This window comes from Triturus cristatus, chromosome 2_2, assembly GCF_964204655.1.
Source record: "Triturus cristatus chromosome 2_2, aTriCri1.1, whole genome shotgun sequence".
Classification (NCBI taxonomy): Eukaryota; Metazoa; Chordata; class Amphibia; order Caudata; family Salamandridae; genus Triturus; species Triturus cristatus.
Window position 1 is genome coordinate 1,105,116,328 of NC_140582.1, and position 576,716 is coordinate 1,105,693,043.

Below are 576,716 nucleotides of genomic sequence, written 5' to 3' on the forward strand. Positions count from 1 at the left end.
AATGCCCTCCATGAAAGCAACGACCTTTGCCAACTTTTTGTCGTGGTCTAGGAAGGCATGGATGACAGTTGTCTGGCCCACACACAGCTGGCGCAAAAGGTCCACAGACTCAGCACTGATGGCAGCAGGGGGGACAGGGGCAGAGGCAGCGGTGCCTGGGGTGAAGGACATTCTTCCCTTCTTACTAGTGTGAACACGGGCAGCACTAGTGGAAGTAGTTGGGAGGGTGGGCACTAGACGCTGTGTGGTGTAAGAGGAGGTAGAGTTCCCGCTCCCTGTGCCTGCCAACATAGATGCGTCATTGCTGGCATCAGATGACATTGAGGTTGGTGTCTCTGACTGTGATTCCTCAAGCAGACTCCTGTCCCCCTCTGAGGCGCTGGTCGCATCAGTGTCACTGTGCTCGTGTGTAGCAGTCGTGCTTGATGCCTTACCACTGGTGTCCATCCCCTTTCCTTCCGTGCCCACAGGAGATGCTGCAAGAGATAGAGATGTAGGGTCAATTCAGTGGCATCAACACAACCATCATATGCAAGCAAAGCACAAAACAAGATGATGATACCCCCATGTTGCACACCACCCTGTGCAGTCACATTGTGCAACCTTAATTCCAAAGTCAAAAATTGCATGGTATCATGCAAACTTGGCATCATTTACCCATGTGATGCCCACACACCCAAATAGCCTGCCCGTGCCTCCGTGTAACCAGACATACAGATTCCTCTGAGCATACCTAGAGCCGTGAAGGGGCAAAGATGTACCTCCACACATGTTGCCACTGTCACATCTGGAGGGAGCAGAAGGGGACAACACAGATACAGACTCCAACATAACAGTTCACAATGGCCATGAGCCCATGCCATCCAGCATGTCGTCTTTGGGGCACAACTACAGTTGCACATTGGTGTCAGATGTCTAGTCCTCACAATTCTGACGTCAGGAAATGCACACATTGAGGAAAGCACACTCAGCTGATGCACACTGCCGTTCCCTTACATGGGATGTCCCTGACTCTTCCAATGCAGACGATGCCAGAAGGCCAACACTCAGAATGCAATGTCAAGGGCCATTACTAATATTTCTGCATTCTGTCCATCAACTGTTGTTTTTGTTCTGCATTCTGTCCATCAACTGTTGTTTTTGCATTTGTCACCCGAGTGGGACGGGTATGCTCAGACGTGAGTCCCGTGCTCTCCATGCCACTGGAATCAAGCTATCCTGGCTGAAGAGGGGTGAAACCCCGAAACCAGTCCTAGAATGCTTGGTTCCAGTCCAGGGAAGACCTGGCTTGGCAGTTCGGGCTGGACTGTTCCCATGAGGCACAGGGTCAAGACTGATTTGCATATGGCTGGGTTCAAACTGGAATGGCAAGCAAAAAAAATGGGTTTAGGCCCAGATCTCTGTACTGGGGTGAATGTATGACATTGTTCTGCATTCTGTCCATCAACTGTTGTTTTTGCATTTGTCACCCTGAGTGGGATGGGTATGCTCAGACGTGAGTCCCGTGCTCTCCATGCCACTGGAATCAAGCTATCCTGGCTGAAGAGGGGTGAAACCCCGAAACCAGTCCTAGAATGCTTGGTTCCAGTCCAGGGAGGACCTGGCTTGGCAGTTTGGGCTCGACTGTTCCCATGAAGCACAGGGTCAAGACTGATTTGCATCTGGCTGGGTTCAAACTGGAATGGCATGGTGAGCAAAAAAACGAAGGATTTAGGCCCAGATCTCTGTACTGGGGTGAATGTATGACATTGTTCTGCATTCTGTCCATCAACTGTTGTCTTTGCATTTGTCACCCCGAGTGGGACGGGTATGCTCTGACGTGAGTACCGTGCTCTCCATGCCACTGGAATCAAGCTATCCTGGCTGAAGAAGGGTGAAACCCCGGAACCGGTCCTAGGATGCTGGTTCCAGTCCAGGGAGGACCTGGCTTGGCAGTTCGGGGTGGACTGTCCCCATGAGGAACAGGGTCAAGACTGATTTGCATATGGCTGGGTTCAAACTGGAATGGCATGGTGAGCAAAGAAACAATGGATTTAGGCCCAGATCTCTATACTGGGGTGAATGTATGACATTGTTCTGCATTCTGTCCATCAACTGTTGTTTTTGCATTACTACAATGACATGATAAAGTAGAGGTAGGGCAAATGCATGACAGCTGCACACAACACAGAGGCTACTTACAAGCCACTGCAGCACACTACCAACATCACAGAGCCCAGCGCTGGCCCAAGCTGTGAACACATGCAGCCACTCAAAACCAAAGTCACCCTTCCCAGAGTACTCACTCCCAGCTTGCTGCTGATGCTCCTTCAAATGTGCATCCAGCACAGGCTATGTCACAGCTAAGATGCGGGCCATTAGTGGTGTCATGCTCTGGCGCGCCAACCTGCCAGTCCGAGGGAGCAGCCACAGCGTCATCTCTACCACGTTCTTGTTCAGCCAGCAGATGTCATCCCACCTCTTGTGACAGTGTGTGCGCCATCGGTTGGAGACACCCAGAGCCCGCACCTTGCGTGCAATGGCCCTCCACACAGCCTTACGCTGGTGGACTTTGAGCTGCAGGCATGGGAGACAAGAGGGGGAAAAATCAGTGACACAGTGTTATGTACCACTATCTCTCATTACAGGAGCATGATACAAACTCAGCCCAAATTCACAAATATGTCTAGCAGAGACAATACTGCATCTCACAGGGCACATTAGCATGGCAGAATCATACGAAAATGCATGTGTGTATGAGGGTGGACACAGTACCTGCCCAGCTCATACACATGCAGGATGCCAGCCCAAAAAGCTATGTTTAGGCTGCCCACATTTACTATATAGTTTGAGGGTGAGCAAGACATACATTACATTTCAATATCTGTTTAGGGGCAGACTCACTGTGTCCAACACTGCACAGCCAACAATGTCCTTGCCCTGGGAATGGCTCACTGTGTCATGGAGGTTACATCGAGGGACATGATCTTACAATCCCACACCCTTCTCACAAGACCTGTTGTGTGAAATCTACAGGGCTGAGATGGCTCTTTGATGGAGAGTCCAGCAAACCACACACATGTTGCACTCTGTACATTCAGTGATGTGTCCTTGTCAGATTGGGTAGTGACTGTGCAGGCCAGGTGGAATCACTCTGAGGTCCAACGTGAGGCATCAGAAATGTCTCATGAAGGGACAATTTGAGAGGGTAAACAGTGCCTATATATGCAAGTCAGTAGACATACTGGTGGAAATGTTAGGGGCTGAGCACAAAAGTACGAAAATCTGCTGTGCCATAGATGAATGCCCACCAAGAGTGTCACCCTCTGGTATTAAAGTCCTGAGCATAGTGCTGACCCATTGATGATGAACATTTTGAGTCAGACACGATTCCATCACTACCCTCTGGACGTAAACCCTTGCTAAGGCCATAGATGAGCCTGTGAAGGACATCAGGGACCCAAACATCTATTCACACAAGCAATTACTGTCCTGACTCCTGCATTACGAATGTGCTGCGTCACTGTATGGCTGACAAGACAATACATGTCCCTCCAATCTTGATGTGCTGGCAGGGAAACATGTGAAATAGGCTACACACCACTTTACCTGGAGACAGCATGCTAGGCAGTGCATGACACAACCCCACTCTCTCATGCACATACTGCAGCAGATCAATGTCATGTGTGCATCCCCAGCACTTTCACTTCCACTCTGAAACACTTACCACAACATGTGATGTGCCATATAGCCTCCCATACTGTGTGAGCACCTCGTCCACCAGGACATCCAGCTGCTCGGTGGTGAAGGGACTGGCCCTGATCTTCTCAGTCCCCGCCATCACTGGGTCCAGGAGCAGCAGCAGTTGGTGGTGAGGGGTGTCAGGCAGCAGGCTCTGGAGACAGCAGCAGTTGGTGGTTAGGGGTGTCAGGCAGCAGGCTCTGGAGACAGCAGCAGTAGTTGGTGGTGAGGGGTGTCAGGCTGCAGGCTCTAGAGACAGCAGCAGTTGGGGGTGTGGGGTGTCAGGCAGCAGCCTCTGGAGATAGCAGCAGCAGCAGCAGTTGGTGGTGAGGGGTGTCAGGCAGTAGACTCTACACACAGCAGCAGCAGTTGGTGGTGAGGGGTGTCAGGCAGCAGGCTCTGGAGACAGCAGCTGCAGCAATTGGGGTGAGGGGTGTCAGGCAGTTGACTCTGGAGACAGCAGCAGCAGTAGTTGGTGGTGAGGGGTATCAGGCAGAAGACTCTGAAGACAGCAGCAGCAGTTGGTGGTGAGGGGTGTCAGGCAGTAAGCTCTGGGAGCTGTGGAAATGTGAGGCTCTCTCCCACACATATATAGCCCCCTAGGGTAGTTTCAGTGGTTCTAAGCTGCTGCAATTGGTGTTCCGGGTCAGCCTTTTTCAAATGCATCCAATGACCAGCTCCACAGTGGTGTAGCACGCCTACTGCAATTTTCAAAATTGCATTAGTCTACCGCGATTGTGGTTCCCATTGGCAGTAAGGGCATGGGCCATGGCAGTGACACGCCGCATGGGGACACACGGTAGCTACGGTGTTAGTGCATCTTTCAATTGCATCCAATGACCGGCCCTGAGGTGGCGGAGCACGCCTACCGTGATTTTCAAAATTGCATTAGTGTACCGCGATTGCGGTTCCCATTGGCTGTAAGGGCATGGGCCATGGTGGTGACACACTGCAGGGGCCAGGCGATAGCTCCCGCGGTTGTGAATCTTTCCATTGCATCCAATGACCAGCCCCACGGTGGTGGAGCAAGCCTACCACGATTTTCAAAATTGCATTAGTCTCCCGCGGTTGCAGTTCCCATTGGCTGTAACAGCATGGGCCATGGCGGTGACACACTGCTGGGGCCAGGGGGTAGCTACCACAATATGTGTGCCATACTTTGCTAAGGATGACCATGATTTGGGTAGCGGAGCATGCCAACCGCCATTTGACCATGTGTATATGCCTATCACTACCGCAAGTGTGGCTTGGGCATTGGCGGTGACACACCGCAGGGGCCAGGCGATATGTGTGCCATAAATTGCTAAGGATGACCGTGATTTGGGTGGCGGAGCATGCCAACTGCCATTTGACCATGTGTATATGCCTATCACTAACACGAGTGTGGCTTGGGCATTGGCGGTGACACACTGCAGTGGCCAGGCGATATGTGTGCCATACATTGCTAAGGATGACCGTGATTTGGGTGTCAGAGCATGCCAACTGCCATTTGACCATGTGTATATGCCTATCACTAATGCGAGTGTGGCTTGGGCATTGGCAGTGACACACTGCAGGGGCCAGGCGGTAGCTACCGCGATATGGCTTCCATGCATTTGTGCCAGTGACTGTGATTTGGATGTCAGATCACCTTGACAGCACCTATGGACACGTCATGCAGTGTGAATGGCCAATGGCCAGGTCTCATCAGTGCACAGTAGACACATGATTCATGGCATAAGATTGTGCACTCAATGCTAATGTAACCTTTAGCCACTGCTGACTACACATGCCATGTTGTTGTATATGATTAGAAACATTGGCATGTACTCCCTCACATGTCACCTGTGATTTTGCTGGGCATGTACACAGAACAGTGTTGTGATGGACTCTCTAATGGTTACACATGTCAATGGGTGAAAGGGCTCAGCAACTCACAGTGATGAATGTCTGACTTCACAATGTGCAGTTTTGACTTTTCTTGGCTCATGCACATACTTGTCAATAAACACGCAGTCTTGGGTCATTGTGTGGTTGATGTGTGCCCTGTGTGACTTACGCAAGAAGGTGTGGTAGGTACTGCAGCTAGGTAGGAGACAGCAGTGTGGCAGTTTCACACATATGCTGTTGGTACTACTCTCAGGGTAGCCTATGCAAGGTCTGGGCATATCCCTTTGTTGCTGAGCCCACTGCGGAATCCCATGACACCAGCTGAAGTCCGCTACAATGATGCCCATGGGAGGACACATTGTGTGGTGGAGCGTACTTTTGGTCTCCTGAAGTCACGTTTTCGTTGCCTGGACAAGACCAGAGGTGCACTGATGTACTGACCCAAGAAGGTGTGTCAGATTGTACTTGCATGCTGCATGCTCTACAACCTGGCCTTCGGCAAGGAGACCCCCCTGTTCCTGGATGCTGATGAGCAGCCAAGCTCCCCGCCTGCAAATCAACCCATGTCTAGTGACGAGGATAGTGGAGAGGAGAAAGGTGTCAACCTGCGTCAACAGCTCATCAACCACTACTTCACCTGAAGGTGAGTAAACAATGTACAACGGAGCCATTGTTTACTGATGTCGTTGTTGTTGGCAAGGTGTATGTGAGCTTTGTGACTGCAGCCTGTTGTTGACTCAGTGCTGGCTGCCAATGTTTCTGGGACAGGGTAGTTTGGCAAATCTCCAGGATGTTTATGTCGGTACTGTTGCTCTTTGTAATGTGTGCAGATTAGAGTACCTTGACGACAAGTATTGTGTGATGACTAGTAAATATTTTAGTTATGTTGTGTTTTCCTAGGTCCCTTCAGCCTCTCCTTGCCTACATACATTCCATACTCCAGGTACATTGTAATCATGGTGAAGACTGCACATCCTTGAATAATCACGGAGCAGACACAATGACATGTGTGTGTAAGGAGTGTTTATTTACAATGGGGACATGTGACAGGGGGGTGAATATTTAAAATAAGGTGATTAGTGAAGCAGTGAGTTGTCAGTGATGGTACATGAGACAATCAAGTAGACACCACATTGATGTGGTGACCCAGTCCAACAGACGGATGCCATTCACAAGGCAGTGTGGGGAAGGACAGTCCAAAAAGTCAATGCAGTAGTGAAGAGTGTTGCCATCATGGCTGCCTCCTTGACTGGCGTTTGATGATGGAAAAAAAGGACACAAAGTTGGTGTGGATACCTTATGTGGTCAAAAAGTTACAGGGGCCTAAGCGTGAACTACCCCAAATAGCCCAAAAAAGGCTTAGCACGGGGGGGGGAAGGCCTAGCAGTGAAGGAGTTAAGGGCAGGTAGTGGTCCTTGGGACCACTGCCTGCCCCTAAAAAATATTTCCTCCAGCATTTGCAAAGGGGAAAGGGTCCCTGGGGTACCCTTTCCCATTTGCGACTGTATTACCACCCTCTTGAAAAGGGCGGTAAATTGCGAGTGTTTTGCGACCACAATTGCAGTTGCAAAACATTCACACATAGGGTTGCGAATCGTAATTAGGAAGGGATGCCCTTGGAACGCCCCTTCCTAATTGCGAGTCGCTAAACACCATTTTGCGAGTTGCAATTTTTGGGGATTCCCTAGTAGTGTTTGTGCATGGCCCACAGTGATTTTGCATACACAAACAGGTCGCAAACCCATTTGCAAATGCAACATCACATCACACATCTGGCCATATATCTTTTAAAATGAGCATTTAGCAGGCCAGCCTGCAAATGTGGAAATATATAGCACAACAGAAAGCAACCACACCCTACTAAAGTTCACATTAGATTTAACATCTCACATAACAGACAGAAGCAATCACATAGGATCCTCAACTGGGGAGGAGATTGTGAACCTAGTGAGGAAAATTAGGCACACAGGATGGAAAGTTAATCACAAATCACTCAGAACCTGGAAACCAGGAGTGGGGCAACCTCATAGAATACCTTACAGCTCACCTGGTTGGCCACAGGAGCAAATCAATATGCCCAAAGAATGACAGGCAATGGAGGCCGTAAATCCATTATAATAAAGATATCATCTCCACAAGAAGAGCTTTTCACAAAGCCCAGCGAGCACACAAGCAAAAGCCTACTACAAGGTCAGCAGCGATAATAAAACAAACGCTGCATAAAAAAACAGTATTGGGTCAAAAGAACACAATCAATCAAAAGGAATGGTTGACTATCTTCCAGATGCTTAAAGATCAAAACAGGTGTGTTTCTGGGAACACATTAACAAACTAAAAAACAGTAAAGCAACGAGATAAAGCGGAGTGCCGGAGGCAGCATAGGTAAGGCATATGACAGATCTATACTCGTACCAGTCCTCTGCCCTCCAAACATACCGGGCTGCTTGCAACAGCTGATTTCAATTACTTTATAACTAACAAACACTGACACAGTCGAGGTTATGATCAGGCACATGAAAAGTGATTGAGCACCTGGTCCAAATGGCCTCCCAGCCAGTACATTTAAATGCGCTCCGGAAAAGTGGGCCAGGTTGTTAACACCGCTCTTCAAATCCGCCTTTTTAATTGCATCAGTCCCTGAATCTTGGAGGGGGTCTATTCTGTGTCCAATATATAAGAAGGAGGACAAGACAAAGCCTCAACTACTGCTTAATAACGCTCTTGGACTAGGAAGCTAAAGCTTACGCTTGTGTTCTCTTGGAGCAACTAGAGGCATGGGTGCTCCATCACAAAGTCTTGCCATTTTTCCAATCAAGCTTAAGGGCTGCAGCATCCACCGTGGATAACATCATAGCACTATCTTTCCTGAGACATCAAGTAGCACAAAGTAATCAGCTATCGCCCTTCTGCTGTTTCATAGACTATAGTGCAGCATTAGCTAGTGTTGAACAGGCAACCCTTTGGAAGAAACTTGAAACTTGGGTTGTACCCCCAATGCTGCTCAGGGCAATTACCTGATTAAATACAGGGACATTGGACTACAAGAAAACTGGAGCCAGTACCCCCAAATGAAAAACTAGACCGGCTGCTAAGTAACCCTAAGCTAGTGACCACCAAACTGCATATTATCCAATATGTGGACATCGTGATAACGTATCACAGCAAAGCTGGTATCCAATGAGCACTGAGCATTCCGAGTACCTATACTGTGGATAACCATCTCCTGGTAAACCAAGACAAGACAAAGGTCCTTACCTATGGAAGACACCAGAACTAAAGACCCAAAAGGTTATCTACTGGCGGGCACAATCTGTTACATGCCCACTGGTGCGATTAGCTCACCTCATATGGTGGTAGATGTCATTTGCAATATGGCCCTTACTCACTCTAATCTGCTTATTTTGGGTGATTTTAATTTATGGTTTAATGGAAACCTGGATTCAGGATACAGTAACCTAATTCAGTCTTGTGAGAGTCTGAGCCTGTGTCAATGGATCAATGAGGCTACCCACAAGGGGGGGAGCATACTGGATCTGGTCCTCTCTAAGGAACAGGCCTTGGAAGCAGTAGAAATCCTTCCAGTTGGCTGGTCCGACCATTATTTGGTCAAGTTTCAGATATTCAACCCTAGGAAGGTACGGTCAGCTATAAGGACGTTCAGGAGTAGAGACTGGAAGGGACTTCTAAAAGGAAAGACCACTTCATCTCCGGTCTTTTCTTTTGAAGAGAATTTCAACAATGGGAGGTCAGTGGAAGACAACTATGTGGATTTCTGTGATCAGATTAAATTTAGGCTTGACCAGATCGCTCCCATGAAAAATTGTAAGAAGATTAGCAGGCCGTCAGCCTGCTGGTATAATGATCCCCTTAAATCCTTAAAACAGATCTGCTGGCAGGCGGAGAGGAAGTGGAGGAAGCTATACTCTAATGAGGACAAATCTAGGTGGAAGGCTGCAATAGTGGAATATAGGAAGGGAATTGTTTTAGCAAAATCAGAATATTTTGTAAACATTATCTTAAACTCTAAAAATAACTACAGAACTATTTTTAAAATTGTAAAGGATATTGCTGCTCCCGAATGTGCACAATCTAAAATCTTGCCAACTCAAGTTCTGTGTGACAACTTAGAGACCTTCTTTATGGAGAAATTTAGTAATATTATTGATGTATTGAAGGTGAACAATCTCTCAGGGAAAGAGGGTCCTATTACTAAACCTAATGGGTCACGAGAAACAGGTATGGAGAATGAGGCAGAGCCAGGTGTACCGATCTCCCTGAACCATTTGGAGCCACCCACGGAGGAGAAATTTAACAGAATTGCCTTGTGTGTGTCATCTGGTTCCCCTTTAGACCCTTTCCCACAGAAAATCTGGAAGGAACTGGGATTTGAGCTCTTTCCCTCTCTTCGACAGATCTGCAATAGCTCCCTGATTTCTGGATCAGTACCAGCATGCTGGGAACGGGCTGTGGTCCCACCACTTTTGAAAAAAGCGACACTCGATCCTATTTGTGCTAGTAACTACAGACCGATCTCACTTTTATCGTATCCGGTTAAAATCATTGAACGACTGGTCAGCAAAACTTTGCCCCAGTTCCTAGAAACTAACTTTAGTCTTGATGATGTACAGTTCGGCTTTTGACCTGGCCATGGAACTGAGATTTCTCTGGTGACCGTGTTGGACGATCTTTGATTGAGGGCAGACAGGGGACGATCTGGCATTCTTATTCTCCTGGACCTGTCTGGCGCTTTCGACACAGTCAACCATGACATCTTGCTCACCAGACTGGAAGAGATCGGGGTGTCAAGCGGGCTCTCTCCCTCCGTACCAATCTGAGTTTTCCAATATCCATCATGGCGTTCCACAGGGAATGGCGATCAGTCCTATTCTCTTTAACATCTACATGAGACCCTTGATCGATATTATAAAGGCGCATGGTGTGAAATTGGTGAACTATGCTGACGACACACAGCTCTTTTTCTCCTTAAAGGGAAGTCAGTCGATACCTCTTGCGACATTTCATGCCTGCATGCAGGACACTGCCCTTCGGCTAAGAGCCAACTCTCTTCAATTTAATTCTGACAAAACTGAAGTGTTATATTGTGCTGTGGGGAAAGTTCCCTCCCCTTTCCCAGACAATTTCTGGCCTTCTTCAACTACCTCTACTCTGGTCCCGGCTAAATCAGTACGTAATTTGGTAGTTATGCTAGATGCCAACTTAAATCTGGAAGTACATGTAAACAAGCTGGTGGGGAACTGTTTTTCCCAGATCAGAGCTTTGAGGAAGATCCTCCCACTGATGCCTAATACGGCCAGAGCCTTGGTCATTGGAAGTATAATTCTCAGCAAGTAGGACTACTGTAACGCCCTACTATTGGAGTCCCCAAACTTCCTTATTGAACGCCTTCAACGAGTTCAAACTTTGGCGGCCAAACTGGCATTGATGAAACCTCGCCGCTCGTCAGAGCTTCATTGTCTACGATTAATGCAGAGAATTCAGTTTAAATCTCTCTGCTTGGTATTCAAAGCCCTTCGCGGCTTCAGACCTAAACCTTTACAGAAGACCTTTGCATGGTATATCCCACCGAGGTGCCTTTGTTCCTCCACTGCTTACCTGGTGAGAACTCCTCAAATTCGAAGAGCCTAGGCAGGAGGTAGGGCGTTTAACTCAGCCGCCGCAAAGCTCTTGAATAAACTTCCTTTAGAAATCAGACAGTCCCATGACCTTTTGCAGTTTAGGAAAAAGGTCAAAACATGGTTGTTCATTGGAACTTGACATCCCTGAGGACTTTACATGTTATCCAACACCTGATGCCATCTCTGATTGATGATTCACATACTATAGCGCCAAGATACCAGTTATGTGATTGCCAAGCTCTATAAATACCGCATACATACATACATACAAAAAACACCTAATCTGGTACCTGGCTAGCATGACCACTTATACAGCCAGGAAACATAACTATCTGGGAGTTTGGTTTCGTGAAAATAGCAAATCTACAGCACATGTGAAGTCTCTGAAAAAAGAAAGGAGCTGCAATTAATCACGGTATCAACTAATTGAATTTGTTACTCAGCAATTCATCTAATGACCTTATACTCAGGGTTGGAAGTAGTTTCTGTCTTGCAGCAAATCCACTGTACCGCCTTTAGGAAAATATTCCAACAGCCATGATACATGTGTCGGTCAAGACTAAGACTGGAATTCGGCCTTGTGAATCAATCTCTAGACTGTAAGCCTTTCTCCTGAAATATTACATCAGGACAGTGAAGGCTTCGCTAACTCATCAATAGGCACATCTGAAATATCTTTGAGACTCAAGACAATATGTGGTCTAATAAATTAAAGGCGACTATTGCCCATAGAAAGCCTGGAAAAAAGTAATAAACAGGCAACCGAGGAAAGCAAGGGAGCAAGTCACTAGACAACTCTGGTTCAGACCTAGAACAACTCCTACTTTGTGAGGAAGCCGCAACCATACCTCCTGGAAGTCATAAATGTTCAGACGCAAAGGAAGATCTTGTCTATGTGACTTTTAGCGCTACCAGTAAGAAACTTTAACCCAGCTTGGGTCGGCCAAGGCGGAACGGGGCAGTGAAGGCTGTGCAGTTACAGACATTAATCTTGGCTACACTTGCTTTGTTACTTTCAAAATTAGACACCCATTGGAGATCACTGCTCAAGACCACTTTTTTTGCATATGAGGTGAACATGTGCCTGGAAGCATAATCATTATGTTTCCTGCATTCTCCTCCATGGGTCCTAGCATGAAGTGCAAAATTCGCTTACAAACCTAGGTTTCACCTATGCCCGTCAACCTAGCTACGCCCTGCCAAAAGCAAGTAAAAAAATGATTCTAACTATTTCACTTTTGCCGGACTGAACTGCAGGCCCGGGGCCGACAAACTGATCTGAACAGGGAATGGGACCGTGCACAGTATTTTTAATCTAGATCTGGGTGGGGCAAAAGTGGTTTGTGCATATTAAATCCGCTTCGGGATCTAATCTGTCAACAAGAAAATGGCTGCTAATTTAGCTTTTTAAATTAGATCTTAATAATTCCTCAAATTTTACTAACGTTATTGACATTAGGGGGCATGTTTTCAATGAAATGTCGGAGCTCTGAGCTGTGCTAAATTTGGCAATGTAGCGCTCGGAAATGCGGCACACCCCTGTGTTTTCCCTAGTATGGGCGCTAAAATTAGCTACCTAGCGCCAAGGCAGCCACCCTTGCATTATATTGCAAGTGGAGTTGGAGGAGGAGCTTCCCGCAGTTTGCTGTTGCAGTGTGCTGTGTTCCCGCCGTAAGCTGTTGAGCCGCGGAGCCGTGGAGCCGTGGAGCCGTAGAGCCGAAGAGCCGTAGCCGTTGCCGCGACCGCAACCGCAAGATCCGCCGGCCAGTAAGATCCGCCAGCCGGTGGTAACTAAATCGGGTTGAACGGTGTTACGGTGGTCGCCCTTTCCTGCTCCCCGGTCCTCGGGGCTCAGGCTCAGGCTCCGGTCTCGGCCCCGGCTCCGGCTCCGCCCTCACCTCGGTTCCAAACCATGGATCAGCGAGGAGTCACCTTGTTTCCCGGCTTCTAACGCAGCCATCTCCGGAGGGGAGAGAAGAGAAGAGGAGAGGATCAGGCGGTTGTTTCACCCGAAACTTCAGCGTGCGTTCAAGAGTGAGGAGGGGTGAGGAGAGGCTAGAGAAATGAGCGACCAGCGGTGAGTGAAATCAAGCTGAGCCGGGTAGAGCTGGGCAGAGTGGAGGGGCACTTGTTTATTCTTCGGTCCTCTGCTCCTCGCTCCCCCGCTCCTAGCCCCCCGCCCACCCCTGCGCACAGCCCATCGCTCAACTCTATCGTACCACACATTTGATATTTGCTTGACATTTGTTTCATTCTGAACTCTGGCCGGGCCGAGTTGATCTAATCCTTTTATTCCTGACCCAGTTCATTGGCAATTAAACAAATAAATAAACAAGGATCGTGTGAAAGCTCCAGAGAGTAATCGGGAGCCTAGCCGTGTCTGGAAGAGAGGTGGCCAAAATAAAAAAATAAAAAAGTCCTACTCCATCAAGGATTGTTATTTCTTGGTCATTATTTTGGACATTACTTACCAAGTTTCTCCCCTGCCAGGGTCCAAGGTGTGTGGCCCCCAGAAAGGGGAAATGAGATCGGGGAAAACACGCCAACCAGCAGAAAACAAAAAAACCCCTAGAAAGCCAAAAATGGAAGAAAAAAGTTTATCAGAACCGGGGTACGAACCAGTAAAAAGAGAAAAGCTGGTATCGGTTCCAACCCCCGAGTCTAGACCAGACCCCAGACGGAAACCCGGTCTCCTAAAATTCTTCTATTTAAAAGACCCTTTGGCACCGATCTATGCTCCAACAGCAGAGGCCTCCAACCTTCCAAGCCCTATTGAGCCATCAAACTTGCCAAACCAGCCAAGTATTAACCTGGAGATTCCAACAACTCCATCAATTCCATTAATTCCTACGAGTTCCCCTCAAAGTAAATATGGGTTGACCGCCGCACAAGTGCACTGCCCTAACATCCCAGCTGTCACCCCAGTTACCCCAGTTGCCACAAAAGAAACCAACGGTAGAAGCACCGTAAGAGTCACGGACGATAATGGCCTCACAAAGAATTCTAGGCAGACACAAAGAATAAGTGAGGTTATAGCCGTGACAAGCGACGACAACATTAACGTTGGTGACCTCATTATAGGAAACATGGGTGTTCATGAGGGAAACTCAGGCCATAAAAATCAACCCATCCTCACAGGGCCTGAAGCGGACTCATGGTCAAACCCTCTATTCTTATCAAACGATTCCTGCCTTGAGGAACTCTCTGAGAGAATCACAAAATATATTGATACCCAAGAGAGAGCTTCATGAGTAAAACCCGGCACCGGTCCGGGCATGCTAGCTTCAACACCTCGAGGCCCTGTCCAAAGTAGGGACCAACAAAAAACAGATATTAACGACCGTACAACTACACAGGTCGCCCAGAAACCCCCGTGTCCCCCATTGCCAATAACAATTTCATCAGGGAACATGTCAGATTTAGAACTAAAGGATCTAAGTAATATAGAATAATCAAGTGCCCGCAACAGCATGGACCCAATCCTTGTTAAGCACCCTAGAGCAGGCAATAAGGGTGCTGAATTACCAATCTAACAAGATGGAAGTCCAGATAGACCTTATTACACTAATGGCGGGGCACATTTCTGGTATAAACGCAAAATTGGATTCTATCTCCGCACTTTTTTCAACGCAGGGGATACCAGATCAAACCAGAGGCAGGAGCGACCAAATACAAAACTGTGGGTGTGGAATCATCATAGAAAAATTAACAAATCTCCCGGCTATCTTGATGGACATCTTAGGGGTGGTCAAACTTTCACGAGCATATAGACAGGAGCCAGAAACAACCCCTCCCTCGGAAAAACCACAAATACTCAAGAGCAAGGCTTTAAAAAGTAAACTGACACCGGACCTAGATCCACCAGCAAAGGAAAGTGGGTCAAGTGAAATTGCCACGGGCAACGAAGAATCTCAATCAACCATCCAAGCAAGCCCCAAGAAAATACTAACAAAGAGAGAAAGGAAAAGGGCGAGAAAAGCAAGGCTTAAATATAAGAAACAACCTTACGGGGCTCCGGAGAAAATCTTCCCTATATTTAAAAACAAATTCCACCTCGAAAATAACCTTAGCCTTTCGAACGATGCACCAGGAGGTGAGGGTCATTCAGCAGACCCAGGTGACAAAATAAACCCGCCACTTACGCGCAGGGTTGAAAGCCCCAGACCAGAAGGTGATCAAGGCCTACACCAGCCCATGAGTGACGTATGCATAGAGACTACAATAATAAACCACCACGCTTTAGTACAAGCCAGGGGACATAATGAGGCAAAACCATCCCATGGGGGAGAAAACATAGCTCACGTGGAGGACAGTAGGATACGAACCTCGGCAATAAACAGTCTGATAACAGAAAATACTCATAAAGAGTTTCAAAATCCAGCAATAGTAACCTCTAACGTCCAACAATTCGTTATATTTCCCGATAGAGATAAAACGAGTGGCGTAGCACCAACAGTCTCAAAAAATGCTGTCCTGACCCCTGTGCGGGTTACCATCTTAGAAAAAGAACGCAAATACTCTTTTCCACAAAGGGAGCAAAATACGCCAGAGCTGAGGACAAAAAACTCAGACTTTATACAGAATCAAGCATTAAATTCTGATCAGTGTGAGCAAGAACAACAACCGTTCAAGTCCGTCAGATCCAGCCCACAAGTTCGTAACCTTATCCCTGGCAAAACCGATGCAAAAATCAAGGTGGGAATGAATTACCTGGACCGATACGAGCAAAAACTAATATTTACTCCTGAATACATGACAAGGGGTTGTCAGGATGTCCTGAATCGAGGCAACCTGTTGACTCTGTTCAAAGAAGTATCGGATCTAAAAGGTATCACCTCCCAGGATCTCCTCTCCGTGGAATTTCAGCAAAACGTAAATAAAAAAGATACAGAAGAAACAGTGACAACATGGGCCTCAAAGGTTCTGGCAGACAGGATATACTTGGCAAGATCTCAGTTCGAATCATGGGGAATTTCTATTACACGCCACAAGCGCCCGAGATATCCATACCCATTACAAAGTTGTAGAAGGGATCAAGTAAAGGAGAAAGAGAGTAAAGGACAAACGTCCACTTGTCTGCGAGGTGCAAGGGCCTTTACACCAGAGCCTTTTAGTATAACCCAAGAGGTACAAGTAGTGGATTGTCATCACAAAGACAGATTGGACTGGTCCTGGATCCCTGCTGTGTTGAGCAATAAAGCTACCTAACCCCGTTTCGATATCCACAGAGATCACACGCCATCCGTGGCCAAGCCAGAAAGCAAAAAAGAAGCCCATAGTCTCAATCTGTTCATGGAATGTCCATGGATTTCGAGAAATGGCCCACGACCATGAAACCCAAGCCTTTTTTCAACGACAGGAAATAATATTGATTCAGGAGTCCTGGAAAATGGCATCATCCCCAATACCAGGCTTCCAAGAATTTTAAATATATGCGGAAAGAGTCGCCACGTACGGCCACCCTCGGGGTGGTCTTTCAACATACGTAACCCTTAAGTTCAATTGGGCACCTGAGGAGATAGACGTGGGGCTGAAGTGGGTCCAAGTAATCAGAATAACTGGAAACCAGTCGCCGGGGATGGACCCTTGGAAACTGATAATTCTTAATGTCTATATCCACCCCGACAGACAGTCACAGAAAGAAAAACACGTGACCCTGATATCATTAATCAAGTTCCTGCAAAAGACTTACTCACAGTACCCCTTGGTCGTATCAGGTGACTTTAACACCGTCCTAATTGACCAAAACAAGGCGAGGGTGAAGATCAAAGAAGACAAGGGAGGAAAACAGTTAGCATCAAGCCTTAAAGATCTCGGCTTGTCAATTCTAAACGGGAATATTAAGGAGGACATGCCGGCTGCCGCCACATATCTATGTGGCAGGACACAATCAATAATTGACTACACCATAACAAGTGATGAGTTAACTCCTAAGATTAAAGCGTTTGGAATAGTAGACAGAGGGGAAAGCGACAATCTCCCTCAAATTATTAGTTTGAATTCTGCTCCAAGTTTTGCTCCAACACTGACCTCTTTAGTGCAACACGCATCTAACTTTAAATTGAAAAAAATAAAATGGCGTGGGGAGGGTCTGGGTAAAATTATGGACACAGTCAAAGCCCAGGTGGCTGTCTTTGGACCCCAAAAGGAGGTGGACAGAGTATCCAACTGGGAACAGCTGATTCAGGTTTTGCAACACAAGTTCCCAGCAAGCCCAGGAAACCACAGAATAATCTGCAACAAAAAGGAGCCGTGGTTCAATATGGATCTCAGAACAAAAAAAAGAAAAGTGGCCAAGGAGGTCCGGGCCCTGGCATACCAAAAAAAAGCAGGACTAACGACAAATATGTCTAGTCTGCGGAAAGCAAGGTGCACTTATAGGAAGGCACTGAATGCGGCAAAGTATGCATATAAAGAATCGATCTGGCACAAATTGCTAATCTCGGGAAAAAATCCGAACAATCGGGACTTTTGGGGCATCATAAATGATCTTAATCAAGGGTCTAAACTCCAGCAGGAAGCGGGGGTTGGAGCAGACATATGATCTAGACATGTACTGTCACTATACAGCAATACGGAGGCGGGTCATAACAACATCCCCGGGGTAGTGAAATCAAAAAGAGTCAATAAAATCAGTAAGAGGGAATTCAAGCAGGAATACTTGGAGAATGGGATAACAGAATCAGATGCTCTAACCTATAAAAACAATCTAAGGTTGATAATCTCAAGACTAAGGACAGAGGGGGCAGCTGGACCCAACGGGCTACCAAACACAATTTTTAAGCACGACCCGGACCTGTGGTCGGAGATACTAGCACCAATGTTTAACCAAATATTCAAACATGCAGTGTTACCCAACTCCTGGAAAGGGAGTATCATCAATCCCATTTTTAAGAACGGTGATCACCGAAACCCCTCGAACTATAGACTGATATCTCTAATAGACGTGGAGGCCAAATTATATGCCTCTTGCATTTTAGCACAACTACAAGCTTGGATCTCAGAAAAATAGATCATGCCAAAATTTCAAACTGGATTCAGGCAAGAAATGGGAACAATAACAAACTTAACCTGCCTATCAATTCTTATAGATCAAGCCGCAGGAAAAGGTAAGCGGCTATATGCTTGTTTTATTGATATCAAGTCCGCCTTTGACAGAGTAAATAGAGAGCGCTTATGGAGTAAATTGGAGATTTGGGGGCTGCCTCTCCAGCTTTTAATAGCTATTCAAGCCTTACACGAAAATACTTGGACAAAGGTGAAATTGGGAAATGGCGGTTGTACAACAGGATACATCTCAACGCACGAAGGTCTAAAACATGGCTGTGTTTTAGCACCCACCCTTTTCAACCTCTTCCTGGCTGACCTCCCTAGGGCAATCGAGTCAGCTGATTGTCATCCCCCCCACCTGGCTAACAACCCAATCCACTTTCTCCAATATGCTGACGACATAGTGTTGTTGAGTAAAACCCCAATCGGTTTACAAAGAGCCATTAACAAACTAACTTCATACTTGGAAAAGGAAAGTCTGGAATTAAATAAAGAAAAGACAAAAGTTGTTCGGCTGGTTGACCCGAAGAAACTAAAATATAAATGGACGGCACAAGGGTTACCAGTAAAAGAACAAGAGAACTATAAATATTTGGGCCTAATAATAACAAAAGGAGGCAGTCACAACGATCACAAAACAGCATTAAAAACAAAGGCACAAGCCCTTATTTTCGCCCACCGCTCCATAAAAGCTAAAATGGATTGCCCCAACTACAGCCACAACTAAAAGTAATGGCAGCCCAGATAATTCCGACTTTATCCTACGGTTTGGTAACATGGTGTGGGAAGGAGGCCGATCTACTAAACATCTTACAGACCAAAATTTATAAAGCGGTCTTCAACCTGCCAAAATCTGCTTCGGCCGCACAAGTTAGGCTTGAATTCGGACTGCAAAACCAGAAACATCGGAGTATGAGCAGTTTTGTGAAACTTTGTAATAAACTTCGATCTGCTCACACAGACACACTGGATTGGTTGAGTTGGGAGGAAATAAAACAACGTGGAGAATCTGAAAAGCCGACCATTTGGGGTCAGTATTTGAAACAGTGTGTGGAAATGCTGGAGTTGGATTCAGTCTGGAAATCTGGGTCTGAAAAGGCACTGTTTAGTAAACTAGCTAATGCGGCGGCCAAAAGGAAATCTTTTATGGAAGACAAAGAGACATTGGCAAAACGTCGGCATGGTTGGACAATCATGAACTCTTTCAGACCCTCAAAACCTTTGCCCTACCTAGCTTCCCACTTCAATGCCCATCTTAAAAACTTATTTATTGCTTATAGGATGGGGATGCATGTCTCAAAAGACCTATTACCGTCTTGGAAACCGCCGCACCAGACGAAATAATGCCGTCTCTGCGGGTATTATACAGAAACCTTGGAGCATCTTTTCTGTATATGCCCGGCCCTGATAAAACAGAGACGCCAATTTTTGAAACAAATTTTAAAGGTGCTTAATATTCGATCTTGCAGACAGGCAGTCACTTGTTGGCTAAGTGGCTCCTCGATTATTTTAGCTTGCCGTGGAGTTAAATTCTTCGAAGAAGTAATGAAACTCCTCTCTTAAATTCTGGACAATATAAGTACACCTTCTGATAGTAAGACCAATTATTTATTTCCAGTATAAACTACCTTATAAAATGGAAAAAAAGAGATTTTACTTATTATAATTGTATTCACTATGTGTATTTTGTAATAGTTTTAATTAATTATGCAAATAAAGTCCTTTGACTATATTGCAAGTGTGCCTGTGTTGCAGAGAATGATTGTTTATGTGCAGGAAGGTGTCTCTTCCTGCACATAAACAACTGAAAATGGAGATTCTGCAGCACACATAGAGCACACTTAGAAGTAGCAAAATGTCATTATTTAATGCTTGTTTATGTGCAGGAAGGGACACCTTCCTACACATAAATATTCATCAATGGTGTTTTGCTCTTTCTATGTGTGCTGCAGAATGCAGCACATATAGAAAAAGCCAAAACGAGAAGAAATAATAGTATTTCTAATGCCTGCTCTTGCATGGCGTTCGTTTTTGGTGCTGTCTCAGATTTACACATCTTTGTAAATCTGGGGCAGGGTCAAAAAGCAATGGGTGTTGCAGTGGAATGACCATAACAACACCGATTGCACACCCCTTTCACGCTTAGTGATGCTTTTAATGGGCCCGTATTTACAAGGTGTAGTTAAGCCACAAAAAGTGGCTTAACACTCCTTTTTAAATATATGGTTAAGGGCCTAGCGCCACCAGAACGTCAGTAAAAGTGACATTCTGACGGCGCTATCCCCTTGTAAATTAATCCCTTAATTTTGATACAGTGTGTATAGGTAAATGCATTTTTCTTAATTGCATATTTGTCTGCTTTTTGCACACATTTATTACAATTTTTATTGATCAAACAATAAAGCTTACTACAAGACTTGGGCCCTAAATCCCACGTTTGTTGTAGAAATAGGTTCTAATTATTACACCAGCTAAATAATAATACCATAAATTATGTTATTTATTGGCATAGTACCTACCCTGCATGGTATGATCAATAGCATACACTTTTCTCCTGTTAAATTTCAGCAGGATTGACGTGCAGCAATTAAAAAAGGGTGAGGTATTTAGCGCACACAATAATTACCTGGTGTGGAAAATAAAATGAAGTCTGACCTCTGTGCAATTAGGGATTTATGGAGGAGTCAGAAATCTCTGATAAACTCGGAAAATGAAATAAGGGCCTTAGATCCTCATAGTGGGTGGCCTGGTAATTGCTATGACATTTTGTGCACCTGATAAAATTAGACTCCTTTGAGTTGGAATCTATCAGGTGTGATAAATTCCACCCATTACACGTTTTTAGTGAATTATATGCAGAATATGGGGCTCTATGCACCAAAATCTGTATGTCCCCATACCTTTTCCCCTGTTAAATATTGATAGGCTCAACCTGCCGATATTATTAGCCGGCTGCTCATAATGAGGGCCTTAGATTGAATCTTGATGGTTCATCAAACGGATAACAACAGTCAAGAGTGGCCAAGAGCTTCATGGTATGGAAAACATGCAGTATCAGTAAACTAAGAAAGCAATTATCTTATTCAAATACAAATATCATTGTCAATCAATGTCTTAGAGAAATTGTGCTTGATCAGCTTTGCAATGTCAGGGCAACTTAAGTAAATCCGGTGTGCGTTGACTCTATATCCCGCTCTAAGAGTATTCTCTTAATTAAAAATAAGAACACACTTTTGCCTAAGTGGTCCATGATACTGTATAACCATTTCACACAATAAAGATAGGCATATTTCAGTGTGTCTTTTTATACCAAACACACTACAGATATCTTTGTGATGTGAATACTTTTGCTGAGTCAAGGGCTTCCATTAAACCATCTAAATGTCTTGGAATGTATTGAGAGTGCTCAAACTGGCTTTGTCTTGAGGACGCCAGGAATGAGAAGCAACTTCTTTGTCTAGGCAATATATACTCTCTTTCGATCAGCTCCTTCCAAGGACCCACCACCTACTCTGTTTCAAAATGTTCAGTAACTTGGCCTTTGTCCCTGACTCCTACATTTCTTACGAATTATCTTGTCCCTACAGAAATAGCATTTGTCGTGGAAGTAGTGATCTCCAGATTAGACTTCTGTATTGGTATCTATGCAGGAATCCCTAATAAAACAAAACTGCAGAAAGCCCAAGATTATGCTACTTGCCTTATCCTTGATGGTCAATGTGACAATCATGTCACCCCTGCACTCTTGGTGAGTCACTGACCCCTTGTAAATAAGACCCTCATACCTCACGATACGTCCGCTACTTTACCAACCCACTAGGCACCTGAAGCTGAATGCCTCAAACTGTCCTCAACACTCACCCAAGCAGGATATTCATGCGTTGATGCAAACCATTCCATTCGTAAGGGTTCTCTATCTAGAAATTGCTTCTTTTCTCTCTTCAAGCTGACAATTGTCTCAAATTTGCAACTTTACCATGGTCCTACTTCTTCCCAAAGGCATCTCCATCCCCTGATCTTCAGCCTCTATTTTCTCTATATCCTTTTTAATTTGTCATAGCTGGCTACCCTTCGTTCTGCTTTCGGTAACACCAAATTTAAAGCACTTTGAAGTGGCTGGTGAATTGCCCCAGTGGTATACGGAAACAATCAATGAAATAAAATCTGTTGCATACTGGTGTTTATTAACAGAGGCTCTGTCACCCAGCTCACTATTTGCTAGTCTTTGCTATATTGTGCTGCACCCTTTATGAGTGCTACTTGGATATAATGTTACTTTGCCAGTGATTATATAATACTGTTGTATACTGCCAATACATTTATTGTTCCTTCCTATTTAGACATATGTGGGGTGCCAGAAGATGATATGAAAGAGGGAAGGATGTGACAGCTGTGGCACCAATGACATTTGGGAATTTGTGCACTGCAGTTGAAGGAGTCTTACAGACACAGTAGCTCTGTGGGAGCATCAGGGAAGTTAAAGTATATTTTGATGTTTGGGGACTAGGCTTTGAGTCTGTGAGCCTGCACTCTGAGAAAGGTCAAATTTCAAGGTCACTGTGGACAGATAGGCCCCAGCGGCTAAGAGATGCACTGTAGTCAGGGACTGCAGATATTTTGGTATAGCCTGGGTTCTATGAATGTCATAGCTAGTCATTAGGAAAAGATCCTGAATGAGGGCCTGGATCTGCTTCCTGGTAAAGCGGTACTCCTGTAAGGAAACTGTACTAATATGTTCATCCTTTACCCACATATCCCGTTTATTCTTCTGCTCCTCTGTTCAGGTTCTGTAGGCAGGATCCAAATGTGTTTCAACACCGTGTGCAATTCATCCACTCTGTGTTACTGTGCTGTATTCTACAGGCCTGTTATGTTTTGCATATTATTACTCCTGTTTTGGAATGGGGCCCAGGTGATGGTTTTGTTCAATGCTTACATGAACGTTCTCCAAGTGTGAGTTTTTCTATATCTAATTTGTGATTTGCAATGTTATTTTCCCATTTAACTGTGATGATAATTAACGTCTTTGCAAACTTTTGTGTATTTTCTCAGTTTTTATGAATCTGGCCGAACACCCCTGAGGAACTCATTAAAAGTTGCCCAGTTTTGATGCGGGAGATAACAGGATTACAAGGTCCTTGCATCTACTGCACACCCAATGTCATTTTTCCATTGAATTGCAACTCCTCCATGTAAGTAAAAAATTTGGAAGGTGAAACCTGAGGGGAATGGCCGGTACAATGAGTTATTACTCAAGGATTCCTTTCTCAGTTTCTTAGGGATGCATAAGGATTGTAATCAACTGGTAATCCCCCCCCCCCTGTTACCATTAAACTGGGGTCAAGTGGGCGCTCTCTATCCACATTGATATGAGCTATTAAGTCATTAATGACAAGCTTACTCTAATTGATCTAGTTTCTTCAAATAGAGTACACCGTGGGACTCTTTTGTGAGGTGAGCGACCATCCTGCTTGTGTCTGGGGAAGCCAACAATCAATGAATTATTTACAAATCCAAGTGGTGGGTTCTCACTTCAGTTCACACAAATAATAATAACTTGCTGACAGCGGTTTCTGTGGATATTCTATATTATCCTTCAATGTATATGCAGACAGTGGTACAAACAATCACGTAGTGCAGGCGACAAGGTGCTCAATTGTGTGAATAAATACAAAATATATACAAAAGACACAAAACACAGTCATGGCCTCAAAACTCCCAGCCATTGCCCTATTACAGGAGACTCATCTCTGATCCCTGGAATTGAGGAAACTATAGAGAGATTGGCTGGACTGTGTAGTAAGTAGTAGTGTACTGCCCGCTGCCCTTTCTGACACTCAGTCTTCTTCTCAAAGGTTTGGAATTGCTATTCTGTTCCACAAATCTGTTTGGGTCACTGTTCTCAAAATGTGGACGTACCCGTTGGGACATTATGTCTTCATAAAACTTAAAAGTATGGATCAGATTCTAATTGTGGGGTTGGTATAGGCTCTCAATCATGATCGGTCGTCATTCTTCTCTGCATTATCTAGACTGCTGACAGAGTTTGGTCGCATCAAAATAATAATCGGTGGAGACTAGAACATAGTGATTGATCCCTATTTGGAACATTCTGGGCAAATGTATAGAGATAACGCAAGGGATAGAGCAATTCTGAATGATGTAATGAGTAACCATGGCTTAAAAGATCAAAGGTAGTTTGACACACCAAAGAGATAGGGAGTGCACATTTATTTCATGTGTCCATGACACCTGTTCCCGAAAGATTCCTTTTAATGCCTCATGCTTCGCCAGCCTACTTGAGTGCTCGTACTATTGATACTGGGGGAATCTCTGACCATGTGCTAATAACTTTGAAACTGGATTTAGGACATGTGTATTCTGTGTCCAAGCGCTGGTGGCCAAAACTTTCAAACTATCCTGTTTCAGAGAATAAGCAGCAACTTATTGGCCATCTATGTCAATTCTTGTTAGATAATGAATCCTCTGCAACTTCTGCATAGGTGATATGGGCAGCAGGAAAGGCCACCTTAAGAGGTATGCTCATGTGTGATTCAGCGATTTGCAAGCGGGAAATGCGAGATACAAATACTCGATTAGAAAGAGTTATGCGTGATCTTACAAAGTTATGTACGACATCCCACAGCAGTTTCCATGCATAGGTAGGAGCAAGCAAAATATGATCTTAATGCACATCTTACAATGCAAGCAGAGTATGCTCGACTTTTTAAAAAAGGCGTTACTGTGAGCAAGGTGAAAAGGTAGGTCGGCTTCTTACAGCACAATTACACCAACATGAGGCAAATTCTGTCATTACAGCAATCCATAGCAAAAATAAAGGATTGCTTATATACCCGGTGGAGATTATAGAAGCATTTGCGTATTTCTTTTCAACACTTTATTGCACAGAGGCCCTAATTGAGGCCACTTCTGAACTTGATTTTCTGAGAGATCTTCATCTTCCCACCCTGTCTGAAGATGGTAGGCAGCTCCTTGAGGGGGAGATCGCAGAGGAGGAGATTTCTGTGGCTTTTAATCGTATGCCCAATAGCAAATCCCCTGGTGATGATGGTTTCCCAATAAATGTTTTATAAGAGTAACAGGGAGTTGCTGATTCTGCTTCTTTATAAACCACTGGAGGGTGGTTCTGTTATTAGGTTGGAGTTTACTAGAGCGCTCATCAGTTTTATTTTGAAGCACAATAAGGATCCTACTAACTGTGCAAGCTACCGTTCCATATAGCTTATTAATGCAGACATTAACATTCTGTGGTGATGTGATGCTGGCAGAATTAGATGATGTCATCTGGAGTGTTGACTATGGTGATGTCCTGAGTGTTCCCTCAGTGACAGTTACTGCTTGTGTGTCTTGGCTGTGCCAGCTGGGATGGCTCTCTTTACCACCTCTAATAAATACTTTCATCATTACTACGCTGAATCATCCACTTTATTTCAGTGGCGACAGAAGACAGGATGTGAGATGCGATGCCACATGGATCAAACAACTTATGCCATGGAATTCGACTGAGTACATGCCTCGCCAGGTACTGGTTTATGTCCCTTGACCTCTACTTTCAGGGCAAACCATGAGTACCATTACCTTTTGTTACTTGGCCACAGGCATGTTCCGGGGGGTACAAAGAGCGTCCAATTTCTTTTTTGTCTGCCTTGCTCGAAAAGGTGCCTTTCTCTGCCCGTCTATTATTTCCTCGCTATTGATGTCTGATGGGTATTCCTGAGGGAAACCAAGGCTGGGGACACTTTGGAAGCAGGCATCAGTGCTGGGTTTTTTTGGAAAAGAGAGGAGCGAAACTTTGTATATCTTTTGTTACTACTTGCCAGTTTGAAGTGCGGCCAACGCATCATCTTGTGGCTACAGCGCGTTACCTGGAATCCTCATCGGCTGTCTCGTGCCTGCTGCTCGCTCCACGGAATCCTCTACTTTGTTCACGCTGATGAAGTGCTGACTATCTATGCAACGCTGTTACGCATCATGCTCACATCGCGGCCATCTTGAATGTATTTTCACTGTATGCACCAGCGTGGATGTTGCATAGCAACGACATCGGGAAGCTCACAGGAAGCTCAGGAAATTTGGCGCATCCCTTCTGTGATACGCACACAGTCTCTTACTAAATAACATTGATCTAATACTGGCAACTAGATCATTTATTTCTTCACTTGAGTCACATCTGTGATACACACACACACACACACGTCTGGTCACTTAATAAACAGGATTTTTCATGTATTACATTTGTGATACACACACATACTATTCACGATTTAGTTATCGTTTGGCCAAATTTTCTGGTCACAACAAAAGGCACAGCTCAACTAAGAGGGTGATGTATGTTTATTATTTGTTGAGCCATACATTACGAACAATACAAGGATTTTCTTTTTCTTTCTTCTGCTTTTCTTCTTGTTTACTCTTTCTCTTATTTTTTTTCCACCTCTTACCGGACTTTCTCTTGTTCCTTTTCTTTGTTTTTGTTTTTGCTTATCTTTTCCGTTTTCTTGTTTCCTGGTCTTGTTAACAGTTTTACTTTACAGGTAATCCATCATCATGCAGAGTGTTACAGCTCCAGCTCCATTTCTGCAAGAACCGATTGAACCTCCACTTGAATGGAAACTGTAGTTTAGACCTTTTAAGGCTTATTTGGGTGCTATTGACGGTCAAAGATTCAGACCTGAAAGAAAGAAAAATCTTATGTATTATCAACTGGGTGTTGAAGGACAGAATGTCTTTGATCATTTACCTCCATATGATCCACCTGAAGGTGAAGATCCTGATGTATTTGACATTGCTGCAGCTCAACTAGATAATTATTTTACAAAAATGAAAAACATTGTAGTACCAAGGTACACATTTTTTACCAGAATGCGGAAACCATCTGAGAACATTGACACTGTAGTGTAGTTCCTATTTCCCTCATAGGCTCTGCGCAATGGAATAATATACACTATAGTTCTGTGCATAGGACTGAGGTCAGTATGCTCCTATCGAGTATATTAAACTTAATTACTTGTGTGCCAGCTAACTCAGAGGTCACTAGAAACTTCTTGAATGAACAAGAAGGGATTAGCTCCTGACAACCGCTTAAACATGACAACTTTGTTTCCTTTCAGAATTGGAATGTGTCTCAGAATCGTGGCAACATTAGATAACAGTTTCACTCAGTCAATCGTGCATGCTTAGTTTCTTCAGACTTACACAGAAAATAGGAAGATGGGCGTTTTCAATAAAAAAGGATTTATTGAACAGTCTTAGTTCTCGTGTAAGAGATATGAGCTGTCACGATCATTAGACAGTAAGCAAGATGTAATATGCACATCGTCAGCAGTAAGAAGAAGTAAAACTGCAACAGCATTGTCTTTTAGCTATGACCTATATCTATATACATACACATAAATACACAGGCTAAACGTGGATACTCATCTGGTGCTTCTAAATAATTCTACCCCAGTGTACCTAACTTGAAAGTAGAAGGTAGGCAGTAGGTGCTGATTTAAGCTATAGTTGGTCTGAGCTTAAGTTAGTATTTTTATAGGAGATGCAAAGAATTTCCTTAGGTTTCTAGTCAGCTCCATACCTTAGAATGAGAGAGGTGGGAATCTCTTTCCAGATCTCAAACTCTAACACTCCGCAAGGGGAGTTGGAACACTGGAAGCTGGAATCTCTGCGTGCAGGGAAGACAGTGTCTGTTCAGTGTGTCAGGCGGGGACTCGAACTCCTTCAGGACTTGCCATGGCGAGCCGTATAGCCGAGCTGTGCTGTGCCATGAATTGCCAGGGCAAGTGAGCGTATATTTATACCTGGAAGGTGTCTAGGAATGCTAGCATTGACATAAAGTCAGGCAGAGGAAGACGTCATGGATGAACCCCTAAGGAATAGTAGTTCAAGCATAATAGATGAGTTCTTGGAGAAATCAATAATCCCAGCAGGGAAAATCCCAACGGCTTAAGGGTCTGGTTTCCAAGAACTCGTTGTGACGTGGAATGGACGGATGTAGGTGACCATGCCTGTATTTGGATCTGCATGGCCAATGCCTAAATAAGCACTGGAATAGTAGTATGCCTAAATAAGAACAAGTCGAATTGTGCCTATATAAGGACATGATTCAATAGACTTATATACTGGTATTTAAAGTGACATACAACAACACCTTCATCATAGCACTGAAAGTTCTTGCCTTTAAGTGCGAATTTGAGAATATTACTTCGCAACTGATTAGGGACCAACTTGTAGCCGGATGTTACTGTAAAAAAATTCAACAAAGATTACTCACACGTAAAGATCCTTCTTTAGACAAAGCGGTAGACATTGCCAAAAGTATTGAGAGCTCTATGGAGGATGCTAAACAATTAGAGACTGCTTTGTCCAATACTACAATTTCAAGTGCTTTTTCTTCAAAACTGCCTGTTGTCAAGTGTGATGATACCAAAAGGTGGCAATAATTTTGTGCAGAGTAGCTCATTCAATCAGAAAATCTATTGTTACAGGTGTGGTTCGAATTTACATGTTTTGTCCTTTAAAAATTGTCCTGTTGTTAATTAACAGTGTGGACAGTGTGGAAAAATGGGAAATTTTACTAGAATTTGCATGGGGGCTAAATGGAAAAATATAAGGTGTGTTCTGAATGAGCCTGATAGTAATGATGACAATGATGTCACTAGCCAAGAATATGTGGTAGTGGTGAAAGACTGTAGCGACAAACAAACCACACTTCCCAGGTTGATGTCACCATTGAAACCACTCACATTCAACTTCTTGTAGACACAGGAGCACGTATTACTATTGTGTCACAAGACAAGTAACTTAAGTTCCTGTCAAAGAAGAGCTTGTTAACACCTGACGTACTCACCATGGCCTTTGAAGGTAGCAGAATTGAATTATTAGGCTATTTCTGGGCCACCATCAGTGTCCTAGGGGAAGATATCAAGGGAAAAGTGTACGTGGCAAGAAGGGGGATTATTGTCCTTGGTATACTTCATCAGGCTGAATTTTTTTAACCATTAAACCTGGTCTAGCCGAACCTGTTGTTCTTGACAAACAGTCTGCTTTAGATCATGTTAAATCTGCCAAGGACATATATTCTCTGTCTTCTACTGAGATGGCTAATATATGGGAATACAAGTTTGGAAAGGTGATCGGAGAATGCCTTGGCAAAATCACTAAGGGCCCGATTCACAGAACTAATTTAAGACAAAATCCTAAATTTACTACTTTTGGTATTCACAGAAGTTAGGATTTTGTCTTAAGTTTGTCTTAAGACAAACTTAAGACAGACTTAAGACAGACTTAAGACAAACTTAAGACAGACTTAAGACAGACTTAAGACAGACTTAAGTTAGGATTTTGTCTTAAGTTTGTCTTAAGTCTGTCTTAAGTCTGTCTTAAGTCCGTCTTAAGTATGTCTTAAGTCTGTCTTAAGTCTGGCTTAAGTCTGTCTTAAGTTTGTCTTAAGACAAACTTAAGACAAAATCCTAACTTCTGTGAATACCAAAAGTAGTAAGTTTAGAATTTTGTCTTAAGTTAGATCTGTGAATCTGCCCCTAACTTTCAGCATTTTATCAGGGTCAAAGAAAATGTCAAGCCTATCAAGCAAAAGTTACATAATGTTCCCCTCAGCATTAGGGCAGATTTATCCAAACATTTAAAAACTCTGTGTGATCAAGGTATAATTGAAAAAGTAGAAACTACGATCTGGCTTTCGCCCATCGTTCAGGCTAAGAGGAGGTCTGGGAACATGAGGGTGTGTGTCAATTTGAGGTGCCTCAGCGAAGCCTTCTGAGTCCATGGTTTTCCCCTTCCCCGCATTGAAGATCTCATCGCCAGAGTTGGGTCATCTTCGTGGTATCCGAATCATCCACTTCAGATCAAGTTGGATGGGTGTATCATTTTCATGCCCGAAGCAGGGCAGGAATTGGACCTGGCCTTCTAAACAAACAGTCATGGCTATATTCAAACACATTGGCACAGATAGACTGTGGAAGAATTTGTCAAAGCCCTATCATATCCCGAGGGGCATACATCAGGGTTGTCCACTGTCGCTGCTACTGTTCCTTTTAGCAGCAGCGATTTAACCGTCTCCTCGAGTGCAGGGAATAGAAACGCCTGTTGCAATTTGCACAATCTTGTTATATGCAGTTGAAATCTTACTGACTCCGAGTGAACCAGATTATTCTGTCACTCAACTCATGTCTCTAATTGATTCTTTTTCAGGCTTCTCTGGATATATGATAAATTGGTCTAAGTGTGAGGCATTGGCACTTATGCGTAGGGGCTGTAGATCTCCACAAAACGCATTTGGCTTCTCCTCAAGGAGTTCAGGTTTGAAGTTTTAGGGTTTGCGGATAAATATGGAGTTGGCAAATATGGTGGCTGATAATATCCAGCCATTGATGAATAAAATGGAACAAGATATCAAAAGATGGTCTGGTCTGCAGGTCTCCTTTTGGGGTAGAGTATAGATAATTAAGATTGTGATAGATCCCGGATTTATCTTTATTTTTGGTTTGCTGTCTGCGATGATTCCTGCCCTTCAAAATATAAATAGTAGTATACAGCTTTACTATCAGGCTCAACATGTATCTCAACTAAAATGTCTGATGATTCCAGCAGCTGATCACCCTCATTGGACATTAGAGGGGCGAAACATTGGTCATGCTCCAGTGGGTTTAGGCATTTTATACAATACTTGAGTTTTGAAATCCACCATTGCCCTCCTAGCTTGAGGGCTATGTGGGGTGTATGGAAAAGATTCACATTCAGATTTGATAAAACAGTTCACAACTGCGCGCTACTTTGGTGCAATGAGGGAATCACAGAGGACCGTACACCGATAAAAGGGGCCCTGGGGGGAGAACAGGGAATTAAAACAATTGGAGACCTTGATGGAAATTTGTTTTGTTCCTTTGAGATGTTAAAATTAACATTTTCATTTCCCAAGTCACAACTCTGGAGGTATCGGCAAGTAAGACACTGCTTTAGAGGTAAGCTTGAGTGGGATCCAATCCATCTCTCAGCATTGCTGATTATAAACTACCTTAAGCTGTGGGGATTTTCCAGGGAGAGGAATTGAATATCTACCAAATTCTCATTGACAATCTATAATAACATCATACTGGCTTTGTGTCTCAAACCTATTGGCAGGAATGGTTGGGTGTAGAATATTTAGAGAATGACTAGAAAAAAATCCTAGAATATCATGATTGCTCGCTCAGAAAAGTATGTTCAAACTACACCTTTTTTAAAATCCTCCATAATTAGTATTGGTCTCCTCTCAAATTATAAAAGGCGTGTCTGGTTCCCGAATGCGGCATGCTGGAGATGTACCGATGTTGCGTATGATTTGTACATTTGTACATTGGACATATCTTGCACTGGATATCTATTAGTGTTATATATGGATATCACTTCACTGTGCTAGTTTTATTCCTTTTCAGCAATCGGACAAGCTAGTCTTGTTGCTTGATTTTGTTGCTTTGAATAGTGCAACTTCTCATTGGATTAGCTTGATGTCAACGGCTCTTATAGTGGCTAAGATCTGCATATTACGGCATTGGCTGGGGTGCGCTTTGAGCAGATTCTCAACATGAAGGAGCAGGTGTCTCAAACGGTAAGCTCATGCTTTCATGTATTGAGTCTGCCGAGACGAGTATTTCCATTTCTCCCAGACCATACACGGAAGACTCTCATTCAGACATTAGACTTGAGTCATTTTGACTACTGCAATGCTTTACTGATATCAGCCATTGAGGCCTTGTTAGATCGCTTGCAGGTAGTTCAAAACACAGCAGCGCGTTTGGTACTGAATGCTCACAATAGATCTTCATCGAGTCCGCTGCTGTGGCAGTTGCACTGGCTACCAGTGCGCAAGCGAATAAAATTCAAAGTTTGCTGCATCGTCCATAAGGCAGTGTATGGCAATGAGCCAACATATCTTGCGGAAAAGCTTAGCCAGTACAGAATGTATTGGCTAAGCTTTTCCACAAGACCTGCGATCCAGCTCTAAATCCCTTCCTCGTATTAACAAGGCTAGGACCGGGTTGAAGGCCTTTTCTTACCTTGACCCAAGGAACTGGAATTCGCTTCCACTTACATTGAGGCAGTGTATAGACCATTTCTACTTTAGAAAGTCTATGAAAACATTTCTGTTCTAGATGCCTCACATAGTATCAGCACTTTCTCACATGTCCGCAAGTGCAGAGATACCCCTGCAGGGGTGATTCAGGCGCTATATAAATAAATAAATAAAATTGGCATGCAGCACAGGTGCCCACACATCAAGAGTGGCTTGCTTAACATTATAGATTAGCCATATATGAATGTAGGAATCTACAAGGTTCAAATCCAGATCACATCCGGGTATTCAATGAGGACTTTGGTCAATTTTTGAACCTATAGAAACTCTAATGATCTCTCATGTGTGTAAGGTATAATACTCTTATCTGAGCAATTGTGATGGTGATTAGAGTACTCCAGCTATGATTTGAATCTGGGACAAAATGAGTCTGGTGATTTAAATCATTTGTTTGTGGGGTGTGTGTCTTATATAGGCAAAGGTTACCTTAGGTATTGTTTAATTTTCTGTTGTCATTGATACTTTCTATAGTTATTTTTTCCCTCCTTGGGATCTAATTTAGCATTACAGTCATATTGGATTGGTGTACTTTGTGGAGTACTCTGCATTGCATTACAGTTGTGTTCATGTATAAGGAAAATCTCACTGTCTGGGTAAAATACACAAAAACGGATTGCCAGCTACACCTAGTCATGCGACTCAGGAAACGGGCTGCAGGGACTAAATGGTTAGTACAAGAAAATATCAACTTGCCAAAAGTGCTATTTTCAGGATAGTTATTTAAAATACGACTTTAGAGAGGCTTTAGAATTACAATTTTTTAGACACCAAACTTGAACTGATGACCTGCTCCCATTTGAATGTTAGTACGTATTAAATGTAGTAAGGTAACCCAATATTATCCAATGGAAGAGGTAGTCCTTGCAGTAATCAAAACTAATTTTGGAGTTTTTCACTACCAGGACATGTAAAGCTTATAATTACATGTCTAAATTTTAAATATACTGCCCTCTGCCCTCTGGGCTGTTCAGGGCCTACACTAAGGGTGACATATGTATTGAAAAGGAAGGTTTGGGCCAAGCAAAATTGTTATTTTGCTAGATTTAAATGGTAGTTTGAAACTGCACACAAAGGCATCAAAAGCAGGTCTTGGAGCATATTGTTGAGGACTATTTAAGTGGATATTCACAATCAGTGCTGCAGGCCCACACATCGTATTTAATTTAAATGCCCTGGGTACAAGTGGTGCCACTTTACTATGCACATACAAGTAAATACAATTTTCCCATTGTGTACAAGCCACCATGTTTTAGTTAGTTAACACATGCACTTTAGTCCACAGGCCAACAAAAATAGGGGGGTTGAAGTCAAACCGTTGGGGGGTGACACTGCATAGAGGGCCAAGTTAAACAGTGATTAGCAAAATGAGGCCTTTCCTTACAACAGACTACCACAGCATTGGTGGGTGTTACATACTCTGTGCTACCAGGTTGTTAAAAGAAGCAAACTGACAATGCAACAGAAGGATAAAGTCCCATTCAAAATAATTAAAATAACAGAGTGAAAACAATCCAAAATAACTCATCAACATTGCATTACTTCCACTGACAAGTCTCACAGCACAAGCGTACATGCTTATAAATACTGGAGCCTCAAGCATCACGGATGCCTGCTGTTTCTTCGCCACTGTATATATACCTCAACAAGTCTCACTGTTTAGAAAGCACACTATCATGCCAAGCTTTCCTTTTCTTATGCCAAAAAATAGAAAAGTTACTATCTCCAGCTGATAGGTACTATACTGGATTATTGCAATGCATTTTACTTAAGTATACATACATCTTTACTAAATTGAGCAAAAGAAATTCAAACTCAGGCTCTTAGGACCATTATTTCTATACACTATTTTGACGCAATTGCACTCTTTAGCTTTCCATGCTAGAACCCACTGTAAGACTACCTGTTTGGTCCATAAATATCAGGAAGGTCAATCGTCTATCTTCCCCTCAGCAAAACTGTGCAGATGAGATAACCACCTGCATGTAATTCACGTTTGCTGTGGACAGATGTATTAAGATACTTGTCACATAAAGTGGATGCTATTTGCACCCAGGCTTTTTGCAACCAGCATATCATTTTGTGAACCATTTCGCAAAATTCTGTTTCAGAATGGTTTGTCGCCCACCTACCTAAAGAATGATCATTAGGTAGATCACAAATTGCAACTACCTCCAATTGTCCACAATCACAGATTGGCATAGAAGAGTCATTACACAACCACCTTTGTGATTCCTTTTAAAAATAAAACCTTTTTTTACAGCACCATAATTTCCTTAAGGGAAATGGTATACTTTTAGGAAATGGGGAGCTTTCATTTTTCCACAGTTTCAGTGAGAGTTGGCTATGTTCCTTAAAACGTGCACCCAAATTCACATAGAAAAATGTGTTTAAAGGGGATGTTTTCCATTCTTTAATTAATCATCACAGCAACTTAGGATTCCTAAGTTAGGAGCAGAAAACCTTTCAATGGTTTGAGCGGTCAATTCTGATTGAAGACTATTAGAAATGGGGTTTCTAGTTGGCTAAGGTATGCACCAAGTCAGGCAGAAACCATCACTGAAGTTAGGGTAAGCTAGATACCCACTAAATGATAACCTGCGCTCACTCTCTAGAAGTGTGGCACAGAGTAGTAAGGCTTATCTAAAGAGACAATGCGTAAAGTATTTGTGCAACACACATACACACAGTAACACAATGAAAACACCACAAAAAGACTTCATACAGGTTTAGTAAAAAAAAAGATTGTTTATCTCTTTAAATTAACACCAATTCAAACATTCACCCCATTGACACTAGATTTAAGCTAGCCTGGCTGATGAGGTGTTATACCCCAAAAACCGGTCCCGGAATACATGTTTCTGGTCCAGGGAGGACCTGGCTTGGCAGTTAGGGCTGGGCTGATCCCATATGGAACATGGTCAAGACTTATTTGCATATGACTGGGTCCAAACTGGAATGGCATGGTGAGCATAAAGTTATGAATTTAACCCAGATCTGTGACTGGGGGTGAATGTTTGATTAACTCCTCATTTGCTAGATGTGCTGGTGACACTGGCATGAGTGATGATCTTTCTCATGTTGCTAGGAAGCTTTTTGAAGATCATCAGCAAATTCAGGGGGTAGGAGTAGGATTCATTGACAGCGTTGACTTGTGTGGACATGCCCAGTTTGTTGTCAATAACGATTCCTAGGTTCCTGGTGTGGCTCCAAGTTCAGCGTCCACTAGCTGGAGTCAATGGAGAGGTGTTTATTGCTAAATTAACCTGTTCTAGTGCTGTGGGTCTTTTCTGAGAGATCCAGGAGAATGAGAGCTTCTGTGCCCCCTTTATCAAGTATCACGCAGATATCATTTGCCGCAGCAATGAGCACTGTTTCTGTACTGTGGTTGGGCCTGAAGCTGGAATGGGTGGCATTGAGGAGCTGGTTGTTCTTGAGGTGGTCTATGAGTTGTTGGTTAAATAGTTTCTCTAAGACCTTGGCCGGATTTTTTAGGTGTTAGATAGGCCTGTGCTTGTCCAGCGTAGCTGGGTCTGTGATGTTTCTTGAGCAGGGGAATGACTGTGTCATCTTTCCAGGTGTCAATGAAAAGTATAAAGAGGGACCCCTTAAATAATCAAGGGAAATGAGGTTCTTATCACCAAACAAAGAGAGAGTAATTCCCTTGAGCTAACTGTTTCAATTCGCTATACCACTTTTCTTATAGTGAAAAAGTTGAATGGTGAAACAAAAGATTCTATTTTGTTACAATGATTTATTAAAAAAAGAATAGTCATATATATGTAATGAATTCAGTAATTCTACATGCACATGCAATGGAATATACTTTTATACAATATTATCACAATTCGTAAAACAACATTTGTTCTAAAAACAATTCACATATCATACAATATATCATACGTTATTATCACAATTCATAAAAAACATTTATTCTGAAAAACATTTCACATATCATAATGTGCTACCTAATAGATATAAATCACAATTGTGACCAGCACAATAGAGATAGACATCTACGTAAGATAAAAATTATTCCTATTCTTTACGAGTGCATATCCACTGGGGCTTCACAACATAGTGCTTAATACATTGATGTAATCAGTATTTGACTATCCTTGGATTATGCCTTCAACAGCGTCGACGCGTTTCGATGGCCTCAAATAGTTTTTGCCATCTTTATCAAGACACAAGATTTTGTCTATTTCATAACTTGAGTCCTAGATAAAACAAAATATACATCGTCATATATAATCTAAATTGGTATATTTATTATTCTGTTTTTCACACGATTTCAAACATAAGTCCAATAGCGATACTCACACTTGTAAATTGATGTAATGAGATCTACTATGCTTTGACCCCTCAGTTGGCATGCAACATTATATGTGGTTTGAGAATGTATCTGTATGCATTTATATATTCCAACATTTCTCAATTTGTAATACTATAAGGATGAAATATTCGAGACACATTGTTGTCTCCTAGTGGAATTCTATATACTATAGAGGGGAACAATATACATGTATTTTCCAGTAGTTATTAAATATGTCTAGTTTTTTCCTAAATTATTCTGACACATCTCTGTTCGTCATGCCACGACGATCAGATCTGTGTGGCATGCTGTTACCTACCCTGAATTGGGTTCTAGTTCTTTCTTGAAACAGAGCTGTATAAATAAATGTATTTTACATATCACGTTAGTTGCTCTAATACCTCCCTTTACCTGCACACTATGTGCCCTATTACTTGGTGTTTCTATTATATTCTCTCCCTTTATTGTGTATTTGGACATACAATCGTAAAATGATAATTACCTCTAGTATTGTCCTGTTAATCTTCAATCTACCCTTACTACGTTCTGTATCCTCTTAGCAGGGGTGCCGTGTTCCTGTGAGCTGCTTATCGCTTTTTTTATGTGCGAGGCAAATCTAGTAATTGAAACATATGCATATATTTACAAACGGGGAAGACCGATGGTCTCTCTTGCTTATTCCCTAAAATTACTGTTTACAGAGTATATGAGTCCATTCTGTCCTTACCTATATCCTTATGACCTCTGGTCTAGAGCGCAAGCGTCGAGTTTTAAGAGTGTTCTCCAATCGATCACTGTGCCTTAATTTAGTGTCCTTCGTTCTTTTTAGCCCTCCGTTACTCTTAAACAGATTCCGCGTACTTTAGCACTTTCGTTGCTCTCTCTTTGTGATGCGGATCTAATTGAATGAATACAAGGCAATTGCATGGATGAGTGCGATAAACATTCCCTTATTTTTATATATCTAATATAGCCCCACTATTGGTCCTTATTCGTTCTGATCTTACATCTATCTCGGGATTCTTACCTATGTTAAAAGGTCATCTGATTCAAAGGACACGCATCGGGTTTTAGAAAATCGCCATCGGTTTCTCGGCTGTACTTCCTCGTTTTAAATGTTGTACCGTGTTTGCTGATTCGTTCTTCGTAATCATGTGCTACGGGTCTAATTCCCGCTTCTACAAACTGAGCGCCAATTGGTTACCTACGCTGTCTCGGGTCGTCCCACTCTTACTCTATTTTTTCTTGGAACTGTATTGAAACAGCGTTACGCCAAATCTGTCTCTTTGTCCTACTAATTGCGATAGGCCAGGTGTCACATTCTCCTCCCTAATATGGGTTTCAATCTCCACTATCGCATCCAAGTTTGCTAAATTGTATGCCTAATGACATCCTAATTATATTTCTTGTTGTTGTTTTCATTAAACTTAATTAGTCCCATCTACTCACAACTAGAGTCGTTCTGTTTTTCATGCTGGGTTGAAGAACCTTATCATGCCATTTTGGGTCACACATTATAAGGATATGTGAACAACCTATAGAAATCCACATGCGCCAGTGTTACCAATGAATGTGGATCTTATAATCGGTTACCCTTCCTGCTGTGTAGATCCCTAGCTACAGGGGGTCATGGGTACTCATACTCTAGCTCCTGCCCTACTACTGAAGTTGAGTTGAGTCGGTTATGGAAAAAGCACTGCTAAAAATTATTGACACTGACAATCTGAAAATAATATTTGTCTGAGATGCCCGTTATGTCAAAATGAGATTCGTCCAGTCTTCTCTCAAGTTCAATCCTCTTTCTACTTTGTTTAAAGGACATATATACCATTGTTCTCTAATTTTTCTTTTTTGGTCTACATTGCCCCCTCTTCTATTCATGATAATTTTTTCTAGTATAAACCATTTGAAATCACTACAATTGTGGTTCATCTTGTTGAAATGGTCTGTCAATGGGGCATTTTCTTTTCTTGATCTGATTGCTGATTTATGTTCTACAAGGCGTACACGGAGTTCTCTGCTCGTTTCTCCTACGTAGCCTAATCCGCAGGAGCAGATTATGAGATATACAATGTTTTTACTGCGGCAGTTATTTAGTGTTTTGGCAACCAAATTCTTTCCTGCAAAGGTAATCTTTTTGCCTTCAAGACATTGGCCACAGATGGAACAGTTTCCACATTTATTGTTGCCACAGGCTTTCACCCCTGTTAGTGTGGTTTGTTTTTCTCTATTGACTTCATAGGTTCTCACTAATGAATTTCTAATCGTTCTATTCCTTCTAAAGGAAAAGAGGGGTTTATTCAGCTGAATATTATTGCCATTATTTAGAATTTTCCAATTCCTGTTTACTATGTTTTTGATTTGAATGCTAATACCTGAAAATTGTGTAACAAAAACTATTCTTTCCGAGGCTATATTTACTTTTTCCTTTCTAGATTCCAGTAGGCAATCTCTATCGTAGAATCTAGCTCTTTTTAAGGAGTTTTTAATTAATTTATTTGGGTAGCCTCTTTCTTTTAATTTAGTTTTCAATAATTCAGCATGATGATAAAAATCATTAATGTTCGTACAGTTCCTTCGTAATCTTAGGAACTCGCCGAATGGTATATTGTCTTTTTGTGAGTGAGGATGGTTGCTTGTGTATTGCAACAGAGTATTTTTGTCGGTGGGTGTGGTGAAAAGTTCTACCTGTAATTCATCTTTGACATTCTTAATTTTAATGTCTAGGAACTCCACACTGGAATTGCTATATTGGGCTGTAAACTTCAAGTTGGGATCCCCTAAGTTCAACCATTCCAGGAATTCATTTAACAGACTTCTGGTACCGTTCCATATGAAGATAATATCGTCTATGAAACGGTACCAGCATGTCACATTTTCAAAGTATGGGGCTACCTCATTGAATATGTGACGTTGTTCAAATTGACCCACATACAGGCATGCCAAACTTGGGGCGCAAGTAGCCCCCATGCTGGTACCTTTGGTTTGCAAATATAGTTCGTCTTTAAAAAGGAAAATATTGTTCTTTAGTACCATTTTTATACACGCCATGATGAAATCTTTATTACCGCCATTCAGGTTTTCCCCAGTCAAGATATTGGAAATAACCTCTATGGTATCGTCTTGAGGGATGTTGGTATATAGGGCTTCAATGTCTAAGGTGACCAAAATTTGGGTCACCTCATTGAAGCCCAGGTGTTCAGGAATGTGACTTAGTCGACGGCGGCATTGAGGATAGGTGTCAGTTCTTTGCTGATAGGTAGGAGACCTTTGGTGAAGGTGTGGTGGGGGCCAGGGTACGATGGGGCCCCGGAGTTGGTGGTTTTCATGGTACCTACTATTTCATCAGCAGTGAAAGCAGGCCATATTTTCAGGGGTTGTTCTTTGGCCAAGATAGGAAATAGAGTTATGTGGGCGATGGGGTTTGGTTGAAATTCTATGTTGCTGTTTATGGAGGTTTTATTGTTACAGAAGTGCATATTGCAGAGGTCTTGTTAGTGGCTGATGTTGTTGGAAGCAGCAGGTGGGGATGTCTGTAGAACTGATGGTGTCTTTATAAATTATGGTGACTGTTTCCGGGCTTGTCATGACAGTCTTCCTTGGTGACATTTTAGCGAGCAGCAATGGTTGTAGCGATGTCCAGTGCACAGATTCGGTTAAGCTATGTTTCTATAAGGAGGAGCAGGTCCAGAGCGAGTTCGTGCAGCAGGTGCCACCATTTCTCTGTCATTTCTTTGGCGAGTGAGAGAGTGTGAGGAGCATGAATGTGAGTGTGACAAGCTGATGTAGTTGTGTAGCTTGCAGGGTAAGATAATGGTACTGTACATGTTCTTGTGTTTTGCAATGATCTGAATGTGATGATATATCTTTGAGGTAATGTCATGGAAGGATGTTGGTGTTAGAAACTTTGAGGAAGATCTTAGGTGTCTATGAGTAGGGTCACTACATCCACACATTGTATTAAACCCAACTATTCCATAATGTAAGTGCATTGAAGATTTTTCATTTAGCATTTTTTCCTCGAAATTTCTATTCTCCTCATCTTAGACATGACTTGCAGCCACCAGACGCAAAGTTCCTTAGGATGGCCAGTCGATCCACCCGCCTGTAACCCACAGAATTTATTACTTTTTGACATGCCTGCTTTCTGCTCTTCATTTGATTAAATGTGCCTGATTTTGTTAATGACCATAGATTACATCAATGTAAACGCCACTATGTAACCAAACTTGTAGATGTTTACAGGAGAGCAGCTGCCAAAGTCTCTTATTTTTTCCAAACCCTTTTTTGTGCTTTAAAATTAGAGTGTGTTTACTGTGTTTATTTGATGGCCTGGTTAATGTGGCATATCTTAGACACAGGTTTAGGGCCTCGTTTTGTTTTAAGAAATCACTCTGAAAATGACAGAAGAAATAAAATACATATGTTTTCTCTGTTAAATAGATGTTTCTTAAGAATATTATAAAAGTCAATAGGAAAAGTTCCGGAACTTATATCTCAGATTAATACTGATGTCAGCTTAAGGGCGGAAGTGCGATTTTTTCGCCGTATCGCATATGCTGCTTAGTTGCAATTTAATTTCTTCTAAATAGTTTGTGACTCTTGTGGCAATCTGTCCCAGTATAACTCATCCAAAATTCAAAATAAATTAAGAACATTTCCAGGACTCTATGTGATTTCCAGCTGTGAGAACTGAAATAGGCGACATCTCAGAATATGTTTGCAGATTGTTTTTGCTGCAATGCAGGCATGCATTTAACCTGAATGCCAGTTGCACTAATAAACCATGTATCTCAATATTTTTTCAAATCATAGTGCATATTGAAAATTACTAACTGGTCTTTTGTAATTCTCAAAAACAATCAATTTGTGTTTAACTTGAGCAATTAGGTATTATGTTTACCCTGTTGAAAACGGCATTGCTACAGTTGTATCAAGTAAAGAATATACTATGCACTGTTTGCATAGAATACCTGAATCATGGAGGGGCACAACGATTGTGCCGATTGTAGCCGGGCAACTACCATTTTGTGGTATTGATCGACAATGAGGCAAAATATTTTGTGGGAACCGTACTAGAGGATCCTATACCCTGGGCAGATACCAGAGAGATAATACCGCTAAACCAGACAGGTTTCTGCAAAACGTCGGGCACAACAACAAATATCCTTGCAATCTCTCTACTCATTGACAACCAAGACTGCCAACCTCCCATTACATCTATGCTTCATCGGCTTTATTGCTGCCTCCGATAATGTCGAGAGGGGTAGACTGTGGAGGAAGCTGGCCCAATGGGGAATTCCACAAGCTGTTCTAAGCATGCTGCCACTTCTCCATATAGACACCCGGGTTCAGGTGAAACTGGGAGGTGGGACTCACCTCTCCAGAAGAGTGCCCACAACCAAAGGCCTGAAGCAGGGCTGTGTGCTAGTGCCCACCCTGTTTAATCCATTCACGGCAGACCTCCCCCAAGCACTACACTTCTGAAATTCCCATGCACCCAGGCTAGGGGGCAAAATATTGACTAATCTCATGTATGACATAGTGCTGCTCAGTCAAACCCAGGTTGGCTTGCAACATCTTCTCAATGAACTGCAAAATTACATCACAGAGAACAAATTAAATTCCAACTTTAGGAAAACAAGGACTATAACCATCAACAATAAAAGGTGTTGGCCGAGGAGATGTCAACTGGGTGGCAAACTATTAGATCCAGCAATCGACTACAACTACCTAGGTGTCATCATGGATAAGGAAGGGTCCTTTGCCCATCAGAAATAAGAAATTAGAAGGAAAGGGGTGGGCATAGTACTAACAATGAAAAACCTTGCATCAAAACTGATGGGGCCTACTCTTAGTCCCCTCTTTAAGGCAGCACAGGCCAAACTACTCTCTACGATAACCTATGGCAGTAAAGCAATGCGAGACAGGGACATAATACCTACTGAACATCACATTAGTTAAAGCGTACAGAATCATGTTCAGTCTCCCAAACTATATCTCACCAGCAAAAATAAGGCTGGAGTTCGGCTTACCAAAACAGTCTCTGTCCAGGAATGGCACTCACATCATCTGCTGGTACAAGAGCAGATCCTCCACCTCAAACACCTTAAACCAACTGCATGTCAAGAACTCCAGCAGAGGGATACCTCTCCCATAAGAAGCTACCTAGAGGAATCTCTGGAAACTGCCGGACTCTCTGACCTCTGGAATACACAGCTCCATCATTTAACCTTCAAGATTCTGGTATAGAAGACCGTAAAACAACTCTGACTGGTGGACTATCTTCTCAGCCAGATACCATGCCTCGATGACCCTAAATACCTATAAAACACTTTTATCTCAAAAATATTTTAATGAGGGTTATCCCAAATCACTAAAGATGAAGGGGCATATTATCGAGCACGGCGTTAAAATTATCGCCGCTTTAGCGGCAGCAAACTGCCGCAAAGGCGGCGATAATGGGCTTGATAATATGCTGCAGAGAATTCCAATAGAAGCCCATGTTGACACCAGAACATGGGCTTCTATGGGAATTTTTGAGGGCATATTATCAAGCCCATTATCGCCGCTTTAGCGGCAGTTTTATGCCGCTAAAGCAGCGATAATTTTAATGCCGTTTATTGATAATATGCCCCGAAATTTCTTAGGCATCGTCTAGGCCTTATCCAGTGTGCCCAGAACCTTCCACCCTGGCAGAGATTGTCGAGCCAAGCTTCTTGCAACTTGTGTGGCACACAAACAGGTGATATTCTGCATATAATCTGTACCTGCAATGAGCTACTGTAAGAAAGGATACAACTGTTAAAGGCTCCCTTCAAACAGAGGGGAATTCGCTCTAGGAGGCAAGTGGTGCTGGCATGCATTGATCCGGTGGCCACACAATTGAACTGTAGACTGGCAACATTTCTTATCTTAGCCGAGCAGAAAATGGTACAAGCTTCTGACTGCAGAGGAGGCCAGGCTTCCAGTTGAAGACGCACTGGGGGCCCGATTCACAGAAATAACTTAAGACAAAATCCTAAACTTATTACCATTTTGGTATTCACAGAAGGCACTTACTCATTTTGGTATTCACAGACGGCACTTACTCATTTCAGTATTCACAGAAGTTAGGAGTCCTAACTTTAGGACTCCTAAATGCCTTCTGTGAATACCGAAAGTCTTAAAATTAGGTTTTTTCTCAGTTTAGTAGTAGTATAGTTAGGACTCTTAACTTTAGGACTCCTAAATGCCTTCTGTGAATTCCGAAAGTCTTAAAATTAGCATTTTTCTCAATATAGTAGTAGTAAAGTTAGGAGTCCTAACTTTAGGACTCCTAAACTGAGAAAAATCCTAATTTTAAGACTGTCGGTATTCACAGAAGGCATTTAGGAGTCCTAAAGTTAGGACTCCTAACTTCTGTGAATACCGAAGTGAGTAAGTGTCTTCTGTGAATACCAAAATTAGTAAGTGCCTTCTGTGAATACGAAAATGGTAGTAAGTTTAGGGTTTTGTCTTAAGTTAGTTCTGTGAATCGGTCCCTAAGAGTCTACTGAGTAGCGCACACAGGCAAAGAACTCGGTCATCTTGCCAAGATGGTTTTAAATGGAAATGCTGCTCCTTTTAAATAACCTTGCAGTAACAACACAATGTGTCAAAATGTGTCATATTCTGGCTCCTGCATGCCTGCTAGGTTCTACATTCAAGCACATATACATTGCACTGGATTTCATTGCAAGCGTCAGGTTGAGTGCGAAAAAACTGGCTCATAATTTGACAATGCTGCTCCTGTTAATCACATCGTAGCATTAGCAAAAAGGCATTCTATGATGCACTATATTTTACGTGCTTGACACATGCTAGATGCTATCACAAGACATGTATGCACTGCACTGCACTTTACTGTGTGTATTAATGGTTTTATCGCTGTGTTTCAATGGTTTTAATGGATGTTTTATTGTATTGTAATGGTTTTTAGTAACTATGCAAAAATAAATAAAGTGAAACTATGCACTGTTTACTATGTTTGTTAAATATAAGTCCTTTGAAGTAGACACCTGCCCCCTGCATTGGTGTGCAATATTAACACATTTTATATTTTATGCATGTAACTGGCTTTTGTGTGCTGTTCCAGACCAAACGGGGGGAGTCTCTGCACTTTCATCGTGGCACTTGAGGTTGTTTTTCCTCCCTAATTTATTCAGTGCACATGCTGCTGAAGACCCACTAGTGTTATTCGAGTTGAAACTAAGTGAAGACAGTCTAAATATACTGAGGTAGATAGGGAAGAGTCTTAAAGCAAGTGATTTTGTATCTGTTAGTTGTCAAACAAAGGTTCCTTCCAGAGAGCTGTACTAAGGCAGAAAGTGCCTCACCCCAGGTATGTTTCTTTTTGAAGATAGGAACCACAAGAGGTTATTGAGTATAAGACATGTTGTGTCTTGTAGTGTTGTGATCTGTTTATTAGGTAAGCTGGCCCTGACCCATGATAAAAGCTGTGCACCAGGCATAAAGTATTGCATTCAATCCTTTGGGCAGTCTGGTACTAATGCACTCTTTGTACACCTAAAAGTCCAGTTATGCAAACTTCAACAGCTTCATGGCACTCCCTATTGCTCAAGGAGATGCCTAGAGTGAACAACAAAAGCTTGCCTACAAGAGTTTTTACTCATTATTGTTAACCATTACAAGGTACTCACACGTAGCATGGGGGAATTTGGGACAACAGAGCTAAGAATATCACTGATAATTGAATGAATGTGTAGGTGCTTTGAAAGCGAGGATGCAATGTGTTAGGATCACTGCCAAACTGTTGAAATGAATGAGGGGTTGTTATAGTGTTGGTGGTGATGCCAAAGCCTTTAATGGTAGGTGGGCTCTGTTAGCTCTCCGCAGGAGAGGAGATGGCAGGTGTTCCTGATATGGTCGGTCAGTGTGTTTAAGAGATGGGGGGCACCAGAGAAGGAAGGCTAGTCCTGGGGTTCTGCAGCATCAATGTTCTGTTGGTCCTTAATGGGAAAGTTCTTACAGAGTGGAATAGGTTGATTGTGCATTGTGCTTTGCAAGTCATGTGCTTGTGGGGTGCAGATGATGTAATGTGGGTGAGATATGGGTGCCGAATCTGGAGCTAGCTATCAATGTGGGAGTACATTTCTGATGAAGCTGAAGAGGGGCATGTCTGCAGTTCGAAGACCCATCAATAGAAACTTGGAGTATTTTAAGCAGAGTGTGGAGACTTGTGTTGCTCAGCAGCTTGTTCAAAGTAATAGGTAAGAGCTTTAGAGGACTGAGATCAATAGTGTCAAAACCCTACCAACACCAGATTGCTTTTCAAATGGCTGCCAAGGTGTCACATATTATCTCTTTGCTAAACTAACGAGCCGTGAGCCAGCTATTATATGTTTATTGACTGTTATTTGGCAATTCTCTGTGCTGCAATTGGCATCTATCCTGATAGCATTTCAATAGAAGCTGTTTACCAAGATATCTTTCTGCTAGCTAGTATATGTGGAGGAGGCATAAGTCACTGGCCTCCCATGGTGCAGGCCTAATTGTCAATGTCATCTGTGCACATCATCATATTGCTTTGCCTCGTCTTGACCAGTTGATGGTATTATTGCCTGACTGTCACATATAGGAGGTTTCTACTCAAAATATAACCCAATAAACTGTCCAATTTACTAATTGCCCTAGTAAATGTCATTTCATAGTATTGAAATACACAATGTTATCAGCAGAATACATTTTATTATTATTATTATTTAATACATTACATAGTATAAGCAGAAAATACAGAGGAGATAGCAACCTCACGCTGGCTTATAGTGAAGAAATTGATACTACACTTCATAAAATATTACATGCCATTAAAGACTAGAAATCACTTGCGTAGTTGACTCTTTTGCTTCTGTTAGCGGTTTTTATGAGAGGGGACTTTAAGTTCTTGTAAATGAGCACACAAGTGTAGGGCGCATCGGACCCCGCCGCAATGTTGTCCATATCTGGTAAATTCTGGCTGTTTTCCACGTCCTTGGGGATAACCATGCCATCTGCCGCTAAACTAATCAGTACATCCTCTGGGTAGAAGCCATTGATCCTGCACACTAGGGTGGGCGATCCAACTTTGAGCGGCTCCTGTATGGGCAGAAAGATGGACCCTGAAGGCGCAGCATCCTCTCCTGTTAACACAAACAGAGACCTTTGATTAACTGGCATAGCACATGATGTAAATGCTTCTGGAAATTCAGAAGTCTTCAAGGTTTCTCATTAACGTAATGTGTTGCTTTTTCAATTTACATTTCTGTTATAATTGTCCCACTCATCAAACATTGTATTCTATTTAGCATACATATGGCCGACTTTCCCCTGCCTTGATAGTTTCATTGTGTCATCGGTTATAATTGACCAACACCTTGTACTGTCACAGTAGGCAAGACAGCTCCCAGTGTGACGTCACAGAAGGGCGAGAAAAGATCCCTCAGTTAGGCCTGGGCTAAAATTTCGTTCCGGTCGCGGAAATTGCGATAATTTGACATTTTCGCGTTCCGCGGAAAGCGCGAAAATGTCAAAAATTCCGCATTCCGCAGCTTAGCGATAATTTGTTTCTTGCTCGCGCTGTAAAATAATACATTCTCGCGTGCGCGCGATCGCCTTACCTGAATCCCCGCGTTCGCCGACAAGTTTTCCCGATCCGGTCGCGTTCTCCATGAGATGTTGGATTGTTGGTAGCCATTTGCACTGTCTCGCGACAGTTCGCGCCCGCAGTGACGTCATGCGTCACGCGATCAGGTCTTTCTTCTCACGATCATGCACCGCGAGACAACTGAAAAAAAGATGGCCGCGCCCGCGAGCAACCAAATGGGTAAGTTGGCGAGCCGCGACCATGCAGAAAATACCTCGAACGGGCGGGAAAAAAACTTCCGCATCTTCGCGATATTTCCGCGTGTTTGCAGATTTTTAACATTTTCGCGATAATTTGCGAAAGTGAATTTCGCAAATTCCGCCCACCCCTACCCTCAGTGCAATAGGTACGGTAAAATAAATGGCCTTCTTGTAAATAACCAAGAATTTACTAAGTTACAAAAACAATTTTAATGGAACAGAAAAGTAAAGACTGAACAATTACACCCAGCAAAAAGAAAAAATCCTACTTGACGACTCCTTTAAGGTTAATATGGTTTATCTTCCATAACTGAGCAAATTAAGTGTGATGTTTTGGACTGAGGTCATTCAGGTCACCTTAGGTGTATTTTATGTAATTTCAGCCACCCGTAATACTGATCTCTTCCTTTAGGGCATTCCTTGTCTTAGAATGTACATTACAAGGTCACCTTAACAGAGGTTGATGGTTGTGGGGTCCTAGCCTGCTAGTGGGTTGGGGGCGGCATCTAAAGACATTGTAGGGGAAACACAATTATTGTGTATTATTTCTATTGCCTTCTATATTGAATGCAGCTCACAGAATGTGTCCCAGGCTTGTCGTTGACACTGTTATGTTGTTTCCCTGAGGGTTTTCTATGAAAAGCCCAATTCTTAGCCCACAGAACCCTTCGAAGAACTGAAAGAAAATAGCAAGAATATGTAGAGAGGGACATGTAAGCAAAAGAACAACCACAAATGTGGCAAGCCGGGAATGAAGACGAAGGACTCTTCAAGCACCTTGTTATGTTGGTTGTCAGTATAGTGCTTAGGCTAAATTTAGCAAAAGACACACAATTGGCGGACGGAATGCAGAACCAATCAAAACATTTACCCCCAGTCAAGAGATCTGGGTTAAATCCATCATTCTGTTGCTCACCATGCCACCTCAGTTCAGACCTGGCGATATGCAAATCAGTCTTGGCCCTGTGCCTCATGGGAACAGTCCAGCCCGAACTGTCAAGCCATGTCCTCCCTGGACCGGAAACAAGCATTCTAGGACCGGTTTCGGGGTCTCACCCCTCTTCAGCCAGGATAGGTTGAATCCAGTGACATAGTGAGCCCGGGACACACGTCTGGGCATACCCAGCGCACTTAGGGCAAGAAAGCAAAAGAAACACAATTGATGGACGGAATGCAGAACCAATCAAAACATTCACCCCCAGTCAAGAGATCTGGGTTAAATCCATCATTCTTTTGCTCAACATACCAACCCAGTTCAGACCTGGCCATATGCAAATCAGTCTTGGCCCTGTGCCTCATGGGAACAGTCCAGCCCGAGCTGCTAAGCAAGGTCTTCCCTGGACCGGAAACAAGCATCCTAGGACCAGTTTCGGGGTTTCACCCCTCTTCAGCCAGGATAGCTTGAATCCTGTGGCATAGTGAGCCCGGGACCCACGCTAGCCTGGCTGAAGAAGAGTGACATACTGTAGTAATGAAGCTGGACACGTAGAGATATTTAAAATTGGTTTATTGAAGATAAGTAGTTGTGTCCAGAAGTATTAATGTATAAGCCCCACCAGGAGCAGGCAGCTCAGCCGATCTCAACTGTGCCTTTCTTGAGAGACACCCCACATTCCACAGAGCATCATCACACTGTAAGATTCTAGAGGCATTGCATGTGATGAAAGAGGAGAACAACAAGTATGGACAGAGATGTAAGATACCACATATCTCCCTTTCTTCCCTAACCCAGCAACTGATAGAACAGTAGAGAAGAAAAAGGACTGGAACAACAGAATAGGCAAAAAGAGAAAAGCTGCATGGAAAGAACAGGAAACTAGAAAGAGTAGGAGGAAACCACCGAAGAGTACAAACACATAAATAAATAAATACTCATCCTCCCTTCTACATAAAACTACGAGAAAGAAAATAGAAGGAACAAGGAGGTAGAAAGGGAGTGAGAAAACCAAAGAAGGATTCAAACACATAAATATACATCCCCCTTTTGCATAGAACAACGAGAAAGAAAATGAAAAATGGAAAGGAAACCCAGGAACTACTAAAGACACACCCACTGGAAGGAAAGGTGTGAAAAAAGACAGGCATTGAGAAAATGAAAGTAGCAAACAGAGAGGCAGAGGAAAGAACAACAAAATATCCTTCATACGACTCTGTAAAACAGCATTAAAATAAGTTACATTGAAGAAACATTGAAAAATTAAGAGGAATAAACCCCTATGTAGACATTGAAGAATAGAGAGGGATAAACCCCCATATCGACAACCTCAAGAGGTCAAACATTGAAAAAACATTGAAATGTTGAGAGGCAGCAACATAAATTGACAACCTCATAAAGGTCACACATTGAAAAACATTGAAAAATCGAGTAATTGAACTATTGAGAGTGACCATTTGAAAACGTGAGTGCAGTAGAAAGTACAACACAATGTAATCCCAACAAGGCAATACAACTGGAATCCATGCAAATTGATAAGTGAATTGTGGTACGCATTCCCTACCAAGGAATACTGCACGCATGCATGTACATTGAGATAATTGAGTAATTGAACACATGCAAGTAAATAGATAAACGACAAATTGAGAAGATTGAGTAATTGAAATCTTGAGAGCATGTAACTAGGGTCATATATATAAATACCCCATTAAAGTAAATTGAAATACATAGATACCATGAGGCGGACACTTGAGTACAAGGTCATGTAATGGTTAACCTAGAATTACCATTTTAGAAAACAAAACAGCACTGGAAAATCTATGCAAAAGCAGAAAAGATTATAGCATTTGAAAATGAGCATATCGAACTAAATGAAAGAGAACACAGCGAAGCTTGGTCGTTGACATAGTGCTAGAAACGTGAAAAACAACATGCTCTGTAAATGCCAAAAACGTGAGAAAAACTTCCCTTTGAAAAATACATGAGGAGACCCTGAACAGTACTAACGGTTGCATAGCGTGCTAAATTGAAAAGTACCTTCACCGTATTGAAGTATCGAAGTTGTTCGACATGTGTCGTGACAGGAGAGCATCCAAACAAAAGAAAGGGACATGGGGTCCAAAGTATTGATACGTTGTAGTCAGTGGACCCTTGAAAAAATGTGGTTTGAAGGGAACAGCTGTCGAGACCTGCAAAATTGAACAGAACCTCTAAACACTCTAATTGTAAGCAATCATTGCAAGACTGACCAGGCTTGACACGTGATGAAAGAGAGCTGTACCTTCCGTAAAGTGGTGCGAGATTTACATTCTCTTAACACTCTCACACGCTGTACTAGCCGAATACGTGCAAATGTGGAGAACGTGGTTGGCCGATTGAATCTTGAAAAATAGAAGCACAGCATAGGAGGCCAACTTCAATTTGGCAGCATGTTTTGTACGTAGTCCCGGGAGGTTCCTGGCATGTTCGTACATGAAACTGTAAAGCAGAAATCAGCGGTCTTGAAGGCTCCACCACAACGATAATTCCACAAGTGGAGGACGTCACAGGAGCATTGAAAGCAAGATCGTCATGGAAATCCACGTGCAGGTAAAAGCGTACCCTGATATTCAGTCGTGTGGCTTCCTTTTGATCCAAAACACGGCAGTTGAAAATTTCGATGTACCAAGAGGCAACCATAAAAAATGTAAATTAGATTGAGACTTGTGGATAAAGCCACACATAGAGTAGAAGTAATACAAGTGAGACTCACGGTGGCAAAAAATGTCAATCCCCTGTGCCACTTGGAGAACTTGAATACAAAAAGTTTGATCACACGTTGAGTCACATCGTGACGGAGTGAAGTGTGAGGTTGGCTGGCTTGAAAAAAACATGACGTAGATGCAATCTTTGCTACTAGACAGCCTACATTCAAGAAAATGAAGCAAATCCCTTCCTTCAGGGGCAAAAATACGTAGGGCAATGCAGATTGACAAGATTTGTAGATTTACGAGTTTTGTTTCCAATGACAGTGCAACTGAAGATGAGTGGAAGGCTTACGGTGGCTAAAAGTACAGCAACTGTGGCCAGAGAAAAGACGTTTGAGAGATTGAAGTAGTGTAGACCTGAATATTGAATATTGAATGGCGCTTGAAAGTTAGTAGATGACTTGGTTGTTGAGATGCTGTCGTTGTGGTGCTGAGGTTGTAGGAGTGAAGATTTAGAAAGATACTCAGCTCTGCTTGATGTTGAAGACATTGAGATGTTGTTCAAGAATACTACACACATTGTGTGGAGCAATGGTATAATTGAATATTGAACCTGAACCTGACATAACTTGAAAAGTGAAATACCTTGAAAAGTGAGTGAGTCGCGAAAACATTGTAGTAATGAAGCTGGACACGTAGAGATATTTAAAGTTGGTTTATTGAAGATAAGTAGTTAAGTTCAGAAGTATTAATGTATAAGCCCCACCAGGAGCAGGCAGCTCAGCCCATCTCAACTGTGCCTTTCTTGAGAGACACTCAACATTCCACAGAGCATCATCACACTGTAACATTCTAGAAGCATTGCATGTGATGAAAGAGGAGAACAACAAGTATGGACAGAGATGTAAGATACTACACATACCCTGAAACCGGTCCCAGGATGCTTGTTTCCGGGTGAGGGAGGACCTGGCCTGGCAGTTCGGACTGGTCTGTTCCCATGGGGCACAGGGTCAACACTGATTTTCATATGATTGGGTCCAAACTGGGGTGGCATAGTGGGCAAAAGAACGATGGATTTAACCCAGATCTTTTGACTGGGGGAGAATGTTTGCATTGTCAGCATTCCGTCCATCATTTGTTTGCTGTAGGCTAAATTTAGGGCACTTTGAAGCCCAAAGTTTAAAGTCAAGATGGATAAGGAGTAGGATGTAGAGTAGATGGCGGAAAGAGGAACAAAAGAACGAAGTAATGTTGATAGGCAAGACTCTAGGGAAGTGCTATGAGTAAAAAGATGATGAAATAAGAGGACACAAATGGAAAGTGGGATCCTTGATGGCTGTTGGAAAACAGTGACAGAGGTGTCAGGAATAGCAATCAAGAAAGGTATTCTCTGGGCACGACCCATTGAAAAAATAACATCTTGTTGTATAATCCACACAACAATAGATGGAAACGTGTGAAGTTGAAGTTGGGTTTATTAGTAGTTAAGTTCCAAGAAAGAAACCAAAGTCAAAAAATTAATCCTCTTGGGAAACTACTCAGATAAAGCTCCAAATATTCACATCCACTCTCAAGCGGTACCAAGATCATACATTCAAACTTAAGAAAGAAACCCACAGAGTACAGGAGGATCTCCAGTGAAGCTGTTGTCCGGTCTGGTCTCACATCTCAATTAAAGAAGCTGACTCTCTTCATGACAGGGTAATGGATGTGCTCTATTTAGAAAATTAGGGGCTTATTTATGAGCCCTTGCATCACATTTACGCCGCCATTGCGTGACTATTCGTGATGCTGCGGCAGCGTAAATAATGCATCACATTGTGCCATATTTACAAAGTAACGCATCTCGGCAGATGCGTCACTTCGTAAATCCCTGCACTGCATTACACCTGCATCACGTATAATGTACGCAGGGTGGGTGTTCCCAGTAAGAAAGGGTCGTAGGAGTATGAGATTTCAGTGCGCCACTTCTCGGATGCCAATGCGTCAAAACCTTACGCCTGCCTCATAATAGGCGCAAGGGTGATGAAGGCCCTTTCACATGGGGCTGCACTGATCTTACAATACTATATTTCTATAAGTAAAACCATTGACACATAGGTATAACATGGGACAACTGGCAAGGCATCAACACTCCCCAACGTGTATGCAGGACTATGGACATGGCAATGCATTGGCAAGAATGTGTAGAAGTGAAATGCACAACAACACTGGTGTGGCATGGCAATGAAGGTTGAGAATGCACTACATCCTCAACAAACAACACTTACAGTGTTGACACCCCCAAAACAGAGGACAGGCATACATGAGTGAAGTGCAACAGGTAAACAAATAAGTACAGCCAAAATGTACCTGCAACATTCTAACAATTATATTATGAATGGACAATGTATTGGGGGAGACGGACATGACAGACATAGTAGCACCATGACATTTGAAAACAATTTTGGGGATGGTCACAAGTTTACTAATGTCAATTGCATGATGTGTGTAATGTAGTAATTCATCAGAACAACACAAATATACATACACATACCTGCAGTCACATTTGAACACATAGACAAACATGCAACTTAAAAAAATTTGCAATGTCACATTTCATTGTATCTCTTAAGGAGTGTACAATATACTCTGTAGAATACATTGTTGTGCAAGATGGCCAGGAAACATATATTGTATGTGTTGCAGCCCTGTGTGGCCAATCAGTACCTCAACTCCAGTCAAGTGTGTGCTACCCCAAAACCTATCTCCGGACAGAACCAAGGAAAATCCACCATACACACATGATAATCATAACATGTGATGATGAAAATCAGACCCACATGGTTGTCTCCTTGATGACAACTTAAAAAAAGCAAATTACATGTGAGAAATATCCCATGTCAGTCAGGGTTGTACAAGCAGTGTGAACATGTATTTGGTGAAGATAACATTGCTGTGCCTCATCTGCTCCTAATAAAACCATCTCACAACCATTGACAACGACTCAAGGCCTCTAAATACAATGCACTTACATAATCAGTGACTCCTCCAGCTCAATCCTTGGTCAGCCGTGAGTACACAAGCATGGGTATGTCAGGGAAACCACAGGTGCTGGATATGCCAATGGCCTCTGTAAGTTACCCAGTCACAGGTACCGTGCCATGCAAGATTACTCAAGGTCACATACTTCACCTTCACCAGCTAATGCTCAGCACAAAAACATCATGCATGATGGTGTGAAAAGGGGCAGGACAAACTAGGATGTCTCCCCTCTCAACCCACTGTTGTGTTGGTGTGTGCCATGCAATACAGAGTACTCTTTGTACATGGTCAGGTGCGCCTTGATTGTTCACCCCTACACGGTGCACCATTTTTGCTTCTCCTGTTCACAATGGGTCTACATCTGGCATGCCACAGTTTGCCAACAGATAAGTGTCGTTGATGCTGAATCAATGTCCATTGCTAATTCCCACAGGCTTGTGGATGACGTAGGCCTAGCCTTCAAAGACATTTTGATGAAACACTGCAGTACCTGTGTCTGACACTATGGGTCAAATGCTCAAGTGTTGAATCAATTCAATGGGAACTGTATGTGCTTACTGCCATTGTACATCATGCTGTTATACGTAGTGCACTATATAAAGTGCTGCTTTGTGGTGACCATCCAACAATGTCCTGTCCATCTTGGACTCTGGCTCTACAACATGTTTCCACATTGCTTCGTGTGCTTTGTTGACCTCTGCATATTTAGCACCAAGCTGACACATTCTGCATTCTGGTGCATACATTTCTGCAAACAACATCAGCGATGCTACCACAAGCTCATGTCACCTACAGAGGCTGAAACATGACGTACTGCACACTCACATAAAATGGTTGGTGTCTCATGACATGTAGGAATGTATTGCACCTATGTTGCAGAAATGACAAATCAAATGTCAGATCTACACAGTTTGCTAACATCATCAGATCATGTAAATGACCATTGCATCCCACTACCACCTTGATTCATGGACATGACTGACTTTGCAGCTGCGCATAGGAATTATGCTCTTCTGCAAGTCTAGGTGAAGAAAAACCTAATACGAATCTGTGGTCAAGCCTTCACATATTTTTGCAGCATTCAAAATATGTGTTACAAGTACTGTATGCCTGATGTTCATTTACATGTGTGTTGCAAGCCTGTCAAACAGTTGCAGACATCACAGCAATGTGTAATTGGATAGTCACATATGTTGTCACACATACAAACTATGCCAAACATAATGACTACCACTGATGCATGCATGTCTTATCACACATGAATCAGTGTGGATAAGCTGCAATGTGTTGCCTAAGGGCATGTCGACAGCTATGTAAAACTATAATCTTGACATATCAGTATATCTGAAGTCACATTCACAACACAGATCACATCACAAAGATAAATGGTGCCAGCAGTCATGCTATTTCATGAAATCTAGTACATCTGATGAAGAACTTGCACTTAGATTTAAGAATTGTGCCTCATAAACACGAAAGTGATAATTTTTCATAATTGCCATTAAAAAATAATCGCAATATACATGTTACAACACTGAAAATTACCACAAGAGCCAATAGAGCGCAAAATATCATCACAGAGTCACAAAACAGGCCGCAAGCACACAGGAAGTGATGTCAGTATGCATCCTGTGTAATGGAGGAGTACTGAACACTTTCACTTTCTCTTTTAGGCACACTGTCAGTGTCTGTGGAGAGTGTTGGAAGTATATTTAGTTGAGTGCTGGTTTGGTTGGAGTAGAGAGTGGTGTTGTGTCCGGTGAACTGTCCCTAGTGTCTCCGTGAGTCCTGTGTACTTGTCTTTACGTGTATTTTGCGTCTTGTAGTATATCTTGTTGGGTGACTGTCCAAGGGGGACTTTTATTATAATAACTGTCGCAGGGTGATATTTTGAGGGTTTTCTTTTTGTATAGCGGGTTTAGGGGTGTTTAGGGAGATATCGGGTGTGGGTAGGGAGGGCAGGATGTCAGAGGGAGTCATTGGGGGGCTTCCTCTGGCTTGTGAAATTCTACCTGCCATTGATGGTTGAGAGTGGGGGAAGGATCCTGCAGGGATTTGCTGTCCATGTACGTCAGGTGAGGTGGGGCATGTCCGCAGCCAAATGATGAGGATCTTCGGGGATGGACATGACTGTCCACCAATGGATGCACTGATGGCAGGATTGCATGGGCTATGAGGGTGACGTGTTGGACCACCTGGGAATCTTCGTTGGCAGACAAGATGGTAAGTACAACTCCAAAGTTCATCAACCAACATTTTCTTTCAAACTTCGAAAATTTAGTCTGGGACACAGTGTAATAAACGCTACAGGAATATGTCATTCATTTTTAAGGTCAAGCTGCCAGCTCAAACACCATCACACTTGCACCATTGTGTATGTGTGACAGTGTTTATGATGAGATATAGCCATGTATGAACATGTGCAAGAATGTGTACACTCCTGCATACAATGAATGAAGTGCTGTGTCATGTTTCAATGTGTGCTGCGCAATGCATCTTATTAAGGGTTCAGTGATAGAATATTGATGCGAAAAACATCGATGTTCTAAATATCGAAAAAAGCTACAAAATATCGGCTCCAATACCTTAACAGGTAAGTATAAAAATATTGAATCAAAAATATCGAGTTAAAAATATAGATGCAACAAATATTGATTTAAAAATAAAATAGAAATACAAAATATATATGTAAAATATGTAAAATATTAATGTAATCTTTAACAAAATTAATTGAATGTGAAATATATTTTAACTAAATATAAAAAATAAACCTAATTTAAAAAAACATAAACACACAAACATAATAATATATGCATACATTAACTTTAAAATAATTTATTAACTATTAACTTTATTTAATTTTTAAACTTTTAAATTATATAAAATTAAATACATACATAAATCAATAATTTAAAATAAAAAAATAACCAATCTATAATTAATTAAAACAATTAACTATTAAAAAAATGACAACATACATTTCGCAATACAATAAATACAGCAGTAGTGAAAATGTTGGGTGGGGAAAAATTTCAATTACTATTCCAACTCCAGTGAGTGCAATAGCAGAAAAAGTGTTGGATAGCAAAGGGATAATGTTAGACCTGGCACCATTGACGTGGGTCTCCCTTCCATTTTTCGCTGTTGTCTCCTCTGTTTTTGCTGGTATTATATGCTCTGGGCGCTGTGCCACTGCCATTCAGTGCCACAGCGTGAATGCTCCCTGTGTAAATATGACATGTGAATTCGTATATCCATGATTGGCTTATTTGGCTTACCTGTTAGTTCCTAGTAGAGTGACGTGTGTGTGCCTAGGGCTGGTAAACCAAATTCTGCTGGTGGGCCTGCAGCGCTGGTTTGCGCCACCCACGGAAGCAGCTTTCAAAGTGTGTCTCAGACCTGCCACTGCAGAGTCTGTGTGCAGTCCAGAACTGCCATCTTGGCTGTGAAGTGCACCCACTTCCCAGCCCCTGAACCTTCCCTTGGCATCAAGTAAGTCACCCCTATGGTAGGGTGCATTGTATGTGTAAGGTAGGACATGCCCTGGTGTGTGTAGCATGTCCTGGTAGTGAATTACTCCCAATTTCGTTTTTCACTACTCTAAGGCTACCTGTTCTCCATAGGCCAGAATATGCAGTTTGACTATTACATTCTATAGTCCTAACTGACCAAAGGAACATGGTAGAAAAACAAATTTAGCATGCCTGAGCTCAAAATATCAAAATACATCTTTTAGTGAAGTTTATTTATATATTCTGTTTTTAGAAAGTAGGTATTTTCTTGCCTAAGCCTTCCAGTGTGCTCTGCTGTTATGTGGATTGGCTGTCTGGTTTTGGAGGGACAGGGCAGACTGAGTCAGACCTGGGTTGAATAGAGAGATCTGCATTGGAGTATGGGGAAGGGTAGCTCCTTGACCTGAATAGGGCTGTGCCTGGCAAGGTGAATGCTGGCTCCACCTCCTACTGTGCGTCTGATGGCAGACCCCCTCTTTCTGAAAGGAAGGATGCAGCCTGATAAACAAAGTGCTCCAGGAATGGGCAGAACTGGTTCTGGCTGGGTTCAGTGACTTGTAGCTTTTGAGAACAAAGACTTTTGGGGTATAAATATCTGTGCTGAAAACCCTACACTTGGTATTGCTCCTGGACATCAAGAGGAACCTCTGCCCGTGTAACTGAAGGAATCTGCAGGAGGTGACTGTCCTGGTGCTTGTGTGCTGTTTCTTGGATTGGCCTGCAGTAGTTATCATTGGACTTGGAAGAGGAGGGAAAAGGACTTTGAAGGAACTTTTATTGAAATCTTGCTAAAGCAATCACCCAAGGGCTAGAAGAGAGCTAGCCTCCTGTTGAAGTCTCAGGCACATCAGACTTCACCACCAGCCTCCTGTTTCCTCCCAGCGAGGATTTCTATCTGCAGGCGAGGCTCCTGTGAGTTCCAGGGCCTCTAGTTCTACTACAGAGAAGAGAGTGCTGAAATCGTCGCTAACGCCCGTTTGCGAGCCACCGCAGTGGAAAGCGCATGGAAAATCATAGCACTGCTGCTGCTGAGTGCTCGCTACCGAAGATCATCGCATCGCACGTTTGCGGGCTACCAAGTGCTCGCTAAACCCAAAGATCATCGCATCGCACATTTGCGGACTGCCAAGTGCTCGCTAACCAAAGATCATCGCATCGAGATAATCGCATCACGGCATCGCAGCGTGGACGCCGGGCATCTGCCATTTTCATCGCATCGCATCAGGATCGTCGCTCCCTCGCGGAGCACCATTTCTTCGCATCGCAACCTGGTCGCACACGCAACATGATCGTCGCATTGTCTCCTCCCTCGCGGCAAGAAGTCATAGCATCAACGGCCTAGCGTGCAGAAGTTTGTCACACCATCTTCACACGCATCAGCAGATCGGCGCTCATCCTCCTTAGCGGCAAGGATTCAACGCATCGCCAGCCTCGCGTGCAGAAAATCATCGCTACAGCTCCATTGCGACATTTTGGTTGTTTTGCTACGAAATCCAGGTACTTTGTAAGTGAAAGGGTCGCCGAGACCACTGCTTTGAACTGAACTCCTCTTTGCACACTTTGACCTATTTTTGCAGCTTTTCAAGAGTAATCCTATTTTACAGTATTGTGGCTTTTTACCATTATTGTTCTTGTGTTATGTCTATATATAAAGATACAAATTTTTTGTAACTACTTGTGTGGTGTCCCTTTGTGGTGTTCTTCAATGTGTTACTGTGTATGGTCATAAATGCTTCACACACTGCCTCTGAGATAAGCCTAGCTGCTCATGCTACGTTACCACAGGGTTGAGCAGGGGTTATCAAATGGTGTAGCCCTCTTACTCTGACTTAGGAAGAAGGGTCCCTACTTGGACAGTGGCCAGCCATTACCAACTAGAGACCCCCATTTCTAACATTGGTGGTCAGCGGTGAGGATCTGGACTTGCATTTGTGATCACATACAGTAATTATAGTGTACACTACTAGTGAATGCAGACCATAACGAAACCACACATTTTGTGAAGTTTTTTTATTCTATTTTTGATTAATATTGCCAGTTATTGCTACAATGGGCAAGCCCAGATCCAATGCCTCGGAGGATCTCTCCTGGGAAGAAGAGAAATTAGAAACCTACACTACCAAGCAGCTCAGATATTTCTGCAAGCAATTCACAGTCCCTATTATAGGTCTCTCTAAAAAGGAGGAGTTTCAAAAGGCGCTGAAGGCCTGGCTAGAAGCCAGGGATGCCCCTAAGAATGTGGGAGAGCCTGTGGAGGGGGAAGAGAATGCAGGAGAGCAGCAGCATGAAGTAGTAGAAATGGTAGGAGATAAAGCCATTTCCAGCCCGGGTACTAGTGTATCCTCAAGGGGTCTGTCTCCAGAAGAGATGGAGGACAGGGAGAGATGTAGGCGGCATAATATGGAGATGGCTAAGCTTAAAATGGATGTTCAGAGGGACCTAGAGAACAAGAAGTTAGAATTTGAGATTATGAAAATGAAACTTGAGCATGAGAGAATATTGAGGGAGTTGGAGATTAAAATAAAGAGTGTAGAGATCTCCCCCTCTGGTGGCAGCATACCTGTAGTACATACTGAGAGTAAAGTATATATACACCCAAGGAGGTTATTAACGATTTCCATAAAAGTGAAGATATTGGGCAATGGTTTGCAGCCTATGAGTTAGCCATGGTGTCCCACCGGGTCCCTGAGAATGATTGGGGAGCCGGGCTGTGGGGACGCTTTGTGAGTGAGGGGAGAGATACCTTGTTGGACCTGCCCCCAGAAAGTAGGATGGTCTATGCCCACATGAAAGAAGCTTTGATTACCCGCTATGGTTTGACCCCTGAGATGTATTGGCAGAGATTTAGGATCTTCAAGAAGCTAGAGGGTACCACGTGGGTTGAATATGTGTCTTTTTTTTGCAGAGCAATGGAACGCTGGGTAAAAGGTAGAAAAGTAGAAACTTTTGAGCAGCTTTATGATTTGATTGCATGGGAGCATTTATCTAGTAACTGTTTTCCTGAGCTACGCCAGCACCTGATTGATTGTCAGCTGACTAACCCTAGGAAGCTTGCTGAGGAGGCGGACCGCTGGGTGAGCACCAGGGTTCGCAAGGGTTCTAGTGGGAGACTTCACCAAAGGTGGGCAGGGTCCCCAGCAGAGAAGTGGGGTGGACAGGGGTAAACCAAAGGAGTTCCACTAAGGGCCCCAAAGTAATTCCCAAGGGAACCAAACAGTGGTGTCCCAGCCTCCCCAAGAGAAGAAGCCAGTGCCCCCAACAGGTAGGCCTGTTCAGAGGGGGGCCCCTTACTTGTTTTTAGTGTGGTCAAGTGGGCCACAGATACTTTGATCCTCAGTGTCCTCAAAAGGATGCTCCTGCACCACCCCGCCAGCTTGCTAGTGTAGCCCTGGGAGGGGAGGAGATGGGTGCCCAAGGTGGGTGGGATCCCGTAGAATTGATCCTTTTCTCACTAGGAGACTTTCAGATGGTCCCTAAGCCTGCACTGCCTGATAACACTAAAAAGTAAAGGCAGTGGGTGACCATCAATGGCAAAAGAGAGGCGGCTCTAAGAGACACAGGAGCCAGTGTAACTGCTGTCAGCTCCCGGTTGGTGTCCAAGGAGCAGGTTGACCCCATGCATTCTACCCAGCAGTGTCTGCAGACAACTCATAGAGCCAATGTGAGGTGGCTCAGGTTCCCTTTGATTGGGGGGGTCTCAGGAATTCTTCAGGTGGCTGTGAGGCCCACCATGCCTGTAGACTGTCTGTTGGGCAATGATTTAGAGAACTCCCAGTGGGCTACGGTGGAGAGGAGATCTCACTTAGAAAAGTTGGGTCTGCCTGAGTGGGCGTGTGCTACCACTCGGTCCATGGAGGAACGTGGTACAGGAGTAAACCCGTTGCCCCAGTTGAGACCGGGTAAAGTATAATAACAAAGCAATAATGTCGCAACCAGATCATTAAAAAGACAATTATATGGAGTGCATGAATCACTGAGGGAGGGGAAACAGGGATAAAGGTTGTTATTTAGCAAGTAGTTATAACAGCACTACATTACAAATGGATTAAAGTAACCAAAAACAACCAATTGTGCACTGACCGTGCTCGGTGTAAGTGATAAGTGCAGTGACACAAGTGATAAAGACACAGCGTGAGACGGCGCAAACAGTAAAAACAGACAATAATCCAGGATCAAATGGTATAAATCAAAATAATACAAAAATAATTCGTTTTTTAAGGATTTCTAAAATGATCCTGTGGTAGCCATAGGTTACGCTGTAATGTCGACGGTGTTTCGACCTTGTCAAGTAAAGGTCATCATCAGGACAATGGTTACAAATTTTTAGTAGTGCTGTATAGAAAAGAAAGGAAAAGAGAAATAGAATAAGAACTGTGAAGTTCCATAGGCAATATGTAGAAAAGAGCATAATAGCAGGCCCGGGGAAATCACCTGAGAGCACGCGGCAAATAAATCACATAAGGTAAAGCAATCACTGGGGTAGTTACGGGTGATCAATATCATCGAGTACTGGGAGAAGGAATTATTCATGAGGCATCAGGGCTAAAAGGAGGGAAAAACAAAAAACAAAACCAAATTTATAGCCAGGTCAGTGAAAAGCAGGGCCGGAAACAACATGGAATGCATCAACTTAAGGAGGTAATGGTTCCTGCCGAGAAAAACAAGACAGCGCTATCCGCAAATTAAACTCGGCAGCAGTATGACCAGGGGTCCGGGGCTCAAAGATGCCTGCAGATCATCACATAGATGTGTGTTTAATGGCAGCTACTTCAATGATTACGCGAAGATAGCTGACGGCGGGTCAAGGGAAAAGAGAAAAGAAAGGAAAAAGCTGGACCGAAACAATGAGGATACGAACTAAGCGTGTTGGAAACACTAAGACATTTCGGAATGGGGCGTGGGAGATTCTTACCATGATGTAGAAATAATGCTGTCCATAATGTGAATCGGCAGCGGGAGGTGTAAGGGATAACCGCCAGACTCTGAGATAAATACGGGTCCAGGAATAAATCACAGGAGACGAATGAAGCGTACACAAGGGCAGCACGGCGATACCTAATTAAAAGCCGATGCCTCTAGTGAGCAGGTCCCGTAAGCCATACAAACACTAGAAAGTGTCAAATGCAAAGACTGAGTACCCCAGGGGGACTATAGACAGAAAGAGCCACCCCGAGAAAGATGACGGAGAGAGAGATAGGGAAAGAAACAGAAAGCACTTAATCAAGTACATCCGAATTGACAAATATAGGTGTGAATAAATATGTACATACATGGGATACAAGAGAAACATATTTACACAAATTGAGATTAAAAATATAAGAAATATTCATAATCAACAAAGCATGTCAATCAAAACAATCGTTGTTAGAGTGAACATATTAGAAATTTGCACAAAGAGATCAAAACATGCATGAATGTGGCTAGGAGGAATAAGGTGATTCAACCTGCTGTATAATCTAGACAATTTTTACAGATAATATACAGTATTATGAGAAGATCTTAGAATAGAATACTACGTATATACTGAGTACAGAGGGGCAGAGCAAGTGTTCTAGGATGTTGTGATATCCGTATTCCATTCATCAAGTGAATTAAGGCCAAGGGTTACAGAGTTACAACGCGTGATCCATCGACATTCGCATCTGTTGAGTAGAAGTTGTAAGTTACCACCTCGAGTGGGTAATTGAGGCCGGTCAATCACTTGCCAGCGTTACAACAAAAAAATGATGGACGGAATGCTGACAATGCATACATTCTCCCCCAGTCAAGAGATCTGGGTTAAATCCATTGTTCTTTTGCCCACTACACCACCCCAGTTCAGACATGGCCATCTGCAAATCAGTCTTGACCCTGTGCCTCATGGGAACAGTCCAGCCCGAACTGCCAAGCCATGTCTTCCCTGGACCGGAATCAAGCATCCTAGGACCGGTTTCTGGCTATCAGCCGTCATCAGCCAGGATAGCTTGACTCCAGTGGCGTAGTGAGCACGGGTCCCACGTCTGGGAATACCCATCCCACTTAGGGCGAAAAGCGTTACAACAAACAAATGATGGACGGAATGCTGACAATGCATACATTCTCCCCCAGTCAAGAGATCTGGGTTAAATCCATCGTTCTTTTGCCCACTACACCACCCCAGTTCAGACATGGCCATATGCAAATCAGTCTTGACCCTGTGCCTCATGGGAACAGTCCAGCCCGAACTGCCAAGCCATGTCTTCCCTGGACCGGAATCAAGCATCCTAGGACCGGTTTCTGGCTATCAGCCGTCATCAGCCAGGATAGCTTGACTCCAGTGGCGTAGTGAGCACGGGTCCCACGTCTGGGAATACCCATCCCACTTAGGGCGAAAAGCGTTACAACAAACAAATGATGGACGGAATGCTGACAATGCATACAATGCATACATTCTCCCCCAGTCAAGAGATCTGGGTTAAATCCATCGTTCTTTTGCCCACTACACCACCCCAGTTCAGACATGGCCATATGCAAATCAGTCTTGACCCTGTGCCTCATGGGAACAGTCCAGCCCGAACTGCCAAGCCATGTCTTCCCTGGACCGGAATCAAGCATCCTAGGACCGGTTTCTGGCTATCAGCCGTCATCAGCCAGGATAGCTTGACTCCAGTGGCGTAGTGAGCACGGGTCCCACATCTGGGAATACCCATCCCACTTAGGGCGAAAAGCGTTACAACAAACAAATGATGGACGGAATGCTGACAATGCATACATTCTCCCCCAGTCAAGAGATCTGGGTTAAATCCATCGTTCTTTTGCCCACTACACCACCCCAGTTCAGACATGGCCATATGCAAATCAGTCTTGACCCTGTGCCTCATGGGAACAGTCCAGCCCGAACTGCCAAGCCATGTCTTCCCTGGACCGGAATCAAGCATCCTAGGACCGGTTTCTGGCTATCAGCCGTCATCAGCCAGGATAGCTTGACTCCAGTGGCGTAGTGAGCACGGGTCCCACGTCTGGGAATACCCATCCCACTTAGGGCGAAAAGCGTTACAACAAACAAATGATGTACGGAATGCTGACAATGCATACATTCTCCCCCAGTCAAGAGATCTGGGTTAAATCCATCGTTCTTTTGCCCACTACACCACCCCAGTTCAGACATGGCCATATGCAAATCAGTCTTGACCCTGTGCCTCATGGGAACAGTCCAGCCCGAACTGCCAAGCCATGTCTTCCCTGGACCGGAATCAAGCATCCTAGGACCGGTTTCTGGCTATCAGCCGTCATCAGCCAGGATAGCTTGACTCCAGTGGCGTAGTGAGCACGGGTCCCACGTCTGGGAATACCCATCCCACTTAGGGCGAAAAGCGTTACAACAAACAAATGATGGACGGAATGCTGACAATGCATACATTCTCCCCCAGTCAAGAGATCTGGGTTAAATCCATCGTTCTTTTGCCCACTACAGCACCCCAGTTCAGACATGGCCATATGCAAATCAGTCTTGACCCTGTGCCTCATGGGAACAGTCCAGCCCGAACTGCCAAGCCATGTCTTCCCTGGACCGGAATCAAGCATCCTAGCACCGGTTTCTGGCTATCAGCCGTCATCAGCCAGGATAGCTTGACTCCAGTGGCGTAGTGAGCACGGGTCCCACGTCTGGGAATACCCATCCCACTTAGGGCGAAAAGCGTTACAACAAACAAATGATGGTTGGAATGCTGACAATGCATACATTCTCCCCCAGTCAAGAGATCTGGGTTAAATCCATCGTTCTTTTGCCCACTATGCCACCCCAGTTTAGACATGGCCATATGCAAATCAGGCTTGACCCTGTTTGTTGTAACGCTTTTCACCCTAAGTGGGATGGGTATTCCCAGACGTGGGACCCGTGCTCACTACGCCACTGGAGTTATGCTATCCTGGCTGATGACGGCTGATAGCCAGAAACCGGTCCTAGGATGCTTGATTCCGGTCCAGGGAAGACATGGCTTGGCAGTTCGGGCTAGACTGTTCCCATGAGGCACAGGGTCAAGACTGATTTGCATATGGCCATGTCTAAACTGGGGTGGCATAGTGGGCAAAAGAACGATGGATTTAACCCAGATCTCTTGACTGGAGGAGAATGTATGCATTGTCAGCATTCCGTCCATCATTTGTTTGTTGTAACTCTTTTTGCCCTAAGTGGGATGGGTATTCCCAGACGTGGGACCCGTGCTCACTACGCCACTGGAGTTATGCTATCCTGGCTGATGACGGCTGATAGCCAGAAACCGGTCGTAGGATGCTTGATTCCGGTCCAGGGAAGACATGGCTTGGCAGTTCGGGCTGGACTGTTCCCATGAGGCACAGGGTCAAGACTGATTTGCATATGGCCATGTCTGAACTGGGGTGGCATAGTGGGCAAAAGAACGATGGATTTAACCCAGATCTCTTGACTGGAGGAGAATGTATGCATTGTCAGCATTCCGTCCATCATTTGTTTGTTGTAACGCTTTTCGCCCTAAGTGGGATGGGTATTCCCAGACGTGGGACCCGTGCTCACTACGCCACTGGAGTTATGCTATCCTGGCTGATGACGGCTGATAGCCAGAAACCGGTCCTAGGATGCTTGATTCCGGTCCAGGGAAGACATGGCTTTTCAGTTCGGGCTGGACTGTTTCCATGAGGCACAGGGTCAAGACTGATTTGCATATGGCCATGTCTAAACTGGGGTGGCATAGTGGGCAAAAGAACGATGGATTTAACCCAGATCTCTTGACTGGAGGAGAATGTATGCATTGTCAGCATTCCGTCCATCATTTGTTTGTTGTAACGCTTTTCGCCCTAAGTGGGATGGGTATTCCCAGACGTGGGACCCGTGCTCACTACGCCACTGGAGTTATGCTATCCTGGCTGATGACGGCTGATAGCCAGAAACCGGTCCTAGGATGCTTGATTCCGGTCCAGGGAAGACATGGCTTGGCAGTTCGGGCTGGACTGTTCCCATGAGGCACAGGGTCAAGACTGATTTGCATATGGCCATGTCTAAACTGGGGTGGCATAGTGGGCAAAAGAACGATGGATTTAACCCAGATCTCTTGACTGGAGGAGAATGTATGCATTGTCAGCATTCCGTCCATCATTTGTTTGTTGTAACGCTTTTCGCCCTAAGTGGGATGGGTATTCCCAGACGTGGGACCCGTGCTCACTACGCCACTGGAGTTATGCTATCCTGGCTGATGACGGCTGATAGCCAGAAACCGGTCCTAGGATGCTTGATTCCGGTCCAGGGAAGACATGGCTTGGCAGTTCGGGCTGGACTGTTCCCATGAGGCACAGGGTCAAGACTGATTTGCATATGGCCATGTCTAAACTGGGGTGGCATAGTGGGCAAAAGAACGATGGATTTAACCCAGATCTCTTGACTGGAGGAGAATGTATGCATTGTCAGCATTCCGTCCATCATTTGTTTGTTGTAACGCTTTTCGCCCTAAGTGGGATGGGTATTCCCAGACGTGGGACCCGTGCTCACTACGCCACTGGAGTTATGCTATCCTGGCTGATGACGGCTGATAGCCAGAAACCGGTCCTAGGATGCTTGATTCCGGTCCAGGGAAGAGATGGCTTGGCAGTTCGGGCTGGACTGTTCCCATGAGGCACAGGGTCAAGACTGATTTGCATATGGCCATGTCTAAACTGGGGTGGCATAGTGGGCAAAAGAACGATGGATTTAACCCAGATCTCTTGACTGGAGGAGAATGTATGCATTGTCAGCATTCCGTCCATCATTTGTTTGTTGTAACGCTTTTCGCCCTAAGTGGGATGGGTATTCCCAGACGTGGGACCCGTGCTCACTACGCCACTGGAGTTATGCTATCCTGGCTGATGACGGCTGATAGCCAGAAACCGGTCCTAGGATGCTTGATTCCGGTCCAGGGAAGACATGGCTTGGCAGTTCGGGCTGGACTGTTCCCATGAGGCACAGGGTCAAGACTGATTTGCATATGGCCATGTCTAAACTGGGGTGGCATAGTGGGCAAAACAACGATGGATTTAACCCAGATCTCTTGACTGGAGGAGAATGTATGCATTGTCAGCATTCCGTCCATCATTTGTTTGTTGCAATCACTTGCCAGGTCAGGTCAGTTTCAGTGTGATTCAGTTCTTTAAAGTATGTGACCAACGGTGCCGTGTCAAGATTACATCTGGTACGGCTCTTGTGTTTGGCAATGCGTTGTTTTATCATTTGGGTAGTTTGGCCGATGTATAACAAATTACATGGACAACGTATCGCATAGATAACGTTGGTGGTCCGGCAATTTGAAAAATGTTTCAGATGATAGGTATGATCAGTTGTGACAAAAACTTTGGTGTTAAAGTTCAGGTCACAGACACTGCACGTCTGACATTTAAAGTGGCCTATGATGGGGGGCACGCCCCACATTGATGTAACTGATGGAGTGGTTTTATCTTTTTCAGGCCATGTAATGGCGTGGACCAATTTGTCTGAAAGGTTGTTGCCTCTTTTGTAGGAGAACAAGGGTGGATCCTTAAACAGACTAGAGGCCCGATGTATTGTCCAATTCTTTTAATTTATTTTGCAAACCTTGTTACTGGAAGGACAGTGCGTTTATACAAAAGGGATGCGTTGGTTGATGCATTTTTTAGATGGTGACAAGAGTATTTCCCTATGACTATACCAGACTCTCGTAGAGGCTCTTCTCACTAGATGTTTGGGATAACCTCTGTTTGTCAGTTTCTCAGATAGAATGGCTGCTTCGTGAAAAGAATCTTTTCGCCATTTACAGTTCTCCCTAATCCGGAGGAACTGTCCATAGGGTAAGCCATCACGTAAACCACGTGGATGGTAACTGGTGTACATTAACAAGGTGTTACTCTCGGTAGGTTTACGTTAGAGCGTAGTACCAATAATGCCATCTTCAGAATTAAGTGTCAAGTCCAGGAAAGGTAAATCATTTTTCCTTATGTCCGAGGTGAAAGTCAAGTGACTTTGACAACTGTTAAGCCAGGAGATGAATAGGATAAGTTCATCTTGTTGTCCCTGCCAAAGAAGAAGGACGTCGTCGATGTAACGATGCCAAAGTTTAATATTATTCAAAAAAGGATTCTGAATGGATAAAATGTGTGTAGTTTCAAGGTGATAGACATACAGAACAGCAAAGTTTGGGGCAAAACAAGCTCCCATGGAGACTCCTTTCACCTGAAGGTAGAAAGTGTCTTTGTAAAGAAAATAGTTATTGGTCAGAGCAATGTGTACTAGATCTAAAATGAATTCACTAGGGAAATTAAAGGGTCTTGGTCTGGTGTCCAAGAGGTGTTTAATGCCAGAAAGTCCATCAGCATGGGGGATATTAGTGTACAGGGTTTCAATGTCGAGACCAACCATGAGATCAGTCTCGACGTTGAATGGGAGGTCCTCTATGATGTTGATCAAATGTGTACTATCCTGGACAAAGGTATGAGTCAATGGAACAAACTCCTTTAGAAAGGAGTCAATGTATTTCCCAAGTGGCTCCAAGACAGAGCCGCAGCCAGATACTATAGGCCTGCCAGGTGGTTCAGAAGGATTCTTGTGAATTTTAGGAAGTACATATATAACTGGAGTTCTAGGGTGGGAGTTATTGAGGAATGCATGTTCCTTTTTGGATATGATGGCCAAATGAAGGGCCAGATTAGTTACTGTCAATATTTTCTCATGGATTTTGGACAATGAGTCTGAAGGCACAGCTTGATAGTGTGCAGAATTACTGAGTTGCCGTGTGATCTCGGCATCATATTTATCTTGATCCATAATAACTATTCCATCGCCTTTGTCTGCGGGTTTTATAGTTATATTTTTGTTGTTACTCAAGCTATTGATGGCATTTTTCTCTAGACGCGGCAAATTGTAAGGAACACATTCAAATTTTGTTGTAGTTCCTTAACCACTCAGTCCATGGCAGCAAAAGAGGGTGTTGAGAAGGACCGGGAGCCTGAGAGTATGGCCCAGGTCCCTGACTAAGAGAGAAGGGGCTGGGGGCATGGGAAGCCAGCTCCCTTGGTTCCCACGGCCCAGGAGGGAGCAGACCCTGAGGGTATGCCCTGGAGCCTACCGGGGAACAGATCGCCGAACTGGGGGACCTACCTGAGCTGACCCATTGGCAGCAGGAAGGGGAGCCCACCAGGGAGGAGTTTTGTGAGCAGCAAAGAGTTTGCCCTCCTCTTGAGAGTATGCGGCGACAGGCTGCAGCCCAGGCAGCAGGTGACATGTCTGGTTCACATCTGATTTATTGGGAGAACAGTCTCCTGTATGGTGAGCCTAAGGCTGCTGAGCCGGGGTCTGCCCATGTGCTGGTGGTACCCGTGTGCTTAAGAGCCTTCCAACTGGGGTTGGCTCATGACATTCCATTGGCAGGGCATCTGGGGCAGACTAAGACCTTTGAGAGGCTGGTCACCCACTTTTGTTGGCCCCAGATGTGCAAGAGCTCAGACGCTCATTGCAGGACATGTGAGACTTGCCAGGCATGTGGGAAGAGTGGGGGGAAGATCAAGACCCCACTCCAACCCTTTCCAGTTGTCAGTACCCCATTCAAGCGAGTGGGCATTGACATTGTGGGGCCTCTGGACCCCAAGACAGCCATGGGCAACAGGTACATCCTGGTCTTGGTGGACCATGACACCCGGTACCCTGAAGCCATCCCGCTCAGGACAGTGACGGCCCCCGTGGTGGGACATGCACTGATGGGGATCTTCTCCCATGTGGGGTTCCCCAGAGAGGTAGTGTCTGACAGGGAGACCAACTTCATTTCCCAGTATATGAAGTCTCTGTGGAAGGAGTGTGGGGTAACTTATAAGTTCACCACTTCTTACCACCCCCAAGGTAATGGTCTGGTTGAAAGGTTCAACCAGACCTTGAAGGGAATGATCATGGGCCTAGAAGAGCCCCTGAGGCCTAAGTGGGACGTCCTCTTTCCATGACTGTTGTTTGCCTACCGTGAGGTGCCACAGAAATCCTTAGGGTTCAGTTCCTTTGAACTGCACTATGGCAATCCGGTAAGAGGGCTTCTGAGTCTGTTCAAGGAAGGCTGGGAGCAATCTCCCAGGAAACCTCCCCAAGATGTATTTAGCTACATGTTGGCCATCAGCAGCGACGGCTCGTGTAGGGCGTTTTACCGGGGGAAATTCGTTTTATTAATTGTTTTCGTAACTTACCTGAAATCAGCCGTATGCCGCATTTTGCAACCCCCCACCCTGCCCCTCCTCTGCGCCACGTCACCGCCCCGGTAAAATGCCCTACACGGGCCATCGCTGGCCTTCAGGAACCAGACTCAGCGTTTCAGAAAAATTGCTGAGGAAATTCTGGAAGCCAGCCAGGAGGAAATGAAACGTTGGCACGACCAGAATGCCACTCTGGTGGAGTTTCAACCTGGTCAGATGGTTTGGGTACTGGCCCCAGTGGAGCCGTGTGTGCTCCAAGATAAGTGGACCGGTCCATTTGAGGTGGTGGAGCGCAAAAGTCCAGTTACCTACTTGGTGGACTTTAAGTCTCCCAGGAACCCCTTGCGGGTCCTGCATGTGAAATGCCTGAAGCCCCACTTTGAGAGGTCTGAAGTGGGCATGCTTCTTGCCACAGATACTGGAATGGAGGAGGAGAGTGAGCCTCTCCCTGACTTCCTGTGTGCAGGAGAGAAGGATGGGTCAGTGGAGGGTGTGTTCCTCTCCACCACACTGACCCCTGAGCTGCAGAGAGATTGTCGTCAGCTGTTGGGGCAATTTTCTGATTTGTTTTCCCTGGTGCCTGGTGTTACTTAGTGGTGTATCTATGAAGTGGACACCAGGGACAGTCCTCCTGTCAAGCAGAAGGCTTACAGAGTGAATGACACGGTCAGGGCCTACATTAAGGAGGAGGTCTCCAAAATGTTTGCCCTAGGGGTGATTGAGTCCACTAGCAGCCCCTGGTCCAGCCCCGTAGTCTTGGTACCAAAAGCTCCAGCGCCTGGTGCCACTCCTGAACTTACGTTCTGTGTGGACTACAGAGGTCTCAATTCGGTCACGAAGACCGAAGCGCACCCCATCCCCAGAGATGATGAGCTCATAGATCAGTTAGGGGCTGCCCGGTACCTCAGCATGTTTGATCTAACATCTGGGTACTGGCAGATCGCCTTATCTGATGAGGCAAAGGAGAGGTCAGCATTCTCCACACCAGATGGGCACTACCAGTTCCGTGTGATGCCCTTTGGGAGGAAGAATGCCCCTGACACCTTTCAGAGGTTGGTCAACCAGGTGTTGGTTGGGCTGGAGGATTTCAGCGCCACCTACCTGGATGACATTGCAGTGTTTAATTCCTCCTGGAAGGACCACTTGTGCCACCTCTGGGAAGTGTTGAAGGCGCTGTGCAAAGCAGGCCTCACAATCAAGACCAGTAAGTGCCAGATTGGGCAGGGTTCTGTGGTCTACTTGGGACACCAGTTTGGGAGTGGCCAGGTGGCACCCCTACAGCCCAAGATTGAAAACATCCTGGTTTGGGAGCCACCAAGGACCAAGTCCCAGGTGAGGGCCTTCTTAGAACTCATGGGTTACTACAGGAGATTTGTCAAGGGGTATGGCAACATTGTTGCACCCTTGACTGAGCTGACTTCCAAGAAGCAGCCAAAGATTGTGAACTGGACTGACACCTGTCAGAAAGCTTTTGATGCCCTCAAGACTGCCATGTGTACAGCACCCCAACTCCAGGCCCCCATTTTTGCTTAGGAATTTATTGTCCAGACAGATGCTTCAGAGCATGGGGTGGGGGCCGTTCTGTCACAGATAAATGAGGAGGGACTAGACCAACCTGTAGCCTTCATCAGTAGGATGTTACTTCCACAAGAACAGATGTGGAGTGCAATTGAGCGTGAGGCATTTGCTGTGGTCTGGGCACTGAAGAAGCTGAGAGCATACCTGTTTGGCACTCACTTCCGGGTTCAGACAGACCACAGACCCCTCAGATGGCTGATGCAGATGAGGGGTGAGAATCCAAAGTTGTTGAGGTGGTCCATTTCCCTACAGGATATGGACTTCACGGTGGAACACCGCCCTGGTGCAGAACACGCCAATGTTGATGGTCTGTCCAGATTTTTCCGCCTTAGTGATGAGAACTCCGAAGGGGGTGGGTAGTTCTCCCCACATTTCAGCTGGAGGGGACACGTGTTAGATCTGGCACCATTGGCGTGGGTCTCCCTTCCATTTTTCGCTGTTGTCTCCTCTGTTTTTACTGGTATTAGATGCTCTGGGCGCTGTGCCACTGCCATTCAGTGGCACAGCGCGAATGCTCCCTGTGTAAATATGACATTTGAATCGGTATATCCATGATTGGCTTATTTGGTTTACCTGTTAGTCCCTAGTAGAGTGGCCTGTGTGTGCCCAGGGCTGGTAAACCAAATGCTGCTGGTGGGCCTGCAGCGCTGGTTTGCACCACCCACGGAAGCAGCTTGTAAAGTGTGTCTCAGACCTGCCACTGTAGAGTCTGTGTGCAGTCCAGAACTGCCATCTTGGCTGTGAAGTGCACCCACTTTCCAGCCCCTGAACCTTCCCTTGGCATCATGTAAGTCACCCCTATGGTAGGGTTCATTGTATGTGTAAAGTAGGACATGTCCTGGTGTGTGTAGCATGTCCTGGTAGTGAATTACACCCAATTTCGTATTTCACTACTGTCAAGCTACCTGTTCTCCATAGGTCACAATAGAATAGGCAGTTTGACTATTACATTCTATAGTCCTAACTGACCCAAGGAACATGGTATAAAACCGAATTTAGTATGCCTGAGCTCAGAATATTAAAATACATCTTTTAGTGAAGTTTATTTTTATATTCTGTTTTTAGAAAGTAGGTATTTTCTTGCCTAAGCCTTCCAGTGTGCTCTGCTGGTATGTGTATTGGCTGTCTGGTTTTGGAGGGACAGGGCAGGCTGAGTCAGTCCTGGGTTGAATAGAGAGATCTGCATTGGAGTATGGGGAGGGGTTGCTCCTCGACCTGAATAGGGCTGTGCTTGGCAAGGTGAATGCTGGCTCCACCTCCTACTGTGCGTCTGATGGCAGACCCCCTCTTTCTGAAAGGAAGGATGCAGGCTGGTAAACAAAGCGCTCAAGGACTGGGCAGAACTGGTTCTGGCTGAGTTCAGTGACTTGTAGCTTTTGAGAACGAACACTTTTGGGGAATAAATATCTGTGCTGAAACCCCTACAATTGGTATTGCTCCTGGACATCAAGAAGAACCTCTGACAACAATTGGTTGCCCATGTAAAAACCAAGCTTGCGGATCGTTTCCTTGGTGGCTGGGCAGAGGCCCAGTGATCTGTGGCCTTGCCAAAGAGCATAATCTCCGACGTATCACCAGGAGGTGACTGTCCTGGTGCTTGTGTGCTGTTTCTTGGACTGGCCTGCAATGGACTTGGAAGAAGACGGAAAAGGACTTTGAAGGATCTTTTATTGAAATTTTGCTAAAGAAATCAAAGAGCTACAAGAGAGCAAGCCTCCTGTTGAAGTCTCAGGCACATCAGACTTCACCACCAGCCTCCTGTTTCCTCTCAGCGAGTATTTCGATCTGCAGGTGAGGCTCCTGTGAGGTCCAGGGCCTCTAGTTCTACTACAGAGAAGAGAGTGCTGAAATCGTCGCTAACGCCCGTTTGCGAGCCGCCGCAGCGGAAAGCGCATGGAAAATCATAGCGCTGCTGCTGCTGTGTGCTCGCTACCGAAGATCATCGCATCCCACGTTTGCGGGCTACCAAGTGCTCGCTAAACTCAAAGATCATCACATCGAGATCATTGCATCATTACATCGCAGCGCGGACGCCGGGCATCCGCCATTTTCAGTGTCGCTCCCTCGCGGAGCGCCATTTCTTTGCATCGCAACCTGGTCACACACGCAACAGGATCGTCGCATCATCTCATCCCTTGCGGCAAGGAGTCATTGCATCAACGGCCTAGCGTGCAGAAGTTTGTTGCATCGTCTCCGCATGCATCAGCAGATCGGCGCTCATCCTCCCTAGCGGCAAGGATTCAACCCATCGCTGGCCTCACGTGCATAAAATCATTGCTACAGCTCCTTTGCGACATTTTGGTTGTTTTGCTACGAAATCCAAGTACTTTGTAAGTAAAAGGGTCGCACAGACCATTACTTTGAACTGAACTCCTCTTTGCACACTTTGAACTATTTTTGCAGCATTTCAAGAGTAATCCTATTTTACGAGTATTGTGGCTTTTTACCATTACTGGTCTTGTGTTAAGTCTATATATAAAGATACTTATTTTTTATAACTACTTGTGTGGTGTCCCTTTGTAGTGTTCTTCACCGTGTTACTGTGTATGGTCATAAATGCTTCACACACTGCCTCTGAGATAAGCCTAGCTGCTCGTACTACGTTACCACAGGGTTGAGCAGGGGTTATCAAAGGGTGTAGCCCTCTTACTCTGACTTAGGAAGAAGGGTCCCTACTTGGACAGTGGCCAGCCATTGCCAACTAGAGACCCCCATTTCTAACAGATAAAAATTACTATTCCCACTCCAGTGAGTGCAACAGTAGGGAACGTATTGGATAGCGGACCGGGCAGCTGGGACATGGAAATCTCTGCCTGAATTTGCATAGAAAAGCTTAAGAAGGGACACACAGGCCATACCAGGCCCTTCTAATATTAGGCGTGGGTCCAGACATCCTCACCGATATGCAACTTAAAGTCAGACACCAACCAGCCAACCTGCTGCAACTAAATCAGGTACACAAACAGGTACCCCCTCACGTCCACGCGCACAAGGTACTGCCTCCCTGTCATCTGTAGCACGGACTCATGGTGTAGGTTTCACAAACAGCGACTGGAAGTGCTTGCTGTACATGAATGTGTGACTTGCACAAGTTCAAAGGGATGTGTCGGACATGTACAACCACCATCAAGGGTGAGCCTTCCCTCTTTTCTCCAATCCCCCAATTCCTTTTATTCAACTTTTTTGATATTAGTGTAAGTTTTAAAGTGTTATTTAGTGCAGTTGTAGAGTAGAAATACTTAGTGTCATTTTTAGATAAGCTTTTAGATATTTTATTCTCTTATTGTTGTGTTATGGGCTAAGTTTCCTTTTCCTTTGGGGGGGTTGATGTATTTTTCTTGTATAAAAAACATTTTTGTGTAGGATATATATATAGGGGCCTATTACGATCGCCACGGTCCTGGGAAACTGGACTGGCCGCCACAGGTGCTGCAGTCCCGCCATGTGAATTAGGATGCCACGGTGGCGGTGGCATCCCACATATACTGCATTGTGGAGAGCGATGCTGTAAAGCAGCACCCGCCACAATGCAATATATGCATGTCGTGCATTTACATGTACAACATTGCAGGCACCACGAGGTGCCTGCTACATTGTGCATGCAAATGGGGGGGGGTACCATGGGTACCCCACAAGAGCGACCCCAACACCCCCAACCCCTGGCAGCCTGCAACAGGCCCCCAAAAGTGAACTCCGCCTGACATTCCATTGCGGGATCTCCACCATGGAAAGCCCTGCACCGTCGCACATCCTAATATGGATGGCGGTGTCTTGCAGACACTGCCACCATATTGGAGCCCTTTTCCGCCCGGTCGCCTGTCTGACCGGCAGAAAACTGGTGGACTGTCTTTCCATCCGCCGGGGTCCCCACCGCCATCGTAATTTGGCACGGGGAAATGATAGGCGGGCGGTGGAAAATGGCGGGTGGATCGCCACCGCAAGACGGGCGTTGGCGATGCGCCCGCCATCCTAATAGACCCCATAGTTAGTTCACGCTTAGTTAAGATGTCTTTGTTCCTCTTATGATGTCCTTTAATGGGGGTAGGGGTTTGATGTCCGATATATGTTGTTGAGTGTTTAGTATTAGATAAGGTAGATAGTTATGAGTAACATTTGGGGGTATATCTTCAAAGAGGTGATAAAAATGTATCGCCGCTTTTGCGATAATTTTATCAACTAATCAGCAAGGTCACACTATCGCGTGAAACCGTGCATTAGCGCCTGTTTTCTGAACGCCCAGCTTTGCATCTCTAATGAGATGCAAAGTGGGCGTTCTTGCCCTGACATAACTGAAGAAATGTCGGTAAGCGACATTTCTCCAATTATCAATGGGCACGCTAACCTGCAGAGCGACAAGCAAAGTAGCGATAACCTCTGTTATTGCTACTTTCCTTACGTCTGCTTCAAGACTGACTTAGCCATGATATACTATGTAAGGTGGATATCATGGCTAAGTATTACTTGCCTTATCATCAAGCTATCGCCGAACTTTGTGAGATTATCGCTGGATTTCCAGCCATAATCTCACATTTGGCAGTTAGCGCTTGGAATTTTATCGCTTTTGCTAATAGCACGCTATCGCAGCGATAAAATTCCACGTTAGCTGGCGATAATTATCCTAGCGTTAAGTGCGCTTAGCAATAATTATCGCCGGTCCTTGATTAGATGCCCCTTAGTTAGTACCAATTAGTTCAGATTAGGTTAGTCGTAGTGATTAGTATTAGTTTAAGGTAGGTAATATATTAGGCTTTTAATAAAAGGTTAGTATTTTGGATTTATGGTTTCACTTATGTTTGAATTGATTTGATGGAGAGGTGCTTTGGACGTTGTATACAACATATTCAAAGACACAACAATCATTAGAATGTTTAAGTGTGGTCATGACATAATATTTTTGGGAACGGCTAATGTCATGAGACTGTAGTTTTGTGTCCAGGAAACACGCATGAATTTTAGAATGGCTAATATAAGTTATGCTCTTGGATAGGGATACTCTGCTGATATGCTTAGCATCGTATGCGCCGTGTTCACAAGAATGCTGCACACCCCTGCATTTCCCCTAAGCCTGGCGCATAGTCCAGCTGTCAAGAACCAAGGCAGGCACCCTTGCTACACAGTGCAAGGGTTCTGCATTGGTGAAATTGGATGCTTATGTGCAGGAAGGCTCACCTTCTTTCAAATACACAATTTAGTCAATTTGCTGGTCCGATGTGTGCTGCACAAGGCAGAACACAATGAAACATCAAACACGAGGGGAAATGATGCATTTCTCCCTGTAGTGCAAGTGTAATACCTGTTTTACCAAGGTATTACTTTTGGCACTGCCTCCTATTCATGCCACCCTTGAAAATGTGGGACAGCATCTTAAATTATTTGTTAGTTGCAGTGCACTACACAACGCAAAACACATTGCCCTCTCCTGTCACACTGAGCACAGCATGAAAAGGTCCCTTATTTACAAGGCATTGTTAAGCCACATTAAGTGGCTGAATGCTGGCCTGTACATTAGGAGAAAACACTATTGTCACTAGGCCTGGGATAAAATTCCGTTCCACTCGCGGAAATTGCGATTATTTGACATTTTCGCGCTCCGCGGACTGCGCGAAAATGTCAAAATTTCCGCAATCCGCATCTTGCTAGCGCTGTAAGAAAATACATTCTCGTGTGCGCGTGATCGGCTTACCTGAATCCCCGCGTTCGCCGACAAGTTTTCCCGATCCGGTCGCGTTCTCCACGAGATGTTGGATTGTTGGTAGCCATTTTCGCTGTCTCGCGACAATTCGCACCCGCACTAACGTAATTTGTCAAGCAATCACGTCATTTGTCGCGCGATCACGTCTTTCTTCTCACGATCATGGACCACGAGAGTATGAGATGAATGAGATTTCGCGCGCGTGAGCAACCGCATGGGTAAGTTGGCGAGCCGCGATCACGCAAAAAATACCGCGAACGAGCGGGAAAAAAACTTCTGCGTCTTTGCGATATTTCTGCATGTTTGCGGAGATTTTTTATATTTTCGCGATAGTTTGCAAAAGTGAATTTCGCAAATTCCGCTCACCCCTAATTGCCACCACCACATCACTGAAAGTGACAATGTGGTTCCAATAGAGGCTTGTAAATATGCAAATTACGCTTCCTCATCTTTGTAAATATGGTGTTGGCTCTATCTCGAGATGTGACATGCCATGACACTCATCACAACAAGCTTTGTACAGGTGACAACACTTATTGTGGCATGACACTGACTTGAACATTGCAGCAGGTGTCTATCCCCATCATGTATGTAGGGAAATGTTGACTTCTTGCAAGAATGTTGTATTTGAGCTATGACAGATTGGCTAGTTCACACATACCCTGTCATCTCACTGCCTATCTGGGACACAGACTCAACCTGACCATTTATCAAATGTCACTCTGGGTAAGTTTTGATGGATAAACAGATCATATATTTTTTGACAGATCTATACTTAAATGGTCATAAGCAACACACAACTGTGTGACTTTAGTGAGTTTATTTACATGTGCATTCACATAGGTAGCAGACTCGCCCAGTTCTTGGGAAAACAACCTCCACATTGCGTAAATGTCCAGTGGAGGGCCAGACAGAGTCCTCGGGGGGAGGGGGTAGGATGTCGAGCGACATGTTGAGGAAGAGGCAGAGTTCAGTCAGCAGGCTGATTGCAGTGTCATTGGGAACAATTGAGGAGAGGAGTTGGCTTAGCGGCTAGGGCGGTCGACCTCAAATCTGGAGAACCAGGTTCGAGTCTCGGTAGGATGCACAACATCCCGTGTTTCTGGGCAAATCACTTAATCTTCCCATGCCTCAATGAATGTGTCCTCATGTAATGCAACTGGTACTCATGTAAAGCGCTCTGATACCCAATACATTCTGGTCAAGTTCACACTATATAAAACACCATAGAAAAAAAATGCAAAATTGGCAGTCTTTATTAAAGTCCAAGGTGAGTGTAGCAGAGTCATTCAGAGGACAGTGAAGCTGATGTTCCAAGGCATGATGGTAAGCACAGGTCCAAGCAGAAACTGCCCATTTGGCCCAGATGAATGCTACCGCTGACTTTCGCACAAAGGTTGATTCATCCACATCTTCCTCCTCTGATGTGTCATGTGCCTCCCGTGTGTTTGATGGTGTGTTGTCTGGAGACCTGTGAGGCTGTGACAAATCAGTGGGATAAGAGGTGGATGTGGAAGGTGCAGCAGCATTCATCTGTGCCTAATGATGAGGCATCACTGCAGTGATGATTAGCTGCAGGGCTTGCAAGACTCCAGGAACTTCTCTGTGGGAGGCATCGATGGCAGCCAAGTGGGGAGCCTTCATCTGCTCCATCCTCTCCATGATCTTCCGCATTTCTTGCAACTCCTTGATGACATCTCTGGAGAAATTTTGATTGGACAGTTGTTTTTGTCTCTGAGTCAGTACTCCAGCAATGTCAGCCATGGAATGCTGGAGAGCATGGAGCAGATTTTGGGTGCCTCTGTTGACTCTAGGTGGTCCCTAATGGGACTGAGACACCCACGTATCCCATACATTTTGAATGCCAGGCCTTTAAACCCCACCAGCACCTGACCAGCCATCTCACTCTGGACTTCTACCGCACTACATTGAAATGTCAACAGTGTGTCCTCAAAGTCCTGGGAGAGAGCTGTGGTGGTAGTTCTTGCTGCTGGGTGTTTTGTGCGGCTTGTGGAGCAACCACAATGCTGCTGGATGTTCCTTCTTCCCGATATGGGCTGCCAATGGAGTTGAGCAGCTCTTGGAGGTTGTGCTGGTCAATGGTTGAGATGTCTTCCTCCTCTTCATCAATGAAGAGTGGGACAGGCTGCTGAACGGAGGTGATATTTTTCCCTCTGCCATGTAAAGGGGTGATACTGTTGTATGTGTATCACAACTCTGGTCAGGAATTTAAGCAGTTTACAGGCAGACTGAATGACAATGTCCAGTCACTATTTTCAAAAGCTACACCTATTACATACAGGTTTGTCAATCATTGTACAACATCACTGATGTGACATTTTTGTTGGACATGGTTGTTGACAGTTTCCCTGTTTGCCAACTGTGAGGGGAATTTTACAACACACCTGCTGCACCTGTTACATCCTATGTTCAGTGGTGACAGTGGTGCAGGTTGTGTCACCTTTTTGACAATGCTGATATGATCGGATTCAGGTGTCTGTACACTGCATTGTGGTTGAGTCACCCCATCTCATTCAAGTTTACATGTAGTTTTTATTATCTTGGATGGCACCCCACCTTGATGTTGTCACTGCCACATGATTGTTGCTGTGGCATGAGGAGGGCAATCATGCACTTAATATCAGGGTTGCTGTGATGTACCGCATGATATGACTACTAGATGTTCTAGATTTGCCATGCTCCAACTAGTGTCTATGTATTTGAAGGTGACCAAATGACATTATCACATCTCTCACATTGATGTACGCTGATATGCAGAGAGGGGACAGCTTCTTCTTTGCTGTTCTTTATTCACTTTACCCACTCATCCTGATAGAATTGAATCTTATTTTTTACTGATGTTTTACTTCATGAGAACATTTATATGGCTAATACATTATATTTACGTATTGTGTGTAAGATGTAATGAGTTGATACAGATGTCACGCCAGTTAGGTTGACATCTGTGCCGACATTTTAGTTAGCGAAGACGCCATGTTCTGATGCAATCGAAACTGTTACTTGCATACTCGAAACTGTATCTCGCTCATTTATGAAAAATGGTCCTTAGTAAGTTTTGTTTCTGCAATGCCCATGTTAGCTCTTAAGCGCATGCCTTTTGTTAGGAACTCACATCATGTATGTATTATCTGTTAATACCCTTCTGGCTTTTAAATTAATCATGTCTCAATATATGCATAGTTCTTTATTAATCATGCTGTTAGGAACTCACATCATGCATGTATTGTCTGTCAACACCCTGCTGGCTTTTATATTAATCATGTCTCAGTATATGCATGGTTCTTTATCAACCATGTCTCTCTATAAGTATAAAAACAAATACCAGTGCTAAGTTCTGTTGCTTATTTTCACCACATTGCCAATGCTTGTTTTTTCACTGTATGGTGTTCGCTGACAACGTGTATAAGATTGTTTATCCGTTGCCAAGGAACCGATCCAGAAGCGCCTTGACATTGCAAGTCGCGTGTGGGAACAACACGTAATTGACGCAAGAACTAACAACTTCACATTGGGTATAAATAACCACACCCAATGCATAACGTTGCTTGGCTTTTTGCTTCCTCGCCGGGGTGAACAGGCGTCTTATTGCCAAGGAAACATCATCGACGTCCTCGGTGTAGTGTCCGTGCATGGACACGTTCTGGTGTTCTAACTTATAGTGATACACTGTACACCCACCCACCACAGACGTCACTGGGTCAGGTGACGCTGTTAATAAAAAGGCCGAGCGCACATGCTCGTGGCCATTCCCACTACCCCTAACTATGTGTCTGGTGTCAGTCCTTTCACCCAGCATGAGGGCCTAGTGCCCCTTACACTGGCAACAAGGCGGGTACTCCACCCCACGTGTGCAGCCCCCGATCTGCGCAAGGAAAAAGAAAGAGGAGGAGAGGACTGCCCCCAGTGAGGACACCCCCTCTGCATGAAGGCGCGATGCGCCGAGAAGCCTGCAGGGCAAGGCGGAGCCCGCAGCATGTCCCGTGGTGACCGGGAGCTCACCCCGCACCTATAGAGCTGGCAGTGCCAGAGAGAGGGAGGCGATCGCCGAGCGGAGCCGACCCGCATCAGCCGTGATGCCGTGACCCCGCAGGAGGAGGTCGAGTGCCCACCAGACCCCGCCGAGCCTGCCGCCGTGCCCGGTTTGAAGAGTGGTCGGAGCGGAGCCCACCCGCATCGGCCACGACCCCCGCACAGAGACTGCACCATGCGGGGCCCACCCGCAGGAAGGAGGAGGCCCGCCGGCCGAAGGTGAGCCCCGTAACGGGGAACATGATGAAGGACCCGGCGTGATCGGAGGACAACGGGTGCCCACCCCGTTTTGTCCTCCCGGTGAGCGAGAAGAAAGGAAGCTCCCAGCCCGGGGCCAGAGGAGAGAGGTCCCAGCACCCCCTCCCCGCACGGCCCGCGAAGTGAGAAGACCGGCTGCGGGGAGGGGGCGGAATCAATGTGAAAGCAAGAGCGGAGCCCACCCGCAGCCACAGCGCAGAGCAGCGACCCCTGTCTCCTCCGCCCACCGCCCGCGCAGCATGCGAGCTGAGGGATACTGCCACGGGCGGGAAGAGAATGGGGAGAACAGTGCCAGCACCCCAGTGAACACCCCCGGCCAGCGGGAGCGGCCGGCGCGTAATAAACATTGTCGGAACAATGCTGGGGGCATATAAGGTAAAGCGCCCCCCTCCCCCTCAGTGGTGCCTCCAGGCGTGTGCCCCAAATTGGTCGTAGGTGGCAGATCAAAGGCGCTGTGAAGCGCGAAATAAAACAAACAAAGAAGCGCGAAGGTCGTGAGGAGCCCGTGCAGCAGCAAAGGAGAGCGAAGAGCTGCCAGGCACATAGGCGAGTGTCCCCAAGAAAGGTGCCTGAAGGAAGTGAAAAGGAGCATTTCTCCCCCAGTTCGCGAGTGATGCCTCATCCTCAGGACAGCCCACTGAAATGCCAGTGCCCTCCTACCCTCAAACACTAATAAATGTAAAAGACTTACCTGCTGTCTGGCGGTGTCCTGCTCCGGGTGCTCTGCAGTGGCTCCAGCTCTTCTGCACGGCCCAAGTGAAGCCTGGAAGAGTAAAAGGAAACAAGGCTGAAGGTTCTAGCAGCAAAGAAGGTTGCTGCTGACTGAAGTGGGAAGCAACACGGCCATCTAGTGGCCGGTTCCAGCAACTGCACTGGAAGCAATGCAAACAGCATGTTCAAAGTCAGCAAACAAGGGGAAGCCATGGAGGCAGACGACAGTGTGCCAGAGGGATGCAGTGCCATCCCACAGCGACAAGGAGAAAAGGGAAACGGGTCAAGCCACATCCACCCCAGCGAGGACTGCGCTGTCGCCGCATCAAGTGGAGTGAACCCTCGAGAGAGCTAAAGGACTCAGCGCAGATGTACCCCGGACGCGGAAGGTACACAGCAGCGCCTATAAGAGAGGAACCCACTGAAGAGGATGGGCGCAGCAAGTATCCAACGACACTGAAGGTAAAGGATGCAGAGGCACACCCAGTGGTGCCAAGAAGCCACCACAACAAGAGATCACACGGTACAAGGAGCAACGCTACACTGAAGATGTACCACGACGGTACGAAGATTAGCACGCACAAGCGCCTGACAAGGCAGCAAACACAGGTAGTCACACGACGTGACGCACCTCGTGAACACAGGTAGTCACGCGACGTGACGCACCTCGTGAAGCCGACCAGCAAAATGGTCGCACGACAAAAGCCAAGCCACCAGGGGTTGCAAAAGGAGGTGACCGACGCACGGGTCAGAGTGGACATCACACCAACAAGTGACCAGCCAGGTGGTCAACACACAGAAGCCAACCCACCAGGGGTTGCAAAAGGAGGTGACCGACGCACGGGTCAGTGAAACTACGGAACAAGAGGTCTGACGAAAAGACCGAAGGTATCCTGCCAGTGATCGGCAGAGTGGACCGTCAAGTGGTCCAAGAAGTTCAAGAACGAAGAGGACCAAGAGCATGGCCCGCGAACTTCGACAACCAAAGTACCCAAAAAGGAGAAGACGAAGAAAAGGTCACGACGCTAACTCTAGATGCTGAGGAAGATGGAGAGAGTGTCCTCGGACGAGGACAAGACCAGGGGGAACACGTGCAGAGTGCGCGCGCTGCATGGAGAAGCCTGGCCAGACCAGAGGAAAACAGAAACGGTCCAGATTACATTGTGAAGCGAATGAAGATATCAGAGTGGCACGTTGGCCACTACAAGCAAAAGAAGAAAGAAGATATCGGAGTGGCACGTTTGCCACTACAAGCAGAAGAAGAAAGAAGAGATCAGAGTGGCACGTTTGCCACTACAAGGAAAAGAAGAAAGAAGAGATCGGAGTGGCACGTTTGCCACTACAAGAAAAAGAAGAGATCGGAGTGGCACGGTTGCCACTGCAAGAAAAGGAGAAGAAGTCAGAGTGACATGACACCCTCACGGAGAAAAGAATCGATGAAAGAGAGAAGAGTGTGTCAAGACTACTCACACCCTGAAGATAAGGAAGGCGACAAGTGTCAGAACATGGAGCGCAAGTCCTGAGAACACCTGTGGCACGGAGAGAAGACCATCTGCTTCACGATGTTTCAGCACACCTTGGATCTGCAGAGGTGAGCAGGCTGGATCATTCGGAACATCCACCTCTGGGGTCACACGGACACTGGACAACGCCAGCCATGGTGACTCAGGGGCAGAGGCCTCAGGGATGCCAGTGAGAGAGCGGCCCCGCGACGAGAGATGGTCATCAGCCGCCCTCCAGTAAAGGTCCCGGGAGGATGAAGACACCGTGCGCGAAGACAGGAGCCAACAGCTACCCTCCAGGTACGACTGCGGAACCTGAGGTGAGACTTGTCGTCTCCTCTGCACCCACACTGATCGGCGTGCGAGTAACACGATACAGTACACCCAGCCCAGGACAAGTCCGATAAGGAGGGCCTCAGGGATATCCCGTGGCAGGGGAACACCCGCAAGAGGGGCATCATGGTGAGAGGGGTGTCTTGCAAACAACCCGTCTTTTGCCAAGCAGAACACACGCTACCAATGAAGAAAAGGACAGGACTGGAAGATGAACGGCAACATCTAGCGGTGAACCACAAGATCTCTAACTGCGTTTGTCGCCACTGAAGTAAGGTGAAGAAAAAGACTGTGAGGACAACTTCAAGGCAGAGCCGTCAACAGACAGGATCCATCGAGCACCCATGGCTGGTGCCACAGTGAACTGTTGGTCTCCGCGGCAGGAAGAACGTCGTCTTTGACTCCAAGCAGCTGAGGCGTAAGAGACTCTGCAGAAGTTTGGTCACTGTATTACATCTATGTATATCTTTCTTTCTCCCACAGGTTGAACTTTGACTTTGGGTTTTCCTCATTAAAAATTGGGAGGGATGTAGTGTCCGTGCATGGACACGTTCTAGTGTTCTAACTTGTAGTGATACACGGTACACCCACCCACCACAGACGTCACTGGGTCAGGCGACGCTGTTAATAAAAAAGCCGAGCGCACGTGCTCGTGGCCATTCCCACTACCCCTAACTATGTGTCTGGTGTCAGTCCTTTCACCCAGCATGAGGGCCTAGTGCCCAACATTACACTCGGATCCTCTTCAGCTACTTTGAAGACTGGTCCTGTTATCAAAGCCTCCGTTTGCAGATCACGCAGCCCAGACTCATCGGGTCTACAAGCTAAGTGCTTAATTTGTTTTAAAGCAACGCATGTGTTAAGAAATACTGCGTGTGTATTTAAAGGTGACTTTCATGCCGCATGTTTATTTTTTTAACTGACTGAAAGAAATGCCTATGCTAGGAAATACCGCGTGTGCATTACCAAGTGACTTTCACGCCACATGTGTACACGAGTATTGTGTTAGTTAGGATGTTTCATTAGGATTTGGAATTCACCAAATACACTTCGGACTCTGATAGATTAACCCTCGATATATGGGACTCTTTTTGGATACTTTGTGCTGGGACATTGAGAAATCATTTAGGTGCAACTGGTATAATAGCAAAGGTGCGATTCTCATATTATAAGTGAAGTAAATTAGTCACTACTCAGAGAAAGAACACAACGGATTAATGTATCCATTTCATGCTTTCTTTTTAGAATTACTGTTTCTTTATTAGGTTGTATATGTGCATAGGTAATTAACCTCAGATCGTTCCAAAAGAATAGAGTGTGTTTTCTGTGCATCAACAGCAACACTATAGAGGTAATTCTTGGTCGGAGTAATAACTTTAGATATATATTAGATATGTGTATCAGAATTCTTTGCTTGCTAAACTCATCCTTTGCTTAGAGGCTGAAGATAAACGCGCAATACCTGCTCTTAAGAACACGGATCCTGGCTGACCCGGGTGGTAGATGGTTGCAGAATTTTCTCTTCTCTCTTTTTGTCATCCCAATCCCCTTCCCTCTTGGAACATCTGTCAGAGTTCCTGTTAACTTCAGTAGCGCTGAGAGTTGTTCCAAGGGGACTGGAGATCTAGCATTGCCTAGGGGTGGGCGGAATTTGCGAAATTAACTTTCGCAAATTATTGCGAAAATGCTAAGAATCTCCGCAAACACGCTGGAAATATCGCGAAGACGCGGAAGTTTTTTTCCCGCCTGTTTGCGGTATTTTTTGCGTGATCGCGGGTCGCCAACTTACCCATGCGGTTGCTCACGGGCGCGGCCATCTTGTTTTCACTTGTCCCGCCCTCTCGCGATGCTTACTTCATGTTCCGGGTCGCGCAATGCATGTTCGCGCGCATTCGCGGTAGATATTTCCTGTTCGTACTTGATTGCGTTGCTTTTTGCATGCTCGGGGAGAAAGTATCACGCGAACTTGCGCACGTGGTCGCAAATGGGCACGGCCATCTTGTTTTTCACTCTATTGCATGGTTCTGGGGCGTGACTTTGAATCCTCCCAAAATCTTTTCAATCCTTATAACTTATTATTTCTCTAACTATTTTCCTGCTTCTATATTTTTGGTTTTTGTCTACTTTTTTTTTGTTTTTTAGCTACTTTTTCTCTCTTTCTATTGCATGCTATTTATTTCCTTTACGCCTTTATTTTTTTTACCTTTTCTTTCCCGCCCCGTCCCCAGAACCATGTCTAAGGGTAGGGCTGGTCGCCATCGCAGCCAGAGCCTTCCTTGCGGAAGGGGGGGGCCACAAGGGGTGCAGGCACGGGCCTTATTTGGGGAGGTGGAGTTGGCTGCACTAATTTTCTTTGTGCAGTGCAACCTCCCCTCAACCCTGGCAGCAGGTGGCAGGCCTGGGTCCGGGTACGGCCTCCGGAAGCGTCGGCAGCGGTGGGGGAAGGTGCGCCGGGCATTGTCGCGCTTCTCTGGGGTCCGGCGCACCCAGGCGCAGCTGACGCACCGGTGGTCCGACATCCTGGACCGTGAGCAGGACCTGCTGCACCTGCTAGGAGTGGAGGTCCCGGGACTTGGTGAGTACCTATTTAATTATTACAACTTTGTGTCTGTTCTTCTGCTCTGTGTTATATATTGCGAATATCTTTTTTTCCTTCCAACCAGCTAGAATGTTGCTGCTTACAATACATTCCAGGTTAATTACGTTTAAAAGTCTTCTGTGATTGTGACACTGGTGCTCTTCTGCGCTACTACTATTCTTACTTGTTTGCAGCTTTGCATTTGCGCTTGCTTAGCGTGATTCTTTACGAGTTTATTTTAGAGAAATTAAGTTACGTAGTGCTACAGTGACTCTAGTCCACTCCTTACTTTGTCCTGTCACCAATAGATAGGGGCGGATTGATACTTAGGTTTAGGTACTTTGTATGAGCTTCTAATTTGTTAGTGGTATGCGTGATGCCCCCTCACTCAGTTACGTGACATGCTGCTAGTACGGCAGTCTTAATTAGAACCTTTTCTAGTTTGTTCAATGAGTGGTGGTAGGCTTAGCGCTAGCAGAACATCAGTATCAATCAATCAAACCAAAAGTTGGTGTATACAAAAAATGTAGCTATGTGTCCTCCATGATTTGACCATATGCATTGTTGAGGAATACAGTGGAAATGCATAGTTAATGTACAATTGGCATGCCTGGAATAGGTGGGCTAGGTTGGGTGGTACGTCGTACTTAGGCTTAGTTGTAACTTAGTATTCTGGAATCAGAATGGAAGACTGGATTACTGTTGATAAACAGTAACTTAAGTAGTCGAACTGCGAATCCCCCAATATTACTTGTTGACCAGATGAGATCGGTCAATTTAGTTATTGCAATTGTTGTTTACATAAGTGTTTTTTGACCATTGTTGAAAAATATTGTATTTGTTTGACACCATCCATCAATGTTTGTCTCTTTCTTATATCTTTCCTATTCATCAGCACCCAGGGGTAGACAGACAGGGAGTGGGCAGTCGGCGGGACGGTCAGAACACCACCACCAGGAGGACACCAATGAGGGCTCCTCTGCTGGGCCCAGAAAGTCTTCTTGTTTTTAATAATATTTCTTATTCCGTAACTTTTACTGCCCCATATTTTTCACAAACTATTGTTTGTTTCCAAATGCTATTTTTTTTACCACCAATTATCCTTCGATCTGTATGGTTTCAAAAATCTTATCCCTGCCTCCGCAATGATGACTCTCAGTACTACCACTACTACTACTACTACATACTATCAGTCTGTCTGTACTGTAGTAGCTAGCCTTGCCCAGTTGGCCAGTGCCATTCTTTATGTGAAAGGTTGTAATATAAAACTCATATTCACCAGTAGCTCGAGCCATTGAGTCCAATCCTTTGGGTCATCGTCTTGTACTACTTTTACTCTTATTGATCTTGAGTCTTTGTTAATCTTGAGGCTTTGAAAATTCAGAGCAACAACAGCCCAACCAGATTTATTACTATTTTGATATGATAGCCTATAGGACATACTACTACTGTTGTAGGGATCTTGCACATACACAGATTTGCACCAGAAAATAGGATGTTGGTGATGGTAGGTTGGACCTTCCTCACACACCTCAATCAGAAATTCCTCACCCACCATAATTCCACTGCTTGACTATAGTACTGTCTTGTCATAACTATTAGGTCTCCGAACCCTCCCCCCAAGATACCCAACAAGTAGACAACCCAGAACATAACACACCCAACCTCTCAGTCGTGGAAGCAATGCACATGCACACCCTTACTTTAATTTGCTCACTCGTGTAAGTTAGTCCACACCAAATACCACCAAGTCTATGTAAGTTCAAAATGTTTATTTCGAATTGAGAAGCTCTGTACATTGTTTCATTATAAAATGCAGCACCAACCGGAAAATCAATAACATTAAAACAATATACATTGTTACACTTATACAGTTGGGAATTAAATCATGATAACTGAACAGTGGTGTAAGGCAGCACCACCATCACCTAGGAATTTAATTTATATCAATTTGTAAATGAAGATGTGAGTGAAGGGACCCCTCACCTTAGAAGAACCTAGTACTGGTAGTTGTTGAATATTTCTGAAGCTCTGCATAGCTCTGGTTCGTAGAAGGGAATCTTCCGTCTGTAATGCGAAAAATGAAATGGTGTGCGTTAGTATATTGCAACTTGCAAGCATTTCTCAGCCGTGCCAACTGTAGCATTTATGGATAAGCAATATGGACTAACAGTACACCAGTACTTCCTAAAAAAGTGGCTTGTTCATGTTTTTGTTGACCGCTTGTACGCAGCGCGTAGACTAGACAGTAACAGTGTGAAGCAGGTCATGTGGGCTCAAAGCTGTCTTATACAAGAAGCTGCAAGGTAACGTCACATGTGCAAAAATAACAGACACAAAGGTAAAAAGGTAACATGGCTAGGGCTAATTAAGCAAAGGCTACAATGATCATATATAACTATTAGTGGCTACTCTACTACTAACTGATTTGTACTAGTGATGTATGTTAGTATTAACTCATTTTTCAACCTTGCTACTGATCAATAGGGGGGAGGTGTATATGACGCCTAATACATGTGTAATGTTTTCTAGGCGCACTACCGACCACCATTGCCGGGGCCAGCGAAGGCGACGCGGAGGGAGAGGATGCGGCAGTTGCTGCAGATACCAACAGAGCGGTAGGGGGAGTGGCAGCACCAGTGGCGGGCGGTGGTAAGTTAGATTCATAATCCTTAACTATTGTTGAACTTGACAGTACACTCACTGCAAGGGTGTACTGTATGTATATGTATACTGTACAGTTGCGACTTAGGGGCCCATTAGGATGGCGGGCGTATCGCCCCCGCCGGGCTGGTGGTATTCACTGCCGACACCGCAGGGGCAAACCTCCCGCCATCCCTGTAGAAAATATTCAGACCCCCCACATGTCGACCAGGCGGAAAAGGGTTCAATATGGCGGTGGTGTCTCTCTGAACACACCGCCAGCCATATAATCTGCATTTTGGAATGCCTTTGCGTGGCGGCATTGCCGTCCGCCACGGAAAGGCATGCAGACATTGCAGAGTATGCTTGGGGGCCCCCATGGAGGGTACCTACCTATGCTATGGTACCCCCCCTGCCTTTCAAAGCAAAAAGTGACAGGCTCCATCATGTTGTGCTTGAAAAAGCAGCACAACATGTATTTTTAGCATTGCTTTCGGCAACGCCAACCAGAATGTGAAAAAAACAGGATGCGCCCAGCACTGCGCATCATCCTAATTAATTGTCCCCACGGGACCCCACCCTTTTTAGCGTGAGGATGGCGGGCGGACAAAGTCTGCCCGCTATCCGATGTCGTAAGTAAGTATGAGTTGTTGGGGACGTTTGAAGAGTGAACTAGAAAACTAGAATTCCCTTTAATTGGCATAGGAGCGGGAGTATTGAGTAACCAATGGCCTCATCTATCTGATTTCAAGTCCGCTTTGAAAGTTTTATGGAAAAGAGCACCTGGTGCACTGTTCAACTAAAAAGTGAAAGACGGGTGGAAGGAAGAAGGACGGGCGAGATTTAAAATGTTATGTACTACTGTGCTTTATAGTGCTACTCTACCATGCCACTATGTGTATAAATAATTAACTTGTCTTACTGTTTTTCTAAGAGTATATTTTACAATTGTCTTGTTTTTTTCTTTTTGATACACAGCTACTCCGAAACAAAATCGTAAGGAGTTGGCCGTCAAGGCACGGCGCCGGAAGCTGGAGGCAATCCAGCGGGAATACCAGCGGCTGGTGGTCTTAGCCGAGGAGGAGGAGGAGACTGCGGCAGCAATTGTTCAAGCCTCCTCCAGTGCCCCGGGCCCCAGCCACCGCCCTCCAGCGGTACGGCGCCACCGTCTGGCAGCTGTCCGCCGGCACCGTAGTGCCATCTCCGGTGCCCCCCCACTGTGGCTGCAACTGCCGCACCCTTAGACGCCGCGCCGCCCATTTAGAGGGCCGATGCGTGTCCTCCTTGAGTCCCGCCCCACCACTTAGTCCCTGTCATCTTGTTCTGCCCCTTTTTAAATTCTTGTTTGGGTGGGAGGGTGGCTACTTGTTTGGGCGTTACGGACTTTTTTCTCCTATGGACATTGGTTGGGGTTAGGGAGGGGGGTAGGTCAGCTTTTGTGTGTTTAGTTTATTTTTGTTAGGGTAAATTAAATATATTTTTCTATGTTACATGCAATGTTGTTAATGTTTTGTAGGTGGGGTAACTGTTTTACATCACACTTTCCTTGCTGGGGCATGGCCGCCCATAGCCTGTGTTTGATTTAAATAATTGGCTGACTGTTTAAGACACAAACAGATAGATGCGACACACCTCACTCATTGACTTGTCCTTCTAATACTTTCAGTCTGTCCTCTAGTCTATGCATTCTTTGGACTGGTGTGTGAAAATGAAATCATTGACAATATGTCCATTATTAATTCTGCCTCTCCCAAACTTCTCTCTTACCGGTGCTTGATGTTTATGTCCAACTGTGGCACAGCACTGGCTGCATGGTGAAGATGGTTTCCTTTTTCATACATGCCATGATTGGGGTGGTGGCGGCAGCATTTGCAAAAAAAGAAAGGGAGAAAGTCAATCGCCTTTGAGAGACTGTTAGACGAGTAGTAGAATGAGGTACAGTACATAACTTACTGATCAACAATAATATGCTCAAATATGTGACAACAAAACATAATGGTGGTTGGGATAGCCTACTAGACAGAGTTACAAAATATAGTTGTGTCGAATCACTTGACTAGGCCTACAGCCTAACAGTTAGTGCTGTATATGAGGAATGACAACAAAGAAATCCAATCAATGCCGGCAATTCATGCTGAGGTATATGTTCCTCTGTTAAAGAAAATAACCTCTGAAATATCCTACTCATGGGTGAGCAAGCAGAAGAAGATCATCGCTCTGCCTTGAAATTGAAGTACTGTTGCTTTCACCACATCCGCCCCAGCAAGTGTGTGATTAAGTATTGGTGTACATTTAATTTAGTCACACCTCGACAATAAGTCACACAGCCCGGGGGAAGAGGCTTAGGTTTGTTGAATGGATGGGAAGGGGGCTTTTGGGAAAGGTTTGACATAGAAAAACAGTATGCATGGACAAACAAACGACAATCATTGAAGACTACCATATCCATATCCATATGTTAAGGGAGAAAAAGGAAATACATGCATGATGATGAGAGACCCAGATTACATACACTTCTAGTTCTTGTTCTGTTGTTCCGGCCTTAATACTTTTACAGATAGCAAAAAGAAATTTTAAATATTGGTAGGGAAGAATCGTAAACACAGAGCAAACCTAATGATGATAACAACAACTCCAAAAACACACTGTTGTAAAGATTGCATACAAAATATTATTATTCAAATTATTTAAAAGAAGATTTAAGTGGATACTGTTACTGTGTTATCCTGGTAAAAAATGTGGACTGGATTTGCATCTCGGCATTCCTCTTGCTCCTCTCGTCCATCAATCTTGGGTGTGTCGCCTCGAGTCGCCACTCGTCACTGCCCGGCTGGAAAAAAAATGTTGATTTATTGGTAAGGTAAGTGTGCATTGTAATGTTTTCCAAAGTATAGGGCAAGGCCCGGCCTGTAATTGTAGATGGAAAACCAAAGGGGATATTGAGAAACAAAGTTGAAACAAATGCACACCTTATGGTGTAGTGCAACAAGAACACTTTCCGAGGTGGCATGTATGCATCATCTCAGTCTACTCTAGTCTGTTTCGAGCATTGACCTTCAACAATAACAGGAGCGAGCAGGCCCACAGTGCTTAGCAGTAGCACATCCTACGTTAAGACTTTAGAGTACTTCTTTTTTTTTTTTTTAAAGAGTTGGATTAAGGCAAAGCACATTATCCATTCCAAACATAGCATTTTACAGTTTAAGTTAGTAAAATCAACGCACTGCAGTCATCCCACCGCTACACTCTATTCCACTTCTACACAGAAATTTGGGTCTGCTGTGGTTGTTGTTGACGTCTTTACCTTTAGGCTTTTACGTTTTATGCCACTCAAGAAACATCCTCCTGACTTCATCATCATCCCCGATACTTTTACTGACTGACTGTGAAGATCGGCCTGCAGTATAAGTAAAAAAATTTTTATACAACAAGAGTAGAAATATTACTGACTTGAGTTATTCTTTAGTTTGTACAGAAAGATAGATTACTTGTACACTTTGACTTCACTTTGTGCATAACAAACAAACAACGAAAACACAAAGACCAATCGCTTAGAGTCAGGTGTCCAATGCATGCCATTAATTGTCATTACCTGTTCCTTCTCATCTTAAGTTAACGGGCGGTCTATTTCGCCATCGTCATGATGGACGGTGCTGTTGTGTCAATCATACTCATTGCGCAGATCGAGTTAGTCCCCTTCCTATATTGAATTAAAAGCAATGTATCACCAAGCTGCAGGAGAAGAACACATTTCTTATTTGCAAGAAGGGGAAAATTGAATTCACCCTGAGTTAAGTTTAGTGTGTTCTGTAGAAAGATTATTAGTGGCAGTGCACAATTACATAACTTCATGCACAACAAACACAACAAAATCATTCAGTCTGCGACTCTGCGTCCAATGCACGGCATCAATCATTACCTGTTCCATCTTATTTTCAGTTAATGGGCAGTCTCTCTCGGCTCTGAAAGGAGGATAGCTATAGTCATCTGATTCATGCTCCACTTCTTTTAGCAGGACTAGGAAAGTTTGAATGTGTTCTTCTAGTATTTTTACCATCATCCAATCATCATTCATGAGGGCAATGGATTTGGGCGGGAGAGTCAGTATGATGGAGCGGGGGAGCTGGATTCGGAGTACTGTACTGTCAAATTGCAGACACCTGAAACTTGTATATTAAATTAGAAGAGTAGAAGACGGTGGTAATGGATTTGTTGTGATTCACAAGTTTGTAACCGGAACGACAGACACACAAACAAAGGGGGAAAAAAGGGAGGAAGACAGTAAGTGCAAGCCTAATTGTCAGGGAAGTATAGCTCGTCCTCAAACTCTGGGGGTTCAGCCAGTAGTAGGTAATCATGTGACACAATACTTCCGTCACCTGAGCCGCTGTCCTCATCTTCCTCCATTGCTTCACGTATTGTGTAATTCAGTGGTATGAAGTGCTGATTCATTTTGATCATTGTTAACCTCTCCACGTTTTTGGGCGAGAGACTGCTCCTTCCCAATGTTACAATGGAACCAGCAGCACTGAAAACACGTTCGGAAGAGACACTTGCGACAGGGCAAGCCAGATAGCTTATCGCCAGCCTGTGGTAAATATTTAAATTACCTGTACTATTTTTTATGCGGTAAAGTCTAGTAAGAATAACTCAGTCAAAATAAGAGGCAGAATCCGTGGTATTAGAGGTTCTGAAAAGGACTTTATTCCTTACAAAGGAATTATGGTTCGAACCAGGCAATCATATTCCATCACCACGAAGGTTCAGGAAGGGATAGGCAATACATTATTGACAAGTAATGATATATATATGAAAAGCATTACATTAAGACAGATGCAGGAGGCGTAACAGCTGATAATACAGATAAGAATACACATACGTAATGAAAATAGGCGTAATAATAGGCGTATACTAGAAACGTCATTAAAAATGATGTCACAAGTGGGTGGATCCATAAGAGAATCCTGTAGTATCAGCAGAAATATTTGGCAGAGATGCGCGCGCAGCCGCATGACGTGTGATTGACGTGTAACTAGAGGGTGAAGGGGAATTGACATTTAGCTCTACATGTGGAGACAGAAGTCTGGGGGGTCAGGTCAACCTAATCCCAAATCGTATCTAATATCTTTGTTTAAGGGACTGTTTTATCCAAAAGGAAAGGTCTCTCGGACAGAATCTATTCTTTACTGACTGTTAGTGCATGTACAAGCGTCTATGTGTCTACATGGGATGCGAGGGGGCAGGAATCTTCCATGGTAACAGGGGCTATGAATTACTTGCATAAAGACAGCGAGGCCGGGCCCTTTGCTCGGTAGCTGGAGGGATGTTTACCTAAACTACTAGACAGGAATGCATTGAATGAGGAGCGGAGCAGATAACTTGAAGGCTGAATACAGTTTTTGGCAGGCAACAGGCCACGTCAGGCACCGTTAGCCGCGCAGGGAGTAGGACAAAGTTCATGGATACGGATGCAGGTCCAGGCTGGAGCATTTCAGAGGCAGAAACAGGAAAAGGCTTGATGGCAGAATTCAGGGCCTACTCGCCTGAACTGTAAAACGTGAAAAGTGAACCATATAAAGTCAGTGGCCAATCATACTTAGGAATGGAATATTCGACCCATTCATGGCGGATCTGAAAGAGGACATGTTGACGTTGGACGCACATGTATTTGCGTCTTCATAGCTGGAACTGGAGGGAACATACATGTACTTGTAACATGTACATGGAGCCGTTGGGGTCTAAGATAGGGGACATAACTGATCATAAAATTCATATTTCCTCATTCCCTCCTTGTCCCCTACGGACCCTTCATGAAATATCCATCTTCATCAATCCATCAATCTGTTCATATAGCATCATTTGTTCTTCTTTCTTCTTCCGGGATCTTGAATGAAAATTTGAAGGCGGGATACACGATGTGGCACACAGACCACAAATCGCTGGCCCACATTGTAGACACAAGCAGCAACTGAATAGTATGAGAAAGCCAATACCTAGGAAGGATAGGATCCTCCATCCCCAGGCTGACAACACGCTCCAGAACCAACCGGACCAAGTCCAGGTGCCTGGATTCTGGTGTATCTGGCTTACGATCTTATGAAGGCGAGTTATGGCTTTATATACTGACGGCGCGTTTTCTGGTATGAAAACACAGCAACTTGATCCGATGACTCTACAAGCTCCGCCCCTATCGGCCAGAATAACGTCAAGGACAAGACGATTTTGAAGAACAACAATCCGCATCGCAGACTGCTCCTCTGTTAAGTTGCCTAAGGCGGAAGTAGGTTCATTCACTACTGCTTCAAGGGTTCTAGTTAATCTACGTATCAGCTTACTATTAGTGACTGTACCTATGTAGGGAAAGAAACCTTTATTGAAATCTGTGTATTGCTCCCATGCTGTTTCAGTGTAGTCGACAATCGGGAAATCTCTCTGCTGTCTATTGTGTACTAAATGGGTATTCCTATGGTAATCAGGCGGGGCTAGGAAAACAGGTGGCAGAAGGAATGCAATGTAACAGGTACCATCCCAATCTAGGGGTAGGCGCATGTATGCGGTGTGACCACAGATGAAGTAGGAGTGACGGGAAGCTCTAAATGTAGACTTGCCTTGATCACTGAATTCTATTACAGTGGTACATTTACTATGGCCCATGTGTATTGAACCATTCTTTCTTACACATAATTCGCCTCAAACTGGAAATACTGACACAGCGGGCAAGATTGGTGTAGCTTCGGATTCAACATTCAGGATCATGAGGTTAAGTGTAAAGTTACCTAATCCATATACTTCATTTTCTAGATCAGTTCCTGTTCTTTTGGGAAGTCCCTCCTTGTTAGGGTAGCAGACTTTAAGTAAAACTAGGTTCAGGTTTCCCCATACCCAGTTGTCTTGATAAACCACTGAATTTGAATCTAGGGAATTAATCAAACTAAACCATGCTCCACAGGAGCCATTGTGTGTGAATGGATACGGAAAGAGGGGCAGAACTCCCCTGTATTTCTGATAGGGAGGGAGTCGGCCACATATCCAACAATTTGTAGCATTGCTGGTCTGATGAGAATGATGTAACATACTAATGAATGTATTGTTGCGCAGCGCAAATCTATAGGACAACTCATGCGGAGGTAATTCGCTAAAAGAATGTTCGGCAGTAGCATTGAAAGCACGCTTGGAAATAGGGTGATACATGTGTAATAATATACTGGCAATAATAATCAGAAGACTTAGAGAAAACATAATTAATAGTGTCACTATGCAGTGACTACGAAGTGATTTACAGTACGCATGTTTCTTGAGCTGTTTCTGTCTATTTCTCTCTCTATTTTGGTCTAGAGGATACATGTCAGAGACAAATTCAACCGATTCACCTTGAAGAGGACTTAAACAATCAAATTGTCTGATTTGCTAGACCTTAGTTTCAGTTTATAGTTCTCTTTTTCTGGCTTATCAACCAGGGGGAGTTTTGAGTCAGTCTGTGAGGGAATGCAGGGCTGAAAGTTCAAGTCAGATGGTAGTCCATGAAATTTTTTGATATGGCTCGAGTGCAACCACCCTTTGCGTCCCTCAATCTTCACAGCTGTCCTTGTGGTCAATAAGACGAGCTTGGGCGACTGCCAGCGAGGCTCCAGCGGGTTCCTTCTGTCGAAGTTCCTTACAAGCACAAGGTCCCCCGGAACCACGTCATGGGGCTTCACCTCAGTGTTATCGGGAAAAGCTGCAGCTACCTGTGAACGACAAGATTGTAGTGCAGACATCAAGGAAGCCAGGTAATCTGTCAGCATATTACAATCAACAGCAGTGATTTTACGAGGTATAGGCATCCCCCACATATTTGGTGGTCTACCAAAGATCACCTCATACGGGGATAGCCCTGTTCGAGAGTGTGCTACCATTCTCATGTAAAAGAGAGCAACTGGTAAAGCTACTATCCAGTCGACACCTTTTTCTCTACATACTTTGGACAGTCTAATTTTCAGAGTTTGATTATGTCGCTCCACGAGACCTGCTGCCTCGGGGTGTCGGACGCAGTGGAATTTCCATTGATAGCCTAACAGAAGTGAAACATGTTTCATTAGCTCGGATGAGAATGGCTGGCCATTATCTGAGTACACGACACGGGGCAAACCATACCGTGGGAAGAATTCTCGAACTAACTGTTTGGCAGTAGTCGGGGCAGTGTAATCTGAGACGGGATACGCCTCTGTCCACCGGGAAAGAGCGCATACAACTACAAGGACATATTTGAATCCTCGACATCGTTCCATCTGGATATAATCCATCTGGAGGACTTCAAAAGGGTGATCGGGGGGTTGAAATCCACCCTGTTCTACAGGTACGCCTTTTCCTGGATTGAACTGACAACAAATCATGCAGGTACGTACTTTCTGTTTAGCTACTGCTCGCAAGTGTTTATTGAACCAAATGTGTTGAATACTGTCTAGCATAGCTTTCTCTCCTAGGTGCGCTGGACTATGTATTGTGTTAATGATGACTTGAACCATGGAGTCAGGAAGAAACCATATAGATTTTCCCTTCGTCATCCATCCTTGATCCGTTTGGATCCCTCCTAATTCAGTCCATCTCTTTATTTCTTCTGGTGTAGCATGTGTCTGTATGTCAATTACATCAAGGGCGGGATCCTTAACTGTCATGCAGTGTGTTGGTGTCGGAACTATTGTCTTTGTCGTGTCAGTTGTATGAGTCTGATTCTGAGCAGTTTGTTTAGCTGTTCTGTCAGCTAGGTCGTTACCCTGAGAAATAATGTCAGTCACTTTCGTATGGGCCTTGCACTTCATAATCGATATTGCAGTAGGCAGATGTATTGCATCTAACAGAGCTTGAATAAGGGGACCGTGCTGGATGTGGGCACCGTGAGAAGTTAAATAACCTCTCTCTCGCCAAAGCACGCCGAAGTCATGGACGACTCCGAATGCATAACGTGAATCTGTGTATATGTTGACTTTCTTATTTTTGGCTTGAATACAGGCGTGTGTCAGAGCGATGAGCTCTGCTGCTTGAGCTGACAAGCTATCGATACAATTTGTTTCAATAACTTCAGTGTCTGTTGTGACTGCATAAGCGGCCACTAACTCTCCTGTACTTGTTCTCATGCATGAACCATCTACATACAATGTCAGGTCTGGATCTGATAATGGAATATCTGTCAAGTCTTGTCTGGGTTTCGTCGTAATAGTAATGACTTCAATACAATCATGTGCCAATGGGTCTGTTCCATTTAATGGCAAAAGTGTGGCAGGATTTAATGTACTACAACGTCTGATTTCTATGTGTGGCTGGAACAATGTCAATTCATAACCCGTCAGTCTTGCTATAGTCAAGTGTTGTGTTTGGGTCCGGTTCAAGAGAACCTCTACTGCGTGTGGTACTTGTACTGTCAATTGATGTCCTAACACTATGGCATCGCTTTTTCTGATTGCTAAAGCTGTTGCTGCGACTGATTTCAGGCACGCAGGAAGAGCCTGAGCTACGGGATCTAATGTACTAGAAAAATAAGCACATGGCTTGTGTGATCCTGCTTGTTCCTGCGTGAGTACTGACAAAGCAGTACCTTCACGTTCTGTAACAAAAAGTGTAAAACGTTTGCTGTAACATGGCGTTGCTAAAACAGGTGCTTGACATAAAGCTTTCTTTAAGCTTTCAAACGCTTGTGTATGTTCCTGAGTCCAAGGGAGGACAGTCGATGTCGCTGCCTCCTGTGTTGTCAACTGAATGAGTGGTTTTGCTAGAAATGCATATTGAGGGATCCACTGCCTACAGTACGAAGTGAGGCCTATGAATGCCCGCACCTCCTTTTGTGTCTTGGGTGGCGGCATGTTAACAATTAACTGGATGCGGTCGGGTGTAAGCTGTCTTCCCCCCTTGGACAGCAAGTGCCCAAGGTACACAACTTGCTGGACACAGAATTGCAACTTCGAAGGGGACACTTTGTGCCCCTTGTCGGCTAAGAAATGTAAAACCGTCAGTGATGCTTTTTCACATTCAGGTTCGCTTCGGGCGGTGATCAGCAGATCATCGACATATTGAAGCAGGGCAGTGTTAGCTGGCATGTGGATACTGTCAAGTTCTCTTTTCAGTGCTTGGCTATAGATGCTGGGGCTTTCTGTGAATCCTTGAGGTGCGCGTGTGAATTTAAAACTTCGTCCATTTAAACTGAATCCGAACAAATATTGGCTTTCCGGATCGATTGGGACGCTAAAGAAAGCGTTCTTGAGGTCAATTACAGTAAAGAACGTTGCTTCTGAATCTATGGCTGTTAGCAATGAAGAGATATCTGGGACCACGGGGTATTGTGGTACAATGCATTTATTTAATTCGCGCAGATCAATAACTAATCGATATACTGGCGGTGCTTTTGGATCAGTTCGTTTAAGAATCGGAATTATCGGGGAATTACATACATTGGAGTCGGTTTCCACGACCACTCCTTGTACAATGAGCTCGTCAATGATTGCAGCAAAGCCACAACAGCATCTGGCGGTAACTTGTATTGTCGCATTCGTGGTAGTATCACTCCTGTTTTGAGTGTGACTCGATATGGTGTAATGTGCATACAACCTACATCAGTGGGGCCTTGCGCCCATAAATGTGCAGGTAGATTCTGTAACCGGTGATCCATGTCTCTAGACACGTAGTGACCTTTAAAGTCACGCAAAAATTATCGTACTCCTTCCGGAGAACAACATATTATAGCTCCTAGAGCTTTCAATGTTTTTATACCTAACAAGTTTTCTGGACATGATTTCGTAAGCAATAGATCTGTAGTCCGTGTTAACGGACCGACTGTGAATGTAAGTGGTTGCGATACTTCGTTAATAGTTGGTTTTCCTGAGAATCCAAGGGAAATATTTTGTGAGCCTGAGAGGGGTGCCCCTGGGACTTTGCTGTGACTGATAGTTGTTCTGCTTGCCCCTGTGTCGAGTAGGAACTTTCGGTCTTTCCCTAATACTTGACTCTGTACAGAAGGACCCTCTTGATCTACAGGAACCTCAATAAGGGGTAAGCCAACTTCCCTCTCTAGGCTATTTCATGTGTAGCGCTGATACTCTGGATAGTCATTTTGTGCATACTGGTACATCTGTTGTGTCGTGTTTTGTGTTGCAGCAATAGGCTGTGGCTGTTGTTGTGGTTGTTGTTGTGGTTGTGGTGCGGTCTGTTGTACAGCTGGCATAGGCTGTATATTCTGAGGTACTTGTTGTTGGATCTGGTCCTGTCTAGGCAGACGTGGTCTCTCCTTCGTTATACCCGTAGAGATATTATGTTTTAGAACTGCGCAATCGTGTATATAATGACCTGGCTGTTTACAATAGTTGCATGTCCCTCTAACAGGACCCGCTGAATCATTGGACTGCGTTGTACCCTTTTTATGACCGTCAGCTGGAACTGACTGCGCAACAAGCATTTTCATTTTCGTGTCTTTCATACGTCTTTGTTCATGTTCTTGTTCTTCTCTAATTCTATTGTGATGATATTGTAACATTTGTAACATCTGTGACGGTGTGTTACCTTGCCAAGTACTCTCGAATTTTAATACTCTATTCTTAACTTGGGGCAGAGAATTTTCAACTAATTTTGTCACAAACAGATGTGGATACGACTCACTACTTGCTTTTATGCCACTATTAATACCAAAACATTTTTGAAATCGGGAATAGAAATCACTAGTGTCTTCATCTTGTTTTTGTTTACAGGCTGAAATTGCACCCCAGTCTTCCTTTTTCGTAGTTAATAAACGTGGTAGTACCTGCACTAATAATCCTGGTAATGCTGTAGTCTTTTCCCCAAGCCCTGAACCTGCAGCTCGGGCCTTTTCTTCGTTTTCTAATGCTGTCCAATCTATCTTTTGGTCTCCCACCTCCCATTCCTTTTCTTTGAGTTTCTCGTAAATACCGGCAGGCAATAAGACCTTTAATATTTTCATAATGTCAGGGTAAGTATACTCTCCCATGAGTAACATGTCTTTTATCTCACGGTGGAAACCTGCTGGGTCTTTGTCATGGCTAGGTACTACTTTCTTCATTTCTAATAATTCAATTTTAGTTATGGGTGTGTACACAAACACGCGTTTAAAAGTATTGTCATCACCTCTGACTGGGTGCACTTCGCATAAGGGATTCTGTCTGTCTATGTGATACGTTTTTCTTTCCTTGGGGGGAACTGAAACATGTTCTGGGCATACGAAGACAATGTACTGGTGTCGATATTCTAGAATTTCTTTAATTAAGTCAGTACCTGAACCTCTCCATTTGTTCGTGAGTAATTCTATCAGTATATCAGGTAGGGGACCAGGATCGGAGTGTTGGCTTCTATATAATATAAGGAGGTGTTGTATCATGTATATACCAGCTAAACGCTGTTCGTCTGGGGTGAGATTCAAAAACGTGTGTGCTAGCGCATCATCACTGTATTTTTCAGAACTGTCAGCCCATTGTACTGCTGACCTGGCTAATTCTTGTTCATCCATAGAATCGAGCATATGATACCCCCTTCGGTCTCGAAGTAATTTATCAGCAGCCTGGAATAAGTGTTCAGGGGACTTCGTATTTAGCATAGGGGCTTGAAAATGTCTGTTGTCTGGACGTATCGGACGTATCGGATCATTAAAGTATCTGGTATTGTTACAAGGTCTTCCCCTACCTACATAAGCTATCGTTTCTAATTGTTCTGTGGGCATTTCTGATTCTTCCTCCTCCTCTCCCTCTGATTCAGTTTTGTCTGCCTCCAATCTGGCTTTATGTATTCGTTCTACTTCTTTGCGGATCTTTCGGCACATAGCTACTATACACGTCTGTTTATCATGTTTTCCCTCTGATATATTCTGACCCCATCTGGTAAGTACTTGCATTTCATCCTGATCTACCCCAGGCCTATCTCTGTCTCTGATCAAGCAGTTTATGAAGAAGCGTAACAGTAATCTCTGTATATCCACTTTCTGATAATCCATGGCTTCGTCAATACTTTCAGGGCCTTGCCCTGTTTGGACAAAGCGATATATATTGTCTAGATGATTAACCATTCCTGGTAGTGTCGTTAAATATAGTGAAGCTCGTCGTATACGTAGTGATGATAGCAGCATTCTGTCATTTTTACCGGGCACTGGATCATATCTACAATCCACAAGATGTTCCTTAAACATGTCGGACGTTGCTATTTGGGGTGTACGTTGGTTTGCTAAATCTCTAAGAGACGATTTACTTCGTGACGGTGGCGTGGCAAAAATTGCTGTCGCACCTCCTGTCGCACCTTCTGAGGTGCTAGGCACGAAAGGATTTGTGGGATGTAAGGTAGAAACTGTGGATGCAGGAAAAGCGGTGGAAACAGATGGACCTGTTGGATTGTGCGGAGGAGTTTGTTGTTGCGGAGGTGGGGGCGGATGATCTCGGGGTTGAGCACCATCGACAGGTGGCGTGTGTGGTGGAACATTAACATATTCGGGAGCTACATCGTCTAAATAGGAGGAAAGGAAAATATCTTTTGCGGTCTTGGGATGTGCTTTAATCGGGAGTAATGGGGGTGGCAAATCTTTCGGTATTTCCGGGGTGGCCTTAGGTAAACCTTCGGCCAAAAGAGGATACATACCATTCATAAGAGTGTTCCGTTGTCTGTCTACTTGTTCTGTTTTTACTCGGATACCTTCCTCAACTAATACGTTTTCTCGGGCTTTATTTGAGTTCTCCCTACTTTTCTCTTCCTGTCTGAGTGCTTTCTCTGTGCGCCTATGCGACTCTTTGCGCCATAGTTCAATGGCATCTTTCTGTGACTGTCTGGCTTTCTTTTTCCATAATTCTTCTTCTACTCTCATGATGCAATCTGCATCCCATGTCCCAGCTGCGGGCCACCTCTGACTTTCTGCTAGATCCTTGGTGTAGTCCACCCATAAGTCAAGATATAATACGGCATCTAGGCCATGTTTATGATACATAAAGTACCCTGGAGTGTCCCTAGGTGGAATGGGAACAGCTTCTTCGAGTACTCCTTTTCTAGTTTTGATCTGTCTTAATTTTGAAAAGAACGGCATCTTTAAACCTTGCTACTTGATTCTTACTCAAACTGGACTTGAACACAATTAATACGATAAACACAATAATGATCACTCATTCATACCACAATTTTTAAACACAGTAAAACATTTAACATTTAACATTTAACATTTAACGAACAATGATAATTAGAAGAAAACTAGTTACTGACATAATACTAATACTAGATAATACTGGATTATATACATGAACATACTAGATATACTGCTAAACAGTACAGATACACTGCTAAAACAGTGCAGACCGGATCTGTGTACCCAAACCCGTCATGACCGGCACAAATTAATGTGCACGTCTAAATGCCTCCCCAGCAACGGTACTCACCGGGTAGCACGGAACGGAAGGCCTCGGAACTGAACTTAACTGGACCGGACTGGACTCGACTGGACTCGACTCGACTCGGAACTTCGGAACCTGGTGGGCCTCTGTATACCTCGGATCTTGCTCTCTCAGCTAGGCTCTGGTCGGGATACTTCGCACTTCTCACCGCCTCGTCTGGGTGTTGATCGCAGCCTCAGTCACCCCCGCTTGGCCGGAGGGAGATACAGGAAATCCTGCGGGTACGCGTTTTTGTCCGTCCAGCTGTGGCAGGAGACCGGGCCTGCAACGCACCTCCGGCGCGTGAGATGAGAAAGTGTCCCTGTTCGGGCGCCAAATTATGTGGTAAATATTTAAATTACCTGTACTATTTTTTATGCGGTAAAGTCTAGTAAGAATAACTCAGTCAAAATAAGAGGCAGAATCCGTGGTATTAGAGGTTCTGAAAAGGACTTTATTCCTTACAAAGGAATTATGGTTCGAACCAGGCAATCATATTCCATCACCACGAAGGTTCAGGAAGGGATAGGCAATACATTATTGACAAGTAATGATATATATATGAAAAGCATTACATTAAGACAGATGCAGGAGGCGTAACAGCTGATAATACAGATAAGAATACACATACGTAATGAAAATAGGCGTAATAATAGGCGTATACTAGAAACGTCATTAAAAATGATGTCACAAGTGGGTGGATCCATAAGAGAATCCTGTAGTATCATCAGAAATATTTGGCAGAGATGCGCGCGCAGCCGCATGACGTGTGATTGACGTGTAACTAGAGGGTGAAGGGGAATTGACATTTAGCTCTACATGTGGAGACAGAAGTCTGGGGGGGTCAGGTCAACCTAATCCCAAATCGTATCTAATATCTTTGTTTAAGGGACTGTTTTATCCAAAAGGAAAGGTCTCTCGGACAGAATCTATTCTTTACTGACTGTTAGTGCATGTACAAGCGTCTATGTGTCTACATGGGATGCGAGGGGGCAGGAATCTTCCATGGTAACAGGGGCTATGAATTACTTGCATAAAGACAGCGAGGCCGGGCCCTTTGCTCGGTAGCTGGAGGGATGTTTACCTAAACTACTAGACAGGAATGCATTGAATGAGGAGCGGAGCAGATAACTTGAAGGCTGAATACAGTTTTTGGCAGGCAACAGGCCGCGTCAGGCACCGTTAGCCGCGCAGGGAGTAGGACAAAGTTCATGGATACGGATGCAGGTCCAGGCTGGAGCATTTCAGAGGCAGAAACAGGAAAAGGCTTGATGGCAGAATTCAGGGCCTACTCGCCTGAACTGTAAAACGTGAAAAGTGAACCATATAAAGTCAGTGGCCAATCATACTTAGGAATGGAATATTCGACCCATTCATGGCGGATCTGAAAGAGGACATGTTGACGTTGGACGCACATGTATTTGCGTCTTCATAGCTGGAACTGGAGGGAACATACATGTACTTGTAACATGTACATGGAGCCGTTGGGGTCTAAGATAGGGGACATAACTGATCATAAAATTCATATTTCCTCACTGAGCTGTGGCCATTCAGACCTTTTCCTATACCAATACTGCAATGGGTTTTGATCAATGTACACCTCTGTTGGGTCGTCCAGATAGGCCTGGACCATCCGCTCAATGTTCAGGGTTGCTGCTGGTAAGGTTTTGGGCTCTTTTCTCTGTGCATCAGCACTGTGCTTATTAATGCCAAACTTTACATACCAATCGTGTAATGATTGTACTCCGCCTACTGATCCAGTTATTGTTGATGTGGTCGATAGTGATGGTGGGTCTTGTGACCCAAACGCACTGCCCTCAGCCGACAAAGTTGCACTTGATCCTGCATGGCCTGCTGCAGTACTTCTTGTGGGTTGATCTTTCGGGCTTTTAATTAGCAGCCGTTCGTTTTCCAACTTACTGGCTGCTTCAGCTATGCAAGTTTTGTAGCGGGCTACATCAATCTCAGAGAAAGCAAAGAATGTCTTCAGTCCAAATTTTGCACGTGGATCCAGAATTGTAGCACAAATGTAATGTTCTTGTGACAAAATTTTATTTTGTATCCTTACATTTTGAGCTAAGCAACGGGATAAGCTCTCCACCAATTCATGAGCTTCCCTTTTGTCCTCTACACCTTTGTATGATTCAGACACATTATTCAGCTGATGCTCTAGCATTTGCAATAATGGGATAGCTTGGCCCATTGAACAGTCCTCCTTGCTGAGTTCACGTGTGAAGACCTCAAAAGGACAAAGCATCTCAGTCAGGCATTTAATTAGGCTCCACTGCTCAATGTTAAGGTTCATGCGTTTAACAGTAGCATCCCCTTTACTTTTCCAGACATATTCATGGAGTGACCTGTACTGCTCATACAGACGATCAAGCATGAAATACATTGAGTTCCAGCATGTTGCCACCTCCTGGATGAGTGCCTTGACTGGCATCCTATGTTCACGTTGGATGATCCGCAGCTGCTTCCGAGCTTTAAAAGAATGGCTGAAATGAGTGCATATTCTTCGGCAGATGGCCAGTAAATTGCTGACTATGGGTTCTTTTTTCAGAAAGTCTTGAACTATAATGTTTATGCAGTGCGCCAAACACGGAACCCTGAAATAGCAACCTTTTTCCATGGCCTTGAGTACATTACTGCCATTGTCTGTGGCAACAAAACCAACACCAAGCTCTCTTGGCCGCAGCCATTCCAAAACCTTGCTTTGAAACTCGTGTAAAATGTTTTCAGCCGTATGAGATTTCTCCTTGGTAAACATGGCTACAGTTGCATGTTTCCGAGTACCTTCAAAAATCGCAGCTGTGTCAACAGCACCTCGTGCAGATAGCTTATCTCTAACCCCCAAAAAAGAGATCCAGTGTGCAGTGATGCACATGTAATCTGTGGCTTGGAAACTGGTCCACATGTCTGTTGTCAGGTGGATATTGTGAACAGAACTCTGCTGCCAAGCTTGTCCAACCAATTCCAGCACATCATGATGTAGTGTCGGAACAGCAGTTCTTGCGAAATATGACCGGCTGGGAACCTTCCATTTAGGGCAGATGGCAGACACCAATTCAAGGAAACCCACCCCTCCACAAATGAAAAAGGAAGAAGGTCCAGGGCTAACATTTTAGCCAGCTTCGCATTGTACAACCGTGCCGTTGGGTGGTTGCGTTGGAACTGCCCCTCCAACCTAAACATGCTCTCAATGGTAGGCTGAATTACTTTCCTTTGTGGTGCTAACCCACTTAGGCTCAACGACACAGATTGTCTCATTGCGGTACTCGGTCGCCTTGGTGTCTCAACCTGACTCAGAGTATGGCTCTTACTGCGGCGCGACTCTGATGTTACTGAGGAGGATGTGGGGGGTACCACTGCACTACTGGGGACAAGGCTAGAAATGCCTCCCTCTTCTTCACCTTCCACCACAATAATATCGCCCCCTGATTCTTCCTGACCAACTTCAATGGGTTGAGTTTTTCTACTTTCTTTTAACTGAAGTAGGTGATTCTCACACACGATAGTGTGGTGTATTCTGAGATGACTTGCTTGTCCTCCGGTACCATAGTTTGTACCAAGCTTACCACGCCAAACACCTTGCCGACAAATTGAGCATATAGCAACATTCTGATCCTTGGTGCTAACAGAAAAAAAGTCCCAAACTGGGGAGGAGAACTTTCTGGCACTGCTGGATGTGCCACTTTCAATACCAGATGAACTGGAGGTTGTGCTTGAAATGTGACCCTGTGCACCAAGACTGTGACTTTTACTACCACTACCTACTGAGATGGTTGAGCTGGATGTAGGTCCCTGCCGGGCCTTGGAAAATATGGCAGCTGGAGGTAGTGGTGGTGTAAGCTGCGTTGGTGATATCCGTGTTACATCCCGCTCAGTAGCAGCCTTTCTGGATAGGGTGAGAATGTTGGTCTCCAATCCCTTTGGGGCGGGAGTAATGTGCGTGATGACTGGCTCGTCTTCATCAACATCATCATCAACCCCCTCTTCTACATGTACCTCCATAACTCTAAGTTTCTCTGGTACCTTCCTTTTCAGAAGCATTGTCTTGTGGTGTATATCACTCTCAGACTGAGCTGGTGGGACCCAAGTGTCATCACGATCATCAGAAGCGGGGCTTGAAGAAGAAGATGATGGACTAAGCCTCCTTTTCCTTGCTGGTGGTCTGAAAGACAATAGATCTTCTGAAACAGTGGTTTGACTTTGCTCTACTTTGTGTGCAGGAAGCTCGATTTCCTGAAATGCCCCTACGTCAGGAGCAACAACTACTATGGTGGGCTGTTGCGGCCGCTGCTGTTCTTGTTGCGGCCGCTGCTGTTCTTGTTGCGGCCGCTGCTGTTCTTGTTGCGGCCGCTGCTGTTCTTGCTGCGGCTGCTGCTGTTCTTGTTGCGGCTGCTGCTGTTCTTGTTGCGGCTGCTGCTGTTCTTGTTGCGGCTGCTGCTGTTCTTGCTGCGGCTGCACACTTATCTGCTGAGTTTGCGCCTGCGTTGAACTTGATTGTGTACTACTTTGCGGAAAAGACATTTCTTCAACATCGCTGCTTGTTAGTAGACTGGCTACCTCTGCGACACTAAAGCCCTTGGGCCTAGGTTGATGTGGTTGGACCGCTGTGCTGCTCCCAGCTTGGTTGCCGGACAACGCTGCTGCAGGCGTAACTTTTTTGGTGCCAAAAAAAACATTGGCCGGCACACCACCAGTCGTGGTTAATGGCACTTCCTTTTTCTGTTCCTTCTTCTCACCGGCAACTTTCTTGGTACTGGACCTGGTAACTTTCTTTGGGGCCATCTTCTTCAGATGTCAGGCAGGATGCAGATGCACAACAAACTCTGGTCACACGTGGACGTGATGCGCATCAGGACTTCTGTCTGGCTGGCATTACAACGGGTAGCCGGGTGATTCTGATGACACCGCCTCCTCTGTCTTTTGTGCACCTAAAACAAAATAAGCCAGGAGAAGAACATCAGTGAAATGTTGCATTTTTTGTTGTGATTCAGTTACTTAGTACTGTACTAGTGCAAACACGGGCTATGTTATACTACTGTGTACAGTCACACACTACACTCTCAGGAAGGATAGGAAAGTTAATAATAACCACCAAAATAAAAATTTCATGGAAGTGGGGTGGACCCTATTTGCCATAAAATTTTTGAGCATCTCGGCATCCATGGAGCTGCTGCCGGCAAAGGGAGTGGATGGATGGAAGCAGTAAGCCAAATAGCCAATAGGAAAACCATGCAGGCCTATGGCAAAAGCAGAACAATAATAACTCCCAGTCCAAACACAAAATAAGGCCATCAGCCACATGGACACTCACAAAACACAAACAAGCAGGGGGCCTGGGAAACACCAGGAGCTGACAAAAGGCCTATAAAAGCCAGGTAAAGGCTGCATGATAAAGCACACTGCTCTGCCTTTTTAATGCAAAAAGAAAATACGAACATTCACAGGCCCCAAAAAGGTCTGCAGGGTGCATGCATTGCACACCAACACACCAGACACATACAACAAAAGCATGTCTTTAAGACAACCAACATCAGAAAGGCCACCCCAAAAAAACACACTTCCTCAACTCAATCCAATGCCATCCATGCCCTTAAATGATGTCTAAATTCAACAGACCACACAGAAAACACTTGATTAATAAAGCTGTGGCTACCTGCTCTGATCCTAGTGGATGAAAAACCAGGCCTGTTGGCAGACAAGACCAGGCAAGCTTGCAGGCCTAGGCTTCAAAATGGCCACCAGCCACATGGCCAGGCCCAAGAACATCACAAAGGCCACCCCCAACAAACACACTTCCCCAACTCAATCCAATGCCATCCATGCCCTTAAATGATGTCTAAATTCAACAGACCTCACAGAAAACACTTGATTAATAAAGCTGTGACTACCTGCTCTGATCCTAGTGGATGAAAAAGCAGGCCTGTTGGCAGACAAGGCCAGGCAAGCTTGCAGGCCTAGGCTTCAAAATGGCCACCAGCCACATGGCCAGGCCCAAGAACATCACAAAGGCCACCCCCAAAAAACACACTTCCCCAACTCAATCCAATGCCATCCATGCCCTTTAATAATGTCTAAATTCAACAGACCACACAGAAAACACTTGATTAATAAAGCTGTGACTACCTGCTCTGATCCTAGTGGATGAAAAAGCAGGCCTGTTGGCAGACAAGGCCAGGCAAGCTTGCAGGCCTAGGATTCAAAATGGCCACCAGCCACATGGCCAGGCCATCACATCACATCACATCACATCACATCACATCACATCACATCACAAAGGCCACCCCCAAAAAACACACTTCCCCAACTCAATCCAATGCCATCCATGCCCTTAAATGATGCTTGAAAATGAAATAAATTCAAAAAACACTAAAGGAACAGTTGCTTCATCATGCACGCACACACCCATAGGCCATGCCCATGCTGCTCGGGCCTACTACTGACTATTACTACCCACAACATTTTAAAAAAAAAGGAATAATGATAGTTACCAAAAATAAATTGTAGTTACAAGAACTGCAATGACCCCAATCAAACAGACACAACAACCACTTACTTGTAAAATATCCAAATCAAAAAATCCTCAAATCCAATTGCAATGATGCAGCAGACAAAAAGACTGATCTTTCCAGCTCAAAATCCAAAGGCAGAATGAGCAGGAGATGGACAAAGCACTGGGAGGAGCCTGCTGGACAGGAACAGGAAGTTGGAGATTCTGTGTCACTTCCTCCCTCTCCCCACCTTTTTAAAAAAGGGCTTCTTGCACAAAAAAGGACAGCCAAATGTCAATCTGAGGAGTTGTTTTCATCCAAAATCATCTTTTGCAGATGGTTCCATGCTACTAGAGCTGATATTCTTCTCCAAATTGAAAATTTCACATGTTCGCGTTCTCGAGCTTCACATCACTTCCGCCGGATGTCGATTGCGTGTCGACAATGACTTGATCGCGTTCTCTCGCTCCCTGTCGCGTTGGATATGACGTGTTCGGGGTCTCTTTCTCTTTTTCGCGTTCGATTAGACGTGCCCGGTCCTCACTGTCTGGCTCGCGGTGGAGAATGACGATTTCGAGATCTCAGTCTTCTCATTCTCTCGCGGTGCATGATCGCGAGAAGAAAGACGTGATCGCACGACAAATGACGTGTTCGCGTGACAAATGACGTTAATGCGGGCGAGAACTGTCGCGAGACAGCGCCAAATGGCAATCAACATCCAACATCTCGTGGAGACCGCGACCGGGTCAGGAAAACTTGTCAGCGAACGCGGGGATCCAGGTAAGGCGATAGCGCGCATGCGAGAATGTATTTTTTTACAGCGCGAGCAAGAAACAAATTATCACTGAGCTGCGGAATTCGGAAATTTAGACATTTTCGTGCTTTCGGCGGAACGCAAAAATGCCAAATTATCGCAATTTCCGCGAACGGAACGGAATTTTGGCCCAGGCCTAGCATTGCCCCTGCAAACATTCTTGGAATTCAGGTGAGTGGCTGGAGTCTCATCCAACACCTTTCCTCTTAGATCAAGGCCTTCCCACAACCTGTCTAGAGGGGAGGATAGGCTAGATAACCTTGAAATATAGATAGCTTGTACCAGGCTGCAGAATCAAGACCTATGTTCTGTACCCCGATTGTATTAAGACACCTACCAGTGTTTTTCCATGGTAGGCGAGTCTTTGTGGACTCTGCAACATACATAATGTAACTTTATGCTTGTAAGCGTCCGTCCCTCATCAGACATCATAGGAGGCTGGTCTGATTGGACTCCTCTGCAGTGTATTCTGTGAATAAACTAGTTTGCTTGTTTCCTCTACTGCGTCATCGACTCTTCATTCTTGGAAGGCTAGAGGAGGTCAAGAGTGACCCGGTTGACCCTAATCGTGTCACTTCCTTCAGTTTGTACCCAATCAGGGACCCCACAGGTGACCCGTCTCGCCCATAGTCGGGTTGTAGAGGTCGGGTTGTATCTGGTCGGATGGGCAAATCAGGGATCCCCGCACAATCTAGCGTGGTTCTTGCAGCTGCCCCGCCTGTCTGATCCGATGGCTCCTCGTCTAGTGGTTGCCTTGGCTGGGGTCCTGAAAAGGTGAAACCCTTGGATCTGACCGTTTGGTCTGAAGTGTCGGCACTGGAAAATACTCTTGCCTGACCTGTGTGCACCGGGTGAGTTCATTTTGAATTCCTGGTAAGTGCAGCGGAGTCTTGGTTAATTTGGTAGGTCTGCAGACCCTTGTGATACAGAGCGTTGTTGAATGTTCTGTCAGGCCACTTGTTGAATTCGGCTTATTCTTGAAAATGTCTGGGGCTAGAGCCTATCTTGTGTTCGTGCAGTCTGAGGACTGACTTGTCTTGTCACAGTCTGTGGACTGCTTTTGAGAGCTCTTTGTTTATGTGTGTTTCGTTGTGTGTGTGTGTGTGTGTGTGTGATGATTGAGTGGATACGTGGATGTGCCTGATGCTAGGATGCCTTGTTGGAGTACAGTTTGGTGTTTGGGGTGCTGATGCTGCTCTGCGGAACATCGCCTGGAGGAGCGGCAGCCTGCACCCCCGGAAGACACTCCTAATTTTGATATGTATGTAAATGAATGTATGTATTGGCCCTATTATGTTTTGTACATTGTGGCACAAGTATACAAGGGACAATACTGAGCTTCAGTGGCCACAGGATGGTACCTTTGATGAACAAAAATTGAATTACTTACAGGATAAACTATTTGCTAGAAGAAGTCAGCAGTCGATGTTTGATACTTTGCAGGTATGGCAGAAGGAAGCTAAGCAGAGGCGTATACGTGTGGAAAAGGATTCTAGGAAGAAGGCAATACATACGGTGGTGCAGAAAGCGGTAGCTTATGATAAGGAAAGAACAGAGAAGAGTATTGAGTGTGCAGATAGGAAGTTTTGATTACAGTGTGATAGGTCCTATGTTGTTTGAGAGGAAGAGGATCCTTTCGTGGAGGACTTGTTGGAAACTCGCTCCCCACCTCCCTATGCCCCCAAAGAATATATCCTGTTGTTCCGCCATCTCTGCCTGCCGCTGTTCCCTTATCTTCCCCTGATCCATTCACAGCCTCAATAGCTTCGGCTCCGGCCGTATCAGTTTTTCCCTCGGTTTTGCAAATTATGAGTACAGTGACTGTGGGCACCCCCATAGTGTCAGCTGCTTCTGTTTCTTTTTCTCTTCCTTCTCTTACACCTACCACACAGCCATTGTTGACACTTTCACCTGCATCGGCATCTGTTGCTTTCCCCCTGACCATGTCACCCACGGTATTGAGTAGAGTTTAGACACCAGTGTGAGGGTCGGATGGAGGAAATTGGGCAGAGGCATGGGAGCGATTAGAGCGGGCAAAGATTCGATCTGATGTGGGTGAAAAAGAGAAAAGTATGGTTGCAATTCAGGCAGCACAGTGGGCTCGGAATGTTATTTATGGTTTGGAGGATATATGGAGTGTGATGAAGGATCTTGATCTTTTTGTGCAACAACAAGCCCTTCACATGTCAAATACATTGATTGGTCTGTGGGAACAGTGTATTGGAGGTAAAGCTCTGCAAATAGTTTATGATATTCGATATCGTGTATATTCTGCTGGTATGGCTCCTGTGGAAGTTCACAGTAACTTTGGGACATTACTCAGTTATCGGGCAAAATTATATCATAGCACTCCGATTCCAATATCCCAGTTCCCAATGAGAGAAGTGCATCCCATTTACCACCCTGAAATTCTAGAGCAGCGTAATGCAGCAAATGTTGTTACTCAGTAGTGAGTAGAGGCTCGCTTCCAGGAGCAGTGGGTTTATACCCCGTGGAAGAGAACTGAGGTACTTGCTCTTAAGAGTCAATTACCGGATCCCAGGAAAAATCCTACTGCATACTATGAAGAATTAACAGAGGCTGCCTCCTTGTCTGTTATGACGCAAGCAGATATTGATATATTTTTTTGGTTGTTAGTGCCGGTAGATATATGGAGACAGGTGTATACACAGGATCACAGAGTGGAATTGGGTGGTACATGGGACGAGATTAAGGTGTGGGATAAGGAACGGAAGCCTGGCGACAAACCTAGGGTTAAAATATTGGCTTTACCAAATCGTATTATTACTTACATGCATTCTCTTATTCTAGCCAGGCGAGTAGATTAGGATAAGTTGACGTCATGTTGCCAGAAGAAAGAAGCGAGTGTGTCAGATTTTTTTACTCGGTTTGAAGGGATGTTTGGGGATTTTCCTGGACAGGATTTGTCAGTGGAAGGTGGGGTTTGTTTGTTAACAGGTTTGTTACAAATGTACTTCCTGAGATTGCAGCTCGGCTGCAAGCCTCTGAGAGAACATTGACCACTTCCTCCCCTTCAGTGATATTGAGCATGGCCCAATATTATGAAAATCGAGAAAACAAGTAGAAGGATAAAGTGGAGAAAAAGAGTAAGGATTTAAAGTTGAAGGTGTTGTTATAGCAAGTTGCAAGGGGATCTGGAAGGGGGCGGGGTACTGGTCCGGCTCAGAGGTCACGAGGTGCTGGTAGAGGGGGTGTGGCCTTGGGGCTGAATCAGTGTGCATATTGTAAAAAGGAGGGACATTGGTGAAGTGAGTGCCCAGAATTGTTATAGAAGGTTGCAGCACAGAGAGGAAGGGGTGGGAATGAAAGGGGTCGTGGTGCAGGTAGCCGAGATGAGGCTCAAGGGGATGCATCCTCAGAGGGTCGGTCTGATCAGAATAATTTTGATGATCCCCGAGGAAGACAGTATTACCATGATGATTATGATATTGATGAAGTTACTGGGATGTCCTATAGCTAGAACAGCAAGGGACAGGGACCAGTCCAGATTCCTGTAGATCAGCGTGGTCCTTATGTCACACCAGACCTATGTCTTTCGATGCACAAATTGTTGGTGAATACAGGTGCAATGAATAGCTCTGTTTCTCATTCACTGGTCCCTGGGGCCACCCTGTCTGGCCGCAATAATGTCTAGGTAGGGTTTTCAAGCGTACCGGTTGTGTGCCCCATCTCCAAACCTTTAGCTTTGACAGTTGGTCCTTTTACGGTAGATTCTCTGTTTTTGTTGACATCGAATTGTGGTGAAAATTTATTAGGATTGGATTTGTTAAAGAAGTTAAGTGCTACTATTTATTGCTCCCCAGATGTTGTTTATATGACTTTTGGACCTAATGTGGATGGTGCAAGACAGTGTTTTTTAAAGGATGCTCTACTTCCTGTTGAGTTTCAGGATGTCCCATCTTCTTTGTGGGCGACAGGGGGCACTGATGTTGGGTTGTTACAGATACCCCCAGTTTCTATTAAGATCAAGGATAATGCTGTGCTTCCTCGTATTCCTCAATACAAAATATCATAAGCTGGGGAACAGGCTCTGATGTGGATTACAGAGGATTTGATTAAGTTGGGGGTGGTGGAGGAGACAGTAGCGAATGTGTGTAATAGCCCCATTCTTACTATCCTTAAAAAGGCTACCGTAGATTCTTCTGATGCACACTCTGATGTTTATCGGTTCGTAATTGATTTACGGGAAGTTAATAAAATAGTTATTCCCCAGTTTTCTGTGGTTCCTGATATAACAGTCCTTCTCACAATGATCCCTTCTTCGGCAAAATATTTTTCCGTGATCGTTTTGAAGAATGCTTTCTTTGGCATTCCTGTCCACCCTGATAGCCGATATCTATTCGGTTTGCTTTAGCTGGAAAAAGCTTCCAATTCTGTAAAGTTTCTCAACAGTATACAGAAAGTCCTAGTATTTATATTCAGGCTTTGAAAGGTCAATTGGACTCTCCCTCTCTCTTCCCGCAGGTAATATATTATTGCAATGTGTGGATGACATTTTGATAGCTTCCGACACCGAAGAGTGTTGTTGGGATGCCACAGTAAAATTATTAATACATTTGGCAAAAAATTGACATAAAGTGCCCCTTTCAAAATTCCAATATTGTCAACAGCAGGTCACCTATTTAGGTCACCTGCTGTCGAAGAAGGGTTGGAGGCTAACATATGAACGAGTTGATGCCATTGTTAAGATGCCCGTCCCTGAGATTCAAAAGGATGTGCGTGCGTTCATTGGCATCACCTCGTATTGTCAGCACTGGATACCTGCTTCCTCTTTACTGATACAGCCTTTGCTTTACCTAACCACTAAAGATGTGCATGAACCCTTGCCCTGGACGCATGAGTGTCAGCATGCTTTTGAACAATTAAAAGTTGCGCTTTGGTCTACACTTGTGCTTGGCACACTGGATTACAAGAAGCCCTTCTTGCTGTACGTACATGAAGCGGCTGGATGTGCACTCTCTGTGTTAACACAAATCTTTGGAGGTAAGCAGAGGCCATGTGCTTATTTTTCTGCTTCACTTGACCCTGTCGCCAGAGCCCTCCCGAGCTGTTTAAGAGCCACCGTGGCTGCGGTGGTCTCTATCTGACAATCGGCAGGACTTATTCTCAGTCATGATCTCACAGTAATGGTACTGCATGCTTTGGATGTACTTTTGAATAAAACGAAGACACATCACCTTACCAGTACTCGTCTGACTGGATATGAGCTGACCTTGTTTGCACCTCATATTACTATCAAAAGATGTGCCACACTGAATCCAGCCACGTTACTACCCCTCCCCTCGGAAGAAGTGGACACGGACGTCCATGATTGTTTGTTTCGCACAGACGAAGAAATTAAGGGATGGGTAGATCTGACTGATCTTCCCTTATCTGATCCACAAGGGGAACTATATGTCGATGGCTCTTGTTTTAAATTGTCAGATGGCACTACTACAGCGGCGTATGATATTACCACGCTGCGCATAGTAGACTTCATGTGTTCATTATCAATCAGCACAGGCAGCGGAGCTGGTGGCCCTTTTGCGAGCATGTGAGTTATGCGAAGGACTGACTGACAATATTTATACTGACAGCCAGTATGCCTTTGGGTGGCCCATAATTTTGGACACCTCTGGGCAGGGAGAGGATTCTTGACATCGCACTGGACCAAAATTCAACATGGTCTGTTGATAGAGAGGCTTCTGACAGCTTTGACTCTTCCCAAACGATTGGCAATAGTAAAATGCAGTGCCCATAAAACAATTACACAATTACTGATGATGTTGGAAAAGGAAATGCATTTGCAGAGCAGATAGCTAAGGAGACAGCCAGATCAAAGATGAAAAAGATATTTGTGGCGGGCCCATCTAGGTGGGTGCCCAAGAATGGGATGTTTGAGGACACACTAGCCAAATGTCAACGAGATTCAGAGTGAAGCAACAGTGGAGGAGCTGGCAGTGTGGCAGGAGAAAACAGCGTGTCTAGATGACGAGGGATGTTGGACTGATTTGTCCGAGAAACAGAGGTGAATGTTACCAAATGCATATTTACTTCCGGTGGTTATTATGGCACATGGTCCAGCTCATATTAGCGCTAAGGGTATTGGCAAACTGCTAGATCCTGTGTGGAACAATGACAATATACCAAAGGTTGCTACCCACTTGGTGAAATACTGTATGTTCTGTCTTAGACACAATCCTGGGAAGGGTACCCCTACACTTTCTGGTAATTTTGCACCTCCCTCCTTCCCTTTTGAGGTACACCAAATAGACTATATAGAATTGCCACGGATTAACAATTTGAAATACGTGCTAGTGGTAGTTTGCGCTATTAGCAAGTGGATTGAGGCTTACCCCACAATAAAAACACCGCCATGGCAACAGCAAAGGCCCTCATTAAGGAGTTTTCCCCAATTACGGCTTGCCCCGCTTGAACTAGAGTGACAATGGAAGTCACTTCAACGCCAAATTGGTCCAGCTGATATGCGATGGTTTGCATATTCGGCAAACGTTTCATGCAGCTAATAACCCTCAGTTAGCAGGTTTAGTCGAGAAGTATAATGGTACACTCAAGTTAAAGTTGGCAAAGGTGAAGGAGAGTACTGGGTTGCAATGGCCAGATGCATTACCCCTTGCTTTGCTGTCCACTAGAATGACTGCCCATTCCAGGACCAGATTATCTCCTTATGAGGTAGTTTTCGGTCGTCCAGCGAATGTGTGGGGTGTCCCTAGACCAAAGAGATTTTTGGATATTGCGTAGCCTTTGTTGGTTGACTATTTGTATGAACTTACTAAAAGCTTGCGTTCTATTCACCAACAGATACATGGGACGCTACCTCCAGCACCTGAGGGGCCTGGGCACACGATTCAGCCTGGTGACTATACACTGATTCGAAGCTTTCAAAGAAAGGACGGCTTAGAGCCAAGATGGAAGGGCCCTTACTTGGTCCTCATTGCCACAAGGACAGCTGTGAGAATGGAAGGTCGGAAGAAATGGGTGCATGCCTCTCACTGTAAGAGAGTGCCTCTGCCCCTGCCCTACGACGCCTAGGTGAGAGAGGGCATTGGAGAACACAAAACTGAAAAAATTCCGTAATTCCTTCCGTTCTCGGATGCTCAATTGGTTTGGAAACAAAAAGAGCCAGAAAATGATGAAATAAGGGCTGCCCAGGGTTCCACCTTTTCTGATCCCCTGGAACCTGAGTTCCAGTCCTCAATGTCTCCTGAATTTCAGATTCTACTTCAAGATGAGCCAGTGTCTGGAAAGGACAAGTATAATTTGCGCCCTCAACGGAAAGGTAGCATGCCAAAAGAAAAGTGAGTGTAGTTAGGGATGGACTTCATTGCATAAGACAAGTAAAAAGGTCCCTTGATTTTGCATCTTCCTGCTAGATTAGGGATCAGAGGATTGGTGCACTGCCTGTGATGCAGGACAGGATAAGTTGAGGGTATCTTCCAAGGAGGGAGAGTGCCCTATCCTGAGAACAGTGAACAATTGTCGACGAGCTGCAAGGGTGTGGCTGTACCGCTGTGTGCTCAATAGCACCACCGAACATTGTACGATAGAAGCCTGCCAGGGAGGCTTAGAAGTAGAACAGACCCTGATTCTTGACCCTTTTTCTTTTGGAGTCTCTTTTCCTAATTTTTATGTTTTTGTGCCCTTTCCCCATCATTGGCTCCTTCTTAATTCATTTTGTTCTTTTACGCTTTAATCTGTGGAATTATAGAAACAATTTATCTTTTTGGTAGCCCTCTTGCAGCAGATGACCAAGGACTTGTTGTTCTACGGCCAGGGTGGGTTGGTTTTAAATGGTTGCTCATGAAGAAGATCTTTTGGGTTGTAGTTATGTTACTGTTCCTATTGGGGGGAGAGGGACTCTTCTGGGTAATGGAGTGCTCTGGGGTTACATCGTCATGTGTCTTGTATCAAGCGGTTCCCTCAGATCATCAAAAGTGCACTATGCACAGTAATGTTTTCCTGGATACCCACTGAAAATTCTTTGGGGATAACACAGCTTGTTATCCTACTGATTCTGTTATAAGTTTACGGACAGCTTATCCCCTATCACTAGTAAATTACACATATGTTCGGCCCCACACCTTTGTAGCTGTAAAAGGTGAATTTGGTTTGGGATACCCCGGACCTTGCCTATATTATAGAAAACCAAAAGGTACAGGATATCCGGGATGAATGCCCAAAATGTATTGTGGTGATCTATATTTCAGCAAATGGAATATCACACTGACAATATGGCATTACCAAGATCTGACTGTCACTCAAGAGGCAGGAATATATCCTGCGTGTTGTCCTGAATTAAATAGTACTGATACTTATTTGTATCTTAACTGTTCTGGAGAAATAGTATACAAAAATGTCCTATGTTTAGGAAAAAAGGATGACCCTAGTATGAAAGGAATGAGCACCAGATATGCTCCATTGGATTACCAAGGTCCACTCTATGCACACGCAGTTTCTATTATTTAACCAATGGCACATATTCTACTATGTACAATGGTACAGAGGACGTAGCTTTGGCAATGGTGTTACCTCTTGGGGTACCTTGCAGGCATAGCAAACCAAATGTAAGATGGGTAAAAAGAACATTGACCAAGGAATTCTCGAAGGAGTTACAGATTTGGAAGTTATTAATTTTAGCAATGGTATTACTTTTGGGTATATCCTTTCTTCCATTATCACATTTGATGGTACTGCTATGGCCAGAAGTGAACGTGCTAGAGATTATTTTGGGTGAAAATTACAGATTTTATCCAATTCGACAGTGGCAGCTTTGCGGGATATCACCACTCAGAAAGTATGCGCACATACTCCGAACAAAAAAGGTATGCTGTTGATTTTATTCTAGCTAAGAACGGTGGAGCATGCATGGTCACAGGAGATCAGTGTGTGGTCGGCATCATGAATATGGAAAAAAATTACCCAACATATTTTAGACATTTTGGAGAACGTTAAGGGCATGGAGAGGAGCAATTGGAGTTGGTCCTTGTTTGGTGGTTGGGGCTGGAGCTTAGAGAAAAACGATATATTTTGTTGGTATTCTAATTTGCTGCTGTGCCTTGATACAGTGTCTTCCTTTATGTTGCTCATATTGTGCCACCTATCTGACACCCAAAAGAAGTTTGATTCATGATACCAATTCTAAAATAATGCTTCAACAAGAACTTGACACCCTCATGCAGGTAGATGAGGGAGTTTTTAGATCAAGTTCTTCCCTTGCCGATTCTGTTTCTGATGTTACTCGTGTTGCTGATGATTAATACCGCAACTCTTTTTCAGTGGGCTTCATTACTATATGTACTAATATTTGACCACATTATTGTTTATCCAATAAAGTTTCTCTTAGTTATTAGAATTGTAAAGACCCTTACCTGATAGCACAAATAAAGATGATTTAGCTAATAAGTGCTAAAAGGAAGGTCTGATAGAATTGAAACGTAATTTTACTTTTTACACCTGTTTCACTTCATATTATGTTAGCATTTATGTGGTTAATACATTATAATGTGTATTGTGTGTAAGATGTAATGAGTTGATACAGATGTCACTCCAGTTAGTTTGACATCTGTGTCGCCATTTTAGTGAGAGAGGACGCCATGTTCTGATGCAATCGAATCTGCTACTTGCATACTCAAAACTGAATCTCGCTCATTTACAAGAACTGGTCTTTAGTAAGTTTTGTTTCTTCAATGCCCATGTTAGCTCGTTAGCCCATGCCTTTCCTCTTAGATCAAGGCCTTCTCCCACCTGTCTAGATAGGAGGATAGGCCAGACAACCTTGAAATGTAGATAGCTTGTACCAGGCTGTAGAATCGAGACTTCTGTTCTGTACCCCCATTGTATTACGACACCAACTAGTGTTTTTCCATGTTAGGCGGGTCTTTGTGGACTCCACAACATACATAATGTAACTTTATGCTTGTAAACGTCAGTCCCTCGTCAGCCATCATAGGATGCTGGTCTGATTGGACTCCACTGCAGTGTATTCTGTGAATAAACTAGTTTGCTTGTATTCTCTACCGCGTCATCAACTCTTCATTCTTGGAAGGCTAGAGGAGGTCGAGAGTGACCCGGGTGACCCTAATCAGGTCACTTCCTTCAACCCTTTGTACTTTGGTGCACTGTCAATGGTGATATGTTGCAATCCAGAGGACATATTACTCTTAGTCAAGCTTATGAACTTGTACATTGTTGTACAGCAGACGTTTTTCTTTTCTCACGGGGGGCATAGTTACAATGAAGTGACAGAGTGAAGCCTTCTCCTTACGAAATTAACACCACGCTCCTCCACTTCAGTGACACAGGCCTGCACCATCGTTACAAGTTTGAGTTGCAGCCCTGTGTTTCAGCCTGCACTGACACTTAACTTGTCAGTGTGGCGCAAACACAGGTACCTTTGCAAGATAGTGCAAGTGTGTCTGGATTCAGAGGAGTAATGTTTATGTGCAGGGAGGTACCCATGTACATAAACAATCTAATTTTGAAAATGCCATTTTGTGACTTACATGTGTGCTGCATTAAGAAGCTAACATTGAAGTGACAAAATTGCATTTAAAGATTGTGTATGTACAGGAAGGGGGACTTTCCTGTACATAAACAATATTTCCCCTACATGCAGACACCCTTGCACTATGGTGCAAGGGTGTCTGCGTTGACGCTACACTGCTGAGTGTAGCCCCAGCGCAGGGGGAAACAAAAGGCTACACCATATTGTAGTAAAAATGGTGCAGCCTTGCATTTTTGAAGTAGCGGAGAGAGGCGTTAATCCATGACGGCTAACGCCTTACTCCGCCACGTCCTTGAACATATGCCACCATGTATTTTCTGGCCTTAAATTTTGTGATAGCTTCCTATTGCCTTCACCCTTGTGAACATGGGCCAGCGTGTTTTGCTATGGGTGTTGCAGGGGGACACACAACACCCATTGCACTTCCCTTTCATGCCAAGTGAAGTGTGTAAGTGACCCTTGATTACAAGGCAGGCCTTTAAGCTGGCTTGTAAGTGGTGCAAAGCCCCTATCGCCATCGCATATTCACAGATAGTGACATTGACATGGTGATGGGGGTTTGTGAATATGCCCCTCAGATGGACACATGGATGATACATGCAGTTCTGCTCCAGGTACTTTAATGCCTTTGTTTGTTTAAGTATGTTTACAGACATGTCTGCATATGCATTCATTCACTGGCACTGTTGACTTTACCTAAGGACCGCTTTCCATGCATGACTTTACCTAAGGACCGCTTTCTATGCATGTCAATGTGTCTTGGACATTCCAAACCATTAACGTGATAAAAATACAATACTGGTAACTGTACGACACATGTAGATACTTTGATGTGGATGACTGCATTTTGATGTATCGGGTGAAGGTGACATGTATGAACGTGACATGCATTGGTGCAACTTTGTAAATCTTGATCATTGTCATGCTTCGCTTGGCATGCACCTGACAGGGACTGTGTGGTTCTGTGAGCATGTCAGACAGAACATACATGTTTGGGGGGGAAACATTCATAATATGTAGAGTCCTTAGACTATACTTTTGGATGCATTGCCCTTTTGCTCAATATTGAACATCACATTTGCCCTCCTGTATGTTCAATTTTTGAAAATATGGAATGTGCACCTTTTAGACACAATGGTGCATGTTTGCTATTGAGTGGTGATGCATGTGTTTATGCCACGCGGACTTACAACATGCTTTGTCTCTTTGTGGACACATGGCTGCATCTCACAAACACACAAAGGGGCATATTGACTGGACAGGTGACAGAGTGTTGCATCGGCCTCCTTGGCTCAAAGCCACACTCAGCCAAATTTGGAACACAGGGCTGCATCACTTTGACAACAATATGATGCAGCTCTTTGAACCACCCTGCTCGGGGTCGACAGTTAGCAGATTACCGCCGATGCAGGCACACACACACCATAATGCAGGGGTGCCTGTGTTGTATGGAAGATAGTGCATGTGCAGTGAGGTACCCCTTTCTGCACATGTACAATCTTCGACTCAACTCAGACACCCTTGCACAAGGGTGCACGTTTGCCTGCTTCGGTGGTGGCCTGCATCATATTGTTGTCAAAGTGATGCAGCCCTGCTGGCCTCTTCAGTCAATATGCCCCTTTGCTAGTCAATGTAGGGCATAGTTTGTAGACTCATGAATGGTAAATCTTCTATATATTTTGATATTTAGAGTTGCTGTAGCCCAAGTCACTGACACCACCATTATGTGTCTTTATATGTATTCAACAGCTGAAGTGACATGTATATATGCCGACCGGTACCTATGGATCTGAAAGGTGGACTACAAACATTGTGGGTGTGCACTGATGAATTTTGGTTGGAAAGGAGAATAGTCCACACCACTCCCTCCCCCAGTCCCTGGTGGTGGCAGAGTGGGCTAAAGAATGATGATGGATTAAACCCAGATCAGTTGACTGGGGGTGAGTGCTTGCAATGTTCAACACTCCGTCCATCATCTCCTTTGGTTTTGATTGTTCGCCATAAGTTGGCAGGGTATGCTCAGACGTGAGTCCCTTGCTCACTTTGCCACTGGATTCAAGCAAGCTTGGCTGAAGACGGCTGAAATGCCAGAAACCGGTCCTAGGAAGCTTGTTTCCGGTCCAGGGAAGGCATGGCTTGGCAGCTCGGGCTGGACTGTTCCCATGAGGCACAGGGTCAGACTGATTTGCGTATGGCCATGTCTAAACTGGGGTGGAAGAGTGGGCTAAAGAATGATGATGGATTAAACCCAGATCAGTTGACTGGGGGTGAGTGCTTCCAATGTTCAACACTCTGTCCATCATCCCCTTTGGTTTTGCTTTGTTCGCCATAAGTTGGCAGGGTATGCTCAGAAGTGAGTCCCTTGCTCACTTTGCCACTGGATTCAAACAAGCCTGGCTGAAGACGGCTGAAATGCCAGAAACCGGTCCTAGGAAGCTTGTTTCCGGTCCAGGGAAGGCATGGCTTGGCAGTTCGGGCTGGACTGTTCCCATGAGGCACCGGGTCAGACTGATTTGCATATGGCCATGTCTGAACTGGGGTGGCAGAGTGGGCTAAATAATGATGATGGATTAAACCCAGATCAGTTGACTGGGGTGAGTGCTTGCAATGTTCAACACTCCGTCCATCATCCCCTTTGGTTTTGCCTGGTTGTTACTTACCCAGTTGCTGATGTAGCTGATCAAGTTCAGCACTATCCTCTCCCTGGATTCCAACCACCGACTCCTCCCAGATGACTCCGGACACCTGTTCCTCGAAGGCATCCAGCTCCTCCTGTGGCACTGGACTCCCACCTCCGGTCTGCAGTGCTGTCTGCCGATTGTTTGACAGTTTCTGTTTGGTCTTACGCTTAACATTGTGCCAGCGCTTCTTGCAGTAGTTCACTGTCCTCTTGACCTCTGCTACTGCATTCACCTTGGCTACGATAGACTGCCATATTGCATTTTTGGCCCCTAATGACACCGTGGAGCTGACAAATAGCTGGTGTTGTTTGTCTGTCACCTCGGCAATAAGGAACTCATTTTCCTGCTGGCTGAACCTGGTTTTCCTCTTTCTCTTCCCCATGGTCTCTTTCTGGTCCTCCTGGCTGTCACAGGGGCTAGGGGGGTTGTTGTCCCCTGCAGTACGGGTTCCAGGTAGCTACATGTTACTTTCAAAGTAGTAATTATTTTTTTTGGGTGCTTCGTGGGCTTTCTGTAGTTAATTTTTCCCGCGAAGCGTGCAAAAACAGCTGTCAGGCCAATTAATGTGCATTTTCTGGCCACTGAATGACCAGCCGTCACTTTTTTCACGTTAGCAGCAAGATTTTTATCGCCATAATGTTGGTCTTAACGTCAACAATTCCCGGCACTATGTAGCAAAGTATTGCATATACGTTGGTAGCATGGCGATAGTTTTCAGTGGTAGGCGGCGGTAAGAAAACTGCAGCTAACTAACACTAACGTTAGTTAGCGGCAATTCTTGTACATATACACTCAGTGCGTGGTGTCTCACAAACAAGGAGATGGTCCATCATCTTAATGTAAACTAGATATCTTTATAGAGTGGAATAAGGGGTCCGTGGAGTCCCCCAGCACCCTTTTGGGGGCTGGTAAAGCATATATGGGGGATCACGCGGTCCCATTTCAAGACACAGGACAAGAAGGCCATACAGGAAATTGTAGACCTGGAGGCCCGTATACTCCAATCAAACTGAGAAGGCACTGAAGAGCAACAGTAAGGGCACCTTCCGGTGCTTGATAGGATCTCACTGAGGCATCACTACCTCAAAGAAACACACTATGTTGGATCATGACGAAAAGTAGAATTTATGAATGGGGAGACAAATCCAGCAAATTACTGTACAGATTGGCCACACACGGTACGGTAGAGAGGGTGATTCCAGGTGTAAGGGACTTGACAGGATGTAGACCAGAAGGTGCACTAGAGATTGAACTGGCCCTTGTGCTCTACTATAGGGCATTATATTAGAAACTGAAGCTCCCACCGAGGGAATCCCTGACTCCTTCAATTGTGGAATTTCCTCTGCTGACCTTGTCTGCGCCAGGATGGGGATATTTAGACCAGCTGTTTACAATGGAGAAAATGTATGCAGAAATCCAATACCACTCATGCCATTGCTGCTAGACATGTTTAACGATGAGGTAGCCAACAACTGTATGCCTGTGGACCTAGATTTTGCAACCATAGTTGGGATTCCTGAAGATGGGAGAAACCACGATCAGTGTGCCTCATACCGTCCAATCTAACTCATTAACAATGAGCTTAAGATATATGTGGAAATCCTGGCTAACAGTCTACTCCAGATCATCTCAAACCTGATCCATGCGGATTGAATTGATTTAAAGTAAGCAATTGACACCTTAGACTGGGATTTTTTATGGGAAGTATTGCACTGACTGGGGTTCATCTCAAAATGTGTAGTATACATATGATTGCTATACAGAAAACCCCAGGGTACAAATATGGGCCAACAGCGCCCTATCATACTTATTCTCCATAGGCTCCATAGGGCAGGGTACCAGGAAGGCTGTACCAGCTATTATTTGCTCTGGTGATAGACCCCTTGGTGACACGGTTTAGATGTGAAGCACAATTAGAAGGATTTATCTGGGGGAAGGAGTGGAGAGCCCTATATGTGGATGAAGTGCTGTTATTTACAGTTAAGCTCCTATTCCAAAGGCCTGTGTCTCCTCCAAATGCCCCACCTACATTGCAAGCCTATGGGTCAATTGGCTGAATCCCTACTGGTACCACTGACGGGCACCTTAGACAACACAAACTGGTGGGCCCACATCTAAAAATGTAGACTGAGTACTAAATTCCTAGCGACACATATTGCCCTACTGCCGGATCTAGCGTGGTCCTTGAACCATGCCCTGTAGTGTAGTTCCTATTTCCCTTAAAGGCTCTGCGCATTGGAATAATATACACGATAGTTGTTGCATAGGACTAAGGTCAGCATGCCTCTATCGAGTACATTAAACATAATTACTTTGTGTGCCAGCTAACTCAGAGGTCACTAGAAACTTTTCGAATAAACAAGAAGGGAGTAGGTTCTGACAACCGCATAAACATGACAACTTTGTTTCCCTTAGAATCGGAACGTGTCTCAGAATTGTGGAAACAATAGATAACAGTTTCACTAAGTCAATCGTGCATGCTTAGTTTCTCCAGAGTTACACAGAAATAGAGAGACGGGCATTTCAATAAAAGGATTTACTGAACAGTCTTGTTTCTCGTGTAAGAGATATGAGCTGTTACAATCATTAGACAGTAAGCAAGATATAATATGCACAGCGTAAGCATTAAGAAGAAATAATACTGCAATAGCATTGTCTTTTAGCTATGACATATATTCATATATGCATACATAAATAACACAGGCTAAAAAGTGAATACTCATCTGATGCTTCTAAATAGTTCTACCCCAGTGTATCTAACCTAAGTGTAGTACAAGGTAAGAAGTAGGTGCTGTTTTCTATAGTATGGTATATACTAAGGGGCAGATTTACAAGCCCCATGCGTCACTTTTGCACCATCGTTGCGTCACTTTTGTGACGCAGCGGCAGCATAAAAGTTGCGGCCCATTTACAACATGATGCATCTAGGGAGGTGCGTCACGTGGTGAAGCCCTGCAGCAGGTTTAATGTATGCAGGGTGGGCATTCCGTCGCAGGAAGCCCCGTAAAAGTGATGCAGTGAAATCTACAAGATTTCACTGAGTCACTTTTACGTCCATGCTGCGTCAAAACCCTGCGCCTGCTTGAAGCAGGCATAAGGAGTGACGCAGCATGTTAGGCATAGGGCACCCCTGAGCATTGCTGGAGTTGCGTCATGCTTGCGACACGACTCCAGCAATGCGTGACTTTTCCGTCAACAGATGCGTCAGAATTTCTGACGCATCTGTCAATCCTTGCGCCATGGTGAGCCGTATTGTAAATATGGCGCATCCATGGTGACACAAGGGTTTTGCATTTTGGCGTAGGGTGAGTGACGCATCTCTACAGATGCACCACTTTCTTGTAAACCGGCCCCTAAGTTTATATGCCAAGAGTCCCTCTAGTTTCTATTCAGCTCCATACCTTAGAATGAGAGAGGTGGAAATCTCTTTCTGACTCTCAAACTCCAACTCCCCGCGACGGGAGTCAGTACACCTTCCTTCCGAACTTGCCGTGGGGAGCTGTATCAAGCTGAGCCGTGCCGTACTTGCCATAGTAAGGGAAGGTATATTTATACCTGGAAGGTACCTTGGAATGCGAGCATTGACGTAAAGTCAGCAGAGGAAGACATCATGAATCAACCCCTAAGGAATAGTAGTTCATGCATAATAGATGAGTTCTTGGAGAAATCAATAATCCTAGCTAGGGAAAGTCCCAATGGCTTAAGGGTCTGGTTTCTAAGAACTCGTTGTGACGTGGGATGGACGGATGTAGGTGAGCATGCCTGTATTTGAATAGCATGGCTAATGCCTAAATAAGGACTGGGATTCTATGCCTAAATAAGGGAAATGCAAATTGTGCCTATATAAGGACATGATTCAGGGAAACCTATGTACGGGCATCTAAATCGAAACACAACAGCCCCATTAATGACAAGAATGCAGGTGGACCTGGGAAAATGAATGTGACTGCCCCTTAATATGCTTGGCAGACTGACACTGTTTGAAATGTTGGTACTGTCCTGCTTCATTTTAGTCCTCCAGAATAACCCCCATGTAATTCCGATGAAATGGTTCCAGAGACTCAAAACAATAATACACCCTATCTCTGGGTCAAACAGTTTCCACGCATCATGGTTGGAAAGTGTCCAATCTACCTTTGACGTGGCATGTCGGCTGCAGATGTACGGTTATACTACTGGGTCACACAGCTTTTGGTGTTGAATGACTGCCTTTAGGGAGGGTGAGAAAACCCAGCGTTCCGGAATGAGGTCAGATTCATAGGTATAGATAATATCATCAACATGCTTTATGGCCAACTGATCCCTTTCTCTCTCCCGGAGATGACTAGAAGGGTCTTTCAAGTGTGGAGAAGTGCATTTAAATGAACCGGATCGGATAGAAAGATTAGGCTACAAATACAACTATGTAAAGGGAGGTGGTTGAAACAGGCTGCCCATCTAGCAGATTTCACAAAGTGGGATCTCATTGGCATCTCTCAGTTGGGAGATGTCTGGCGGGGGGGCCACATGAAATCATTTCAGGATTTAAAAATACAATACAACCTAACTCAGGCTTGGTTCTATAAATATCTCTACACCTTAATGACCAACGGAAAATCCATAGGAACAGACCCCAAATTTAGAAACCCAGTTGTTGCAGGGACTACTAGGTAAAAGGGTTATCTGCCGAATATTGAGGTTGCTGGTTATAAAATCACCAAACTTATTTGCTCCAATAAGAGTTAAATGCAAATATTGGATTGGCCCCGTGCATGAAAGTGAATGGAGGGGAGCACTCACAGTGCCAAGGGAACTAGGGATATCCTCTAGGTTTTGTCTGGTTTAATTAAACTGTAGTGAGGGCTGTGATTTAGATACATACATTGTTATGTTAGCATAAGCGCGTTAGATGCTAGAAAGCCATCTTTTCACTTTTGCTGCTTTTGCACACGACACTGCAGATACATGTTATTATTTGAAAACTGCTTGCTCGACTTTTACTTCACATGAGAACTGTCTGTTGTTCACATCCCTAGACGTACGCTGCGACCTTGGTCTGAACATTGTGTAAAGAAGCAGTCTGGGTCGCCAGACAATGCATGTTTTTGAGTTCAGGTTGATCGGCCCACTACTTAGCCATAACACGCACACAGCTGCAAATACCTGAAGGTTGAGCGCCTTTAATATTGCAGTCTGCATGCTTTACACACACATTCCGAAGAAGAGCTTTCCCAGGAGCAGAGCACACCTGATCCTGCGATGTGATCCACTAAGCTGATCTTTACGGTATGGGGTTCCCCATTCAAGCCTAGAGACCTTCTATTATTATAATAATACTAGTTTACTAGCGAAAGGAAGATGGCTTTATTCCACTGTCATTTGTACGATGATTTCTCCTTTCATTTTCTATGGTATTGTAACAATGCTGATGGTTTTGGTTTTAATCGTTTGTCTGCTTATGTTAGCCAAAGTACTGCTTCTTAGGACGCGTAGTTTATAAAATAAACCTTTTAAACTCTGATTACTCTTGTTGTGGACTGATATGAAAATAATAACGAATAGGTATTTCTGATTCCCACCATTCCTGAGAGTACACTAAGTCGCTTGTTCTGGGTTGTCTATACATTGGGACTGCCGTATAAATACGGATAACGAATGGGACACTGATGCTGGTCGGATAGGGGTTCTGGGTTCTGAGGGGAGTTTTTGGTACACCACAATTCACTGAGGTCCTGGTTTCCTGCGCATAGTCCTGTGCATGAGCAGAATCCCTGCAACATGGCGCACCTAACGTTTGGTCTTATAATTTGAAACGCCTTAATAGTGCTTATATTAGTCCACTCACTCTTGTTTCCGGATAACGGGAGTGACGGCTTTCATTTTAACCTACCTATTGGTATCCTAATAGGTTCTTACAAACTTGTTCATGAAAAAGGTTTTTGTTAAATCTGAACCCTTGTGCTCCTGGGACATTCGTTGTCGTTCCTATTTGTGTCCTTATGGCGGTCGATATTGCGGCGCATAGCCGTGTGCCTCTGCGGCAACATTTGACGCAGTATGGGGTTCCGGACGAAGGGATGGCTGTTATTTTTGTGGTAAGTGCCGATTCGTCGCATCCATATGAGTTGTTTTACTCTTGGATTACTATACCGGCGGTAAATGCGGATGATAATACGTTTCATTCCCATACTGCCACAGCGGTCCCAGCGCAATATACGCCATACAGGACACTCGAAATTCCAATTTCTGCCTGGCAGCATAGCATTTGGTTTGGTGGCACCCTTCCCCATGCGGTTACACCGGTGAGAATGGGCCCTTTGTCAATTGCCGGAGCCACATGGCCGGTGCTAGCCGGATTTACGCCTCATCCCCGCTATCTACAAGCGATGGTGGCTGAGTTGCGTGTACTTCACACAGCCCTGATTACGGTACATAGGGCTTTAGTGCAGTACGTTTCACCCAACGTGCAGGTGGGGGCACCTGCTGTTGCGGGTCAACCAGCTGAGCACCACGCAGTGGTTATCAGTCCGGTCATGGTTAATTCGGTAATGGGCTAGCGCCCCCAAAATAAGGATGAATTGCCTTATTGGCTTGATGAGAAATTCGACCAACTGGAAGTGTTTTTTCCACACACTACTCCTGTGGAGAAACAAAGGATACTCACCATTAGTTTGCCAAAAGACTTAGTCCCAGAAATGGCCGATTTTGACAACTGGGGCAAAGTCCTTGCCGCGACATACTTGAAGTGCTTCGGCACTCCATCTATGTCCGTGCTTCCCTCCATCATCAAACGTGTTCAAGACAATCACGGCACAGAGGCAGCTGTAGAATTAGGAATGCAGCTTGTCGGGGTGTTCGATGTGGTTGCTTCCATGGTAATGGGTAACCTCAAAGGAGATGCTGTGCAATTCCAAGTGGCTAATAAGTTAGACCTCGTGGACAAACTCAACAAGCCTAAGGAGTTTCCTAAGATTATTGAGGCAGCCTATAGAGCTATTGGCCGCAGTGCCTTAGGTGTTAAACCGACTGTAATAATTCCTGATTTAATACAGCAAACTAAGGTGAGTTCGTCTGGTAAAGACGAACGCCCAAATTTTCCAAAACAAAATTGCCGACAAAAGAAACAGGGGAAGCAGCAACAGAAACAGGGGTCTCGTCCTGCCTCACCCGTACAGTCCACTGGTAAACGCACCTATGATCTGCGCGATCGCTCTAGTATTAAGTCACCTGATAGATTTCAGGTTTCTGAACAACGTTCTCCTCGTTCTTCACAGGAAACATCGGCTTCACAGTCTGGTGGCGGAGACCGTGGGAAAGGTCGGGGTGCCCAACAAGGACGTGAGCAACCCCATCAGACTGACGGTAAAGGCAAGCAGGACGAGTTTGCACGTCAACGACCCCCGTTTCAGAAGAAGAAAGTTGCTGCACTAACAGCGAGGTATGCCACAGATAGTGTGGACGCAGCTTCGGAACCTGACATGGGCCCTGATGCTGCTCGACAGCGCGGCGGAAGTTACAGTAGTGCGACAAGCACTGCGTCCATATCAGGAGGCGACAGCAACTGACACGTTCATTACTGTAGAAACTGCTGACACTAGAGTGGCTCCCCCTGACAGACTATATAACATAGTTCTATTGATTGAAGGTGACATACCACGTACAATACAAGGGATCTTTTGGGATCATCTGACCTCCTCCTATGACATCCTTTTGGCAGAGGCGGACTGGCCCCCGGCTTTCATTTTAGATGCTCCTAGAGGGGAGGAGGTAATACTCCCTTCCTTTGTGCACACAGTGCCGAAGGAACAAGCTAAAAAGTTTGCCAAGGAATGAGCTCAGGTGCTTGCTCCGGCGTTGTACCGTACTCAGGTAGGCTGGGATAAATTGTCCCCCAGCCATGAGATTCCATTACGGTCTATGCCCCAGCCACAACCCCAATATCCCATGCGTCGCGAAGCTCGAGCTCACAACGCGGAAATCCTTGATCAATTGGAATATCAGGGTGTTATTGAGAATTGTGTGTCACCAATGTATAATCCCTTATTCACTGTGACGAAGCCTGATGGGTCGTACCGCCTGGTTTTGAATTACCGGCACCTAAATTCTCATTGACGGACATGCGCGGTACAAAATACCCACAGTTCAGCTCTCGTCGATAGTCTCGTGAGAAAACGGTTTAAAACCACACTTGACATTTCCAATGGCTTTTTCAGCCATAACCTGTCCTCTATAAGTAGTGAATGAACAGCGTTTACTTCTGGCGGCAAGCAAAAACAGTAGAAGAGATTGCCAATGGGCTATAAGAACAGCCCTGGCATCTTTGCCGCTCGTGTTGTCTCTCTGTTAGAGGGCATAGACCCTGAGGCGTACTCGTATGTCGATGATATTTATCTCACAGACGACGAGTTTTGGCCGCATCTGTGTCACGTTGATCGCATCATTACTATGTTTGCAGACTTCGGTTACAAATTTAACTTTGCGAAGTCTCACATTGCAGAGTATACAGTGTTGTTTTTGGGCTACGAGCTCAACAATGAAGGTCGGGTATTGTCTCCTCACTTTCTGGAAAAGTGCGCATGCTTGCTATCTCCAACAACTCTGAAAAAGTTACAATCTTTGCTGGGCTTTCTGAATTTCGGTCGTACGTACATTCCTGATTATGCCCAGCATATCAAGTCGCTTTATGCCTTGGTACAACCTACTTTTTCCAAACCGAGCTGGCTGCCAGAGCATTCAGCTATTTTGCAATCTTTGCAGGCTGATCTTCTTGCTTCAAAATATTTGCTGACGCGTGCAACCACACCAACCTGGTAATAAGAATTGTGCCAGGCGCAGTGGGTTTCACGTACTTAACGTTCTATGAGGGCGAAACTGTCCCCATTGCATATAAATCACACCTGTACACTTCAGCTGAACTGCGCTTTTCCTCTGTCGAGAAAGTTTTGACGGCAGTGCAGATGGTGATTCTGAAAGAACGAGCGCTGTCGCAAGGAAAACGCATGTTGGTGGTCACACCGTATCCTGCCCTAGAGGCAGTGACGAAAGCAAGTGGACCAAATTCTAAAGCTTTGCATCCACGTTGGATACAATGGGCCACTTCTTTGACATCGCCTGATGTCACCTATATCGTTGATGCCTCATTACAGACTCAGGAGTATTTACAGTATGAATTTGTTAATCCGGCTCCTCTGTTTTTGCGCCCGCTCGAAGATTACCATTGTGTCATTTACACTGACGGTTCGAAGCAACTGGCGACTGGATCGAAGCATGCCTATTCAGCGGCCTGCGCAATTGTGGCAGGTACTTTTGTAAATGGTGAATTCCAATCTGATGTCGTGCATACGCAGTCATTGGGTGATTGTACCGCACAGTTGGCAGAGCTCCGTGCTCTGGTGCTTGCACTGGAGTTTGCTGATCCTCGAGTCACTACTCTTATAGTGAGTGACTCGTTTTACTGTGTTCAGTCCTTCAACGACAATCTATTCTTTTGGTCTCAAAATGAATATCGTGATTCCAAAGGTAGCACAATTAAGCATAAAATGCTTTGGGTTCTAGTGGCAGAACTTAAGGAACTTCTGCCTCTCGTGAATGTAATTCACACTCTTGGGCATCAACGAGTTGGTGTCAACGCTGTTGGCAACAGCTCGGCTGACGAAGCAGCGAAAACAGCAGTGGCGACATATCTAGTAGCAGCAGTTACAAGATCCAAAAGTAAGATCAATGATGACATCTTGGCAGCTATTGCTGCCACAGAGAAGGGAGGTATTTACCCGAGAGGTTTCCCTTGTCGTTACCATTATCACTTAAGTCCTGATAACGTCCCATTAGTGAGAATTAACGACGTTGGTGACAGATTGATTCCCAACGCGGACTGCAGACCATCTTTGATAACAGCAGCTCATGAGGGTATGGCGTCTGCCCACACCGGCATCAACGAGTTGGTGTCAACGCTGTTGGCAACAGCTTGGCTGATGAAGCAGCGAAAACAGCAGTGGCGACATATCTGGTAGCAGCAGTTACAAGATCCAAAAGTAAGATCGATGATGACATCTTGGCAGCTATTGCTACCACAGAAAATGGAGGTAATTACCCGAGAGGTTTCCCTTCTTGTTACCATTATCACTTAAGTCCTGATAACGTCCCATTAGTGAGAATTAACGACGTTGGTGACAGATTGATTCCCAACGCGGACTGCAGACCATCTTTGATAACAGCAGCTCACGAGGGTACGGCGTCTGCCCACACCGGCGTTGCAGCTACTGTTAATCTGTTACAACAATGTTACTGGTGGCGCTGTTGGTACAAACAAACTCGCACTTATGTTCTTGACTGTGACATTTGCCAGCAGATCAAACTTCAACTGCTGGGCGTCCACCACAAACTCAGTTGTACATATCCAATAAACCACTTGGGTGTGTTTATTTGGATCACTGCGGTCCTTTCTCTTCTGATACTGCGTACAAGTATATCTTAGTTGCAGTGGATTTGTGCACACGTTTTCTGTGGGTGTGGCCACAAAGGAGTGCTGATGCCCGTACTGCCATCAGGGATTTGCGTGTCTTTGTGGGAAGTTTTGCGCGTGGTACCTTTCATTCTGATCAGGGACCTGTGTTCGCCTCTAAGGCGTACAAAGAAGCCATGAAAAATTTGGGGGTCCAAGTCAAATTTTCGTCTCCATACCCACCGATGGAGGGGTGTGGTGGAGCGAATGAACCGTGACTTAAAGCAATCTTTGACAGCAAGGGATTTAGGCACTGACCGGAACTGGTTAGCCCATTTGTATAACGTCCAACGTGCACTTAATAATCTCCCTAGAAGGTCTCTGGGTGGGCGGACCCCATACATGATGCTCTTTGGCATAAAAATGTTTGTCCCGGACCTTGACGGTCTAGACCTGGCGGCGCCTGCCGCACCCTTTGACGTAGATGATCACTGTGCTGTATTGCAGACTCTACAAGAAGCCAGAGACACTCTAGTGAAGGAACATATACCCTCCACATCTGACGCTGCACTTCAGATCCCGGTAGTTGGCTGGCTACCTCGAGTTGGTGACCTGGTCCGTGAGAAGGTGGAGAACAGGAAGGAGTTCGGCCCCTCTTATCGAGCCCCGGTTCCAGTGCTTGGCGTGCAGGGTACAAGAACAGTCATTTTACCTCCACTTCCTGGTCTCAAGGATAACAGGTACATCTCCATTGACTATGTCAAACTACAACGAGTGGCCGATTCTTCTTAGTATGACTCCGGCGGATTCTTGCCCAGCGATGCTGAGAAATTCAGTTTTGGCTCCGACGTCTACCACCATGTCTGATGTTGCTATCGAGATGCATACAGTTACTGATCCTTTGTCACTACCACCGACTGGTGGTCCACCTGAAGATACTGAGTATGCTTATCCTGCAGATGTAACATTGCCTGTTTTACAATCGACAGCAGTTATCCAGTCCCGTTGTTCCTTTGACACTAACTCAACGACTTCCAATGCCCCGTCCAAGGTTTCTATTTTTGCTGTTTGGTTTAAACGAAATTTTTTGGTTCCCCCTTGGACTTACATTTGGCTAATGCTCATGTTTTTTTCTGTTCATGTTCCTTGGATTTGTGGTGGTGTTTTTTCGTCTTATAAATGGACACTACCTTAAAGAAAGATCTATAATTAGACTAATTGATGGAACTTTGGCCCCCCACTCCTCATCACACATCATGAAAAGGGACCAGACTTTTGTGAATATTACTGCCTGGCCTGTGTTGGATGGGATTGCGTGGGATGCTGTTAAATTTCAGATTCATGGTCCAACTGAGGTTATCTATGTACCAAATGTATTTCGTGTTTCTATGGGTGATGTAGTCAAACAAAACATCCGTTCTGATGATTGGGACATTCAGGCCATAGAGGCACTGTTTTTTGATTTGAAATATTATACCGCGTTTGATGCTGAGGATTTGTATTTAGATACTGCTAATTATGGTGAGCAGTTTTGCAATCAACATTATGGCAATCATTTCCTACACAAAGCTAATACGTTTCGAAATTTTGTAAATTTTACACAATGGGAACATTGTCCAACGCCAATGTTAGGGAGCTCCCCCACGTTGGTGAACAAATTCACATATTTTTCTGATTTCAGTGTTTCGAATCCTGCCTCATTTTATTTTAAAGTGGCGGCTGAGACTGCCTCGAAAATCAGGCTGACACACACTAAATTGTTATATTCCAAATCCTTTATGGATGATTTATCAATCAAAGGTTATGATCTGTGGAAGGCTACTATTGATCTTAAATCGGTTTGGGGTTCCAAACTATGGCAGGTGCACGGAACAGAAGCTTTGCATCGTGCCTGCCTTATCCCGAACCACATGTTGTTCTTAAATTCAACAATCTTCCAGACCACCTGCTTTGGATTGGCTACTACGAAAAAACTAAATTATCCCTCTACTCCGGTTCTGGGTGCTTACCCGAATTGGGGTAATCATACAGATCTGTCTCTTGCTACGTTGCAGTCACACATTACTAATACATCCTTCAATATTTCCAAATTGCATTTTGAGGGATGGTTGACTTGGCAGACGAGTTCTGATTTATGTCAACATCGTTTTCTGGGTTTGACACCTGGGTATACGCAAATTCGCGTGGACCCTCGTTTTGAATCTTCTCATTCTGTAACTACCTACTCAGTAGGGAAGTTGTGCCAATCTTGGCTGCAACATTCCACGTTGGCATCTGTTAAACTTCATTTGTCCAAATTACATGACAAAATAGATTTGAATGATTTTGTCATGGGTCCTGTGGGTGGCATGTCCAAGAGATGGGTGTACGCTATTTATAACGAAGTTTGGAAATTATCACAAATTGAAGCTGCTTCCAGATTGAGGGCTATTGATCAAGCCAACATGGAAAAAGTGCTAGCTGTTATAGACAATAGCATTAACACCCTTTCTTCCCGAATTTACACATTAGATAATATTGTTTCCTCTGTTGTTGATATTGTGCAGAATGATATGTCTGTTTTGTATCATGGTCAAAATCAATTACGTTCTATAATGCAGTTTGCATGGACATTGCAAACATTAAAGGCAGGGAAAGTCCCCTGGGACTACATGAATATATCATCTTTATTCCTACCCTTTAATCTCACTGCAAAACAACAATTCATGTCAATGAAAGATGCAACATATTCATTACTGCATATTGAAAAGTTAGAACCTTTACCTTTCTCTGTGGCCGAATTGAATTCTGCTGTGTGGCTTATCAATGGGTTAATCACATTGCCCTTTCCTTTGTTTAAGTTCAGTTCATGCATGAAACATTATGCCCTAGGTAGATATGAACAACTGGGTACTGCCTTCCTGCATGAAGTTTGGTCACTCCAATATACATACAGGTGCATGAGAGACAGTAAAGAGGTCTATTTAAAAGGTGAGGAATGCACTTCCACACCGGATCACTCTGTAGTCTGTAGGCACATTCAATTGCATGGCGCATGCAACGTACACGCTCCTAATTTAGCTTGCGTCCTGAAAGGGATTCCAGTACCAGTTATTACACCATCTTTCACGCTGCTGGCTAACGGTAGTTATTTGCTTTTAAATAATGAAGCTTGCTGCGGGATGCTAGTGGGAATTCCCTACATAGTGACTGTATCACAGAGGGTAGTCTGCTGTAAGAATGTCCTTTTCCCACCCCCGCATGGGCGGCTGGATGTATCCATCTGGCCTTCCATTCCAACCTTGAAAGCGGAGTTCAACAAGATGAGCAGAATAAGGGCTCTATTGTCTCAAAAAGAAGTCGCACTGACTTCTTCCCGGGAAACATTTGTCCTTCACGTAGCAAATATGTGCACATAGGTGCAGGCGCTTTTGAATACTGATCTCCCACTTCATTTTGGTACCCTGATTCAAACTATCTTTAATGCCTTGTCAACAACTGGCTTGGCACATTTTTTCAAAATTGTGGGCTCCGGCCTCGTGACCTCCATCCAAACTATTTTTGGTGTGATACCGGCATTTTTTCATTCTATATTTTCCAGCGTCTTTGGCGGTCTCCCGTTGATTCTTGCCCTTGTGGCTGGCGTGCTGTTGTTGGTCTGCTTGCTGCGCAATGGCTGCACAATTTGTGTCACACGACAGCCTGTCACGGCTGCTCCATCTTCCTAACCGGATGCTTGAATACTATGGTACATTACCATTGGCAACCTTGAGCATAGCCCATGGATTGTCCTTCCGGTTTTCCTACTTTACATGCGTACAACCTGTTTTTCATTGCCTAGATTGTCCATTCAAATGGGCTCTGGATTTGTGCCTGTCGAACTCAGTGTCTCCTGCCCCGGATTTTGATCGACTGATGAGTCCCTTAGTGGCTCATGAGTTGGACTGTTCTGGCATCAGGATTATGGCCTGTCGAGCGGCACATGGAGTCCTAGGCAATTGGGACATCGATACGGCTGCATATGACTTCCTGGCACGAGGCTATCTTGAAGAACACGCCTGTTGTCCTCTGATTGTGCTTGAGGCTCCAGTTGTCGAAGAACATGTCTGTTCATTTGCCTTACTAGACTGGATGGCGGACACTTTTGCAGACCATTCCAATGACTTCCTCTTGGAAGCTGTTGCAACTTATTGTGCCTATACATTGATGGATTAACTTGGATGTCGTCCAACTTTTCTTTGCACACACTTTTTGGTTCTTATTCGACATTCGGGCTCTTTGAGCCTTGCCGTTAATTTTTCCATTCAAATGTTTTTTTGCCTTTTATCGTTTTTTTCTCTTCGAACTATCACTGCCTTGTATATGGATTTTCAATTCGTGCCCTTGTTTCTGTTCTATCGAACTTGAACTCTGCGTCCCTTATTTAATCCCTATTATGCTAGTGGTCCGATCAAGGGGGGGGTGTAGTGAGGGCTGCGATTTAGATACATACACTGCTATGTTAGCATAAGCGAGTTAGATGCTAGAAAGCAATCTTTTCACTTTTGCTGCTTTTGCACACGACACTGCAGATACATGTTATTATTTGAAAACTGCTTGCTCGACTTTTTCTTCACATGAGAACTGTCTGTTGTTCACATCCCTAGACGTGCGCTGCGACCTTGGTCTGAACATTGTGTAAAGAAACATGTTTTTTAGTTCAGGTTGATCGGCCCACTACTTAGCCATAACACGCACTCAGCTGCAAATACCTGAAGGTTGAGTGCCTTTAATATTGCAGTCTGCATGCTTTACACACACATTCGGAAGAAGAGCTTTCCCAGGAGCAGAGCACACCTGATCCTGCGATGTGATCCACTAAGCTGATCTTTACGGTATGGGGTTCCCCATTCAAGCCTAGAGACCTTCTATTATTATAATAATACTAGTTTACTAGCGAAAGGAAGGTGGCTGTATTCCACTGTCATTTGTATGATGATTTCTCCTTTCATTTTCTATGGTATTGTAACAATGCTGATGGTTTTGGTTTTAATCATTTGTCTGCTTATGTTAGCCAAAGTACTGCATCTTAGGACACGTAGTTTATAAAATAAACCTTTTAAACTTTACCGTGTCACTGATTACTCTTGTTGTGGACTGATATGAGAATAATAACGAACAGGTATTTCTGATTCCCACCATTCCTGAGAGTACACTGAGTCGCTTGTTCTGGGTTGTCTATACATTGGGACCGCAGTATAAATACGGATAACGAATGGGACACTGATGCTGGTCAGATAGGGGTTCTGGGTTCTGGGGTGAGTTTTTGGTACACCACAATTCACTGAGGTCCTGGTTTCCTGCGCATAGTTCCGTGCATGAGCAGATTTCCTGCAACAAAACTATCTCTATGCAACTTTTTTAACCCCGCTAAATTTATGGTGGACCCAAAGGCCCCCTTGTCCTCCTGCCTGCCATGTGGAGAAGCTAATGCCAATTTTTTTCAGGTGGTCTGGTCTTGCCCTATAATATCCTGATTCTCGAGTGCCATTTTTCATATGCTTACAGAGGTGTTGTGTCATCCAGTAGAGTCTTGGAAAAATGCCAAAATTGCGTCCACTGCAACAATGTAATAATTGGTAACTGTTTTATCCATCCAACAAAAGGTCATAAAATCAATTTACGCCATTCAAGTACTTGTGACACTTCTAATGTCATTTATGCACTCAAATGTCCGTGCGGTAAAATCTATGTTGGCAGAACTGAACGAAAAATCAAAACACGAGTTGGTGAACATAAAAGCAATATTCGATTGGTGAATGAGAAATCAACTGTCGCTATGCACTGGAAAGAAGCCAAACACAATGTTTCTCAACTTCACTTTACCATCCTGGAAGCGCAAAAACCAAGATCTGACATTGATCCACAAAAATCTCTTGCACGTGCTGAGTTTTATTGGACCAAAAAACTGCAGTCACTCCAACCCCTGGGCCTCAATGATCGAATTGAATTTAATTGTTTCTTATAATATGTTTTATGTTCTCTTGTATGATGATGCAACTTGTTTGAGTAATTTTTGTTGTTCCATAACCCATTTTTTTAATTCATTATTACTTTTCACTTCTAAGTTAACACGCAACTTTATTGAGGGATTCTGTTAACACACGAGCCCATTTCTATGTCTTTGACACTTATCTACAACCTGTCTTCTCTTTTCTCTTTTTAATATTTATATCCACTATTAGTTTTTCTCTTCACTTCCACGTTAACACACAACTTTATCGAGGGATTCTGTCGTTGCACGAGCCTATTTTTATGTTGTTGACACTTTTCCACTACGTTACGATCTGTCTTCTCTTTTTACTATTTATATCTCTTCAATTCTATGCTAACATGCTTTCCTGCTCCTGACGCGTCTCTGACAGTGACGTGTTTCCGTTTGATACGAATTCAACTTTTGAATGGGTACGTTTACGGTCTTTATTTCGAGCTTATACTTTCAAATGTTTGACGTTCACGGGTGATTCCTTGACTTCAACGAGCACTATTTTGTTACGAACATACCTCACATTTGAATCACGGCATTTTATTAACGAAGGGACCATTTTTACATTTCATTCTCACTGGTTTAAATTGTGTAGCGCAGGCACTTTTTGATAGTTTGTTGCATATACTTACGATTATTTTTCGCTTTGTGATCAGTTTCAACGAGCCTTGTTATTCATTGCATGTTCTCTTTGCTTTTTAACTTACACATAAATTGTTGTGATCTCTCGTTGTATAAGATGATTATGAGGACTCTCGATTGATTGCTTCTCTTTCTTTTTAGTTATTCTGACCGTTAAAGATTACCCCTGAAGAAGGGTTCTTTTTTGACCCGAAATGCATTGGGTACATCGTTAAAACATACTGGATGGTTTTTCCCAGCTGTCTTGAATATCATTCATTTGGAAAATACTGAATACAAGTATTGTTCTTCAAACCAATAAATCGATTGGTTAAAATTGATGTTTCTTCGAGTAGACTTTTTCAACGATTTTGATAATAATTTGCTAATGGCTGATTGAACAGCCCCCATTAAAGTGCTCACGCCGGCAAACGACATTGTCCTGCTTGCATCATAGACTGGTGTCATCCAGTAGCCCTGACGGCCCCAAATTTCTGTTGGGACTCATACAGGAAGTGGGAGGAAATCTAAGTTAGCGGCTGCTGGTGAGGGTAGGAACTCTGGCTGCAAAAAGATACATTGCTCGCTTGTGGAAATCAGGCTGCCCCCCCCCCACAACAGCAATATGGTTCAGGCGGATGGCCTGGTATGCCAAAATGAAGGAGCCCATTTACAGGATAAGATGATGCCCGCACAAGCATCACAAGATCTGGGGCACATTGTGTGGTTTCTATGGGGTGAACCTAACTGTATGGTGGGGTGGGGTATAACTTGCTACTGCATGTGATAGTTAAATGTGAGCACTGTGTATGTGTATGGTAGTGCTCACTATACACTAAAATTAATAAAATTTGACATATGAAACAAACCTACAAAAAGTTATGTATTGACTTAATTGAATGTAATTATTTAAAAAGGGAAGTTACATTTACTTTTAAATAAACAAGGTTATAAAATCATATTTACTGTAATTGTTACAAATTAACATTACATGAAATATATATATAAATTCACTGAAAAAACCATAGGTTTCACACATGTTATAGTTAGCTGGACATTTCACTCGTAAAAAACCATTGAAATTCCCCCGTTATAGTTAGTTCAGGTAACTATAACTCACGCGACCGCAATCCACTGCTGATGACGTCACATATTACATCGCTGATTACATCATCCAGTGAATATGTGTCTTTCTGTAAAATAAATATTTTTTATATATGTATATCTAAAGGTTAATGGAAGAATAAATGGGTAAATAAGTGTCTAAATGGATGTTTTTTTTTGTAAAATTAATTGTATAACTGACTTATTAACAGTATCTTAGTGAATACAGTGATGTAATATTTGACGTCATCAGCAGTGGATTGCGGTCGCGTGAGTTATAGTTACCTGATCTAACTATAACGGGGGAATTTCAATGGTTTTTTACGAGTGAAATGTCCAGCTAACTATAACGTGTAAAACCTATGTTTTTTTCAGTGAATTTGCAAGGTTTTTTAAATGCTAATTCCTAACTATAACATGTGTGAAACCTATGTTTTTTTTAGTGAATTTGTAACGTTTTTTAAATGCTAATTTATGTATGTATTATTATATTTTTATATATTTAATTTAAAATAAACTACCTATGTATATAGTTATAGATTGACTGTATCCTGTAATATGGAATGGCTTAGCTTTTTTTTTTGAATTTGGATAAAGTTGAACAGCATAGTTAATATCTTCTATAAACTTATAAACAGTTTAAAATGTTTTTTTTTTAAGGGTTTTTCACCGTGCGCGCACCGTGCGCGCACCCCGCAATTTAAAAAAAAAAAAATTAAATGTTCTTTTACCCTTCGGGGTTCTTCAGGAACCCCTGACAAAGGCTAGGGGTCAGGAACTCTCTACCCTATCCCCTTTTCACGTTCTCCACCTTTCTTTTTCACTGCCAAACACAAAATGGCGTCCGACACTTCCTGATTTCGACCGATTCGAATGTTGACTGACATCTAACCACCAATCAGAATTACGCTCGCGCACGGCACCGTGCGCGCACGGTGCGCTTATAGATATTTATGTACTTTTAACTGCAATTTTCTTGTGAACTACTGAACAGATTGACACCATATATGCAAAAGGCACATGCCTGACCTGAGGACTACCTCTTTGCCAAATTTCAAGTAATTCTGTTCAGCCGTTCGGGCTGTACCTTTGACTAAAGGTCCTATAGCAGGGGTCTCCAACCTTTTCTGTAGTAGGAGCTACTTCTGGTCAGTGAAAGTTGTCGTGAGCTACTAAAGGCAAAACAATTCGCGCATTTTTTCGAGAGACGCCCCACGCCCAGTTTAATTGACTTTAAGCCAAATTTCTACGGAGTCCTTACTGTCGTTTAAACAACAGGGGCCACACTCCCTCTTTTGAAGTGACAGACAGCCGCAGGTTGTGCTACCTGAAGCGAAAGCTTGCCTTGCTTGGATGCATTCCTGGAAAGTATAACGAGCTATGTGGGGTACAAGCCTAAGGCCTCCTTTTGTGAACCTCAATCAACTTGTTCACACTGCAAAAGTTAAACCTCAACATATATTCCTTACCAAATGTGATTTATTGAAGTCTAGCTTAGATGTGCACTCACTAGATTTCGAAAAAGACCCATTTTAGAAGAACCTCAATTATTTCCAATTCACCACATACTCTTTTTTTGTAAAGTTTAGTCTACTACTTATTAGTGGTATTTACGTTTCTCATGTGTGACACTTTTAATAACATTTTACAAGAGTTGTTAGAAAGAAAGCGTGTATGGGACAAAATATCAAATCATCCATGTATTGAAACACCTAGATTAGACCACCAATTCCACCATAGGAGAGTTTTGGATTTCTAAAGCTGTTGTGCATCAGGTTCCATAGTACTGTGGTTCCTCTAATTTTTTTTATTTCATTCAAAATCTATTTCATTCATTGCAACAACTAACTGCCCCCCCCATGCCCCATCATTGAAATGCCTGCCCAGAGGCCTCAAAATAAACATACCAGGGACAGGGCAGAGAACCAGAGCAGGGGAGGGGCAATAACAGGGCGTCAGAGGAGGAAATAATACAACCTAAGACAGGCAATAACAACATCGGAGGGGGCAATAAGAAGGCATCAAAGGAAGCATTAATAGCGAGTAGAGCTGGCAATAACAACGCATCAGAGGGGACAATAATGAGACATAAGAGGAGGCATTAATTAGAGACAATAGAGAGGGCAATACTAGCATCGTTGTCATCAAAGGGGCTGATAAGGCCTAAAAGAGAACAATGGCTAGGAGTCTGTGAGGGTAACCAGACACGACAATAATATGGCACCAGCAAGGGCAATAAACAGGTACTGGGCATCATAGAGGTCAATAATGCAGCATCAGGGAAATGGATCACCAGGACCAGAAAAATCGACATGATACCTACTTCACTTGGCTGCTGCCCAGTCACAGAGGAGTCCTAATGTTTGTGTGTCCGGGAAGCTGCAGATGGGTGGCACTTCTAGGCAGCACCTCACTCCGGCCTGCTAGGGCTGGCTGTAGCACTGCAGGCTGAGCACAGGCGAGGCCGCGATTCCGGGACCATTTGCCGCCTGGCCCGCGGCCTCCACACAGTGGTTGTTCTGCCACTGTCCTGAAAGGTCAGTGAGGGGCCGCCCAGTGACACTCTTCTGGCAGCCGCTTTGCGCTGAAATTCCAGGGTCATCACTTCTCCAAAGCGTTCTGAAATACTATTGAAAACGCACATTCCTATCCTTGAATATTGGATATCAACACATGCATAATTTACATGAGCGTGCCTGTGCTCTGTCAATGACCTGGCAACAGAGGGTATGAAAGAGCTCAAATGGGATCATAAATTCATAAAACGGAAACCCGCATGCACATGTTTATGTTTCATTGCATGATTCAAGTGTGAACACAGGGGGCGGCCCCAGAAAGCCCACACGCATGAGAAAAGGCTCCTGTTTTGCATCTTTTAGAGCAGAGAGCTAACAACATTTTACAGCATGTGCAATTCACACCCTAATGTCTGACACGCACAAAAGACAGGTAATTGCTTTTCCACAGCTACCCCTCCATTCATTAGGGGACCAGACAATTAAATATGACGGGGGTCCTTTCGAGTCAGCAGCGATGGATGAGCGGCACCTTCCAGTCTGCCGGGACAATGGGGCCTCCCTCCAGCACCCCTCGAAATAAGGCCAGCGTAAAGCGCCGAGAGGGGACTCCGCGTCTAAAGTCGCTGCAATTTACGGTCGATTGACTTTCGCACCTACGTGCTACCGACCTGCTCTGGGGCAGTGCTGCCTTCCCGTGGATTCCTTGCCCTGTCAGCAGGGTGCTCTAGTGAAAAGACATTGTGTCCCCTGCCTCACAAACAGCCCTGTGTATACAAATCCACTAGCCCTTTGGCTAGCAACATTTGAAGTCACCGATACACTACAGAACTTGGACCCACTATGCCAGTGTCAGGAACAATTGGCAGAAATATTGCAGACATTTTTGCTTTTTAAACCGTGATTATGAATTGCTGTTCGGGGTGCACTACACACAACAGCTGGAATCATGTCACATCTGGGTTTGTGAATTTTCTTCTGTGGTGGTGGCTCAGCACTTTCAACCAAAAAATAAAACCACGACAATATTATATTCCCAGTCTTTCAAAAGCCCGCGGCATACCAGCGGCTAAGGCGCACATCGCAGCTCCAGTCTACAGTACAGAACAATGTATATGGTGTTTCCTGGCCAGGCCAGCGCTTACCGGGTTTGATCTGCTGCTGCAATATGTTCCAGGCAGAAAAAGGCAGGTGGTGGGGTTCGTAGCAGGTCAATACTGCTTGCGCCGCCTGCATGGTAGCTGACTTTCCGGAACCTGCTGCTCCACTCTGACCCACCTGTTGCTTGCTCGGCACATGTCTTGCACAATCAAGACTGCGGTGCCAAGCTGTGAAAGGCAGGTGGCGCAGACTCCAGTTCAGCAACAGCGTCATCATCTTTTGCGCTGCCCCGCCCCAGCTAAGCTGTTAGACCAATCTGAGCAGCTGGTTTTAGTGATGGCAGGCAACAGCTTTGAAAATAGGCCCAAGAACCATAAATGACAAGAATAGGCTACAAAATTGAGATGCAATGCGCGAGCTACTGATGGGGGTTCGGCGAGCTACCGGTAGCTAGCGATCGACCGGTTGGAGACCCCTGTCCTATAGGAAAATGCATGGGGAAAACGCGTTTTTTGACCTCCCTTTTTTCTCAGCCCCTGCTTGACGAATCACCCCGAGACTTTCAGGGTAGGTGCTGAGTGGAGCGCCCCATTAGTTTTGAAAATTTTGCGAGGATTCGTCGACCGGCGCCAAAGTTATTCAAAATAGAATTTTCAGATTTCATATGGAAACTCGGTCCTAACTATAACTATCTACTGGCGACCGCCAGTAGATAATATATATTTAAAAAGTGAAAATATATTAATTTAACATTATTTTCTATGGGGTTCCACTTTAAGCCCCTGCATTTAGTATTGTAAGTTCCCTTTAGGGCCCACTCTTGTCATCTCTTATTTTAGCCTACTTGCATGTTGTAGACTGCTTTTGTTTTGCACACATTACACATTGCACGTTTATTTTATGCCATGATATTATTTTAGCAATACATTGTAGTATTATTGGGATTCAGTCTGAACAACACATACAAGGTCGAATAACACAAGGCCCTGTTTTGCTATGGACAGTCAGCAACATCTCCAACCTTTCAACATAACATTAGGGACATCTGCTGTTTTCTGGTGCAGCACATCTTATCATATAAAGACAGATTTGCTACTTAGAGAACAGAGAGGAGGATTCTTGCAGATGGAGAACTTATGGAATGTGCTCACTATCCTTGTGCAAACTAAGATGCAAACTATCTAACTACTGAGGACAGGTACAGGGCCCGGTTATAATCCTAGAGATCTCTGATATATTTCCTGTGCTCACATAGTGAGGGTAGGCTTAGACCAATATATCTTTTTCTATGATAGAGTTTTATATTGTGTATAGTGATGCTGACTATTTTTTTAGTCTTATATGTTTTATAATCACAGTACAATTCCTTCATAATAAAGCACAACAGTTTCCCATAAATATTAGAAACTTATATAGTGTCTTTCCTTGTTTATTATGGCCAAGCATTAGTGAGAAAAACAAAAAGTGAGAAAATAAGTGAGAAAAACAAAAGGTGATGCTCTATTTTCATGGTTCCCGGAAGAACTAGGTGTTATGTTCTAGAGGTTGCCAATTCACCTGTTACCCTTGGAAAGTTAGGAGAGCAGGTTGGCACTGTGGGCTAGTCGGATTTGGGCACAAAGGTACTGATGGGCATGGTGACTCAGCCCAAACATTTGGACATCCTGTGACTCCCGGCACAGTTCTGCACAAGCAGAATCCCTGCAACAGTATTTTCTATGCAAATTTGCCTCCACTCTGTGTTCCACAGAGTGGAGACATGTAATTCTATACTTCAGTGTAACATTACACTCATAAATGGTGAATAGCCACAAGTACTTGCTCAAATGTGTAAGAGTAAATTTACATGTGTAATTTACTCACAAGTGTAAAATACATTTCTGAATAGTCCCATGTGTTTTGTGTATGTATCTTCATGTGCCAGCCTGCACATGTATCTGTGTGCGAACTTGTATTTGCCTCTCCAGGTGACTCTGTGAGTGTGTGTGTGGGCATGTATAACCCACACTGTGGGGACCGGTCCGGTCCTCAAAGCATGGGTAAACCATGAAAAAACCTAACAAACACTATCTTTGTGAGGACCGGTGCTTATGAGGACCGGTCCCCGTAGTGTGTTTAGGTACTTTCGAGCGAGTATGTCAAAAACCCAAGAGTGCAGTTAGGTTTGCTTCAGTCCGCTTTATAACCTTCCCTACTATCAAAGTGCGCGTGGAGTTAGAACAGTAATTACACACTTCATTACGGTCAATGGCCGGTCCTCATAGTGATATATAAACAAGGTTGTGTGTGTGTGTGTGCGTGTATGTGTGTGTGTTTGTGTGTGTGTGTGTGTACGCATGCATGTGTATGTGCCTGTGTCCTCATGCCTGAGGGTATTGTCTGAATAATTATGGGTGCATTTGTGTGTGTTTTTGTTAGAGGACCCAAACACAACACAAAACAGCAAATGGCCATTGCAGTAAAGCACAACAAGCCAGACATTTGCCAATGTTTGTTATTTAAAAAAGATTTAAACCTTCTTTGACATGCCTTCCTGTCTTTAATCAGTTTTTTCCTGTATAGTCTGGGTGAAAACCACGTTCATAGATTGTAAAAACTTGAGAATAGGATTGCATGGTCAGACAAGATGATAGAGTAGTTGTCTTTCTCTGGGATCCATTGGGGACCGAAAATAAATCACCTTTAACTCAATTAAATCAGAGGTGCAGTCACTATTGGTGCAGTGGCACTGGGTCCCACACCCTTGAGGGCCCCATTGAACACTGATATTTGCTGTATTTTCCTCACTTGCACCAGGACCCAAGCCATCCTTTTGAATTAAATCTTACCCAAAGTGGCTCTTGATTTGGAACCAGGGAGAATAAGGCTCAGCCGGTGGAACACAGACAAGAATTATCAAAGAGCTGCAAGATCTTCTAAGGCAGGGGTCTCCAACCGGTCGATCGCGAGCTACCGGTAGCTCGCCGAACCCCCATCAGTAGCTCGCGCATTGCATCTCAATTTTGTAGCCTATTCTTGTCATTTATGGTTCTTGGGCCTATTTTCAAAGCTGTTGCCTGCCATCACTAAAACCAGCTGCTCAGATTGGTCTAACAGCTTAGCTGGGGCGGGGCAGTGCAAAAGATGATGACGCTGTTGCTGAACTGGAGTCTGCGCCACCTGCCTTTCACAGCTTGGCACCGCAGTCTTGATTGTGCAAGACATGTGCCGAGCAAGCAACAGGTGGGTCAGAGTGGAGCAGCAGGTTCCGGAAAGTCAGCTACCATGCAGGCGGCGCAAGCAGTATTGACCTGCTACGAACCCCACCACCTGCCTTTTTCTGCCTGGAACATATTGCAGCAGCAGATCAAACCCGGTAAGCGCTGGCCTGGCCAGGAAACACCATATACATTGTTCTGTACTGTAGACTGGAGCTGCGATGTGCGCCTTAGCCGCTGGTATGCCGCGGGCTTTTGAAAGACTGGGAATATAATATTGTCGTGGTTTTATTTTTTGGTTGAAAGTGCTGAGCCACCACCACAGAAGAAAATTCACAAACCCAGATGTGACATGATTCCAGCTGTTGTGTGTAGTGCACCCCGAACAGCAATTCATAATCACGGTTTAAAAAGCAAAAATGTCTGCAATATTTCTGCCAATTGTTCCTGACACTGGCATAGTGGGTCCAAGTTCTGTAGTGTATCGGTGACTTCAAATGTTGCTAGCCAAAGGGCTAGTGGATTTGTATACACAGGGCTGTTTGTGAGGCAGGGGACACAATGTCTTTTCACTAGAGCACCCTGCTGACAGGGCAAGGAATCCACGGGAAGGCAGCACTGCCCCAGAGCAGGTCGGTAGCACGTAGGTGCGAAAGTCAATCGACCGTAAATTGCAGCGACTTTAGACGCGGAGTCCCCTCTCGGCGCTTTACGCTGGCCTTATTTCGAGGGGTGCTGGAGGGAGGCCCCATTGTCCCGGCAGACTGGAAGGTGCCGCTCATCCATCGCTGCTGACTCGAAAGGACCCCCGTCATATTTAATTGTCTGGTCCCCTAATGAATGGAGGGGTAGCTGTGGAAAAGCAATTACCTGTCTTTTGTGCGTGTCAGACATTAGGGTGTGAATTGCGCATGCTGTAAAATGTTGTTAGCTCTCTGCTCTAAAAGATGCAAATCAGGAGCCTTTTCTCATGCGTGTGGGCTTTCTGGGGCCGCCCCCTGTGTTCACACTTGAATCATGCAATGAAACATAAACATGTGCATGCGGGTTTCCGTTTTAAGACTTTTTAATACTAGTTCGAGTCAAGTGAAACTATCATGGGTGGGACGTGGGTGCAGCGTTCACACGGTCCAGGGCGTACGCAGATGCATAAAAAACGCCGTCCCAAAATCTTCTGAGTACTTTCTATGCTTAAAAAATGACACTTCTCCGATCCTACGACAGCCTACCCCTCACTAGAACACAAGCACTGGCAAAGCCAACAGGCCTGGCTTGGCATGCTGGCGCAACGGTTCATTAAAATATTGCAAGCACGTGCCATATGTCTGCGATAAAAATGTAATATTAAATGATAAATTAGTAATGTAGATGTTATACAAGTTATGTTTCAGCCCCTTTAGTCCTGCCTCTCATTTTCCTATTTTTTTGTGTGAAGGTACGAAGTAGAAATCATCACCCAACAAAGCGCTCAAATTGCAGGCAGCTACATTGTTTTTTTCTTTACTTTTTCTCCCGCTTTCCCGCTCTGGGCCATAAATCAGGACAGCAGTGTTTTGCCAAGTTTCAGTTTTCTTTACCAAAGGCACATGATAAAGAAAAGCTCTTCCGACGAGCTATGAATTTATGATCCCATTTGAGCTCTTTCATACCCTCTGTTGCCAGGTCATTGACAGAGCACAGGCACGCTCATGTAAATTATGCATGTGTTGATATCCAATATTCAAGGATAGGAATGTGCGTTTTCAATAGTATTTCAGAACGCTTTGGAGAAGTGATGACCCTGGAATTTCAGCGCAAAGCGGCTGCCAGAAGAGTGTCACTGGGCGGCCCCTCACTGACCTTTCAGGACAGTGGCAGAACAACCACTGTGTGGAGGCCGCGGGCCAGGCGGCAAATGGTCCCGGAATCGCGGCCTCGCCTGTGCTCAGCCTGCAGTGCTACAGCCAGCCCTAGCAGGCCGGAGTGAGGTGCTGCCTAGAAGTGCCACCCATCTGCAGCTTCCCGGACACACAAACATTAGGACTCCTCTGTGACTGGGCAGCAGCCAAGTGAAGTAGGTATCATGTCGATTTTTCTGGTCCTGGTGCTCCATTTCCCTGATGCTGCATTATTGACCTCTATGATGCCCAGTACCTGTTTATTGCCCTTGCTGGTGCCATATTATTGTCGTGTCTGGTTACCCTCACAGACTCCTAGCCATTGTTCTCTTTTAGGCCTTATCAGCCCCTTTGATGACAACGATGCTAGTATTGCCCTCTCTATTGTCTCTAATTAATGCCTCCTCTTATGTCTCATTATTGTCCCCTCTGATGCGTTGTTATTGCCAGCTCTACTCGCTATTAATGCTTCCTTTGATGCCTTCTTATTGCCCCCTCCGATGTTGTTATTGCCCTGTCTTAGGTTGTATTATTTCCTCCTCTGACGCCCTGTTATTGCCCCTCCCCTGCTCTGGTTCTCTGCCCTGTCCCTGGTATGTTTATTTTGAGGCCTCTGGGCAGGCATTTCAATGATGGGGCATGGGGGGGGCAGTTAGTTGTTGCAATGAATGAAATAGATTTTGAATGAAATAAAAAAAATTAGAGGAACCACAGTACTATGGAACCTGATGCACAACAGCTTTAGAAATCCAAAACTCTCCTATGGTGGAATTGGTGGTCTAATCTAGGTGTTTCAATACATGGATGATTTGATATTTTGTCCCATACACGCTTTCTTTCTAACAACTCTTGTAAAATGTTATTAAAAGTGTCACACATGAGAAACGTAAATACCACTAATAAGTAGTAGACTAAACTTTACAAAAAAAGAGTATGTGGTGAATTGGAAATAATTGAGGTTCTTCTAAAATGGGTCTTTTTCGAAATCTAGTGAGTGCACATCTAAGCTAGACTTCAATAAATCACATTTGGTAAGGAATATATGTTGAGGTTTAACTTTTGCAGTGTGAACAAGTTGATTGAGGTTCACAAAAGGAGGCCTTAGGCTTGTACCCCACATAGCTCGTTATACTTTCCAGGAATGCATCCAAGCAAGACAAGCTTTCGCTTCAGGTAGCACAACCTGCGGCTGTCTGTCACTTCAAAAGAGGGAGTGTGGCCCCTGTTGTTTAAACGACAGTAAGGACTCCGTAGAAATTTGGCTTAAAGTCAATTAAACTGGGCGTGGGGCGTCTCTCGAAAAAATGCGCGAATTGTTTTGCCTTTAGCAGCTCACGACAACTTTCACTGACCAGAAGTAGCTCCTACTACAGAAAAGGTTGGAGACCCCTGTTCTAAGGACTAAACAAGTGAGAAGTGACCCAATAGCAGCTGCGGTTCTAAAGGCTACCTGAATACCAGTTGGACCAGACAGAGAGGTGAGAGTGACACTCAGGGAAGCGCCTCAATACAAAGCAGACTGTAGTGCAAGGAAAGGGAACCTCAAGGAGGGACCACCCGGAGCATTGAAAGAGAGGGACTAGGGACCACTCTAATCTATATAAACCTGTGTAACCAGCCCAAAGGCAATTTAAATACCCGCAGGAGAGCAGCTAGTCTGCTTATAAGTTATAATTAACCAGAATGGAGATGCCCATCAGCAGTGTAAAGAGTGCTGTGGGGCATTAAGCCGGAGGAGCGATTGTTTTGATCCCCTTTCCAAAACACAATTTAAAGAATCCTGATATCACTGGTAGCAACAAAGAAAATATTTGTACTCCCGGAAACAATTCTTCTAAGAAGGAGGCTGTGAACGGAGGCGGGGTGGTGAGATAAAACTTAGGCTGGGTAAAAGTGTGTTGCAGAGCAAAACAGAACTCCCACTGATCAAAACCAGTACATCTCTGCCACAGAAATTCCTCAAAACAATCTTCTGGTCCCGAAACAGCCACTTTCCAAGTCATCCAAGAAAATATACAGAGGAAAGTCATGATATTTTTTTGCCTATCCAGCTGCCAATATAGAGCAAGTATTGTAAATGCAATTGTTCTCACATTTGTTGGAGTTGGTGCAATTGGAATTGTAAACGGCAATGTTTTTTACAATAGGTCTTGTATTTGTTAGAGTTATTGGCATTGGAAATGGCAATGCTTTTACCGATGTGTTATGGAATGTATGTGGTGTGTTGTGGAATTATTTAGGTTGGATTGGATTAGTTATTTGTGTAACTGTGTGGCATGAAATTGTGTGGTGTGTGTGGAAGGAATTTGTGTATTAGAATTATGTGATATGGTGTGCGGTGGAATTATGTGGATAGTAATTGTATGGTATTGAGTGTACTGGAATTATATGGAATAGGATTGTGCATTTTGGAGTGGAATTATGTGGAATTTTTTTTGTGTTGTGGAGTGGTGTGCAGTAGAGTTTAATGATGTGGTATGCTGTTGAGGGCTGCTTTCCATGGCACACAGACGCCTGCCTATCAATATTTCTTTGCGTAGGGCCCGAATTCAGCAAAGCTATGCACTGGTATAGCACTGTGGTGTGAACCCATCACATGGTAGAATGTGGCGCTGCAGGTAGGGATTGAGGTGATCTGGCTGAGACTTGAGGACCTATTAGGGGGTTAGATCATAATAGAGGTGCATTGGTAGAGACGGTGGTCCCAGCAGTTGAGGAGTGTTCCGGCTACTGTCTTCCATGATCAAAGATCACTCAATATCACAGGCTAAATCATCACTTACATGCTGCTCACTGCTCCTAACTTTCATCACCTCATTGCTTCTAGCCTATCAACCACCTCCAGACAAAGCAATCTCCTGGACCCCATATCAGATATTACAACAGACCACCTCACAGATGCATACTAATATATTGCAATATCTGGTTTGCAAACCGAATCTTCACTGAATTTCCAACAAACCATTGCCATGCCAACAAACAAGCAGTGCTCTACTATGACCAACTTCTCATTGGGACCATACATGAGGAAGGAGCCATCATCCGAGCCACTGATGATATACTGTGCATTTTGTTTTGTGTGTGCCTCTGCTCTGCAAGCAGAGGCACAAACAAAAACTAAACCTTCGATGTCTTTATGAACAGAGGGAGAACAAGGGAGACATAGACATCTGGTAAACTATAATAATTTTCGGCACGTTTTATAAAAATGTAAATCTACACGTCATGTGTATTGTTGCTGAGAAGCTGAATTTTAATATCAGCATTAAACAGGATGTGTGAAAGTACACAAAATGATACAAACACAGCTTTGCATGTTGTAGAAATGTATGGGCAAATGCAGTAAACTAAAGGAATTGCCATGCGGCTTGAAAAAAATGTAACTCTACACATTATGCGCATTGTTGTTGAGAAGCCGAATTTTCATTTAGTCTTTCGACATGGTGTGTGAAAGTACATGAAATGATACTATCAATGTGTTCGTGAAAAATAAAAACAACAATATGAGATGTGTTAGTATATTTGCCATTACTAACACAGCTTTGCGAATATAAACTATGATGCAACACTATAAACACTGTATTTTCACAGGTGTTGTGAAAGCATATTTTTGTGGACACCCAATAAAAACACAGGGAAATGGGGCCATCACGCGTTGTAACAAAAGGAAGCATGGACACCCTGAACACTGTGCGATGGACAACAGAAATGTTTACTGAGTGAAATCTCCTGGGAGGGGACACTTACCAAAATGCATCACTAAAAAAAAGCATTTAAGACAAGCACAAGAAACAGCAAATAGCAATAGATGGACATGCCAAGAGCCCATAGAAGAGATTACAACATGTTTTGTAGGCAGCACAATCACATTTTTAGGCTCAATCTAAAAAAGTAGTGCTAAGGGAAGGAATCTTCCTCCTGTGCCCTTTAGACAAAGGTAGAAGCAAAATAAAAAAAGGTAAAATGTTTAGGATGGGGTTAAAAAGAAAAGTAGGAAAACCAATCTACAAGAAAATATTTTTCCCCAAGAAAGGCATTCACTTGGAATGTTTTGTCAGCCTTCCAAAAGCCATTCTTGGTGAAATTTAGGTGAAAATTATTCATCAGAACCAATTTCTTCAACTTGGTTTTTTATTATAAACAAATAAAAAACATACAACACAGGTCAGATATTCCATATAGTTGGTTATTAAGTCAAGTCAAGTCAAGATACGCTTTATTCGATTTAAAATGTCAACTCATAAAAGCACAATACATTGTAATAAGCGAAAATATATCACTTCATGTAATTAAAATGTGACAAATATATAGTAAAAATGACGTCTGTTAAAAATTTACAAGTATATATTAAAAATAGCATCTATTAATAATTAAAAAAGAAAGACTGTAAGCTAGATTCAGTGCACAGCCATGCCATAGATAACAAGCATTTGCAATGCAAATAGATCTTGCATTTGTGAGTTAGAGCTATTGACGTTGTAAATTATAATGTTTTTCACCTACACGTTTTTTTTTGGAGTGAATGTATGTAGTGTGCAAAATCCCTTGGAAAGATCCTGCACTTCGTAATAAATATATTGAAAAAGAAGCAAAGTGTGGATTGTGTCAACAATTGCTTGGCACGTACTTCATAGGTGAAGTGTCGCCACACATGCACACCGTGGTGCTTTACTAATGCGAAACTCATTAATAAAAGTAGTGCTTACAGACTAACCAACGCGATCGGGATCGGAGCATATGAATCTGAATCCCGGCTTCTCTTTCATTTTCTAGACTATTTGACTCACTCTCTGGCGTCTTGGTTATCCCTCAAACACTGGGAGGCAATAAAGTTTGCCAAGGGGACGGGGGGAAGGGGGGCTTCGGGGGTACATGAAAATGTATTCATTGCCTAGTTGTCAAAGGTTGTCCGGTGCTATTAGTTAAAAGTGTGCATATTTCCTTAAGATATTAAGAGTACTTTACTTGCATCTATGAGAAAATCGACATTAACTAAGCAAAATGCCAGAATGCGTGTCAGTTTTCACAGTATTTTAGACAGTACTGGTTGCTTAGTTTCATCGCATTCATTTTTATATCTACTTTTTTACACAGCATCCAAAGTAGGTTACCTCACCCCAAAGCCCCGAGTTGTTAAATGAATGATAGAAGCGAGTGTTTTACAGTTGAGCAAATGTGTCCAAATGTAATTTTGGTAGTGCCATGGAATGATCAGCCAATGAGGTACTCGATGAGCAGGTATTTAACTACGCGTTCAAAATGTACGGTATTGTGGCTGTTGTTTGTTTGTACACAACCACCTCTCTGAATGTGTTAATTAACACAGAGCTTCATCTACCAGACAGTGCTCACAGAGGGGCGACTAAAGCACAGAACAAAATGTATTCATTTATCTTGAGTGTGAAGGCACCCGGAAGTCTTAAGTGCCCTCCCGGAGAGGCTTGGGATCCCAGTGCTTCTACAGACTCTGCCGTGCTCCTCTGCACCAGCAGGGCACAGCTCAGAATCTGCTGCATCTGCTCAGAATAGGTGAGGGGGATGAGGTTGAGGCATGCGGGAGTTGCCGGCAGATTTCCAGGTTATTGAAAGTGATGATTCTGATGTGAGGCAATGGAGAGTGACTTTGTCGGTTTGTCTGCACCAGTTTATTTCTCTACCATCTACCGGGCTCACTGTCATGTATCCATTCATTTCTCTTTGTTAGAGGTGCACAAGCTAATATATTAATTAATACCAAAGGGGATGATGGACGGAGTGCTTGAGCAAATCAAACACTCACCCCCAGTCAACTGATCTGGGTTTAATCCATCATCATTCTTTAGCTCACTCCACCACCCCAGTTCAGACATGGCCATATGCAAATCAGTCTGACCCTGTGTCTCATGGGAACAGTCCAGCCCGAACTGCCAAGCCATGTCTTCCCTGGACCGGAAACAAGCATCCTGGGACCGGTTTCAGGTTCATAACCCTCGTCAGCCAGGCTAGCTTGAATCCAGTGGTAAAGTGAGCAAGGGACCCACGTCTGGGCATACCCTGCCAACTTAGGGCGAACAAAGCGATACCAAAGGGGATAATGGACGGAGTGCTTGAGCAAATCAAACACTCACCCCCACTCAACTGATCTGGGTTTAATCCATCATCATTCTTTAGCTCACTCCACCACCCCAGTTCAGACATGGCCATATGCAAATCAGTCTGACCCTGTGCCTCATGGGGACAGTCCAGCCCGAACTGCCAAGCCATGTCTTCCCTGGACCGGAAACAAGCATCCTGGGACGCTTTCAGGTTCATAACCATCGTCAGCCAGGCTATCTTGAATCCAGTGGTAAAGTGAGCAAGGGACCCACATCTGGGCAGTTCCCGTGCTCTCCATGCCACTGGAATCAAGCTATCCTGGCTGAAGAGGGGTGAAACCCCGAAACCGATCCTAGAATGCTTGATTCCAGTCCAGAAGGACCTGGCTTGGTAGATCGGGCTGGACTGTACCCATGAGGCACAGGGTCAAGACTGATTTGCATATGGCTGGGTTCAAACTGGAACGGCATGGTGAGCAAAAAAACGATGGATTTAGGCCCAGATCTCTGTACTGGGATTAATGTATGACATTGTTCTGCATTCTGTCCATCAACTGTTGTTTTCGCATTTGTCACCCAGAGTGGGAAGGGTATGCCCAGACGTGGGTCCCGTGCTCTCCATGCCACTGGAATCAAGATATCCTGGCTGAAGAGTGGTGAAACCCCGAAACCGGTCCTAGGATGCTTGTTTCCAGTCCAGAAGAACCTGGCTTGACAGTTCGGGCTGGACTGTACCCATGAGGCACAGGGTCAAGACTGATTTGCATATGGCTGGGTTCAAACTGGAACGGCATAGTGAGCAACAAAACGATGGATTTAGAACCAGATCTCTGTACTGGGGTGGATGTATGACATTGTTCTGCATTCTGTCCATCAACTGTTGTTTATGCATTTGTCACCCTGAGTGGGAAGGGTATGCCCAGACGTGGGTCCCGTGCTCTCCATGCCACTGAAATCAAGCTATCCTGGCTGAAGAGGGGTGAAACCCCGAAACCAGTCCTAGGGTGCTTCTTTTCAGTCCAGAAGGACCTGGCATGGCAGTTCAGGCTGGACTGTACCCATGAGGCACAGGGTCAAGACTGATTTGCATATGGCTGCGTTCAAACTGGAACTGCATGGTGAGCAAAAAAAGATGGATTTAGGCGCAGATCTCTGTACTGGGGTGAATGTATGACATTGTTCTGCATTCTGTCCATCAACTGTTGTTTTTGCATTTGTCACCCCGAGTGGGAAGGGTATGCCCAGACGTGGGTCCCGTGCTCTCCATGCCACTGGAATCAAGCTATCATGGCTGAAGAGGGTTGAAATCCTGAAACCGGTCCTAGGATGCTTGTTTCCAGTCCAGAAGGACCTGGTTTGGCAGTTCGGGCTGAACTGTACACATGAGTAACAGGGTCAAGACTGATTTGCATATGGCTGGGTTCAAACTGGAACGGCATGGTGAGCAAAAAAACGATGATTTAGGCCCAGATCTCTGTACTGGGGTGAATGGATGACATTGTTCTGCATTCTGTCCATCAACTGTTGTTTTTGCATTTGTCCACCCCGAGTGGGAAGGGTATGCCCAGACGTGGGTCCCGTGCTCTCCATGCCACTGGAATCAAGCTATCCTGGCTGAAGAGGGGTGAAACCCCGAAACTGGTCCTAGGATGCTTGTTTCAAGTCCACAAGGACCTGGCTTGGCAGTTCGGTCTGGACTGTACCCATAAGGCACAGGGTCAAGACTGATTTGCATATGGATGGGTTCAAACTGGAACGGCATGGTGAGCAAAAAAACGATGATTTAGGCCCAGATCTCTGTACTGGGGTGAATGTATGACATTGTTCTGCATTCTGTCCATCAACTGTTGTTTTTGCATTTGTCACCCCGAGTGGGAAGGGTATGCCCAGACGTGGGTCCCGTGCTCTCCATGCCACTAGAATCAAGTTATCCTGGCTGAAGAGGGGTGAAACCCCGAAACCGGTCTTAGGATGCTTGTTTCCAGTCTAGAAGGACCTGGCTTGGCAGTTCGGGCTGGACTGTACCCTTGAGGCAAAGGGACAAGACTGATATGCATATGGCTGGGTTCAAAGTGGAACGTCATGGTGAGCAAAAAAACGATGGATTTAGGCCCAGATCTCTGTACTGGGGTGAATGTATGACATTGTTCTGCATTCTGTCCATCAACTGTTGTTTTTGTTTTTGTCACCCCGAGTGGGAAGGGTATGCCCAGACGTGGGTCCCGTGCTCTTCATGCCACTGGAATCAAGCTATCCTGGCTGAAGAGGGATGAAACCCTGAAACCGGTCCTAGGATGCCTGTTTCCAGTCCAGAAGGACCTGGCTTGGCAGTTCGGGCTGTACTGTACCCATGAGGCACAGGGTCAAGACTGATTTGCATATGGCTGGGTTCAAACTAGAACGGCATGGTGAGCAAAAAAACGATGGATTTAGGCCCAGATCTCTGTACTGGGATTAATGTATTACATTGTTCTACATTCTGTCCATCAACTGTTGTTTTTGCATTTGTCACCCAGAGTGGGAAGTGTATGCCCAGACATGGGTCCCGTGCTCTCCATGCCACTGGAATCAAGATATCCTGGCTGAAGACTGGTGAAACCCCGAAACCGGTCCTAGGATGCTTGTTTCTAGTCCAGAAGAACCTGGCTTGGCAGATCGGGCTGGACTGTACCCATGAGGCACAGGGTCAAGACTGATTTGCATATGGCTGGGTTCAAACTGGAATGGCATAGTGAGCAAAAAAACGATGGATTTAGGCCCAGATCTCTGTACTGGGGTGAATGTATGACATTGTTCTGCATTCTGTCCATCAACTGTTGTTTTTGTTTTTGTCACCCCGAGTGGGAAGGGTATGCCCAGACGTGGGTCCCGTGCTCTTCATGCCACTGGAATCAAGCTATTCTGGCTGAAGAGGGATGAAACCCTGAAACTGGTCCTAGGTTGCTTGTTTCCAGTCCAGAAGGACCTGGCTTGGAAGTTCGGGCTGGACTGTACCCATGAGGCACAGGGTCAAGACTGGTTTGCATATGGCTGGGATCAAACTGGAACGGCATGGTGAGCAAAAAAACGATGGTAGATCGGGCTGGACTGTACCCATGAGGCACAGGGTCAAGACTGATTTGCATATGGCTGGGTTCAAACTGGAACGGCATGGTGAGCAAAAAAACGATGGATTTAGGCCCAGATCTCTGTACTGGGATTAATGTATGACATTGTTCTGCATTCTGTCCATCAACTGTTGTTTTCGCATTTGTCACCCAGAGTGGGAAGGGTATGCCCAGACGTGGGTCCCGTGCTCTCCATGCCACTGGAATCAAGATATCCTGGCTGAAGAGTGGTGAAACCCCGAAACCGGTCCTAGGATGCTTGTTTCCAGTCCAGAAGAACCTGGCTTGACAGTTCGGGCTGGACTGTACCCATGAGGCACAGGGTCAAGACTGATTTGCATATGGCTGGGTTCAAACTGGAACGGCATAGTGAGCAACAAAACGATGGATTTAGAACCAGATCTCTGTACTGGGGTGGATGTATGACATTGTTCTGCATTCTGTCCATCAACTGTTGTTTATGCATTTGTCACCCTGAGTGGGAAGGGTATGCCCAGACGTGGGTCCCGTGCTCTCCATGCCACTGAAATCAAGCTATCCTGGCTGAAGAGGGGTGAAACCCCGAAACCAGTCCTAGGGTGCTTGTTTTCAGTCCAGAAGGACCTGGCATGGCAGTTCAGGCTGGACTGTACCCATGAGGCACAGGGTCAAGACTGATTTGCATATGGCTGCGTTCAAACTGGAACTGCATGGTGAGCAAAAAAAGATGGATTTAGGCGCAGATCTCTGTACTGGGGTGAATGTATGACATTGTTCTGCATTCTGTCCATCAACTGTTGTTTTTGCATTTGTCACCCCGAGTGGGAAGGGTATGCCCAGACGTGGGTCCCGTGCTCTCCATGCCACTGGAATCAAGCTATCATGGCTGAAGAGGGTTGAAATCCTGAAACCGGTCCTAGGATGCTTGTTTCCAGTCCAGAAGGACCTGGTTTGGCAGTTCGGGCTGAACTGTACACATGAGTAACAGGGTCAAGACTGATTTGCATATGGCTGGGTTCAAACTGGAACGGCATGGTGAGCAAAAAATCGATGATTTAGGCCCAGATCTCTGTACTGGGGTGAATGGATGACATTGTTCTGCATTCTGTCCATCAACTGTTGTTTTTGCATTTGTCACCCCGAGTGGGAAGGGTATGCCCAGACGTGGGTCCCGTGCTCTCCATGCCACTAGAATCAAGTTATCCTGGCTGAAGAGGGGTGAAACCCCGAAACCGGTCTTAGGATGCTTGTTTCCAGTCTAGAAGGACCTGGCTTGGCAGTTCGGGCTGGACTGTACCCTTGAGGCACAGGGACAAGACTGATATGCATATGGCTGGGTTCAAAGTGGAACGTCATGGTGAGCAAAAAAACGATGGATTTAGGCCCAGATCTCTGTACTGGGGTGAATGTATGACATTGTTCTGCATTCTGTCCATCAACTGTTGTTTTTGTTTTTGTCACCCCGAGTGGGAAGGGTATGCCCAGACGTGGGTCCCGTGCTCTTCATGCCACTGGAATCAAGCTATCCTGGCTGAAGAGGGATGAAACCCTGAAACCGGTCCTAGGATGCCTGTTTCCAGTCCAGAAGGACCTGGCTTGGCAGTTCGGGCTGTACTGTACCCATGAGGCACAGGGTCAAGACTGATTTGCATATGGCTGGGTTCAAACTAGAACGGCATGGTGAGCAAAAAAACAATGGATTTAGGCCCAGATCTCTGTACTGGGATTAATGTATTACATTGTTCTGCATTCTGTCCATCAACTGTTGTTTTTGCATTTGTCACCCAGAGTGGGAAGTGTATGCCCAGACATGGGTCCCGTGCTCTCCATGCCACTGGAATCAAGATATCCTGGCTGAAGACTGGTGAAACCCCGAAACCGGTCCTAGGATGCTTGTTTCTAGTCCAGAAGAACCTGGCTTGGCAGATCGGGCTGGACTGTACCCATGAGGCACAGGGTCAAGACTGATTTGCATATGGCTGGGTTCAAACTGGAATGGCATAGTGAGCAAAAAAACGATGGATTTAGGCCCAGATCTCTGTACTGGGGTGAATGTATGACATTGTTCTGCATTCTGTCCATCAACTGTTGTTTTTGTTTTTGTCACCCCGAGTGGGAAGGGTATGCCCAGACGTGGGTCCCGTGCTCTTCATGCCACTGGAATCAAGCTATTCTGGCTGAAGAGGGATGAAACCCTGAAACCGGTCCTAGGTTGCTTGTTTCCAGTCCAGAAGGACCTGGCTTGGAAGTTCGGGCTGGACTGTACCCATGAGGCACAGGGTCAAGAGTGGTTTGCATATGGCTGGGATCAAACTGGAACGGCATGGTGAGCAAAAAAACGATGGATTTAGGCCCCGATCTCTGTACTGGGGTGAATGTATGACCTTGTTCTGCATTCTGTCGATCAACTGTTGTTTTTGCATTTGTCACCCTGAGTGGGAAGGGTATGCCCAGACGTGGGTCCCGTGATCTCCATGCCACTGGAATCAAGCTATCCTGGCTGAAGAGGGGTGAAACCCCGGAACCGGTCCTAGGATGCTTGTTTCCAGTCCAGAAGGACCTGGCTTGGCAGTTCGGGCTGGACTGTACCCATGAGGCACAGGGTCAAGACTGATTTGCATATGGCTGGGTTCAAATTGGAACGGCATGGTGAGCAAAAAAACGATGGATTTATGCCCAGATCTCTGTACTGAAGTGAATGTATGACATTGTTCTGCATTCTGTCCATCAATTGTTGTTTTTGCATTTGTCACCCCGAGTGGGAAGGGTATGCCCAGACGTGGGTCCCGTACTCTCCATGCCACTGGAATCAAGCTATCCTGGCTGAAGAGGGGTGAAACCCCGAAACCGGTCCTAGGATGCTTGTTTCCAGTCCACAAGGACCTGGCTTGGCAGTTCGGGCTGGACTGTACCCATGAGGCACAGGGTCAAGACTGATTTGCATAAGGCTGGGTTCAAACTGGAACGGCATGGTGAGCAAAAAAACGATGGATTTATGCCCAGATCTCTGTACTGGGGTCTATGTATGACATTGTTCTGCATTCTGTACATCAACTGTTGTTTTTGCATTTGTCACCCAGAGTGGGAAGGGTATGCCCAGACGTGGGTCTCGTGCTCTCCATGCCACTGGAATCAAGCTATCCTGGCTGAAGAGGGGTGAAACCCCGAAACCAGTCCTAGGATGCTTGTATCCAGTCCAGAAGGGCTTGGCTTGGCAGTTCGGGCTGGACTGTACCCATGAGGCACAGGGTCAAGACTGATTTGCATATGGCTAGGTTCAAACTGGAACGGCATGGTGAGAAACAAAACGATGGATTTAGGCCCAGATCTCTGTACTGGGGTGAATGTATGACATTGTTCTGCATTCTGTCCATCAACCGTTGTTTTTGCATTTGTCACCCCGAGTGGGAAGGGTATGCCCAGACGTGGCTCCAGTGCTCTCCATGCCACTGGAATCAAACTATCCTGGCTGAACAGGGGTGAAACCCCGAAACCGGTCCTAGGATGCATGTTTGCAGTCCAGAAGGACCTGGCTTTGCAGTTCGGGCTGGACTGTACCCATGAGGCACAGGGTCAAGACGGATTTGCATATGGCTGGGTTCGAACTGGAACGGCATGGTGAGCAAAAAAACGATGGATTTATGCCCAGATCTCTGTACTGGGGTGAATGTATGACATTGTTCTGCATTCTGTACATCAACTGTTGTTTTTGCATTTGTCACCCAGAGTGGGAAGGGTATGCCCAGACGTGGGTCTCGTGCTCTCCATGCCACTGGAATCAAGCTATCCTGGCTGAAGAGGGGTGAAACCCCGAAACCGGTCCTAGGATGCTTGTATCCAGTACAGAAGGGCTTGGCTTGGCAGTTCGGGCTGGACTGTACCCATGAAGCACAGGGTCAAGACTGATTTGCATATGGCTAGGTTCAAACTGGAACGGCATGGTGAGCAACAAAACAATGGATTTAGGCCCAGATCTCTGTACTGGGGTGAATGTATGACATTGTTCTGCATTCTGTCCATCAACCGTTGTTTTTGCATTTGTCACCCCGAGTGGGAAGGGTATGCCCAGACGTGGCTCCAGTGCTCTCCATGCCACTGGAATTAAACTATCCTGGCTGAAGAGGGGTGAAACCCCGAAACCGGTCCTAGGATGCATGTTTCCAGTCCAGAAAGACCTGGCTTGGCAGTTCGGGCTGGACTGTACCCATGAGGCACAGGGTCAAGCCGGATTTGCATATGGCTGGGTTCAAACTGGAACGGCATGGTGAGAAAAAAAATGATGGATTTAGGCCCAGATCTCTGTACTGGGGTAAATGTATGACATTGTTCTGCATTCTGTCCAACAACTGTTGTTTTTGCATTTGTCCACCCCGAGTGGGAAGGGTATGCCCAGACGTGGGTCCCGTGCTCTCCATGCCACTGGAATCAAGCTATCCTGGCTGAAGAGGGGTGAAACCCCGAAACAGGTCCTAGGATGCTTGTTTCAAGTCCAGAAGGACCTGGCTTGGCAGTTCGGGCTGGATTGTACCCATAAGGCACAGGGTCAAGACTGATTTGCATATGGCTGCGTTCAAACTGGAACGGCATGGTGAGCAAAAAAACGATGATTTAGGCCCAGATCTCTGTACTGGGGTGAATGTATGACATTGTTCTGCATTCTGTCCATCAACTGTTGTTTTTGCATTTGTCACCCCGAGTGGGAAGGGTATGCCCAGACATGGGTCCCGTGCTCTCCATGCCACTAGAATCAAGTTATCCTGGCTGAAGAGGGGTGAAACCCCGAAACCGGTCCTAGGATGCTTGTTTCCAGTCTAGAAGGACCTGGCTTGGCAGTTCGGGCTGGACTGTACCCTTGAGGCACAGGGTCAAGACTGATATGCAAATGGCTGGGTTCAAAGTGGAACGTCATGGTGAGCAAAAAAACGATGGATTTAGGCCCAGATCTCTGTACTGGGGTGAATGTATGACATTGTTCTGCATTCTGTCCATCAACTGTTGTTTTTGTTTTTGTCACCCCGAGTGGGAAGGGTATGCCCAGACGTGGGTCCCGTGCTCTTCATGCCACTGGAATCAAGCTATCCTGGCTGAAGAGGGATGAAACCCTGAAACCGGTCCTAGGATGCCTGTTTCCAGTCCAGAAGGACCTGGCTTGGCAGTTCGGGCTGTACTGTACCCATGAGGCACAGGGTCAAGACTGATTTGCATATGGCTGGGTTCAAACTAGAACGGCATGGTGAGCAAAAAAACGATGGATTTAGGCCCAGATCTCTGTACTGGGATTAATGTATTACATTGTTCTGCATTCTGTCCATCAACTGTTGTTTTTGCATTTGTCACCCAGAGTGGGAAGTGTATGCCCAGACATGGGTCCCGTGCTCTCCATGCCACTGGAATCAAGATATCCTGGCTGAAGACTGGTGAAACCCCGAAACCGGTCCTAGGATGCTTGTTTCTAGTCCAGAAGAACCTGGCTTGGCAGATCGGGCTGGACTGTACCCATGAGGCACAGGGTCAAGACTGATTTGCATATGGCTGGGTTCAAACTGGAATGGCATAGTGAGCAAAAAAACGATGGATTTAGGCCCAGATCTCTGTACTGGGGTGAATGTATGACATTGTTCTGCATTCTGTCCATCAACTGTTGTTTTTGTTTTTGTCACCCCGAGTGGGAAGGGTATGCCCAGACGTGGGTCCCGTGCTCTTCATGCCACTGGAATCAAGCTATTCTGGCTGAAGAGGGATGAAACCCTGAAACCGGTCCTAGGTTGCTTGTTTCCAGTCCAGAAGGACCTGGCTTGGAAGTTCGGGCTGGACTGTACCCATGAGGCACAGGGTCAAGAGTGGTTTGCATATGGCTGGGATCAAACTGGAACGGCATGGTGAGCAAAAAAACGATGGATTTAGGCCCCGATCTCTGTACTGGGGTGAATGTATGACCTTGTTCTGCATTCTGTCGATCAACTGTTGTTTTTGCATTTGTCACCCTGAGTGGGAAGGGTATGCCCAGACGTGGGTCCCGTGATCTCCATGCCACTGGAATCAAGCTATCCTGGCTGAAGAGGGGTGAAACCCCGGAACCGGTCCTAGGATGCTTGTTTCCAGTCCAGAAGGACCTGGCTTGGCAGTTCGGGCTGGACTGTACCCATGAGGCACAGGGTCAAGACTGATTTGCATATGGCTGGGTTCAAATTGGAACGGCATGGTGAGCAAAAAAACGATGGATTTATGCCCAGATCTCTGTACTGGGGTCTATGTATGACATTGTTCTGCATTCTGTACATCAACTGTTGTTTTTGCATTTGTCACCCAGAGTGGGAAGGGTATGCCCAGACGTGGGTCTCGTGCTCTCCATGCCACTGGAATCAAGCTATCCTGGCTGAAGAGGGGTGAAACCCCGAAACCAGTCCTAGGATGCTTGTATCCAGTCCAGAAGGGCTTGGCTTGGCAGTTCGGGCTGGACTGTACCCATGAGGCACAGGGTCAAGACTGATTTGCATATGGCTAGGTTCAAACTGGAACGGCATGGTGAGAAACAAAACGATGGATTTAGGCCCAGATCTCTGTACTGGGGTGAATGTATGACATTGTTCTGCATTCTGTCCATCAACCGTTGTTTTTGCATTTGTCACCCCGAGTGGGAAGGGTATGCCCAGACGTGGCTCCAGTGCTCTCCATGCCACTGGAATCAAACTATCCTGGCTGAACAGGGGTGAAACCCCGAAACCGGTCCTAGGATGCATGTTTGCAGTCCAGAAGGACCTGGCTTGGCAGTTCGGGCTGGACTGTACCCATGAGGCACAGGGTCAAGACGGATTTGCATATGGCTGGGTTCGAACTGGAACGGCATGGTGAGCAAAAAAACGATGGATTTATGCCCAGATCTCTGTACTGGGGTGAATGTATGACATTGTTCTGCATTCTGTACATCAACTGTTGTTTTTGCATTTGTCACCCAGAGTGGGAAGGGTATGCCCAGACGTGGGTCTCGTGCTCTCCATGCCACTGGAATCAAGCTATCCTGGCTGAAGAGGGGTGAAACCCCGAAACCGGTCCTAGGATGCTTGTATCCAGTACAGAAGGGCTTGGCTTGGCAGTTCGGGCTGGACTGTACCCATGAAGCACAGGGTCAAGACTGATTTGCATATGGCTAGGTTCAAACTGGAACGGCATGGTGAGCAACAAAACAATGGATTTAGGCCCAGATCTCTGTACTGGGGTGAATGTATGACATTGTTCTGCATTCTGTCCATCAACCGTTGTTTTTGCATTTGTCACCCCGAGTGGGAAGGGTATGCCCAGACGTGGCTCCAGTGCTCTCCATGCCACTGGAATTAAACTATCCTGGCTGAAGAGGGGTGAAACCCCGAAACCGGTCCTAGGATGCATGTTTCCAGTCCAGAAAGACCTGGCTTGGCAGTTCGGGCTGGACTGTACCCATGAGGCACAGGGTCAAGCCGGATTTGCATATGGCTGGGTTCAAACTGGAACGGCATGGTGAGAAAAAAAATGATGGATTTAGGCCCAGATCTCTGTACTGGGGTAAATGTATGACATTGTTCTGCATTCTGTCCAACAACTGTTGTTTTTGCATTTGTCCACCCCGAGTGGGAAGGGTATGCCCAGACGTGGGTCCCGTGCTCTCCATGCCACTGGAATCAAGCTATCCTGGCTGAAGAGGGGTGAAACCCCGAAACAGGTCCTAGGATGCTTGTTTCAAGTCCAGAAGGACCTGGCTTGGCAGTTCGGGCTGGATTGTACCCATAAGGCACAGGGTCAAGACTGATTTGCATATGGCTGCGTTCAAACTGGAACGGCATGGTGAGCAAAAAAACGATGATTTAGGCCCAGATCTCTGTACTGGGGTGAATGTATGACATTGTTCTGCATTCTGTCCATCAACTGTTGTTTTTGCATTTGTCACCCCGAGTGGGAAGGGTATGCCCAGACATGGGTCCCGTGCTCTCCATGCCACTAGAATCAAGTTATCCTGGCTGAAGAGGGGTGAAACCCCGAAACCGGTCCTAGGATGCTTGTTTCCAGTCTAGAAGGACCTGGCTTGGCAGTTCGGGCTGGACTGTACCCTTGAGGCACAGGGTCAAGACTGATATGCAAATGGCTGGGTTCAAAGTGGAACGTCATGGTGAGCAAAAAAACGATGGATTTAGGCCCAGATCTCTGTACTGGGGTGAATGTATGACATTGTTCTGCATTCTGTCCATCAACTGTTGTTTTTGTTTTTGTCACCCCGAGTGGGAAGGGTATGCCCAGACGTGGGTCCCGTGCTCTTCATGCCACTGGAATCAAGCTATCCTGGCTGAAGAGGGATGAAACCCTGAAACCGGTGCTAGGATGCTTGTTTCCAGTCCAGAAGGACCTGGCTTGGCAGTTCGGGCTGGACTGTACCCATGAGGCACAGGGTCAAGACTGGTTTGCATATGGCTGGGATCAAACTGGAACGGTATGGTGAGCAAAAAAACGATGGATTTATGCCCTGATCTCTGTACTGGGGTTAATGTATGACATTGTTCTGCATTATGTCCATCAACTGTTGTTTTTGCATTTGTCACCCCGAGTGGGAAGGGTATGCCTAGACGATGGGTCCCGTGCTCTCCATGCCACTGGTATCAAGCTATCCTGGCTGAAGAGGGCTGAAACCCCGAAACCAGTCCTAGGATACTTGTTTCCAGTCCAGAAGGATCTGGCTTGGTAGATCGGGCTGGACTGTACCCATGAGGCACAGGGTCAAGACTGATTTGCATAAGGCTGGGTTCAATCTAGAACGTCATGGTGAGCAAAAAAACGATGGATTTAGGCCCAGATCTCTGTACTGGGATTAATGTATGACATTGTTCTGCATTCTGACCATCAACTGTTGTTTTTGCATTTGTCACCCAGAGTGGGAAGTGTATGCCCAGACATGGGTCCCGTGCTCTCCATGCCACTGGAATCAAGATATCCTGGCTGAAGACTGGTGAAACCCCGAAACCGGTCCTAGGATGCTTGTTTCTAGTCCAGAAGAACCTGGCTTGGCAGATCAGGCTGGACTGTACCCATGAGGCACAGGGTCAACACTGATTTGCATATGGCTAGGTTCAAACTGGAATGGCATAGTGAGCAAAAAAACGATGGATTTAGGCCCAGATCTCTGTACTGGGGTGAATGTATGACATTGTTCTGCATTCTGTCCATCAACTGTTGTTTTTGCATTTGTCACCCAGAGTGGGAAGTGTATGCCCAGACATGGGTCCCGTGCTCTCCATGCCACTGGAATCAAGATATCCTGGCTGAAGACTGGTGAAACCCCGAAACCGGTCCTAGGATGCTTGTTTCTAGTCCAGAAGAACCTGGCTTGGCAGATCGGGCTGGACTGTACACATGAGCAACAGGGTCAAGACTGATTTGCATATGGCTGGGTTCAAACTGGAACGGCATGGTGAGCAAAAAAACGATGGATTTAGGCACAGATCTGTGTACTGAGATGAATGTATGACATTGTTCTGCATTCTGTCCTTCAACTGTTGTTTTTGCATTTGTCACCCCGAGTGGGAAGGGTATGCCCAGACGTGGGTCCCGTGCTCTCCATGCCACTGGAATCAAGCTATCCTGGCTGAAGAGGGGTGAAACCCCGAAACCGGTCCTAGGATGCTTGTTTCCAGTCCAGAAGGACCTGGCTTGGCATTTCGGACTGGACTGTACCCATGAGGCACAGGGTCAATACGGATTTGCATATGGCTGTGTTCAAACTGGAACGGCATGGTGAGCAAAAAAATGATGGATTTAGGCCCATATCTCTGTACTGGGGTGAATGTATGACATTGTTCTGCATTCTGTCCATCAACTGTTGTTTTTGCATTTGTCACCCTGAGTGGGAAGGGTATGCCTAGACGTGGATCCCATGCTCTCCATGCCACTGGTATCAAGCTATCCTGGCTGAAGAGGGCTGAAACCCCGAAGCCGGTCTAGGATACTTGTTTTCAGTCCAGAAGTACCTGGCTTGGTAGATCGGGCTGGACTGTACCCATGAGGCACAGGGTCAAGACTGATTTGCATATGGCTGGGTTCAAACTAGAACGGCATGGTGAGCAAACAAACGATGGATTTAGGCCCAGATCTCTGTACTGGGATTAATGTATGACATTGTTCTGCATTCTGTCCATCAACTGTTGTTTTTGCATTTGTCACCCAGAGTGGGAAGTGTATGCCCAGACATGGGTCCCGTGCTCTCCATGCCACTGGAATCAAGATATCCTGGCTGAAGACTGGTGAAACCCCCTAAACCGGTCCTAGGATCCTTGTTTCTAGTCCAGAAGAACCTGGCTTGGCAGATCGGGCTGGACTGTACCCATGAGGCACAGGGTCAAGACTGATTTGCATATGGCTGGGTTCAAACTGGAATGGCATAGTGAGCAAAAAAACGATGGATTTATGCCCAGATCTCGGTACTGGGGTGAATGTATGACATTGTTCTGCATTCTGTCCATCAACTGTTGTTTTTGCATTTGTCACCCAGAGTGGGAAGTGTATGCCCAGACATGGGTCCCGTGCTCTCCATGCCACTGGAATCAAGATATCCTGGCTAAAGACTGGTGAAACCCCGAAACCGGTCCTAGGATGCTTGTTTCTAGTCCAGAAGAACCTGGCTTGGCAGATCGGGCTGGACTGTACACATGAGCAACAGGGTCAAGACTGATTTGCATATGGCTGGGTTCAAACTGGAACGGCATGGTGAGCAAAAAAACGATGGATTTAGGCCCAGATCTCTGTACTGGGGTGAATGTATGACATTGTTCTGCATTCTGACCATCAACTGTTGTTTTTGCATTTGTCACCCCGAGTGGGTGCTGGAGCAGAGTTTTCAGTTTGAAAATTCAGTGGCTTTTGAAGTTCTGGCATGTCTATTTGTCATATTAATTTTATTAATTACTAGCAAATAATTATTTATTTATCTTGTGCAAGTGCGTTTATATTAATCAATCCGTTTGTCCTAACAAGAGAGAGTTACACGTGGGTGCGCATAAATGTGCTGTTTAAAATTAACGTGCGTGTTTTCATGTTTAAACGTTGCTATGTGCTGTTTATTTTTTAGCACAAAATGCTTTCCGAATTAATGCTTTTCTATGTTGCAAGTGCTAGATAGATGCATACACATAAGGGTATTAGTGGGGTTAACACTGTTTAATCACTATGCTGTGGTAACGTTGTTTTTGTTTCTTTTAATTAAGATGGTCTATTGAGGCCTATGATGGCCTAGAAAAGATGGCCGATTTGTAAGCCTGGCTGTGATTTATAATATGAAAACTGTGACGAGGGAGACCCCTGCTGGAAATGGTCCTGAAGCTAACTGACCATGGTCCTTGCTTGCTTGTTTGAAAACTTTCCATGAGGACAGCAGCAGTTTTGGGAGATCTCCAAGTGAAATGAAAATGTCCTTGGCAGCCTTGGGAAACAAAGGAGCCTTAGAGAAAAACTCTGAACTGTGGCTCGATTGCCGAGGAGAAGTAGAACTAATAAGATACATGTTTTATTTCTTGGTTCCTGTTCCGTAGTCTTTGATTTGATTTGATTTGATTTTAGGTTTTCTAGAGCGCGCAGCTACCCTAGGGCATCCCGGCGCTAACAAAGACCACGGTACTGAGGGAAGGAAAGGTCAGGAAGACGAGCTCAAGGGAAAAGTAGGGTTTTTAGACGTTTCCTGAACCTGAGGTGGTTGTGTTCTTGCCTCAGGGAGAGAGGAAGGGCGTTCCACATTCTAGGAACATTATAGGAGAACAGGCGACCGCATGTTCTGGCCTTTCTAATTCTAGGGACATTAGCGAGGGAAAGAGAGTTAGATCTTAATTGTCGGCTTGAATGTTGTTGAGTCACGAGTGTCCTAAGAATGGGAGGGCCTTCGTTGTGCAACATTCTATGCGTAATGCACAGGGTCTTAAATTTGACCCTCTCCTTTACTGGCAACCAGTGCAGGCTTCTGAGAGCTGGTTTGGCCGAATTCCTGGACTGGAGCGGGAGTAGATGTAAGATCGTTCGAGCCATCTTTATCAGGCCGAAACAAGTTCCCGCCGTTTTCCTCGCCTGAGTTTTGAAACTTAGATCCTGGTCAAGCCATATCCCTAAGCTCTTGACTTCGGATTTGGGAATAGGTGGCGTTCCCATACATGGTGGCCAAGGGAGGGATATGGGGATTTTGTTAGAGGTTCCCAGGAGGAGAATTTCAGATTTCTCCCCATTCAGTTTTAACCTGGATTCGCACATCCATTGATGCACCTTCTCCAGGCAACTGCTCAGATTGGACAAGGCGTTGTCTGGTTGGTTAAGGGAGACGACGAGCTGAGTGTCGTCAGCATACATTATTGATTTAATGCCGAATGGCTTGACAACATCCTCAAGGGGAGCCATGTAGACATTAAAAAGTGTGGGGCTCAGGGAGGATCCCTGAGGCACACCGCACTTGAGAGACTGAGCATTAGAGACGGAATACCCGTCAACAACTTGAAAGGACCTGTCTTTGAGAAAGGATGAGATCCAGGCCAAAGCGGAATCCGCCACTCCCATCAGACCAAGGCGCTGGACAAGGGTTGCATGGTCCACCGTGTCGAAGGCGGCACTCAGGTCGAGGAGGATCACTGCCACTGATCCTCCTGCGTCCATTATGCCCCTAGCTTCTTCGACCACGGCTAGCAATGCGGTGTCAGTCCCTTGTCCTGGTCTAAAGCCTGTCTGGGACATGCGGAGAAGATGATTGGTCTCTAAAAATGCCGAAAGTTGTTGGTTTGCTACCCGTTCGGCTATTTTACTCATAGCCGGTAGCAATGAGATCGGTCTAAAATTAGAAGGATCTGTGGGATCTAAGTGCGGTTTTTTTATGAGAGCCTTGACTGTGGCTTTTTTCCAGTTCGCCGGGACTATACCAGTTTTAAGGGAAGCGTTGATCAGATTGGTAAAAAGGGGGGCAATAGTGGGAGCAACTAGCTTCAATTTACTAATGGGAGCTGGGTCTGATGGGGAGCCACTTTTGATTTTCTGTAGAACGTTAAGAAACGTTTCAATGGAGATTTGGGAGAAAAAGGTTAATCTCGGGGTGTCTTGCAGGGGAGGGGAACCAAAGCCTGTTTGTGCGGTAGAAGGAGCTGGAAGGGAGCTCAGGATTTTAGCAATTTTTGCCGAAAAGAAATCTGCCATTTGATTACATTTTGCCCCATCCAAATCTGAGGATGATGGAGGGTCTTGTATTTTGGTGAGGAGTTTCACTATTCGGTAGGTCTCTTTCGCGGAATTAGCAGCTGAGGCTATTTGCTCCTCAAAGTAGGAGGCCTGCGCGGTTTTTAATGCGTTTTTATAAAACCTAATATGGGTTCTATAGTCGTTTTTATCGGCTGTGTTCCAGTTCTTTCTCCATTGGCGTTCAAGCCTTTTGCCCTTCCTTCTTATTTCGCGTAGTTCTTCAGAGAACCATGGTAGTTTGGACGATTTCCTACTGGATGGGAGAGTTTTAAATGGTAAGACTGAGTCGAGGGAGTCATTTATCCAGTTATGAAGTTGGATTTCAGCTGACGAGGGGTTAGGGTCTACTATAGGCAGAGTGGAGGTCAGCGCGTGATCCCATAGGATTGTGTCCAATTTTTTCCAGGGACGAGAAGGGACTCGGGGAAGGGGGGTGTCAGACGGTTTACCTGGAAGTTGAAGTTTAAAAGGGACCAAAAAGTGGTCTGACCAGGGAAGGGGCAGAGGGGTTTGTACGGAGAGTTTGGAAAGGTTGGAAAAGATGGGGTCCAGTAGCCGTCCTTTCGTATGGGTGGGTTCATTGTTGAGTAGTTGAAGATTAAGGGAAGCCAAATCGGCTTGTAAGTCAGTGGCGAGTTTGTTGCTTTGATCATTGAAGTGGAGATTTAAGTCTCCGAGGATTGTGAAGTTTGGGGTCACACAGGCAAAAGAAGAGATGGCGTCCATGAGTGAGTCTATGAAACACCCTACCTGTCCCGGAGGTCGGTAGATTAGGGCCCCAGAAAGTGTCGTAGATGGCGGCAAGTGAAGGGAGAACAGAACATTTTCACTATCTAAAATGGGGCTATCTTTAAACTGGCATAAGAAATTGTCACGATAAATGATCGCAATACCCCCTCCAATACCCTTCGGTCTATTAAGGGTTTTAATGAGGTATCCGGGGGGAAGTGCTTGATTGATGTCCGGATCAGTGCTAGGGGAAAGCCAAGTTTCTGTTAAGAACAGGACGTCTAAGTCCGACTCTGATAATAATAGGTGAATTTCTGTCTGGTGCTTTGGGAGTGACCTACAATTAAGCAGGGCCATCTCAATATATACTGGTTCGGGTTGGGGGGATGGGGACAATCTGTAGTCGCAGTTTGGGCAGCCAGTAGGATCGGTTTCCAGAGTGATAGTTCCATTACACCTGGTGTTTAATGGTTTCCTGAGCTGGTACAGAGTATCTAGTGAATAGTTCAGTCGAGGGCAGGTGTGACCAGCCTGGGGTATGGGCTCAGGGCTCGGTCTGGCGCGGACGGGCGCAGACGGGCTTACCTTAGGCGCGCCTTCGGCGCGCCATCGGCGCGCCCGCTGCGCTCGTCCGCTGCGCTTCCTGGCGAGGCACATAATTTATAATGGGGAGAAGAGGCGTCACGGGGGCGTGGCCACCTGAGGTGGGCGTGTCTCTCGTCGCGCCTCGCCCTCGAGAATGGCGGTGGGAGAGTGACAAGCGTTGCAGCGATGAGCTCGCTGTTCGTGGACTGCAGAGTGCAAGAAGTGAGTATTTAAAAACAGAGTATCACACAACAAGAGATTTTTAAAAGAAGTTTCTCAATCGCTCCCGGCTTCCGCCTCAGGAGTCTCGTGGGTCTTAGTGTCGCGCTTTCCAGCTGCGCGCACTATTTATACTGTATCAGGGGGCGTGGCCACCTGAGGTGGGCGTGTCTCTCGTCGCGCCTCGCCCTCGAGAATGGCGGTGGGAGAGTGACAAGCGTTGCAGCGATGAGCTCGCTGTTCGTGGACTGCAGAGTGCAAGAAGTGAGTATTTAAAAACAGAGTATCACACAACAAGAGATTTTTAAAAGAAGTTTCTCAATCGCTCCCGGCTTCCGCCTCAGGAGTCTCGTGGGTCTTTATTATGTGAACTTTTCCTGAGCGGAGATTTTCAAATGTAGCGATGTTACATCCTTTCCTTCTCGCTCTGCTCAGCAGGTCCGGCGGACATTACAACCTTTTCTATGTTTCCAATGTATCTTTCCATTGTTTAAGACACTATAAGTAATGTTAGCCTAGAGAGGGTTTTTTGCCACTTGCCATTTTGCCTTTGCCGCGTACCGAATCTGCGTTGCTGAGGATTGATGCTGAAGGGACTTCGTCTTGAGAGACATTTACCGAGAGACATGTCCTGACCCGTTCTGACATTTAGCTAGAATAGGTAACTATGAGAAAATGATTTACTCTGATTGATTTCCTTTGACTAATTTTAGATAAAGCAATATAATTTTAAACATGGTGTTGGATATTCTTTCTTGTCAATTATTGGGTTTACATTTTTGATCATTGCTGTATATGTTGTATAGATTATGTTTAAGGACAGTCACAAAAACCAGGTCTTATCGGCCTCGATATAGATGCAGGGTGATTAGGAGTTTTTCTTTCCCCAGGTTTATTGCTGGTAGAGTATTTGAGCGTATGTTAGTGTAGTGAAATGGGCCCTAGCGTATGATGTATGCATGTGCGTGTAACTGTGAGATTACTCTATCCGTGGTAGTGGGAATATTATACACACCCTGATCTCTATCAATTTCCTGGTAGCAGAATTTGATGGTTTTTGATGATTGTCTTGATCTGATAAGATTGCTTGTACATTAGTTTATTGATTATTGATTATTGGTTCATGTTGGTATATGTACTAATACTATATGTTGGAGTCGTAATGTTGAGTTATATGTAGTGCTTCTGGAACTTGGAAGCTGTAGCAGTTCCGTAGTAGGGCAGAGGGAAGTATATGCTGCTCTCGGGAAAGACGGAATTGTAAGGAATAACGTGACAATTGAAGAAAAAAGAAATTTCACAGAGACTACTCCTGAATCAGAAGAGGAGGAGATTGAAGAACCACTTGAGATTATACTTGAAGAAGTAGGGTCAGAAGAAGATAGAGAGGGACAGATTGCGGAAGACCCCCGAGGAGGTGTAGGGAACATTCTTGATGAGCCAGGTGAAGGGACAAGTAGACAGCAAGAAGATTGCGTGTCGGAGACTCGAGGAGGGACAAAAGTAGGGAAATCTCAAACAGTGGTGAAAAAATCTGTGGAAAAGAAGAAAGCTGCTGGAAAACGGAAACAAGAGGCACTTGAAACAGATGATGAGAATGAACAAACAGAGGGTCGAGTTCTGAGAAAGAGAACTTGGATTGGAGAAAGAAGTAATAAAGAAATAAAGCCAAAAAAGGTGTTAAGAGGAGATCGTTGGCCTAACAACAGAGTTAAGAGGCTGGGATACAAAATAATAAGAGCAAGTACATCGAAAGCTGAACAAGTGAATGAAGTTTCGAGTCAAAGTTTAAAAGCTGAAGGAGAAGAATCAAAGGAATCAAAAGAACCAGTGGAAATAAAAAAAGTAAGAAGACCGAGTATGAGAAGAGAGATCTCGAACATGTCATTCTACATCGCGAGCCAGAGGATGAGGACGCGGGCACGTGTAATCGAACGCGAACAGGAGAAAGAGACCGCGAACACGTCATATCCAACGCGACAGGGACAAAGAAGAGAACGCGATCATATCGTTTTCGACACGCCGGCGGAAGTAATGTGAAGCTCGAGAACTCAACAACGTAAAATATACAATTTGGAGAGGAATATCGGCTCTAGCAGCATGAAACCATCTGCAAATGCTGATTTTGGATGAAAAGAACTCCTTACATTGACATTTGGCTTTCCTTTTTTGTGCAAGGAATCATTTTTTTAAAAGGTGGAGAGAGGGAGGAAGTGACACAGAATCTCCAACTTCCTGTTCCTGTCCAGCAGGCTCCTCCCAGTGCTTTGTCCATCTCCTGCTCATTCTGCCTTTGGATTTGGAGCTGGAAAGATCACTCTTTTTGTCTGCTGCATCATTGCAATTGGATTTCCTATTCCTATATTTGGAATAGGATATTTTACAAGTAAGTGGTTGTTGTGTTTGATTGTGGGCATTGCAGTTGTTGTAACTACAATTTATTTTTGATAATTAATTAATTATCATCATTCCTTTTTTTATTTTTTTTGTTTTGTGGGTTGTAGTAGTAGGCCCGAGCTAGCCATGGGCATGGCCTCATGGGTGTGTGTGCATGATGAAGCAACTATTCCTTTTGTTTTTTGAATGTATTTCATTTTCAAGCACATTTAGGGCATGGATGGCATTGGATTGAGTTGGGGAAGTGTGCTTTTTGGGGGTGGCCTTGCTGATGTAGTTGGGCCTGGCCATGTGGCTGGTGGCCATTTTGAGGCCTAGGCCTGCAAGCTTGCCTGGCCTTGTCTGCCAACAGGCCTGCTTTTTCATCCACTAGGATCAGAGCAGGTAGCCACAGCTTTATTGATCAAGTGTTTTCTATGTGATCTGTTGAATTTAGACATCATTTAGGGCATGGATGGCATTGGATTGAGTTGGAGAAGTGTGTTTTTGGGGGTGGCCTTGCTGATGTTGTTGGGCCTGGCCATGTGGCTGGTGGCCATTTTGAGGCCTAGGCCTGCAAGCTTGCCTGGCCTTGTCTGCCAACAGGCCTGCTTTTTCATCCACTAGGATCAGAGCAGGTAGCCACAGCTTTATTGATCAAGTGTTTTCTATGTGATCTGTTGAATTTAGACATCATTTAGGGCATGGATGGCATTGGATTGAGTTGGAGAAGTGTGTTTTTGGGGGTGGCCTTGCTGATGTTGTTGGGCCTGGCCATGTGGCTGGTGGCCATTTTGAGGCCTAGGCCTGCAAGCTTGCCTGGCCTTGTCTGCCAACAGGCCTGCTTTCATCCACTAGGATCAGAGCAGGTAGCCACAGCTTTATTGATCAAGTGTTTTCTATGTGATCTGTTGAATTTAGACATCATTTAGGGCATGGATGGCATTGGATTGAGTTGGGGAAGTGTGTTTTTGGGGGTGGCGTTGCTGATGTTGTTGGGCCTGGCCATGTGGCTGGTGGCCATTTTGAGGCCTAGGCCTGCAAGCTTGCCTGGCCTTGTCTGCCAACATGCCTGCTTTTTCATCCACTAGGATCAGAGCAGGTAGCCACAGCTTTATTGATCAAGTGTTTTCTATGTGATCTGTTGAATTTAGACATCATTTAGGGCATGGATGGCATTGGATTGAGTTGGGGAAGTGTGTTTTTGGGGGTGGCCTTGCTGATGTTGTTGGGCCTGGCCATGTGGCTGGTGGCCATTTAGAGGCCTAGGCCTGCAAGCTTGCCTGGCCTTCTCTGCCAACAGGCCTGCTTTCATCCACTAGGACCAGAGCAGGTAGCCACAGCCTTATTAATCTACTATTTTCTGTGTGCTCTGTTGAATTTCGACTTCATTTAGGGCTTGGATGGCATTGGATTGAGTTGGGGAAGTGTGCTTTTTGGGGGTGGCCTTGCTGATGTTGTTGGGCCTGGCCATGTGGCTGGTGGCCATTTTGAGGCCTAGGCCTGCAAGCTTGCCTGGCCTTGTCTGCCAACAGGCCTGCTTTTTCATCCACTAGGACCAGAGCAGGTAGCCACAGCTTTATTAATCTACTGTTTTCTATGTGATCTGTTGAATTTAGACATCATTTAGGGCATGGATGGCATTGGATTGAGTTGGGGAAGTGTGTTTTTGGGGGTGGCCTTGCTGATGATGTTGGGCCTGGCCATGTGGCTGGTGGCCATTTTGAGGCCTAGGCCTGCAAGCTTGCCTGGCCTTGTCTGCCAACAGGCCTGCTTTTTCATCCACTAGGATCAGAGCAGGTAGCCACAGCTTTATTGATCAAGTGTTTTCTATGTGATCTGTTGAATTTAGACATCATTTAGGGCATGGATGGCATTGGATTGAGTTGGGGAAGTGTGTTTTTGGGGGTGGCCTTGCTGATGTTGTTGGGCCTGGCCATGTGGCTGGTGGCCATTTTGAGGCCTAGGCCTGCAAGCTTGCCTGGCCTTGTCTGCCAACAGGCCTGCTTTCATCCACTAGGACCAGAGCAGGTAGCCACAGCTTTATTAATCTACTGTTTTCTATGTGATCTGTTGAATTTAGACATCATTTAGGGCATGGATGGCATTGGATTGAGTTGAGGAAGTGTGTTTTTGGGGGTGGCCTTGCTGATGTTGTTGGGCCTGGCCATGTGGCTGGTGGCCATTTTGAGGCCTAGGCCTGCAAGCTTGCCTGGCCTTGTCTGCCAACAGGCCTGCTTTTTCATCCACTAGGATCAGAGCAGGTAGCCACAGCTTTATTGATCAAGTGTTTTCTATGTGATCGGTTGAATTTAGACATCATTTAGGGCATGGATGGCATTGGATTGAGTTGGGGAAGTGTGTTTTTGGGGGTGGCCTTGCTGATGTTGTTGGGCCTGGCCATGTGGCTGGTGGCCATTTTGAGGCCTAGGCCTGCAAGCTTGCCTGGCCTTGTCTGCCAACAGGCCTGCTTTCATCCACTAGGACCAGAGCAGGTAGCCAGAGCTTTATTAATCTACTGTTTTCTATGTGATCTGTTGAATTTAGACATCATTTAGGGCATAGATGGCATTGGATTGAGTTGAGGAAGTGTGTTTTTGGGGGTGGCCTTGCTGATGTTGTTGGGCCTGGCCATGTGGCTGGTGGCCATTTTGAGGCCTAGGCCTGCAAGCTTGCCTGGCCTTGTCTGCCAACAGGCCTGCTTTTTCATCCACTAGGATCAGAGCAGGTAGCCACAGCTTTATTGATCAAGTGTTTTCTATGCGATCTGTTGAATTTAGACTTCATTTAAGGCATGGATGGCATTGGATTGAGTTGGGGAAGTGTGCTTTTTGGGGGGTGGCCTTGCTGATGTTGGTTGTCTTAAAGACAATCCATGCTTTTTTTATGTGTCTGGTCACTGGTGTGTTGGTGTGCAATGCATGCACCCTGCAGAGCTTTTTGGGGCCTGTGAATGTTCCTACATTTTGTTGCATTAAAAAGTCAGAGCAGTGTGCTTTAGCAGGCATCCTTTACCTGGCTTTTATAGGCCTTTTGTCAGCTCCTGGTGTTTCCCAGGCCCCCGGCTTCTTTGTGATTTGTGTGTGTCCATGTGGGTGGTGGCCTTTTTGGGTGTTTGGACTGTGAGTATTAGTGTCCTGCTTTTGCCATAGGCCTGCATGGTTTTCCTATTGGCTCTTTGGCTTACTGCTTCCATCCATCCACCCCCTTAGCCAGCAGCAGCTCCATGGATGCTGAGATGCTCAAATAGTGCAATGGTCCACCCCACTTCCATTAGATTTTTATTTTGTTGTTTATTATTAACTTTCCTATCCTTCCTGAGAGTGTAGTGTGTGGCTGTACACAGTACTAGTAGTATAACATAGCTCTAGTTAAAAAAAATAGTCATAAATCGCTAGACTATCTTTTTGTTTGCACTAGTACAGTACTAAGTAACTGAACCACAACAACAAATGCAACATTTCACTGATGTTCTTCTCCTGTATTCTTTGCTTTTAGGTGCACAAAAGACAGAGTAGGAGGTGTCATCGGCATCACCTGGCTACCTGTTGTACTGCCAGCCAGACAGAAGTCCTGCTGAGCATCACGCCCATGTGTGACCAGAACTTGTTGTGCATCTGCCTCCTGCCTGACATCTGAAGAAGATGGCCCCAAAGAAAGGTACCAGGTCCAGTACCAAGAAAGTTGCCGGTGAGAAGAAGGAACAGAAAAAGGAAGTGCCATTAACCACGACTGGTGGTGTGCCGGCTGTTAGAACTGGGGATTTCTGGTTGGCTAGGGCTTGCGCCAAAGCCAGGCAGAAACCACCACTCTAGTCAGGGCGAGGAAGTTACACGCCAAAGATAACCCCTGCTCACCCCCTTGGTAGCTTGGCACGAGCAGTCAGGCTTATCTCTGAGGCGATGTGTAAAGCGTTTGCGCGCGCACCCAGCAACAACACCCAAGGCCCACCACAAAGGAAACTCCACACAAGGTATACTATAAAAATAGCCTTTGTATTATACACAACACATTAGATAAAAAACACACACTTTACAATGTGCCAACAGGCACGGGCAGAATTTACAAGGGATTATATGTACAGGGGACAGGGCCACATGGATCACTGTCGGGAATTAGCACTTTTAGAATATAAATTACTGTAGCACAAAATACACATATATAACACACAACCAGTACTTACTGGTATCAGGTAAGTACCACCTATGCAACCCTAACCACCTTAGGAGAATGTCACGCAGGGAACTAGGACCTCACTAGCACCACCTGTACTAGGAGAAAACAACCAACCACCTAAGTATCACAATACCTGTAGGGGTAAACGCACATTACACATGATGCCTAAAACATTCAGAGGTGTAGGGAAGGAAAACACATGATGCATAAAACATTCAGCGGTGTAAAACAAGGCACATGACGCATAAAAACATTCAGAGGTGTAGGGAAGGAACCATTGCGCAAGAACTCATATGCCACCACCTGTGGCAGTCCCTAGGCCAACTGGCCTTGTCCGGGCTCGGACGCTCTGTCCAGATAAGGCTGCGGCAGCTGCGCAAGCCAAGAGCGTAGAGATCCCCACCTGAACGTTGCAGCTGCCCACTAAGTGCTGGGCAGCTGGAGGAAGGAGCGTGGCACCACTGTGCCCTTTAAAACAACGTTGTCGCTCGTGGAGCCTCTCTGGGCTCAAAAACAATTAAAATGCCCCCTAGAGCCTTCGTGGCCCTAAACGTTACTGTGGGGCAAGGGGGGAGCGACCCGCTGCCATCTGGGGCCGCCCCGTCACGAAACAACTGGTGCCCCCTTAAGGTGGAGCCTCGATGGGCTCTTGCCAATCTTGCCCCGTCGTTGGAGCCTTCACGGCTCTTAAGCAAAATGCCCCCGAGGTCGGAGTGTACACTGCGCTCTACACAAACACTGCTCCTTCGTTGGAGCGACCTCGCGCTCCTACAACAAATCTGCACTCGTTGGAGCAGAGGAGGCGCTCTCAGTCAAAATAGGTCTCCACTGGAGCGGCCCGCAATGACGGCGCCGCTGGCCCCTCACTCACCGGGTCGATTCCGCTGGGGGAGAAGGCTTCTCAGGACTCTGGCGGCATACGGAGCTCTTCCCTCTGCTTCGCCGGAGTCCCGCTCAGGTCCGCACACCTCCCGGCTCCTTTTCTCGGCCGGACGTCCTGCAGAGAGCAGTGGCACTCACTGGGCACACGCAGGAGCGCGGGGTAGGCTCCCACCGGCTTCCTGCTTAAACCACGCCCCCGTCCCAACACGAACTGCCTGACTTCCTCCGGGAGCCCGGCTGCGGCGGTCATTCCCTCGGCAATGAGAGGGGTAGGCTCCCTCGCAAACGAGCACAACGGCGGGGTGGGCATCTGCCGAACCTAGCAGATACCGGCGTAATCGTGGGGTGGGCACCCGCTATCGAAATCAAAGCGCTCACAGCGCTATAAAGTCAAACAGCGCTCCCAGCGTTATAAACAAAAAGAGTCCTGCAATAAAGTCTTCCAAGAGCAGGGGGGCAAAGGCTGGGCCCAGAGCCAGCTCACAGGGCCCTCCAGCAGGGAGGCAGTCCCCAGTGGCGGTCTCTCCTGGCGCCCAGCAGCAGCAGGCCCCCCCTCAAGTTGATCCTGCAGGAGAACAAAATGTAAGGGGACACAGCCCCTTTTTATACAGTAAAAGTCTTTGTCTGAAGGTGCAGGGAAGGGGCAAACCAGTTACAACAGGTTCCTGAGCACTTTGTTTTGCTCAGCCCCTCTCCCTATTCACTGGACAGGCCAGGGTCATCAGACGCACCACAGGGGCCGGAGCCAGCATTGTGTGGGGAAAGCCCTGTCCTATTCAGGACCCAGGTGTACTCCTCCCCAGCCATCAGTATGCTAAACTCCCCATTCACCATTGGGTGACTCCTCCTGACTCTGGGGATTTCCCTAGTCCGTCACATGACCTCCACCAGCCAATCGCCAGACAAGCCACACATTTCATACTGCACACCGAAGTGCCCACTTCTAGAAGTGGCACTTCCACACTAGGTACATGCACGCCGCACACATCATCGCGCAGCATTCAATCACACGAGTCCGCACATACCAAACTCGGGCCTGCACACCCCACGCATCAGGAACTACCAGGACACATACATTCCCCCATGCATTCCTATGGGAGGGCAGGCCAACCTCACAACACGCACGCACTTTACCCTGGGACACAGCGGTAAAGTGCGCAGAAACCAAAAATCACTACACCAACTCACCAATAAAAAGCAAAAAGTTTCGGGGTGAACCTGCCAGAAGGGCCGGGTCCAACACAACCCCCTTCCAGCCAAAACGCAGGGTAGACCAATCACCACCGTGAAGGTCTTCCCTGCTTTGGGCGATAAAACACGGACGCAGGCCCGCAACGGCAGGGACACTCTCCGGTTTTACGCCACTCTGAACCCACGTGGTTCCCTCTGGAAAAACCCGGCGGACCAACTGGGCTACCCCACTGGTACTCCTCAGCTGTCCGCGGCCAGGACCAGGCCCTAGGCCATCTAGGCGCCACTGGTCCTTGCCTAACCACAGAGTGGGGGGTAGTAACCCCTGGCACATAGCAGCCATTCTCCACTCTACCCCTCATCAGGGCTGTTCTAAACATCCACTGATCTTCCAGCCCAGGGTCCGTACCCTCAAGCTGACCAACAGTCACGGGTGAGGCTCTCCTCCCCCTACCTCTTCTTTTAGGGTTCCGTCCTCTCCTCCTCTGAGAGGCACCCTCAGAAATCAACTTTCCCACCAGCTCAGGACCTCTCCCTGAGAACTGGTCTCCCAACCTAGGGTTTAACCCCTCAGGTTGCACCGGGGTCAGAGGTGGGCTCTCCCACCCTCTGCACCCCCTTCCAGAGTCCTGCTCCCTACCAACTGGGGCGGTACCTCTGGAAGAAGAACCGGTCAGGACACTGGTTACAGTCGTCCTACCCTTCAGGTCAGGCTGATCCTGAACCTGGCCTCCCAACCTCTGGTCTAGAACCTTTGGTGGAGTACTTGCCTGGCACTCCAGGACTTCTGGGGACTCACACAGTATCCCCCCAAGAGCAACATATGCTTCATATGTTGCATGACAGTCTGCCTGGCGCAGATCTCCCATCCCCTGTCCACCTGACAGTGCGCAAAGATCCCCCAGGACAGACGTGTGGTCGCCATGGTCACTTCTAGGCGACTCAGCCCTCCCGGCTGGTCCCTGACCCACTGGCTCCTCCACCGGGGAACACAGCCCCATGCCACTCCTCTCACTGGACTTCTGTACCCTCCCTACTGGAGCGGTACTGCCTGACACCAGAACCACTGGAGCTCTACTTACAGAGACTCCAGGTTCTCCATACACTGGGCAATCCTCCTCAAGTGGCCTAACAGGACAGCCTAGGCCCCCTACCTGGTGTTCCCTGAAGAAACCATCCAGGCTCTGAGACTAGGTTTCGTGCCTCTGGGGACTCAAAGTCACCCACTCACTCCTACTCCGCGGAGATAGGCCGTGAGCCCCTACACCCCTCTCACTACTCTGGGACCTAGCTGGGCTACTCTGAACCTCTACCCCCATCCAAGACGGGAAGATCCCTGAGCCACTGCTGTTGGAAGCACTCTCCCATACCTCATCAGAACCTTGGGCCCTTTCCCAACGGTCCGCTTCTTTCGCAAGGTCCCCTGGACTAGCAAACCCATACTCCAACAGGTGTTGGCGCAACTCGGGACAACAACTCCTGAGCACCTGCTCTTTGAGAACCAGATTAAACAGATTCCTACAATCACGTTTCCTGTTAACCCACTCCCATTCGCACAGTGCATCATCACATTCATTCACAAAATCCCCCCAATCCTGGTGAGGCAGCTTCCTACTGCCCCTGAACTTCAACCTATACTCCTCTTCTTGGGAAACAGGTACCAGACTCGGGGAATCGGGAACGAGACTCTCTGCACTGGCCTCTCTATCGCTGCCACCACTGGACTCTACCCTCACTGGTGAATCCAGAAAACTACCACTGCGCTCTGGGGACAACTTACCCTCCAGAGCTAATCTCTCCCTGGTGAAGGCCCTCTCAGCCTCCGCCATCTGTTTCTGAGCTAAGACCCTCTCGGTCTCAATCCTTTTCTCCTCCACCCCCAGCTGCGCCATCGCCCTGGCATGCTCTAACCTGAGCTTCTGCATGGCCAGCTGATGCTCCCTCTCTTCCCTCCTATCTATCCACTCCTCTGGGGACAGGTAAAGGGATGGGGTGCTGCTCCTGACACTGGACCCAGCAAGGGACTCCCTATCTATGGGGTCTTCACTTTCTACTGGCGTCCCTGTCAGGTAATCTTCCTCCTCTTCTGAATCTTCAGGGCTCCCCTCAGACCCACCACCCTCTCGGCGTGCGGCCCGGGCCCTATCTTCCTCACTGCGCTCTCGCTCCCACTGATCCTTTTGCCATAGGATCAGGTTGTCCCTCAGTTTGGACTGGGTATCTGACTCACCCACCTCTATGTCCCTCTCTTCACAGAACCTTACCAACTCCAACCTACTGTATCTAAACAGACCACAGAAATTAAAAGCCGGCTCCATTTTGGCGGACGTTCTCGAGAAGAGTTTAACACAAGGAACCTGAGTGTCTGAGCTAACACAGGAGTACATATTTCACAAAGGACACCTTTAGGAGAAGAAATACTGGAACTCAAAAACAATAATCCCTAAAATGTGATTATCTAAATGCAGAGTTTTGTGGTGTAGCCAGTCGCTGCTGCGGTACAGCGCAAACGCAAGTCCAAATCCCACCGCTGATCACCAATGTTAGAACTGGGGATTTCTGGTTGGCTAGGGCTTGCGCCAAAGCCAGGCAGAAACCACCACTCTAGTCAGGGCGAGGAAGTTACACGCCAAAGATAACCCCTGCTCACCCCCTTGGTAGCTTGGCACGAGCAGTCAGGCTTATCTCTGAGGCGATGTGTAAAGCGTTTGCGCGCGCACCCAGCAACAACACCCAAGGCCCACCACAAAGGAAACTCCACACAAGGTATACTATAAAAATAGCCTTTGTATTATACACAACACATTAGATAAAAAACACACACTTTACAATGTGCCAACAGGCACGGGCAGAATTTACAAGGGATTATATGTACAGGGGACAGGGCCACATGGACCACTGTCAGGAATTAGCACTTTTAGAATATAAAATTACTGTAGCACAAAATACACATATATAACACACAACCAGTACTTACTGGTATCAGGTAAGTACCACCTATGCAACCCTAACCACCTTAGGAGAATGTCACGCAGGGAACTAGGACTTCACTAGCACCACCTGTACTAGGAGAAAACAACCAACCACCTAAGTATCACAATACCTGTAGGGGTAAACGCACATTACACATGATGCCTAAAACATTCAGAGGTGTAGGGAAGGAAAACACATGATGCATAAAACATTCAGCGGTGTAAAACAAGGCACATGACGCATAAAAACATTCAGAGGTGTAGGGAAGGAACCATTGCGCAAGAACTCATATGCCACCACCTGTGGCAGTCCCTAGGCCAACTGGCCTTGTCCGGGCTAGGACGCTCTGTCCAGATAAGGCTGCGCCAGCTGCGCAAGCCAAGAGCGTAGAGATCCCCACCTGAACGTTGCAGCTGCCCACTAAGTGCTGGGCAGCTGGAGGAAGGAGCGTGGCACCACTGTGCCCTTTAAAACAACGTTGTCGCTCGTGGAGCCTCTCTGGGCTCAAAAACAATTAAAATGCCCCCTAGAGCCTTCGTGGCCCTAAACGTTACTGTGGGGCAAGGGGGGAGCGACCCGCTGCCATCTGGGGCCGCCCCGTCACGAAACAACTGGTGCCCCCTTAAGGTGGAGCCTCGATGGGCTCTTGCCAATCTTGCGCCGTCGTTGGAGCCTTCACGGCTCTTAAGCAAAATGCCCCCGAGGTCGGAGTGTACACTGCGCTCTACACAAACACTGCTCCTTCGTTGGAGCGACCTCGCGCTCCTACAACAAATCTGCACTCGCTGGAGCAGAGGAGGCGCTCTCAGTCAAAATAGGTCCCCACTGGAGCGGCCCGCAACTGCGGCGCCGCTGGCCCCTCACTCACCGGGTCGATTCCGCTGGGGGAGAAGGCTTCTCAGGACTCTGGCGGCATATGGAGCTCTTCCCTCTGCTTCGCCGGAGTCCCGCTCAGGTCCGCACACCTCCCGGCTCCTTTTCTTGGCCGGACGTCCTGCAGAGAGCAGCGGCACTCACTGGGCACATGCAGGAGCGTGGGGTAGGCTCCCGCCGGCTTCCTGCTTAAACCACGCCCCCATCCCAACACGAACTGCCTGACTTCCTCCGGGAGCCCGGCTGCGGCGGTGATTCCCTCGGCAATGAGAGAGGTAGGCTCCCTTGCAAACAAGCACAACGGCGGGGTGGGCACCCGCCGAACCTGGCAGATACCGGCAGAATCGCGGGGTGGGCACCCGCTATCGAAATCGAAGCGCTCACAGCGCTATAAAGTCAAACAGCGCTCCCAGCGCTATAAACAAAAAGAGTCCTGCAATAAAGTCTTCCAAGAGCAGGGGGGGCAAAGACTGGGCCCAGAGCCAGCTCACAGGGCCCTCCAGCAGGGAGGCAGTCCCCAGTGGCGGTCTCTCCTGGCGCCCAGCAGCAGCAGGCCCCCCCTCAAGTTGATCCTGCAGGAGAACAAAATGTAAGGGGACACAGCCCCTTTTTATACAGTAAAAGTCTTTGTCTGAAGGTGCAGGGAAGGGGTGAACCAGTTACAACAGGTTCCTGAGCACTTTGTTTTGCTCAGCCCCTCTCCCTATTCACTGGACAGGCCAGGGTCATCAGACGCACCACAGGGGCCGGAGCCAGCATTGTGTGGGGAAAGCCCTGTCCTATTCAGGACCCAGGTGTACTCCTCCCCAGCCATCAGTATGCTAAACTCCCCATTCACCACTGGGTGACTCCTCCTGACTCTGGGGATTTCCCTAGTCCGTCACATGACCTCCACCAGCCAATCGCCAGACAAGCCACACATTTCATACTGCACACCGAAGTGCCCACTTCTAGAAGTGGCACTTCCACACTAGGTACATGCACGCCGCACACATCATCGCGCAGCATTCAATCACACGAGTCCGCACATACCAAACTCGGGCCTGCACACCCCACGCATCAGGAACTACCAGGACACATACATTCCCCCATGCATTCCTATGGGAGGGCAGGCCAACCTCACAACACGCACGCACTTTACCCTGGGACACAGCGGTAAAGTGCGCAGAAACCAAAAATCACTACACCAACTCACCAATAAAAAGCAAAAAGTTTCGGGGTGAACCTGCCAGAAGGGCCGGGTCCAACACAACCCCCTTCCAGCCAAAACGCAGGGTAGACCAATCACCACCGTGAAGGTCTTCCCTGCTTTGGGCGATAAAACACGGACGCAGGCCCGCAACGGCAGGGACACTCTCCGGTTTTACGCCACTCTGAACCCACGTGGTTCCCTCTGGAAAAACCCGGCGGACCAACTGGGCTACCCCACTGGTACTCCTCAGCTGTCCGCGGCCAGGACCAGGCCCTAGGCCATCTAGGCGCCACTGGTCCTTGCCTAACCACAGAGTGGGGGGTAGTAACCCCTGGCACATAGCAGCCATTCTCCACTCTACCCCTCATCAGGGCTGTTCTAAACATCCACTGATCTTCCAGCCCAGGGTCCGTACCCTCAAGCTGACCAACAGTCACGGGTGAGGCTCTCCTCCCCCTACCTCTTCTTTTAGGGTTCCGTCCTCTCCTCCTCTGAGAGGCACCCTCAGAAATCAACTTTCCCACCAGCTCAGGACCTCTCCCTGAGAACTGGTCTCCCAACCTAGGGTTTAACCCCTCAGGTTGCACCGGGGTCAGAGGTGGGCTCTCCCACCCTCTGCACCCCCTTCCAGAGTCCTGCTCCCTACCAACTGGGGCGGTACCTCTGGAAGAAGAACCGGTCAGGACACTGGTTACAGTCGTCCTACCCTTCAGGTCAGGCTGATCCTGAACCTGGCCTCCCAACCTCTGGTCTAGAACCTTTGGTGGAGTACTTGCCTGGCACTCCAGGACTTCTGGGGACTCACACAGTATCCCCCCAAGAGCAACATATGCTTCATATGTTGCATGACAGTCTGCCTGGCGCAGATCTCCCATCCCCTGTCCACCTGACAGTGCGCAAAGATCCCCCAGGACAGACGTGTGGTCGCCATGGTCACTTCTAGGCGACTCAGCCCTCCCGGCTGGTCCCTGACCCACTGGCTCCTCCACCGGGGAACACAGCCCCATGCCACTCCTCTCACTGGACTTCTGTACCCTCCCTACTGGAGCGGTACTGCCTGACACCAGAACCACTGGAGCTCTACTTACAGAGACTCCAGGTTCTCCATACACTGGGCAATCCTCCTCAAGTGGCCTAACAGGACAGCCTAGGCCCCCTACCTGGTGTTCCCTGAAGAAACCATCCAGGCTCTGAGACTAGGTTTCGTGCCTCTGGGGACTCAAAGTCACCCACTCACTCCTACTCCGCGGAGATAGGCCGTGAGCCCCTACACCCCTCTCACTACTCTGGGACCTAGCTGGGCTACTCTGAACCTCTACCCCCATCCAAGACGGGAAGATCCCTGAGCCACTGCTGTTGGAAGCACTCTCCCATACCTCATCAGAACCTTGGGCCCTTTCCCAACGGTCCGCTTCTTTCGCAAGGTCCCCTGGACTAGCAAACCCATACTCCAACAGGTGTTGGCGCAACTCGGGACAACAACTCCTGAGCACCTGCTCTTTGAGAACCAGATTAAACAGATTCCTACAATCACGTTTCCTGTTAACCCACTCCCATTCGCACAGTGCATCATCACATTCATTCACAAAATCCCCCCAATCCTGGTGAGGCAGCTTCCTACTGCCCCTGAACTTCAACCTATACTCCTCTTCTTGGGAAACAGGTACCAGACTCGGGGAATCGGGAACGAGACTCTCTGCACTGGCCTCTCTATCGCTGCCACCACTGGACTCTACCCTCACTGGTGAATCCAAAAAACTACCACTGCGCTCTGGGGACAACTTACCCTCCAGAGCTAATCTCTCCCTGGTGAAGGCCCTCTCAGCCTCCGCCATCTGTTTCTGAGCTAAGACCCTCTCGGTCTCAATCCTTTTCTCCTCCACCCCCAGCTGCGCCATCGCCCTGGCATGCTCTAACCTGAGCTTCTGCATGGCCAGCTGATGCTCCCTCTCTTCCCTCCTATCTATCCACTCCTCTGGGGACAGGTAAAGGGATGGGGTGCTGCTCCTGACACTGGACCCAGCAAGGGACTCCCTATCTATGGGGTCTTCACTTTCTACTGGCGTCCCTGTCAGGTAATCTTCCTCCTCTTCTGAATCTTCAGGGCTCCCCTCAGACCCACCACCCTCTCGGCGTGCGGCCCGGGCCCTATCTTCCTCACTGCGCTCTCGCTCCCACTGATCCTTTTGCCATAGGATCAGGTTGTCCCTCAGTTTGGACTGGGTATCTGACTCACCCACCTCTATGTCCCTCTCTTCACAGAACCTTACCAACTCCAACCTACTGTATCTAAACAGACCACAGAAATTAAAAGCCGGCTCCATTTTGGCGGACGTTCTCGAGAAGAGTTTAACACAAGGAACCTGAGTGTCTGAGCTAACACAGGAGTACATATTTCACAAAGGACACCTTTAGGAGAAGAAATACTGGAACTCAAAAACAATAATCCCTAAAATGTGATTATCTAAATGCAGAGTTTTGTGGTGTAGCCAGTCGCTGCTGCGGTACAGCGCAAACGCAAGTCCAAATCCCACCGCTGATCACCAATGTTAGAACTGGGGATTTCTGGTTGGCTAGGGCTTGCGCCAAAGCCAGGCAGAAACCACCACTCTAGTCAGGGCGAGGAAGTTACACGCCAAAGATAACCCCTGCTCACCCCCTTGGTAGCTTGGCACGAGCAGTCAGGCTTATCTCTGAGGCGATGTGTAAAGCGTTTGCGCGCGCACCCAGCAACAACACCCAAGGCCCACCACAAAGGAAACTCCACACAAGGTATACTATAAAAATAGCCTTTGTATTATACACAACACATTAGATAAAAAACACACACTTTACAATGTGCCAACAGGCACGGGCAGAATTTACAAGGGATTATATGTACAGGGGACAGGGCCACATGGACCACTGTCAGGAATTAGCACTTTTAGAATATAAAATTACTGTAGCACAAAATACACATATATAACACACAACCAGTACTTACTGGTATCAGGTAAGTACCACCTATGCAACCCTAACCACCTTAGGAGAATGTCACGCAGGGAACTAGGACTTCACTAGCACCACCTGTACTAGGAGAAAACAACCAACCACCTAAGTATCACAATACCTGTAGGGGTAAACGCACATTACACATGATGCCTAAAACATTCAGAGGTGTAGGGAAGGAAAACACATGATGCATAAAACATTCAGCGGTGTAAAACAAGGCACATGACGCATAAAAACATTCAGAGGTGTAGGGAAGGAACCATTGCGCAAGAACTCATATGCCACCACCTGTGGCAGTCCCTAGGCCAACTGGCCTTGTCCGGGCTAGGACGCTCTGTCCAGATAAGGCTGCGCCAGCTGCGCAAGCCAAGAGCGTAGAGATCCCCACCTGAACGTTGCAGCTGCCCACTAAGTGCTGGGCAGCTGGAGGAAGGAGCGTGGCACCACTGTGCCCTTTAAAACAACGTTGTCGCTCGTGGAGCCTCTCTGGGCTCAAAAACAATTAAAATGCCCCCTAGAGCCTTCGTGGCCCTAAACGTTACTGTGGGGCAAGGGGGGAGCGACCCGCTGCCATCTGGGGCCGCCCCGTCACGAAACAACTGGTGCCCCCTTAAGGTGGAGCCTCGATGGGCTCTTGCCAATCTTGCGCCGTCGTTGGAGCCTTCACGGCTCTTAAGCAAAATGCCCCCGAGGTCGGAGTGTACACTGCGCTCTACACAAACACTGCTCCTTCGTTGGAGCGACCTCGCGCTCCTACAACAAATCTGCACTCGCTGGAGCAGAGGAGGCGCTCTCAGTCAAAATAGGTCCCCACTGGAGCGGCCCGCAACTGCGGCGCCGCTGGCCCCTCACTCACCGGGTCGATTCCGCTGGGGGAGAAGGCTTCTCAGGACTCTGGCGGCATATGGAGCTCTTCCCTCTGCTTCGCCGGAGTCCCGCTCAGGTCCGCACACCTCCCGGCTCCTTTTCTTGGCCGGACGTCCTGCAGAGAGCAGCGGCACTCACTGGGCACATGCAGGAGCGTGGGGTAGGCTCCCGCCGGCTTCCTGCTTAAACCACGCCCCCATCCCAACACGAACTGCCTGACTTCCTCCGGGAGCCCGGCTGCGGCGGTGATTCCCTCGGCAATGAGAGAGGTAGGCTCCCTTGCAAACAAGCACAACGGCGGGGTGGGCACCCGCCGAACCTGGCAGATACCGGCAGAATCGCGGGGTGGGCACCCGCTATCGAAATCGAAGCGCTCACAGCGCTATAAAGTCAAACAGCGCTCCCAGCGCTATAAACAAAAAGAGTCCTGCAATAAAGTCTTCCAAGAGCAGGGGGGGCAAAGACTGGGCCCAGAGCCAGCTCACAGGGCCCTCCAGCAGGGAGGCAGTCCCCAGTGGCGGTCTCTCCTGGCGCCCAGCAGCAGCAGGCCCCCCCTCAAGTTGATCCTGCAGGAGAACAAAATGTAAGGGGACACAGCCCCTTTTTATACAGTAAAAGTCTTTGTCTGAAGGTGCAGGGAAGGGGTGAACCAGTTACAACAGGTTCCTGAGCACTTTGTTTTGCTCAGCCCCTCTCCCTATTCACTGGACAGGCCAGGGTCATCAGACGCACCACAGGGGCCGGAGCCAGCATTGTGTGGGGAAAGCCCTGTCCTATTCAGGACCCAGGTGTACTCCTCCCCAGCCATCAGTATGCTAAACTCCCCATTCACCACTGGGTGACTCCTCCTGACTCTGGGGATTTCCCTAGTCCGTCACATGACCTCCACCAGCCAATCGCCAGACAAGCCACACATTTCATACTGCACACCGAAGTGCCCACTTCTAGAAGTGGCACTTCCACACTAGGTACATGCACGCCGCACACATCATCGCGCAGCATTCAATCACACGAGTCCGCACATACCAAACTCGGGCCTGCACACCCCACGCATCAGGAACTACCAGGACACATACATTCCCCCATGCATTCCTATGGGAGGGCAGGCCAACCTCACAACACGCACGCACTTTACCCTGGGACACAGCGGTAAAGTGCGCAGAAACCAAAAATCACTACACCAAGTCACCAATAAAAAGTAAAAAGTTTTTGGGTGAACCTGCCAGAAGGGCTGGGTCCAACACCGGCCAATGTTTTTTTTGGCACCAAAGCATTGTCCGGGAACCAAGCTGGGAGCAGCACAGCGGTCAAAACCCACCAACCTAGGCCCAAGGGCTTTAGTGTCGCAGAGGTAGCCAGTCTACTAACGAGCAGCGATGTTCAAGAAATGTCATTACCGCAAAGTAGTACACAATCAAGTTCAACGCAGGCGCAAACTCAGCAGATCAGTGTCAAGCCGCCGCAACGAGAACAGCAGCAGCCGCCGCAACCAGAACAGCAGCAGCCACCGCAACCAGAACAGCAGCAGCCGCCGCAACCAGAACAGCAGCAGCCGCCGCAACCAGAACAGCAGCAGCCGCCGCAACCAGAACAGCAGCAGCCGCCGCAACCAGAACAGCAGCAGCTGCCGCAACCAGAACAGCAGCAGCCGCCACAACAGCCCACCATAGTAGTTGTTGCTCCTGACGTAGGGGCATTTCAGGAAATCGAGCTTCCTGCAGACAAAGTGGAGCAAAGTCAAACCACTGTTTCAGAAGATCAATTGTCTTCCAGACCACCAGCAAGGAAAAGGAGGCTTAGTCTATCATCTTCTTCTTCATCAAGCCCCGCTTCTGATGATCGTGATGACACTTGGGTCCCACCAGCTCGGTCTGAGAGTGATGTACGCCACAAGACATTGCTTCTGAAAAGGAAGGTCCCAGAAAAACTTAGAGTTATGGAGGTAGATGTAGAAGAGGGGGGTGATGATGTTGATGAAGACGAGCCAGTCATCACGCACATTACTTCCGCCCCAAAGGGATTGGAGACCGACATTCTCACCCTATCCAGAAAGGCTGCTACTGAGCGGGATGTAGCACGGATCTCACCAACACAGGTTACACCACCACTACCTCCAGCTGCCATATTTTCCAAGGCCCGACAGGGACCTACATCCAGCTCAACCATCTCAGTAGGTAGTGGTAGTAAAAGTCACAGTGTAGGTGGACAGGGTCACATATTTTCAAGCACCCCCTCAAGTTCATCTGGTGTTGAAAGTAGCACATCCAGCAGTGCCAGAAAGTTCTCCTCCCCAGTTTGGGACTTCTTTTCTGTTAGCGCCAAGGAGGAGAACGTTGCTATATGCTCAATTTGTCGGCAAGGTGTTCGGCGTGGTAAGCTTGGTACAAACTATGGTACCGGAGGACAAGCAAGTCATCTAAAAATACACCACACTATCGTGTGGGAGGATCACCTACTTAAGTTAAAAGAAAGTAGAAAAACTCAACCCATTGAAGTTGGTCAGGAATCAGGGAGCGATATTATAGTGGTGGCAGGTGAAGAACAGGGAGGCATTTCTAGCCCTGTCCCCAGTACTGCAGTGGTAACGCCCACATCCTCCTCAGTAACATCAGAGTGGCACCGCAGTAAAAGCCATACTCAGAGTCAGGCTGAGACACCAAGGCGACCGGCGACTACCTCAATGAGACAATCTGTATCGTTGAGCCTTAGTGGGTTAATGAAAACAGCACCACTAAGGAAAGTAAGCCAGCCTAGCATTGACAGCATGTTTAGGTTGGAGGGGCAGTTCCAACGCAACCACCCAACGGCACGATTGTACAATGCGAAGCTGGCTAAAATGTTAGCGCTGGACCTTCTTCCTTTTTCATTTGTGGAAGGGGTGGGTTTCCTTGAATTTGTGTCTGCCATCTGCCCTAAATGGAAGGTTCCCGGCCGGTCCTATTTTGCACGAATTGCTGTTCCGGCACTACATCATGATGTGCTGAAATTGGTTGCTCAAGGTTTGCAGCAGAGTGCTGTGCACAATATCCACCTGACAACAGACATGTGGAGCAGTTGCCAAGCCACAGATTACATGTGCATCACTGCACACTGGATCTCTTTTGTGGGGGTTAGAGATCAACTATCTGCATGAGGTGTTGTTGACACAGCTGCGATTTTTGAAGGTACTCGGAAACATGCAACTGTAGCCATGTTCGCCATGGAGAAATCTCATACGGCTGAAAACATTTTAGAAGAGTTTCACACCAAGGTTTTGGAATGGCTGTGGCCCAGAGGGCTTGGTATTGGTTTTGTTGCCACAGACAATAGCAGTAATGTACTTAAGGCCATGGAACTTGGTTCCTATTTCAGGGTTCCATGTTTGGCTGACTGCATAAACATTATAGTGCAAGACTTTCTGAAAAAAGAACCCATAGTCAGCAATTTACTGGCCATCTGCTGAAGAATATGCACTCATTTCAGCCATTCTTTTAAAGCTCGGAAGCAGCTGAGGATCATCCAACGTGAATGTAGGATGCCAGTCAAGGCACTCATCCAGGAGGTGGCAACACGTTGGAACTCAACGTATTACATGCTTGATCGTCTGTACGAACAGCACAGGTCACTCCATGAATATGTCTGGTACAGAAGCAGTGATGCTAGTGTTAAAGGCATGACCCTTGGCAGGGAGCAATGGACCCTAATTAAATGCCTGACTGAGATGCTGTCTCCTTTTGAGGTCTTCACACGTGAAGTCAACAAGTAGGACTGTACAATGGGCCAAGCTATCCCATTGTTGCAAATGCTAGAGCATGAGCTGAATAATGTGTCTGAATCCTACAAAGGTGTAGAGGACAGAAGGCAAGCCCATGAATTGGTGGAGAGCTTATCCAGGCACTTAACTGAAAATGTAAGGATACAAAATAGAATTTTGTTACAAAAACATTACATTTGTGCCACAATTCTGGATCCACGTTCAAAATTAGGACTAGTGAAGACATTCCTTGCTTTTTCCGACAATGATGTTGCCCGCTACAAAAGTTGTATAGCTGAAGCAGCCATTAAGTTTGAAAAGGAAAGGCTGCTAATTAAAAGCCCGCCACATCAACCCACAACAAGTACTGATACTGAAGCAGGCCATGCGGAATCAAGTGCAACTTCGTCGGCTGAGGGCAGTGCGGTTGGCTCACAATCACAACACTCACCATCACCATCGACTACAGAAACAATAACTGGATCATTAGGCCGAGTACAATCATTATCAGATTGGTATGTAAAGATGGGCTATTGTAAGCACAGTGCTGATGCACAGAAAAAACAGCACAAAAGCTTACCAGCAGCAACCCTGAACATTGAGCGGATGGTCCAGGCCTATCTGGACGACCCAACAGAGGTGTACGTTAATCAAAACCCAGTGCAGTATTGGTTTAGGAAAAGGTCTGAATGGCCACAGCTCAGCAGGCTGGCGATAAGCTATCTGGCCTGCCCTGTCGCAAGTGTCTCTTCCGAACGTGTTTTCAGTGCTGCTGGTTCCATTGTAACCTTGAGAAGGACCAGTCTATCTCCAAAAAACGTGGAGAGGTTAACAATGATCAAAATGAATCAGCACTTCATACCACCGAATTACACAATGCATGAATCAACAGAGGAAGATGAGGACAGCGGCTCAGGTGACGGAAGTATTGTGTCAGATGATTACCTACTACTGGAAGAACCCCCAGAGTTTGAGGACGAGCTATACTTCCCTGACAATTAGGCTCGCACTTACTGTCTTCCTCCCTTTTTTCCCCCTTTGTTTATGTGTCTGTCGTTCCGGTTATAAACTTGTGAATCACAACAAATCCATTCTCACCGTCTTCTACTCTTCTAATTTAAGATACAAGTTTCAGGTGTCTGCCATTTGACACTACAGTCCTCAGAATCCAGCTCCTCCGCTCGATCATACTGAATCTCCTGCTCAATTCCATTTCCCTCATGAATGATGATTGGATGATGGTAACAACAAATTCAAACTTTCCTCGTCCTTCCAAAACAAGTGGACCATGAATCAGATGACTACTATAGCTATCCTCCTTTCAGAGCCGAGAGAGACTGGCCATTAACTGAAAATAAGATGCAACAGGTAATGATTGATGCCATGCATTGGCCGCAGAATCGCAGACTGAATGATGTAGATTTTGTTGTGTGTGTTGCGCATGAATTGATGTAATTGTGCACTGCCACTAATCAACTTTCTACAGAACACACTAATTTTCCCCTTCTTGCAAACAAGAAATGTGTACTTCTCCTGCATCTTGGTGATACATTGCTTTTAATTCAATACAGGAAGGGGACTCACTCAATCTGCGCAATGCAAATGACTGTGACTTAACAGCACCGTCCATCATGATGATGGCGAAAGAGACGGCCTGCAGCGTTAACAAAATGAGATGGAACAGGTAATGATTGATGCCATGCATTGGCCGCAGAATCGCAGACTGAATGATGTAGATTTTGTTGTGTGTGTTGCGCATGAATTGATGTAATTGTGCACTGCCACTAATCAACTTTCTACAGAACACACTAATTTTCCCCTTCTTGCAAACAAGAAATGTGTACTTCTCCTGCATCTTGGTGATACATTGCTTTTAATTCAATACAGGAAGGGGACTCACTCAATCTGCGCAATGCAAATGACTGTGACTTAACAGCACCGTCCATCATGATGATGGCGAAAGAGACGGCCTGCAGCGTTAACAAGATGAGATGGAACAGGTAATGATTGATGCCATGCATTGGCCGCAGAATCGCAGACTGAATGATGTAGATTTTGTTGTGTGTGTTGCGCATGAATTGATGTAATTGTGCACTGCCACTAATCAACTTTCTACAGAACACACTCATTTTCCCCTTCTTGCAAACAAGAAATGTGTACTTCTCCTGCATCTTGGTGATACATTGCTTTTAATTCAATACAGGAAGGGGACTCACTCAATCTGCGCAATGCAAATGACTGTGACTTAACAGCACCATCCATCATGATGATGGCGAAAGAGATGGCCCGTTAACTTAAGATGAGAAGGAACAGGTAATGAATGATGACAATTAATGGCATGCATTGGACACCTGACTCTGAGCTATTGGTCTTTGTGTTTGCGTTGTTTGTTTGTTTGTGATATCAAAGTGTACTAGTAGTAATCTATCTTTCTGTACACAATAAAGAATGATTCAAGTCAGTAATATTTATATTTCTACTCTTGTTGTGTCATAAAAATTATACTTATACTGCAGGCCGATCTTCAGTCAGTAAAAGTATCAGAGATGATGATGAAGTCAGGAGGAGGATGTTTCAGGAGTGGCATAAAACGGAAAAGCCTAAAGGTAAACACGTCAACAACAACCACAGCAGACCCAAATGTCTGTGTAGAAGTTGAATACAGTGTAGCGGTGGGATGACTGCAGTGCATTGATTTTACTAACTTAAACTGTAAAATGCTATGTTTGGAATGGATAATGTGCTTTGCGTTTGTCCATCTCTTTGAGAGAAAAAAAAAGGACTCTAAAGTGTTAACGTAGGATGTGCTAATGGTAAGCACTGTGGGCCTGATCTCTCCTGTTACTGTTGAAGGTCAATGCTGGAAACAGACTAGAGTAGAGATGATGCAAATGCATACATGCCACCTCGGAAAGTGTTCTTGTTGCACTACACCATCACTTGTGCATTTGTTTTCACTTGATTTCTCAATATCCCCTTTGGTTTTCAATCTAAAATTACAGTCCGGGCCTTGGCCAAAACTTTGTAAAACATTACAATGCATATTAATTAATTACCTTACCAATCAATCACCTTTTTTTCCAGCCGGGCAGTGGCGAGTGGCGAGGTGACACACCCAACATTGATGGACGAGAGGAGCAAGAGGAATGCCGAGATGCAAAAATCCAGTCCACATTTTTGACCAGGATAAGACAGTAACAGTATCCACTTTTAACTTCTTTTAAATAATTTGATTAATATCTTGTATACAATCTTTACAACAGTGTGTTCTTGGAGTTGTTATTATCAATCATCATTAGGTTTGCTCTGTGTTTACGATTCTTCACTACCAATATTTAAAATTTCTATTTGCTATCTGTTAAAGTATTAAGGCCGGAACAGAACAAGAAATAGAAGTTTACGTAATCCGGGTCTCTCATCATCATGCATGCATTGCCTTTTTCTCCCTTAACATATGGATATGGTAGTCTTCAATGATTGTTGTTTGTTTGTCTATGTATGCATACTGTTTTTCTATGTCAAACCTTTCCCAAAATCCCCCTTCCCATCCATTCAACAAACCCTAACCCTCTTCCCCCGGGCTGTGTGACTTATTGTCGAGGTGTAACTAAATTAAATTTACACCAATACTTAATCACACACTTGCTGGGGCGGATGTGGTGAAAGCAACACTACTTCAATTTCAATGCAGAGCGATGATCTTCTTCTGCTTGCCCACCCATGAGTAGGATATTTCAGATGTTATTTTATTTAACAAAGGAACATATACCTCAGCATGATTTGCCGGCATTGATTGGATTTGTTTGTTGTCATTCCTCATATACAGCACTAACTGTTTGACTGTAGGCATAGTCAAGTGACTCGAGTCGACACAGCTATAGTTTGTAACTCTGTCTAGTCGGCTATCCTCATAACCACCATTCAGTTTTTTTGTCAAATATTTGAGCATATAATTGTTGCTCGGTAAGTTCTGTAATGTACTTCATTCAACTACTCCTCTAACAGTCTCTCAAAGGCGATTGACTGTCTCCTTTTCTTTTTTTGGAAATGCTGCCACCCTGCCAGTGTCTACTACTACTACTATACTACCACCACCACCACCCCAATCATGGCATGTATGAAAAAGGAAACCATCTGCACCATGCAGCCAGTGCTGTGCCACAGTTGAACATAAACATCAAGCACCGGTAAGAGAGAAGTTTGGGGGGGGAGGCAGAATGAATAATGGACATGTTGTCAATGATTTCATTTTCACATACCACTCCAAAGAATGCATAGACTAGAGGACAGACTGAAAGTACTAGAAGGACCAGTCAATGAGTGAGGTGTGTCGCATCTATCTGTTTGTGTCTTATACAATCAGCTAATTATTGAAATCAAACACAGGCTATGGGCGGCCATGCTCCAGCAAGGAAACAGTGTGATGTAAAACAGTTACCCCACCTACAAAACATTAACAACATTGCATGTAACATAGAAAAATATATTTAATTTACCCTAACAAAAATAAACTAAACCCACAAAAGCTGACCCACCCCCCTCCCTAACCCCAACCACTGTCCACAGTAGAAAAAAGTCTTAACGGCCAAACGAGTAAAGAACAAGAACAGGAATTAAACAAGCATTGGCATAGCCAATAGGTCTCGCCTTTGGGACTTTATAAGTGTTTAGCCATGCAACAGTTGCATAACTAAATACTTATAAGGTCACAAAAGCGAGACATATTGGTTATGCACAGCGGCCGCGAAAGTGATGGCGATCACGATCAAACATCAAAGCAGCAGTGCAGCCGGGAAAGTGAAAGTAATTGCGGTAAAGCGCGGTGCGTGCGCCCGCGCACATGCACTGTAGCTCTAGGCTGGCTTGGTAGCACTTTTTGGAGCCCTCTCAATAAGTCTCGCCAGACCAGCGCATGCGCTGGGTTAGGCGAGACCTAAAAAGGGGCAGTGACAGGGACTAACTGGTGGGGCGGGACAGGAGGAGGACACGCATCTGGCGCATCTCGTCCTCTAAATGGGCGACGCGGCGTCTAAGGCCGCGGCAGTTGCAGCCACAGTGGGGGGGGCACCGGAGATGGCTTGGTGGCGGCGGGCAGCCGCCAGACGGTGGCGCCGTACCGCTGGAGGGCGGTGGCTGGGGCCCGGGGCACTGGAGGAGGCTTGAATTGCTGCTGCAGTCTCCTCCTCCTCCTCGGCTAGGACCACCAGCCGCCGGTATTCCTGCTGGATTGCCTCCAGCTACCGGCGCCGTGTCTTGGCGGCCAACTCCTTCCGGTTGAGTTTCGGAGTAGCTGTGTATCAAAAAGAAAAAAACAAGACAATTGTAAAATATAGTCTTAATAAAACAGTAGGACAAGGTAATTATTTATACACATAGTGGCATGGTAGAGTAGCACTATAAAATAAAGCACAGTAGTACATAACATTTTAAATGTCGCCCGTCCTTCTTCCTTCCACCTGTCTTACACTTTTTAGTTGAACAGTGCACCAGGTGCTCTTCTCCATAAAACTTTCAAAGCGGAGTTGAAATCAGATAGATGAGGCCATTGGTTACTCAATACTCCGGCTCCTAGTCCTATACCAATTAAAGGGAATTCTAGTCTTCTAGTTCACTCTTCAAATGTCCCCAACAACTCATACTTACTTACGACATCGGATAGCGGGCGGACTTTGTCCGCCCGCCATCCGACTGCTAAAAAGGGTGGGGGTCCCGTGGGGACAATTAATTAGGATGATGTGCCCGGCACAGTGGCGGGCGCACTCTGTTTTTTAAAATGTAAATTCTGGTTGGCTTTGCTGAAAGCAATGCTAAAATGTTGTGCTGCTTTTACAAGCACAACATGACGGGCCCCGCACGGAGCCTGTCACGTTTTGCTTTGAAAGTTGGGGGGGTACCATAGCATAGGTAGGTACCCTCCATGGGGGCCCCCAAGCATACTCTGCAATGTGTGCATGCCTTTCTGTGGCGGACGGCAATGCCGCCACGCAAAGGCATTCCAAAATGCAGATTATATGGCTGGCGGTGTGGTGAGAGAGGCACCACTGCCATATTGAACCCTTTTCCGCCTGGACATGTCTGAATATTTTCTACAGGGATGGCGGGAGGTTTGCCCCTGCGGTGACGGCAGTGAATTCCAGCCAGCCCGGCGGGGGCAATACGCCCACCATCCTAATGGGGCCCTAAGTCACAACTGTACAGTATACATATACATACAGTACACCCTTGCAGTGAGTGTGCTGTCAAGTTCAACAATAGTTAAGGATTATGAATCTAACTTACCACCGCCTGCCACTGGTGCTGCCACTCCCCCTACCGCTCCGTTGCTATCTGCAACTGCCGCCTCCTCGCCCTCCGCGTCGCCTTCGCTGGCCCCGGCAATGGTGGTCGGTAGTGCGCCTAGAAAACATTACACATTTATTAGGCGTCATATACACCTCCCCCTATTGATCAGTAGCAAGGTTGAAAAATGAGTTAATACTAACATACATCACTAGTACAAATCAGGTAGTAGTAGAGTAGACACTAATAGTTATATGATCATTGTAGCCTTTGCTTGATTAGCCCTAGCCATGCACATGTGACGTTACCTTTACCTTGCAGCTTCTTAAGACACCTTTGAGCCCACATGACCTGCCTCACACTGCTACTGTCTAGTCTACGCGCTGCGTACAAGCGGTCAACAAACATTAAAAAGCCACTTTTTTAGGAAGAACTGGTGTACTACTGTTGCTGTTAGTCCATATTGCTTATCCATAGATGCTATACTTTTTGGCACGGCTGAGAAATGCTTCCAAGTTGCAATATACTAACGCACACCATTTCTTTTTTCGCATTACAGCCGCAAGATTCCCTTCTACGAACCAGAGCTTCTGAACGATGCACCAACTACCAGTACTAGGTTCTTCTGAGGTGAGGGGTCCCTTCACTCACATCTTCATTTATAAATTTATATAAACTAAATTGCTATGGGATGGTGGTGCTGCCTTCCACCACTGTTCAGTTATCATGATTTAATTCCCAACTGTATAAGTGTAACAATGTATATTGTTTTAATGTTATTGATTTGCCGGTTGGTGCTGCTAAGAAAACAGTGTACAGACCTTCTCAAATTGAAATAAACATTTTAAACTTACATAGACTTGGTGGTATTTGGTGTGGACTAACTTACACGAGTGAGAACATTAAAGTAAGGGTGTGCATGTGAATTGCTTCCACGACAGAGGTTGGGTGTGTTATGTTCTGGGTTGTGTACTTGTTGGGTATCTTCGGGGGACGGTTCCGAGACCTAATAGGTATGACAAGACAGTACTATAGTCAAGCAGTGGAATTGTGGTGGGTGCGGAATATCTGATTGAGGTGTGCAAGGAAGGTCCAACCTACCATCACCAACATCCTATTTTCTGGTGCAAATGTATGTGCAAGATCCCTACAACAGTGGTATGTCCTATAGGGTATCATATCAAAATATTAAGAAATCTGGTAGGGCTGTTGTTGCTGTGAATTTTCAAAGCCTCAACATCAATAAGAGTAAAAGTAGTACAAGACAACGACCCAACGGATTGTACGAGCTACTGGTGAATATGAGTTTTATATTACAACCTTTCACAAAGAGTGGCACTGGCCAACTGGGCAAGACTAGCTACTACAGTACAGACAGACTGATAGTATGTAGTAGTAGTAGTAGTACTCAGAGTCATCATAGCGGAGGCAGGGATAAGATTTTTGAAACTGTACAGATCGAAGGATAATTGGTGGTAAAAAAATAACATTTGGAAACACACTATAGTTCGGGAAAAATGGGGCAGTAAAAGTTATGGAATAAGAAATATTATTAAAAACAAGAAGACTTACTGGGGCCAGCAGAGGAGCCCTCAGCGGTGTCCTCCTGGTGGTGTTCCTGTCCCGCCGACTGCCCAGTCCCTGTCGGTCTGCCCCTGGGTGCGGATGAACAGGAAAGATATAAGAAAGAGACAAACATTGATGGATGGTGTCAAACAAATACAATATTTTTCAACAACGGTCAAAAAACACTTATGTAAACAACAATTGCAATAACTACATTGACCGATCTCATCTGGTCAACAAGTAATATTGGGTGATTCGCAGTTCGACTACTTAAGTTACTATTTATCAACAGTAATCTAGTCTTCCATTCTGATTCCAGAAAACTAAGTTACAACTAAGCCTAAGTAGTAGTACAACGTACCACCCAACCTAGCCCACCTATTCCAGGCATGCCAATTGTACATTAAGTATGCATTTCCACTGTATTCCTCAACAATGCGTATGGTCCAATCATGGAGGACACATGAACATGACTACATTTTTTGTATACACCAAATTTTGGTTTGCTTGATGCTGATCTGCTACTGCTAAGTAACTGCTAAGCCTACCTCCACTCATTGAACAAACTAGAAAAGGTTCTAAAGACTGCCGTACTAGCAGCACGTCACGTAACTGAGTGAGGGGGGGGGGCATCACGCATACCACTAACCAATTAGAAGCTCATACAAAGTACCTAAACCTAAGTATCAATCCGCCCCTATCTATTAGTGGCAGGACAAAGTAAGGAGTGGACGTGAGTCACTGTAGCATTACGTAACTTAATTTCTCTAAAATAAACTCGTAAAGAATCACGCTAAGCAAGCGCAAACGCAAAGCTGCAAACAAGTAAGATTAGTAGTAGCGCAGAAGAGCACCTGTGTCATATTCACAGAAGACTTTTAAACGTTATTAACCTGGAATGTATTGTAAGCAGCAACATTCTAGCTGGTTGGAAGGAAAAAAAGATATTCGCAATATATAACATAGAGCAGAAGAACAGACACAAAGTTGTAATAATTAAATAGGTACTCACCAAGCCCCGGGACCTCCACTCCTAGCAGGTCCAGCAGGTCCTGCTCACGGTCCAGGATGTCGGACCACCGGTGCGTCAGCTGTGCCTGGGTGCGCTGGACTCCAGAGATGCGCGACACTGCCCGGCGCACCTTCCCCCACCGCTGCTGACGCTCCCGGAGGCCGTACCCGGACCCAGGCCTGCCACCTGGTGCCAGGGTTGAGGGGAGGTGGCGCTGCACAAAGAAAATTAGTGCAGCCAACTCCACCTCCCCAAATAAGGCCCGTGCCTGCACCCCTTGTGGGCGCCGCCTTCCGCAAGGAAGGCGGTCGCGGCTCTGGCTGCGCCGGCGAACAGCCCTATCCTTGGACATGGTTCTGGGGACGGGGCGGGAAAGAAAAGGTAAAATAAATAAAGGAGTAAAGGAAATAAATAGCAGGCAATAGAAAGAGAAAAAGTAGCTAAAAAACAAAAAAAAGTAGACAAAAACCAAAAATATAGAAGCAGGAAAATAGTTAGAGAAATAATAAGTAATAAAGATCCAAAAAAAGTGGCTATAAACAAAGGATTGAAAAGATTTAGGGAGGATTGAAAATCAGGCCCCAGAACCATGCAATAGAGTGAAAAACAAGATGGCCGCGCCCATTGCGACCACGTGCGCAAGTTCGCGCGATATTTTCTCCCCGAGCAAGCAAAAAGCAACGCGATCAAGTAAAAGCGGTCGCGAACAGGAAATATCGACCGCGAACAGGCGCGAACATGCATTGCGCGACCCAGAACAGGAAGTAAGCATCGAGAGAGGGCGGGACAAGTGAAAACAAGATGGCCGTGCCCGTGAGCAACCGCATGGGTAAGTTGGCGACCCGCGATCACGCAAAAATTACCACGAACAGGCAGCAAAAAAACTTCCGCGTCTTCGCGATATTTCCGGCGTGTTTGCGGAGATTTTCTGCATTTTCGCGATAATTTGTGAAAGTTAATTTCGCAAATTCGGCCCACCCCGAGGTGAATGTATGACATTATTCTGCATTCTGACCATCAACTGTTGGTTTTTGCATTTGTCACCCCGAGTGGGAAGGGTATGCCCAGACGTGGGTCCTGTGCTCTCCATGCCACTGGAATCAAGCTATCCTGGCTGAAGAGGGGTGAAACCCCGAAACCGGTTCTAGGATGCTTGTTCCCAGTCCAGAAGGACCTGGTTTGGCAGTTCGGGCTGGACTGTACACATGAGTAACAGGGTCAAGACTGATTTGCATATGGCTGGGTTCAAACTGAAACGGCATGGTGAGCAAAAAAAACGATGGATTTAGGCCCAGATCTCTGTACTGGGATGAATGTATGACATTGTTCTGCATTTTGTCCATCAACTGTTGTTTTTGCATTTGTCACCCCGAGTGGGAAGGGTATGCCCAGACGTGGGTCCCGTGCTCTCCATGCCACTGGAATCAAGCTATCCTGGCTGAAGAGGGGTAAAACCCCGAAACCGGTCCTAGATTGCTTGTTTCCAGTCCAGAAGGACCTGGCTTGGCAGTTCGGGCTGGACTGTACCCATGAGTAACAGGGTCAAGACTGATTTGCATATGGCTGGGTTCAAACTCGAACGGCATGGTGAGCTAAAAAACAATGGATTTAGGCCCAGATCTTTGTACTGGGATGAATGTATGACATTGTTCTGCATTCTGTCCATCAACTGTTGTTTTTGCATTTGTCACCCCGAGTGGGAAGGGTATGCCCAGACGTGGGTCCTGTGCTCTCCATGCCACTGCAATCAAGCTATCCTCCTGAAGAGGGGTGAAACCCCGAAACCGGTCCTAGAATGCTTGTTTCCAGTCCAGAAGGACCTGGCTTGGCGGATGTATGTCGTTACAACGCACACTTTTACAACGCATGCACTTACAACGCATTTTTTACAACGCAACATCCACAACAATTACTATTCTAACTCCAGGGGGTGCAACAGTAGGGTAAGTGTTGGATAGTATAGGGGTAAAAATTACTATTCTAACTCCAGGGGGTGCAACAGTATGGTAAGTGTTGGATAGTATAGGGGTAAAAATTACTATTCTAACTCCAGGGGGTGCAACAGTAGGGTAAGTGTTGGATAGTATAGGGGTAGACATTGCTATTCTAACTCCAGGTGGTGCAACAGTAGGGTAAGTGTTGGATAGTATAGGGGTAAAAATTACTATTCTAACTCCAGGGGGTGCAACAGTAGGGTAAGTGTTGGATAGTATAGGGGTAAAAATTACTATTCTAACTCCAGGGGGTGCAACAGTAGGGTAAGTGTTGGATAGTATAGGGATAAAAATTACTATTCTAACTCCAGGGGGTGCAACAGTAGGGTAAGTGTTGGATAGTATAGGGGTAAAAATGACTATTCTAACTCCAGGGGGTGCAACAGTAGGGTAAGTGTTGGATAGTATAGGGGTAAAAATTACTATTCTAACTCCAGGGAGTGCAACAGTAGGGTAGGTGTTGGATAGTATAGGGGTAAAAATTACTATTCTAACTCCAGGGGGTGCAACAGTAGGGTAAGTGTTGGATAGTATAGGGGTAAAAATTACTATTCTAACTCCAGGGGGTGCAACAGTAGGGTAAGTGTTGGATAGTATAGGGGTAAAAATTACTATTCTAACTCCAGGGAGTGCAACAGTAGGGTAAGTGTTGGATAGTGTAGTGTAATATTATGCGTTGTAATGGTATGCGTTGTAAAGGTAGTATGCGATGTAATGGAATGCGTTGTAAAGGTAGTTTTTAAAAATACGTTGTAGTGTCATGCTATGTAATGGAATGCGTTGTATTGGATGTTGCATTGTAAAAAATGCGTTGTAAGTGTAGTGCGTTGTAACAGTTGCGTTGTAAACGTTGTTCACCGGCTTGGCAGTTCGGGCTGGACTGTACCCATGAGGCACAGGGTCAAGACTGATTTACAAATGTATGGGTTCAAACTGGAACGGCATGGTGAGCAAAAAAATGATGGATTTAGGCCCAGATCTCTGTACTGGGGTGAATGTATGACATTTTTCTGCATTCTGTCCATCAACTGTTGGTTTTGCATTTGTCAGCCCGAGTGGGAAGGGTATGCCCAGACGTGCGTCCCGTGCTCTCCATGCCACTGGAATCAAGCTATTCTGGCTGAAGAGGGGTGAAACCCCGAAACCGGTACTAGGATGCTTGTTTCCAGTCCAGAATGACCTGGCTTGGCAGTTCGGCCTGGACTGTACCCATGAGGCACAGGGTCAAGACTGATTTGCATATGGCTGGGTTCAAACTTGAATGGCATGGTGAGCAAAAAAACGATGGATTTAGGCCCATATCTCTGTACTGGGGTGAATGTATGACATTGTTCTGCATTCTGTCCATCAACTGTTGTTTTTGCATTTGTCACCCCGAGTGGGAAGGGTATGCCCAGACGTGGGTCCCGTGCTCTCCATGCCACTGGAATCAAGCTATCCTGGCTGAAGAGGGGTGAAACCCCAAAACCGGTCCTAGGATGCTTGTTTCCAGTCCAGAAGGACCTGGCTTGGAAGTTCGAGCTGGACTGTACCCAAGAGGCACAGGGTCAAGACTGATTTGAAAATGTATGGGTTCAAACTGGAACGGCATGGTGAGCAAAAAACGATGGATTTAGGCCCAGATCTCTGTATTGGGGTGAATGTATGACATTGTTCTGCATTCTGACCATCAACTGTTGGTTTTTGCATTTGTCACCCCGAGTGGGAAGGGTATGCCCAGACGTGGGTCCTGAGCTCTCCATGCCACTGGAATCAAGCTATCCTGGCTGAAGAGGGGTAAAACCCCGAAACCGGTCCTAGAATGCTTGTTTCCAGTCCAGAAGGACCTGGCTTGGCAGTTCGGGCTGGACTGTACCCATGAGTAACAGGGTCAAGACTGATTTGCATATGGCTGGGTTCAAACTCGAACGGCATGGTGAGCTAAAAAACAATGGATTTAGGCCCAGATCTCTGTACTGGGATGAATGTATGACATTGTTCTGCATTCTGTCCATCAACTGTTGTTTTTGCATTTGTCACCACGAGTGGGAAGGGTATGCCCAGACGTGGGTCCCGTGCTCTCCATGCCACTGGGATCAAGCTATCCTGGCTGAAGAGGGGTGAAACCCCGAAACCGGTCCTAGGATGCTTGTTTCCAGTCCAGAAGGACTTGGCTTGGCAGTTCGGGCTGGACTGTACCCATGAGGCACAGGGTCAAGACTGATTTGCATATGGCTGGGTTCAAACTGGAATGGCATGGTGAGCAAAAAAACAATGGATTTAGTCCCAGATCTCTGTACTGGGATGAATGTATGACATTGTTCTGCATTCTGTCCATCAACTGTGGTTTTTGTATTTGTCACCCCGAGTGGGAAGGGTATGCCCAGATGTGGGACCCGAGCTCTCCATGCCACTGCAATCAAGCTATCCTCCTGAAGAGGGGTGAAACCCCGAAACCGGTCCTAGGATGCTTGTTTCCAGTCCAGAAGGACCTGGCTTGGCAGTTCGGGCTGGACTGTACCCATGAGGCACAGGGTCAAGACTGATTTGCATATGGCTGGGTTCAAACTGGAACTGCACGGTGAGCAAAAAAACAATAGATTTAGGCCCAGATCTCTGTACTAGGATGAATGTATGACATTGTTCTGCATTCTGTCCATCAACTGTTGTTTTTGCATTTGTCACCCCGAGTGGGAAGGGTATGCCCAGACGTGGGTCCCGTGCTCTCCATGCCACTGGAATCAAGCTATCCTGGCTGAAGAGGGGTGAAACCCCGAAACAGGTCCTAGGATGCTTGTTTCCAGTCCAGAAGGACCTGGCTTGGCAGTTCGGGCTGGACTGTACCCATGAGGCACAGGGTCAAGACTGATTTGCATATGTATGGGTTCAAACTGGAACGGCATGGTGAGCAAAAAAACGATGGATTTAGGCCCAGATCTCTGTACTGGGATGAATGTATGACATTGTTCTGCATTCTGTCCATCAACTGTTGTTTTTGCATTTGTCACCCCGAGTGGGAAGGGTATGCCCAGACGTGGGTCCCGTGCTCTCCATGCCACTGGAATTAAGCTATCCTGGCTGAAGAGGGGTGAAACCCCGAAACTGGTCCTAGGATGCTTGTTTCCAGTCCAGAAGGACCTGGCTTGGCAGTTCGAGCTGGACTGTACCCATAAGTAACAGGGTCAAGACTGATTTGCATATGGCTGGGTTCAAACTGGAACGGCATGGTGAGCAAAAAAATGATGGATTTAGGTCAAGATTTCTGTACTGGGATGAATGTATGACATTGTTCTGATTCTGTCCATCAACTGTTGTTTTTGCATTTGTCACCCCGAGTGGGAAGGGTATGCCCAGACGTGGGTCCCGTGCTCTCCATGCCACTGGATTCAAGCTATTCTGGCTGAAGAGGGATGAAACCCCGAAACCGGTACTAGGATGCTTGTTTCCAGTCCAGAAGGACCTGGCTTGGCAGTTCGGGCTGGACTGTACCCATGAGGCACAGGGTCAAGACTGATTTGCATATGGCTGGGTTCAAACTGGAATGGCATGGTGAGCAAAAAAACGATGGCTTTAGGCCCATATCTCTATACTGGGGTGAATGTATGACATTGTTCTGCATTCTGTCCATCAACTGTTGTTTTTGCATTTGTCACCCCGAGTGGGAAGGGTATGCCCAGACGTGGGTCTCGTGCTCTCCATGCCACTGGAATCAAGCTATCCTGGCTGAAGAGGAGTGAAACCCCGAAACCGGTCCTAGGATGCTTGTATCCAGTCCAGAAGGACCTGGCTTGGCAGTTCGGGCTGGACTGTACCCAAGAGGCACAGGGTCAAGACTGATTTGCATATGTATGGGTTCAAACTGGAACGGCATGTGAGCAAAAAAACGTTGGATTCAGGCCCAGATCTCTGTACTGGGGTGAATGTATGACATTTTTCGGCATTCTGACCATCAACTGTTGTTTTTGCATTTGTCAGCCCGAGTGGGAAGGGTATGTCCAGACTTGGGTCCCGTGCTCTCCATGCCACTGGAATCAAGCTATCCTGGTTGAAGAGGGGTGAAACCCCGAAACCGGTTCTAGGATGCTTGTTTCCAGTCCAGAAGGACCTGGTTTGGCAGTTCGGGCTGGACTGTACACATGAGTAACAGGGTCAAGACTGATTTGCATATGTCTGGGTTCAAACTGGAACGGCATGGTGAGCACAAAAAACGATGGATTTAGGCCCAGATCTCTGTACTGGGATGAATGCATGAAATTGTTCTGCATTTTGTCCATCAACTGTTGTTTTTGCATTTGTCACCCCGAGTGGGAAGGGTATGCCCAGACGTGGGTCCCGTGCTCTCCATGCCACTGGAATCAAGCTATTCTGGCTGAAGAGGGGTGAAACCCCGCAACCGGTCCTAGGATGCTTGTTTCCAGTCCAGAAGGACCTGGCTTGGCAGTTCGAGCTGGACTGTACCCATAAGTAACAGGGTCAAGACTGATTTGCATATGGCTGGGTTCAAACTGGAACGGCATGGTGAGCAAAAAAATGATGGATTTAGGTCAAGATTTCTGTACTGGGATGAATGTATGACATTGTTCTGATTCTGTCCATCAACTGTTGTTTTTGCATTTGTCACCCCGAGTGGGAAGGGTATGCCCAGACGTGGGTCCCGTGCTCTCCATGCCACTGGATTCAAGCTATTCTGGCTGAAGAGGGATGAAACCCCGAAACCGGTACTAGGATGCTTGTTTCCAGTCCAGAAGGACCTGGCTTGGCAGTTCGGGCTGGACTGTACCCATGAGGCACAGGGTCAAGACTGATTTGCATATGGCTGGGTTCAAACTGGAATGGCATGGTGAGCAAAAAAACGATCGCTTTAGGCCCATATCTCTATACTGGGGTGAATGTATGACATTGTTCTGCATTCTGTCCATCAACTGTTGTTTTTGCATTTGTCACCCCGAGTGGGAAGGGTATGCCCAGACGTGGGTCTCGTGCTCTCCATGCCACTGGAATCAAGCTATCCTGGCTGAAGAGGGGTGAAACCCCGAAACCGGTCCTAGGATGCTTGTTTCCAGTCCAGAAGGACCTGGCTTGGCAGTTCGGGCTGGACTGTACCCAAGAGGCACAGGGTCAAGACTGATTTGCATATGTATGGGTTCAAACTGGAACGGCATGGTGAGCAAAAAAACGTTGGATTCAGGCCCAGATCTCTGTACTGGGGTGAATGTATGACATTTTTCGGCATTCTGACCATCAACTGTTGTTTTTGCATTTGTCAGCCCGAGTGGGAAGGGTATGTCCAGACGTGGGTCCCGTGCTCTCCATGCCACTGGAATCAAGCTATCCTGGCTGAAGAGGGGTGAAACCCCGAAACCGGTCCTAGGATGCTTGTTTCCAGTCCAGAAGGACCTGGTTTGGCAGTTCGGGCTGGACTGTACACATGAGTAACAGGGTCAAGACTGATTTGCATATGTCTGGGTTCAAACTGGAACGGCATGGTGAGCACAAAAAACGATGGATTTAGGCCCAGATCTCTGTACTGGGATGAATGCATGAAATTGTTCTGCATTTTGTCCATCAACTGTTGTTTTTGCATTTGTCACCCCGAGTGGGAAGGGTATGCCCAGACGTGGGTCCCGTGCTCTCCATGCCACTGGAATCAAGCTATTCTGGCTGAAGAGGGGTGAAACCCCGCAACCGGTCCTAGGATGCTTGTTTCCAGTCCAGAAGGACCTGGCTTGGCAGTTCGGGCTGGACCGTACCCATGAGGCACAGGGTCAAGACTGATTTGCATATGGCTGGGTTCAAACTGGAATGGCATGGTGAGCAAAAAAACTATGGATTTAGGCCCAGATCTCTGTACTGGGATGAATGTATGACATTGTTCTGCATTCTCTCCATCAACTGTTGTTTTTGCATTTGTCACCCCGAGTGGGAACGGTATGCCCAGACGTGGGTCCCGTGCTCTCCATGCCACTGGAATTAAGCTATCCTGGCTGAAGAGGGGTGAAACCCCGAAACTGGTCCTAGGATGCTTGTTTCCAGTCCAGAAGGACCTGGCTTGGTAGTTCGAGCTGGACTGTACCCATGAGTAACAGGGTCAAGACTGATTTGCATATGGCTGGGTTCAAACTGGAAGGGCATAGTGAGCAAAAAAACGATGGATTTAGGTCAAGATTTCTGTACTGGGATAAATGTATGACATTGTTCTGATTCTGTCCATCAACTGTTGTTTTTGCATTTGTCACCCCGAGTGGGAAGGGTATGCCCAGACGTGGGTCCCGTGCTCTCCATGCCATTGGAATCGAGCTTTCCTGTTTGAAGAGGGGTAAAACCCAGAAAACGGACCTAGAATGCTTGTTTCCAGGCCAGAAGGACCTGGCTTGGCAGTTCGGGCTGGACTGTACCCATGAGTAACAGGGTCAAGACTGATTTGCATATGGCTGGGTTCAAACTCGAACGGCATGGTGAGCTAAAAAACAATGGGTTTAGGCCCAGATCTCTGTACTGGGATGAATGTATGACATTGTTCTGCATTCTGTCCATCAACTGTTGTTTTTGCATTTGTCACCACGAGTGGGAAGGGTATGCCCAGACGTGGGTCTCGTGCTCTCCATGCCACTGGAATCAAGCTATCCTGGCTGAAGAGGGGTGAAACCCCGAAACCGGTCCTGGGATGCTTGTTTCCAGTCCAGAAGGACCTGGCTTGGCAGTTCGGGCTGGACTGTACCCATGAGGCACAGGGTCAAGACTGATTTGCATCTGGCTGGGTTCAAACTGGAACGGCATGGTGAGCAAAAAAACGATGGATTTAGGCCCAGATCTCTGTACTGGGATGAATGTATGACATTGTTCTGCATTCTGTCCATCAACTGTTGTTTTTGCATTTGTCACCCCGAGTGGGAACGGTATGCCCAGACGTGGGTCCCGTGCTCTCCATGCCACTGGAATTAAGCTATCCTGGCTGAAGAGGGGTGAAACCCCGAAACCGGTCCTAGGATGCTTTTTTCCAGTCCAGAAAGACCTGGTTTGGCAGTTCGGGCTGGACTGTACACATGAGTAACAGGGTCAAGACTGATTTGCATATGGCTGGGTTCAAACTGGAACGGCATGGTGAGCAAAAAAAACGATGGATTTAGGTCCAGATCTCTGTACTGGGATGAATGTATGACATTGTTCTGCATTCTGTCCATCAACTATTGTTTTTGCATTTGTCACCCTGAGTGGGAAGGGTATGACACAGACGTTGGTCCCGTGCTCTCCATGCCACTGGAATCAAGCTATCCTGGCTGAAGAGGGGTGAAACCCCGAAATCGGTCCTAGGATGCTTGTTTCCAGTCCATAAGGACTTGGCTTGGCAGTTCGGGCTAGACTGTACCCATGAGTAACAGGGTCAAGACTGATTTGCATATGGCTGGGTTCAAACTGGAACGGCATGGTGAGCTAAAAAACAATGGATTTAGGCCCAGATCTCTGTACTGGGATGAATGTATGACATTGTTCTGCATTCTGTCCATCAACTGTTGTTTTTGCATTTGTCACCCCGAGTGGGAAGGGTATGCCCAGACGTGGGTCCCGTGCTCTCAATGCCTCTGGAATCAAGCTATCCTGGCTGAAGAGGGGTGAAACCCCGAAATTGGTCCTAGGATGCTTGTTTCCAGTCCAGAAGGACCTGGCTTGGCAGTTCGGGCTGGACTGTACTCATGAGGCACAGGGTCAAGACTGATTTGCATATGGCTGGGTTCAAACTGGAACGGCATGGTGAGCAAAAAAACAATGGATTTAGGCCCAGATCTCTGTACTGGGATGAATGTATGACATTGTTCTGTATTCTGTCCATCAACTGTTGTTTTTGCATTTGTCACCCCGAGTGGGAAGGGTATGCCCAGATGTGGGTCCCGTGCTCTCCATGCCACTGGAATCAAGCTATCCTGGCTGAAGAGGGGTGAAACCCCAAAACTGGTCCTAGGATGCTTGTTTCATGTCCAGAAGGACCTGGCTTGGCAGTTCGAGCTGGACTGTACCCATGAGTAACAGGGTCAAGACTGATTTGCATATGGCTGGGTTCAAACTGGAACGGCATGGTGAGCAAAAAAACGATGGATTTAGGTAAAGATTTCTGTACTGGGATGAATGTATGACATTGTTCTGATTCTGTCCATCAACTGTTCTTTTTGCATTTGTCACCACGAGTGGGAAGGGTATGTCCAGACGTGGGTCTCGTGCTCTCCATGCCACTGGAATCAAGCTATCCTGGCTGAAGAGGGGTGAAACCCCGAAACCGGTCCTGGGATGCTTGTTTCCAGTCCAGAAGGACCTGGCTTGGCAGTTCGGGCTGTACTGTACCCATGAGGCACAGGGTCAAGACTGATTTGCATCTGGCTGGGTTCAAACTGGAACGGCATGGTGAGCAAAAAAACGATGGATTTAGGCCCAGATCTCTGTACTGGGATGAATGTATGACATTGTTCTGCATTCTGTCCATCAACTATTGTTTTTGCATTTGTCACCCCGAGTGGGAAGGGTATGCCCAGACGTAGGTCCCGTGCTCTCCATGCCACTGGAATCAAGCTATCCTTCTGAAGAGGGGTGAAACCCCGAAACCAGTCCTAGGATGCTTGTTTCCAGTCCAGAAGGACCTGGCTTGGCAGTTCGGGCTGGACTGTACCCATGAGGCACAGGGTCAAGACTGATTTGCATATGGCTGGGTTCAAACTGGAACGGCATGGTGAGCAAAAAAACAATGGATTTAGGCCCAGATCTCTGTACTGGGATGAATGTATGACATTGTTCTGTATTCTGTCCATCAACTGTTGTTTTTGCATTTGTCACCCCGAGTGGGAAGGGTATGCCCAGACGTGGGTCCCGTGCTCTCCATGCCACTGGAATCAAGCTATCCTGGCTGAAGAGGGGTGAAACCCCAAAACTGGTCCTAGGATGCTTGTTTCATGTCCAGAAGGACCTGGCTTGGCAGTTCGAGCTGGACTGTACCCATGAGTAACAGGGTCAAGACTGATTTGCATATGGCTGGGTTCAAACTGGAATGGCATGGTGAGCAAAAAAACGATGGATTTAGGTCAAGATTTCTGTACTGGGATGAATGTATGACATTGTTCTGATTCTGTCCATCAACTGTTCTTTTTGCATTTGTCACCACGAGTGGGAAGGGTATGTCCAGACGTGGGTCTCTTGCTCTCCATGCCACTGGAATCAAGCTATCCTGGCTGAAGAGGGGTGAAACCCCGAAACCGGTCCTGGGATGCTTGTTTCCAGTCCAGAAGGACCTGGCTTGGCAGTTCGGGCTGGACTGTACCCATGAGGCACAGGGTCAAGACTGATTTGCATCTGGCTGGGTTCAAACTGGAACGGCATGGTGAGCAAAAAAACGATGGATTTAGGCCCAGATCTCTGTACTGGGATGAATGTATGACATTGTTCTGCATTCTGTCCATCAACTATTGTTTTTGCATTTGTCACTCCGAGTGGGAAGGGTATGCCCAGACGTAGGTCCCGTGCTCTCCATGCGACTGGAATCAAGCTATCCTTCTGAAGAGGGGTGAAACCCCGAAACCAGTCCTAGGATGCTTGTTTCCAGTCCAGAAGGACCTGGCTTGGCAGTTCGGGCTGGACTGTACCCATGAGGCACAGGGTCAAGACTGATTTGCATATGGTTGGGTTCAAACTAGAACGGCATTGTGTGCAAAAAAACGATGGATTTAGGCCCAGATCTCTGTACTGGGATGAATGTATGATATTGTTCTGCATTCTGTCCATCAAAAGTTGTTTTTGCATTTGTCACCCCGAGTGGGAAGGGTATGCCCAGACGTGAGTTCCGTGCTCTCGATGCCACTGGAATTAAGCTATCCTGGCTGAAGAGGGGTAAAACCACGAAACTGGTCCTAGGATGCTTGTTTCCAGTCCAGAAGGACCTGGCTTGGCAGTTCGAGCTGGACTGTACCCATGAGTAACAGGGTCAAGACTGATTTGCATATGGCTGGGTTCAAACTGGAACGGTATGGTGAGCAAAAAAACGATGGATTTAGGTCAAGATTTCTGTACTGGGATGAATGTATGACATTGTTCTGATTCTGTCCATCAACTGTTGTTTTTGCATTTGTCACCCCGAGTGGGAAGGGTATGCCCAGACGTGGGTCCCGTGCTCTCCATGCCACTGGAATCAAGCTATTCTGGCTGAAGAGGGGTGAAACTCCGAAACCGGTCCTAGGATGCTTGTTTCCAGTCCAGAAGGACCTGGCTTGGCAGTTAGGGCTGGACTGTACCCATGAGTCACAGGGTCAAGACTAATTTGAATATGGCTGGGTTCAAACTGGAATGGCATGGTGAGCAAAAAAACGATGGATTTAGGCCCATATCTCTGTACTGGGGTGAATGTATGACATTGTTCTGCATTCTGTCCATCAACTATTGTTTTTGCATTTGTCACCCCGAGTGGGAAGGGTATGCCCAGACGTGGGTCCCATGCTCTCCATGCCACTGGAATCAAGCTATCCTGGCTGAAGAGGGGTGAAACCCCAAAACCGGTCCTAGGATGTTTGTTTCCAGTCCAGAAGGACCTGGCTTGGCAGTTCGGGCTGGACTGTACCCAAGAGGCACAGGGTCAAGACTGATTTGCATATGTATGGGTTCAAACTGAAACGGCATGGTGAGCAAAAAAACGATGGATTTAGGCCCAGATCTCTGTTATGGGGTGAATGTATGACATTTGTTCGGCATTCTGACCATCAACTGTTGTTTTTGCATTTGTCACCCCGAGTGGGAAGGGTATGCCCAGACGTGGGTCCCGTGCTCTCCATGCCACTGGAATCAAGCTATCCTGGCTGAAGAAGGGTGAAACTCTGAAACCGGTCCTAGGATGCTTTTTTTTCAGTCCAGAAGGACCTGGTTTGGCAGTTCGGGCTGGACTGTACACATGAGTAACAGGGTCAAGACTGATTTGCATATGGCTGGGTTCAAACTGGATCGGCATGGTGAGCAAAAAAAGATGGATTTAGGCACAGATCTCTGTACTGGGGTGAATGTATGACATTGTTCTGCATTCTGTCCATCAACTGTTGTTTTTGCATTTGTCAGCCCGAGTGGGAAGGGTATGCCCAGACGTGGATCCCGTGCTCTCCATGCCACTGGAATCAAGCTATCCTGGCTGAAGAGGGGTGAAACCCCGAAACCGGTCCTAGGATGCTTGTTTCCAGTCCAGAAGGGCCTGGCTTGGCAGTTCGGGCTGGACTATACCCATAAGGCACAGGGTCAAGACGGATTTGCATATTGCTGGGTTCAAACTGGAACGGCATGAGGAGCAAAAAAATGATGGATTTAGGCCCAGATCTCTGTACTGGGGTGAATGTATGAAATTTTTCTGCATTCTGTCCATCAACTGTTGGTTTAGCATTTGTCACCCCGCGTGGGAAGGGTATGCCCAGACGTGGGTCCCGTGCTCTCCATGGCCCTGGAATCAAGCTATCCTGGCTGAAGAGGGGTGAAACCCCGAAACCGGTCCTAGGATGCTTGTTTCCAGTCCGGAAGGACCTGGCTTGGCAGTTCGGGCTGGACTGTACCCAAGAGGCACAGGGTCAAGACTGATTTGCATATGTATGGGTTCAAACTGGAACGGCATGGTGAGCAAAAAAACGATGGATTTAGGCCCAGATCTCTGTACTGGGGTGTATAAATTACATTGTTCTGCATTCTGACCATCAACTGTTGTTTTTGCATTTGTCACCCCGAGTGGGAAGGGTATGCCCAGACGTGGTTCCCGTGCTCTCCATGCCACTGGAATCAAGCTATCCTGGCTGAGGAGGGGTGAAAACCCAAAACTGGTCCTAGGATGCTTGTTTCCAGTCCGGAAGGACCTGGCTTGGCAGTTCGGGCTGGACTGTACCCAAGAGGCACAGGGTCAAGACTGATTTGCATATGTATGGGTTCAAACTGGAACGGCATGGTGAGCAAAAAAACAATGGATTTAGGCCCAGATCTCTGTACTGAGGTGTATAAATTACATTGTTCTGCATTCTGACCATCAACTGTTGTTTTTGCATTTGTCACCCCGAGTGGGAAGGGTATGCCCAGACGTGGTTCCCGTGCTCTCCTTGCCACTGGAATCAAGCTATCCTGGCTGAAGAGGGGTGAAACCCCGAAACCGGTCCTAGGATGCTTTTTTCCAGTCCAGAAGGACCTGGTTAGGCAGTTCGGGCTGGACTGTACACATGAGTAACAGGGTCAAGACTGATTTGCATATGGCTGGGTTCAAACTGGAACGGCATGGTGAGCAAAAAAAACGATGGATTTAGGTCCAGATCTCTGTACTGGGATGAATGTATGACATTGTTCTGCATTCTGTCCATCAACTATTGTTTTTGCATTTGTCACCCTGAGTGGGAAGGGTATGACCCAGACGTTGGTCCCGTGCTCTCCATGCCACTGGAATCAAGCTATCCTGGCTGAAGAGGGGTGAAACCCCAAAACCGGTCCTAGGATGCTTGTTTCCAGTCCAGAAGGACCTGGCTTGGCAGTTCGGGCTGGACTGTACCCATGAGGCACAGGGTCAAGACTGATTTGCATATGGCTGGGTTCAAACTGGAACGGCATGGTTAGCAAAAAAACAATAGATTTAGGCCCAGATCTCTGTACTGGGATGAATGTATGACATTGTTCTGCATTCTGTCCATCAACTGTTGTTTTTGCATTTGTCACCCCGAGTGGGAAGGGTATGCCCAGACGTGGGTCCCGTGCTCTCCATGCCACTGGAATCAAGCTATCCTGGCTGAAGAGGGGTGAAACCCCAAAACTGGTCCTTGGATGCTTGTTTCAAGTCCAGAAGGACCTGGCTTGGCAGTTCGAGCTGGACTGTACCCATGAGTAACAGGGTCAAGACTTATTTGCATATGGCTGGGTTCAAACTGGAACGGCATGGTGAGCAAAAAAACGATGGATTTAGGTCAAGATTTCTGTACTGGGATGAATGTATGACATTGTTCTGATTCTGTCCATCAACTGTTCTTTTTGCATTTGTCACCCCGAGAGGTAAGGGTATGCCCAGACGTGGGTCCCGTGCTCTCCATGCCACTGGAATCAAGCTATTCTGGCTGAAGAGGGGTGAAACCCCGAAACCGGTCCTAGGATGCTTGTTTTCAGTCCAGAAGGACCTGGCTTGGCAGTTCGGGCTGGACTGTACCCATGAGGCACAGGGTCAAGACTGATTTGCATATGGCTGGGTTCAAACTGGAACGGCATGGTGAGCAACAAAACGATGGATTTAGGCCCAGATCTCTGTACTGGGGTGAATGTATGATATTGTTCTGCATTCTGTCCATCAACTGTTGTTTTTGCATTTGTCACCTCGAGTGGGAAGGTTATGCCCAGACGTGGGTCCCATGCTCTCCATGCCACTGGAATATAAACCTATCCTGGCTGAAGAGGGGTGAAACCCCGAAACCGGTCCTAGGATGCTTGTTTCCAGTCCAGAACGACTTAGTTTGGCAGTTCGGGCTGGACTGTACACATGAGTAACATGGTCAAGACTGATTTGCATATGGCTGGGTTCAAACTAGAACGGCATGGTGAGCAAAAAAACGATGGATTTAGGCCCAGATCTCTGTACTGGGATGAATGTATGACATTGTTCTGCATTCTGTCCATCAACTGTTGTTTTTGCATTTGTCACCCCGAGTGGGAAGGGTATGCCCAGACGTGGGTCCCGTGCTCTCCATGCCACTGGAATCAAGCTATCCTGGCTGAAGAGGGGTGAAACCCCGAAACCGGTCCTAGGATGCCTGTTTCCAGTCCAGAAGGACCTGGCTTGGCAGTTCGGGCTGGACTGTACCCATGAGGCACAGGGTCAAGACTGATTTGCATATGGCTGGGTTCAAACTAGAACGGCATGGTGAGCAAAAAAACGATGGATTTAGGCTCAGATCTCTGTACTGGGATGAATGTATGACATTGTTCTGCATTCTGTCCATCAACTGTAGTTTTTGCATTTGTCACCCCGAGTGGGAAGGGTATGCCCAGACGTGAGTTCCGTGCTCTCGATGCCACTGGAATTAAGCTATCCTGGCTGAAGAGGGGTGAAACCATGAAACCGGTCCTAGGATGTTTGTTTCCAGTCCAGAAGGACCTGGCTTGGCAGTTCGAGCTGGACTGTACCCATGAGTAACAGGGTCAAGACTGATTTACATATGGCTGGGTTCAAACTGGAACGGCATGGTGAGAAAAAAACGATGGATTTAGGTCAAGATCTCTATACTGGGATGAATGTATGACATTGTTCTGCATTCTGTCCATCAACTGTTGTTTTTGCTTTTGTCACCCCGAGTGGGAAGGGCATGCCCAGACGTGGGTCCCGTGCTCTCCATGCCACTGGAATCAAGCTATCCTTGCTGAATAGGGGTGAAACCCCAAAACCGGCCTTAGGATGCTTGTTTCCAGTCCAGAAGGACCTGGCATGGCAGTTCGGGCTTGACTCTACCCATGAGGCACAGGTTCAAAACTGATTTGCATATGGCTGGGTTCAAACTGGAACAGCATGGTGAGCAAAAAAACGATGGATTTAGGCCCAGACTCTGCACTGGGGTGAATGTATGACATTGTTCTGCATTCTGTCCATCAACTGTTGTTTTTGCATTTGTCACCCCGAGTGGGAAGGGTATGCCCAGACGTGGATCCCGTGCTCTCCATGCCACTGGAATCAAGCTATCCTGGCTGAAGAGGGGTGAAACCCCTAAACCGGTCCTAGGATGCTTGTTTCCAGTCCAGAAGGGCCTGGCTTGGCAGTTCGGGCTGGACTGTACCCATGAGGCACAGGGTCAAGACGGATTTGCATATTGCTGGGTTCAAACTGGAACGGCATGGTGAGCAAAAAAATGATGGATTTAGGCCCAGATCTCTGTACTGGGGTGAATGTATGAAATTTTTCTGCATTCTGTCCATCAACTGTTGGTTTTGCATTTGTCACCCCGCGTGGGAAGGGTATGCCCAGACGTGGGTCCCGTGCTCTCCATGCCACTGGAATCAAGCTATCCTGGCTGAAGAGGGGTGAAACCCCGAAACCGGTCCTAGGATGCTTGTTTCCAGTCCGGAAGGACCTGGCTTGGCAGTTCGGGCTGGACTGTACCCAAGAGGCACAGGGTCAAGACTGATTTGCATATGTATGGGTTCAAACTGGAACGGCATGGTGAGCAAAAAAACGATGGATTTAGGCCCAGATCTCTGTACTGAGGTGTATAAATTACATTGTTCTGCATTCTGACCATCAACTGTTGTTTTTGCATTTGTCACCCCGAGTGGGAAGGGTATGCCCAGACGTGGTTCCCGTGCTCTCCTTGCCACTGGAATCAAGCTATCCTGGCTGAAGAGGGGTGAAACCCCGAAACCGGTCCTAGGATGCTTTTTTCCAGTCCAGAAGGACCTGGTTAGGCAGTTCGGGCTGGACTGTACACATGAGTAACAGGGTCAAGACTGATTTGCATATGGCTGGGTTCAAACTGGAATGGCATGGTGAGCAAAAAACCGATGGATTTAGGTCCAGATCTCTGTACTGGGATGAATGTATGACATTGTTCTGCATTCTGTCCATCAACTATTGTTTTTGCATTTGTCACCCTGAGTGGGAAGGGCATGACCCAGACGTTGGTCCCGTGCTCTCCATGCCACTGGAATCAAGCTATCCTGGCTGAAGAGGGGTGAAACCCCAAAACCGGTCCTAGGATGCTTGTTTCCAGTCCAGAAGGACCTGGCTTGGCAGTTCGGGCTGGACTGTACCCATGAGACACAGGGTCAAGACTGATTTGCATATGGCTGGGTTCAAACTGGAACGGCATGGTGAGCAAAAAAACAATAGAATTTAGGCCCAGATCTCTGTACTGGGATGAATGTATGACATTGTTCTGCATTCTGTCCATCAACTGTTGTTTTTGCATTTGTCACCCCGAGTGGGAAGGGTATGCCCAGACGTGGGTCCCGTGCTCTCCATGCCACTGGAATCAAGCTATCCTGGCTGAAGAGGGTGAAACCCCAAAACTGGTCCTTGGATGCTTGTTTCAAGTCCAGAAGAACCTGGCTTGGCAGTTCGAGCTGGACTGTACCCATGAGTAACAGGGTCAAGACTGATTTGCATATGGCTGGGTTCAAACTGGAACGGCATGGTGAGCAAAAAAACGATAGATTTAGGTCAAGATTTCTGTACTGGGATGAATGTATGACATTGTTCTGATTCTGTCCATCAACTGTTCTTTTTGCATTTGTCACCCCGAGAGGTAAGGGTATGCCCAGACGTGGGTCCCGTGCTCTCCATGCCACTGGAATCAAGCTATTCTGGCTGAAAAGGGGTGAAACCCCGAAACCGGTCCTAGGATGCTTGTTTTCAGTCCAGAAGGACCTGGCTTGGCAGTTCGGGCTGGACTGTACCCATGAGGCACAGGGTCAAGACGGATTTGCATACGGCTGGGTTCAAACTGGAACGGCATGGTGAGCAACAAAACGATGGATTTAGGCCCAGATCTCTGTACTGGGGTGAATGTATGACATTGTTCTGCATTCTGTCCATCAACTGTTGTTTTTGCATTTGTCAGCCCGAGTGGGAAGGGTATGCCCAGACGTGGGTTCCATGCTCTCCATGCCACTGGAATCAACCTATCCTGGCTGAAGAGGGGTGAAACCCCGAAACCGGTCCTAGGATGCTTGTTTCCAGTCCAGAACGACTTAGTTTGGCAGTTCGGGCTGGACTGTACACATGAGTAACATGGTCAAGACTGATTTGCATATGGCTGGGTTCAAACTGGAACGGCATGGTGAGCAAAAAAACGATGGATTTAGGCCCAGATCTCTGTACTGGGATGAATGTATGACATTGTTCTGCATTCTGTCCATCAACTGTTGTTTTTGCATTTGTCACCCCGAGTGGGAAGGGTATGCCCAGACGTGGGTCCCGTGCTCTCCATGCCACTGGAATCAAGCTATCCTGGCTGAAGAGGGGTGAAACCCCGAAACCGGTCCTAGGATGCTTGTTTCCAGTCCAGAAGGACCTGGCTTGGCATTTCGGGCTGGACTGTACCCATGAGGCACAGGGTCAAGACTGATTTGCATATGGCTGGGTTCAAACTAGAACGGCATGGTGAGCAAAAAAACGATGGATTTAGGCCCAGATCTCTGTACTGGGATGAATGTATGACATTGTTCTGCATTCTGTCCATCAACTGTTGTTTTTGCATTTGTCACCCCGAGTGGGAAGGGTATGCCCAGACGTGGGTCCCGTGCTCTCCATGCCACTGGAATCAAGCTATCCTGGCTGAAGAGGGGTGAAACCCCGAAACCGGTCCTAGGATGCTTGTTTCCAGCCCAGAAGGACCTGGCTTGGCAGTTCGGGCTGGACTGTACCCATGAGGCACAGGGTCAAGACTGATTTGCATATGGCTGGGTTCAAACTAGAACGGCATGGTGAGCAAAAAAACGATGGATTCAGGCTCAGATCTCTGTACTGGGATGAATGTATGACATTGTTCTGCATTCTGTCCATCAACTGTTGGTTTTGCATTTGTCACCCCGCGTGGGAAGGGTATGCCCAGACGTGGGTCCCGTGCTCTCCATGCCACTGGAATCAAGCTATCCTGGCTGAAGAGGGGTGAAACCCCGAAACCGGTCCTAGGATGCTTGTTTCCAGTCCGGAAGGACCTGGCTTGGCAGTTCGGGCTGGACTGTACCCAAGAGGCACAGGGTCAAGACTGATTTGCATATGTATGGGTTCAAACTGGAACGGCATGGTGAGCAACAAAACGATGGATTTAGGCCCAGATCTCTGTACTGGGGTGAATGTATGACATTGTTCTGCATTCTGTCCATCAACTGTTGTTTTTGCATTTGTCAGCCCGAGTGGGAAGGGTATGCCCAGACGTGGGTTCCATGCTCTCCATGCCACTGGAATCAACCTATCCTGGCTGAAGAGGGGTGAAACCCCGAAACCGGTCCTAGGATGCTTGTTTCCAGTCCAGAACGACTTAGTTTGGCAGTTCGGGCTGGACTGTACACATGAGTAACATGGTCAAGACTGATTTGCATATGGCTGGGTTCAAACTGGAACGGCATGGTGAGCAAAAAAACGATGGATTTAGGCCCAGATCTCTGTACTGGGATGAATGTATGACATTGTTCTGCATTCTGTCCATCAACTGTTGTTTTTGCATTTGTCACCCCGAGTGGGAAGGGTATGCCCAGACGTGGGTCCCGTGCTCTCCATGCCACTGGAATCAAGCTATCCTGGCTGAAGAGGGGTGAAACCCCGAAACCGGTCCTAGGATGCTTGTTTCCAGCCCAGAAGGACCTGGCTTGGCAGTTCGGGCTGGACTGTACCCATGAGGCACAGGGTCAAGACTGATTTGCATATGGCTGGGTTCAAACTAGAACGGCATGGTGAGCAAAAAAACGATGGATTCAGGCTCAGATCTCTGTACTGGGATGAATGTATGACATTGTTCTGCATTCTGTCCATCAACTGTTGTTTTTGCATTTGTCACCCCGAGTGGGAAGGGTATGCCCAGACGTGAGTTCCGTGTTCTCGATGCCACTGGAATTAAGCTATCCTGGCTGAAGAGGGGTGAAACCACGAAACTGGTCCTAGGATGCTTGTTTCCAGTCCAGACGGACCTGGCTTGGCAGTTCGAGCTGGACTGTACCCATGAGTAACAGGGTCAAGACTGATTTGCATATGGCTGGGTTCAAACTGGAACGGTATGGTGAGCAAAAAAACGATGGATTTAGATCAAGATTTCTGTACTGGGATGAATGTATGACATTGTTCTGATTCTGATTATCAACTGTTGTTTTTGCATTTGTCACCCCGAGTGGGAAGGGTATGCCCAGACGTGGGTCCCATGCTCTCCATGCCACTGGAATCAAGCTATCCTGGCTGAAGAGGGGTGAAACCCCGAAACCAGTCCTAGGATGCTTGTTTCCAGTCCAGAAGGACCTGGCTTGGCAGTTCGGGCTGGACTGTACACATGAGTAACAGGGTCAAGACTGATTTGCATATGGCTGGGTTCAAACTGGATCGGCATGGTGAGCAAAAAAATGATGGATTTAGGCCCAGATCTCTGTACTGGGGTGAATGTATGAAATTTTTCTGCATTCTGTCCATCAACTGTTGGTTTTGCATTTGTCACCCCGCGTGGGAAGGGTATGCCCAGACGTGGGTCCCGTGCTCTCCATGCCACTGGAATCAAGCTATCCTGGCTGAAGAGGGGTGAAACCCCGAAACCGGTCCTAGGATGCTTGTTTCCAGTCCGGAAGGACCTGGCTTGGCAGTTCGGGCTGGACTGTACCCAAGAGGCACAGGGTCAAGACTGATTTGCATATGTATGGGTTCAAACTGGAACGGCATGGTGAGCAAAAAAACAATGGATTTAGGCCCAGATCTCTGTACTGGGGTGAATGTATTACATTGTTCTGCATTCTGACCATCAACTGTTGTTTTTGCATTTGTCACCCCGAGAGGTAAGGGTATGCCCAGACGTGGGTCCCGTGCTCTCCATGCCACTGGAATCAAGCTATTCTGGATGAAGAGGGGTGAAACCCCGAAACCGGTCCTAGGATGCTTGTTTTCAGTCCAGAAGGACCTGGCTTGGCAGTTCGGGCTGGACTGTACCCATGAGGCACAGGGTCAAGACTGATTTGCATATGGCTGGGTTCAAACTGGAACGGCATGGTGAGCAACAAAACGATGGATTTAGGCCCAGATCTCTGTACTGGGGTGAATGTATGACATTGTTCTGCATTCTGTCCATCAACTGTTGTTTTTGCATTTGTCACCCCGAGTGGGATGGTTATGCCCAGACGTGGGTCCCGTGCTCTCCATGCCACTGGAATCAAGCTATCCTGGCTGAAGAGGGGTGAAAATCCAAAACCGGTCCTAGGATGCTTGTTTCCAGTCCAGAAGGACCTGGCTTGGCAGTTCGGGATAGACTGTACCCATGAGGCACAGGGTCAAGACTGATTTGCATATGGCTGGGTTCAAACTGGAACGGCATGGTGAGCAACAAAACGATGGATTTAGGCCCAGATCTCTGTACTGGGGTGAATGTATGACATTGTTCTGCATTCTGTCCATCAACTGTTGTTTTTGCATTTGTCACCCCGAGTGGGATGGTTATGCCCAGACGTGGGTCCCGTGCTCTCCATGCCACTGGAATCAAGCTATCCTGGCTTAAGAGGGGTGAAACACCGAAACCGGTCCTAGGATGCTTGTTTCCAGTCCAGAAGGACCTGGCTTGGCAGTTTGGGCTGGACTGTACCCAAGAGGCACAGGGTCAAGACTGATTTGCATATGGCTGGGTTCAAACTGGAATGGCACGGTGAGCAAAAAAACAATGGATTTAGGCCCAGATCTCTGTACTGGGGTGAATGTATGACATTGTTCTGCATTCTGTCAATCGACTGTTGTTTTTGCATTTGTCAGCCCGAGTGGGAAGGGTATGCCCAGATGTGGTTCCCGTGCTCTCCATGCCACTGGAATCAAGCTATCCTGGCTGAAGAGGGGTGAAACCCCGAAACCGGTCCTAGGATGCTTTTTTCCAGTCCAGAAAGACCTGGTTTGGCAGTTCGGGCTGGACTGTACACATGAGTAACAGGGTCAAGACTGATTTGCATATGGCTGGGTTCAAACTGGAACGGCATGGTGAGCAAAAAAAACGATGGATTTAGGTCCAGATCTCTGTACTGGGATGAATGTATGACATTGTTCTGCATTCTGTCCATCAACTATTGTTTTTGCATTTGTCACCCTGAGTGGGAAGGGTATGACACAGACGTTGGTCCCGTGCTCTCCATGCCACTGGAATCAAGCTATCCTGGCTGAAGAGGGGTGAAACCCCGAAATCGGTCCTAGGATGCTTGTTTCCAGTCCATAAGGACTTGGCTTGGCAGTTCGGGCTGGACTGTACCCATGAGTAACAGGGTCAAGACTGATTTGCATATGGCTGGGTTCAAACTGGAACGGCATGGTGAGCTAAAAAACAATGGATTTAGGCCCAGATCTCTGTACTGGGATGAATGTATGACATTGTTCTGCATTCTGTCCATCAACTGTTGTTTTTGCATTTGTCACCCCGAGTGGGAAGGGTATGCCCAGACGTGGGTCCCGTGCTCTCAATGCCTCTGGAATCAAGCTATCCTGGCTGAAGAGGGGTGAAACCCCGAAATTGGTCCTAGGATGCTTGTTTCCAGTCCAGAAGGACCTGGCTTGGCAGTTCGGGCTGGACTGTACTCATGAGGCACAGGGTCAAGACTGATTTGCATATGGCTGGGTTCAAACTGGAACGGCATGGTGAGCAAAAACACAATGGATTTAGGCCCAGATCTCTGTACTGGGATGAATGTATGACATTGTTCTGTATTCTGTCCATCAACTGTTGTTTTTGCATTTGTCACCCCGAGTGGGAAGGGTATGCCCAGACGTGGGTCCCGTGCTCTCCATGCCACTGGAATCAAGCTATCCTGGCTGAAGAGGGGTGAAACCCCAAAACTGGTTCTAGGATGCTTGTTTCATGTCCAGAAGGACCTGGCTTGGCAGTTCGAGCTGGACTGTACCCATGAGTAACAGGGTCAAGACTGATTTGCATATGGCTGGGTTCAAACTGGAATGGCATGGTGAGCAAACAAACGATGGATTTAGGTCAAGATTTCTGTACTGGGATGAATGTATGACATTGTTCTGATTCTGTCCATCAACTGTTCTTTTTGCATTTGTCACCACGAGTGGGAAGGGTATGTCCAGATGTGGGTCTCGTGCTCTCCATGCCACTGGAATCAAGCTATCCTGGCTGAAGAGGGGTGAAACCCCGAAACCGGTCCTGGGATGCTTGTTTCCAATCCAGAAGGACCTGGCTTGGCAGTTCGGGCTGGACTGTACCCATGAGGCACAGGGTCAAGACTGATTTGCATCTGGCTGGGTTCAAACTGGAACGGCATGGTGAGCAAAAAAACGATGGATTTAGGCCCAGATCTCTGTACTGGGATGAATGTATGACATTGTTCTGCATTCTGTCCATCAACTATTGTTTTTGCATTTGTCACCCCGAGTGGGAAGGGTATGCCCAGACGTAGGTCCCGTGCTCTCCATGCCACTGGAATCAAGCTATCCTTCTGAAGAGGGGTGAAACCCCGAAACCAGTCCTAGGATGCTTGTCTCCAGTCCAGAAGGACCTGGCTTGGCAGTTCGGGCTGGACTGTACCCATGAGGCACAGGGTCAAGACTGATTTGCATATGGTTGGGTTCAAACTAGAACGGCATTGTGAGCAAAAAAACGATGGATTTAGGCCCAGATCTCTGTACTGGGATGAATGTATGACATTGTTCTGCATTCTGTCCATCAACTGTTGTTTTTGCATTTGTCACCCCGAGTGGGAAGGGTATGCCCAGACGTGAGTTCCGTGCTCTCGATGCCACTGGAATTAAGCTATCCTGGCTGAAGAGGGGTAAAACCACGAAACTGGTCCTAGGATGCTTGTTTCCAGTCCAGAAGGACCTGGCTTGGCAGTTCGAGCTGGACTGTACCCATGAGTAACAGGGTCAAGACTGATTTGCATATGGCTGGGTTCAAACTGGAACGGTATGGTGAGCAAAAAAACGATGGATTTAGGTCAAGATTTCTGTACTGGGATGAATGTATGACATTGTTCTGATTCTGTCCATCAACTGTTGTTTTTGCATTTGTCACCCCGAGTGGGAAGGGTATGCCCAGACGTGGGTCCCGTGCTCTCCATGCCACTGGAATCAAGCTATTCTGGCTGAAGAGGGGTGAAACTCCGAAACCGGTCCTAGGATGCTTGTTTCCAGTCCAGAAGGACCTGGCTTGGCAGTTCGGGCTGGACTGTACCCATGAGGCACAGGGTCAAGACTGATTTGCATATGGCTGGGTTCAAACTGGAATGGCACGGTGAGCAAAAAAACAATGGATTTAGGCCCAGATCTCTGTACTGGGGTGAATGTATGACATTGTTCTGCATTCTGTCAATCGACTGTTGTTTTTGCATTTGTCAGCCCGAGTGGGAAGGGTATGCCCAGATGTGGTTCCCGTGCTCTCCATGCCACTGGAATCAAGCTATCCTGGCTGAAGAGGGGTGAAACCCCGAAACCGGTCCTAGGATGCTTTTTTCCAGTCCAGAAAGACCTGGTTTGGCAGTTCGGGCTGGACTGTACACATGAGTAACAGGGTCAAGACTGATTTGCATATGGCTGGGTTCAAACTGGAACGGCATGGTGAGCAAAAAAAACGATGGATTTAGGTCCAGATCTCTGTACTGGGATGAATGTATGACATTGTTCTGCATTCTGTCCATCAACTATTGTTTTTGCATTTGTCAGCCCGAGTGGGAAGGGTATGACACAGACGTTGGTCCCGTGCTCTCCATGCCACTGGAATCAAGCTATCCTGGCTGAAGAGGGGTGAAACCCCGAAATCGGTCCTAGGATGCTTGTTTCCAGTCCATAAGGACTTGGCTTGGCAGTTCGGGCTGGACTGTACCCATGAGTAACAGGGTCAAGACTGATTTGCATATGGCTGGGTTCAAACTGGAACGGCATGGTGAGCTAAAAAACAATGGATTTAGTCCCAGATCTCTGTACTGGGATGAATGTATGACATTGTTCTGCATTCTGTCCATCAACTGTTGTTTTTGCATTTGTCACCCCGAGTGGGAAGGGTATGCCCAGACGTGGGTCCCGTGCTCTCAATGCCTCTGGAATCAAGCTATCCTGGCTGAAGAGGGGTGAAACCCCGAAATTGGTCCTAGGATGCTTGTTTCCAGTCCAGAAGGACCTGGCTTGGCAGTTCGGGCTGGACTGTACTCATGAGGCACAGGGTCAAGACTGATTTGCATATGGCTGGGTTCAAACTGGAACGGCATGGTGAGCAAAAACACAATGGATTTAGGCCCAGATCTCTGTACTGGGATGAATGTATGACATTGTTCTGTATTCTGTCCATCAACTGTTGTTTTTGCATTTGTCACCCCGAGTGGGAAGGGTATGCCCAGACGTGGGTCCCGTGCTCTCCATGCCACTGGAATCAAGCTATCCTGGCTGAAGAGGGGTGAAACCCCAAAACTGGTTCTAGGATGCTTGTTTCATGTCCAGAAGGACCTGGCTTGGCAGTTCGAGCTGGACTGTACCCATGAGTAACAGGGTCAAGACTGATTTGCATATGGCTGGGTTCAAACTGGAATGGCATGGTGAGCAAAAAAACAATGGATTTAGGTCAAGATTTCTGTACTGGGATGAATGTATGACATTGTTCTGATTCTGTCCATCAACTGTTCTTTTTGCATTTGTCACCACGAGTGGGAAGGGTATGTCCAGACGTGGGTCTCGTGCTCTCCATGCCACTGGAATCAAGCTATCCTGGCTGAAGAGGGGTGAAACCCCGAAACCGGTCCTGGGATGCTTGTTTCCAATCCAGAAGGACCTGGCTTGGCAGTTCGGGCTGGACTGTACCCATGAGGCACAGGGTCAAGACTGATTTGCATCTGGCTGGGTTCAAACTGGAACGGCATGGTGAGCAAAAAAACGATGGATTTAGGCCCAGATCTCTGTACTGGGATGAATGTATGACATTGTTCTGCATTCTGTCCATCAACTATTGTTTTTGCACTTGTCACCCCGAGTGGGAAGGGTATGCCCAGACGTAGGTCCCGTGCTCTCCATGCCACTGGAATCAAGCTATCCTTCTGAAGAGGGGTGAAACCCCGAAACCAGTCCTAGGATGCTTGTTTCCAGTCCAGAAGGACCTGGCTTGGCAGTTCGGGCTGGACTGTACCCATGAGGCACAGGGTCAAGACTGATTTGCATATGGTTGGGTTCAAACTAGAACGGCATTGTGAGCAAAAAAACGATGGATTTAGGCCCAGATCTCTGTACTGGGATGAATGTATGACATTGTTCTGCATTCTGTCCATCAACTGTTGTTTTTGCATTTGTCACCCCGAGTGGGAAGGGTATGCCCAGACGTGAGTTCCGTGCTCTCGATGCCACTGGAATTAAGCTATCCTGGCTGAAGAGGGGTAAAACCACGAAACTGGTCCTAGGATGCTTGTTTCCAGTCCAGAAGGACCTGGCTTGGCAGTTCGAGCTGGACTGTACCCATGAGTAACAGGGTCAAGACTGATTTGCATATGGCTGGGTTCAAACTGGAACGGTATGGTGAGCAAAAAAACGATGGATTTAGGTCAAGATTTCTGTACTGGGATGAATGTATGACATTGTTCTGATTCTGTCCATCAACTGTTGTTTTTGCATTTGTCACCCCGAGTGGGAGGGGTATGCCCAGACGTGGGTCCCGTGCTCTCCATGCCACTGGAATCAAGCTATTCTGGCTGAAGAGGGGTGAAACTCCGAAACCGGTCCTAGGATGCTTGTTTCCAGTCCAGAAGGACCTGGCTTGGCAGTTCGGGCTGGACTGTACCCATGAGGCACAGGGTCAAGACTAATTTGCATATGGCTGGGTTCAAACTGGAATGGCATGGTGAGCAAAAAAACGATGGATTTAGGCCCATATCTCTGTACTGGGGTGAATGTATGACATTGTTCTGCATTCTGTCCATCAACTATTGTTTTTGCACTTGTCACCCCGAGTGGGAAGGGTATGCCCAGACGTAGGTCCCGTGCTCTCCATGCCACTGGAATCAAGCTATCCTTCTGAAGAGGGGTGAAACCCCGAAACCAGTCCTAGGATGCTTGTTTCCAGTCCAGAAGGACCTGGCTTGGCAGTTCGGGCTGGACTGTACCCATGAGGCACAGGGTCAAGACTGATTTGCATATGGTTGGGTTCAAACTAGAACGGCATTGTGAGCAAAAAAACGATGGATTTAGGCCCAGATCTCTGTACTGGGATGAATGTATGACATTGTTCTGCATTCTGTCCATCAACTGTTGTTTTTGCATTTGTCACCCCGAGTGGGAAGGGTATGCCCAGACGTGAGTTCCGTGCTCTCGATGCCACTGGAATTAAGCTATCCTGGCTGAAGAGGGGTAAAACCACGAAACTGGTCCTAGGATGCTTGTTTCCAGTCCAGAAGGACCTGGCTTGGCAGTTCGAGCTGGACTGTACCCATGAGTAACAGGGTCAAGACTGATTTGCATATGGCTGGGTTCAAACTGGAACGGTATGGTGAGCAAAAAAACGATGGATTTAGGTCAAGATTTCTGTACTGGGATGAATGTATGACATTGTTCTGATTCTGTCCATCAACTGTTGTTTTTGCATTTGTCACCCCGAGTGGGAGGGGTATGCCCAGACGTGGGTCCCGTGCTCTCCATGCCACTGGAATCAAGCTATTCTGGCTGAAGAGGGGTGAAACTCCGAAACCGGTCCTAGGATGCTTGTTTCCAGTCCAGAAGGACCTGGCTTGGCAGTTCGGGCTGGACTGTACCCATGAGGCACAGGGTCAAGACTAATTTGCATATGGCTGGGTTCAAACTGGAATGGCATGGTGAGCAAAAAAACGATGGATTTAGGCCCATATCTCTGTACTGGGGTGAATGTATGACATTGTTCTGCATTCTGTCCATCAACTATTGTTTTTGCATTTGTCACCCCGAGTGGGAAGGGTATGCCCAGACGTGGGTCCCATGCTCTCCATGCCACTGGAATCAAGCTATCCTGGCTGAAGAGGGGTGAAACCCCAAAACCGGTCCTAGGATGCTTGTTTCCAGTCCAGAAGGACCTGGCTTGGCAGTTCGGGCTGGACTGTACCCAAGAGGCACAGGGTCAAGACTGATTTGCATATGTATGGGTTCAAACTGAAACGGCATGGTGAGCAAAAAAACGATGGATTTAGGCCCAGATCTCTGTTATGGGGTGAATGTATGACATTTGTTCGGCATTCTGACCATCAACTGTTGTTTTTGCATTTGTCACCCCGAGTGGGAAGGGTATGCCCAGACGTGGGTCCCGTGCTCTCCATGCCACTGGAATCAAGCTATCCTGGCTGAAGAAGGGTGAAACTCTGAAACCAGTCCTAGGATGCTTTTTTTTCAGTCCAGAAGGACCTGGTTTGGCAGTTCGGGCTGGACTGTACACATGAGTAACAGGGTTAAGACTGATTTGCATATGGCTGGGTTCAAACTGGATCGGCATGGTGAGCAAAAAAAGATGGATTTAGGCGCAGATCTCTGTACTGGGGTGAATGTATGACATTGTTCTGCATTCTGTCCATCAACTGTTGTTTTTGCATTTGTCAGCCCGAGTGGGAAGGGTATGCCCAGACGTGGATCCCGTGCTCTCCATGCCACTGGAATCAAGCTATCCTGGCTGAAGAGGGGTGAAACCCCGAAACCGGTCCTAGGATGCTTGTTTCCAGTCCAGAAGGGCCTGGCTTGGCAGTTCGGGCTGGACTGTACCCATAAGGCACAGGGTCAAGACGGATTTGCATATTGCTGGGTTCAAACTGGAACGGCATGAGGAGCAAAAAAATGATGGATTTAGGCCCAGATCTCTGTACTGGGGTGAATGTATGAAATTTTTCTGCATTCTGTCCATCAACTGTTGGTTTAGCATTTGTCACCCCGCGTGGGAAGGGTATGCCCAGACGTGGGTCCCGTGCTCTCCATGGCACTGGAATCAAGCTATCCTGGCTGAAGAGGGGTGAAACCCCGAAACCGGTCCTAGGATGCTTGTTTCCAGTCCGGAAGGACCTGGCTTGGCAGTTCGGGCTGGACTGTACCCAAGAGGCACAGGGTCAAGACTGATTTGCATATGTATGGGTTCAAACTGGAACGGCATGGTGAGCAAAAAAACGATGGATTTAGGCCCAGATCTCTGTACTGGGGTGTATAAATTACATTGTTCTGCATTCTGACCATCAACTGTTGTTTTTGCATTTGTCACCCCGAGTGGGAAGGGTATGCCCAGACGTGGTTCCCGTGCTCTCCTTGCCACTGGAATCAAGCTATCCTGGCTGAAGAGGGGTGAAACCCCGAAACCGGTCCTAGGATGCTTTTTTCCAGTCCAGAAGGACCTGGTTTGGCAGTTCGGGCTGGACTGTACACATGAGTAACAGGGTCAAGACTGATTTGCATATGGCTGGGTTCAAACTGGAACGGCATAGTGAGCAAAAAAAACGATGGATTTAGGTCCAGATCTCTGTACTGGGATGAATGTATGACATTGTTCTGCATTCTGTCCATCAACTATTGTTTTTGCATTTGTCACCCTGAGTGGGAAGGGTATGACCCAGACGTTGGTCCCGTGCTCTCCATGCCACTGGAACCAAGCTATCCTGGCTGAAGAGGGGTGAAACCCCAAAACCGGTCCTAGGATGCTTGTTTCCAGTCCAGAAGGACTTGGCTTGGCAGTTCGGGCTGGACTGTACCCATGAGTAACAGGGTCAAGACTGATTTGCATATGGCTGGGTTCAAACTGGAACGGCATGGTGAGCTAAAAAACAATGGATTTAGGCCCAGATCTCTGTACTGGGATGAATGTATGACATTGTTCTGCATTCTGTCCATCAACTGTTATTTTTGCATTTGTCACCCCGAGTGGGAAGGGTATGCCCAGACGTGCGTCCCGGGCTCTCCATGCCACTGGAATCAAGCTATCCTGGCTGAAGAGGGGTGAAACCCCGAAATTGGTCCTAGGATGCTTGTTTCCAGTCCAGAAGGACCTGGCTTGGCAGTTCGGGCTGGACTGTACCCATGAGGCACAGGGTCAAGACTGATTTGCATATGGCTGGGTTCAAACTGGAACGGCATGGTGAGCAAAAAAAAATAGATTTAGGCCCAGATCTCTGTACTGGGATGAATGTATGACATTGTTCTGCATTCTGTCCATCAACTGTTGTTTTTGCATTTGTCACCCCGAGTGGGAAGGGTATGCCCAGACGTGGGTCCCGTGCTCTCCATGCCACTGGAATCAAGCTATCCTGGCTGAAGAGGGGTGAAACCCCAAAACTGGTCCTTGGATGCTTGTTTCAAGTCCAGAAGCACCTGGCTTGGCAGTTCGAGCTGGACTGTACCCATGAGTAACAGGGTCAAGACTGATTTGCATATGGCTGGGTTCAAACTGGAACGGCATGGTGAGCAAAAAAACGATGGATTTAGGTCAAGATTTCTGTACTGGGATGAATGTATGACATTGTTCTGATTCTGTCCATCAACTGTTCTTTTTGCATTTGTCACCCCGAGAGGTAAGGATATGCCCAGACGTGGGTCCCGTGCTCTCCATGCCACTGGAATCAAGCTATTCTGGATGAAGAGGGGTGAAACCCCGAAACCGGTCCTAGGATGCTTGTTTTCAGTCCAGAAGGACCTGGCTTGGCAGTTCGGGCTGGACTGTACCCATGAGGCACAGGGTCAAGACTGATTTGCATATGGCTGGGTTCAAACTGGAACGGCATGGTGAGCAACAAAACGATGGATTTAGGCCCAGATCTCTGTACTGGGGTGAATGTATGACATTGTTCTGCATTCTGTCCATCAACTGTTGTTTTTGCATTTGTCACCCCGAGTGGGAAGGTTATGCCCAGACGTGGGTCCCGTGCTCTCCATGCCACTGGAATCAAGCTATCCTGGCTGAAGAGGGGTGAAACCCCGAAACCGGTCCTAGGATGCTTGTTTCCAGTCCGGAAGGACCTGGCTTGGCAGTTCGGGCCGGACTGTACCCAAGAGGCACAGGGTCAAGACTGATTTGCATATGTATGGGTTCAAACTGGAACGGCATGGTGAGCAAAAAAACGATGGATTTAGGCCCAGATCTCTGTACTGGGGTGTATAAATTACATTGTTCTGCATTCTGACCATCAACTGTTGTTTTTGCATTTGTCACCCCGAGTGGGAAGGGTATGCCCAGACGTGGTTCCCGTGATCTCCTTGCCACTGGAATCAAGCTATCCTGGCTGAAGAGGGGTGAAACCCCAAAACCGGTCCTAGGATGCTTGTTTCCAGTCCAGAAGGACTTGGCTTGGCAGTTCGGGCTGGACTGTACCCATGAGTAACAGGGTCAAGACTGATTTGCATATGGCTGGGTTCAAACTGGAATGGCACGGTGAGCAAAAAAACAATGGATTTAGGCCCAGATCTCTGTACTGGGGTGAATGTATGACATTGTTCTGCATTCTGTCAATCGACTGTTGTTTTTGCATTTGTCAGCCCGAGTGGGAAGGGTATGCCCAGACGTGGGTCCCATGCTCTCCATGCCACTGGAATCAACCTATCCTGGCTGAAGAGGGGTGAAACCCCGAAACCGGTCCTAGGATGCTTGTTTCCAGTCCAGAAGGACCTAATTTGGCAGTTCGGGCTGGACTGTACACATGAGTAACATGGTCAAGATTGATTTGCATATGGCTGGGTTCAAACTGGAACGGCATGGTGAGCAAAAAAACGATGGATTTAGGCCCAGATCTCTGTACTGGGATGAATGTATGACATTGTTCTGCATTCTGTCCATCAACTGTTGTTTTTGCATTTGTCACCCCGAGTGGGAAGGGTATGCCCAGACGTGGGTCCCGTGCTCTCCATGCCACTGGAATCAAGCTATCCTGGCTGAAGAGGGATGAAACCCCGAAACCGGTCCTAGGATGCTTGTTTCCAGTCCAGAAGGACCTGGCTTGGCATTTCGGGCTGGACTGTACCCATGAGGCACAGGGTCAAGACTGATTTGCATATGGCTGGGTTCAAACTAGAACGGCATGGTGAGCAAAAAAACGATGGATTTAGGCCCAGATCTCTGTACTGGGATGAATGTATGACATTGTTCTGCATTCTGTCCATCAACTCTTGTTTTTGCATTTGTCACACCGAGTGAGAAGGTTATGCCCAGACGTGGGTCCCGTGCTCTCCATGCCACTGGAATCAAGCTATCCTGGCTGAAGAGGGGTGAAACCCCGAAACCGGTCCTAGGATGCTTGTTTCCAGTCCGGAAGGACCTGGCTTGGCAGTTCGGGCTGGACTGTACCCAAGAGGCACAGGGTCAAGACTGATTTGCATATGTATGGGTTCAAACTGGAACGGCATGGTGAGCAAAAAAACGATGGATTTAGGCCCAGATCTCTGTACTGGGGTGTATAAATTACATTGTTCTGCATTCTGACCATCAACTGTTGTTTTTGCATTTGTCACCCCGAGTGGGAAGGGTATGCCCAGACGTGGTTCCCGTGATCTCCTTGCCACTGGAATCAAACTATCCTGGCTGAAGAGGGGTGAAACCCCGAAACCGGTCCTAGGATGCTTTTTTCCAGTCCAGAAGGACCTGGTTTGGAAGTTCGGGCTGGACTGTACACATGAGTAACAGGGTCAAGACTGATTTGCATATGGCTGCGTTCAAACTGGAACGGCATGGTGAGCAAAAAAAACGATGGATTTAGGTCCAGATCTCTGTACTGGGATGAATGTATGACATTGTTCTGCATTCTGTCCATCAACTATTGTTTTTGCATTTGTCACCCTGAGTGGGAAGGGTATGACCCAGACGTTGGTCCCGTGCTCTCCATGCCACTGGAATCAAGCTATCCTGGCTGAAGAGGGGTGAAACCCCAAAACCGGTCCTAGGATGCTTGTTTCCAGTCCAGAAGGACTTGGCTTGGCAGTTGGGGCTGGACTGTACCCATGAGTAACAGGGTCAAGACTGATTTGCATATGGCTGGGTTCAAACTGGAATGGCACGGTGAGCAAAAAAACAATGGATTTAGGCCCAGATCTCTGTACTGGGGTGAATGTATGACATTGTTCTGCATTCTGTCAATCGACTGTTGTTTTTGCATTTGTCAGCCCGAGTGGGAAGGGTATGCCCAGACGTGGGTCCCATGCTCTCCATGCCACTGGAATCAACCTATCCTGGCTGAAGAGGGGTGAAACCCCGAAACCGGTCCTAGGATGCTTGTTTCCAGTCCAGAAGGACCTAATTTGGCAGTTCGGGCTGGACTGTACACATGAGTAACATGGTCAAGATTGATTTGCATATGGCTGGGTTCAAACTGGAACGGCATGGTGAGCAAAAAAACGATGGATTTAGGCCCAGATCTCTGTACTGGGATGAATGTATGACATTGTTCTGCATTCTGTCCATCAACTGTTGTTTTTGCATTTGTCACCCCGAGTGGGAAGGGTATGCCCAGACGTGGGTCCCGTGCTCTCCATGCCACTGGAATCAAGCTATCCTGGCTGAAGAGGGATGAAACCCCGAAACCGGTCCTAGGATGCTTGTTTCCAGTCCAGAAGGACCTGGCTTGGCATTTCGGGCTGGACTGTACCCATGAGGCACAGGGTCAAGACTGATTTGCATATGGCTGGGTTCAAACTAGAACGGCATGGTGAGCAAAAAAACGATGGATTTAGGCCCAGATCTCTGTACTGGGATGAATGTATGACATTGTTCTGCATTCTGTCCATCAACTCTTGTTTTTGCATTTGTCACACCGAGTGAGAAGGGTATGCCCAGACGTGAGTTCCGTGCTCTCAATGCCACTGGAATTAAGCTATCCTGGCTGAAGAGGGGTGAAACCACGAAACTGGTCCTAGGATGCTTGTTTCCAGTCCAGAAGGACCTGGCTTGGCAGTTCGAGCTGGACTGTACCCACGAGTAACAGGGTCAAGACTGATTTGCATATGGCTGGGTTCAAACTGGAACGGTATGGTGAGCAAAAAAACGATGGATTTAGGTCAAGATTTCTGTACTGGGATGAATGTATGACATTGTTCTGATTCTGTCTATCAACTGTTGTTTTTGCATTTGTCACCCCGAGTGGGAAGGGTATGCCCAGACGTGGGTCCCGTGCTCTCCATGCCACTGGAATCAAGCTATTCTGGCTGAAGAGGGGTAAACCCCGAAACCGGTCCTAGGATGCTTGTTTCCAGTCCAGAAGGACCTGGCTTGGCAGTTCGGGCTGGACTGTACCCATGAGGCACAGGGTCAAGACTAATTTGCATATGGCTGGGTTCAAACTGGAATGGCATGGTGAGCAAAAAAACGATGGATTTAGGCCCATATCTCTGTACTGGGGTGAATGTATGACATTGTTCTGCATTCTGTCCATCAACTTTTGTTTTTGCATTTGTCACCCCGAGTGGGAAGGGTATGCCCAAACGTGGGTCCCATGCTCTCCATGCCACTGGAATCAAGCTATCCTGGCTGAAGAGGGGTGAAACTCCGAAACCGGTCATAGGATGCTTGTTTCCAGTCCAGAAGGACCTGGCTTGGCAGTTCGGGCTGGACTGTACCCAAGAGGCACAGGGTCAAGACTGATTTGCATATGTATGGGTTCAAACTGGAACGGCATGGTGAGCAAAAAAACGATGGATTTAGGCCCAGATCTCTGTACTGGGGTGAATGTATGACACTGTTCTGCATTCTGACCATCAACTGTTGTTTTTGCATTTGTCACCCCGAGTGGGAAGGGTATGCCCAGACGTGGGTCCCGTGCTCTCCATGCCACTGGAATCAAGCTATCCTGGCTGAAGAAGGGTGAAACCCTGAAACCGGTCCTAGGATGCTTTTTTTTCAGTCCAGAAGGACCTAGTTTGGCAGTTCGGGCTGGACTGTACCCATGAGGCACAGGGTCAAGACGGATTTGCATATTGCTGGGTTCAAACTGGAACGGCATGGTGAGCAAAAAAATGATGGATTTAGGCCCAGATCTCTGTACTGGGGTGAATGTATGACATTGTTCTGATTCTGTCCATCAACTGTTCTTTTTGCATTTGTCACCCCGAGAGGTAAGGGTATGCCCAGACGTGGGTCCCGTGCTCTCCATGCCACTGGAATCAAGCTATTCTGGATGAAGAGGGGTGAAACCCCGAAACCGGTCCTAGGATGCTTGTTTTCAGTCCAGAAGGACCTGGCTTGGCAGTTCGGGCTGGACTGTACCCATGAGGCACAGGGTCAAGACTGATTTGCATATGGCTGGGTTCAAACTGGAACGGCATGGTGAGCAACAAAACGATGGATTTAGGCCCAGATCTCTGTACTGGGGTGAATGTATGACATTGTTCTGCATTCTGTCCATCAACTGTTGTTTTTGCATTTGTCACCCCGAGTGGGATGGTTATGCCCAGACGTGGGTCCCGTGCTCTCCATGCCACTGGAATCAAGCTATCCTGGCTGAAGAGGGGTGAAACTCCAAAACCGGTCCTAGGATGCTTGTTTCCAGTCCAGAAGGACCTGGCTTGGCAGTTCGGGATAGACTGTACCCATGAGGCACAGGGTCAAGACTGATTTGCAGATGGCTGGGTTCAAACTGGAATGGCACGGTGAGCAAAAAAACAATGGATTTAGGCCCAGATCTCTGTACTGGGGTGAATGTATGACATTGTTCTGCATTCTGTCAATCGACTGTTGTTTTTGCATTTGTCAGCCGGAGTGGGAAGGGTATGCCCAGACGTGGGTCCCATTCTCTCCATGCCACTGGAATCAACCTATCCTGGCTGAAGAGGGGTGAAACCCCGAAACCGGTCCTAGGATGCTTGTTTCCAGTCCAGAAGGACCTAATTTGGCAGTTCGGGCTGGACTGTACACATGAGTAACATGGTCAAGACTGATTTGCATATGGCTGGGTTCAAACTGGAACGGCATGGTGAGCAAAAAAACGATGGATTTAGGCCCAGATCTCTGTACTGGGATGAATGTATGACATTGTTCTGCATTCTGTCCATCAACTGTTGTTTTTGCATTTGTCACCCCGAGTGGGAAGGGTATGCCCAGACGTGGGTCCCGTGCTCTCCATGCCACTGGAATCAAGCTATCCTGGCTGAAGAGGGGTGAAACCCCGAAACCGGTCCTAGGTTGCTTGTTTCCAGTCCAGAAGGACCTGGCTTGGCATTTCGGGCTGGACTGTACCCATGAGGCACAGGGTCAAGACTGATTTGCATATGGCTGGGTTCAAACTAGAACGGCATGGTGAGCAAAAAAACGATGGATTTAGGCCCAGATCTCTGTACTGGGATGAATGTATGACATTGTTCTGCATTCTGTCCATCAACTGTTGTTTTTGCATTTGTCACCCCGAGTGGGAAGGGTATGCCCAGACGTGAGTTCCGTGCTCTCAATGCCACTGGAATTAAGCTATCCTGGCTGAAGAGGGGTGAAACCACGAAACTGGTCCTAGGATGCTTGTTTCCAGTCCAGAAGGACCTGGCTTGGCAGTTCGAGCTGGACTGTACCCATGAGTAACAGGGTCAAGACTGATTTGCATATGGCTGGGTTCAAACTAGAATGGCATGGTGAGCAAAAAAACGATGGATTTAGGCCCATATCTCTGTACTGGGGTGAATGTATGACATTGTTCTGCATTCTGTCCATCAACTGTTGTTTTTGCATTTGTCACCCCGAGTGGGAAGGGTATGCACAAACGTGGGTCCCATGCTCTCCATGCCACTGGAATCAAGCTATCCTGGCTGAAGAGGGGTGAAACCCCGAAACCGGTCATAGGATGCTTGTTTCCAGTCCAGAAGGACCTGGCTTGGCAGTTCGGGCTGGACTGTACCCAAGAGGCACAGGGTCAAGACTGATTTGCATATGTATGGGTTCAAACTGGAACGGCATGGTGAGCAAAAAAACGATGGATTTAGGCCCAGATCTCTGTACTGGGGTGAATGTATGACATTGTTCTGCATTCTGACCATCAACTGTTGTTTTTGCATTTGTCACCCCGAGTGGGAAGGGTATGCCCAGACGTGGGTCCCGTGCTCTCCATGCCACTGGAATCAAGCTATCCTGGCTGAAGAAGGGTGAAACCCTGAAACCGGTCCTAGGATGCTTTTTTTTCAGTCCAGAAGGACCTAGTTTGGCAGTTCGGGCTGGACTGTACACATGAGTAACAGGGTCAAGACTGATTTGCATATGGCTGGGTTCAAACTGGATCGGCATGGTGAGCAAAAAAAGATGGATTTAGGCGCAGATCTCTGTACTGGGGTGAATGTATGACATTGTTCTGCATTCTGTCCATCAACTGTTGTTTTTGCATTTGTCACCCCGAGTGGGAAGGGTATGCCCAGACGTGGATCCCGTGCTCTCCATGCCACTGGAATCAAGCTATCCTGGCTGAAGAGGGGTGAAACCCCTAAACCGGTCCTAGGATGCTTGTTTCCAGTCCAGAAGGGCCTGGCTTGGCAGTTCGGGCTGGACTGTACCCATGAGGCACAGGGTCAAGACGGATTTGCATATTGCTGGGTTCAAACTGGAACGGCATGGTGAGCAAAAAAATGATGGATTTAGGCCCAGATCTCTGTACTGGGGTGAATGTATGAAAACTTTCTGCATTCTGTCCATCAACTGTTGGTTTTGCATTTGTCACCCCGCGTGGGAAGGGTATGCCCAGACGTGGGTCCCGTGCTCTCCATGCCACTGGAATCAAGCTATGCTGGCTGAAGAGGGGTGAAACCCCGAAACCGGTCCTAGGATGCTTGTTTCCAGTCCGGAAGGACCTGGCATGGCAGTTCGGGCTGGACTGTACCCAAGAGGCACAGGGTCAAGACTGATTTGCATATGTATGGGTTCAAACTGGAACGGCATGGTGAGCAAAAAAACAATGGATTTAGGCCCAGATCTCTGTACTGGGATGAATGTATGACATTGTTCTGCATTCTGTCCATCAACTGTTGTTTTTGCATTTGTCACCCCGAGTGGGAAGGGTATGCCCAGACGTGGGTCCCGTGCTCTCCATGCCACTGGAATCAAGCTATCCTGGCTGAAGAGGGGTGAAACACCGAAACCGGTCCTAGGATGCTTGTTTCCAGTCCAGAAGGACCTGGCTTGGCAGTTTGGGCTGGACTGTACCCAAGAGGCACAGGGTCAAGACTGATTTGCATATGTATGGGTTCAAACTGGAACGGCATGGTGAGCAAAAAAACGATGGATTTAGGCCCAGATCTCTGTTCTGGGGTGAATGTATGACATTGTTCGGCATTCTGACCATCAACTGTTGTTTTTGCATTTGTCACCCCGAGTGGGAAGGGTATGCCCAGACGTGGGTCCCGTGCTCTCCATGCCACTGGAATCAAGCTATCCTGGCTGAAGAAGGGTGAAACTCTGAAACCGGTCCTAGGATGCTTTTTTTTCAGTCCAGAAGGACCTGGTTTGGCAGTTCGGGCTGGACTGTACACATGAGTAACAGGGTCAAGACTGATTTGCATATGGCTGGGTTCAAACTGGATCGGCATGGTGAGCAGAAAAAGATGGATTTAGGCGCAGATCTCTGTACTGGGGTGAATGTATGACATTGTTCTGCATTCTGTCCATCAACTGTTGTTTTTGCATTTGTCACCCCGAGTGGGAAGGGTATGCCCAGACGTGGATCCCGTGCTCTCCATGCCACTGGAATCAAGCTATCCTGGCTGAAGAGGGGTGAAACCCCGAAACCGGTCCTAGGATGCTTGTTTCCAGTCCAGAAGGGCCTGGCTTGGCAGTTCGGGCTGGACTGTACCCATAAGGCACAGGGTCAAGACGGATTTGCATATTGCTGGGTTCAAACTGGAACGGCATGAGGAGCAAAAAAATGATGGATTTAGGCCCAGATCTCTGTACTGGGGTGAATGTATGAAATTTTTCTGCATTCTGTCCATCAACTGTTGGTTTTGCATTTGTCACCCCGCGTGGGAAGGGTATGCCCAGACGTGGGTCCCGTGCTCTCCATGCCACTGGAACCAAGCTATCCTGGCTGAAGAGGGGTGAAACCCCGAAACCGGTCCTAGGATGCTTTTTTCCAGTCCAGAAGGACCTGGTTTGGCAGTTCGGGCTGGACTGTACACATGAGTAACAGGGTCAAGACTGATTTGCATATGGCTGGGTTCAAACTGGAACGGCATGGTGAGCAAAAAAAACGATGGATTTAGGTCCAGATCTCTGTACTGGGATGAATGTATGACATTGTTCTGCATTCTGTCCATCAACTATTGTTTTTGCATTTGTCACCCTGAGTGGGAAGGGTATGACCCAGACGTTGGTTCCGTGCTCTCCATGCCACTGGAACCAAGCTATCCTGGCTGAAGAGGGGTGAAACCCCAAAACCGGTCCTAGGATGCTTGTTTCCAGTCCAGAAGGACTTGGCTTGGCAGTTCGGGCTGGACTGTACCCATGAGTAACAGGGTCAAGACTGATTTGCATATGGCTGGGTTCAAACTGGAACGGCATGGTGAGCTAAAAAACAATGGATTTAGGCCCAGATCTCTGTACTGGGATGAATGTATGACATTGTTCTGCATTCTGTCCATCAACTGTTGTTTTTGCATTTGTCACCCCGAGTGGGAAGGGTATGCCCAGACGTGGGTCCCGTGCTCTCCATGCCACTGGAATCAAGCTATTCTGGATGAAGAGGGGTGAAACCCCGAAACCGGTCCTCGGATGCTTGTTTTCAGTCCAGAAGGACCTGGCTTGGCAGTTCGGGCTGGACTGTACCCATGAGGCACAGGGTCAAGACTGATTTGCATATGGCTGGGTTCAAACTGGAACGGCATGGTGAGCAACAAAACGATGGATTTAGGCCCAGATCTCTGTACTGGGGTGAATGTATGACATTGTTCTGCATTCTGTCCATCAACTGTTGTTTTTGCATTTGTCACCCCGAGTGGGAAGGTTATGCCCAGACGTGGGTCCCGTGCTCTCCATGCCACTGGAATCAAGCTATCCTGGCTGAAGAGGGGTGAAACCCCGAAACCGGTCCTAGGATGCTTGTTTCCAGTCCGGAAGGACCTGGCTTGGCAGTTCGGGCTGGACTGTACCCAAGAGGCACAGGGTCAAGACTGATTTGCATATGTATGGGTTCAAACTGGAACGGCATGGTGAGCAAAAAAACGATGGATTTAGGCACAGATCTCTGTACTGGGGTGTATAAATTACATTGTTCTGCATTCTGACCATCAACTGTTGTTTTTGCATTTGTCACCCCGAGTGGGAAGGGTATGCCCAGATGTGGTTCCCGTGCTCTCCTTGCCACTGGAATCAAGCTATCCTGGCTGAAGAGGGGTGAAACCCCGAAACCGGTCCTAGGATGCTTTTTTCCAGTCCAGAAGGACCTGGTTTGGCAGTTCGGGCTGGACTGTACACATGAGTAACAGGGTCAAGACTGATTTGCATATGGCTGGGTTCAAACTGGAACGGCATGGTGAGCAAAAAAAACGATGGATTTAGGTCCAGATCTCTGTACTGGGATGAATGTATGATATTGTTCTGCATTCTGTCCATCAACTATTGTTTTTGCATTTGTCACCCTGAGTGGGAAGGGTATGACCCAGACGTTGGTCCTGTGCTCTCCATGCCACTGGAATCAAGCTATCCTGGCTGAAGAGGGGTGAAACCCCAAAACCGGTCCTAGGATGCTTGTTTCCAGTCCAGAAGGACTTGGCTTGGCAGTTCGGGCTGGACTGTACCCATGAGTAACAGGGTCAAGAGTGATTTGCATATGGCTGGGTTCAAACTGGAACGGCATGGTGAGCTAAAAAACAATGGATTTAGGCCCAGATCTCTGTACTGGGATGAATGTATGACATTGTTCTGCATTCTGTCCATCAACTGTTGTTTTTGCATGTGTCACCCTGAGTGGGAAGGGTATGCCCAGACGTGGGTCCCGTGCTCTCCATGCCACTGGAATCAAGCTATCCTGGCTGAAGAGGGGTGAAACCCCGAAATTGGTCCTAGGATGCTTGTTTCCAGTCCAGAAGGACCTGGCTTGGCAGTTCGGGCTGGACTGTACCCATGAGGCACAGGGTCAAGACTGATTTGCATATGGCTGGGTTCAAACTGGAACGGCATGGTGAGCAAAAAAACAATAGATTTAGGCCCAGATCTCTGTACTGGGATGAATGTATGACATTGTTCTGCATTCTGTCCATCAACTGATGTTTTTGCGTTTGTCACCCCGAGTGGGAAGGGCATGCCCAGACGTGGGTCCCGTGCTCTCCATGCCACTGGAATTAAGCTATCCTGGCTGAATAGGGGTGAAACCCCAAAACCGGCCTTAGGATGCTTGTTTCCAGTCCAGAAGGACCTGGCTTGGCAGTTCGGGCTTTACTGTACCCATGAGGCACAGGGTCAAGACTGATTTGCATATGGCTGGGTTCAAACTGGAACGGCATGGTGAGCAAAAAAACGATGGATTTAGGTCAAGATTTCTGTACTGGGATGAATGTATGACATTGTTCTGATTCTGTCCATCAACTGTTCTTTTGCATTTGTCACCCCGAGAGGTAAGGGTATGCCCAGACATGGGTCCCGTGCTCTTCATGCCACTGGAATCAAGCTATTCTGGATGAAGAGGGGTGAAACCCCAAAACCGGTCCTAGGATGCTTGTTTTCAGTCCAGAAGGACCTGGCTTGGCAGTTCGGGCTGGACTGTACCCATGAGGCACAGGGTCAAGACTGATTTGCATATGGCTGGGTTCAAACTGGAACGGCATGGTGAGCAACAAAACGATGGATTTAGGCCCAGATCTCTGTACTGGGGTGAATGTATGACATTGTTCTGCATTCTGTCCATCAACTGTTGTTTTTGCATTTGTCACCCCGAGTGGGAAGGTTATGCCCAGACGTGGGTCCCGTGCTCTCCATGCCACTGGAATCAAGCTATCCTGGCTGAAGAGGGGTGAAACTCCAAAACTGGTCCTAGGATGCTTGTTTCCAGTCCAGAAGGACCTGGCTTGGCAGTTTGGGCTAGACTGTACCCATGAGGCACAGGGTCAAGAATGATTTGCATATGGCTGGGTTCAAACTGGAATGGCACGGTGAGCAAACAAACAATGGATTTAGGCCCAGATCTCTGTACTGGGGTGAATGTATGACATTGTTCTGCATTCTGTCAATCGACTGTTGTTTTTGCATTTGTCAGCCCAAGTGGGAAGGGTATGCCCAGACGTGGGTCCCATGCTCTCCATGCCACTGGAATCAACCTATCCTGGCTGAAGAGGGGTGAAACCCCGAAACCGGTCCTAGGATGCTTGTTTCCAGTCCAGAAGGACCTAGTTTGGCAGTTCGGGCTGGACTGTACACATGAGTAACATGGTCAAGACTGATTTGCATATGGCTGGGTTCAAACTGGAACGGCATGGTGAGCAAAAAAACGATGGATTTAGGCCCAGATCTCTGTACTGGGATGAATGTATGACATTGTTCTGCATTCTGTCCATCAACTGTTGTTTTTGCATTTGTCACCCCGAGTGGGAAGGGTATGCCCAGACGTGGGTCCCGTGCTCTCCATGCCACTGGAATCAAGCTATCCTGGCTGAAGAGGGGTGAAACCCCGAAACCGGTCCTAGGATGCTTGTTTCCAGTCCAGAAGGACCTGGCTTGGCATTTCGGGCTGGACTGTACCCATGAGGCACAGGGTCAAGACTGATTTGCATATGGCTGGGTTCAAACTAGAACGGGTGGGTCCCGTGCTCTCCATGCCACTGGAATCAAGCTATCCTGGCTGAAGAGGGGTGAAACCCCGAAACCGGTCCTAGGATGCTTGTTTCCAGTCCAGAAGGACCTGGCTTGGCAGTTCGGGCTGGACTGTACCCATGAGGCACAGGGTCAAGACTGATTTGCATATGGCTGGGTTCAAACTAGAACGGCATGGTGAGTAAAAAAACGATGGATTTAGGCTCAGATCTCTGTACTGGGATGAATGTATGACATTGTTCTGCATTCTGTCCATCAACTGTTGTTTTTGCATTTGTCACCCCGAGTGGGAAGGGTATGCCCAGACGTGAGTTCCGTGCTCTCAATGCCACTGGAATTAAGCTATCCTGGCTGAAGAGGGGTGAAACCACGAAACTGGTCCTAGGATGCTTGTTTCCAGTCCAGAAGGACCTGGCTTGGCAGTTCGAGCTGGACTGTACCCATGAGTAACAGGGTCAAGACTGATTTGCATATGGCTGGGTTCAAACTGGAACGGTATGGGAGCAAAAAAACGATGGATTTAGGTCAAGATTTCTGTACTGGGATGAATGTATGACATTGTTCTGATTCTGTCTATCAACTGTTGTTTTTGCATTTGTCACCCCGATTGGGAAGGGTATGCCCAGACGTGGGTCCCGTGCTCTCCATGCCACTGGAATCAAGCTATTCTGGCTGAAGAGGGGTAAACCCCGAAACCGGTCCTAGGATGCCTGTTTCCAGTCCAGAAGGACCTGGCATGGCAGTTCGGGCTAGACTGTACCCATGAGGCACAGGGTCAAGACTAATTTGCATATGGCTGGGTTCAAACTGGAATGGCATGGTGAGCAAAAAAACGATGGATTTAGGCCCATATCTCTGTACTGGGGTGAATGTATGACATTGTTCTGCATTCTGTCCATCAACTGTTGTTTTTGCATTTGTCACCCCGAGTGGGAAGGGTATGCCCAGACGTGGGTCCCATGCTCTCCATGCCACTGGAATCAAGCTATCCTGGCTGAAGAGGGGTGAAACCCCGAAACCGGTCCTAGGATGCTTGTTTCCAGTCCAGAAGGACCTGGCTTGGCAGTTCGGGCTGGACTGTACCCAAGAGGCACAGGGTCAAGACTGATTTGCATATGTATGGGTTCAAACTGGAACGGCATGGTGAGCAAAAAAACGATGGATTTAGGCCCAGATCTCTGTACTGGGGTGAATGTATGACATTGTTCTGCATTCTGACCATCAACTGTTGTTTTTGCATTTGTCAGCCCGAGTGGGAAGGGTATGCCCAGACGTGGGTCCCGTGCTCTCCATGCCACTGGAATCAAGCTATCCTGGCTGAAGAAGGGTGAAACCCTGAAACCGGTCCTAGGATGCTTTTTTTTCAGTCCAGAAGGACCTAGTTTGGCAGTTCGGGCTGGACTGTACACATGAGTAACAGGGTCAAGACTGATTTGCATATGGCTGGGTTCAAACTGGATCGGCATGGTGAGCAAAAAAAGATGGATTTAGGCGCAGATCTCTGTACTGGGGTGAATGTATGACATTGTTCTGCATTCTGTCCATCAACTGTTGTTTTTCCATTTGTCACCCGAGTGGGAAGGGTATGCCCAGACGTGGATCCCGTGCTCTCCATGCCACTGGAATCAAGCTATCCTGGCTGAAGAGGGGTGAAACCCCTAAACCGGTCCTAGGATGCTTGTTTCTAGTCCAGAAGGGCCAGGCTTGGCAGTTCGGGCTGGACTGTACCCATGAGGCACAGGGTCAAGACGGATTTGCATATTGCTGGGTTCAAACTGGAACGCCATGGTGAGCAAAAAAATGATGGATTTAGGCCCAGATCTCTGTACTGGGGTGAATGTATGAAATTTTTCTGCATTATGTCCATCAACTGTTGGTTTTGCATTTGTCACCCCGCGTGGGAAGGGTATGCCCAGACGTGGGTCCCGTGCTCTCCATGCCACTGGAATCAAGCTATCCTGGCTGAAGAAGGGTGAAACCCCGAAACCGGTCCTAGGATGCTTGTTTCCTGTCCGGAAGGACCTGGCTTGGCAGTTCGGGCTGGACTGTACCCAAGAGGCACAGGGTCAAGACTGATTTGCATATGTATGGGTTCAAACTGGAACGGCATGGTGAGCAAAAAAACAATGGATTTAGGCCCAGATCTCTGTACTGGGGTGAATGTATTACATTGTTCTGCATTCTGACCATCAACTGTTGTTTTTGCATTTGTCACCCCAAGTGGGAAGGGTATGCCCAGACGTGGTTCCCGTGCTCTCCATGCCACTGGAATCAAGCTATCCTGGCTGAAGAGGGGTGAAACCCCGAAACCGGTCCTAGGATGCTTTTTTCCAGTCCAGAAAGACCTGGTTTGGCAGTTCGGGCTGGACTGTACACATGAGTAACAGGGTCAAGACTGATTTGCATATGGCTGGGTTCAAACTGGAACGGCATGGTGAGCAAAAAAAACGATGGATTTAGGTCCAGATCTCTGTACTGGGATGAATGTATGACATTGTTCTGCATTCTGTCCATCAACTATTGTTTTTGCATTTGTCACCCTGAGTGGGAAAGGTATGACACAGACGTTGGTCCCGTGCTCTCCATGCCACTGGAATCAAGCTATCCTGGCTGAAGAGGGGTGAAACCCCAAAATCGGTCCTAGGATGCTTGTTTCCAGTCCATAAGGACTTGGCTTGGCAGTTCGGGCTGGACTGTACCCATGAGTAACAGGGTCAAGACTGATTTGCATATGGCTGGGTTCAAACTGGAACGGCATAGTGAGCTAAAAAACAATGGATTTAGGCCCAGATCTCTGTACTGGGATGAATTTATGACATTGTTCTGCATTCTGTCCATCAACTGTTGTTTTTGCATTTGTCACCCCGAGTGGGAAGGGTATGCCCAGACGTGGGTCCCGTGCTCTCAATGCCTCTGGAATCAAGCTATCCTGGCTGAAGAGGGGTGAAACCCCGAAATTGGTCCTAGGATGCTTGTTTCCAGTCCAGAAGGACCTGGCTTGGCAGTTCGGGCTGGACTGTACTCATGAGGCACAGGGTCAAGACTGATTTGCATATGGCTGGGTTCAAACTGGAACGGCATGGTGAGCAAAAAAACAATGGATTTAGGCCCAGATCTCTGTACTGGGATGAATGTATGACATTGTTCTGCATTCTGTCCATCAACTGTTGTTTTTGCATTTGTCACCCCGAGTGGGAAGGGTATGCCCAGACGTGGGTCCCGTGCTCTCCATGCCACTGGAATCAAGCTATCCTGGCTGAAGAGGGGTGAAACCCCAAAACTGGTCGTAGGATGCTTGTTTCATGTCCAGAAGGACCTGGCTTGGCATTTCGAGCTGGACTGTACCCATGAGTAACAGGGTCAAGACTGATTTGCATATGGCTGGGTTCAAACTGGAACGGCATGGTGAGCAAAAAAACGATGGATTTAGGTCAAGATTTCTGTACTGGGATGAATGTATGACATTGTTCTGATTCTGTCCATCAACTGTTCTTTTTGCATTTGTCACCCCGAGAGGTAAGGGTATGCCCAGACGTGGGTCCCGTGCTCTCCATGCCACTGGAATCAAGCTATTCTGGCTGAAGAGGGGTGAAACCCCGAAACCGGTCCTAGGATGCTTGTTTTCAGTCCAGAAGGACCTGGCTTGGCAGTTCGGGCTGGACTGTACCCATGAGGCACAGGGTCAAGACTGATTTGCATATGGCTGGGTTCAAACTGGAACGGCATGGTGAGCAACAAAACGATGGATTTAGGCCCAGATCTCTGTACTGGGGTGAATGTATGACATTGTTCTGCATTCTGTCCATCAACTGTTGTTTTTGCATTTGTCACCCCGAGTGGGAAGGTTATGCCCAGACGTGGGTCCCGTGCTCTCTATGCCACTGGAATCAAGCTATCCTGGCTGAAGAGGGGTGAAACTCCGAAACCGGTCCTAGGATGCTTGTTTCCAGTCCAGAAGGACCTGGCTTGGCAGTTCGGGCTAGACTGTACCCATGAGGCACAGGGTCAAGACTGATTTGCATATGACTGGGTTCAAACTGGAACGGCATGGTGAGCAAAAAAACATGGATTTAGGCGCAGATCTCTGTACTGGGGTGAATGTATGACAATGTTCTGCATTCTGTCCATCAACTGTTGTTTTTGCATTTGTCAACCCGAGTGGGAAGGGTATGCCCAGACGTGGATCCCGTGCTCTCCATGCCACCGGAATCAAGCTATCCTGGCTGAAGAGGGGTGAAGCCCCGAAACCGGTCCCAGGATGCTTGTTTCCAGTCCAGAAGGACCTGGCTTGGCAGTTCGGGCTGGACTGAACCCATGAGGCACAGGGTCAAGACGGATTTGCATATTGCTGGGTTCAAACTGGAACGGCATGGTGAGCAAAAAAACAATGGATTTAGGCCCAGATCTCTGTACTGGGGTGAATGTATTACATTGTTCTGCATTCCTACCATCAACTGTTGTTTTTGCATTTGTCACCCCGAGTGGGAAGGGTATGCCCAGACGTGGGTCCCGTGCTCTCCATGCCACTGGAATCAAGCTATCCTGGCTGAAGAGGGGTGAAACCCCGAAACCGATCCTAGGATGCTTTTTCCCAGTCCAGAAGGACCTGATTTGGCAGTTCGGGCTGGACTGTACACATGAGTAACAGGGTCAAGACTGATTTGTATATGGCTGGGTTAAAACTGGAACGGCATGGTGTGCAAAAAAAACGATGGATTTAGGTCCAGATCTCTGTACTGGGATGAATGTATGACATTGTTCTGCATTCTGTCCATCCACTTATGTTTTTGCATTTGTCACCCCGAGTGGGAAGGGTATGCCCAGACGTTGGTCCTGTGCTCTCCATGCCACTGGAATCAAGCTATCCTGGCTGAAGAGGGGTGAAACCCCGAAACCGGTCCTAGGATGCTTATTTCCAGTCCAGAAGGACCTGGCTTGGCAGTTCGGGCTGGACTGTACCCATGAGGAACTGGGTCTAGACTGATTTGCATAGGGCTGGGTTCAAACTGGAACGGCATGGTGAGCTAAAAAACAATGGATTTAGGCCCAGATCTCTGTACTGGGATGAATGTATGACATTGTTCTGCATTCTGTCCATCAACTGTTGTTTTTGCTTTTGTCACCCCGAGTGGGAAGGGTATGCCCAGACGTGGGTCCCGTGCTCTCCATGCCACTGGAATCAAGCTATCCTGGCTGAAGAGGGGTGAAACCCCGAAATTGGTCCTAGGATGCTTGTTTCCAGTCCAGAAGGACCTGGCTTGGCAGTTCGGGAAAAAACAATGGATTTAGGCCCAAATCTCTGTACTGGGATGAATGTATGACATTGTTCTGCATTCTGTCCATCAACTGTTGTGTTTGCATTTGTCACCCCGAGTGGGAAGGGTATGCCCAGACGTGGGTCCCGTGCTCTCCATGCCACTGGAATCAAGCTATCCTGGCTGAAGAGGGGTGAAACCCAAAACTGGTCCTAGGATTCTTGTTTCCAGTCCAGAAGGACCTGGCGTGGCAGTTCGAGCTGGACTGTAACCATGAGTAACAGGGTCAAGACTGATTTGCATATGTCTGGGTTCAAACTGGAAGGCATGGTGAGCAAAAAAACGATGGATTTAGGTCAAGATTTCTGTACTGGGATGAATATATGACATTGTTCTGATTCTGTCCATCAACTGTTGGTTTTGCATTTGTCACCCCGCGTGTGAAAGGTATGCCCAGACGTGGGTCCCGTGCTCTCCATACCACTGGAATCAAGCTATCCTGGCTGAAGAGGGGTGAAACCCCGAAACCGGTCCTAGGATGCTTGTTTCCAGTCCGGAAGGACCTGGCTTGGCAGTTCGGGCTGGACTGTACCCAAGAGGCACAGGGTCAAGACTGATTTGCATATGTATGGGTTCAAACTGGAACAGCATGGTGAGCAACAAAACTATGGATTTAGGCCCAGATCTCTGTACTGGGGTGAATGTATGACATTGTTCTGCATTCTGTCAATCAACTGTTGTTTTTGCATTTGTCACCCCGAGTGGGAAGGGGATGCCCAGACGTGGGTCCCGTGCTCTCCATGCCACTGGAATCAAGCTATCCTGGCTGAAGAGGTTAGAAACCCCGAAACCGGTCCTAGAATGCTTGTTTCCAGTCCAGAAGGACCTGGCTTGGCAGTTCGGGCTGGACTGTACACATGAGTAACAGGGTCAAGACTGATTTGCATATGGCTGGGTTCAAACTGGAACGGCATGGTGAGCAAAAAAAACAATGGATTTAGGCCCAGATCTCTGTACTGGGGTGAATGTATGACATATTTCTGCATTCTGACCATCAACTGTTGTTTTTGCATTTATCACCCCGAGTGGGAAGGGTATGCCCAGACATGGGTCTCGTGCTCTCCATGCCACTGGAATCAAGCAATCCTGGCTGAAGAGGGGTGAAACCCCGAAACTGGTCCTAGGATGCTTGTTTCCAGTCCAGAAGGACATGGCTTGGCAGTACGGGCTGGACTATACACATGAGTAACAGGGTCAAGACTGATTTGCATATGGCTGGGTTCAAACTAGAATGGCATGGTGAGCAAAAAAACGATGGATTTAGGCCCAGATCTCTGTACTGGGACGAATGTATGACATTGTTCTGCATTTGGTCCATCAACTGTTGTTTTTGCATTTGTCACCCCGAGTGGGAAGGGTATGCCCAGACGTGGGTCCCGTGCTCTCCATGCCACTGGAATCAAGCTATCCTGGCTGAAGAGGGGGGAATCCCCGAAACCGGTCCTAGAATGCTTGTTTCCAGTCCAGAAGGACCTCGCTTGGCAGTTCGGGCTGGACTGTACCCATGAGTAATAGGGTCAAGACTGATTTGCATATGGCTGGGTTCAAACTCGAACGGCATGGTGAGCTAAAAAACAATGGATTTAGGCCCAGATCTCTGTACTGGGATGAATGTATGACATTGTTCTGCATTCTGTCCATCAACTGTTGTTTTTGCATTTGTCACCCCGAGTGGGAAGGGTATGCCCAGACTTGGGTTTCGTGCTCTCCATGCCACTGGAATCAAGCTATCCTGGCTGAAGAGGGGTGAAACCCCGAAACCGGTCCTAGGATGCTTGTTTCCAGTCCAGAAGGACCTGGCTTGGAAGTTCGGGCTGGACTGTACCCATGAGGCACAGGGTCAAGACTGATTTGCATATGGCTGGGTTCAAACTGGAACGGCATGGTGAGCAAAAAAACAATGAATTTAGTCCCAGATCTCTGCACTGGGATGAATGTATGACATTGTTCTGCATTCTGTCCATCAACTTTTGTTTTTGCATTTGTCCCCCCGAGTGGGAAGGGCATGCCCAGACGTGGGTCCCGTGCTCTCCATGCCACTGGAATCAAGCTATCCTGGCTGAATAGGGGTGAAACCCCACACCTGGCCTTAGGATGCTTGTTTCCAGTCCAGAAGGACCTGGCTTGGCAGTTCGGGCTGGACTGTACCCATGAGGAACAGGGTCTAGACTGATTTGCATATGGCTGGGTTCAAACTGGAACGGCATGGTGAGCTAAAAAACAATGGATTTAGGCCCAGATCTCTGTACTGGGATGAATGTATGACATTGTTCTGCAATCTGTCCATCAACTGTTGTTTTTGCATTTGTCACCCCGAGTGGGAAGGGTATGCCCAGACGTGGGTCCCGTGCTCTCCATGCCACTGGAATCAAGCTATTCTGGCTGAAGAGGGGTGAAACCCCGAAACCGGTCCTAGGATGCTTGTTTCCAGTCCAGAAGGACCTGGCTCGGCAGTTCGGGCTGGACTGTAACCATGAGGCACAGGGTCAAGACTGATTTGCATATGGCTGGGTTCAAACTGGAACGGCATGGTAAGCAACAAAACTATGGATTTAGGCCCAGATCTCTGTACTGGGGTGAATGTATGACATTTTTCTGCATTCTGTCAATCAACTGTTGTTTTTGCATTTGTCACCCCGAGTGGGAAGGGTATGCCCAGACGTGGGTCCGGTGCTCTCCATGCCACTGGAATCAAGCTATCCAGGCTGAAGAGGGGTGAAACCCCGAAACCGGTCCTAGAATGCTTGTTTCCAGTCAAGAAGGACCTGGCTTGGCAGTTCGGGCTGGACTGTACCCATGAGGCACAGGGTCAAGACTGATTTGCATATGTATGGGTTCAAACTGGAATGGCATGTTGAGAAAAAAAACGATGGATTTAGGCCCAGATCTCTGTACTGGGGTGAATGTATGACATTGTTCTGATTCTGTCCATCAACTGTTGTTTTTGCATTTGTCACCCCGAGTGGGAAGGGTATGCCCAGACATGGGTCCCGTGCTCTACATGCCACTGGAATCAAGCTATCCTGGCTGAAGAGGGGTGAAACCCCGAAACCGGTCCTAGGATGCTTGTTTCCAGTCCAGAAGGACCTGGCTTGGCAGTTCGGGCTGGACTGTACACATGAGTAACAGGGTCAAGACTGATTTGCATATGTATGGGTTCAAACTGGAACGGCATGGTGAGCAAAAAAACGATGGATTTAGGCCCAGATCTCTGTACTGGGGTGAATGTATGACATTTTTCTGCATTCTGACCATCAACTGTTGTTTTTGCATTTGTCAGCCTGAGTGAGAAGGGTATGCCCAGACGTGGGTCCCATGCTCTCCATGCCACTGGAATCAAGCTATCCTGGCTGAAGAGGGGTGAAACCCCGAAACCAGTCCTAGGATGCTTGTTTCCAGTCCAGAAGGACCTGGCTTGGCAGTACGGGCTGGACTGTACACATGAGTAACAGGGTCAAGACTGATTTGCATATGGCTGGGTTCAAACTGGAACGGCATGGTGAGCAAAAAAAACTATTGATTTAGGCCCAGATCTCTGTACTGGGACGAATGTATGACATTGTTCTGCATTTTGTCCATCAACTGTTGTTTTTGCATTTGTCACCCCGAGTGGGAAGGGTATGCCCAGACGTGGGTCCCGTGCTCTCCATGACACTGGAATCAAGCTATCCTGGCTGAAGAGGGGAAAATCCCCGAAACCGGTCCTAGAATGCTTGTTTCCAGTCCAGAAGGACCTGGCTTGGCAGTTCGGGCTGGACTGTACCCATGAGTAATAGGGTCAAGACTGATTTGCATATGGCTGGGTTCAAACTGGAACGGCATGGTGAGCAAAAAAACATTGGATTTATTCCCAGATCTCTGCACTGGGATCAATGTATGACATTGTTCTGCATTCTGTCCATCAACTGTTGTTTTTGCATTTGTCACCCCGAGTGGGAAGGGCATGCCCAGACGTGGGTCCTGTGCTCTCCATGCCACTGGAATCAAGCTATCCTGGTTGAATAGGGGTGAAACCCCAAAACCGGCCTTAGGATGCTTGTTTCCAGTCCAGAAGGACGTGGCTCTGCAGTTCGGGCTGGACTGTACCCATGAGGAACAGGGTCTAGACTGATTTGCATATGGCTGGGTTCAAACTGGAACGGCATGGTGAGCTAAAAAACAATGGATTTAGGCCCAGATCTCTGTACTGGGATGAATGTATGACATTGTTCTGCATTCTGGCCATCAACTGTTGTTTTTGCATTTTTCACCCCGAGTGGGAAGGGTATGCCCAGACGTGGGTCCCGTGCTCTCCATGCCACTGGAATCAAGCTATCCTGACTGAAGAGGGGTGAAACCCCGAAATTGGTCGTAGGATGCTTGTTTCCAGTCCAGAAGGACCTGGTTTGGCAGTTTGGGCTGGACTGTACCCATGAGGCACAGGGTCAAGACTCATATGCATATGGCTGAGTTCAAACTGGAATGGCATGGTGAGCAAAAAAACAATGGATTTAGGCCCAAATCTCTGTACTGGGATGAATGTATGACATTGTTCTGCATTCTGTCCATCAACTGTTGTTTTTGCATTTGTCACCCCGAGTGGGAAGGGTATGCCCAGACGTGGGTCCCGTGCTCTCCATGCCACTGGAATCAAGCTATCCTGGCTGGAGAGGGGTGAAACCCAAAACTGGTCCTAGGATGCTTGTTTCCAGTCCAGAAGGACCTGGCTTGGCAGTTCGAGCTGGACTGAGTAAGACAGATTTGCATATGGCTGGGTTCAAACTGGAACGGCATGGTGAGCAAAAAAACGATGGATTTAGGTCAAGATTTCTGTACTGGGATGAATGTATGACATTGTTCTGATTCTGTCCATCAACTGTTCTTTTTGCATTTGTCACCCCGAGAGGGAAGGGTATGCCCAGACGTGGGTCCCGTGCTCTCCATGCCACTGGAATCAAGCTATCCTGGCTGAATAGGGGTGAAACCCCACACCTGGCCTTAGGATGCTTGTTTCCAGTCCAGAAGGACCTGGCTTGGCAGTTCGGGCTGGACTGTACCCATGAGGAACAGGGTCTAGACTGATTTGCATATGGCTGGGTTCAAACTGGAACGGCATGGTGAGCTAAAAAACAATGGATTTAGGCCCAGATCTCTGTACTGGGATGAATGTATGACATTGTTCTGCAATCTGTCCATCAACTGTTGTTTTTGCATTTGTCACCCCGAGTGGGAAGGGTATGCCCAGACGTGGGTCCCGTGCTCTCCATGCCACTGGAATCAAGCTATTCTGGCTGAAGAGGGGTGAAACCCCGAAACCGGTCCTAGGATGCTTGTTTCCAGTCCAGAAGGACCTGGCTCGGCAGTTCGGGCTGGACTGTAACCATGAGGCACAGGGTCAAGACTGATTTGCATATGGCTGGGTTCAAACTGGAACGGCATGGTAAGCAACAAAACTATGGATTTAGGCCCAGATCTCTGTACTGGGGTGAATGTATGACATTTTTCTGCATTCTGTCAATCAACTGTTGTTTTTGCATTTGTCACCCCGAGTGGGAAGGGTATGCCCAGACGTGGGTCCGGTGCTCTCCATGCCACTGGAATCAAGCTATCCAGGCTGAAGAGGGGTGAAACCCCGAAACCGGTCCTAGAATGCTTGTTTCCAGTCAAGAAGGACCTGGCTTGGCAGTTCGGGCTGGACTGTACCCATGAGGCACAGGGTCAAGACTGATTTGCATATGTATGGGTTCAAACTGGAATGGCATGTTGAGAAAAAAAACGATGGATTTAGGCCCAGATCTCTGTACTGGGGTGAATGTATGACATTGTTCTGATTCTGTCCATCAACTGTTGTTTTTGCATTTGTCACCCCGAGTGGGAAGGGTATGCCCAGACATGGGTCCCGTGCTCTACATGCCACTGGAATCAAGCTATCCTGGCTGAAGAGGGGTGAAACCCCGAAACCGGTCCTAGGATGCTTGTTTCCAGTCCAGAAGGACCTGGCTTGGCAGTTCGGGCTGGACTGTACACATGAGTAACAGGGTCAAGACTGATTTGCATATGTATGGGTTCAAACTGGAACGGCATGGTGAGCAAAAAAACGATGGATTTAGGCCCAGATCTCTGTACTGGGGTGAATGTATGACATTTTTCTGCATTCTGACCATCAACTGTTGTTTTTGCATTTGTCAGCCTGAGTGAGAAGGGTATGCCCAGACGTGGGTCCCATGCTCTCCATGCCACTGGAATCAAGCTATCCTGGCTGAAGAGGGGTGAAACCCCGAAACCAGTCCTAGGATGCTTGTTTCCAGTCCAGAAGGACCTGGCTTGGCAGTACGGGCTGGACTGTACACATGAGTAACAGGGTCAAGACTGATTTGCATATGGCTGGGTTCAAACTGGAACGGCATGGTGAGCAAAAAAAACTATTGATTTAGGCCCAGATCTCTGTACTGGGACGAATGTATGACATTGTTCTGCATTTTGTCCATCAACTGTTGTTTTTGCATGTCACCCCGAGTGGGAAGGGTATGCCCAGACGTGGGTCCCGTGCTCTCCATGACACTGGAATCAAGCTATCCTGGCTGAAGAGGGGAAAATCCCCGAAACCGGTCCTAGAATGCTTGTTTCCAGTCCAGAAGGACCTGGCTTGGCAGTTCGGGCTGGACTGTACCCATGAGTAATAGGGTCAAGACTGATTTGCATATGGCTGGGTTCAAACTGGAACGGCATGGTGAGCAAAAAAACATTGGATTTATTCCCAGATCTCTGCACTGGGATGAATGTATGACATTGTTCTGCATTCTGTCCATCAACTGTTGTTTTTGCATTTGTCACCCCGAGTGGGAAGGGCATGCCCAGACGTGGGTCCTGTGCTCTCCATGCCACTGGAATCAAGCTATCCTGGTTGAATAGGGGTGAAACCCCAAAACCGGCCTTAGGATGCTTGTTTCCAGTCCAGAAGGACGTGGCTCTGCAGTTCGGGCTGGACTGTACCCATGAGGAACAGGGTCTAGACTGATTTGCATATGGCTGGGTTCAAACTGGAACGGCATGGTGAGCTAAAAAACAATGGATTTAGGCCCAGATCTCTGTACTGGGATGAATGTATGACATTGTTCTGCATTCTGGCCATCAACTGTTGTTTTTGCATTTGTCACCCCGAGTGGGAAGGGTATGCCCAGACGTGGGTCCCGTGCTCTCCATGCCACTGGAATCAAGCTATCCTGACTGAAGAGGGGTGAAACCCCGAAATTGGTCGTAGGATGCTTGTTTCCAGTCCAGAAGGACCTGGTTTGGCAGTTTGGGCTGGACTGTACCCATGAGGCACAGGGTCAAGACTCATATGCATATGGCTGAGTTCAAACTGGAATGGCATGGTGAGCAAAAAAACAATGGATTTAGGCCCAAATCTCTGTACTGGGATGAATGTATGACATAGTTCTGCATTCTGTCCATCAACTGTTGTTTTTGCATTTGTCACCCCGAGTGGGAAGGGTATGCCCAGACGTGGGTCCCGTGCTCTCCATGCCACTGGAATCAAGCTATCCTGGCTGGAGAGGGGTGAAACCCAAAACTGGTCCTAGGATGCTTGTTTCCAGTCCAGAAGGACCTGGCTTGGCAGTTCGAGCTGGACTGAGTAAGACAGATTTGCATATGGCTGGGTTCAAACTGGAACGGCATGGTGAGCAAAAAAACGATGGATTTAGGTCAAGATTTCTGTACTGGGATGAATGTATGACATTGTTCTGATTCTGTCCATCAACTGTTCTTTTTGCATTTGTCACCCCGAGAGGGAAGGGTATGCCCAGACGTGGGTCCCGTGCTCTCCATACCACTGGAATCAAGCTATTCTGGCTGAAGAGGGGTGAAACCCCGAAACCGGTCCTAGGATGCTTGTTTTCAGTCCAGAAGGACCTGGCTCGGCAGTTCGGGCTGGACTGTAACCATGAGGCACAGGGTCAAGACTGATTTGCATATGGCTGGGTTCAAACTGGAACGGCATGGTAAGCAACAAAACTATGGATTTAGGCCCAGATCTCTGTACTGGGGTGAATGTATGACATTGTTCTGCATTCTGTCAATCAACTATTGTTTTTGCATTTGTCACCCCGAGTGGGAAGGGTATGCCCAGACGTGGGTCCGGTGCTCTCCATGCCACTGGAATCAAGCTATCCAGGCTGAAGAGGGGTGAAACCCCGAAACCGGTCCTAGAATGCTTGTTTCCAGTCCAGAAGGACCTGGCTTGGCAGTTCGGGCTGGACTGTACCCATGAGGCACAGGGTCAAGACTGATTTGCATATGTATGGGTTCAAACTGGAACGGCATGGTGAGCAAAAAAACGATGGATTTAGGCCCAGATCTCTGTACTGGGGTGAATGTATGACATTTTTCTGCATTCTGACCATCAACTGTTGTTTTTGCATTTGTCACCCCGAGTGGGAAGGGTATGCCCAGACGTGGGTCCCGTGCTCTCCATGCCACTGGAATCAAGCTATCCAGGCTGAAGAGGGGTGAAACCCCGGAACCGGTCCTAGAATGCTTGTTTCCAGTCCAGAAGGACCTGGCTTGGCAGTTCGGGCTGGACTGTACCCATGAGGCACAGGGTCAAGATTGATTTGCATATGTATGGGTTCAAACTGGAACGGCATGTTGAGCAAAAAAACGATGGATTTAGGCCCAGATCTCTGTACTGGGGTGAATGTATGACATTGTTCTGATTCTGTCCATCAACTGTTGTTTTTGCATTTGTCACCCCGAGCGGGAAGGGTATGCCCAGACATGGGTCCCGTGCTCTACATGCCACTGGAATCAAGCTATCCTGGCTGAAGAGGAGTGAAACCCCGAAACCGGTCCTAGGATGCTTGTTTCCAGTCCAGAAGGACCTGGCTTGGCAGTTCAGGCTGGACTGTACACATGAGTAACAGGGTCAAGACTGATTTGCATATGTATGGGTTCAAACTGGAACGGCATGGTGAGCAAAAAAACGATGGATTTAGGCCCAGATCTCTGTACTGGGGTGAATGTATGACATTTTTCTGCATTCTGACCATCAACTGTTGTTTTTGCATTTGTCAGCCTGAGTGAGAAGGGTATGCCCAGACGTGGGTCCCATGCTCTCCATGCCACTGGAATCAAGCTATCCTGGCTGAAGAGGGGTGAAACCCCGAAACCAGTCCTAGGATGCTTGTTTCCAGTCCAGAAGGACCTGGCTTGGCAGTACGGGCTGGACTGTACACATGAGTAACAGGGTCAAGACTGATTTGCATATGGCTGGGTTCAAACTGGAACGGCATGGTGAGCAAAAAAAACTATTGATTTAGGTCCAGATCTCTGTACTGGGACGAATGTATGACATTGTTCTGCATTTTGTCCATCAACTGTTGTTTTTGCATTTGTCACCCCGAGTGGGAAGGGTATGCCCAGACGTGGGTCCCGTGCTCTCCATGACACTGGAATCAAGCTATCCTGGCTGAAGAGGGGAAAATCCCCGAAACCGGTCCTAGAATGCTTGTTTCCAGTCCAGAAGGACCTGGCTTGGCAGTTCGGGCTGGACTGTACCCATGAGTAATAGGGTCAAAACTGATTTGCATATGGATGGGTTCAAACTGGAACGGCATGGTGAGCAAAAAAACATTGGATTTATTCCCAGATCTCTGCACTGGGATGAATGTATGACATTGTTCTGCATTCTGTCCATTACTGTTGTTTTTGCATTTGTCACCCCGAGTGGGAAGGGCATGCCCAGACGTGGGTCCCGCGCTCTCCATGCCACTGGAATCAAGCTATCCTGGCTGAATAGGGGTGAAACCCCAAAACCGGCCTTAGGATGCTTGTTTCCAGTCCAGAAGGACCTGGCTCTGCAGTTCGGGCTGGACTGTACCCATGAGGAACAGGGTCTAGACTGATTTGCATATGGCTGGGTTCAAACTGGAACGGCATGGTGAGCTAAAAAACAATGGATTTAGGCCCAGATCTCTGTACTGGGATGAATGTATGACATTGTTCTGCATTCTGGCCATCAATTGTTGTTTTTGCATTTGTCACCCCGAGTGGGAAGGGTATGCCCAGACGTGGGTCCCGTGCTCTCCATGCCACTGGAATCAAGCTATTCTGGCTGAAGAGGGGTGAAACCCAAAACTGGTCCTAGGATGCTTGTTTCCAGTCCAGAAGGACCTGGCTTGGCAGTTCGAGCTGGACTGTACCCATGAGTAACAGGGTCAAGACTGATTTGCATATGGCTGGGTTCAAACTGGAACGGCATGGTGAGCAAAAAAACGATGGATTTAGGTCAAGATTTCTGTACTGGGATGAATGTATGACATTGTTCTGATTCTGTCCATCAACTGTTCTTTTTGCATTTGTCACCCCGAGAGGGAAGGGTATGCCCAGACGTGGGTCCCGTGCTCTCCATGCCACTGGAATCAAGCTATTCTGGCTGAAGAGGGGTGAAACCCCGAAACCGGTCCTAGGATGCTTGTTTTCAGTCCAGAAGGACCTGGCTCGGCAGTTCGGGCTGGACTGTAACCATGAGGCACAGGGTCAAGACTGATTTGCATATGGCTGGGTTCAAACTGGAACGGCATGGTAAGCAACAAAACTATGGATTTAGGCCCAGATCTCTGTACTGGGGTGAATGTATGACATTGTTCTGCATTCTGTCAATCAACTGTTGTTTTTGCATTTGTGACCCCGAGTGGGAAGGGTATACCCAGACGTGGGTCCGGTGCTCTCCATGCCACTGGAATCAAGCTATCCAGGCAGAAGAGGGGTGAAACCCCGAAACCGGTCCTAGAATGCTTGTTTCCAGTCCAGAAGGACCTGGCTTGGCAGTTCGGGCTGGACTGTACCCATGAGGCACAGGGTCAAGACTGATTTGCATATGTATGGGTTCAAACTGGAACGGCATGGTGAGCAAAAAAACGATGGATTTAGGCCCAGATCTCTGTACTGGGGTGAATGTATGACATTTTTCTGCATTCTGACCATCAACTGTTGTTTTTGCATTTGTCACCCCGAGTGGGAAGGGTATGCCCAGACATGGGTACCGTGCTCTACATGCCACTGGAATCAAGCTATCCTGGCTGAAGAGGGGTGAAACCCCGAAACCGGTCCTAGGATGCTTGTTTCCAGTCCAGAAGGACCTGGCTTGGCAGTACGGGCTGGAGTGTACACATTAGTAACAGGGTCAAGACTGATTTGCATATGGCTGGGTTCAAACTGGAACGGCATGGTGAGCAAAAAAAACTATGGATTTAGGCCCAGATCTCTGTACTGGGACGAATGTATGACATTGTTCTGCATTTTGTCTATCAACTGTTGTTTTTGCATTTGTCACCCCGAGTGGGAAGGGTATGCCCAGACGTGGGTCCCGTGCTCTCCATGCCACTGGAATCATGCTATCCTGGCTGAAGATGGGTGAATCCCCGAAACCGGTCCTAGAATGCTTGTTTCCAGTCCAGAAGGACCTGGCTTGGCAGTTCGGGCTGGACTGTACCCATGAGTAACAGGGTCAAGACTGATTTGCATATGGCTGGGTTCAAACTCCAACGGCATGGTGAGCTAAAAAACAATGAATTTAGGCCCAGATCTCTGTACTGGGATGAATGTATGACACTGTTCTGCATTCTGTCCATCAACTGTTGTTTTTGCATTTGTCACCCCGAGTGGGAAGGGCATGCCCAGACGTGGGTCCCGTGCTCTCCGTGCCACTGGAATCAAGCTATCCTGGCTGAATAGGGGTGAAACCCCAAAACCGGCCTTAGGATGCTTGTTTCCAGTCCAGAAGGACGTGGCTCTGCAGTTCGGGCTGGACTGTACCCATGAGGAACAGGGTCTAGACTGATTTGCATATGGCTGGGTTCAAACTGGAACGGCATGGTGAGCTAAAAAACAATGGATTTAGGCCCAGATCTCTGTACTGGGATGAATGTATGACATTGTTCTGCATTCTGGCCATCAACTGTTGTTTTTGCATTTGTCACCCCGAGTGGGAAGGGTATGCCCAGACGTGGGTCCCGTGCTCTCCATGCCACTGGAATCAAGCTATCCTGACTGAAGAGGGGTGAAACCCCGAAATTGGTCGTAGGATGCTTGTTTCCAGTCCAGAAGGACCTGGTTTGGCAGTTTGGGCTGGACTGTACCCATGAGGCACAGGGTCAAGACTCATATGCATATGGCTGAGTTCAAACTGGAATGGCATGGTGAGCAAAAAAACAATGGATTTAGGCCCAAATCTCTGTACTGGGATGAATGTATGACATTGTTCTGCATTCTGTCCATCAACTGTTGTTTTTGCATTTGTCACCCCGAGTGGGAAGGGTATGCCCAGACGTGGGTCCCGTGCTCTCCATGCCACTGGAATCAAGCTATCCTGGCTGGAGAGGGGTGAAACCCAAAACTGGTCCTAGGATGCTTGTTTCCAGTCCAGAAGGACTTGGCTTGGCAGTTCGAGCTGGACTGTACCCATGAGTAACAGGGTCAAGACTGATTTGCATATGGCTGGGTTCAAACTGGAACGGCATGGTGAGCAAAAAAACGATGGATTTAGGTCAAGATTTCTGTACTGGGATGAATGTATGACATTGTTCTGATTCTGTCCATCAACTGTTCTTTTTGCATTTGTCACCCCGAGAGGGAAGGGTATGCCCAGACGTGGGTCCCGTGCTCTCCATACCACTGGAATCAAGCTATTCTGGCTGAAGAGGGGTGAAACCCCGAAACCGGTCCTAGGATGCTTGTTTTCAGTCCAGAAGGACCTGGCTCGGCAGTTCGGGCTGCACTGTAACCATGAGGCACAGGGTCAAGACTGATTTGCATATGGCTGGGTTCAAACTGGAACGGCATGGTAAGCAACAAAACTATGGATTTAGGCCCAGATCTCTGTACTGGGGTGAATGTATGACATTGTTCTGCATTCTGTCAATCAACTATTGTTTTTGCATTTGTCACCCCGAGTGGGAAGGGTATGCCCAGACGTGGGTCCGGTGCTCTCCATGCCACTGGAATCAAGCTATCCAGGCTGAAGAGGGGTGAAACCCCGAAACCGGTCCTAGAATGCTTGTTTCCAGTCCAGAAGGACCTGGCTTGGCAGTTCGGGCTGGACTGTACCCATGAGGCACAGGGTCAAGACTGATTTGCATATGTATGGGTTCAAACTGGAACGGCATGGTGAGCAAAAAAACGATGGATTTAGGCCCAGATCTCTGTACTGGGGTGAATGTATGACATTTTTCTGCATTCTGACCATCAACTGTTGTTTTTGCATTTGTCACCCCGAGTGGGAAGGGTATGCCCAGACGTTGGTCCCGTGCTCTCCATGCCACTGGAATCAAGCTATCCAGGCTGAAGAGGGGTGAAACCCCGGAACCGGTCCTAGAATGCTTGTTTCCAGTCCAGAAGGACCTGGCTTGGCAGTTCGGGCTGGACTGTACCCATGAGGCACAGGGTCAAGATTGATTTGCATATGTATGGGTTCAAACTGGAACGGCATGTTGAGCAAAAAAACGATGGATTTAGGCCCAGATCTCTGTACTGGGGTGAATGTATGACATTGTTCTGATTCTGTCCATCAACTGTTGTTTTTGCATTTGTCACCCCGAGTGGGAAGGGTATGCCCAGACATGGGTCCCGTGCTCTACATGCCACTGGAATCAAGCTATCCTGGCTGAAGAGGAGTGAAACCCCGAAACCGGTCCTAGGATGCTTGTTTCCAGTCCAGAAGGACCTGGCTTGGCAGTTCGGGCTGGACTGTACCCATGAGTAACAGGGTCAAGACTGATTTGCATATGGCTGGGTTCAAACTCCAACGGCATGGTGAGCTAAAAAACAATGAATTTAGGCCCAGATCTCTGTACTGGGATGAATGTATGACACTGTTCTGCATTCTGTCCATCAACTGTTGTTTTTGCATTTGTCACCCCGAGTGGGAAGGGCATGCCCAGACGTGGGTCCCGTGCTCTCCGTGCCACTGGAATCAAGCTATCCTGGCTGAATAGGGGTGAAACCCCAAAACCGGCCTTAGGATGCTTGTTTCCAGTCCAGAAGGACGTGGCTCTGCAGTTCGGGCTGGACTGTACCCATGAGGAACAGGGTCTAGACTGATTTGCATATGGCTGGGTTCAAACTGGAACGGCATGGTGAGCTAAAAAACAATGGATTTAGGCCCAGATCTCTGTACTGGGATGAATGTATGACATTGTTCTGCATTCTGGCCATCAACTGTTGTTTTTGCATTTGTCACCCCGAGTGGGAAGGGTATGCCCAGACGTGGGTCCCGTGCTCTCCATGCCACTGGAATCAAGCTATCCTGGCTGGAGAGGGGTGAAACCCAAAACTGGTCCTAGGATGCTTGTTTCCAGTCCAGAAGGACTTGGCTTGGCAGTTCGAGCTGGACTGTACCCATGAGTAACAGGGTCAAGACTGATTTGCATATGGCTGGGTTCAAACTGGAACGGCATGGTGAGCAAAAAAACGATGGATTTAGGTCAAGATTTCTGTACTGGGATGAATGTATGACATTGTTCTGATTCTGTCCATCAACTGTTCTTTTTGCATTTGTCACCCCGAGAGGGAAGGGTATGCCCAGACGTGGGTCCCGTGCTCTCCATGCCACTGGAATCAAGCTATCCTGACTGAAGAGGGGTGAAACCCCGAAATTGGTCGTAGGATGCTTGTTTCCAGTCCAGAAGGACCTGGTTTGGCAGTTCGGGCTGGACTGTACCCATGAGGCACAGGGTCAAGACTCATTTGCATATGGCTGAGTTCAAACTGGAATGGCATGGTGAGCAAAAAAACAATGGATTTAGGCCCAAATCTCTGTACTGGGATGAATGTATGACATTGTTCTGCATTCTGTCCATCAACTGTTGTTTTTGCATTTGTCACCCCGAGTGGGAAGGGTATGCCCAGACGTGGGTCCGGTGCTCTCCATGCCACTGGAATCAAGCTATCGAGGCTGAAGAGGGGTGAAACCCCGAAACCGGTCCTAGAATGCTTGTTTCCAGTCCAGAAGGACCTGGCTTGGCAGTTCGGGCTGGACTGTACCCATGAGGCACAGGGTCAAGACTGATTTGCATATGTATGGGTTCAAACTGGAACGGCATGGTGAGCAAAAAAACGATGGATTTAGGCCCAGATCTCTGTACTGGGGTGAATGTATGACATTTTTCTGCATTCTGACCATCAACTGTTGTTTTTGCATTTGTCACCCCGAGTGGGAAGGGTATGCCCAGACATGGGTACCGTGCTCTACATGCCACTGGAATCAAGCTATCCTGGCTGAAGAGGGGTGAAACCCCGAAACCGGTCCTAGGATGCTTGTTTCCAGTCCAGAAGGACCTGGCTTGGCAGTACGGGCTGGAGTGTACACATTAGTAACAGGGTCAAGACTGATTTGCATATGGCTGGGTTCAAACTGGAACGGCATGGTGAGCAAAAAAAACTATGGATTTAGGCCCAGATCTCTGTACTGGGACGAATGTATGACATTGTTCTGCATTTTGTCCATCAACTGTTGTTTTTGCATTTGTCACCCCGAGTGGGAAGGGTATGCCCAGACGTGGGTCCCGTGCTCTCCATGCCACTGGAATCATGCTATCCTGGCTGAAGATGGGTGACTCCCCGAAACCGGTCCTAGAATGCTTGTTTCCAGTCCAGAAGGACCTGGCTTGGCAGTTCGGGCTGGACTGTACCCATGAGTAACAGGGTCAAGACTGATTTGCATATGGCTGGGTTCAAACTCCAACGGCATGGTGAGCTAAAAAACAATGAATTTAGGCCCAGATCTCTGTACTGGGATGAATGTATGACACTGTTCTGCATTCTGTCCATCAACTGTTGTTTTTGCATTTGTCACCCCGAGTTGGAAGGGTATGCCCAGACGTGGGTCCCGTGCTCTCAATGCCACTGGAATCAAGCTATCCTGGCTGAAGAGGGGTGAAACCCCGAAACCGGTCCTAGGATGCTTGTTTCCAGTCCAGAAGGACCTGGCTTGGAAGTTCGGGCTGGACTGTACCCATGAGGCACAGGGTCAAGACTGATTTGCATATGGCTGGGTTCAAACTGGAACGGCATGGTGAGCAAAAAAACAATGGATTTAGTCCCAGATCTCTGTACTGGGATAAATGTATGACATTGTTCTGCATTCTGTCCATCAACTGTTGTTTTTGCATTTGTCACCCCGAGTGGGAAGGGTATGCCCAGACGTGGGTCCCGTGCTCTCCATGCCACTGCAATCAAGCTATCCTGGCTGAAGAGGGGTGAAACCCCGAAACCGGTCCTAGGATGCTTGTTTCCAGTCCAGAAGGACCTGGTTTGGCAGTTCGGGCTGGCCTGTAAACATGAGTAACATGGTCAAGACTGATTTGCATATGGCTGAGTTCAAACTGGAACGGCATGGTGAGCAAAAAAACGATGGATTTAGGCCCAGATCTCTGTACTGGGATGAATGTATGACATTGTTCTGCATTCTGTCCATCAACTGTTGTTTTTGCATTTGTCACCCCGAGTGGGAAGGGTATGCCCAGACGTGGGTCCCGTGCTCTCCATGTCACTGGAATCAAGCTATCCTGGCTGAAAAGGGGTGAAACCCCGAAACCGGTCCTAGGATGTTTGTTTCCAGTCCAGAAGGACCTGGCTTGGCAGTTTCGAGCTGGACTGTACCCATGAGTAACAGGGTCAAGACTGATTTACATATGGCTGGGTTCAAACTGGAACGGCATGGTGAGAAAAAAACGATGGATTTAGGTCAAGATCTCTATACTGGGATGAATGTATGACATTGTTCTGCATTCTGTCCATCAACTGTTGTTTTTGCATTTGTCACCCCGAGTGGGAAGGGCATGCCCAGACGTGGGTCCCGTGCTCTCCATGCCACTGGAATCAAGCTATCCTTGCTGAATAGGGGTGAAACCCCAAAACCGGCCTTAGGATGCTTGTTTCCAGTCCAGAAGGACCTGGCATGGCAGTTCGGGCTTGACTGTACCCATGAGGCACAGGGTCAAGGCTGATTTGCATATGGCTGGGTTCAAACTGGAACGGCATGGTGAGCAAAAAAACGATTGATTTAGGCCCAGATCTCTGTACTGGGGTGAATGTACGACATTGTTCTGCATTCTGTCCATCAACTGTTGTTTTTGCATTTGTCACCCCGAGTGGGAAGGGTATGCCCAGACGTGGGTCCCGTGCTCTCCATGCCACTGGAATCAAGCTATCCTGGCTGAAGAGGGGTGAAACCCGGAAACCGGTCCTAGGATGCTTGTTTCCAGTCCAGAAGGACCTGGCTTGGCAGTTCGGGCTGGACTCTACCCATGAGGCACAGGTTCAAAACTGATTTGCATATGGCTGGGTTCAAACTGGAACAGCATGGTGAGCAAAAAAACGATGGATTTAGGCCCAGACTCTGCACTGGGGTGAATGTATGACATTGTTCTGCATTCTGTCCATCAACTGTTGTTTTTGCATCTGTCACCCCGAGTGGGAAGGGTATGCCCAGACGTTGGTCCCCTGCTCTCCATGCCACTGGAATCAAGCTATCCTGGCTGAAGAGGGGTGAAACACCGAAACCGGTCCTAGGATGCTTGTTTCCAGTCCAGAAGGACCTGGCTTGGCAGTTCGAGCTGGACTGTACCCATGAGTAACAGGGTCAAGACTGATTTGCATATGGCTGGGTTCAAACTGGAACGGCATGGTGAGAAAAAAACGATGGATTTAGGTCAAGATCTCTGTACTGGGATGAATTTATGACATTGTTCTGATTCTGTCCGTCAACTGTTCTTTTTGCATTTGTTACCCCGAGAGGGAAGGGTATGCCCAGACGTGGGTCCCGTGCTCTCCATGCCACTGGAATCAAGCTATTCTGGCTGAAGAGGGGTGAAACCCCGAAACCGGTCCTAGGATGCTTGTTTCCAGTCCAGAAGGACCTGGCTTGGCAGTTCGGGCTGGACTGTACCCAAGAGGCACAGGGTCAAGACTGATTTGCATATGGCTGGGTTCAAACTGGAACGGCATGGTGAGCAACAAAACTATGGATTTAGGCCCAGATCTCTGTACTGGGGTGAATGTATGACATTGTTCTGCATTCTGTCAATCAACTGTTGTTTTTGCATTTGTCACCCCGAGTGGGAAGGGTATGCCCAGACGTGGGTCCCGTGCTCTCCATGCCACTGGAATCAAGCTATCCTGGCTGAAGAGTGGTGAAACCCCGAAACCGGTCCTAGGATGCTTGTTTCCAGTCCAGAAGGACCTGGCTTGCCAGTTCGGGCTGGACTGTACCCATGAGACACAGGGTCAAGACTGATTTTCATATGTATGGGTTCAAACTGGAACGGCATGGTGAGCAAAAAAACGATGGATTTAGGCCCAGATCTCTGTACTGGGGTGAATGTATGACATTTTTCTGCATTCTGACCATCAACTTTTGTTTTTGCATTTGTCATCCCGAGTGGGAAGGGTATGCCCAGACGTGGGTCCCGTGCTCTCCATGCCACTGGAATCAAGCTATCCTGGCTGAAGAGGGGTGAAACCCCGAAACCGGTCCTAGGATGCTTGTTTCCAGTCCAGAAGGACCTGGCTTGGAAATTCGGGCTGGACTGTACACATGAGGCACAGGGTCAAGACTGATTTGCATATGGCTGGGTTCAAACTCGAACGGCATGGTGAGCTAAAAAACAATGGATTTAGGCCCAGATCTCTGTACTGGGATGAATGTATGACATTGTTCTGCATTCTGTCCATCAACTGTTGATTTTGCATTTGTCACCCCGAGTGGGAAGGGTATGCCCAGACGTGGGTCCCGTGCTCTCCATGCCACTGGAATCAAGCTATCCTGGCTGAAGAGGGGTGAAACCCCGAAACCGGTCCTAGGATGCTTGTTTCCAGTCCAGAAGGACCTGGCTTGGCAGTTCGGGCTGGACTCTACCCATGAGGCACAGGTTCAAAACTGATTTGCATATGGCTGGGTTCAAACTGGAACGGCATGGTGAGCAAAAAAACAATGGATTTAGTCCCAGATCTCTGTACTGGGATGAATGTATGACATTGTTCTGCATTCTGTCCATCAACTGTTGTTTTTGCATTTGTCACCCCGAGTGGGAAGGGCATGCCCAGACGTGGGTCCCGTGCTCTCCATGCCACTGGAATCAAGCTATCCTGGCTGAATAGGGGTGAAACCCCAAAACCGGCCTTAGGATGCTTGTTTCCAGTCCAGAAGGACCTGGCTTGGCAGTTCGGGCTTTACTGTACCCATGAGGCACAGGGTCAAGACTGATTTGCATATGGCTGGGTTCAAACTAGAACGGCATGGTGAGCAAAAAAACGATTGATTTAGGCCCAGATCTCTGTATTGGGGTGAATGTATGACATTGTTCTGCATTCTGTCTATCAACTGTTATTTTTGCATTTGACACCCCGAGTGGGAAGGGCATGCCCAGACGTGGGTCCCGTGCTCTCCGTGCCACTGGAATCAAGCTATCCTGGCTGAATAGGGGTGAAACCCCAAAACCGGCCTTAGGATGCTTGTTTCCAGTCCAGAAGGACGTGGCTCTGCAGTTCGGGCTGGACTGTACCCATGAGGAACAGGGTCTAGACTGATTTGCATATGGCTGGGTTCAAACTGGAACGGCATGGTGAGCTAAAAAACAATGGATTTAGGCCCAGATCTCTGTACTGGGATGAATGTATGACATTGTTCTGCATTCTGGCCATCAACTGTTGTTTTTGCATTTGTCACCCCGAGTGGGAAGGGTATGCCCAGACGTGGGTCCCGTGCTCTCCATGCCACTGGAATCAAGCTATCCTGGCTGGAGAGGGGTGAAACCCAAAACTGGTCCTAGGATGCTTGTTTCCAGTCCAGAAGGACTTGGCTTGGCAGTTCGAGCTGGACTGTACCCATGAGTAACAGGGTCAAGACTGATTTGCATATGGCTGGGTTCAAACTGGAACGGCATGGTGAGCAAAAAAACGATGGATTTAGGTCAAGATTTCTGTACTGGGATGAATGTATGACATTGTTCTGATTCTGTCCATCAACTGTTCTTTTTGCATTTGTCACCCCGAGAGGGAAGGGTATGCCCAGACGTGGGTCCCGTGCTCTCCATGCCACTGGAATCAAGCTATCCTGACTGAAGAGGGGTGAAACCCCGAAATTGGTCGTAGGATGCTTGTTTCCAGTCCAGAAGGACCTGGTTTGGCAGTTCGGGCTGGACTGTACCCATGAGGCACAGGGTCAAGACTCATTTGCATATGGCTGAGTTCAAACTGGAATGGCATGGTGAGCAAAAAAACAATGGATTTAGGCCCAAATCTCTGTACTGGGATGAATGTATGACATTGTTCTGCATTCTGTCCATCAACTGTTGTTTTTGCATTTGTCACCCCGAGTGGGAAGGGTATGCCCAGACGTGGGTCCGGTGCTCTCCATGCCACTGGAATCAAGCTATCGAGGCTGAAGAGGGGTGAAACCCCGAAACCGGTCCTAGAATGCTTGTTTCCAGTCCAGAAGGACCTGGCTTGGCAGTTCGGGCTGGACTGTACCCATGAGGCACAGGGTCAAGACTGATTTGCATATGTATGGGTTCAAACTGGAACAGCATGGTGAGCAAAAAAACGATGGATTTAGGCCCAGATCTCTGTACTGGGGTGAATGTATGACATTTTTCTGCATTCTGACCATCAACTGTTGTTTTTGCATTTGTCACCCCGAGTGGGAAGGGTATGCCCAGACATGGGTACCGTGCTCTACATGCCACTGGAATCAAGCTATCCTGGCTGAAGAGGGGTGAAACCCCGAAACCGGTCCTAGGATGCTTGTTTCCAGTCCAGAAGGACCTGGCTTGGCAGTACGGGCTGGAGTGTACACATTAGTAACAGGGTCAAGACTGATTTGCATATGGCTGGGTTCAAACTGGAACGGCATGGTGAGCAAAAAAAACTATGGATTTAGGCCCAGATCTCTGTACTGGGACGAATGTATGACATTGTTCTGCATTTTGTCCATCAACTGTTGTTTTTGCATTTGTCACCCCGAGTGGGAAGGGTATGCCCAGACGTGGGTCCCGTGCTCTCCATGCCACTGGAATCATGCTATCCTGGCTGAAGATGGGTGAATCCCCGAAACCGGTCCTAGAATGCTTGTTTCCAGTCCAGAAGGACCTGGCTTGGCAGTTCGGGCTGGACTGTACCCATGAGTAACAGGGTCAAGACTGATTTGCATATGGCTGGGTTCAAACTCCAACGGCATGGTGAGCTAAAAAACAATGAATTTAGGCCCAGATCTCTGTACTGGGATGAATGTATGACACTGTTCTGCATTCTGTCCATCAACTGTTGTTTTTGCATTTGTCACCCCGAGTTGGAAGGGTATGCCCAGACGTGGGTCCCGTGCTCTCAATGCCACTGGAATCAAGCTATCCTGGCTGAAGAGGGGTGAAACCCCGAAACCGGTCCTAGGATGCTTGTTTCCAGTCCAGAAGGACCTGGCTTGGAAGTTCGGGCTGGACTGTACCCATGAGGCACAGGGTCAAGACTGATTTGCATATGGCTGGGTTCAAACTGGAACGGCATGGTGAGCAAAAAAACAATGGATTTAGTCCCAGATCTCTGTACTGGGATAAATGTATGACATTGTTCTGCATTCTGTCCATCAACTGTTGTTTTTGCATTTGTCACCCCGAGTGGGAAGGGTATGCCCAGACGTGGGTCCCGTGCTCTCCTTGCCACTGCAATCAAGCTATCCTGGCTGAAGAGGGGTGAAACCCCGAAACCGGTCCTAGGATGCTTGTTTCCAGTCCAGAAGGACCTGGTTTGGCAGTTCGGGCTGGCCTGTAAACATGAGTAACATGGTCAAGACTGATTTGCATATGGCTGAGTTCAAACTGGAACGGCATGGTGAGCAAAAAAACGATGGATTTAGGCCCAGATCTCTGTACTGGGATGAATGTATGACATTGTTCTGCATTCTGTCCATCAACTGTTGTTTTTGCATTTGTCACCCCGAGTGGGAAGGGTATGCCCAGACGTGGGTCCCGTGCTCTCCATGTCACTGGAATCAAGCTATCCTGGCTGAAAAGGGGTGAAACCCCGAAACCGGTCCTAGGATGTTTGTTTCCAGTCCAGAAGGACCTGGCTTGGCAGTTTCGAGCTGGACTGTACCCATGAGTAACAGGGTCAAGACTGATTTACATATGGCTGGGTTCAAACTGGAACGGCATGGTGAGAAAAAAACGATGGATTTAGGTCAAGATCTCTATACTGGGATGAATGTATGACATTGTTCTGCATTCTGTCCATCAACTGTTGTTTTTGCATTTGTCACCCCGAGTGGGAAGGGCATGCCCAGACGTGGGTCCCGTGCTCTCCATGCCACTGGAATCAAGCTATCCTTGCTGAATAGGGGTGAAACCCCAAAACCGGCCTTAGGATGCTTGTTTCCAGTCCAGAAGGACCTGGCATGGCAGTTCGGGCTTGACTGTACCCATGAGGCACAGGGTCAAGGCTGATTTGCATATGGCTGGGTTCAAACTGGAACGGCATGGTGAGCAAAAAAACGATTGATTTAGGCCCAGATCTCTGTACTGGGGTGAATGTACGACATTGTTCTGCATTCTGTCCATCAACTGTTGTTTTTGCATTTGTCACCCCGAGTGGGAAGGGTATGCCCAGACGTGGGTCCCGTGCTCTCCATGCCACTGGAATCAAGCTATCCTGGCTGAAGAGGGGTGAAACCCGGAAACCGGTCCTAGGATGCTTGTTTCCAGTCCAGAAGGACCTGGCTTGGCAGTTCGGGCTGGACTCTACCCATGAGGCACAGGTTCAAAACTGATTTGCATATGGCTGGGTTCAAACTGGAACAGCATGGTGAGCAAAAAAACGATGGATTTAGGCCCAGACTCTGCACTGGGGTGAATGTATGACATTGTTCTGCATTCTGTCCATCAACTGTTGTTTTTGCATCTGTCACCCCGAGTGGGAAGGGTATGCCCAGACGTTGGTCCCCTGCTCTCCATGCCACTGGAATCAAGCTATCCTGGCTGAAGAGGGGTGAAACACCGAAACCGGTCCTAGGATGCTTGTTTCCAGTCCAGAAGGACCTGGCTTGGCAGTTCGAGCTGGACTGTACCCATGAGTAACAGGGTCAAGACTGATTTGCATATGGCTGGGTTCAAACTGGAACGGCATGGTGAGAAAAAAACGATGGATTTAGGTCAAGATCTCTGTACTGGGATGAATTTATGACATTGTTCTGATTCTGTCCGTCAACTGTTCTTTTTGCATTTGTTACCCCGAGAGGGAAGGGTATGCCCAGACGTGGGTCCCGTGCTCTCCATGCCACTGGAATCAAGCTATTCTGGCTGAAGAGGGGTGAAACCCCGAAACCGGTCCTAGGATGCTTGTTTCCAGTCCAGAAGGACCTGGCTTGGCAGTTCGGGCTGGACTGTACCCAAGAGGCACAGGGTCAAGACTGATTTGCATATGGCTGGGTTCAAACTGGAACGGCATGGTGAGCAACAAAACTATGGATTTAGGCCCAGATCTCTGTACTGGGGTGAATGTATGACATTGTTCTGCATTCTGTCAATCAACTGTTGTTTTTGCATTTGTCACCCCGAGTGGGAAGGGTATGCCCAGACGTGGGTCCCGTGCTCTCCATGCCACTGGAATCAAGCTATCCTGGCTGAAGAGTGGTGAAACCCCGAAACCGGTCCTAGGATGCTTGTTTCCAGTCCAGAAGGACCTGGCTTGCCAGTTCGGGCTGGACTGTACCCATGAGACACAGGGTCAAGACTGATTTTCATATGTATGGGTTCAAACTGGAACGGCATGGTGAGCAAAAAAACGATGGATTTAGGCCCAGATCTCTGTACTGGGGTGAATGTATGACATTTTTCTGCATTCTGACCATCAACTTTTGTTTTTGCATTTGTCATCCCGAGTGGGAAGGGTATGCCCAGACGTGGGTCCCGTGCTCTCCATGCCACTGGAATCAAGCTATCCTGGCTGAAGAGGGGTGAAACCCCGAAACCGGTCCTAGGATGCTTGTTTCCAGTCCAGAAGGACCTGGCTTGGAAATTCGGGCTGGACTGTACACATGAGGCACAGGGTCAAGACTGATTTGCATATGGCTGGGTTCAAACTCGAACGGCATGGTGAGCTAAAAAACAATGGATTTAGGCCCAGATCTCTGTACTGTGATGAATGTATGACATTGTTCTGCATTCTGTCCATCAACTGTTGATTTTGCATTTGTCACCCCGAGTGGGAAGGGTATGCCCAGACGTGGGTCCCGTGCTCTCCATGCCACTGGAATCAAGCTATCCTGGCTGAAGAGGGGTGAAACCCCGAAACCGGTCCTAGGATGCTTGTTTCCAGTCCAGAAGGACCTGGCTTGGCAGTTCGGGCTGGACTCTACCCATGAGGCACAGGTTCAAAACTGATTTGCATATGGCTGGGTTCAAACTGGAACGGCATGGTGAGCAAAAAAACAATGGATTTAGTCCCAGATCTCTGTACTGGGATGAATGTATGACATTGTTCTGCATTCTGTCCATCAACTGTTGTTTTTGCATTTGTCACCCCGAGTGGGAAGGGCATGCCCAGACGTGGGTCCCGTGCTCTCCATGCCACTGGAATCAAGCTATCCTGGCTGAATAGGGGTGAAACCCCAAAACCGGCCTTAGGATGCTTGTTTCCAGTCCAGAAGGACCTGGCTTGGCAGTTCGGGCTTTACTGTACCCATGAGGCACAGGGTCAAGACTGATTTGCATATGGCTGGGTTCAAACTGGAACGGCATGGTGAGCAAAAAAACGATTGATTTAGGCCCAGATCTCTGTATTGGGGTGAATGTATGACATTGTTCTGCATTCTGTCTATCAACTGTTATTTTTGCATTTGACACCCCGAGTGGGAAGGGTATTCCCAGGCGTGGGTACCGTGCTCTCCATTCCACTGGCATCAAGCTATCCTGGCGGAAGAGGGGTGAAACCCAGAAACCGGTAATAGGATGCTTGTTTCCAGTCCAGAAGGACCTGGCTTAGCAGTTTGGGCTGGACTGTACCCATGAGGCACAGGGTCAAGACTGATTTGCATATGGCTGGGTTCAAACTGGAACGGCATGGTGAGCAAAAAAACGATGTATTTAGGCCCAGATCTCTGTACTGGGGTGAATGTACGACATTGTTCTGCATTCTGTCCATCAACTGTTGTTTTTGCATTTGTCACCCCGAGTGGGAAGGGTATGCCCAGACGTGGGTCCCGTGCTCTCCATGCCACTGGAATCAAGCTATCCTGGCTGAAGAGGGGTGAAACCCCGAAACCGGTCCTAGCATGCTTGTTTCCAGTCCAGAAGGACCTGGCTTGGCAGTTCGAGCTGGACTGTACCCATGAGTAACAGGGTCAAGACTGATTTGCATATGGCTGGGTTCAAACTGGACAGGATGGTGAGAAAAAACGATGGATTTAGGTCAAGATCTCTGTACTGGGATGAATGTATGACATTGTTCTGATTCTGTCCATCAACTGTTCTTTTTGCATTTGTCACCCCGAGTGGGAAGGGTATGCCCAGACGTGGGTCCCGTGCTCTCCATGCCACTGCAATCAAGCTATCCTGGCTGAAGAGGGGTGAAACCCCAAAACCGGTCCTAGGATGCTTGTTTCCAGTCCAGAAGGACCTGGCTTGGCAGTTCGGGCTGGACTGTACCCATGAGGCACAGGGTCAAGACTGATTTGCATATGGCTGGGTTCAAACTGGAACGGCACGGTGAGCAAAAAAACGATGGATTTAGGCCCAGATCTCTGTACTGGGGTGAATGTATGACATTGTTCTGCATTCTGTCAATCAACTGTTGTTTTTGCATTTGTCAGCCCGAGTGGGAAGGGTATGCCCAGACGTGGGTCCCGTGCTCTCCATGCCACTGGAATCAAGCTATCCTGGCTGAAGAGGGGTGAAACCCCGAAACCGGTCCTAGGATGCTTGTTTCCAGTCCAGAAGGACCTGGCTTGGCAGTTCGGGCTGGACTCTACCCATGAGGCACAGGTTCAAAACTGATTTGCATATGGCTGGGTTCAAACTGGAACGGCATGGTGAGCAAAAAAACAATGGATTTAGTCCCAGATCTCTGTACTGGGATGAATGTATGACATTGTTCTGCATTCTGTCCATCAACTGTTGTTTTTGCATTTGTCACCCCGAGTAGGAAGGGCATGCCCAGACGTGGGTCCCGTGCTCTCCATGCCACTGGAATCAAGCTATCCTGGCTGAATAGGGGTGAAACCCCAAAACCGGCCTTAGGATGCTTGTTTCCAGTCCAGAAGGACCTGACTTGGCAGTTCGGGCTTTACTGTACCCATGAGGCACAGGGTCAAGACTGATTTGCATATGGCTGGGTTCAAACTGGAACGGCATGGTGAGCAAAAAAACGATTGATTTAGGTCCAGATCTCTGTACTGGGGTGAATGTATGACATTGTTCTGCATTCTGTCTATCAACTGTTATTTTTGCATTTGACACCCCGAGAGGGAAGGGTATTCCCAGGCGTGGGTACCGTGCTCTCCATTCCACTGGCATCAAGCTATCCTGGCGGAAGAGGGGTGAAACCCCGAAACCGGTAATAGGATGCTTGTTTCCAGTCCAGAAGGACCTGGCTTAGCAGTTTGGGCTGGACTGTACCCATGAGGCACAGGGTCAAGACTGATTTGCATATGGCTGGGTTCAAACTGGAACGGCATGGTGAGCAAAAAAACGATGTATTTAGGCCCAGATCTCTGTACTGGGGTGAATGTACGACATTGTTCTGCATTCTGTCCATCAACTGTTGTTTTTGGATTTGTCACCCCGAGTGGGAAGGGTATGCCCAGACGTGGGTCCCGTGCTCTCCATGCCACTGGAATCAAGCGATCCTGGCTGAAGAGGGGTGAAACCCCGAAACCGGTCCTAGGATGCTTGTTTCCAGTCCAGAAGGACCTGGCTTGGCAGTTCGAGCTGGACTGTACCCATGAGTAACAGGGTCAAGACTGATTTGCATATGGCTGGGTTCAAACTGGAACGGCATGGTGAGAAAAAAACGATGGATTTAGGTCAAGATCTCTGTACTGGGATGAATTTATGACATTGTTCTGATTCTGTCCATCAACTGTTCTTTTTGCATTTGTCACCCCGAGAGGGAAGGGAATGCCCAGACGTGGGTCCCGTGCTCTCCATGCCACTGGAATCAAGCTATTCGGGCTGAAGAGGGGTGAAACCCCGAAACCGGTCCTAGGATGCTTGTTTCCAGTCCAGAAGGACCTGGCTTGGCAGTTCGGGCTGGACTGTACCCAAGAGGCACAGGGTCAAGACTGATTTGCATATGGCTGGGTTCAAACTGGAACGGCATGGTGAGCAACAAAACTATGGATTTAGGCCCAGATCTCTGTACTGGGGTGAATGTATGACATTGTTCTGCATTCTCTCAATCAACTGTTGTTTTTGCATTTGTCACCCCGAGTGGGAAGGGTATGCCCAGACGTGGGTCCTGTGCTCTCCATGCCACTGGAATCAAGCTATCCTGGCTGAAGAGGGGTGAAACCCCGAAACCGGTCCTAGGATGCTTGTTTCCAGTCCAGAAGGACCTGGCTTGGCAGTTCGGGCTGGACTGTACCCATGAGGCACAGGGTCAAGACTGATTTGCATATGTATGGGTTCAAACTGGAACGGCATGGTGAGCAAAAAAACGATGGATTTAGGCCCAGATCTCTGTACTGGGGTGAATGTATGACATTGTTCTGCATTCTGTCCATCAACTGTTGTTTTTGCATTTGTCACCCCGAGTGGGAAGGGTATGCCCAGACGTGGGTCCCGTGCTCTCCATGCCACTGGAATCAAGCTATCCTGGCTGAAGAGGGGTGAAACCCCGAAACCGGTCCTAGAATGCTTGTTTCCAGTCCAGAAGGACCTGGCTTGGCAGTTCGGGCTGGACTGTACACATGAGGCACAGGGTCAAGACTGATTTGCATATGGCTGGGTTCAAACTCGAACGGCATGGTGAGCTAAAAAACAATGGATTTAGGCCCAGATCTCTGTACTGGGATGAATGTATGACATTGTTCTGCATTCTGTCCATCAACTGTTGTTTTTGCATTTGTCACCCCGAGTAGGAAGGGCATGCCCAGACGTGGGTCCCGTGCTCTCCATGCCACTGGAATCAAGCTATCCTGGCTGAATAGGGGTGAAACCCCAAAACCGGCCTTAGGATGCTTGTTTCCAGTCCAGAAGGACCTGGCTTGGCAGTTCGGGCTTTACTATACCCATGAGGCACAGGGTCAAGACTGATTTGCATATGGCTGGGTTCAAACTGGAACGGCATGGTGAGCAAAAAAACGATTGATTTAGGCCCAGATCTCTGTATTGGGGTGAATGTATGACATTGTTCTGCATTCTGTCTATCAACTGTTATTTTTGCATTTGACACCCCGAGAGGGAAGGGTATTCCCAGGCTTGGGTACCGTGCTCTCCATTCCACTGGCATCAAGCTATCCTGGCGGAAGAGGGGTGAAACCCCGAAACCGGTAATAGGATGCTTGTTTCCAGTCCAGAAGGACCTGGCTTAGCAGTTTGGGCTGGACTGTACCCATGAGGCACAGGGTCAAGACTGATTTGCATATGGCTGGGTTCAAACTGGAACGGCATGGTGAGCAAAAAAACGATGTATTTAGGCCCAGATCTCTGTACTGGGGTGAATGTACGACATTGTTCTGCATTCTGTCCATCAACTGTTGTTTTTGCATTTGTCACCCCGAGTGGGAAGGGTATGCCCAGACGTGGGTCCCGTGCTCTCCATGCCACTGGAATCAAGCTATCCTGGCTGAAGAGGGGTGAAACCCCGAAACCGGTCCTAGGATGCTTGTTTCCAGTCCAGAAGGACCTGGCTTGGCAGTTCGAGCTGGACTGTACCCATGAGTAACAGGGTCAAGACTGATTTGCATATGGCTGGGTTCAAACTGGAACGGCATGGTGAGAAAAAAACGATGGATTTAGGTCAAGATCTCTGTACTGGGATGAATTTATGACATTGTTCTGATTCTGTCCATCAACTGTTCTTTTTGCATTTGTCACCCCGAGAGGGAAGGGTATGCCCAGACGTGGGTCCCGTGCTCTCCATGCCACTGGAATCAAGCTATTCTGGCTGAAGAGGGGTGAAACCCCGAAACCGGTCCTAGGATGCTTGTTTCCAGTCCAGAAGGACCTGGCTTGGCAGTTCGGGCTGGACTGTACCCAAGAGGCACAGGGTCAAGACTGATTTGCATATGGCTGGGTTCAAACTGGAACGGCATGGTGAGCAACAAAACTATGGATTTAGGCCCAGATCTCTGTACTGGGGTGAATGTATGACATTGTTCTGCATTCTGTCAATCAACTGTTGTTTTTGCATTTGTCACCCCGAGTGGGAAGGGTATGCCCAGACGTGGGTCCCGTGCTCTCCATGCCACTGGAATCAAGCTATCCTGGCTGAAGAGGGGTGAAACCCCGAAACCGGTCCTAGGATGCTTGTTTCCAGTCCAGAAGGACCTGGCTTGGCAGTTCGGGCTGGACTGTACCCATGAGGCACAGGGTCAAGACTGATTTGCATATGTATGGGTTCAAACTGGAACGGCATGGTGAGCAAAAAAACGATGGATTTAGGCCCAGATCTCTGTACTGGGGTGAATGTATGACATTGTTCTGCATTCTGTCCATCAACTGTTGTTTTTGCATTTGTCACCCCGAGTGGGAAGGGTATGCCCAGACGTGGGTCCCGTGCTCTCCATGCCACTGGAATCAAGCTATCCTGGCTGAAGAGGGGTGAAACCCCGAAACCGGTCCTAGGATGCTTGTTTCCAGTCCAGAAGGACCTGGCTTGGCAGTTCGGGCTGGACTGTACCCATGAGGCACAGGGTCAAGACTGATTTGCATATGGCTGGGTTCAAACTCGAACGGCATGGTGAGCTAAAAAACAATGGATTTAGGCCCAGATCTCTGTACTGGGATGAATGTATGACATTGTTCTGCATTCTGTCCATCAACTGTTGTTTTTGCATTTGTCACCCCGAGTGGGAAAGGTATGCCCAGACGTGGGTCCCGTGCTCTCCATGCCACTGGAATCAAGCTATCCTGGCTGAAGAGGGGTGAAACCCCGAAACCGGTCCTAGTATGCTTGTTTCCAGTCCAGAAAGACCTGGCTTGGAAGTTCAGGCTGGACTGTACCCATGAGGCACAGGGTCAAGACTGATTTGCATATGGCTGGGTTCAAACTGGAACGGCATGGTGAGCAAAAAAACAATGGATTTAGTCCCAGGTCTCTGTACTGCGATGAATGTATGACATTGTTCTGCATTCTGTCCATCAACTGTTGTTTTTGCATTTGTCACCCCGAGTGGGAAGGGTATGCCCAGACGTGGGTCCTGTGCTCTCCATGCCACTGCAATCAAGCTATCCTGGCTGAAGAGGGGTGAAACCCCGAAACCGGTCCTAGTATGCTTGTTTCCAGTCCAGAAGGACCTGGCTTGGAAGTTCGGGCTGGACTGTACCCATGAGGCACAGGGTCAAGACTGATTTGCATATGGCTGGGTTCAAACTGGAACGGCATGGAGAGCAAAAAAACAATGGATTTAGTCCCAGATCTCTGTACTGGGATGAATGTATGACATTGTTCTGCATTCTGTCCATCAACTGTTGTTTTTGCATTTGTCACCCCGAGTAGGAAGGGCATGCCCAGACGTGGGTCCCGTGCTCTCCATGCCACTGGAATCAAGCTATCCTGGCTGAATAGGGGTGAAACCCCAAAACCGGCCTTAGGATGCTTGTTTCCAGTCCAGAAGGACCTGGCTTGGCAGTTCGGGCTTTACTGTACCCATGAGGCACAGGGTCAAGACTGATTTGCATATGGCTGGGTTTAAACTGGAACGGCATGGTGAGCAAAAAAACAATTGATTTAGGCCCAGATCTCTGTACTGGGGTGAATGTATGACATTGTTCTGCATTCTGTCTATCAACTGTTATTTTTGCATTTGACACCCCGAGAGGGAAGGGTATTCCCAGGCGTGGGTACCGTGCTCTCCATTCCACTGGCATCAAGCTGTCCTGGCGGAAGAGGGGTGAAACCCCGAAACCGGTAATAGGATGCTTGTTTCCAGTCCAGAAGGACCTGGCTTAGCAGTTTGGGCTGGACTGTACCCATGAGGCACAGGGTCAAGACTGATTTGCATATGGCTGGGTTCAAACTGGAACGGCATGGTGAGCAAAAAAACGATGTATTTAGGCCCAGATCTCTGTACTGGGGTGAATGTACGACATTGTTCTGCATTCTGTCCATCAACTGTTGTTTTTGCATTTGTCACCCCGAGTGGGAAGGGTATGCCCAGACGTGGGTCCCGTGCTCTCCATGCCACTGGAATCAAGCGATCCTGGCTGAAGAGGGGTGAAACCCCGAAACCGGTCCTAGGATGCTTGTTTCCAGTCCAGAAGGACCTGGCTTGGAAGTTCGGGCTGGACTGTACCCATGAGGCACAGGGTCAAGACTGATTTGCATATGGCTGGGTTCAAACTGGAACGGCATGGTGAGCAAAAAAACAATGGATTTAGTCCCAGATCTCTGTACTGGGATGAATGTATGACATTGTTCTGCATTCTGTCCATCGACTGTTGTTTTTCCATTTGTCACCCCGAGTGGGAAGGGTGTGCGCAGACGTGGGTCCCGTGCTCTCCATGCCACTGCAATCAAGCTATCCTGGCTGAAGAGGGGTGAAACCCCGAAACCGGTTCTAGGATGCTTGTTTCCAGTCCAGAAAAACCTGGCTTGGCAGTTCGGGCTGGACTGTACCCATGAGGCACAGGGTCAAGACTGATTTGCATATGGCTGGGTTCAAACTGGAACGGCACGGTGAGCAAAAAAACGATGGATTTAGGCCCAGATCTATGTACTGGGGTGAATGTATGACATTGTTCTGCATTCTGTCAATCAACTGTTGTTTTTGCATTTGTCAGCCCGAGTGGGAAGGGTATGCCCAGACGTGGGTCCCGTGCTCTCCATGCCACTGGAATCAAGCTATCCTGGCTGAAGAGGGGTGAAACCCCGAAACCGGTCCTAGGATGCTTGTTTCCAGTCCAGAAGGACCTGGCTTGGCAGTTCGGGCTGGACTCTACCCATGAGGCACAGGTTCAAAACTGATTTGCATATGGCTGGGTTCAAACTGGAACGGCATGGTGAGCAAAAAAACAATGGATTTAGTCCCAGATCTCTGTACTGGGATGAATGTATGACATTGTTCTGCATTCTGTCCATCAACTGTTGTTTTTGCATTTGTCACCCCGAGTGGGAAGGGCATGCCCAGACTTGGGTCCCGTGCTCTCCATGCCACTGGAATCAACCTATCCTGGCTGAATAGGGTTAAAACCCCAAAACCGGCCTTAGGATGCTTGTTTCCAGTCCAGAAGGACCTGGCTTGGCAGTTCGGGCTTTACTGTACCCATGAGGCACAGGGTCAAGACTGATTTGCATATGGCTGGGTTCAAACTGGAACGGCATGGTGAGCAAAAAAACGATTGATTTAGGCCCAGATCTCTGTACTGGGGTGAATGTATGACATTGTTCTGCATTCTGTCTATCAACTGTTGTTTTTGCATTTGACACCCCGAGTGGGAAGGGTATTCCCAGGCGTGGGTTCCGTGCTCTCCATTCCACTGGCATCAAGCTATCCTGGCGGAAGAGGGGTGAAACCCGAAACCGTTAATAGGATGCTTGTTTCCAGTCCAGAAGGACCTGGCTTAGCAGTTTGGGCTGGACTGTACCCATGAGGCACAGGGTCAAGACTGATTTGCATATGGCTGGGTTCAAACTGGAACGGCATGGTGAGCAAAAAAACGATGGATTTAGGCCCAGATCTCTGTACTGGGGTGAATGTACGACATTGTTCTGCATTCTGTCCATCAACTGTTGTTTTTGCATTTGTCACCCCGAGTGGGAAGGGTATGCCCAGACGTGGGTCCCGTGCTCTCCATGCCACTGGAATCAAGCTATCCTGGCTGAAGAGGGGTGAAACCCCGAAACCGGTCCTAGGATGCTTGTATCCAGTCCAGAAGGACCTAACTTGGCAGTTCGGGCTGGACTCTACCCATGAGGCACAGGTTCAAAACTGATATGCATATGCCTGGGTTCAAACTGGAACAGCATGGTGAGCAAAAAACGATGGATTTAGGCCCAGACTCTGCACTGGGGTGAATGTATGACATTGTTCTGCATTCTGTCCATCAACTGTTGGTTTTGCATTTGTCACCCTGAGTGGGAAGGGTATGCCCAGACGTTGGTCCTGTGCTCTCCATGCCACTGGAATCAAGCTATCCTGGCTGAAGAGGGGTGAAACCCCGAAACCGGTCCTAGGATGCTTGTTTCCAGTCCAGAAGGACCTGGCTTGGCAGTTCGGGCTGGACTGTACCCAAGAGGCACAGGGTCAAGACTGATTTGCATATGTCTGGGTTCAAACTGGAACGGCATGGTGAGCAAAAAAACGATGGATTTAGGCCCAGATCTCTGTACTGGTGTGAATGTATTACATTGTTCTGCATTCTGACCATCAACTGTTGTTTTTGCATTTGTCACCCCGAGTGGGAAGGGTATGCCCAGACGTGGGTCCCGTGCTCTCCATGCCACTGGAATCAAGCTATTCTGGCTGAAGAGGGGTGAAACCCCGAAACCGGTCCTAGGATGCTTGTTTCCAGTCCAGAAGGACCTGGCTTGGAAGTTCGGGCTGGACTGTACCCATGAGGCACAGGGTCCAGACTGATTTGCATATGGCTGGGTTCAAACTGGAACGGCATGGTGAGCAAAAAAACAATGGATTTAGTCCCATATCTCTGTACTGGGATGAATGTATGACATTGTTCTGCATTCTGTCCATCAACTGTGGTTTTTGCATTTGTCACCCCGAGTGGGAAGGGTATGCCCAGACGTGGGTCCCGTGCTCTCCATGCCGCTGCAATCAAGCTATCCTGGCTGAAGAGGGGTGAAACCCCGAAACCGGTCCTAGTATGCTTGTTTCCAGTCCAGAAGGACCTGGCTTGGAAGTTCGGGCTGGACTGTACCCATGAGGCACAGGGTCAACACTGATTTGCATATGGCTGGGTTCAAATAGGGGTGGGCGGAATTTGCGGAATTAACCTTCGCAAATTATCGCGAGAATGTTTAAAATTATCGCAAACAAGCAGAAATATCGCGAAGATGCGGAAGTTTTTTTCCGGCTTGTTCGCGAGATTTTCTGCATGGTTGCGGGTCGCCAACTTACCCATGTGGTTGCTTGCGGGCGCGGCCATCTTGTTTTGAGGTGTTCTCGCGGTGCATGATCGCGAGAAGAAAGACGTGATCGCGCGACGCATGACGTCACTGCGGGCGCGAACTGTCGCGAGACAGCGCAAATGGCTAAAAACAATACAACATCTCATGGAGAACGCGACCGGATCAAGAAAACTTGTCGGCGAACGCAGGGATTCAGGTAAGGCAATCGCGCGCGCGCGAGAATGTATTATTTTACAGCGCGAGCAAGAAACAAATTATCGCCAAGCTGCGGAAACCGGAATTTTTGACATTTTCGCGCTCTCCGCGGAACGCAAAAATGTCAAATTATCGCAATTTCCGCGAACGGAACGAAATTTTTGCCCAGGCCTAGGTTCAAACTGGAACGGCATGGTGAGCAAAAAAACAATGGATTTAGTCCCAAATCACTGTACTGGGATGAATGTATGACATTGTTCTGCATTCTGTCCATCAACTGTTGTTTTTGCATTTGTCACCCCGAGTGGGAAGGGTATGCCCAGACGTGGGTCCCGTGCTCTCCATGCCACTGCAATCAAGCTATCCTGGCTGAAGAGGGGTGAAACCCCGAAACCGGTCCTAGGATGCTTGTTTCCAGTCCAGAAGGACCTGGCTTGGCAGTTCGGGCTGGACTGTACCCATGAGGCACAGGGTCAAGACTGATTTGCATATGGCTGGGTTCAAACTGGAACGGCACGGTGAGCAAAAAAACGATGGATTTAGGCCCAGATCTCTGTACTGGGGTGAATGTATGACATTGTTCTGCATTCTGTCAATCAACTGTTGTTTTGCATTTGTATGCCCGAGTGGGAAGGGTATGCCCAGACGTGGGTCCCGTGCTCTCCATGCCACTGGAATCAAGCTATCCTGGCTGAAGAGGGGTGAAACCCCGAAACCGGTCCTAGGATGCTTGTTTCCAGTCCAGAAGGACCTGGCTTGGCAGTTCGGGCTGAACTCTACCCATGAGGCACAGGTTCAAAACTGATTTGCATATGGCTGGGTTCAAACTGGAACGGCATGGTGAGCAAAAAAACAATGGATTTAGTCCCAGATCTCTGTACTGGGGTGAATGTATGACATTGTTCTGCATTCTGTCCATCAACTGTTGTTTTTGCATTTGTCACCCCGAGTGGGAAGGGTATGCCCAGACGTGGGTCCCGTGCTCTCCATGCCACTGGAATCAAGCTATCCTGGCTGAAGAGGGGTGAAACCCCGAAACCGGTCCTAGGATGCTTGTATCCAGTCCAGAAGGACCTAACTTGGCAGTTCGGGCTGGACTCTACCCATGAGGCACAGGTTCAAAACTGATATGCATATGCCTGGGTTCAAACTGGAACAGCATGGTGAGCAAAAAAATGATGGATTTAGGCCCAGACTCTGCACTGGGGTGAATGTATGACATTGTTCTGCATTCTGTCCATCAACTGTTGGTTTTGCATTTGTCACCCTGAGTGGGAAGGGTATGCCCAGACGTTGGTCCTGTGCTCTCCATGCCACTGGAATCAAGCTATCCTGGCTGAAGAGGGGTGAAACCCCGAAACCGGTCCTAGGATGCTTGTTTCCAGTCCAGAAGGACCTGGCTTGGCAGTTCGGGCTGGACTGTACCCAAGAGGCACAGGGTCAAGACTGATTTGCATATGTCTGGGTTCAAACTGGAACGGCATGGTGAGCAAAAAAACGATGGATTTAGGCCCAGATATCTGTACTGGTGTGAATGTATTACATTGTTCTGCATTCTGACCATCAACTGTTGTTTTTGCATTTGTCACCCCGAGTGGGAAGGGTATGCCCAGACGTGGGTCCCGTGCTCTCCATGCCACTGGAATCAAGCTATTCAGGCTGAAGAGGGGTGAAACCCCGAAACTGGTCCTAGGATGCTTGTTTCCAGTCCAGAAGGCCCTGGCTTGGAAGTTCGGGCTGGACTGTACCCATGAGGCACAGGGTCAAGACTGATTTGCATATGGCTGGGTTCAAACTGGAACGGCATGGTGAGCAAAAAAACAATGGATTTAGTCCCAGATCTCTGTACTGGGATGAATGTATGACATTGTTCTGCATTCTGTCCATCAACTGTGGTTTTTGCATTTGTCACCCCGAGTGGGAAGGGTATGCCCAGACGTGGGTCCCGTGCTCTCCATGCCGCTGCAATCAAGCTATCCTGGCTGAAGAGGGGTGAAACCCCGAAACCGGTCCTAGTATGCTTGTTTCCAGTCCAGAAGGACCTGGCTTGGAAGTTCGGGCTGGACTGTACCCATGAGGCACAGGGTCAACACTGATTTGCATATGGCTGGGTTCAAACTGGAACGGCATGGTGAGCAAAAAAACAATGGATTTAGTCCCAAATCACTGTACTGGGATGAATGTATGACATTGTTCTGCATTCTGTCCATCAACTGTTGTTTTTGCATTTGTCACCCCGAGTGGGAAGGGTATGCCCAGACGTGTGTCCCGTGCTCTCCATGCCACTGGAATCAAGCTATCCTGGCTGAAGAGGGGTGAAACCCCGAAACCGGTCCTAGGATGCTTGTTTCCAGTCCAGAAGGTCCTGGCTTGGCAGTTCGGGCTGGACTGTACCCATGAGGCACAGGGTCAAGACTGATTTGCATATGGCTGGGTTCAAACTGGAACGGCACGGTGAGCAAAAAAACGATGGATTTAGGCCCAGATCTCTGTACTGGGGTGAATGTATGACATTGTTCTGCATTCTGTCAATCAACTGTTGTTTTGCATTTGTCAGCCCGAGTGGGAAGGGTATGCCCAGACGTGGGTCCCGTGCTCTCCATTCCACTGGAATCAAGCTATCCTGGCTGAAGAGGGGTGAAACCCCGAAACCGGTCCTAGGATGCTTGTTTCCAGTCCAGAAGGACCTGGCTTGGCAGTTCGGGCTGGACTCTACCCATGAGGCACAGGTTCAAAACTGATTTGCATATGGCTGGGTTCAAACTGGAACGGCATGGTGAGCAAAAAAACTATGGATTTAGTCCCAGATCTCTGTACTGGGGTGAATGTATGACATTGTTCTGCATTCTGTCCATCAACTGTTGTTTTTGCATTTGTCACCCCGAGTGGGAAGGGCATGCCCAGACGTGGGTCCCGTGCTCTCCATGCCACTGGAATCAAGCTATCCTGGCTGAATAGGGGTGAAACCCCAAAACCTTCCTTAGGATGCTTGTTTCCAGTCCAGAAGGACCTGGCTTGGCAGTTCGGGCTTTACTGTACCCATGAGGCACAGGGTCAAGACTGATTTGCATATGGCTGGGTTCAAACTGGAACGGCATGGTGAGCAAAAAAACAATGGATTTAGTCCCAGATCTCTGTACTGGGGTGAATGTATGACATTGTTCTGCATTCTGTCCATCAACTGTTGTTTTTGCATTTGTCACCCCGAGTGGGAAGGGTATGCCCAGAATTGGGTCCCGTGCTCTCCATGCCACTGCAATCAAGCTATCCTGGCTGAAGAGGGGTGAAACCCCGAAACCGGTCCTAGGATGCTTGTATCCAGTCCAGAAGGACCTAACTTGGCAGTTCGGGCTGGACTCTACCCATGAGGCACAGGTTCAAAACTGATATGCATATGCCTGGGTTCAAACTGGAACAGCATGGTGAGCAAAAAAACGATGGATTTAGGCCCAGACTCTGCACTGGGGTGAATGTATGACATTGTTCTGCATTCTGTCCATCAACTGTTGGTTTTGCATTTGTCACCCTGAGTGGGAAGGGTATGCCCAGACGTTGGTCCTGTGCTCTCCATGCCACTGGAATCAAGCTATCCTGGCTGAAGAGGGGTGAAACCCCGAAACCGGTCCTAGGATGCTTGTTTCCAGTCCAGAAGGACCTGGCTTGGCAGTTCGGGCTGGACTGTACCCAAGAGGCACAGGGTCAAGACTGATTTGCATATGTCTGGGTTCAAACTGGAACGGCATGGTGAGCAAAAAAACGATGGATTTAGGCCCAGATCTCTGTACTGGTGTGAATGTATTACATTGTTCTGCATTCTGACCATCAACTGTTGTTTTTGCATTTGTCACCCCGAGTGGGAAGGGTATGCCCAGACGTGGGTCCCGTGCTCTCCATGCCACTGGAATCAAGCTATTCAGGCTGAAGAGGGGTGAAACCCCGAAACCGGTCCTAGGATGCTTGTTTCCAGTCCAGAAGGACCTGGCTTGGAAGTTCGGGCTGGACTGTACCCATGAGGCACAGGGTCAAGACTGATTTGCATATGGCTGGGTTCAAACTGGAACGGCATGGTGAGCAAAAAAACAATGGATTTAGTCCCAGATCTCTGTACTGGGATGAATGTATGACATTGTTCTGCATTCTGTCCATCAACTGTGGTTTTTGCATTTGTCACCCCGAGTGGGAAGGGTATGCCCAGACGTGGGTCCTGTGCTCTCCATGCCGCTGCAATCAAGCTATCCTGGCTGAAGAGGGGTGAAACCCCGAAACCGGTCCTAGTATGCTTGTTTCCAGTCCAGAAGGACCTGGCTTGGAAGTTCGGGCTGGACTGTACCCATGAGGCACAGGGTCAACACTGATTTGCATATGGCTGGGTTCAAACTGGAACGGCATGGTGAGCAAAAAAACAATGGATTTAGTCCCAAATCACTGTACTGGGATGAATGTATGACATTGTTCTGCATTCTGTCCATCAACTGTTGTTTTTGCATTTGTCACCCCGAGTGGGAAGGGTATGCCCAGACGTGGGTCCCGTGCTCTCCATGCCACTGCAATCAAGCTATCCTGGCTGAAGAGGGGTGAAACCCCGAAACCGGTCCTAGGATGCTTGTTTCCAGTCCAGAAGGACCTGGCTTGGCAGTTCGGGCTGGACTGTACCCATGAGGCACAGGGTCAAGACTGATTTGCATATGGCTGGGTTCAAACTGGAACGGCACGGTGAGCAAAAAAACGATGGATTTAGGCCCAGATCTCTGTACTGGGGTGAATGTATTACATTGTTCTGCATTCTGACCATCAACTGTTGTTTTTGCATTTGTCAGCCCGAGTGGGAAGGGTATGCCCAGACGTGGGTCCCGTGCTCTCCATGCCACTGGAATCAAGCTATTCTGGCTGAAGAGGGGTGAAACCCCGAAACCGGTCCTAGGATGCTTTTTCCCAGTCCAGAAGGACCTGGTTTGGCAGTTCGGGCTGGACTGTACACATGAGTAACAGGGTCAAGACTGATTTGCATATGGCTGGGTTCAAACTGGAACGGCATGGTATGCAAAAAAAACGATGGATTTAGGTCCAGATCTCTGTACTGGGATGAATGTTTGACATTGTTCTGCATTCTGTCCATCCACTTATGTTTTTGCATTTGTCACCCCGAGTGGGAAAGGTATGCTCAGACGTTGGTCCCGTGCTCTCCATGCCACTGGAATCAAGCTATCCTGGCTGAAGAGGGGTGAAACCCCGAAACCGGTCCTAGGATGCTTGTTTCCAGTCCAGAAGGACCTGGCTTGGCAGTTCGGGCTGGACTGTACCCATGAGTAACAGGGTCTAGACTGATTTGCATATGGCTGGGTTCAAACTGGAACGGCATGGTGAGCTAAAAAACAATGGATTTAGGCCCAGATCTCTGTACTGGGATGAATGTATGACATTGTTCTGCATTCTGTCCATCAACTGTTGTTTTTGCATTTGTCACCCCGAGTGGGAAGGGTATGCCCAGACGTGGGTCCCGTGGTCTCCATGCCACTGGAATCAAGCTATTCTGGCTGAAGAGGGGTGAAACCCCGAAACCGGTCCTAGGATGCTTGTTTCCAGTCCAGAAGGACCTAACTTGGCAGTTCGGGCTGGACTCTACCCATGAGGCACAGGTTCAAAACTGATATGCATATGCCTGAGTTCAAACTGGAACAGCATGGTGAGCAAAAAAACGATGGATTTAGGCCCAGACTCTGCACTGGGGTGAATGTATGACATTGTTCTGCATTCTGTCCATCAACTGTTGGTTTTGCATTTGTCACCCTGAGTGGGAAGGGTATGCCCAGACGTGGGTCCCGTGCTCTCCATGCCACTGGAATCAAGCTATCCTGGCTGAAGAGGGGTGAAACCCCGAAACCGGTCCTAGGATGCTTGTTTCCAGTCCAGAAGGACATGGCTTGGCAGTTCGGGCTGGACTGTACCCAAGAGGCACAGGGTCAAGACTGATTTGCATATGTCTGGGTTCAAACTGGAACGGCATGGTGAGCAAAAAAACGATGGATTTAGGCCCAGATCTCTGTACTGGTGTGAATGTATTACATTGTTCTGCATTCTGACCATCAACTGTTGTTTTTGCATTTGTCACCCCGAGTGGGAAGGGTATGCCCAGACGTGGGTCCCGTGCTCTCCATGCCACGGGAATCAAGCTATTCTGGCTGAAGAGGGGTGAAACCCCGAAACCGGTCCTAGGATGCTTTTTCCCAGTCCAGAAGGACCTGGTTTGGCAGTTCGGGCTGGACTGTACACATGAGTAACAGGGTCAAGACTGATTTGCATATGGCTGGGTTCAAACTGGAACGGCATGGTATGCAAAAAAAACGATGGATTTAGGTCCAGATCTCTGTACTGGGATGAATGTATGACATTGTTCTGCATTCTGTCCATCCACTTATGTTTTTGCATTTGTCACCCCGAGTGGGAAAGGTATGCCCAGACGTTGGTCCCGTGCTCTCCATGCCACTGGAATCAAGCTATCCTGGCTGAAGATGGGTGAAACCCCGAAACCGGTCCTAGGATGCTTGTTTCCAGTCCAGAAGGACCTGGCTTGGCAGTTCGGGCTGGACTGTACCCATGAGTAACAGGGTCTAGACTGATTTGCATATGGCTGGGTTCAAACTGGAACGGCATGGTGAGCTAAAAAACAATGGATTTAGGCCCAGATCTCTGTACTGGGATGAATGTATGACATTGTTCTGCATTCTGTCCATCAACTGTTGTTTTTGCATTTGTCACCCCGAGTGGGAAGGGTATGCCCAGACGTGGGTCCCGTGCTCTCCATGCCACTGGAATCAAGCTATTCTGGCTGAAGAGGGGTGAAACCCCGAAACCGGTCCTAGGATGCTTGTTTCCAGTCCAGAAGGACCTAACTTGGCAGTTCGGGCTGGACTCTACCCATGAGGCACAGGTTCAAAACTGATATGCATATGCCTGGGTTCAAACTGGAACAGCATGGTGAGCAAAAAAACGATGGATTTAGGCCCAGACTCTGCACTGGGGTGAATGTATGACATTGTTCTGCATTCTGTCCATCAACTGTTGGTTTTGCATTTGTCACCCTGAGTGGGAAGGGTATGCCCAGACGTGGGTCCCGTGCTCTCCATGCCACTGGAATCAAGCTATCCTGGCTGAAGAGGGGTAAAACCCCGAAACCGGTCCTAGGATGCTTGTTTCCAGTCCAGAAGGACCTGGCTTGGCAGTTCGGGCTGGACTGTACCCAAGAGGCACAGGGTCAAGACTGATTTGCATATGTCTGGGTTCAAACTGGAACGGCATGGTGAGCAAAAAAACGATGGATTTAGGCCCAGATCTCTGTACTGGTGTGAATGTATTACATTGTTCTGCATTCTGACCATCAACTGTTGTTTTTGCATTTGTCACCCCGAGTGGGAAGGGTATGCCCAGACGTGGGTCCCGTGCTCTCCATGCCACGGGAATCAAGCTATTCTGGCTGAAGAGGGGTGAAACCCCGAAACCGGTCCTAGGATGCTTTTTCCCAGTCCAGAAGGACCTGGTTTGGCAGTTCGGGCTGGACTGTACACATGAGTAACAGGGTCAAGACTGATTTGCATATGGCTGGGTTCAAACTGGAACGGCATGGTATGCAAAAACAACGATAGACTTAGGTCCAGATCTCTGTACTGGGATGAATGTATGACATTGTTCTGCATTCTGTCCATCCACTTATATTTTTACATTTGTCACCCCGAGTGGGAAAGGTATGCCCAGACGTTGGTCCCGTGCTCTCCATGCCACTGGAATCAAGCTATCCTGGCTGAAGAGGGGTGAAACCCCGAAACCGGTCCTAGGATGCTTGTTTCCAGTCCAGAAGGACCTGGCTTAGCAGTTCGGGCTGGACTCTACCCATGAGGCACAGGTTCAAAACTGATTTGCATATGGCTGGGTTCAAACTGGAAGGGCATGGTGAGCAAAAAAACAATGGATTTAGTCCCAGATCTCTGTACTGGGATGAATGTATGACATTGTTCTGCATTCTGTCCATCAACTGTTGTTTTTGCATTTGTCACCCCAAGTGGGAAGGGCATGCCCAGACGTGGGTCCCGTGCTCTCCATGCCACTGGAATCAAGCTATCCTGGCTGAATAGGGGTGAAACCGCAAAACCGGCCTTAGGATGCTTGTTTCCAGTCCAGAAGGACCTGGCTTGGCAGTTCGGGCTTTACTGTACCCATGAGGCACAGGGTCAAGACTGATTTGCATATGGCTGGGTTCAAACTGGAACGGCATGGTGAGCAAAAAAACGATTGATTTAGGCCCAGATCTCTGTACTGGGGTGAATGTATGACATTGTTCTGCATTCTGTCTATCAACTGTTGTTTTTGCATTTGACACCCCGAGTGGGAAGGGTATTCCCAGGCGTGGGTTCCGTGCTCTCCATTCCACTGGCATCAAGCTATCCTGGCGGAAGAGGGGTGAAACCCCGAAACCGGTAATAGGATGCTTGTTTCCAGTCCAGAAGGACCTGGCTTAGCAGTTTGGGCTGGACTGTACCAATGAGGCACGGGGTCAAGACTGATTTGCATATGGCTGGGTTCAAACTGGAACGGCATGGTGAGCAAAAAAACGATGGATTTAGGCCCAGATCTCTGTACTGGGGTGAATGTACGACATTGTTCTGCATTCTGTCTATCAACTGTTGTTTTTGCATTTGTCTCCCCGAGTGGGAAGAGTATGCCCAGACGTGGGTCCCGTGCTCTCCATGCCACTGGAATCAAGCTATCCTGGCTGAAGAGGGGTGAAACCCCGAAACCGGTCCTAGGATGCTTGTTTTCAGTCCAGAAGGACCTAACTTGGCAGTTCGGGCTGTACTCTACCCATGAGGCACAGGTTCAAAACTGATATGCATATGCCTGGGTTCAAACTGGAACAGCATGGTGAGCAAAAAAACGATGGATTTAGGCCCAGACTCTGCACTGGGGTGAATGTATGACATTGTTCTGCATTCTGTCCATCAACTGTTGGTTTTGCATTTGTCACCCTGAGTGGGAAGGGTATGCCCAGACGTGGGTCCCGTGCTCTTCATGCCACTGGAATCAAGCTATCCTGGCTGAAGAGGGGTGAAACCCCGAAACCGGTCCTAGGATGCTTGTTTCCAGTCCAGAAGGACCTGGCTTGGCAGTTCGGGCTGGACTGTACCCAAGAGGCACAGGGTCAAGACTGATTTGCATATGTCTGGGTTCAAACTGGAACGGCATGGTGAGCAAAAAAACGATGGATTTAGGCCCAGATCTCTGTGTTGGTGTGAATGTATTACATTGTTCTGAATTCTGACCATCAACTGTTGTTTTTGCATTTGTCACCCCGAGTGGGAAGGGTATGCCCAGACGTGGGTCCCGTGCTCTCCATGCCACTGGAATCAAGCTATTCTGGCTGAAGAGGGGTGAAACCCCGAAACCGGTCCTAGGATGCTTTTTCCCAGTCCAGAAGGACCTGGTTTGGCAGTTCGGGCTGGACTGTACACATGAGTAACAGGGTCAAGACTGATTTGCATATGGCTGGGTTCAAACTGGAACGGCATGGTATGCAAAAAAAACGATGGATTTAGGTCCAGATCTCTGTACTGGGATGAATGTATGACATTGTTCTGCATTCTGTCCATCCACTTATGTTTTTGCATTTGTCACCCCGAGTGGGAAAGGTATGCTCAGACGTTGGTCCCGTGCTCTCCATGCCACTGGAATCAAGCTATCCTGGCTGAAGAGGGGTGAAACCCCGAAACCGGTCCTAGGATGCTTGTTTCCAGTCCAGAAGGACCTGGCTTGGCAGTTCGGGCTGGACTGTACCCATGAGTAACAGGGTCTAGACTGATTTGCATATGGCTGGGTTCAAACTGGAACGGCATGGTGAGCTAAAAAACAATGGATTTAGGCCCAGATCTCTGTACTGGGATGAATGTATGACATTGTTCTGCATTCTGTCCATCAACTGTTGTTTTTGCATTTGTCACCCCGAGTGGGAAGGGTATGCCCAGACGTGGGTCCCGTGGTCTCCATGCCACTGGAATCAAGCTATTCTGGCTGAAGAGGGGTGAAACCCCGAAACCGGTCCTAGGATGCTTGTTTCCAGTCCAGAAGGACCTAACTTGGCAGTTCGGGCTGGACTCTACCCATGAGGCACAGGTTCAAAACTGATATGCATATGCCTGGGTTCAAACTGGAACAGCATGGTGAGCAAAAAAACGATGGATTTAGGCCCAGACTCTGCACTGGGGTGAATGTATGACATTGTTCTGCATTCTGTCCATCAACTGTTGGTTTTGCATTTGTCACCCTGAGTGGGAAGGGTATGCCCAGACGTGGGTCCCGTGCTCTCCATGCCACTGGAATCAAGCTATCCTGGCTGAAGAGGGGTGAAACCCCGAAACCGGTCCTAGGATGCTTGTTTCCAGTCCAGAAGGACATGGCTTGGCAGTTCGGGCTGGACTGTACCCAAGAGGCACAGGGTCAAGACTGATTTGCATATGTCTGGGTTCAAACTGGAACGGCATGGTGAGCAAAAAAACGATGGATTTAGGCCCAGATCTCTGTACTGGTGTGAATGTATTACATTGTTCTGCATTCTGACCATCAACTGTTGTTTTTGCATTTGTCACCCCGAGTGGGAAGGGTATGCCCAGACGTGGGTCCCGTGCTCTCCATGCCACGGGAATCAAGCTATTCTGGCTGAAGAGGGGTGAAACCCCGAAACCGGTCCTAGGATGCTTTTTCCCAGTCCAGAAAGACCTGGTTTGGCAGTTCGGGCTGGACTGTACCCATGAGTAACAGGGTCAAGACTGATTTGCATATGGCTGGGTTCAAACTGGAACGGCATGGTATGCAAAAAAAACGATGGATTTAGGTCCAGATCTCTGTACTGGGATGAATGTATGACATTGTTCTGCATTCTGTCCATCCACTTATGTTTTTGCATTTGTCACCCCGAGTGGGAAAGGTATGCCCAGACGTTGGTCCCGTGCTCTCCATGCCACTGGAATCAAGCTATCCTGGCTGAAGATGGGTGAAACCCCGAAACCGGTCCTAGGATGCTTGTTTCCAGTCCAGAAGGACCTGGCTTGGCAGTTCGGGCTGGACTGTACCCATGAGTAACAGGGTCTAGACTGATTTGCATATGGCTGGGTTCAAACTGGAACGGCATGGTGAGCTAAAAAACAATGGATTTAGGCCCAGATCTCTGTACTGGGATGAATGTATGACATTGTTCTGCATTCTGTCCATCAACTGTTGTTTTTGCATTTGTCACCCCGAGTGGGAAGGGTATGCCCAGACGTGGGTCCCGTGCTCTCCATGCCACTGGAATCAAGCTATTCTGGCTGAAGAGGGGTGAAACCCCGAAACCGGTCCTAGGATGCTTGTTTCCAGTCCAGAAGGACCTAACTTGGCAGTTCGGGCTGGACTCTACCCATGAGGCACAGGTTCAAAACTGATATGCATATGCCTGGGTTCAAACTGGAACAGCATGGTGAGCAAAAAAACGATGGATTTAGGCCCAGACTCTGCACTGGGGTGAATGTATGACATTGTTCTGCATTCTGTCCATCAACTGTTGGTTTTGCATTTGTCACCCTGAGTGGGAAGGGTATGCCCAGACGTGGGTCCCGTGCTCTCCATGCCACTGGAATCAAGCTATCCTGGCTGAAGAGGGGTAAAACCCCGAAACCGGTCCTAGGATGCTTGTTTCCAGTCCAGAAGGACCTGGCTTGGCAGTTCGGGCTGGACTGTACCCAAGAGGCACAGGGTCAAGACTGATTTGCATATGTCTGGGTTCAAACTGGAACGGCATGGTGAGCAAAAAAACGATGGATTTAGGCCCAGATCTCTGTACTGGTGTGAATGTATTACATTGTTCTGCATTCTGACCATCAACTGTTGTTTTTGCATTTGTCACCCCGAGTGGGAAGGGTATGCCCAGACGTGGGTCCCGTGCTCTCCATGCCACGGGAATCAAGCTATTCTGGCTGAAGAGGGGTGAAACCCCGAAACCGGTCCTAGGATGCTTGTTTCCAGTCCAGAAGGACCTGGCTTGGCAGTTCGGGCTGGACTGTACCCAAGAGGCACAGGGTCAAGACTGATTTGCATATGGCTGGGTTCAAACTGGAACGGCATGGTGAGCTAAAAAACAATGGATTTAGGCCCAGATCTCTGTACTGGGATGAATGTATGACATTGTTCTGCATTCTGTCCATCAACTGTTGTTTTTGCATTTGTCACCCCGAGTGGGAAGGGTATGCCCAGACGTGGGTCCCGTGCTCTCCATGCCACTGGAATCAAGCTATTCTGGCTGAAGAGGGGTGAAACCCCGAAACCGGTCCTAGGATGCTTGTTTCCAGTCCAGAAGGACCTAACTTGGCAGTTCGGGCTGGACTCTACCCATGAGGCACAGGTTCAAAACTGATATGCATATGCCTGGGTTCAAACTGGAACAGCATGGTGAGCAAAAAAACGATGGATTTAGGCCCAGACTCTGCACTGGGGTGAATGTATGACATTGTTCTGCATTCTGTCCATCAACTGTTGGTTTTGCATTTGTCACCCTGAGTGGGAAGGGTATGCCCAGACGTGGGTCCCGTGCTCTCCATGCCACTGGAATCAAGCTATCCTGGCTGAAGAGGGGTAAAACCCCGAAACCGGTCCTAGGATGCTTGTTTCCAGTCCAGAAGGACCTGGCTTGGCAGTTCGGGCTGGACTGTACCCAAGAGGCACAGGGTCAAGACTGATTTGCATATGTCTGGGTTCAAACTGGAACGGCATGGTGAGCAAAAAAACGATGGATTTAGGCCCAGATCTCTGTACTGGTGTGAATGTATTACATTGTTCTGCATTCTGACCATCAACTGTTGTTTTTGCATTTGTCACCCCGAGTGGGAAGGGTATGCCCAGACGTGGGTCCCGTGCTCTCCATGCCACGGGAATCAAGCTATTCTGGCTGAAGAGGGGTGAAACCCCGAAACCGGTCCTAGGATGCTTTTTCCCAGTCCAGAAGGACCTGGTTTGGCAGTTCGGGCTGGACTGTACACATGAGTAACAGGGTCAAGACTGATTTGCATATGGCTGGGTTCAAACTGGAACGGCATGGTATGCAAAAACAACGATGGATTTAGGTCCAGATCTCTGTACTGGGATGAATGTATGACATTGTTCTGCATTCTGTCCATCCACTTATATTTTTGCATTTGTCACCCCGAGTGGGAAAGGTATGCCCAGACGTTGGTCCCGTGCTCTCCATGCCACTGGAATCAAGCTATCCTGGCTGAAGAGGGGTGAAACCCCGAAACCGGTCCTAGGATGCTTGTTTCCAGTCCAGAAGGACCTGGCTTGGCAGTTCGGGCTGGACTGTACCCATGAGTAACAGGGTCTAGACTGATTTGCATATGGCTGGGTTCAAACTGGAACGGCATGGTGAGCTAAAAAACAATGGATTTAGGCCCAGATCTCTGTACTGGGATGAATGTATGACATTGTTCTGCATTCTGTCCATCAACTGTGGTTTTTGCATTTGTCATCCCGAGTGGGAAGGGTATGCCCAGACGTGGGTCCCGTGCTCTCCATGCCACTGGAATCAAGCTATTCTGGCTGAAGAGGGGTGAAACACCGAAACCGGTCCTAGGATGCTTGTTTCCAGTCCAGAAGGACCTGGCTTGGCAGTTCGGGCTGGACTCTACCCATAAGGCACAGGTTCAAAACTGTTTTGCATATGACTGGGTTCAAACTGGAACGGCATGGTGAGCAAAAAAACAATGGATTTAGTCCCAGATCTCTGTACTGGGATGAATGTATGACATTGTTCTGCATTCTGTCCATCAACTGTTGTTTTTGCATTTGTCACCCCGAGTGGGAAGGGCATGCCCAGACGTGGGTCCCGTGCTCTCCATGCCACTGGAATCAAGCTATCCTGGCTGAATAGGGGTGAAACCCCAAAACCGGCCTTAGGATGCTTGTTTCCAGTCCAGAAGGACCTGGCTTGGCAGTTCGGGCTTTACTGTACCCATGAGGCATAGGGTCAAGACTGATTTGCATATGGCTGGGTTCAAACTGGAACGGCATGGTGAGCAAAAAAACGATTGATTTAGGCCCAGATCTCTGTACTGGGGTGAATGTATGACATTGTTCTGCATTCTGTCTATCAACTGTTGTTTTTGCATTTGACACCCCGAGTGGGAAGGGTATTCCCAGGCGTGGGTTCCGTGCTCTCCATTCCACTGGCAACAAGCTATCCTGGCGGAAGAGGGGTGAGACCCCGAAACCGGTAATAGGATGCTTGTTTCCAGTCCAGAAGGACCTGGCTTAGCAGTTTGGGCTGGACTGTACCCATGAGGCACAGGGTCAAGACTGATTTGCATATGGCTGGGTTCAAACTGGAACGGCATGGTGAGCAAAAAAACGATGGATTTAGGCCCAGATCTCTGTACTGGGGTGAATGTACGACATTGTTCTGCATTCTGTCCATCAACTGTTGTTTTTGCATTTGTCACCCCGAGTGGGAAGAGTATGCCCAGACGTGGGTCCCGTGCTCTCCATGCCACTGGAATCAAGCTATCCTGGCTGAAGAGGGGCAAAACCCCGAAACCGGTCCTAGGATGCTTGTTTCCAGTCCAGAAGGACCTGGCTTAGCAGTTCGGGCTGGACTCTACCCATGAGGCTAAGGTTCAAAACTGATTTGCATATGGCTGGGTTCAAACTGGAATGGCATGGTGAGCAAAAAAACAATGGATTTAGTCCCAAATCTCTGTACTGGGATGAATGTATGACATTGTTCTGCATTCTGTCCATCAACTGTTGTTTTTGCATTTGTCACCCCGAGTGGGAAGGGCATGCCCAGACGTGGGTCCCGTGCTCTCCATGCCACTGGAATCAAGCTATCCTGGCTGAATAGGGGTGAAACCCCAAAACCGGCCTTAGGATGCTTGTTTCCAGTCCAGAAGGACCTGGCTTGGCAGTTCGGGCTTTACTGTACCCATGAGGCACAGGGTCAAGACTGATTTGCATATGGCTGGGTTCAAACTGGAACGGCATGGTGAGCAAAAAAACGATTGATTTAGGCCCAGATCTCTGTACTGGGGTGAATGTATGACATTGTTCTGCATTCTGTCTATCAACTGTTGTTTTTGCATTTGACACCCCGAGTGGGAAGGGTATTCCCAGGCGTGGGTTCCGTGCTCTCCATTCCACTGGCATCAAGCTATCCTGGCGGAAGAGGGGTGAAACCCCGAAACCGGTAATAGGATGCTTGTTTCCAGTCCAGAAGGACCTGGCTTAGCAGTTTGGGCTGGACTGTACCCATGAGGCACAGGGTCAAGACTGATTTGCATATGGCTGGGTTCAAACTGGAACGGCATGGTGAGCAAAAAAACGATGGATTTAGGCCCAGATCTCTGTACTGGGGTGAATGTACGACATTGTTCTGCATTCTGTCCATCAACTGTTGTTTTTGCATTTCTCACCCCGAGTGGGAAGAGTATGCCCAGACGTGGGTCCCGTGCTCTCCATGCCACTGGAATCAAGCTATCCTGGCTGAAGAGGGGTGAAACCCCAAAACCGGTCCTAGGATGCTTGTTTCCAGTCCAGAAGGACCTAACTTGGCAGTTCGGGCTGGACTCTACCCATGAGGCACAGGTTCAAAACTGATATGCATATGCCTGGGTTCAAACTGGAACAGCATGGTGAGCAAAAAAACGATGGATTTAGGCCCAGACTCTGCACTGGGGTGAATGTATGACATTGTTCTGCATTCTGTCCATCAACTGTTGGTTTTGCATTTGTCACCCTGAGTGGGAAGGGTATGCCCAGACGTGGGTCCCGTGCTCTCCATGCCACTGGAATCAAGCTATCCTGGCTGAAGAGGGGTGAAACCCCGAAACCGGTTCTAGGATGCTTGTTTCCAGTCCAGAAGGACCTGGCTTGGCAGTTCGGGCTGGACTGTACCCAAGAGGGACAGGGTCAAGACTGATTTGCATATGTCTGGGTTCAAACTGGAACGGCATGGTGAGCAAAAAAACGATGGATTTAGGCCCAGATCTCTGTGTTGGTGTGAATGTATTACATTGTTCTGCATTCTGACCATCAACTGTTGTTTTTGCATTTGTCACCCCGAGTGGGAAGGGTATGCCCAGACGTGGGTCCCGTGCTCTCCATGCCACTGGAATCAAGCTATTCTGGCTGAAGAGGGGTGAAACCCCGAAACCGGTCCTAGGATGCTTTTTCCCAGTCCAGAAGGACCTGGTTTGGCAGTTCGGGCTGGACTGTACACATGAGTAACAGGGTCAAGACTGATTTGCATATGGCTGGGTTCAAACTGGAACGGCATGGTATGCAAAAAAAACGATGGATTTAGGTCCAGATCTCTGTACTGGGATGAATGTATGACATTGTTCTGCATTCTGTCCATCCACTTATGTTTTTGCATTTGTCACCCCGAGTGGGAAAGGTATGCCCAGACGTTGGTCCCGTGCTCTCCATGCCACTGGAATCAAGCTATCCTGGCTGAAGAGGGGTGAAACCCCGAAACCGGTCCTAGGATGCTTGTTTCCAGTCCAGAAGGACCTGGCTTGGCAGTTCGGGCTGGACTGTACCCATGAGTAACAGGGTCTAGACTGATTTGCATATGGCTGGGTTCAAACTGGAACGGCATGGTGAGCTAAAAAACAATGGATTTAGGCCCAGATCTCTGTACTGGGATGAATGTATGACATTGTTCTGCATTCTGTCCATCAACAGTTGTTTTTGCATTTGTCACCCCGAGTGGGACGGGTATGCCCAGACGTGGGTCCCGTGCTCTCCATGCCACTGGAATCAAGCTATCCTGGCTGAAGAGGGGTGAAACTCCGAAATTGGTCCTAGGATGCTTGTTTCCAGTCCAGAAGGACCTGGCTTGGCAGTTCGGGCTGGACTGTACCCATGAGGCACAGGGTCAAGACTGATTTAAATATGGCTGGGTTCAAACTGGAACGGCATGGTGAGCAAAAAAACGATGGATTTAGATCAAGATTTCTGTACTGGGATGAATGTATGACATTGTTCTGATTCTGTCCATCAACTGTTCTTTTTCCATTTGTTACCCCGAGAGGGAAGGGTATGCCCAGACGTGGGTCCCGTGCTCTCCATGCCACTGGAATCAAGCTATTCTGGCTGAAGAGGGGTGAAACCCCGAAACCGGTCCTAGGATGCTTGTTTCCAGTCCAGAAGGACCTGGCTTGGCAGTTCGGGCTGGACTGTACCCAAGAGGCACAGGGTCAAGACTGATTTGCATATGGCTGGGTTCGAACTGGAACGGCATGGTGAGCAACAAAACTATTGATTTAGGCCCAGATCTCTGTACTGGGGTGAATGTATGACATTTTTCTGCATTCTGTCAATCAACTGTTGTTTTTGCATTTGTCACCCCGAGTGGGAAGGGTATGCCCAGACGTGGGTCCCGTGCTCTCCATGCCACTGGAATCAAGCTATTCTGGCTGAAGAGGGGTGAAACCCCGAAACCGGTCCTAGGATGCTTGTTTCCAGTCCAGAAGGACCTGGCTTGGCAGTTCGGGCTGGACTGTACCCATGAGGCACAGGGTCAAGACTGATTTGCATATGTATGGGTTCAAACTGGAACGGCATGGTGAGCTAAAAAACAATGGATTTAGGCCCAGATCTCTGTACTGGGATGAATGTATGACATTGTTCTGCATTCTGTCCATCAACTGTTGTTTTTGCATTTGTCACCCCGAGTGGGAAAGGTATGCCCAGATGTGGGTCCCATGCTCTCCATGCCACTGGAATCAACCTATCCTGGCTGAAGAGGGATGAAACCCCGAAACCGGTCCTAGGATGCTTGTTTCCAGTCCAGAAGGACCTGGCTTGACAGTTCGGGCTGGACTGTACACATGAGGCACAGGGTCAAGACTGATTTGCATATGGCTGAGTTCAAACTGGAACGGCATGGTGAGCAAAAAAACAATGGATTTAGGCCCAGATCTCCTTACTGGGGTGAATGTATGACATTGTTCTGCATTCTGTCCATCAACTGTTGTTTTTGCATTAATATATTAATTAGCAGGTAGAGCCAGTCGGAGATGAGCCAAGTGTATTCGAGCCAGTGGGAATGACGTGAAAATGATCGGCATGTTAATCATACAGTAAACATGATGTAAATGTGCGATAATGTCTCTTCAGAATTCAAAAAAGTACATTTCTTTATCGTTTCGCCTCAGTACACAAGATTATAGCACTGAATTGAGAGGAAGTTATTAAAAGTGCTCGTTTTAAGCATGAGTTAAAACACTGCCGCTCCTCCCACCTGACAACAATGCCATTTGTGAACTAACAGGCGTCAGTTGCCATGCATACCCCGAATGTTGCCTAGAGTCTTACTATATTTAGAGTAACATTAAAATTTAGTTCCTTAAACACAAGAAGTTTTTATACAGCACGCATCTTGAACTCGCATATTTCAAGGTGGTAATAATAAAGATGAAAACGGAAGTGCAGGCAGGCAAGAAAACACGAATGGGAGTTGGGGGGGATGTGGAGGGTGAGAAATCACAGACTGAGGGAGGGGGCGGTGGGTTGGGGAGACAGGGCAGAAAATAGTGTTAGGAGTAAAGGGGCCTATAGCTGTGGAAGGATGCAAATGATGAATGAGGAGGGACTAACAAGCCTCAAACCAATCAGAAGGTAGCATTTAAGAGAAAAGCCAATGGGCAGAGAGTGGGCGGAGCATCCTCGAAGCTTCCACACTACAGTCTATACTGCATTCTTCGTAATGCAATGGCAGTGCATTCGCGCTGCAACGCTAGGCGAGACCTAAAAAACTGTGATCGATTAATCAAAGGAGGGACCTTGCATAGTTTTCCTTGTTCTCACCACCCCTTTCAAATATTTTACAATGTGGTCAGTAAAAATGTAATCATCTAGGAATTGTAGCAATTGATTGGCTCTGACTGATGTTTTCATAATATTAGAGGACAATCTAATCGTCTCCAAATGGTTGATACATAAAACCTTTAAATCCTTCCTCGCAATAAGAGACAGGCTATCGGGATTAGCAAAGTAATCAGAATGATCTAAGTCATGCATACATGTTTTTAACAAGAGCTAGCAAAGGAATACATTGTACCCTTTGCAAGTTAAAACTATCTTTTAACACGTTCCGGTTGAGACCAGCGGTAGCGCCTGTCCAGACCTTGTGCCATAATAGAATTGGCTGAATTTTAATTAGGTCGGACAGGTATGACAGTCCCAGTTCGGTGTGACAAATGTACGTGTTAGAGTCGGGGATCTCTGGTTGGCGCAAGGTTGCCCTTGTGTCAAGCAGGAACCCTCTCCTCTATGTCAGGGCGCAGGATAACCCCTTGTGAATGACCCTTGCTCACCCTCTAGGTGCGTGGCGTGAGCAGCCAAGGCGATTCCTCAGGCGTTGTTGGTTAAGCACTTACAATCACACACACAGTAAATACATCAATCCCCCCAGAAACGGACACCAGCCTTGGATATGTAGAAAAATACGCTTCTTTATGTAAAAATAGGTATATATAGCTCAGCAGACTTATCACAAGACCAATAACGTTTACGCTATGCCACCAGGTTGTAAAGCAGGCAAATGTTCTTTGTTCGTAGCTTCAAATAGATACTTTGCAGTCTCTTGCAAATGTCACTTGTGGTTCCAGTACTTACAGGGATCGACTCCTGCGAACGGGGAAATAAGGCGTTGCGGGCCCCGAGTCCGATACTGGAACTTCTTCAGTGATGTGGAGAATCGGCACAGGTCGGTGCGACTCTCAGCTTGGGAAGTGGTCTTGGGTCCTCACTCAGCAGGTGTGGGCAAGTAGGCAGGCGCGGCCAGCGACCCTTTAGCACGGCGGTGCAGGAGGGTCTCCACAGCGGGGGCGGCGCGGCCTGAGATGTCCGGGGATAGCGAAGCGGGGTCGCAGGGCACGGTCAGTGCAGCTGGATGACCCGGCGTAGATCACAGTCGTCGGACGGTTTCCGGCGGGAGGGGTGATAGCGCGGTCAGCGCGCTCCAGTAGCAGGCGGTGACAGGGATGCAGGCAACCTGGCCCGGGGACAGAGAGCGGCTCTGGACGGAGCGGGGCTCTCACGGGTTTGAGGCAGGCAAGCTTCTGAGTGTCACGGCCCTAGGAGGGGCGATGAGGGGCGCAGTCTCTTTCCAGCGGGATGCACACACGGCTCGAATTGGAGGACGAGCAAAAGCACAGAGAACCCACTGGTCCTGGGGTTCAGTTCAGGGGGCAAGCTCAGATCAAGCCCTTGGAGAATGTTTAAAGCACAAAGCAGCAAAGTCTTTTCAGTAAGTCTCTTCCTCTCCTTTCTCAGCAAGGCAAGCAGCAGGCCAGCTCCTCCAGCGTCTTCTTCTCCTTCTAGTCGGGCAGAGGTTCTTTGTGGAAAACAGGATTCTGATTTCTTAGGAGGCAGGCTCCTACTTTTATACCATGATTCTTTTGTTCTTTAGCGCCAGGGGGCCTAGGCCTGGCTCAGTCCAGTTCTGGAGCACTTTGTTATGGTGACTCTGCTCTTTCCTTTCAGCAGCAGGGCAGAGACATCAGCCGCTCCGCAGGGGGCGGCGCCGGCTTTGTGGTGGCAGAGCACAGGTCTATTCAAGAGTCAAGGTGTGCTCCTCCCACCCATCCAGGTGTCATCTCTCTACCCACCACCTGGCAGCCAACCTGTCTCTGGGGATTCCCCAACCCTGCTCCTTACTGTTGCTAGGCAGAACACACACACACAGCAGAGGCGGACTGAAATGGCCAGGTCAGTAAATACTAACTTTCTAAAAGTAGTATTTACAAACCCAGGATATTAAAATAAACTTGACTACAAGAAGTATTTTATTATTCTGAGTTCAGGCATACTAAACTTAACATTCTACCATGCTCTCTGAGTCCACTGGGGTCACAGCGTGTAGTGACTCCAGCAGCCCATTCTGGCCTATGGAGAGCAGGTAGCCTTCAATAGTGAAAAACGAAAATGGCTGTAATTCACTACTAAGACATGCCACACACATCAGGGCATGTCCTACCTTATGCCTACAATACACCCTGCCCTTGGGCCTACCAGAGGGGTGGCTAATATGTAGGTAAGGGAAGGTTTAGGGACTGGCAAGTGGGGGCACTTGCGCAGTCAGCGCGACGGTCCCAGACCGCGCACAGGGTCTGCGGTGGCAGACCCTAGACACATTTTACAAGGCCGCTTTCTGTGGGTGGCGCAACCAGCGCTGCAAGCCCACCAGCAGCATTGGCATTCACAAGCCCTGGCACCCCTGGTGCACTTTACTGGGGACTGACAGTGAATCCAATAAACCAATCATGGACATCAATTACAGGTACACTTTACCTAGGGAGCACTTGCACTGCGGCACGGATTAGCCGTGGCGCAGTGCCCTGAGCGGACAACACCAGCAAAACAATCGAGGCACACCATCAAAAAGTGGAAGGGAAACTCACGCCAAGGTGCCAGGTCTAACAGTACGTTTTCGTGCTATTTGGGACAGCTAGAACATATTTTATAAACCTATTCTCGGCTTGCTGAAGAGACTCTACGTTTGCATAACCCCAAATACCAGCTCTGTACAGACCAACTAAAGTGCACTTAGCTTTGTATTTTGTCAATAGATCGTTAAGAGGACTCATTCCTAACTTCCTGGCAAAGTTGGTCAAAGTGCCTATGGTTTTAGCGAAAAGCAATTTTCTACAATTGATGGCTTTTGCCTATGAGCCTCTTCTATCAAACACAATTCCCAAGTATGAGAACTGATTAAGAAATTCAAGTGTTTTGTTATTTATAAACATGTCACTGCACTTAACGCTGGGCTTGCTACATTTCATGATGAAAGTTTTGGTAATATTAACATTGAGGTCTAGGCTTGACATATAAGATGCAAAGCTTGACACAATTTTCTGCAAGCCGATTAGAGTGCGGGCCAACAAGACAGTGCACCAATTGTCCTTTTGCCAAAGCTAGGTAGGTCTTGACATTCTCTCGATAAAGTGTCGCCCAGACTATTTATGTAGTGGTTAAAAGGAGTGGGACTAAAACACACCCCTGCCTTACCCCCTTCCTGATAGGGCAGCTGTGACTAAGTTCACCAGATCTACCATAGCGGACCTTGGCCTAGGTGTCTAGGTAAGATTGTTTAAAAAAATTAATTAGTTGCGTTTCCACGTCCATGTCCTCTAGGATGCGCCACAGCTTCTGGTGATTGACACAGTCAAACGCCAAGCTCAGGTCAACGAAACACATAAAAAGGTTCCCTTTTTTTGCCTGAGTATACTTTCCCAGTATGAGGCTCAGGTTCAAACTCTGTTCCACAGTAGCTAGACCTTGACGGAATCCGTACTGAAGTTCTGAGATGACGCCCGAGTCCTCCGCCACGACTGCAGTCTATTTAAGACAGGGCACCCGGCCACTTTCATGAGGCAGTCCAGCAATGATATGGGTCTATAACAGGCCGGGTCATTGCGGTCGCCTTTCTTAAAGATAGGGACAAGAATGGACTTGTCCAGGTCAGAGTGAACCCTTGTGTACAGCAGGCCCTTAAGACCAAAGTTTGCAGTGGGTCCCAGAGCAAAGGGCAGGATTTATATAGATCTACTGGAATGATGTCTGGGCCTGGAGCTTTTTCCCCTATGCTTGCATTGATGGCCAAGATCACCTCGTCCACATTAAAATCGATGCTGATTGGGAGGTAGCTTGCAGGGCCTGATCTAAGATCCTCGCTAGTGTTAGGATTTACACTGTTACAGTATAGGCTGGAAAAGTGGGTCACCCATTGATCCCCCCTGTTAGACCTGGTACCATTGGCGTGGGTCTCCCTTCCATTTTTTCTGATTGCCTCCTCAGTTTTTGATATGTTTTGCTGGTTTAGATGCTTTGGGCACAGTGCCACTGCTATTCAGTGCCACAGTGCAAGGGCTCCCTATGTTAAATTGATGTATTGATTAGTGACTACATGATTGGGTTATTTGATTTACTTGTCTGACCATAGTAAAGTGCACCATGTGTGCCCAGGGCTTGTAAATCAAATACTGCTGGTGGGCTTGCAGCGCTGGTTGTGCCACCCACAGAAGCAGCTTGTAAAATGTGTCTCAGGTCTGCCATTGCAGAGCCTGTGTGCAGTCTCTGACTGCCATGTTAACTGGCCAAGTGCCGCCACTTGCCAGTCCCTAAAGCGTCCCTTTTCTTCATATCAGACATCCCTATGGTAGGCCCAAGGGCAGGGTGTATTGTAAGTATAAGGTAGGACATACCCTGGAGTGTGCGGCATGTCCTAATAGTGAATTACAGCCACTTTCGTTTTTCACTATTGCAAGGCTATCTGTTCCCCATAGGCCAGAATGGGCAGTTTGATTATTACATCTTATAATACTAACTGACTCAGGGAACTAGGTAGAAATTCGAGTTTAGAATGCCTGAACTCAGAATGATAAAATACATCTTTTAGTGAAGTTGGTTTTAACATTCTGGGGTCGATCCCGATCTGGGTCAGACAGCCCTCTGAGAGCTGCCCAAAGCCTTACCTCGCAACCGACCCGTACCGGGAGCCGGTCCGTCCGGGCGATGAAGTACGATGGGTAAAACTGCCACAATTTCATCCGACATGTAGGCTGCGATTTCAGCAGCATTTCCCGTGCGAGCTGTTCCTCCGAACGCCGATTCGAGTGGCCCGGAAGCAGTTCCCACTGCAGTTTCCGGCCGGACAAGTACGATACCCAAATCCTACGCCACTAGCAGCATGTCACAGCATCTGGTAGAGATGCATATCAGGTCCAATTCATGCCACAACACGATCCACGGCTAGGAGACGGACCAACTCTCAACGTGTACGAGACGGAGCAACGAGCAGTAAGTACGAGACGAACCAACGATGTATCCCATTGCACAGGTCATCCCAATACTGTATATCTATGACCGGATCATGAACAGACGAGCACATCGCAGATGGTAAGTCTGACACCCCCACAAACCAACGTCATGCACACGCAAAATGCCCCACACACATAGGGGGGTGACACCCCTTCCACCAGCAACAGCAATACCACAGGGGTAGCATGTTCCTCACCACCAACAGTCCCCACACCTAGGGGGGTGCCCATCACCACTACCCCCAACTCATAGGGGGCTGTATGACCTGCACCACCACCCTCCCCACTCATAGGGGCTGTATGCCCTGCACCACCACCCTCTCCACTCATAGGGGGCGGTATGCCCTGCACCACTACCCCCAACTCATAGGGGCTGTATGCCCTGCACCACCACCCTCCCCACTCATAGGGGGTGGTATGCCCTGCACCACTACCCCCAAATCATAGGGGGATGTATGCCCTGCACCACCACCCTCCCCACTCATAGGGGGCTGTATTCCCTGCACCACCACCCTCCCCACTCATAGGGGGCTGTATGCCCTGCACCACCATCCTCCCCACTCAAAGGGGATTGTATGCCATGCACCACTACCCCTAACTCATAGGGGGCTGTATGTCCTGCACCATTACCCCCAACTCATAGAGGGATGTATGCCCTTCACCACCAACCTCCCCACTCATAGGGGGGTGTATGCCCTGCACCACCCTCCCCACTCATAGGGGGCTGTATGCCCTGTACCACCACCCTCCCCACTCATAGGGGGCTGTATGCCTTACACCACTACCCCCAACTCATAGGGGGATGTGTGCCATGCACCACCACCCTCCCCACTCATAGGGGGCTGTATGTCCTGCACCACCACCCCCCAACTCATAGGGGGATGTATGTCCTGCACCACCACCCTCCCCACTCATAGGGGGCTGTATGCCCTGCACCACCCCCCTCCCCACTCATAGGGGGCTGTATGTCCTGCACCACTACCCCCAGCTCATAGGGGGATGTATATCCTGCACCACCGCCCTCCCCACTCATAGGGGGCTGTATGCCCTGCACCACCACCCTCCCCACTCATAGGTGGTTGTATGCCCTGCACCACTACCCCTAACTCATAGGGGGCTGTATGTCCTGCACCACTACCCCCAACTCATAGGGGGATGTATGCCCTGCACCACTACCCTCCCCACTCATAGGGGGTTGTATGCCCTGCACCACTACCCGTAACTCATAGGGGGCTGTATGTCCTGCACCACTACCCCCAACTCATAGGGGGAGGTATGTCCTGCACCACCACCCTCCCCACTCATAGGGGGCTGTATGTTCTGTACCACCACCCCCCCCCACTCATAGGGGGCTGTTTGCCCTGCACCACCACCCTTCCCCCTCATAGGGGGCTGTATGCCCTGCACTACCACCCTCCCCACTCATAGGGGGCTGTATGCCCTGCACCACTGCCCCCAACTCATAGGGGGCTGTATGTCCTGCACCACTACCCTCCCCACTCATAGGTTGACCAAGCAAACGATCCCCCTAACATCTTGGCAAGATTATATGTTTGTGTGTTCAAAATGGCCACAACTCAGGTCCTGACAGTGAACATACAATGTGACTCACATCACACGTCTGCCCAAATGCTTGTTGTGGGGTTCCGAAAACATGATTTCTAGGATCATTGTGGTAATGGGGTCTAAACCCCACATCACTACAGTGAGCAAAAGGTGAGTGTGGGGTCCAAAAAACCAGCATTGTTGGATCACTGTGGTAAAGGGGTCTAAAACCCCCATCACTACAGTGACCAAAAGGTGAGTGTGGACATAACAATAGCAGCATCACCAGACCAGCATTTGTGACTACAGGACCCAACATCACAACCAATGTAGTGGCAATGTGGTGGTTGTGTCACATACAAACATAGGTACAAGATGCAAAGAATGCTGTGAATCACAAGAACTCCCCATGCCATGTGCAGACAAGCATTGGCCATGACCCCTGACAATGTCAACAGCGCACAATTAGACTATGTGAAAAGTGAGCATCATGATGCATACACACATATCTTTACGAACAGACACACAAACTGTGGAATCCTGTGGAGACTGTCGATGTTAGGTGACAAAGTCACACACCACGGCAGAAATGTGACATACCAAACATGATCAATGTGCAGGATGATGAGCTACAAGATGCATGGACACTAGGGACAAACCCCCAAACAACATCCCCCAAATGGAACGCTAAACCCATACCAATGCTGAGGTGTAGATGCACAAACACAGACAGGCAGGCATACACTGCATATCATACACAACACATGTGTGTATCACAGTTAGTGCAATACAATAGTAAGTCGTTGACTGGGCACACCTTTGGGGGGCAAGCAGGCATTGTCAGGTAGGCGGGATCACAAAAAATTTATGTGACACAAGGTGGGTGGAACAGCAACCAATACAGCAAGAGACAGACCCAACACAGCACTACCCTCTCGTACCCTAATTTGTGGTGACATTAGCCTGTACGCCAATCCCACTGTTATGATGAAGCTAGGTTTTCCCCTTACTGTGTAGCACAGTCAGATATGCATCCTGGGTCATGTGTCCGGGACAACAAACTCACATCACACCTCCATAAACACAAATCACTGGCCATGACCAGCAAACAATGGGCAAAAAGTAGGTAGGGGCCTAGACATTAAACAACTCCCATTTGGCCACCCTCAACACCACACACCTTGATCTGCAACAAAGTGCATCAGCTAGGCACACAGGGACTGGTGATCATGCTCATGCACACATGACAATCCCAGGGGTGGTGGCGGGATCCAAGGTACCCACAAATCCTCACACATGGGCTGACAACAACACCTGTGAAGTTCTGCCACACTGCACAGCATGCAGCACATCAGAATAATGTAAAAACTACACAATTCTTTTGGAACCATGCCACACAACTACACCAATGTTGAACCAAAGGAGAGCCACAACGAACAAATGTCGACACCTTCCAACATAGCAGCAGTGACCCTGATGATAGGGCGTAGTCACACACATATACAAGTGAGCCTCTCACTGATTGATACCACATAGGGAAAACAACATGATATTGGTAACACATAAGTTCCAATGGTAATCCAGAATGTGTCCCACGTGCGTTGGACAATATCCCTGGAATTTACAACTGAAACAGCCAGGGATGACACCCTAATGACCAGTAGTCTCTCATGCACCTACATCCCAGAAAAGGCAAGGCAAAGAAGTTAGATGAACACAGGCCAAGTCAGCAAGTCCACAAAACAGGTACATCTGTCTGGAACACAATCTGCATCCAAAAAAGGGAAGTGAACACACAGACATGCACACACAACACACACCATGTGCCTAGGCAATGTCACAGAATAACACAACGCCATGAGGGAACTCCGCTCCTGGGGAAGGTCAGCGGTGCCAAACTTTGTCTGTGCAGGCTTCTGTCATGCCAACACAACACTTGCCCAGTGATCCAACAATTACAACACAAGAAAAGCTCTGGTCACAGAAGCTTGTGTACGGGAGTCTTCCTCCAGTCATATGCACATATGCAATACACATGTAAAGCAAGTTGGACTGATGACACAGATGACTTGTGTAACATGGATGCACAAACATGCCTGTCCAGTGGAGATGGTCCGAGTCAGGGAATCTTACTATGTGCCCAAGTGTAAGCACAACCTATGTGCAACACTGTATGCAAAAGATGTGAAGTAGCAAACCCAAAGAGAAAATCCTGGTCACAACATTTTGCCATCATCACACCCTGAAATTGCAGCTAAGGTTGTCATGGATACATATCAGAAAAGTACACATATTTCCACATGGAGTACATCACATCAACAAATCATTCTGAAATACCTTTGAAACACCTGTACAACAGCAAGTCCATGACAACATGTACATTTGATGCTACTACACTGGATAGCAACAATTGACTTTATTGGAAATATAACTCTTTGAAACCGTTTAGTCACAATGTCAAAAGGCCAATGGCCAGTCCATATCAGGAGTCTGCCCAGGGTGAGATGTGACAAGTTGTCACCCATTGCTTGCATGCACTACTATGGGCAGGGGACATATTCTCTTGGAGGGGCATACACAGTGGCAGGCCAGGCACCGCAGGGACAGGATCAAGGGACAACAGAATGGGGCAGGGGAGGGTTGGTGGGTGCAGGAGTGTCACTGGCAACTGCAGTGGAGGTATCTGACGCAGTGGGTGCCGTCACCACGGCAGGGCCCAATTCCAATGGGGTGGGTGCTGTCACTACTGCAGGGCTCAAGTTAGACAGGGTTGTGACCGGCACACCGCAGTGGGCAGGTCAGATGTCTGGGACGGGCTCTCCACTGCAGTGCCAAACTCCAAAGGAGTGTAATGGGTCTCAGGTGAGGTGGGCAGGACAGAGGGGGGGCACGGTCCCCACATCAGTGGCAGGAACAGGCTGAGCATGTGAGGTGGGGGTGGAAGTGCATGTGGTGGGGGAGGGCCTAAGCATTTTGGGATACGGTATTGGTGTGTGGGGGAACCAGGGGCAAGGTGTGGCAGGGGGGCCTGTCAAGTGGTGGCCTTGGGGCTGCAGGACAGAAACTGTGACTTTGAGGTTCAGGATTGGGGTGTCTTGCTCTTCCTGTTCCGGGGGGGACTTGCGGATGGGGGCCTCAGTGTCCGTGTGCCCGGGGGAGGGTGTCTGTGTGGCAGGGGAACTCCCCCCTGTGTGTTGTGACTTCCTCTTCCCCTTGTGAGTCGGAGCTGATGGATCGTTGGGGAAGAGGCCAAGGTCACAGAGGAAAAGCTGCTTGGAAGGGGGGGTTGCAGGTGAGGCAGGGGAAGTGATTTAGGAAGGAGAGGCCGCTGAGGTCTGCAGAGTGCTTGTGGATGCCTGTTTGTGCATCTGTGACCCATCCCCTATGTGTGTGCCATCAGTCCCCAGAGTGTACGTGCCTGTGGCTTTTGATTTTGACTTGCGTGGCTGTGTGCTGCTTGGGTCTGTTGTACTGTGTGCCGGTGTGTGTGTGCGCGTTGGACAGGTAGGGTAGTGGGGACTGTGGATGTGGCAGAGGTAGGAGGGGTGAGGGACTGTTGGAGGAGGGACACTGCTGCCGTCTGTGTGGAGGCCATGGACTGAATGGTCCAATGTAGGGCAGACATGTTGGAAGAGATGCCCTTCATGAAGGATACCAGTTGAGTCAACAGAGTGGTGTGGGAATGGAGGATACTCAGCATCGCCGTCTGTCCTACATGGAGCTACTTCAGTAAGCCCACAGACTCCACACTCAGGGCAGCCGGGGAGACAGGGGCAGGGGTGCGGTGCCTGGACCAAAGGAGACATGTTCCCTAACACGTGGGCCTCCACGGACATCTGGGATGGGAGCAGATGGGAGGGTGGAGATGTTGGTGGTGGCGGGGACAGACTCGCTAGGTGTTGTCTGTGGTCTGCTGACACCCGCCTCCACAAGGGAGTCCTCACTGGAGATGCTGTGTTCCTCAGCCGAGGTGGTCGTAGCTGAGGTCTCATCCGTGCGGCTCCCCTTTCCCCCTGTGCCTCTGGGTCCCTCCAACTCCTCTGAAGTGGACCCAGTCTGGCTCTGAGGCTCCTCTTGGTCCGTGGAGCTGTCTCCTCCAGTAGCCTTAGATGTATCTGCGATCAATCGGGGTAAACAGATCCACATCAGTCACCTGTTTCACCTGACACATCACAGTCAGTACAGCACATCACAGAGGACGCCTTTGCATCAAGTGGCAGATATTACAAAAAGGGCAGACATTTCTTGAAAATGACACCTGTCAGTCTGCCAGTCAACCATGCCTCTCATATTCTGCCCCTCCATGGTCCCATCTGTCTGGTGCACGTAGCATGCCACTTCTCATATGTGGGCAGATGCACCACATAGACATGTCTCAGAACTGCAGAAATCATGATTGTAATCTGCCAGTACACACACATCCCATCTCCTGCCACTGACTCAGTACATGTGTCAGGATTAGGGATGGCCAAAATCAATGTCATTGAAATGTATATGCTTCATTCACAAGACACCATGAGGTGCCCATGTCTTGATGGTCAATGCCAGAATAGAGTGCATGCTGTACAACTGACATTACTGCGGGATACACATCAGCAAGTGGGATACCATGCGATGGCCCAGTGTGGCTAAGCAGCCATCACTGGCTTCAGTCTCAGGGGCAGTGCGTCCAAAATTAAACAGTCTGCACTGTGTCACAATCATTAACATTTTTGAGAATGCAAGCCCTGCAACTGTTAAGTGCACAGGTACAAGTGAAACAGTTGAGTGACTGCAAGCACCAATGATGACATCACAGCATGATGAGAACGAATTGAGGCTGCCTGCAATGTGATGTATAATCCAAGATTATGCACTGTCAAGTGATTACACACGTATGCATTAACCTATTGTGATGATCCATTAGCCACACCTCAGCTAGCTGCACAGACCAAAATGACCAACATCACAGGAGTCTAAGAGGGTAGGCCACTCCACAATGACACAGAGGAAGACACTACATTGCACATTTCACAATGCGCAAAATGTAGGCTGACACACAGGAGTAGACGAACAGAGTGTACTTCATGTCCGGAGTAGGCATCCCTGACCAGGAACATGTGCAACATGGGAATACCTTGGACACCAGGCATGTGTGCATGCATGTGTGAAATGCATGATGTACATTCTTCTGATGCCCCTTAAATGTCGTACCTGATGCATGGCTGTGTGGCAAATACTCCTGGCACAAATGGTGTGCCATAACATCAATTGGAACACATATCAATTGCCCACACAGAGTACATGTCTGATTTCTGGCAATGTGCAGCCACATGGGAATCATTAGCCTCACTCATGAAGACAAAACAATGCACCGGTAGCAGATGCTGTTCACAACCTTAAGTTTGGACAACAGCAGGGACACACAACCCAAGTTACACAAGTCACATACTGAAAGGGGCACACCCGTGTATCAGATGAGGATGGGCCATGACCTAATTTGGGCACATGACTCCTGTACAAGCAGGCAGGAGATCTGAGGAAGTGTAACCCGGATGAAGGAGTGCAAAGAGCATGTGAGACATAGTACACAGAGAATACATGCACTTACCCCTCCTTGCTGCTGTCTGGCCTTTCACTGCTCATCTAGGTCCGGGAAGACCACTGCCAGAATCCTGAACATGTGGGGGGTCAGTGTCCATCGTCCGCCCCTTATGCGAGGAGGCGACAGCTTCAGCTGGACTTTGACAATCCTCCGGGTCCAGCCACGAAGGTCCTGCCACCTCTTCTGGCAGTTGCGGAAGCAGCATCTGTAGATCCCGCACAGAATGAACAGCCCGAGCAATGGTCAGCCAGATTTCCTGCTTCTGATGGGAATCAACCTGTGATGATGACAAGGATAAAAAAGTCTATTACCACACATGCCACATGTTTGTGCATCACACAGTTGGATATACACGTCTTTCTCGCAAGGGCATATGATGGACACAGGTAGTGCAAATATGGTGATTGACAGTTGTCCTGCATTTTCAAAATGTAAACATTGCCTGAGTATTACAACCGTGTGAAAATGCTCTTTTCATGCACAGTACCTGTCCAGTACAGGTACCTACACACCTTGGCGGTAACAACTATTCAGTGAGCATGCTAGACACTGGTGAAAACAATGTCATTGGTGCCAGTCAGACAACATACACAATTGAAAAGGGATGTGGAGTGCACACTCACCTGCTCCCCTGGTTTCCCATACAGCTTGCTGTACTGTGGAAGGAGGCTGTCCAGCAGGGCCTTGTTCTCCTCCTCTGTGAAGGCTGGGGCCCTCTCCACAGTACGTGCCATTCCTGTAGCCAGAGGATGCAGAGACAGCAGCAGTGGTAGCAAAGATGTCACTCTGGAGCATGTAGTGCAGGCAAGTGAGCTCCCAGGGGAACAGACAGCCTTATATCTGTGCTGCAGAGGCAAATTCAGTCCCATACATCAAAAGCAGTAGGTCTGACAAGTTTGCATTCAATGAATCTGGTCAATCCATCGCATTGCACGCCTCGTACACACCTTCTGCATCGTTTGAAATATTCAAAAGCATTGCACTGATGAGTCTGATACATTGTTGCAGGCAGCCAACGGATTTTCAAGTAACCGATTCGTAAGAGACTCAAACCCAAGTCAGTCCCCATTGCAGTCAATGTGCAAGGCGTGCGTGCAAGGCATGCGTGCGGCTCCTTCTCTAGGTGTCTGACGCGTCTTTTGAATCGGTCACCCGCGTCAGTCCCCATTGAAGTCAATGTGCAAGGTGTGTGTGCAAGGCGTGCGTGTGGCTCCTTCCCTACATGTCCGACGCGTCGTTTGAGTCGGTCAACCGCGTCAGTCACCATTGCAGTCCATGTGCAATGCGTGTGTGCAAGGCATGCGTGCAGCTCCTTCCCTAGGTGTCCGACGCATCTTTCAAATCGGTCACCCGCGTTAGTCCCCATTGCAGTCAATGTGCAAGGCATGCATGCACTTCACCAGGCTACTGATCGAAGAATTGGAAGAGCAGTTGGCCCCACATTCTGCAACCTGGCCGGACATACCCTACAGCGCTGACCCCAAAGGTGAAGGTGATGGCAGCCCTACACTTTTTTGCCACCGGTACTTTCCAGCACACTGTTGCTACTGCTGGTGGGATATCACAGACTATGGTCTGTCGTGTGCTTCGGGATGTGTTGGAGGCGATGTTGCATTTCCTCAACCAGTACATTCATTTCCCCAAAGCACAACAACTCGCTAACATCAAGGGGGACTTCTATGCCCTGGACAGGATGCCATATGTCATTGGCTCCATTTATGTGACACATGTGGCTTTGGTACCACCACAGGCACATGAGCAGACGTACCGGAACAGGCAGCATTTCCACTCCATAAATGTTCTGGTGGTTTGTTTGGCGGACATGACCATTTCCCATGTGTGTGCACGGTTCCTGGGCTCAGCACACGACGCATACATAATGAGGAGTAGTCGCATCCCAACGATGATGGCAAAGCTGCAGTACCAGCGTTCCTGGCTTGTCGGTGTGTACTGACTGTTTTGCATTGTGTGTGTTTGCTAAAGTTGATTAGCACCCTATTTTCACTCTCAAATAATCTGCAATTGTCTCTCTGTAGGTGACTCCAGATACCCCAACATGCCTTGGTTGCTGACACCCCTCAGGATCCCTGTGACACCGGCGGAGATGCACTACATTGAGGCACATGGCCGGACCAGGAGGGTGATTGAGCGGACATTTGGCCTCCTGAAAAGCAGATTCCGCTGCCTGGACAAGACAGGAGGGGCTCTCCCATATGCACCTGTGAAGGTGTGCAGGATCATCATAGTGTGCTGCATGCTACACAACCTGGCAGTGCGGAAGCGGTTTCCTCTCATCCAGGATGACGATGACCAACCTCCACCAGCTGTGGAGGATCCTGGCCTGGGGCATGATGCCAGTGATGATGAGGGTGATGGTGATGTTCGGAGCCAGCTGATCCAGAACTTCTTCACATGAATGTCAGTATACAGGTATGTGTTGTCAAAGTATTGTGTTAGCCTGACCTATATTGGTGGTGCACTGGTGCTGATTGAGTGTGCCAGTATGCTACTTGTCAGGATGCTTGCTATGATGTGTCCTTTCTGGTCGTCTGTACTCCCAGTGTTTTTGATTGTTAGGTTGTGTCTGGGTAGTTAGTGTTTTGTTTTGGACATGTATATTGTTGTTGTCTGCTGTATATCTGTGTTTTTGATTGTGTTTTCTGTCTGTCCTTCACAGGGTACTTTGGAAGCTGTATGGTGTGTTTTGAACCCCAAGACCCAGATCCTTGTTCCAGAGTGCAAGTACTCATTGTCCCACCCAATGATGTGCCACACAGCCCTGGACTTTCATCGTTCACCACATGTTTAATTGTTTGCTGACTGTCACGTGAGGTCAACGTGCATCAGTTGTGGAATTCTCCCATTGAGAATATTTTATAAACCTGCCCTTCACTTTGGGATGTGCTCCATTTGTGTCCACACATCCGACAGTAATTTGCATCCTGTATCTCTGGGCTGCTTGCCGCTGACCCAGGATGGGTGTTGTGTGTGTGCATTCCACTGCATTTCCTGTTGACATCAGTGTTGAGGGTGAGTAGGAGGGCCCTGGGGAGTATGTGTTGTGTTGTCCTAGTGGTGTGGCTCCCTCATATGTGTCACATTCCCATGACTCACATAACGTGTTCACATTGCTGTAGTAGTTTGCATGCACAGTGTTACTTAGCAGCTGATCATTGCCATGGCACAAACCAAGTAGGAATCACAACAGAGGCAAGTATTGTGTGATTCTCGTTTTATTTAGTAACATGTGTAAGGATGGTGAACGGAATTTGAAGTGCTGTACAATATGATGGTAATCCAAAGTTCACAGGTGAGTTGGTAGTCTTGGGAGTTGAAATGTCCAGAGTAGAATCCACAGTCATTTGGTGCATTGTCACAACTTTGACCCTCCATGTCAAGTGGGTGATTTGGATGTAGGTCGACAAGGTTAACTGGTTTGCACACAAAGGACGATATCAGTACCAGGTGTTGGGTGCCTGGGGATATGCATGGCCATCAGCGTCTCAATTGCCCTTCTTCGGACGACCCCTCTTCTTTCTCGGGGAACCCTCATGTGCAGGCTGCTGCAGTGCCAAGGACTCTCCGTCAGAGTCCTCCTCCCTCCCTGTGGCTGTTGCGGATATTGTGGCAACAGATTTTGTGGGCTCACATGGAGGTGTGGTCATGTTGGTGCTGCTGATCTGACGGAGGCATGTCAGTATGTCCCTATGCACCGCTGTTAGTTCATCAAATTTGTCCCACTTGGACTCCACCCGGACATGTGGGAGTCCAAGCGGGCATGATGGGCAGCCTGCTGTTCTTTGAGTTCCTTGAGGATCCGCAGGACCTGTCCAAACCCTCCGGTGCTTTCCTGGTACGCTTGTCCTCTGCCTGCCCACCCTCCCACTGCCCTGATCCACACGGGCAGGACCTGCAGTGGCCGGCATAGGCGACACTGGGCCCCCTTGAGTGTTTGCGCCAGTGGTGTTGTCCCTTGCTTCCAGGGTGCCCTGTGTATCTGTTCCATTGTTGTACTGTGGCCTGGGACTGTCTGTGTCGGCATGGGTACTCTGTCTGGTGTCAGATGTGGCAGGAGAGGTTGCCAGGTGTGCTGATGTTATTGCTGCTGGGGCTGCATGATGACTCACGCCGGAGGTGCCAGGTCAGTCAAGGTCGTTGTCCTATGAGGACGGAGAGTGATACACGCCGGGGAGCTCAGGGTCCGCCAGAGTCTGGGACTGGGACTCTTCTTCAGGTCCTGCTGTGTCCCCAGCATCCTTTGTGGTTGGAGGAGACACACAATGTATCTTATGTTTCCACTGACCTTAACGTTTCACACACATGACATTTGCCACTGAACATCATTATGAGAGTCTGTCCATTGCATTGTCCTAAGTTGTGACAGACAGGGGTTGATACTGTTGCAGCACTTTGTAATGGCAACCTGGAGCATTTCGATGTGAACATCAAGCTGTGCGCATGACCAGCTCATGGATTGAACAATTGTCTGTAGATGGCCATTCCCACTCAGGTTCCATCACATGCCTGACACAGCTGTTTTATCACTGTCCACATTTGTGCTTTAACAATGACATACGTACAATTGCACTTGGGGTATGTAGCAAGCTTGGGGCATGTGTTGCGTGATTCTTTTCTTTCCTCTGTGCTTCACATTGGTGTGTCTGTGCAACATGGTTGCAGTACGGTATACCTGAGATCCAATGTGAGATACTATTTTGTTGTCTGTGTTCTTAGTTCACATCTCTTTTCATACAAGTCATGGTGTTGGCGTAGCTAATGAAGTTGGTGCTGAGTTTTGTAGATGCTAACATCTTCTATCTTGTCAAAATCCTACCATAGTGAGAGAGATTGGGCACAGCAGCTCTCTTGCTTTTCCATGCTCATGACAGTGATGGGCAGAGGTGTGTGTAACAGTTCAGCTGCTGTGATTTGCATGCCTCCTCAGGTGCAGTCCAGGTTAGTCATTGTGTTTGAGGTGTCCATGACAGTGAATGATGTGTTGTGTGAATGATGCGTACAACGTAGACCAATGTGGGACTGAAATGCAGCTCACAACTGCACATTTTGTGAAGGACACCATGCTTCAGTGTCAGCTATATGTGTGTGTCCATTCTAGTCTATGTCAAGTGTCCACTGTCAATGATGTATAGGTGACATTGTGTGTGCTTGTTGCTATGTACTATGTCTATATCTCCCCAATTGTCATCTATGAGACACACCTTCACAGCCAGGCCAGGGGACACCACAGGGACACTGCATCTCCAGAGAGTGGGAGGATACCTACAGTTCCAATGGCTGTGAGTGTAGATGTGTTTGAGTTGGCCAGTGCATAGGTGTGACTTGCAGCCAATTCATACATCATGACCATGTGTCAGCCATCTTGCCAAGGCATTTACTTTTGGAGTGATTGGTCCCAAGGGTGCACTTTGTTGTGGCTGAGAAGGTGTGCTTTGAGGTTGCATTGATGGCATTTGGAGTCATTGCAGGACCTCCTTCACCCACAGAGGCCAGATAATCCCCCATGTGTCATGCTTCCATTGCAAGGAGTCACAATTTATGTTCAGGCTGTCAGGCATTGGTGTCCTGCTGTCAGTTTGAGCCCAAGTCCCAGCAGGGCCTTGTGCTCCCCACAGCAGGGCCTAGTGACAGCCATCTTGGCAGAACTTTTGCACTCCCCGTGAGGTGAGCATGGTTCAGTGTGAGCTTGCAGAGACATGTGGGTGGGGGACTGGTGGCTGTGACTGCAACACCCATCATTCTTTTGGCTCCACCCACCTTCCCACAATACCTGTGCTTCCTTCCTGTGAATCCTTTTCCCTATGTGGTGGTGTGCCTGTGCTCACAGGTTGGCAGGCAGTGGTGTTCTGGTGTTTGTTTTCACTCAAGTCCCGACAAGCCCATGTCCTTCACACAGCAGACCCCAGTGTGGTAAATCTTTGTGGGATATTTATTTGGATTCAGAGGGGATGCATTAGACCAGTTGGGTTGGGTACAGTTTGTGTTAAGGGGTGTGTGTTTGTGTGCAAGTGCCTGCCGGTAGTTGTAGTCAGAGCTGGCAATCCTCCTCCCCCAGTCCAGATATCCCACCATGCAGCATGTTTCCATTGCAGGGAGTAGCAGTCACCTTTCATGCTGTCTGGCATTGGTGTCCTCTTGTCAGTTAGAGCCCAAGGCCCAGCTGGGTCTTGTGCTCCCCACAGCAGGGCCTAGTGTCAGCCATCTTGGCAGTACTTTTGCACTCCCTGTGAGGTGAGCATGGTTCAGTGTGAGTTTGCAGGGACATGTGGTTGGGGGACTGGTGGCTGTGACTGTAACTCCCATCATGCTTTTGGCTCCACCCACCTTCCCACAATGCCTGAGCTTCCTTCCTGTGACTCTGCTTCCATGTGAGTGATTGAGACAGCAATGGCAAGATGACTGACAGTGGTATCTAGTTGTTTGTTTGTGCACAATTTCAAAGCAGGGCCTTGTGCTTCCCACAGCGGAGCACATTTTCAGGGTTCTTGGTAGGGAGTTTTCACTGACTCTCTTGTGGGGCATGATCCCAGGTGTGCATTTTGGTGTAGGTGGGAGGGGTGTGTGTGACATGGGCTGCTGGTAGATGTAGTCAGAGCTGCAGTCCTCCTCCTCCAGTCCCGACATCCCACCATGCAGCATGCTTCCTTTGCAGGGAGTAGTAGTCACCTTTCAGGCTGTCTGGCATTGGTGTCCTGTTGTCAGTTAGAGCCCAAGGCCCAGCTGGGCCTTGTGTTCCCCACTGCAGGGCCTAGTGTCAGCCATCTTGGCAGTACTTTTGTACTCCCTGTGAGGTGAGCATGGTTCAGTGTGAGCTTGCAGGGACATGTGGGTGGGGGACTGGTGGCTGTGAATGCAACTCCCATCATGCTTTCTGCTGCATGCACACTCCCAGCAGCCCAACCTTCCTTCATTTTGACTCAGCTTTTCTGTGAGGTGGTGTAACAGTGGTGGTAAAATGGATGACAGTGTTTGTTGGTTATTTATGGTCATGCCTTGCAGTATTAGGGCCCGATTCACAGAACAAACTTAAGACTAAATCCTAAACTTAGTACCATTCTGGTATTCACAGAATGCACTTAGTACTTCTGGTATTCACAGAATGAACTTACTACTTTTGCTATTCACAGAATGAACTTAGTACTTTTGCTATTCACAGAATGGATTTACGACTCCTAAACTTACGTCCGCACTCGGGCCGGAAATTCCGGCCCGGAGGCGGAGCTTCCGGCCCGGAGGCGGAGCTTCCGGGCCGGAGGCGGGGCTTCCGGGCCGGAGGCGGAGCTTCCGGCCCGGAGGTGGAGATTTCAGCCATAGCTAAATCGGCCGGAATCCCCACCTCCGGGCCGGAAGCTCCGCCTCCGGCCCGGAAGCTCCGCCTCCGGGCCGGAAGCTCCGCCTCCGGGCCGGAATTTCCGGCCCGAGTGCGGACGTAAGTTTAGGAGTCGTAAATCCATTCTGTGAATAGCAAAAGTACTAAGTTCATTCTGTGAATAGCAAAAGTAGTAAGTTCATTCTGTGAATACCAGAAGTACTAAGTGCATTCTGTGAATACCAGAATGGTACTAAGTTTAGGATTTAGTCTTAAGTTTGTTCTGTGAATCGGGCCCTCAGTCTTTAGGTTTGTAGATGTTAGGACGTAGTTCCATATTACTGTGGGATGGCAGGTATTGTGTTTGTGTAACTGATATACACGTCACAGGATACTTGCCTTTCCGTTGCTATGGCTTTGCTGGTGGTAATTGGTTTCAAAGTGCCCTTGCTAGTGCTATATGTGTGTTGCCAGACAATGTTGAGTAAATTGGTTGTGTACTCACCAGGCTCTGGTATTCCTCTTAATCCATGTATGCTCTCCGGTGGTAGGATGGCCCGCACCTTCTCCTCCCAGGACCTGAAGTGCGTTGGTTTGGCAGGAGGGCCACCGCCAGTCTTCTTGCTCAGGGTGTGTTCCCTGTCGATGAGCTTCTTGACCCTCCTGCGCACATGATAATACCTGTTCTGTATATCGTCCTTTGTGTGCACACAAGGTGCTTGTGCTTTGACCTTGTTGACAATCCTCTCCCACATCTTGGTTTTCTGTCACATGGGGGTCTGTTGGACCAATGTGTCAAACAAATGTGGCTCTACCCAGAGTATTTTGTGAATCACGACTTCCAACTCACTATCTGTGAACTTTGGATTCTTCTTGGGGGGCATGGTGCTGGGTAGTTATGGGGATTGATGTGTGGGGGGTATATGTGAGTGTGAGTTTGTCAGTGAATATGTGATTTAGTTTTTGAGTGGAGCAAATGATGTAGTTGTTGTGTGTTGTGTGAGTTGTGATATGTTTCTGCAATTTGGTGGTGGTGTCTGTTGTCCTATGCCAGTAGTTTGCAAAGGATCATGGTAGGGATTTCTGGGTGTGTCTTTGTTCCTTTTTTTTAATTTATTGGCCTTTTAGTTTTTTTCTGTGCTTTTTTGTGACATTTCCTTTGCTTTTGTTGTGCATGATAGAGACGTTTGTTTGACAGTGTCGGACGCTGCTAGTGGCTTGCGCGGGGTAATCCGAGTCTCTCACGCTGACATTCTGCTGTTTTTCGACGTTCGCGTACATGTCGGACGCAGAGGGGTCTGTTGTTTGGTAGTCACTATTTGCTGTGCGGCTCGGTTTTCCTGATCGTGCTCCATGCGAGTCGGTCTCAATTCACACGTATTGCATCGTCCTGCGCGACTCGTGCATCATGGGTACGTTTCAGTTGCGTCAATTCCTGATGCTTGTCGGTCGGTACAATTCCCAGTCATTTTACAGGCGAATCACTGATTTGCGTTAGGTTCGGTCGTGCGTCTCGTGTTCCGTGCGAGTGGGTTGTAATTCACACACATTGCATCATACTGCGCGGGTCGTAAACGCCGGTCCGTGTCGGACGGTCTCCGTTCCCGGTCTGTGTCGGTCGGTATGTTTTACATCAGGAATCGGAATCAATCCCTCTGTGTTTGAAAATATCACTTTTAGAAACTAGGGGGCAGATTTACAAGCCCCTTGCGACACACTTCCTCTGCTTTTGCGTCACTTCTGTGACGCAGCGGCGGCGTAAATCATGCACCATGTTGCGACGTATTTACAACATGACGCATTTAGGGAGATGCGTCACGTTGTAAACCCCTGCACCACATGAAACCTGCGTCAGGTTTCATGTGGGCGTTCCAGCGCAGGGGGGGCGTTCCCTCACATGTACGCCTAGTAAAAGTGACGCAGTGAAATCTACAAGATTTCACTGAGTCACTTTTACGGCCATGCTGCGTCAAAACCCTGCGCCTGCTTGAAGCAGGCGTAAGGATTGACGCAGCATGTTATGCCTTGCTGGAGCCACGTCGCGACTCCAGCAATGTGCCGCATTTCCGCCAGTGGTGGCGCATGGGTAGTTTTGCGGGTCGCAAGTGTTCTGCGCATCCCTGCTGATTTGCAGAGATGCGCCAGATGTTGTAAATATGCCCCTAGGTATTTTCTTGCTTAACTGTCCAAGCCTGCCTCTGCTAGGTTGTGTATTGTGTGTCTGGTTCTGTGAGTGACAGGGGCTAGGTGATTCCAGGACAGAGGGTTAGTCAGCACAGGGCTGAATAGAGAGATCTGCATGTAGATGGGTGGGAGGAGCTGCACCTGGGACCTGAATAGGGCTGTGTCTTCACTCCACAATGCTGGCTCCACCTGTGGTGCGTCTGATGTCCCTGGCCTGCACTGTGAAAGGAAAGAAGGAGTCTTGTCAACAAAGTGCTCCAGGACTGACCAGAACTGATTTGGACTAGGCAAAGGCCTATCTGCCTTCAGAGAACAAAGAGAAATGTAGCATAAATATGGGGACCCAGACCCGAAGACTTTAGATCACTTCTGGAACAACCCGACGAACCTCTGCCAAGGAGAAGAACCAAAGGAAGCTGTAGTTGTACTGCCCCCCTGCCAGTGTGCTGTGCTGCTGGGTTGACCTACCGTGGTGTCTTCAGTACCAAGGAGAGAAGAAGGAACTTTCAAAAGACTTTCATCATCTTGCAGAATATTACTCCAAGGGCTTGAACTTGTGCTTGCCTCCTGCTGAAGTCTCAGGGACAAAAGACTTCACCACCAGCTCCCCTTCTGAATTTCCTTGCTGGGAATTCTATCTGCAGAAGCCTGCTTGTTGTTGGGAGCTGGAAGCGCGACGCAACAAGAAGAAGCGTGTCATCAACGCTGCTGTAGTTGTCGCGTCGCCGGAGAAGCGTGCCGCCGCCGCATCTCCCCAGAAGCGTCTTTGTCACAGTTGTCTGCTGTCGCATCACCGGAGAAGTGTCACGCCACTGTTAGGGTCGCTGTCGCATCACCGGAGAAGCATGTCGCAAGGCCCGTCGCAGCTCCAAAGTCCAAAGGCTGCCAGGGTGTGCATGCAACGTCATTACATCGTCGCATCAAGGGCTCCATCTTATCGCATCGCACCGGATTGTTGCATCGCATCGAGGCGCCATTTTGCCGCATCGCAACTGGGCCGCAGCATGAGAATCTACGCATCACCTCCTCTCCAATAAGGATCAAGACGCATCCCCTACTCTGCGCAAGCATTGAGGCATGACGCATCATCTCCCCCGAAGCAAGGAACCAACGCATCTCCAATGCTGCAAGCCTTTTGTTTATTTTGCGTTACGCATCCAGGTACTTTTGTGAGAACTATGTCTCATTTCCCATCAACTTGAACTAAGTTAATTCTACCATCTTTAAGTGTATTGTGGATTTTTGTCGTTTGTGGTGTTGAGTTAAGCCCATATAAAGAATACTTAATTTTATAAAAACCTGTGAGGTGTCCATCTGTAGTGTTTTCACTGTATTACTGTATGTGTTCACAAATGCTTAACACACTGCCTCTGAGATAAGCCTGTCTGCTCGTGCCAAGCTACCAAGGGGGTGAGCAGGGTTTATCTAGGAGTGTAATCCCCTTTCCCTGACCTAGAAGCAAGGGTCCCTATTTGGTCAAAGGTGCCTATCTCTGCCAACTAGAGACCCCCAGTTGTAACATTGTTGGTCAGCGGTGAGGATTTGGACCTGCATTTGTGACTCATATACAGTGATATATGTACACTACTAGTGAGTGCCGACCAAACACGACCAAATACTTTTTTGGTAGAATTTTTTTTTCCTTGGACTGTCATCTTCCTGAGAACTGCCAATTCTTACTACCATGAGTAGGCCAGCATCTGTTGCATCTATGGATCTCGATTTTGAGGAAGGGAGGTTGGAAACCTACACTTTGAAACAGCTCAAGCATCTCTGCAAGAAATTTAAAGTTGCTACACCCGGCATTTCTAAAAAGGATAACTACCAAAAGGCGCTGAGGGCCTGGGTAGAAGCAAGAAATGCCCCTGAGTCAGTGGTGGAGCCAGCTGGGATGCAGATGGGCAACTGTATAGGCCAGTGTTTCCAGCCAGGGAAGGGGTACTGTCCCCACCTGGCAGTAGTGTCTCTTCCAAAGACCTGTCCCCCAGAGAGTTGGAAGACAGGAACCACACAAGCTGGAGATGGCTAAGGTTAAGATGGAGGGTCAGAAGGAAATAGAGAATAACAAGTTGTCCTTGGAGAGAGAGAGAATAAGAATGGAGCATGAGAGGATGTTGAGGGAGTTAGAAATCAAGGAAAAGGGTTTAGAGATCGCTCCCTCTGGTGGCAGCGCAACATCTGTGCCTTCAGAAAGCAGAATGTATATTCCCAAGGATGTCATCAAAGATTTCCACAAGCATGAGAATATTGTGCAGTGGTTTGCAGCCTATGAGATAGCAATGTTGGCCCACCGGGTCCCTGAGAAGGATTGGGGAGCTGGGTTGTGGGGCCGCTTTGTGAGTGAGGGAAAGGATACTTTATTAGACCTGCAAAGTGAGAATAGGATGTCTTATGCCCACATAAAGAAAGCCCTGATGACAAGGTATGGTTTGACCCCAGAACTATATAGACAGAGGATTATGAGTTGCAAGAAGCTGGAGGGAACCACTTGGGTGGAATATTTGTCTTTCTGTTGCAGAGCTATGTATGGTTGGGTAAAAGGTAGCAAAGTGGATGCTTTTGAAGAGCTCTATGATTTGTTTGCATGGGAGCCCTTGTCTGCTAACTGTTTTCCAGAGCTATGCCAGCACCTTATTGATAGCAAGTTAACTAACCCTAGGAAGCTTGCTGAGGAGGCTTGGTCAGTACCAGGGTCCACAAGGGTCATGTGGGAGATTCCGCCAAGGGTGGACAGGGTCCCCAGCAGAAGAGTGGGGGGGACAAGGGTAAACAGAGGGAGTTCCTGAAAGGGCCCCAAAGTAATTTCCAAGGGAACCAAGGGAAGGGTTCCCAGCCTCCCCCTGAGAAGAAGCAAGAGGCCCCAACAGGTAAACCTGTTCAGAGGGGCCCCTACAAGTGCTTTAAGTGTGGTCAAGTGGGCCACTGTTGGTTTCATGCACAGTGTCCCATGAAGGATTCCAGAGTGCCACCACATGCACCACCCCGTCAGATGGCAGGTGTAGCCCTGTGAAGGGAGGAGAAGGGTGCCCAAGGTGGGTGGGGTCCCACAGAAATGTCCCTTGTCTCATTAGGAGACTTTGAGATGGTCCCTAAGACTCAGCTGCCTGATAACACAAAAAAATACAGGCAGTGGGTGACCATCAATGGTCATAGAGTGGAGGCTCTTAGAGACACAGGAGCCAGTGTGACAGCTGTCAAGTGTCACCTGGTGTCTCAAGAGCAAGTTGTCCCAAATGCCTTTTACACAGTTGTTGCTGCTGACAACACAGAGAGCCACTGCAAGGTGGCTCAGGTTCCCTTTGAGTGGGGGGGTCTCTGGTACTCTTCAGGTAGCTGTGAGGCCAGCCATGCCTGTGGATTGTCTGTTGGGCAATGATTTGGAAAGCTCCCCTTGGGCTAAGGTAGAGAAGAAGGCTCATTTGGAGATGTTGAGTCTGCCTGAGTGGGCGTGTGTGACCACTCGGTCTATGGCAGCCGGTAAGGGTGTTGAAGAGGTCCTGGAGCCTGAAAGTATGGTGCAGGGACCTGCCTTAAAGAGAAGCGGTAGGGGGCACGGGAAACCAGGCCCCATAATTCCCACGGTCCAAAAGGAGGCACACCTTGAGGGGGATGCCCTGGAACCTACAGGGGAACAGGTTGCTGAACTGGGGGACCTGCCTGAGCTGACCCATTGGCAGCAAGAAGGAGGACCCTCCAGGGAGGAATTTTGTGCAGAACAGAAGAAGTTGTCCTTCTCTTGTGGGTTTGCGGCAACAGGCCACAAACCAAGCAGCAGGTGATCAGTCTGTATCACATTGAATCTACTGGGAGAACGACCATACAGAGCCTAAGGTTGCTGAGCCTGGGTCAGTCCGTGAGCTGGTGGTACCCCAGCGCTTCAGAGTCTTCCTACTGGGGTTGGCTCATGATGTACCTTTAGCTGGAGATCTGGGGCAGGACAAGACCTTTGAGAGGCTTGTCATCCACTTTTATTGGCCCCAGATGTGGAAGAGTTCAGACACTCATTGTAGGACCTGTCAAACTTGCCAGGCAAGTGGGAAAAGTGGAAGGAAGCAAAAAGCTCCTCTCCAACCTTTCCCTGTAGTCAGTACCCCCTTTGAACGGGTGAGCATTGACATTGTGGGGACACTGGACCCCAAGACAGTCATGGGCAACATGTTTATCCTGGTCTTGGTGGACCCTGCCACCCGGTACCCGGAAGACATCCCGCTGAGGACAGTGACGGCCCCCGTGGTGGGACGTGCACTGATGGGGATTTTCTCCCATGTGGGGTTCCCCAGAGAGGTGGTGTCAGACCGTGATACCAACTTCATATCCAGTTATATAAAGTCCCTGTGGAAGGAGTGTGGTGTTACATACAAGTTCACCACTCCTTACCACCCCCAAGGTAATGGGCTGGTTGAGAGATTCAACCGGACCCTTAAAGGCATGATCATGGGTCTTGAGGAACCAATGAGGCGTAAGTGGGACGTCCTCTTGCCTTGCCTTCTTTTTACTTACCGTGAGGTGCCACAAAAGTCCCTAGGGTTCAGTCCCTTTGAACTGTTGTATGGACACCTGGTAAGAGGACCTTTGAGTCTGGTCAAGGAAGGCTGGGAGCAATCTCCCAGGAAACCTCCCCAGGATGTATATAGTTACATGCTGGCCTTCAGGAACCAGACTCGGCGATTCAGAGAGCTCGCTCAGGCGAATCTGGAAGCCAGTCATGAAGAGATGAAGCGGTGGTACGATCAGAATGCCACTCTGATTGAGCTTAAACCTGGAGAGAAAGTTTGGGTTATGGCCCCTGTAGAGCCTTGTGCGCTACAGGACAGGTGGACCATTCCATTTTTAGGTGGTGGAGCGCAAGAGTGATGTCACCTACCTGGTGAACTTGCGGTCGGAACTCTTTGCGGGTCCTACATGTTGACCGCCTGAAGCCCCACTTAGAGAGGTCCGAAGTGGGCATGCTCCTACCAACAGATGATGGAATGGAGGAAGAGACAGAACCTCTTCCTGACCTCCTGTCTGCAACAGAGCAAGATGGGTCAGTGGATGGTGTCAGCCTCTCTGCTACACTGACCCCTGATCAGCAGCAAGATTGTTGCCAACTGTTGGGACAGTTCTTTGATTTGTTTTGCTTGGTTCCTGGTGTCACTGAGTGGTGCGTCCATGATGTGGACACTGGGGACAGTCCTCCTGTGAAGCACAAGGCTTACAGAGTGAATGACAAGGTCAGGGCTTACATCAAAGAGGAAGTCTCCAAGATGTTTGCCTTAGGGGTTATTGAGTCATCTAACAGTCCTTGGGCCAGCCCAGTGGTCTTGGTCCCAAAGGCTGCCGCGCCTGGTGCCACACCCGAACTCCAGTTGTTTGTGTACTACCGAGGACTCAATTCAGTCACCAGGACTGATGCGCACCCCATCCTCAGAGCTGATGAGCTCATTGATCGGTTAGGGTCTGCACGGTACCTCAGAACGTTTGGTTTGACGTCTGGGTACTGGCAGATCGCCTTAACTGATCGGGCCAAAGAGAGATCAGCATTCTCCACACCAGATGGGCTCTACCAATTCTGGGTTATGCCCTTTGGGATGAAGAATGCCCCTGCCACCTTTCAGAGGTTGGTCAACCAGGTGTTGGCTGGACGGGAAAATATCAGTGCCGCCTACCTTGATGACATTGCAGTGTTCAGAGCCAGTTGGGAAGAACATCTGCGCCACCTCTGGGAAGTGTTGATGGCACCGAGGAAGGCAGGCCTCACGATCAAGGCGAGTAAGTGCCAGATCGGGCAGGGTTCCGTGGTGTACTTGGGACACCAGGTAGGGAGCGGTCAGGTGGCGCCCCTACAACCCAAGATTGATACCATCCTGGCATGGGAACCCCCAAAGACTCAGACACAGGTGAGAGCCTTTTAGGACTCACAGGGTACTACAGGAGGTTTGTCACGGAGTATGGCAACATTGCTGCACCCTTGACTGAGCTGACTTCCAGGAAGCAGCCCAAGAAAGTGAACTGGACTGACACCTGTCAGAAGGCTTTTGACACCCTGAAGACTGCCATGTGCACTGGTTTGGACTAGGCAAAGGCCTCTCTACCTTCAGAGAACAAAGAGAAAAGTAGTATAAATATGGGGACCCAGACCCCAAGACTTTAGATCACTTCTGGAACAACAAGACAAACCTCTGCCAAGGAGAAGAACCAAAGGAAGCTGTAGGAGTTGTACTGCCCCCCTACCAGTGTGCTGTGTTGCTGAGTTGGCCTACCATGGTGTCTTCAGTGCCACGGAGAGGAGAAGGAACTTTCAAAAGACTTTCATCATCTTGCAGAATATTACTCAAAGGGCTTGTACTTGTGCTTGCCTCCTGCTGAAGTCTCAAGGACAAAAGACTTCACCACCAGCTCCCCCTTTGAATTTCCTTGCTGGGAATTTTATCTGCTGAAACCTGCTTGTCGCTGGAAGCGCGACGCAACAAGAAGAAGTGTGTCGCCGCTGCAGCCGTAGTCGTTGCATTGCCGGAGAAGCGTGCCGCTGCCGCATCTCCCCAGAAGCGTGTCTTTGTCACAGTTGTCTGCTGTTGCATCACCTGAGAGGCGTGACGCCACCGTGAGGGTCTCCGTCGCATCCCCGGAGAAGCGTGTTGCAGGTCCTAAACTACAGAGTTGCCGCAAGGCTGCCAGGGTGTTCAAGCAACGTCTTCACATTGTCGCATCAAGGGCGCCATCTTATCGCATCGCACCGGATTGTCGCATCGCATCGAGGCACCATGTTGCCGCATCGCAACCGGGCCTCAACATGAGAATCTACGCATCTTCTCCTCTCCAGTAAGGATCAAGACGCATCCCCTACTCTGCGCAAGCATTGAGGCGCGACGTATCGTCTCCCCCGAAGCAAGGAACCGACACATCTCCAACACTGCAAGCCTTTTGTTTATTTAGCATTATGCATCCAGGTACTTTTGTGAGAACTGTGTCGCATTTCCCATCAACTTGAACTAAGGTAATTCTACCATCTTTAAGTCAATTTTGAGTACAGTATTGTGGATTCTTGTCGTGTGTGGTCTTTTGTTAAGTCTATATAAAGAATATTTATTTTTATAAAACCTGTGTGGTGTCCATCTGTAGTGTTTTCACTGTATTACTGTATGTGTTCACAAATGCTTAACACACTGCCTCTGTGATAAGCCTGCCTGCTCGTGCCAAGCTACCAAGGGGGTGAGCAGGGTTTATCTAGGAATGTAATCCCCTTTCCCTGACTTAGAAGCAAGGGTCCCTATTTGATCAAAGGTACCTACCTCTGCCAACTAGAGACCCCCAGTTCTAACACTCCCCGACCGTGTTTTCAAAGCTTTGTGAGCCTACCAAAAACCTTTCATGTCCTTTGAAGCAGATGCTTGCTTAAGAGCCTGCCACAGTTCAGATCTAAGGGCCTCTTTTTGTTCTTTGAGAGATGTTTTATACACCACCCAGGCCCTTTTTTATTGCTTCCTGATTTCTCCTCGGCTTGTGTAGAGCAGATTTTAGAGCTGCATGCGATTTGCTACACTAAGAATCAACCCAACCTGGCGTACTATTAGATGATCTTTTGGATTCTGTTATTAAAATATTTTGAATAGCCTATGAAATTTTGCAGAAGAGTTAAAAATATTGAAATCTGTGGCCAAATCATCAAGACAAACCGAGAAGTCTGTTTTACAGTTAATTAAAAGTGACTTAGTTAATTGTAAGGTATCTTCTCCCGCCCATCTAATCGTGTATCCGTTAGATATATTAATAACAATATCCTATGAAGGCTCAGTGGTCATGTGTCTAATGGATAATGCTTAGGTTGGCAGAACTACTGTAGCGCTAATAGGAAAGTGATCACTGAATGTGACAGAATGGGTTTTAAAATTATATGTTCTATCAGCATATCTGGAAATCTATAGTTGAGCACTACCAACAACCGTTAAATGTACCACTAAACGGTATGGGTGGTGAGCAAAGATCATTGGCAAAACCCAGGTCCTTGGTATATTTTATCAGGTTTAACATTTCCCTGAGGGGGTAATGCAAAAAATGAGAGATATCTATCTCATCACAGGTAATAAACCGCAAAATCCTCCTGCCGCATGACTACAAAGTCTCATGTTGAAGTTTCCTTCCCAGAATATGCAAAGGTCTTTGGTTGTGTTCCCATAGATAGTGTTCCAGATCCTCCTGTAGCTGCCTTAAGACTTTCATTGTTTGCATGGCGGGAATTTTATTGTAAAAATTTAAGAGAACAGTGCATTGGGATTTGTCAATATGCGTATTTAAAACCTGATAATAGGTATTAGATTCTACAAGGGCTCCCCTTATTGCATTCAACCTGTGAGATATGAAAGTACATAGGCCACCCTTATTACTCCTGTGACTGGAGGAAACAGCCGGGGTAAAAAATTATTTTAACATATTAATATGTCGAATATCATCTGCCCAGGTTTTCTGAAAGCATAGAATATCGAAATAATAAATGAATTTAAAAACAAATGAGGGAGGGTAGTGGTGTTCCTAAAAGGAAAAGACCTGCACATCAAGGTACACACAAGTATATGAAAATAAGTCAAATGGCGTCAAACAGTGGATTGTATAATCATAGTAAATTTGGGTGCTTAACTAGCTACAGGCACTCACTACCCAAAGGTGCCTATCAGGTAGATATGAAATCTGCCTATGTAACATGCAAAATAGAGCTATTGCAGCAGAACCATATATAGTATATAAGAGGTCCAACTGAATAACCGATAATAAACACATGCGTTATTCAGAGAAAAATACAAATATGTATATATATCCAAAAATAATCTGTGGAAATCTTCTGTTCCGAAAATATGAGATGAAAGGTCCATGTGGTTTATGATGAAAAATATTCTTTTATTCGATAGCTGAGTCAATATCCAAAGCGAAAAACAGCCAACACGTGTTTCGTCAGTACATTATTGGTACTAAAGACTTTATCAAGGCTGTAAACAAACAAATATGATATGAAAATCTAAATATAAAAAAAACTGTTACATAAAATATATACATTGTATCAAGTCATCCAAACAAATGTATAAAAGTGTGAAAACGGGAACAGACACCAATAGGGTTGTTACATAGTGTCAATGATTGAGAAACAAGGCCAAAGTCCCAAAGGATGAACACACCATAGTGTGAAAAGAAAACAGATATTCCAAAGAAGTATACTTGATTGATGTGAACTACCATGTCCTTGACACGTGAGGGCGCGTGTCACAAAAGAAGAAGGAACCATCCGAGGACAAAAGTAGTGGAGAAAAGTGAAAGAGAGTAGTGCCTATATAAACTACATAAGCTAATAAAATACATAAAAAATTGCGTGACAAGTGTGTCACAGTTATAGATCCTAAACGCAGAGGGTGAAAAGAATGATGAGTAAGCCTGTGTTGCGAGAGCCCACGAGAACTTTTAAAGCGCCTCCTGGCGCAGAGTGTTGATGCTGGCGGTGGCCGCCGCTCAGGAGGCAGTGGCCGGCAGTCCAAACCCCCTCTCCCTTCCAATGGCAGGCAGCAGGCAAAGAGGGCGGAACGGGCTAGTTGGTTATCACTAATGTACAAACCACAAAAAAAAACACAATCCCAAACTCCAACACAAATATAAAAGCACTGTGAGGCCATTGGCAGGAGCTTTCAAGCTTGTCTAACCAAAATGGGCAGGTTATAACTTGCTGTTTCATATAAAGAATCACATGGACACTTCACACCTTTAGCCTTAATACATACTCATATTATATGGCTGGGGTGTCCACCAGATGCCACAATTGGCTATCAAATTCTAGCAATGCCCACTGGAATCTGGGATACTCAAAATACTTTGGGGCATGACAAGATGGCACACAAAGACCAAGTGTACATTTTTCACCATGAAAGCTTTCTTTGGTGTCGAAGTGCCTTTGTGCAGACTTTACCATTCATCTGTCGCTGGACACTGTGAAACAATCATGAAGAGAGATATCACAGTAAGGAAAAATTAAAGTAATGTTTCTGTCTGGTTATGTTTCTGTCTGGTTGCAAACCACTCGCTTTACGCTGCCATTGAGTCTCAGGCCTCTGGTTGGCTCCCGCTGTCCATAACATGAAGGTTTCCTACCCAGTCCTGCTCCCAGTCATTTATAAGTCAAATTCAACTGGTAGGTAGATTAATATGATGTGCAGATGGAGTTCTCCGCTGCTCTAGTGCATTTCTAGTTAAGTCAACAGATGCAGAGCTGTCATTTTTTCCATGTCAGGAGTGAGTAGTTGATCCACTTCAGATTCTTTCTGGTAATTATAGTCATGCATTTACAGCAGTGAGAACATAACTGCGGGCACCAGAATGCAAAGTAGAAACCAGCAGTAGAGAGACTACTGACTTGTGCACCACAGCTTGATGTCACTGTCTCACTGCTGAGTAAAAGTTCTCTCTCACTCTAAGGAGATCAAATAGAAAGGATCCCGGGAAGTAAATATTACATAGGTTAAGTATGTATAGAAGCAGCCACGCATATTGAAGGTTACATTTTATCTGGAGGAGCAGAGTTCATCATGGTGATTCCCCTGGGTCATACACTGTTACTACCTACAAAGCTGGATCTCTTCACTTCTGGAACGGATTAGTCTACCCATTATCACAGGTTCAAATCCCAACAGATCAACTCAGCCTTTCATCTTCAGGAGGTCGAAAAAAATGAATAGCACTGAGTTGGGTAACAATGCACATCTTTCATTTAATGCAAAACAGCCCCTACGGCGAACATACGCTTAATAAAATACACGCTGTACAAGCGCCGACACCATGCTTCATGCCTGTGTCCCTGCAAACAACAAACACATCGCTGCTACGTGTCTCCATCTCCATGAAAAGAACGGTACCTGCTGCTAGGACTGGCTGTTCAAAAGCAGTACTTTGCATGGTGGGATTTCAGAGCCAATATTTACTATGGTAAAACGGAAAAAATGACTGAAATAATACCTTGCCTAAAAATAAAGAGCTCTGGCTGGCTGAAGACATCACATGACGGAGTTCTTGGCAGCTAATCAGCAGACATGCAAACTTCATTCGCATTAAAAGAACAAACACACTAAAGCCAGTAGCAAAGCTACCTTTCCATTACACTACAGAATAAGGTAGATTGTATACAGCTGCACTGCAAGATCCCTTCACACATAGAAAACAGCCACAGCTTAACAGTGGCGGCTGGCATCTATGGAGAGTGGTGTGGCAGGCAAATGGGTGGTGAGTGGGCGGGTGCATGCACTTATCGTGCACAACATGTAATGTGTAAATAAAATACATTTTGTTCGAAAATTCACTCACCTTAAATGCCGCACAACACGTCCTCCTCGCTCCAGTCAGGTGTTCAGTGCTGGTCCCAGCCAACTCCAATAACCAATCCTGGCGCTGCTCTCCTGCTGTTAACCAGCATAAGAGAAGTGCCAGAATTGGAGGGAGCCGCCTCTCTCTGCGCTCCCAAGGGCACTGCAGGCCAGTGCTTGCTCTCAACCCAGCTGTCTAAGAGAGGTTTAAAGTGCACATGTCTGGCTGGATGTCACAAGACAGCAAATCTAAGGGACATGCGCACTTTAAACTTAAGTACACAGGCAGCACACCACTCCTCCCTGCTGCTGCCACTCAGCAGACCCCACACCGGCATGACACTCGGTTTGGGACGGGCTGCTAAAAAATAAAATGGTAATAAATTAATTTTATTACCATTTTCTTTCTCTTTTCTGAGGGCATTTTAGTTGGTGGGGCCAGTGGGCCATGATCCTTCGCTCTAAGGAAGGAGCTGTAGGATCGCCATGGACAGAGGAGACACGGACACGGGGTTAGCTTTAATCAGATCCTTTAATCACCTCCTGCTTCGTCCAGGGCTAACGGCTAACTGCCGTCCCTAGCCCTCTGCTCCTCCCTTTCCGCCCGCCCTGGTCCCCCTTCAGGCCAGTCCTAATGCCTGACCTGTTTGGTCAGTGTGCATCATTACATCTCCCCCCTCTGTAAATAAAAACAAAATATGAACAACACAGCAACTGTCTCTTTTTTTTTAAAGTTCCTCAATAAGGCGAGCCGGTTTTGTGATGACCCGTCTGGGGCGTGACTGGAGTTCAGGATTGTCACGCTCGTTCTCGTCGGCCATTTCCATCAATGCCTGACTGTGGTGGGGCAGTGTCTCTGGTTCTCTCTTCTCCATTTTCAGTTCAGTCAGTAGTTCCTTAATGTTGGGTCCGCACTTTTTAAAGTACGTCATATTCCTGGTGAGTCTTCTTCCGTCAGTCTCTGCAGTGATCATAGTTCCTTTTTGTTGTATCACCTTCAGCGGAACCTCATGGTACTTGCTATTAGTCTTCCGGGGCTGCTCTTGTCGCGCAAGCACCCAGTCTCCTTCTTGAATTTGAGGGGGTGTAGCACGTCGCTGTTCATCAGCATAGTCCTTCATCTTTTCTTTTTTTATCTTGTCTCTGGCTGCCAGCTCCTCATGGTCAGAGTCGGGATACTGTTCGATCGCTGCCATAGTCATCATTGGTAGTCTGGTGCGCACTGGGCGTCCCAGCATGAGAGTGGCAGGACATTTGCCTGTGGTGGAATGAGGCGTGTTTCGGTACGCTCGTAGTACCTCGTTGAGTGCCATTTGAATGTTCTTTCTGGTGAGTTCTGCTTGCTGAATGGTTTTCTTGATCGTGGCCATGAAGCGTTCGACCATTCCGTTGGCCTGAGGCCATAATGGTGTGATCTTGCGGTGCTTGAAATTGAGGTGTTGAGCAAACTCAGCAAAGTCATGGCTGTTGAATGGAGGCCCGTTATCTGACTTCACCACTAGGGGAATGCCCCATGCGGCAAAGACCTCCTCTAATATCGGTATGGTACTCGATGCTTTCGTTGATGAACATAGTTGTGCTATGGGGAATCTGGAGTACTCGTCCATGATGACCAGGACATATTGGCTCAATTTTATTGCCCCAAAGAAGTCAATGGCAATGTGTTGCCAAACACCCTCCGGTAGTGGAGACATTTGTAGTGGTGCAGGAGGATCCGGACGGCTCACCAGTTGACATTGCGGGCAGTCTTTCAGTGTTGTGTCTACCATCATGTCTAGTGTCGGAAACCAGACTATTTCACGGACTACTATGCCCCGGTGTCCTTCATGAGCTAAATTAATGACCCCTTGTCTGAGTTGTCGTGGGATCACTATTCTGGTGTCTCGTAGGACGAGACCATTTGCCGCTATTGACAGTTCGTCGTGGACATGTTTGAATGCCGCCATTTCTTGGTCGTTTTGTTCACTGCTTTGCGTGTGTCTCCAGCTGTTTGTTTGAATCCGACGTTTCACCTTTTGCAGGGTGGCATGTGTTTGCGTAGCTTCACAAATGGCTTCCAGTGGAACAGCCGGAGGTCTCGCTTGGTCTACTACGAAGTGAATGTATTCGTCCGCGATTGATTGTTCTGATTTGCTGTATCTGATGGGGTGCCGGGAAATGTAATCTGCAGGGTTTGCAGCTTTTCCTGGCTTGTGCATGATGGTGTAGGTGTATTCCTTGAGCCGGAGGCCCCATCGCTCTATTCTTGGTGGCATTTTTGCCCACGGGTTTCCAAAAATTGTGGTCAATGCTTGATGGTCAGTCACTAGTGTAAAGTGTTTCCCAAAGATGAAGATGTGAAAGTGTTCACACGCCCAGACAACGGCCAGGATTTCTTTTTCTGGCTGTGAATATGCTCTCTCCGTGTCTGTTAGACTTCTGCTGGCGTATGCTACTATGTGTTGCTGATCTTCTTCTCTCTTATATTGTGCCAGGATAGCTCCTAGTCCTACGGGGCTGGCGTCCACTGTTATCTCTGTTTTCTTTTTTGGATTGAAGTAGGCCAGATTTTTGGTTTCTCTGAACGCCCCTTCACATTGGGTGGACCACTGAAAAGGTTGTCCTTGCTTGGTGAGCATCCTCAGAGGTTAACTTAACGTGGCGTAGTCAGGTATGTATCTGGAACAGTAGCTGGCTATTCCTAGGAACGATCGTACATCGCCCACGTCATCTGGGCTTGATGTGTCATTTAGCCCTGCTACCTTTTCTGGGTCTGGTTTCATGCCACTTCCAGAGAATATGTGGCCGAAAAATTTCAACGTTGGTTTGTGAAATTCACACTTGTCTTTGTTGAGTGTGAGGTTGGCTTCCATGAGTGCATGACAGACCTGATCTAGTGCTTTGTCGTGTTCTTGAGTCGTTGCTCCATATACGAGGATGTCGCCGCTGTAGTTTAGGACATGTGGAATATGATGTATTGTTCTCCTGATTGCCTCTTGGAATATTTCCGCTGCTGATGACACTCCGAAATTTAGTCTTTTGCATCTGAATAGCCCGAGGTGTGTCGAGAATGTCGTGATATATCTTGACCTTTCATGCAATTCTAGCTGGTGGTATCCTTTGTTGAGATCTAGTTTTGAAAATATCTTCGCTCCGTTGAGTGAAGTGATCATGTCACTGATGTGAGGGCCTGGATGTCTTTCTCTCTCTATCGCCATGTTGGGCGCCCTAATATCCATACATGGGCGGACTCGGCTGGTTTCCCCTTTCTTCGGGACTACCACCACCGGGGAGACCCAGGGGGTCAGTCATCTGTTCTTTCTATGATACCTGCTTCCAGTAGATCCTGGAGCTCCTTCTCCACGGCTTCCTGCAGGTGAAACGGGATTTTCCGGTGATGCAGCGCTACCGGTGTGATTTGTTCGTTTATGTGCAGTCTTATTTGGCAGTCCTTCATTTTTCCCAGGCCTTGAAAGAGTTTGGGTAACTTTTGGATGATAGCTGGTTTGTCAGCCACTCGGTATAAGATATCAACCAGTTTCAGTCGTTCTGCGGTGGCCAGGCTCAGGAGGCAGTCGGCCTCAGGCCCCTCGATGACATGGATGTAGGCTGATATTGTGGGATCTCGGTACGACAGTTCGGTTGCAAATTTCCCAAGACACATTAGTGGCTTTTTGGACATCCACGTGTATACTCGTACATGTGCGTTATCCAGCTTGGGAGGTGATTTCATTCTTTGGTATTCCGTGACGGGCAAGTAGTTTAGTGATGCCCCACTGTCTAGCATGAACTTGGTGGGGTGAGCCCCAATTCTGATGTCCAATCGCTGGTACTCTTTCAGCCGATTAGGGTCGGCTACACAATAAATATATTCCTTTCGGTCTTGAGAAATCGGTGATGTGGATCGGGATTCTCCTGATGACGACCGTCAAGATTGATATGTCCTGCAAGAGTGGCAGCTGGATTGTGACGACCCAGTGGATGAGTCTCGTCTATCCTGGACTGCTCTGACATGGTGACGACTGCTTGAAGGTTGATATTGCCGGTGCCTTCCCTTTTGATCACCTTTGGGTACCGCCCCGCACATGCTTTCAAAGTGGTTGTCTCTACCACACTTCCGGCATCGTTGTCCTAGTGCTGGGCATGCGTCGGCATGTGGGAAGTCGTAGCCGCATCTGTAACATTTGAGTTGTCTGTCTGATCGTTCCTTGGTGTGGGTTCTGCCTTTGTGTCCTTTGCTTGACTGGTAAGGGTACCACTTGGATCTGGAGGAACGCACCTGTGGTGGTGATCTTCCATGCATTTGCTGAGACTGCATCCTGAATGCTTGTTCCCGTCTCTCACCTTTCCCGGCTTCTATTTTCTTCACATGTTCATCGGCTTGTTCATCTACTCTCGTCATCTCTTCTATCTCTTCCAGCGAGTAGCTTCTCTTAAGCAATTTGCGTCTCAGTGGTTCAGAGAGGCAACCTTCTATGACTCTCAGCCGAAGGGCGTCTCCAGTTGAGAACTTGTCAAAGTCACAGTATCTCGCCAGTCGTCTCAGACGTGTGACGAACACCCCCATTAGCTCACCTTTCTCTTGCGCGGCCAGATTCAATGTGTACCGCTCGTAGTCAACGTTCCTTTTGTGGAGGAACTTGCGATTTAGTGCTTCGCAAACTTTGTCATAGGCACCAGAGGACTCAGCAGGCAGTTCTTTTATGATTCGTCTAACTTCCTTGCCAATCAGGTTCTTGAGGGCAAACAGTTGTTCTTCAAGGTCCGTCACCTTGGTCGCTTTCATGAAGTCCTCGAAATCTTCTATCCATTCTTGCCATCGCGGACCCATGCCCCCACCCGATTCAAGAATGAGGGTCTCGGGGCGGCGCAGGAATGAGGCTCCAAACATACTTGCGGAAGCTGGGTCGAACATTGTTCAACTGTTATTGCTGATTGCTTTTACAAACTTTGTTTGCTCTCCGTTACACTCACCAGTGCTTGTTTATACTATTTGTTGCAATCGCCAGTGCTTTTTTGTTGCGCCTGTTGCACTCACCAGTGTGTGTTTGTTGGTTTTGTTGCACTCGCCAGTGCTTGTTTGTTACTTCTGTTGCATTTACCAATGCTTGTTTGTTACTTCTGCTGCCTTTACCAATGCTTGTTTGTTGCTTCTGTTGCATTTACCAGTGTTTGTTTGCTACTCCTGTTTCCTTTGCCAATGCTTATTTGTTACTTCTGTTGCATTTACCAATGCTTGTTTGTTGCTTCTATTGCATTTACTAATGCTAGTTTGTTACTTCCGTTTCATTTACCAATGTTTGTTTGCTGTTTGGCTCATCCGCCTGACTTAAAGATGGCCGCCGGTGGTCCCTGACAGGGGATTGGGCAAATCTCGTGCCTGACTTCAAAACGGCTGCCGTGAGAATCTCGTGTGCAGCGAGATTTTGTCTTTCAAATCACCGGAGACACCGCGATCAACAGCGCTTGAACTCACTCACCAGGGTTCTGCCACGCCAGGTGAGGTTCTTTACTTCTTTCTTGGTCCCCTTTCACTATTGCCGCCGGGGTGGGTTCCTGGTAGGCTCCTTTGATATCGTGCTCCAGCCCCACACGCAGGGCGAGCTTCTCCGGGCCAGATGCCGCCGGGTTGGGCTCCCGGTAGGCTCTTTTGATATCGCGCTCCAGCCCCACACGCAGGGCGAGCTTCTCCGGGCCAGATGCCGCCGGGGTGGGCTTCCGGTAGGCTCGTTTGTTATCGCGCTCGAGCCCCACGCGCAGGGCGAGCTTCTCCAGGCCAGACGCCGCCGGGGTGGGCTCCCGGTTGGCTCTTTGGGCTTCACGCTCAAGCCTCCACACGCGGGGCGAGCTCCGGATATGTTGCTGCCGGGGTGGGCTCCCAGTGTGCACTTCTGTCGTCGCGCTCCAGCCCCACACGCAGGGCGAGCTCCGGTCCTTTTTTAGGTCTCGCTGAGACAGCGAAAGCTGTCTCTTTGAGACATTTTGTAAGTGGGCTTTCAAAAGTGCTACCCACATGGTTTTGCTGGCCTAGGGCTTGAGTGCACGATGGCGTGCAGGTGCACAGCTGCTCCTCTGCTTCTTGCATTCCCCCCTCCCTTCTCACCCAGCCCTTTGATGCTCTGCTCGATTACTTTCACTTTAGCCGCTTTGACCCTTGCATTCCCCCCTCCCTTCTCACCCAGCCCTTTGATGCTCTGCTCGATTACTTTCACTTTCGCCGCTTTGATGTTTCATCTCAAACGCGATCACTTCCGCTTGGCATAGCCTGTACTTGTTCTCTTTGTCCTCACATATGCTCTTCCCTCTATGTTTTTCTCTCTGGTCTCACATGTGCTAATCCCTCTGTATTTTCACTCTGCCCTCACATGTGCTTTTCCCTCTCTATTTTTCTCTCTTTCCTCACACATGCTATTCCCTCTGTATTTGTCTCTCTTCCCTCACATGTACTCTTCCCTCTGCATTTTTTCTCTATGCTCTCACATGTGCTCTTCGCTCTGTATTTTTTTCTCTGCCCTCGCATGTGTTCTTCTCTCTATATTTTTCTCTCTGCTCTCACACGCTCTCTTCCCTCTATGTTTTTATCTCCGGTCTAACATGCGCCCTACCCTCTGTATTTTTCGCTTTGCTCTCACATGAGCTCTTCCCTCTCTATTCTTCTCTCCTCCCTCACATGGAGTCTTCCCTCTGTATTTTTTTCTCTGCCCTCATGTGCTTTTCCCTCTGTATTTTTCTCTCTGCCCTCACATACTCTTCCCTGTATGTTTTCCACTTTGCCCTCAAGTGCACTCTTCCCTCTGATCACATGCATACACAACTATGCACACATACAAACACACACATGCATTTACACACACATATGAACATATACAAACACACACAGACATGCATAAACATATGCATATACATGCACACCAACACACCAACCCCACATACACATATAAACAAGCACGCACACCAACATACTCAAACACATATACATACAGACAAACATGCATACACAGACATAGGTATACACACAAACATATGTGTACACATCCATGAAAACAAATGAACACAATGACACACCCATACTTGCACACCAACACACACATGCATACACAAACATATACACATACAAACACACACACATGCATACACACACAGATATATACATATAGACACACACACTATGCACACACACGCATCTCCCATACTGTCTCAGGGGAAGAGTCGGTGTCAGCTGTCTCCTAGAGGGAGATCTCGCATGAGACAGTAAGACTCAGAGACATGTGGCGGTGGAGAGAGACAGACATGCCTCCCTTTAATTGTGTTGTTGCAAAATGGTGACTATCTTCTGCCACTGGTGCATTCAGATAAGCGGCAGGAAGTTCGTCGGACACATGCACTGGTTTCAATTTCGAGGAAGTGGGGGGAACGTTTCACAGATTGGGAGTGTGTGTCAAAACGTGTTTCTCCTTCACGGCAAGGCCAATCAGTACGTTTTATTTAACCGTGTGGTCATGAATCCTTTAATTGCATAAGTGAGCGGGTATGGATGTAAACAAAAATGTAACACTAATACCACATTTTCTCTCACTCTTGTGAACAGGTTTGCTGTGAATGTATGAATGAGAATAGCGTTTTAGAATACGTTGCATGGAAAAGGGTCAACATGGTGTATACGTGTATTTTGGTGTTTTTTTATTTTTTTTAAATTTATTTTTTATTGCATGGTTAACGTCATGATATACCGGATTTGGATGCTTCATTGCAGATCAGTTGTTTGGCCCGTGGTTATTTACGAGTTTGGAAAATACTTTTGTATTGTTTCGATTCTTTTTGTCTCTGCCCTATCTCTTGGCTGCGTCCTTACTCTCTCCCATCTTCTCTCTCCACCTCTTTGCTACATGTTCTCTCGTAATGTTTTCATTTTCCCCAACTCTCCTCTTTACTCTCTCTAATTCTTTTTTTGCTCCTTTTCTGTCTCTGTCCCTTCTCTCCTCTTTCTCTCCCCACCTGTCCCTTCTCTAACCCCACTCCTCTTCCCCTGCCCACCCCCCATCCCTCTCTCTCGCAGTACTGCAGCATAGGCAGCACCAGGTCTCTGATGCCTTCTCAGTGTTGGCCCTGGGGGTGGAGGAGGTAAGTCAGCCCCCCAAGTGAATCCCATTATCAACAGATAGTGAACCTCTATTTACCAACAAGTACGGAGCAGTCTCGGGTGACGGCTGATGCGAACAGTGATCTGCTCTCGGCCCCGGCAGGGCCTGTGGGGTGGGGGCGTTACCTTACACTAGGAGAGGAAGTAAAAATGATATCCTCCACTTCTGATTCCCTTTCAACTCGTTCTCTCCTTACCCTTCACCTCGGTCTCTCCTCACCCTCCACCTCGGTCTCTCCTCACTCTCCACCTCGGTCTCTCCTCACCCTCCACCTCCGTCTCTCCTCACCCTCCACCTCCGTCTCTCCTCACCCTCCACCTCTGTCTCTCCTCACCCTCCACCTCGGTCTCTCCTCACCCTCCACCTCCGTCTCTCCTCACCCTCCACCTCCGTCTCTCCTCACCCTCCAACTCTGTTTCTCCTCACCCTCCACCTCACCCTCCACGTGTCTCTCCTCACCCTCCACCTCACCCTCCTCACCCTCCACGTGTCTCTCCTCACCCTCCACGTGTCTCTCCTTACCCTCCATGTGTCTCCTCACCCTCAACGTGTCTCTCCTCACCCTCCACGTGTCTCTCCTCACCCTCCACACGTGTCTCTCCTCACCCTCCACACGTGTCTCTCCTCACCCTCCACGTGTCTCTCCTCACCCTCCACACGTCTATCCTCACCCTCCACACATGTCTCTCCTCACCCTCCACACATGTCTCTCCTCACCCTCCACATGTCTCTCCTCACCTTCCACACATGTCTCTCCTCACCCTCCACACGTGTCTCTGCTCACCCTCCACACGTGTCTCTGCTCACCCTCCACATGTGTCTCTGCTCACCCTTCACGTGTCTCTCCTCACCCTCCACACATCTCTCCTCACCCTCCACACGTCTCTCCTCACCCTCCGTACGTCTCTCCTCACCCTCCACACGTCTCTCTCCTCACCCTCCACCTCACCCTCCACACGTGTCTCTCCTCACCCTCCGTGTCTCTCCTCACCCTCCACGTGTCTCTCCTCACCCTCCACGTGTCTCTCCTCACCCTCCACGTGTCTCTCCTCACCCTCCATGTCTCTCCTCACCCTCCACACGTCTCTCATCACCCTCCACACGTCTCTCATCCTCCACACGTCTCTCCTCACCCTCCACACGTGTCTCTCTTCACCCTCCACACGTGTCTCTCCTCACCCTCCACACGTGTCTCTCCTCACCCTCCACGTCTCTCCTCACCCTCCACACGTGTCTATCCTCACCCTTCACATGTGTCTCTCCTCACCCTCCACACGTGTCTCCTCACCCTCCGCCTCACCCTCCACATGTGTCTCCTCCTCACCCTCCACATGTGTCTCCTCCTCACCCTCCACAGGTGTCTCCTCCTCACCCTCCACAGGTGTCTCCTCCTCACGCTCCACATGTGTCTCTCCTTACCCTCCACACGTGTCTCTGCTCACCCTCCACACGTGTCTCTCCTCACCCTCCACGTTTCTCTCCTCACCCTCCACGTGTGTCTGCTGCACGGCTCACACTGCTGCACGCCTCACACTGCTGCACGCCTCACACTGCTGCACGCCAAACACTGCTGCATGCTGCTGCACGCCACACACTGCTGCACGCCACACACTGCCTCACACTGCTGCACGCCACACACTGCCACACACTGCTGCACGCCGCACACTGCTGCACGCCGCACACTGCTGCACGCCACACACTGCTACATGAAACATTGCTGCACGCCACACACTGCTGCACGGCACACACTGATGCAACCGGCACACTGCTGCACACCACACACTGCTGCACACTGCTGCATTACTCACTGCTGCATGCTGCATGTCACTGCTGCACGCAGCACACTGCTGCACGCCGCACACTGCTGCACGCCGCTGCACACCACAGTGCTGCATGCTCACACTGCTACACGAAACACTGCTGCACGCAGCACACTGCTGCATGCCGCACACTGCTGCACGCCGCTGCACGTCACAGTGCTGCATGCCTCACACTGCTACACGAAACACTGCTGCACGGCGCACACTGCTGCATGCCGCACACTGCTGCACGCCGCACACTGCTGCACGCCGCACACTGCTGCACGCCACACACTGCTGCACTCCACACACTGCTTTTATGCGAGTTTATGCTACTGACATTGTAAATGACAATGACTTTTATTTGTTTTAAAACCAAAACATAAATAAAAGGCATTGTAATTTTACAATGCCAATAGCTCAAACTCTTATAAATGCGAGACCTATTGCATTGCAAATGCTTGTTTTTCTTCTTAATCAGGTGGCTTCACGCACACGTGAAGGCTCTTGACACCTTCGTCGCCAGTTGTAGGATCGCCGTGGACAGAGGAGACACGGACAAGGGGTTAGCTTTAATAAGATCCTTTATTCACCTCCTGCTTCGTCCAGGGCTAACGGCTAACTGCCGTCCCTAGCCTTCTGCTCCTCCCTTTCCGCCCACCCTGGTCCCCCTTCAGGCCGGTCCTAATGCCTGACCTGTTTGGTCAGTGTGCATCATTACAGGAGCCACCCCTGCAGCTTAGGCAGGTTGTACAGCTAGCAGCAGTGCAAGTTTCACTCTCTCACACACAGAAAGTATCATATATGCAGTGGCAGACTGAGCTCACACCATGCACTAAAAAAAAAGGTTGATCAATAAGGCAGCTATGCAAGCCACTCCCTGACAGCCTTGTTCAAGTTTTGTTGAGTAACTCTTTCGGTTCAATTTTTCCCTCAGTAATCCAGAAATATATTCCAAAATGTTTAAAAAGAATCTGGTGCTACAGGTACTATATACTACGTTACATGGAAAAGGTGAACTAGATGAACTATTAATGCATCAAATGGTGAAACGTGATCGTTGTAACACAAGTAACAGAAGTTCAAGGTGCCTTCACTCTGCAGGTCAGCTACTCACACATTTAAAGGCCCTCACAATAATAGAAACCTGTGGTCTGTAGACTACATGAAGCTTTTTGCAACTGATGCAGTGTGGAATGTGTGGAATGCTTCACACCCTTGTTGAGTCCGTGATGCACTCCTCCATTCATAAAGTTCCAGGGAGTATCTATCAGAGTACATGGGGGAAAGGATGTGGGGTTGTAGCCCGGCCTGTGTGCGAAGCGTTAGATGTGTTGTGTAAGTATCACGGACATGCATCAATCATGGTTTGGTGAACTTTGAGCTGTACTTAGCTCGAGGTGTTGAAGTGCTGAAGTAGCTCACACGTATAACAAAAAACCCAATTTCTAAGCTCGCCCAATTCATCAGTCCGCTGAGTAGCGTAAGGGGATGGGAGGTCAATACCTTTCAATACATTGAAAGACCCATTTTTAGGTCTCGCCTAGACAGTGCATGCATTGTCTCTCCGAGACATGCAGTATCCACTTTAGTGTGGAAGCTTCGTGGAAGCTCCGCCCACTTTCCACCCTTCTTTTTCATTGGCTTACCTCAGTAAATGCTGCCTTCCGATTTGTTTTATGCTTGCTAGGCCCTCCTCATGACGATTATGTCATCATTTGTATCCTTCCAAGGCTACTGGCCCCTTTACTCAACGCACTTTCTTCTGGTGCCCGGCCTAATCACAACGGTGTGCACGCGATGACGTGCTCTCTTCCTGGCCGGCGTTCTGTCATTTCCAGCTCCCGGTCTGTAAGCGCTCCCCTTGCGTGTGCGCGCATGCCCATCAAACCACATTCTGCACTCTGTCTTCAATACTGTGTCAATTGTCTCAGATTAAACATTCTGTTTACCGATTAACATTATAAACCGGCGTGTTTTCACTCCGGGAAACAGTTGACTAGTATCGTCTCTGCCGGGCAGGCTGCACATTTTCACAGAGATTTTGCCCAGAAAGCATTTTCGGACGTGAGGAGACACTGAGTGTCAAGTTTGCAAATCGGCGTGTTTTCACTCCGGGAAACAGTTAACTTGTATCGTCTCTGCGGGGCAGGCTGTACATTTTCACAGAGATTTTGCCCGGAAAGCATTTTCGGATGTGAGGAGACACGGGGTGTCAAGTATGCAAATCGGCATGTTTTCACTCCGGAAAACAGTTAACTTGTATCGTCTCTGCGGGGCAGGCTGCAGACTTCCACAGAGATTTTGCCCGGAAAGCATTTTCGGACGTGAGGAAACACGGAGTGTCAAATATGCGTTAACATATATGTAATTTGGCATTTATTCATACTTTCCTTAATCTTTTACATTATACTGGCCTGCACTCTCTGTGAACCTAATGTTGAGAAACTATTAGTAGGCGCCTGTGTTTTTATTGATTAGCAGAAGGTCACAGTTCTAATTCAGCCTTCAGATACTAATACATGGCAAGAAAATAAAGCTCTTGATAGGCAGCTATTTGCGCAGAAGAAGAAGGAGGAATGTGCTTTTTAAAGACAAACGTAAAGATTAGCCCTTTGTGACTTGGATGAATGTGATCCATGCGACGGTTTGGTGTTAACTTGTCTCGTAAATGTTGCAGAAGCGGCTTGGTATTGGTACAAATCAAATATCGCCCTCAGAAATATGCACAATATATAGAACTTGTCAGCGGTTTTTGAAAAATTACTGGCATCAAATTTGTTTACATGGGTTATTAACACAAAATTCCTCGGGCAGTGAAAGTTGCCTAAGATGTTTACAGAAATTTACTTGAGGGGTGTAATATTACAATTAAAGTTTGCACTACTTTAGAGACAAACAGATGTCACGTTATGTTTTCCTTTCTTGTCTGTTAATAACATTTTCTTAGCAGTTGTTCACTAATTTATTACGCATTCAAAATCAAATCCAAACTAGAACTGTAGCCCTGGTCATTTATTCATAGAAATAATGCCAGTCCTTCTGGGAATAATGCTACCAGTTTACTCATTAAGGGGAGTACCTGTGTAACTGGCTGAGATTGTGGAAGGCAGGGGTTATTAGTGCCATTAGAAAGGGTAGAAGTTGTATTAAGCATGTGCCTGTTTGACCACAACAAACAATACCCTGATCGCTTCCCGGGATTCTTCATTTCTAACAGCAGCAGGTTAATACATATATAGTAATACCACTGACAGTAACAGAACTAAATCAGTGATCTAAGTAAGATCATCTCATTTTGTATTGACAGTCTGACCTAGAGTCAAAATACCTTATTACAATTCATATGTAGTCACATATATTTCAATTAAAATAAATGCAAGAATATTATATATGAGAGAAAGTACCTCCTGGGGGCGTGGGCAAGATGGTGGGGCAATAAGACACACATTTCCCATCTCTGTCAGGCTGATTTAGCAATCTACGATCATGCTGCTGCCCAAAGATCCAAACAACATCAACAAGGTCCCACTGGGGCAACCCACATCCGGGGACAAAGAGTGGGTGCTGCAATGCTGCATTCTGGCACGGATTGGAGGAGAACCTGCCCAGTGCAAGGCGATCAACCCAAGATGGCGGCTTGAGGCAGCGTCCAAAGCAATGGGAAAGTCAGGCTAGGACCCATGTGTTGAAGCCTGTTTTTTCCTCCAAGGGCATCTGACAGTGTGCTGAGGCATACAGTAACCAAACGGAAACAGCTCAAGACTGGAGGAGCCGGACCCAATACACCGGGGCTCCCACTTTACAGACCACAGCTCCTGGTGGGTGGTGACACAGGACTTTGATGACATAGCAGATGGATGCTGCCAGAACGGGCTGGGTCACAAGAGACTCCTACTGGCTGAGGTATGAGCTGTGGCCTCAGGTATGGGTTGGGACAAGGAGCTGCTAGTGAGGCTCCACATTACACTGGCACAGAAATCAGATACCCCCAAAGAACTCTAAACAGCAGCTCTCCTTGCAGATGGTTGTATGGCCTGTGGGATCCAGACTGAGAGGCCGAGCACTAAAACTAGTGCAGGCACACCTCACCCCAGCCAGGAACCAGTCATGATACCATAATGCCAATCAGGATCCCACCAGTCATGCTAAGGGGAGCACCAACTCATTAACTCAGAGGTGCTGCTGACTCACCTAGATACAGACTGTGGCCCAGGAACATGGCAGACTGAATGGGCATAGGGTGGGGCTCTGTGGTATCTAGTTACATGAATCAGGGGACCATTAAAAACAATTCACTCCGGATGACCCCCAGTAACCCATTAAGCTAGAATGGTGAACCAGTCCACAAATATAGATAAAGTCAAAGCTCAAAGCTCCACTGTCTGCTCCTAGCCAACAATCAGCCACAGTGCTTGATACTTGCTAGGGCTTGCTGGTGGAAGCACTACTGGCCATCAGCTGCAGAAAATATGGTGGAGGCTAAATTCTTATAAGGCCCCAAAGGCGGGACCGATTGCATTGCAAATGCTTGTTACCCCTGTGGGCACTGCTTCAGGGGCCTGTGGACTGCTGAGCCTGCATCCGTCTTTCCACGCCTGGCTTTGGGATTTAAGACCTACGCACAGTGTACTTTACTGGACTAAGCACTGGTTGTAGCAAGTGCTGCACAAGGAGCTGAAAATGGACCAAAAATACAGCTCGACTTCGGAAAGCAGTATAAATAAAAATGTTTCAGCATGGTCATGTCTCAGTGAGTTCTGGTGATTTTTCCTGATCAGCCAGCAATCGCCCCAATTCTAATTATACTTTAAACTCTCAATGAACATAAAAAAAACAAAAAATAAAGTGTGCAACTAGTGCTGCAGTCCATGCACTGCGAACAACTGAACAATCCGGAACACCGCAAATGGGAGTATAGTTCTGAATATATGCATTGAATAAAGGAATACATACCTGCACACTCCTGTAGACTTCACACCTCCTGAACAGCCTCACAGAATCCAATGGAGTCTCACTCCTGTAACCATTAATGGCCTAATTCAGTTGGAGTCTTACTCTTGCAGCACACCTGGCTCCCCAGATTTGAATGGAGTCTCATCCCCGCACCACCTCTGTGGAGTAAGATTTGATTCAGGAGCATGGAGCTGGTGAGCATGGAGGAGTGTGATTCCACTGATGTCTCAAGGTGCATCACATTCAATCTGTGGCCTCCAATGCCAAAGGCCTATGGCTCGGTCGAGTTCTATTACTGTACTTACTTCTCTCATCAGAGATCTTCAAACCGCGGGGTGCACAACCCTAGGGGGTCCATTGCTACATTCCTTGGGGGGGGGGGGCCCAAAGAGTTCTGTAATTACTTGTAAATGAAGGCAGCAGTGAAGTGCAAAAAAAGTGAGCAAAAGTTTACAGAGTGCCATGGGGCTTGGTCAGTGAGAGTGGAGATGGAGGGGGGGGGGGGGGCTCAAGGACTTGCTTGAAATCAAAACAGTCTGCATATTGAAGTATTTTTCACCTTCAATTACCGCCACATAAAATAAAATGCACACACCTTAATTCAAAAATAAATGCAAGACGAATCGATGAGGAAACCCAGGAGATCACTGCAAATGTCCATATGTGTCAGCAGAGTCACACTTAAGGTGCAGTGAGGAATAGTGGGTAGTTTATTTGTAGCGCTATGCTGCGAATGGATTTTTTTCAGTCAAGCTTACAGAGCTTGTGCTGTGGCGATCTGTTATATGTACTTGTGGGGTCTCACTCCTCCCACGCTTTTGGATTTGCTTTTGTGTGTGTCCTGTAGAAACTGGAGGATGAAAATGGCTAATGGTGGGTGTATTCTGGAGCGAGCAGCAGCGCGCATGGTGGCAGCTGTGAACCAGGACGCACGCTTTCCTCCGACCTGCCCCATTAGCTCCATGCCCTCCCCAGCTTATCTCCTGCCCATCACTTTCCGCCCTCATTTTTAGGTCTCGCTTGAGCCAGCGCATTCGCTGCACTGGCGAGACATTTAGTAGCTGCTTTAAAAGTGCTACCTTGGCGGCCACCAGCTTGCTATTACGCGCACAAGCGGGTGCGACGGGCACAGCTGCCATCTGGCTTTCAGCGCACGCATGAATCCCCTCCCCTACCCCCTCCCTTCTCCCACTCCCTCCTCATCAGCTTTATTTTCACTTTCACGCTACGCGTGAATCCCCTCCGCTCACCTACCCCCTCCCCTTCTTCCCGCCCCCCTTTGTTCATGTTCACTTGATCACGATCGTGATCAGTTTCATTTGCACGCGCGGCCGCCACTTTTGCTTGTTTCCGGTGTTGTCCTGTGCGCATGGAAATTGTATTTATATACCGCTTACTACGCTGAAGTACTACAAAGATCTAAATGAGCAAAGATCATTCCTTACTAAAAAGAACACAATTGGGTTTCATCCCAAAACCTTCCACGTGCTACGTTCAAAATGGGAAGCTTGCTTGGCGCCTAGATTTCTTTGAAACAGCTGAGTAAGGGGTGGGCTGAGGCAGGTTTGACCGTACAGTAAATTCACTTCCCGACAGAAGAAGAGCTCCAATCAGCATAACCCTTGCAACGGCATCCAATCGGACTCAGAGAATCACTCCCTCTCCCGATCTCGTACTGGCAGTAGCAAATCCTGTTGTCCCGCCTTACACCGCTTTGAAGACTACAATGCGTCTTTCTGCCAATTGTCCCCCATGCAGTATTCGCTCATGGTGATTTCTTTCTTATGGTAGAATGAGCATCCTGGACTCCTTAGGTAAAAGTTTCTGATTTAGAGTCTCCATGGCATACCTTAGAGCCCTTGCAACGCGAGGGTATATTTTGGATAGTTGAAGAGAGACAAAAAGCCAGCATCATTTCTGCTTCCGGTGTCGTCAAGTTTCAGACTGAACACACGGCACAGTTGTTTCCCGAGTGGCACAGGCGTTCCTATGACATGAGGGATGTCAGCCCCTGCTTCCACACGCGTCCCGTACACCACCGCCTTTGGTAAGTACATTTCAGAGCGGAATGTTCAGTTTCGCCTTGTGCACAAAAAGTTAAAGTGCCTATAGAATTTCTTCTGTACACACCCTCTTCCGCTGATAATCCTGGGTTGCATTTTATATTAAAAAAAATATGCATACTTGAGGACAAGGAAAACAAAGCTAGATTAACTTCTGTCCAAGTGTAATTCGTCCATACTTCCTTGTTTTACATGCCGTCCTCCCAGCTGGTGAAGGAAGCCTTGCTGCCACGTTGAGGACAGGAGAACTGATGCATTGCTTTGAAAGGTTATAGTGTTGAAGTAAAGGTTGGCTTTTACAAACTTAAGATAATACACTTGGAGGCCTGGCAGAGTCTCCTGTGACACACAGCCACGTGGAAGCACATCCTTTAGTGTGGCAATGTGCAGTTTGTTGCTGGCTTGGCAGCTTATCCAATGGCAGACACATTAACATGGAAACACCGACTTCGCTATGTGTTTACAGAGCGTGCCTTTGGTTTGGTAGCTTCTCCTGTGACATAGCCATTAACGTGGAAAACAGCCAATGATGTGAGTATACCTGTTTTTTCACAGGTCTGGCAGCTTCCACGTGGTGTAAAATTGAAAGCAGAGACTCTGTTATGTCTGCCCAGTTTGTTGCAGACATGACAACTCCTCTTGTGGCACACAAATTAAAATGGACGCACAAACTTTGCTGTGAGGCATGGAGAGTTTGGCTTGTGTCTGACAGCTCATCTCGTGGCACCCATATTAAAAATAAGCCTGGGCAAAGCACTATGCTACGCTCGTGTAGTTTGCGAAGTTCGCGCTACTTCACACTACGCGAACTGCACGTAGCACAGTGCGAACACGCGTAGCATAGTGTTGCGTAGTGCTGCGGTCATTTTTTGCTTGCTCGCGGTCCTCAACGTCAAGTTGGCGACTGCGAGCAAGCAAAATGACATCCCGGCGAGACTTTTTCCTTGTTCGCGATCAGCAACTTCAAGTTGGCGACCGCGAGCATGGAAAATAAACCTCCCGGCAACATTCCCAACGCGAGGAGGTCAGGTTTCTCATTGCGCGTGGTCGCGTATGCTTGCGACCGCTCGCGATGAGAAACTACCAGTTCGCGTTGAGAAAGCTGAAGCTCGAGTAATAATCTACTCGAGCAGCAGAAAACTACAGCTCGCACTGTGCAAGATGCCATTTTCAATGATTGCACAGTGCCGGTTGCATGTCCGCACTGTGCAATCATTGAAAACGACATCTGGCACAGTGCGAACAAGGTACTACGCAGTTCGCGAAGTGCTATGCGTAGCTCGCGTAGTGCGAACTTCACTTGCGTATCTTCGCGAAGTGCATACTTTGCTGTGAGGTATGTAGAGTTTGGCTTGCGCCCGACAGCTCATCTTGTGGTAGACAGGTCAACATGGACGCACATACTTTGCTGTGGGTATGTAGAGTTTACCTTGCTCCTGACAGCTCCTCACACAGCACACATATTAACATGGATGCACAGACTTTGCCGTGGGTATGTAGAGTTTGCCTTGCTCATGACAGCTCCTCACACGGCACACATATTAAAATGGACGCACAGACACGGCACACATATTAAAATGGATGCACAGACTTTGCTGTGGGTATGTTGAGTTTGGCTTGCATCTGGCAGATTGTTCCATGGCACACACATTAATATGGACGCACAGACCCCTCCCACTTGTTTACTTCTTGCCGGGCGGCCGCGTTACTTTTACTTCTCTTATCTCCCATGCTCCATTTTTAGGTCTCGCCTGGCGAAAAGCAGCGCATGCGCTGCTCTCGTCAGAGAGACCTTTTGGAATCGATTCTTCGACGTGGGCTCATGCACGCGCCCACATGGACAAAGACGGCTGCTCTCGCCATCTGTCAAATGCAGACAGCATGCGCGTGCCCAAGGGACAGAGGACACTCCCACGCCATTTTGTTGCCATCGCAACGAAAATGACGCTTCGAGTGTTTTTGTTTTTTATCTCAGTCCCCCCCGGGGCACAAGCAGGCATTCACTTCTGTCTTTTTGCTGCGATCAGATGTCCTGACAGAAGTGGATGCCGGCTTGTGCCCCGGGGGAACTGCAGGACAGCTGATCGCAGAGGTGTGTCTCGCTTCACCAATTTACGCCTTTATTCCCTGGCACAATATCTTGTTTTATCATAGAGAAGTACATTCAGCCACTTTTTCTTTAAAAAATATCCCCGAGATCGCATTTCTCAGACTGCTCCCAGTCATCACCCCACCACCACCCGCCGGTCGGCTTCAATTAATCTCCCTTAAAAGCATAGTTTAATGTGAGCGTGTTCAGCTTCGGCACCTGGCCGAGCCGTCCCCACCCATCACTGCTTATAAGAAGGCTGTTCTGTGTATTGGAGGTGCTAGGGTTACATTCCAACCACCACACATTTGAAGCCGTCAATTCATCCCCTACATTTCATCCCCGAGTTGCTCTACTGACACGCTAGATCAGATCACACTATGCGGCATAGTGGAGGCGTCAGGATTCCTCGATGGCGTAAAGCAAAATGATCGCCCCCCCTCCAGAATATGGTCGACTGAGCCTGCGAGATGTGGAAGGGCGCCACCGCTAGGCAGATTTGATTTAAAAAAAATTCTTTCATTTTTAGATACTAAACTTTCTAGTTTGCTGCCGTGTCTACACTGAATGTATGTATATAGTGCCTACTCCCTTGACAAAGTGCATTACATGGAACCGGCATTTGTCACATGGGCGCACAGTAAAGATGGTGTTGGAGGGCCCAGCTATCCCAAGAATTAAAACTAAGGCACCTCTATACTGACTGGCCTTCTTTTAATAAGCAAATGCAAACAATTGAGCTGTGGTGGACACTGCGTAAACGCCCAGTATTATTAAAAGTGCAGGCAGTCATATTGTCGTAAATTGGCTGCGATTAAATTAGCGTTAGCAGAATCCATCTGGTATTTACAGGCTATCCTGTACATTTTGTGGAATCCATTTTGTATTTCTGGCAGCCATTTTGTCTTCCCTTGTGCTCTGTTTAAAGGACTGGCTATACTTAGACTCTGCTACCCTGCACATGCGCAGGAATATCTAACTGTCCATGCATCTGTTTTTAGTCTGTAACTATCAGGTTGTTTCTACCAGAGTCAGCAACGGCTAGCTCCTCCCTTGCTATTGACAGTGCATTTCTGTATGACCATCTATGTATGTAACTCTTCTCATGTATGCCTGCACCGCCCTTTTCCTGAGCCCCTGTGTGGGTATAAAAGACCCATGGTTCTTCTACTCTGGGTGCTACCTTCATTCAGCACCACAGGGTGCTGGGTGAATGTGGTTCCACCTCCTGAGGTTTAATAAACTATGTATTTTCTATTTCAGTTTCTGTGCCAACTTCTTTCTAATAGTCTGAGGACTTTGTGCAGAGAAGGGCGAACCCCTTGCACTGGTAGGCCTAGCTGAGGCCTATTTTCTACAATATACTGTGCTGGAATAATGTTTTTATTTTGGCACAGCACCCTCAGTTCATGTGCATTCAGTGTGGGTACCGACTCTTTTGTCTGGTTTCACTGACAGAAGTCATTATGCAGGAGGTCGCCGGCACTGTCCTTTCCCCTCTGCTGAGCCACGTTTGAAATCTGTGGCGACACACCACAAAACCTTTTCGTTTCTAGGATGAACCAGTGCAGTGCTAGAATGTTTCAAATATCAGCTGGGCCTTGTTCGTATTTTGTGCCCCCATTTGACGAGTAAAGTCTGCCACCATTGTTAAAATCCACGAACGGAAAGACAATAAAAACGGAGACTTCAATTGCTTGTAATTCTCATTACGATGATTATTAAGCGTCATTAAAATGCAAAAGATCATTTGCTTAGAGTATTTCCTGTTTCTCTTTGTTTTTTTGGAAGGCCTAGATAATGTTCTTAATAGCAGAGATTCACCTGTTACAAGAAGCTGCCAATGTTGGCACGTACAGAAACTGAATCACAGGCTGATCGAGTGGATCACCTAGGGTGAAGCCATTGAGTCGGGGGAGTGCCCGGATGACAGTTCATGCCTCCTGCTCCCAGAATCACCAAACGGTTATTTCCCAGTCCTACATTTAATTCTATCCCTGGAGTCTACTAATGTTCACCTCTTCCTCAATTAGTCTTCCCCATTTCTCTCTCACGACCTGGCTTTACTACTCCCCTCTCTGCAGCCCCTTCTCTCAATGCTCCTCTGTCCCTCGCCATCTTTGTCCTTGCACTGTCCCATGCGTGCCCGCCCTCTTTGTGCCGCTCGCTGAATGTATCCCTGTCAAGCCCTCTTCGTCTTGCACCCTGTTGTCAGCTCTTGTTGTCTGCCATTCATCTACAGCAAGCCCCTCGCGACACGCTATCCACCCCGCACACCCTCTGCCTCAAAGCTTGATCTGCCTTCTTGACATCCATTTCAAACCCACAGAGGCATGAGACAGGCGCGCAATTCATTAAGCAACTATGGGGTTCGCATTGGTTTACGCTTCATGCACTGCCTTTCTTTTTCACTCCTCCTTGTATGCCTGCATGCTTACATAGCTTTCTCTTAGCAAACCAGTATGAAACAAGCATTTGCAATGTAATAGGTCTCGCATTTACACGAGTTGGAGCTACTGTACTACGCTGCTATCAATAAACATATAACCTTCCAAATACAACTTCCAGGAGTGTTTCTTCAATTCCACATTTGGCGACAAGGATCCATTTAAGCGAGCCCACCGATCGAAGACAAGATTCAACAGCTTTTCCCCAAAAACTCACCGCGTATCCACGACGCTGCAGCAATCTTCCGCCTCGATCTCACCAAGGATTATATTTCACTCGATGATGGTTTTGGCACCTCCCCTCTGACATCGTGATGCTTCTCGCGTACACAGCTAGAGGGATCACTTCAACATTTCCTTTATTTTGGGCTGAAATGCATTCCATATGCAAGACGGAAGAGAAGGTTGCCTAGCAACGTGACCAACGAACACTATTCCTCCGTTTTCGAGACGTTTTACACAGAAATTTCGTCCTGCTTTCAATCCGAGGACGATTTCTAAGGCGGTGAGACTTGCCCATCCATCGGTGATGGGCACACCATTAATTTAATCATTTTTAAGGGAAGTTTTACATGATTGCTAACCTGCATGGGTTAAAAACATAGATACTTGGAGTTAACAGCACTTATTTCTGCCTGTGTCTTCAGTGACAGGCACACTTTAAACATATCCATTTGGGAGGTTGGCATTATTATCCACTATGGCTTCAAATAGTCACCTGTTGAACATTTCTGACTTTTTACCTTCACCAGGCAAACCGATTGTTCCCTGGAAACATTGGCTGAATTTATTTCAAAATTATCTGGTTGCCAATGATGTAAATGAATTTGATCCAAAAAGAAAGTTTGCGCTCCTGTATGGTCATTTGGGCTTTGAAGGTCAAAAAGTGTTCAACCCCCAGCAGGAGCTCAAGAGGGTTGGAATGTGTATGCTGAAGGTTTGGCGAGACTCTCAAGAAAGTTCACAGAAGAACCAAGTATACTTCTTGAACGTTTTAATTTTATGAAGAGAAAACAACATATAGATGAATCTGTAGAAGATTACATTTCAATCCTGAGACACTTAGCCTCCACATGTAATTTTGGAGCCGTATTAGACACATGCCTTAGAAATCAATTTGTATATCACTGTGCGTCTAAAAAAATACAAGAAAGACTATTAGGGTGCAGAGACCCAACATTGAGTGAGACAATAGAAATAACAAAGGGTATAGAGAGGTCCATAATCTCTTCAAAGGTTATCTCTAATGATCTTCATTCCCCAAGTCCATCAGTATCAATAGTTTCAAATGACGATGTTCAAATTTCAGCCATAGACACCAGAAACAGGTTTAACAAGGTTCCCTTTAGAAAACCTAATAATTCACCTAGGCAATAACCCAAGCTGTCCGGCTTCATTTAAACGTTGCACAAAGTGTGGCAAATTAGGACATTTTATGTCAGTTTGTAAGTCTGGTAAAAATATTGTTAAAGTAAGCTCAGTTGAAGTCACTCCCAACACATGTGCTCAGGATTTGGGTCAGATGTTTCTTACAATTTCAGATGACAACATAGAAGATATTTCCATAAAAGGACCATTTTGTCAAGCAACTATATCCAAAATTCCCATTGAGATGATGGCTGATTCAGGCGCACCCATCACGATCATTTCTGATGTTTTATTCGCAGAAAAATACAAAGTTAGACAACTCTCTCAGTCAGACGTTCATCCTAAAGCATTTGGGGGTCAAAATATTGATATGTCTGGTTATTTCATTGATATACTTTCATGTTTAGGTAGAAAGATTACAACAAAATTATATGTAGCTATCAGAGGGCAAAATATAATTGGTTGAAAGGACCTGGCTAGACTAGGTATTATGCTTATCCCTGGAGCTGAAAACCCAATCGTTCTTGCAGAAAAATCTATCAATTTCATTGAGAGCGAAGTTGAAACCGATGTTGCAAATGTAATCAACAAGTTTAACGAAGTATTTTGTGATGTTATTGGCAACATAAAAAAGTTTGAGCACCTGATTAAACTCAAAGAGAATGCATCTCCGGTGGTACACAAGGTAAGGTCCGTCCCTCTTAGTGTCAGGCAGGACCTCAAGACCCTACTTGACAAACTGTGCAAGGAGGGTATTATCACAACTAATGATTCATCAGAGTGGGTCAGTCCAATTGTTATCGTGAAGAAAAAGACAAACGAGATCCGCTTATGTGTGGACCTTCGCACTCTCAACAAAAATATTGTCATTGATTGTCATCCTTTACCCAAGGTACATGATCTTTTAGCAAATCTGGGCAAAGCAAAAGTATTTTCACTACTTGATCTTAGATCAGTGTATCACCAAATACCACTTGCCAAAGAGAGCCAAGACCTGACAACCTTTATCACACCATTTAGCGCATTCAAATATTTGCGCATGCCATTCGGTCTTGCCTCTGTGGCAAGTGTGTTTCAAAAATTCATGGAGACCATTCTCAAGGGCATATCTGGAGTACAGGCATTTCAGGAAAATGTTCTTATTTTTGCAAAAGACAATAGGGAACATAATCTTATTTTAGAGAGAGTGTTGTCTGTGTTTAGAAATGTTGGCATTACTCTTAGGTAGGGGTGGGCGGAATTTGCGAAAGCGACTTTCGCAAATTATCGCGAAAATGTTAAAAATCTCCTCAAACAAGCGGAAATATCGCGAAGATGCGGAAGTTTTTTTCCGGCATGTTCGCGAGATTTTCTGCATGGTTGCGGGTCGCCAACTTACCCATGTGGTTGCTTGCGGGCGCGGCCATCTTGTTTTCAGTTGTCTCGCGGTGCATGATCGCGAGAAAAAAGACGTGATCGCGCGACGCATGACGTCACTGCGGACGCGAACTGTCGCGAGACAGCGCAAATGGCTAAAACAATACAACATCTCATGGAGAACGCGACCGGATCGGGAAAACTTGTCGGCGAACGCGGGGATTCAGGTAAGGCGATCGCGCGCGCGCGAGAATGCATTATTTTACAGCGCGAGCAAGAACCAAATTATCGCAAAGCTGCGGAATGCGGAAATTTTGACATTTCCGCGCTCTCCGCGGAACGCGGAAATGCCAAATTATCGCAAATTCCGCGAACGGAACGGAAATTTTGCCCAGGCCTACTCTTAGGAAGGAGAAGGGCAGATTCATGGTGGACAAATTGGATTACCTAGGCTATAGTATCTCAAAACATGGTATAAGACCCAAACTCTCTCTTATTGCTGCTATCAGAGATAGTACTTCGCCAAAAAATAAGGACACTCTCAGATCTTTTTTGGGACTTTGCGAGTATTATTCTCGGTTTATTCAAGTCTATTCTATGATAGTCCAGCCACTGAGAGAATTATTGCGCAAGGGAAATATTTTTGTCTGGTCTGAAGAAGCACACAAATCTTTTTGTGAAATCAAAACTTTAATTACCTCTGAACCTATTTCGGCACCTTTTATTTCTGGTCAACCCTGCTATGTAACTGTAGATGCCAGCCAATTAGGTTTAGGTGCTGTCTTATCACAGCATTCTGAAGGGAAAGAACACACTATTGCCTACGCCTCGAGATCCCTCCTTTCATCAGAAAAGAATTACAGTACAATTGAGAAAGAGGCACTGGCCTGTACATGGGCAATCGAGAAATTCAAAACATTTCTTTGGGGAACTCATTTTTAAATTTTCACTGACCACAAACCCCTCATTTATTTGCTCAATGGAAATGGCACAGGCAAGGCTTCAGCCAGATTAGTGAGAATTCTTTCAAAATTGCATGAGTACAATTTCTCCATCAGATACTTACCTGGCGGTAAGAATGGACGGGCAGATTGTCTCTCAAGGATGCCCATTGATGACACATCATCAAGTATTCATGATGAAGTGGAATGTGTTGTGGCCTTCATTGATGACATTTTACTGGAGAACCCTTTGGTTACCAAAGACTCATGGTTGGCTGCACTCTCTGATGACACTATCCTTCAAACTGTCATGTCTTATGTCAAATCAGGTTGGCCTCATGAAAGAAATCTACCTGCGCACATTAAACCTTATTTTCGGGTATCGGATTAATTGTCTATTGTCAATGAATGTTTACTCCGACATGATTTTTTGGTCCCTCCTACAAATTGTAGACATCTTCTGTTCAAGAAGAGTCATGAAGGACATATGGGTGTGTCTGCCACCATTCGTAATCTGAAACAGTTCTATTGGTGGCCTGGTCTGGATTCGCAGGTGAGAACGTGGATTTCAGACTGCAATACCTGTCTTATTTCTGATAAGCATTGGAGGACATTTGAGCCTAACATTCATATGGTTCCACTTCCTGATGCGCCCTGGGAAAAGGTTGCTTTAGACTTTGCGGGTCCATTTGATCTGCTTCCTGCTAGTAATAGACATCTTTTGGTATTGATTGACTATTTTTCAAAGTGGGTCTATTTTGATTTTATGTCCTCCCCTGATACTAATGCTGTTATCAATTTTTTGAGGAATGTGTTTGATATTGAGGGTCCTCCAAGACAGATTGTGACGGACAATGGAACACACTTCAGGTCTCATCAGATGTTAAAATTTGTCGAGGATTTTCAAATCAAACATCTTACCGTGGCACTTCATTCTCCTTCCTCTAATGGACTAGTTGAACGTATCAACAGGTTCTTTAAGGAAGGAGTTCAAACTGCTCTGTCTTCTGGTTTACAAGTTGAGGAATTCTTAAAAGAGAAACTGTGGACCTATCATAATAGTCCTCACAGTACCACGAATATATCTCCTTTTAAGCTACTGCGCAACAGAGTACCAATTTCACATCTGTGTCCCCATTGGGTTAAGGATATTACTAATGCTGATGTTACTCATATGGGGAATTTACAGAGAGTTCAGGGTCAAGTAAAGTGTAAACATGATTCTATTTCTTTACATCACCATGATTCTAAACACCAAGGACGTCCCATTTTTTGTGGGTGATTGGGTACTTATTAAAAAACCAAAGAGAGTCAAGAAAGGAGAGTCCAGATTCACACTACCTGTCAAGGTTATTCAAGTGGCAAAAAGCGCTATTTTATTAAATGATAGGGGGTGGTGGAATAGGAGAAGTCTGGTTAAAATTACAAATGATCAAGCTTGGAAAATCATCTCTTCTAAGAAGAAAAGTTTTTGTACTTCAGACTTTAAGGGATTTAGTTTTGGCATGGACTTTTTCTGTGACAACTTTCCCTCAACCTCTTCAGACAGAAACAACATTGCATCTGGAAATCTCTTACATAATGATTGTCCTAATGTTATTGATTCAGAAACTGATTTGTGTCATGATCCTTTACCCAGTGTTCAGTCCCCATCCAATATTCCTTCGGCAACGGTCACTTCTAGAGTTGCACATCGTAATGTTTCTGTTCCTCAAAGATTTAAAGATTATTATTTAATCTAAGTTAGTTGTACAGTAATAGGTTCTTTACTACTTTAGTCAAATGTTTAGTTCTTTGATGCTAATCATTTTTTGTCCTTAAGTATTTTTGTGATTTATTCTTTCATTTTTTTGTTTTGTTTAATAAAGGGGAAATGATGTTAAGGTAACAAGTCGCTCTTTCTATTGAAGAGCGACTTGTTATTCACGCGCTAGCACTTTGGTTTCTCGAGCATCTTCTGCGCGCTCTGTGTATCTTTAATATGTCCAGTGTTGTCGTTGTGGCTGCCTGTAACTGTTTATTAAGGCAGTTGCTTCGGGAGCTGTGGGTGACCGGTTGTGGGCTTTCTTCTCCTGTACTACGCTGCTATCAATAAACATCTAACCTTCCAAATACAACTTCCAGGAGTGTTTCTTCAATTCCACAAAATGACAATGCGTTTAAAAAAAAAAAAAACATAAATAAAAGGCATTGTCAATTACAATGTAAATAGCTCAAACTCGCGTAAATGAGAGACCCGTTGCATTGCAAATGCTTGTTGGATGATGCTGGGCAGCCAACTTTTCTAAAAGGCAAAGGCAACAGGAAGCAAGTCCTGTTGGCTTTGCCAATGCATTTTGTTATCTCGTCCCGCCATAGTGTTTTCTTTTCCACACTCCCTCGCGTTTTTGTCTTTACATTCTGCAGTTGTCTCATTTTGCTTCACAATAGGTATACATTTTATTTCCATAATTCTTGTATGCCATTTATTATGCAAGGACCTCAGGTTCGAGCAGAGCATTAACATCGCAATGTTTCTAGGCGCTTGAATAATAAATAATAGGTGGCATTTTTAGCCAACCTGGTGAGGCTCAATTAATCGATCTCAACGCATGAAAGACTGAGTGAGTCCAACTAGTTGGAATTCATTTTGAAGATGACGTCTAGTGGTCTGCAGCAGGGGCATTGACCTCCGAGCTATGATGCTGCCTCGGTGTTCTGTCTTGTATCTGTGCGGCAACACAACAGTGTGAGAGGCGGGAAGGAGGCCGGAGTGGTGTCACTGTTTAGAACTGCTGGGGTTTCAGTGAAATGTGAACTCATACCATGGTGAGCTTCATTCCACCGCACGTGCACGAGATGTTCTGCAGGACGGAGGAAAAAAGGACATTAAAGTCAGCATGCGCCTGGAGGCGAGGCGCTAGACCCCAGTGGGCACTATATTTCTACAGAGTAGCCAATGCAATCAGATCGGATGGAATCCGAAAGATTTTCGACATGCCTCTGAAAGGCTGGTAAGGGTGGGCAGGTCCGGTGCACGGCAAAAGGCCAGAAGAGCTGGGCAGAGGAGTCATTCACGTGTCCAGCTCTGAATGACGAGTATCTGTTGAATGTCAAGCTACTGAAGGGCCAGTAAGGATGGGCAGAATCAGTTTTCTGTCGGGCTGAAGCTTCTGGGCAGATTTCGAGATTTTTCTAGTCCAGAAGGGCCGGCCAAACATCGTTGCCGGACAAGCTTTACAGGGCTGGACAGAGTCAGTCACATTGCGAACTCTGAAAGGCCAGTAGGGTTTGCAAGATTAAGTTGAATGAAGGTTGGAGAGTCCAGAAGAGATGGGTAAAGTCAGGGATATATTATCAAGGCTAGACATTGAAATGTAAAGATACTGCCTGACAGACTGGTTTCTCTCAAAGGCCTGTATGAGTAAACTGTGTCGGGTACATGTCAGGTAACTAACACCTTACCTGGTCTTTTTACAAGAGATGAGACCGTGGGCGTGGATTAATATCCAGGCCTCTCTGTTAGCCCCTTCTTCCATTTCTAAACACTTTAACAGACAGATGGGAAACAGACAGATGGGACAAGTAGCCACTTTTGTTGGTTCTCCACTTGCTGAGCCGGGAAGGGTGACAGGCAGAGCAAACAATGATTCGGAGAAGGTGAAAGGTCAAGAGGGCACCAGAGTATGTGACCTGCAAGATGCCAACAGATGCATTCACTAGGCGCATTAACCCACTGTGTTGCCTTGCCTGCTCATATCACGCTCCAATATTTTGAAAGGTAAATGAGGCAAGGTCTTGGGGTGCCTCAGAGTGGAGAGCTGCATCCGGCTCTTGGAGTCTGTACCCCCAGAATCTGAACTCCAAGGAGACTCCTGCTAAGCCTGGGCTTGAATAATATTTACCATTATACTGCTCATATTAGGAACGGATTCGCCTCTTGGTGTCGTCAGTGCCAGCTCTGTGGCACTCTGTGAAGGTAAGAAGGATGAAAGTCTGAGTCTGCCCTGTTGGATTTCAAATCTGTAACTTGTAAGCTACAGACAAAACTGTGATTATTCAGCCCCTGTGCGGTAGCTGACCCCTTTAGTCATGACCGATCTTACCAAAAGGCAAGCAGGAAGCTCAGGACATATGTAGCGAGCGCCCTGACAGTCACCAGCTCTATGACAAATATAGGGGAGTGTGAGATTTGTGTAACTTGCTTTTGCCTAATTACATGGAATCTCAGCAAAAGTATGCGTAATTATGTGAAATGCAAATCCATTCTTTATGCTATATTTTAGCACAAAATGTTTTCTTACATTAATTTTTGATGCGACAGCGCATTTCGTGTTAAAGAAAATTCAGGGACCTCTTAAGGATTTTGGGGGCCCTGGGCCAAACGTATTTTGGGGGCCCCTGTTGGGAACAGGTTTGAATTTATGATTCAATTTCAGCTCTTTCATGCTGTCTCTGGCAAGGTCACTGACAGGCACACTTTGCCAGATTCTAAATGTGTTTACATCTAATATTCAGGGATAGTGATGCGTGTTTTCAATATTGTAACACAGCAGCACTTCACTAATATTATTGCAAAAAATGTATCATATGTGAGGTCCTGTTTTGATCTAAAAGAGTCTTTTTTGTATGGATGTTGCATGAAACATAAACACATTTCTCTGCAAAATGTTTGTATATCTTCTCACATATCGCCCACAATAAAAATAACTTAAAGGTAAAACAGTATTTAAAACACTCTGTAAGAATTATTAAAGGTTAACAGGGCAAGACTCTCTGCAGCACAGAGCTGGCTCTATCAGGGGGCCCCTGAAAGGTTGGGGCCCTGGGCCAGAACCCACTTTGCCCATGCCTTAACCCCTTCCCCGCTCATGACGGAACCACTCCGTCATGAGCCACGGTTGCGCTGTGCTCATGACGGAGTGGTTCCGTCATGCTACGGCCGTTGGCGGCCGCTCCGCCCACGCGGCATTAATTCCCCGCCTGTGCGGGCGATTAGCGCAGTGGGCGGAGACGTGACGGAACCACTCCGTCATGAGCACAGCTCAACCGTGGCTCGTGACGGAGCGGTTCCGTCATGAGCACCGCGTCACCGCGCTGCCCCCAAACTCACCCCCAGCGCCGCGGCGGAATTCCTGCCGCGGCGAAGGGGTTAAAACGTCTCTGAGAAAATTGCAAAACAAGTGTAAGCACTGCAAAAAACATCCACTCGCATTCAGATGTTCCCCTGCGTTTTCTGTCATTTTTGACCATGATTGGAATGTTCACAGGAAGGTTTTATAGGACAACATTTCTACCACAGGAGCAAAGGAACCAGAAACTTAAGCCTGAGCGGCTGCTGCTGGTCTTTTGTTGCGTTTAACTCTATTTTCTTAGCCCAAAATGCATCCTCGGGTCAATTTTGGCTGTGAAAATCCATTCTGCACTAACAAAATAGTGCTAAATGCAGCCTTACCTAATTCAGCACAATCTTGCATAATTTTGCGGTAACTTTGTGTAATTACGCTACAGCACATTAAGCAAGTTACTCTCACCGCCTTTCTGCAGCTGGATGGCTAGCAGTATTATTTGGGTGGCATTGGGGCTGTGTTGATGCAGTGAGCACATACTTTGTTTCCCGCTGGCCACACCAGTAGCAGCCCATATCAGCTGTAAATCAAGAAACTACAGCAACTCCTACACAATCACCTATGGGGGCTCAAAGCCACCAAAATCCTTAAGAGCATTTTGTAGTATCCTGGCTTTGAGGTTATTCATATAAACTCTTGCTCTGCCAGTGGAATGTTCCATGAATGATGTGTTACAGAATGTTGGGAGCCAGAGATGTCAGTTGAGAAGGGCTGAGCAGCATGCTGGCTGCTCCTGGTGGGGTTTTGTGTCGGTCTTAACTGGATGACCTGTAACTAACTACAAATAAACATCTGAAGATCCTCTACACGTCTGGACTCAGTTACTACAAGATTTTGGCGACGAGGATGGGATACGAACCCATGCATCTTCGTCGCCAAAAACTTGTAGTCACTGAGTCCAGACCTGTAGAGGATCTTCAGGTGTTTATTTGTAGTTAGTTACAAGAAAGGAGGGTATTCTCACCTTTTGCCTTTCTTTTTATCTGTTTTCCTCACCTGTTACTTCTCTGTTTTCCTCATTTATATATGCGCACTTTCTTTTGTTGCTCTCTTCTCTCATTGGTTTGCGATATTTCGGATTTACTCTTTGTCTTTCCTCTACCTTGGTTTTCTTTCTGTTTTCTTTCATTATTGTTTATATATATGGAAGGAAGGGGATACATAGTATCCTGGCTTTGAAGTTTTTCATATAAACTCTTGCTCTGCCAGTGGAATGTTCCATGAATGCTGTGTTACAGAATGTTGGGAGCCAGAGATGTAAAAACCAAAACATAAATAAAAGGCATTATCACTTACAATGACAATAGCTCAAACTCGCGTTAATGCGAGACTTATTGCATTGTAGATGCTTGTTGTAAGTTGCATTATACAGTAAAAAACAGGTTGCCACAAAATGATGTGCTGTTTAAGATGAAACAAGTGCTTTAAAATATACATTTTAGAAAAAAGTAATCAGACTATATCTAGTGCTAACACTGTTGTAGCCATTCATTAGTAGGACAATCCAGTACACAGCTGACACCACCTTTAGATTGCTGCTCAAAAAGAATAAATATTTGACACCATGAAGCTTCAAATGAACCCATTCATTAAAAACCTATACTGACTCCAAAGCAGCCTTTATATTTGGTAATTATCCAATTACACACAGTCAAATTCTTTTCAAGGAGAAGGCACACTGGTGAGAAGGCAAGTTTTGTCTTTAGTTCTATTCCTCACTCTGCTTCACAGTAAAGAAAAACCTGTCCATTCCCCCCACTCCAATCACCCACCCCATCTTTTACTTTCAGACAGAGGCACTTCAAGGTTGCTGTTCAGAGTAGGATGTTTTTGCAGAAAGGTTGGTCAGGTTTGTGGCAAGCAGAGTTGCATTCAGATGCAGAGCCCTAATCCTCAGGTCCTGAGGCCTCAGTGTAATGGACCACGAGAAAGAGGAAGGAATAGAGATCAATGATAATGCCACTGCAATAGCCCAGAAGTGATGTGGTGTAAATGGGGGCTCATTTTTTTGTTTACAAATGGACAGAGAAAGTTCCCACATAAAGATGCCCCCAGGGAAGAGGATGATATACAGAGTCTTCTTTGCTTTTTTTAATACAGGTCAATCACTACCATTCGCACAGGAGGTGATGTGGCACTGGTGCCAGGAGTGTGAGTGGCAACTGGACCCCAGGTACGGCTGTTTTAATATGAAAAAGGACGCTGTGCCTGTTTTTGTAGTTAGCATTAGGGCCTAGGCCACTCTTGCTGCATACAGAACAGTACCCAAGCAGGGTGTTGTTCGGATGGGCTAGATGAGTGTTTTAAAAAAAAATGTATTTAACACAAAGCAGTGGACAGCACAGCATGCTTTGGGCATGGCCCTATGGAGTGGGCAGAGTAGACAGCCTGCTTCGCAGAGCTGCAAGGATCAATGGTGCTGACACTGCAGTATTACAGCCTTTATACTATTCTTCTTTTCTTGCATCATGGGACCAGTGCATACTTGCTGTGCCAGTGTTACTTTGGATCTTGGAGCAATGGCCTAAGGGAGCGTAACATTGAGGCAGAGGAGACAACTTGGTTAGAGCATTGGAGAGAAAGGGGTGGCGTGAGATGGAAGCCAGGATTGTTAACTACGGGTAGAGAGACAGCCTGTAGCTATCATTAGTGAAGCAGGTGCAGTGGCACTGGGGCCCAGAGGTGGGAGAGACCCACTGCATCACAATTGTGCATATCTTACTTTTAAAAAGGGCTATGGGGCTTGTTTTCCTTGCTAGCATTAGGGCAGAGGGCGACCTCTGCCGCAAAAAGAAGGCATCATGCGAGGAGTAATTTTTTTCACAAACGTACAAGACTAAAGATTAAAGTCATGATCAGGCACGGTGGAGATGGGGTGACAGAAGAGGAGAAAACCCCTTTCTCTGGGCTGCAGGTCTCATTAGTGCAGCAGGCAGTTTCATTGGGTCCCATGGTTGAAAGGGGCTTGCAGTACCCCAAATAGTAAATAGTATTTTTGGTCAATTCTCACAGTAAATGGGGATAATGGCCTCCAGAAAAGCACCCCTGAAATGATCTTGTTATCCTCACCCCGTTATCAGTCCTGTTCTGCTTGCTCCCAAAATTCTTTCGATAAAGTTTTGAAGGAATGGCCCAACTTCAAAACATTTTGCTTGGGAGTCGGGGAGGCGCTCAATGCAAAAAAAGTTTGAAGACCTCAGCTTTAGATGGGATTAATGTGCAATGAAGGGGGAAAATGTTAATGACCCCCCCGTCCCTCTCTGCATGGAGTGTATTATCTACAGATGCCTGCATGGGGGCCTCGGGGTAGAGGTTGGGGAAGGGCTCAAAACATAATAAACGTGTTGTCTCTACAATTACATTTCTTTTTTTCAAGAACTATTCATTTACCTTCTGAGACGGTGAATGGAGTTGTTGATTGGACTCGCAAATAGGTCTATAAAATATTGGGGGGCAGATTTATGAGTTCTGGCGCATCTCTGCAAATCAGCAGCGATGCGCCAGAAAAGATGCGACATGCAATTCCCTCCCTGCGCCACCACGAATGTGTTGCATTTACAATTCGGCGCACCGAGGCACAAGGATGGGGCGATGCGTGTCACATCCAGAGACGTAAGGGCGGCGCATTGCTGGAGTCGTGTCGCAAGCACGACGCGGCTCCAGCAATGCTCAAGGGCGCCCTATGCCTAACATGCTGCATCACTCCTTACAACTGCTTCAAGCAGGCGCAGGGTTTTGACATAGGATGGACGTAAAAGTGACTCAGTGAAATCTTGTAGATTTCACTGCGTTACCTTAACGAGGCGTTCCTGCGACGGAACGCCTACCCTGCGCCGAAACGCCCACATGAAACCTAACGCAGGTTTCATGTGGCGCAGGGCTTTACAACGTGACGCATCTCCCTAGATGCATCACGTTGTAAATAAGGCGCAAAGTGGCGCATGGTTTAGGCCGCCGCTGCGTCACAAAAGTGACGCAACACGGCGTAAATGTGGCGCATGGAGCTTGTAAATCTGCCCCTGGATGTTTTACGGCCAATGATTCCACAGGAAACATACTTGCAGTTTGAGGAAGAGTCCCAATACCAACGTGCCTGTAATGTCCAACCGTTGCACGTGCTGCACTGCTCTCACTTGAGCTTGCATGGATCGGATGGGCTCCTAAACGTCCAATTTCCAACTAAACGGCGGCCTGCCGGCTGTCCGCCCTTATTAAGTGCCCCACTTAACACGTGACAGGCAGAGTAACACGCTCATTCCTCTGTTTGGATTCCTACCCAAATATTGGGACTGGTCTGGAGCGGCAGGAGCAGCACGTGCAGCATTTTCAATCTTAAGTGAGGGATCTTTTGTAATTGGATGATTGCACCTCAGCCAGCGTCCAATTACAAATCAGTGCACTGGGCCTGCCGCCTGCATCTAATTCTTAGGGAGACTGGTTTTAAACAGATTGCACGTAATGTACTAGCTTTATATGACATCACAGAACTTGAAAGTAATATCGAAGTATCCTTTTCATCCACCAACAGAGTATGACTTTCAAATACTGTAGCAGCGGCTGGAGAGGGCCCCTCACACATCAGGGCCACTGTGTACCACTCAAAGTATACACCATGGTTTGCACAGCGCACCATGGCCACTGGTGCACGCAAGAGACCAAGCCTCAAGTTAGGGAATCGTCATGAAAGAGGAGAGAGGGAGGCTCTCTTCTGACCGCTCAAACCTTGACAGAAATTTTTTTACTTTTGCAAAACAGAAAAAACAAGACATCGCAAACATACCTAACATAAATTAAAGAACAGCGGCCCGCGAGTGGTGTGCGTCCGCTGTAAGGAAACAAGCATTTGCAATGCAATAGGTCTCGTATTTGCGAGAGTTTGAGCTATTGGCATTGTAAATGATAATGCCTTTTATTTCTGGGTTTACAAAACCTGCAAGCGGTGCGTAAACACTGCTTGCAGGTTTTGTAAACACATAAATAAAAGGCTTTGTCATTTACAGTTGACCTTTTTATTCTATTTCTTTACTTTTGAAGCAATCGCGGCACTTGCGCTTTAGTTGAAAATGTTGAAAGCTAAAGCTGGGGTGTTGCAATTAAAACAAAAGTAAAGAAATAGAAAAAATAGCGGCCACACACTTTTTTTGCTATTTACTTTTGTTACAATGGCTGCACCCGTGTTTTAGCTTTCAACATCTTAAGCTAAAGTGCGGGTGTCGCGATTGCTTCAAAAGTAAACAAATAGAAAAAGAATGCAATTTTTTTTTCTATTTGTTTACTATTAAAGGACTCGCGGCACCCGCGTTTTAGCTTAAGATGTTTAAAGGTAAAGCGCGGGTGCTGCCATTTAAAAAAAAAAAACGTAAACAAACAGAAAAAGAAAGCCATGCGGCTGCGTTCGGCCATCTAATAACAAAAGAAAAGCAGAGCCCCCATTTTTGGTGCCAAGACGGGCCATGCTGGATAAATGAAAAACAAATTGCATTGAGGGAGAGCGTTTCCTGCCTGCAACAGCTGGGAGGAGAAAGCAATTGAAGAAAATAGTGCTCGGAGGATGTAATTAAAGGCTACCGAGTAACAACATGTAACAGAAAGTGTCCTAATGGGAGGTTACAAGAAGAGAAAAGGAGGTAATAAGGAGGGCCTACTAAGCCTATTGACCAATGAAAAGCCACCATTTACAAAGGACAGGGACAGGGACAGGATCCAATGAAAAAGATGGCCAATTTTTTAAGGTTGTGACTTTTTATTTAACAAAGCGGGAGATGTAGTGTCTTGTGATTAAAGAACAATGCAACTCTTCTGGTTTCTACTGTAGACCTGTGACGTAAGTGTTAGAGGGATGTGTTGAAGGCAGGCTTAGAATGTTGAGTCCTGCCTTGCACACAGCGAAATGAAGACGTGTAGAATTACTGTGTGGTGTACTTACTGGCAGGTTCCTATGCTGGCAGGACACTACAAACCCTACATAGTGCAGCATGCCACCCATGTATGCAAGTGCTTCAGTGCCCTGCATAGGCATTGTAAGTGCTATATAAATGTCAAAACACTCGCATCTACTTCTTAAGGGTCCTATTTCTCAACTACTTTTGATTGAAATTCCTGCACAAGCACAGAGTCAAACCACAATAAGAGCCCTACTTTAGTCTCATTCACAGCCTCAAAACTTTAATCATGCAGTCCCCATGACAAGACACTCTTCCATTCACAGCGCTCCCACAAAATAACATACTACCCATTTGCATACGCAATTTGGTGCCTTGTCAGGGACATGAAGCACTATACAAATGCAACTACAATATAATGTTAATGTGATTCTAGCAATGATGAGATTGTGATGAGACACAATGGTGATATCAGAGGGTAACTGATGTGAGAGTGTGATGGGCAGTGGTGAGGTTGTGATGAGTAACACAAAGGGGTTTGGTAGTGTTGGTGAGAACATGATGGGCAGCAATGATGAGAGTGTAATTGGCAGTGATGGAGAAGTTGAGTAGTCACTAATGGCTGTGATGACTGGCAAATTTGAGACTCTGGTGAGTGATGTGACAGGGTGCAGGGGAGAGTGTGATAGTAAAGATGGCGAGACTGTGTTGACTGATGTGACACTCTGGTTGCTACTGATGGTGACAGTAAAACTGTTGGGATTTTGATGGGCAGCAATGGTAGATGTGAGAGAGCCACTAAAAGATCATGACAGGCTTGAGCCTAAAGTCTGGCTCTGGCTCAGCTCGAGGTCCTGTTAGAACCTTGAGCCCATATCGAGCCAAGCTTTCAAGTGGCTTCTGCCTACCCCTCTACCTCTACCCAGGAAGTGACGTTCCAGCTACAGATGCTGACTTTGGAACTAGGAGACCCTGTTGGATTCTTGGTGTCAGCTTAACCTCCTGTGATTCTTGCCAAATCACTTAATCTACTTGTGCCTAAAAAATGAATGTGACCTTGTGTGATGTAACTGATGCTGATGTAAAGCGGTCCAATTCCTACATAAAAACTGTGGAAAAATACACACAGGTAAAACATATAAAAAGAAGAGACCAATGGCTATCCATATAGTGGCTGGTTTGTACAAAGTAAAACCAGAAAACTTGAATAAATCATGTCTCGCTTGCTTAAATTGTCTGCTCTAATGCAAATAAAGAACTCATTTTTTCTTCATTATCAGTTAGGAAAGCGGTTAAATAAGTGAGTTCAGGATGCCAGCTGTACAAAGCCTATTGTGTTTGCTTTAAATACTATAATGTTGCTGTATAATAATCTGGGCCACATACATGGTTTACAGGACAACTGTCTTACCTCTTAGTTCACTAATGGTTCATGTTTAAAAACTATCACTTTAATACGTCTTCTCAGTGTAGTGCTATAATGTGGCATATTAATGTTAAACCTTCCACGTGTCAATACACTTTTTTGAATTTTGAAAAGACTGTCATATTCTAAAGGATGTTTGAGTTATGATTTACATAGTAAATATTTTGAGGGCTTGGCTCATTCACAGGCTCCAAAGCCGAGAATGATCCTTGGTTTAACTCTGGCTAGGCTGTTTCTGTTAATTTGTTGGCTCGGAAACCTCTAAGCGATGGTAAGTGAGACAGTAGCAAAGACTAGACTGTGAGTGATATACAACTGATGGGTAGTGATGGCGACACTGTGTTGATTGACTTGACTGATGGGTTGTGATGGATGCACAGCGACTGGGAAGAATGGTGAGAACGTGGTGAGTGATTAAAGTAGATTTAATTTAACCTCGTAAAGAGAAGAAGTTTAGGTGTTTAGCAAAATATGGGAGACTGTATGTATTTGTGCTAGCTGCAGACAATGGTTACTGTAATATCAGGGAAATCAATAGTAAAAAAAAAAAAACAGGCTATCTATATAAATTTCCCCCTGGCAGTCAACAGTAAGTAGTTATAGTTAGGATGTAGTGTCCATAGAAAGAGCATTTTTTCATTTGCCAATAACTTTAGTACTGTTAGATGAATCCTTGCAAAATTTTCAAAACTAGTTTGCCGCTTACTTCAGCTGTTGTCTTGAAACTTTCTGGGTGATCTGTCAAGCGGGGGCCGAGAAAAAGGGAGGATCCCGAAATACATTTTCCTGTCTTAATTTCCATAGAAGCTTAAGACATGGCTACAGCCCGATCTGCTGAACGAAATTATACCAAATTTGACCGAAAGGTAGCTGTTGGACCAGAAAGCAACCTTTTAATAAATTGGTGTAAATGTGTTCAGTAGTTGCAGAGTTATTTAAAGGAATTTCCAATTTGATATAAAGGGACACCGGGGATCTGATTAGCTGCCAACACTTCAAACCAGGACGTGCTAGCAGCCATCTTGTGACTCGGCTTGACCCGAGTCCCAGAAAAACATTTTAAAAAGAAAAAGGGCAGGGTAGACCCTGACCCCTTAAGTCTCTTTGGCAGGGTGAGGGGGTCCAGCAGGTCCAAAAAAGCATTTAAAAATTTTTTTCTGCAGGAGTCATGTTGGACCCGCTTCTCCCACCGAAAAAACAATTAAGTATGGGCTTCTGCTCTTCGTTAATAATCGAACCCAGTGTGCAAATGCAAAATGTTGAGGTGGTCTATTTCTCTACAGGGAATGGACTCTAAGGTGGAACACTGTCCTGGGTCGGAACACACCAATGTTGATTGTCTATCCAGTTTCCTCTGCCTTAGTGATGAGAACTCAAAAGGGATTGAATATTTCTCCCCACATTCCGCTGGGGGACACACATGTTAGACCTTTCAACCTTAGGGTGGTCTTCCCCCTAACCTTTTGTATTCCCCCTCCAATTTTCTGATCTTGTTTTTGCTGGCCTTAGGACTCTCTGCACTTTACCTCTATAAACCAGTGCTAAGGTGCATGTGATCTCGCCTCTAAACATGGTAACATAGGCGTATACCCAATTGGCATATCTAATTTACTTATAAGTCTCTAGCAAAGTGGCACTACATGTGCCCAGGGCCGGTAAATTAAATGCTACTAGTGGGACTGCAGCACTGATTATGCCAGCCACATAATTACATAATTACCCCGATAAACATGTCACAGACCTGCCATTTGCAGACTGTGTGTGTGCTTTTTGAAACTGCCATTTTGACCTGGAAAAACAAACCCTTTTCCAGGCCCAAACCTTCCTATTTAATACTTACAAGTCACAACTAGGGTAGACCCTGGACAGCACAGAGAGCAAGGTGCAATGTTTTTAAATTGCAGGACATGTACTGTTTTACTTGCCTTGGTAGTGAAAAAATCTTAAAATCCTTTTTCACTGCTACAAGGCCTACCTTTCCCAAATGATAACATTGAAGTTGCCTTATTACGTTCCATAAGTGTAACTTGCAAATGGGAAGGGATAATCAGTTCATGTTTGGTGTATCTGGAATGACAATTTAAAATCCTTTGTTATGGTGAAGTTGTATTTTCAATTATGATTCTTTCCTTAGCCATTTGCTGCTGTAGCCTGTCTCTGGTCACCTGATTGGGTGTAAATGACAGTTGAGCTTTGTGTATTCCTCCAAGATAGCTACACATTATAAGGATATTATGTGTGCCTGGATGGGCTATCGTTGGCAAGATGGGAGTGAGTAGCTGGGCACAGCTCCACATCAAAGGCGCAACTTGGTATAAATATTGCACTTTAGACACCAACCCTTCAGGACGCTTCTGGACCTGTGGATACTCCAGGACTGTTGTGCTGTTGAATCACTGCCACTCTGCAGGACTGCACCACGCTAGACTCCTGCTTGCTGTGCTGGCCTGCTGCCCTCTTGCCTGGGTTGAGGACTGGACCTGCACATCTGGACCTCAGACCCCCGAGTGGTTGGCATCCTGATCTGAAGCCTCAGGGACATAACATACCGTCAACCACCTTGCATCTGTACCTGAATTCTGCCATCTGTGAGACTACCCAGAAAGTGGTGCCACCCCAGTCTCGGGCCCTGGAAAGAGGGCTTAAGGTGCTTTGCCAGGCTCTGTGGATCCAGTGGAACCAACGCATCCCCTCTGCTGCGTGGTGCAACCATGAGCATAACCGATGCATCTGGGCCGCTGCATGTATTTGATCTGTCTTACAGCCTCGCACCACCGCCCTAGCCCACATCGCCATTTGAACCGCCACTGTGTGCCACATTCTCAGCTCACACACTCACATCTCTCTCAGACGACAGCCTTGATGATACTGCCAGACTTCGTATCATTGCTTCGCTACTCCTCGGACCCACTGCATCACCCGACTATGCGACACAGCCCCGAATCTTTTATGCAAATTGACATAAAGGCTATTATAGTAATCCAGTTTGGAAAGAGTCAGGGCTGTTATCATGGTCTTTCTAGTAGAGACCGGGATGAACAGGTGGACTTTCCTAATACTAATGGAAGCAGGAGGAGATGGTGGCACTGACTTGGTGGAAGACGATAAGTTTGGGATCTGTTAAGACTGCAAGATTTTTAATTTTGGCTACTGGGAGAGGAAGCGGGCCAAGGTCATCTGGTCACCAGGTGGGGGACTGGGGTGGAAGGAGATTACCAAAGAGAATGATCTCGGTCTTATTAGAATTTAGTTTGAGTCAGTGTCTACTCATCCAGGAGCTGATTTCCAACATGAAGTCATGGACGTAAGCTGCCACCTCACAGCTGGAGCAGGAGGCTGATACCACAATTTGTTTATCATCCACATTAACTAGGGAGACTAATTCAATTACATAAATATTAAAGAGAGTGTGGCTAATGGAGGACCCCTGCGGAACACCGCAGGGAAGCAAGAAGGGGGAAGATTCAAATTTGTCCAGGGCTACAACTTGGCATCTGTCATTAAGTAATGATGAGAGAAGGGCTAGGGCATTATCCCTAATACCCAACAGCCTTTATAGATAAGGGTACAAAATACAAATCACATAAATACAAAAGTGACTGAGATATATTATCCTCACAGCAACTGTTTCCTTGTGAACACTTTTGTTATAGCCCATTTCAAATGATTTCAAATGAGGAGAACATCATTGAATATAAAATGAATATTTCCAGAGGCTTAAGCAATGAATATATGCAGGCATATGTAAACCAGCAGTCTTTGCATACTCCTACGATGCGGACCCTACCTAAGTGTACCTATATTTAACTAGCATGGGTGTAAAGTCAAGAATCCCCTAGGAAAGTGTCAACCCCATAACCTGATTGGAGAGAATGTAAGACCCCATCTTAGTCACTAGTTGGACACAAGCATGCAGGGACCTGCGTGTCAGCGTAGAAGCATCTGCTCTAGTTACCTAGTGAAGGTGTGGTTCTTTTATACCAACAAAGTAGCCTTGTGGGTTCTACCACAATCAAACTTCCTGGTTTGAAGTGTTGGCAGCCAACCAGATCTCAGCACAAGATTGGGAGGGGTTGCAGATCCACCGCGTCCCACGTATACAACTAGGAATTTCTTTGCATTTCACAGCAACTACTGACCGGATTTACCCAATTTAACAACAAGCATTTACAATGCAATCTGTCTTGCCTTTTGGACCTCATAAGCAGTGCTTAGTTTGAGCCGGTGGTGTCCGATGCTGAGCACCAGCACTTAATCATCAACTCCGGCGCTTGAGCACCAATTAAGGAGACATTCATTTTTGGTAGGCAGTAGTTTGGTAGGCAGAAGTCAATTAAGTAATCACAGGATGTTGAGCCAACTCCGAGAACCAAACCAGGTTTGCCATCTCCGAGGTTGGCAGCTCTGGCCACTATGCAACATCCTCTCCCCAGTTGTAGGGACTGTTGGTTCTGTGGAGAAATGGTTTGGTCAAAGCTGCCTCCTGACAAGAGCCCCGGCACTTTTTTTTTACAAATTACCCACTTTTTTAAGTGTTTAGCCATTCAACACATAACATTTTATGAACAACGTACTTATTTTTAAAATATGCATTGAATGACTGCTGCTAAAATACGTAGGGCCCGATTCACAGAACTAACTTAAGACAAAATCCTAAATTTACTACCATTTTGGTATTCACAGAAGGCACTTACTCATTTCGGTATTCACAGAAGTTAGGAGTCCTAACTTTAGGACTCCTAAATGCCTTCTGTGAATACCGAAAGTCTTAAAATTAGGATTTTTCTCAGTTTAGTAGTATTATAGTTAGGACTCTTAACTTTAGGACTCCTAAATGCCCTCTGTGAATACCGAAAGCCTTAAAATTAGGATTTTTCTCAATTTAGTAGTCCTAAGTTTAGGACTCCTAACTTTAGGACTCCTAAATGCCTTCTGTGAATACCGAAAGCCTTAAAATTAGGATTTTTCTCAGTTTAGTAGTTGTAAAGTTAGGAGTCCTAACCTTAGGACTCCTAAACTGAGAAAAATCCTAATTTTAAGGCTTTCGGTATTCACAGAGGGCATTTAGGAGTCCTAAAGTTAGGAGTCCTAACTATACTACTACTAAACTGAGAAAAATCCTAATTTTAAGACTTTCGGTATTCACAGAAGGCATTTAGGAGTCCTAAAGTTAGGACTCCTAACTTCTGTGAATACCGAAATGAGTAAGTGCCTTCTGTGAATACCAAAATGAGTAAGTGCCTTCTGTGAATACCAAAATGGTAGTAAGTTTAGGATTTTGTCTTAAGTTAGTTCTGTGAATCGGGCCCAATATTTTAATACTTTTAACCAAGCAGCATCATAGCCCCTGGATTGGATACCTGGGAGTCTGCAACTTGAAAGTTACAAGTTACAAATAATAAGTGTCCAAGATGTGGCTATCTGCATCAAAGTGCCGCAGCTTTAATGACAAAATAAAAAGGGCAAAGAGGTGGCAGGAAAGGCAAGTTAATAAGTGTTGTGGAAGATGAAATCTTATTACTACTCACATTCTCCACTGAGTATCCCTTTAGTCTCAGATGAATAAATTACCTAATTTTCAAGAATTTGTTAATCCCTGATAAGAAATGAAAGACAATTTCCATGAAGGAATGACGATTACACTAGAACATTGCTTCCACTGTATTAGATGGCCAAACTCACATGAGGCAAAACAATATATTTACTAGATGCCAGTATACCTGGCTAATAAAGAGTCATAAGTACCCTATTTTTCATTTCTTTGCATACTGGTTCATGCAGTTAGAAATTTGTATGCAGAATTGCAATTACTGATGTGCACAGTATTCAAGTTGAAGTGTCAGGTTAACTCATTTGTATGACATTTTGATATGATGGTTCTGCTTAACTTTCAAATCATTAATAAAAGTCACAGAAACCCAATCATCAACAAATGTGTGTTTCAAGTTTTATCTGGCGCACAAGAGAAGAGGTGCTTCTTCTAGAGATATTTAAAACCGCATTTTGAGGCAGAGTTTATGTTTTCCATTTAGGAATAGTTACTCTTCAGTTGTCTCTCACAATTCAAGTACATTTTACAGTGCTACTTAATTACACACAGCCGACTCCTGTGTTCCTCAGGCTTTAATGTGTCCCCTGGTCCCTGACTAGTATCCGTAAAAAAATCTCCACTCCAGAAAGGCACAGAAGAGCTTTGAAGTTTCACTGTGGGCTCTGCTGGTGGAAGGGGTATAGTGATTAAGGTTGGCTTGCGGAGTCCGGTTTTATTCATTTCAGACACAGGAGCAAATGTGCAGAGGCTGATCTTATTCCCGAATAGTGGTGGCATTTCCCTTACAGTGGGTCTAGTGTCTTTAAGGATACATCATGGCTCTCCAAAAGAGACGTATGTTGTCAATATTTTTTTTAAAAAAAGGAAAAATAATTTAAATTTAATTTTCTAGCGAGATTCAAAGCCCTTTAAAAATCTTGTTCGTTAATTGATGTTCGCTGGGTGTTGTTTTTAGAATAAATGGTTGTAATTACCTTGTGTTAAGCTGCTGGTGTAGTCCGTTAAACACAACCGGCTTTAGCGCTCGTGGCGCCCGTTGCGATAATCATTTTTGGTGCCCCCACATCCCATTACCGACTCCTCGGATTCTCTCAATAACCCTGGGCAAAAGTGCCCCTCCTCTCTCCAATCATAGGGGCAGATTTATGAAGCCCTTGCGCCTCATTTACGCCATCTGTGCCGTTTTTGCCCCATGGTGTGCCACATTATAAATGTGGCGCATCCATGATGGCGGAGATGGGGCGCAAAATAACTGGCGCATCCCTGCTGATATGCAGGGATGCGTCAGTTATTATAAATATGCCCCATAGTTGGTGCTAAACACAGCACACACCCCTGAGATCAGCTCCCCCTCCCCAGGTCAGCGCCCAGTGCGGATGCACCAATCGTACTGCCCTAAAGCCGGCCCTACGGTAAGGTATTTGTAAAATAGTCTTTTTATGATGTTTTCTTTTTCTTTTTGATCACTAGGCATATGGGTAACTATTTTGACCCTGCCTTGGAACAGTGTCCTCTTTTTGTTGGTACGTAATTTTTGGGAGCATGGACACTGGACCGTTAATTGGCTCTCTGGTCCCCTTTCTTCTGTTTTTGATATATTTGTAAAATAGTGCCTCTGGAACTCCTACCTTCAGAGTTCTGACTGACTCATACCCATCTTTGCAAGCCTTTTCAAGGGTACTGCCTTCTTTGAGAGGGTGCTTCTGATGTCCTTACCTAAAGTTGTGAGGGTCCCGGATTGTGTCTCGACCACGCCTCTACTTTTGAGTGCAGATGTAACTAGTGAACTAAAACAACCAACAGCTATGAGCGTTTATCGTCCAAAAGCTAAAAAAAAACAGCACTGTCAACATCATGCTTGGAGCAGGCAAAACAAACCAGCATCTGCATGTTTACAGAGACTACGATTGAGGGGGCATATAGGGATAGCACCATGCTTATCTATCGAGTAACTCCGGGCGAAGTTGGTGGAGTACAACTACGCGGTGTTCCACTCCCCTCCACCCTCCCTAATTTAATTATTTTTAAAAAAAGGCACTTACCTGCTGTGGCGTCTCCGGGCTGCCTCCTCCTCACCATGGTCTCTCTCTCCTCATCCTCGCCGTCCTCATCCACGCAAACTCCTATGTTGTACGTCACACATTTTATAATAATATTAGGGAGGGTGGAGGGGCCGGCCGGTCAATATACCTCCTCCAAAGGGAATAGAAATTCCTTGCTGCACTATCACTCTTTCCACCCCAGAGCACTCTGTGACAATCTCCTGGTGGGGCAGTTTTTGAGGTACCGCCGGAACTGTTCCTCCACAAACAAGTTCATGGAACAATCAGAAGAGCTAGTAACCAAGCTTGGAGATAGGGGCTATCCTGCCAAGGTGATCAAAGGAGCCCATAAACTGGCATTAAATACCCCACGTGATGCCCTATTGGAGAGAAATGCAAAACAAAAGGACAAATGTCTGCCTGTGGTTACCACATTTGATCCCCTGTCCACAAAAGTGAGACAGATAATAAGAAAACACTTTTCCCTTTTGGATACAGGCGCCAAGAAGATGCCGCCGCCGCGGTTTGCATTTAGAAAAAAAAGATAAATTGGTCCATATCCGGTCCTCCTTGATGCAACAACCATCTAATCGTCTGGCCATTACCCATGTGGTGGTTATTCAGTGTGTGATCTCACACAAGCCACCAAAAGTGTTTTTGTGATGAGTGGCAAAATATGGCATTTGAATAAATTTAGCAATTGTAACACCTCAAATGTCATCTACAGGCTCACCTGCACATGTAGGTTACATTACATTGGACTCACTATTCGCAAGGTGAAAGTGCATCTTAGCGCCCTCAAAGCAGGCAGATTAACAACCCGTCTGGTTCAACATTTCTAAGAGATGAAACATGACTTCAGGGCTCTGAAGTGGACGGTACTTGAAAGGGTGGTCGCAGAGACACATAATGCTGATATCATCTTAGCAAGAAAAGAGGCTAAATGGATTTTTTCTGAACAAGCAGACCGCCGTGGTTTGAATGAGTCCATAAAATGGAATAAAATCAGTAGACATTGAAGTCAGTCTACAGCCATGTCTTGTGGGATGGTCAGGGAATGGGGCCCTATGAATGATGACGACAGGCCTCTTTTTTAATACTGGCTCCCCTTCCTGGTTTGGGCGTGTGTGTATGGCCAACTACAACTTGTAAGCTACCACACCTTAGTGCAATATCGTAGGTAGGTGGCAGTAATGTGCCTTCATGTATCTTGTAGGTTAAAGTAGCAATATTTATTAAGCTTGCGCCTGTATATATAGAAATACCCCATTTGGTAATATGTACGGGTCCTATTGCCCTTAGATCCATTGGATATGCATTGTAAATATGGGATTCTGCACCTTTCCATCATGGCGGCCCCTTTAATTTAGGAAGGGCCGGGAGGCGTGGTCACGTGACGCTGCGCATCGCGTGATGACGTTTGGGAGGGGAACTGGTTGAATTTTAAGAACCCACGGCTCCTGATGAAGCAAGAACGGAGTCTTGAAACGCCGGCAGGTCCTAGTAGCGGTAAGGCGTGTGTTCGTATGGCTGGCGAATGAAATTAAATTTTAAGATAATGGCAGGGTTTGTAAATGGACCCGCTTTGACACGTCTCTAAGACATTAGCTGGTGTGCGAGTGATGTTGAACTATAATACAAGGCTTTTAAAGGACGCGCTATGACATATCTCGATTGCAATGACTTGGCTAGTGATTGATATTGAACTCCATGATAACAGCAGGGTTCGTAAAGGACCCGTTATGATAAATAAAGTGTAAATGGGTTTGGAAGCAATATTTGAAAAGGAATATATACATATGCGGGGAGAGTATCGAAGTCTGTGGTGTTGTTAGATATAGCAACAGATGCATGGAGACACTTTCCACACAAAAAGTCTCTGCTTGGGCGTGTGAGGTGAAGATGTTTAATGAATACTTTACTATTTGCTCATATCTACAGGTGCCATAATTTTGTGTGGTTACCCTGTGGACACATGACCAATTGGCGCGTGCTGCATGACGAGTTGGTTGCAGTTACGAAGGACATTGGCAACGACTCGGTAATTAAATGTTTTGTATTATCATTAATATAAGTATGGAGTGTAGTGGAGAATGGGGGTTATTTACTCCTGGCACGTTTTTTGTCTTTTATTGTCATACACTTGCAGACCAAGTGGTAATTCTAAGTGACGTGAAGACTGATCATCCCCTTAGCCCTGATGAAGTTGCGCAAATTGGTAGCAATGAAACATGTTGGCGCTTTGGACGTAACAATGGTCTGAGATGAGCCATTTTTTAACTGAGAATGCTCACAGCACTGAATAAAACTAAATCTAGCCAGTGAGTAGGATCTCATTTTTAATGTTGGGAATTGCATTTCATTTCCTTTCTCACGGGGACCAGCAGGGCACTTGAGTGACATTAGCACTTACAGTGCATACTCTACTTTTCTTTCACTGTTTCTTTCCTCCACTTTTGAGAAAATTCACATTGGAACACATTTTCCTTTCATGGTGAGAAAGCAACGATGATAAGTGGGTGTGCTAGCGAGTACCAACTAGCAAGCCCCCTTGGTGTTACTATCGTGAGGTGCTTTCTCGCCATTTTCACATTTTTTCTAATCTTTTCTAATCAAATTCTTGTGGGAATTCTTTTGCTGCAGTGAGATTGTGTTACAAATCAGACATGTAGACACTTGAATTAGCGGTAGTAAACCGCACCATTGGGGGAGTCATTAGAAAATATCATAGACCCCTCTAGTGTCTGGAAGTTGAGGGTATCTGTCCATTGAGTCAGGTCCTGGTTGTTGATACCATCTCCTTATCCCACAGAGAAACTAGGGTCACCTGTGTCTGCTCACCAGAGCTAACTGGGACAACCTCCTTCACTAGCGCTACTCTCGCCAACCCAGGTGTCTGCCCACCAGTGGGGGGCTGTGTCCTCTTGGGACATTTGGAGTCACCCCTGGAGTGCCCATACTTGTAGCATTCTCTGCATTGGTGTACAAAATTCTCTTTCTGCATATCAAAGAACCCCTTCTTTTTAGGCTCAGACTGGGACAGGTTACCACTGCTCCCTTGGGAATTATTTTGGGGGATTTTTGAGCACGCCTTAAGTTTTTCTCCCCCCCTCTTTCTCCTGCTGAGAACCCTGAACAGCCTTGCACAAGTCTCTCCCAAACACCTTTTTGAACACTCTGGTTCAGGCCCAGATGCCTGTCTCCTCAGCAGGCTTATTTGGGGTCAGTTATCTTACTGTATACTAGTTGCTGGTGCAGGTCTGGAAAACAAATACTTAACATGTGCTCTCTAAGAAATAGTTTGTAAACCCACTATAGTCATTAACTTGGCTGCCCCTCACCCAACCATTCAGTGCATTGCTAGAGTTATCCACAAAATCCACCCAGTACTTGTTGGGGAGCATCTGACTGTCCCTGAACCTCTGGCGGCACTTTTCAGGGGTCTGTACAAACTTAGCAATCAAGATGACGTTCATGGGAGAGTACCTGTTTTTCCCAACCTCTAAAGTAAGAAAGTGTTCTGCCCCACTGTAGGCATGTGTTTCCAGAAACCACATCCCCCCCAGTGCTCTTCTGACATCTTGTGAATCCCTCAGGGCTATCTCTTAGGCAGAAAACCATTCATCAATGTCATCTCAAAACATAACTGGGCTGCATATCCTTGGAGATGCAGACACTTTTGGCTCCTTTAGACACTGTAGAACTGCTGCCACCATCAATTATTTCCTCTGACTACCTGGCCTTGAGATCCAGCTCTTTCAAACTCAGATCATCAGCCAGTGATAACCTTTTCTCCTCCAAGGCCCTCTCAGCCTTCTTTTCTTCCATCCTGAGCATGGACATTTCCAAATTGTGCTCTATCTCTTATCTCCTTTCCGCCAGATCCTCTGGGGATGATCCGTTTTCTCCCTGCCCTGGCAGGGGGCTTCACTTCAGGGGCTAAGTCATCTCCCTCATTTGAAGGCTAGATCTCAATGAAGCCCTCTCCTTGTCCTTCCATCACATCATCCACTTCTGTTGTTTCAACCAGTGATTGATGCACTTCTGCCCAGGACCTCAAAATCTTTTGCAATTCCATCTTCCTGGTAGTGCTTTTGGAAGGAAGTCTCTTCTCCTTGCAGAACTCAGTGTAGACAATCATGTTGGCCAGCATGAATTCCATCCCTGCAGGTGTGGTTTTAGATACAAAAGCAGGGGAAGAAATTGAATTAATCAAAAGGAAGCCAATCAAGGAGAATTTAAGCTTGAATTGGTCTTTAATGATTTATGTGTATTGGTAGTGTCACACCGGTTTATTGTAAGGGACTACACAAACAGAAGTCCAAACCCTCACTGCTTAACACCAGCACAAGGTTTCTGGTTGGGGGGTTGAAACCCTCCTCAAGCAGCAACCACAATTCTTCTCAGGGGGAAACCACAAGCAAACCCTAAATTAATGTGTGCTCAACCCTCGGGTAGCTTGGCACAGAGCAGTCAGGCTAAACTCAGAGGGCCCGATTCACAGAACAAACTTAAGACTAAATCCTAAACTTAGTACCATTCTGGTATTCACAGAATGCACCTAGTACTTCTGGTATTCACAGAAAGAACTTACTACTTTTGCTATTCACAGAATGAACTTAGTACTTTTGCTATTCACAGAATGGATTTACGACTACTAAACTTACGTCCGCACTCGGGCCGGAAATTCCAGCCCGGAGGCGGAGCTTCCGGCCCGGAGGCGGGGCTTCCGGGCCGGAGGCGGAGCTTCCGGCCCGGAGATGGAGATTTCGGCCATAGCTAAATCGGCCGGAATCCCCACCTCCGGGCCGGAAGCTCCGCCTCCGGGCCGGAAGCCCCGCCTCCGGGCCGGAAGCTCCGCCTCCGGGCCGGAAGCTCCGCCTCCGGGCCGGAATTTCCGGCCCGAGTGCAGACGTAAGTTTAGTAGTCGTAAATCCATTCTGTGAATAGCAAAAGTACTAAGTTCATTCTGTGAATAGCAAAAGTAGTAAGTTCATTCTGTGAATACCAGAAGTACTAGGTGCATTCTGTGAATACCAGAATGGTACTAAGTTTAGGATTTAGTCTTAAGTTTGTTCTGTGAATCGGGCCCAGAGGCATTAAATAAAGTATTTATGTAACACATCAAACAGAAAAAAGTGAAAACTCCACAAAAGGAGCCCATAGCAGTATTAGAAAATGTGAGTAATATTTAATAATTAAAACAAGATCATAGCATCAAAAATACAATTAGTAGAACCAGTGACATTGAATGTTGAAGTTTTTGGTGAAAATAACACCAAAAGCAATAAAACGCCAAGTGTGGATACCTCGTTGGACCAGACTGGGACAAATTTACAAGTTCAGGCCAACCACGATGGAGCCATTTAGGCCCACTTAACAAAGTACTTTCAATCTGTAAATCCGCATTGACGATGCGTCGCACAGTGAAAACAATGCATCAGTTCTGAGATACGGCAAGCCTGCAGTGCAGGGTCCTGTTGCATCAGTGTCGAGGATTCTGTCAATTTGCTCATGCGAATCTGCAATGCGAAAACCGGTGTCAGGGATGCATCGCACAGTTGGGGCGATGCGTCAGGTCTTAGGAGCTGCAATGCAGAGTCTGGCGCTGGTTTCGAGGCTGCTGTCGTAGAGAGGTGTAATGGCCTGCACCGAGGATGCATCGCACAGCAGCGGTTTCGAAGGCAATGTGGGCTGTGGCAGCAGTGCAAGGCTGTGAGATGGGTCCAATCCAGGCGGAAGTGGAGACGCATGTGTTCTGCTTAGAGTTGCACTGAGCAACAGAAGAGATGCGTCGTTTGGCTGGATCCACAGAGGCCAGCAAAGCACCTTCAGACCACTTCCAAGGGTCGGGATCCAGGACTGGGATGGCAACTCACAGATGGCAAAGTTCAGGTGCAGATTCAAGGTGGTTGGAAGCCTGTTATGTCTCTGACGCTTCAGATCAGGAGGCCAGCCAGCTAGCCCTTGGCGACACTCTGGGTTCAAGAGGTGCAGACCCAGTCCTTCTCACCCAGGCAAGAGGGAAGCAGGCACCAGGTCGGCACAGCAAAGCAGGAGTCCAGCAGAGTGCAGTACAGCAGACTGACGGTCCTTCAGCAGCACAGCAATCATTCTTCCTGGCAGAGTATCCACAGGTTCAGAAATGTAATGAAGGGTTGATGTCCGAGGTCCAGTATTGATATTGAGTTATACCTTTGAAGTGGGGATAAGTCCTCATGCATTCTTACTTCCCTGCCCTGGCTCCAGACTAACTACAGGGGGCATGCAACCTTTGTGTGGAGGCAGGACACAGCCTTTTCGGTGTAAGTGGAGCTGTGCCCAGATCACCCTCTCAGCCTGCCAATGATGGCCTTTCAACGCACACCTAAGCTCCCTATTCTGTGTTGCTGTCTAGGAGGAATACACAAAGCTTAGCTATCAGCTAGTGGTGGGTAAAATATTCCGCATTGAAGATGAGTTGCACAGCGAAAACAATGCATCAGTTCTGAGATACGGCAAGCCTGCAGTGCAGGGTCGTACGCCAGCGGAATTGACGGAATTTTGGTGAATCCACATTATACTTATAAGGTAGAGTTCTGGCCAAATCCAACCAACTGCCGGGTTGTGGTGTTTTCTCATGCATGGCTCGAAAGCAGTAAGTTGAAGAGCCAGATTTGGCGTCCCCCATGTAATTTTTTTGGTCATTAGGTGGGACCTCAGCGAGGTTTCTCCAATGAGGGCAGTCACAACCATTCGCGGTCAGAAATCTGTTGCTTGAGTAGAAAATCTAATTGAGTGGCAGCAAAATTCAGAACTTACGTTTTTGTTTGCTGTGCTGCCTGTTATGTTTGTAATAACTATTCATGATGTGTTGTGATGCAGGGAGGGTGTAATGTACTGTAAGGCATATTTATGACATATTCATAGTGTATTACAATTTCTATCAAAAATAGTTTATGTGATAATAGGCCGATGCTATAACAATCAAACAAGATTCAAAATATCTGTGTTGCTCTGTGAGGAACTTTAATACGGCTATATTCACCCTGATTACGAAACCAGGTAAAGACCAACTACACTGTGTGAGAAACATGCCTATTTCTCTAATAGACACTGACACTAATATGGCAATGACACTAGTTACTGCTTAACATGGGGATATGTAACATAGGAGATAACAAATTGAGCCCCTGCTAACAAAAGACAGTTTCACCTGGTGGTCTGGGATACATTTCACACTGTGTGGCAGTCAAAGTGATCAAAATGATCATAGTGCAACATTTAGCTTTTTGTTTGCTGTGTTCCTCGTTCTTGTTCTAAAACACTAGTGAATGGAGAACAGCAACATTATTCAGCTATTCACTTCAGCAGATCGTAAGCCACAACTCAAAGAGACTAACCTCCACACAGCCACTTCTACAGGCTGACTTAGATTTCTGGGAATTAAACTGTACTTTCTAGGCAAATCTAAAATCCCAGTTACGATATTTCTTGACATCAATACACTCAGATTTATTATGGATTGTTGGACATACACATCCAATTATAAATTCCATGTTAATCAATCAATCAATCAATCAATCAGTCAATCAATCAGGGTTTGTGGAGCATACTACTCACCTGTGAGGGTCTCAAGGCACTGGAGAGGTGGTAGGGGTGTGAGCAGCTTCACTAGGGTCATTCGAAGGGCCAGGTCTTGAGGTCCTTTCTGAATTGGTGCAGTGTCGGGCTTCGTCAGAGGTGAAGGGGGAGTTTGGCCCAGTTCTTAGCTGTGAGGTAGGAGAAGGGTCTTCCGCCTCCTCTGGTCCTGTAGAAACTGTGGACGGTGGCACGGCGAGGTCAGCTGAGCAGAGGTTTCGAAGGAGATTCGGTTGTTGAGGTATTGGGGTCGGTGTTGTGGAGAGCTTTATGGGCGTTTGTGAGCAGCTTGAAGGTTATTCTTCTTTTGACAGGTAGCCAGTGGAGGTCTGTAGGTGTAGGGTTGTGTGGCCGTGTCATGGGATGTCGAGGATAAGTCTGGCTGCGGTGTTTTGGATAGTCTGGAGTTTGCGGAGGTGTTTTTTGTTATTTCTGGCAAAGAGAGAGTTTCCGTAGTCCAGTCTGCTGGTGAGGAGTGCATGGTTGACAGTTTTCCTGGAATCGGGGGGAGTCCACTTGAACGTCTTGCGAAGTATACAGTGGGTGTTGAAGCATGCGGAGGATACGACGCTGATCTGGCGATTCATGGTGAGTGAAGAGCCGAGAATGATGCCGAGGTTGCGTACAAGGTCTGTCGGGGTGGATGGGTTTCTGAAGGCAGGGGGGCACCAGGTCTTGTCCCATGTGGATGGGATGGAGCCGAGGAGGAGGACTTCTGTTTTGTCTGAGTTAAGTTTCAGGCAGCTGTTGTTCATCCAGGTCATGAAGGCTTCCTTCCCTTCTTGGGAGTTGCACCTGATGATGTCAGGTTCCTTGGTGAGGGAGAGGATGAGCTTTGTGCTGTCTATGTAGGAGACGATGATAACGTGAGGGGGGCTATGTAAACATTGGAGAGAGTATGGCAGAGGGAGGATCCTTTGAGTACTTCCCATCTGATCTTCATAGGTTCTGATAGGAGGGGCGGGAGGCTAATTCTCTGCGTCCTGCCTGAGAGGAAGGTTTGTATCCAGTCTAAGGCTTTTCCTTGGATGCCGGTGTCGTGGAGTCTAATGGCTAGTGTGTAGTGGGAGACAGTGTCAAAGGCTGGCGATAGGTCCAGAAGGATGAGGGCTACCATGTGGCCTTGGTCAAGGAGGGCACGGATGTCATCCGTGGCAGCGAGGAGGGCAGTGTAGGTGCTCTTATTGCTGTGAAATCCAGAATGAGAGGTGTCTAAGATGCTGGGTTTTTTCTATGAAGTGTGCTAGCTGGGTGTTGACGACCTGGTTGATGACTTTGGTGGCAAAAGGAAGCAGTGAGATGGGCCTGAAATTCTTGAGGTCTGTCGGGTCTGCGAAGGACTTCTTTAGGAGGGGATTGACTTCGGCACGCTTCCAGTTTTTGGGGAATATGGCTGTTGATAGTTTGGCGGAGCTCAGGTGCGATGGCAGAAGTGGCTCTGTGGAAGATGTGCGGTGAGCAGGGTCCAGAAGGTGCTCCGGAGTGGATGCTCTTCATTGTTTTTAAGGTGTCTTCTGTGGTGAGAGGGGTCCAGGTAAGAATGATCTGTTGGATGGCGTCATTGGGGGAGGGAGTTACAGCGGTGCTTTGGTCTTGGTCAGGGAAGTTGTCGTTGACCGTCTTGATTTTGAGATGAAAGAAGGTGCTGAGTTTGTTGCAGAGGTCTTGGGAGGGAGGGACTTCGGTTGCTTTCCTGTTGGGTTTGGTGAATTCCTGTATGATGGCGAAGAGTTCCTTGGATCTGAGGTCGTTGGAGAGGATTATTTCTTGGATGAAGCTTTTCTTTGTTGATTTAATGAGTTGGTGGTGTGCTCTGATGGCTGTTTTGTAGGCGGAGCGTGCTTCCGGGGTTTTGTTGTTTCTCCACGTCTTCTCCAGTTGTCGGCAGGAGCGTTTGGATTCTTGGAGATCCGTGGTGAACCAGTTGGCTCTCTTGTATCATCTTATGGTGTTCTAGAGGGGGGCGAGAGTGTTGGTGTAGTTGGCGATCCATTTGTGGAGGTTGCTTGCCACTGTGCTGGCATCTGTCGTAGTTGGGGGAGGAGTGCAGGTGAGGGCGGAGGTGAGGTGTTCTTCAGGGACTTTACTCCAGCATCTGTGTAGGAGGCGGCGTGGATGCAGTGGTGGTCTGTCCAGAGTTGTTCTGTGGTGTGGCTGAAGCAAATGTTGTTTCCTACGGCGAAGATGGGGTCGAGTGTGTGTGCGAGTGGAGACCAGTTGATTCAGTCCTATGTTGGTGAGGTTTCCCAGGAGGGCAGTGGCGTTATGATCGCTGTGGTTGTCCAGGTGAAAGTTCAGGTCTCTGAGTAGTATGTTGTCCATAGAAGGGAGGGAGTGGGGTGCAATGTTGTCGCTAATGATGTTGATGAAGAGGTCTCCTTCCCCCACTGCATTTGTCATGTTATCGTATTAACTCTTTGTTAGACCCGGGATCCCTGGTTGGCTGAGGTAGGTACCTTAGGCCTAGTAGAGACCCACGTTCCAACGTCACCTTTTTAAATAACCCTGCTCACCCCCTCGGTTTCTTGGTGCGAGCAGTCAGGCTTATCTTCAAGGCAAATGTGTAAAGTATTCGAAACCACGCTCACAATAATCCAATGATGACACCACAAATAGACTCCACACGAGTTTTGTAAATACAAGTATAAACTTTATGTAAAAAGACATACGATAAGACCACACAATATAAAACCAACATATGAGGTTGTGTAATATATCTCCTGGCCGGTTGTTAGGCCAGCCAGCCCTTGTAAGTTCTGGTGATGTCAATGAGCACTTCTAAACATTCTCCTGTACTCCTAAAATCATATCATGCAGTCGTAATGCTAGAATCAGATACTTTTGCAATATAACAATACTGTAATGCGTAACGCAGCAATTAGACACTCTGCAATGAAAAGAATGCAATGCATAAAGCAACAATCAGGCACTTTGCAGGATCAAATAATGCAATGCGTAATACAACCACCAGATATGCATGGCGTTCTGCAAAAATAAGGCAATGCGTATACACTTATCAGGTAATTCGTTATGCAGGAGAAATGCAATGCGCAATACGCTAATCAGGTAGATCGTTGTTCAGAAACAATGCAATGCATCATATGACAATCAGGTAGTTCGTTATGCATATAGAAATGGCATGCGTCATACACTAATCAGGTATTTCGGTATGCAGGAATAATGCAATACGTCATACTTTAATCATGTACTCCGTTATACAGAAATGATGCAATGTGTAATACGACAGTCATGTAGTCTGTTCTTCAAAAATGAAATACTGCGTAATACACTCAGGCCCCAATCATCGGGCCTTAGGCGGTCTCTCCACCTCTCACAGTTGCCCCCCACACAGTATGATGTAATCCCAAAGTGCAGCTTCGCACTCCGGCCCCTGTACCACCACTCCTTTGGTGATACGGGCCGCTACACGAGCCGAAGCAGAGGCTCACACTGCCAACACAAGAGAGAGGCTGAGAGCGTCTCCCTCCAAGCCCATGCCACGCCCCAGTAGTCGACACATGTTATCTATGGGGTGCAAACTCACTCTCCTCTCCTAGCAGCTGGGCATCCAATGCAGCTTTGTGAAATGGCAACGGCGGCTCGGGCAGGCAACTCAAGTCCTCCAGGACTGCCGGTCCGGGCAGCTTCAACTACGAAGACCTCAGGCTGCCACAAAGCACACACACACAGCGTCGCTGAATCTTCCTTCACTCCTGGTGCACGATCACTGGGCACTCCACACACAAGTCACCGGCTGCACGAAGATCATGCGTACAGTGTCGCTGAGACTCACTTTACTCCGGTGCACATGATAAGAAGGCGAATCCTCACAAAGGTCTCCTGGTGCACAACCCACCCGCAAACAGCGGCGATGAGACTCAGTTGGATTCCGGTGCACACGATAGCAAGGTGACTCCTTCGAGGGTCTCAGGCTAGACAGAGCACACGCGCACAGCTTCTCTGAGACACACTAGGACTCCAGGTGCAACGATCACAGGGCACACAGCGTCTCTGAGAGTCTTCCTTTCAAAACTTTAGTGTTCCTGTGTTTCCAAACAAAGAGCCAGCTCACCTCAGGTCCTTGGGGATAGTTACATCAGGACACAGCAAAGTCCTTCAAGCAGGGGGACACAGCATACAACAAAATCCCTTTAGCCTTTCCTTGGTTGAAACAGCAAACTGCAGCACAGCCCCAGATCGCACAGCAAGAGCAGTCCTATCCTTCAGTCTTTTCAGTTGTTTCTTCCTTGGCAAAGGTCCTCTTGACCACAAAGTAGCTCCAGTCTTGTTTAACCCTGGGCGTAGTTCGCGAAGTAGCACTACGCGAAGCTACGCAAAGTGCACTTCGCACTACGCGAGCTACGCGTAGCACTCCGCGAACTGCGTAGTAACATGTTCGCACTGTGCAAGATGTTGTTTTCAATGATTGCACAGTGCAGACAAGCAACCGGCACTGTGCAATCATTGAAATCGGCATCTTGCACAGTGCGAGCTTTAGTTTTCTGCCCCTCGAGTAGATTTTTACTCGAGCTGCAGCTTTCTTAATGCGGACTGGTAGTTTCTCATCGCAAGCGGTCGCGAGCATACGCAACCCCTCGCAATGAGAAACCTGACCTCTTCGTGTTGAGAATCTCGCCGCTCGCCATCGCCAACTTGATGTTGCTGATCGCGAATGAGGAAAAAGTCTCGCCGGGATGCCATTTTGCTTGCTCGCGGTCGTCAACTTGACGTTGAGGACCGTGAACAAGCAAAAAATGACTGCTGCACTACGCAACGCTACGCATGTTTGCACTGTGCTACGTGCAATTCGTGAAGTAGCGCAAACTTCGCAAACTACGCGAGCGTAGCGTACTGCTTTGCCCAGGCTTAGTCTTGTTCACACTTGATCAAGCCATTCTCCAAAGTTTAGGGGCTTCAGCTCTCATAGTTATACCCCTCAATGGCTTTGCAGTCTTTGTGCTTCAGGGGGCACTGACCCCTGTTAAAACCAGTTCTGGGTGCCTGCCTCCCAGTGACACCTTTCTTCCTTTGATTAGTGGGGGGTCTGGATTCTCAATCACTCAGCAGGAGACCCAATTGTTTTATAGCAGCAACCCAGGCCTCTTCACCTCTAGGGCCTTCTCCTCCCCATACACTCTAGATGCAGGTCAGCCTGTCGCTGTCTCACCTCCTCCCATGGGTCAAGACATTCCCCAGATCCTATCGCTTTCAAATCCAGACAGTCAATCCACAGCCAGGCAGAGACATACAGAAATGTCAGAGCACAAAAACGCAGCCACTTCTAAAAGAGTGGCTTCTGAACACACAATGTAAAAACCACCTACATAAAAAGATGTGTTATTACATTGTGAGTTCAGGTATACTAAACTTCACCTTTCCATCTTTAGCCTTTGGGAAGATAGGCTGGAAAACATACCACCCAGCCGCCTTCCCATTCTGTCCTATGGGCAAGATGGCCATTCCACAGTGAAAAATGAAATGGAGATTATTTCACAGTCAGGACATGACACATACCTTAGTACATGTCATACCTTTCACATGCACTACACCGTGCCCAGGGGGTACCCCAGACCTACCATAGGGGTGTCTGAGGTGCACAGAAAGGAAAGGGTAAGGTCTGGCAAGTGAGTGCACTTGACAGAACAACATGGCAGTTTCACAAACTGCGCGCAGGCCCTGCAATGGCAGGACTGAGTTCCCTTTTTAAGGCTACTTGTGTGGGTGGCACAAATAGTGCTACAGGCCCACTAGTAGCATTTGCATTAACAGCCCTGGCACACATAGTGCACTTTACTAGGGACTTTACTAATAAGGCAAACATACCAATCATGGACAACCAATTACCATTACTTTATACAGGGAAAACTTACACTTTGGCACTGTTTAGCAGTGGCAAAGTGTCCAAAGCATCTAACTTGGCAACACAATGTCAGAAAAAAGGTCCAGGGGGAAAGCAAACCGTTTAGGGACTAGCTAAAAAGGGCCAAGTCCTACACTCTTGATTTCTTAATAGGAATTCAACAAGAAGCTATTGATTTTATACTAGATTCAGTCAATTCCATATTCAAAACTAAAACCTATATGTGTGAAGGGCCTTCACAAGTTATTGCCATAGCAGCTCCACTTTCTCATAAAATACTTACCTCCACACCCACCCCCACCAACCGCCCACTGTGATCGGTGGGATGTAGCAATTGTTTATAGTGAATTTTATCTATAAAGCATACCTTAGATAACTCCACAACATTTGCTGAAATTCTTCTAATCTGTATTTAACTCTAACCTATGTCCTAGACATTAAATATACTATTAGCTTGATTATTTAGACTGATTATGGGTAAAATAAGAAGTGCATACTTTGCCTCATTGACTAGTTATAGAACATGAGATAAGCTCTTTCTTTGAGTTAATACATGTTATTATGACTTTAAAGTGCTCAAATGGCTACCCTTCGAAGCAAGAATTCAATTAAAAATCGCCTGCATGACGCATAAAGCCATCCATCACAACACACCGAGTTATCTGGCCCAGAAACTGGAGCTTTCGTGTGGAAACAGATCATCCAGGAGCACCAGCAACCTTCTTCTAAAGCCTCAAAGATTTGCCAAGAAGAAAACATATAACTGCGCTTTCTCCGGTATTGCTCCAAGGATTTGGAATGCACTACCCCCAGAAACCAGACTTAACCCCTCAACTACCTACTTCAAAAAAAGAAGTCAAATCTGTGCTCATGTCGAAATTTACTTAAATATTGATGCGGACTCTTAGAGCAACCAGCTGGAACATAAGACTTAATTTCGAAATACTATGTTTCTCTTGTACATTGTCTCCTTTGTTTAACTACCTCTCTTGTAAAGCGCTCTGATACACGCAAGGGTCATGTTCGCCCTATATAAAACCTTCAAAATAAATAAAAATTATGTCAACTTTATTCAGTTTACACAAGCATACAAGCACATAAAACAATACAACACAACAACAATTGATACACTCAGAATCTAGACATATAACAAAGGTCATAAAAAATCATTTAAAAGGAGTTCCAGTGGAAACATAGAAATTGGAAATAAATAATACATGGTGCACAAAATAACACAGATTGGGTCCACAGTGAAGCAGGCAGGTACATAACTTAACAAAACAATACATGCCCACAATTTCCCTGGGATGACGTGACATGTGCTTGTTCAAGAAAGGAGAGGCTTGAAGAAATGCCCTGTATGTGCCAGACAGTGTATTGTGGCTGGTCCAAAGTTTTTGTTCTAATGCACAAACTCCACTGAATGTTTCTGGAAACAGCACAAATGACTGATTCCTTGATCTCAGTGTGGAGGAACCTAAGCACCAGTAGTGCTGTCTGCACCCAAGCTGCCTGCATATGGGAAGGATCCAACTTTTTCTAGTACGGGCATAGCCAGGGCTGAAATAGCTAGGGCGTGGTATTAATTCCTACGCCTGGAGGCATACTGGGCACATGACACCTCTACCCACATTACATTTACCTCTACACGAGAAAGAAAACATGGGCAGTGTGCCATTTTTAACTAGAGATACAAGTGCCTGGCGGTGGGCGTGAGCAGGTAATCGAGAACAGGCTCAAATTTGGTTTGAGGTTTAATGTCAATGAAGTTACTGGAAAGAGAGCAGAGGTTCACACTCCTGACCTCCTGTTCCCACTTGCACTCCAAAAAGGCCTCTTTGAGTGCTATCCTTGTAAGTTGAGGAGAATGTGTCTTGTCAGTCCAGTAGTCCCCAAAACCAAGCTTGGTCAGTGTGTCTTTTAGGTTGCATAGCCACTTGACCTTTTGGGATTGGTCCAATGCAACAATTTCTTTAAAAGCTTTGAAATAAACATCCGCGCCTATATAGTAGTGGTCTCAACTGAGCTTGATGGGCTATGGGTAGCAGAGGGGGGCATATAGGAAGGCCCACCAAGGCTCTAAGAAAATATTTTTTTTGCAAGAGTCTCACTCTCCTCCAGGTAGGCAGCCACATCATTTAAAATACAACAAAAACAATGTTGGGGCGAATATGAATTCAGGATGGGTGCCTTTGTGAACTCCTATCCGCTCAATTAATTTCCCCTTGGGTTCTCATCGAACTTGGGCAGAGTTTTCTTGATGTAGACGGATGAGGATATCTAGGATATCATGAGGGATCTTGCTGTTTTTCAAGACCTCCCATTTCTTGCAGTGCGGTACCAGATCGGACTCAGACTTTAGGTCCATGAATACAAGATAAAGGTGGGATTTTTCTGACAGTCTTTCTGTTAATAACCATGAACCTGAAAACCTGATCAATTGTGCTTATCTGGTTTCTAAACACCACTTGCCAGTATGACAGAGCTCTATGCTCCTCTATCCAGTTATCAAGCTGGTGCAAGATCTGTCTACAAAACACCTTCTGAATTACATCAATGAGACTGATATGTCTGCAATTCAGAAGGAATCTCTTAAGCATTTTTCATATTTAGGCACAATCTCTGCTGCTTTCCAGCTGCACGGAATGTCCATCACTCTCAGGATCAAATTGGTTAGCTTATTTGTGGATATGGACTAGTTCCCAAGGTCTGATAGAAATAGAGTGTGGTCGATGTGGAAGGAACCTGTATGAGACGCCAAAGAGGAAAGAACCGGAAGAGCAATGGGAGACAGGCGCTGACCCAAGCAGGGTACGGAGAAAAGGTGGGATGGTCCAGCATCTCCGAAGTAGCAGATGACGGTACACAGAAAAACTGAGTACTCATTCCCAATCAAGAACCCCATTGGCAGGCCAGTTGTCCTACCCACACTCCAGGAGGAGTGTGCTGGAGCGTGGCTTATGCAGGCCTGAGACAGGGTCAGGACGTGGGGAAGACGAGAGAGTAGTACAAAAGGACTTGAGACCAGAGGTCACTCGAATTGCGGTTAACGTCAGATATTGTTTTGGCTTTGTATTGTCTGGTTTGTTTGGTGCCATTTGTATATCCTTTCTCTCCTCACCTAGGGACTATAACCTATGTTATACCCAAGCACACAGTACTCTCTAAATGCCTTAAACCCCCCCATACCTTAAGGCGAAAATGGACTTTCTGCAAATATCCCTCTTCCAGGAATGATTTCACAAATCATGCACTTTCAAAACAATGCACAGTAGTGTACGATGAAGGTGATGGTTTTGGCCCATTTAAAATATGAAAAACTTACCTGATTTTGCCTTAATTCTCTCCTGAGGGACGGGCAGGGATGTTCCAGAGTCTGGACCTACAATGAAGAGAGAGATAGAATTTTATTTTGTGGACTTTATATGTGGCAGAGACGTTCTAGTAATAAAGAAAAAGAAGAGATACCAATATATTATTGTGCCCTGCGCTTTTTATATATACCCCATAAAGCAGCAGGATCACAGCATCCCAGCCTTTGCTGGGCTTTTTACTGGGCAGATCTAGGATATAGTTTCCTGCTATTTCTAATGTCCATACCATCGCCTCTCTTGAGGGCCTGGCCTAAATTCAGTTTTGTGTTTCTGCAATCTTTATTCTGCCTGATGTATCCAGGTTTTTTTTTTTTTAGTACGTGCATTATATCAAGTGAAACATTTGCCTAACGTGTTAAACAGGTTTTCATTCACCAGAGGGGTTTCTGAATATTTTCCATAAAATAGGGAGAGGTTGTGTAGTCAGAAACAGCATTAGTCAGTGCCCAATTCATTTTGGCCAGAAGGTCTAGCTGGACTGCAACTCTAGCCTATTTCACCCTGATGCAATTATTAGTTGGAAGTAGGTCGGTGGTAAGAGAGAGGGGGGTGCTCATGAACGGCTTCAGCATGTCACTCAAGGAACTGTAGTGCATTATGATCGCTATCTATCCTCGGTAATACCTTCATGTTAGCAACCATAGTCCAGAAAGAGAGAGCGATCAGTATGTAGTCAACTCTGCTGAAGTTACCAGGGCGATTCAAAGTGTCTGCTGCAATTCGGTCACAAGGGGTACAACCATTGAATACCCTCAACCCATGTAACAGTGCGAAGGCTAATAGCCGATAGGCTGCATTAGTCCAACGGTTTGCATGTGTGGCATTTAGGAGAAGGATGCCCCAGGCATTATCTTCCGTGTTGGCTAGAGAGGTGTTACTACTATCCATGGTCTCAAATGGGGTGTTGAAAGCACCTACAACAATAATATTTTCCTGGTATCAAAAAGATTCCTATCTGCAGCCAATTGCTGAATTGTCTACATTACGCCACACCCTCTCATTCCACAGTTGAAAATATTATAAATGTAAAGTGGGCAGTAATTCCCCCCAGTGACCGTGATGCCTAATATGTCATCGGAGGGAATGTCAAGCATTGACAGTTTCAGACCCAAACTAGTAAGCCACCAGACGGGTGTCCCCTTTTGGTGTGGCAGGTGGGAACAGAAAGTTGACATACCCTGATCTGAAGCGTGAATCAACAGTCTAAGGGCCACATGTACGACCATTTCATTTTGCGATGCGAAAATTTCTATTTTTAATTACTCACAATGTGTGAGTCTCACAGTAGGTAACTGCACGCTGACCCTGTTTATTTCCTTGTACACACGTTAGTTGTAGCGCAGTTCTGAAGGTGCCTGGGTCCGCTTGCGCATTGGTAGCTCCATCTTTCCAAGGGCTTAAAGGCCATGTTACCCATTGCCTAGTGCCTTGATACAGTACTCCAGAGACCAGCTGCCTACCATGAACTTCCCAGGTAAGCGCTGCCCAGGACCAATTTTTTGTCCTTCCTTCACTCCCTTCACAAGTCTCATACCTGCTCCTGCTGTGGGTTTACCCTCTCTAACTTGAAGATTAGAGACTCTACCACATCAAAGAACGTCATCCCCTACTTACTCCCCAATGAGGCCTTGTTTGTTGTGCCTTGATTAATGCTCATTCCCTTATCAGGCATGTGCTTGAGTTTGCTGACTTTCTTCAAACACAATCCATTGATATCGCCTTTAATACTGAGTCCTGGGCAGAAGCGGCCTTCGGCCCGAAATTGCCCACTGCAACTCCTGCAAGTTAGTCCATTTTTAGACAGGATCGCTTGGAAACAAAGGTGATGATTTAGCCAATATTTATTGCAGCACGTTTAAATCCACCTTTATTGGTCATAGCAGCTTGAGAGAGCTAGAAGCACTATCCTATAAAATCAAGAAATCCCTCCTTCAATGTCTTCTTATATATCGAGCCCGAAGACATCTTCTTTTCATGCCATGGAACAACTTTCAGACACTATAGTAATTTCCTCCGATTACACTATCCTGGGCTACTCCAATATACACCTAGAAGATGTCCAAAACCAAGATGGTGCCCTACTTAAAGATATCATGGTCCAACTGGTAAATAGGGCAACCTACAAGGCAGGTCATCTGCTAGCTGAACTATTTTCTGATAACGCCTTTCTTCAAATCATTCTCTTTCTTCCATTTGTGTGGTCATACCATCCGGCAGCTATTTCCTCTCATACACCCCTCACAGACGTTCCTGCCCGTGTCAGGCCTAAATCTTCAAAGTTATTGCATCCCTGGCATACCATCTCCTCCGCAGCCTTAGGATCCTCTATGATATGAAACGGCCCTCTACCCCAAAAAGACCTCGATGAGGCCACTGACTGCTATCACCATTGGATTAACTCAGTCCTCAATCATATGGCAACAGTCAAGCCTAATACCAACCATAGAAGGTCAACCTCTGAGCCTTGATTTTCAGAGTCTCTTAGATTACAGAAGCAGACCTGTCTAATGCTGGAAAGAAGACTATGACTCAGGTACTGCTCCATAGAAACAGAATTCTATAGACAATCTTTAGTAGTTTACAAAGCTCGTATTACTAAAGAAAAAACGCAGTTCTCCACTAGCAAAACTGAGGGTTCTAAATACTCATCTAAAGAAATGTTGCTATAGTAAAAATGTTTATCGAGTCCCCGGAACATATAAACACTAGTACCAGTCAATCCTTCTGCAATTCCCTAGCCTCTTTCTTCAAAGATAAGTCAGAAGCAATCTACAACCTTTTTGCTGGAAGTTATTCCTCCGGTCCTCTCCTGGCGGCAGCCACCCATCTAGGGAATACAATTCTGCATTCCGCAACTACTCCTTTGAAGTCTGCCACTGATTCTGCAGGAAGGGTCTCCCCCCCACATACCTTGCAGTACAGACAACTCTCATACACTATCTGCGTTCTCACCTCTTTCCCCAGCACAACTATTGAATTTTCTTGCCCAAAGTAAATCGGGCTCTCCAGTCAACCCATGTCCCCCTAAAATCATTCATCAAGCATCCGAAATCATCTCAGAGTACCTTTCTGTCATCTTCACTCAGATGTTTTGCACGGTCATTTTTCCTACTAAATGGAAACTGGCATCAGTTTTGCCTCTCTTGGAAAAGTCAAACCTAGATAGTGCTGAGCAAAATAATTACTGACCCATCTCTCGCTTGCCATTTCCTGCCAGAATTGTTGAAAAAGCAATGAATGCAGAACTCACATCATTCATTGAGAATCAGGGTCTTCTTGGTCACACTCAGCTCATTTTCAGATCATCACAGTTCTGAACTTGCACTGATTACAGCTTCTGAGCAAATTAGGGAAGCTGTGGATGCAGGAGGCAATACGGCTTTTGTCCTTTCAGACCTCTCTGCAGCATTTGACACTGTCAGCCATAACATTCTCATGGACCCTCTCGCTTCCATTGGGATTAAGGGGCAAACTTTTTCACTGCTGAAATCCTTCCTCACAGACTGAGAATAGTTTGAAGATTTTAACTCTCCCACTTTCAACTTACCTTCTAGTCTCCGCAGGGCTTGTCGTTGAGCCCTCCCTTTTTTAACATATACAATACTCCTCTTGCCAGTCTGATCCAGTCCTTTGGGTTCTCGGTAGTGTCCTATACCGATGGCACCCAAATCATTATATCAGTGGCCAGCGATCCCTTTGACACAGCCACTCACTTTTGGAACTGCCTGCTTCATGTCAATAAATGGATATCGTCACATTTCCTAAAACTCAACTCCAGTAAAACAGAGATCCTACTTTAAGGAGAAAAAAAACATTCTGGTCCCCACTGTGGTGGTCGCAGGAACTTGGACCATCCCCCACACAAGCCAACAAGGTGAAAAATCTAGGCCAGGTCATTGCTATCACATCTGCAACTTTCTACACCCTGAAACTTCTCAGAAAAAAATCCTTTTATTCCTGCCAAACAGCAGAAAACCGTGTATTCAGCCTTAGTACTTTCCAAGATTGACTACAGTAATGCTTTCTTCATCAATATACCCAAAAAGTGCCTCGTCAAAAACTCAAATCTTACAGAATGCTGCTTCGCGCCTTCTCCAAGGTATCCCCAAACATCAATCAATATCATCATCACTTAATCTTCTTTACTGGCTTCCAATCAAGAAGCGTATTGATTTCACACTTTCATCAAAGCTGCGGCAGCAGTCACTGTGAGATACCTAGGTACTCGGTGGTGCTCGATCTTTGATGAAAGTGTGACTACAAGACGGCACCAACTACGTGATCCGCATACAGCAAAATAAGAAACTTCAAGTAGAAACGCTAAAGAAGGACATAGCATGTAATTTGTGCACCTCACACAACGCAGTGACACTCAATAGAAACTTAGCACTGACAAAGGCCCCGGACCCACATGGGCTCACAGCGCGGGCCGAAACATGTTGGCACTTTTAAATGTGGTACGGCTGAACGAATTATAGTCAGTATAACCCCGAATTTTCAAGTTTCTATCTATACCCTAGGTACCCTCTAAATAAACATATAGTTTGGGTATACCTGCAGGTATTTTTATGATCACTCATCTGGTTCCCTGCATGACCAGCTTTTGCTTTATATAAGAAGTCCCATTACATCTTTGGTAGAGTCTGCCCTGGTAGTACCATAGATGCCTATGATGAAGCATGTCATGATAAGTGAGTGAGGCATCCAATCCAATAGCTTTGGATACATCATCACCCCGAGGTCTGACAAGGGACAACATCTTATCACCTAGGGACCTGGCACATCGTTTTTCTTGCTCTTTAGGCAATGCATGAGAACTGGTAGGCAACTCATGCGACAGCAGTTGCTCATATGTGATAAAAAAATATTTTACCAGGTCGAAATTGTGGAAATCGCAGAAAATACTGTTAGCATAAGCTGAAGCCATTTTGTTTGTGGCATCCATTTTAGTTAGCCATGTGTTAGCCATGTGCTTCTTATGTCCTCACTGTTGCCTGCTTTTCTATTTCACTTGATTCATCAACTATAGTTAACTCCTTCAGTACTGAGCCAGAGCACTGCGCATGCTCAGAAAGGCCTGTAGCTGCTAGAATGCACCTGTCTTAGAGTGAACTGTCAGGCTATTGCATCCGACATAAGCAGTAATATCTCCCCTCCCACTGTGTTGACCAAGCAATTTCTGTATGCCCATGTTAGTCAATAACTATTCTTGTGTATGCCTTTACCTCCCCTTTGAGTCTCAATGCTGACTATGCAACAAATAGGGTATAAAAGGCCATTGGTTTCTGTATTCTATGGACTACCTCCTATTAGTGGCCTGAGGGTATTGTATTGACATAGTTCCACTCATGAGAGGTTAATAAACTTATTTTTTTTATATTATAGCTTCCGTGCCATTCTCTTCTTTGTTGGTTTAAGAACCAGTTGACAGATAAGGGTGAACCCCTGCACCGGTGGGCCTCTAAAAAGGCTCATTTCCACAAATGGCAGTTTAAAACTGCCCATACAGGCTCTGCAGTGGCTGGCCTGAGACATGTTTAAAGGGCTACTTAAGTGAGTGACAAAATCAGTTTTGCGGACCCACTGGTAGCATTTAATTTACAGGCCCTGTGCAGATGCAGTGCACTTTACTAGGGGCTTATAATTAAATTGAATATGCCAATAACGGATAAGCCAATTATACCACATTTTAAGCAGGGAACACACATATTTTTGCACTGATTAGCATTGGTAAAGTGCCAGAGTCCTAAAACCAACAAAACGGAATTCAGTAAAACAGTGGAGGGAAAAGGCAAAAAGTCTAGGGGTGACCCTGCAGAAAGGACCATTTCCAAGAGTTACCCTTCATGAATCCTAGAGGCTTTCTGATTAAAGCACTTCTTTTATAATGTGTTTCTTGGTAAAAATATCTAATTAAGAAACGTTTATAAGTTGTATATGGCAACCTGATACAGAAGAAACCATATCTTCCTGGCACTTGCACATGAATTTCAATAGTTCATTTTCATTAGAAATGCCTTTTATCTTTCATTTGTTTCAGCAGTAGGCACGTTTCAGTAAATTCAGATCCCCTAGAAATTCACAGAAACATAGGGCAGATTTTTCAGTTCTCAGAATATAAATGTAATTTGGTTAACACTGTGCACTTTTCACAGGAAACACACACTGAAAGGAGGAGTAAATTAAATGGGCTCACGTTTGATTTGTGATGAGTCGCTGCGATGAAAATCGGAGGTGAGCTTAGACACACCAGGCAGTAGTTATCTGTTTCATCCTCTGTTTGAACATTACTGACTTCTTAATTAAAGTCAGTTCCAGATCTAATGGCAGTGAACCGGTTTGAGGCCCCAGATGGCCCATTTGCTTTACATGAGATACATATTGGAGCTCTACCAGGTTTCTGTTGGAACTACTGTACTCAAGAAAACAGTATCTGAACTGAAGGTAGACTACAGGGAGACGTTCTCTCCTAAAAAGGCCGTCAAGTATTTTGAAATGTGGGTCAATCAATCAATCAGGATTTATAAAGAGCGGCAAATCACCCATGAGGATCTCAAGGCACAGGAGTTGCTTACTGCTTTGTGGTGATCAGTTGTAATGAGAAAAAAAGGAGAAAGCAGTGAACACAAGTGAAAAGCAAGGAGAAGGCACTCAAAAAAACTAGGGAAAGGAGAAAGCATTGAAAAATGAGGGAAAAGAAAGGGGACGGCACAAAATACAGGGGGAAAAGCAAGGAGAGAGTTTTGAATACGAGGGAAAATCAAGGAGAAGGCTCTGAAAACAAGAGGAAAAAGCAAGAGAAGGCAGTGAGAAACAAAGGAAAAGCAAGGAAGGGAGTGAAGAGAATACAGTGAAAAGGAGGTAAAAGACAGAGAAGGTACTTTAAAACAGGAGGAAAAGCAAGGAGAAATCAGTGAATACAAGGGGAAAGCAGAGAGAAGGCTCTCAAAAAAATGGGGGGAAGCATGAGAAAGCAGTGAAAACTGGGGAAACGCAGGGAGGCGGCTCTCAAAAAGCAGGGGAAGAAGCAAGATGGAAGCAACAGAGACGAGGAGGAAACAAGGAGCAGGCACTCAAAAAAGGGGGACGAGAGAAGGGAAAGCAGTGAAAATTAGGACAAAGGAAGGAGAAGGCACTCATAAAAACAGGGTAAAAAGTGAGGAGAAAGCAGTGAAAATGAGGGAAAAGCAAGGAGAAGGCACTCAAAACAAGCATTTGCAATGCAATAGGTCTCGCATTTACGCGATTTTGAGCTATTGGCATTGTAATTGACAATTGCTTTTATTTATGTTTTGGTTTTTAAAACATAAATAAAAGACCTTGTCATTTACAATGCCAATAGCTCTAAATCTCGCAATTGCGAGACCTATTGCATTGCAAATGCTTGTTTTTTATTACCCCAAAAACATAGTACAAGAAAACAAGCACTGCCAAAGCCAAAAAACTGTCAGCCAGCCTCAGACTTATCGGCTTTGCAATGATTCAGTCTATGTGTGCGTTCAACCTGGAATATTTAATTTTGATAGAAGTGCTAAAATATTTGCAATGTTTCCGGGGAATCCAAACCCTTGCAGTGGGCAGAAATCCCCCCAATGCTCCTAAAATGGCCAATGCAGTCGAAAATGACTCTTCATATATGCATGGGAAAAGGAACAATCGATTGAGAAATACAAAAAATAACGTAACTACTTAATGGAGCAGCCTGGTGACACATAAAATTTCCTTGACTTCGGATCAACAGAAAGGAAAACAAAATGAAAAAAAGAAATGGCTTTAGGAAGCAGAAATGCTAAAACAGTAGTTGTTCAGTTCACTAAACCAAAACCGATTTCATAAAACAATGGAGCGCTCTACGATGATTATTTCTTGCGGTGTCAAGGATGTACTTTTGAAAGGGGCCCACCGGTAAACTAAAGTGGCACAGACAAACAAGTTCCTATCTTGTAATGAAATCAGCACCAACATGTATTTCATGAAGCGTTCTCCGAGGCAGAGTTTCAGAATCAAACCTTCCCCCTGCTCATCAGAAAGAGAGGAAAGGCACTGGGACAGGTTACGCATTGCAGGAATCAGGATTCCGCATTTGAACCTCCATTTCGTGTTTTTGCTGCGCAATTCGCACTTACTGTAATTATTTTCTATACCTTTTTTTTCAGAGCACAGGGCCCCTGCGTTGTATGCTACAATGCACAAGCAATTGAAAGATGCAGATGACAAAAAACCGAAGTACCAACTAATCACAAGGCTTTCCTCCTGCTTCAAACGAGCAACCTATTTAAATCAATTACCAGCTCAAAATGAGCAGCCTCGTCTAATTAACGTTTACCCCTAATGGGCTGCTGAACGAATGGGGTGGGGTGGGGGGTTCGGTGGGCAGACGGACGCTACCACTATCTTCTTTCTTTCTGGACACTGCTCTCGCACTCTCACACCTGCAGAACCGGGGCCTGTATTACATACTTCTACTTTAATCCACCATCCCGGACGCGTGGCTGCAATAAATGAAAATGTTTATACATGATGATTGTCACGGTCACAGTGCGCTGAGGGGCAACGCGGGGGCTGCAGGGGGCCTGTGTTACGCCCCTGCCCAGTCTGGTTCTAAGAAGCCCCCTTTGAAAAGATATAGAGGACGAGGCTAGACAGTGAGGATTAAATGATGCCCAGAATCACACAATGTAGTCACGTGGAGGAGCGGGAATTTGCACCCTGTTGTTCGAATGTATACCTACATTTGGTAATTAGATACCGCTTACTACCCCTGACGAGGAGGTCAGTTCGGCTAATATCGCTAGGTACCGGAACACGAAGAACACGTCGCACATGAGGGACAGGTCTGCGACATTTAATGTGGTGCCGGAAGAGAGCTCATTTCGGAGCAGGGGGGACCGGCTGGCAACCCTAGCTCCGAGTTCAGTTTCCTTTCCTTTGCCGGAGCACCTAGTGCTAAAAATCCCCTGCGGGCTCTTCTCTCACTGCAACACGCATTCTGCGAAGGCAGAGGGCAGCTCGGGTTACAAGCTGCCTTTGAAGAACTTCACACCAAGCAGCTGAAATATGTGCGGATTACGTGCCTTGGTGCTATTTTAAATCAGGCAGCGCTAGGAGGGGGGCTGGGCTACCATGCCAGCATTCCGACTCACGAGCAGATGGTTCTGTTTAAGACGTGCGAAAGCACGAGATGAGTGGCGGGGAGTGGTTGAGGAGAGCAAAGGAATGGTGGGAGGGAATTCAGATCCTGCTTAAAAATAAACAAGTTGGGTGAAACAAGTTTAAAGTAAAAAATGAAAACACGAGTTCTCAGGCTTTAACTACCACTAAGGACGGAGTGAAGAAGCAGCAATCTACAGTAACAGTCCAGATAAGAACAGCACTGTTAACAATGGCACTCTTGGAGCAAGTCGGGCGAACACGTTTAAAACAAGTAGTTCCTAAACAAAACTAACAAAGCCAGACAGCGCAATAAAACAGTAGTTGGTCGGTGCTGCTTCCCATAGAAACGGAAGTGATGCATCAGATCATCAGCCAACAGAAACAAAGATAACAGCAGCAATGCCAGAGTTAAACAAATCACAAGGGGCAGGAGAAATTCCACGGACTTTCAGCCAACATAGAGATTACTTTAGGTCTCGCAGCGCATGCGCTGCTAACGCGAGACCTAAAAATGGGTGGGAAAGCAAGGAGCAAGCAGTGAAAACAACGGAAAATTAAGGGGAAGGCACTCAACAAATGGGGGGAGCAGGAAGAAGACCGGAGCGAAAGCGGTGCAGCAGCACGGGGAGAGCTGGGCCTGGGGCCTGCTTAATGGGGCAGTGCTGCATCCTCCATTAAGGAGGTCCTGGGAGGAGAGAGGGAGAGGTGCTGGGAGGCACTGGGAGGGACCAGGCAGGAGGTGTGAAAAACAGGCGGGAGAGGCGATGAGGAAAAAACAAGGCGAAAGCACTCAAAAGACACATTCTCTCCGGCAGCACTTAGGCACAGAAAGACGTTTCAGAACGGTATTGAAATTATATGCCTGACATAAAATTAACAAAGGGAATGATACCTACAAGGGATTCATTCAAGAACTGTAATTCGGAGTAATTATTCCTTAGGTATGGTGACATCTAATGACACCTATATGAATAACTAACAACAATTCAAAAGAATCAAGAAGCAAATCAATTGACATGAAATGTAAGCTCATGTCAAGAAACAACCAGAGGCATAGTGGCAATCCTATCTCTCAGCTGCTTACATCGGAATATAATCAGTTCTCACCTTGAATCCCAAGTAGAAGGAGCCAGATAACTTGTGCTGATTTCATCATTTTTGTTGTGAGGGGTGAGATTCTGAACCCTGAAGCTGTCACGTCCAGGTGAGGGTACCTATAAAAAGCTGAGGGCAAAACATATTCAGAAGTGTATTTCAATTGTAAAAAAAATACTACTTCTAAGCAATATACAATTGACAGGGGCTGTGGTCTGAGTGTGATATAATCTTGTATAATGTCACTGCAGGATCATAGACCTGTGCGAACTGCACCATTTCCGAGCCAGAAATATGCCATTTAATAAAATGTATATTTTTACGTGTTAATGAAGTACTATATGATTTGAATATTACATACAGATATCTCATGTGTTTTCTAGAATATTTATTTTGTTGATAAGATAAAACTCTCAACCAGATCACTGCTTGCACATCTTCAGAAGCAAAGTCTTTTTGTACAGTCGTTAACCATCAAGTGGTACATACACTTTAGACAAATGAGATGCATCCAATGGACCTGATGTATTACTTACCATGTGAGTCTACCTATTAAATATCTTCCTTCTTACATAATAATAAACTCTTGTTTCTGCACAATACTCCATACTGCGTTTCTGCAGTTCTAAGTGCTGTAAATAACATGGTTGTTAGCATGCACCTAGTTTCCATGGTGAACGGCTGTCTAACCTTTACAAGTATAAAAGGTAATCCAGAAACAGAATCATCAAACATCACACCGTAGATAAGGAAGTTCTCTTTTATAGTCCAGGGTACATGAGGAGCTGAGACAGTCGATAACAGGGGGCTCAAGATTTTTCTTAACAATATGTGTTTGACCTCATTTGTGAGTTGGTGGTGAGAGGGACCAAAGTATGTTTTGTGGCGGATCACAATTATCTAACAGTAATTTTTGTCACACTTTTTGTGTTATTAGGCCCTGGACATCCCAGACGGCTGGATGCAATGTAGTGAAAAAGTAGGACACTTACTTTTAAGTTGTACATGTCCTGGAAGTGGAAAAATACTAAATTTGGTGGTCTGGCCATGAAAGAAGATGCCTGCCTGAATTGAGAGCTCCGCCCAGGGACAGGCTCCGGTCAGACACCACGGCCTTCCAGAGGCAGCTGGGGCAGATTATATGCCAACCTTACGCTGACCAGATCCCCGGGCCGTCTCAGATCAGGGTCAGAAGATGGCACACAATGGACCGAAGCGGAAACCCCCTGGTGATGAGGTGGAAGCGCAGGGCCTAGAGGCGTGACTGAAGCCTCGGCTCTTGCTTTGATACTCGACCCCACCGACCGCACATTGCTCCACTTCTCCGGGCCTGTCTCCCACGCTACGTTGGGTGGGCAATCGAGGTTTGCAGCTGGCCTGTGGACACACCGGGAGCATCCTCCTCCAAGGCTCCAAGTGAGAGACTCTTGGTACCTTTCCCAACCCAGTACCTTCCCCGATGAGTGAGCACTGGACTGTAACCTTTCAGCTCCCCACCAGGCAGGCCCGACTCCAAGAATCCGAGAACCCTCTCCGATGCCTGCTGGAGGGGGCGACACGGCAACAGAGGGGGCAGCGATCCTCAGAAAACAAAGCGTTCCTGTCACCCCTCCAGGCTGCAGTACACCAGCCTCAATATCCCCTTGTGCCGCACTCCTGGCAGCTCAAGGACCCACACGTCGCTTCGGTGAACCGAGCCTCCAGGGACTACCCATCGGAACACCCTCTCCACCAGGATTCACAAGTTACAGCGGAAGGTGAGGAATGACCAGGGGGTAACATAGCATGCGGTGGGTCTTCCCCCCCTGTTTGGTGCTGGGGCACGTGGAGGTGAGACCAGGCAGCGAACCCAATGAGAGCGGGTGCACGTGGTGCTCCCCCTCTAATCACCTAATCATTGCAACTGCCCATACACCACGCTTAGATGAGCATTGAGGAGCCGGCCACTCTTTACTGGCATAACTACATACAAGCAAAGTGGGTCCGCATAAACCCCAGACGGCCCTACAGCGTCATTTCTGGGACGTCTTGAACCGGCTGACTCCTACGCGATGCTGGTCCTCTGAGAGAACACAGTGTTATCTGCCCCATTCCTTATTCCTGGCCTGCCCTTCATGCGGAACCTCCAGGCCTGTCTCCCACACTACGTTGGGTGGGCACTCAAGGTTTGCAGCTGGCCTGTGGACACAACGGGAGCAACCTCCTCCAAGGCTCCCAGTGAGAGACTCTTGGTACCTCTCCCAACCCAGTACCTTCCCTGATATGCGAGCATTGGACTGTAACCTTTTGGCTCCCCACCAGGCACGCCCGACTCCGAGAATCCGAGAACCCTTTCCGATCCCTGCTGGAGGGGCGCGACACGGCAACAGAGGGGGCAGTGCTCCTCAGAAAACAAACCGTTCCTGTTCCCCCTCCAGGCTGCAGTACACCAGCCTCAATATCCCCTTGTGCCGCACTCCTGGCAGCTCAAGGACCCACACGTCGCTTTGGTGAATCGAGCCTCCAGGGACTACCCACCGGAACACCCTCTCCACCAGGATTCACAAGTTACTGCGGAAGATGAGGAATGACCAGGGGCTAACATAGCATGCGGTGGGTCTTCCCCCCTGTTAGGTGCTAGGGCACATGGAGGTGAGACCAGGCAGCGAACCCAATGAGAGCGGGTCGCATGTGGTGCTCCCCCTCTAATCACCAAATCATTGCAACTGCTCATACACCACGCTTAGATGAGCATTGACAAGCCGGCCACTCTTTACTGGTGTACCTACATACAAGCAAAGTGGGTCCACATAAACCCCAGACGGCCCTACAGACTCATTCCTGGGACGTCTAGGAGCAGCTGACTCCTACGCGATGCTGGTCCTCTGAGAGAACACAGTGTTATCTGCCCCATTCCTTTTCCTGGCCTGCCCTTCATGCAGAACCAGTGTGGACAAAGCAGCATGTTAAAGAACTGACCAGGAGGACCTCTCAACTAGTGTCTCCAGAGTTTCCCCATGAGTCTCTGAGAACCCCCCTCTTATTTAAAAGTCCAGGCAGCAAATTGGACTTAAAGGACACTCCTGAGTCCGTGCAGTGGTGAATTAAGGGACTTCTTGCAACAAAACTGTGACAGGACGTGCACCCTTCCATGCATACGGGCCGCTTCGTGCAACCACACTAGACACTGCACTCACTGGTCCATTATTGAGGTGCCATTGGTTGTGCTCTGCAACCACCAAGCAACTTGCCACACCAGCCTAGGGCACCATCCTGTGAAAAGGAGCGAATGTCCACCAACAAGCACAGGAGTTAGACCTCCCAGCAAATTCTATTTACGGAAGCACTCATGGAGCCACGCAACATGGCCACAAAGGGTGACACCCCTTCTACGAGCAGGTCCTCTACACCCCCACCAGCCTCTGCAACAGGTGAGACCATGGACTGCATCTTGCAGGAAATCTCCGGCATCAGCTGACAGCTGGAAGGAATGAACTCCACTATCACTGAGGTAGTGGAGGAGGCAAAATCGATGAGTGGATATCGTGGGGTTTCATGCACGAGCAGAAGTACTGGACTGAAGGCTAACGGTGGTGGACGGCCACCTCGACACAATGCAGGGACCTTCTCTTCCTCCGTTGCAAACTGATTGACTTAGAGGACCGCAGCAGGAGAGACAATGCCCACATTTTTGGCTTCCTGGAGGCAATTGAGGATTCAAATGCCAGAGCATTTATGAGTGATACCCTTCTGAAGCTTATAGGCGTTACCTTTGACCCTCCTCTGGAGATACAGCATGCCACCTGCATTAGCCCCCATGCAAGGACGCTAATGCACACCCATTTACCCTCATTGCCTATTTCCTATGCCATGATCAAACGAGGTAGATGCTGGCCGCAGCACGCATCCAAGGACCGTTCACTTACAAGCATCATAGCATCTGATTGGCTGCAGATTTTCCCAGAGAGACCAACGATCGCCGCAAGGCATTCCTCTCCCTGAGACCAAGATCACACCCAATGAACATCAAATAAGGTCTTTTTGAGCCTACCCGCTTCCGCATTACTAGAGATGATGACTCCAAGGATTTCTATGACCCAGAAGATCTACGCCAGTTCCTGGACACCAGAGGATTGCAGGACATGGACACCTAACACGTAATCATGGAAGAGAACATGAGAGGACAACCTACACCCATGAGGACAAGGCTTCTACCCTATATACCGTGGCTGCCTTCACACATGAACAGCAGAAGGACAAATACCGCTCTACTATGAAGCCCACTATGGATGCAGATTGAGGGAGGAGGGGACCTAGGTGAGGCCCCCAGGCTAGAGATAATCCAATGAATGGGTATCCGCAAGGAAAGAGAGATGGCTGCCAGACAGCTGCAGTCCGTGCAGGTAACAGCAATGGGGCCTTGGAAGGAGGGATTCCGAGGGTCGATTCCGAGGGAAAATTAATTATTTATTTAATTTTCCCTCTGCATCATCCCTTGGAATCCCCCGTTACACGTCCCACCGCTGTTACCTGCATGGACCGAGACTGCTGGCAGACATCAGACAGCTGATTATCGCTTACACTGTATTGGTCATCTGTGTAATTGTTTAAGTTGTATAAGTTATCTATTGATGATGCTATCACGGTTCTTATTGTTCTCACCTGTAACTGCCACCAGTATTTGTGCTTAGCCTGCTATAGGCTCACATCTTTTCTCCCCAAACCCTGTTTTGACTCTGATACTCTTCTATAAACGCCCTTAGTGCCACAAAGCCATTAGTGGTTGCCCTTTGAACCCTTTCTTCACTTGCCAACACTGCCCCCTAAGTCTACCCCATTCCGTTATGTTCGTGATCCCGCCCTGAGCAATGCCTTGTCCTCCCGGTGGACTCCACTCTTGGGGTGGTGAGCCAGAGCATTTAGACCCGCGGTAGGAAGTCCAGTTTTCCTGGTGCTGCATAGTATTTTGCAGCTACCCCTTTCCATTTAACCTCTGATATAGGTTAGTGGGACCCTATTACTCCTTGTCCAACTCTAACTCACACCAACTCTAACTCACACCCCGGTCTAGGTCCACTCTCTCCCTGCAGCTCCGCAGTGCCGTCTCCTGCAACGGCTCCTGATCCCAGACCCTGAACTCCTCCTGGGAGGTTCAAGGCTGCTGCTCCCACCTGCTGCCTGCCATCAGCCGCCCCGTAATTATTTCTTCTGCATTCCTGTTTTAACTGCTTCGCCCCACTGGTTAGTGTCTATGTAATTTGATCTTTTGTTCTCTGTTATTGTTATTGGTTTTAAATTGATTCGCACCACTGTTCCATTTTTTTTCTGCCTGCCTCCACTCCGTGACTGCTGCCCCTGCGGTCCCTCCCCCCCGAACAGCCCCTGCTTCCGCCTCCCAGTCTCTTGTCCCTCCCCCCTCTCCTACTTAATGGCGGCCACTGCTGGGGAGCGCGAGTAGACCTCTGACCCCTGTCTAGGTCCACTCTCTCCCTGCAGATCCACAATGCCGTCTCCTGCTCTAGCTCCTGATCCCAGAACCCGACCTCCATCTGAGAGGTTTGAGGCTGCTGCCCCCGCCTGTTGCCTGCCATCAGCCGCCCCATAATTATTTGTTCTGCTTTTCTGTATTTACTGCTTTGCCCCACTGGTTAGTGTCTATGTAATTTGGTCTTTTGTTATCTGTTATTGTTCTTAGTTTCAAATTGATTCCCACCACTGTTCCATTTTTTTATGCCTGCCTCTGCTCAGCTGCTGCTGCCCCTGCAGTCCCTTCCCCCCTGGACAGCCTCCGTTCCTGCCTCCCAGCCACTTGTACCTCCCCCCTCCCCTACTTAGTGGCAGCGACTGTGGGGGAGCGTGAGTAGACCTCTGACCCTGGTCTAGGTCCACTCTCTCCCTGCAGCTCAGCAGTGCTGTCTACTGCTCGGGCTCCTGATCCCAGACCCTTAGGCTGCTGCCCGTGCCTGCCATCACCCGCCCTGTAATTATTTTTTTCGCTTTCCTGTATTTACAGCTTCGGCCCACTGGTTAGTGTCTATGTAATTTGGTCTTTTGTTATCTGTTACTGTTATTGGTTTTAAATTGATTCCTACCACTGTTCTTTTTTTGTCTGCCTGCCTCCACTCTGCCGCTGCTGCCCCTGCGGCCTCTCCCCCCTGGACAGCCCCCTCTCCCGCCTCCCAGCCTCTCGTCCCTCCTCCCTCCCCTACCTATTGGCGGCTGCTGTGCCAAAGGCAGGCCCTTCAGCACGTGTCTGCGACCCGACCGCGACCAGCGCCAGGGACCCTGCATCTCGTCCCACCCACCGTTACAACAAAGCCCCTCTCCACACACTCAAATCCAGAAGACTCAGCAACTGTCAACAGGCCATGCCTAACACGACCCACAGACAGTTCTCTTGCCTCCACTGCCGCCAGACCTTCACCACCACCCGACCTTCAACACAGCAGAAACCAACTTCAGAAACACCCTAGGATGCATCCACCTCTACGTGCGCTCCATACAACAACACGCCGTGGAGATCTGGAATCTGCAGGACTCCTTCTTGCCCGACATTGCCTTCTTCACACAGCCCTGGAGCAATGGGTCCTCCGCACCCGACATCAACACCGCCATCCCGGACAGATACAAGATCCAAAAGAAGGACCGCCCCAACCACCAAGGGGGGGGTCTTCCCATCGCCCACAAGAACACCCTCTGGCTCACCACCTCCAGTGAAACCCTCTCCTCTGCTGAACACCTGCACTTTCAGATCCAGACCAGCCCCAACTCCACGCTCTGGGGAACCCTCATCTACAGACCCCCCGGCCCCCGCCATCACCACAATGAACTACATACTCATCGGAGACCTGAACTTCCACCTCAGCAACGCCAGCGACCCCAACTCCACCACCCTCTGTAACAACCTCGCAAACATCAGACTCAAGCAACTCGTCTCCTCACCGACCCACAGGGCAGGACACACCCTTGACCCCATCTTCGCAGCAAGTAACAACGTTCACTTCCGCCATGGACCGACCCCTACTGCATACATTTCACCATCGACAAAACCAAGCCACCCAAACCAGCCCTACTCCCTCCACAAAAGAACTGGAGCAAGCTCATGGATGACCAACTCAACTCCGCCCTCAACCGTAACAACCACGCTTCGGCATCCAACGCCAACATCGCAGCCAGAAAGCTCCACACCTGGATATCCAAATGTGCAGACGAGCTTGCCCTGCCATACAACCCCGACAAACAGCGCCCTGGGAAAGCCGCCTGGTTCACCACTGACCTCCAAAAAGCCAGACGCACCTGCAGACACCTGAAGAAGAACTGGAGAAACACCAAGACACCCAAAAAGCACGCCACCTACAAGGATGCCATGATCGACTACTATAACCAAATCAGAGCCACCAAGAGGACCTTCACCCACACCAAAATCCTCACCAACTCCACCAACGCCACTGTCATCCAGGAATTCACCAACCCCCGCCCCCCAGATGCACCGGCCAGCCCACCATCTCCACCTGGATGCCAATCAAAGTTGAAGACACCACTTCAACCATGAAAGGCATCCACTCAGGGGCCCCCACTGACCCCTGCCACCACACATCTACCACAGAGCCGCCACCACCATTGCACCCGAACTACAACCCACCATCAACACCATCCTCAAAACAGGCACCTTCCCAGATGACCGGAATCGCGCAAAAGTCAGGCCCCTGCTCAAGAAACCGACAGCTGACCCCACCGACATCAACAACTACCGGCTCATCTTGCTCCTCCCCTTCGCAGACAACGTTGCAGAGAAAACAGTCAACAAGCAACTGACACGATTCATCAAAGACAATGCCATTCTCGACCCGTCCCAATCCGGATTCCGAAGCAACCACAGCACAGAGACCGCCCTACTCATCGTACTCGACTCTCCTCACCATGAACTGACAGATCAACGCCTTCTTTCACATTGTGGCCAAACCCTGGAACGAGCTCCCGGGAGACATCAGACTTGCCTCCTCCCCGAACTCCTTTAGGAAGGCCCTCAAGACCTGGCTCTTCGGCTAACGGTAACTGCAAAACCCTTCCCCCTGGCCTCAGTGCCTTGAGACCCTCACAGGAGAGTAGCGCACTTAACAAACCCCTGATTGATTGATTGATGGTACGCCACTTACCCCTATGTGCTATAACCGGGAACGTACATGGCCTTACGCATTGTATCAAATGGAGAAAAATACTCTCTTACCTACAATCCAAACGAATTGATGTGGCACTGCTGCAGGAGATGCACCTTGATGCTCTGAAATCTGATATGTTACGTAGGGATTGGGTGGGGAAGGTGATCCAGAGTAGTGTGCATGGTGGAGATACCCAAGGCGTGGGACCCCCACGCAAATGTAGCATAGCAAACCTCCTACGGAAATCCCTTCCAGTTACAGTGATAAAGACATGGACAGACCAAGACAGACGATACTCGTTAGCTAAACTGAGGTTAGAGGACCACCATATCTGCAAAGGATTGGTCTACGCTCCTAATAATAATTTCTCTTCCAGCTAAACCATCTTCTGGTGGAGCTAGGTGCTTCGCAATATCTTATTGGCAGTTACTAGAATCTTGTGAGGGACCCGGTTCTGGAAAGAGAGGCACCCCTCGATAAGGGTAGTGCAGCAGACAGGGCCTTGATGGACGATGTGCTAGTGGACAATGGTTTGGTAGACCATTGGCGCCTGAGTCACCCCACAGATACAGAATGTACCTTTACGTCTCCGAGACACGGCACGCTCCGTAGACTGAGCTATTTTTGTCATTTACCACATGGTGGTGCAACTCACCCGAAAATCCCAAATACTGGAGGTGGCACTCTCCAACCACTCCCTGGTTCTCCTATCACTGGAAGTAGGGCTGGCCAGACCTGACCGCAAGCCCAGGCGAATGAATATCCAGCGCTATCGGACCCCTAACAGTAAATACCAACTACAGACACACCTCAAAGAATACCTCTCTGAAATCGTGGGTCCGTAGACTCTGGCAGGACTCTCTGGGCCACAGCAAAAGCCACCATCTGGGGCCAGCTCATGAGAGACGCAGCACAAACCGATAAAAAAGCAGTTGTTCAACAGAATGAGTTGGAAAAGGACATTATGTCCTATACCCATCTATACTCTGCACTTTCCACCCTACAGCATTGTAAATCTTTAAAGCAGGCCCGGATAGCCCTAAACAGCCTCTTCACCTCCAAAGCAGAGTATGCTCTGCAGAGGATGAAAGGGAGGCACTATATGTAGGAAGAAAAGGCAGGGAGGCTACTGGCGGCACAGGTCAGTCAGCGAGAGGCTGCCATGGCCATACCAGCCATAACATCAGCAGGAGGGGAAACTCCCTCTCGCTCCCAGGACATTATGAATGAATTTGCTTCATTCAATGAGTCCCTCTACACCCCGCGTGAACCAGTTGAAGGGGACAAGCTGTCCACCTTCTAAAAGAGGCCAATCTTCCTCACCTCTCGAACAAGCACAGGGGGCTAATGGAGGGGGAGTTCAGCTGGGTAGAGATTGAGTTAGCAATAGCCAAATTACTCTACCATAAGGCCCCTGGAGAAGACGGTTTTCCAGCAAAATTCATTCGCTGGGCGGGCGAGGAGGTGGCTAACACACTGCAGACAGCATTCCATGAAGCGGAGCAGGCGTCCTCTTTGGGCCCCCTCTCTAATAGGGCAGTAATCGCTGTCTTACCCAAACCTAGGAAGGACCCTCGGTTGGGTGGCAGCTATAAGCCCATCTCCTTGCTGAACTGACATATAAAAATCTTGACCAGAATTTTGGCATCCTGCCACCAAAAAGTCCTTCCCTCATTAGTGCACCACACGCAAGTAGGATGTGTAACGGGCCGTTCCTCTAGAAATCTCCTGGGTACCCTAGCCCACATGCTCTGGTCTGCCAAAGATCTCACTACCAATGCACTGGCACTTTCGCTCAGCGCGGAAAAGGCATTTAATCACATCAAATGCGAATTAGCTAGGAGATCAATTCATCACCCAAGTGCAGTTGCTATACGACAAACCTACTGGCCAAGTGAATTGCGAGGGTTTCATATCGGATCCATTTCCAATTTGCAGAGGAACACGTCAGGGGTGCACCTTTCCCCACTTCTCTTTCGACTGGCCATGGTACCCCTGCCAGCCACCATACATATTTGGCTTGCATCACAGGCATACGCCTCCCAATCGGTGACTCAAAACTTTACCTCCATGCAGATGATGTTCTGCTTACTCTCATGGATCGCCATTGGACTCTGCCATCTCTGTGCCAAATCATTGATGATTTTTCCTCCTTTTCTGGGTATAAAAAAAACTGGGATAAGAGAGAAGCACTTCCCATCTCGGATTGCACCACTAAGACAGCCATACATAGATACCCCTCCCACTGGCAACCCTCACGTCCTAAATATCTTGGTATTCTGGTGAATAAAAGTATAGTGGGGATGACCCCAGACATCCTGAATCCATTGCTCACTCAGATGCAACGTGATTTAGAGAAGTGGAAGGTCCTGGGGCACTCCATGTGGGGCAGAGTGCAAGCAGTGCGCATTGTCACACTCACGTCCTTTATTTATACCCTTGGAATGCTGCCCATAAAGGTACCTCTCCCCACGCTGTGCCTAATAGATTCCAGGAGGAAATCCTTCAAGTGGGGCTCCTTGAAACCTTGTCTAGCTGCGTCAAAGCTGCAAGCATGCATTCCAGCTGAGGACTGAGCCTTCCCTTGGTGAAACACTACGCTCTTGCCCTACAACTCTCCCAACTTGCGTATGTGCTGCCGGAGTCCCAGGACATGCCGGACTGGGTACTCATTGAATGGCACCTACAGTCTGCTAAGGCAGGTCTGTCTGTTTATATGGGACGGAGACATGCCCACAGGACCCCACCCGGTATTATCCTTCATGCACAGGGCCTGGCAACGAGCGCACCACTTCTGGCCTATGTATAGATGGACAGAAGCTGTCTTGGCCCCAATGGAAGCCAGAGGGCATCCAGACACTCGATCAGCTCCTCCATGACAGTGACTTGAAAATGTTCGTACAGTTAGGGGAGCAGTTTTGCCTACTGGCGACGCAATCTTGAGATATACCTAACTGCAGCACTGCATGAGGAAATGTCTAGGCACACATCCTTGGTCCTTGTCAACATCACTGGTGCTATCATACCTCCACATATGGGGGAAACACAAAAGGGTAATGTCTGGATTATGTGGAATACTCTCCTCCCATCTTTTCTTGCAACCTTTGTTGCGAGCTCTCTGTACCAAATGGCAAACACGGCTATCGGTTTCCTATGAAGAGGATGAGTGGGCAGACACTCTAGAAGCCCTTGACAGGGGCATCATGAAGACGCGACTGAAATTCTGTCTTTTCAAAACCCTGCACAATTGGTACTGGACACAGATGAAACTGCATAGAGCGGGCCTACTTTCACATGCAAACTGTTGGAGGTGCACAAATACACACTGCAACACACTGCATAATATATGTGAATGCCCATCAGTGCAATCCTTCTGGTCTTAAGTGGGTCAGATCCTGAGTACCTCTAGGCCCTACACCTGCCACTCATCCCCTCTGCTATTCTTCTGCATGACTCTCGGCAATCACCAGAGTTATCAAAGCCACAACACCATCTCTTTCATACAGCGCTTGTCACAGCTAAAATATGTATCTTACAATTTGGAGGTCGCCGACGCAACCAACACAGGAGGCCTGGCTTGTAGCCATGATCCACAACGCCTAACACAAATGGGTCATCTACAACCTGCAGGACCATCCTGAACTGTTCTTAAAGATGTGGGCACCGTTCCTGAATACAGAGGAGAGCACCGGGGACAATCACAAAGCAGGGGACTCTGAACCCCTTCCTCTTACCCTTCCCATGCCCACACTTCCACCACCAACCACAGTTGACATGTAAACCATAGCATACAGGGTAACTCGATGTACTGAGGCAGTCCCTCCCCTACATCCCCACCTCCTGCAGTGTTCTCATAATGATGCAGGCTCCCAGCTATTTGCTCCCTTCCCCTATCTTCTACAATGCACACCCTTCACAGGTTATACACACACAGCCTGCCGCTATATTTTCACTCCCACACGTACTACATACCACCAGCTGTCCTGTCATTTTCTGTCATTTCCTTTTCCTCTACCCTTCATAATCCAGTAGGTGATTATATCCATCCCATAACCCTGTACCAGGCCCATCCTTGCCCCTTCCCCTTCCTCCCTTATGTCTCCTCACCCTCTCTCTCTCACCCACCCTCCCTCCTCCTCCCACTGGCAGCACGAAGTGGCACTACAGAGACATTGTTCTGCAGACTCTTAGACGATGGTCCCCCATTCATAAGCAGGAGTTCAGAGAGGATCTTAATGATGCTCATAGTCAGCATTGCAACCCCAACACTGTTCCCCATATCCCTGCTTTCCCCCCTCTGTCCCTATATACTCCAACAACTACACATCCCCACGCCAAGAAGAATGGACAAAGTGGAGTTGAACATTTTCCCCTACCCTCGGAATGCATCCTTTCTCTGTGACCGCATATCATCCTATGTTCTGCGCAAATGGCCTCTTAATGAATGCAGTTACAAATCCACCAGCATCACCACCATCCACATGACTAACCCTGGGCGTAGTTCGCATAGTAGCGCTACGAGTAGGTACGTGAAGTGCACTTCGCAATACGCGTAGCTACGCGAACTGCGTAGTGCGGTAGGGAAACGCTGTTCGCAATGATTGCACAGTGCCGGATGCTTGTCCGCACTGTGCAATAATTGCAAACGGCATCATGCACAGTGCAAGCGGTCGTTTTCTGCCACTCAAGTAGATTTGTACTCGAGCGGCAGCTTTCTCAACGCGGCCACTCGTAATGAGAAACCTGACCTCCCCGCATTGTGAATCTCGCCGGAAGGTTTATTTTCCACGTTCGCGATCGGCAACTTGATGTTGCCGATCGCAAATGAGGAAAAAGTTTCGCCGGGATATTGACTTTGCTCGCTCGTGGTCGCCAACTTGAAGCTGAGGATAGCGAGCAAGCAAAAAATGCCCGCTACGCTACACGTTTTGCACTGTGCTACGTGCGATGTTAATCCCACCAGAAAAGGAATGATACATTGATTGTCAAGCAGGGCCTATGAGGTCACCCAAGCCGCCCACCACATATTTTCACTGCCCATATTACAGACTGGTAGCTTTTCCCCAGCCCCTCCCCACCCTCGCTTCCTGCCCCTATTCATTATGTATCATTTCATATTTATAAGGTGCAAACACCAGCCATCCATGTTTCCATATTACTATTTTTTATTAGCTATGGCATTTTGTTGGCAGATGTTGACTGTTCAAGATGCATATCTGTATGATTCTTAAATAAAGAAATACACAAAAAAAAATCTAAAATTTGTTTTTCATTTCCGCAAGTCCTATCTCTCCCATAGGACAACATTACAATTGCCTCACTGAGTTTCAGCAATAACTAAATGATGTTTGGTGTCTCTGTAATCCTTATTTAAAAGCCTAATTTATGGTGAAATAAAATTTTAAATTACATTTTGAAAATGCCACTTTTAGTAAATTAAAGACACACAATTGATGGACGGAATGCAGAATAAATCAAAGCATTCACCCCGAGTCAAGAGATCTGGGTTGAATTCATCATTCTTTTACTCACCATGCCATCCCAGTTTAGACCTGGCCATATGCAAATCAGTCTTGACCCTGTGCCTTATAGGAACAGTCCAGCAGGAACTGCCAAGCCAGCTCCTTCCTGGACAGTAACCAAGCATCCTAGGACCGGTTTCGGGGTTTCACCCCTCATCAGCCAGGATAGCTTGAATCCAGTGGCACAGGGATCGCGTGCTCTCCATGCCACTGGAGTCAAGCTATCCTGGCTGATGAGGCTTAAAACTCCGAAACCGGTCCTAGGATGCCCATACGCACCACTAAACCGTATAAATACCCTTCATACCATCCTATGCCCCTATCCACCTTTAAAAACAGTCTTACATCCATAAACCCCCACCCAGAAAATATATACAAACACACACACACACACATATATATATATATTTATATATTTTTGGGGTGATCCATCCATCAAAAGCCGAGAAAAAAGGGGGGTCCTTAGAAGCAAAATACCCATGTATTTTTCAAAGGCTTCTTTAAGACGGGCTACCTTAAAAACTGCTGAACGGAATGACATCAATAATTTGCAGTTAGCTAGATCTTGGTCCACAGATCGAGCTTATTGATTTGGTGTAAATCCATTTAGAAGTTTTCAAGATATTAAGGTTAAAAAAGTATAGATATCTCCGCAGTTGAGTCTTCTGCGGTCAGGGAGCTTGTCTCCTTGGGTGAATTTGCTCCCCCGGCAGTCATAATCCTGCAGGAGCGAGCACTCTGATTAGATGTGAGCAACATGAGAACAATGCTGCTGACAGCCATTACAGGATTCTGCGGCTTAGTCCTCTATCCTGAGATTTAAAAAAAACATATAAGGGGGCAGTGTAGGGATATCTGCCCAGACCCAGAGGGGCCCCCGCGACCAAAAAGAAAATTCAAAACAGCAAAAATTGCAGTGATCTTGCTGGACTCCCGTGAGATTGTGAAAAAAAGCAAAAAAACATGGAGGCCGGGGATGCTCTAAGAGCATGGCCCCCTCCACTAGCCTTTACAGGCCCCGGGGAGTCCCCTTACAGGGCACAAATTAATATATATTTGGGAGGTGAATGAGCAGCTCCCGAGACATCAAAGACCCCGGGAAGCCCATCGCTAGAGCCGAAGGTATTGTAAATGGGGAGGAGACCTCGTGCCCTCCTCCCTGAGTCATTAATGGCCCCAGGGACTCCAACCCCTGGGGCCAGAACACATGCTACGTCCTGGGGAGCCCACCCTGGGATACAGTGGTCTCCCTGCCTGCAGTGGCGCAGGCAGAGAAATCTATGTGTTCTCCCACTTGGCAGAAGCATTTTTGAGTCTCCCGTTAAGACGGAGCAAACAGAATGTCTCTCCCAGTGGACGAGAGCCTTAAAAATGCTCTTGCTGGCTGGGAGCTGACTTTTGATCTTTTAGTACAGGTAGGGAATGCGGGCTGATGCGCCCCCTTAAGTAGTTGACCTGGGGGATGGGGTCCCCAGGGCCTATGGAGGCTCGTGGAGGGGGGCCTTGCAGCTTCTACCCCTTTAATTAAAAAAGACCCTGGAGGTCTGAGGTCCCCAGGGAATAATAGGGATTGGGGTGGGGGCCACCCAGCCCCCTTATCTTTCTTTAAAAAAAGCCCTTGGGGATAAAATTCTCTGGGCCTAATAAGTCTTGGGGAGGTGGGCCCTCCTCCCTTTAATTCAGGCAGTGGCCCTGGAGGATGGGATCCCAAGGGTCTAACAATGCTTGTAAACAGAGGTAGCATGACTGCCCCCTTCCATTTTCTAAGTAGTGACCCCTGAATAAATGGGGTCCCCAGGGCAGAAGAAGGATCGGGGAGGGGGGTTACATGACCCCCTTCCCTTTAATAAAAGAAAAACCCTGGGCTGATGGGGTCCCAGAGCCTAATAAGGCCAGAGTAGGGAGGCACGTGCCAACACCCTTTAATTTAAGCAGTGGCTTCACGTATGGTATAGGGTCAATGTTGCAAAAAAGTTTGTTTTACCAATGGGAGTTGTATGTATGATAGCAGTAACTATGGGCCATATTATTCTCAGCTATTTTGCATTTACTTTCATAGCTCTAATCGGTGGCGGCTCGCAGAGTTGGGGCAGTGAGGAAGGCCTGGGCTGGTTGGTCTGATAGTGGAGTCTGACATACGACGGCAAAGGTGAATGTCAATATATAAATAAATATCTGCAGTCGTATGTCGGACTCCACTACCACCCCACCCAGCCATGCCCCGCCCCGCCCTGCCTTACAGTCTCAAAGCCTTACCTCTGCGAGCAGCCACTGGCTCTAATGCTATACCAATTTATAAACCAATGTGTAAGAAAGAAGCTTGGATGATGTCATCAGTGTAGTCATCAATGATGTACTTTCAAATATCATCAATGATTAAATCAATGATGTTGTAGAACATGTAATGTGTGATGTAATATGTGAGGTCATAAGCAGTGGCACAAGGCATAGTTAGCTTTGCTAACTATAATTGGTGAATTTCTGTGATTTGTTTTAGTTCAAAACATTAATGTGTCTGTGACATATTAACCTAAGTATATTATTACATTAACTTAATTTTTTCAGTGAATTTCTAAAGTTTTTTTAAAAACAAAAACATATACTTTAATCACACCTAACTATAAAGTTACTTTAACCTTTGCTTTTTTCAGTATCTATATATATATATATATAAAAATATATATGTATATATATATATTTATATATATATATATATTCACTGAAAAAACCATAGGTTTCAGGCACGTTATAGTTGGAAATTAGCATTTATAAAACCGTAGAAATTCACTGAAAAAAACATAGGTTTCGGGGGCGTTATAGTTAGCTGGACATTTCACTCGTACAAATCCATTGAAATTCCCCCGTTATAGTTAGTTCAGCTAACTATAACTCGCGCGCCCGCAATGCACTGCTGATGACATCACATATTACATTACTCATGACATGGTCAGTGACATAACTCATGACATCACTGATGACATCCCAAATGACATCACTGATGACATCATCCAGTGAATATGTGTTTTTCAGAAAATTAAATATGTTTTATATATGTATATCTCAAGGTCGATGGAAGAATAAATGGGTATATAAAAGTGTCTATTTTTATTGATTGTATAACTGACTGATTAAGTGTATTTTAGTGAATACAAGGGATAGTGAGTAATGTTTAAATATGTAAATATCTGTATCAGTCTCTCACTTTGTGTATACGTGGCTGCATGGGCTGGTGAGTAGCTACATGAGTGTCTATATGGGTTATTAGTTGTTTTTTTGAGTATCAGTATGAGTGTCTGAGTGTCTGTATGGTTTGGTGGGGGGTATTGCTTAGTGCATAGATGCATGAATGAGTGACTCACTGGTTGTATGTATTGAAGACAGCATGTATGCAGGACTGTATAGGTGGATGAGAGTGTGTATGAGTGTTTTAGTGAATTACTGTCTCAATAGTGTCTTTATGAGCAACTACATATGTTTTAAATTAGTATATGTGAGTATTGGTGTATATAAGTGAGTATATGTGAGAGTGAGAAATTGGAAGAGTTGCTGTAGAAATAAGTAGGTGTTTCTATAAGTGATTGTTTAAGAGAGTAAGTATGTGTAAGTTTCTGTAGAAGTAAGTGTGGTAGTGTGTGTATAACTGTATATGCAAGTAAATGGATGTTTGATACTTTGTTTGCATGTGTGAGTATGTGTGTGAGTAACTATAGATGAGTGGTGGTGTGTAACAGGATGTATAGGTGTATGAGTACATATGATGAGTGAATACATGTATGAGTGACTGTATAGGACTGTTGGTGAATGAGTGGATGTGTGTGTAGATCTTGGAATCACTGAATAGGTGTGTGGTAACTGGTATTGGGATGTGCATTGTTTTGAAAATGTTAGTTTGTATTTTTGAGTGTGTGTATCAAAGGTTATATTAGGCTGAGAGTAGGTCTGTCACCCTATCACAAGGACCCTTATAAAATGAGTTTTATATGCCCTGGGTTAAGTGAAATTTTACAGTTTACTCCCCACATTGTGTTAAAGTGCAGCTCAAATTCGACTTTGATGCTAGGAGCACTGTGGAAGGAGGATATGCCATCTTTCTGTAGATTCAGAACCCCTAAAGTCTCCCCTAGTTGTACAGGGGGTGGGGGTGCTATAGAAAGTAGGGAAATACTTATAAAATATGTTTTTATAAGCCCTGGTGCTAGAAAAGTGGCCCAAGTCATGTTCCCCATTGCAAATCCCCTGATAGGAAGGAGATAGAGCTACCTTTCAAAAATGTCCTAGAATGGTAGTGAGAAATCCAATGATATTATATTGTTGAATTTCTCCTAAAATGTACATACAGGACGTTATAAGACTTTCTTGTTAATAAGTAAAAATTCAGCCTTCCAGTGGTCTGCCCTGATTGGTCAGAGTTAAGTGGATTCGCCAGGCTGCCTTGAAGAGGTGATAAGGAGCACTTGGGGTTAACCAGCTCTGCTGAGACGTTGGTGTGCTGTTCCATAGGAATGCAATGCCAGGCCAGGGGGAGTCATAAACCATGGGCTTCACTTTACACTTTTGACTCGCACCAGACCCAGGATTAGGGAAGGTATGTGCAGATTGTAGGGGGAGAGTCTATGAAAATAAGCCATCCTAGGGGGTGTGTTTAGCCAGCTCTTACATCCTTGCTGGAAAATCAGCCATTATGGATTTGAAAGATTTGATGCACTCTGGGCCAAAATAATGCCACACTCTACAGGATATGGTCATAACTTTGAGGAGCTACCCTGCTCCCATTGGTCAGAATTGACCTCCTGCATGACCCAGAGAACTTGTAATAAGTATACAAGAGGGGCAGAGCCCTCCAGATCTGCTGTTTGAAACTTATAGAAGCAAGAAGTGCCCTATTGAGAAGATTTTACTGTGCAAAGAATTCTAAGGCCTGACCTCTGAAAGCTGCACCATCTGAAACGACAGCCCTGTGGATTATTTTGCTGAAAAACAACTAAAGAGTGGACTCCCTGAAAGCTACAGTTTAAAAGAGCTCAACTGGAACATCACCAACTAAATCTACACATTGCAGACCTATCAGTGGATTTGTAAGGGTTTTGTACCAGTGGATTGTGGGAACTGATGTCCTCAACTTTCAAGGACCATCTTGGAGCTTCCAGGCCCTTGGAGTAGGTTTGAGACACTGTGGGACCCTTTGAGGAACTCCAGGAAGAAGTTCAAGAAGTTTGGAGAACTTTGGAGCAACTTTAAAAAAAAACTCCAGGGAGGGACCGACTCAACCTGGCCAGCCAGGCCGCCTGCCTTCAACCGCAAGCCGGCCAAGCCATCCATGTTCGTCCCGATAAAATTTCCATCAACTTCCAGAGATTGACCGGGGCTACATGTGGAGCATCAAGAGACCCCGTGAGAATAAGCTCCAGAAAAGTTTCTGAGACCGTTCGTAGAAAAGGTGACCGGAAGCAACAGCGAGAGCCAAGCCGCCTGTCTTCCATCGCATACCGATCTGGATTCCTGGGTTGCCCCGCTGAAGCGATCTTGAGAAATATTCCAAATCCGCTCCAGGGAAGTTGACCAGGACCACGTCACAAGTCAAGCTAGAGAACCCTCACCAGATCCGGACTGGCTGGGAGATTCGAGGAGCCTCGCGAGAAAAAGCTCCAGAAAAGTTTCTAAGTGTGAAGGTAGAAACTGAGCTGTAGCCACCCAGAGCTCCATCGTGGTCAGCTTGAAACTTTGACTTTGACCCGGTCTATCGCGAGCAGGTATCACAATATGGTGCTATAATCTTCTAAGTGCTATATTTTATTAAAACTTTGAAAATTCATATCTCCGGTTCCCTACATTGGAGTTTTGTAGTTTTGGTGTCATTTTAAAGATAAAACTATTTCCTATTTTTATAAATTGGTGTTGGAGTTTTATTATGTGCTGTGTCTTAATTATTTACTGAAATGGTGTTTTTAAATGCTTTACATACCTGTCTTTGAAGTTACGCCTGTCTGCTTGCAGCCACGTTACCAAGGGTTGAGCATAGGAATAATTTTCTAAGACCTATGCTGAGTCCTATCATGTGTTAGTGGCTTTATTGCCAGTGGCATACCTACATTTGCCCATACCAATAAACCACTTTCCAACACCCAATAATTTGGGTTTTTGGCATTGCTGAATTAATTATGTTTTCTCTGTTTTACCATGCCTCCTTTGTCTGGCTAGTGTGTGTGTTTGTGTTTTTGCAATAGGCCAACATTTGCCTTTGTTCCAGATGCCATTTGGCCACTGGCCAGGGGCCATTTTGTATAGTCAGCGCAGTGTCCCGGCCTAGGCCAGTGTGCGCTGTTGTTGTTGTGACTTGTGAGTGACCATGTGGCTTGTGACCATTTTGTGTAGGCAGCCAGTGTGCTTTTGCCATAGGACTGCATGCATTCTTTGCTCTAGGCTTCTAGCTTCTTGCTGTGACCTGACCAAGTGGTTGGCAGCAATTTTTTGTAGGCAGCCAGTGTGCTTTTGCCATCAGCCTGAATGCATTTTTCCTTTTGGGCCTTCAGCTTCTTGTTGTGACCATGTGGCTGGCAGCCATTTTGTGTAGGCAGCTAGTGTGATTTTGCCATAGGCCAACATGCATTCTTTGTTCTAGGCCTCCATCTTCTTGTTGTGACCATGTGGCTGGTGGACATTTTGTGGATCCAGCCAGTGTACTTTCCCTATAGGCCTGCATGTCTTCCCCTTGTTCCCAATCAACACCTTCCTGTTCAGTGTTTATGTTGATGAGACTGTGGCACTGGTTGGCAGTCATGTTGTGCATCCAAACAAATGTAGCTCTTTTTGGCATAGGCTGCATGGATGGTTGAGCAATGAGATAGCAATTTAGTAATAACTAATTATTATATATTTTAGGATAACTTCACTTATGTTTAATTATTTGAAATTTACAATTTTTATTAAGTAATTGGTAACCCTGGGCGGAGTATGCAGAGTTGCGCTATGCAGAACACCGCGAAGTGGGAAACAAACTCTGCCGCACTACGCGGAGCTCCGCCAGTGGCAGAGTATGATAGAAAAATGCAGTTCGCGGTGGTGGCACAGTGCCAGATGTTTGTCCGCACTGTGCAATCATTGCGAACTGCACCATGCACAGCGCAGGCTTTCCTTTTCTGCCACTCAAGTAGATTTTTACTTCAGCAGCAGCTTTCTCAACGCGAACGGGCAGTTTCTCAATGCAAGCAGTCGTGGGCACATGCGACCACTCGCAATGAGAAACTTGACCCCCTACATTGAGAAATCTCGCCAGGAGGTTGATTTTCCACACTCGCGCTCGCCAACTTGATGTTGGACATCGCGAACGAGGAAAAATCTCTGCCTCACTATACGGGACGGAGTTTTTTTAATCTTTGCGAGCTCTGCTTAATGCGGAGTGCAGAAAACTCCGCAAACTCCGCGAGCGGAGCAGAGTTCACTGCCCAGGGTTATTAATTGGTAATTTTTTTTTTTTATTTTGTACATTTTTTCATATAATTAAAAACATTCTTTGTTTATACCATTTCCCACTACATCTTGCTTCAATCAAAGCAACCCCATGTCTGCTATAGGTGCACAACAGCATTCGTTGTCAGGTGTACCTACTTCAGAGTTAGTGCCACATCACACGTTGTGAGTGACGTGACGTCACATGCCGCACATGAAGCAGGTTCATCTGTTTGTTGTTGTTGTTGTTTTTGCTCTCTCTTAGTCTTCCTGAGTGGTCAGTCACCATGAAAGTATATTTTGGTGTGGTTTTCCGTTTTACGGATGAGTAGATATATTTACACTGTATTGTTAATAAAGGGAGTAACAGCAGTGACCACACACTTAATTATATTTTTTGCTAATAATTGAACAGAAACAATGTCAGGTATTACAGATGACCTGTGTGGTTTAATCAGTGATCAGATGGCTGGACATCTGATCACCGATTAAGTCCACAAAGAAAGAAAACACCATTTGACTACTGTTATAGTTGTTTATTTGTTACATGCAGTAATCCAAACTGTTGACATAAATTATGTGTGCACAGGTCATCTGTAATACAAACTCTTAGACTTCGGTCTTCTTTGGGGGTTCAGGGTGATCCCCCCACCTGCAGCACTGTGCAAATTTGATTGCTATAAATGTGAATGTAATGTATGTGCAGATATTTATATAGCGCAAATCACCAACCGGTCTCTAAGCGCTTGCTTAGGGAACCCGTCCTGGTATTCCCCTGTGAGATAACCCAGCAGGGCATCCACAAGGTGAAAGCCAGGCATCCCGCCGCGAGGGGCCATTGTGGAGATTAAGCAAGCTATTGCCCAGAGTCGCAGAGTGTGAACCCATGAATCGAGTATGCACTGGAGCGAGAATTATCGAGTCCCTGGACAATTTATGGACTCAAGACCCAGCCAAGCCGGGAATTGAACCCTGGTCCCGGGCTGACCTCTATATACTTACGTACACGCGAAGAGGCGCCATCGCATACCGCATCACTTTAAACCCCCTGCTATTTTTTAGAAACAACATCATGTTTCAATGATGTCCTTCTTGCTTCTTTTCTTTTAGATGCACGACAAGAAGGCAACAACAAGAGACAACAATACATGACTCACAGTACTGCCAGAAAGAAGGCCTGTGTGCACGTTGTGACGCGTGAGTGATCCACACATCAGACATCTCTTCAACTTGTGAACCTAAGTGCCACTTCGAACTACCAGCATTAAAATGGCCCTTGAGAAAGGTGCCACTACTGAGCCTAAAACTGCTACCAAGAAAGTAGTTAGTGAGAAGAGGAAGGAGCTTACCACCACCACCACTGGCATGTCACCCCAGATGTTTTTTGGAAAACAAAAAACTGTGCCGGCCGCACCAGCCTCCGGGGAACAAGCTGGGAGCAGTTCTCCCGAATCAGTGGACCCACCTCAATCTAGGCCCAAGCCCATGTCTGTCACAGAAGCAGCCAGTATAATATATGGCAACGTCAATGAGCAGTGATGTAGACATTGACTTATCTCTATCGCAAAGTACTACTCAATTATTGCAGGAAACTCAGCAAAGTGGACAACAACAAGATCAACATCCACGACTGCCAACATTAGTTCCTCCCAAGGTAGGAGCAGTTCAAGAGATTGAGCTTCATGCTGAGGAAGTAGAGCAATCTGCTCAAGAAGATCCACTGTCTTCCAGATCTCAAGCTAGAAAAAGAAGTGCTAGTGGTGCATCATCATTTTCTTCTTTAAGCCCCTCTTCTGATGATCTAGATGCCAATTCGATTGTCCATCTGAGATTGAGACACGCCGCAAGATAGCTCAGACGAGGCTAGGGAAAGGGAAGGTTCCAGAAAGCCTTAGAGTTATGGAGGCAGATGTAGAAGAGGAGGATGACGATGAGCCAGTCTTCATGGATGTTAACCCAGCCCCAGTGGAAACCAACGTTACCCCATCCCAATTTCCCAGGGGTGATGTGACAGTGGCACCACAGACCCAATCAATGCCAGCTGTCCTATTTGCATTGTCCTGCAGCGACCTACATCCACAATCACCTCAGTAGAAGTTGGTACTGCAGAGAGTCAAACATCAAAACACCCACCTATCGCCAGTTCATCTGACATTGGCATCGGTCCCAGCACTAAAAAGTTGAGTTCCCCAGTTTGGGATTTGTTTTCAGTTAGCCAGAAGGAGGTGAACATTTCCATATGCGGTGTCAGGTCCCACGTAGGCCTCTCAGGATCGGTTCATTGCTCAATGGGGGCCCCCCTATTGACAACCTCAATTCCGAGTTGCCGTGAAGGCACGGAAGCTTAAGGGGGTCAATCGGGGGGCAGGAAAGGAAGGGAACAGCGGGGAGGGAGATCTGTAAAGGAAGCACAGGGTTTGTTAGCACTAACTTCTTTACCGTAAACAATAATATCACCCACTTGTCTCACATAAACAATTAGGTCTACCTGTAAAGGAAAATAACCAAATCTAGCTTTGCCAGAAGAAGGGCGATTTAGGTTTGTCAAAGCCTCTTCAAGGCCAGCTAGATGCGGGGTGCTCAGGTAAGCCTCAGGTCTGTATACGTTACTCCAAGGGCACGACTGTTGATACATAAACAACACATAAACTCCCCCGTTTGTGTAGCAGCTGAATATACTTGTGTTTCTGTTCATAGGGCGTAAACATGTACCCACCAGAAAGGGTGTGCTGGTAGGCCTCACTGGGGAAAGAAGGTCTTATGCTGCAGCCTAGCGGCCACTCTATATACACCCAGCTAGAAGACGACACAAACACACACATTCATCATGGATACATAGTAGGCGTCACATATAACATTAGGCGTTGAGCTTTGACTCTTGATAAGGCATAAATAAGGATGTACAATGAGTTCCACAGCGTGGTATTTAAGTCATACCACCTGGTAAATGTCAAGCGTTTCTGAGCGCATCCACGCACTCACTCTGGCAGGATAAGTATTTACTAAAGTCTCACTAATGAGTATTTTCGGTTTAGGCAGTTTCCAAGTTCGAAGACAGCACGAACGTGTGCATGAAAGGACTCTTGGCGGTGTCACTGACACCCTTACCGCACCCGGGGAACACCACGTTGGTTCTGCTACGAGGTTCAGGTCAGCTCCAGGATAATCTGCGAGCGTATCTCCTCGCTGGCCGGGTTAAATGGTTTCCTGGTTCTCGCGCTGCGTCACTTCCTGTGCGCGCGCGTCGCCGTCCCACAGGCTGATGGGAGTTGTAGTTCTGTGGCGGCTGCGGTAGTTCCCCATTTATCCCGCATCTCGCGGAACTGGTTCGCGGCCCGATCCCAACGGGCTGCGTCTTCCAGGAAGTATGTCGAGGGGGCAGAGGTCCGGTGAGTAATCGTGACAGCACATCCCTCTCCCCGAGACCTCTGTCATGAGCCAGGTTTATGGGGATGTTTTGCATGGAAGGTTTTTACACATCGGGGAGCATGTACCCCCGTGGCAGGTTCCCATGAATTGTCTTCCATTCCGTATCCTTTCCATGATACCAGGTACCAGAGTTTGGATCCCCGCATTTTGGAGTCGAGGATGGCCCGGACTTCATACTCCGGCTCGTTGTCTATCCAGACAGGAGACGGTTTCTTTTTTACCGGGGTGTAGGATGGCTTTAGAAGCGATACGTGAAACACCGGATGTATTTTAAGCGTTTTTGGCAGCGCTAACATCATAGCCCGTGGGGAGATAACTTTCTTGATCTTGTAGGGCCCGATGTATCTGGGGTTGAATATGCTGTATCTCCTAAATCGTATGTGTTTGGTGGATAACCATACAACATCACCTTGCTGATAAGGAGGATTTGGCTTACGGTGCTTATCCGCCATGGTTTTGTACGTTATTTTTGCTCTCACCAAGTTTTTGTACGTGCTCAGTAGAACCCTTCGGATGTGTTTGGTTCGGGTACCGACTTCTGGTACCTCAGGCCCTACCACAGGGTGGATCAAGGAAGTAAAACGGGGATGAAAGCCATAGTTGCTAAAATAGGGTGTGTACTGTGTAGATTGGTGCTTGGCGCTATTGTATGCCACTTCGGCCAAACAGAGCTATTCAACCCAGGAATCCGAATTGTCTTTGACATAGCATCGTAGATACTGCTTTAGATTCTGGTTTAGTCGCTCCGTTTGCCCATCGGATTGGGGGTGGAAGCTAGTTGATTTGGAGGACTTCATGTGTAACGCCTTACACCACTCCTTCCAAAACTTAGCTGTAAATTGAGGGCCTCTATCCGAAACAATATTTGCCGGGAGTCCGTGAAGTCTTATGATGTGGACCAGAAGTAACTTGGCTAAGTGCCCTGCAGTTGGTTCTTTGGCACACGCGATAAAATGTCCCATCTTGGTGAGGCTGTCTACCACAACCACTATGGAGGTACAGCCTTGGTCCTTTGGAAGACCCACTATAAAATCAATGGATATGGTTTCCCATGGTTTCATAGGTGTGGGGAGAGGTTGCAGTAGACCTTGCGTCTTCCCATGATCTGTTTTGGCCTTAGCGCACGTCTCACAGCGCCTTATCATGTCCGTGGTGTCTTTCACTACGGAGGGCCACCAAAATTGTCGTGATATTCGGTCGAGTGTTTTTCTGACACCATTATGGCCAGCGCTGGGTGTAGAGTGACACATCTGCCACACCTCCTCACGTAAGGACCGGGTTGGTATAAGCAATTGGTTGCCTTTCATCGGAAGACCTTGGCGGAGGCTCCATTGTGGATGCTCTTTCAACCATTTTCTCCAGTAACTGGTTTTGATTCCTACGACTATCTTGTGTAGGAAGGCATCCGTATGTATTACTCCAATGACCTTTTGTGGGTCCAAAATCGCCTGCTGCGCTGTCATCTTAGGTTCTAGGGGGGTTGTTTGCCTTGACAAGGCGTCGGCCTTTCTGTTTTCCGTCCCTGGGCGATACGTCACTATGAAGTGAAATTCCGAGAAAAACAACATCCAGCGCAACTGTCTAGGAGATAACATGCGGGTGGATCGCATAAACTGCAAATTGCGATGGTCAGTGTAGACCGTGACTACATGTTTGGCTCCTAACAACCAGTGCCTCCAATCCATGAAGGCTTCTTTAATGGCTAAAAGTTCTTTCTCAGCTATGGTGTACCGGGTTTCAGCGGGGTTTAGCTTCCTGGACATATAGGCTACTGGATGTAATTGTCCGGTGACCTTATGCCTCTGTGAGAGAATAGCTCCTATGGTGACATCAGAGGCGTCCGCCTCTACAATGTAGGGACGCTCGGGGTCAGGGTGAGTCAACACCGGAGCGGTAACAAAGGCGTCTTTTAAGCTTTGGAAGGCTTTCTCTGCTTCTGTAGACCAGCAAAACGATACGTTCTTTCGTAATAGGGCTGTAATGGGTGCCACCATGTTAGAGAATCCGTGGATAAACCTGCGATAGAAGTTCGCGAATCCAAGGAAACATTGGACCTCCCTCACGTTGGCAGGTGTGGGCCAGTTTTTTACCGCCAAGATCTTTCTATCGGACATCTCTTGCCCGGTGGGTGTTAGCATTACCCCCAGGAACTCCACCTTTTCCACATGAAACTCGCATTTGCTGAGTTTGCAATACAAGTTGTTTTTTCGTAATGCCTCAAAGACCTGACAGACATGCACCCGATGTTCCTCAACCGATGAAGAGTAGATGAGGATGTCATCGATGTAGGCGACCATGAATCTGTCCAAGTACTCCCGCAACACCTCGTTCACGAAGTATTGAAAGGCTGCGGGAGCGTTGCACAGTCCGAAGGGCATCACGGTATATTCATACAGACCATAACGTGTACGAAAGGCAGTCTTCCATTCATCCCCCTCTCTTACCCTCACAAGGTGATACGCCCCTTTTAAGTCAAGCCGAGTGTATATAACTGCTGTTTTGACCTGTTCTAAAAGTACAGGGATCAATGGTAAGGGGTACCTGTTTTTTATCGTGATATCGTTTAGGGCGCGGTAGTCTATACAAGCCCTCTTTTCTCCGTTGGCTTTAGGGATAAAAAAGAGAGGAGATGCCGCCGGGGATCTTGAGGGACGGATAAACCCATTCTCTAGGTACTTGTCCAGATATTCCCGCAAGTGTGTGTTCTCGGCCTCTGTTAATGCATATAAGCGTCCACAGGGTATCAACGCCCCCGGTACCAGATCTATGCGGCAATCGTAAGGCCTATGTGGGGGTAAAGTGTCTGCCAGTGTTTCACAAAAAACGTCCTGATAATCCGCATAGCAAGAGGGAAGTTGAACATCTGTTTCCGCGGCCGTCGCTAAGCTATAGGAGGAGAGCAGGGTTACCTTTTTTTCCTGACTAATGCCCATACAATGAGCCTTGCACCATGATCCGTTAAACCTCACCTTGCCTTCCTTCCAATCAATAGCCGGGTTATGCAGTCTTAACCAGGGGAGCCCCAGTATCACTCCGTATTGAGGAGCCTGGAGTACATTGAACCGCACCGTCTCGGTATGGTCATGTTCGCACTGCATTAACAAAGGTTTGGTGTGGTATTCAATGGGACCCGTGCTCAATTTCTTTCCATCCACCGCCAAAACCTCCTCGGGATGGTCTTTGGCCATTAACATGAGTCCCAAGCTTAAAGCCACCCCTCGGTCCATGAATAGCCCTGTGGCTCCTGAATCAATAATGGCGTCTATAGGTTGCCATCCTTTGGGGGTTCTAAGGTGTACCGGGAGAAAAATATGTTGTGGAGTGTATACCGTCTGTTTCGATAACGAAGGGACACAAATACCACTCAAGGAGTTCCCTTCGGCTGTCCCTGAGTGTATTAGTTTCCCTTACTTTCCTCAGTAGTGTGTCCTGGTGATTTCGCCACCCCAAATCCAGTTTTTGGTTTGGCCAAGCACTCCCGGACAAAGTGGCCTTTCTTACCACAATACATACATAGACCCGCTTTACGTCTATTGTCTCTCTCAGCTGGTGTCAGCGGAGCCCTTACGGTCCCTATGTCCATAGGTTCTACGGGAGCTCCCGACCCACCGCCTAGGCCCCTGTTGCGGTCAAAGCGCATGGGTGGTCTCTCTACCCTCTTTCTATCCCCTCTCCGTTCTCCTAACCGATAATCTAGTCTCAATACCAGATTGATTAGGTCTATGCACGTGGAGGGTTGGGGGTCTATCTGGGCTATTACGTCCTTGAGATCGTCTTTTAACCCTTGATAGAAGAGCGCCCCTTTCTTTTCCTCAGGCCACTGTGTTTCGGCCACCAGCCTCTGAAAGGTGTTAACATAGGTAACTATGTCCTTATTCCCTTGTCTTAATTCTAGCAGCTCTCTATCTGATGTAAACGAGGCCGCTCGGCAATCAAATACAGTCTCAAATTCCTTCTTGAACTCCTCCCAGTCATATAACAGGGGGTCGTCTCTGCGCACATAAGGCACAGCCCATTGAGCGGCTTCTCCTGTTAGGTATGATATCATAAAGGCCACTCTGGCTTGATTAGTAGGAAAGGCTTTTGGTTTGCATGAAAAATGCAACAATATTTGCGTCATAAAGACTTGCACTTTATTTGCGTCTCCCTGAAAACGTTCAGGGGCAGCCAAGGGAATGGGAGTGGGTAGTTCCACCGTTAATGGCGTTGGAGTAGCGGAGGCTCCAAACTGGAACACACCACCGCTCGCTCCACGCCCTACATGGGCGTCAAAGGGGTTCCGCTGTAGCCTATTTACGGAGTCCTGTAGCGCGGCTGTCTCAGCCCTAGAGGCTGCTACCTCATTTCGGGAATCCGCTATCTCCTGTTGGAGAGTTACTAAGGTGGCTAACACATCTTCTAGGGTGGTCATGGTGACAATGAACCGACCGGGAGAGGTATATTATTTTAAGGCAGATTATTCTGTCAGGTCCCACGTAGGCCTCTCAGGATCGGTTCGTTGCTCAATGGGGGCCCCCCTATTGACAACCTCAATTCCGAGTTGCCGTGAAGGCACGGAAGCTTAAGGGGGTCAATCGGGGGGCAGGAAAGGAAGGGAACAGCGGGGAGGGAGATCTGTAAAGGAAGCACAGGGTTTGTTAGCACTAACTTCTTTACCGTAAACAATAATATCACCCACTTGTCTCACATAAACAATTAGGTCTACCTGTAAAGGAAAATAACCAAATCTAGCTTTGCCAGAAGAAGGGCGATTTAGGTTTGTCAAAGCCTCTTCAAGGCCAGCTAGATGCGGGGTGCTCAGGGAAGCCTCAGGTCTGTATACGTTACTCCAAGGGCACGACTGTTGATACATAAACAACACATAAACTCCCCCGTTTGTGTAGCAGCTGAATATACTTGTGTTTCTGTTCATAGGGCGTAAACATGTACCCACCAGAAAGGGTGTGCTGGTAGGCCTCACTGGGGAAAGAAGGTCTTATGCTGCAGCCTAGCGGCCACTCTATATACACCCAGCTAGAAGACGACACAAACACACACATTCATTATGGATACATAGTAGGCGTCACATATAACATTAGGCGTTGAGCTTTGACTCTTGATAAGGCATAAATAAGGATGTACAATGAGTTCCACAGAGTGGTATTTAAGTCATACCACCTGGTAAATGTGAAGCATTTCTGAGCGCATCCACGCACTCACTCTGGCAGGATAAGTATTTACTAAAGTCTCACTAATGAGTATTTTCGGTTTAGACAGTTTCCAAGTTCGAAGACAGCACGAACGTGTGCATGAAAGGACTCTTGGCGGTGTCACTGACACCCTTACCGCACCCGGGGAACACCACGTTGGTTCTGCTACGAGGTTCAGGTCAGCTCCAGGATAATCTGCGAGCGTATCTCCTCGCTGGCCGGGTTAAATGGTTTCCTGGTTCTCGCGCTGCGTCACTTCCTGTGCGCGCGCGTCGCCGTCCCACAGGCTGATGGGAGTTGTAGTTCTGTGGCGGCTGCGGTAGTTCCCCATTTATCCCGCATCTCGCGGAACTGGTTCGCGGCCCGATCCCAACGGGCTGCGTCTTCCAGGAAGTATGTCGAGGGGGCAGAGGTCCGGTGAGTAATCGTGACATGCGGAGCAAGTGTTAGTCGGGGAAAGTTTGGTGCAAACTATGGTACCGGGTGACAAACAACCCATTTGAGAAAGCATCATACAATTTGTTGGGAGGCGCACCTTAGCGGCCAATAAACTGCAAGTGTTGGTGAAGTGGGTGAAAGCCGGCTTAGCAAAGAATCCAAATCCGATCACGGTTGAAGGTGAAGAAGAGGAAGACACCTTCATTACGCAAAGCAGCCCTCTTCCCATCAGTGCAGTAGTATCGCCCACATCAGCAACATTTTAATGGCACAAGACACCGGTCGAGACACTAAGGCAACAGAGGACAGTGATTGCCCTGCTGCAAAGCACATTGAGCTTACCCCTGCCTGCTCTCAAGAAGTCACCTGCATCAATGGCATCAGGAAAGAAGAACAAAAAATCAAGCTACTATTCCTGCAATGTTTAGACCAGAGGGACAGTATGAACAAGGCCTGGGTGGTAAATTCCGTTCCGCTTGTGGAATTTGCAGAATTTGGGTAATTTCGCGTTCCGCGGAGATTGAGGATTTGCCAAAAATTCCACAAACTGCGGCTTTGCGGAATTTTTTGATTGTTCGTGCTTTCAAAATGCATGTTTGCGAGATATTTCCCCCCAAGCATGCAAACAGCATTCGCGAACAGGAAAAAAGCATCATGAACGGGCGGAACAAGCAATTCCGCGTGTTCGTGGAACTCTGCGTGTTCACGGAGTTTTTTTACCATTTCGCGGAGCTTTGCGTAGTGCAACTACGCAAATTCCGCCCATCCCTAGAATGAACACAACCACCCAACGGCACGTTTGTACAACGTGAAGCGGACTAAAATGTAAGCATTGGACCGCCTTCCTCTTTCTTTTGTGGAATGGGTGGGTTTTCTTGAATTTGTGGCCACCATCTGCCCAAAATGGAAGGTTCCCAGTAGGTCCTATTTTGCCAGAGTTGCTGTTCTAGCTCTACATCCTATTTTGCCAGAGTTGCTGTTCTAGCTCTACATCATGATGTGCTTGAATTGCTTGGACAAGCTTTTTAGAAGAGTGCTGTCCACACTATCCACCTGACAACAGAACTGTGGACCAGTTGTCAAGCGACTGATTACATGTGCATCACTGCACACAGGATCTCTTTTGTGGTGGCTAGAGAAAAAATCTGCAGGTGTTCACACTGCTGAGATTTGTAATGCTGCTCGGAAGCATTAGACAGTAGCGATGTTTACAATGGAGAAATCCCATACCGCTGCAAACATTTTGGAAGACTTTAAAAACAAGGTCTTTGAATGCCTGCGACCAAGAGGGTTTAAGATTGGATTTCTTGCAATAGACAATGGCAATAATATAGTTAAGGCCATGGCCGATGGGGTTATTCCAGGGTCCTGTGTTTGGAGCACTGCATCAACATCATTGTACAGGACTTTCTCAAAAAAGAAGACCAAGTAAGCACCTTACTGTCCACCTGCAGAAGAATCTGCACTCATTTCAGCCATTCATTTAAAGCCCAGAAACAGCTGAGGGTCATTCAGCCTGTTAAGGCACTCATACAGGAGGCGCAAACATGCTTGAAATCCACTTATTACATGCTTGAACGACTATTTGAGCAGTACAGACCTAGCAATGAATGTCATGCAAAGAGGAGATGCAACTGTAAAATGCCTGATCATTGAGATGGACCAATGGTGCCTATTCAAATGCCTGACAGAGATGCTGCTTCCTTTTGAGGTGTTCACACGGTAAGTCAACAAAGAGGACAGTACCATGGGCCACGCTATCCCATTGTTGCACATGCTACAGGAACAGGTGTCTGCAATGTACTCCGGTTTGGAGGAAAAAAATATGGGTATGACTTGGTTGGGAGCTTAATCCTTTGCTTGAGAAAGAAACATTGTGTCCCCCAAACATTACATGTGTGCCACAGTTATTGTTCAATGGTACAAACCATTACTGCCCACTTTCATTCCATTTTTAGAGGTGGGTATCAGAAAATACAAAACATGAATAGTTGAACAAGGCATTGCGCTAGAAAAAGAACAGCAGGGAATTAGAGGCCCATGGGTCCAGGGCACAAGTCCTGTGGTGCAGCCCTCAAGTTCAGAGTTTGAGGGCAGTGCTTTTTGCTCACAGCAGCCAAAACCAATGGCAAGAACACCATCAAGAGCACTAAGACCAGGAACATCAGCCTCCAAATCTGCAACTGGGTAGTTTCTATTGGCAGGGCTTAAGTCCAGCCCAGAGGTAAAGGCAAGAGGTCAAGAAAAGCAGAGCACTGGCAATGAACATTGAGCAAATGGTCCAGGCCTATCTGTATGATGCAAAAGAGGTCTACCTTGATCAAAAGCCCATTGGTGTATTGGTATGGGAAGAGGCTCCAATGGCCAGTGCTCAGCAATCTAGCAATACGCTATCTAGCTTGCTCTGTAGCCTCCGCTGAGCATGTTTTTAGTGCTGCTGGTGCTGTCACAGTGAGAAGGACTAGTCTCTCAACCAAAACATGGAGAGATTAACCATGATCAAAATGAATCAGCACTTTACACCATCAGATTACACCATATCAGAAGTACCACAGGAGGAAGATGACAGACACTCAGGTCATGGAAGTAGTGTGTTCGATGACCTATTTTTGGGTGAACCAGCAGAGTTTGAGGACAAGCTCAACTTCCCTGACTACTAGGTTTTCTGTCGTTGACGCCCCCCCAAAAACATCTATATATATATATATTCACTGAAAAAACCATAGGTTTCAGGGGTGTTATAGTTTAGCTGGACATTTCACTCATTAAAACCATTGAAATTCCCCCGTTATAGTTAGTTCAGCTAACTATAACTCGCGCGCCCGCAATGCTCTGCTGATGATGTCACATATTACATCACTCATAACATGGTCGGTGACATCACTCATGACATCAGTGATGACATCTCATATGAAATCACTGATGACATCATCCAGTGAATGTCTGTTTTTCTGAAAATTAAATGTTTTATATATGTATATCTCAAGGTCGATGGAACAATAAATGGGTATATAAGTGTCTAAATGGATGATTATTTTTTTTGTAAAATTGATTGTATAACGGACTAATTAAGTTTATCTTAGTGAATACATGGTTTAGTGAATAATGTTTAAATATGTAAATATCTGTATCAGTCTCTCACTTTGTGTATAAGTGACTGCATGGGTTGGTGAGTAGCTACATGAGTGTCTATATGGGTTATTACTTGATTTTTCGAGTATCAGTATGAGAGTCTGAGTGTCTGCATGGTGCAGTGGGGGTATTAGTTAATGCATAGATGCATGAATGAGTGTGTCACTGTGTGTATGTGTTGAAGACAGTATGTGTGTAGGACTGTATGGGTGGATGAGTGTGTGTATGGGTGTGTTAGTGAGTGAATGACTGTCTCAATAGTGTCCTTTTAAGTAACTACATATATTTTAAACTAGTATATGTGAGTATTGGTGTATATAAGTGAGTATATGTGAGAGTGAGAGATTGAAAGAGGTCCTGTATGAATAAGTATGTGTTTCTAAAAGACTAAGTATGTGTAAGTTTCTGTAGAAGTAAGTGTGGTGGTGTGTGTATAACTGTATATGCAAGTAAATGGATGTTTGATTCTTTATTAGCATGAGTGACTATGTGTGTGAGTAACTATGAATGAGTGGCGGTGTGTAAAAGGATGTGTAGGTGTATGAGTACATATGATGAGTGAGTACATGTATGAGTGACTGTCTAGGACTGTTGGTGAATGAGTGGATGTGTATGTAGATCTTGGAATTACTGAATAGATGGTTGTAACTGGTATTGGCATGTCAATTGTTTTGAAAATTTTAGTTTCTATTTTTGAATGTGTTTATCAAAGGTTATATTAGGTTGAGAGGAGGTCTGCCTCTCTATCACAAGGATGATGTCATCAGTGATGTCATCAGTTATGTCATTTGAGATGTCATCCGTGATGTCATGAGTGATGTCACTGACCATGTCATGAGTGATGTAATATGTGACGTCATCAGCAGTGCATTGCGGGCGCGCGAGTTATAGTTAGCTGAACTAACTATTACGGGGGAATATCAATGGTTTTGTACGAGCGAAATGTCCAGCTAACTATAATGCCCCTGAAACCTATGGTTTTTTCAGTGAATTTCTAAGGTTTTTTAAATGCTAATTCCTAACTATAACGTGCCTGAAACCTATGGTTTTCAGCGAATTTCCAAGGTTTTTAAATGCTAATTCCTAACTATAACGTGCCTGTAACCGAAGAAAAGTGCAGGAAGAAGCAAGACATGTCCAGAAAGAACCAAGAGGGGAGCAGAACGAGGCCTTGTTGCAAAATCATCCTGTGCCCACAACTTTTCAGATGGATACTGGTGGTAAGTGACTCTGACTAACCAGGCCTAGAGCAAGTGGTATCCTAAAAGACACTTAGAATACAGTGAAAACACCTACATACACTAGGGAACACTATGCATTGGGGTACCCCTGTGATTAGCATGACCTCCTCTGTAAGCCCCAAGTACATAATAGAGCAGGGGGATTAAAACTACCTCTTAAAACACGCCACGGGTGCGTTTGCACACTGGTGAAGGGAGGGGGGGAGCCTGAGATGACATGTGTGCAAAAACACCCTGTGGGTGTTTTAAGTTGGGAGATTAAGTCCATTTAAATCCTGAGGGTTCCTAGGGTCCAACTAGCCCACTAGGTACCTCCAGTAAGCGCCACAGAGCTGCGTTGCAGAGAGGTGTAAAAAGGGGCATGGCCTGCACCACCTTTCTGCATCGCAGCGCAGTGGCGCTTACTGGAAGCACCTGGTGGGCTAGTTGGCCCCCAGGGTCCCTCAGGATTGAAGGGGAATTATTTCCCCAACTTTAAATGCGCCACAGGGCGTGTTTGCACACGTCACCTCTGGCCCCGTCTCCTCCATTCACCACTGTGTAAACGCGCCCTGTGGCCGTTTTAAGTTGGGAGATTAAGTCCCCTTGAATCCTGAGGGTCCCTAGGGTCAAACTAGCCCACTAGGTACCTCCAGTAAGCGCCACAGAGCTGCGTTGCTGAGAGGTGTACAAAGAGGCGTGGCCTTTGAACACCTCTCTGCAACGCAGCTCCCTGGCGCATACTGGCTGTACCTGGTGGGCTAGGTGGCCCTCAGGAACCCTCAGTATTGAAGGGGAATTAAGTCCCCAACTTACAACTCGCCAGGGGGCGTGTTTGCACAATGGTGAAGGAAGGGGGCGGGGCCTGAGGTGACATTTCTGTCAACACGCCTCGTGGCGCATTTTAAGTTGTGGAATTAATTCCTCTTCAATCCTGAGGGTTCCTGGAGGCCAACTCGCCCGCCAGGTACCTCCAGTAAGCACCACGGAGCTGCCTCTGAACACCTCACTGCAACGCTGCTCTCTGGCGAGTACTGGAGGTACATGGTTCTAGATGGCTGACTGGAGGAATGCATGGGAAGTGACAGGGTGATTGCTGGACTGTATACGTACTGCCTGGGTAATTGAAGTTGTAAAAGACAAGTGTGTAGGTGGTTAGAGCACTGCATGCGTAGAGGACAAGGGTTGGTAGCAGTGCATGTATTAAGGCCTGGGTCACTGCATGGGTACTGACTGAATGATTAGAGTACTGCAAGGAGAGGGCCTGGATGAATTTATGAGTAGTTGGGTTTTGGCGCAGTGTTTGGATTATTACATGATGCTGGATGGCTGACTGGAGGAGTGCAAGGGGAGTGACAGGGTGTTTGCTGGAGTGTATATGTACTGCCTGGGTAATTGAAGTTGTGAAAGACAAGTGTGTAGGTGGTTAGAAGACTGCATGCGTAGTAGACAGGTGTTTGCAGCAGTGCATGTGTTAAGGCCTGGGTCATTGTGTGAGTACTTGGGTAGTGACTGAATGATTACAGTACTGCAAGGAGAGTGCCTGGGTGAATTTATAAGTGTTTGGGTTTTGGCACAGTGAATGGATTAGTACATGGTGCTGAATGGGTCACTGGAGGAGTGCAAGGGGAGTGACAGGGTGATTGCTGGAGTGTATAGGTACTGCCTGGTTAATTGAAGGTGTGAAAGACAAGTGTTTAGGTGGTTAGACGACTGCATACGTAGTGGACAGGGGTTTGTAGCCGTGCACGTGTTAAGGCCTAGGTCATTGCGTGAGTACTTGGGTACTGACCGAATGATTAGAGAACTGCAAGGAGAGTGCCTGGGTGAATTTATAAGTGTTTGGATTAGTACATGGTGCTGGATGGCTGACTGGAGGAGTGCATGGGGAGTGACAGGGTGTTTGCTCGAGTGCATGGGTACTACCTGAATAATTGAAGGCGTGAAAAAGAAGTGTGTAGATGGTTAGAGGACTGCATGCATAGTGGACAGGGATTTGCAGCAGTGGATGTGTTAAGTCCTGGGTTACTGCATGATTACTTGGGTACTGACTGAATGATTAGAGAACTGCAAGGAGAGTGCATGGGTGAATTTATAAGTGTTTGGGTTTTGGCGCAGTGTTTGGATTAGTACATGGTGCTGGATGGCTGACTGGAGGAGTGCAAGGGGAGTGACAGGGTGTTTGCTGGAGTGTATAGGTACTGCCTGGGTAGTTGAAGGTGTGAAAGACAAGTGCGAAGGTGGTTAGAGGACTGCATGCATAGTGGATAGGGGTTTGAGGCAGTCTATGTGCAGAGGCCTGGGCCATTGAATGAATACTTGGGTACTAACTGAATGATTAGAGTACTGCAAGGAGAGTGCCTAGGTGAATTTATAAGTGTTTGGGTTTTGGCGCAGTATTTGGATTAGTACATGATGCTGTATGGCTGACTGGGGGAATGCATGGGTGACAGGGTGATTGCTGGAGTGTATAGGTACTGCCTGGGTAATTGAAGATGTGAAAGACAAGTGTGAATGTGGTTAGAGGACTGCATGCATAGTGGACAAGGGTTTCTAACAGTGCATGTGTTAAGACCTGCGTCATTGCACAAGTACTTGGGTACTGACTGAATGATTAGAGTACTGTATGGATAGTGCCTGGGTGAACTTATAAGTGGTTGGGTTTTGGGACAGTGAATAGATTAGTACATGGTGCTGAATGGTTCACTGGGGGAGTGCAAGGGGAGTGACAGGGGGTTTGCTGAAGTGTATCGATACTGCCTGGGGAATTGAAGGTGTGAAAGACAAGTGTGTAGGTGGTTAGAGGACTGAATGCGTAGTAGACAGTGGTTTGTAGCAGTGCATGTGTTAAGGCCTGGGTCACTGCATGGGTACTTGGGTACTGACTGAATGATTAGAGTACTGCAAGGAGAGTGCCTGGGTGAATTTATAAGTGGTTGGGTGTTGGCGCAGTTAATTGATCAGTACATGGTGCTGAATGGGTCACTGGAGGAGTGCAAGGGGAGTGACAGGGTGTTTACTGGAGTGTACGGATACTGCCTGGGGAATTGAAGATGTGAAAGACAAGTGTGTAGGTGGTTAGAGGACTGCATGCGTAGTGGACAGGGGTTTGTAGCAGTGCATGTGTTAAGGCCTGGGTTGCTGCATGACTACTTGGGTACTGACTGAATGATTAGAGAACTACAAGGAGAGTGTCTGGGTGAATTTATAAGTGTTTGGGTTTTGGTGTAGTGTTTGGATTAGTATGTGTGCTGGATGGCTGACTGGAGGAGTGCATGGGGAGTAAAAAGGTGTTTATTGGAGTGTATAGATACTGCCTGGGAAATAAAAGTATGAAAGACAAGTGTGTAGGTGGTTAGAGGACTGCATGCATAGTAGATAGGGGTTTGTAGCAGTCTAAATGCTCAGACCTGGGTCATTGTATGAGTACTTGGGTACTGACTCAATGATTAGAGTACTGCAAGGAGAGTGTCAGGGTGAATTTATAACTGATTGGGTTTTGGCGCAGTGTTTGGATTAGTACATGCTGCTGGATGGCTGACTGGAGGAGTGCATGGGGAGTGTCAGGGTGAACGCTGGAGTGTATAGGTACTGCCTGGGTAATTGAATGTGTGAAAGACAAGTGTGTAGGTGGTTTAAGGACTGCATGTGAAGTGGACAGAGGTTTGCTGCTATGCATGTGTTAAGGCCTGGAGTTTTGCGTGAGTACTTGGGTAGTGGCTGAATGATTAGAGTACTGTAAGGAGAGTGCCTGGGTGTATATATAAGTCTTTGGGTTTTGACGTAGTGGATGGATTAGTACATGGTTCTGGATGGCTGATTGGAGAAGTGCATGGGGAGTGACAGGGTGATTGCTGGAGTGTATAGGTACTGCCTGGGTAATTGAAGGTGTGAAAGACAAGTGTGTAGGTGGTTAGAGGACTGCATGTGTAGTGGACAGGGGTTTGTAGCAGTGTATATGTTAAGGCCTGGGGCATTGCATGAGTACTTGGGTAGTGACTGAATGATTAGAGTACTGCAATGAGAGTGCCTGGGTGAATTTATAAGTGTTTGGGTGTTGGGGCAATGTTTGGATTAGAACATGGTGCTGGATGGCTGACTGGAGGAGTGCAAGGGGAGTGACAGGGTGTTTGCTGGAGTGTATGGATACTGCCTGGGGAATTGAAGGTGTGAAAGACAAGTGTGAAGGTGGTTAGAGGACTGCATGCATAGTGAAAAGGGGTTTGAAGCAGTCTCTCTGCAGAAGCCTGGGCCATTGAATGAGTACTTGGGTACTAACTGAATGATTAGAGTACTGCAAGGAGAGTGCCTGGGTGAATTTATAAGTGTTTGGGTTTTGGCGCAGTGTTTGGATTAGTAAATGGTGCTTTATGGCTGACTGGGGGAATGCATGGGTGACAGGGTGATTGCTGGAGTGTATAGGTACTGCCTGGGTAATTGAAGATGTGAAAGACAAGTGTGAAGGTGGTTAGAGGACTGCATGCATAGTGGACAAGGGTTTGTAACAGTGCATGTGTTAAGACCTGGGTCATTGCACGAGTACTTGGGTACTGACTGAATGATTAGAGTACTGCTTGGATAGTGCCTGGGTGAACTTATAAGTGTTTGGGTTTTGGCCCAGTGTTTGGATTAGTACATGGTGCTGGATGTCTGACTGGAGGAATGCATGGGGAGTGACAGGGTCATTGCTGGAGTGTATAGGTACTGCCTGGGTAATTGAAGTTGTGAAAGAAAAGTGTGTAGGTGGTTAGAGGACTCAATGTGTAGTGGAGAGAGGTTTGTAGCAGTGCATGTGTTATAGCCTGGGTCACTGCATGAGTCCCTGGGTACTGACTGAATGATTAGAGTACTGCAAGGAGAGTACCTAGGTGAACTTATAAGTGTTTTGGTGCAGCTTTTACAATTTTTTCAGATGGGTACTGGTGGTAACCGACTCTGACTAACCAGTGCTAGAGCCAGTGCTATGCTAAAAGACACTTAGAATACAGTTAAAGCACCTACATACACTAGGGAACACTATGCATTGGGGTACCCATGTGATTACCATGGCTTCTTCTGTAAGACCCTACTACATAATAGGGTAGGGGGATTTAAACTACCTCTTAAAACTGGCCACAGGGCGTTTTTGCACACAGGTGATGGGAGGGGGGGGGGGGTCTGAGCTAACGTGTTTTAATTTGGGGGATAAAGTCCCCTTGAATCCTGAGTGTCCCTTGGGTCTAACTAGCCCACCAGGTATCTCCAGTTAGCGCCACAGAGCTGCGTTGCGAGAGGTGTAAAAAGGAACACTTCTCTGCAACGCAGTGACGCTTACTGGAATCACCTGGTAGACCAGTTGGCCCCCAGGGATTGAAGGTGAATTATTTCCCCAACTTAAAACGTGCCACAGGGCATGTTTTCACATTTTACCTCAGGCCCCATCCCCTCCCTTCACCACTTTGTAAACACGCCCTGTGGCCATTTTAAGTTGGGAGATTAGGTCTATTTGAATCCTGAGGGTCACTAGGGTCCAACTAGCCCACTAGGTACCTTTAGTAAGCGCCACAGTGCTGCGTTGCAGAGAGGTGTAAAAAGTGGCAAGGCCTGGACCACCTCTCTGCAACGCAGCGCAGTGGCGCTTACTGGAAGCACCTGGTGGGCTAGTTGGCCCACAGGGTCCCTCAGGACTGAAGGGGAATTATTTCCCTAACTTAAAATGCGCCACAGGGCGTGTTTGCACACCTCACCTCAGGCCCCCTCCCCTCCCTTCACCACTGTGTAAACGCACCCTGTGGGCGTTTTAAGTTGGGAGATTAAGTCCCCTTGAATTCTGATGGTTCCTAGGGTCAAACTAGCCCACTAGGTACCTCCAGTAAGCACGACAGAGCTGCGTTGCAGAGTGGAGCCGGCCCTGGGGGTGGCGGTCCCCAGGGCCATCACAGGGCTCCGGGGGGATGGGGGGGCGTGCGGTTCCCCTCCCAACATTTGCAAAGCTCCGGGAGTGGTGGTCCCTGGGGCATGGGGTTCCATAACGGACCCCCATATTTTAATATTTAGAGCCCCGGGGAGGTGGCGGTCCCTGGGGCGTGTGGGGGGGCTCAAGCCCCCACACAGGCTATTATTAATTTATTTATTTTAAAAACACAAGCCTCGGGGGATGTAGTCCCCAGGGCTTGTGGGGCCTTTGAGCCCCCCCACCCATTAATTTTAGAAGCCTTGGGGGTGGTGGTCCCCGGGGCTGGGGGGGCTGTGAGCCCCCCGCAAATATTTTCAAAAAGCCCCGCGGTGGCGGTCCCCGGGGCTTGGGGGGGCTGTGAGCCCCCACCCCTATTTGTGAAAAGCCACCGGGGTGGCCGTCCCCAGGGCTGGGGGGCCCCTTTGGGCCCCCCCTTACAATAAAAATATTGCCCCAGGGACTTGGCCCACCCGGGGGCTAAATAGTAACTAAGCGCTGTAGCCAGCGCTTCGTTTTTTAAAAAATATGGGCCTAAATTCGTGCTGGGTGTGCGAATCTCGCCGATTTTTTACAAATAAAAATGCTTTTTTGGGCCATGGGGTTCCTTGTGAGACCCCCTGAGCAGGCCCAGGGGGTCAGGGCGTTTCTACCCTGCCCCCTTTTCGTGTTTTGCGCTGGTTTATTTCTGTTTTCTTGTGCCTTGGTTCTACCGAGGCACAAGATGGCTGCCAACACTTCCTGATTTGGAGTGTTGACAGCCAAATAGCATAAAGCTCGTGCTCGGGAGGATCCGCGGCCCTAGATATATATGTGTTTTTACTTTTGAATTTCTCAGCAACTACTGAACGGATTTACACCATTTAAAAAAAAAGGGTTCTTTCTGAACCAAGAACTACCTTTTTGTCAAATGTGGTGTAATGCCGTTCAGCAGTTCGGGCTGTAGCCGTGTCTAAAATTTCCTATGGGAAATTGCATGGAGAAAACACGTTTTGGGACCCCCCTTTTTTTCTCGGCCCTCGATTGATGAATCAGCCCGAAACTTTCAAGATAGGAGTGCCCCACGAGTTTTGTAAATTTTGCGAAGATTCGTCAAACGGCGCCAAAGTTATTGGGAATAGAATGTTGCGAATTTCCTATGGAAAATAGGTCCTCACTATAACTATCTACTGGCGAATGCCAGTAGATAATATTTATATTTATATATATTTATTTATACATAGCTAGGGAACAATATTTACTTTATTATTTGTGGGTGTCTTACTGTCAGGTTGACCAATTCATCCCCACCGACTTACTCTAAGACACATTTTTATTGCCACATTGGAGTTGCAACTGTTTGCAGTCAGTGAAGAAGTCTGACTTCAGACTCGCTCTCCAAACCAAAGGCATTTCTTTCAAGCCAGACATTGGACGGAGAATACAAACAAATGTGTGCCTGCCTCCAACTCTGGGCCGTGACTATCTATGCTTTCCTACCCTAAAGGGACTGCCCTCACCACATGTGACATTTATAATTCGATTTACACTTTACAATGGAGGATGTGCATTCTGCAATGTACCATCAATCAATCACGGTGAGCACACGGGAAGAACAGGCAAATGCTGGCATGCATTGCAGACTGAGTTTTTGTTGTTTGTTGTGATGTATGAACTTGTTGTTCTGATATGCCATTTTCAATGTGTTGAGAATAGATAGAGGAGAGATGAGATCATTTAGATGCTGCCAAGCAGTGTGATACTGGGTATTTGTTTGTTATGCTTAATGTGTAATTGTTGAATATGAGATTCCCAAAATGTTAGTGGCCTATTAGCTTCTGATCAATAATTTTAAATTGTCATCTGAAGGTTATTTTTTTTGTTCCCCTTTGAAATATAGGATAGCGAGATTCCTTTACCAGATCCAACTCCACTCCACACAGTCCACACTTCATGCTGCTTTGTTTTTTATTGTTTTATGCTTTATATTTATACTCCTCAAAGACTCAGACCTGATCAGCCCCTTAGATAATGCAATGTTTGCAAACACAAATCTAGTTTACACAAAAAGTGACTCAGTCTTTCCCTTCTTGTTGTTCAATAACAAAATTTTACTACTACAGGTCAATCTATTGCATTTTGAGTCATGACTCGGGACACTATTGGTACACAGTTGGACATAATACTCAGGGTCAGAATAAGGAGGCTCAGGGATGATGGAATGACTCAGGGCGTGGGCATGAGCGTGACTATAGTGAGAGCTGCTATTGAATGGGAAAATGCCATGTTGCTGTGTGTGTAAGTGATCACTGATCAGTGCAGCCTGGCTCCAATTAATTGTTTAATCAGAAGCTAAGTGGTGGTTGGGTGGAGGGCCTGTTGTTAAGGTAACTTTCTGAGACAGACATTTGAGCCATGCTGCCTCTGAGTCTTTTCTTCTTGTTGCACTCCTTTTAGGCAGTTTAACTGTTTTCTCCTTTACTCTTCAATATAATTTTTGCTTTTCATTCTACAGGCCCTGCCTTTTACCCTGCACCATACTGGCAAAACAATGTAACATACTCACACTAACCTTACCAAACCGCATCCGCCTGGCACCCAAGATTGATGGACTGTCCTAGAGGAATACAGATGGAACTCCCAGTTTGGCAATACAATATCTTTTTTCTATTTGTTTATTACAATTTGTGTTTTGTTTATGTTTGTTACTGGACTCCTACAGATATTTTAATTTCATTTGATATCTTTCAAAGCTCGGTACAATACTTACAGAACATAATGTAACTTTGGTCACTCTGGGGGCACAGGGACAATTTTATTTGGTTTACCTGTACTAGTACTTATCATCATACATGCATTTCAATTTCCTCCCATAACATGATTTATGATGGTCGGCTGCCAAGGTGAATGTGTTGTCCTTGTGTAGTGTTTGTCTTTGCCAAACCTTTCCCTCAAATCCCACTTTCCATCCATTCATCGAACCCCTATTCCTCTTCCCCTAGGCTGTGTAATTATTGAAGTGTGGTTAAATTACATTTTCACCATTGATTGATCACACACTTGAGAGGTGGATGTAGTAAAAGCAACACCAACTCAAGGCAGGGATCTTCTCCTGCTCTAAGTAGAGCCCACACTGGCAATATTATATATATTAGATTGCCCACCCATGCACAGTATTTGATATTTACATTTTTTCGAGAGGAACATAATTTATAATTGCCAGCATCATCATGCTTCCAGTACTAAATGTTGCACTTGTCCACTTCATAGCTCAATTCAACTTCACTTTGTAACTTTTACTAGCCCACCATTCTGATTATTTATTTTACTTTGGCATTGCTTATCGTGTTTGCTCATGTGACAGTCTTCTTCTTGTGTACTACTACTAGTCGCACTCTAGTCTCCCTCTGGTGACTTTCTCAATTGTTTTGCAAAGCTTGCATATAAAATGGCATTAACTCAGTTTTTTATTTCAATTGAATTAGTTCCCTGCGAAGAATATTTGTCATCCTACAGTTTGAGTTCAGCTAGGAGGGAGTGGATCCGCGCTTCTGAATCTGGTGCTTTCAAGCATGCTGCTATGGTCTACAACCTCCACCATGGCACCTTAGGAAACCATGCAGCCATCTCTTCCCCTAATCACAGGTAAAGGAAGAATTGTGGGGGATTGTTGAGCTACAATAATCTATATACTAGGGAAATTCACACACCCATAACCCCCTCTGAGTCCCCATGGGTTAATATAGTTGCAGACTGCAGGCACTAGGAGGAGAGAGTAGTAGGACAAGTGAGGGTACCACATAACTATCTGTTGGTGTGTTACATTATCGGCAGATTTTGACAACTGGCTGTAGGCGTGCATGGCAAAGGGAACAGTGCAAAGTAAAAGAGTAACCCCCAAAAAAGATTTAAATCATATGTACAACCATAAAAATTGTATTTCCCTAACAAATGAACTAGAAAGCCCATAACACCTGGCCCACTCCTCTCCCTAACCCCAACCAATGTCCAAAGTAAAGAAAGTCCAAGCAATTGTCCAAACAAATGTCCATGAATAAAAATGCCCAAAACTCCTAGATTTACACATGTCCCACATTCCCACCCTTTCCCCAACAAGTCCCACCCACCAAACAAAAGATTTTAAAAAGGGCAAGAGAGACCTAGCGACAGGCTAAGAGCTTCATCTCCAATCGGTTAAACCGCTCCTGTATCCTGGCTTCCATTTGCGCCATCCTCAGGAGCATGCAGCGCTGAAAGGCTCTATAGAGTTTATAGGGGGAAGCAGCAATGGTTGATAAATGGTGGTGGGTGGCTGCCTGATCATGGTGCAGTACAACTGGAGGAACTGGGGCCTGGCTGGGACCCGGTGTGAGAAGGTGGCCTGATATATGCTGTCCACTAGTTCTATTGGGCACCTTGTATCAGTCCAAACAACCCCTTATGGTGATAGGTTAAAGACAACCTTTATTGAAAGCTATCCTAGTGGTAGCTATGGAGAGTAGCCTTCAGGCTAAGTCTTGAAGGAATGTAAAGCAGCTTGTTTTACCAGTCTATAATCTCTTGAATGATCAAATGAAAAGACATCCACACCAGGTATATATTTAAAATATGTGTATTTAAGATTAAACACACCCATCTAGTCTCTTTATGAGACTGGAGTTCGAAGTACTTTGTTTACAAGATAGCAGTCACCAGTAATAGTACAAATACACGTTTGGGCCCTAGGGGCGTATCGAACCATATACTAAAAAAGTGGTATAAGTACCATGACTGAACGAGACACAAGGCCTAGAGCCTGTAGAATCGATGGGACCCCAAGGAACCACCCAAGGTAGTGACACAGGGGGCCCACAAGGGCTGCATGCAGTGTGTTCCTGTTATCTTCTATGGGCAATGTCGCGGTTGGAAATTTAAAGATTAGGGACACTTCTAATCGAGTCAGGACCAAACCCTTTTGGACTTAAGCAGTTCTAGGGCTAGCACCCATGAGAGCACCGGAGTGCTCGAGTTACCTCACCCAGGGAAGCCGGCTGCATAGGTGTCTTTTGTTGTCGGGTCGTGTCGTCGATTTCAATGGAAGCCTGCAAGAAACTGCTGCTGCCGTGAAGAAGAGAAGTGTCCGGAGAGATCCAAGCCTGGATCTAGTATGTAAGGAACCTGAAAGCAGAGGGGACAGAGTCTGGATCACTTGCCAGTGACCTAGGGCAGGATGGACCAATGCCCAAAGATGTCGGGTGCTTCAGGTGAGTTGACAGGTGTCTTGACTCTTCCGCCACGAGGTCCAGGAGGTGTTGACGAAGTCCACGAGCCAGATTCAGGCTGTCCCATAAAGTCTGTTGAGTGCTGCGGTATCGGCGACCAGATTGGAACAAACGAGCCTTGGTAACGGCAAGTCACTGGAAATCAGAGAAAGGACTGTGGTGCAGACTAGCAAGGTCTGATGGACTCACCCAGCAAAGGTAAGTAAGGGCACGTCTGTAGCAACTAGGAAAGCCCAAGCAGAAAAGGAGTTACCTTTGTGGGGACCTGCTAGCCAATGGGCTAGTGATCGCGAAGGAGCCTCAAGCAGTCGCACTTGGAGCTGGTCCACGTCACTCGTTGAGTGAAGGCCAACAATTTTTGGTGCAGGAAGTGCTCAAGGCTGGGGCTACTCGGAGCCCAAAGCACAACTTTGAGGAGGACCAGGAAGATAGTGTTGCTGCAAAAGGCTACGGTACCCAGGGGTCACGGTTCCACGTCACCCACGATAGCCACGAGCCTCAGCTTTGCTGTGGACTCAGGGTAGCCTAGGGGAAGTCTGGAAATTCACCTCTGGTGATGCAAAGACTTCGGCATCCGGCGGGAGCTTCAGCGATGCAGACTGGTCAGTTGCTTCTTTGGTGCCTGCCAAGTAGGGGAGTCACTCCTTGACCCCAAGGGAGATTTCTTCAGTCTTCTAGTTAAAGTAGAACATCGAAGGTCCAGGATATATGTTGCAGAGTTTCGTCCAGGGTAATCTAAAGTCCTAGTGACTGGATTCCTATACTTAGATCAAGTTTAGGGGATGGACTAACTCTAAGGCCCCACCTATGGGTGGGCTTGGAAAGAGGGGTGGTTACACCCATTTCCTTTGTCCAGTTTCATGCCAGAGCAGGGGCAGGTAGCCCCTGCAACCGGTTTGAACTGGGCTATGCACAGGGATAGCAAACGTGCCCCCAGTGCAGGACTTCAAAGCACCAGAGAGTGCTCCCGCCCAGCCCCAATACACATCAGCCTGTCTGGGGAGGTGGTCACGCCTCCCTTCGACAGGAAACCTATTGGTCAAGCCCCCCCTGCCAGAGTTTCGGTCAGCAGCAGGAGGCCAGACCCGTGTCTGTGGTAGAGGCCTCCATTTTGTGATGCCAGGGCTCAGGAAAGTCCTACCTGGTTTAGCCAGTGTGAACATGTCTCTCCCTCTAGAAGGGTGGAATGCTACCCCCGCTGCCAGAATTGGCGAGGGGGGTAGTATTCCAAAGTGTTTGACACCAAACATGACATGTTTTGATGCAGCCATTCCAAAGTTAGCATTTACCGCAAGGTTATAATGCACTTAAGAGTATATAGTATGGCTGTATAACAGAACAGAACACATTGACACCTCTGTCGGTGCCACTTCACGATGCACAGCCGAATTTGAGAATGAATCCAATCAATCAAAAGTTTCTTACTCCTTACTGATCAATTTATCCATATTTTACTCCATTGCTTTTTTTCTGTCGATTTTCATTCAATTCATTTTACTCATTCCATTAACCCAAACGTAGGAGGCGTGATGGATTCCACATGCCACATCTTTATTAAAATGACCCAATGCATTTCGGGGTGCATCTCACTACTTGCTTTGTTGTATCACAGAACAGCCATAAGGAAGTATTTCTAAAAAGCTGAAGAGGGGCTTAGCTAATGCTTGGGCACCCTCTCACACAAAACCAAGCCAATGCCTTCCTGATTGTCAAGGCCTGCGATAGGAATGGCTTATAGGTTTATATGTGTCTGTATAGGGTAGTGATATAGGTAACCTATACCACAGTAAGGGGTGCAAGCACACCCTTACCCAGGATGCAGTAGCAGACCTGTGGTGCCATTTTGGAGTGCTTCCCAGGGGTGGCATAATACATGCTGCAGCCTCTGAGGTACCTATGCCCTAGGTACATAGTAATACTAGGGGCTTATAAGGCACTCCAGAATCCAAAACATTCCTTAGGTGGACCAGGTGATCCTCCCAGGTGGAGCTAAATACATCAATATCATCTAAATATGCTGCACTAAAGGCTTCCATACCTGTGAGAACTGTATTCACCAACCTTTGGAAAGTGGCAGGTGCATTTTTCAGACCAAAGGGCATTACCACAAATTGATAATGCCCACTAGGGGTTGAAAATGCTGTTTTGGCTTGGCATTCTCAGCTAGCCTGATTTGCCAGTAGCCAGCTGTCAAGTCAAATGTGCTAAGGTACTTGGCTGAGGCCAAAGTATCTATAAGCTCATCTGCCCTTGGTATTGGATGGGCATCAGTCCTGGTGACTGCATTGAGAGTCCTGTAGTCCACACAAAACCTCATCTCTCTTTTACCACCACTGGTGTGAGGTTTTGGCACAAAATCCACTGGACTAGCCCAAGGGCTATCTGAGGGTTCAATAACACCCAAATCCAACATTTTCTGGACATGGTCAGGTTGCCTATAAATCTTATTTTTAATAGGCTGACTGTCCCCAGTGTCCACTTCATAAGTGCTCCAGGTAGTCTGACTTGGAGTCAGTGAGAACATGTGTCTGAACTGATTAAGCACCTGTCTGCAATCAGTTTGTTGCTGGGTAGTGAGGCTGCCTGCCAAGGCTACAGCATCAACTGACCCATCATCAGGGTTCTGTGAGAGGAGGTCAGGGAGTGGGTCACTCTCTTCCTCCTGTCCCACATCAGTTGCCATGAGCAAGCCCATGTCAGCCCTGTCCACATATGGCTTTAGCCTGTTGACATGAAGTACCCTATGGGGACTCCTAGGGGTTCGAAGGTCTACCAAGTAGGTAACCTCCCCTTTCTGTTCAACAATAGTGTGGGGTACACTCCACTTGTCCTGGAGAGCTGCTGGGGCCACAGGCTCCAACACCCACACTTTCTATCCTGGCTGGTAAACAGTCAGTACAGCCTTTTTGTCATGCCAGGCTTTTTCCTGGCTAGCCTCAAGGTTTTTGTTTGCCTTTTTCATGTACTCAGCCATCCTGGAGCGGAGACCAACTACATAGTCCACTATGTCTTGCTTTGGGGGCTTGAGAGGTAACTCCAATCCTTCCTTCACCAAACACAATGGACCCCTGACAGGGTGACCGAACAGAAGTTCAAATGGGCTATAGCCAACCTCCTTCTGATGCACCTCCCTGTATGCAAATAAAAGGCAGGGCAAGAGAAAGTCCCATTTTCGCCTAAGCTTTTCTGGGAGTCCTTTGATCATGCCCTTTAAGGTTTTGTTGAATCTCTCAACTAAACCATTGCTTTGTGGGTAATAGGGTGTGGTGAACTTGTAGTTCACTCCACACTCCTTCCACCTAGCAGTCAAGTAACTAGACATGAAGTTTGTACTCCTGTCAGATACTACCTCCTTTGGAAAACCTACCCTTGAGAACACACTCAAGAGGGCTCTTGCCACTACAGGTGCTGTAGTGGTCCTTAGGAGGATTCCTACTGGATACCTGGTGGCATGATCCACTGCCACCAGTATAAATCTGTACCCAGATGCTGTTTGGGGATCCATATGACCAACAATGTCAATCCCTACCCTTTCAAAGGGCACCCCCACCACAGGTAGTGGTATTAGGGGGGCCTTTGTAGTGCCACCTGCATTGCCACTGGCTTGGCAGGTTACACAGGAGCGACAAAACTCCTTTGTGTCTTCAGACATGTGTGGCCAGTGAACGTGAGGAACAATTCTGTCCCAAGTCTTGTTCTGGCCTAGGTGTCCTGCTAGGGGAATATCATGGGCTAGTGTCAATAGGAAGCCCCTAAACTTCAGAGGTATAACCAACCTCCTGGATGCTGCAGGCTTGGGGTCTCTACTCTCTGAGTATAGGAGTCCATCATCCCAATAAACTTTATGGGTGCCACTAGCATTCCCAGTAGCCTCATCAGCAGCTTGCTGTCTGAGGGTTTCAATAGAGGGGCAGGTGTTCTGCTCCTGGCTCAGATCAGACCTGGAAGGGCCCCCTGTCCCCATGAACTCAACCTGGTCAGGTTCAAGCTCCTCTGGGACAGTACCTTCTTCAGGCTCAAGATCATCTCCCTGAGGAGACTGATCAGCAGTCAGGTGCGAAGGCTCTCCCTTACACCATCTGCTCCTCCTCTTGTAAGGCACCTGGTCCATTATTCTAGAATCCAGGGCCTGCCCAGTGTTAGACATTTTAGCCTGTGACCTAGTCACAGCAAAGACATGTGCAGGGATCCCTAACATTTCTGCATGTGTCCTGAGCTCCACTTCAGCCCAAGCTGAAGTCTCTAGATCATTACCAAGCAAGCAGTACACTGGTAGGTCTGCACTTACCACAACCTTCTTAAGGCCAGTTACCCTTCCCCAGGAGAAGTTAACAGCTGCCAGAGAATGGTCTATTCTGACATTGATAGCATTGGTCACTTGGTACATTTCCCCAAGTATAATATGCCCAGGATCCATTGTGACACGTGCTCCTGTGTCCCTGAATGCCCAAGCTTCTACTCCATTAATTAAAGGCGGCTGTCTGTATTTGCTCAAGTTACTGGGACTCACAAAGGGGGACATATCCATGCCCCCATCACTGACAAGCACAGCCTGAGTTGGTACTCTGACTAGGCCAGAGTCCATCTCAGAACCCAGGGTCAACCCTACTACACCCTTATTCTGTGTATTTCCACCACCAATTGTAACTGCACTAGGGGGAGCAGGTGCCTTAGGGGCATTGGTGGGGCTGTAATATTTTCTTTGGCCTTGGTGCAGTCACTAGTCCAGTGAGTTTTTCTGTTTACAGATTTTGCACCAAGGTTTCTTTTGGCCTTTCCCTTTGTTAGTCTGTGAATCCCCACCTGAAAAAGATTTTTGGGGCCCTTGAGAAGACTTCTGGTCTTTACCCTTGTCCCCACCCTTGTCAGAGTTTTTTTAATCTTGCTTCTTTGGGTCACCACCTTGGTTCTGTACCTTCTGCCTCACCCTGGTTCTGACCCATTTGTCTGCCTTCTTTCCCACTTCTTGGGGAGAGGTCAGATCCGAGTCCACCAGGTACTGGTGCAACAGATGATTTTGACAGTTATTAAGAATCTGTTCCCTCATTATCAGATTGTACAATCCTATGAAGTCACACACTTTACTGCCCAAAAACCAACCTTCCAGAGCCTTAGCAGCACAGTCAACAAAGTCAACCCAGTCTTGATTTTGTGCTTTTTGGGTGTCTCTGAACTCTAACCTGTATTGTTCAGTGGTTAGGCCAAACCCATCTATTAGAGCACTTGTCAAGACTTTGTAGTCATCAGCATCCTCTTCTCTTACAGTGAGGAGCTTGTCTCTACCTTTGTCTGCAAAGGAGATCCATAAGATTGCTGCCCACTGACCTTGAGGGACCTTCTGTACTTTACAGGCCCTCTCCAAGGCAGTTATCCATTTGTGGATGTCATCCCCACTCTGGTAGGGAGGGACAATCTTACTTAGGTTTCTATGGTTATAAGACCTCTCCTATCTCTAGGGAATTTACTGCCACCTAGGGACTCTAGTCCCTCCTTTTAACTAGCTCTGTGGAGCTCTAGGGCTTCCCTATCTAAGACCATCTGCTGCTTTCTGAGGTTGAACTTGTCTTGCTCATACTTCAGCAGTCTCTCTCTCCTCTCCTGGGAAGTTTTGCTCCCTCTGTGAGAAGAAACAGAGGTTCCTATAGAGGAGTTACACTGGATAGATCCCCTTGACAGAGATCTATCCCTTCTAGCCCTATTGTCAGGCCTACCTGGAGGGATAAAGGAAGTGGCATTATTGTCTTCCTCCTCATCCTCATTCTGGTGGTCTGTGTTCACCAGAGTCTGGTCATTGTCACCAGTCTGGTCAGCATTAGAGGTAGGGTCAGGGGAATTAGTACTCCTAGACCCACCCTCAGGTGCTGCCCCACCCACACTGTCCAAATCATCAGGCCCACTAGGCCCTGTGATATCATCCAGTTTCAGTATCGTTATGAGATGCTGGGTGGATGGACTTTTGCCTGTCTTCAGCTTCCTAATAGAACATAAGTCCTTAAGCTGAGCAAAGGAGAGATCCTCATATTTATAGGGAAGGATCTCACTGGTTCCTGGCTGGTTAGACATTACTAATGTGGTGTGGTGTATTTCACTACCTACACTAGTGTGGCTTACTAAACTCTCTTGAGTTGTAGAAAGGGATTTTGCTATCCCTTAACACACAACTCTAAATTCAGAAGAACTTACTGTAGCTAAACTTGATATTATATGTACCTCAGGTACCTTTAGTGGTTTTCAGTTGATCAATTCAATTGAGATTATCTGGTAAAACAATAGCAAGCTGGAATCCCACACGCTGCACACCAATGTGAGAAGGTGGCCTGATATATGCTGTCCACTAGTTCTGGTGGGCACCTTGTATCAGTCCAAACAACCCCTTATGGTGATAGGTTAAAGACAACCTTTATTGAAAGCTATCCTAGTGGTAGCTATGGAGAGCAGCCTTCAGGCTAAGTCTTGAAGGAATGTAAAGCAGCGTGTTTTACCAGTCTATAATCTCTTGAATGAACCAATGAAAAGACATCCACACCAGGCATATATTTAAAATATATGTATTTAAGATTAAACACACCCCTCTAGTCTCTTTATGAGAATGGAGTTTGAAGTACTTTGTTTACAAGATAGCAATCACCAGTAATAGCACAAATACACGTTTGGGCCCTAGGGGTGTCCCAAACCATATACTAAAAAAGTGGTATAAGTACCACAACTGAACTAGACACAAGGCCTAGAGCCTGTAGAATCGCTGGGACCCCAAGGAACCACCCAAGGTAGTGACACAGGGGGCCCACGGGGACTGTATGCAGTATGTAAACACAACCGCGTGTTCCAGTTATCTTCTATGGGCAATGTCGCGGTTGGAAATTTAGAGATTAGGGACACTTCTAATTGAGTTAGGACCAAACCCTTTTGGACTTAAGTAGTTCTAGGGCTAGCACCCACGAGAGCACCAGAGTGCTCGAGTTACCTCACCCAAGGAAGCCAGGTGCATAAGTGTCTTTTGGTGTCGGGTCGCGTCGTCGATTTCAATGGAAGCCTGCAAGAAACTTCTGCTGCCATGAGGAGGAGAGATCCAAGCCTGGATCTATGATGTAAGGAACCTGAAAGCAGAGGGGACAGAGTCTGGGTCACTTGCCAGTGACCTAGGTCAGGATGGACCAATGCCCACAGATGTCGGGTGCTTCAGGTGAGTTGACGGGTGTCTCGACTCTTCAGCCACGAGGTCCAGGAGGCGTCGATGAAGTCCATGAGCCAGATTCGAGCTGTCACACGAAGTCTATCGAGTGCTGCGGTGCCGGTGACCAGATTGGACCCAACAAGCCTTGGCAACGGCAAGTCACTGGAAATCAGAGAAAGGACTGTGGTGCGGACCAGCCACGTCTGATGTCTGATGGACTCACCCAGCAAGGGTAAGTAAGGGCACGTCTGGACCAACCAGGAAAGCCCAAGCAGAAAAGGAGTTGCCTTCGTGGGGACCTGCAAGTCAACAGGCTAGTGATCGCGAAGGAGCCTCAAGCGGTCGCACTTGGAGCTGGCCCATGGTTCACTCGTGGAGTGGAGGCCAACAATCTTTGGTGCAGGGAGTGCTCAAGGCTGGGGCTACTCAGAGCCCAAAGCACAACTTTGAGTAGGACCAGGAACATAGTGTTGCTGCAAAAGTTCATGGTGTCCATGGCTCATGGTTCTACATCACCCACGATAGCCACGGGCCTCAGCTTTGCTGTGGACTCAGGGTAGCCTCGGCAAAGTCTGGAAATCTACCTCTGGTGATGCAAAGACTTTGGCGTCCAGCGGGAGCTTCAGTGATGCAGACTGGCCAGTTGCTTCTTTGGTGCCTGCCAAGCAGGGGAGTCACTCCTTGATCCCAAGTGAGATTTCTTCAGTCTTCTAGTTAAAGTAGAACATCGAAGGTCCAGGATATATGTTGCAGAGTTTCATCCAGGGTATTCTAAAGTCCTAGGGACTGGATTCCTATACTTATAGTAAGTTTAGGGGATGGACTAACTCTAAGGCCCCACCTATGGGTGGGCTTGGAAAGAGGGGTGGTTACACCCATTTCCTTTATCCAGTTTTGTGCCCCTGCAACCGGTTTGAACTGGGCTATGCACAGGGACAGCAAACGTGCCCCCAGTGCAGGACTTCAAAGCACCAGAGAGTGCTCCCGCCCAGCCCCAATACACATCAGCCTATCTGGGGAGGTGGTCACACCTTCCTTCGACAGGAAACCTATTGTCCAGGCCTCCCCTGCCGGAGTTTCGGTCAGCAGCAGGAGGCCAGACCCGTGTCTGTGGCAGAGGCATCCATTTTGTGATGCCAGGGCTCAGGAAAGTCCTGCCGGGTTTAGCCAGTGTGAACATGTCTCTCCCTCTAGAAGAGTGGAATGCTACCCCCGCCGCCAGAATTGGTGTGGGGGGTAGTATTCTAAAGCATTTGACACCAAACACGATATGTTTTGATGCAGCCATTCCAAAGTTAGCATTTACCGTGCGTTTATAATGCACTTAAGAGTATATGGTATGGCTGTATCACAGAACACAGTACTGAGAAGCAGGTGAAACAACACCTGGATACCGGATGCACAGCTAAAATGGATGAAGAACACACATAAAGAACTATGGATTAAACGAAGCAAACTATTTTCTTGTAGATGGAGCATTCAACATAACATGTTCAAATTTCACATGAATGATGCTCTTTTAATTATTGAACTGTAAACAATCCGAATGAAAATCCAATGAAATTCATTAATAAACAAAATAATATTCATATCCTTCAAAAGACAAATCAATAATGAATCTTAATAAAGGAACACAGAAGCATCAACAAAATGGTTATTGCACAGGAAAAATTGTTGTTGTTGTGGTTCATGCCCAATGCCTTTCGGGATTATCCAGAATCCCTTCTTCAGGGGCCTGTATTGAAAAACATTGAAAAAGAGGGGAAAAAAGAGAAAAACACAATATACACTTCAATATAAAATGATGAATGTATCTAGACAAAACAAAGTAGCCCAAAGATACATCCAACAGCTCCAGAGTGATGTAGATACACCTGTACACGAACAATTCCAGACAATTATCACCAACCGAGAAGAATGTAGAAACTAGTGATAGAGGTTGCTTGTGGCACCAAACCATAAAACCAAAAGAAAGGACCGATAACTCCCACACCCCTAGTGCACTAGCGGGTAATATGGACAGAAAATCAGAAAAAATAGAAGAAAACGTGATAAATAAATGGTCCTTACTTCACAACATTTAGATCTCGTGTGTTGATGCTGATCACAGAAGTGAATATTTCACTCTAATTCACAACATGAAGAAAAGAAACCCGAGTTAATATTCTGATACTGCCACCTAAATACACACTAGATACAATCAACCAGTGCTCATATTCAGTACTCACTATGGAAAACGTGCGCGAAAACTCCTTTGTAGCGATGTACGAGTTGCAGAAATTGCAATTGGTATACTGAAACGCGAAAACATCAAACTCAGCACAATCCCATTCATGCAACTTAAATAGCATAAAAAATGAACAAACGCACATCCTAAAGATAAAGTGAAGCTTAATTACCGTGTCTAAAACGTTGCTGGTATCCAATAATCACTCTGACTCCACAAAAGCTCGAAAATGTATCAAAGTAAACCGGCAGACCGAAACCTGCCGAGTATAATGGAAGCCTACAAAAACACAAAGAAGAACGATCCGCCTTTAAAAAAACAAACAAGCAAATTCGATGGTGTCACAGAACGCTCATACAACTGCTATGTAGTTGCCACGTTACCTGTATTCTTATTCATCAACGCATCAGTATTGACGAAGTTCGTGCGGGTTCTGGGATGAAAAAGATCAACTAGCCGCTACCGCGTTTAAAAACAGCGCTCTTGAGCGTCTGACGTCTACGTGACTAAACTGTGCACAACATCGAAAGCGAACTGAAACCATTAGTCGCCGTATGCAAATTGGGTCTAAAAAGTGAATTGTTCAACTAACTTTATGAAAACAACAAAGTAATAATACTAATGCCAAAATTCTCTAAAGAATATACACTAAGTGCTGTTTAGAAAAATTATTTAACAGATGCTGGGAGACACTTGTCCCAAATAGCGGTAATAAGCCCACAAGGGTATATCCATCACAATAAATACTCTAAAAGATACTAAGCTAATGAGTGAATGGGAATACTCGATAATTCTGCCTTAGAAATGGAGAGTCAAGCTGAGCACTGTGACTGAAAAGTTCGTAGCACCTAGTCACCTAAATACAGTGGAATGCCATAAAAAAGTGAAAGACATGATCTTCATGTCACATGAAAAGCTAAAATGGTGATCAAAATCAACTCAAAATGACGTTCATTGTGAGAGAGTCAAAAATAAAAAATGAAAGAGCTGAAACAACACAACGAAGGGCAGAAAAAAACAGAAGAAAATACAAAGTAAGTAGATAATAACTACTTCTTTTTCAATGTTTTTCAATACAGGCCCCTGAAGAAGGAATTCTGGATAATCCCGAAATGCATTGGGCATGAACCACAATAACAACAATTCTTCCTGTGCAATAACCGTTTTGTTGATGCTTCTGTGTTCCTTTATTAAGATTCATTATTGATTTGTCTTTTGAAGGATATGAATATTTTTTTTGTTCATTAATGAATTTCATTGGATTTTCATTCGGATTGTTTACAGTTCAATAATTAAAAGAGCATCATTCATGTGAAATTTGAACATGTTATGTTGAATGCTTCATCTACAAGAAAATAGTTTGCTTCGTTTAAGCCATAGTTCTTTATGTGTGTTCTTCATCCATTTTAGCTGTGCATCCGGTATCCAGGTGTTGTTTTACCTGCTTCACAGTACTGTGTTTAAGGTAGGCCGCCTTTTCTGGTTTGCACGCACTAAGTGTTAGACATTGGTTGTGAATTGAGTGAACATTTTTGATATAAGGAGTTCTTTTGTTTAGTTCAATTGCTGTGCGCTGACTTATTCTGATTTTCACATGTATCACAGAACAGCCATAAGGAAGTATTTCCGAAAGCTGCAGAGGGGCTCAGCTCATGCTTGGGCACCCTCTCACACAAAACCAAGCACTCTGCCTTCCGGATTGTCAAGGCCTGCCATAGGAGTGGCTTATAGGTTTATATGTGTCTGTATAGGGTAGTGATATAGGTAACCTATACCACAGTAAGGGGTGCAAGCACACCCTTACCCAGGCTGCAGTAGCAGACCTGTGGTGCCATTTTGAAGTGCTTCCCAGGGGTGGCCTAATACATGCTGCTGCCCCTGGTAGGCCTCTGAGGTACCTATGCACTAGGTACATAGTATACCATATACTAGGGGCTTATAAGGCACTCCAGAATCCAATTAGATATGTACCTAATGTACATGCAAACCATTTTAGAGAGGAAGCAGCTTGGCTGTGGTCCTGAATAGCAGGGCCACAGCCAGACTAAGGTCGAAAAACAGTGAAACACCAGCAAAAAGTGGGGGTACCCATGTGAAGTAGATCCTACTCTCCTACACCCGGGGCATTGTATGTTGTAGCTGCTGCGCGTCCTCCTTTTCCCCAGCCACCAGCCACTGATATTTGGCCTTGATGACCTCCAGCTTCCCTTGCCAGGTCGTGGCTGCTCTCTCCTGCCTGTCGGATGATGGTGGATTGGCAGGAGTAGCTATATCAAGAAAGAAAAAGACAATTTGTAACCAATACTCTTAGCAAAACAGTAACACATTAAATGATATAGTGGCACAGTAGTACTAGAAGTACATAACAGTTTCTGGTATCCTCGATTTCTTGTCCCATTCGATTTTGATGTGATTACAGTTCCAGGCACTTAACACTATGGAGTATACACGTATTCTTCTTCTCTTTTGTTTAGCTAAATTAATATGGTCATGCCAGCTCAGCTTGCGCGCTAGACAGACATACTTGTATCGCGTTTTACTTTGCTACTAGCTGCAGGTGGGGCCACTGTACCACACAATTATCTCTTTTCCTGCCATGGCCATGCTCTGTTAAATCAAATGCTCACTTTCACTTTCACCCTGACTACAACAAGGCAGAGGAATAGTTATTAATAATATATGAATGATATACGGCACGACGTGAGGTACTACTATTTTAACCATGCAGCCGATAGGCCACCCTTGGCTGACACTTGCGTAATACCATGGGTAGGGAGTGGGCCTCAGAGGGAGGCAATTGATGATAATTGGTGGGTAGGAGTACATAATATATGTTGTGCTTGAAAACTACTGTGAGTCAAAGGAGTAGTCTGACATACAACCTCACTCAAACATTCTTAGATTACTCTTCTCAGGGATTTTATCTATTTTTCAATGCATTCTTCTTCTAGCATTATTTTTATTCTTCACCCTTGGCATTGCTACTCAGTCCCTGTATAAGTTTTACATACTGTTCATGCAGTCTTCACTATGACTACTAGTACTATCCATCCATCCAAACATGGCTATCATTCTCAATAAATCTTTCACCAACATACATTTGTCATTTTAACCAACCATGCACCCTTGCTTTGACCCCCCAAACCACTCGGAGGATTCCTTTCACCCATGCAGGTATCATTTCTTTCTACTTTCACCCATTCTTCACTCACCCACCCATGCATGCATCCTATCAGCCACCTGTGCATCCTTTCACCCACGCATCCTTCTCTGCCATTCATATTACAGTTTACCCATCCTTCCATCCTTTTTTCCCATAAACCCGTCAAGGTCTGACTCTTCTTCATGAAACTCTCTCTGCTCAGTTGAAGATAGAAGAGGCCACAATTAGTTACTCAACTCCCACTGTATATGCTATGGCTAAGTAAAGAGGGGTGTCTTCGACTGTTCACAATGTAGTCTCACTCTTAACAGTACAATGTACACCCTTGCAGTGAGTATGTAAATTGTCAATAAGCAAGCAGTATGACTTACCACCGCCTGCCACTGCTGCTGGCTCACACCCTGCAGCTGTCGCATTTTTTCCCTGGATGGCGCCGCCATCCCTGCTGGTCCATCCACTAGAGACCGGTGCAGCTAAAAAAAACAATACATTTTTTTTAGATGCCATATATGCCTCCCCCAAATAATTTTTTTTCATAGCAAAATTGAAAATACATACATCACTTGCAACTCTGGTACAATCATAGTGGGCCAGATGTAAGACCATAAATTGCATGCACATATGGGTCAGCGACCCATTTGGGCATTCAAAAACTAATAGGGTCATGTACAATTCCTCTTTAGCGAGTCACAATTTATTTGCGACTCGCTAAACAGGAATTGTGACTCGCTATTAGGGGTGTTTCAAGGGTGTCCCTTCCTAATAGTGACTCTCTACCCCGTGTATGAATGTTTTGTGACCGCAATTGTGGTCACAAAACACTTGCAATTTACCGCCCTCTTCAAGAGGGTGACAATGCACTCGTAAATTGGAAGGGGTCCCCACGGGACCCCTTCCCCTTTGCAAATGCAGGGGAAAATATTTTTCAGAGGCAGGCAGTGGTCCCTGGGACTACTACCTGTCCTTAAAAAATGAAACTAAAACCTTCATTTTCTTTTTTTAAATGCATCCCGTTTTATTTTAAGGAAAACGGGCTGCATGTAAGAAAAACAACTTCATTTAAAAACAGTCACAGACATGGAGGTCTGCTGAGCTCAGCAGGTCACCATCCCTAGAAGGGCCAGCCATTTCCAATGGGGCCACAAATTGCAAGTGCCTCATGAATATTCATGAGGCATGCAATTTACGACCCCATTTGAAATTGCAAACAGTGTCTCAGACACTGTTGTACATGGCATTTTGCGACTTGCAAATTGCGACTCACCATCAAGAGCAATTTGTGAGACGCAAATTGTCATGGTCGTACATTTGGCCCTCTATGTCCTATCAAAAATATTAAAATATCCGGTTGGGCATTTTGTTTTTGTTGGTGGTTATCTTTGAAAAGCCTCAGTCTCAAGAAGACATCCCGTAAAGGACTGAGCTGAGTGGCTAGAGCTAATGGTGAATCTGAGTTTTGGAAAAGAAATAAGAGTGGCCAACTGGCCGAACAATCGGACATAAAGTCTTCTTTGTTGGTAAATGTAATGGTGCTGTCCTCCTCATACTTCCTTCCAGCCATGGTAAACGGTAATCAGTTCATCATCAACTGCAGCTTTAAATACTCTGCCTAGATAAGAAGAAGACACAACTTTGTGTGTCCAACATGACCATGGCCACTCTCTTGTTTTCCTGATTGAACATAAGAAGGTAAAAGAAGGCCTTCTACTCACCTATTCTCAACACACATGTGTAGAATACCTTACTGGGGCATGCATTCTGCATGGCATAGTAGTAGTACTAGTACTAATAGAGTAGTAAGGACTGATTGGTTCTCTGAGTCTTACAGTACCACCACTAGGCAGTCCACAAAATATATATGGGGAGAGGGAAAGCTGAAAACCATAAGAAAGGAAGCTGCAGAGAAAGGCAGTTTGAGGTAAAATACAGACACTGGAAATATGAAAATAACTTAGCAAATAATAGGATAATGCAGGGATAACAAGATTTTTGCCAGAGATAGATCAAAGAGCATTTGGGAAAAAAATAAAATTCGCAAACAGGTAGAAAATAGTTCAAAGTAAGGAGCAGTAAAAGTTAGGAAAATATAAATTGATATGAACAACAGGAGGACTTATTTGCGCCAGCAGAGCCATCAGCTAAGGAGCGTTCTTCTTGCTTTGAAGAACCTCCAGCTCCCTCACCCACCTCCGGCGACCTCCTGCCCCTGTATGCTGATGCATGTAAAACATAATTAAGGAGACAAGAAATAGTTGGTGGTAAATATAAATAAATAATCTCTACAAAACAATTTTTGGACAGGAAACAGCAATTACAATAACATTAAACTTTTCTAAATCATATTGACGAGTAGTAGACTAGTATCGTGGATCGTCCTATCAACTTCACATTTACCTAGCCCGCCTTTTCCAAAGACTTTGGAATAAGTTGCAACAAATGATATTTGCTTCTAAGTTCGGATTTCATACATCATCATTCTCAATCCCCTTTGACGAGCCAATTCACTAAGTCAGCATTTTGTCTTTAAATGCATAGATGGACGCATGCATACACCAAATTGGTTGTCACTGTACGAGCTACAAATAGATTCTAAGTACTGAAATGAGAGGGCACACACAGCTAAATAACTAATACTAATGACCACTATCTTAGTAGTGATAGGACAAAGGACAGGAGTCTCTCTCTAGTTTGCATTACTTAACTTAAGTTCTTACATAATCATGAACTGAAGTGAGTGCAAACTTGTAAACAAGTACAATTAGGTAGCGCCAAGCACCTGGTCTAGAATAATGATCCCATAATATAAGATTTGTAAAAGTAAGTTACCTGCATGTGAGCAGCATGCTTTCTATTTGGGAAATAAATATTAGCAATAATATAGAACACACAAATAATAATAATAATAATAATAATAATAATAATAATTAGCTACTCACGAAGCCCTTTGACCTCAACCTCTAGCAGGTCCAGCAGGTTCTGCTCTCTGTCCTTGATGTTGGACCACTGATGCGTGAGCTGGTTGCGGGTGTGCCGGACCCCAGAGCAGTGATGCACTGCCCGGCACACCCTGGCCCACTGCTACTGGCGCTCCAGGAGCCTGTACCCAGGGCCAGGCCAGCCACCTGCTGCTAGGGTGATGGGGAGGTGGCGCTGCACCCAAAAAAGCAGGGCTGCCACCTCCACCTTTGAAAACAAGGCCCGGGGCTGCACCCATTTGGGGCACCGCCTTCCGGAAGAGAGGCAGCTGTTCTTTGCCGCCTTTTTGGCACGGGTCTCTGCCATGATGCTGAGGGGGCGGGGCAGAAAAGAAAATGTAGAAAGTATAAAAAAATGAAGGGAGAAGAAGCAAGAAAATAATAAAAAAGTTAGCAAGCAAGTTACAGAGAAAAACAGTACAAAACTCACTGAAACACACACAAAAAGTAGAATAAAATGCAAAATATACACTTATCTAAGATCGAGAGAAAGGCAATAAATAGAAAAGATCAGAAAAAAAGTTTTGGGAAAGAAGGATGAAAAAGATTAAGGCAAGATTGAAAAGTAGGCCCCAGCATCATTACAGAGAAAAAAACAGATGGTCATGCCAATGTGCAATGGCGTGGTGCAGTTTGTGTGATATTTTCCCCTGCGCACGCAATCCGCATTGCGGCAGAGCAGAAATGTCACGCGAATGGGCAGGACAAACAACTCCGCCCGCTCACAGAACTCTGCGTAGAGCTGCCGTTTTTTACCTCTTTGTGGAGTTCCCGGTAGCACATCTAAGCGAACTCCGCCAAGGGTTATTTATTATCAGCGAAGCCACAATAATCCAGAACTTCAAGAGCACAATAGAAGTGATCCAACAATACAATTCCCACCACTTTCCCATCATGCCCGCTTTGCAAAATAACACTAAGATGGTTGTATGACATTTGATCGCATTCTGTTTTAATGCATGCCTTTGCCAGATATGCGTTAAAATGCGCATGCCATTACATTGCAACCCTTTACCGCGCATATTTTTTCAGCGAATATGCCCTTACCATGCATGTCTTTACAACGAAATTCATTGCAAAAGCATGAATAATAAAAGGATATGTGTGGTAAAGGTTTCCCTGAACCCTACCTTAAACCCTAATCCCAGACCCTGGCACACCCCACCCCCAGACCCAACCCTTCTTAAAACAATATTCTTTCCATGCCCTAAACTCTAAAACCCTACCCCAACGCGACTCTCCATGACCCCCAGCCCTTCCCCTGCCCTAAACCGTAAAACCCTATCCCTGCACGACCCCCCAACCCCAGTCCTTTCCCTACCCTAGAGCCTAAAACACTTCTACTACCCCTGCTCAACCCCCTCTGGCCTCCAGAACTTTCCCTACCCTAAACCTTAAAATGCTACCTCTGCGTAAACCACCGCCAGGCTCCCAGCCCTTTACCTACCCTAAACCCTAAAACAGTACCCCTGCACGACATCCCTTGCACCCCAGACTTTAAAATATTAGCCCCAGGCCCAATCCCCCTTACCAGTAACCCTGGGCGAAGCACTACACTACGCTCGTGTAGTTTGCATAGTTTGCGCTACTTCACACTACGCTAATTGCACGTAGCACAGTGCAAACACACGTAGCGTAGTGTAGCGCAGCATCGTGGTCATTTTTTGCTTGCTCGCGGTACTCAACGTCAAGTTGGCGACCGCGAGTGAACAAAATGACATCCCGGCGAGACTTTTTCCTCGTTCGCGATCAGCAACACCAAGTTGCCGATCGCAAGTGTGGAAAAATAACCTCCCGACGAGATTCTCAGCGCGGGGAGGTCAGGTTTCTCATTGCGAGTGGTCGCGTATGCTGACGGCCACTCGCAATGAGAAACTACCAGTCTGTGTTGAGAAAGCTGCCGCTCGAGTAGAAATCTACTCGAGCGGCAGAAAATCGACCGCTTGCACTGTGCAAGATGCTGTTTGCACAGTGCGGACAAGCATCCGGCACTGTGCAAGCATCGCAAACAGCATTTTGCACAGTACACTACGCAGTTTGCGTAGCTACGCGTAGCACTTCTACGCAAACTATGCCCAGGGTTACTTACCAGTTCATTTGAGGGGGGGCGGGACACGTTGTTGTGAGGAAGCGGAAGAGATTATCCGTCTTCGCTTCTTCTAACGACATGGATTACCTGCCAAAATGGCTGTTTCCACGCATATGCATATATTTTTTACCACACATATGCCTTTACCATACATACCTTTACAAAGAAATTGGTTGTAAAGGCATGCATGATAAAAGCATAAGTGTAGTAAAACAAAAAATTGTAAAGTCTATGCTTTGTAATGACGCATGAGTTGTAACACGTGCATTGTGATGGGATGCCTGGAAACAGCCACGTTTTATTGGCCGTTTCCCCAACAACACACACACTCACTCACACACACAGACACGCACACATATTCAGATACTGCAAATTGTTATGTTTAGTTTACTTTTGACAATGAATATGCAGGGCCTGTAAAAATGTATTTATTATCAGCGAAGCCTCTATAATGGCACAATAGAAGTGAACCAACACTACAATTCCCAGAATGAATTATGTTTGTAAATCACTGCTTTGGACTGGGACAGGCATTTCACAATAGCATCACATTGAAGCTCAGTATCAAAAGTACCCATTTTTTCAGTTTGGATGGCTGAAAGTTACAGTAGTTGCTGCCAGGAACTTGTAACTTATGATTATGAACAGCTTTTGTCGGGAGGGACTTCACCTACCGAGCTACCTTACCACAAGTGGATATTGGTTCATTAACTGTAAAACAAGATACAATCCCCAAAGATCTCACTGAAGTAACAGACGTTAAACACAATCTTTCTGAAACAGAGGGATACTGAGATGAAGGATTCCAGACATGGATGCCCAGTTTGCTCTCCGAGTAACAATTTACACAGTGCAACCTTTACTTGTACTGAAAACTCTACACATTCAGCATTATGAGTCCAAAAGCAATGTGTTTTTTCTTGCATTTAGATTTGTTTGTGCTTTGCATCACACGCCCGTTGCAAAGTACCACCTAAATGCACAGAATTCTAATTAAGGTTTTTTTCAACCTGCCTATAAAATGACAGCGTCATTTAATTATATTTTACCTTTTATGAAGAAGGTAGGCCTAACCAGGCAGACTACAGCGTGGCCTCGGGGACGGAGGCTGTTGGAAAGTACCGGAGTGCTGCTGCTCGCACACAGGAGCCTCGGGCGACGTTTGAGTCCAGCCGCTGCCAGGCTGCGGTAAACTGCTTGTCCTGCAGGTTAAACTGGGAAACGATGCCTTTTACGTCAGCAATGCGTCTTTGCTCCCGCCTTGAGCTTCAGCTGACCTAGATAGACTGGGGTACAGAGAGGATAGGACTCTGGTGCTGCCAAGCACTCTGTGTTCCAAAACAGCCCTGCGCAGCCCTCCTTTCAAGAGCGACGCCCCGGGCAACCAGCCTGGAACGGATCTGGCCAGGGGCGCCGGATCCACACGAGGCTGAGTCACGAGCCTGTTTACTTATGTTTCTTTAATATGTGAATCTGAATCCACTTGGTATGGAGTGCCACCTGAAGGTAGCAGTTTAATCCTTCTATTGTAAAAGTTTAGCAACTTTTTTATAAATCATGCGGCAGGGGAGGATCATATTATGCCGTAATGCTGACTAAATTATGCAGCAAGAAAAGGCGAATTATGTAACATTACGCAGCATTTTGTGATGGTATTATTTAATTTTGCCCATTTTAGGTTTCGCCTGGTGAGGAAACTCTGCCATGTTTGTGCTTCCTAATTGTAGCAATCTAGGTCCATAGGCTAACATGGGAATACTTTAACAAAGTATAACTATTGACAGAAGTGAGCTAAAATAATACTTAGAGGACTTACATGATTTGCAATGATAAATCCAACAACCTGCCACTGTAACTAGTACAGAAAGGAAGTTACAGAACGCTTTTACTGTAAGCTAAACTTCAGCCTTCTAGCAGCTTCTCCTCTTTGTCAGCCTTGCTGCTTTGATGAGGTGATAAGTGGCCTGCATAGAGGCAGAGGTTATCAGGTGGGGGATGTTAGACCTGATCCTCTTCAGGTAGTGTTTCCCTAAACTTCTTCATTTTTACCTTGAGTTTTGCTGATTGTCGTGTTATGTTATGTTAGGCAAACTTGTAAAGCGCGCAGCTGCCCCAGCAAAGGGGTATCCTGGTGCTAAAAGCAGTAAAGGCCTCTAACAGCAAGGAGCCCATTATGACGGGCGAAAGGAAAAAGACCAGATGGCCATTAAGAGATACAGTGACAGACAAAAGGGCATGGACTACAAAACCTAAAAAGAAGGGAAAAGATGTGTCTTCAGTACTTTGCGAAATGTCAGATAGTTATCCATACTCCGGATGTGTACTGGAAGGGCATTTCACAGTTTCGCTGCCAGTGTGCGAAAGGAGCGCCCACCGGCGCGCGCCCTTCTGACCCGGGGCACAACTACCAGGTGTTGACCTACTGAGCGAAGATGACGAGTAGGAATGTAGGCAGAAAGCAGGCCCTATAAAATGCCAGGTGCGGGGGAATTCAGGATCCTGAAGGCAAAGCAGAGGGACTGAAACTCCACCCTTTTTGCCACCGCAGCCAATGTAGCTGACGAATGGCAGAGGTGGGGCAGCGTCCATGCATGCCAAGAAGAGTTCTGGCGGCTACACTTTGGACTCTCTGCAGTCTCAGAATCTTCGTCTTGCTGGTCCCCAGGTAGAGCGAGCTGGCATAGTCCAGTCTAGACAACACAGATGACTGGACGATGATCTGTCGGATGGAAGGGTCAAAGAAACCCAGCAAAGGTTTGAGCCCACGCAGAAGACCAAAACATGTTGCCGCCACCTTCTTAGTGTGGGTTTTGAAGCTGAGGGCTGAATCAACCCAGATCCCAAGGTTTTTCACCACCTGTTTGGGGGTGGGAGCAAGGCCCAGTGTGGTGGGCCACCACTGTTCGCTCCATAGCTCAAGATCTTTCACAACCAGCAAGACTTGCTGGCATTGAGCTGGAGACAGTTGGCAGTCATCCACCCTGGGATGTCTGCAAGACGGCTCCGAAATTTAGCAGCATCATTCAAACAGTCATCAGAGAGGGTGACTACTAATTGTGTATCATCAGCATATGATACTATAGTCAGCCCTCTCCTCTTGGCTACCGCAGCTAGGGGCTGAACATACAGGTTGAAAAGCGTTGGACTTAACGCAGAGCCCTTCGACACTCCCTGTTTGATGGGATGGATTCTGGGGATGAAAGGGGGGCCGACACCTGGAACTACCTATCCGAAAGAAAGGAGATAAAGCAATCCAGGGCGAGGCCTACTAAGCCAGCCTCCTTCAACCTCCGTATCAAAATCTGGTGAGAGACCGTATCAAATGCAGCAATGAGATCCAATAGGAACAGTGCCGAAGTATGTCCCTCATCCAGTGCTGCTCTCAGATGTTCAGTCACAGCTAGGAGGGCTGGCTCCATGCTAATGCCTGGGCGAAACCTGCACTTGGAGGAGTCCAGTATGTTATTATCCTCCAGGTAGCCTGACAAGATGGAATTGATATAGGCTTTGGAGATCTTAGAGACCCAAGGAATCAGGGAGATAGGGTGAATGTTCTCCGGTTTAACTGGCTCAAGGGTGGGCTTCTTTAAAAACGGCATTACCCTAGCCTGCTTCTATAACCTGGGAACCATAGCCATAGACAGGGACATGTGGATAACCTGGTCCAGAGGTGTAAGAAGCACAGGTAGCAGTCTCATAAGATGGTCAGGCTTTATAGGGTCAGCCGGGGAGCCAGATTTAACCTTCCTGCAGAGTACACATAGTGCATTCTCAGTAATTGGCGGGAAGGTGGCTGTGTCAGAGCCCATAGTAACCTGAGGAAAGGTCTTATATATGTTATCCACCTTATTTATAAAGAAGGTGGCAAGGTCCTCACATTGTTCGTCTGACTTGATGGCAGACGTCGCAGGTGCCCCAGCATTTATAAGATTTTTAAGAATAGAAAAAAATCCTCTTAGAGGGATTATGGCTGCTTCTGATCTCATCAGCAAAATGTGCTGCCCGTGCTTTCTGGACAGATATGATATTTCTTAATGGAAGACTGATAGCAACTCTTCAAGATGGAATCAAAGTCTCGCCTCTATGCATGCTCCATCCTCTTACATGCTTTACACATATTAGCAAGGTCATTGTTATACCATGGGTTGGATTTAGTGCTCCGACACTTGTCTTGGCCCTAGGACTCTGGGCACTTTCCTCCTGCCACTGCAGCAGGAAAGTGCGCACTGGCACAAATGATGTGCTTAGAGTATGTCCAACCTGATATTGCAAGCCCATCGGAGCACTGACACCGATGATGTTTCCGAGCCACAGGACACCAGCCTGCCTGGTTGTTGAGCGCATTGGCACCAATTGCAGGTGGCATGCCTACCAGCACAAACGTGCGTCAAAGGAGCTTTTCAACAGTGTTGGGCCTGCTATTGCAGGCTGGTGGTGTTCACACTTACACAAATCATGCTTTTAAACATGTGTTCAACCTGCCATGGCAGGACTGTGATGGCGCCATTGTGGTCATACTCAGGCTGGCCTTTTGAAAGCACTAGTTATCCTGAGAGGACCCTTCACTTCCACTTGAAGTGGAAGGTGAAGTGTTGGGCAGTACACACCTGTGTTCCCTGTCCATATAGTATGGAATACCCCACATGTTTCCCTACTGATGAGGCTTGCTCTTCCCATAGGTTAGCATGGGGAAGTAGTCACTAGTACTTCAAGCTGCAATAGTGGATTGTAGTGGCACAGCCTGATTGTGTTTTCTATCTATGGATTCGCAATACAAAACCCTTTCCGGTGGTAAAGGTTGACTTGGAATAGCTCACATATATATGGCACTTATGGAAACGTGGACATTTCTATGCTCTAAAACTCTTTGTGCGCCATGCTGCTTGGTGCCTGTCAACAATGAAAGATGGAGAGCACATGTGGGCATTCCCCAGCAACAGCCATATAGCATTGGGCATGCACTGGAATGGCCAACCTCTGCCATTTGTGGGCCTGGCAGAATAAATGGGAGGAAGGGGTTGTGACAGTTGGCCTCTGGAGACAAATCATGACCCGCATAAAGAGAGAGATCTGCATTCCGTGGCCTCATGGCAGACAAGACGGAAGTTTAGGGGGCACATCTGTGGTTCAAGGGGATACCCTTTGAACCTCTGCAACTTCAAAGGTATAACTACTGAGGCCACACTGCTGCAAAAGAGAAAATACACTTGTGGAGCTAGAACATTTGTAATGACGATCCAGCCCATGTACTCGTTATGACTTCCCTGTGCACTTAAAATATCCTAAAATGGGCTGGATGTTGTAGAGGCACATCTGTTCATGCATATGTGTCCACACATGAGATATAGAACACCCAGTCTTTGGGTTATTCAGGCCTGCCAGGGGGATGGCTTACCTTTTATCTCTGATTGAGATGGCTTACCTTTTATCTCTGATTGAGAAAAATAGGGGTGCCCCTGAGGTTAATTCCTAAATCAGGGTGCTTATAACATTCGTTTGCAAAACAATTTAGGAACAATGTTTAAAAATACAGAGACCTACAAAGCGGACAAATTGAATAAATATATCACCAGTAGATACAAAATGATTAGGTATACTTTATTTATGTCACTTTATATATACATTATAAAGGGATTACGTATCATATTCATGTATTTTGATACTTTCAAAATCAAGACAGAAGATAGAACATATGTTTCTTGTTTTTTTTAGATGAGTCAAAATTCAAACATAATATATAAACTCAAGTGTGTATCTACAAAAGGTTTGTACAAAGTAACAGATTACAATTTCAAATAGTCATGGCTGGATCGATGTTACATCCTACGCGCGTTTCGGCTGTGAAGCCTTCATCAGGATGCCATGTAACTGTGCTTTCGTTGTCCTAAACAAAATGTATACAAATCACAATCAATGACAAGGTCCACAGGTAGGTTCTGTTTATGCTAGCTGGTCTCTGATTGAAGAAAGTCAAGACTAAAAGTTGTGTGCTAGTAATATCATACAATTCATTATTAAAAAGAGACCTTTTAGTCCATCCACTATGTACAGTTCTAAAAACAACGCAATTGCCTAATACCTTATAGCCCCAGACCCTTGTGAGATTTCTTAAAGCTGTGAGACCAAAGATATGAAAAACAAACACAAAGAGATATTGTTTGATCGGCAAAAAGTCGAGTATGTCTGCCCTGTAACTTATAATGAGATTAAGGTGGGCAATGGAGATGTGTACGTTCCACCAACCAAGGAGAAGATTAAATTATAGATGAAAGAGAATGTGCACCACAAACTAGCAACAAAATGGTTATAGATCAAAATTTCTGATACCTCAAGAGGGTAGCGATATCCCCAGAGAGGAAATGTTGTGCCGATGGTCTGTCTCAAGGTGTAAGTCCAAGACGGATAGAAGGGAATTGCCTAGACAGATCGAACAGTTAAATGAGTGCTCTGAATGAAACAATGCCGGTGTGCCAATTTGCCAAGTGTTACTGTTAGGTTAACAAGTTATGATACCTTAATGTTGTGACTTGGTGCTAAATCCTTCCATATATGTATATGGGGGTGGACATCCGGAACTGAAAGATAATCACAGATAGCAGGTACTACGGATTAAGAGAAAGCATGTTAGACTACTCATGCCATTGGTTCAAACGGATATGTATATTCGATGAAAAAGTTATACCTTTAGTGAGAGTCTGAAATGCAATGATGTTCGGTTCACTTAGGGTGGGAAATCAGAGGGCTGCCGCTGTGTTTTTGGTATGCTAAAGAAAAAGTGTATATCTTGAACTATTTATTCTCACTATGTTAGGGATATATAGTGTTGTATACAGATGCAATGCTTACCTATGTTTATTAGAGGGCTGCAAAAATGAGTTAATCATCACGTCTATGGTAAAGTCCCTGGAAGAATGAGAATAAATGAGAGTATTAATTCTCCGGTCATGGGGTCAGGAGAGAAAAAAAGGAACAACTGACTGGGCTAAGGAGAGCTGTCTGTGGAAGGGGACTGGTGGAAAGCATAGTAAAGTTCCGATGTCATGACTTACGTTTTTCGAGGCCCACTATCCGTCTTGATAAGCTGGGACGCCGCGTACTCGGAGACCGCAAAGCCGGCTAGGTGATGTAGCCACAGTAGTGCCGACAACTGCGGTTCTATTTATGTGGCGGTAAAAACGGTCTGGGTCGTTCCTGGATGAACCGGAAGTGGATGGGAATCCACCCTAAACGTAAGATCCGGTTGTAAGGTTCACTATCGTATTGGTGGGTGCCAAGATAGCCGCCATCTTTGAGAGATGGATCCAAGTATGATCGTATAGAGTGGAATATGACGATAAAGGGGAGGTAGGTTACTAGCTCTATGCAGGCAATGTAAACAAAAAACTCTACTGTGTAGAGATATTGGCCTGTTTGTCCGAACATATCGGTGTGCCAGGAAACCATACGTTCCGGCGAACAAGGTGTGGATATATTTATTTATCGTAAGATAGCCGCCATCTTGGAAAGGTTAAGATGGGTGTGCTATGTGAGTTAATATTGATTGACGCCCGATGTTCCATAAAAAATTTGCAATAATGAGATAAAGGAATGGTAGTCTTACTCATGGTTAGGTTCCATGATGAAGTGGAACCATCCTATATAAATGTGAACTGAAAAATCTGAATGGATGAAGTGCTCTTGTAGGTGGGGGGTAGCTACTAAGTCAGAAAGATGGTTCTTAAAAGGTGACCGAATCTAAGGACAGGTGTAAGTGGAAATATATAATCACGAGAAACAGAATACTCACTTTCTGAAAATGGTCAACGAAGACCTACTCATATGATTTCAAAAATTACTGGTTTTTACTGAAAGGATTAATCAAATCAAGTATTATATCTTAATACTTGGTCCCATGGAATGTCACTATTCATTCCCTTCTGGTATGTGTTAAGGGAAAAAATCCAGTAGACCTCTCTGCATTTCCGTATATTTGTGCTGGCGACGCCTGTGTTGGTGTTGATTTTCTCTAAAATCAACCATCTTATTTGGTGTTCACTATGTTGTGCTTCCATGTAGTGTCGTACGAGAGGCGCTTGGATTTTTTGAGTGCGAATGGCAGACCTATGTTCTGTGAGCCGTGTGTCATATTGAAAAGAAAGAGTATGCAGTTCCTAAGCGAGACGGGGGAGTGTGGGTGCAAGGAAGAGACCGTAAGAAAGGGGAATTCCTCTATTCGGAACTAGGGTCCTCACACACCCAGCAAGCTAGGTGTCATGCTTCATCATATGGACCTGCTCCTCGTCGGGCTGGCGCTGCAATGCCCGACGGGCACCCTAAAAAGGGGCTCTTTGGCGGAGATCTTTAGTTCCTGGCCGTATGATGCAGTGTGTGTGAGAGGAACCTAGTGGTGTAGATGTGAGTGCAGGTAAGTGGGTTAAAACAAGTTGGAGAGTCCAGAAATATAATTTTATTAAGGGTGGCTCTCCACCTGATTAAAAATGAAAACAGAGTGGCAGCTGGCTGATATTATGATTCAGCTTGGCTAAGCTCTTCTGTGGTGGTCGACATGTTTCTTGCCCGGTGGTCCTATTGATCCGTGGCAATTCCTCAGGACCTATTGAACTGTCAAAATAATCTACACAAAGTGGTAAGTACAACTGTTACCTGCCACCTGTTATATGGAAAACGATCTCGCCATATGCCTAAGGGAACCTAGAAAGAAAGGAAAGTTTTAAGGAAGGCATCCCAAGCAAAGGCAGTGATTAAAATAAGTACTGTACAGGTCGCTCTCACATAGTGGTGATTACCCCCTTGACCAAATGGCACAAGCAACCGTCCTTTGTCACCAAGTGTCAACAAACCCTGTACAGTGAGTAGGAGTTCTCCTACGAAAGTGAAATTAAAAACAATCTAAAAAACAGAAGACTGGAAGTGTTGTGCTCCCTATAAGGAAGTTATATGAAGTGACTACAAGTATCTCCATAGTGGAGTCATGGGGCACTCACCTATTCTGGTGTGATACCCTGCTCCTATCCGTGGCCGTGGCGCCACCGGGACACCAAGATTCTGGTGTCCTAGTAAGGAACAAAATGGTGCATGAAATAACAAAATAACTAGCCCGACAAGTATCGTCAGCATAATAAAACCAAATCGCCCAGAATGTTCTTCTGAAGTTTGTTGATCTTTAATTTGAGCAGATACTCTTTGTTTTCAGAGATCTCACTATTTATTTCTGCCAGTTTCGCTTTGAACGCGGTATTCTGGGTTGTAGATTTGAGTGCACTCTCTGCTGCCTGAATTCTCGCTAATAGGGCATCTGCTAATCTTTGGGCCGTATTAATAATGAGAACCAAGAGATCTCTGGTGCACTTCCAAGAGACTAGGCTCCATTCTTTCTTCTAGGTTGGGTCTTCCAGGAAAAGTCTGGGAAAAATGTTGATGATGAGTCCACTGGGTGCTATATTGGCGCACTTTGCTCGGCACTCGGTGGGAGTAGGTGGCAACCCAGGGTTTTTTGTCGGTTACTATTTACGGCAAACTGGGCTTGCCCTGGACTCTACGCATGGAGCGAGCGATTATGTGGTGGGACCTTTATTTGGTAGTTACGCACTTCTGACTGGCTGATACCTTGAACGGGTTGGCATTCACAACTCCTGTGACTTCTTCTTTCTTAGTTTGCTTCGTGGTGCTATTTTATCATCTTATTATCCCTTGTGGTTTAACACTCGCATCACAGCAGCTCATATGACGGGATCGCACATGGGCGATTTGGTTTTATTATGCTGACGATACTTGTCGGGCTAGTTATTTTGTTATTTCATGCACCATTTTGTTCCTTACTAGGACACCAGAATCTTGGTGTCCCGGTGGCGCCACGGCCACGGATAGGAGCAGGGTATCACACCAGAATAGGTGAGTGCCCCATGACTCCACTATGGAGATACTTGTAGTCACTTCATATAACTTCCTTATAGGGAGCACAACACTTCCAGTCTTCTGTTTTTTAGATTGTTTTTAATTTCACTTTCGTAGGAGAACTCCTACTCACTGTACAGGGTTTGTTGACACTTGGTGACAAAGGACGGTTGCTTGTGCCATTTGGTCAAGGGGGTAATCACCACTATGTGAGATCGACCTGTACAGTACTTATTTTAATCACTGCCTTTGCTTGGGATGCCTTCCTTAAAACTTTCCTTTCTTTCTAGGTTCCCTTAGGCATATGGCGAGATCGTTTTCCATATAACAGGTGGCAGGTAACAGTTGTACTTACCACTTTGTGTAGATTATTTTGACAGTTCAATAGGTCCTGAGGAATTGCCACGGATCAATAGGACCACCGGGCAAGAAACATGTCGACCACCACAGAAGAGCTTAGCCAAGCTGAATCATAATATCAGCCAGCTGCCACTCTGTTTTCATTTTTAATCAGGTGGAGAGCCACCCTTAATAAAATTATATTTCTGGACTCTCCAACTTGTTTTAACCCACTTACCTGCACTCACATCTACACCACTAGGTTCCTCTCACACACACTGCATCATACGGCCAGGAACTAAAGATCTCCGCCAAAGAGCCCCTTTTTAGGGTGCCCGTCGGGCATTGCAGCGCCGGCCCGACGAGGAGCAGGTCCATATGATGAAGCATGACACCTAGCTTGCTGGGTGTGTGAGGACCCTAGTTCCGAATAGAGGAATTCCCCTTTCTTACGGTCTCTTCCTTGCACCCACACTCCCCCATCTCACTTAGGAACTGCATACTCTTTCTTTTCAATATGACTAATTGGGCATGTATGCTGGACCTTCTTCAATAAGAGCCCACCAGTCCCTCTTTTGATAACATAGTTTAATGCACGGGCCACCCCCGTGGGACGTCATTTAGGATACCATACGGTGCTAATTGCACTAAGTGGACCATCTTCATCTTCAAGCACCGCTCATCTAACGGTTGCTTTGTGTTGACCTACCCATCATGGAGGACAACCTAGGACTTAGCTTCAATGACGAAGCGGTAGCTGACATTTTAAGAAAAACTCCCTCCCTTCTCGGGATTGGGGGTTCTGTGGCCTCAGGGTCACAATCAGAAGACTGGACCTCTCTCACAGCATTAAAAAGGGAGTGGGTCAAGATCACGCTGCATGGGGCTCTAATGACGGAATATCTAAGAGCCAATATAGCACCCAGTGGACTCATCATCAACATTTTTCCCAGACTTTTCCTGGAAGACCCAACCTTTAAGAAAGAATGGAGCCTAGTCTCTTGGAAGTGCACCAGAGATCTCTTGGTTCTCATTATTAATACGGCCCAAAGATTAGCAGATGCCCTATTAGCGAGAATTCAGGCAGCAGAGAGTGCACTCAAATCTACAACCCAGAATACCGCGTTCAAAGCGAAACTGGCAGAAATAAATAGTGAGATCTCTGAAAACAAAGAGTATCTGCTCAAATTAAAGATCAACAAACTTCAGAAGGACATTCAGAAGTTTGATAAAGAGAAGATCTATCCTTACCTGAAAGCAGACTTCCAGGCAACCAAGAATAGTTACTCATCTGATGAAAGTCCAGACAATTCGAGAAGGGGGTCAACGAGTAGTGACTCGAGCTCTAATAGCTGGGGAGGTAACCAGCAGAAAAGGAATTTTCAATCTCCTTACCCTGTTTACAGTAACGCCCCGGTCTATACAGGACCACCACAACCCCCCTTTTGGCAGTTTCCTATGTTTCCGCATGGACAGCCTCAGTTCTATCCCCCAGGCAACCCTCCTTTTTTAGACAGAGGTTGGGGCAGAGGAAGAGGGCGAAAAAGAGGGCCACCCAAAGGAGTACAATGGCAGGATCAGGAACAATTCCCGTCAGCTCCCAGGGGCAGAAACAGAGGGAAAAAGAATTAGTTGTAAATCTGTCAGACAGACCCTTGAGTCCCTTGGAAGAGGAGGTCCTCGAGAAGGGACTCGGTTATGTCCCTACACCGAGAACTGACAATTTCAGAGATAATTGTGAGATCCATGAATTCCTTAGAAAGATACGTCTTAAGGCATTCTTCCAAGACCAACCAGCTACTGAATCTACGGATACGGGTTTACGTAATCCATCCAGATTTACTCCTACTAATAACATGGTCCCCCCGGAAGTACTCACATTTGAAAAAGCTGTCCTTCGTGACTTGGGTACAATTCCTGCCAGAGGTATTTTCCACAACATGTCTAATGCGGAATTGTCTGCAGCAAGAACCTTACCCAATGATAACAACATTATTATCAAACAGGCTGACAAGGGAGGGGCGACGGTGATACAAAATACTATTGATTATGATCAAGAGTGTAGACGACAACTTGACAACACTAAGTACTACACCCCTATCTCCGTTGACCCTACACCGAGACTCACCACTAAGATCGCGACCATCACTTTTGAAGCTGAAAGTAATGGTTGGATCAGCAAAAAGGAAGCTGAATTTCTCAACACTAAAGAACCTAAGATCCCATACTTTTACACTCTGCCCAAAATACATAAGGGCACTACACCAGTCCCGGGGCGCCCCATTGTATCGGGTATAGGTTCACTCCTGGAACCTCTCTCGAGGTTTGTTGATCATTTTTTGCAACCCTTTATCAAAAAAACTCCCTCCCATATCCGTGACACCACGGATATCTTGCAAGTCATAGAGGAGGCACACGACACAAGCAATATTGACCTGTTGGTTACGTTGGACGTGGAGGCATTATACACCAATATCCCCCAGCGTGCCACTTTGATGGCAATCGAAAGTGCCCTTATGAAAGAGGAATGGACATCACCTACCCCCATCTCCTTTGTGATGGAGTGCGCCACATTGGCCCTTACTGAAAACTTTTTCGAGTATAATAAACAGTTGTTCCACCAATCGCAGGGCACCTCGATGGGTAGTACCTTTGCCCCTAGTGTGGCCTGTATCTACATGGCCACTTTCGAGGAGGAAGTCATCAGGCACCCCAGCAATCCTTACATCAACAATTTAACCTTGTGGAGGCGCTTCATTGATGATATTTTAATCTTTTGGAAGGGGGACCAGCAGACATGCTTAGCATTCTGCGATTGGATTAATGCCCAAAATCTATTCCTGAAATTCACACACATTATCTCTGACTCCAATGTACCTTTCTTGGACCTCATGGTCACACTAGGGGACACAGGCCTGAGCACCACGCTTTACAAAAAACCTAGTGACAGGAATAGTTTACTCCTATACAGTAGCCATCACCCAAAGGCTCTTAAGGACAATTTACCCTTTGGGCAATTCCTCCGTCTCAGGAGGAACTGTTGTTCCACCAAGGACTACCTAACTGAAGCTGACCAATTGAGCTCTAACCTGAGACAAAGAGGCTACCCTGAGCGCCAGGTAAAAAACTCATTGAAGAGGGCTCGTAATAATCCACGAGATATCCTACTACAACCCAATAGTAAGGAAAGGTCGGAGACTCTGACCTGCGTTACATCCTTCACTCCTAACTCTACTGCCATCAAGGGTATAATCAAGAAGCACTGGGGGATTCTTACTGCGGGTGACCTCACTATCCCGCCCCCGCGCTTTGCCTTCAAACGCACCCAAAATCTGAAGGATATCCTTATCAATACGAGACCAAGACAAACCAACCACCATGATCAAAGCACCCTCTGGGGTCTTCCCCCAGTGAAAGGACACTATCCTTGTGGTTCCTGTGCTGTGTGCCATCAAACTGCGGTGATCAAAGAGGTGGTTTTTTCAGACTTCTTTACCTGGAGGTTACAGCGACATACCAATTGTAACACCACACAGTGTATTTACTTGATAACCTGCCCATGTGAACAGAGGTATGTAGGCATGACTATGCGACCAGTTAAGACACGCATAACAGAGCACAAGAGTAATGTGAGATGGCAGAGAATTACCACGAAACTCTATACTCACTGCAAAGAGAACAACCACACACCAGACTCCCTGAGATGGTTAATCCTTGAGGCACACCCTAGGATTACACAAAGAGCCCTATTTAAGATTGAACAGCGATGGGTGCACCGTCTGAGGACAGACCTAGAAGGCTTAAACGATCAGATTCCATGGGCAGCACTCATGAACAGATAATACAGACCTTCTTTCATGTTATTAATGTGTTCCCCAAGGAGTAGATATATCATTAACTTGCTACCCTGGGCCTTCCTCTTAGTGTGGTTGTGCTTCATTTTTCCCTAGACTCATGTTGGATACTTGTTAGGTTCACTCACTCCAAGATGGCTGCCATCACCTCCATTGAATCTTTAGATGCGGCCTCACACGTCAAACACTGACGGGAACCCCCCCTTTTTTAGCCGACCCGCTGCTCGGGCTACATGGCTACCATAATTTCTCACCCTTAATAGCGGTACAATCCTTTCCGCGCTGTAACCAAGCTAATACCACACCACTAATCATTGGGAAATAATGATTTCAGTAACCTTAGACCACATCTTAAGATGGCCGCTGAATTCGACACTCTTTCCCATGGCTCCGGCTCCACGCACTCACAACACATACTTCCGGGTATTCTGCCCGCCCCCTGCAGAACAGACCAACCGGTATATCTGTCATGGCAACATGCCGGTCATTAGCATTCCCGGGTCGAGTGGCGCGAGGGTAGGTTGATAGCCCATTCCGGCAACAACCGTCAAGTAAGTGCCACAGCGATACTACTACACACCCTGTTGCTAGTGATGGGTCAGGTGAGAGGTCTGTATGCGTGTCCGCAACTGATGGGGTGATGCTTAATGGTGGTTATATTCCCACCGCTGAACTAGTAAAGTATGACTAAGACGCGGTGTTGTCAGTGCTCTCTCTTGTTTACAGGTTTTGATACCACATGCTGTCAGTGTGCCGCACGAGATGAACATCTATCGGTCCGCTGGCGCACTTTGCTCGGCACTCGGTGGGAGTAGGTGGCAACCCAGGGTTTTTTGTCGGTTACTATTTACGGCAAACCTGGCTTTCCCTGGACTCTACGCATGGAGCGAGCGATTATGTGGTGGGACCTTTATTTGGTAGTTACGCACTTCTGACTGGCTGATACCTTGAACGGGTTGGCATTCACAACTCCTGTGACTTCTTCTTTCTTAGTTTGCTTCGTGGTGCTATTTTATCATCTTATTATCCCTTGTGGTTTAACACTCGCATCACAGCAGCTCATATGACGGGATCGCACACGGGCGATTTGGTTTTATTATGCTGACGATACTTGTCGGGCTAGTTATTTTGTTATTTCATGCACCATTTTGTTCCTTACTAGGACACCAGAATCTTGGTGTCCCGGTGGCGCCACGGCCACGGATAGGAGCAGGGTATCACACCAGAATAGGTGAGTGCCCCATGACTCCACTATGGAGATACTTGTAGTCACTTCATATAACTTCCTTATAGGGAGCACAACACTTCCAGTCTTCTGTTTTTTAGATTGTTTTTAATTTCACTTTCGTAGGAGAACTCCTACTCACTGTACAGGGTTTGTTGACACTTGGTGACAAAGGACGGTTGCTTGTGCCATTTGGTCAAGGGGGTAATCACCACTATGTGAGATCGACCTGTACAGTACTTATTTTAATCACTGCCTTTGCTTGGGATGCCTTCCTTAAAACTTTCCTTTCTTTCTAGGTTCCCTTAGGCATATGGCGAGATCGTTTTCCATATAACAGGTGGCAGGTAACAGTTGTACTTACCACTTTGTGTAGATTATTTTGACAGTTCAATAGGTCCTGAGGAATTGCCACGGATCAATAGGACCACCGGGCAAGAAACATGTCGACCACCACAGAAGAGCTTAGCCAAGCTGAATCATAATATCAGCCAGCTGCCACTCTGTTTTCATTTTTAATCAGGTGGAGAGCCACCCTTAATAAAATTATATTTCTGGACTCTCCAACTTGTTTTAACCCACTTACCTGCACTCACATCTACACCACTAGGTTCCTCTCACACACACTGCATCATACAGCCAGGAACTAAAGATCTCCGCCAAAGAGCCCCTTTTTAGGGTGCCCGTCGGGCATTGCAGCGCCGGCCCGACGAGGAGCAGGTCCATATGATGAAGCATGACACCTAGCTTGCTGGGTGTGTGAGGACCCTAGTTCCGAATAGAGGAATTCCCCTTTCTTACGGTCTCTTCCTTGCACCCACACTCCCCCGTCTCGCTTAGGAACTGCATACTCTTTCTTTTCAATATGACTAATTGGGCATGTATGCTGGACCTTCTTCAATAAGAGCCCACCAGTCCCTCTTTTGATAACATAGTTTAATGCACGGGCCACCCCCGTGGATCGTCATTTAGGATACCATACGGTGCTAATTGCACTAAGTGGACCATCTTCATCTTCAAGCACCGCTCATCTAACGGTTGCTTTGTGTTGACCTACCCATCATGGAGGACAACCTAGGACTTAGCTTCAATGACGAAGCGGTAGCTGACATTTTAAGAAAAACTCCCTCCCTTCTCGGGATTGGGGGTTCTGTGGCCTCAGGGTCACAATCAGAAGACTGGACCTCTCTCACAGCATTAAAAAGGGAGTGGGTCAAGATCACGCTGCATGGGGCTCTAATGACGGAATATCTAAGAGCCAATATAGCACCCAGTGGACTCATCATCAACATTTTTCCCAGACTTTTCCTGGAAGACCCAACCTTTAAGAAAGAATGGAGCCTAGTCTCTTGGAAGTGCACCAGAGATCTCTTGGTTCTCATTATTAATACGGCCCAAAGATTAGCAGATGCCCTATTAGCGAGAATTCAGGCAGCAGAAAGTGCACTCAAATCTACAACCCAGAATACCGCGTTCAAAGCGAAACTGGCAGAAATAAATAGTGAGATCTCTGAAAACAAAGAGTATCTGCTCAAATTAAAGATCAACAAACTTCAGAAGGACATTCAGAAGTTTGATAAAGAGAAGATCTATCCTTACCTGAAAGCAGACTTCCAGGCAACCAAGAATAGTTACTCATCTGATGAAAGTCCAGACAATTCGAGAAGGGGGTCAACGAGTAGTGACTCGAGCTCTAATAGCTGGGGAGGTAACCAGCAAAAAAGGAATTTTCAATCTCCTTACCCTGTTTACAGTAACGCCCCGGTCTATACAGGACCACCACAACCCCCCTTTTGGCAGTTTCCTATGTTTCCGCATGGACAGCCTCAGTTCTATCCCCCAGGCAACCCTCCTTTTTTAGACAGAGGTTGGGGCAGAGGAAGAGGGCGAAAAAGAGGGCCACCCAAAGGAGAACAATGGCAGGATCAGGAACAATTCCCGTCAGCTCCCAGGGGCAGAAACAGAGGGAAAAAGAATTAGTTGTAAATCTGTCAGACAGACCCTTGAGTCCCTTGGAAGAGGAGGTCCTCGAGAAGGGACTCGGTTATGTCCCTACACCGAGAACTGACAATTTCAGAGATAATTGTGAGATCCATGAATTCCTTAGAAAGATACGTCTTAAGGCATTCTTCCAAGACCAACCAGCTACTGAATCTACGGATACGGGTTTACGTAATCCATCCAGATTTACTCCTACTAATAACATGGTCCCCCCGGAAGTACTCACATTTGAAAAAGCTGTCCTTCGTGACTTGGGTACAATTCCTGCCAGAGGTATTTTCCACAACATGTCTAATGCGGAATTGTCTGCAGCAAGAACCTTACCCAATGATAACAACATTATTATCAAACAGGCTGACAAGGGAGGGGCGACGGTGATACAAAATACTATTGATTATGATCAAGAGTGTAGACGACAACTTGACAACACTAAGTACTACACCCCTATCTCCGTTGACCCTACACCGAGACTCACCACTAAGATCACGACCATCACTTTTGAAGCTGAAAGTAATGGTTGGATCAGCAAAAAGGAAGCTGAATTTCTCAACACTAAAGAACCTAAGATCCCATACTTTTACACTCTGCCCAAAATACATAAGGGCACTACACCAGTCCCGGGGCGCCCCATTGTATCGGGTATAGGTTCACTCCTGGAACCTCTCTCGAGGTTTGTTGATCATTTTTTGCAACCCTTGGTCAAAAAAACTCCCTCCCATATCCGTGACACCACGGATATCTTGCAAGTCATAGAGGAGGCACACGACACAAGCAATATTGACCTGTTGGTTACGTTGGACGTGGAGGCATTATACACCAATATCCCCCAGCGTGCCACTTTGACGGCAATCGAAAGTGCCCTTATGAAAGAGGAATGGACATCACCTACCCCCATCTCCTTTGTGATGGAGTGCGCCACATTGGCCCTTACTGAAAACTTTTTCGAGTATAATAAACAGTTGTTCCACCAATCGCAGGGCACCTCGATGGGTAGTACCTTTGCCCCTAGTGTGGCCTGTATCTACATGGCCACCTTCGAGGAGGAAGTCATCAGGCACCCCAGCAATCCTTACATCAACAATTTAACCTTGTGGAGGCGCTTCATTGATGATATTTTAATCTTTTGGAAGGGGGACCAGCAGACATGCTTAGCATTCTGCGATTGGATTAATGCCCAAAATCTATTCCTGAAATTCACACACACCATCTCTGACTCCAATGTACCTTTCTTGGACCTCATGGTCACACTAGGGGACACAGGCCTGAGCACCACGCTTTACAAAAAACCTACTGACAGGAATAGTTTACTCCTATACAGTAGCCATCACCCAAAGGCTCTTAAGGACAATTTACCCTTTGGGCAATTCCTCCGTCTCAGGAGGAACTGTTCTTCCACCAACGACTACCTAACTGAAGCTGACCAATTGAGCTCTAACCTGAGACAAAGAGGCTACCCTGAGCGCCAGGTAAAAAACTCATTGAAGAGGGCTCGTAATAATCCACGAGATATCCTACTACAACCCAATAGTAAGGAAAGGTCGGAGACTCTGACCTGCGTTACATCCTTCACTCCTAACTCTACTGCCATCAAGGGTATAATCAAGAAGCACTGGGGGATTCTTACTGCGGGTGACCTCACTATCCCGCCCCCGCGCTTTGCCTTCAAACGCACCCAAAATCTGAAGGATATCCTTATCAACACGAGACCAAGAGAAACCAACCACCATGATCAAAGCACCCTCTGGGGTCTTCCCCCAGTGAAAGGACACTATCCTTGTGGTTCCTGTGCTGTGTGCCATCAAACTGCGGTGATCAAAGAGGTGGTTTTTTCAGACTCCTTTACCTGGAGGTTACAGCGACATACCAATTGTAACACCACACAGTGTATTTACTTGATAACCTGCCCATGTGAACAGAGGTATGTAGGCATGACTATGCGACCAGTTAAGACACGCATAACAGAGCACAAGAGTAATGTGAGATGCCAGAGAATTACCACGAAACTCTATACTCACTGCAAAGAGAACAACCACACACCAGACTCCCTGAGATGGTTAATCCTTGAGGCACACCCTAGGATTACACAAAGAGCCCTATTTAAGATTGAACAGCGATGGGTGCACCGTCTGAGGACGGACCTAGAAGGCTTAAACGATCAGATTCCATGGGCAGCACTCATGAACAGATAATACAGACCTTCTTTCATGTTATTAATGTGTTCTCCAAGGAGTAGATATATCATTAACTTGCTACCCTGGGCCTTCCTCTTAGTGTGGTTGTGCTTCATTTTTCCCTAGACTCATGTTGGATACTTGTTAGGTTCACTCACTCCAAGATGGCTGCCATCACCTCCATTGAATCTTTAGATGCGGCCTCACACGTCAAACACTGACGGGAACCCCCCCTTTTTTAGCCGACCCGCTGCTCGGGCTACATGGCTACCATAATTTCTCACCCTTAATAGCGGTACAATCCTTTCCGCGCTGTAACCAAGCTAATACCACACCACTAATCATTGGGAAATAATGATTTCAGTAACCTTAGACCACATCTTAAGATGGCTGCTGAATTCGACACTCTTTCCCATGGCTCCGGCTCCACGCACTCACAACACATACTTCCGGGTATTCTGCCCGCCCCCTGCAGAACAGACCAACCGGTATATCTGTCATGGCAACATGCCGGTCATTAGCATTCCCGGGTCGAGTGGCGCGAGGGTAGGTTGATAGCCCATTCCGGCAACAACCGTCAAGTAAGTGCCACAGCGATACTACTACACACCCTGTTGCTAGTGATGGGTCAGGTGAGAGGTCTGTATGCGTGTCCGCAACTGATGGGGTGATGCTTAATGGTGGTTATATTCCCGCCGCTGAACTAGTAAAGTATGACTAAGACGCGGTGTTGTCAGTGCTCTCTCTTGTTTACAGGTTTTGATACCACATGCTGTCAGTGTGCCGCACGAGATGAACATCTATCGGTCCGCTGGCGCACTTTGCTCGGCACTCGGTGGGAGTAGGTGGCAACCCAGGGTTTTTTGTCGGTTACTATTTACGGCAAACCGGGCTTGCCCTGGACTCTACGCATGGAGCGAGCGATTATGTGGTGGGACCTTTATTTGGTAGTTACGCACTTCTGACTGGCTGATACCTTGAACGGGTTGGCATTCACAACTCCTGTGACTTCTTCTTTCTTAGTTTGCTTCATGGTGCTATTTTATCATCTTATTATCCCTTGTGGTTTAACACTCGCATCACAGCAGCTCATATGACGGGATCGCACACGGGCGATTTGGTTTTATTATGCTGACGATACTTGTCGGGCTAGTTATTTTGTTATTTCATGCACCATTTTGTTCCTTACTAGGACACCAGAATCTTGGTGTCCCGGTGGCGCCACGGCCACGGATAGGAGCAGGGTATCACACCAGAATAGGTGAGTGCCCCATGACTCCACTATGGAGATACTTGTAGTCACTTCATATAACTTCCTTATAGGGAGCACAACACTTCCAGTCTTCTGTTTTTTAGATTGTTTTTAATTTCACTTTCGTAGGAGAACTCCTACTCACTGTACAGGGTTTGTTGACACTTGGTGACAAAGGACGGTTGCTTGTGCCATTTGGTCAAGGGGGTAATCACCACTATGTGAGATCGACCTGTACAGTACTTATTTTAATCACTGCCTTTGCTTGGGATGCCTTCCTTAAAACTTTCCTTTCTTTCTAGGTTCCCTTAGGCATATGGCGAGATCGTTTTCCATATAACAGGTAGCAGGTAACAGTTGTACTTACCACTTTGTGTAGATTATTTTGACAGTTCAATAGGTCCTGAGGAATTGCCACGGATCAATAGGACCACCGGGCAAGAAACATGTCGACCACCACAGAAGAGCTTAGCCAAGCTGAATCATAATATCAGCCAGCTGCCACTCTGTTTTCATTTTTAATCAGGTGGAGAGCCACCCTTAATAAAATTATATTTCTGGACTCTCCAACTTGTTTTAACCCACTTACCTGCACTCACATCTACACCACTAGGTTCCTCTCACACACACTGCATCATACGGCCAGGAACTAAAGATCTCCGCCAAAGAGCCCCTTTTTAGGGTGCCCGTCGGGCATTGCAGCGCCGGCCCGACGAGGAGCAGGTCCATATGATGAAGCATGACACCTAGCTTGCTGGGTGTGTGAGGACCCTAGTTCCGAATAGAGGAATTCCCCTTTCTTACGGTCTCTTCCTTGCACCCACACTCCCCCGTCTCGCTTAGGAACTGCATACTCTTTCTTTTCAATATGACTAATTGGGCATGTATGCTGGACCTTCTTCAATAAGAGCCCACCAGTCCCTCTTTTGATAACATAGTTTAATGCACGGGCCACCCCCGTGGGACGTCATTTAGGATACCATACGGTGCTAATTGCACTAAGTGGACCATCTTCATCTTCAAGCACCGCTCATCTAACGGTTGCTTTGTGTTGACCTACCCATCATGGAGGACAACCTAGGACTTAGCTTCAATGACGAAGCGGTAGCTGACATTTTAAGAAAAACTCCCTCCCTTCTCGGGATTGGGGGTTCTGTGGCCTCAGGGTCACAATCAGAAGACTGGACCTCTCTCACAGCATTAAAAAGGGAGTGGGTCAAGATCACGCTGCATGGGGCTCTAATGACGGAATATCTAAGAGCCAATATAGCACCCAGTGGACTTATCATCAACATTTTTCCCAGACTTTTCCTGGAAGACCCAACCGTTAAGAAAGAATGGAGCCTAGTCTCTTGGAAGTGCACCAGAGATCTCTTGGTTCTCATTATTAATACGGCCCAAAGATTAGCAGATGCCCTATTAGCGAGAATTCAGGCAGCAGAGAGTGCACTCAAATCTACAACCCAGAATACCGCGTTCAAAGCGAAACTGGCAGAAATAAATAGTGAGATCTCTGAAAACAAAGAGTATCTGCTCAAATTAAAGATCAACAAACTTCAGAAGGACATTCAGAAGTTTGATAAAGAGAAGATCTATCCTTACCTGAAAGCAGACTTCCAGGCAACCAAGAATAGTTACTCATCTGATGAAAGTCCAGACAATTCGAGAAGGGGGTCAACGAGTAGTGACTCGAGCTCTAATAGCTGGGGAGGTAACCAGCAGAAAAGGAATTTTCAATCTCCTTACCCTGTTTACAGTAACGCCCCGGTCTATACAGGACCACCACAACCCCCCTTTTGGCAGTTTCCTATGTTTCCGCATGGACAGCCTCAGTTCTATCCCCCAGGCAACCCTCCTTTTTTAGACAGAGGTTGGGGCAGAGGAAGAGGGTGAAAAAGAGGGCCACCCAAAGGAGTACAATGGCAGGATCAGGAACAATTCCCGTCAGCTCCCAGGGACAGAAACAGAGGGAAAAAGAATTAGTTGTAAATCTGTCAGACAGACCCTTGAGTCCCTTGGAAGAGGAGGTCCTCGAGAAGGGACTCGGTTATGTGCCTACACCGAGAACTGACAATTTCAGAGATAATTGTGAGATCCATGAATTCCTTAGAAAGATACGTCTTAAGGCATTCTTCCAAGACCAACCAGCTACTGAATCTACGGATACGGGTTTACGTAATCCATCCAGATTTACTCCTACTAATAACATGGTCCCCCCGGAAGTACTCACATTTGAAAAAGCTGTCCTTCGTGACTTGGGTACAATTCCTGCCAGAGGTATTTTCCACAACATGTCTAATGCGGAATTGTCTGCAGCAAGAACCTTACCCAATGATAACAACATTATTATCAAACAGGCTGACAAGGGAGGGGCGACGGTGATACAAAATACTATTGATTATGATCAAGAGTGTAGACGACAACTTGACAACACTAAGTACTACACCCCTATCTCCGTTGACCCTACACCGAGACTCACCACTAAGATCGCGACCATCACTTTTGAAGCTGAAAGTAATGGTTGGATCAGCAAAAAGGAAGCTGAATTTCTCAACACTAAAGAACCTAAGATCCCATACTTTTACACTCTGCCCAAAATACATAAGGGCACTACACCAGTCCCGGGGCGCCCCATTGTATCGGGTATAGGTTCACTCCTGGAACCTCTCTCGAGGTTTGTTGATCATTTTTTGCAACCCTTGGTCAAAAAAACTCCCTCCTATATCCGTGACACCACGGATATCTTGCAAGTCATAGAGGAGGCACACGACACAAGCAATATTGACCTGTTGGTTACGTTGGACGTGGAGGCATTATACACCAATATCCCCCAGCGTGCCACTTTGACGGCAATCGAAAGTGCCCTTATGAAAGAGGAATGGACATCACCTACCCCCATCTCCTTTGTGATGGAGTGCGCCACATTGGCCCTTACTGAAAACTTTTTCGAGTATAATAAACAGTTGTTCCACCAATCGCAGGGCACCTCGATGGGTAGTACCTTTGCCCCTAGTGTGGCCTGTATCTACATGGCCACTTTCGAGGAGGAAGTCATCAGGCACCCCAGCAATCCTTACATCAACAATTTAACCTTGTGGAGGCGCTTCATTGATGATATTTTAATCTTTTGGAAGGGGGACCAGCAGACATGCTTAGCATTCTGCGATTGGATTAATGCCCAAAATCTATTCCTGAAATTCACACACACTATCTCTGACTCCAATGTACCTTTCTTGGACCTCATGGTCACACTAGGGGACACAGGCCTGAGCACCACGCTTTACAAAAAACCTACTGACAGGAATAGTTTACTCCTATACAGTAGCCATCACCCAAAGGCTCTTAAGGACAATTTACCCTTTGGGCAATTCCTCCGTCTCAGGAGGAACTGTTCTTCCACCAACGACTACCTAACTGAAGCTGACCAATTGAGCTCTAACCTGAGACAAAGAGGCTACCCTGAGCGCCAGGTAAAAAACTCATTGAAGAGGGCTCGTAATAATCCACGAGATATCCTACTACAACCCAATAGTAAGGAAAGGTCGGAGACTCTGACCTGCGTTACATCCTTCACTCCTAACTCTACTGCCATCAAGGGTATAATCAAGAAGCACTGGGGGATTCTTACTGCGGGTGACCTCACTATCCCGCCCCCGCGCTTTGCCTTCAAACGCACCCAAAATCTGAAGGATATCCTTATCAATACGAGACCAAGACAAACCAACCACCATGATCAAAGCACCCTCTGGGGTCTTCCCCCAGTGAAAGGACACTATCCTTGTGGTTCCTGTGCTGTGTGCCATCAAACTGCGGTGATCAAAGAGGTGGTTTTTTCAGACTCCTTTACCTGGAGGTTACAGCGACATACCAATTGTAACACCACACAGTGTATTTACTTGATAACCTGCCCATGTGAACAGAGGTATGTAGGCATGACTATGCGACCAGTTAAGACACGCATAACAGAGCACAAGAGTAATGTGAGATGCCAGAGAATTACCACGAAACTCTATACTCACTGCAAAGAGAACAACCACACACCAGACTCCCTGAGATGGTTAATCCTTGAGGCACACCCTAGGATTACACAAAGAGCCCTATTTAAGATTGAACAGCGATGGGTGCACCGTCTGAGGACAGACCTAGAAGGCTTAAACGATCAGATTCCATGGGCAGCACTCATGAACAGATAATACAGATCTTCTTTCATATTATTAATGTGTTCCCCAAGGAGTAGATATATCATTAACTTGCTACCCTGGGCCTTCCTCTTAGTGTGGTTGTGCTTCATTTTTCCCTAGACTCATGTTGGATACTTGTTAGGTTCACTCACTCCAAGATGGCTGCCATCACCTCCATTGAATCTTTAGATGCGGCCTCACACGTCAAACACTGACGGGAACCCCCCCTTTTTTAGCCGACCCGCTGCTCGGGCTACATGGCTACCATAATTTCTCACCCTTAATAGCGGTACAATCCTTTCCGCGCTGTAACCAAGCTAATACCACACCACTAATCATTGGGAAATAATGATTTCAGTAACCTTAGACCACATCTTAAGATGGCCGCTGAATTCGACACTCTTTCCCATGGCTCCGGCTCCACGCACTCACAACACATACTTCCGGGTATTCTGCCCGCCCCCTGCAGAACAGACCAACCGGTATATCTGTCATGGCAACATGCCGGTCATTAGCATTCCCGGGTCGAGTGGCGCGAGGGTAGGTTGATAGCCCATTCCGGCAACAACCGTCAAGTAAGTGCCACAGCGATACTACTACACGCCCTGTTGCTAGTGATGGGTCAGGTGAGAGGTCTGTATGCGTGTCCGCAACTGATGGGGTGATGCTTAATGGTGGTTATATTCCCGCCGCTGAACTAGTAAAGTATGACTAAGACGCGGTGTTGTCAGTGCTCTCTCTTGTTTACAGGTTTTGATACCACATGCTGTCAGTGTGCCGCACGAGATGAACATCTATCGGTCCGCTGGCGCACTTTGCTCGGCACTCGGTGGGAGTAGGTGGCAACCCAGGGTTTTTTGTCGGTTACTATTTACGGCAAACCAGGCTTGCCCTGGACTCTACGCATGGAGCGAGCGATTATGTGGTGGGACCTTTATTTGGTAGTTACGCACTTCTGACTGGATGATACCTTGAACGGGTTGGCATTCACAACTCCTGTGACTTCTTCTTTCTTAGTTTGCTTCGTGGTGCTATTTTATCATCTTATTATCCCTTGTGGTTTAACACTCGCATCACAGCAGCTCATATGACGGGATCGCACACGGGCGATTTGGTTTTATTATGCTGACGATACTTGTCGGGCTAGTTATTTTGTTATTTCATGCACCATTTTGTTCCTTACTAGGACACCAGAATCTTGGTGTCCCGGTGGCGCCACGGCCACGGATAGGAGCAGGGTATCACACCAGAATAGGTGAGTGCCCCATGACTCCACTATGGAGATACTTGTAGTCACTTCATATAACTTCCTTATAGGGAGCACAACACTTCCAGTCTTCTGTTTTTTAGATTGTTTTTAATTTCACTTTCGTAGGAGAACTCCTACTCACTGTACAGGGTTTGTTGACACTTGGTGACAAAGGACGGTTGCTTGTGCCATTTGGTCAAGGGGGTAATCACCACTATGTGAGATCGACCTGTACAGTACTTATTTTAATCACTGCCTTTGCTTGGGATGCCTTCCTTAAAACTTTCCTTTCTTTCTAGGTTCCCTTAGGCATATGGCGAGATCGTTTTCCATATAACAGGTGGCAGGTAACAGTTGTACTTACCACTTTGTGTAGATTATTTTGACAGTTCAATAGGTCCTGAGGAATTGCCACGGATCAATAGGACCACCGGGCAAGAAACATGTCGACCACCACAGAAGAGCTTAGCCAAGCTGAATCATAATATCAGCCAGCTGCCACTCTGTTTTCATTTTTAATCAGGTGGAGAGCCACCCTTAATAAAATTATATTTCTGGACTCTCCAACTTGTTTTAACCCACTTACCTGCACTCACATCTACACCACTAGGTTCCTCTCACACACACTGCATCATACGGCCAGGAACTAAAGATCTCCGCCAAAGAGCCCCTTTTTAGGGTGCCCGTCGGGCATTGCAGCGCCGGCCCAACGAGGAGCAGGTCCATATGATGAATAATGACACCTAGCTTGCTGGGTGTGTGAGGACCCTAGTTCTGAATAGAGGAATTCCCCTTTCTTACGGTCTCTTCCTTGCACCCACACTCCCCCGTCTCGCTTAGGAACTGCATACTCTTTCTTTTCAATATGACTAATTGGGCATGTATGCTGGACCTTCTTCAATAAGAGCCCACCAGTCCCTCTTTTGATAACACTGTGAGCCGTGTGGCCATGGATCGTGCCGTCTCACCCACGTATCCTAGGAAGAAATGTCTTCATCTGGAGCCCTTTGACTTCTCTTTTGAAGAAGACAGTGGAAAGGTTCACCCTGACTTCGGGTGGAAAGGAATTCCAGATCCTTGGAGCCATCCCTGCGAAGGCTCGGTAAAAGGTCTTTTTTTATTTGAATTTTTGTGGTTTTAGCAAAAAGGTGCTGGCACTTCTGGAGGCTCTAGAACCACATGAGAGTTCCAGTTTCCATGCGAGGTACAGCGGGGTCTTGAAGTGGATGGCCTTGTGAGCCATGCTTGCAATTTGTAACTGTATCCGACCTTCATATGGAAGCCAATTCAGGTCCCGCAAGTCCGGAGAGATGTGGTGGTATTTTTTTGTGCCAGTTAAGAGCCTAGCAGCGGAACTGAGTGTAGCACTAAGAGGAGCTGTCCTCACTACAGGCAGGCCGCAAAGTGTTGCGCTACCATAGTCCAGCTTTTAGATCACTAATGCTTGCACTGCAACCTTTAGGTCATGAGCAGGGAGAAAGGGTTTAAGTTTCCTGAGTAGGCTGAGTTGGAAGTACGCTCCTTTGGTGAGGGAACTGATGTGCTTCTGCATGTTCAGGCTTTTGTCAAGAATGATACCCAAAAGAGATGCCGATTCCACGAGGAGCGGTCTACAGTTAAGAGCAGTCAGCTGATTTAACCATTGCTTAATGACAAGGGATTTGTAGTGGGGTGAGATCAATAGGCAATCCGTTTTAAGAGCATTTAGCTTCATGTGATTACTTGTCAACCAGCTTTGTGTTTCCAGCAGGACTGAGTTGAGGGACTGAATGTCTTCGGGGGAGGCGATCTTCAGGTATAGTTGGGTATCATCCACGTACATATGATAATGAATGCTGGCTGATTTTAGAATTTCTGTCAGAGGCTCCATGAACAGGTTAAAGAGCGTGGGGGACAGTGCTGAGCCTTGGGGAACCTCCCAGATGACCGGTGAAGGATGTGACAAGGATCAGTTCACCTTGAAGCTTTGGGATCTGTTGTAAAGGAACGATGAAAACCAGTTTAAAACCGGCCCGACAGCCCCATCCTATGTTCCAGGAGGTCAATTAGGTGATCGTTTTGACAGTATCAAATGCTGACAAGAGGTCCAGAAGGATCAATAGGCATGACTCATTGTGATCCAGCATTCTAAGCGCATCATCCACGATGTGCGTTAGCGCCGACTCCGTGCTATGACCTGGGTGGAAACCAGATTGGCACTGGTCCAGGAGATGGAAATGGTCGATGTGATGACAGAGTTGGGCGAGCGCATATTTCTCCAGGAGTTTTGCTAAGGTGGGGATGTTAGTGATTGGGCGAAAGTTGAGAAGGTCCGTGGGATCTGCATTTGGTTTCTTTATGATCGGGGTACCTTGACCAGATTTAAGGCAATCCGGAATAGCCCCTTGCATAAGAGAAGCATTGATGATCGTCATTCAGAATGTTAGTAAGGAGGATCTCACTTCCGGGAACAGGTTCGATGGCAAAGGGTCATTGTAGTGATTGGAAGGTTTCAAAGTCAACAGCATTTTGCGTATAGTGGGTTCATCCAAGGTTTGGAACAGACTCCAAGAGGCATTGTTTTTGAGGAGGGTCAATGATACTCGACTCTGAAGGGTGTACGGTGTTCAGTGGACCACTCGAGAGGAGATCACGGGCCGATCATAACTCCATCTCAATCTTAGTAGACTTATCAGTGAAGAAAACAGCAAATTCTTCACAGTTCGGCAGTGTCCCTGACCCGGAGGCGAGAGGTTAGGATGATTGTTAGCTTGGGACTTGATGAGTTTGAACAGTTTCTTTGGACGTTTTTTTTGTTTGGTCTAGTTGAGTTCCGAAGAAGGTGGCCTTCGAGCATCTGATACATTTATTGTATATGCTTCGCAAGGATCTCAAGTGACAAAGATGTTCAAGGGAGGGATGCGAACACCACTTCCTTTCTGTGAGTCTTAAATTTCTTTTTTCGGCATTAAGACTATCATTTAACCACGGTTTGGAGAGTTTAGAGGACACTCTAGCTGAAGTGGTGCTACTGAGTCAAGTACATTAAGCATTGCGTGGTCATAGTGGGCCGTCAGGTCATCGACATCCGACATGTTCATAGGGGGGGGGGCAAGATGCTATCACAGAGCACCATCAGGTCTTGCGCGTTGATGTTCCGTAAACATTTTTTCAACTGTTTTGAGTTCTTCGGTTGAGATCTGCTTGCTCTTACTGATTCAAGGACGAGGAAGGTGATGCAGTAGTGGTCAGTCCAGTCACATGGGAAGATCGATCCCAGGAGGAAAGAGTTGGGCTTACCAATGACAAGATCTAGCGATGCTTCTTTTGTTATGCGTAGGGCTGTAACATAATTGGATAAGGTTATGGTCAAGTAGGAAGGATCTTGTTACACTTACATTTTCAATACCCAATATTACTCTTTCATTCTTAGTCAGCCGACTAGGGGTCAGATGCTGAGTGCGAGTCTTTGTTAAAAGGATCTCAACTGAATGTGGCACATACACTTTGACAGGATGTCCCATCACAATCGATTCACTTTGTTCCAGACTCACACAAGTAGCAGCTACTGCTTTTAAGCAGCCAGGTAATGCCGCAGCCACTGGATCCAGAGCAGCAGAGAAGTATTCTACTGAACATTGGGACAAATCGTGTCTTTGGGTTAACACCGAAAGTGCACAACCTTCTCTTTCAGAGCAGAATAAAGCAAACTATTTTGTATAATCTGGCATCCCCAATGCTGGCGCTTGACACAAACAACTTTTCAGATTTACAAATGCTTCTTCACTTTCATCACCCCATTCAGTCGGATCCATATCATATTTTCGTGTCAACCTTTTCAAGCAAGCAGCGAAAATCCACTGATTTATTGCCGACAATATCCAACCACTCCTAAAAACATTTGCACTTCTTTCTTTGTCTTAGGCAGGCTCACTTTTATTCTTTCTGATGTTACTTTCCCTAATCCTCTTTCTATCTTGTGCCCTAAATATTGGACTTCTTGTCTACAAAACTGTAATTTCTCTGGCGACACCTTTTGTCCTCCTTCTACCAAGTGGTTCATTAAAGCTATTGTCAATGCCACAAGCTTTGTGTGTCTTTGATGCCACCAATAGGTCATCAATATACTGAACCAAGACCAAATTTCCTGGCATAACGAAAGTCTCCAAACATTTTTTTAGAATCTGATTAAAGATCGAGGTTCTCTCTGTGTACCCTTGAGGAACTCGGCATCATGCCAAAAACACGGTCTCCAAATCGGAATGAAAACAAATATTGGCTACCCGGATGCAATGGAATTGAAAAGAATGCTTGGCACAAATCAATCACAGTACACCAATGGGCATCCCATGGCATCTGATAAAGAATCACTGCTGAATTCGGTACTACTGGACAACAAGGTACTACTATTTTATTGATTTTCTTTAAATCTTGCACTATTCTATATTTTCCACTAGGCTTTTTAAGTTCCATGATTGGCGAATTACAAAGGCTGCTCAATATTTTTTTTAGAATACCTTGCTTAATCATTTGATAAATCACTGGAGCAACTCCTGCTTTCACTTAAGGACTCATTCTGTATTGGGGTGTGTTTGGATATATTGCAACTTCTCTCAACACAATTTTGATTGGGTCTACCTTTGCCATTAGACCAATTTATTTCCCTGTAAAATCCCACACATCTGACCTCACTGTAGTTTTCAATTCATCAGGCAAATCATTTTCAGTAAGAAGTGAAAACATCTCATCCACTTTTGTCCCTTGTTTCGCTAGCATCATCTTAAAGGCAACGTCTTCATCAAGTGTTTGAAAAGCAACACCATCAGGCGTACAGAAGATGGTACAAATTTACTTGACTGGAATCACATACCACAAATGGATGCATGTCTCTGAAATTACCAATATTTACTTCTATTGGTTTTATGACTGGGGTTCTTATTTGCTTATTTGAGACTCTTATACCTTGGATAGTTTCTCCCAAGATGGGTAGGTTTGGAATTTCTGCTGCTCTCCCAGTAGAACGGGTAGCGCCAGTATCCACTAGAAAAGTGATGTAGTTTCCTTCAACCTTTCCATCAACAAATGGACCTGACTGATCCACCACCAAGGATGCGCCAAGCACGCACTCTTCCTCCCCCCTCAGGCACCATCATTGGGACATTATCACTTTGCATCCAATATTGTGAACCATCTGTGTATTCTTACCACTTTCTCCACGGAATCCGGTGTTCACACTGTACCTCTGTACCTCAGCGCTCACATTGTTGGGCATAGGGGCTTTTGGCACCTGCAACTGTGCAGTAACTACCTGTTACTGTTGTTGTTGATTCACAACCACCTCATTCTGCATCTGTGGATTTAAAATTTGATTTACCCCATTATTCTGTTGAATATTTCTACACTCGTTCTTCCAATGTCCAAGCTTTCCACACTCATGACAAGGATATTTCTTTTTCGCTTCTTCTTTACTCATACGTCCTTTTCCCTTACTTCCATTCAACACTTGACTATTCTGATTCTGCCGTCCATCTGGTTATCATTTTGGGAACCAGAAGTTGCTTCTTAGCGTTCTGCTATCTTCACATGTGCCCACATCATTTTCTTTTTTAACTTTTTATGCTTTGCATCACTGTCGTCACTACAATACTTTGCATATTTTAAAATGTCGGTTTGCTCTGCCAGCAAAGCATGTGCTGCTCAATCATCTGACTAAATTTCTGACCTTAATCTATACATAAACCTATATACAAAATGCCCCATATCTTTATCACCAATATTTTCAAATCCACTATACTGGTTAAACACCTGCAGTAACCTTTCATAGTATGCATGCACTGACTCCTTTGGTTCTTGAGTTGTTCTATCTATTTTAACCCAATCTGTTTCTTTGGGGGAATTTTCCCTTTCAGAAAAGTAATCACTTGATTATATTTCTTCATCACATCTTCTGAAGGTGCACCTGTTTTTGAGTCTCGAGGATATTCTTCAGTTGGCCAATCAACTGTCATTTTACATTCTGTCCACTAATCAGTTAGTACCACTATGTCAAATAGGCCATCTAAATCTTTCAACAAAACCTTTGATACCTTTACAAATCTATCTACCTGCTTGTACCATTCAATTGGTTTTTCTCTCAATCTAGGGAAGTCATTCGTAAAGACAAAATATCCTGTCTACTCCACGGTAAATTAACATATCCACCACGAGGAACTTCTCTCATCGGACACATCCTTTCGACCTTTTCTATTTCTCTCAATGGAAATGCAGATTCTTCTTTTGTAGCGGCTTCATCCCTTTTTTTTGTTCATCTACTTTTCCATCGATCTACATCTCCCCTTTTCTTTAAAATGTGCATTAATTCTTTTATTTGCAATCTCCTTTCTGACGCATTCAAACTCTCCAAATCCTTCTCAGTTAATTCTGATCTATAAGGTTTCTGTAATAGTTTTGATTTCTCTACATCTATTCCAAATTCTAAAGCAGCTTCCACTATCTTCTCATGCAGATTCATTGTTCTCCATGTTATACTTTTACACAAAAACAATAATTCTTCATCTCGATATGAACCTAATCTGTCTGAACTTATTGTACCAATAATCATTTCCTCCAAATCCACTCTCAACTTACTTACATCTATAGTTTTTGATTGTATATAGTTTTTGATTCGGGTTTCTTTTTCTCTAATCCTTTTGTCCATTCTTCTAGATCTCCAGGTGAAAATCCAGTAGAATTTACTGTCATTGGGGTAACAGTTGTTACCTTCTTCCTTGTATCCATAGGTGTAATTCTTTTTGGGGCCTCAGTCACAGTCTCAAGATTTGGGAAATCTAATAATGAAACATTCAAATCACTTTCACTAGTTTGATCTTCTAACATCACTATCTCTTTTCTCACACCATTCTGTGTAACTGTCACATTTTGTGGTTTTGGTGTACCACGCTTGTCACCATACAATGGAATAACAGGACCAATAGTTACTGGTACTGTCAATGCTTTAGCATTCAAATCTAACTGATTTATTTTTTGAAGTATCTCTTCTTTTGTTTTATTCAATGCATCCCTTTCCTTTTCTTGTGATATTCCACATCTGTTGGTCATATAGAACTTGTGGAACCAATGGAGTTTCCATCATAGGGGCACTTGGAGTTGTATCTCTAGCACTTTCTTGATAAGGAGCTCTTTTGACTACAATATTTTCCAACAACTCATCCTCAGATTCATCACATCCTATCCCTGTCACACCTATGTGTTTTGTTTTTTCCTTACATTTACTCCCTTCTTGATCCTCAACCAATAATACTGGCTATGAACCCTCCATTACTACAGCCCTTCTCCATCTTTTCATTTGATTTCCTCGAGTGTCAATGGGTATCTTGGTAAAAATCCTCTATTTATTCTCCTGGCTCCTCTGTATTTCTCTCGTTCAAATGCCTCAACTTCCCATTCTTACATTAAATGTACCATGTTCAGGGAAAGCTAAAACACCATCATCTTTCGTATACTCTACCCAATTTATCAACCATACACACGTATGATATCCACTTTCCATCATCATATAGGAAGCAGGTGTGTTAGGAGGTGGCATAAGAATTCTCTCCCTAGTAACTATGCGCTTGTCCTACCTAAAGAAATTCTTGATCTTATTAATCAACGTCATTGTCTAGTTCCTGTGTTTGATCTAATTCAGTTGATAAAATCCAAAAACTCTTCTGTGTTTTCACGAAACCTGTTAGCTAACACTCGTCCAATGCCAGCACAACTCACACCAACAGTCCAATCAGGTGTCACTACATTTCTTTCCCACAACCAATACCAGCTCGGCTTTTGTCTACTGACCAAACAAGGCTTACAACACTCCCACTCGTCTGACCAATGCTAGCACCACTCTTTGTGACGTCAGTATTGCTCCTACTACTGACCCTCCCTTTACAATCTGCACTTTTCACATGCCCGCTGTTTCAACCAATTCCAGCACAGCTCTCTGTGACGTCAGTATGACTCCTGCTACTGACCCTCCCTTTACAAGGTAATACAATAAATGTATTTTCTTAACTTTTCTTTATAAATTTCTGTTAGTAACAACGTAAAAAACCACACTACTCTGTCTGCTCCGCTAAACCAAAGATAGTTTCTTCACTCGCTTCAAAGAGAACATTCTTCCTTTCACTACAAGTAAAAACCACTGTTCACCCTTCACTTAAGCTCGGGGAGGACCTGTTACTCCTTTAGGGATACTCCTTTTGGGTAAGGCCAAAGTTTCACAGGCGGTCCCTCTACTGTCATTCACACTCTACTCTTATACGATATAGTCCCTAATATACTTCAGTGCTTGCATGCAATTCACAGAAAATGCATCTTTAGTAGTGCTTAATTTATAAAAGAGTAAATGGAGAGAACCATTTTTTTCTTGGGAGCTTGCTGCCAGAGCTGCTGAATGCCAGGGTTGCCAAATACTAAAACTGCCTTGTATTGCTTTTGCTATCTGCATCCACCACTCAACACTTTCTGTCTCTCTTTCACTCATGGAAGTTCTTTTCCATCCCTTTTCTATCTCCGTTTGTCACAAATTTCTGCCTTTCTCATCCTTTCGCATTTCCCCCTTTTTTGCCTTCCCGTCTCTTGTACTGGGTCACTGATGATTAAACATAGTCTTATTCCCTCCAGTGAGTGCCAGTTACATGTATAAATTAAACACTGTTCTTTAATCACATGGATTTTTAATAATGCTTTGTATGTGACACTTCATAGTACACTTCCATCATTTAAATATTGCAAATGCTTTTAGCCAATAAATGAAATTCAATTTAATGACCATCGAAGGATGGCAGGCTGCCAGCGTTCCTACATGTGGTCTGCAATGCACTGCTAGTGCCAGGGGTGTGAGTCTAACTCACTGAGCATCCTGCCAGCAACTTATACAGTATCAACAGCAAACTATGGACTTAGCATCCTGGCCATTATAAAATTGGTTTGGCAGTTCTGTTGGTGGACCCTTCCTCTGCAAGACTCTGTGTCAGGAGTTTTCAGTATTCAAATATCACAAAGATTATTTTTATCACTTACATACGTTTCAGTTATACAGAATGCTTGATTATTTTATGTTGCATTAAAGCCATGATTTTACCAACAATCTTTCAACCTTTCCTTTTTCCCCATATTTCTGCTTGTCTCTTAGCTCTCTTCTCATATGTATTTTTTTGTATCTTTCTCTCTAATTTACAGTATCATTAATCTCAATATTGTGCTATAGGAGGGGGGCTTCTTTGCAAACCAGGACACCTTTACCCGGGGTTGTCACAATGAGTTCATAGGAGGCATTGTGCCCCAGGGCACATCCTTTACAGGTCCTGCGGCCCCTCTCCAAATGTATTTATAGCTTTTTAATTGTAAGTGCTCTGTCTCAGCATCTCAAGTATGAACCTACCGGTTTGTAAACTTCACACCTTCTACCACCCCCCGGGGGATAATCTCCCCTTCATCGAGCAATTAATGGAAATCATCTCTGTCAATGTTGATTCAACCATGTCCCAAATCTTCCTTGGTGATTTCAACCTTCACTGGTCTAACCCCAACGGCCTCACTGTATCTTGCCTTTAATCATTCTTAAATGATCAAGAACTGACTCAACACTGTGACCAACCAACTCATTAAAAGGAATAACTCTAGATCTCATCATTTCGAAAGGACAGACCATCTCCTTGGACACCATTACCCCGTGTGACTGGTCCGACCACCACTGCATTCTCTTTTATATTGATAGGGAGGTATCACTGGGGAATGCTCAACCATTGAAATCAAAGATATGGAAAAGGGATCTCAGATCAATACACTCTGATGAACTTGCTGGCCCATGTAAATCGGCCCTCACCTCCCAAGCTGACTTGGTTGAGGTGCAGGCACTCATGGACTCCTACAATTCGACCATCTCCAACATCATGGATGCCATTGCTCCAATTCAACAAAAAATGCCTCAACAAAAATATCCAAACCCTGGTACAATGACAACTTAAACATGGAACGCCCCAACCTTAGGGCAGTTGAACGTTCCTGGCGATCCAATCCCTCCTCGGACCATCTGAAACTCCTTAGAGAGGCTAGGAGCCTCTACAACAAACAAATTAAGATCGCTAAGGCTGACTACTTCAGATACCAACTGGATCAAGCGGAAAACCGCCCCAAGAAACTTTTCAAATTGGTCAAACAGCAATCAGTTATAGGTCCAAACCCCACTGACCCAGGTGCAAACCACCCTCTTGCGACAAGCATGCTGCTTTCTTCACTGAGAAAGCTAGACTCATCTCCATTGACCTGGCCTCTAAGAAGGCCCTACTACCTTCCCCTAGGGCCGTGTCTCCCCTTGACCTCTTAGAAAAGCGCAGATCTACCAGCCTGATCACCAAGAACAATGCATCATGGGGCACCTTTACCCCATTCAGTGAAAAAGACATCAAAAAGATCCTTCAGAATATCAACCCATCCAACCACTTTAGTGAATCATTGCCCCTGGCCATCTTAAAAAAATCAAGAATGTACTCATCCCCTCCTGGACAAGGATTGTAAACGCTTCTCTTTCACTAGACACGATCCCGGATTGCCAAAAAGCAGCCCAGGTATCTCCCATTCGAATGCAGACAAAGCTGATCTCAATAACTTCTGCCCTATCTCCAACATCCCCACCCTAGCAAAACTCATAGAAAAATGCGTACAATCTCAACTTTGTGCTCAGATAGAGAATTACCAACTCCTTGACCAGCATCAATCCGGCTTTCGAAAGGGGCACAGCACCGAATCGGTGCTCACTCACGTCATGGACAACATCTTAAAAATGTTTGACCAAAACGAATCCTCCCTCCTTATCCTCCTCAACCTTTCCTCCGCATTCAACACGGGTACTCATGACAACCTCCTTGCCATTTAAAAAAATAGGATGGGCTTCTCTGGTCAGGTGCTACAATGGTTCTCGTCCTTCTTTCACCACAGATCTCAAAGAGTCAAGGCAAACCACTCTCTCTCCCAGCCCTCTTCAGTTCTCATGGAGGTTTCCCAAGGGTCTGTCCTAACTCCTATCCTCTTAAACCTGTTCTTGGAACCTTTAGCTAACTCATTAAACTCCACTAACATTCTCTTCCATATGTATGCGAATGATACACAACTCTATTTGAAAATCTCTTCCCTGGAAAACGTCACCTCACTCAACACTACCCTAACATTTACCCAAAACTGGTTAATGGAGAACCATCTCCTGCTCAACACTTCCAAAATGGAATTCCTGTTCATCTCCCATCCAACCACATCCCCAAGCTAGACATGTGGCTGAGTCACCTCACTGCCTTCAACTGCACTCCTCTCATCATAGACTCAGCCAAATCGCTCGGAGTCACCATGAACTAGCACCTACATATAAAAAGTTATATCAGCAATGTACGTAAGGGAGCAAACCACTTTATGAGGACACTCAGAAATATCAAACCTTTCCTTCCACAACATGATTTCAAGCAGGTGGTCGAAGCACTTGTCTTGCCAAGGCTGGACTACGGCAGCGCTACCCTCTGTGGCCTTCCCAAATACACCCTGGCTCCACTAAGGGCATCACTGAACACAGCTGCTAGACTGGTTACAGGCACCAAACGAAATGAGCACATATCCCCAGTCCTAAAATCTCTTAAATGGTTGCCCTACGAAGCACGAATTCAGTTAAAGATTGCTGTTCTGGCGCACAAAGCCCTTCACTTCAATACTCCCAGGTACCTTGCACAAAAACTGGAGCTATCTTGTAGTGCAAGAGCCTCAGGAAGCGCCAATACTTTCCTCTTGAAACCACTCATCCTTAGCAAAAAGAGGACTTGTATATGAGCCTTCTCCGGCGCTGCCCCAAAGATATGGAACTCTCTTCCACCGGAAGTAAGCAGAATCTCCTCAACGACGGCATTGAAATTGGAAGCCAAAAGATTCCTTATGAATAAATTCTTACCCTAATTGGGCTAGGCTCATCTGCTCGAAGACACTGTTTTCCTATGTCCATTGTACCATCTTTTATTACTGCTCCTCGTTACCGCTTACTGTGACCCCCCTTCATTGCCCGTTCATAGAATGTCCTTCCTTCCATTCCATTCTATTGTTAAGCACTCTGATATCCCTCGAGATCTTGTTCGCACTATATAAAACTTTATAAATAAATAAAAATAAATAAATAAATAAATGATATATAATACCTACAGCCCTGCGTGGCTTTTAGGTATTATGACAACAAACGAGTAACCTTCTGCAGTGTGATTTCCTTACCACACTCTTCTAAATTCCGTTCCCAGGATTGCCAGGTATCTCTGCACCTGTACTTTCAGACAACATAGAACACAACACTAACTCTTGATAGTAAACATATAGTTAATATTCAGAAATCATTATTCAATAATCAATAATCACCAAACTAATCAATAATACCCATCGCTCTGCTACCAGAAAAACTGATCCAGTGGAAAGCCTGGGACGAACACCTCATAAACAACTGAAAAATTAAATGGGCCCATATTAAAAATCTGATCTCCTGGCTGTTTTGCTGGGGGTCAAGTCTATAGTTCATTTGATCTTGATTAGTTAACTCACTAGAAATTCAATTTACTGCTGATAAATCTTCACAGATCAACACTATTCCTTTTGTCGATGAACCATTAGTTGAGTAGTTGATGGTGATATGAACAAATGAACTAACTAAACTTACAGATCTGAATGAAATAAGCAACAAACTCTGGGTAAGATTAAATACGTTATCTAAATCTCAGTCTTTAAATGAACGCTCATTAATGTCAGTGCAAACACCATCCAAATTTCATGGGAGAGAAAATTCATTTAAAAATGTACATTCAATTCACAGACACATTCAACAAATCAATGCATTAATAGTGGACAGATAAAGAGACAGAAGGCATAATAAATCCTACATTTGCAAAAAAGTATGCAAATTTGAGACAGATTAATAACTACCCAAAGGTGGTTATAGAAACCCAACTCTCGGGCCAAAAAGGGCTGGTGGTGGTCTCCTGATTAAGACTCAGGAGACAAAGGCTATAGGACAGGCTCAGGACAGGGTAACACTTACTAAATTTCTCTATAGACCTGAAGCACCAGGACGCATCCCTCACTTGCACTCTCTCCCTCCTCAATATTATTCCGGAATCTTTGATCTAATCAAGTATCTTTCAGAGGTGAATATTCCCAGTCTGTTCTCACTTTCCTCAGCAACAGTAGTTCTTGCCTCTCTCGCTTCCTCTCGTGCTTGCCTTGCCTCGCTTGCGTGCATGCCAACTCTTAAAAATGAAGTCACTCTAGTTATAGTCTTCATTTTTGCATGTCCCACCCTCAAAAGTTACAAATCTTGATAAAATACGAACTCTGATTGGACCGGGACAGGGGAGTTATCATCACCTCACGCTGACATGTTTAATTTTTAAAAACTTTTGTCTAACAAAACCCATCCCCTTTAGCTCATTTAATATTCTGTCTCATTTCCGTTCATATGTATTTTATGTTTCTACTTAAAATACATTCCATTCAGTTCTACAGTCGAGAATAATTTTCACATGGCGGGTGTCCTTGGCTCTTGCCAGCCTGTCAGTGTCTCGGTCATCAGGTCACATCACTATTACACTGCGCATGTCTAGCTTGCATCCATTTTCAACACCATCTTTTCTTTTGTGTGTCACATAAGGCCCAAACGTACACTGTTAACAAAGGAATCATAAGCAAATGTTGATTCCTCAAATAAGTGATTTTCACTGTTCACCACCCACTTCTACTCTATCCCATGTTATTTTCTTCTTTGTTAAGCAAAAAGCATCAGCAGCGACAGTTCTATTTAAATTCAGGCACGCATATGCCAGGCCCGCAGTACCTCAATACCCAATGTTAGTCTTTTCTGCGCATGTGTGAGAGTTTTCCCTCTCAAAACGGGTTAGTCATGTTACTAGCTACGTAGTTCTAATTCGCACATGCGCAAAAGCGTTTCCAGTTTAAAGCGGGTTTTAGTTGCATTGTATTCTATTTTCATAAGTTAAGCATGTGTAAAGCTCTTATTCCCAAATGTAAATGTTGTGCGTGCATTTTTATTTTGTTTTCTGTACGATTCCTAATAATTAATACTGTTCATGAGCGATTGCTCCAAGCAAGTTTTGTTTTCTTGAATCCTTGCTCCATCACTATTATCGGGTTAACTTTGTAGATAATAAGGCAAGAGTGGAGCCTTTGGCATGTGTAGGTTTAGAGTTCTGCTGCACAAGCATTTCCGGAAAGAAGTAAAGCAATCTGGTTGACAGCCAAATCAGCTTAGATGCCTCAGTGGAACTTGAAGTCACATAGAAAGATCAATCTATCACTTTGTGAGTATTTGTCATTTACAAAGTTGATAGATTTCTCAGTGCAGGTGGAGCTGTCAACTGGTGGGTGGTAAAGGGTGTGCATCATTATGATTCTCACATCCTGAGATTCGGAGCAAATCACCGAATCGCCACGTGGTGAAGCAGTTAAAAAAATGAAACATGCATGTAACGTTGTTTCATGTGTCCCCTTAATGTATCATGATGCCTTAATAATAAAAATAAAAAAATGAATGTAAGTCAACTGGAGATCATGTTAAGAATTCCAATACCTTCAGATTGAGTTTACGCTAGAGGGGAAAGAAGTGCAAGGGGAAAGGGAAAATTAAATAGTACCCTTATTATAGCATGAGCAGCAGACGGGTACTAATTAAGTTTCATTAATAATACTTTGCCATGCTCCACTGAAGGAATGGAACAGACGCAATGGCCTGTGATGCTCAATTAAAAGGCCAAAAAAAGAGTGAAGCTGGAGCAAACCAATGGAAAGTATGCGTGGGCTCAAAGCCCTTTTCTGAATACAACACCCCTCGCAGCAACCCCCCTAGGCGAGACCTAAAAATGCAACAACATGAGCAGGAGATAGAGTATGGGCAGATGAAAGCAAAAACAAAATGAGAAAAGTGGGAAAAAGTAAATGTTTTGGATTTTCCATAGTAAAATATTTAATAAAGCTTCATTAATATTTACTGTATAGAAGTGGCTTTGGCAGCAGCAGCAGTGCAAGTGGGCAAAATTAGGTTATTGCTTGAGGGGGTGAAAACCCTACTGAAGCAACAAACACAATCCTGGTTAGCATGATCCACATAAGTCAGCAAATTAACCTTTGCTTAACTCTCTAGTGGGTTAGCACAAAAGCATTCAGGCGTAACTCAGAAGCGATGTGTAAAGCATTTATGCAGCACAAAACCAGTAATAAAGTGAGAACACAGCACAAGAAAAATCCATCACTAATTTAGAAAAGAGAGTACATTATAATAAACAATTTGAGACCAAATCAACAAACTGCTAATCAGTAGAACCAGAGACATACAATTTTAAAGAGTTAAGTAATTAGAGCACCTAAAAACATAAAGCACCACTCACGGTCATTTGGCCTTGCTAGACCAGACGAAGTTCAGGCAGACTGCGATGGAGCATGGGCCAAGTACAGGGACCAGGTTAGTGTTACTGAAAAGTTCCCAAAGAGTTCAGTTTGTGGTGAAGGATGCTGCAAGGAGCAAGAAGAGCATTGCGGACAGTCGTCGCTGTAGCATGAAGATCCAGTCGTGCATCACAGATGGTAATTTCTGGAGATTCCCATTGTTGGTCACTGCGAGCCATTTTTGCTGTACCTCGAAGTGCAAATCTCAAGTTGTCATTCATCACTGACAGTTGCTAAATCGTCAAGAGTCGAATTCACTGGAGCTTCCCATTGGCTATCATTCTGGGCAGCAGAGTCTTGTTGTGAACACGCCCCTTTGAGAACTCAAAGAGGCCAAAATTTCAGGGTTTCACATTTTTTTTACAGGAAGATCTGAACTGATACCAGTCAAGGGTCCAGGGCCTGGATCAGGGACTCACTCTAGCAGAGGCCAGCAGAGCTCAGACAGGTCCAGTTGTAAGGTACAAAGTTACAGGTTACCGCAGGTCAGCTGGGTTGTTGCAGGGAGGCATCTGGAGCTTATTGTGTACCTGTATCTCAAAACAGGAGGTCTTCCAGATGGCCGTTGGTGTGTTTCAGGATAGCCTGGGATGAAGAGAGCAGGCCCAGCCATCCTTTGTCAGAGAGTAGGGCAGGCCTCAAGCAGCAGAGCAATCCTCTGGCAGTAGGTAGTCCTTTTGTAGTGTCCACAGGTCCAGCGATGTACTGAAGAGTTTGTCTGAGGTTCCAATATTTTATACCTGGTGTCGGCTCTGAAGAGGGAGATACCTCTATACATCTCCCCACATCTGATTCTGGAATTTCCTTCCTTTCCCTGTCCAGACTTCATGGGTTTAGGAAGACAACAGCCTGGTGTCATTTTTTTTAAGCGTGTTCTGGAGGGAGCACCTTCGAAATATAACTGGGCCAGGGAACAGCTCTGTCCCTCCCATCCTGACAAGATGCCTCATCCTGATGACACCTAGTCCTCCTTTGTCTCAATAGATGGGAGGAATATACACTTGCGATTGCCAAATGCACCCAATCATGCGACCCAGTATAAAGTCTGCAGGCAATAAATGGTTGAGATACTAAAATGCAAATTTCTAAGAGAGGTATTTTCAGAATTGTATTTTAAAATCTGACTTTACCATTAAATAGGATTTTAGCTTACCATACTTTAGAGACAAATTATGAAATTTCTACCTGTGAGCAAACAAATGTTATCAATTTAAATTTTAATCAGGTAACCCAATTTTATTCTAGGAGAGCGGTAGGCCTCACTGTAGTGAACAACACATTAGGGAGATTTTCACTATCGGGACTCGTAAAACAAAAACATACATGTCCTACTTTTTAAATACAATTCACCCTGCCCTATGGGCTGTTTAGGAACTTTCCTAGGGGTGACTTATGCATTGAAAGGAAGATTTAGGCCTGGCAAATGAGCATCAGCCAGGTCTGGCTCCAGAAGTGCCAGGATGCATAGCCCAGTTAATCCACAGTCAGTCAAATACAGCCATCTTCTTGCTTTTCTCAAAACTCTATTCTATATTTTATCCATTAGTATTCCATTTATTAATTGGGTTTTATCTGCTATATTGTGCTATGAGGAACAGTGAATTGCAGTGTGTTAGAGGAAGGCCATTTTGCACCTGTTAATAGTAAGAGAAAATGTGTGAACATAAATGAAATACCAATGGATAAAATATCGAATTAAGTTTGACCACTCTGTGTAGATGGCTAATCAGGTACATCCCCAGGTACTTTAGACACGCGGACCACCAAGCGAAGGGTCACCCCCCAGTGATGCTACAGAGTTCACCGGCATCATTGACATGGCCTCACATTTTTACCAGTGTATGCAGTACCCCAAGAAGTTGGAAAAATACTCTATCTCTTGAATGAGGGTGGATATCAAGTCCCAAGAGTGGAGATGACTACCAAAATATTGTCCGTAAACGAGAAAGCCTTCCTCTCACCCACTGTCATGGCTATCCCCTCAATATGGGGCACATTATGAATCTTAGCCGCTCGTGCCTCAGGTGCCAGCAAGAATAACAACGGAGAGAATGGACAGATCACTGACACTGCAGAAACTATATAAAGCCACCAAACCTCGCCTCCCCAGGCCCATAGTCTCCATCACCCAGAACAGGTACGGCCACTCCACCCAATCAAATGCATTCTGAGTGCTGAGAGATATAAGGACCTTCTTATCATTATCCTGCTGCACCTGCCAAAGCAGATGGCAGAGCATCCTCAGGTGATTCACCAAAGTACTGGCCCAACTCAAGAAGGGTGCATCAGGAGTGTGATATAAGTCTGGAGTCTACTGGCCAAGACCTTTGCCCCAGTCTTCATTTCTGCATTGATGAGGGATATTGGGTGATAGTTGGTGCACCTATTGGGCCCCAACCTCGTTTGAGTATCATGGACATACGTGTCCTATTGAATTCTAGCAGGAGGCCAGCAGCAGCAAAGATCTTTCTTAACAACCTGTTCAACAGTGGCACTATCAGGGGTTAGGTGATTTTATAAAATTCAACCGGTAGACCATCGTCTCCCAGGGCCTTCATGGTAGCCTTCCCATCGATGGGATGAGAAATGTCCTAATTGCCGAAATCAACAGGGCCAATTCCGATTTCGGCTGGAAGGGCTCCAAATGATGGTCAGAGCCCTTCCGACCGAATCGGAACGTGTCGGCCGGATTCCTTTCCGACCAAGCCATTCCGATGGGCTCAGGCGGAAAGGAATCCAACTTGGATTTTCGGATAGCTGACGACAGGCTTGTGGAGCCCGTCAGCAATCCGGAAATCCCTCAGTACTCCCCCGGCCACCTCTTTACGACCGAGGGAGTACGATGGCAGTTTTTCACTGCCTTTTCGTGTCGGTCTTTTTGGCATGAAAAGGCAGTCAGAAACTGTCTTTGGGGGCCCCCAGTAGGGCCCCCATGGGTGTGAGGCTGCCGAATGGTGGCCTGGGGGCACCAAGGTGCCCCTCTGTGGATCCCTGCACCCGGTGGCAGGCACCTTGGGGTGCCGGCCACCGGGTGCAGGGATGAACTGCACCCCTGCTTTTCTCAATGCAAGCATGCTTTCCACTCGGAATGCATGATGCATTGTGAAGTATACGAGTGCGACCAAACCCTGTTCGGTCGCATCGTACTTGCAGGGCCATAACCGACGACAGCAGGTCAGTCGGTTATGGCTCCTGACTGAAGTCGGACGGACCTGACTTCATCCGACATAGGAATCGGCCCCTAAGTATTTGTGCCTGGTCTCGGGACAGCGCTGGCACAGCAAGGCCAATAATAAATGCCAGTCCCACGGGAGCTGGGCCATGCGCCGCCTGGGAGTGAAGGGTCTCATAATAGTTGGTGAACTCCCAAAAGGATGCCAAGGAATGTTCGTAGGGAGCATATTATGGTGTCCTGATCGCAGGTATCTAAGAGCGTGGTTGTGCCTGCTTCAGTTGTGCAGCGAAAAAGGAGGGCTTTTTCCCACCCATTCATAATGCCACTGCGAAAGAGTGGTGACTTCGCCTGCAATGTGGTGTGGGTATTCAGATCATATTTGACCCCGAACAGCTCCTTGAGGGTTGGCACCAAGTTGTACACCTGAGTCAGGCATGAGTAAGGTCAGGCAGCCAACGCCGCTGCTTCTCACAGTAGAGCTTAAAGTCACTGAAGTCGCTCTTCATGTTGCCTTTCAATAAGTCCTTGCTGTCCATCAATAACATTCGTGCAGAGGAGACGGACCCAGCATTGTCCTCCAAATACTGGCCGAGGTACTGCCTCAGCCTGCGTTTGTCCTCAGAGGCCTCATATCGACCACGCTGTGTTCAAGTGCCAAAGACCTGTGTGTGTTGTAACAACTGAAGGCCAAGGTCAATTACCACCATGCCATGATCCGAGGTACTGTTTAGATGAATCGAGGCCGCCACTGAATTACAGACAACAAAAAAGAAATCAATGCGGGAATGGATGCAGGAGGGGAATGAGGGCTCCTGGGGGTGGCATTCATAGAATGACCACCCCCGGACAGCTTCAGGCTGATAGCACAGTCCAGGACAGGGAGCAGCCCTGATTGGCTGGCGGCTAGTGCGAGCTATCAGGAGCTTGAAATTACCATTGCGCACACAGTTTGAAGTGCGGTGTGAGGTAGGGACATTGTTTTGGTCTGTCTAGCGATTATTTATTTAATTTAGATACGAACACAGCGCTTCAGGCGAAGAAAGCTGCCGCTTGTGTGCTTTGTGAAGCCGGGAGGGAAGATTTAATTATCCCCGGCGTTCTGTCAGAAACGCGGGTGGGCCTAGAGAACAAAGAAGGAAGGAAGGCAGCAAGCGGTGTTTCAGCTGCCGTTAATGCCTGTGAGTCCAGTGAAAGCTCCCCTGGCAGGTCTCAAAGCAGGGGTGAGGAATTAAGGTCAAAGGATGTAAATTCTAGTTGGCAGGCTCCACATACCTCTGCAGCGCGGAAGCTCCCCAGCTCTTTTAAAAGAGGGAGGGGCAGGCCTCGCACACGTGCTGTGCAGTCTTCTGTCTTGTCACAGAAAAGAAATATAACAAGCATTTGCAATGCAAATTGGTCTCGCATTTTTAGAGTTAGAGGGATTGTTGTTGTATCTGACAATGTATTTTACCCATGTGTTTTGGATTGGAGTGAAGTAGGTGTATGTGGTGTTGAGGGGAATTATGTGGGTTGGATTGGAATGGTTAGTTGTGGAATTGTGTGTGATGGAATTGTGTGATGTGGAGTGGATTTGTGTAGTGGAATTATGTGGCATAGTGTGCATTATGTAGAGTACGATTGTGTGTCATTAATTATGAGGAATGGTATGTTGTGGAGTTTCATTATGTGGTGTGCTGTTGAATTTTGTGGCATGATGTGGAATTCTGTGGTATGGTTCGGATATATGTGGTGGGTTTTTGATTTGAAATATGTGGTTTGTTGTGTGGAATGGAAATGTGGAGAGTTGAATTGTATCCGATTGCATTTACTTCCGGCATTGACAAGGGCATTGGTGATGTCACCCGGAGGCTTGCCTGTTATCTGTGCCACTGCCCGATTGCCCTAGGGGCCAGTCCAACTCTGCCGGCGGGGGGGCCATTTGTCTTGCTTGCATTAGGGCTGAAATGCTGAGAATAATGTTCTTGGAATGCCCCCACAGTGAATACCAAGGAACAGCCACATGACACAGCAGCAATAGGAAGAACTTGCAAGCTAAACATAGCCAATCACCCATGAAAAATAGACGCTCAGAGTTGCCAACTGTCCCATTTTTGCAGGGACAGTCACAGCAAGTTGGAGGCTGTCCCAGGTAATATTGTTGCAGAAACTGTTCCTCTTTATTACATAAAGGTATGCAAACAAGAACTTTCTATTTGCAGCAGCGCTGTGTTGCGGTGTTCCAGGATTTTTTTTTCAAATATTGGCAACTATGACCGCCTTAACTGCAGGTTGGTATTCAAACAGTTACGTATGAAAACCAAATTGGTACAGTGTGTACATGGGCCAGAATGCGCCTTGAAGCTTCAACAAGTAGTAGTAAAGTGCTATCGAAATAGTGCAATATCTCAACTCTGCCCCTCAGTCAACCATATGAAGACACCTGGAAACCTAATTAAATGCAGTCTGCAATGGATACCCCAGAATAGTGCCCTGAACCTCACACAACCAACAGCGCTGGAAGCCCATACTACTGACATATAGCGCAGAACAATAATGCCACTTATATATCTTTATATAATAAAAGAGGGATATAGCCGCATCTTACTTTGAAAAAAAGTAACACATAGACATAATATTTTTGAAATATTCCGATGTTAAATCGCCTTCAAACTGATACATAAGTGACCAGTTAACAAGGGGTTTTCATGCCCATGAGGATATCATGAAAAACAATGTCTTGCCAAAAACAAACAAAAAAATAACACTACTACAGTAGAATGAAATTAACAGCTACTCACAATGCTTGCTTACTGGTAAAAAATCATATCAACACAATATTTCGCGTTAACACCTTGCTACCGGGTGAAGCCCCAAATCACTCCACGTATCTATATATATTAGGGTTGTCCGCTACTTTTACTGTAGAATCACGGCCATATCTGGCAACAAAAGCCGTTTGTGTGGTTTCCACTGGCATTAACAATAATACAGGTCATTCATGACAAATACAGGGTCGATTGACGTCTCCACCCTTAAATCCTTGCTATTGGAGTTACAACAGTCTAAATACTTCCTGTAACTGTTTGCCATGTAATGCAGCTGTGTCGATACTGTGGCAAAACGTTTGAGCTGAACACCAAGTGCAAAGTCTCTTGAGTAGTAAGCGGCAATTTATCTACTCCAATACTCAAATGGGATCAAACTCCCCATGACAGCTGCTTACAAGGAAATCCTGGTGTCTCGTTACGACCTCAGGCAAACAACCACGCTTCTCCCAAAATATCCCAAAACAATTGTGGTCAATTCATTCCCTTCCTCTAAGGAAATCTTGCAACAGCGCAAAAACCAAAAAGAAGCCATCATAAAATTGCATGATTTCCATACAGAACGTTCCTTTTACAAATATCGGACACTTCGTTTTCCTTCAAATATTTAAACAGGACTGTCCCTCGTTATGTCACTCAGAAACAACAGAGACCATTACATTGAAACCTTCCACCATACTCCCCCACTTAAATAATGATGCATCGTCATTTTAAAGTAGCCTCCACATCTTTAAGAGAGTTTCATGTATATGAGTGGGCCAATCATGTTTACTAGGCTTTAATACCGCTTTTGTATAGTGGATTCAACTATTCACATGACACTCCTTCACAACTAAGAGCAGGCAGTGCAGTAGCTGCAGCCCCCGTCCAGCATGGCCCTTCTGCATGAGTCTTTTTTTTGTTGCATATTTATATAGCGCGAACTCGACCCGAAGGTATTGGAGCGCTGTACATGAGCACCGTATTTACATTACACATGCAGGCCCGGGGAGATTAAGTGATTTGCCCAGAATCACAGGATGTGGACGCGACCCCGAGGCTCGAACTCTGGTTTCCAGCACCAAAGTCGGCAGCTCTGGCCGACGGACCACATCCTCTCCCTTAGTTCAGTCACTCAGGCTCCTCCCCCGGCCCAGCTTCTGCATGTGTGGCAAAATCCACGTGTAATCTCCATGGGCCAGCCTCAGACTTCTTGGTCTGCAGGCACGGAGGCCACTGAGAAGGGCAACGTCTCACGCAGGCGACGTGCATGTAGCCACACAGGCCACTTTCATTGAAATGGTGCAGCAAGCGGGCACGGCGCCCATCAATGTGTCACCAGCTTCCCGGCATAGGTTTCAGCCCTACCTGGCTTGGACTTCCAGCGGGAAAGAGGTCCATGCTGCTGATACTTCGCTCCCCCACCGAGCCGCTATCTTGGACTCTTAATTTTCTGCGGGTTCGACCGGCAGCAGCGTACGGAGAAAAACACGTGGGGCAGCTGCAAGGGGGGGGGGGGCGGAGTTTATCAATGCAAACTTGCACATAGAGCGTAACCGGCAAACGCCGAGCCGCCATCACTTTTAGTGGTGTATTCATTCTGTCTAACGTTGATTAAACAGGTGCCGCACCATTCAAATCTGGCAGTTAACGCCATATTGGAGGTGGCATTTCCCGTAAACAAACTTTTACTGAGCGATGACTGTTTCCGAAACAAACATGTAAACGGGCATAAAGTTATTATAAACAAGGAAATCAGGTGGACAGCTTTCAATGTTCAGCCGCGGTTGTAATGAAAAACAAGCATGTGCGTAAAAAGACACAAGCAGGACCGGGAGTGCCTGAAGGGGGCGGGGGTGCCAAATAGTCACGGGCAGCGGAAGGGAGGGGGAGGGATGGGAAGAAAGTAGTCTGAAGTAAAGGGGCTGATAGCCATGGAAGGACACAAATGACGACATGGCCGTCATGGGGAGGGACTAACAAGCTGAAAGCAAATCAAATTGCAGCATTTAAGATGTAAGCCAATCCAAAATATGGGCAGAGAGTGGGCGGAGCTTAAACGAAAGCTTCCTTGCTATAGTGTATACTGCCTGTCTCAACGAGACAGTGCAAGCGCTGCCTAGGCAAGACCTAAAAAAGGCTCAGAGCAGAGTTTAAATATGGCATAACGTCTCCTCCTAGTGGCCAGTTTGAGGAGAACGAGGTTATACAGACAAAACAAGACTCAGAATCCAGAGAAACAAAGAAAGACATTTTTATTTTTGGCAGAAAGCAGCAAAGCTCAGCAAATTTAAACATTACGAATTCAAATGAAAGGTGCCTGTTACCTATGGTCTCAAGTGAAACAGGTGACTTGTTAGTGCTGACAGGGCACACACCAATCACGTCAAAACATTTTAGTAAAAAACCTAAACAGAATGCTTCTGTTTCAACTACGAATGCAGGGTGTGTGGTAATAGTTAAGGACAGAGAAGTTTTAGTTACAAGACCCAACATTAGTAACAACGCTCCTGCTACCATGGATAATGGCACAGAAACAGAAGGAAAATGGGTCTGGGTGCCTAAAGAAATTAGTAATGAAGTAAGATTAGCGAGATTCAAGAGTGTTAGGTGTCCTGAGGCTACAAATTTAAGCGTTTTGCAGTCCAACGAGGGAGAGATGCTGCCAAGCAAAATAAAGGGCAGTAAAGAAGTTTTGAACAGGCATCTAGCGTCCTGCAACATAAGAAACAAAGAAGGGGAGAGTTTCCAAGCGAATTTTCCCACACCGATGGATCCGAGGAGAGCGGCATACTATGCTAGAGCGATTGATTGGAAAGTATATGATGGTGGAATAGGTGACAGTTAATGTCCGAGCGGAAGTAGGAAGGGGGGAAGGGAGCAGAGTATTGGGGTGGTAGGTGAATTTTGGGATGAAGATGATTTTGAGTCTTTGGAAGAAGGGGAAATTGAGGACGAGGGTGAGCATTTTAAAATTAAACAAGAAGGATCTGGGGTAAAAATATCTCTAGAGATTATTTTTTACAGTATAACTGAAAATGAAAGTTTTTCATGGCAGACCAGGCGCCAAACATCAAAATTCGATGAAGAAGAAGAGACCAACATTTGAGGCGGATGCTTCGATAGGAACAGGTGAGGTACAAAAAGGGTTAGCTAATACAAAAGTTGTTTGTTGACAAGAATGTGGGAACAGAAGGTGGTAATGAAAATTTAAACTCAGCTAATATGCAGCTAAGCAGGCAGTTAAAGAAAGTGGGAATGGTGAGGTTAAAATCAAGGTGAGAGGGAGCTCTGACAAGGTTGATAAAATAGATGTAGACATGGCAGGTACACCAAATTTAAGACCTTAGGTTCGCATTTAAATAAGGCCACCAACTAAAAGATTTGGGGGCATATCATCAAAGCCATGCGATAATTATCGCTCAGTGCTCTTAGCGCGAGGATAATTATCGCCGGGCAACTCTGAATTTTATCGCGGAGATAACGTGCTATCAGCAACGCTTCAGAACGCAAGCTGCCAATTGTGCGATTATCGCTGGAAATACAGCGATAATCGCACAAGGTTTAGCAAAGCTTGCTGATAGGGCAAGGCATACTTAGCCATGATATCCACCTTACATATGATATCATGGCTAAGTCAGTCTTGAAGCAGGCGTAAGGAAAGTAGCGATGACAGAGGTTATCGCTACTTTTCTTATCGCTCTGCAGGTTAGCGTGAGGCTTGATAGTAATTGAAAAGTCGCTTAGCGAGATTACTCACCTTATTCTGGGGAGGAACGCCCACTTTGCATCTCATTAGATAAAGCGTGGATAAAGCGTGGATAAAGCTCTTCCCATGGGTTGTGCAATATCTTGCAAGCTATTTGAATCTTTTAGCTCTTTTTTACAGTGGTGCTTCTCTTTTCGAACTGGACACACAGCAGTAACACATTATCTATATGATTTTTTATTTATGGGAGCGGCGAGCTCCCAGAACTGTGAGTTAGCATTAAGAGAATATCAATTGGTAGTGAAAGAGTTGAGGGTACCACTAGCTGAGGACAAAACTGAAGGCCTTAGTTGTTATATAACATACCTAGGTATCGAAATAGATACAAAAAAAATGGAAGCTAGACTTCCACACAAGAAAATACTGGAAATGACACTATTGTTAGAGCATGCAAAGAAAGCTGATAAATTGACTTTGTCTGAAGTTCAGTGCTTATTAGGCCATCTAAATTTTGCTTGTAGAGTGGTAAAGGCAGGCAGAGCATTTTAGACGTCTTGTTTTTTCCATGTCTGGTGTTAAGTTGCCACACCACAGAATCAGGATATCTGCTAGCATGAGAGTAGACTTAGAAGTGTGGCTAATGTTCTTAAGAGCTTTTAATGGCGTTGCAATCTGGTCATTAGATGAAGACTTTGTTTGGCAGATGCAGCTATTTTCAGATGCTTCTGGTGCAAATGGCTTCGGCATATTTTGGGACGGGAAATGGTGCGGAGAGCAGTGGTCAGCCAATTGGGTTTCAGACAAGAAAAGCATTGCATTCCTTGAATTTTTTCCATTGATAGTGGCGTTGGCTGTTTGGGGCAAGCAGTTAGCGAACAGGACAGTATTATTTCATGTTGATAATAGGACAGTAGTGGACTTAGTAAATGGTCAGAGAGTTAAGGACAACCAGTTATTGAAGTTATTTACAAAGATTCACGTTGGATTACTTAAAGTTTAACATCGTATTCAAAGTCAGGCATATACCGGGAGTTGAAAATACCATTGCAGATGCCCTATCTCGTTTTCAGTGGCAGAGATTCCGTGGTTTGGCGTCCAGAGGGGATCTGCAGAAGACTCAGGTGCCCAGTGAGGTATGGAATTTTGCACACTGAAAACACAGCAACGTATTGAAAACTCCCTGGCAAAAAGCACCAAATTAGCCTACAGGAGAGCATGGCTAGAGTTTTTATATTCAGGCGCTTCTTATAGAGCTCATACCTCTGAGGGTTTGAAGAAACGTAGAGATGATGTAATTAAATTAATCATGGACAACATAGATAGGAACATTTCTTCTACAACAGTAGCAGGGAAATTAGCAGGAGTGTCCTTTTATTGGAAATTCTTTTGGAGATACAAATCTTTAGATGGGGAAATGGGCAGAAGACTTCTTCAAGGATGGGGAAAAATAAAAAAGAGAGGACAATTTAAACGAGAACCAATCTCTTTAAAATTATTATGTAACATAACAAAAGGTTTGCATTTGATTTTTTTTCTGATTTTGAATACCGTTAATTCAAGTTATGTATGATTTGGCTCTTTTCAGAATTTCTAAATTGTTAGGTAAAGCACTCAATGATGACCTTAAGGTTAAAAATGTTTCCCTTGTTAAAAATGCCATATGTATTTTTCTCGAGCATTCCAAAACGGATCAAGTTGGTAAGGGTTCCAGAGTGATTTTGCAAAGAATTAAAGGTAATTTATGCCCTATAAAAGCTTGGCTAGAATTCATAGAAGTGGGAGGCGCTGCCTCGCAATTTGTTTTCAGACAACAAGATGGCTCACCTCTCAAAGCTTCACAATTATTGTCAATCTTGAGAAAGGCTCTATACAGTTTAGGTGAAAACCCCGTCAATTTTGGTTCCCACCCCTTCCGAATTGGCGCAGCTTCAGAAGCTGCCAGGTGGTGGTATTCTCTCAACGATGTAAAGAAACTGGGGGGTTGGTCTTCAGACTGTTGCCTAAGATATATTAGAGATTTAGATTCCGAATTACACGACCAAGCATATTAATTGTTATATTTTTTCAGGTTCGGCAGCAAGTTTCTCAGTGTCACAAAAAACAAGTGTGGATAATTGAACATTCATTCGTTAAATGGGCTGCAATGCAAGCTGAGAAGAGACATTTCGGAAAGAATTTGGGCTTTCGTTCAGGCGAGGTTTCTTTGTTTTGGTTGGGGGAAAAGTGGCATGAAGTGGGGCCAGTTATTGCCTTTGGTGAGTGAATTGTCTTTTAAGAATAAACCCAAAGCCATTTTGATTCACCTCGGAGAAAATGACTTAGTGCAGCTCTCAGGTTTAGGGTTGCTTATGGAAATTAAAACTGATTTAGAAATATTAGCAAAAAGTTGGGGCAAATCAAAAATCATTTTGACACTGTTGATGCCACGCAGAGTCTGTTCAATTAATAGTTTTTATTGGTTAGCACATAGTGAAATTACAAAAGAAGACTATCAATTTTTCCGGCATGATGGTGTACATCCATCTTTTATTGGCAATGAGATTTACATTTTGAATACAAAAGAAATGATTACAAGAATTTTGCAGGTAAAAACCTGGTGTTGATGATAAGCTGTTGGCCTCAATTTTATTAATGGTCAGGAATACGTTTTTTTGTTTCCCTCCTCTCTCCATTCTCCCTTTTTGCATTCCTCTCATTCCTCCTCCCTCCCCCCTCCCACACCCCTCCTCCCCTAATCAATACAACTTTATCACTTAGTAAATAGAATTCTACTGGTTCCATTTCACTCTTGCTAAGTCCATTGTTTTCAACAAAGTTGAGGATATTTTAAATGAATAAAGTATTTCACCTGTTTGGCGACAGTGTGTTTTGTATATAACAAAGATATCAGACCAAAGTTTCCACTGACACCATCCACCACCCCGTTCGAGATGAAGTATCCGTTGCAATGGTCGGATGACGCGGTTAGATACCTTGGGATACAACTGCATAGGGACTCAGACGTTGTCTTTACAGAGAACTATGGGAGAGCCATAAACAAACTGGAGGACGATGTGGAGACTTGGATTGGACTTCCCCTGTCTCTTATGGGCCGAGTCTCCATTGCTAAGATGGTGGTACTCCCCCGTTTCTTATTCCTGTTTACCAATATCCCAATGGTGCTGCCGTGCACATTTTTTGCTAGGCTGACCAGATCTCTACTGCGGCTGGCGTGGGCCGGAAACAGGCCCGCGTGAGCTGGGGGGTCCTGACGCTACCCTATCATATGGGGGGCCTGGGGGCGCCTGACATGGAACTATACTACAGGATAGCACAGGCAGCACAGGCGCATAACTGGGTACACGGCGACGACACAATCCCATATCTAAAACTCGAGAGACTGTTTGCTGCACCTCTCCCACTACCGGCGATTATGATCGAGCCTGCAGGCCGCAGGACGGGCGTCTTAGATTCATTGAACACTACTAGGCACACGTGGAATTTGATATTGCAGCAGAATGCGGGGGCGCTCTTGTATTCCCCAGGCATGTCGCTGGAGTGGGTGGTCTGGCTGGCACCTTGCGGGGAACGCGCGGTGGTGCAGTCCCTACGTGGACTGGGTATAAACCTGGTGGGAGACTTGTTTAAGGATGGTATCACCAAAACGTGGGAGGACGTGGCGTCTACATTGGAGACCAGTACACAGTTGCAGCGGTTTCAATTTCACAGGGTTCGGGGCGCATTACGACAACATCTAGGAGATGATATGGTTGAGCCTCCTGAGGTCCCGGAATTGTCGTATTTAATTAAACACAAGAGCCCACGTAAGATGACATCCAAATTATATTCCATTGCCATGTCCCAGAGATCCCAGAAATATACCAAGGCCCGCTTGGCCTGGCAAAGAGACCTAGGCACAGTGATAGACGACGCCATGTGGGCATATTGTTGTGCGGGTACGCGTCGCATATCGCTGCATGGCAGGCATAGACTGATACATTTTAACTTTATTAACAGAATCTATTATACGGCGGACAGGCTGCATAGATATGGCTTGCGTGAGGGGTCAGAGTGTGAAAGGTGTGCTCACCCCGTGGCTGATTTCATTCACTTTGGCAGGGTACTGCCAGGGCGTGGCTGAATTCTGGGAGGCTGGATTTCGTCAGATTGGAGAGATGGCTGACTTAGAACTAGTACCGGATCCCGTGGTGGCCTTGCTAGGTCACACGAGGGGGCTCCCTAGGGCGGCGCGTCGGCTGGTAGATATGGGTATGCTAATAGATAAGCGTAGAGTTGCTCTGTGCTGGATGCGGGGCCCGCTTCCCACGATAGTGCAATGGAAGAGAGACGTGCTATACTGCTGTACGCAGTCGGAGACATTTAGTGAGCTGCTGCCTCCGAGGAGCAGGCCTAAGAACTTTTGGGGACTATATGCGGACTATCTCAAGAACGGGGGAGCAGGTACAAGTCTTGTCGCGGGGGAGGGGGAGACGCCCGCACCAGACTAGGAGGCAGGCTAAGGGTGTTATACTGCAGCTGGCGGAGTTTTGACTATGGGTGAGCAGAGGGGTATATGTACACAGCGCAGCGGACTGCGAGCTGGAAGGTATGCTAGATTGCGCGGCACGGTTGGTCTATGTGCGCACAAGTTCAGTGAAACAGATCTATGAGAGGAGAAGATCTGGACAGGCATCAAGTATGAGGGGGAGCCCCTAGGAGCAGCTGACAGGATCAGACTATGTGAACAGACATGGTGGGTGGCATTCACGTAAAGAGTGGTTGAATTATTGTATATATAAGACAGCGATACCCGGCCTCCGGGTTGTGGGAAATGCTGAGGTACGCACTGATTGTCAGATACAAAGTAGCCAGCCCCAAAGGTTGTAGGCGAGTGGATGTGTACCCCACCATGTTTCTCTTTTTTTTCTCATTTTAAAATAAATAAATAATAAATAAAAAAAGATATCAGAACAAAGTTTTTATTATTAAAAAGTAACGGGGGCAGTAAAAACTCCTGGGTCAGGGTTTTTCCTGGTGGCAGAATTGGAGGAGATCAAGACAGGCAGGAAGGGTTGGGGCCATTCTGAACAGCTTCGGACAGAGGGAAACAGGGGTGAGAGGTAGGAGGCAAGAGGTAGGCAGGAGACGAAGATAGGGGTTGGGGAGGAGAATTAGTCAGAACAATGTTGGGGAAGGTTGTGTGGGGAATTGTTTTACGGGCGGGGGTGATAGAATTGGATATGTATTAATGAGGCCTGATTCTGATATATGTACTAAATGAGAATGCTTACCTGTCCAATAAAGCGGCCTTTTACCCCACTTCGGCCTGAGAATGTGCTTATTGCCCAAGGTGTACTCCCCATCCCTCGGATATGTCAATCGCCAGGGCTTTACCAAAGCATCGGCATTAATGAGGTCAGAGGGGATAAACCGGTCCTGAGGCTGTCTGCCTGCGTTGTTTCTGGATTTGTCAAGGAACAGACCTAGGGGCATGTTCCAATCACCACCCATGATGCCCTAAAAGAGAGGAGGAGTTTGGCAAGAGCGGAGAAGAGTTCTGTCTCGACCCTCAAAATAAAATTATCCCTGTGGGTCCGAACCTTTGCAAGGATCTACCTGCCCAAGGGGTCCATCCATACTGACTGCCAGGGATTTGTGGAACAGAAAGGCAACCCCACTCTTCCTATAGTCTAGAGGAGTATAGGACATGCAAGGGCAATATGAGTCCTGTATGGCTCAGGACGGGTTCATGAATGGGAATAAAAAGGTAGCTAAAAAGGGAGAACAGGGATAAACCAGGAGTTGTCTTTGGTGTATAAACCACAACCTCTGATAAGCAGAGAAGAAGATTATGCTATAAGCCAGAGACGCATGTAAATGACCGCCGACTTCTCCTCTACCAGCGGGAAAAGAGAATAATACGGGAACAATAAGGCCTATACTTCTGGGTCACAGCCGAACCACCAGCCTGCCACCACGGGCCCTGGTCCATTAAATGTTAGCAAAAGGATCTACATCCACATATTGGCCATGACACTCAATGGGCCAAGCAGGGTCCCAAACCCAGAACCCAGAACTCCACCACTGTGTCTAAGGCATGACATTCATTGAATCCCAGAGACAACCACCAAATTGAGGAATAGGTAAATCATAGATTTCTGTAATAAACATATGAACAAATAACAGAAAATACTTTACAGTTTCAGGACTCAGTCAGCAATACAGGAACTGTATAGTAGTCCAACAGCAAGCCTCTGTAGGCCTCACTCAGGCCACCGGGTATCAGCGGGGCCCACAGCTGGCACACCCCATGTCAATCACGGCACACCCACACGCTTACATCCTTGTTCCATCAGCATACTTCCATCGCAGGCCCCCGTGGTCATGTACAGGAGTAAGAAAGGAAGGTATCAAGCACCACCTCTGGCCTGAGGACAGTATAGCATAATGTCCTAAACCATGCGTGGTGAACATGACTTGTCCCTTTGACAGCCATGACTTTTACTCAAATGTTTACCCTGTCAGAGGATCAACGTTGAATAACTCTCTCAAGCCACCAGCGTTCCTCTTGGTTATCAGGTTGTCTCCCCTCCCTCACAGTGGACTAAGGCGATGATTCACCAGGACGCTCACAAGTGTCCATGTCGTCGAGGTCCAAAGCATTGAGAAATCTCTCAAGGTCTTCTGGATCATCATGCCCCTGGGTCCTGGCCTCCCCGTTATCAGCATCATTGCTGGATCCAGAAGACCGTACTGTGTCTCCCGATTCCTAAGGCTGGGCTGCAGGGTCAGAAATCACGTAACATTCCTTCCAAACCAGCAAAAAAAAAATATAAATAACAAATAAAAATACCACAATGCTGTGCCAAACTAAACACAACTAGAAATAAGTGTTCACTTCATCAAGTTAGTTCAATACATTACAAAGTTCTTCTAACAAGATGAACTGGCTGGACACGGTCGAAGCTGGTACCTCTCCGCACCTCCTTATCGGACACCATTCTCGGGCGCCTGGGATTCTTCTGGACAGGGCAATGGGTCTCTCTGAGCTGCCCCACATGATAACTCTTCCAGCGGACAGGTATCACCCCTTTCTGACAGCGACAGCCTCCGACTAGGAGACTCGAGACTGCCGCATCCTCCACCCGCTCCTGACTCATCATCTGACCCCAGTTCTGGATCACTCAGGATCGCAGGACACCCCTGCTTTACTGCTGTCAGGTTTCCTGTAGGCCTTAATAAGTCACACATACGTGGTTATGGTCACTCCATCCTTCACTGCAGTTATCTTGGTCCCCTGCACTTTCTGCACTTTTCACTGGTTCAGGTTCAAAAGGCAGATTAACTTTCCTCTGGGGTATTGATTCCTCACCATAACAGCATCCCCTGCTTTTAAGTAGCTCGGTCTCGCTCCACGCCTCCGCAATACTTTGTCATTTCTCAGGTTGCTCTTCTGCAGTTTTTCCGCCACCCGCTCTTGTTTGGCTGACACAACTTCTGGGTGTGGAATCACATCTCCCACTGACCGGTTCATGCACAAAGACATGGGAATTACTTGGGTGGTGGAGTGAGGGGTCATCAGATACTCTCTGAGGAAGCCATAAAGAACACAATCCATCTCCTGTCTTTTCGCCACCGCAATCCTGATGGCCTTGTTAAGCGTGCATATGAAGCGCTCCACCTCTCCGTTGGGTGTGACTTTTCGGTGACAGATTCCCCTGGATCTTAAATACTCTGCAAATTCTTGGCTTGGGAAAGGAGGGCCATTATCCGTGTGCAGTTCTTTAAACAACCCATGGGTCGCCATGATTTTCTCAAAATGAGGAATAGTCTGGCTGGCCGTGGTGGAGTCCAGAATTTCAACTTCAGGATATTTTGAGAAATCATCAATGACCACCAACATATGAGGCCCATCGGGTAGGCTTCCAAAATCTGCGCTTGCCCGGTACCAGGGAAAAGGTGGAATCACTTCAGTAATGATGGGAGCCGGCCGGTCAGCAGGACCTGCTGCTTGACAAAGCGAGCACCTCCACACAGCTTGTTCCACAGGGGCATCCAGACTGAGAAACCACACCTTGCATCTTAGTCGGGACTTTGTTTTGACGACTTGCTGATGAGCTAAATGTGCCAAATCCACCACCCTCTGCTGCAGACATCCAGGAATCACCAAATTCGGATGTCTCATCAAGCAACATTCTGGGGATATTATCCACTCGCCCCTCACATTGTGTAGAAACAACAGAGCTGACCTCTCCTCCTCAGTGTGATACACAGTTTTTTCCAGCAGGGTACTCCATTTGTCTGACCTCATAGCGGAAATGCGAGTCCTATTTTGTGGCTTCCAGGATTTCCTCCAATGAGATGGGAAGGGGCCTGGACCTTACCACTACCAGGAGGACATATTCTTCCACTTCCTTTGCATCCATTTCCTCGACCTGGGTCGCAGGACAGGCATGCCTAGAGAGATATAACTGAAGAATCAATTTTTCAATTCAAGGAGGGGGCTTTGATTAGGACTCCATGAACAATGGAATAAGAGGCTTGTTAATAGTATGTACTGTAAAGGGCTGACAATAAAGGTATAAATGAAAATGGCGGCAGCCCCAGTGGATGGCGATGGACTCCTTTTCAATGTGTTAATACCTCTATACCGTCGACGTTAGTGCTTGGCTGGCATATGTCACCGGGACCCATTCTTCATTTCCCTGCCATTGAGAGAGTACCGCTCCAAGTCCGATAGGACTGGCATCCACAGACAGCTCTGATTCCTTTGCTGGATCAAAATAGAATAATGTTGTGTCTGCTGAAAGCGCTTGCTTCGTGGCTTGAAAAGCACTCTCCTGTTCCGGTCCCCAGTTCCAGGCAAAGTTGGACTTGATTAACTCCCTCAGCGGAGCAGTAAGATCGGTCAGGTGGCGGATGAACCGGCCACTATAGTTCACCATTCCCAAAAAGCTTCTTACTCTGAGGTTCTGCAGCGATCCGAACCCGTGTATTCGGTATCGTAGTACTGACACGATTTTGGTATCAATGAACCGTAAATGATCCATTTAATATATGACAGTGTTTTCGCTGCGCTACGAGCATGAATTCACTCAGAAATAGGGCATTCTGTTGTAAAGCCATGGCATCCATTTTAGATACGGCACCCATTTTGTTTCTTGCCCTCACATAGTCAATGGACGAGCAATGACCCCGGCAGAATCACCTTGTTAAGGACACGTAAGCCCGAGCCCGAGGAAGCTGACGCTGCGTGACTAGGCAGAAGCAAGCTGCCTCCCCTGCCTGAGGCCAGCCCTGCTATACTGGTTTTCGTGTCCATTGTCCTGATTGAGAGGCCGAAGACGGTAGCCATGCCCGTTTATGATCCATAAACATCTCTATCCTACTTTTCTATCTCCTACACCTGGCTCTGCTCCTCTCCTTCTGGGCTTTTACAATGGGGAGGATACGATTTTTATGATGGGGAGGATCGGTCAAAGAATGGGAAACTGACAGAGGGACTTGATCGAATACTGAAAACCTACGACTAATTATTGTTTGGTGTATGTTTATTGTCTGTTTGGGATACCGGGTTGGGCATGAAAGATATTCGTGTAATGTTGCCTGAAGGCATATTTTATGTATTTAAGGTGCAACCCACTTTTTGCAAATCGAACAGTCTCGTAGATTCTGCCTTGGTGTGGTTCCTATGACTTCTGTGTCCCTGCAGTAAATAAATCTTGGTCTCTGACGCCACCATCGAGAAGCCCGCGTCTCTGTTTATTTGTGCACCAAGACAGAAAGGAACTCAGGGGTGTTTGGGTGTTGTTTACCTGACACCTCTGGACTCTAAAAAGTCCAGAACCTCAAATTGGCGCCCAACGTGGGGGGACGTCATCCGGTACCGGTCCAAAGCCTGAAAATTTCGAGGAGCTTCGTGTGAAGATTCCGGAGGGAGGTACCCCGCTTCATCGATCCCTGTATGTCGTAAAAGTGGCCCGACGATCTCTTCCACGAGGGTTCCCGTTCCTAGACGGCTACAGAGGACCGCTGCCCTGACTGTCGCCCTGTCTTGGACCCGAGGTGCAGACCTTAGTACGGCGAGACGTAGACGGGTTCTCCTTGGTGACGTCTTCCACATTTCAGTTAAGTATAAAGTGGGTTGTGCTTTGTTGCTCTTGTTTTGTTCTCTGGATACGTTTGTTTTTGAATTCGTAGATTATCATTGGTTGCTCTTGTTAAGATAATCTTTGTTTTGGTATTGGTTCATTTGGTAGGCCTAAGTTCTTTGCGCATTTTTGTTGGAATCTGTCCTTAGTTTATAATGACTAACAGTAGTAATTGTTTCCTGTCCTGGTTAAGTTGCAACGGGGATTCCCGGTTGGAGGATCCGTGTTCGGTTCCTCCAATTGGAACTCCTACATATGAGCTCTATTGTAAACACGGTGTAGGTCCTATCGCTTATAATGAAGTATGGGTCCGTTACACCAGGAAAGATGGTGTCCTTAGTTGGCCACCGCATGGTAGCTTTGAAACCGAAATTCTAGACAATCTAGAGATGAAGTTGTTTAAAAAGAAAGCCCGGCCGGCAATGTTTGATTCTTTTCGCGTATGGCGTAAAGAAGCTGAACAGAGAGAAATTAGGAAGATGAAGAAGGAACAGAAAGAGAAAGGGTTGACATTAATGGAGTCTGCTAGACAGTTGCATGTCAACAAGACTGAGAAAACAATAGAGATAGCGAATAGAAAACATAATTTGGCGATTGATAAATGCTACCCTGTCTTGCCATCTTGTCCTGCTAAGCCGATAGAGGACTGCGAAAAGGATCCTCTGTTGTCTTATCTGTTGAGATCACCTCCACCGTATGCACAGGGTAATACAGCACCACAGTTACCACCTGTTGTGCAGCCAGCTGCTGGTCAGCCTGGAATATTTGCTCCACTTCCTTTGATTCAAGCTCCTGTCCTTCCTGTGGTAAATGTTCCCTCGGCACCCCCTCTTTCTGGGTTGCCTATTCCGCCTGTGCCTGTCGTTTCACAAACTACTCTACCTACTACTCCCACCCTTACCATTTCATCTGCTCCTGCTTCCCTGTTCCCGAACCCTGTAAACATTCTGACTCCGCTTTCTGTTCGTCGGAAAATAACCGACTCTGTAACTAATATCCTAACTCCTCTCTACAGGTCTTTAATTGGGACCTCAGTTTCTGACTCTACACAGGGACGTAGCCAGTTTCCTGGTCCTCAGGAACGAGAAATGTTGGATTTGACAGCTCTCAGGTGGATGTCGAAAGCTGCGAAGTATGATGCACGAAGAGTGTCAGATACATTTATGCAATGGAATGAACCAACTCAGCGTTATGTCTTTGACGTGATGTGTTCTCTTTTGCGTGAGGAATGGGATGATGATGACTCAGATTCCGTCCCCTCTGATTTGATAAATATTCAGCAAAAGTTCGCCGCAGGAATGGTGATAGGTTCAGAAGTAAGGGAAGCGTTAGAACTGATTTTAGCTTATAGGGATGATTCTCCTTCTCGGCCTGCAATGGGTTCTGATGGTTCTCCGATTACGAGGAAAAGACGAGGTCAATATCCGATGAGGGAAGTTCCGCCGATATGGCGCGAAGCAGTTCAAGCTGATGCGGCTCAGGGAATTGCAGCTGCTCCGGCGCATTTCCATAGAGTGTGGATACACATCCCTTGGAAGCGGGCTGAAGTATTAGCAGTATAACAGGCATTGCCGGACCCGCGTAAGAATCCTGCTGGTTACTATAAAGAGTTAACGCAGACGGTTCAAGCGTGTGTCATGAATTTGGCAGACATCGAAATGCTATTTGGCAATGTAGTGCCACAGCCTATATGGGCCAAGATTCGGCAAGAGAATCACCCAGTCGCCTTAGGAGGTGATTGGCCAGCTATTGTAGCGGCAGACGCACAACAAGTTGGTGGTGCTAAACCTGAGACTCTGATTGCTGCTTTACCTGGCAGAATAATTAATCTGATGAAAACGCTGATGCCAGCGTTACGGGTGAACTGGGATAAACTATCAGCATGCAAGCAAAAGAAGGACGAAAGCGTCTCTGACTTCTTCACTAGATTTGAAGAGACCTTCGTAGACCACAGTGGGCAAGATATGAGTACTGAAGGAGGTCAGAGGTTGTTTGTCGACAAGTTTGTGTTTAATTTACTGCCTGAGCTTAGTAACAAGCTAAAGGATTCTGAGAGTGCATGGGCAGTGTCGACGACAGCACAGATACTTGCAACTGCTCAGTATTACGAGAATTGAGAGAAAGAAGAGAAGGAAAAGTCAGAAAAGAAGACAAAAGATTTAAAAACTAAAGTTCTTTTGCAACAGGCATACCCGCCTCGCTCAGTTCAGTCTGATTCACAGCAGCGACCCCAGTTTCAGCAACAGCCACAATTCCAGCAAGGGACGTCCCAAAGATTTAATTATGGTTTTCCCCGACAACAGTTAGCATGGAATCAGTGTGCCTATTGTAAAAAGGAGGGCCATTATAAGAACGAGTGTCCAGTACTGCACACACAAACCAGTGGTGTCCCAGCTCATAGAGGTAGTGGTGAGTTTATGCAAGCTCCTAGAGGTAGAGGGCGTGGTACAATGACTCCACAGGCTGATCGCCCATCAAATTATTTCGATCAGCGAAATGTACAATCTACGCAACCAGGTAGATCTCCACAGTATCATGTTGAGGATTACTATGAAAATAATGAAGAGATTCAGAAAAGTGATTACTAGGACAGCCACAGGCAAAGAGAGGGAGTAGTATCAGTTCCAGTTGATCAGAGTGGACCTTATGTCGCAGTAGTTACATCAGGCGTGGTCGAACCGTTTCTGTTGGATACTGGTGCGGCAAAAAGTTCAATCATGCATGCAAAACTCCCTGGCGCACCTTTGTCTGGCTTAACGAACACTTCAGTAGGTTTCTCAGGCTCCCCTGTTCACAATCCTGTTTCTAGTCCTTTGTCAATTTCTGTTGGAAGCACCCCTTATTCTGGCAACCGGTTGTAATGAGAATCTGCTTGGTTTAGATCTGTTGAAACGCCTGCATGCGACACTGTACTGTTCTCCTTCGGGAGTACAGCTCACATTGGGTAAGAGAGTCATTTCTCCAATGTACATGTCAATGAATAAGCTCCCACCGGAGCTGCGTTCTCTCCCTGATACTCTTTGGGCAACTGGTCCTAATGATGTAGGTCTTTTGGAAATTCCCCCTTATGTGATGAGTCTGAAAGCGAATGTTAGTTTCCCACGAATACCACAATATCGGATTTCGAATGAAGGTGAACATGCACTTTTACTGATCGTGAAAGACTTAATACTGAAAGATGTGATAGAGGAAACTAGAGGAAATGTCTGCAATAGTCCTGTTCTGCCGATTTTGAAACGCACTGACCCTTCCAAACCTCCAATCTACAGATTTGTGATTGATCTCAGAGAGGTTAACAAAATAGTGATTCCACAGTTTCCTGTGGTACCAGACATCACTGCATTATTGACGTTGATTCCTGCCTCAGCCTCATGGTTTACAGTGATAGACTTGAAGAATGCCTTTTTCAGCATTCCGATAGCCGAGGAAAGTAGAGACATTTTTGGTTTCTCTTTAGGTGGTCGCAGTTTCAGGTTCAAGCGCGCTCCACAAGGTTATTGTGAGAGCCCTTCAATTTACAGCCAAGCATTAAAAAGTCAATTAGATGCTCTTGTACTTCCTCCTGGTGTTGCCCTGATCCAATACGTAGATGATCTTTTACTGGCTGCTGATGACAAGGAAACTTGCAAAACAGCTACAATTTCTTTATTACGTCATTTGTCAGACTTACATCACAAGGTTTCACCTTCTAAACTGCAATATTGTTGCCAAGAAGTGACCTACTTAGGTCATCTTTTGTCAAAGGAGGGAAGAAGGTTGACCCCAGAGAGAATCAAAGCAATTTCGCAGATGACTGTACCAAGCACACAGAGAGAAGTGCGTGCGTTTTTGGGTATTACGTCATACTGCAGGCAATGGATCCCACATTTTTCTCTCATGGCAAAACCATTGGTAGCCCTGACTGGAAAAGGTGTTCCGAGCCCTTTGCCATGGTCTGACGAATGTCAACAGAGCTTCTCCGACTTACGTGATGCGCTGTGTTCAGCTCCTGTGTTGGGTACTCCTGACTACAGTAAGCCGTTTACTTTATATGTCCATGAAAGAGAAGGTTGTGCGTTGAGTGTTTTAACGCAACAATTTGGTGACAAACAGCGACCTTGTGCATATTTCTCATCCACATTAGATCCGGTAGCCAGAGCATTGCCAAGTTGTTTGAGAGCTACAGCAGCAGCTGCAGTGTCTATTCGACAGTCTGCTGGACTAGTCATGAACAACATGTTAGTAGTCATGGTTCCACATGCTCTGGATACACTCATGAATCGAACGAAAACTCAGCACCTCACCAGTGCTAGACTATCAGGCTATGAGCTGACGCTTTTGGCAAGTCACATCCAGATCAAGCGATGCAACATATTGAATCCAGCAACGCTGTTGCCGACTACTCAAGAGTCGAGTGATTCAGAACCCCCTGATTGTTGTTTTAGAACTGAGGAAGAGACAAAAGGTAGGATTGATTTAAAAGATACTCCGTTACTAGATCCAGATGGCACTTTGTACGTCGATGGGTCATGTTTTAAACTACAGAATGGTGATGTGACGGCCACGTATGCAGTTACGACTTTGAGCACGATTGTTGAGACCGCAAGAGTAAGTCAGAATTCTGCCCAAGCTGCAGAATTAATTGCATTAACAAGAGCGTGTGTTTTAGCTGAGGGAAAGAGAGTGAATGTGTTTACCGATAGCCAATACGCCTTCGGCGTAGCACATAGTTTTGGACGTCTGTGGAAAGAAAGAGGTTTTCTCACGTCCCATGGGACTAAGATCCAACATGGACAGTTAGTCAATGACCTGTTGGAATCTCTGACCTTACCGAATGAAGTTGCGATTGTGAAGTGCAGTGCACATTGAAAGATTACGGATGATGTTGGCCGTGGGAATGCGTTTGCTGATGAGGTCGTCAAAGAGACGGCCAAGAACATGATGAGTCGAATGTACGTTGCAACATCTGCGAGATGGATTGCTGAATCAGGAATGTGTGAGAATACAATTGAAAGTGTGAAGGCAATCCAGAATGAAGCAACTAAAAATGAGCAGAATGAATGGAAGGAGAAAACAGGTAGAATGGATTCAAGTGGATGTTGGGTTGATTTGTCTGAGCAGCAGCGTTGGATGTTACCTGATGCGTATGTACTTGCGGTAGTCACGATGGCGCATGGAGCGGCACACATTAGTTCGAAAGGGATCTGTAAGATGTTAGCTCCAGTATGGAAGAACGATGGAATTACTAAGTGTGCGGAAAGAGTGGTGAAAAATTGCATGATATGCCCGATGCATAATCCTGGCAAGGGAACCCCAACCCCAGTTGGTCACTTTGCTCCCCCTTCTTGTCCCTTTGAAGTGATTCAGTTGGATTTTATCCACATGGACAGATGTAATAATCTTAAATATGTCCTAGTGGTAGTCTCTGCCTTTTCAAGATGGATTGAAGCGTATCCGTTAAAGGATAACACTGCTATGTCTACTGCAAAAATCCTCCTCAAAGAGTACTTCCCCAGGTATGGTATGCCACGGATTGTTTGGTCAGACAATGGAAGTGAGTGTGTAGGGAAAGTTATGAAGAGTGTGTGTGCGGGTCTGGGAATCACCCAGAAATTCCACAGTGCGAATCACCCACAGTCAGCAGGCTTGGTTGAAGGGTACAATGGTACCTTGATGCTAAAACTTGCTAAAATTCAAGCTTCCACTGGTCTATCGTGGCCAGACGCACTGCCTTTAGCTTTACTGTCCACCAGAGCGACTGTACACTCTCGAGTAGGGCTTAGCCCATATGAGATTGTGTTTGGTCGTCCTGCTAATGTTTGGGGAGTCCCTAGGCCAAAGGAATTCAAACAGATCGAATATCCAATGTTGATTGATTACCTTTTTGACCTGACTGCTAAATTGAGCCTTATTCATCAACAGGTATTTGAATCCTTGCCTAAACTGCCAGAGAGTCCAGGCCACACATTGAAACCCGGTGATCAAGTGGTGGTGCGGAATTTTGAACGAACCCGGAACCTCCAGCCAAGATTTGTGGGACCGTTTCAAGTGCTCCTGGCAACAAGAACTGCTGTACGCCTAGCTGGAAGAAAGAATTGGGTGCACGCTAGCCATACGAAGCGTGTCCCTCTCCCACTCCCCTACGACAACTGGGTTAGACAGGGATTTGGTGTATCCGAGACAGAACCTGTTCCTAGGCTCATTCCCTTCAGTGATGCAGAGTACATGACGGACAAACGAACTGAAACGCAGAACTCTGACACCCCACCAGGAACTGTTCCTTCGAACCCTGAACAGAGTGTTGTACAAAGTGAACATTTGTCACCTATGGATTCGAACATTACTGCACCTGTAGACCAGCTATTTCAAGATCAGACAAGACCCGGAAAGTACAGATATAACCTACGTTCTCATTCTATGAACCAATAACATTGCATAATTACCTTTCTATTTGAAAACTGTTTTGATCTTATCACATTTCCATTCAGTCAGGAAGTTTGCTCTATAATTTTTTGTTTTCTTTTTTGTTTTTTGTGTTGTTCTCTTACCTTGCCATCTGGGTTACCGTAGGGTCGTAACGTGTGCCTTGTTTTAACTTGCAGGGAACCAGACACAAGGTCGGTTTCTTCTGTTTATTTTGGGAACTCCCAGGGTAGACAGAGGCAATTTTTAACCGGTACAAACCATCCGTTGCGAACGGTTGTAGAAGATGGAGCTTCCTGAACTGCGACGGGCTAACGTCATAAATGCTCGCAAGACAAAACTGTATGAAATATTGTATAGCAAATGTTTCCTAATGCAATGTGCTCTGACATTTCTGATTGTTTTAATAACTCTGATAGGCGGAATTATTTTTGGTATTCAACTGATCTTTGCACCTGTTACATCTATGGTATCTCCCCATGTTTCTGTTTCTCCGACTATTGTTTCTGTTCATTCTTTCCATCCTTTCCCTGCACATGAGCAAGCTCGACGCTCTGAGTTTATAAATAACACTTTCATTCAGCTCTTACACCAACACCAACTAGTGGTAAACACAACGAACTGCTGGGTGTGTGGCTTGATACCACATACCATGGACAAGGGTATCCCTTATCTGGTTCTGCCATTTAGTTATAATGGATCATTCTGGGCATTTCAGACCATGTTCGCCTATGCTCTAGAGACCTATTCCCCGCGACCTCCGCGTTCCACTAGGTATAACTCCGCTAATAGAGCCTTGGTAAAGGGAATTACTGACATGGTTAGAGATGTCAATAACACTCCGTTTATTCCCAAGGATGAATTGCGAGTTTACATGGGTTGGAATGTTACAGAATATGGCATTACTTTGGGTGAGAACAAACGTAAAAGCTCGACTCCGATCTGGGTCGTACCCCACCAAGGTCAGGTCTGTTTGCAAGGAAATGGGAGAAATCCGAAAGCTCGACTAGGGAAGAGTGACTGTACCGAAACATACGTTTTCCGGTCACAGTTTTCACCTGCATTCTTAGCTGCTAAGGGCACCTATTTTGTTTGCAAAGACAGAGCATATACATGGCTGCCTGCTGACTTTTCAGGCTCATGTTATATCGCTCAACTGTTGCCTCCGACATACACTGCTGCACCGGATTATCACAAAACTAGAGTTGTGAGAGGTGTTTTCAATAAGGAAGACACTGCTGGCCAAGAAGCAGGAGACTTCTTCAAAGGTTTCCTTCCGTTCTGGGGGCCTATGGCCAACAGTAGAAACTTACGTCAACTAACACGGGTAGTTGAATCCACTATTACCGAGACTGCGGGTGCCCTTAGCAACCTGACAGCTGAGCTTCAAGCGGATCGCCTCATGACGTTACAGAATCGTATGGTCCTTGATGTATTACTTGCAGATCGAGGTGGGGTATGTAAGATGATCCAATCGAGTTGTTGTGTTTTTATCCCAGATAATGCGCCAACGGTATATAAGGCCATTTCTAAGTTACACAAAATCTCTGACTCTATTCATGTAGAGGAAGGTGACTGGTCACTAATGGGATGGTTCTGGAATCTGTTATCTGCGTGGGGATGGAAGGTTCTGATAGTCACTGGTGTTGCATTGGTATTTTTATTCTCGTGCTGTCTCATTGTTCAGTGTGGTCCTGCCTTATGTGGCCTTTGTGTTTCAACATGCGTAAGAAGACCACCTGTTCTTGGAGATACGCCACAGGATAGAATAATGTTCCAGCAACATATCAGTGACCTGATGAACATAGAGATGGACTCTGACATAGAGTGAGTTATTGCCTATGTAAGGGCAAAAGGACGGTCTGAGGTTCTGCAGCGATCCGAACCCGTGTATTCGGTATCGTAGTACTGACACGATTTTGGTATCAATGAACCGTAAATGATCCATTTAATATATGACAGTGTTTTCGCTGCGCTACGAGCATGAATTCACTGAGAAATAGGGCATTCTGTTGTAAAGCCATGGCATCCATTTTAGATACGGCACCCATTTTGTTTCTTGCCCTCACATAGTCAATGGACGAGCAATGACCCCGGCAGAATCACCTTGTTAAGGACACGTAAGCCCGAGCCCGAGGAAGCTGACGCTGCGTGACTAGGCAGAAGCAAGCTGCCTCCCCTGCCTGAGGCCAGCCCTGCTATACTGGTTTTCGTGTCCATTGTCCTGATTGAGAGGCCGAAGACGGTAGCCATGCCCGTTTATGATCCATAAACATCTCTATCCTACTTTTCTATCTCCTACACCTGGCTCTGCTCCTCTCCTTCTGGGCTTTTACAATGGGGAGGATACGATTTTTATGATGGGGAGGATCGGTCAAAGAATGGGAAACTGACAGAGGGACTTGATCGAATACTGAAAACCTACGACTAATTATTGTTTGGTGTATGTTTATTGTCTGTTTGGGATACCGGGTTGGGCATGAAAGATATTTGTGTAATGTTGCCTGAAGGCATATTTTATGTATTTAAGGTGCAACCCACTTTTTGCAAATCGAACAGTCTCGTAGATTCTGCCTTGGTGTGGTTCCTATGACTTCTGTGTCCCTGCAGTAAATAAATCTTGGTCTCTGACGCCACCATCGAGAAGCCCGCGTCTCTGTTTATTTGTGCACCAAGACAGGAAGGAACTCAGGGGTCTTTGGGTGTTGTTTCCCTGACACCTCTGGACTCTAAAAAGTCCAGAACCTCAACTCCGGTAACAGTGGTGGGGGCAGGAGCTGTTTGGATATCCTGGACCTTGAGGGGGTATGGTGGCACCCCTTCTTGCCAGAAATGGTAGCCAAAAAAAGATTTTTCTTTTTAAGAAATTCACACTTTTCTTTGTAGAGCGTTAGTCCGTTTTCCATTAACCATAGAGACACAGTCTTTAGGCTAGCAAAGTGCTCCTCCAGGGTGGGGGTGTGTACCAGAATGTCATTTCTGACATTGAACACTCCATCAAGGCCAAAAATACCTCCCTCATAGTGTCCTGGAAAACCTCCGCAGCACTCGGAATTCTAAAACGTGGGTGCCTGTACCTTCCAAGACCCACATGGGTGGAAAAAGTGGTAATCACCCGGGACGCCGGATCCAGCATCAACTTGTGGTACCTGGCACGTAGATCCATCTTTGAGAATCATTTCTTAGAACTGACCTCAACCACAATATCATCCACTGTAGGGGTGAGGTGTTGTTCTCGGTTTATGGCGAGGTTGGGCAGGTGCATATCCACGCAGATATGAATCTCTCCTGGCTGCTTGGGTTTGCGGGCAACTACAATCGGAGATACCCAGCCTGTTCCAGTTTTACCAGTTCCTCCTCCACCTTCGGCCGAAGGTTGAAGGACAACCTTTGGTGTCGTAGAGCCACTGGCTGAATTGACTCGTCAATGTGAAGCTTGAGCAGACAATCCCTCAAACAGCATATTCCCTCAAATGGTGGTGCAAACTGGGCCATCAAGTCCTCTACACTTTCTTGATGCATGCTGAGAGCGAATACAACCAACTGGAGGAGCTCGCCATCCGGCAACTCAGCAACATGCCTTGGCTCCCTTTCGTAACATATATTTTGGTCCACGTTGATCGAAATCCATGTGCAATGTCTGCGGGAAACACTCCTGCCAGCAGGAGTGGATCAGTAGACCCATAGGCATAGACTTTGGTAGTGGTGTGGCTCAGGAATGGTGAGATGGGTAACGTGAGCATCATTGAATGGGCCATTATATTGATAGAAGCTCTATGTCAATCAGTGCTTGCATCTGGTGGCTCTCAACCAGCAGCTACACTTTGGAATGTGTTTTCGCCGATACCCTCCCGGTTGCAAGGCATGGATGACGTGAACAGCTCCCTCCACGTCGTCCTCGTCCATGTCTTCTTCCTCAGCTGGACTGTCATTGGTGTACACCTAGTTGATCAACTTCAGTCGAGGATTCCTTTGTGGCCCTGTGGTGCGGCAGAATTTCGCAAAGTAGTTCATCTTGATTTGAACATCCGTTCCCATATGCACGACACGGACCCTTGTGAGGGTAAGGTAAGCCACATCCATAGCAGGTATTAGATTTGGATGATGGTTGTTCCTTGGTTTCCTCTTCTCTGGGGTTTTGGCAGTGAAAGCATTTACCGGCTCCACTTTTACGGCATGTTGAAGCACCGCCTCTATGTGGGCTGCCCGTTCTTTCGTCAGTTCTTTTGACCTGCCCATGGTCAGCAAGTCTGCCATTGCCATACCCGGCACCTGCAGAATATTTTCACGTAGCTTCATGGACGAACAGCCTTGAATAAATTGCGCTCTGATTTCATCTGCTGACACAAATAGGGGGTTGGGCTCAGAGGGACAAACAACCGGTAGGGCCGTAATACTAAAATGAAAAAAAAGAGGAAACCCAGTATTTATACAACTTCCGCAATTTCTTTACTGCACACACTCAGAGTAAGAGAAACTTTATCTGATTCGGTTTTTTATTAAACCTGAAATATTTTCACCTTATAAATGTATGTCATTTTTTAGAAAAATGTGGATATGACCAACTTTTAGTCCATCAACACAACCACATATCAACATTACATATATTTACATACAAAAAAACCGATTCAGATAAAGATTCTCTTACTCTGATTGTGTGCAGTAAAGAAATTGCGGACGTTGTATAAATACTAGGTTTCCTCTTTTTGTCATTACTGATTTCATCTGCAGCATCTGGCAAAATGCACATGCTAGCTAAGTCTCTCCGTCATGCAAAAAACGTGTTGACGGACTCTTCTGGTAGCTGCCTGGCTTGACGCAGCAGAAAACGCTCATAGTCCAGGTTTGCTAGCAGTTCAAAATAAGTAGGCGCTCATTTCAACGTGGTATATGTGAAGGGTGACCTCGCCTCAATCACTGATTTCCCCAACTTGTGGATAGCTGGCCCCCCCTAAGTGTAACAGCATAGGATGCCTTCTCTCTCTCCTCCAGGTCAATGGCAGCAAAGTAAGTCTATAGGCTGCCTGGGCTGAGGGAGGGCCATCAAGTAAAAAGGGTTCCATGGGTTGAATGGCAGACATGGCGCCGGTGTCGGGGTGCCAAATTCAGAAGGTGCTCGATATTCTACCCCCAGGTCCTGTCTGCTGTGAGTTTAAAAAGTCCCTTGTCCACCTACTGTGATAATGGGTGTATGCTACCAGACATGTACTTTTCACCCTTTTGTAGCCGTGATTCGCTTGTCTTTGTGGACTTGTACACCCTGCCAGAGTCCTGCACATTCTTCCTGGCTGCTGGGCTGTGTGGGAGGCTTCTTTTCTTTGCTCTCCTCTTTCTCCGATATTCAGGAGGAAAGCCGCTGTACTGGGCACTCACAGTAGTCAACGTGCCCCAGGCAGCGTCACACATAAGTGAGCAGCCATCTCTCACCTCCCTGGGCCTTCTGCTGTCACTCAATTCCTCGCAGACGGGAGACTAGGCCACGCCCCCTGGATCTAGATGGGGCCGGCCGGCAGAAACAGGACCTCACCGTCACGGCCGGGTGCTGCACTTGGAACCCCGCACCGCAGGAGAAGGGTGTGAGTCGCCATCCAGGATCATGCCTCCACACGCTGATGCTCGCTGCACCTTGGGGACAGAGCAAAGGCACGTTCAATTCCCCCGCCACATGCACCACCAGATGCCAGGCAGGAACCGTTGATGGGTGGGCGATGATGCTGACAGCCACGGACCCACATGGCACCGTGCACCTCACCAGGGTAGGTCGCAGAGTCCACCTGCTCATCTCCACTTGTTGTGTTCACTGGCCGGGCTTTGGCCGTAGCAGTGAACACTCCGGAGGTAGGCCTTAACCTGCGCTCATAAATGACACACGCAGACACAGTTTAGTGGGGTACTACTCTAACTCGGCGACGCCCGAGCCCATGTATTTAACCCTCATGTCCCTACGCCACAGTTGTGACTATCGGGACCAATGTACAGAGGGGGAGTTACAGGAACACCCCCTTGGGCAAGGGACCACATAAGCATAACCCATCGGGCCCATGTAACACCACCGTATTCAGCAGATCAATAGCCAAGCTCTATAATTTTTTGTTTTCTTTTTTGTTTTTTGTGTTGTTCTCTTACCTTGCCATCTGGGTTACCGTAGGGTCGTAACGTGTGCCTTGTTTTAACTTGCAGGGAACCAGACACAAGGTCGGTTTCTTCTGTTTATTTTGGGAACTCCCAGGGTAGACAGAGGCAATTTTTAACCGGTACAAACCATCCGTTGTGAACGGTTGTAGAAGATGGAGCTTCCTGAACTGCGACGGGCTAACGTCATAAATGCTCGCAAGACAAAACTGTATGAAATATTGTATAGCAAATGTTTCCTAATGCAATGTGCTCTGACATTTCTGATTGTTTTAATAACTCTGATAGGCGGAATTATTTTTGGTATTCAACTGATCTTTGCACCTGTTACATCTACGGTATCTCCCCATGTTTCTGTTTCTCCGACTATTGTTTCTGTTCATTCTTTCCATCCTTTCCCTGCACATGAGCAAGCTCGACGCTCTGAGTTTATAAATAACACTTTCATTCAGCTCTTACACCAACACCAACTAGTGGTAAACACAACGAACTGCTGGGTGTGTGGCTTGATACCACATACCATGGACAAGGGTATCCCTTATCTGGTTCTGCCATTTAGTTATAATGGATCATTCTGGGCATTTCAGACCATGTTCGCCTATGCTCTAGAGACCTATCCCCCGCGACCTCTGCGTTCCACTAGGTATAACTCCGCTAATAGAGCCTTGGTAAAGGGAATTACTGACATGGTTAGAGATGTCAATAACACTCCGTTTATTCCCAAGGATGAATTGCGAGTTTACATGGGTTGGAATGTTACAGAATATGGCATTACTTTGGGTGAGAACAAACGTAAAAGCTCGACTCCGATCTGGGTCGTACCCCACCAAGGTCAGGTCTGTTTGCAAGGAAATGGGAGAAATCCGAAAGCTCGACTAGGGAAGAGTGACTGTACCGAAACATACGTTTTCCCATCACAGTTTTCACCTGCATTCTTAGCTGCTAAGGGCACCTATTTTGTTTGCAAAGACAGAGCATATACATGGCTGCCTGCTGACTTTTCAGGCTCATGTTATATCGCTCAACTGTTGCCTCCGACATACACTGCTGCACCGGATTATCACAAAACTAGAGTTGTGAGAGGTGTTTTCAATAAGGAAGACACTGCTGGCCAAGAAGCAGGAGACTTCTTCAAAGGTTTCCTTCCGTTCTGGGGGCCTATGGCCAACAGTAGAAACTTACGTCAACTAACACGGGTAGTTGAATCCACTATTACCGAGACTGCGGGTGCCCTTAGCAACCTGACAGCTGAGCTTCAAGCGGATCGCCTCATGACGTTACAGAATCGTATGGTCCTTGATGTATTACTTGCAGATCGAGGTGGGGTATGTAAGATGATCCAATCGAGTTGTTGTGTTTTTATCCCAGATAATGCGCCAACGGTATATAAGGCCATTACACAAAATCTCTGACTCTATTCATGTAGAGGAAGGTGACTGGTCACTAATGGGATGGTTCTGGAATCTGTTATCTGCGTGGGGATGGAAGGTTCTGATAGTCACTGGTGTTGCATTGGTATTTTTATTCTCGTGCTGTCTCATTGTTCAGTGTGGTCCTGCCTTATGTGGCCTTTGTGTTTCAACATGCGTAAGAAGACCACCTGTTCTTGGAGATACGCCACAGGATAGAATAATGTTCCAGCAACATATCAGTGACCTGATGAACATAGAGATGGACTCTGACATAGAGTGAGTTATTGCCTATGTAAGGGCAAAAGGACGGTCTGAGGTTCTGCAGCGATCCGAACCCGTGTATTCGGTATCGTAGTACTGACACGATTTTGGTATCAATGAACCGTAAATGATCCATTTAATATATGACAGTGTTTTCGCTGCGCTACGAGCATGAATTCACTGAGAAATAGGGCATTCTGTTGTAAAGCCATGGCATCCATTTTAGATACGGCACCCATTTTGTTTCTTGCCCTCACATAGTCAATGGACGAGCAATGACCCCGGCAGAATCACCTTGTTAAGGACACGTAAGCCCGAGCCCGAGGAAGCTGACGCTGCGTGACTAGGCAGAAGCAAGCTGCCTCCCCTGCCTGAGGCCAGCCCTGCTATACTGGTTTTCGTGTCCATTGTCCTGATTGAGAGGCCGAAGACGGTAGCCATGCCCGTTTATGATCCATAAACATCTCTATCCTACTTTTCTATCTCCTACACCTGGCTCTGCTCCTCTCCTTCTGGGCTTTTACAATGGGGAGGATACGATTTTTATGATGGGGAGGATCGGTCAAAGAATGGGAAACTGACAGAGGGACTTGATCGAATACTGAAAACCTACGACTAATTATTGTTTGGTGTATGTTTATTGTCTGTTTGGGATACCGGGTTGGGCATGAAAGATATTTGTGTAATGTTGCCTGAAGGCATATTTTATGTATTTAAGGTGCAACCCACTTTTTGCAAATTGAACAGTCTCGTAGATTCTGCCTTGGTGTGGTTCCTATGACTTCTGTGTCCCTGCAGTAAATAAATCTTGGTCTCTGACGCCACCATCGAGAAAGCCCGCGTCTCTGTTTATTTGTGCACCAAGACAGGAAGGAACTCAGGGGTCTTTGGGTGTTGTTTCCCTGACACCTCTGGACTCTAAAAAGTCCAGAACCTCAACTCCGGTAACAGTGGTGGGGGCAGGAGCTGTTTGGATATCCTGGACCTTGAGGGGGTATGGTGGCACCCCTTCTTGCCAGAAATGGTAGCCAAAAAAAGATTTTTCTTTTTAAGAAATTCACACTTTTCTTTGTAGAGCGTTAGTCCGTTTTCCATTAACCATAGAGACACAGTCTTTAGGCTAGCAAAGTGCTCCTCCAGGGTGGGGGTGTGTATCAGAATGTCATTTCTGACATTGAACACTCCATCAAGGCCAAAAATACCTCCCTCATAGTGTCCTGGAAAACCTCCGCAGCACTCGGAATTCTAAAACGTGGGTGCCTGTACCTTCCAAGACCCACATGGGTGGAAAAAGTGGTAATCACCCGGGACGCCGGATCCAGCATCAACTTGTGGTACCTGGCACGTAGATCCATCTTTGAGAATCATTTCTTAGAACTGACCTCAACCACAATATCATCCACTGTAGGGGTGAGGTGTTGTTCTCGGTTTATGGCGAGGTTGGGCAGGTGCATATCCACGCAGATATGAATCTCTCCTGGCTGCTTGGGTTTGCGGGCAACTACAATCGGAGACACCCAGCCTGTTCCAGTTTTACCAGTTCCTCCTCCACCTTCGGCCGAAGGTTGAAGGACAACCTTTGGTGTCGTAGAGCCACTGGCTGAATTGACTCGTCAATGTGAAGCTTGAGCAGACAATCCCTCAAACAGCATATTCCCTCAAATAGTGGTGCAAACTGGGCCATCAAGTCCTCTACACTTTCTTGATGCATGCTGAGAGCGAATACAACCAACTGGAGGAGCTCGCCATCCGGCAACTCAGCAACATGCCTTGGCTCCCTTTCGTAACATATATTTTGGTCCACGTTGATCGAAATCCATGTGCAATGTCTGCGGGAAACACTCCTGCCAGCAGGAGTGGATCAGTAGACCCATAGGCATAGACTTTGGTAGTGGTGTGGCTCAGGAATGGTGAGATGGGTAACGTGAGCATCATTGAATGGGCCATTATATTGATAGAAGCTCTATGTCAATCAGTGCTTGCATCTGGTGGCTCTCAACCAGCAGCTACACTTTGGAATGTGTTTTCGCCGATACCCTCCCGGTTGCAAGGCATGGATGACGTGAACAGCTCCCTCCACGTCGTCCTCGTCCATGTCTTCTTCCTCAGCTGGACTGTCATTGGTGTACACCTAGTTGATCAACTTCAGTCGAGGATTCCTTTGTGGCCCTGTGGTGCGGCAGAATTTCGCAAAGTAGTTCATCTTGATTTGAACATCCGTTCCCATATGCACGACACGGACCCTTGTGAGGGTAAGGTAAGCCACATCCATGGCAGGTATTAGATTTGGATGATGGTTGTTCCTTGGTTTCCTCTTCTCTGGGGTTTTGGCAGTGAAAGCATTTACCGGCTCCACTTTTACGGCATGTTGAAGCACCGCCTCTATGTGGGCTGCCCGTTCTTTCGTCAGTTCTTTTGACCTGCCCATGGTCAGCAAGTCTGCCATTGCCATACCCGGCACCTGCAGAATATTTTCACGTAGCTTCATGGACGAACAGCCTTGAATAAATTGCGCTCTGATTTCATCTGCTGACACAAATAGGGGGTTGGGCTCAGAGGGACAAACAACCGGTAGGGCCGTAATACTAAAATGAAAAAAAAGAGGAAACCCAGTATTTATACAACTTCCGCAATTTCTTTACTGCACACACTCAGAGTAAGAGAAACTTTATCTGATTCGGTTTTTTATTAAACCTGAAATATTTTCACCTTATAAATGTATGTCATTTTTTAGAAAAATGTGGATATGACCAACTTTTAGTCCATCAACACAACCACATATCAACATTACATATATTTACATACAAAAAAACCGATTCAGATAAAGATTCTCTTACTCTGATTGTGTGCAGTAAAGAAATTGCGGACGTTGTATAAATACTAGGTTTCCTCTTTTTGTCATTACTGATTTCATCTGCAGCATCTGGCAAAATGCACATGCTAGCTAAGTCTCTCCGTCATGCAAAAAACGTGTTGACGGACTCTTCTGGTAGCTGCCTGGCTTGACGCAGCAGAAAACGCTCATAGTCCAGGTTTGCTAGCAGTTCAAAATAAGTAGGCGCTCATTTCAACGTGGTATATGTGAAGGGTGACCTCGCCTAAATCACTGATTTCCCCAACTTGTGGATAGCTGGCCCCCCCTAAGTGTAACAGCATAGGATGCCTTCTCTCTCTCCTCCAGGTCAATGGCAGCAAAGTAAGTCTATAGGCTGCCTGGGCTGAGGGAGGGCCATCAAGTAAAAAGGGTTCCATGGGTTGAATGGCAGACATGGCGCCGGTGTCGGGGTGCCAAATTCAGAAGGTGCTCGATATTCTACCCCCAGGTCCTGTCTGCTGTGAGTTTAAAAAGTCCCTTGTCCACCTACTGTGATAATGGGTGTATGCTACCAGACATGTACTTTTCCCCCTTTTGTAGCCGTGATTCGCTTGTCTTTGTGGACTTGTACACCCTGCCAGAGTCCTGCACATTCTTCCTGGCTGCTGGGCTGTGTGGGAGGCTTCTTTTCTTTGCTCTCCTCTTTCTCCGATATTCAGGAGGAAAGCCGCTGTACTGGGCACTCACAGTAGTCAACGTGCCCCAGGCAGCGTCACACATAAGTGAGCAGCCATCTCTCACCTCCCTGGGCCTTCTGCTGTCACTCAATTCCTCGCAGACGGGAGACTAGGCCACGCCCCCTGGATCTAGATGGGGCCGGCCGGCAGAAACAGGACCTCACCGTCACGGCCGGGTGCTGCACTTGGAACCCCGCACCGCAGGAGAAGGGTGTGAGTCGCCATCCAGGATCATGCCTCCACACGCTGATGCTCGCTGCACCTTGGGGACAGAGCAAAGGCACGTTCAATTCCCCCGCCACATGCACCACCAGATGCCAGGCAGGAACCGTTGATGGGTGGGCGATGATGCTGACAGCCACGGACCCACATGGCACCGTGCACCTCACCAGGGTAGGTCGCAGAGTCCACCTGCTCATCTCCACTTGTTGTGTTCACTGGCCGGGCTTTGGCCGTAGCAGTGAACACTCCGGAGGTAGGCCTTAACCTGCGCTCATAAATGACACACGCAGACACAGTTTAGTGGGGTACTACTCTAACTCGGCGACGCCCGAGCCCATGTATTTAACCCTCATGTCCCTACGCCACAGTTGTGACTATCGGGACCAATGTACAGAGGGGGAGTTACAGGAACACCCCCTTGGGCAAGGGACCACATAAGCATAACCCATCGGGCCCATGTAACACCACCGTATTCAGCAGATCAATAGCCAACAGTCCTTAATGGGAGGCCACTCTCCACAGTCAAAGCGGGGGCTGAGAAAAAAGCGGGTCCCAAAACGCGTTTTTCCCGTGTTAAATTCCATAGGAACAATTGGAACAGGCTACAGCCCGAACTGCTGAATGGAATTACACCAAATTTGGCAAAAAGGTAGCGCTTGGTTCAGAAAGAGACCTATTTTTGACATGGTGTAAATCCGTTCGGTGGTTCCTGAGAAATTAGAAACAGAAAAGTTTAGATATCTGAGCACCGAGGAGGGTTCGCTAACCCTCCCGGACACGAGCTTCACTCTCATCCAGAATGTTTTGGCAGCCATCTTGTAACTCGGTAACCGAGTCACAAGAAAAGAGTAAAATAAAAGGTGAAAAACAAGAAAAGGGGGCAGGGTAGAAACACATGGAGCCCCCAGGCCTGCTCAGGGGGTCCCACAAGGACCCCCAGGGCTAAAAAAATAATTTTTTTATTTTTTTAAATGGCAGAATATGCGTTGGAGTCGCAAATCCTGCTGCAAAAAAATAAAATGCAGCTTCTGGTGCACTGGTGGTGGGGCGATGAGGTCCTCTTGTGTCCATCTTCCGAGCAGCAGTGCGCCAGAAGCCTCATTTGCAGCCTCGTTTGCAGCGTAGTGTAAAAAGAGGCGTGTACTCGGACCACCTCTCAGCAATGAAGCTCTGCGGCGCTTACTGGAGGTGCTTGGTGGGCTAGTTTGCACCCGGAACCCTTAGGATTCAAGGGGACTTAATCCTCCAACTTACAACGTCCGAGGGGGCGCGTTTGCAGAGTGGTACAGGGAAGGGGTGGGGCCAGATATAACAAGTGTGCTAACGCGTCCACTGGTGCGTTGTAAATTGGGGGATTCAGTCCCCTTCAATCCTGAGGGTTCTTGGGGCCAACAAGCCCACCAAGTACCTCCACTAAGCACCATAGAGCTGTGTTGCAGAGAGGTGGTCCGAAGCCACACCCCTTTTTACACCACTCTGCAAACGCAGCTTCTGTTGCATTGGTGGTGGGGCGATGAGGTCCTCTTGTGTCCTGAGTACCTCGGGACACAAGTGGCTTCATCCTGCGAGCAGAAGTGCGCCAGAAGCCACGTTTGCAGCATGGTGTAAAAAGGGGCATGGCCTCAGAACACCTCTCTGCAACTCAGCTGTGTGACGCTTACTGGAGGTACCTGGTGGGCTAGTTAGCCCCCAGGGACCTTCAGGATTCAAGGGGACTTAATCGCCCAGCTCCTGAGGCTGTCGTTTTTAGGTCTCGCTGAGACATTTTGTAAGTGAGTTTTTAAAGTGCTTCCCCTGGCATAGAGCTACAGTGCACGAGGCGTGCACGCGCGCAAAGCAGCCATATGGCTTTAGGTCGCTCTCCCTCGTAGCCCCTCTCCACCCCCTTCCCTGCTGCTATTTCACACGTCTTCATCAGAACTCACGCTTCTCTCCCCCACCCACCACCATCGTGTCCAATGCTTGTTTATGTAAACAATTGTGTTCGGATGCAGAAAAAGCTCACGCCTTACAGATCCATACGAAGACACGTTTTGGGGATGCTTCTTTTAGTTTTGATTTTTGTAAAGCAACAGAGCGTGGTGCAGTTAACGCCATTCTTTACTGCAGAATGAGGTCTATGCTATTTATTTTACAGTATCAGATGTACTTGGATCCTGAGACGAGAATGGGATTATTAGTGGGATGTATATTCACGCGGGGGCTAAATCGGGCACAATCGATTTTGAGTTTTGAGGACTACATTGTTGTTTGTGCTGCGTTTTCCTTCTTGTATTTTGAGTTCGATGCCGTAGATCCATACAGTGCGGAATCAACTGTTGCGTGTCCGATATATTGCACTCTTTTTGCCTGCATCCCAGCGACAAATTGTCAGTGAAACTATCGGATTTTTTTCCAGCGTTGCCCTTTGACGCTTCTCAGACAGAATTGCATTTGGAGCTGCGATTGCGCTATGTGAAAGTTGGCCCACATGAACTGCCAGTCACTCCCATTAAATGATTGCAGCTCATGTGATGTGTGATGTCACACTCTAGATTGTTTTCTCACCCCTTGGATACATATGCGCATTTTGAAATCCTCTACATTTGTGTTACCAAAAGGCTCCGCAGACGGAAAACTAATGAAGATGTGTGAGTTTGGCCGAGTGGTTGGGATGCCCGGGTTTCAGCAGCATTGTGTCGCGAGCTCACAGGCATGTTGGAAAACAAACACACTCGGGGTGGAATTCGTTAAGTACATGTGCTTACTTCCCAGGCTGCGGTTTGTCTCTGGCCTCAGAATGTCATGTTACATGTGTTTGTTTGCATAAACCGGAGGTAGCAGCTGTGCCTTCTTCTGAGGCAGGCTGCCTCCTGGGTTATAATTCTACCCTGTGCAAAAAACGAGCAGTTTTAATGTCGGGTTGTATTCTCGCAAGGCTTATTGCGCGTGCACCACAAACCTCGACGTCTGCCCACGATGCCTTGCTTGCACCCCTGGTTTGTGGTGGCCTCCTGTGTGCGGGATGAGGGGAGGGTCGGTTTACATACTCGAGGCAGCATCTAATAGCTGTTATTTTTCCACCACACGTACTTTCTCTACGTGCCACAGCTTATAAAGCTGCACGTGGGCCGCTATGTGGTTTTGATTTTTTTGTTTGTTGCTGCGGTGTAACTTGGAAGTGAATCCAGAGCCGTGCTGAAGGGGTTAAAAACCTCAGTATGGCACTGTGCCCGACACTACACTTGTTGAGGCTGCTACATATGTGCTAACAAACAACAAGCATTTGCAATGCAATAGGTCTCGCATTTATGCGAGTTTGAGCTATTGACATTGCAAATAACAATGCCTATTGGCATTGTCATTTACAATGCCAATAGCTTTAACTCGTGTAAATGCGAGACCTAATGCATTGCAAATGCTTGTTTTCTGTGCAATGAAGATTGGTGCGCACATCGCGCTGACCTCATTGCATTGCACTTTCCATGTGCACAAGGGGCTATCTCAGCCCCCTGAGCACGTAGAAAGTCAGGAGAGATATCATTGGAAAGGGGAGAATCACCCCATTAAAATGGTAATCCTTCTGGTGGCTCCCCAAGCAAATTTGACTTATTTAAATTTGTGGTTGCAGGGAATTCTGGAAAAGAAAATATTGGGGGGTCCATGTAAGCCATACCTACCTAGACTCCCCCGCGTGTCTAATTTCCAGAAATATGTGGGTTTGGTAGGTTTCCGTAGATGACCACTGAGCCCAGGGCCAAAAACCCAGGTGACCCCCCTTGCAAAACCCAAAACCAGGTTGTTTTGTGATATGTAATTGTGATGTATCCACAATACGTTTTGGCCTTTTTCCTGTCGCAGGCACTAGGCCTACCCACACAAGTCATCTTTCCCATTTTTCCCCCAAAAGTATCGATGTGTTTTGGCTAATTTCTGGGTCCCCTCCAGGGGAATCAACAAACCCTGGGTCCCTTTAAAATCCCCATGATTTTGGAGGAAAAAGATGCAAATTCGGCGTGGATACCTTATGTGGGCAAAAAGTTACAGGGGCCTAAACGAAAACGACCCCAAATTGCCCAAAAAAGGCTTAGCACAGGGTGGAAAAGGCCTGGCAGCGAAGGGGTTAAATTCTGTCGCCGCTGTTCTTTTTTGCCAAAAAGGCACAGCACCCTGCTCAGTGCCTACTGTACTGACTGAAATTTTTTGTGTCTTTTTACATTTGCACTTAATGCATTTGATGTCCGAGGCAAGATGGCGGACGCTCCGGTGGTCGAGTGAGCACTTGCAGCCGACCGCCCTCCACAAACTTTGGACCCGATGCGGCTCAAGAGGCTCAAGAGTAGAAATTAATGCAGGCTCTTGGAGGCTACAGGTGTATAACGGTGGTCAGAGTGAAATGCTTTGGAGGGTACTTACGTCTCGCTGCTCAGCGGTGTGTGGTCCCCGGGTGGTGATTCCGTTTCTACAGCTGGTGTTGTGCTCTCCTCAAGGAGCTCGGCGATCCTTCTTCAAGGTTTGGCGAGAAGCGGTTGGAGACCCCACAACGACATTGTTGAAGCCCGCAGAAAATGCCCAAGAGAAACAAAGACATGGAGCGACTGCTGATCCAGGAAGTAATGTGGGATCCGGGAACAGCCGGACGGTAAAGCCAGGGAAGAAAACTACTCCTGCTATCTTTCTTGCAGCCAGGAAGGGAAAGAACCTCAAGTCTGACGGTCTGAAAGTGGAGAGCTGTGGGAATGCAGGGGCTTCTGGCTATTCTTTGAAGGCAGCAATGAACAAAATGAACAAAATTAACCATGGAGGGCAGGGGGATAGCGACCCTTTAATGCATACTCCAGGGGGGCATTGATGGGACAGGGGGCAAAGTATTAAATACCGCACAACGCTGGGGGCAGAATATGGTGCAAACATGACAGAATGAGCAGCTAATAACCAAGAGATGGATAAAATAGTTTATGACATGCTGCAATGGAAGATCTGATAGATCAGAGAAAATCTTAAGAACTGCCTGAGGCAGGTACGGGTGATCACTTTTTCTCATTGTCTGACTATTCTAACTCATCAGGAGATGAGTCCGTACAGATATCTGATGGCCCTTCTGGCTCACCAAGAGGACAGTAGAGTGAGACCAGCAGCCTTCACCAAGATGAGAACCCGGTGAATTGGACCAGGATTCGTGGCCCAGATACCCTACGGAAAAAAACACCAACTGGACGCCCGGAGAGGCTACTGATGCAGCAATCTTGTCTATCCAAACACAGCCTCCTATGTTTAAGTTAGGCCCAACTGTTTCCTCAGAGGGGGTATTGAGACAAGAGCAGTATAACTCGACAGACCACACAGAAGAGATCTCCCTGGCTGGTATTTATGAGACAATTATGTCACAAAGAGAAGAAACCCAGGCAGAGAGCCAAAAAACGCAAAGGGTCAAAAGTTAAAAAATTCAATATGACGAGTGGCCAAAGTCCTGCTCCGAATTCGTTGAGCGGATAACTGAGGCTGAGAACAGGATCTCCACTCTTGAGGATGAAATGACTGCTCAGAAAGCAGATACAGATGCTTTGTCAGCGCAGTGTAGTGAAATGGCTTGGAAGCTCGAGGACATGGAAAATCAACTCCGTCGCAACAACTTATGAATTCTTGGTGTGCCCAAAGGCTTCAAAGGTTCTGACCCACGGAAGTTCATGGTAGGACTATTTACAGAAGTTTTCCCGGAGTTGACTCATTGGGCATGGAACACCGAGGTGCAATGGACCCATCGGGATCCCTCCTGACTAAGTAACAACCAGGGGTCCAGTAAAACTGTTGCACAACCTAGAGCAATTCTCATTTGTCTATCAAATTTTTTATCTAGGCACGCTTTGTATGACTTGTCCAGGCCAGATAGGAAGAGAAAGGGGAATGGGTCTGAGTTCTTTGTTCGCTCTGACTATTGTCATCAAACAGTGGAAAAAAGGTGGCAACTCCGGCAGTTAATATCTCTATTTCAGGGTAAAGGAGCCCAAGCATTCCTCTTGAATCCAGCTAAGCTCAAGATTATATATGAGGACAACACACAGTTTTTTACATCTGAGATCAAGGCTAAAGAATACCTCCATGACATTAAATCTTAAATTGTATGGGAGGGTGCTGTAGCAGATTAAGTTACAATAACCTTATCTACATCATAAGGATGCTATCTATCAATATTCTCAGTACGTGAGTCATATACAAGGTTATGCTCCAATATTGTTTTCACTTTTTTTTGTATTCAAGCACTTGTTCAGATGAGCCTGAACAGTTGGGTTTAATAGCATATTGGTTGGGTAACTTTTGGGGGAGGGTGAGCGGTCTGCGTTGGTGCAAAGTTCTCCATCATTCAAGACCAACGGGTCTTGCAGCCTCTATGCTTGGGTTGGCGGAGGGGGTCTCTGCTGGCAAAAGAGACACTAGGTTGGTGCACTTGGGGGAGTGGCTGCTGCAGGGGCACAGGGGGTGAAAAATGGGAGGAAAAGCCAATAAACTAATCCAAGCAAATAAGAAGAATTGATGTGGTGCATTGGGAGAGAGGGAGTTGTTTTTGCAGCTTTGAAGAAGGTTAATGACGAATATATTGTCGATATGTTCATTTAATGTATGGGGCCTCAATGAGAGCGCTAAGCGGCAAAGGGTAGCACAGGAAATTAAAATGATGTCCCCTGATATGATCTGTTTCCAAGAGACACATATTCCCTGGACTAAACATAAGGTGCTAACAGAGGTAGGGTATAAGCTACTGGCTTGTACATCACAAGGGACTACAACAAGAGGGGTGGCCATTTTAGCCAAAAATAACAGTTTAATAGTAGGGAAAAGCATCGCAGATAAATGTGGTCACTGGGTAATTGTTGAATGTGTTATTGCCAATAAAAAGTTTACAATTTGCTCGGTGTATATATCAAACCACGATGAGGCTCAGATATTAGATCTTCTGAATACAGAGTTAGCTTCTTGGGTATCTCCCCTGATATTGTGTGGGGATTTCAACATTCAGCTTGAAGAAGTCACCCAGGGCTCTATTGGAGATAAATATTATGGTTGGAAACCCAAGGTGTACAATGCTTTACAGCAGCTTATGTATGAGCATGGTCTGGTTGATGTCTGGCCAAGATTAAAACAATCTGATCCAGGATATACACACTGTTTTTGTCCATATCAGAAGTTAGCAAGGCTTGGTCATTTATTTGTTACTAAAACACTTTTACCTGAAGCACAGATACAGATTTACCCGAGAATTACCTTGGATCATAATCCACTACTACTAAAAATCAAAATGCAAGGAGTGGTATGAGCCCAGGGGACTTTTTCCTTTGATCGGAAGCTGTTGCTTAACGAGCAATTTGTTAGTCATATACGACAGTGGCTAAAGCTATTTCTTACCATAAATCGGAACTCCTCTAAATGTGGCATTTTGTGGGATGCCTTAAATGCTGGACACAGAGGGGAAATTCTGAGTTTTGGATTGTATGCTCAAAAGCAACAGAAGCAGTTTATTCAGGGGTTGTATGACAACATCCAACAAGCTGAATATGCGTTAATATATGCTCTGAGGGAGAATCTAGATAGCTCTCAGGCACAAACCGAAGTAGCTTGCTGCAAGACTAGGATAAATGGGGAATGGGCTAAGAATAATGCTAACAAAAATATCAAATATTCAGAAGGGACTGTTTTGAGTATGGGGAATCAACTGGAAGATGCCTGGCAAAGAAAATCAGTTGCAGAGAGGTAAAAGATGCATTGACTGCAATTAAAGATGTAAATGGGAAAGTTATAAAAATGTGGGATCCCAAAGGTTTTAAGAACCGTCTATGAGGGGCTATACACAGAGAATTATGTGTATCAGGATAGATCTAAAGCATTTTAGAAAGATCCACATAGGAAGATATTAAGTGTGGACGATTGTGGATACCTAGAAGAATCTATAACCCTGGAAGAGCTTGTGGAGGTGGTTGGCTCGTTATCAACAGGGAAAGGTGCTGGTCCCAATAATCTCCCGCTTGAATTTTACAAGACTTTTCTACCCGAGATACAAGCAGATATGCTTACAGTCCTTCGCGCGGCACAGAAAGGGGATGCCCCAGCGTCATGGGATGTAGAAAGTATCATTATTTTTTTGTTTTTAAAGATAAACCATCTACGCTACGTCATAGAGACCTATTTCGCTTTTAAACTGCGATGGGAAGATATATGCAGGAATTCTGGCAACACGACTTAAGGTGGTTCAGGCTACCCACAAAGCGTGGCTGCAGATACGAAAGCTTCATTTTTATAAGTCTACCTCCTCCCAAGCACTACCCCCTTCCATTTTCATTGATACCATCATGGCTAGATGGAGACAACAGTGGTATCAAGTGATGATCTGGAAATACAGAACTTGAAATGGAACACCAAACTAGATCAGGGAGGTAATATCTTACAAGAATCAATTGCCTTGGCAGATAAGCTTCTGATTTCCTCTAGTCTTAAAATGCAACATTCTAAAACCATATTTAATTTATATTACACGCCTGCCAAAATTGCCGGTGGGGAGGGTCAAAATGAGGGCAAAAGTACGCGCTGTGGGATGGATCAAGCCGATAGTCTGCACATGTTTTTTGAATGCCCAGAATTGAGACAACTGATAAACAGGATGGAAGCTTTTCTGACAGAGGTAACAGGGGTACAGACTGTGATTACATCCATGGGGATGCTTTTGGGTGTATTGGAGGAATAATAAGCCACACAGGGTATACATTAATTTAGGTACTTTATATTCATAGCTGTGACGGTGGCTAGACTTGCATAGCATCACTATTGAGTCAAAAAGAGCCACCTTCTTTTGAAATGTGGAAGGGCAGATTATACGCTATATGTAACCTAGAACATAGTCTTTATACCCTTAAAGGGGGACAGAAATGTAGGTTAGGTATTAAGATATGGGGGGGCGTTAGTGGACCATTTAAAATGGCTCCGATTTAAATTTGCCTTTGTGTTGTTGCATGCCCTGGCTTCTTTATTTGTGTTTATTTATGTTCTGGTGTTTAATGAAGGATTAAATTAGAGAAACACTATATGTTTGTATATTTTTTTTTTTATGTATAACCATGAGGTCTCTCATATGCTTTTGTCATCTCTCGCTTCGTTTTTTTTTTTTTTTTTTTGCTCTCTCCTCCTCTTGATTCTGCTGTCTTGTTCTGGTCTTGGTCTTATTTATTTATTTGTATCTTTCCGAAACTCTATTGTGACTAAATGTATATTCTGGTCCCTCTTGTTTTTGCTCTTGTTTGTGTAATTCCATTGTAAACGTACACTATCCGTTATTGCTTACCAAAAATTAAAATTAAATAAATAAATAATGCATTTGATGTCCAATACCTATTGTGAGAAAGTGTATTATTAGTTGGCATGAATGACACTATTCCTAACTAGGTCTAATTAGGTTCTTCTAGCTTAAACCTGAGCTCAACCCTTTCTAGATGTAGCACAGAGCAGACAGGCTTAAGTTAGGAGAAATGTATAAAGCATTTATTAGCACCAAACAGTTAAAATGTAGAAAACAAAACACAATACAAATTACACTCCCATTCAAAATATTAATATAAAGTTTATTCATTAAATGGACAACAAAATTACAAACATTGCATGTAGGGAACCAGGGATATTATTTTTCAAATTTATATAGGTTTCTAGCGCTAAAAGAGCAAAGCATCAACTGCAAGTATCTAGTCACACTAGACCAGGTCAATGCCAAAAGTTACGTTCGACTGAGATGGAGCGCTGTTAGCCTGATATAGGGACCAGAGTCATCCTGATAGAAATTTCACCTCCTGACTTAGTTGCTTTTCTCAAGAAAAACTCAGTTCTTTGGCAGGTTGAGATGCAGGCTGGATTGAAGAATGGTTAGTTGACGGCAGGCTAGTCCCAGGTTAGAACTTTGCGTTGGTGGGAATTGCCGGGTGGTCATTGTTGACGTGTAGAGCTGCATGCAGGCAAAGTGCAGAGTCTGTGTCCGAGCTGGTCTGGTTCGCAGTCAGATGCAGTTTTTGCATTGGCATTGGTCAAGTTTTTTATTTGCATTCACAAGGAGAGTGAGGACAGTTGTTGTCATTGTGAGGGACTCTGAGCGGGATGTCCGGCCAACTAAATTGCTACATTGAGTCGTCGACAGAAGCTTCGGTTTCAGCAGTGTCCTGATGTGAGTCTCTAGTTCTTTTGGAGTCCAGTTCTTGAACTTCTCAGGTACACCTCAAGCGTCAAGGACATATTGGGCACCACTTGGGGGTTAGGACTCACTTGGAGGTTGTCAGCAGGGTGTCGCAAAATCCAGGTGGACCTAGACAGTGGAACTAGACAGTTTCTTGGGCTTCTTGCAGCTTTTGTGTTCTTCGAGCTTAGCAGGAGACTAACAAACTATTTTTCAAAGGCCAGTCCTCTGTCCTCAGTTTAAGTGGGAGTAGGTCCAGCCCTTGGTATTTCTCTTCACAGTTTACAGCAGGTGCAGTCCTCTTTCGGGAGTAATGGCTCAGCAGGCGCAGTCCTTCTTCTGTCTTTTCAAGGTACAGCAGTATTCTGAAGAGGGCATCCTGGGTGCCGCTTTTATGCTTAGCACTAACTTGTGGATAGGGAAGACTCCCTGGCCAATAGGGAAAAGGTTCCCAGGACAAACGCTACCCACTTTGACATCAATTCCTGGGTCACAAGCTATGTACCAATCGCAATTGAGGTCGCAAAACATTGGTACATAGCTTGTGACTCGCTATTAGGAAGGGAACGCCCCTTCCTAAAAGCAAGTCGCAAAACTCTACTTTGCAAGTCGCAATTTATTTGCAACTTGCAAAATAGTGTTTGTACATGGCCTTATCAGAATTAGCATGCGCAAACGGGTCGCAAACCTGCTTGCGCATGCTAGTTCTCGTCGTACATCTGGCCTCTAGATTGCTATTTGTAATATGCTTATGGCCTAAAGCTGATCCCAAGAAAACTTTTGTTGATAAAAACTGTGCATACTTTGGTTCCTATCTGGAACACATGGTAACCTATGGTAGTCTATATACATTTTTTTGCTGGACAGAAAGCCAAAAGGATTGTTTGTGGCATACAATAGCTGACCATTCCTCTTGTGTGAGCAGGCCATATTTTAGTGGGTTTTGACAAAAAGACAAAACAATTGGCAACACCAAAAGCTCAAGGTGATACCTATTTGCTTGCCTTTTTTCTTAGTCATGTTTCTGTGTTTAAACTATGTTTTCAGGTAGTAGTAATTCAAAGCCAAAGTGTATTTTGCCCAATAAGAATCATTTTTTTTGTGATGTGCATTACAAATAAAAAATGGTTTCTCTAACTGTTATAAGTATACCCACCTCCTCAAAGACACCAATACAATTCTTTTAAAAGTATATTTCAATAGTATCGCAAGGCTACAGCTGCCTTGAAATTATAAAGAAAAAATAACATAACATCAGGTTGTCAAGGTCCTACCTATTGTCTTTGCCAATCCCTGTTATGGTGCTGTTTGACAGCAGAGCTGTTGCCAGTCAATTATGTTATATTCACCGGGAGAGCAGCTTTGGCTTTGCCCACATGTTTGGAACCAGGAGTAGATGTTTTGATTGGGCTGAGGTTGAGGCTCCCACAAAAAAATCCTTGACCTCCACCAGCTAGGATCATTTTGTTTACTTATCCATCTACCTAAGCTTGAAATTTCAAGGGCATACACATGACATTGTAATGGTAATAAATATTCTTAGATAACTAGACAATCTATGATGTTTAACTCTGGCAGCGGCACATATAGGGAGATGGGCAATTATTAAGCAACATGGAGTTTTAAATCTGGCTTTATAGTGCAACTTTCACCTGCCCTTGCGTGATCAACAGAGAAGAGCTTTTAGAGGCCTACTGAGAGAGGAGCTGAGTCTCCACACACATGTTCGTCACCCTAAGTTCAACATTTGATTGAGTCGAATTTGTGGTCTTCCACTAAAAAGATTGTATTTATTGCACTTTTTGGATTGTGACAAAGTTTATACTTGATGACACAGGACTGAGGGGCGGCGATAATTATCACTAAGCGCGCTGAGCGCTAGGATAATTATAATTATCGCGGAGATAGCGTGCTATCAGCAACGCTTATCTTCAAAGCGATAGAAATGCAAGCGTTAGATGGAAAACAGTGTGATTATCACTGGAAATCCAGCGATAATCGCACTGTGACCGGCGATACCTTGCTGATAGGGCAGGGTGGTCTTAGCCATGTAATCCACCTCCCATTGGATTACATGGCTAAGTCAGAAGTAAACAAGGCGTAAGGAAAGTAGCGATAACCATGGTTAGTGCTACTTTTCTTATCGCTATGCTTGTTAGCGATTCCCTTGATAATTGGAGAAATGTCGGTTAGCGACATTTCTCCAGTTATATCAGGAAGGAATGCCCAATTTGCATCTCATTAGAGATGCAAAGCAAAGCTGGGCGTTCAGTAAACAGGCGCTAAGGCAAGGATTCACGCGATAGCGTGACCTTGCTGATATAGCGATAACATTATCGCCGCTTTTCGGTAGATATGCCCCCATGTTGGTTATTATGATTATGGCTATAGGCTTGATCTGTTTATTACGAAATTTTATGATACGTGCACTAGACCTCACGCATTTGATAGCCATTTAAGTGTGAATTGTTATTACTCCACATTAAGGTGCTGATTCCGATCCGTTAAAAAAATTTACCGTCCGACTCGTATCCGTATTTTTTTACGTACGAATCGTACAGGTACCGTACAAACGGCGAAGTACGATTCGTATGTGAAAAATACATACGAATGGCGTCGGGAAAATGGTCCGAGAGTGAGCTGTAAATATTTACGTCCGAATAGCATCGGGAAAAGTGTCCGATAGGGAGCCGGACATTTTTACGTGCAAATCGTAAAACAGAAGTCCGAGCGCGCAAGTACGATCCGTACCGCCCGTCCGAATACACAACTGCATGTAAAAGGCCCCGTACGGAGCGAACGCTGTAGCCTACATGTACACCGGTAAACTTGTGCCCGAATACGAGTCGTACAGCCCCCCTCACCCCGCACATGTCAGCACCGTATGCCCGTATGTCAGCACCGTACCCCCCCGTCCGCACCGTACCCCAACACCATAGCACAGCCCCGCACCTGTACGCGCCGCACCCCAGGCCCGTCTCCCAGCCCCGTACCCGTATGCACCTTACCCCAACACCATAGCCCAGCCCCGTACCTGTACGCACCGTACCCCAACACCGTAGCCCAGCCCCATACCTGTACGCACCATACCCCAACACCGTAGCCCAGCCCCGTACCTGTACGCACCATACCCCAACACCGTAGCACAGCCCGCACCTGTATGCTCCGCACCCCAGGCCCGTCTCCCAGCCCCGCACCTGTATGCCCCATACCCCAGGACCGTACCCCAGCCCCCCACCTGTACGCGCTGCACCCCAGGCCCATCTCCCAGCCCCGTACCTGTACGCACCATACCCCAACACCGTAGCCCAGCCCCGTACCTGTACACACTGTACCCCAACATCGTAGCCCAGCCCCGTACCTGTACGCACCGTACCCCAACACCGTAGCCCAGCCCTGTACCTGTACGGACCGTACCCTAACACCATAGCCCAGCCCCGTACCTGTACGCACCGTACCCCAACATCGTAGCCCAGCCCCGTACCTGTACGCACCGTACCCCAACATCATAGCCCAGCCCTGTACCTGTACGCACCATACCCCAACACCATAGCCCAGCCCCGTACCTGTACGCACCGTACCCCAACACTTTAGCACAGCCCGCACCTGTACACACCACACCCCAACACCGTAGCACAGCCCGCACCTGTACGCGCCGCACCCCAACACCATAGCACAGCCCCGCACCTGTACGCACCGTACCCCAACACCTTACCCCAGCCCCATACCTGTACGCACCGTTTCCCAACACCGTAGCACAGCCCCGCACCTGTACGCACCACCATAGCATAGCCCGCACCTGTACGCACAGTACCCTAACACCGTACCCCAGCACCCTCACCCAGCATCGCGTATGTACGGCCTGTAGCACTAGGGTAGTGTTGGCGTAGGCGTATGCCATAGAGATACGGGCCGTACCCGCGTATGTACGGCCCGTAGCACTATGGCGTACGCCTACGGCAACACTACCCTAGTGCTACGGGCCGTACCCGCGTGTGTAGGGCCCGTAGCACTATGGTAGTGTTGCCATAGGCGTACGCCATAGTGCTTCGGGCCCTACACACACGTGTACGGCCCGTATCACAATGGCGTACGCCTACGCCAACACTACCAAAGTGATACGGGCCCTACACACGCGTGTACGGACCATATCACTGGAGTAGTGGTGCCCTAGGGGTACGTGTGGAACGCACCGTACCTGTGTGTGGATAGTGAAATTACATAGGGGATACATGAGGGACAAGTAGAAGGGCCTAAATGCATGCTGGTTGTCATGGAGACCGAGTTTCCAGTTCAAAATGTTGCATCAGGTGGCCAGCAAAAGTTGGTTGGAGACAATATACTATGGGGAAGATTTATGTTTCCTGGCGCATCCCTGCAAATCAGCAGGGATGCGCCAGGAAAGATGCGCCGCATTTACCGTAGCCCAGCCCCGTACCTGTACGCACCATACCCCAACACCGTAGCACAGCCCGCACCTGTATGCTCCGCACCCCAGGCCCGTCTCCCAGCCCCGCACCTGTATGCCCCGTACCCCAGGACCGTACCCCAGCCCCCCACCTGTACGCGCTGCACCCCAGGCCCATCTCCCAGCCCCGTACCTGTACGCACCGTACCCCAACACCGTAGCCCAGCCCCGTACCTGTACACACTGTACCCCAACATCGTAGCCCAGCCCCGTACCTGTACGCACCGTATCCCAACACCGTAGCCCAGCCCTGTACCTGTACGCACCGTACCCTAACACCATAGCCCAGCCCCGTACCTGTACGCACCGTACCCCAACATCGTAGCCCAGCCCCGTACCTGTACGCACCGTACCCCAACATCATAGCCCAGCCCTGTACCTGTACGCACCATACCCCAACACCATAGCCCAGCCCCGTACCTGTACGCACCGTACCCCAACACTTTAGCACAGCCCGCACCTGTACACACCACACCCCAACACCGTAGCACAGCCCGCACCTGTACGCGCCGCACCCCAACACCGTAGCACAGCCCCGCACCTGTACGCGCCGTACCCCAACACCTTACCCCAGCCCCATACCTGTACGCACCGTACCCCAACACCGTAGCACAGCCCCGCACCTGTACGCACCACCATAGCATAGCCCGCACCTGTACGCACAGTACCCTAACACCGTACCCCAGCACCCTCACCCAGCATCGCGTATGTACGGCCTGTAGCACTAGGGTAGTGTTGGCGTAGGCGTATGCCATAGAGATACGGGCCGTACCCGCGTATGTACGGCCCGTAGCACTATGGCGTACGCCTACGGCAACACTACCCTAGTGCTACGGGCCGTACCCGCGCGTGTAGGGCCCGTAACACTATGGTAGTGTTGCCATAGGCGTACGCCATAGTGCTTCGGGCCCTACACACACGTGTACGGCCCGTATCACAATGGCGTACGCCTACGCCAACACTACCAAAGTGATACGGGCCCTACACACGCGTGTACGGACCATATCACTGGAGTAGTGGTGCCCTAGGGGTACATGTGGAACGCACCGTACCTGTGTGTGGATAGTGAAATTACATAGGGGATACATGAGGGACAAGTAGAAGGGCCTAAATGCATGCTGGTTGTCATGGAGACCGAGTTTCCAGTTCAAAATGTTGCATCAGGTGGCCAGCAAAAGTTGGTTGGAGACAATATACTATGGGGAAGATTTATGTTTCCTGGCGCATCCCTGCAAATCAGCAGGGATGCGCCTGGAAAGATGCGCCACGCAGATGTGCCGCATTTACAATGGCGTAAGGGCGGCGCATTGCTGGAGTCGTGTCACAAGCAAGACGCAACTCCAGCAATGTTTAGGGGCTGCCCATACCTAACATGCTGCGTCATGTCTTACGCCTGCTTCAAGCAGGCGCAGGGTTTTGACGCAGCAGCGTCGGAAAAGTGACTCAGTGAAATCTTGTAGATTTCACTGCGTCACTTTTCCGAGGCTTTTTCCGATGGAACGCCCACCCTGCATACATTAAACCTGACGCAGGTTTAATATGGCACAGGGCTTTACATAGATGCGTCATGATGTAAATAGGGCGCAGGGTTAACGCCGCCGCTGCGTCACAAAAGTGACGCAACAGCGGCGTAAAAGTGGCGCAAGTCTAACATAATACGCCCCTATGTTGCAAAGTGGTTGTTGACTTGACATCATGCTCAAATTTTGAACCATGCAAAGGCCCTCACTGGGGTAGGTTTGAAGGGATTGAAGGAAACGTAGGATGCAAATGAGATTGACCAATCACGCTGTACTCCTGTAAATGAAACAGCCCAGCAAGGTAGATATAAGGCTACCAGGACCCATGAGAGAGCACTTGCCTTCACAACCTTTCATTCCACACCACTGCTGCTGCTTATGATTCCTCTGGCACCATGTCCAGGTCTGTGGAGAGGGCCCAGCCATTCACCCAAGAGGAGAATGAGGCGTTGCTGGACGTCATCCTCCCACAGTACCCCTGCCTGTATGGGAAACCAGGGGAGCAGGTGAGTGCTGACTCCACTAGCTTTGACTGTGCCCCTTTTTTGTGTCTGTCACTTCTGGCATTGTGTCCAGGTGTGACAGAAATGCAATGTTGTTCATGGTGGGTCCTGGGGGGGAATGCCTTATGTCTCCCATGCAGAGCCTGATGTGGTTCATATCTGCACTCCTCACTTGCATTGTGCTTACTGTGACAATCACTGCATGGTGCATGCCACATTCAGCCTGGCTAATCCTCTTGGGAATGTTGTTTCTATAGTCCTGATGTGATTCTGTGGTCCACCCAGTGTGACAGGTGACTGTACCCACAGATGTGTGTGAGTTGAGTGTACCTGTGGTGATAGTGTCCAAATGATGTGTACGGCCCCTGGACATTGGTGTGTAAGTCCCCTGTCATGTGGGTGAGTGTCTATGTGGAGTGTTGCACCCCAGCTGCATGGAGGATGCATATGCCCTACCCATCTGATGTGAGCAGGGAGCCGTGCTGTGTGTCTGACGTGCTGAGCTAGCCCCACACCTGTGACTCCCCCCAGTTAAGTGGCACATGTGTAGTGATGTTTGTACCCACAGTTGCCAATGGCAGGTGATTGTCCTGTGCCTGTGTGTGTCTGTGTACTCCGCTGAGGTTGCGTCAGTGGCCTGGGGCATGTGACTGCTTTGAGTTGCTGTCCATAATCCTGGGGTTGCTTGTGATGCACAGTGTGAGCCATGATCATTGATCCTGTCGCATCCCTCATGCCACGTGTGTACTTTAAATGCCACGTAGTGCATTTGGCCTTCCCCAGAGGATATTGTCCCTATGACAAAGGTGCAATGAGTTGGCTGCATACTATGCCCTGTTCAAACAAGCCCAATTGTTCTAATGTGTGTCTCTGTGACATGGAGCAGGTGTATTGATGTTGTCTCACTTTGTCATCCTCACAGGTAGCCGCCTATGCCAAGGGGGAGATATGGAAGCGGGACGTCAGGGCTGTGAGGTCGGTGGAGGGTCGCAGTCGGCGCCTGGCCCAGGTGAGGAAACGCTGGCAGGATATCCGGTGCTGGACCAGGAGGATCGCCCGGGTCCTGCTGGGGGACTCACCTCCACGCAAACACGGCGGGCGCCGGCGCCTGACCCACCAAATGAAGCATGTCCTGGTGGTGGTCTTCCCTGACATGGATAGGCGGTTACAGGAGAAGCAGCAGCAGGAAGGGGGTAGGTACATGTGTGTTTGTTGTGTGTCACCAGCTTTTGGAAGTGCTCATTCGCCTGGATACACTGCCAGGGTTTATATGTGCAGTGCATATCCTGTTCCCCAAAGTCAACCGGTCCTGTTCTTCCTCCCTTCCCCTCCTTGACATGTGTTCCCTGGTCTGTGTGTAGTCACTCTTGCACAAGGTAATCTAGGCTGGCAGTTAATCCAAGTGCCAAATGCTTGCAGCATCATGTGTGGGGTGGTCTGTGATATGTGTTGGGACCTTGCCTGTGCCCTGTCCAGTTCAGTCATTTGGGGGTCCATGATTGTTGGCACTGATGCAGAGTCTCAACATAGGAGTGTGAGGCTTAAAATGAACTGCCTTGCAGCATGCATGACTGATGTTGTGGCCTCAGACATGATGTGCATGAGGGGGAGATATGCATAGTGCGGGTACGGTTGCTCTTGTTGCAGTCAGATCTATCAAGGTCCATGGAGCAGTGTGGCCACTACAGTCCCCTGAGACACCTTTTCCTAGGAATCATGTGTGTCATCCAACACTGTGGACATTCTCAGTGTCTTCAGCATAGGTTGTCCTTTGTGGCATTGTACCCTGGCCTCATTTGTATTTGCGTAAAGTGTGCTACATGTGTACACTGTACAGGGTGACCCAATGTGGCTTGTGCATCCTCACACTGGCCAGTGCCTGTGTGTCTGTGTACAACTATCGGATGATGGTTGTTTGTCAATAATATGTGTGGTCAGCCCCACGAGGGGTAGTTAGAGTGCAATTAGGATTTAATGGAACCCATTTTTGTGATCCCTGATTAAGAGGTGTAAGTACTTCCTCTGTCTCAATCACATTGTCTCAGGTAGGGGGGGGGGTTTGTGCGGGCAAGGCCTACATGTCCAAAGCTTATGTCTCCTTGACAGGTCTGGCCTGTGTGTGATGATAGTCGGAACAGACACTCAACAAGTATTGACCCAGACATGTTGTGCAGGGTTTAATGTTTGTGCTTTGCAGCATGTGTCAAAAGTTAAAAGACATGGTTCCTGCTCATCCATTTTTGGCAACGGTGTGTGGTCCAGATGCTGTGCTCGACTGTCCACAGACACTAGCTTCTCTGTATAATTCGATATCAAGTGCTTTGCTGTTGTGTCATGCTCTCCATTGTTTCAAAGTGGCATGGTGGGTCAACCAACTGTGTAGTGCAGGGCCTACATATGTGCGTAGTATTGTAGATGTTACTCATGATGCTTTTCATGCCATACACTGTGACCTATGTAGTTTGGACTCATGTGTCATATGTATACAGGTGTCTGATTATTTCCTGTCTCTTCACCTTGCCCACAGCATCGTCGGGGACACCGAGGGAGACACCGGCACGGACGTGGAGGAGGGATCCAGCACCCGTGCCACCAGTGCTGGGGAGTCTGGCGCAGCAAGTGGCACGGAGGGCTGGGGAGTCAGGTGGAGGACCTGTCCAGTCCCAACACCGACCATGACACTGACGGGTCCGAGGCTGAGCTCCCAGAGGAGGCGGAGGCTGCTCCCACAGCTGAAAGCAGCAGTACTTCTCTCGCTGCCCCCTCCATTCCCATCACCGCCCTCCCACTTGCTCGGGTCCCTTCTGTCCGTGCTAGGCGACCACATGTCTCCTTCGTGCCAGGCACCGCACCCCCTGCCCCTGTCTCCCCTGCTGCCGTCAATGCCGAGTCTGTGGACATCCTGCGGCAGTTGCAGGTTGGTCAGACATCGCTGCTTAATGTCCTCCATGGCCACACCAGACTGCTGACACAGATGTGTCGTACATGGAGGGCATGTCAGCAGTGATGTCTGACCAACGGATGTTGCTGAGGTCCATGGACTCATCACTGACGGCAGCAGTGGGTCTCCTGCAGTGCTCCGTCCCCCCCTACCCCTGCACCATCCACACTTCCCACTCCCATGCCTGCCCCAAGCACACCCAGACATCCCCATGCACGCACCCCACCAGACACAGGCAGCACACCAACAGGGAAGGCCAAGCGCACACCTCCAGTCACGCACACACAGGGGGAAGTAGGCACACCCACTGGGTCGGGGGGCAAACGGCAGCCACGCAGCCACAGTGGGAGTTCGCAGTCCTCATGACCCACTTCCTCCAAAACCACTCCCCTTAGCTCCCCTGCCCAACAGTTGGACAAAGAGTCCTTCATGGGCAGTTAGTCCCTCAGCCCCAGTGTGACACCACCCCGCAAGCGGTCGAGGAAGTCCCCAGGCAGGGGAGTTGAGTCCCACCCCCTGTCCACACCCTCCCCCAGTAGCGCTGCAAACCATCCCTCTGACCCCCCCCCTCCTTGGGGCCTGTGGTTCCTTCGGGTGCAGGGGAGACGCTGGGAGACCTTGCAACCGTGTGCAGCGCCATCCTAACCGCCACCTTTGGCGCTGCCCCACCCCCTGTGGTGGAGTCGTCTGTCCCTGCACCCACAACACCTACCCTTGCCCCTCCTGTCCCTGCGGTGCCTGGTCCTTCCCCCCACATGATACCCCCCCTGTGGATGGAAAGAAACTCTGAACTGTGCAGGCAAGCTAGGGGAGACGCGTCCCAGTGTGTCCCCCCCCGGAATTCAAATATGGACTGGCCTATGGGCCTTGTATATAGTGGACATTTCAAATCCAATCATTTTTTATGCTGAATAAAGCATTTTGTTTTTCATTTGCACACGAATGCTTTTCTGGTATTGCTGTTGGTGCTGCTGCTCCCTGAGTTGGGGTGGTGATAATGTGTTAGGTGTCTGGGAAATGTTGTAGTGTGCTGCTCATGGGGAGGACCCTGGTATCTGCGTGCCATCACAAGGTCTCTGCAAATAATCTTTGGTCATGTAAGCTCTTACTGTATGGTGACATTGTCCCAA

The 576,716-nt window shown here is 46.7% G+C and overlaps 1 gene segment (V, D, J or C); it reads right to left on the minus strand.

The window, feature by feature from the left end:
• Window positions 1-46,451: 46,451 nt before the first annotated feature.
• On the minus strand, window positions 46,452-477,872 carry LOC146863226 (Ig kappa chain C region, A allele-like). The segment is given in 4 exon segments: window positions 46,452-46,896; window positions 402,925-402,981; window positions 413,234-413,350; window positions 477,585-477,872. Coding segments are annotated over 3 exon segments (411 nt in total).
• Window positions 477,873-576,716: the final 98,844 nt, after the last annotated feature.